The sequence below is a fragment of the Pezoporus flaviventris genome, unplaced genomic scaffold (assembly GCF_033815535.1).
Source record: "Pezoporus flaviventris isolate CSIRO_AGI_PZ_B2104156 unplaced genomic scaffold, CSIRO_AGI_Pfla_v1 ptg000015l, whole genome shotgun sequence".
Taxonomy (NCBI): domain Eukaryota; kingdom Metazoa; phylum Chordata; class Aves; order Psittaciformes; family Psittacidae; genus Pezoporus; species Pezoporus flaviventris.
In genome coordinates, this window is record NW_026892563.1 from 1183318 (window position 1) to 1722533 (window position 539216).

General features: G+C 43.4%; 3 protein-coding genes across 17 annotated transcripts; all 3 read left to right on the top strand.

The window, feature by feature from the left end:
* The first annotated feature begins 73769 nt into the window (after positions 1-73769).
* NHS (NHS actin remodeling regulator) lies at positions 73770-329186 on the top strand. Of its 6 annotated transcripts, none has more exons than XM_061453168.1 (9): positions 73770-74559; positions 302692-302844; positions 305185-305318; positions 313844-313906; positions 316143-316335; positions 319603-319734; positions 320981-323938; positions 324406-324532; positions 325032-329186. In XM_061453168.1, exons 1-9 carry the CDS (start codon positions 74166-74168, stop codon positions 325654-325656), a joined length of 4779 nt encoding a protein of 1592 aa, XP_061309152.1. In that variant the 5' UTR covers positions 73770-74165; the 3' UTR covers positions 325657-329186. The 6 variants fall into 6 exon arrangements, with proteins under 6 accessions (XP_061309152.1, XP_061309154.1, XP_061309156.1 ...); XM_061453172.1 differs by lacking the exon at positions 73770-74559 and adding an exon at positions 280392-280570; XM_061453171.1 differs by lacking the exon at positions 73770-74559 and adding an exon at positions 280606-280936.
* An 8571-nt stretch (positions 329187-337757) lies between these two features.
* On the top strand, positions 337758-369746 carry BEND2 (BEN domain containing 2). Of its 7 annotated transcripts, none has more exons than XM_061453165.1 (13): positions 337758-338249; positions 342151-342208; positions 345879-346025; positions 349275-349435; positions 350539-350610; positions 350776-350865; positions 354209-354313; positions 356801-357314; positions 358463-358663; positions 359618-359739; positions 360370-360577; positions 361736-361939; positions 368829-369746. In XM_061453165.1, the coding sequence occupies exons 3-13, from the start codon at positions 345968-345970 to the stop codon at positions 369062-369064; spliced, it is 1971 nt and encodes a 656-aa protein (XP_061309149.1). In that variant the 5' UTR covers positions 337758-338249; positions 342151-342208; positions 345879-345967; the 3' UTR covers positions 369065-369746. The 7 variants fall into 7 exon arrangements, with proteins under 7 accessions (XP_061309149.1, XP_061309148.1, XP_061309151.1 ...); XM_061453162.1 differs by lacking the exon at positions 337758-338249 and adding an exon at positions 338665-338850; XM_061453164.1 differs by lacking the exon at positions 342151-342208.
* Positions 369747-484763: 115017 nt separating this feature from the next.
* RAI2 (retinoic acid induced 2) lies at positions 484764-529077 on the top strand. 4 transcript variants are annotated; one of them, XM_061453183.1, is made up of 2 exons: positions 484764-484917; positions 526907-529077. In XM_061453183.1, exon 2 carries the CDS (start codon positions 527012-527014, stop codon positions 528674-528676), a length of 1665 nt encoding a protein of 554 aa, XP_061309167.1. In that variant the 5' UTR covers positions 484764-484917; positions 526907-527011; the 3' UTR covers positions 528677-529077. The 4 variants fall into 4 exon arrangements, with proteins under 4 accessions (XP_061309167.1, XP_061309170.1, XP_061309168.1 ...); XM_061453186.1 differs by lacking the exon at positions 484764-484917 and adding an exon at positions 485424-485448; XM_061453184.1 differs by lacking the exon at positions 484764-484917 and adding an exon at positions 485534-485686.
* The last annotated feature ends 10139 nt before the right edge of the window (positions 529078-539216 follow it).

Here is a 539216-nt window from a genome sequence, read left to right on the forward strand (position 1 = left end):
CCCTGACCAAGGACTTTCTGAGTCTCATGCTCTGCCAGGGAGGAGGGGAAGCCGGGAGGAAGCAGAGACGGGACACCTGACCCAAGCTAGCCAAAGAGGTATTCCATACCACAGCACATCATGCCCGGGAGGTTAACTGGGAGTTACCCGGAAGGATACAGGGTCTTCTGGGTCAGACTCGTTTTTTGGCAGGTGGTATTGTATTCTCTTCCCTTTTTATTTTCTCTTACCACTGTTGTCATTGGTGGTAGCAGTGGTGATTTGTGTTGTACATTGGTTGCTGGACTGTTCTTGTCTCAACCCGTGGGAGTTGCACTCTTTCGATTCTCTTCCCCATCCCCCCGGGAGCAGGGAAGGGGAGAGCCCCGGGGGGGGGTGCCTCGATGGCTTCCAGCCCGGCACCACTCACTGGGAGTGAGTGAACAAGCTGTCTGGCTAGGGTTTAAACCATGACAGGCAGCAATCCAGAGGCTGGGGCTAATGAAAAGATGAGCATGAAAGAGAAATACCCTGGCTGTGAGTTTTGCATGTGAAACAAAAGCTGTTGTCCTGGGCTGTGAACAGAGGCACATCTCTTTGCCATACGGGCGGCCTCTGCCCTGCTAAGTGCACAGGACAACCCAGCCACATGCAGGAACCCAAACTGCACCCTGACAGTCCTGAGTGCTCCTCCCATTTTGGAAGGTAATGTCAAGGGTAAGCAAATGAGGAGGCCTGCAAGGCAAGTGTCCCTCCTGCTTTAGCTCTCTTCCCCCAGACAAAAGTTTTAAAACTTTCAAAGGTCATGAAACTGTGTTCAGCAGCAAGGAAAAGGAGAAGTTGCATCTGAGCACATGCTTGTAATTTGCAGCCACCTTGTTAGAGTGGGTCCAAGCTTTGGGGCACTGTGGGGACCACAGGCAGACACAGGTATACACGCCTGCGTATACCTGCCTGCAGCGACAGCCATAGCACTGCTTCAGCTACCAAGCCAAGGAGCCTGTACCGTCCCCTAAGTCTACGCTCAATAGCCAAAAATCTTCTTCTGCAAATAACGTCATTATCTGTGATAGGCTCCATCCATGAAAAGAATTAAGGCTATTTGACCAAACAAGGGCAGAGCCAAATCCTCACTCAGCCCTGCAGGGAGATTTTTGGCAGGCCAGGGCTCTGAGCCACCCTTTGTGGAAGAGCCCTTTCCCTTGGCATTGCTGCAGAATAATCACGGCATGGTGTCACATCAGTGTAGCACCATGACTCATCACCACAGCGGCTCCGTGTCTGCTTAATCCATCCCAGCCTGTTTCTCACATCAAATTGTTTTGAAAGTTTGAGAAAGTTTGCTTTACTCTTGATTTCTCATTTCTGCACAGTTCATTCCGTTTGGGGCTGAAAGTCAAAGCACTGAAATGTTGCAATAACAGCTGTGCTTGCAAGCCTTCCATCCCAGCTGATAATTAAATGCAGAATACCTCAAGAAAAACTCATATCTAGAGAAGACAAGCCCAGATGTTAAAAAGAAATAAATACTGAAATAAGCATCTGAATCTGTAGGTGCTTGTGCAAACCAAAGCTGCTCTCCTCAGGTTAAAGATTTAGCTGAAGTCACAAAGGACCTTGCCTATTGTTTAAACCTGCTGGTGCCTAACTCTTGAAAGAACCTGTGGTTGTGCTGGCAGGGACACAAAGTGTCCGCGACCATGGCTGTCCCTCCCACCATCTATCATCTGAAAAGACTCATTCTCTCCAGGCATGGACAGAGCTTGTAAGTTTGCCCTGCTTCTATTGTTTCCCAGCCTGTGAGCTGGTACAGCGGCATGGGTCAGTGCTTGTGGCCCTAGAGCTAGAGGGGAAAATAATTTACTCAAGGCTGGCTGAGGGTAGGGCTCTAGCCTGAACCAGCTGGCCTTGGCCAAGGTAGGATTAACTGTGCCTGCATGTTATCGATAGGAAAAGACCCACTTGATTAGAGATCATGTCTATCACGGATTGATTGCTGTCTTGCAGTGTACAGGTTGCTGAGCAAAATGTGAGCTGAGGAGCTGACCTGAACAAATATCTATTTTTCCTCTCTTCAGCTAGGACTTCTGTTGAGTTTTAATTTGCTTACGTACTGCAGCACAGTAAGCAATACCTGTGGACCCCAAGTTTGGGTTAGCATAGTGCAGTCCTCCCGGCAGCTCCAGTGGGGGACAGTAGTTAGGGACAGTAGTCACTTTGTGTGGGTATGTCTTGTCTGAAAAGTGCCTGTGTCTCATCCCTGATTTCCATGATCCAGCAAGGGACAACTCCAGAGGATCTCTGAAAGCTGGAAATGGCGTGGAACCTCCTCTTGTGAAAGACCACCTAGTTTTCTCACGGGGTGACACTTCAGTATTATTTCAGGTGAAGAGCAGTGGCTTGGGGTTTGGCAAAGGCAGCCCTGGGGTCCAGGCAAGAGACAGGATGCTGGGGGCACCCAGGCCCCCAGGACAGCTCTCCAGACAGTACCCACCAGGCTGGAAGGCAGCCATCCCTGTCCAGGGTGGCTCCAGGCAGCTCTGCCAAGCAGATGTGCTCCAGCTTCTCACATGTAGGTGAAATGAAGACACTGAAGTATTTTCAACAAGAAGTCTTTCTCTTCCTTCAGTCTATAAAATCTTGATCTATTTGGACAATATTTCTACCTCCAAACTTAGAGGTAAGGGGTGGGAAGAGGACACTTTAATGGAAGGAATGTCAAGTGCTTGTTCGCAGGGGTGGAGAAAGCATTTTGAAAGGGGTGCTGCACATCAGCACTTTGGTGAAAGGTGCTGTGTTTACACGCACTTGAACTTCCAGAGAAGCACACTTCATAAATCAATGAAAAGCTTCCCTGGAAGCAGAAAGTTGTAGCAAACAAGGGAGGTGATGGGTAAAGACTCAGCTAGTTGATGGCTACCTTGTTCTTCACAGAATTAGCCATTTACAGCAACTCTAAAATGCTCAGCAGGAATTATAAGGAGACATATCTAGCTTTTGTGTTTGGGAAATGAATTTTGAAAAATGTGGGCTAAGTATAAACTGCCGCTGGGTCTTCTTCACAGGTCTACAGAAGTCTAGAAACCACAGTTTTGAGAGAGGCAATTAACTCCTTAACCTGAAGATGTGCATTGACACACAGCGTTATTAACGGTTCCCTTGCTAATCACTTCTGCGGTCTTAATCAGCTGACACACACATTCCTCCACTCCAGACAGCTTTCTCAGACAGCCAAAAGAAATGACCTTCCTCTAACTCAACCTCTACAACACTTCCTTAATACTTTCCATGTTGCACATGTTTTCTTAATATAAAAATCTGTGGTATATTGAACTTGTGGGGCAGCATAAAATTAATATGAAAACAAATAACACTGAATCTACCATGCTTATTTTATTACTCTGGTTTGTATTTTATTCATTAAAATTTTTTTTTTTTCTTTTTTCACTTCAGTGAGCTGTCTGACAAGTTCCCCACCTCTTACCCTGGAGCTCTGCTGGAACTTAGGGGACTTGCTGGAATATATAGTTTGATCTTATAACCGTCTCGAGACAGAGGGCCAAATCCCCACTTCAGTTCTAAACTCTAGATGACAGGAAACCAGCAAGAACTTCAGTGAGGCTGTTACCACCTCCACTAACTTCCCCTTCTCAGGGAGGCTCCAGGACTTCAGGGGCTTTCAGACCTAAAATAGTTCCCCCCATCCAATCCTTAGCTTCTGGGTGTGGCTCCCATAAGGAAAGGAGGTGCACAGGTTGCCACCACTGTCCAAGTTACCTCTCCAGGAAGAATGTTGCTCAATGATGCTTTTGCTGAAGCTGGTAAATAGTCATTGACCAATGCTGCAAGGTCTGGGTATTGCGACTGGAGGATGATTGGCATTTTTCAAGGTAAACATGGGGATTTAGTTGAGAAGCAGCTGCTGCCACAAATGCTAGCCTAGCTTTTAGCACCATTTGGTGTGTAATGTCAGCTCAAGATGAGAGGCTGTAACCTTCTAGGGGAAAAAAAGAAAAAAAGGCCAAGTGGGCACAACTGAGAAATGAACTGCACCCTGCTTAATCCTCCTTGATTCAGTGCTGACTGAAGGGCTATGAAAACTCCATTTTGTTTCCAAATTTAAACAAAAGATAATTTATGCTGTTTCTTCCAAAAAGGCAAACCATTACTATTTTAAAATAATAGAAAAATCCTCAAACTATAGTAGTTTCATCCATAGGTGAAACTACAGATCATTTCAAAATAAGATTTTTTTTTTTTAAATAGATAAATTTGGTCTTTCCCAAAAGTGGCCTGTCACCTTAGCTCTTTCTATTTTGCCCATTCAGTATGGGGCACTTTTTGAATCTGAGGGACTTCTTTGAAAATTAAAGGCTTTTGGTTTGTCTGCATGGATAGGTCCTTTCCAACCCTAACTATTCTATGATTCTATGACACATATGAACAGTGAAGTCAGAGTTTTATAATCTTCAGGACGCTCATGACTATTCCCTTTCCCTCAGCCAGTCGGCAAATCCCCATTTTGGCCCACTGCCCTCAGTCCCCTGTTGCTTTTGATTTAGATATCTCCAAAGTTCATTAGGGATTTTAAAAAGCTCTTTTCTGCAGTCATTCCTATTGAAAGGATACCCAAGTTTTGTTATTTAGCTCATTCTTGATGCTTTTCTCTGACATTTTCCATTTCTCTCAGCTTGCGTGAGAAAACGGCCCACAATCAACTCCCAGTTCACCTGATCATTTACTACTAATCCTGATAAACTGTCAGTAGTTACCTGTAGGGACTTGCAGCAGGGTTTCCTGACACAAGGTGTTCAATCATTTTATCATAGAATAATAGAACACATAGGGTTGGAAAGGACCTTAAGATCGTGTAGTTCCAGCCCTCCTGCCATGGGCAGGACATCACACACTAAACCATGTCCACCCAAGAATCCGTCCAACCTTGAACACTGCCAGGGATGGAGCATTCACAACGTCCTTGGGCAACCTGTTCCGGTGCCTCTGTACCCTTCAGAGTAGAATCACCCACTACTATGACCCGCCGACTTTCTCCTGGAGGCACCAATAGTGATCCTCTTCACTGGTGTATCAGCCGGTTGGTTGTTTGGTGTGGTGGGTGTTTCCCTGTTAGGCCCCTGCAGAGCTGCAAAGCAGCTCTAAGTGGTGAAGTCAGAGGAGATTCCTTAAATTCTTCTTTCCAAGAAGAAGACCTCACCATAAGCAGCCTAGTAGCAAATGCCACTTGGTGTATTGATAAAGGATGGTGAGGGAATCCTGTACACTCTACGTTTCTTCAAAGTTCATGCAGAGGAAACCAAAACGCCTTTCACCTCTGGGATTGCCACACACAAATGACTGTACGTGGTATAACAGCCTGTACTGATACAGTCTGAACACACAGATTTACAGGGACACCCAGCAGCAGTGCCCAGCGTGTGGCTTCCGCAGGCAGGGACATCCCCCTGGGCCACCTGGGCGCAGGCACTGCCTCAGGGCCAGCAGCCCAAAGGCCTTTCTCCAAGGGATGCTGGGAGAAGGGGCAGCAGCAGCAGGGCTGCAGTGGGCAGGGCTGTGGGGTACCGTCACCCCTGTGTCGTAGTGCCAGCACCCTTCAACACAGCGTCACAATGCTCTGGGGCAGTATAAGGCAGCATCCTCCTGTGTCTCACTGCCAGAGTGCCCGGCACTGCCACCAGGACAGAGCTGGCAGCCTGAAAGCACCCAAGAAGAATTCCCTGAGGGACCAGTGGAATTACTTGGAGGGGCTGAGGAGAGAAGACTGCCCGAAGCTGCTGGAGGTTCACTGCTGCAATTCAAGCTCCTGGAGGGGCCACGCTCAACGCTCATTAGATGGATTAGATGATGGATGGATGGATGGATGGATGGATGGATGGATGGATGGATGGATGGATGGATGGATGGAAATCCTGCTTCAGTGCTTCAGTCACCAGGGAGCTCACCATCCTCATCTCCTGGACACCAGGGAATTAGGGGGGGGACGACTGAGGGAGGGAACACTTGAAGCTGCGAAGCTGCACGAGGTTCTCTGCTGCAGTTCCAGCTCCTGGAGGGGCCATGCTCAACGCTCATCAGATGGATGGATGGAAATCCTGCTTCAGTCTTTGGGGAGATCGCCGTCCTCATTTTCTGGGGAGATAGTGTAGTGTAGCCATAAGAAATAGGATCCACAGATGGCCCAGTGCCCTCCCCCAGTGCTTTATAGCTCCCACCGCCAGGCACAAGAAGGGTTCTTGCCCCCAGGGTTAATCATGCCAGTGGCATTTTGCTACTCCTGGAAGCCCCTGAGATGGTTCCAGGTGGAGGCAGAAAAGGCAGTGCCCGTGTCCCCTTGTCCCCTTAGAGGCATACCCAGTCCTCGGACCAGGAGCAGGTCTTGCTCACATGCTCAGGGAGTAGCCGATCGCCAGCACTGGGGTCAAGAAGGAATTTTCCCCCGGGGCAGATTGGCACCGGTCCCTGGGGGTTTTTTGCCTTCCTCTGAGCACTGAGCATGACCACTTGTCAGGGCTCCTCGGTCCTTTCTGGCTGCGTTATTGCCTGGTGCTCGTGCACCATGAAGGTGGCCCCTCGTGTCCTGCAGCTGGGGGGGGGGGGGGGGGGTGGGCTTTCTTCTCCCAGGCTGGACTGGCAAGTGTCCCTGGGGTTTTTTGCCTTCCTCTGCAGCCGAGCACAGCCTCTTCATGGGGCTCCTTTGGCTTAGTGTGGCCCAAAGGCAGCTGCTCGTGCTCCACGCTGGTTGCCCTCATGCCCCACATCCGGGGAGAGGCAGCCGTCTGCCTCTGGTGGGCCTAGAGTGGCCCCAGGACTTGCTGCTTGTCCTCTGTAGCATTGAGCACCACCCCTTGTCAGGTCTTCCCCGGCCTATTCTGGCTGGGTTCTTGAGCTGCTCTCGCACCACCAGGGCACCGCTCTGAAATATTTACGAACTGTAAACGTAATCTAAGCTAAACTAGCCTGAAATTAACTGAACCAAACTAACCTAACTTTATAAACAAATAAAATACTCTTTCCACCTGTAGGCTTCCTGATTTCTGCCTCCACCAGGGCGGACCGAGCGCAGCCCTGCCCGCTGCGCACCCTCTCCTCACGATATCGGCGCAGGCAGGCACTCCCTCCCTCCCTCCCTCCCTACACCCCGAGCTCTGCCCTGCAGCCTCCCCTCTCACCGGCTCTGCCTGGTGCCGCCGCTGTCACCGCCGGGGCAGCCAGCGCAGAGCTCCCAGGCCGGGCCGGGCCCTGCCCCGCGGCCACCGCTCCCCATTCCCCCCGCTGCCCGCTCGAGCTGCCGGCTCCAACGGCCGCGCCACGCGCTGTTCCCGCCCTCCCTGGGGCGGGCTTTCCCCGCTCAGGGCGGGGCCATCTCTCCTGGCTCCGCCCCCTGCGAGTCCCCGCCCGCCTCAGCGGAGCTGCCGGCTCCTGGGCAAGGCCCGGCGAGGGCTCGAGGCTCCCTGAGTGGCTCTCGCCGCTCGGAGCTGAGGCTCCTGGACGCGGGGTTTCCCCTCGCTCTGGTGCCGAAGGCTCCTCTCTGGAGCTGCTCAGCTCGGGCAATGACCGTTAGTGGCCGACAATGACCGTCTTCCCTTATTACAGTTATAAATCCATAGGGAGATTTTACTTTTTGATTGGAACCTGTTTTAATTGAAAATCTAGGGAGCATTGAAGACTGTGAATGGCACATGCTCAAAAAAAAACAAAAACAAACCCCAAAAACCACCAACCCATAATGAAGGAGAGGAAAATAGAGGATAGACGAAGAAAAGACAGGAGAGGAGATAGGAAAGAGAAAAAGGAAAGGGAAGAGAAGAGAAAATAAAAGGAAAGGGAAGGGAAAATAAAGGGAAAGGAAAGCAAGAGGAAGGGAAAGGAAAAGGAAAAAGAAAGGACTTGGCACAGTTGATGGCATCCTTTCAGTTACCTCAGAATCGGGACTACAGGTTTGCAGTAATTGAAGACAGCACTGTTTCTGAATCCACAGACTTTGGCAGTGTTTGAAACATCAGCCTGCATCCTGTTCCCCATTTCATCTACCTCCCTGTTCTGCACAGACAGAAACAAAGTTCATGTCCACGTTCCCCAGCCTCCCACAGCTGCCCCACAGATCTGCACTGAAGGTTGTGCCCTGCAGTGGACAAATGAGCTTGAGTGTGTGAACACGTGTGTGAGCTGGAGGGCAGCTCCCGATCTCCTCTGCTTTCAAACCAGGACTGATCACACTGCCTATCACCATGCAAAAGAGCACTTCTGGGAGCAGCGTGGTGTCTTCCCAGCTGCAAGTGTGCTGGGCGTGCCACCAGCTTGGGGACCACTGACATTGGCAGCTGACAGCTGTTGTCCTCTGCAGCTCTCTACCTTCCTGTTGTTTTCTTTGTCTGACTAATGATCCAGATTAATACTAAAGTGTCCTGTTTGACAGCATCATTTCTCATGGTCCTCATTTCTTCCTCATCAAAGACTAACCTTCCTGATGTTAGTCACCTCCTGGAAACTCGTTGGGTGTTTTGGGAGCCTGGGAGGCAAGGTTGATTTGACCTCTTCTAATTCTCTTCTTCAATAGCTCACAGCTTCTCCTACAGTGGGAATCCTTCCCAAAGAGAGAAATGAATCATGAGATAGGATTATGGGATCAAGTAACAAAAATAACTATGCCGGCAGCCTCCATGCTCTTTAAAAAACACACTACAAATCTCTGTCATATCAGGGGTCACCCAGCTTCTCTCAAGCCACATTAATGCTCTAAAACCAAGAAGCTCTGCTCTCTCTGGAGGACATTTCCATGGGTAACCTACTTACCAGATCAACTACACCTTGACAGAAGTGTTGCTGTTGCAATAAAGCCAGAACGCAGACTACATGCACAATGGAGTGCATGCATGCCATGCAGGTGGGAACAGACAGCAGGAGGTATTTCAGCAGGAAGAGCAGAGTGCAAAGGTTTAGGTGGCAAAGGGGCTATAGGAAGAGAGCAAAAAGGCTATAGGTGTTGAACAGAAGAGAGATGGTGACCAAAGGGGTCTGCAGTAAAACTTCCTTGAGAGTCTGTGATCTCCTCTGACCAGCTCCATGTGTGGAGGTTAGGCCCTGATTTACACACTGAAAATATTGAGGATGCACCAAGAAACACTGTTTTGTCATTCAACCTGTCAGATTAGAGGGGTTTGCTGCATTGGCTTGACCTAGTATGGTAAAATACTGGCTTTTACTGGTAAAGTGAAAAACATTCAGAGGTTTTTGTGTGTCCTTGCTGGCCCCTGTTCTCAGTCTGGGTTACTTGTGTATGGCAGAGAGAGATGATAATGCCTCAGCCAGCCAAATTTATCTCAATATATAATCTGAGTCTTCTGTTGCTGTAATACCTAAATACCCAGCATTCCTGACAGTGAACCAAGTTCTATTCCCTCTGCTTCACCAGGTGGGAAAATGGGGCTCCCAGAGGCTGCACCCAGCCCGGAAGTCAGGTCAGACCTCAGTGGGGTGTGAACCCTGTCTGCATAACCCTCCTGGCACCATGGGAACCATGGCGAGGGGTTGCTTGGGCATCCTAGATGGGGCAGGTGCCCAAGGCAGCCCACCAAGGGAACACAGGGGGTTGCTGGCTCAGAGTATGGAGCCAGTTCACTGGCCTCACCATTCTGCTGCTCTGGCCAGTCTTCTCTGGGCAAAAGGCACTTGTGATTTTGAAGGAAGTGAGAGATACTTATCACCCAGAAATTATCTTGGCTACATAATTTCTTGCTGGAAGAGGTAATTCAGCAAGATCACCAGAACTGACATAATTGGGCCCAACTTCTTTAAATACACTGCCCTGTATAATAACAGAAGTTTTTTGCTGCCAGGTTGTTGAGTCACAATGTGAAAGAAAGAAACCCGAAAGAAACCCAAATGAAACAAATTACTGAGGAGTTTAACCTGGCTATTTGGATCCAGTTATAAGCAAGACTTCAGCAGTAAGAATAGTCAGAATTAAAATTCTGCCTGTATAAAATAAAATCTGGCACTTCCATGGAGTGTTCAAAGTTCAAGGAACAGCCTGGGTTTGGGCTTATCCATTGATATATTGTCAGCAATTGTTGTTATTTTTGCAACGCCCACAGCATTTGCAGTTGTGTAAAGCACGTGAGCTCATGTTGGTCTTAAAGGAAAGTGGCAGCTATAGCAGCCAAGTGCTGTTCACAGCGCCAGCTCAGATAAACCTCTCTTTCTTCCTTGGGGCCAGCCCCACTTCCCAGAAGTGCAAGCCCACACAGTTTGCATGGGAGCATGGAACTCAAACTGCTGTGCTGTAGCTGAAATACGCTTCCCCCCGCCAGTCCGCTGCTTCTCGGCTCCTTCACCCGAGGAGGAGGGTGGGTTTGAACTGTCTCAGCCAAACAACTCAGAGCTGTTTGTTGAGCAAAACCTGACAGATTTGTGAATATCCAGAGAGATGCTCAGATATGACCCTGAGTGAGATTTCCTCACTTTTATAGACTCAGAGACAGGGCAAAAACTGTCCAGCCCATCTCTTTGCCATCACGGGTTTGTTTTCACTGTATTTCCTCCAGCAAACATCATGTGAGTTGTCCTACTTTAGAGTCAAGGTGAAACTTTCCTGCCCCTATAAGGAAATGTCGCTTTTTTCACTGCAAAATGGCAGGCTTCCTCTGCAGTGGCAGCACAGCATCCAGCACTGGTGGCTCACATGCTGGTTCAACAAGTGGCACTGCCAAGGCTGACCTTTCCCAGTCATAGAATCAAAGAATCATAGAATAATCTGGGTTGGTAGGGACTTTCAAAGGTCACCTAGTCCAACCCTGCTGCAACGAGCCGGGGCACAGTCCTCAGAGGTGGCTGCAGCCTGGAGAGCCCTTGCTTCAAATGCAGAAGGCAGCTCTGAATCCCTCCCAACTATTTAAGGTAATAAAGGTTTAAATGCAATAAAGTTTTGTTTCTTGGACCAGGAGCACTTCTGGTGGTGAAAAGGAAGACAGACATCCTCCTCCCCATCCCTGGCTTGTATCCCCTACTATTTTCTACTCCCTTCCTTAGGGGTGTAGCAGCAGGGTAGCTCATAGGTCTTGAGGAGGTTTTTGTTCCATCTGGGAGCAGAAGTGGGTCCAGTGCAGCCACCAAAATACACATGGGGCCAGGTGGCCAGGACAAAGCAGCCTGGCTCCTGCACCCACCAGGCTTTACCCATGGATGTTTAGTTCTCAGCTAATTTAAGGTGGATGGTAGTAAAACAGATTTGGAAGCTAATTACAGTTTTTGTCCTAGCTGCAGTTCACAGCTGCGGAAATGTGGGTTTGAGTGGGTCTGGACCCACAAGACCCTTGGCCTGAGCTGCATGCCTATCTTTGAGTGGACATGTGTCAAAACCCACCTTGTAGCTGCTCCATGACACCTTCCCTGGCTCTGCAGGAGGTGCTGCGGGGACCTCCTGCAGTCGTCTCCAGGGGCACTGCTGTACGCTGACAATGCATTCATGCTTTACTGTAGGAGCACATACTCTTTATAAGTATTTGAAACCATAAAGACTATTATTTATTTATTATTATAATAGTTAGCAGCAAGGGCGCATAGCAGGGGATGAGAAGGGGGCTGAGCTGTGCCCTCCTCCTGCAGCACCCCAAATGATGAGTGGTTGTGTGCCCCAATGGAGACATCCCACAGCAGGGAGCAAACAGTAAGGGGAACTGAAGCTTGCTTTAATCAGAAGGCATTTGTAAGGCTCAGACTGACATATTAAGGCAAATAGCAACTGCTCCCGGACCAGATAAATAAGCTGTCTCTTTGAGTAAATACGTAACTGAAAAGCAGGCAGATTTTAAAATGATCTAAAAATAGTGGAGCAAAGATTAGCAGCACAAGGATCAGCTCAGAAGCGTCAGGACACTCCTGGGCTTATTGAAATCACGAGTTCTTAAGGGAGAATTGCAAAGATTTTGAAGATATACGGGCTCTACACATTTTTTGGGCTTGCCTGAACACCAGGAGAAGACCATGTTCCCAGCAGGGCACAGTGGCTACCTGGGAAGTCTTAGCACTTTTAATGTGTGTCATGAAGAATTTTATTATCTCAGAAAGGAATATAATCATTTTCTCAATAAAATATCTCCTTAGTCAGTAACTGCTGCCTAGCACTGAGCAGCAATTCAGCAGTCTTTAGCTGTCATTTCAGAAGACATATGGCAAGAACAAGATCAACCTCATACTGCCTTTCGTATCAGGAAAGTTTCCCATTAATAACAGGTTTGTCTATATAATGTGTGTCTGGGAATGAAATAATTTGAGCTATGTGGGGTTTTATGAGCCACTCTAGAGAGAGAAGTCAGTAGGAATCTCTGACCAGCTCCTCCTACCTTCCCCCCCCCCCTCAGACCCAGCTTAGGAATTTCACAGACTTCAGTTTGTTTTTCTACTGCCTTTCCATGATCCTGATGGTTTTGTTTTGCAAGCATCATTCATTAAATATTGATTACTTTATTAAAGCAACTTGGAGCACAAATACATATTTTCTTCCCCTTATTTTTGCCTGCTTTTTATGGTGTACCCATTAAAACTTGCACCCCTTGTTGTGGGAATATGATACTAGTCTAATACTAATGCTATTGCAGGAGCTCGATAGCAGGGCTGCCTCTGTTTTCTCCTGAGTAATGAGACTTCCAAGCTGACACCTCTCTTGCAGTTGTTGTTTGAGGCCTCACCACGGTGGCCTGAAGCATTGAGCTTGCCATGAGAGCTTCCAGCAGCTTTCACTCTGCAGCTGTAGAAGTGACTCAGCTGCCTAGACACTGTTGTCATCTGATCTCTCTCTGGTCAGTAAGGGCTTGGTTATGGATGAATTAGTATCTAGCTTCTGCTACAGAAGGGGAGAGCCCATTCTCCTCCATCTCTGCATTCCCTCTTTACCCACCTCTAGATGCCAGTCCATACCACACACTCACCACCTCCCTGACTGTCCTTGCACCAGCTCTGGCACTTGTCTGATTGCAAGGTAAGCTAATTCAGGCCACTAAACCAGAAAAGCCATGAGTTACAAATTCAATGCAAGGTGTCTTGTAAAACCATACCCTCTTGCTGAAAGCACAGCTGTGCATGAAGCTGTGTCTGGACACAGGTCACACCGTAACAAGAAGTATACAACCTTTCATTTCTTAAATATGGAATTATAAATTCTGGAGGGTATGGAAAAACATGTCAGCAGTGCATTTGAGACAATCTGCATTTGAACAGCTGCTATATTGTGTGATCTCTCAGAACCTGTGTCATTTCTCAGCAGGGCTCTTAAGAGCCTGCATTTGAGTGGACAAGGTTGGACAGCTACACCAAAATGACCTATCCCTTGCCAGCAACCAAGCTACTTCTCTGGGTGGTTTGTCCTGCAGCTTTGGGTAGGTCAGCCCTTTTAGGCCTCTTGTGTCCCTAAGTGTGAAGCTGCTATCTCCTGTACATCAGGATGCTCCACAGGCTATGCTCCGCAGCAGATGGGGCACAGTGCAAGTGGTGAATTTTTAAGAGGGAGATGTCGTAGAACTTTCTCTTTTATTGCTTGTTCCCATTGTCTCTTACACATATCCTTAATTCCTAGGAGAAAAATGTTCTGAGCTCTGGGAGTAATTAATAAGAGGGCACAGCTGATAAGCAGTTGCAGTAAGCCTGAGCAATGATCACAGGGCTAAGTTATAGAATTTGGGAAGTTATAGAACTACTTCTTTTTAAAGCGTTTTAGAGATGAAGCATGCTTTTTCATGATGTATTTTCATTATATGACCAGTCTTTCCATCTACAAAGGAGCAGTGACACCTGCCACGGCTTGCTATCTCTCTCTCTTTGTTATTAGCAAAGTGTGTGTGTGGGGGTGTGTCACTGTAGAAAGCCTGTGCTGGCAGTCAGTCCTGGGCATGCTGCTCTGGCAGCACTGCTGCCTTCCCTTGCCGTGCCAGGGGAGCCTCTCTGCACCTCTGTTTAAATGCAGGCAATAGTTACCCACAGCTTGTCTCCTCAGTGTCATGAGACTGGACTCATTAGAGTTGGCAAAGTATATAGCCACCTGCACAAAAGAGAGAGAGAACCTCTCAGTTTCATTGTTTGAAGACCCAGATCAAAGAGCTAGGGGCAGCCTTGATTTACCATCAGAGGTACACCTGCAAGAAATGTCCAAGTGGAAATCAAGCAGTAAAACTACTGACAGTAAAAACAACAATGAAGGCATGAAAAAAAAGTCTGCAGCTGGTCAGCTGGAACACAATGAAACAAGGAAAACCAAAAAACAGCTGCTGGTTTGTTCTGACACTTTTTACCCTCTTGTTGCAGAGGTCTTTAAAACAGAGAAAACACTCCGCAGGATATATAACTTGTGTGGGGATTTTTTTAGAGGAAACAAGGAAAGGGCAGAAAGATCTTTCCCCCTGTAATAACTGCTGCTTTTGGAGGAGGGAGGCTCTACATGAGAAGTTAATAATTGAACAATACATTCCTGGCAGTTAAGGCAGGGACGAAGCACAAATCTGTCTCTGCCTCTATTCCCTGCCACTCTGACAGCTATCAAAGGTTGTCAGGCCTAAAGCTGCCAATAAATTTCTCTGCTCCCCAGCAGCATACTGTAGTCTTCATGCCCCAGTGTCTCAGGTAAGTGCCTTCACATGGTATTATGTACAAGCTGACATGTTTTATATATCCCCTCTGGTTAGTACGCACTCACATTCCTGCAAGGTCAAGAAAGGGCATTCAGCCAGAGAGAAGTAAAAGGATGCAGAAAGGTAGATCATGGTTATTCAGGAAGGGAAAAGAAGGAGCACAAACCTTTCTGGAGAACAAGCCCTGGGTGCTGGGGGTCTGCAACCCTACCTCCAAATGTCAGGCATACCACCACCTGGGCTTGAGGCGCACAGAAGCCGTTGTTTCCCACCTCCAGCACCGTGCATCAGCATGACACAATGAGTTTCCTAATTTGTAGGCTACCTCAAGACAGACATGATGTGCCACTATATGGAAACCAGCCACCTAGAGAGACGGGATAAGTGATGTGGAGCTGCTGGTTACATAGGGCAGGAGCTGTAAATCAGAGCTGGGTGTTAGGGAAAGGGATTTTTCTGTTGGAGGAGCAGAGGGACACCCTCTGGCTTTGCTCCATCAAATAGTGAAGGCTACTTCAGCCTATCACAGTTCTTGTGAAGGAACTGAAGTGCTGTGGATGGGTGGGTTTAGGGAGTGCATTAAAGATCCTTGCAGAACAGCAAGAAGTAGAGGCAGACAGGTAAAGCAGATATAAAGGAGGGTGGTCAGGAAATGTAGGGAATCACTCAGCAAATCTAGGAAACTTGATTTGATTAAATATATAAGGAAAGATTTTAAGAAAGGGGGAAGAAGAGACCACCAATATAGCAAATGCAAGTCAAGCTCGTGGAAGAAATGAGTTTTTATTATTTTAGCAAACACTGGTGGAGATGGGATTTAAACAACCCCTAAATCCAAACTCCCCCCTTTAGAAAGCTGATCAAGCTCCAGATTTCCCTGCTAGCCTCAGCTCCTCTAAGGGCCAGCCCAAAGCCCTGGAGATGAACAGTGGGAACATGAGGAACATCAGGAGCAGATCCAGCTCTGTGTGGCTTTGGCTTGTTTCCCAGCAGACACAGTAAAAGAGGGGAGAAATCAGACCTGTGGAGGCTGGAAAGCATTGAGACACCAGTGGGGCTCCTCTCATGTAGTTGTAGCTGTCTGAAAGCAGGGTGTACAGCTCTGCCTGGCTGTCTCAGCTCTTTATTGCTTCTGGACCTGCAAATGACTCCAAAAGATGATTCATCCCAACAACTTGAGGTGCCTTTGAGCTATCAAATCAAAATCACATCCCTTCCCAGCTTGCTGTCAGGGGCCAGTCCCCTCATCACCCGGACTGCCCACACAGTGATTTATACTGGGACCCCTTCCAGCATGAAAAGGAATGCTGGCCACTTCTAGCAGGACAGTCTGCCCTAGCATCTGCAGGGACTGTCTCCCAGTCCCATTATGGCAGACCTCATACTCCCACACATCTCCGCACACCTCCCAGGCTCAGAGTATCTAGCCTTAGCATCCCATCATAAGAGCACTGCTGTAGCAGTTCCATGCCATGTCCCTCCATGGAGCACAAGGGGGATTTTGTCCTTCCACATGACTGTCTTTCCACTCACCATAGAGAGAGGGCACATGGCTTTCTCAAAGCAAACACCCTGCTTACTGATGGTGAACACTAAGTGTTACTACTCTTACCCAGAAGGATAATGAGTTGTCCATGGGCACCCATACTCACAATACTGCAACACCCTTTAATGGAATAGCATTTCTGTGATTCTTAAAATAACTCTGACCCTGAAACTAATAGCACTTAGAAGATGTCTGTCCTTGGTATTGCAATAAACCCAGTGTTTTATCTGCAGAAGCTCCTGCTGCAGAGAAACAAGTATGGGCTGGGAATCCAGACCTTCCTGGAAGACATGCATTTTTTAAAAAGCCAACCCAATAAACTCCTTCCAAAAGCAAAGACATCAAGGCTTAGGTAGTGATGAGGAAGCATAGTGAATGAACTGGAAGGGAAATGAAAAGAAGGCTGGTTGATCTGGCATTCCTGTAACTGAAAGGCTGCTGTTTTTTTCTGTGTGATGTTGAGATCTTACCAGAGACCAATAAATTTTAACTGTATTACCAGGAGGGGAAAAGGCTCTCTAAGGGTTCCCTATGCCATACGAGACTAAATAGGTCATGTCTCTGGGAGGGGAAGGGTGTCCCTTGCAGTGAGCAGTGCTGTTTGAACACTGAGCACCCAGGCCTTTTTATGTATGAAGCATGTCAGGGCTTGGGGAACAGCAGTATCTCTGGGAGGAATTCTTCGCACACAACTTAGCTGGCCTTTTGAACTCAGTGAGAAGTCAGAATAGCTGGATGAGAAAAAGGTTGCAGTATAAAAGAAGTCCTTAAAAATACCAGACACATACAACTGTCTCCCACTGCAGGCCCATCCCTGCTTGCTGCCTCCCCACACTTCTCCTAAACCAACCAAAACCAGAAAAAGACTAGATTTCAAGGAAAATAGCATAATTAAGTTTGTTACCATATGCAGCACATTATTCAGGAAGTTATAGTGCAATAAGCTACTGTAAAAAAACATGAGATACATATGCTACCAAAAACTACCTACATTTGTACCCTTATCCCATGTGAGATTTGGCAAGAGCAAGGTAACTTCCACCTCCTCAGCGGAAGGTAGACTTCCTTACTTTAACTGAGAGGTAAGTTCTCCCCAGGGACCATGATCATGCCACTGCTCTCCTTCTGCCATAGCTCTGCATCCCTGCCAAGAGCTGAAGATGCTGCTGGATCTGCTCCCGCCCTAGTAGACAGAGAAACCAATGCTAATAACAGGTTGCAGCCTTTTTTAAAAATCTCTGTTTTTAAGGAAGAATATTATTGAAACTGCAGGTTGTCTTCATTAAAACACAACTTTTTTTGCCTTAAAACACTGTGCATTTTTCTGTTAATCGATATTTTTCTCACCCTTCTCCAAATTTACTTCCCTCTCAGCTTATATCCCTTTCTAGATGCAGTGCCTTTCACTAAAGAGTGCTACTCTCCCCGGGTACCCTTTGCCCTTTTGCTCTAGCCCCTTGTAGCAGACCCCATGTAAACACACAAACAAGAGATTACTCTCCCTCTGTAAGACCAAGAATGACCTCCTTTGGTTATGAGGTCCTGACAGCACCTGAACCAATCTCTGCCATGCTCCAAACTTTTGTTCTTGGGGTATTTAGCCAGAGATGGAAGAGCCATGTTTCTCCTTACACTCTTATTATTCTCCTTCAAACGAATATGAATGAAAACAAATCAGATTATTCGTCAGATCTGATCATCTCTGCATGAGCAGGATACGGAACACCTCTGAATGAACAAATGCTGATAAAACCCACTATTTGAACACAAAACCAAATTTTCTTTTATAGTATCAGATCTTCTTTTATGTGCTTTCCACCAACATCGAAATAGCTGAATTTTCCTATCTTTTTCTTTTGCCAGAAAATAAATCTGTAAAATGAAAATCATGTGAGAACACATCTGATAGTGATCACCTGGGGAGTCTCACTGGCAAGGCTGGTGGGACAAGACTGAAACCTCTTTTATGGTCTTGGAATTGTTTGGCCTGAGAGAGAATAAATATGAATGATATGACCAATTACACAGATCACATTTCAGATAATAACCAAATCGTAAATAGTCCCATAGTTCCTATCTAATTCATGAATGAGAAAATAGTTGAACTGTGAAAGCAAAATTGTGGCTTTCCAGGTTCCCTTCCCAGTTCTGTCTGACAGCTGGAAGAGGAAAGCATTGGACTCAATTACAAATACATGGCACAGCCTGCAAGCGCTGAGCTTCTGAGCCTGGCTGGAAGTGCTGATAATCGATTTTCATGGAGCAGTGTTTTCAGAGTTCAACAGTTTGATCTGTAGTGCATTTTGAACTGACCTCTTTTTTAAATTAAAAATTCAGATAGCTTTTCTTAGTGAGGAATCCCTCACCTATGAACACAGAAAAATAAGATTATTAATGGCCACCAAATGAGGATCAGATGAAGGACTTTTGAAGCTCTACAGCCAGATATTCACAGCTCTATGATAGGGATCTAGCCAACAGAAGCATGTAGTTTACATCTACATTTTTGGCCCCTGATCAAATAGTGTTTTTTAAGTAACCGCCTCATTTCCCTATGGAGAAGTGCATGCCTTCAAGAGCCTTCAAGGAGATGATAAACTCTAGGAACAGAAGCACCTCGTTTTCCCTCCATTGGGTGAACAGGAAAATTCTGTGGCAATATTCACACGCTCTCTGAAACACCTATTCAGCAGTGGCTGCAGCCTCTGTGGGGGATGTCTCTCAGTCCAGGGAGCCTAAACTTGTTTTAGGAACCACCTCAGCAGAAGCCAAAGCTTCAGGAAGAAATCCTGTGTTTTTATCTGTGCAGCCTGAAGCCCTGCCTACCTGTTCACTGAAGTAATAGCGTGTTTAGGATATTGCATGAATGTGCAGACATGCAAAACTTTGGCAAATGCAGCCTTAGTTTTAAATATGTCAAAATTCAACTGTTGAAAAGAACATGCTAACTGATACCATAATGTTCAGATGCCTTAATGTCTTTTTTTTCTTCCACAGCCAAGAAGCTTAAAATACTCAAAAGCATTAATAGAAATAGAGTGGGTAAGCATTACTTTCTTTTAGGCATATAGTTATCTATTTAAATGCCTATTTATATATTTATAGGACGAGACACAGCAAAATACACACAGACACAGAGACACATGCATGCACACACATACTCATATTGCTGAAATTACATAGCAAGGCTGGAGATTAGACCAGAAATAGGACCCAGATCTCCTGATGTAAAAGCCTTTTGCTTTAACCATTTGAGAATAAGTCTCCCTAGCCTTCCAGGCTGTCAGATTAAAATGTAAGAGGAAAAGAATCACAGAAACTTCAAATCAAAGCATGAAATTGAAAATCTGTCAGATACGTAAAATGAAAATTCTCTCTAAAGGAAAATTCTGACACAATCACATATTCTTATGAAATTGGAGTGGGAAATAAGGACATTCTGGGAAAAAAAAACCAACAAAAACAAAAACAAACTAAACAAACACCCTCACTCAGCATCAGCCACTTCTGTAAGAGAGTCTGAAGGGGTTTGACAAGTACTGTGGCTAAGCCAAAACGCCCCAGGGCTAGATCTTCCACAAACCCCAGAAAACTTAAAGGGACATTGTCACATTTGGTAGAACAAACATTTGAGCTACTTTAAACTCAGGGTAGTACGGAAGGATTCATATTTTTCTTTATCAAAAAGAACAGCTGGAAGATATTTATGAAGAGCACGGTGACATAACTTGCATAATTATTTTATAACTAAGAATAACAGGCTTTGCAACATTTTTTCTGGGTTGTAAAACCTCACTTACATTGTAGGTTGAAAAATTACTTTCTAATTAAAACTTAGTCATTTTGTTTCCTTTGCTCATACCAAGAAAGCTATGGATAAAATCCAGTGGAAAAAGGTAAGTTAAAATGGGACACAGAGAGGGGGCAGGGGGAAAAATGTTTATTTTTAAGTGCAGCACGACATCATTCTGTTAAAAAAATCTGGCACAAACTGATTTTCTGAAGTGCTGAGAACCTACAGCTCCTTTGAATTCAACAGGAGATCTGAGCACTCATCAGACTCTCTGGGAAATCAGGCCACATTGCTTTAGCTTCCCAAGACCTGCAAGAATTTGTTCACATCTACTTTGGCATACATGGTTATGCCAGCTGGAGTTAATGGGACACTTCACTGATGTTCCATTGGTGTAGGTGAAGAGATTAGTAGCTAGATGCCATTAGTGGCTAGGTATCATGCATGTAATCCAACTAACTGAAGATGAATAAAGACTAAGCCCACACTCGCATAAGCCAGTCACACCAGGCTCCAGTTAATGGAGGAAACAGGCACTTCTTGGGCATGGGTCATCCCTCCCAAGCTCAGTATCACAGTATCACAGTATCACAGTATGCTAGAGATTGGAAGGGACCTCGAAAGATCATCTAGTCCAATCCCCCTGCCGGAGCAGGAACACCTAGATAATGTTACACAGGAATGCGTCCAGGCGGGTTTTGAATGTCTCCAGGGAAGGAGACTCCACAACCTCCCTGGGCAGCCTGTTCCAGTGTTCCGTCACCCTCACTGAGAAGAAGTTTCTTCTCAAGTTTAAGTGGAACCTCTTGTGTTCCAGTTTGTACCCATTACCCCTTGTCCTATCATTGTTTGCCACTGAGTAGAGCCTGGCTCCATCCTCGTGACACTCCCCCTTTATATATTTATAGACACTTATAAGGTCACCCCTCCGTCTCCTCTAAACTATAGAGACCCAGCTCCCTCAGTCTTTCCTCATAAGGGAGATGCTCCTCTCCCTTAATCATCTTCGTTGCCCTGTGCTGGACTCTCTCCAGCAGCTCCCTGTCCTTCTTGAACTGAGGGGCCCAGAACTGGACACAATACTCCAGATGTGGTCTCACCAGGGCAGAGTAGAAGGGAAGGAGGACCTCTCTCGACCTACTAACCACCCCCCTTCTAATACACCCCAGGATGCCATTGGCCTTCTTGGCCACAAGGGCACAGTGTTGGCTCATGGTCATCCTGTTGTCCACTAGGACCCCCAGGTCCCTCTCCCCTACACTGCTAACAGGTCGTTTCCCAACCTATACTAGAACCTGGGGTTGTTCCTGCCCAGATGCAGGACTCTACACTTTCCCTTGTTATATTTCATCAAGTTATTCCCTGCCCAACTCTCCAGCGTGTCCAGGTCTCGCTGGATGGCAGCACAGCCTTCTGGCGTGTCAGCCACTCCTCCCAGCTTAGTGTCATCAGCAAACTTGCTGATAGTACACTCAATTCCCTCATCTAAATCGTTGATGAATATATTAAATAATACCGGTCCCAGTACTGACCCTTGAGGCACTCCACTAGTTACAGGCCTCCAACTAGACTCAGCCCCATAGACTACAACTCTCTGGCTTCTCTCCTTCAGCCAGTTCGCAGTCCACCTCACTACCTGATCATCCAGTCCACACTTCCTCAATTTAGCTGTGAGGATGCTGTGGGAGACTGTGTCAAATGCTTTGCTGAAGTCAAGGTAGACCACATCCACCGCTCTGCCATCATCCATCCACCGTGTTATTTCCTCATAAAAGGCTAAGAGATTGGTCAAACATGATTTCCCCCTGGTGAAGCCATGTTGACTGCCCCTCATAACCCTCTTATCCTTGATATGCCTTAAGATGGCACCAAGGATAAGGTGTTTCATCACTTTCCCAGGGATGGAGGTGAGGCTGACCGGTCTATAGTTACCCGGGTCCTCCTTCTTGCCCTTTTTGAAGACTGGAGTGACATTTGCTTTCCTCCAGTCCTCAGGCACCTCTCCCGTTTCCCAAGACTTGGTAAAGATGATGGAGAGTGGTCTAGCAATGACTTCCGCCAGTTCCCTCAGCACCCGCGGGTGCATCCCATCTGGACCCATGGATTTATGGATGTCCAGATTGCTCAGCTGATCTCTAACCCATTCCTCATCGACTAAGGCAAACCGCTCGTTGATCTGACTTCATCTAAGGTCTCAGGGGTACAGGGCTCTTCAGGACTGCCCACAGCAGAGTAGACAGAGACAAAGAAGGCATTCAGTAACTCTGCCATCTCTGTATCTTCTGTCACCAGGGCACCCATCCCATTCATCAGTGGGCCTACATTGCCTCTGGTGTTAGTTTTATCTGCCATGTATTTGAAAAAGCTCTTTTTGCTGTCCTTGACCCTTCTCGCCAGGTTTAATTCTAAGGATGCCTTAGTCCTCCTAGCTGCCTTCCTACATCCTCTAGAAGCAGCCTTATATTCCTCCCAAGTGGCCGGCCCCTCCTTCCATGACCTGTAAACTCTCCTCTTCCACTTGAGAATACCCAGCAATTCCCTATTTAGCCACGCAGGTCTCTTGGCCCTCTTCCTTGACTTCCTACATGTCGGGATGCTCCGATCTTGAGCACGGAAAAAGCAATCCTTGAATGTCAACCAACTATCTTGGGCCCCTTTACATTCAAGCAGCATTGCCCATGGGATTTCCCCTAGCAATTGCTTGAAAAGGCCAAAGTTTGCCCTGCTAAAGTCCAGGGTTGCAATTCTACTTGGTATTCCACTAGTCCTACCACACAAGATCCTGAACTCCACCATCTCGTGGTCGCTGCAACCAAGGCAGCCCTCAACCCTTACTGCTTCAACCAGATCCTCCTTGTTAGTGAGGATGAGATCCAGCAGCGCTCCTCTCCTGGTTGGCTCATCCACCATTTGCAGGAGGAAGTTATCATCCATGATACAAACTAAAGTGCAGGAGCCTTCAGGAGCATGTGCTTGAAGCACAAACCACTGCAGGAGGTCACGGGGGATCCCATTGACTTACATGTATATCCTTCTGGGCTTTGATGTGTTTACTGATGAAACCCTAAAGGTCTGGATGGCAAGAGAGGGGGTGGTAGGGGGGACAAAACTTTTCACCAAGGCCAATGGTTAGCATCACACGAGGGTCATCCTGGTGAGACATTAGGTTTTCTGTAACATACGTAAGGAGGGGCAGCGCCTTACAAGGGATTCTTAAAAGCCAGCATGCTAAGCAAGGTTAGATAAGGATTTTAATGTGCAAACATTGCTAAATCATCTGGCAGAATGTAGCTGTTGAATTAGTAAATATGAAAAACAGCATTTGCTTTGGTTGGTACCTTGAAGATTTACCCATGTTTTCCTTGTGATCCTGGTGTCTCTGGGGCATTTTAAGATGTGAGCCCACTTGGACTGTGGGAACATTTAGGTAAGGAAGACCAAAACCAGACTGCATATTAAAGGAAGATGTATGGCAATACCAGGACAGCTTGTAGCTATTCTGCTTTGTATGTAATCAGCAAATATTAATTAGGCGAGGAAGAGAGGAAAATGTTAAGTAAGTGCTGCACCATTGAGATTTTTTTAAATGAAATTTACAGATAATTTTTGAAGCAGTGCCTGGATCCTCTTTCATCTGGCCAAATAAATTTCAAATTCTCTGCAGTGAGAAGAGCTATCCTCTCCTGCTTGGTCCATCTCAAGATAAGAATGAATTTGATTCCCACATCTGAGGACAGAGTTAAATGCAGATCTCCAGTATTTTGGGGATGGTTCCCCAAAAGTGACCCTTTGCTGTAATACATAAGCTGTGCTGTAAAACATGATCATTTTCAGCAGCACAAACTGTCTGAATTTGGACAGATTATATCCCACAAATTTACATGAGACATGCAGACTGAGCTATTCTGGAGATAGAGTAAGGAAACACAGGGTCTAGGAATTTTAGAAGGGTGAGAGACATTCAGCTCTGAAGAGAGGTATAAAGGTAACCCTAAACGGATGCAGATTTAAACTCACTGGTAATGAGGGCTTGTAGGTTTCTGTGGCATTCTATTTAAGGACTTTAGGACATACATTTTTTGTGGTAGTCAACAAGTCACTTTGTTGATTTTCACCCCAGACCCTGTAGGGTGAGACATTCCTTCTTAGGAAGCAATCAGTATAAAAAAGGTCTGAACCCATTCCTTATGTATTGTGATCCAGTGAGCTGCCTGGCTGGTCCACATGTTATTATTTTTAGTCACAAGAATTATAGGCCTCCATGGACATAAGCCCGAGTACAGCACCCATTTCAGTCTGTTCATTTACCACTGGGAAGGAATAAAACATGATAGTTCGCTGGGGTAAATATGCTGTGACTATGTCCTCAAACATGGGAAGACTCTTCTGATAGAGCAATGCTATTCCCAAAGTCTCCTGCCTCTTTCTCAGTTTACCTGTCTACACAGCTACGATCTGTGATTGACTTTAAAATTAGTGTGCTAACATCCACTTTCATTATTTTTCTTAGTTTTTCTCTTTGGATGCCTGGATTCCCTGTTCAGGGAATCATGCTCCTCCTTCTGCCTGCAGGAGCAGTTCCTTCTGTGTCGAGGGGAGCAGCTTTAATATTTCTACTTGATGAGAATGACTTCGTTTTGTACCAGATATGAATGGTGCCACTATCACCTATTTCTACCCCATAGCTGGAAAGCAACCTACAGATTTCCTCCTGTCCAAAGCAACTGATCATATTCTTTGCCCACTCAAGTCTCTTGGCTGAACTTACAGAAATAAAAAAACAAAACAAAAGGGGGTGGGGGAGGGAGAGAGCCAGCTGTAAGCAGTGTTGCTTGGTTTTCTTAAAAGTCTGGTGAAGTGATCTCATGCACAGATTTCAGCTTACAGGTTCTTAACAGGTTGCTTGCAGGGATGATTTCTTTGCTCTTAAGAGTGTATTTGAGGGGAGTGCTTAGTCAGTCCTGGCCCCCACAGTGGGTGGTCTTCCCCATCTGGTGACCTCTCCATTTATAAATAAACATGGTTTCTATCATAAATGAATTACCTTCCTCTTTGAGGATATGCTATGGGCCAATTTTTTCCCAAATTCAATTCCATCCGTAGAGACATGGGCATGGATCAAGACATAGCTCACAATTCACACAGCATATCAGAAATGCTCACCTGATTGTCTAATTTGATTCAGAGGATAAACTCTGAAAAATACAGAGCTATTTTTCATTAAAATATGTATTTCGTGACTTTTGTTATATTGGAATTAATACCTGCAAACCAACAAGTGGAGATAAACTGCGACATCATAGCTCAAATGGGAAAATAACCAGAAATCCATGGTTATGTCAAGTCATGCTGGAAAAATAGTGAAGGACAAGAAAAGTGGAGCTATGCCTAAAGCCACAAAGAATGCAAAGAAACCTGGATTCCCTAAAGCTTGAGTGTGTTAGGATATAGTTCAGTCATATGATGTCTTATTTCAACAATCCTACCTGTAGCTCTAGTTTGGGTTTGCTTCCAATAGAAAGGTGTGAAACAAGTAGCAAAGTAGATGCTTGAACTTAAGGCCTTGAATAAAGTTGACCGAGAGAGCAGCAAACAAATTGTGTTGAACTTTGAAAATGAGTTTATTTAATACTAATCTGAATCTATTCTCTTTCCCCCTTCCTCATTTATTGCTGGAACCATCTGCAGAAGAATAGGCTGTCCATTTCTTAGGTGGTCCTTTGCTTCGAGTGCACAGCTAGTGGTGCATGGTGCTGTGCCTCCTGCAGTGCTGTAAGCCCTGTGGGACTTAGCACATATTTTGACTCCCAGCTGATGAGGGAAGAGTAGTGGCACTGTATGTGGTGTCATCCACCTCTCCACAGCATGCAGAAGAGTCTTTATGACATTATAATTTTTTCTGGATAATTAAGATCATACCTCAGTCATAAGGCAAGAAGAGCAAGACTATCTTATAAAGCTGGTTTTTTTAGAAGTATTTTGGCTTCTGGAGCATTTAGGATTTTCCTGTGTGTGTAGGGATCCCTGCATGGGGAGTGTAAATCTGCTGGCAACAGCCCTGCTTTTGTTTTCTCTCAAAAGAGGGACTGAGAAGCTGTTTATGGCCCTTACGGGGTGTAATCATTGTAATTTGATCGTAATTTATTTCTTTGAAGAAATACACCAAAATCCACATGTTGGTCTTCACCTGGTGATGAGTGTTTCATCTTCAATCAGTGAAGTCTCTGATTGGGGTGAGTGGGAGCAGAGCTTGCATGATGTTTTTATGCAAAATTTCTGTTGTACTAGATTTACCAAAAATGACTATGTATGAATATTTCTTTAAAAATGTTTTTTGGCAACAGAAAACACACATCCAGAAGACATAAATCATTCTATGTCTTCCTCTTCTGAAACAAAATATATTACCTCTCAAAACGTTTGATCAGTTAAAGAGAGATGTGTACCTTAGCTCAACAGCAGGGTTTTGCCATCCAGAATCGTAATCTGGATGCTGCAGGTGAGAATTGGGATGATGAAAAGGGCTTCAAACCTCCACTGTGGTCAACCAACAGACTTCATTACTCCAAGAATATGGTTTGATTTTCTGTCTATCCCGAAAAAAGTCTTCAGACATGCAGACATGCAGCTGCAGAAGCTGTGTGGTTATTGGCCTCAGAGCAGATTAGCCCATTTGGTCCACAGTCTGCATTGTCTGCACATGCTTCATTTGCTTACAGGAACATCTGCAGTTCAGGCTTGAGGTTTACTGGAACCCTTGTTTGTCTGCTGTAGGAAAGCATACCTCACTTAAAGATGGGTGTTTTGCTACTCTCTGATGTAACACTGATCACAGGGTGACATCTCACGTCTTGAACTTAAGGCCTTGTATGCAAGTCACCACATGCCCAGTAGGGTGAAGATGGATATAATATTCCTGCTGTGGTGAGCGCCCCACATCTGGCACAGCCATTTGCAGTGTGACCCCACTGCAATCCACACCAGGGACCGCTGAACAGCTGCTGCACCACCATGTCGTACAGACACACGTGGAGGGATACTGTGGGCCAGAGAGTTTAGCTTCCAGGAATTTCATTTCTCAGTCCTATAAACAATAATTGCACTCACTGCAAACAAAGCAAAGGCTGTGTATGTTCCAAGATGCTAATGAATGTTAGCACCATAGAGAGTCAAACACTCCTTTCACTGGCTCAGGGAAAATAAATATGAAAACATTTTTTTAACTTTTAATCTTAAATTACCACAGATTGAGTCCAAAATAGTGCTATTTGTTTTTATGGGGGGAGAATTCTGCAAATGTCAGGCACCAAGGAGGTTTCTGCATAGATTATTTAGGGCTGAGCTGGATGAGAGGTGCCGACTTCCAGTCCCCCTTTAGAACTTCACAGGCACAACTTTTCTGTACACGGAGCATTTCTTCTAAGTCAAGGAGGCTGTTCGCAGTACAGAGCTTCAAACATGGATGTAAACCTCTGCATGATCAGGTCTGAGGTTATTATCTGTGCAAATATGGCTGGTGCATTATAACTAGCAATTGTTAAGAAAAAGGCTTAGAGATAAAATCACAGCTTTAACACCAAGGATTATGCAAGAAAATAGAGACAAAAAGAGAATTATTTTCCTTTTATTATATTTCTCAGTGCAAGTATTATGAAAGGACTCTACAAGCATTTTTTTCTTTTCATTTTCCCACAGTCATTTATAATAATCTCTTGGAAGAATCAAACTGAAACTTCAGTCCTGAAAAGAAAAAATTGCCCACTCATGCATTTGTTTTAGGTACAGTTGTCCACGTGAGCTCAGATGGTGTCATGAAATGGAGTTTATATCTAACTTTTGAGAAGCAAAAGATTATTTAGGGTAGCTGCATAAAAATTGCTAAAAGCAGGTCCCAAAACCAGGTAGTGAGATGCTAAGTGTGGTAGTTACAGCAAGTCCTCTACATCAGAGGAAAGCTTGTAAGATGAATTTAAAAATCACCCATGGAGAAAAAAAAATGCATACTCTTCCAATATGGGTCAGAAACACTAATTAGCTGAAATTGTTTCTCATGATCAGTAACTCAGCAGTTCTCCTTCAGCCTCTTTGTTAGAGAATCTGCATTAAAATAGCAACAAACAGCCTCCAAATCCTTCTAAACACCAGTCGGGCTTAAATTTATCTCCCATAGTAGCGCTTCCTTGTGACAGTGGCGATGACAGCATTGATTAGATAGGCCTGACACTTCACACCGTGTGTCACTCCTCATTATCTGAGGAGAGCCCCTGCAAGAGGTAGGTGCTGGGGAATGAAAGATTAGGTGTAGCTTGTGTAATCAGCCTAAATCCTTCACTACCTCCACGGAATGATAACACAATGTAAGCGGCTTTTCCTTCCCACAGATTCTTTCTCCACTTTCACTGTGCCTTCCAGTCTGCAGGTTTAATTACCCTAACCATGGCTGAGAAACCACATGGCAGAGAGCAGCATTTCCAGGATGAGGTTCGTTCTGGACCACAAGCTTGTATTCCAGGCGAGTTCTGTTCTCCCAGTAGTATGTGCAGTCCTAATTATGCAGCCCATAAACCAACATACAGAAGTTCCCCTCCCTCTCTTCTGTGCAGAAGCTTAAGCTTTTCTTCCTCAGTTTCAGCAGATCTGCTTTCTAATGCTCTTGAATGGCTCTCACACTCCTCACAAATAAGCAAGTGAATTTTGTAAGTGAATGAACATAATGAAAAAGCAAGGTGTGAGATTGGCAACATGGACTGGGTTTTGACACTTGCTGCATTTGTTTTAATATTTAATATGCCAGCCAACGTTTGACAGTGTGGCTGTTAGAAATCAAGTTCCAGTAATGAGACCTAGAAATCTTTGTGGAAAAAAGACAGCCATTTTCTGGTGCCAATTACCAATGAGAACTACTTGGGCTTTCTACATGCTTCCAGAGACAAATTGTTTCTCAGATTTTAAATGACAATACTGGCTTGCTGGGGGAGAGCCAGGTCACACTGGGTAAGACTCGGACACCTGGCTATGGGAAATGATTCATGCACACTGGCCAGAGAAAAGAAAATACATATGTAGCTTTGGGGAGAAATCAGCTGCCTTCTTAGGCTGTCCCAGGTAAAGGTAAAGGTTGTCTGCAATTAGCTCTTGTATTAAAGATATGCATGGGAAACCACAAAGGAGGCAACTGCCATCCACATAGGAGAAATTACAATCACAGGAGAGTGAACGGGCAAAATGGAAACATTCAGTACTTGCCAGCGGTCATAGATTCAGATTACAGCTGGTGAAATGGCAAGTGAGATGAAGGGAAACCTCTCAGTGTTTCACTGGAGGGCTGGGGTGTTAATGAGAAAGAACAGCAGAAAATACTCCAGTCTGTCTACCAAACAAAATAGCCTAAGGCCAGTGAGGGAGAAGTGCGGTGGTACTTGGGGGAGGAGAAAAGCAGTACAATGATGGTGGCTAGTAGCATTCGGAATCACTGGTCACAGTGGGCCCCCCTGCTCTGTCCTGCCAGTATAGTTCCAGGCCACTGACTGCAAGATACAGTGGTGGCTGGACGAAGCACGGGGGGATGCACTGAGGGGAAGGTTGTTGCACTTCTGGGCGGTGAACTCCAAACTCTTTCTGACTTTTTGTCACACCAAATGTATACCAACAAACCCCACACGCTTGCTGCTTGAATAGATGTGCCTAAAATGATCCTCACAGTGTGCTGATGTGACACTGCAGTGCCAGGTGGAAGTTTTACCACCTGGACGGAATGTGTGCCTGAGTATGATGGTCTTCCCTGTAGTTCAGGTGAGCCAGTGATCTCCTTCCAGAGACTGAAGCCCAGACAGGGGTTTCTGTTCTCTGCAGGTGCTCTGGGTAATTGTCTGAAAAATAAGAGGATGCTCCCATCTCACCAGGAAGCACAAGGGAGAGGCCCATGGAGAAGACCTGGATTCGACCTCAGGCTGAAGCTCCCTTAAGCTGCTTAAAAAAGCAGCCTTGCGTTTTGCAGCTCCCATCACTGCGCGCTGACTTGGGCCTGCATGGGAAAATAGTGTTTTTCACTATAAAGAGGTAAATAGTTATACTTGGTACAGAGTTAGGCCCACACAGTGGTTTGGGAGGAAGAAGAGTTTTCCATGTCACTCTGAGCCACCTCATGCCCAATTTACTGTGCTAAGAAGAACATCTCCCCCTTCTGAGCAAAAGGCCATGGCCTTGTACTAGCTGGGAGGCAGACATGATTTGGCAGCAGCTGATGCAAACATTTCCCAGACCCAACATTTAGTCATACAAAAATCCCAGTTGGTTGCCTTATACTTAAACTGCTGCCCTGTGCAGCTGAAAAGTTAATTTGGGAAAAATGGCTGGATGCCCAAGTAAGGAGAATATGGTTAAATGGTCTTAATCTTATTTGTAACAATTGATTTTGCTGGTGGATGCAGTAATACTGGACATAACCCTTATTTAGAACTCTAACATTTGATCTTTGTGGTTTTGGAGCATGTATTCTTGTGTACTCCACATGAAAATAGGGGGGAAATCCACTGCTGACTGCTGGGGAATGGGGCTTCAGCAAGAAGAATGCATCATGTGAAATGTATTTTTTTATATGTGGCAATTTCTGCTTTTTTTTCCTTATTCTTGCATTTAAATCCAGTCATTTCTACTCTGTGCATGTTTGCCTCTTTGTATGAAAATTTTAACCACGCTGAATATTTTTAGTGTTGTGTTAATTGCAACTGACACACAAAAAGAGTATTTTTTCTTTGGCATTTATTAAATGTCACTGATTTTCCAGTCGTGCAACCTGACCCATAAGCTGATCACCTCTGAGCTCCACTGACCCTTTGTGAGGTATACAGCCAGTTCTTACAACCTTCTCAAGATAGAAATCTGCCTCTTCTGCATGAGCAACCACTGTCATACCCAAAATATTCCAAGCTTTTGGAAACTATGCTTGGGTTAGGCTGGTGATAAGTGAGGAGCTACTTCTGCACTGAGGTGTACTTGTTACTGATCAAGCTGAAACCTGGCTCACAAAACGATTCACTGGGAAGCATTATTGCTTCGCTTTCCTGAAATATTGCATGCAAGCATGGAGGTTCTTTTGATAGCCCAATGTGTAGTCTTGTCAATAAAGAGTAACAGCTCACCAACACTGTTTAAAGGCAGAGTAGCAAGTGGGCATACAAATGCCTCAATGTACAAATCACCAAGTAAATCCCCTTTTCTACTGTCAAGGTGTGGAAAAGTCACATATTCATTACTGAGGTCTTATTTTACTGTCATATCATGACCCTAAAAGTGAATGTTTTTCAAGGGTAAGTAATAGAGATGTCCAAAAGCCAGAGTATGGGAAAGGTAATGATAATTTTTTCTATATAGGTAGCTAAATCTGCTCTCCAGGTATGAAAACACATTAGGTACATGCACATGTTTGGCCACTCACAACCTAAAGTCTTTCTCCTGCTCCAGTGATGCTATAGGCCCTCCACATGGTGCTTGTGAGTAGAAAATGCATCCAAGTCTTGAGCACAAATCAAACTGTATTCACATGAAAGTACATTTTAGAATAAGTTGTATGGATACACAAAACCTCTTTCCCACAGACAGATGTTTGGGATCTTGGACAATGAGCTGTGGCTCAGCATTCATTCTCATTACATGAGCATGGAAATCCCGAAGGAACTGGAATCTGGTGGCCCTCATGAGCCTCCTGGTGTGCGCAGTGGAGGCAGGGAGTCTGTGAGTTTCTAGTGGCCTCTTTCAAAGCTGTGGAAGAAAAAAATGTAATCTAGTGTGTACAGGAGAGCAGTGGAGAGTACATTTTACAGAATTTTGTTTAAAAGGCCCTCAAGGCTAATTGTGTGAAGGGGTTAGGAAAGTGTCACAGCCTTCAAGATAATGGTTACCACTTCTCAGAGAAGACAGCATGAATTGGCAGGATCCAGTATAGTGTTCTACTCATCAGCTGGGTAAAAACTGGCTTTAGCATTAGCACACGGCATGCTGTGTACCGGATGCCCATGCAATTGGCTCTGTATCGCTGTATGCGCATAAAACCTGAAAGCCAGCTGAAAGAACTGCAAGGCCTGACCATAGAGATGCACCTGATGTGCTTAGCAGAGACTGTACTGCCCCATATGTATTTGGCTGGCCCCAGAACCACTAGGATTTGGAGGTTTAAACAAAGTAAAGTTCAGTGCTCCAGCCAGATTGAGAACAGTCACATATCTGGTCTTTTCTTCATCCTGTCATTTATTTTAGAGCTGTTGTGTCCTTTATTTTAGTGTTGTGTCCTTTGGAGGACTCTGACACAAGAGCCGCCTCTAAATCTTCCTCACCATCTGAGAGGGAGGTGGGAAAGGAAGGAAGGGATGTACAATATGGCATGGGTGTGTGAGTGAAAAAGCAGCTGGAAATTGATGTCCTCAGGGTCAATTCAAAGGACTGGCTCACTGTGCTGAGTCAGCTTACAAAAGCGTTGATGAACTGAGGAGAATGTCATCACATGGAAGGATTGTGCCAACCTGACCCACATGTTGCAGTACTCTCTGTGTCTTACCCAGCTTCCCTTCCCAGATAGCTAAGGAGCTTTCATAGCCACCAGCTGTTTGGGTTTGGGGGGGTTCTAATTGTTGCTATGGCAATAGTTAAAATTTGCATCCCAAAACTTACCTTGTTCTAACCTGCTCATTGTCTAGACAGCCCATGCTGGAGGAGAGAAATTATCTATGATATAGAAAACACAGCCTGAATTCCTGCCTTTTTCTAATTTTTTCTTTTTTTTTTTTTTTTTAGAACCAGGCAAACAGAAAGTACTTGTCCTACTTTCTAGTCAGTAAGCTGAAATTCTGCATGTTTAATTATAAATCAAATCATTAACTACAAAGCTATTGTGGTATGGCCTTCCATGCTGTTGATGGTTTTAATTGAAAACTGCTACATGATGTGCTTCAGTAACAAAGAATGAGCCGTGAAGTAGAGGAAATGTCCTACTTTGACTCTATTCTTACAGTCAGGATGCAGGAAGTTTTCTGGTGTGTCATTCCTTTCCATGATGGAGGTGGACAAAAGAACTGAAGGCCAATCAAGGTACAAAGGCCAATCAAGGTACCAGTTAGGTATATGCCGCTGATACATTCAGTGTAGCTCTCACAGGGACAGCACAGGAGCATGCTGTAGACTGTTCTATTTGCCCCCTTTTCAGGTCCCACTCTCATAAGAGTCATGCTTCTCCTGATCCCCAAGAAGGAGCCTGCATGGCTTACACTGGACTTAAGGTTGAGGCAGACCATGGTGTCTGCAGTTAGGGCATTCATCACACCAGGTGGCACCCCTGTCTGGCAGTCATGGATGACAGTAAATACAGGGTGATGCCAAAGATCCCAAACTCCTCAGTGCCCATGGTGCCACTCATTGCATGAGGAGGCAGGTGCACCTCTCTCCTCTTCCTGGCCACAAGGATCCTAATTGCCCCCACTCTGCTGTAAAAAAAAAAAGTCAACGACCCTTGATGCCAGGGTTTGTAAAAGGAGTCCCAGTGGGAGCTGCAGTCTCTCCTTCCCTCAGGCCCTCCAGTGGTATGAGGCCTAGTGCTGGCACACTGAATCCTCTGGGAGATGATGGCACATGCTTCTGCCTGACCAGACCACTGTCTTATTCTCTCTCATGCATCTCAGTGAAGCGTCTCCTCAATAACATCCTTGTAGGTACTGGAAGGTCTCCCTGAAGCTCTTTCTTCTCCAGGCTAAACAAGCCCCACATCTCCCAGCATCTCCTCACAGGGCAAGATGCTCCAGCTGGCTAGTCCTCTGCTGAGCTCTTTCTGGGTCATCAATAACTTCCCTGAATCAGGGACCCCTAGCCACAGCACGTCAGGTGTGGTCTAACAAGGAAAGAATAAATGGAGATAATTACTTTTCTTGATCTACTGGACACTGCCTCCCAGTGCCAGGGACATCTCCATTGGCACCAACAGAGCCTTCACCTTGCCGAAGCATCCTTTTCAGGCACACAGTGGTGAGATCTCTTACCATGGAGGCATTTGCACTCCTGGGGCCATCAATGGAGAGACTGTGTTGGAGAAACTCTGTCTCCAGTTTTCGACCCTATTCTAAGGGATGTGTCACTGGAGAGACCTTAGCGGAGGGCCATGAAGGTAGGTAGTGAGGATAAGAGCACTTATTGTATGAATAAGGGCTGACGGAGCAGGATTTGTTTATCCTGGAAAATAAACCACAAAGAGAGGAATCTATTTGCTGTCTGCTGCTACCAAATGGGAGAGTGTGGATCCAGACTCCTCTTGGAGAACAGGGACAGAGATTTCAGCAAGAGAAATTTTGATCAGATACAAGGAAAAAATATCACAGAGAAGGTGGCTGAGCACTGGAACAGGCTGCCCAGAGGCATTGTGCTTTTTCTAGTTTGGACACACTCAAAACTGAACTGGACAGGGCTCTGAGCAACTTTTTCTAATTGGACTTGTTCTGAGCAGGGGACCTCCCAAGGCCCTTTCCAACCTGAATTCTTGGGGGATTTTGTAATCTGAAAAAATTTTCAGAGGAGGCAATATGGGTCTTCACTGAATTTTGTCTTCAGCAGTGAGAAAGAGACACAAATTTGTGTCCTTGTGCACAGCTGTATCAGGTAGCAGCCCTATCCATCTATTTCCACCCAGCACCCCATGAGGCTACACAGGATTACCTAGAGGAAGGTTTTGATAGGATGCTTGCACAGTATCTTGAGTGCATTGAAGTGAGGAAGATGAATGAGATTTTCCCTCAGCAGAGTAACCTGAACTAGGAGCAACTGTCATCTGCTCAGGAACCATAACCAACGGTGTGCTCAGTGTGGGCCAGTGAGTGCTGATGAGGAAGGGCCACCCACCCTCCAGTGCCCCAGGAGGATGAGGATGTTGGGACAAGGCCAGGAGGTACTAGTGCCAAAAGAAACATCTCAGAGGTAAAAGGCAGTGTTGGTGGCAGGTGCCTGTTGCAGGTAAGGACAGGTACAACTCCAACAGTAAGGTGAAGTGGGGAGGGGAGAAGAATTGTGTATTATGTGGCCAGAGATGTACAGGGACTTCCTAACAGGGAGAGAGTAACTGCAAATCTCTTAAAGTAATTATTGTTTTCCTCTCCTGTCCACAATTCTGCTTATCTCTGTGAATCTGTACCTGCGTGGAAGGCCTTCTCAGAAGCAGCTGTAAACTCATTTGCTTTCTTTTTCTTAGAAAAGAAATCTTGAAAGCTACCGCCAAGATGGACTGAAAACCACTCTCTCCTTTACTCATGACCAGAAAAATCTGGAGTCTTTCTTTGCTGAATGCAGAGACTGAGCGGGGCCAATAACCTGCAGTGACAAACAGTGTTAAAGCAAGTCTTTGGGCAGAATAAATGTAAAATCCTCCAAGTCTGCTATGACATCTTTCAGGCATATTTAGTCATTGAAGCCGAGTATCGCCAGCTGTGCTAAACTGTTAAGCTGTTGAGTTTCTGTTTGCAAGCCACTAACAAAAAATAAGCTAAAATAGTCTTGCTGTGCCTGCTCTTGCCTAGCATTGCTGAGGGAAGTGAAACTTAAAGCCCGGATCAATTCAAGTTTTTTGGAAAAACATGCGAGTCCTTTGTGCTGGTGATGTGTTCCAGTACCTTCCTGTTAAAGCTTCTTTTTTTCTTCAGCAGTGTTAAGGGATGTGACTCCTTAAACAGAGACAAGTGAGCTGCTAATTTATTGTATAAGGGAGTCTCTCTTGTCCTCACTCTGTTTACTGATGTGGCTGTGCACAACATCTCTGTGCTCAGGGAATTTTTTGTTCTTGCATTTCTTTAGGTAAAGAGATATATCCATTTTCCTTTCTCTTATTTGCAACAGCAGTTTCTAGGCAGTATTGACTCAAAATCCTCTATTTTTATGTGACTAACTTTAGCAGCATAAAGCTAAGTGGTTGAGATTACTGTAAGAACTTGGAGTCCAATCTCTAATTTTATTTTTGTTTTTGAAGCATATGCATGCATGAAGACAAAAACCCCACAGAGTATAAGGGGGACATCAAGAGGACTGACCCACTGACAAATCTGTGGTTTAAGGCTAATATGGAGAAGCATACATCTCCCTCAGCCATTATGTTATTTCAGCCTGAAGTATTTGTGGAGGAGAGCTGGTTTCCTCTCTTCCACCCTCCGTGGCTGGTGCCCCATCTGTGAATGCCTTGCACCAGTGCCTTTCCAGCTGCCAAAGGCACAGCGTAGGCGGAGATCCTCTGCCGGTAAAGACTGATTCATTGGGCTTTTTCCTTGATGTGCTACAAAGAAGCAGTGAAGGTTGTTGCTATGGTGGGGGGCTGTTTAGCAGGGTCACCTTGTGCTGGGGTTTCTAAGTGTGGCAGTTCAGGGGTTCTGGATGGCAGCCCAAGACTGCCAGGGCTGTGCTGAAGCATGGTGGCTCCTGGTGAGGAAGAGGAGGATGAGGGGGAGAAGAAGGAGGAGAGGATTCATGCCTGAGCTCCTCGTTCAGGCAGTGATGGCATCCTGCCTGCCAGGGTCCCAGCAGAGACACCTAGGTACAGGCAGTGCTCCTCCTGTCCCCTGTGGTCTAGTGAGGTGAGGGTCCTGCCATTGCTGGTGTGAGAGCTGTGTGTGGATAAGTCAGCTTCAGGAGAGCAGCAGGTTTTTCTTTTCCAGTTGCATTTCTCTACAGCCACAAGAGCAGATGATGTTGGCCACTGTGTTGTGTGAAGCACTATTGCTGTGATCTCTATAAATAGTTACCGGAACCTTTGTTTATTAATCTCTGATTAAAATCCTAAGTAATTTAGATGCAAATTAACTGCTTCGCTTATTATCCTGGAGAGTAGCCAAGCTGGCCCTCGGTGTGGCAGAGCTGGCTGTCGCCTCTAGTAGCTACACTGCTCTTGGGCTTGATACCCCAGCACACATTGCTAAAAAACTCCTCAGCCACGTGCTAAACCCACTGCAAGGTGCAGAGCAAACCCACGCAACAAGAGGTAGGATGGACCCAATGGCTCCCTGGTTGGAGGATGTGTGAAATGGCCTTTCAGCATTTAAAAGGGGCCTATAAGATGGGGAGAGTCCTTTTAGCAGGGCCTGTTGCGATAGGATGAGGGTTTTAAACTAAAAGATTCAGGATGGATGTGAGGAAGAAATGTCTTACAATGAGGGTGCTAAAATATTGGCACAGGTTGCCCAGGGAGGTGGTGGATGCGCCATCCCTGGAGATATTTAGGGCCAGGCTGGATGTGGTTCCGAGCAACCTAATCTAGTTGAAGATTTCCTTACTCACTGCAGAGGGGTTGAACCAGATGACCTTTGAAGGTCACTTCCAACTCAAACTATTCTATGATTCTATGATAAACCTCTCCTTGTTTTCTGGGACCACGCACCCTTTCCCTCTTGCCCCCAAAAAAGCCCCAGTGCACAGCCTCTGAAGCCTGTGCATTGTCAGCACATGTATCTGAGGTGTTGTGGAACAGGGCCTGAGTACTGGAGGATTTCTGAAGGATTCTTTTTTAATGATGACAGGGAAAGAAGTTGTGGGAAATCTCTTTTTCTTATGACCTTCTGGAAGGTAAGTTGACACTTCAGCAATATTCCCAGCCATCAGTGCAAGTGGGTAGCCCAGCTTTTTCACAGTTGTGTGCAATGATAGGTCAAAATAACCAGCTAAAACATCATGAGGGCAGAAGAAGCTATTTGCTAAATATTTTATTTTTTTAATATGTATTTGTTGGTAATGAAATTTAGGTAAAGTATTGATTAGATTAATTTTGTTTTGGTAGCTGAAGATACTAATACTTATGGGTATTTTTTTGAGTGAAAAACAGTTTTTGAATGACACATTATATATCTTTCCCTTCCAGAGCTGGTGACAGTTGGAGAGAGGTGATGCTAAAGACCGGGGCAAACCTGTGATGGTTTTTGCCATGCACTGCCTGAAGACTATTGTTCCTGCTCCACAACTGCAGTGACTCCATTTGTTAGTCTACTATTTGAAGCAATGACTTTTAAAAAAACATAATTAAATTCTCAGTTTAGTAAGAAACCCCCAAGCCCCAGCTCTTCTAAATGTAAAGTAATTGATATTTTTTTATGTATGCATAAAGGAAAAAAAAAAAAACAAACCATGGAAAGGCATTATTTTGTATTGTTCCTAAGAAGACTACACCATCCCTTCATATCTCAACAATAGTGTGATGATCACTGTCTTCCAGCCAAAAAGCACTTGAAAACTGTGGGGGCCATGTCCTGTGCAAGTGCTCTCCCACAGGGATGCAGCAGCAGAGCCAGAAAAAAGGCTGTGCTGTTTGGATGGTGGTGTGAACAGCAGATTTGAAAACCAAGTACAGTTTTACATTGCAGGTCACAGTCTCTAATGGACTAATTCCCAGTTAGAGTCCCATGGTATAGGCATAGGAAGGCACTGTGGTCCCAAGACCAGCAAGGCTCATAAAGGACACTTTTCCTACAGTTACCTGAGCTTTGAATCTTTTGGTGCTGGGATGGGGGGGTGGGCTGAGCCCCAGTCAAGGGACACAGGCCATTTGTGGTTTTGCTGAACAGAGGCTGCAAAGCCTTTTCTCCAGTGGGACATTGCCAGGATGTCTCCATCACCTGGCTGCCTGATTTTATGTATGACATGAGTAGTACTGGATTTACGAGATGTCCACCCCTCTGGTTTGGGTCCAACCTGTATGGCAGGCTGTGGGAAGCCAAGAAAGAAGCATGGCGTGGCAGCACATGGGTGAATGTGGCTTTTGCATGGTGATCAACCACTGCAAAAGCTCTTCCTCCTCATGTGGAAGTGTTGGTGCTCCTCCAACTTCAAGTGGACATGCAACTGGCTGAGGATACTTCAGAAGTTAGGCAAGCTTGCCGGGTTATGCCAGAGCCTAAGAAAGGAGGATTTATTAGCTTTTAAAAGCACAGCTCTCTAATAGAAGTCCATGGGAGTTCATAATGGAGCCTGGGGGTGATAATTTTTTCATCAGAAGAAAAGTTTAGCATGCTTTCTAGGACTAAGCAGAATTGGGCTTTGATGATATCTGCTTCAGGCCTGAAAAAATAACTTGCCTCTTTTTCCAAGGGCTGCCAGTAGCTCCAATAAAAGATGTTTTGCTCCCCACAAGTTTAAAGTCCTTGAAGCTAAGCTAGAGCAACAATCCTGTTAAAGGCTTGGTTGTTTTGCTACTTAAAATAATAAATTTTTTTTTTAAAGGAAAACTTTCCTGCATTTTTTAATGAAAACATAATGGTGGGAAGTAGCAGCCAGAAACGCAGACTTCCCTAAATCACGCTTTGAAATACCACGTTAGATCTTGTAGTAAATGGGCTTTGCTGTTCAGAAATTCTTTCATATACTGGAGCGCTTTCCATGAAAACCCCCTGCTGTGCTCTTAAAAGAAAATTTACAGAATTTCTGAGTGTTTGGACTTGCTCCAAATGGTGCCATTGAGATAAAAATGCCCTCCAAAATAAAACCACTACTATTTTACTTTATGCTGATAAATATGATCTAATTTGGCTACTGTTTTTTGCCTTGACTGCATGAAGTGGATTAGCTTGCTTAAAAGGGAAGTGAAAATAGATCAGTGGAAACAACTGAAGCAGGTACCCCTTAAGAAAATAAGTTTTTAATTCCCCAGGCACTTCCCTGGGAAGGAAACACAGTAACACTTTGTGAGGGCTGAGCTGCTGAATAGAAATATGGGAGTTTTCCCTTTTTTTTTCCCCCCATCCACATGGGCACTCAACTGGGAAGTTCCTGCTAAAAACTGTGCCACCAAACCCGAGAGCAGCTTGGGAAGGATGTTTTTAGAGCTGAGTTCCTTGATTTCCCACCCTTAGCCAAGGTCAGAGCTGTTCCTGGAAGCTACACGGCATCTTGGAAATAAACAAGTTATGCTGAATAAATCTTTCAAAAATGCTTTACGTGGAAATACATGAGGAAAGGATGCCTTCCCTTGTAAGATATTTGCCTGTGTATTAAAATACTTTCCACTATCTCACGGGAGCCTGGCAAGCACTCACAGCCCAGTGCATATAGTTTGTCAAAGCTTAATGAACTCTTGACTGGAAGTTCTCTGTGGCTTTGTGGAGATTAGGCTAGCAACCACATTTGTGCTTCAAGCTGAAATGAATCAGTCTCCACAGGCGACCTGACTTCCAGAGTGGTTTCCTGTCAAAATCTTTCTCCAAAAAAATTTATTACCGTCTTTTGCCTTCTTTCCACTCACCTCCCTCTCCCTTGTGCATAATGTATACCTTTGGCACATCTATCCAGGCCTTCCAGGCATTTCACAGGGTTCAGAAGCAGGAGTAGCAAAAATATTTCCTATAGGGACCTCTTTTCACCACTGGACAAGCATTATCCTGGTCACTTCTGGTCTGCACTGCTCTCCACCCCCAAAATAAAAATGAAAAAAAAAAAAAAATTATTTCCTGTAAAAGGAAAAAAATAATTGTCCTTTTTGTGAAAGAAGGGAGCTCAAGCACAAAACACATATCTTGTAGAAATTACTCATTTTCCTCAGAGGTAGAGAACTTCCCCTGAAAATTTTGGAAGAAAACTCAAGCAGTCTGTGTATGCAGAGATAAATCTTCTACCTGTTTCTAATCTACCTGACAGCATCCACAGTGCAGCTTCACATACTTACATGCAAGCCTTTGCTTTGATTGCTGGGTATCTGGCCCCTGTGTTGGGGTACTTTCTGAAAGTTTCCCACTGTTGTCTACATTTATGTTTCTCTGGTTGTCCTGTCTGTCACCAGAGCTATGCTGAGGCTAGACAGAAAGGCAGCATCAGGGAAAGCTCCCATGTGCATCATCTTCCTGACACTGGAGAGGTCTTACATGGCTTAGGATTTTTTTTGGTTTTTGGCTGTATGACTGGTTCTTACAGTTTGTTTCTCTGGGCAGAAACACATGGTAGGGAACAGTCTTGCAGATGGGGGGCTGAGGTGTTGAGTGTATGTCCTCCAGATGTTTTGTTTCCCTATGGAGATCATTGCTCTCACTCTCCGAGTCTGGTCTAGGGCAAATCCCGTGGTGTTAGCAGGAGGCATGTGAAGACACACATGCATCTGTGATGCCAGGATGGTTGAGTAGGTGTTTTTGTATCAGTGTGATGCCAGTGAGTTACTGCTTTCAACTGTCTCCACAGCAAGCTGCAAATGCAGATGGCAGCAGGAACAGCAGGGCAAGAACCAAAGTGTTTTCTGTGCCACAGCCTGTATCTTGACCATCCTTTCTCTGTGCTGAGCCATAAAGTCACAGTGTGTCTTTCCAAGGAGCAAAGTCTTCATGTGTCAAGTCATAATGCTCAAAGAGAAAAAAACAAGCACTGCAGAGCTAAATACTCCACTGTACTAAAAGAAACAAACAAGGTGTCAGAAGCATAATGACTACCTCTTACAGCATGTATTTCAGCCTGGTACTTGCCCTCATGTGTGCACCCATCCCAGTAACAGTGGAATAGCTTCTCCTCCATTTGCAGGAGAAGCTATGCATCACAGAAGAAAGCTGCAGAATGCTTGGGTAATCTTTTTCATCTGCTCATGCCTTCAATACCTGACATGCCTTTTCCAAAGCTGTGCAGCAACACCTACCACCACTGAAGCATCAGGATGCTGTGGCAGCCATAGTCTCTCCCTTCTGTATCACTTGAAAAGGATTTTTGTGGGTAAGCCTGAGGCATTTACTACGAACATTCTAGGGTTTCGCTTGCTGTGCTGTGGGTCTCCCCACTTCCCACCCTAGTCATTTCAAATTCCCTCTGATCTGTGTGGTCTGACCCAAATCTCCAAACCGCAGAACAAATTGTGGGAGAGCACAAGCTCCGGCTGCCCTGTGTGTCTCCAGAATCTCTTCTTTGTGCACTTTTGTGATTTGATTCAGTGTTGTGCTCAAGCTTCACTGGTTGTACTTCTCATCAGTGTATGTAACCACATTTCCTGCTTCCCATTTCACTGTACTCTCTCAGAGCAATCATCTCTTTTTATGAATGCTGGTTAAGTCTAGTCCCAAAATGGTCTGGAAAAGACTGCAGAGCAGAGGTGCCTTTGAATTTACAGAGATGAGTGACTCTGGGTGCCCAAAAGGAGCAAGCTTTCTAAAAGTCTGAAAGCTTTTTCCTTGGCTTCCAGAGGGCGGATGCCTACCATGTTCCCAAAAAGCTGCAGATTGCACCAAACTTTGAAGCACTCAGAATCACTTATGACTTCCTTAAACTCTAGCTTACACACATGCTGAAGGCCCCTAGCTATAATACATGCCACAGGATATGTTACACTCTGCATGCATAAATCTTCCAAAACACTTTTGAAAGGATTGTGAGAGATGGTCTTGCCCAGCACGTCTTGAAGTTTCTCACCCGTGCATCTGCTCAGTCCCATTTGGATTTTTTTGTGCCCCACAGGCAAAGGCAGCTCTGGCAGGGTTGTTGGTGTGGGTCAGAGCACCTCGATGGTTTACCAGAGATCTGAACCCTTCTCTGCCCAAGAGCAGGATTGACTTGTACGTAAGCTGTTCACAACAGATGTTTGCCTAAGCTCTTTCTCAAAAACAAGCAAAAAATGATGGAGATGTAACAGCTTCCGCAGCCAATCTGCCTACTGCTTAATCGTCCTTACTATTAGAAATGTTTTCTTGTTTATCATAAATCTCTTTTGTGACTATCACAGCCCAATATTTCCCATCCTATCACCAGAATCATTCCCCCATGTTTGCAGATAACATCCATGTATTTGGAGACTGTTATTTTCTCCCTTCTGTCTTGTCTTTTCTAGACTAAACAAGCCCATTTCCTTTAGTCTTACCTTATATGTCATGTTTTCTAGTTCTCTAATTGATTTTGCTGCTTTGAAGAGCTGGATTTGGGGCATAGGGTTTGTTTTTTTTTTTCCCCTAAAAAAAAAAATTATATGCTTAAAACTGAACAGATTATTCCAGCTGAGGCTATAGCAGACTAAATAGACAAAAGTTATGTCAAAAAGCTTACAAATGGTGCCCTTGGTGCTGTACCCCAGCACAATGCTTGCAGTTTCTACATTGTTGGTTTCTCACTCCACAGTTACCCCTGAATCCTCTTCTGCTTTCTGGTGCTCTGTCCTGGTGTTTTGTATCAGTCCCATCTTCATATATAAACACGTTGTTGTTTGACTGACAGTAGGACAAATGGAGAATATTGCATTAATGGCATTGCACCTCCTCTTTTTCTGGCTGCTGCAGCTAAGCAAGATCCTTCCAAGCCTGTCCCTAATCCTCAGCTCGAACTCAAAGGTTGTGTAATTTGGTAGGGGGTGACTCTGCTCTCCCAGCACGAGGCAAAGTGGTTGCGGTACGTCAACTTCTAAACCTCTTCTGCTGATCATCTGTTGTCTTGTTTCCATACGCTCCCCCATGCTGTTGCTTCTTGCCATGGGGGCTTGGCTCTCTGAAGCAAGAACGAGCCTTACGTTCTTTCTTTATCCAGTGCCTAGCACGATGGAGTCTTGATCCATGATTAAGGACCCTAAATATAATGACAATAAAAATAATACCATCAATATAACTGAGAAGCTCCTGTTCATGGCAAAAGGGGAAAGGAATGGGATTTATAGGTGCATTAAACTTTCCTTTTGTAGCTCTAAAAAATGCAATTGAAAGCAGCTTTTAAAATTGCACTGCTACTTCTTTAGGAAGATACTCATTTGCCAATGAGAATGGTACATTCCTCTCTGTAAAAATGTCACATTTTCACCTAAGGCAAATTCATGGAAATTTACAAAGATTTACAACAAGAAGCAAAGTTTTAATTTTCATAAATATGCCCCAGGTGAAAATGTGACATTTTTACAGACAAGAATGCTCCAGTTTTGCTGAGAGAGGCAAAAAGGCTTTTCTGTTAAAAAAAAAACCACAATGGCAACTTTCCACTTGTGAAAAATATCCATCCCTTTTACTGAAAAAAAAAAAGGAAGAAAAGGAAAATGGAGTTGAGCTGCTGCAGAGTTGTATTCTCTATTCCCTACCTTCTGATATGCATTTCTTACCAACTACTGTGCTCAAAGGCAGAGAGTGAAACTCAAACATGTGTTGAATTTACAGATTCACTTCAGAAAAATTACTTATTTTTCTGGCGAGAACTGGTAGCTTTGCCATTAAAATGTCAACTTTGCTTGCACTGATGTTGTTGAATGGTTATCATGAACCACAACTGTAAACCTCATTCATCCCAAACTTTCAGTAAAACTGATGCAAGATGCAACCATGAAACTATCAAATACTGTCATTTCCTAATTAAAGCAAAAACAAACAGAAACCCCTACTGCTTTCTGCTAGCTTTTTTTCCATTTCTGTCATTGATTAGCCACCCTGTCCCTGATACAGTACAGCTAGCTGAACCTTTATGTCCAAAGCTGCAAAAGGAGGAGGGCCTCATGGATCTGGATTGGATAGGGCTGACCAGGAAAATGGGGCGATAATGGTAATGTATTAAAGAAGAGGCTGCCCCTGGGATGCTTTTCAACAGTACTTCTCTGACAGTCTGGGGTGAGCTAGTCTCTGGCCATTAATTAAGGCATTAAGGCGTAAGGTGGACTTTCAGGGTTTTCACAGGGCTTAGCAAGTCCCTCCCACCTTTAAGAGGTAATGCTTGTAATCTTGTCCCACAGTAGAAAATTTGCATAGTCAGGGGAAGAGGAAAGATTTGCTCCCACAGCCCCTGGAATGGACCAAAAAGTCAGGAGCTACCAGTCCAAGTGTCTGCTGAGGAACTTTTCCTGAGCCCTAGACATGTCACCTCACTTTCCTGCTGAGGGGTCTCCAAAAAGCTTTTGTAACCCAGGGCTGCCCCAGCCTGCAAAGGTAGGGCTAGTTAAAGGACATTTGCTTCAGTTCTTTGCTGCCTTCCCACCTTCTTGCCCATGCTGTGCCTTCAAGGGATGGGTTCTTAGGTGTTAAAATCTAGTAAAAGTTTAAAGTATTTGTATAAAAAAGGAAAAAAAAGGGGTATGCATGTATGATAACCTTTGTGTTATCATCATCCTGGTCTTGTCCTGGCAGCTGCGGAGGAGAAGGGTTAGCCTACCAAACTTCCTCAAAGAAGGTGGGTGTGCCTTGCTGATGGAGAAAGAAACCAGCAGTGATGGTGAGCAAGCCCTCTTCTCCTTTGGGAGGGATGCAAAGGCTGCAGTCTGAGGTAGGAAACCACTGCAAAGGTGAGGCAAAAGAGGAGGACCCAATTTGCAGAGGTGCTACTACTATAGAAGAACAGGAGTGGAGAAACAAGGAGAAATCCCTGAAAGGGGAGTTATGGAAAAGAGTAAGAAATAGCAGTACTAGGTAGCTTGTTCAGTACAAGAGCAAACAGGTCAGTGTACTTACTAACAACCCTCTGCCACCCTGATCAAGGGTGGGAAACACTTCTATCTCAGCCGCACAGCCAGAGCTCACTGCTCGTGGAGGACCCTGGGCTATCCTGGGCACCGAGCAATTTGGGGACCACCAGATGCAAACCTCCTTAACAGGCTGCTGTGCAAGCATTGTGTAACACAGGGTCAGAGCAGGAAGAAAACCTGCAAGGGGACATTTCTGCAGGCTTTAGCTGGCACTTGACCTTTTTGTACTGTAGCTGGAGCATTAGAAACACAGAAGGGGGTTATTTGCTGAAGTGCAGCCGCTTTACTGTGAAGTTTCTGCTTGCTGTGTGTGCCTGTGTGTTTAGCAGCAGTCCCTATGTGTCTAAGCTCTTGTTATTGCCCACTCAGTTGTAAGGAAATGAGAAGCTGATGCTGATGCCAAAACCGGGTCACTGAACTATAAAAAGAAAAAAACATCCCAGCCAGCAATCTATATACCCTAGAAAAATGGCACCCTATGTTCCTAAACTGGCAAAGCCCTGACAGCTTCATTAAACTGATATTTAAATTGGCAAGTAAGTTCACTCTCACTCAGTGCAAACCCATAAAATGTAACAGTATAGAAATATTCTATATAGTGAAGTTGTCTCCTCACCCTATGAACTATAAATACAATAATTACCAGTACTCTAACTCCGTGGTATGTATCTGCTAAGTTTCATCACCATACCCTCCCAGGGAACAGGACTCCCATTAACCACTCCTTTCTGGTGAAACTCGTCTCTGGTACCACATGTGTGAGCACACACAGTTTCCAGTAGCCAGTGTCTTGCCACGGGGCAGGTACAACCATGGCTGTAAGGGTTGTGGCACAAGGTTTCAAAGCCAGTGGAGCTCCCTCTATGAAAATGCTCACTGCTGCTTTGCAGGTGTTGTTCACGGATCAAAGAATGGAAGTTGAGTGCACTGAAAGTCTCATGTTTCCATTTCATAGCTGTTGGTGATAGCTGGATGGCCATAAGAGGTGGGAGCCAGCAATTTCTCTCCTAGCTCAAATCACTGACCTCTGATACCCAAACGGAGACATGTGCTGTATTAGTGCCAACTCAGTGCTTTCTGTGAACATTTCCCACAGTCACTGCTGTGGCAGGGCAAGAAGAAAAGCTCAGTTCAGACCAGAGCAGTTAAAAAGTTAACTAGACTTGCCTCACTGGTCATTTGCTTTTAAGCACAGATCCCAGGAGGGATTTTTGTGCCAACCTCCAAATCAGACTAAGAGAAATCAATAGCATTTATGTGTCAAAAGAAGAACTAGAAGAATTAGATCCTTTTGAGGACTTAGATATGAGTTTCCAAGCCTGCGAATTATTGCATGTTCACTGTTGGCTAAATAGAGCCAGTAGGTCTGGAAATCCCTGAGAGTGAAACATTTACAGCCCATAGCTATGGTGTTCCCAAAAGAAAAAAGGGAGCAGCAAGGCAAGTTTTCAATATTTTCAGCACTGTGTTGCCTTGCTGAGCCTGGAGAAAGAGCTGATAAAGAACACAAGCTTTCTCTGCACTGTGATAACCCCTGCTCCTCCCCAGGGCTTGAGGAGGTGCATCAACAGCCTGTTACAGACCCTGACTTCCCTAGCGTAGATGGATGAGGCCATGGAGAAAAAAGTATTATTATTTTTCTTAAATAGCTTCAACTACCCACTACCAAATGCCCTAGGAGTCTTTACAATTGATCTTACAACACAAGAATAGTGACCACCCAGCAGTATTACAGATAAATCTGTTAAGCAGTGTGCATGCTCAGCCTGCCAACAGCAGTAAATAAATGCTACTAAGTGAACTTTGGCAGTAAATCAAAGCTAAAAAAAACCACCAAACAACAAACTCTAACCCAGACCCCCAAACCATCCACCCTTTTCTGCCTTGCTTCTGAAATATGTCATCAACCTGCCCCCAAAACTAGCTGAAACAGATGACTTCTGCAGCATGTCTCTGGAATGTTACCAGGTCAGTTATTTTGGAGCGAGGAGGGATTTGGTGAAAGTCGCCTGTCATCTGGCAGAAACTATGGGAGCAGTTTCCAGGAGCCACACCAGCCCAATGGGAGACCTTTCCCTGAGGTCCCTGTGGGGCTCCCCAACCCCATAGAGACCAGCTCAGGGCTTTTCCTGGGCCTCCCAGTAGCTTCCTTTTCCCTTTCTGTGTAGGAGAAAACCATTTGGCATTGGCCTTGGCTTCAGCTGAGCTGGGCTGGAAATCTGGGTGGGATTTGCTGTTATCACAGTGTTGTATTTGGCAAGGCAATATTCCCTGCAAGAATTGATGGCTTTCCCTATAGATTTGGCACCAGATACCTTCTCTCAACTGTCATCATCATATTCATCCTCTTAGGGTACACGGGCTTGGGTCCAGCACTAAATACATAAAGTAAAATATGAGGTATACTGAACATTTTGTATTATCACAATTATTTAAAAATAATTTATTTACCTGGAAACGCTCAGCTCATGCTCAGCATCTAGTTTTCAGTCAGCTCCTGCTTCATCTTTTTTTCTTTAACCCAGTTTTCCAGCTGAGTAGACAGAGGAACAAACCAAGACCAAATGACTTGCCAAAGGTCACACAGAGAATCACTGGCTCATGCAGGATTTATAGGGAGACTTGCCCTGGCTTCAGTCAGCAATTCATGTTGTCTCTGTTTGGGTTTGCTCTGACACTAGGGGTTCCTCATTCAGCCTTGCCAGTTCATAAGACTTTCTCACGAGTCTATTAATATTTGCTGTGTCTTAGAAAGACGACTAATTGTTCAATAATTTCAGACTTGACTTGTATGAATTAAGCTTCTAGTTGTGTTGACAGCAGAGTAAAAAATAGAACAAAAAGCAGAAACAGAAAATAGAACAAAAGAAGGCTGGTGTATCTTCTCCAGGCTCAGAAACTGGAATACAAGTTTCTATTCTTTTAAAACCTCATCATTTCCTAGCCAGACTCCTGAGCTTTGGAAACCAGCCTCATATTTTGTGACTGCTCGGATATCTCTTGCTGTTGAATTGCTGATAGTTCTGAATTTTTCTGTATCTTGTATTCCCAGTGTTGTGAACCTTCTGCCTGACTTAATTCAAATCATTAATTCAAGCATGTTGCTCTACTTTTTCAATTTTGCATTGAACTTTTCTTGATATATTTAAAAAACAGGCGAAAAAGTGTTTGGTTTTCAGGTTTATAATATTTTATTTCTATTCAAAGAGTTCTATATTTCTCCTTCCTTCACAGATTTTGGAAAAGCCTCAACCCCAGACAAAGCTGTCATGATAGTCAGGGATACTAAGACCTTGCTAATCTCGTCATCTATGACATACACAGCTGCTCAGAACTTCTGAAACTGAGTTAGCGAACACAGTACATAGGACTTGACCTATTAATTATCCAGCAAGCCAGGCACCTTTGACTATCAGTATGATGGGGATCCCCATGCATAGACATAAGTTTTTGACAGAGGTAAGTGGATAAATTGATTCTTACCAGCAACAGCTATTTTTGGTTTTAATTGGGACTGCACTGAGTTAGGCATAGATTTTGGCTCAATGTCTATGCAAAATATATCAGCAGGCCTGAAACTGCCCATTTGCCCTATGAATGTTGAATAATAACCTTCCACCCCCTCTTCCTACATCTAAGCAGACCTTAACATCCCTGCAGTGTTAACTGCCTAGTACAGCATGTAATTATATACAGAGAATTATCCCTACACTATGATTAGCCAAATGCATTCATATGCATGTGAATTACTCTTTGTGCTGACACAGTGAAAGGCTGGAGGCCTCTTTTTACTAGAGGGGATGGAGAGGAATGTGCTTGTGTGGTCCTCCAGGGTTATCCTGCTAATGGGAACTGTACTTCTTGCATCTTTTCTTCCTGAAGCAGGGAGAGTACCTGGAGTGCTGGGTATGTGCCCTCTGAGCACCATCAGCTCTCAAATGCGTGGAGCTACAGACGTTGCATGTTATGTCACTGTTAAGAAGATGGTGTTTTTTTTTTAAATACATTTTATTTTCTTTTTATGCCTACCAAACTCCCTGTGAGGGTCCTCAGGCCTTGTAATGGCATAAAACATTAATGATGCATAGGGGAGGGGCTGAGCTGACAACCAATTGTGCTCAGTGGGTGGCTCGTTAGCTGCAGCCCTGTGGATGTGGCGTGCTGGTCTCCATAATCTCCGCATGGCTTTCTGCAGAGCCTGAAAAGAGAAATATGAATGTGTGAAGTCCTGAAACACATCTGGCAGATCCTCAAGGCTTTGCTTGTGACACTAAGGAAGGACTCGCTTCCATTGCTCCACCCAGCTTCTGCTTACTGCTCCTCTTTGTAGCATCTTTTATCACTGACCCAAAGTGAGGAAAGCAAATCTATCCACTTCCTGCTATACAGCTCTTAAGGAGAAGTTGGCATGGAGAGCTGTTGCACTTCTTTGCTCAGGAGGTGACATGGGATGGTTCTGAGAGTCTACAGAACCCTGGAAAAACAAACTCCTTTCTTCCAAGGGTCCAAGGCTGTCCTCCAGGGCTGGTGGCTACTGCTTGTATGCCTGTCTCCTTGTTTACATGGACTCCATGGGGCTGCAAAGCTCCGGCTGAATTTCCTGCTAGCTAGAACATGCAAGGAAGGGGAGGAGACACAGGTCTGATCTGGGATCCTTCTTAAAGGGAGTTAAAGACCATACAGCTTTTTCAGAGTATGATGGTCCTCTCACTTGCATTTTAAGCCTTGAGGCTGGTCATTGGTGAGTGAAAAAGTAGTTACAAAATAAGCAAAATCCATACAACTCAGTGCCACCATGAGTGTTGAAGTCTGTGGTGGCATTGCAGGGCTGTGTACGGTAGAAAAGATGCTACTGGCTGTGCATCTGCTGAGCTTTATGTCTCCAGGTGGCTCTGTACAAACAAGCCTAAGGAACCAAACCTATCTTCAAGAAAGCGCCGAGTCTGCAATAGTCTTGAGCAAGTTGCACAACTAATTCATATTTCCCCCGTAAGAGTTTTTTTTCCCTTGCTCTCTTCATTTACACAGTAGTGAGGCTAGGGGTTCACAGTTAAAGGTTATTAAAATATTAAGTATCATTTTCTGCTGTATTTAACTCCTTAGAATGAATGTGCAGGAGATGGCACGCCATATGAAATATAAATACATGTATTGCACAGCAAGCAGCTTTTCTTAGAGATGGTGATCCCTGAATTATGTGCTTGGGGGTTATGTTTTGAGTTAATAGTGCTTTTTATTTTGAACTTTCTATTTTGTCCACCCTTGCTAACTAGCAGACTAATCACTGGCCAGCTATTACAGGTGGGAGTGGAAAAGAGCAGGTTTGTATGCTTCAGAGATACCAAGCCCGATCTGTGCAGCTTTGTTGGTTTGGAAAAAATTCAGATGCAAGCAAAGGTGCTGAGCACACAAACACTGATCTGTAGCTATCAATGAAGGCTATAGTGTTGCAGGCATATGAGAGAGCTTTGCAGCCAAACCAAATAAATGCTGCCAGAATGAAAGCTTTCCTTGTGTGCCAGCTCACTTACAGCACTCTTGTGCAGTTCTGCCCAAGGAGGCTTATCATAACACAAACCACAGAGAACGGGGCTTACTGGGATTACTGGCCACCCCCATCAGTGGTGCTGTCATGGGACCAGCTGTGCCAGTGCGTATAGCTGTGCAGAAAGAGGGGGTGACTCAAGCGGCTTGTGGGAGCTAGAGGCAGGGGTGGCCTGCATGCCTGGCAGCCCTGCCCACTGCAGCAATGCCTCCTTGCTCTGCCGTGGCACAACATGCCTGCCTCCCTGAACCGTGTTTTACTGCAGGTAACATGGGGAGACCATGGCAGGCCAGGGTCCCTTGCACCCAGGGTAGGGGCATTGACATTGCCTCACTTTGCAGCTCTCAGCCACCCTTCCTGGCCATTTCTCCCTCACCTTCTGGACACTGGTTCTGAGTGCAGCTCCTTAATCCTTTCTCCAAGGATAAATTATCCACAACTTAGTAGATGCAGTGTTAAAAGAACTGAGAAGTTACTGAGTGTTCTGGAAATACGGACAAATGAATTCCACATGAAAAGCAGCCCTTTAAATTAATATAATTTACATTATTTTTGTGAATAGTCTTATGTTAATTTATTTTCTTTTCAAAGGGGCATGGTTGTTTTCCTTTCAAACATATGTAATAAGAAAAGAAACATGATTTTGCAGTCAATTCAATGGTGTCCTTGTCTGGATTAGTTCTGTGCAAAGACTTCACAATGGCACTCAAAAATACTGGAAGAGTTAGTGTTTTGCTCTCATGGCAATTTTTGATGACTCAGTATTTCAACAAGAACAAGCTAATCCCCTTCATTTTGCACATTAAACACTGAAGGGAAATAGGTGTCTCCAGCATTCCTTAGATCCAATGTACAAAGAGCTTCTCCTATGATGACAGTGAAAGAACAAACACATTTCTGCTCATGCTTTCACCATGAGCTCCCGTGGACACAGTCTCACAGGCAAAAATACTCTGGAGAGCATCCACCTTCCTGTGGGCTCCCTCTCGCATGCGGAGCTCAGCCTTGTCCTCCCTCTGGTCTTTGGAGGCTAAGATAGAAAAGCACCACTGACATAGTCTTCCTTCTCCATAACTACCCATCCCCTGGATGCCAGAGAGGCTTTTGGGATAGCTCTGTTTTTCCACAAGTTTGATATGATTTGAATAGGATCATGTTTTTCAATATTTTTTTGTTTTGCAAATCCTGGGTAATGTAACCAGTGGAGATATAAACCCCTATGTGGCCAAGAGACATTTATTTAGACGTGGGCTGCTTTTTCTCAAGGCTTTTCCGGGATTGCAGAAGTCATGTAGAGATGAGAGCAGTGAAAATCTACTGGAGGTGTTTGTTGTTGTAGTAATGGTAAACAGCATGAGGTGGTGCTGTTCTGAGTTATTCTTCTCATTTACTTGGTTGGGGTCTAACAGCTAGCATGTGTTCAGACATGATGTGCTGTTACATTCTGGGTGTTTTCATGAAGGTTTTTGTTCCAGGAAAGACAGTAGGGCTTGTTGCAGGAGTTTTGATAGTTGCCTAAGTTTGCTTTCTTTGGTGGCCCATCAGAGACAGCTTTTAAGGTAAAGTGCCTCCCAGGGAACTATTGCAGACATGAGCCAAGATAAGGGGAGGAAGGAACTGCCTGCACACCCTCTGAACACCAGTCTTCCAGGGTGGGATATTTCCATGCATGCAGAGAAACTCCACATTACTTCCGAGGAGATCACATCAAATCTTCATTGCATAGCATAGGAGTGATTCTGGCATGATAAGTGACAAGTGTCACGGAAAAGGATAGTAATACTTGGAGGAAGACGAGCATCTCAACAAACAGAAGAACGTCAGCCTGAGTATTGTTACAGAGATTTTGCCTCCAGTCTGCTGCTGGTCTTCACTGCAGTGCTGAGCTCCTACACCTCCAGCTGATTCCTATCCAGGAACTTCAGTCTGCTGGAAAAGAGCAGCTCCCTAATGCCCAGGATAGCAGTTCAAAGCTGTTTGCCTGCCATCCAAATGTAAAACAGCCTCTAAGTTTCAGATATTGGGTTTTCTATTAGCCTCTGGGCATTTTATTCCACTCATTCAAGCAAACAGGTTGTGTCACTGACCTCAGTTAAACCGACAGTGAGGTCTGGCCTGAGTTTACATGTTAAGTGGAAGTGGTGGTATTCATTCATAAGATTTCAACTGCATCTTTCATTCCAGGAATAAGCATAGCCGCAACAGCTACAACATCTTATAAACCAGTATCCTTGCCAACAACATTTCCACCTTATTGCCTTAGGCAAATTGGGCAAATTCACGGACAGCAGTTATATACACAAATGCTAAAGGCAAGTGGCTGGGATGTATGCTCTGGCATCCTAAACACATGAGCTGCGGATGCTGGGGTAGGAAGGGAAAGTGGGCAGGCTTGTGTGCTCTCCCTGACTGGTACTTCCAGCTGTTGTCACTGTTGGAGGCAACGCTGGGATAGATGAATGGCTGGTCTTGCCCCACTGGTTTTTGTGTATGCTCTTATTTCTTTCCTGCTGGGATGTTCAAGGTGCAGCTGATAGACATGATGCTGCTCTGTACAGCGATACTCAAGACAGCGACAGACTCGTTGCTCCTGTACCTGTGGCAGTATGTGCTCTGCTACTTGCGTGATGCATCTTCTGGTACCAAGGCTGTCTTGCAGAGACAGCAAAGATGAAAGCAGCCATTCTACTCAGCCCTGCCCAGCACTTCAGTGGCTTTGCTGCAGCTCTGTCCAGACAGAGCGCCTACAGCCAAGGCTGCCTCTGGGCTATCAACTGTAGATCAGCACAGCCCAGAAAAGCAGTGCAGAAGTGAGGACTCCATCTGTGCGCGCTGAGTGGTGTGACAGTGGCTCCTGAAGGCCCATGGCTGTACAATAGGTAGTTGTTTTTTTTTTTCTGAGGCAAGTGTGTGAGCCATAAATGTGTCATGTGGACAAATGCCTAAAAGAGTTTTCCTGTACTTAAAACCAGGATAAAATCTCAGAATAGGGAAATTGCCAGTCCAGGAAAATACAAGGAGTTTTTCACTGATAGTCTTGTGTCTAACATCACCCTACCATGTCTAGCATCACCCTACCAGTGACGGTATTCTTCCTAAGACATTGTTTCTTGAAAATTTTTCTGTGCTATGACTCCATCTTCAGCAGCCCTTGACTTACCTCTCTAACTAATCTGCCCTCTGATTTCCGGCATTGCTTGCAAAACCAATGAAATATCTAATCATCCAAGGAAGACTCGGCTGCAGATAGTCAAGCCCATCCTGTTTAGCAGCAAGCTGACACTGAGAAATGCGAGCACTTCCATGGTCCTGCTCCCTGTGGGATCTGCTCCTCCCTGGAGACTTTGACCCTTGGCTGAAGAGCTGCTTCCTCTTGCTATTCAATTGTGCAAGCAGGCAAAAGAAGCTCTTGCCCACCTACCTAGAAGTTTCCCTATGTGAACCCAGATTAAAGAAAACCCTCACTTTCCAATCCTTTCTGACATAACCCAATACAGAGTGTGACCAAAGTTGGCAGGTTTCCCACTCCTGCAATTCACTGATCATTCAAGAATTAATTAGGCAATAAAGTAGAGGAGATTCAGCTCATTTGATCTAACAGTTTTGCCAGGGAATGGTGGCTATGGCTCCATCTGATATACATACCTTGTAACTCAAGTACAGATTCCATATAGTCTCCAAAAATACATTAAAACCAGCTGTGAAATACAGTGCTGCCATAAACTAAATTAAAGAGAAAACTCTTTTGAAACCTTAGCCTAGAAAAGCATTAAGAGATCATCAGGTCTGCTTTAAGTAAGACCATTTATGTGAACTGTCAGAAGTATAAGCTATATATAATCAGAAGCATAAGCTGTACATAATCAGAAGTCAAGAAGCTATGACAGTCAGAGGGATCTCTAAGCTGCCCATGTCTTGATGGGAACAAACCCAGAAATGCCAACTGTCCAACAGCAGAATGAGCTCTAAGATGGTTCGGAGAACAAATTTAAAAGTTCATTCAACTTGTTGGAGCAATTCCCTGTTCCCACTGTAGTAATTCCTTGCAAGTGCAATACTCCTGCAACAAAGGGTGTTCAGAGATTATCTTTTCCAGAATAAGGCAGTCTCTCAGTAGTGAAAATTGTTGCTGCACTGTTAATCACAGCAGCTAAAAGACTAGTTGTCTTTTCAACACTATCCAATTCGTACCACTGGAATAGCTTTGTGCCCACCAAGGCAGAGATTTCCTCTTATTTTATCAGTACAGAGTCAGGCCTACAAGTAGATATAGGCTGCCAATCTCTGAGAAACGTTCTCCCTGCACTGGAGATATCTACCACATTTGGAGAGCTGAGATATACAGACCAAGATGCCACTTTCTTTTGTTTTCCCCCAAGCAGCTTCTCACAGATGCAGGCATTTCTACCTCCTGCTGCATCCTAAACCCCTGCTGTTTTTCACATGTTTGCTTCCATTTGACGTATCTGCCAGGTAGCACATTCCAGAGGTGGGGTTTTTCATCCTACCTCTGGGAGGCAGGACTGGGGGGAGGACAGCCAGCAATCTTTCAATGCCTAAGCAAATAGTTTTGCAAATAATATATTTGTACTGTTATTTTGCAAATAATACTTCTGTAAATCAATACCCTTGAAAATTCCTCTGCAAAGTGACAAGAGCTGGGTAGACTGGAGACCAGTAAATAGAGATGCTGATCAATGTTACACATCCCACAAGTACAGCAATTTACCTTGATTATGCAGCTCTTAATTTCTTCCTTGGCAACAGTGGCATGGCATGATTTATTATATTTGGAAAGACTTCATGGTCTCAAGAATGAACTGTGCACCCATAGAAGAGACTCCAAGATGTTTGAAGATATTCAGTATAAAGGATGGATGACATTTTAGGGCTGAGATGAAACAACAACATACAGTTATTATATGGCTTATATTTCCATGTTGTTCAGCTTCTGTGTGAGACTACAGGGAAATGTTAACAAATTAATTGCATCCATTGCTAAAAGGGATCATAAGAACTGTTCTCAATTGTCTGCTTTATACAGATATTGTGTGTAGAAGTTTGTGTTGTTTACTACCAGCTATTGTCTGTATTACCATAGCACTTATAAGACTCAGAGATAGAGCTGACTTCAGTGCAGGGGTGCCATGAATGCACTAAAAAAGACAGTCACAGTCCTCAAAACCACTCTGAGATGTAAATCCTTGAACATTTCTTAAAGTAAAAATCAACATAACTCAGCTGTTCTCATGTCTTTCAAATTTTCAACTTTCTAGGTGAAACTACAACTCAAAAGCTTTTTGTTACTGTCCTTTCAAGTTTTATCTACATACCACTAGATTTAGTTAAGCCTAAAACTGAATATGTATCTTCTTATTTCAACTCGAATTGCATTATTGGCATGATAATGTTACCTTGATATCACTGAAACATGGTCTACATTGGCTATATTGGGATCTGTGTCCTTCTAACTACCCTACAACTAGATAAGCTTCAAGGGCAGGAATTTTTCCAGAGGATCTTGAATGCAGACAGCAGATATACAGATAATATCCCAGTGAGGTATAAAGCAAACCAAATATGCTATTTCGGACTATGAGGTAGCTTTGTCAAGTTGGAACACACAATGTAATCAGTATTAAAAAAAAAAAAAAAAGTAAATGAAGCAGATTTTGTAGTCAAGAGACAACCCTACTGTAAAGGTCCTACTCTTTCTTTAGCTACGCAGTGTGAGTATTCAGGTTTTGAGTACAGTACCTCTCTGTGGCTGCGCAGGTCACTGCTGCTAATGGAACTGGGTCAGTGTTTCATGTCTAGAGTGGTTTTCAATCTTGCAATCCAAAAACACATGGAAGTCTGTTGGCTGCCTTCAAGTGGAAGAGAAATATCAGTAGACTCCACCCAGCTCCCTGGTGGTTTTTAAATCCATTGGAAAATGTTCTGGGAGCCCTGTGTCTCCTCTTCTCCTAGGCAACATAAAGCCAAGCCTTCCTGATAGAAGTATGCCTATCAACGAGAAGAGCCAGAAGGAGGATATAAGGAACTACAGGCCTGTCAGTATGATCTCAGTGCTGTGGAAGGTTTTAAGAGCAGATCATTTTGAGTGCCATTACACAGCACACACAGGACAATCAGGTGATAAGGCCCAGTCACCATGAATTTATAAAAGGCAGGTCCTGATTAACTAACCTGATCTCCTTCTAGGAAAAGATAGCTCACTTAGTGGATGAGGGAAAGTCTGCAGATGTTGCCTACCTAGACTTTAGTAAAGCCTTTGACATTATTTCCCACAGCATTCTGGAGAAACTGGCTGCTCATGGCTTGGATGGGTGTAGGCTTCACTGAATAAAAAACTGACTGGATGATCAGGGCCAAAAAGAGGTGGTGAATGGAATTAGATCTAGTTGGCAGCCAGTCACAAGTAGTGTTCCCCAGGGCTCACTACTGTGGCCAGTTCTGTTTAGTATCATTATCCATGATCTGGACGAGAGGATAGAGTGCACTCTTCAGCAAGTTTTCAGACGACACTCAAGCTGGATGGGAGTGTCAGTCTGCTTGAGGGTAAGAAGGCTCTACAGAGGGATCAGGACAGGCTGGATTGATGGTCTGTGGCCAATGGTATGAGTTTCAACAAGGCTCAATGCCAGGTACTGCACTAGGGTCACAACAACCCCATGCAATGTTACAGGCTTGGGCAAGAGTGGCTGGAAAGCTGCTCAGGGGAAAAGGACTTGGGGATATTGGACAACAGCCAGCTGAATATGAACCAGTTTGTGCCCAAGTGGCAAAGAAGGCCAACAGCATCCTGGACTGCGGCCAGAACTAGTGTGGCCAGAGGAACTAGGGAAGTGATCACCCTCCTGTACTCAGCTCTGGTGAGACCTAACCTTGAAAACTGTACAGTTTTGGGCACCTCACTAAAATAAATATATTGCTGTGTTGGAGCGTGTCTAGAGAAGGGCAACAAAGCTGGTGAAAGATCTCTAGCACAAGTCTCATGAGGAGTGTCTGAAGGAACTGGGGTTCTTCAGCCTGGAAAAAAGGAGTCTCAGGGGAGACCTTGTCAATCTATACAACTACCTGATAGGAGATTGTAGCGAGGTGGGTGTCAGTCTCTTTTCCCAAGTAACAAGCAAGGAAGGCCTCAAGTTGCACCAGGGGTGCTTTAGATTGGATATTAGGAAAAATGTTTCTACTGAAAGAGTTGTCAAGCATCAGAACAGGATGACCAGGGAAGTGGGCACCATCTCTGGAGGTATTTAAAAGATGTGTGGATGTGACACTTAGGGACATGGCTTAGTTGTGCTTGGCAGTGCTGGGTTAATGGTTGAACTCGATCTTAAAGGTCATTTCCAACCAAAATGATTCTGTGATTCTACAACTCTGTAAGTATGAATTCAGCCTCTGACGATGGCTTGTGGCTTCATCAATGTCAGTACAAGAAGTCCTTATAATTAACCAGGCAGACTCCTAACCTCTCTGAGGACATGCCCATGTCTTCTCATTCCACTCTCACTGGTACAGCATTATCACCAGCCTCAGCAAACCACCTGACTTGAGTTTTCTGCATTTGCTGGCAAAGGTCCATGATTTCTTTTGCTCATTATTGTTTATAGCAGAAAATGGAACGAGGCAGCAACACAGCCCTATACAAGGGAAAAACTGAGAATCCAGAGTGATCTCATGACTCCAAACAGAATCAGATGATAAGCCTGGGAAGCTTACCCAGCTGTAATGGTGCCTTGTACCAATCAACAGCACAGGATTAGTAGGATTTAAATAAATCTTATTTCTGGCCATCCATGTCTGAATTTCAGTTTGGCATCTGGTCAACAAAGCAATCGCCTTTTGCGAGGTAGTGTGACAAATTTCTCTTTCCATAAATATTATGGGGGGAAAAAAAGGTGTTCTCAAAAAGTCTGTGAAGTGCTCTGTATTATCTGTGGAGATGATGCTAAAACTGGAGCAGAATGAAATGTTCAACTTTCATTTTGTAACAGAGTGCAACAGAAGCACATCATGAAGTCATATGTGTACATCTATTCAGGTGAGATAGAAAGAACACTTTGTTTTGTCTTTCTCATATACATCTGCTTACACCACACTCAAGTCCTCCAATGAAATATTTTGTATTATAAATAATGTTCCCTTTTGTACCAAGAGTATTTAACTGCAGGTCAACATTGGCTGACACACTTAAATTCTTAGTCAGATGCAATGGAGAAAAGAGGTTCAAGGTTATGAAAGGACACAGGTATGCACAGAAGTGAAAGAACTAGTATTTTGCAGTTGCAACAATGCTGAGGTTGCAAGCATTAAACAAAGCATGAGGCTTACAGCTACAGGAACATACTTAGGTTTTGGATGATCATTGCCAGCAGTTTTCTTCTTAAAGAAAGACTCAGTTACTAAGCATGAGAGTTTTAAGTCTGATTCTTCATTTCTCAGAGTTAATTTCTCAGAATGATGTCTCAATGTTTTCCAGAAATCCTGATCACTCTTGTATGTGTGGCTAATAGTCTTCTCCTCAGGTACCAGATGGAGGCATGCCCCATGTGCGGACATGTCCAACCGACATGGTACAGAAGGCAGAGCTCAGTCCCAGCTCAAGAACAAATGAACTGCATTTCTCCTGTTCTCCAGGTTTCTCCTCTCTGCACCATGGAGTTGCTGACTTTGACAAATACTAATGGCTAAAAAATACACAAAACTTTTGTAGTAGGTAGGAAATGTCATGTCTGCATTTCAGTTGTCTCTGACTCCACTGAACTTTGGTAGGACTATTTGAGGCACTATGTGCTCCCTTAAACCAACAGATTTTTTTAATCTACACCTAGTGAAATTTTAGTAGAGATGATTAACAGTAGTAGAGGCTGCTCCTTGAACCATAAAAAGATGAAGTTTGTAATCCCTTCAGGCAGGGATTAACATCTTTAGATTTGGAACTACTACTCAAATACCTCCTTTCTTCCCTCCCAGCGCTGGGTGGAGGGGAGAACTGCCAGCTCCCTATTTTACAGATTGAAAGTTTCTGAGCTGAATGTTAGCAATTAAAAATGGCAGAGCTCCAGTAGTGTCACTGCAATTTTTAGGAACAAAAGATCTGACCTGTGCCTTTAAGAGTAGATGTTATAGGGTTATAGAATCATAGGATCTAATAGTTAAGGTTGGAAAGACCTTCAGATCATCTCATTCCAACCCCGTGATATAGGCAGGGACACCTCCCACTAAACCAAGTTGCTCAAGGCCCCATCCAACCTGACATTGAACACGGTCAGGGATGGGGCAGCCACAACTTCCTTGGGCAGCCTGTTCCACTGTTCCTTATGTCTGTACATAAGGACTGCCTGCAATACCTGTCCTCTATGATCCGAGACCTGCTGCTGCTGTCCTCTGGTATCAAGGAGTGGTAATAGCTTTTTAACCTGAATACAACCAGGTATAAAAGTCATGCTGTTGAGAAACAACGTAACACATAACAGTGGTGCTGCTCTAAAGAGGTGTTTTCAGTTTTACATGAGTTTTCAGTGCAAAATGGAAGCATTAGAGCAAGTTCAGTAAGTAATCTAATACTAACAGTGAATAGTAGTAACTCTCTTTTAAGAGGTGAAATTCAGAGCTTATGTGACACTTGTAAGGATGCAGGCCTACATTAACATTACCAAAGCAGAGTCAGTGGGCCAGTCTGCTGGTATACAAAAGCAGCTTAGCTATATAGAAAGGCAAAAATACCAATTTTATTTATTGCTCAGCATTATTAAACAACACATCCACTAAGCTACCTGGGATGTAGCGCTTCCCCTCCAGTGTTTGTGGCTGGCTACTAGCTCCTAGTATCAAATGTTTAATGACACACAGTCATTTGGGATGAAGGTCCTGATGCCACTGAAGTCATCGGAGCCATGCCATATGACATTGATGCAGGGGTGTAGCCCCATGCACCCTTCAGTTCATGACAATCCAAACATGGGCACTGCCTTCTCACTTCACAACTGCATTAGGCTCTTGATGGGAAAACCTTAACCCCAGGAAGGCTGGGGAACAAGGAGACTGGTGGTGTTGAAATGCACAGCGTATTTACTAAACCCTTACCCTGTGACATTACACCCACTGTGGCTGGGTGTGGTGACCCCTCCAAAATGCACCTTGGAGGTCCTCTACTTTTCCATTTCTACTGCAAGTAGAGTCAAACTTGCCTTTGCAGCCATGAAACCTGATAGCCAGGACACAAAGGTTTCTAAACGCCATCCTGGCAGGAAGGAAGGAAGGCTGCTAGTTGACCTTCTTAATTCCTTATTCCATGACCACAGCATTCTGGCCAAACCTCATTTAAGGTCAAAAATGTCTTCCCGCCCTCCCATCTTTTGTCTCTCTTCTTTGTTATGCATATAGAGTGTTAATTACCTGATAATTTACTTCCTATAGTCCATGCATTTCACCTTTGCACGGATTCACTTTGACAGCTGATGTGAACTGCTCCAATCAAATTTCAATACATTAGCATGGGCTGTATGGTTTATGCCTGGAGTTTTTAGGATGTGTTTGAACTTCTGTAGAAAAAGAATTAGAGGCTATTCTTGAGCAGTGACCCCCACTGGAAAGTAAGCCTTAACCTTTGTTCTCATTGAAGGTATTAAATTAATTATGGAGAGCAAGATAAGTAACTCTCAAGAACAATCTGTGCTTTAGTAACTCGTTTCGTGTAACCTAAGACCTTATACTCGAACAGTGATGTTGCAGTGAATTTTTAATGTCCTCTGCACATGGATTTTTTTGAATTGCCACTTCAGTTTGATTTTACTTTACAATGCTCAGTGTTGTATGCTTGTCAAGGCAGACTCATAAGTCTGGATTTCTGCGCCTAGTTTTGAAGCGGAAACAATATTGTTGAGACATTTTGCCTGTGGTAAGATTTTAAGTATTGTGACAATGTTAAAATAGTAACAAATGTAGGTAAAGTTGTAGGAACAAGGTTGAAAAACATACTTCTTTCCTTGTGCTTCTCCTTTCTCTTGATTGATTATCAAAGATTTTTTTTTTTAATAAAAGATTAGATACCATTCCAAAAGTAGAATAATCTTAAATATTCTAGGTCCTTTATCACCCATTTGAACAGTGTCCTGACACATTCTCCAGTCAACAGCTTCACTGCAACTTCATTGCCCCTGCACAGAAGGAAGCCTAATATGGGTAGCATGGCCTGTATTGTAAAGAATGAGAGGGTTCTGCTCTTGGTTCTTACTCAGGTACTCAGAACATTTTTATTTGCCTGTACAGCTCCGTCTGCTGTCAAGACAGGTGCAAAAGAGTAGATATTCCTAAATATGCCAGAATATTTTAGTAAAGCACACATTATTTGGAAACCAAAATTGGTAACAGTCACTATAGCAGCCATGGAGAAATCAACATAAAACGCTTAGCCAGCCCTTCAAGTACAGTGGTCCCGGATGGTGGTGTTGTCATCATTCTTACAGGTATTGAACTGCTATTATGGCTCATGAACAGGAATCTACTCTTGTACAGTAGATGCCATAGTGCCGTCAAAAAAGCTTCCATGCAGCAATAATCATCCATGATGATCCAGTACCACCTCCTGTAAACTGGTTTTCTTACTCACTGTTCCTACCTGCCTATATTGGGTGAAGTCAGCAAGGTGGCTTTATAACCACTGTGGCCACTCTTGTTTTCTGATGTTTTCCCCCATATACTTCATGCTGCCTCAAAATCTTCCAGAGGTCATTGTTTCTCTGCCTTTCAAGGTGAGAAGAGACTCCAGGAATTTGACTGGAAACCCTGATATTGCTGATCTAATACAGAAGGTACTGAAATGTATTGAGAGCATATCCTGATTTTGGGGCCCAGATTCATTCCACCTGACTCTTGGTGCTGGTTTTAAACTGAGATGTCCAAGCTAGATAGACAGTGCCTCTATAAACCTGAGGTAGATACAGGCATGTTTAGAGCACAATTCTGGTCTTAGCAAGATGAACACCTCACTGACCCATAACATTCAGTAAAAAGCAAGTATGGAGGTTCTAGATACCTTTCTTATGTTTATAATCACAGTTAAGAAGCTCATATTAGGGTCAGAGTACCCTCCAAATTGTGCTTTTTCCGCAACCTCTCTCCCCGCTCCTTACCCCACCTACCTAAAGGGCCTCTGCCTACAGAGAAGAGTCTGTGTCGGCTGGCGGGGGAGTGGATCCTGCAGTACACCCAACATCTTTCTATTGTTACCTGCAAGGAAAAGAATCTGTGCAAAAGAAATGAGAGCTATAACAAGTTATACAGCTCTGCTTAAATGCCCTGCATTCAAGACATAGCTTTTTTATTTCCAGAAACATTTATTTCACTTACTAACTTCTGGGTTATTTTAATTTGAGCAATAAATACTCTGAACACCCAAGACATTTTAAATCTCTCTCTTAACAAAAAAACAAAAATAAATTAAATCTCCTGAGCCCTCTTGTTCTCTGAACAGTATTATATCGGATTAAACTCTTCAGCAGGCATTTTGACACATCTGCACAAATGTCAATAAAATTAGAATAATAAGGGCCACTTAGAGAAGCTTTTGAAAATCAACACAGTTGTGCAATGGCTTAATTGTGGTACTAAGTGGGCTTGTGCCCGAGTTTAATTTGGCTTTTGGGTGGTTTTGTTTGGTGTTTTTTTTGACACGTAGTTGTATAATGTTGGTCATGCTTGTTTAATAATGCTGCATTACTTGCGTTTGGTGTCATCAGCCATACTCCACCTCCTGTCCCAGCTCTTCCAGCTAGTTCAGAGGTCTCTAACAAAAATAAGTACTGGAAAATAACTTGTTATTCTAGATATTGAATCAAAACAGACAAGTCACCCTGGCCAAAATATGTTTCTTGTCTCTTCACCTCTCTGTTCATTGCAGACTGACATGAGATCTGAGACAAAGAAGTACTCGTTTTTGATCGAGTTTAACTCTTTGATGTGGTGTCTTGTGGCTCTTTTGCAGTGGATATACATGTGGCTTAACAACAATTGCAACCATGTCAATTTTGTGATATTAGGTATCCACATTGTATACCTATCTGATGCTGTATATGGGAAAAAGTACACTTCAGAGAACAAACTTGTGAGGAATAAAAGAAGCGTCTGTTACAAGATAATACAAGTGCCTGTATAAGTTATTGAAGGTCTCAAGAACACTTCAAAATATTTTCTTCAGGACAGGTCCAAAGTACTCAGTAAAGTGGTAAGTTTTACTGTGTCTCTGTAACATTTACATCTCCTGACGTACACACACATGGGTCTGTATCATTAATGATAGACTTAGTGAGTCCTCGTGGCCTCTTTTCTATGAGTTGTGAACTTCAGTTGTATATGGTTTGAATTTCATACACCTGAACACCTCTGCATTGAATTTATAAGCAACGTTGTTCAGAGTATGTCTAAAAATAACTAGCAACAGAACCGTCTGGATTGCTAGAAAACAGGAATAAGTTTCCTTGCAAATTTTGCTGCTACTCCATCATCTCTTATGGATTCAGGTTCTCCTTTTCAGGTTGCTAATTACTAAGGGTATCTTTAGCTCAGTTACTTAACTTTAAGCAATTGGTTGCCATGGAAATGGTAAGACATAGCTTTGGGCATCTTTTGGGCCAAATTTTAGGTGGAAGTCTCAGTGGGAAAATTGTCATTGTGAGACAGCCAGGTTTTAAATCAAAGCCGAAGGATCTCATCTTAACAAATGTCTTGAGGCAGATGTGGCTGTTCTAGTCTCTTTTGATAACTTGTAACTAACAGACGAGTTGGGATTAACTACGGATAAAGCAGACAGAAACACACACAAGGGACTTTCTATTAGTTCTACTGATGTTACTGACGAGGCATCGATCATCATCATCATAATTTATCCTCTTAAAATAAAAAAAAAAATCACCTTAACAGACTTGCTTTCTCAGTAAAAGAGATGCACAACTTCTTGTAGGTTAGAGTATTTGAAAAGGCTGTTACATTTCAGTACATGTATGAGGGATCAGAGAGGAGTTCACTCAGACAGACTTGAAGAGATGGAACCGTAAGTCTAGTTGGGAAGCTTTCTGTGCATTACCAAAACTCTTTTAATACTGTCTTGTTTCTGCACCTGGAGGAAATACTGTGTCATCTGCCAAAACCCAAATTTCAAGGATTAGCTAATAACACTTTCTTTGAAAAAGAGAGATAATTCTTAACCAGTATTGTGAGTCTTTGAAGTCTCAGGAATCTATTTTCCCTGGCTGCTTTTAATGAACCTTCGAATATTACTCTGCAATTTATTTTCTAATTCTCTTTTTTTTCTTTTTTTTAACTTTGTTGGGGGAAGGCTATATGTACTCACTTTTCTCCAAAGAATTTTAAAAATTCATTATTGCAAATAACTTTCAGAATGCCAGGACACCAAGTTATGCAGTATCCTTTGAGTGCATTTCTGGCAAATAAATCACAGCTTTGCTGGATTCTCCATCCCAGAAATTCATGAGATGTAGAAGAAAATTCCAATTAACTCATCTGAGTTAGGGTCTCCTTTTTCTTCATGTAGGCCAGCTATCAGTGGAATTTCTTCTGATTCTCCTTGATGTCTTGTTCTCTGCACTACTCTGTATGACTACATGCATGCTCATGCCATGGTTTCAACACTGTTTACAAAATTAGCACCAAAGCTAAGCTTTGGAATCTGTAACACATCAGGAATGGCAGCATGGAGCTCAGCTGTGACTTTTATGTTAGGCTTTTACAGTGGGCCTTACAGCTAAATTGCTGCTGATACTATACAAGCAAACTCAGTAATCTCCACACCATGCTTCAGTCCTTCCTGTAAGTGCATATTCTGGTTTGTCTAGCATGAGACTCCACTGACTTTTCCTTATTTTACATTGGTATAGGCAGCTGATTTGATTCCAGGGAATACATACCTGAGTCTTACCACCAGCCAGACATGACTTTCCCAAAGCAGGGCAGCAGCTCTTCACTCTGGCTCACAGCCCACTGCCAGGAATATGCTTGTAGGCACGTGCTGCGGTTGCGCTGACACAGCTGCACACCTTAGCTCTCCAAAGCATGGAGAGCTCCATCCCCAACCCAACCAGGCCACCTCTGAGACACATCCCAACTGAGGCTACAAGAGTGGAGGGGGAAGGAGGCACTGATGGGGGTCTCAGCCTCACCTATCAAGGCTACAATCCTGCATCAGGAATGCAGACCTGACTCCATGTTTGTGCTCTTGAATGCTAAACTTCTCTCTGCACGTTATTGCGCCTGGCAGCCCCAGCCTTTTCCCCTGTTTCTGTGTGACCACAACCACAGACTTTCTGTTGATGCCTCCAGAGAAGAGAGAACAGGCCCCAGCCTGTGCAACTTCTTCATTACTGCTGCTTAAAGCCATAATTAGATAATATGAGAGGGTTTTCCTCTTGCCAGCAGACAGACTTAATGTACAAAATCTGAAGTAATAATTCTAAGTATATTGGAGCTCAACTGTAAACAGGATAGAGCTGTTTTTTTTTTCTGTACACAAGGAAAAGAGCCTATTGGGCAGAACACAGAAAGAGTAGAAATAAAGGTGGGTAACTGTATAATAGTTCTGTTTATCCTTAAAATAAATGCAGACTTTAATGACATTCCATTACTTAACGTGTTTCTGTACCTCTCTAAAACCCCAAAGATACCTTTTCAGTTTCTCTGCCATATTTTTCTGGTTTAAGAGCAGATGACTAATTATGCTTCTATAAACTTTGTTTTCCTTTGAAACAGTAATCACTTACTTTGTCAGACTTTTCCTATTATGGTGCATTTTAAGAGCACTTAAAGTATTGTTAGTTAAACAAAACAGGAAGCCAGTTTGACTGGCCATGATGAGACCACAAGTGGTCTCCAACTGAATTTATGGCACATTCTTCTTAAAATCTGGGCCACTGGCTCTGCTAGCAGCACCAGTTCTGCCATGTGAAGGAACTATTCAGCCTGCTCAAGGGTAGGGGCCAGACTTCACTGCTTTATGGTAAGAATTAAAATACTAATGTTTAGATACCTTTCCCTTCTGTTGGTAGAGGTTTGGAAGCACTGCCAGGCCACTGAGCATAAAGCTACTCTTTTTGTCTCCATTGTGGACAAGGACATGGAAGAAGGAATTAGCCCACCTACTAAGTAATTATTTACCTTTTGTTATTTTGATTTCTTTCAAAATCAAAGAGTTACTCCTGGCAGACAAACTTTTATTCATAATGAAAATCATACAGCTGGAACGAGTACGTGCAGGGTAGCATGAGCTTTCGCATTTACTTTCTCCAATGGTCTTTGAACCTGATTTGCTCCTTTTTTTTTTTTTCCTTTCTGTTTTGAACCTCATGAGCATTTGCTTTCTGATAAATTAAACCTCTGCCACTCTGAGCTGGCATATGGCCTAAACAGCATAGGCCAGAGCTTGAAATACCACAATGCGGTCTCCCTCACAAGCCCAGAAAGGTGAAACCAGCCTGATTCGCTCTCGCTCTTTCTCTGCTGGAATCCACATCAGCAAGCCCAGTGGCAGGATCTTGCCTAAAACAGCTGCAGTATGGCTGGCATGAGGTGCTGCAAGGAAAACAGATGCGGACCTATCCTCCTCTCTCAGAAATGCAAAGCAAGCTTGCTCAGTGTGCTCAGCAATCCAAGCAGCACCCAATGCTGAGTGGCATAAGGCCGTGCAACAGCACAGGAAGGTACAGGCATGGTGAACACCCACCCAACCAAACTGAAGTTCTTTCCTCTGGAAGAAGCAGTGGGAAGCATGAAGGCACTGACCTGACCTGGCCTTTCCCAGGGTAGATCCTTCTTCAGCTCCTCACCATAAGAGTAAGGGGTGGAAGTAGACATTTTACTGGCCTCAACTTGGTGACATGAACTGCAAGCTGGGTTGACATCAGAATACAGAAACTTGAAATTACTTCCACATTTAGGCTGTATGATAAAGAGTTAGCACACTTTCACAGTGCAATCAGCATGTGCCAAATTATTTTGGAACGTGTAATATTAACATGTTGTTAATATTGAACAAATGATCACCTGTGGATGATGGGGTTTGAACCTTCTGTTCCCAATAAACTTTCCTTTCTCTACACTAGTTTTGCTTCCAGTGTCTTGATACAGGCAAAATGTCAGCTGAGGTCAGCTGAGTCCTGAGTCAAGACTACAGATTTGGCTTTGTGTGCACAAACCACCTGATGCCAGCAGGCAAAATTAAAGAGAACAGTGAAAATACCCACAATGAGCAGATTAAACCCCAACTGCTATCAAATTAAGAGCAATTAAGAAGTCAGAGCAACAAAGAGGGTGGATGGATCTCGCACTGGAAGTAAAACATGTTCTACATCCCTTCTGTTTCCCTTGAGTGGATTATATTTCTTTGTAAAGAACATGGTTTATTTTTGTCTGCCCCTTCTTTTATCATGGTTTCTTAAGATATAACCACCCTTGTCAACTTCTTGTCATCCTGAATGTTCCCACTTGGGACTGTAGAGGTCGAATTAACCACTCCTCTGCACAGGCTGGAGACAGGCTTCATTGTACTCCAGCAGAGGTCACTGTCAGTTTTGCCCCAGCAGAGGTCTCCTATATAAAATAGAGTTTGATTTCAGTCTGAGAGCTTTGTCTTCTGAAGAAGAAGCCCTCTGCCCTTTCCTAACACACAGCAGCACAGCCCACATGGCAGAGCCAGCTTCCCTGAAGTCCAGCTTGGAGCTGGTGTGGTTACTCTGCTGTGCTCTCTTCTGGTACAGAGTCTAGGAAAGGCACCTCAAATGTCCTCTGCATAACTCACTTCTTCCGAGATGACAAACCAAGAATCAGTGTTCTCTAAGATCAAGGGTGGATACTTACACAAATTAGAGCACTTGAAACTTTGAAATGCTTTTTTATGGAAGTCTGCAAGCAGCTTCCAACTTTATTTTGATTTGGTCTTGGATTTACTGCACATTCTTAACCACTAGTATTTTTAAAGTCTTAAAAGATAACAGTATTTAAACAGCTTTCCTGTTTTCTTCCTTGACATCTTCCAGTGCTGATGGTATGTATGAATGGGATGTATGAATGTGAAACTAATATCAATATGAGATGAAATTACAGCATTCGCTGTTCAGAGAGATGCTCCAATGAGGTTTTTTTTCTGACTGGCAATGCCAGGTAGTAGCGATGAAAACATTCAGTAGGTATGCACCAAACATAAACTTGCTAGAGAGATAAGGAAGTTTCCTTATTAAAACAGGCATTTCTTACTAATAAAATTCAATTAGCATGTCAGACTTGACTTCAGGCACATTTTAAAGGAAGTGTCAATTTCATAATCACTCTTCAGTTTGAGATGTCATCCCTACTCTGATTACAAATAAACTCTATAACAACTATAATGAAGAGAGTTTGGAGAAAGGGAGTTAGTTTGCAGGTTTTAATTCTGTTTTGCCTGCCCTGTATGGTTTGCAGCACCATGTGAAGTCCAGTCCTTTTGCTACAGGCACACATACCCCTGCAGGCCCTACGTTTTCCCCACTTAAACCAGTGACTAAAACAGTGGGGTCATAGTTTGAGAGGGAAAAGGTTTATGGTAATACAAATATTAGCAAGTACCAGAAAGAACAGTAATGAGCAGGATCAGTTTGAGCTGGTGACAGCACACGAGTGCCCAGGGAAATGCAGGTGGACAGGAAAGAGAGATTAATGTAGAGAAACACTCATTGCTCTGATGCCCGTACATGTCCTCAGAAGAAGGCGTGAGGAAGGTTAGGAAACAGCTTTACTGAGAACTGTAAAATTCTTCTCAAAGAAGAAGGAAAAAGTAGGGAAAAAGGATGCCAGGCCTGGGGGACAAGAGAAAATTCAGATTGCACAGCACTAGTGGTGATTGCAAACTGGCAGCAACAGTGCATTTGTAAGTACTGTGAGAGCTCACAAGGATGAGCAAAGCCTTCAAAGGCCAGATCCCATTCAAGGAGGAAATCATCTCCATGTCCTTAACAGAAGAGTGTTTTAGGAACATAGGACATATTGTCAAAAGCTGAATTACCAGCCTTTTGACTAAGCCACTCAAACCCGCTTCAGCAAAAGTATTTTCCAGCTAAAATCCTAATGTCCTGTGTTTTGGACATGATCTTAACATGTTCCTGCTGGAACAAGCCAGCAGGAGTGAAAGTCCTAAATGAGCAGGTCCAGACTCACAGTGAACTGCCCTGACTATGCTACTTTCCTGCCTTACAGGCTTTTTTACCTTTAATGTGACCTTGGTGTGATCAGCGAACATCACTGTCAGGTCTAAGTGCAGCATGGCAGCTAAACCCTGGCGGGAGTTTCCCAACAAAGATACTTTTTGCTAACCTGAATGGGTACAGGTTTGGTAAAGCTCTGACATCTTTGCAGAGAATAAATAAGCGGTATACTTAGTGGGGGGGCTAACACAGGTGATGACAGATGTCACATTACGGTCGAAAGGCCACAACTTCATTAATACAATGCCTAAAGGCACCCTCCTCGCAGCTGTGGAAAGCAGAGGAAATGACAGTAGCCTACAGCACTCATCAGCCTCTCCTCCCTTTCTGGCACTGCAGAACAAGACATACTGCAGCAGGCCAAAGCAGCCCTGCCAAAGCGGGTGAGACTGCCTAATCCCACCTCCCTGCTTTCTGCAGCTCGTTGCAGGGAACCAGATTTCTTCTCCTCTGCCAGTGGCCCTGTCCTCTGCCTTCATCATCACGAACATTCCCTGGTTGGTGTTGCTATAAAATCACACCTCAGCAAGGGTATCAGCAGCAAGAGCAATCCAGGGAATGAGTATAGCTCTGGTATGAGGGTGGGAAGCTGCACAGCAGCAACTGTGGGTTATGTCCAGGTGCCTGCCTACCACCAGCACCACCAGTGAGAAATGAAACAGAACCTTTCTTTTGCCCTTTTTGCCCAATCTTACAGTCCCACACTATATGTGTCTAAAGCAAACCATTGTGCAGCCTTTCACTGCCACAGGTGAAAGCCAATGTCATCCACAGAAACATCCCAACCTATATTTGTGGCAACCAACACAGGTAATACACGTGCAAGAAAGCAGTACAGGCCAACAGGAGACTTTTCCCACCATAAATAGATGCATAAGGGACCGTTTTACATACTTACCTCTGTTCACAACTAGTATTCTTTCTGACATGGCTCAATCTCCAAGGTCTGTAAGCGCTTCTTAAAATCTAGTGATATGGAAATTTGGTCCCAGACTGGCATGTTCACAAATTGATACCCCAGTGAATACTCCTGAGGTTTAACTTCAGCCCAAGGAAGCTAACCTCCCTGGGCTTCCCTGCAGTCAGTGCAGAAGCACAGGACCTTCTGAGGGGCACTTCAAAACTGAGGCCCAAGGTTAAGCACTAGAAATCCCACATGAAAGATTTTTTTTCTCTCCTTCGGTTACAGGGAGAGCTCCAGAGACCTGTCCCATGAGGCTGAAGTTAACTTTTAGGAATGCTACCCGCTTACTACATCTGCTATTGAACAGACACACCAAGAGCAATCTTGGGGCTATCTGAGAAGCTGCTGAATTTGGATTTGCACCACCAAGTACTACTGATAGAAAACATACAGTAGGTATGTGACTGGGGTGAGGTATTACCTGACTGCCTAGCACCTGCAATGGTAGGAGCTATATGCTGACCAAAGGAAACTGAGATATGGTCTCCAGCTGCCTGGTGGGAAGTGCCAGTGTTTCACACCCAAGCTACGTATGGAGTCTGTTCTGTTTACAAGGAAAACCAAAATAAAATGGCCACACCTACAGTCATGGAGGGAAGGACAGAAATGCGCCGAGACCTCCAAAATGAAAATATGCTCCCTATGGTGGAGATGAATAGATTTGGCAGGACCCATCTCCTTTAAATAAGTTGACTTGTGTAGCTTTGGGACTGTGTTCGTCTCATGCTGCTGCATACCGAAGTCACACAATTCTCATGGGACTAGTACAGTCACCCTAAGGTGAGCTATACCTTCCCAAATCTGGGACAAAGAGAGAGACCATAGAATCTACAGTAATGTGGAGTAGTAACAACAGACTGGGAAAAAGTAGAGGAAGAACAAGCACTGGCTTTTGGTAGCTTTGATGAGGATGAGTAAGGATACACTGCAGGAACTGAGGTGTTGTTTGCAAGGGAAGGAAGAGAACTGCATAGGTCCTGTCCCACCCAACCTGGTCAGACCTTGCATGCAACTGGGAGGCTGCAGTAAGGCACAATCTAAAATCCTGCCTCTTGCAGCTTTAACCTGCTATGACTGGTGCAGTCTGGGGGCTCGTCAGGTGCCCAAGAGAGAGGCAGGAGGAGTGCCTGAGCTGCTTTCCTCAGAGAGAGCTCCTGCCCCTGCCTGGCAAGTGCTGTAATGCTGTTTCCAACAGTTTTGACTCCGGTAGTCATTTTCTTGTGACCCCACACCAGTCTGAATGGCTGGGAGGATTAAAACTTAACCACTCCCTCTCCCTCTATGAACCTATAAGTGAAATATTAAAATACCTTTCAGTGGCTTATAAATAATGTGGCATGACTCCCATGGACAGGAAGAGCAGTACAGCCCATGCTCTATTACCAGGGTTAAAAGCCACCCTGCTGGGTGGCCTCCCAAGAAACTTGGGAGGATGGGGTACAAATGCCTCAGTAATAATTTTAGTACTGCTTGAGCACTCTTCAGATCTGCGACAGCTCTCATGTCCCTGCCCACTCCCATTGAGTTGCACCCAGACTTCAGCCCCCCCCAGCGTAGGCATGGGGTGGTGCTGCTGAGACTGGAACAGGCAGGGCAGGCTCTCTGCCCTCCTCCAGCTCCAGGCACATGGCCTGGGCTACCCAATTCAAGCTCACTTAGAAACTTGAGCTAAACAGTTGTGCTAACTCTGCACCGTGGTGTGCTCCCCTTCCCAGGGGCACAGTGGGAAGGCACATGAACTGTCCAGGCCAAAAGACAGCAGAAGGGCCAAAAAGGCTCATCAGCTCAGGTTTTGAGCAATGTGAATGCAACCATATCTGCTGTCTGGACCTAAGCTTGTCCCAGGAGCAGGTCACCATGGCCATAGAACCTGGAATGTGCATACAACAGCAATGCTTCCTCCAGTGCAGGTATTTGCAGCTCAGACTGTTTGACCAGAGGTAATTGAAAGTTGCCTGTATGTAGTCGTGTAATGACAGACTGCATCATGACACACATGCAAGAATGACAAGTTAAGGTCAAGTGGGCAAACTTCAGCTAACATTTCCAACCTGTGGAATGCCTGCATTGGCTGCCACCTGGCTCTCCAGTAGCTTGGTCTGTCGTATTCACTCTGTATATTTACCACCAATAATTTACAGCTGACGTTCAGATTTTATGCCTGGTCATGAGGCATGTTCACCTTTCAGGAGTGTATGTATCAAGCTCAGCTGCCTTTTCTCAGAAGCAGCCCTCCGTGGCTGACTGGAACCCATTTTTCCCTGGCACCGCACAAGATGCCCAAGTGCATCCACCTAACTTTAGAGGGTGCCGTATGCACCGCCGTGCCCAGAGAGGTGACACTAGCAGACAGGCACCCACCTCCCGCAGTTGTCGAACCTTGCTGACTTGGATTCCCTTTTGCATCTCTCAGCGTCTTCTTCACACCTGAGGGGTGCTCCCGCCGGACGCGACACAGGCTGGGCCGGGCCGTGCTCTGTTCTAAGAGGCAGCTCCTCCGCCTGCAGACTCCCCCCCGCAGTTCACTCACCGGGACCGCCATCCCCTCCTCTCCCCGGTGCGGTGGGGCCCTGCAGCGCCTCCTCGCGGCGGCTGCGGCTCGGCACCGCCCCGGCTCCGGTCTCGGCCCCCGCCCCGGTCGCGGCCCCCGCCCCGCCGCTCTCCCCGGGGAGAGGCTCGGCGGTTCGCTCCTCCTCGCGGCTGCGGGATTCCTCTCTCCGGGTTTTCGGGCCGCCCCTTCACACCCGCCGGCGGAGCAGGACGGCGTGAGAGAAACCGAGCGAGGTGGCGCGGATGCGCCCCGGTTCCCGGCGGCGGCGGCAGCAGCAGCGGCAACAGCAGCGGCAACAGCAGCAGCGGCAACAGCAGCAGCGGCGGATGCTCGGCGGCACGGCGGCGGCTCCGCAGCCCCGTGCAGGGAAGGAGCGAGGCAATGAGCTGCCCGCCGGCGGCCGCCTGTGAGTGACTGCAGCGGGGCAAGAAGCGGCGGCGGCGAAGAAGAGAAGGAGGGCAGCGATCCTTACTAGTACCCGTGAGAGTGCGGGAGAGTCCCGGCCGAGGGCTCGGCGATGCCCTTCGCCAAGCGGACCGTTGAGCCGCAGCGGCTGTGCCGGCGGCAGCCCGCTGCCTCCGTGCTGGAGGAGAGCTGGGGTGCAGAGCCGCCGCCGCGGGACCCGCTGCCGGAGGAGCCAGGGACGGCGGGCGAGGGCGCGGAGGCGGCCGGCGGCGGGGATCGGGAAGCGGCGGCGGTGCTGATGGTGCTGGACCTCTGCTCGGTCAGTAACGTGGCACTGTCACGGATACTCAGGCAACTCTCCGACGTAGCCCGGCACGCCTGCACCCTCTTCCAGGAGGTCGAGGCTGACATCCAGAGCACCCACCGTCGCGTCCGAGCGCTGCACGGCCGCATCGCTGGGCTCCAGGGGGCTGTGCGCGGACTCGACCCCAAGCAGGAGGCAGTGCGTAAGTACCGCGGGATGGGGCGTTTTTCGGGATGGGGCGCCCGGCCGCCTGGGTAAGCCTCTTCCCGATAACCTGCCATGCAAAGTTTGGGGTCTGAGCCGGTGCGAAGGGAACCCGGGAGGCAGCGTGAGAAGGAGCTGTGCTGTGACGGGTCGGGCCGGGTCGGTGGGCGCTACTGGGCGCCGCGGCGATGCCGGCGGGAGCGATGATGTCAGTGGTTTCTGTCTTACATAAGGAGCTGGCTGGCGGGGCTCTCGGGGAGCATCTTCTGCAGCTGAGGGTTTGGCCGGGGCGGGGGCCGACGTCTGTCCGCGAGGCCCCGCGGCTTGGAGGGGATGGGGATGACCCCCCCCCCCCCCCTCCCCGGGCATCTCTGGATTTTCTCGCCTTTGCTGTGCCGTGTCTTCCTCTTAGAAGTGTCTCTGACTTCCCGATCGAATTTTTAAGCACTTAAATAGAAATAATAAACCCGGCTCGTCGTTAGCCAAGTTTCGGGGACCATGAAGTAAGGAAGTTTGGTTAATGACTTATTTCTGCTTAAAGAGTGGCCCTGAAGAGCCGGGGTGGGGTGGGGGGAGGAAAAGATCAAGGCAATATGCGACTTCTGTTATGAGCAGTAAGTGCTTGAATGCTGCTGCTTCTCCACCCAAACTATAAAAGCGGTGACAGGCTCTGTAGTCCTAACAGCTGCTGATTTCTGCTGAATATGGTTCGTGTTCGCAGCAGTATCATGATTTTGTAGTCTCACTCATGCATATGCTTCCCAAGCACTTGTGGATATGTGGGTTTTGGCGTTTTTTGGTTTTGTTTTTTTGATAGATAGGGCTGTAGATTGGAAGTCTGGAATAGCAGAGACTGGTATCAGTCCTGTCCTCTTAATATCTGGTTTGGGAAAAGCAGTGCCTTCAAAGGGGAATTTGGCTTAGCTTTTGCGTTCTGCTGTTCTCCTTTAAATCCTGAGTATTTATGATGAATACAGTGAAGTGAATTTACACTGGAGTAAATGAGAACGTGCCCTCTTCTAGATGGTTTTTAATGAACGTGCCATTTAAAAAATGGTGCTCTGGATTTCCTGCCGTTTGGAGCGGTGCAGAATACAAGTAACTCTTCTAGTACCAGTGAAGCTGTACTGATTAACAGAATCAAGCCTTAAGTATTCAGTGGTATTTAAACTACATCCTCGGCAGCTGTAGAATGACTTCGCTGGTGATAAATTTATATACATCAGCTGTAGATCAGACTGAGGGAGGCTTTCCGTGGTTTCAGGACGTGTGTGTAATCAGAGTGGAGTGCTGGGCTGTGACTGGAGACTGAGGCTTGGCCGATGTAATGAGGGAACTGTCTGAGGAAATGAAACTCGTTGTATCACATTCTCATCTATAAGTCTTTTGAGCTGAGTTAACTGAGTTTAGACTAATGTAAGTGAGAGCAGAGCTTAGGCTTTCTAATCCGTATGCTTTTTTCTTTCTTGCTTGTGCAAGTGCAGCTTGTTTTCAAATCACAGTTCAAACCCTTAATATTGCAGCACAGTTATGTGCTTAATTAGAGAGTCTGGCTTCACCCCATGATGATAAGCGCAGAATCTGCTTCTTTGGTGTTTTTCTGTTTTCTTTTACATCGTTTTCAGGAGGGGAGAGACTTTTGGTCATGATCTTCCCCGTGCACGCCTGCTGTGCCTCTTTCTCCTTGTATATGGTACAATGTACAGCGCAATGCTGCTGGTAGATCTGCAGATGTCCCTCCGTCTGGCCAGCCGAGGGTTCATTTACAGTGCCGGGCTTTCCCACTACTCATCCTCCAGGAGACGCGCGCCTTGCCTTCAGCTATACAGCTGCGGGCAGGCACATCACCCAGCCCTCATTGCTTCCCTTCATGCAGTGCCGTGCTACATGTGCTTTAAAGGTGAAAGGCTCTGTACTGACGCAGGGTGCACACACGGGCAACTTCTTTTCATGCTGTGGCTGCTTTTATTCCCCATCCAATGCTGGACCAGCACAGCTGCATTTGCATAGTGCTACACCTGAACATCTCAAATGGGACCTGAGCTGAACAGCACCATTCTGCACATCTCCTCACATCTCCCAGAGCCATACACATCCACAGCAACACCTCCCTTTGGCCTCCAGGCTGTCCTGTGTTCCCAAGGGCCAGATAAAACTGCCTGGCAGGAAACTAGCCATCCGTGCTGTAGTGTATAATGATAGTGTGCTTTCTCTTTTATAGAATTATAGACTCATAGAACGGTTAGGGTTGGAAAGGACCTTAAGATCATGTAGTTCCAGCCCCCCTGCCATAGGCAGTGACACCTTCCACTACACGAGGTTGCTATTACTTTCAGCAAGACTATCCTAATGTTTGTTTTAAGCATGAGGTACCTACACAGTTCACTCCTGACAGCATTACACTTAAGTCTTTGCACCCAATTGTTTTTATGAAACCAAGAGAACAATTGCAGGTTGTCTCAGGTTTGGCCAGGACCTTACCAGCATCACATTAAGGCATCCTGCCTTCTACCTCCTGTGGTAAACATTGGAATGGTGAGGCAGCCTCTGGTCTTCTGGCTGTCCAGCCCAAATGACACATCTAAGAATAACTCAGAATTGGCTGGAGGTTTGGACTGTTACCACAAGGAACAAGTTGGTGACAGGCATGCAGCCACTGCACCCATGTCATGATTGTAATGGTCACATTGAACTTGTTGCATACCAGGAGTCTGGAGCTGCTGCTGCGCTGCTTGGCACACTGACCAAGACACATGTACTTGTATGTTAGCACCATGACAGTGTAGCCCAACTATACATTTTTGAGTACTCAGTTTAAAACTGCTAGGCTATCTTGACATTCTTGGTGTTCTAACACCAAGTGCAGCACAGTGATTTGAGAATAATGCTACCAGACATGCCCTAGATACTGAGCTGTGACATTGGAAGGCCTTTTTCTCTGTGCCTCGTGAGCCAGCCGCATTCCAAGATTCTCTTGTGGAGGCACAGGGTGGGTGAGAAAAAGGAAATAATGGGCTAATGCCATCTCGGGAGCTACTGGAGCCAGTGACTGGAGGGGCTTCTCTACCCCCATCCCTTGCCCAGGATGCCATTCCTTGGCAATTGCGGAGATGGTACCAAGAGGAAGGGAACAGGAAAGGAGCTCTCTTGAAAACAGCATATCGTACACTTTTGGATAATAATGTTTTATCTTGTACTGAAAAGAATGCATTGTTGTATCCAAATAAAACAACTATGTTGGGTTCAAGGATTATTAACAGAAAATGGAAATTAATTAAGCCCACCATTTTTCCAGTAATGCTTATCACTACTGCTGTCATTTCCATGAGGCCTTAACAGTCTCAGCTCTGCTTCTATTGAAATGGTGAATATTTGCAAGACTGTGTATGCTTTGCTTTAAGAAAAGTACTTGAACTCTTCTGCTGATCTACTGGTAAAGGTGTTTACTTATGTGCTGCTCTTTTGTTTTCCCACAGTTCAGAAAGTGTGATCAGAAAGTCTTGTTAGGCACAATAAAGGACTGATTCTGGGCAGTTGCAAACAGGTCATCTTCAAAAACTCAGGGTCCCTTGCCCCTGCCTTCCCAGATGCCGCTTGTCTTTTTAGCTTTCTTATAAGCTTCTGGCCAGCTAGCATCATGCAAATATGAATCCTTTCCCACTCTCTGACTGGAAGAGAAACAAGAGTGAGAAATGTTTTCCTGCTCATCTCCTGAACTAACTGCTTTGCCCTTCTGCTTCTTTAAGTACTTCACTGCTTTTCATCATGAGCAGCTCTAGGGTCTGCTTCTAAAGCAGAACCATGTGGGAATAACATGATTGTTGTCAGTCTGGCTGTTGCTTAGAGTTTCCTTATTACCAGCAAGAGAGCTGAGTAGTTTGGTACTGCCCAGTTTTATTATTAGATGCTTGATTTTCTGGGTAATACAGAAATGTAGAAGAAATGCTGGATTTGTGTGCAGACTTGGGACTCGGTGCCTCTGTAACTGTTTGAAAGGATGTCTCAGTCTAGGGGACTACAGATCTGGCAGTCTAAGTGAAATATGGTATTTTTCAGAAACTGATGATGTAAGACATCTTGCTTTCTGAATAACTGGTAATGACTGGGCAGCAGATATTGAAAGCTCTAGTTAATGAGATCCTCTTTGCACCCTGGCATCTCAGAGAATTCCACACATTCCAGGCTTTTTTTCTGAAAGCATCAATGTGTTACCAGCAGCCACTCTTTCTAAAAGCATCCTTTCCAGTGGCTGCCTGCTGTATCTTCATTGCTTCAATTTTCCATTCCTGATTTTCCTACGTGCTTGCAGTTAGTGATACAACCACTTAGATGTGTGGGGATCTCCTGTGTTACTTCGCTCTTCAGAGGCCCCTGGATCTCTGCAGTGAGCTCCTCTATAGGTTTTTCTTTCCTGAAGTGTCAGTGTTGAGCTAAAGAGACAGGTGTGAACTGATTCTTCATAATTTTAGGCTCTGCGTTAATTTATTCTACTTGATTGAATATTTGATTGAAGTTGGTTGCTGAGGACAGCCTAGGTAGCGTCACTCTTGGTTTTAGTCTCTTTCATTGTGCTTTTTCGGTAGGGTTTGTTTTGTTTTTTTATTTGATTTTTTTTGTTTGTTTGTTTTTTTAATACACTGATATAATGCTCTGCTCTTTGGGTTTTGAGCACTGCAGGGAAATGTTTAATCAATTGTAAAGGTTTTTATGTGCCTTCTGCCGCAATCCTGCCATTTTCACAAAACATACGTTGGACCCAGAGCTCATTAGATAATGCCTCTTCTCCTTGACTTAATGTGCTGAAGTCTCAATTGCTACTTAAATGGAATATAGAAACTTTACTGCTTCCATCTCAGGATATGGCTACATTCTGAGGCAATCCCAGGCTAACTGTAGGTGAGCATCCTTGCAGAGATCTTCAGATCTTCAGGCAGGTACATAAGACCTTAAGAGTGGGTGCCATCTTGAAAGGAAAAAAAGAAGCAAGTGGAAGTTGAGTAGTTACACTTTATTCCAGCTTCACAAAATCCTAAAGAATTTTCATTGTACTGATTTTCTGTTGTGCTAAGACACAACTGTGTAGACCTCCTTGAGTCAGATACATTTGCATAAAAATATCTTGGATACTGCTGGAGACAAATCAGAAGAGATTTTTAGCTTTGCTTATCTTTGTATTATAGTGTTTTATCATGTATTCAGCATATCTAAGTGTAAGGGTAATAGTTACACTTTTAGAGGTACACAGTAATGTAGCCTGGGGCACATGAGCCACAAGGATACGTTCAGAGCTCATTTTGTACACTGAAATCACATTAATTGGCAAATCCTTGTTGGGTGCAGAATAAAACCCCAAAGAAAAGCAGAATTGTATGCTAGATGTAGTCATCCATTGCCTTCAGCTTTGTGTCCTGCCCCTGCCCAAATGGAATTACACATCCTCTTCACTTGTCCTTCTGGAAAAGGAGAGAGGCTTTTCGCTTTACTTGCCAGGTGTATTTTTTTTGGTGGTGTGCTGGTTGCTGTGGACTCACTCGAGTTAGAGAACTCGAGTTAGAGAACTCGCCTCTCTGGTGCACTTGACTTTGATTTGCCCATGAATGCAAATAACCCAAGTTGTGGGTGTGGGAAAGCTGGAAAATTTCCTCTGTGCTTGACTTATAAACGCAGAGAGTTGATGGCAAATTAGCAGAGTCGAAAAGAGCAGGAGGACAAAGCGTGGCTTTCCAGCTTACCTTTACTGCCGTCAGAACAGCAAAGGAATGGAGGAAGAAAAACCTGCTCCCTTAAGGATCCTATCCCCACCTTACCTAACATTAGCTAGAGCACCATTAGCTAAAGTGCTGTCATTTAAAAGATTCCTTATCTTTGTTTACTGAATGGCAGTAGAAGACCTTTTACAGGAGAACACATCTATTCAGAGACCGGGCTTGAGTTGTTTTTTTTTTTTTTCTCATCCATTTAGTACCTGATAGAAGGTAATGGGATGGAATTTGTCAAGTGGCTTTGGCAGGGATGTAATGCTTTGGAAGTTGGGGTTGTCACCTTCAGTCATGTTGGCTTGTATAAAGCAGACTCTGGCTTCTTTGCAAATAAAAGCAGAAAGTAAACTCTTTTGTCCCACTGAGGTCAGTGAGACTCGGTGGAGAGGCTCTGAGAGCACAGTGCTCAGGTACACTCACTAGCCTTTATCTGGCATAGCCTGGTAACAGATGAAAATCAGACAGCAGTGGTTTTCCTCCAAAGCCATTCCCTGCTATGCATGGGAGTTAAATGTAAAACTTCAGGAGTTTTTCTGAATCTCATTAACTTGGACTTCCATCAGTGTAGCATAGAAGGCCTTTTCCTGTTCTATAGTTCCTTGCTTTTCATTCTACAAACAGGGTTTAAACTGATGTGACAGGTTTGAACTGTTTGAGGATTTCGTTGCTGGGTGGAGAGTCTGCCAGCCAAAAGGCCTGATACCCCAAAATATTCAAAGCTAGATTGCTAACTCACTGCAGCTATATAGCTGTGTAATATTGTAATTATTAGTGGAACTTCTCTCTGGCATGTACTAAAGAGCCAAGCAAGAGGCTCCCAGTATGTTTATTAGAAATCCTGGTGCACATGGCTTAATTCCTTTAAGGCCGTTGAGGTCTCCTTTACACAGAAATAAAACAACAGAGAAGATAGAATCAGGCCCATAAGAGACAGATCTACTGTAGGTCTTATGGTTTAGCAGAAATACTTCCCATAGCCCCTTTAAAACTCCATGCTTCTAAAGGCCTTTATAATTTAATGTATGTGTTCAAATGAAAAAAATCAGTGTTCCAGTGAAATCAATGGAGTTATTCCTATTTTTGGTTAGTTCCCCTTGCTGATAGAGGAGAGATCTGGAGATTAAGAAATAAGTAGACACAATTTACTCAGGGTATGGGGAGGTCATTCACCTGTTGATTCACAATGCATAAAAGATGGTAGTTTCCCTTTATGAAAGATGAAGGGCCTGGAGTGTTTCCAAAAAACTCTTTCATAGTTCTCAAATGTCCTTGGACTGAGGGAAGGACTTGCAGGAAGCAAATATAAATACCTAGTGTAACGGTGCCACTCAGCTGCTCTTCCGGACCAGTGGAATCGCGTTTTGTTGACATTTCTTATGTAGGTTTACCTGTTCCATGGCTTCAGTTTCAAGGATCAGATTATGGCTGGTCTGGCAGGGATATGCAAAGGTGGGGAGAAAAGAGAGGAAGCCAGCCCTTACTGCTTGTTGGCATGAGCTGGTCCCAACCACTCCTTCTCCATTCTGGCGAAGGCAGGCATGTTAAGCATGGCTGTTTAAAGGCAGCACCTGACTCTTCCTCTCTCTAAACTGGATAGCCAAAGAGACTTAGGAGTGAAGGGAAGTGCTGGCTGTTTAAAACAGCTCTGAAGGGGACATATTTCCTTCACACATGCCTAGACACGGTGGGCCCAAATCAAGCAGAGACCCTCAGGGAACTCCTAAAATCAATGTTATGATGCCCAAAGTGAGGAAAAGATACGACCAGCTGATGTGAATAATACACATGTATTTAAAAAATGTTGTTGCAGGGTTGTGTGGTCTTCTGCGTTAAAGAGCTGGATTTTCAAAAGCTGCTCTTTCCAATTATTTGGCATCTCCATGTAATCGAAGGCTGACATCAGACTCTCAGTTGGAACTACTTGACCTATTAGGCTATGAAGAGCAGAAACTTTCTGTGTTACTCAGTGTGTATGTGGGGGGAAGGATTTTTTCACTTCCTTTGATGTATTGGCATCAAGAGAGGGAGTCTTCATTTCTAATTGCTTCTTGTCTTTGAATTTATATACCAATATGTAAGTAACTGCAAAGGGAGATAGCAGAATTTATAAAAAGTTCAAAAAGGCAGGGCTTAGAGCATGATTAAAATAAAAGATAGCATACAGTGTGTGCTGGTTTTAGTTGAACTATCTCCCTAGCATACTTTCCATTTACATTCTCATTATATCTAACTGCTTCTAATGCACTGCTTAGCTTAACAACTGGCATGTTTTTAGGGTAGATTTTGTAGTAGATATACACCCACTGTGTTCTTAACTCAAGACTTTAAATTGCAGTATCTGTATTGGACAATCTTTTCTTATACTTTCTTGGCTGAAGGCTGGAAGAAAGCAATAGTGATGGGAACCTAATTAAGCCTGTGGTCTAATTACACCAGTAGCTGTGTGCTTGAAATGCTGCTAGATTCAATGAGTGCTGTGTGGCATTGGCATGTTAAGTCCCAGCAGAGGCATTTTATTTTATTTTATTTATTTTATTTTTTTATTTCCTATTTTTTTTTAATAGGATCACTGTAATTCTCTCAAAGCCATTGTAGTTTTCTTTTTTTTCAGCTGCTGAGGCACTATAGCTACTCAGACCGAGTCCCTGAGAAAGTTTGGAGGTGCTGTCTTGCTAGTGTGTGCATGTGATTAAGGAGAATGAGCATAGGGCGGTGTGTTTGTGCTATAAATATGCATGGCTTGTTCAGGCCTCTCCAGCTTTTCCCCCTGCCTTCTCAAAGTTTTTTTGTTAGCTTGACAATGTTTGAAAAGACCTTTAAGTTGGCCTGGACAGAGGGCAACTGAGGGGGGGGGGAAGTGCTAATCCTTCTCCTTGAAGACGTGTGTATTAGTGGCTGCAGAATGGGATCATTTTAGAAATGAAATATGCAGGGTGCATTGAAAAATTCCTGTGTCCACAGGCTCTGGATTGCTTTAAAGACAAAACTGGGCTCTCTGTTACCCACCAACCCCCTGCCAAAAAAAAAAAAAAAAAAAAAAAAAAAGAAAGGTATTACCAAGCATTCTTCTCTTCATATGGTCCGTGACTGCCCCTGATTGAAGAAATTGGATTTTATTGATGATGAAGCTCAGGATAGGCAGCACTAAGTCACTGTGATGTTCAGAGGCCAACTTATTTTTAAGATGGTATAAAGGTTTCTCTGCATTCAGTGTTTAGTGAGATATGATAAGGAGTGATTTAATTTTAAGTGAAATGAGAGATTTATTATGATTAAAGACTTAGCATGCAAATGAGAGTGGGTCCAAAGAGCAGGTGCTACCCAGCTCCATTTTTCCTCCCTGTAAGGTTTGTTTATTCACTTATAGGAAAAGGAGGGACAGTTGTTGGTATAGGCATGGTCTTTTCTTGGTGACACAGTTTTTGGTGAAGTGTTGTGTACAGGAGGATAGTCGGGAGATGTATATTAATTCATTTCTCAAAAAGAAAAGCATATATCATGGATTGGCCACTGACTTTCATGTGCCCAGCTCTTACCCTGGAAGCTACGTAGCTCTGCACAATCCAAGTTTCAAATGCAAGCATCTTTTTGTTTTTTTCCCTCCTTGTTTTTTTGAGTGATAAATTTCTCATACTTACCCAATCCCCCTTATGGCTACACAGCACAGTTTCTACTGCTTTGAGCTGTGCTAAACTCAGCTCCTCTGGCCTTCCTATACCCCAGCAGTTAAATATCACAGAGCCTGCTATCTCAGCGTTCTGAAGAGATCCCACTTACCCTACCATATCGACTCTGGCTGTAACAACTATTGCTGTGGAAACCTGAAGTCTTGGTCTCTGCAACAAATTGCCTAAAGTCTTTCACACAGTTAGCGCACCAAAGCTAAATCTTCCCCATAGGATGAATTACTCTGACAACACCATTTTAAGCTTGGTTTCTTTTTGAAACGAGTATTAAGAAGTAGTACATTTTGTGCTTCTGTAGCAGGGGAGGCGGTGGACATGCCTGTGCATCTCACACCATTCAGAAATTTTATATCTGTTATTCAGCTACGATTCCAACTACATTGCCACAGAGTAGAAATCATAAAAGAGGCTGCCAGTTCAAGGAGAGAACAAACTATTCCTGCTTCATTTGAAGGAAGGGCTTTTTCTTTATTAAACACAAGAAAATGATTCCTGGGGAAGGAGCCCATACAAATGTTCCAGCACAATAAAATAAAAGTGTTTCCCTCTAGAATTACTGATTAATTTTTTTTTTTTTTAGAAACTTATGCTTTGAGTGACTTTTGTTTTGGGCCATCCTATCCATTGCTCCTCTTTTCATGACAATTTCACAGGGGCTGGATGCAACTACGCTTTTACCTCTAGTTTAATGGCAAGCACTGCTCTCTGTTAGAATGAACAGTAATAATTTTTATGTCTGTGGTTTATTCTTCATTGGTTATCTTCTGTGTGATGCTGTCTTGTTCATTTAATAAACTAGTGATAACTTGATAAGATTTAATTAACCCCCTCCCGCAAACATAACCTGCTTTTAATAGATGTTATAAACGCATTCATTGTGCCTGACACATTAAAATCACTGGTTTAAGTTCCTTTACTTTCAAATTGCACTCTAGCTGAAGAATATTTTGTGTCAATCATCTTGTCGTTACTGTGCTAATAGCCTAAAATAAGTATCATTACTTCATGACTTCAGCAATACTTTTTGGCTTCCATTACAGCTGCCACAGGCTTGATTCAGCTTTGATACCCAGATAGAGATTGGAGAAGCTGTTTTGGACAAAATCCTCCTAATGGAGACTAGGAGGCTCACCTGAAGATTTACTGTTAATTCTCCATTGCTATTAGCCTGTATGAATCAGTGCCCAGAGCCTGCAAGCTCTCCTTTTCCAAGCCATAGTGACAAAGAAACACTAGTCTGGGTGCAGATGTCTGCAGTTTCATTCTTGCTCATTCCTGGACCAGCTGACATACCCAGAACAGGACTATGGTGCTGTGCCACTGCCTGGGGCACGGGACTACCCAGGCAGCAATATATTTGTTATAAGCTAGCCATGCAATCCATCCCTGCACAACAAGGCATCAGGGCTGTGGAAAGATGGATGTGTTGTACAGTGCAGTCACATGCACCATGCACTGCAGTGCACTGGACCAGATCTGTTTGAAGGAAGCTAGCTGGAGTGTTTGGGAAGTGAGTTAGGATGGCAGCCTTGACCACAGATTGACTGCAGATGAAGTTGACCACCCATGTCTGACAGAAGAGGAAAGAGGCTGAAAGCAAGAGCTGTTGGACCTGTTCTCAGAGTTCCCCTTGACACCTTGAATAAATTACAACCCAGGGTATTTACCTATTTGTATTGTAAACTCTTTTAGTGACCTTTGTGAATACATGCAAAATTTACAGGGTAATTCCGTATCAGATCCAACCATAAAATCATGTGCCTGCAGATAGGCTATGGAAATGAGCACCTCTATTTGAGGTGCCCTGGATCTATAAGTGAGTGAATGGGTTACGGCTACCTTTGGCAGCTATAATGTGGCTATTCATTTATGAAATTGTCCAGGTGGAACTTAACACAAATTATTAATGTAGATTAGAAGTATTTTTCATTTATCTACTTGTTCCTAAGAACTCAGCAGAAAGGTAATTCCTTAAAGGAAATGAGAGGGAGCTGCAAAATATCTCAGCTCAGGGTGATTTATTTTTTTTTTTTTTTATTTCCTTTCTGGAACTTTGTTTCCTGTTTGGCTATAGATTTGACCTGATAAGCAGCATCTTGGACTGTGAGACTAAAAGGTTGTGTGACAATAAAATATGTGTGCTCAATTTTGTGTAGACCTTCATAAACAATAGTTGAAATAGAATAGGCTTGGATAGCATCATCTTCCTAAAAACTTGTATGTCACTAGAACAACAATGTTTTGTGTATCTATACATATGTATAATCACATATCTAGGTAAAGGAAGAGGACCAGTGGAAAGATTGGGCAAGATAACACCTCCTAAACCTTGGTCACTGAGGTTAAAAAAGCTTAATAAAGGGGTGAAGAACTTTACGGCAGCATTAGCAGCAACCTGGTCAAACAAGAGAGCAACTGTTCAGTTATACAGCTCTCATTACAATGGCAAAACCTGAAGGTAATTGATTTCTCTTGAGCTTTCCTTGTTTTGACTTTCTGTCTTCATCCAAAAGCAACTTGTGGTTGATTTCTCTTCCTTCCTGTCCCCTCCCTCTCAAAGAGGAAGATCAATTTGGAATTGATCTTGTGATGGTAGTGATGAAAGCTCCTCTACTGGATGTAATGGGTGATCCTGTTTCTCCAGATACTAGGTACATCTTGCTTAGGGGCGTGGAAATTATGCTGTTTGGTTGTACTTGCAAGAGTAAAGCCTTTGCTTTTGAACAAATTGACCCTCCTATTGAAAGAGAGTTGAAAATAAAATAAAATTGTAGAAAACCTCAGCCTAGTTCATGAAATTAATTCTTCCAAGAAAATAGATGGGTGAGTGAAAGGTAAAGCGGTGCAAGTCTACCGTATAGTTTGCAGATTCACTGAAGAAATGTGTTTTATTTATTATTGCAAAGACATATGTCCCCTGCCTTTATTCCCTTTTGTGACAGTCAAACTTTGGGCTTGTTAAATATGTCTTTACAGAAGCTGGCACATACTGACCCTGTTTGCTGCAGTTTGCTCTTCTGTAGTTTCTTGATTCTAGTGGCATGAGCCAGATGGACAGAGCCCTAGAGCTAAGTGATGGATAGCACAATTAAGTGTTCTAGTATTGAAGGCTGGAGCTGATTGAGTCAAACTTTGGCCAATATTTCAATATTTCTTTGTCCAAGATACATTTGCTATGCCAAAGTAGTTCTTGATTTCCTTTCAGGTCATATTACTTGGGTAGGAGGATGTTAAATTGCATAACAATATTTTCTTCTACGTAATACAGAGCTCTCTCTACTACTTTGTGTCCTGACAGCCCTTGTCCTGGGTTCGTTGTAACACGGCAGCATTACAGGAATGTTTTGTAACCTTGTAGGGCTTGTAGAAGCCTACCTGTTTTTTTTTCTGTCTAATCTGTATAGCCTTTTTTCTGCTGTGTTTTAGAGTTGTGCTGGTCAGTTGGGAGTGCCATGTAAACCCCTGCTCTCTGCAAGCCCTATGCCAGCAGAGTCCTGGCCAAGCACATTGTGGATACTGGAATGTAGACACCGGAATGTGGCTCTGCAGCTCTCATGATTTTGGAGTCTGAGGAACCTGGTTTCACACTGACCAGGAAACCATGCTGGACGGCTGTCTGCCATCCTGCAGCCTTTTTCCTTCCTGCTTTCATGTGCCATTTATAGAGAGTGAATTGTGTCTCCTACCTCCACTTCTCCCCATCCTTGACAAGATGCTTAGCAGCCTTGGGGGTGCAGAGCAAATCTCAGAGAAGCTGAGGTTACTCCTCTGCTTCCTCTTTGCAACCTAGGTGCTTTCCAAGGGAACGTGTTCCCATGCGTAATGTTGGTGGGCAGCTTGTGCTGCCCTGCCTGCATGCTGTGCAGCCTCTGGCAGGATGGTGTCAATGTGTGGGAGAGGAGCCGGCAGTGGGAAGGGAGTGGATGTTACTGTGGATGATGTTGTGTATGCTTAGTGGGGAGATGATAAAAAAACAAAAGAGAGAGAGTATATGTTATCCTTGGAGCAGCCTTGAGAAGCTTCCTCAGGTAGGTATTCAGAGACCAGGGTCTCCTGTTTCACTGCTAGGGAAGTTTTCCATTGTGAAACAGCACTGAATTCCTCTGTGTGGCTGGTGGGCACAATGGCATGTGTTTGGTCAGGGTGCTACAGACTGAGTACCACTGAAACCTGCTCGCAGATAGCTGCGCTTGGCCAGGCTGAAGGGATGTAGCCTGTGAAACGTTTTCAATACCATGGCAGCCCTTGGAATAAATCTTACAGTATAGGTGTTAGCTTATAGGTGTTAGCATTGCCATCTAAGTGTCTAGAAATGGGTTTGTCTTCCATCCTGAGTGACCATTGTGTATCATGGGTTTGAAAGAAACTCCTGATGGGCTGTAGCTGTGGAACCTCACCCCCTTCAGAGGCAATCCTGCCTGGATGTGGTCCTGCAGGGTGGCTGGCCAGCCTCTCAATGGTTTGGAAAATGTTACAGGAATGACAGTATTTGTTCTGTTTATGTGCCATGTGTGCACTGTTTGTATGCAGCATTATGAGAAAACGTAGCAGGTAGCCTTTAGGTAAACTCAGCTGTTATTTGTAAATGGCTGGTAGATGTGTAGAAGAGACACAGACCCATGCAGGTGCTGAATCCCTCCTGAGCGGGCTGAGGGTGTTCATTTCTGCACATTGGAGCTGAGGAGGAGGAGGAGAGCCTAATGGCCAAAACAGTAGTGCTTAAGAGACCTGGATTAATCTGCTGACTTCTCATGGGGGCTTGGGCAAAAGTCGTTAGTGCAGTTCAGATCACTAAGTTTCAGCAAGCTAAACTTCAGGCTATCCATCCCATTGAAAGGTGAGCCCCTTTCTCATGGTCAGGCAGAAAAAGTTTCTCGACCATGTGACTGCAGGAGTCCCTTAACTTCTGTAGGTGTCATGGTGTGAAGTGGGTACTACCATGGGCTCTGTAGGCCACTGTTCCTCAGCTCTGTGACAGCCATCTTCTCAGAGGTGGTATTGTGCAAGCAGCGAGGATGAGCTGGGTTGTGTGGTGATGGATGCTGTACAGGTACCCCACATACACAAGCCTGCTTTGTAAATGACAAGCAATTTGCAATGCTGAGAACTGTCTGTATCAAGAGTGCTTCTGTCCTTCATGGACAAATGCTTCCAGGTTCTGTGTGGTTATTCCTGATGAAGGCAGTGTTCCCAGGTGAAATTCTCCAGTCCAAGCAGCATTTCTTGTTATAGGCAACTGCGGCTCTTGCCCTCTGAGGACTAACCTTAGGTTGAGCTACGTTTGCAGTTGCCAATCTTCCTTTTGAGGCCTGGCTCACAGAGGAGATTGAGCTTACTTACATTACAGACAATGTGTCCTGGTTAATTACAGTCATGTACAGGTTGTACCTTGGGATTTTGTTTAATTAAAAATGGTGCTGGGAAGTTTAATAAGTGTCTGATATGTTCTATTTGTCTGCCAAGTGCTAGTGCTGTGGTTCTCTTCAAGTGCTCTCCCAAATCCAGTCAGAAAGGGCCACTTGAGCTCCACATCTGCTGCAGTGAAATGGGAGGACAGATTATTCTCTCTCCAGCCAGGCTAGTGTTTAGCAGTTCACTTTCCATAGCTTGGGCTTTGGGAAAAGGTTTGTGTGGGTAGTAGTGTCAGAGGAAAACTTGCAGTACAGAATCTAAGGCTTTTCCTGTGTAGTGGAAAAATCATGGTCATGCATGTGAAATGTGGACTTAGAGGAGCTTTGTGTGGGTGGTCTTGTTTTGATTCTTTCTGCCCGTCCTTTTCCCTTCCCACTCATGTATGCTGAAGACTGGCATCTATTTAACTTGAGCTTTTCTAATAATCATAGATAACATACAACAAAAACAATAATGAAGCACCTGCATATACAATCTTTCTGAACCGTAGAAGCCACAAGATCTCCTAGACATGCTTTTTGTTAGTACTGGCTTGTGAGAGACCTAGTGCTCCATGATGCCCATCTGTTAGCAGCATGTTTAAATGTGATTAATGTGAAAGTTGCAAGAATTGAAATAGCTTTTGCTAGTCTACAACAGAATCTGTCACTGTTAATCTCTTGCAGTATTGGAAGCTTAATATAATAAATCTAATGTTATGGAAAGCTGTAGCTTTGCTTTTGTTACTACCACCTTAGTGCATTATTAAACTAATATTTCCTTTTCCTCTGGATTTCATGAGCATGGTAGGGATAGTGTAGATATAATTCACCTGCAGAATATTATTGATGTGATCATATAAGTGTAAAGTATGTCAAGAAAGAGATGCTCTAGCATAAAAGGGTTTGGGGAAACATTAAGTTTGATTGGAATTCCTGAGGGAATGTGGCCAGAGCAGGGTGTACTAGGAATCGACCCTTTCCCAAATGCTAGTAGAGGCTGGTGTGTGTGTCGTGAGCAGTGTCTTGGCATGGTAATTCTTTCCTGTGCCTGAGTAGACATTAGAAATAATTTTGGCTTACCCATTCATGACAGTAGACCTACATCGTGAGCAGCACCAATGGTATTTAATCAGAACTCCTGTGTCTTTAAAAAAGATTGCAGGCAGGATAAACAGTATTAAGGCACAAGTGGGGACTGCTTGCTGGAGCAGGCTGACAGTACGGCAGACAAACAGGGGAGGACCCAGAGAAGGAAAATTGCTTTCTTCATATAGCTGCTTGTGTTGGGAAGGATCAAAGAAACCATAATGAGTCAGTATCTTTCTTTAAAGAAAATTACAGAAGAATGATTCAATTAAATAGTAGTTTACTCAAGGTTTGCAGGTGGCTTGTGAGGTGTAATTAGATCCCCCTTACCTTTTAAACTGAGATCTATGGCTTTGTTCATTTTAGTGGAGGTGGAGAACCCCATTCTTGGATTTACAGTACAAGATTGGTAGAGCAGAGGGCTTGTTGTAAAACTCCTCAGTTTATGGCATGATTACAAGGTGCTTTTGTTTCCAGCAGGGATAGCAATAGTACTTTGGTCCAGGCATTTCAAAACTGCTTTTAATCTGTGCTTGTAAGATCATCGGGCACTGTAGGACAAATTGAGACCTGCCTTTCACTGAAACACCCCTTTTCTCTATCATGCTCAATGTCTTCACAGCAGCCAAGTAGCTTGTTCCCATACACCCATACACTCATTGCAAAGAACCAAAACCAGATCAGATAGGATAGCACTGTCGAAGGGGTAGTTACAGAATATGTAGTTACAGAAATCAGATTGGACTCTATGGGATTTTCTAGTTCTTTTGTGTACCCTTTATAATCCAGTCTTTGAAGCATTTAAGAGCTTGAGGTGCCATGATTAAAAGATTCAAACCCCATATTTTTTCATTTATCCTCTAAAAGAATAGGCACCAGTTCCACAGCTTGGAGGCATTAGGAAAACTTGCAGAGAAGAGAGACCCCACTTGCCTTTAGTAGGGTGCCATAAAGTGTCTTTCTCCTTTCGTGGTAACGTGCGCATTGTTGAGATGATGAAACTATTCAGTTTTGAGAGCTACTGTGGCACACCTGCACCTGTGGGTCTCAGTGTTGCTCTTGCCCTGTTGCTTGGTGGACTGGATAGTGATGCTCAGTATCCCTCCCTCTCTCCCTCCTCAACAGGAGCATAATGTACAAAAGGCTTCAAGTAGTGAGCTGAGTGAGTAGTGAGGGGCACGCAGCATGTTACCACGTTAGGACCTTACTTTGTTGTGCCCCCTCCTGTCAGCTTTTTGGCAGCCAGGGACAGTTAGCTCATACTGAGAAGTCCCAAGAGCTTCTATGATAGTTATTTCACAAAGCTGTGCATAATAGCATAAACATCTGTTTACAGGAGTCCTCATGGATCATCTCCATACTGTACTCATATTGCAGGGGTATCCCTGGAAAAGGGCATTTTTTCATGATTTGGGAGAATCTTGGAGATGAGGGAGTAAGGGAAAGGAGGATTCAGCTGCACTTTGAATGCCTTGCTGTTGACTTAAGTTTTCAGGTCACTTTTTAGCTGTTAAAATGTGGAGGAAAGGATTCAGTAAGCAACTCTGTGTGTGTTTGTCTTCAGTGAGTTCCTGCTCAGGCAAGGCAAGCATGATTCAGCTACTAGTTAATGCTGATGTACCAGAATTGGCAAACGATTTACGCTTCTGCTACTGGATCCGTAGCAGTTGCTGGATGTGCAGCGATGAATGGATGAACATTCACCAATACTGGTGCACAAACAAATAAGTTAATAAAAAGCAGCTGATTGTATCATTGTATGTTATAGGAACTCCAGAGCAGCCCTGAGATTATTTAGAAACAGATGTTCTTATCTGGAAACTCTGAGAAACAGAGAGGTGAGGATTTTGGGGGACACCCCCCCAACAAGATAGACACAAACAAAACTCTGTACCCTGTCCTTATATATGATTTCATGGTAAGGACTTTTATAAGAGTTTTTCTCTTGAAGGCTTAGCCTGGGTCTGAGTTTGACAGCAATCTCAGCTTTGGATTGTTTCTCACTAATAATTGGAGCTGTGCTGACCTTCCTTCTGCAGTGAAAGAACTAATTCACGGGGAAAAGTTTTTTTAAGGGGACACACTGGAAAGAAAGCACTCTGTGAAAACTGGAATTATACAAACCAGCTGTCTGGCCTCATATAAAATTATACCGGCCTTTTGTACCTCCATGTAAGTGGTATTTAACCCTTGCTATCATTGCCACATGCTGCTGAGACAGATGAACTCCCTCAGCTGATGGCTGAGCGGGGCCTGGGAACAAAGCGCGGACTGACGGGATTGTGAAAGGACGCGGGGCTGTCAGCAAGGCCAGCCGTTAGTTCATTATTCAGACCGACAAAGCTTCATGCCCTCATGAATCACTTCTGGGTTGGTTCTCTTTGTCTTTCTCTCTCTGAGGGAGCTCACTAAAAGTAGCTGGCATGTGGAGTAGTTGCGGCAAGCTATGTTGTTTCCAGTTATGTTTCTTTGTCCTCTGGAGGCAAAAGCAATCCCATTGCTAATGGCATGAGTTGTGCCAAGGGTGCCCCTTCTGCCCCCTGCACTCCTGGTGCTGATGTGGTGCAGGATTGACTCCTCTGCCCTTTTCCCTGTAGAGAACCTGTTTTTCTCTTCAGTTGTGGAAATGAGCCCAGATCACTGGCTCTGTGTTGGTCCAGACTCCTGCTAAATGGCTTCTACAGCTTGAGGAGGACTCCACGGCTATGGTCTGTGGATGGAGACCTACATTAGCTTCCCCATTTTGTCAGCTGTTAAGAAAACCTGAGGAGGAGGGTATGTACACACTCTCTCTTGTAGCCGTGAAAATGCCTGAGGGTGGCAGCCAGTTTGGAATGCTGCGTTCAGCCTTGCTGCTACTGAAGTGCCTCTGTGGAGGTGTTCCAGGGCCGTGGAAACAACTACATCGAAATGCTGGTGTTCCTCCTGTAACGGTTGTGGGAGCATCTCAGGTCTGGGATTCTGCAGGTTGACTAGCACAGGGAGAGGGCTCAGGGGGGATAAAGAATATTCTTTCTACCACGAGCCCCATGGCAATTCTCAAATACTCAGGAAAACAGTTTTGATCAGAAAAGTCATGGCTGGTACTGGATGATTCAAGCAAAGTGTAGGAAGTACTGTAGTAAAAAGTAGTAACAACTGCCCACACATGAAGCTTTATCCTAGAGAAAGAAGGCTTGGCTTTGACAGGTCCCTTGAAGCATCAGTTTCTTACATGTTGATTTTTCACTCTATATGTCACCATTGCACATACTGCTATTAATTGATTAGCATGTATATGTTGATTTTTTTTTTTTTTAATTTTATTTTTTTTAATTTAATTCTTCGTAAATTCTTGGCCTCAGTGATGAAACGTGACCAGCAGTTCTGAAAGTTACCTGTGCATTGCCTGGGAACTCACTGGAATTGGTTTCATTTCTTTGAATACTCAATTGTTCTTGCATTACAAAGCTAAATGTTTAAAGAATTCCAGAGTTCTTTCTCTGTGCTATTCGTTACTTTGCGTACCTCTTTCATGTGCCCTTATATCTATATTAAACACATCAAACCTCTTCAGTACCTTTCCGTCTGTAGATCTTTTCATGCCACTAATTATTTTTACAAGCTGTTTCTGAAACTCTTATTTCTCTGTATCATTCACCACTCAAAAGAGGCTGAAGATAGCAGTGTCTTCATGTGTATGTGTTCTGGGAGCTCCTTTCTCCTCCGTTTCTCTCTCTGCCCTCCCCTTTTCTCCGGACTCGGTGCTGCAGCCTTTCTTCACCGTGCTATCGAATCCTGATGGCTTCAGCCATTGTAAGTGAAGGCTACAGAATCCTTCATTTATATGTATTAATCTGATAAGTGACTAAAGCTACAGGCCTGAGCATCTTGGTTAGCTGCCACATTCATTTGCTAATCATTAAGACAGTTGAAAGACTTTTTTCTTCATGAAAAAACAAAGTACAGCCTTTAAAGAGCAGTATTTTGCAAGAAGAGAAAGCTGTGTTTGTTTTGAAAGGAAGATTTATTGGGGTGATATAATCCAACTCATGCTATCTCCTCACCTGTTTTTCCTCAGGGAGACATCAATCCTTATTAACATTTCTAAATCAAAAGATAAAAATGATAGACAAATTCCAAAATGGAATGAAAATACAAACAAGAACTGAAAGAGAAATCTCTTCCTTTTAATACCTGCTGAAATTGAATTCAAAGAGGAGCTAGTTCACTATAGATGCATGGGATCTGAGAGCAGTTTTGTGGCTTCAGTCCTTTGTAATAGGAGATTGGACAGAAAGAACAGTGGTGCACGAGTCCCATCTGGAGGGATTTATCATCTGAGTTCCTTATGCTGGACTTGCTTTTTATTTTTCCATCTACTATTTCAGTCACATGCCCCATGTGAAAGAGCTTTGAGTGTGTCCTGAGCCTTGGCTGTGTCCAGTTTCTCACCTTTTACCATTTCCTAGCTGCCACTAGGACAGCTGTCGCTTTCCTCATCCTTCAGGCTTTCCCTCCCTCTGGCTTTGGCAGTGCTGGTTCCATCACAGTTAGTACGTTGTTGATTCTGTGTCTGGAGACGCATGTTTGTGCTGCAGTCCACTAGTGTAGTTCTGGCAGAGCTTAACAGTTTAGGATGCCGTGCCCGCTTCTGACCTATGCGGTTAAACCACAACAACCCCTCACTGCTGGGGGGACCACTGAGTTCACAAGAGTAAGACCTATCACACAAGAAAAGACAGATACATAGTTGGTAAGTAACTTTCATTTTCTTACAAAAGTGGCCTGATGGAAAAGTTGCCCATTGTGCTTTGATGGGGATGAGACCTTGAAATTCATTCAAAATAAAATGAGGCTAGCTAAGTGCTTGGAGGATGAAGGTTTCAAGAAGAAGTTGTTATGCGGACTCCCAGCTAACTTTGGAGTGACATTTGCTGAAAAAGCAGCAGTTGGGCCTGTAGTACTGGAGTTTGCTCTTCTTTCAGGAGACCACTTTAGAAGAAGTCATGCACAGATGTTTAATAGCTCTTCTGTGGCTAGCTGAGATATCTCTCCCCTCTAAACATAGTCTGTGATACCTGTTGTGTGCATGCAGAAAAATAATTTCTCCACAAATTAGGAAGGAACTTGGTGAAGAAAACATTTCTTGGTCACCAAGAAACTACGTGGTCTACATGGTCACCAATAGACCATGCACTGGTGCCTCTTTCAGACAGAAAAGTGGCAAATCAGGCTAAAAAAAAAAAAAGGGTTGTTCTCAAAATTCTCTTTCCCTTTACTTTCTCCACTCTCACGAAATACAGCCTTGTGACCCCAGTAAGGCAAAGAGCTGTGGAGCTGTGGAAGCATGCAGCTTGTCAAACTGTGGTCTTCAACACATTTTGATTATGGCCAACTTAGCTGTAATTTCTAACATCCATATTTATGTCCATGCATGTTAAGTATCTATCCATCCATATGTTTAAATTATAATATCCTCTTCACACATTTCAATTTCTCTTTCACGATTCTTTGCAGCCAGTGTGTTTTATTGCATATGGAAAGAAAGGGCAGAACCCAGGCTTTTTCTTATTTGCAGATAAAGGGTACTACTGTGATCCAGTGATTGATTTTCTTGCTTGAATCACTAACCACGGATTAGTCCACAGCTCTCCAGTACTACGCTGGGTCAGGGTTGAAATTCTGGCCTGTGTTAGAGAGTCAGAGCAGGGAAGCACATTTTCTGGTTTGTTTTTCCTTTTTGATCTAATATAGTATATTGTGTATGGAAAGAAAGAGCAAACCCTAGGCTTGTGTTGGAACTGCCTTGTGCTGGAACTTGTGTTGGAACTAAACAGAATGAGCTTTGTAATTTCCAGTTTCTTTTGCAAATAGGCTTTGACTAATAAGGTATAGTTGCTGTTGACATTTGGTCACTGAAAACAGATTTTTAATTTTTTTTAAAATGTCTAAGAAGTAGAAAAGTCTGATTGTACTTATTTTAAATACAGAAGCTAAAAAATGAATGAGTATAAAGCACATAAAACACTGCTTAGAATGCCTGGAAGAGCCAACCTGTGTGAAACAATGACAGCACACCCTGAATTTGTGCTGTAACACAAATTGTGCTGTAACCCTGAATTTTGTGTAACAGAACTGTTCACAGAGTGGAACTGCCGTACATAAATAAAGCTGATGGGCATGTGTCATATCTTTCCTATAGAAGCAATTATTGCCAGCTGTTTTGAGAGTAGCTGACTCCAAAGCAGTCAAGGAGGTAATTTCTTCCTGTGCTGGCTCTTCTGAACACCTTTTTGTGTTCATGATCATACAGAAGATAATGTTTGTGAGCAAATTAAAACCACACATACTGGTACGGTTTAGGCTTGATGTACTTTCTTTGCCACGTCTTTCTGGCGAAAGCCTTAAGCCTAATTACTGGCTTCTCTGTTTGTGAAAGTGTATGAGAAATCAGCTGGTTTTAGCCATAGAAATTTCGTGTCAGAGATATTCACTAGTACCGAATTCTGGCCAACACCAGGTTCTTTTTTTTTCTCTGAAGAGCTGTAAGATATTCTTGTTCTTATGTGTGTACATTTGTCACAGTGTGGCGGTTGGGTGAGGATGCACTGTGGGTCTGGCTTTGCTGCTGTTGATTCTTTTGCCTGTGCAAAGCCACAGTGAAACTGGAGGAATTTCTGCTGACAGCTTGAGAGGACCTAAGGTGAGGAATGGGGCAAAGCACAACAATTTGGATTAGTCTGTTCTTCCCTTGGCTTTTTGCTCTGAAATGGCATGACCTGCAATACGTACAGACCAGTATGAACACACTCAGTGGATATATAAAATGTTCAAAGGCAAATAAGAGAAGGAGATTAGACACAGAAGTCTCAGAGAAGACAGGTGCCTTGTTTGAAACAGGAGTTGTATATTTTACAGAGGCAGCCTTGTCTGATCTTTTCTTTCAGTAAAGTCGTAACACAGTGTTGGTCTTTACATGGTGCTGCTTAAAGTTTAATTAGGTTCCCATGTTAGTCCCCAGGTCTGAAGGGAAAGGGCAGGGGTTTTAAAAATCCAAAGGAAGTGAATAGAAATTGGACTAGTCTGAGGAGGGAATAAAATCTGCCTTTACCCTCTTTGTCTCTTTGGAGTACAATGGCTGGTGGGAGGAAATTTACTTCTCATGATTGAGTGACCTGATTTTGTCTCCCACTTGGACAACATAGTCTCTTGTAAGAAAATGACTAGTCTTAAATTCATACATAATTGCTCAGCAGGGAGGTTGAGTTTAAAAATGCAGATTTCTGGGTATTAAGCAGCAGAAATCTGTTTTGAACCCTTGAACTTCCTTTGTTGTTTAAATGGCCACCTATAGAACCCGTCTGCAGAGAGCCACTGAGACACAGTAACTTCTTTTATATTGAAAAAGTATATTCCCTCACCCCTCCTCTTCTCCCCTCCCTTCTGACATGAATGTATACTGTTTCCTTATAACAAAGGACACTAATTTTGGAACTTGCTTTTGTATGTCTAGGCTATACAGCAACAGTAAATGAGGGTGTATCCTGCTAATTGGTGGTACTGAGCTTGGGAGCAGTGTTACCTTTATTTTCTTGGGAAACTGGGATGCTTGCTTCATTTTACTTCTTTTCTTACTCAGTTACTGAGCACAAGCCTCCTCCCAGCTGTATCAAAGGAGCTAATGTTTACATCTTTACACTCAGACATTCAAAATCCTAGGCTCTTGCTACAATTTCAGCAGTGGAAGTGAATAGCACATACACACCCTACTGTTGCTGTCCTCTATATTAATTGCATTAAGTGATATAAATGTAAATTTATACTGTGAATATGGTTTTATAGAGCCTGGGTTTGCATTTTATCATCTTTGCCAAAGTCTTAATGTAAAGGGCAATGTTTGACAAATGTGCTGTGAGGAACTCATGTGAATATCAGTGAGAAAGCTAGAACAGTGCAGGATACTTTATTACATATAAATGGCTTCAGTTTTACAATTTTACATTTTTCATATTAAAACCAAACCAAAACAACTGAGCTCAAGCAAATAACTTTCACTGTAAGTGTGTGGAAAAACAAAATTTTGTGGAATGAATGATTTGGAGAAAAAAAATGCTTTAGTGCTTGTAGACTTGGCTTAGCATTTACCTGTGCTGCACAATTACCTTTCTTTTACCCCACTTAAGCTATCACAAAATAAAGAAAAATACTCACACTGGGAGGATGAACTTTTCCACAGTTGTGTTCTTGTCCCCGTGTTGATACAGAACTGGATAAAGTGGGGTTCTAGTCCTGCTGAGGATTTCCTGAAGTGTGACCTGCCTTTTGGAACATTTTGACAGATGCTGCAGGGAGACTCTTGAGTCCTGACTTTGCATAGAGGCAAAGTGACATTAGTGATGTTAGTGTTGCAGCTATGCAGCTTGGGATTGCTTGCCTAGAGCCTGAATGGCCAGAATTCCTTTATGAGATCACATCCCATGGCAGAATAGCCACCAACTGGCAGTCAGTCACCAGCATTTGTGCATTTCTCATTTTGATGACACGAGACACATGTGAGGACCTTTCAGAAGGAGGTGTTTGCCAACTTGCCCAACAGGCTGCATGTGGCAGTAGTAGAGGAGTGAGAATAATGTCTGCAGATTTTCATAGCTGAGGAAGGTTGATGGGCAGTTTTGGAATATGATAACAAGCATGGGGACCTGAGCTGAGCTTCTATGGTGTTTGGAAAGTGCAGCAGCCTTTTAGCTCAGTATATATTTGATGTGGGTTGCCTACTTTTCTGGAAGCTGGCCCCTTTGGATGACATTTCCTAAAGACTACCATGGTTATGGTTTTATATGCAAAAGGGGTAACAGGTTAAAACTTAAACGGGGAAGTTTAGGTTGGATATAAGGAAGAAGTTCTTAACTGTGGGGGTGGTGAGGCACTGGAATGGGTTGCCCAGAGAAGTTGTGAGTGCTCCATCCCTGGTGGTGTTCGAGGCCAGGCTGGATGGAGTCTTGAATGACACGGTTTAGTGCGAAGTGTCCCTGCCCCTGGCAAGGGGGGTTGGAACTGAATGATCGTAAGGTTGTTTTCAACCCTAGCTATTCTGTTATTCTATATTTCAGTAGCACCCTGTGACCAGTCATAGGTACTGGAAGCGGCTGGGTCTAGTGGAAAGGGTTTGCAGTGATGTAGCTGAGGTTAAGCCACGTAAGAGGAGACTTCTAATGAGAGGCAGGTCTTCTAAATGGCAGACCTATGCCAAGGGCTGGGACAGCTCTTCCAACAAGTGATGTAGGCTCTTGGATGCATCTCCTTTTCTGTGACTTCACCCATGGCTTTTCCACTTGCTGGGAAAGAGGATGCTTGAGAATTCTGCTGTTGTTGGGCCGGCACAGCAAACCAGAATGGCCACTCCACAAGCTGTGGCACAGTCCCGAAAATCTCTTTGCCTGTAGTGTGACCTTCCTCTGGGTTTTTTCATATGTTTGTTTTCTTTGGAAGCAGAGAAACTGTTTTGTGCTCAAAACACTGAAGCATTAAGAGATTGTTTTGCAGTAAAAAAGAAGCATGTAATAGCTACTTGCCCTCATCTGCATTGAAATGACAGTTCAGTTGTTTATTGACCCTTTGTCACTGCATGATGTGGGGGAAAAAGTAGCTAGCCTAGGAATAGGTTGTGGCCTCAGGAAAATGAGAATGAGCAAAATTGGAAGCCAAGGGTACTCTGTAAGGCCTCATTATGTTTAAGTGAAAGCTGCACCTGGGAGAAATGCGGTGTGACATGCACACTGTGCTAAGTGTGCAAATGAAGCCAAAACATTCTGTCCTCATCTTATTTGTTACAATGTTGTTGTCCCTGAATGCAATTAAGAGCTATTTTATTAATATTTTTAGTTTTGTGCTAGTATAGGCTTCTCTGTTGGACAGATGCTGTTGGTAGCTGTTTGGAAAAGCATTGATGGAGGGGGACCTTTTAAAATGATAGATGGACTGTTGGCCTTGGCTCATGGCTTGCTGACAGTGAGGACGCTGTTGCCAGCTTCTGTAATTTTACTGACCATCTTAGGCTGCCAAAAACTAGAGTCCTCATCTGAGGATCAGCTCTCCCTGTTTAAAAAGAAGTTACTAGCTTGTCTGTTCATAAACGTTAGTATTTTGAGCTCCAGAGGTTCACAGCCCTGAAGATAATTGAAAATGCTGAACTACCATTTAAAAGACAACACTCACAGTCCTGGTACTTCTGTCTAATTGGTATGTATGCAGACAGTGTTTTAGGAGCCAAGGGCATTTAAGTACTGATCTTTGAACACTTGGACTTGGCAATAATGGACAGAGATTAGCATATGGTTTCCCTTTTAAGGTGAATTTACTTGGAACTGATCTCAGCACTTTAAAATAGATCCAAAACATAAATAAATGGTGGGTTGTCTGTCTAGAGGACTTCCTGATAGGCATATTGCTATGTTTTCTGTTAGTGCAGTGAAGGAGCAGTTTCCATCCTATTCAAAGTTTTTTTTTTTTGCTGCTGCATTCACTGTGTACTTCCATTGTTTTTTTTTTCTCTGTTTTTATAGACATCTTGGTAGAGTTTGCTGTTTAATCTGGAAGTGGCAGTGATACCTGGTAGTGATAGTACCATCTATTTTTGCAACAAAAGTGAAAAATTATAAAAGAATAACAGTTAAAATTAGTTGAGATATTTTTCTTTCAAAATTGACCTATGTGCATGACAGGGCTTAGACATTGTAATTTCTGAATTAAAGAATCTAGAAAAATGCTAAGGAGTCATCTTCCCCCCCTCCCCCCCCCCCCCCCCAACACTCTTCTTTAAAGCTTGTAAACTCTTAAGCTACTGAATAGAGTTACTTAAAACCACTTTTCATTTTATGATTTGGAGATTGAATATTTTATGACCAGTATTTTGTATCATGCATATCATCTGTCTGGAAGTAATGTTATAAAGGAAGTGAGAAATACTGTCTGGTTTTGGTAGGTATAAATTTACCTCTAGAAAACACAACTCTCAGTGTTTAGGTCTCTATCTGAATGTGTTTTAATACGGGAGTTGGAGCAGCACCATCAATACCATTGTCTGTGTACAGACAGTCGATGCCTTAAGGATTAGATCTGTAAATAGGTATGTTTGGGTATGTCCTTAAGTCTGTCTGTTTTTTCTGTAAACCATTTCTTTTGATCTAATGAATCTTAAAACTCGTGAGCTTGGCTTCAGGCTTTAGAACACAAAAGGCTTTTAGCATAGCAACTGATAGTAGAAGAACAATAACTGCTTTGGATTTAGTTACAAAGCATTGGAACTGCTTCTTAGCATTGACATTAACTTTATTCTGCTTTTGTGACTTTTTTTCTTTGTCTCTGGCAGAACTGCAGTTATTAAAACAGTCAGTTTTACCATCCCATCTCAAAACTAGGCTATGTCTTCCCTTGCTAAATGGTGATTTCTGTGATTTTAGTCATTCTGTTCCACCTCCTGGTTTAACTCAACTATGGCAGGCCTTGCCTCCAAGCATTGCTAGCCATGCCTTTCTATGCATGTCACACATCATGTTGGAAATTCCTTACTTGATGGGGTTTGCTTCTAATGGTAGGGTCTTCAGCGCTGTTGAGTCCAACTGAAGGCCATTAAAAGCTGTAGCAGGAAGCCTCTGATTTCAAAAGGCACTGGATCAGTATGGAAATGGAAGAAAGAAATGTAGGGAAGATAAGAGGAGGAAAAAGGGAAATGGTGCAGTGGTACTCCTAAGTGGTCAGCATGTCTGTTCTGCTTTTCATTTTTAAAAGGATGGATTTCTGGCTGGTCATACTACATAGGATGTGTAGGCTTCTCTGCCATTAAGTATGCTCTGCTGCTCTTTCCAGTGCCCACTTTTTTCACTTTCATTGTAACATACACTTGAAAAGCAGTAAATTAGTTTAAAAATCATTTATATGTCAGGGATTCCTGGGAATGTGTACATTGTTTCCTCAGCACTTAGATTTGTTTCAGGATTATCGCTTTCATTGGCAATTTAAAGTTTTAATAGCACCCATGTCATTAGGAGGGACCTTTAACTGCCAGTCAGGGGGACACTGGGGTTAACTGGGGTATGACTGTGTTTGTCTTCAGTTTGATATGCACAGCCCTGGCATCTGGGCCATGAGGGCATCCCCAACCATGCCTGTACTTGTCCAGTCCCCTGGGGCTCAGCCACCCTGTCCATGGTCCCAGACCTCATGTCAGCCCCTGCCCCAGTAATGCTACAGCAGGGCCAGTCTCCAGCTTTTTTTTTCCCTTCTCCTTTCCCAAACTGCTAACTGGGATTGTTTATATTTTACAATATTATTACTCCTGTTATGAGCTGCCTAAGGCAGCCACATCAAAGTACTGCAGAGCGCGTGTGGTACCAGCTCAAATAATAGCAACAAACCCTGGTCTCCCAAACCTTGGTTTGATTTCATTGTTCGAGTAGGAAATGAGTTGGTGTGATCCCTCCGTTTGTGAGAGTCTTTGACTACGAGATCATTGTTCTGGCACTCAAATCCCTATTTTAATTAGAAAAGGAGGAAATACTTTGAGCTGATGCTTAGATTTGAAGCTTCAAATTATATTTATCACGCTCTTAAGGAGTTTTCTGTTCTTTTAAGACCTCACAGCAAAATCCCCCTTTTGTGTTGGTTGTTTTTTTTGTGGGTTGTTTTGTTGTTGTTTGTTGTTGTGTTTTTTTGCTTATTTTTTTGGTGTGTGTTTTTTTTTTTTTTTTTTTAATGTGTGTGTGAGTTCATGGTATCTCTCACTGTTTCTGTGGTGGCTGAAGTGATGACACTGTTGTCTTGGCTCCCACCAGCCATCCCCCGTGATGCCTGGCCTCCCTGGCTTCCACAGGGGTTTTGCCATTGATTTTAGCAGTGACACTGTTTTGGCTGTTGCCAATATTGAAGGATTTAAGGAGTGGTCCCATAAGGGCCATTGTTACCATTGGGTGATGTGGGCTTCTGGTACCCAGCTTTGTATGGAGTGGGAATATAGTTGCCCTTTGAAGTAATTTTGCCTGTCCTGGGGCTCCTGCAGCCACTACAAGCCAAAGGAGGAAAGGCTTCAGTACATGCTGTCTCAGCTTATGCATCTGAGCTGAAGCCATTCGCTTAGTGCTCACAATGGCAGGAAGCATCATATTTAGGTACTGACAATATGTAAGCACACTGATTTCTGAAGTACAGGTTTTGAAGTGAAAAACTGATTTGAATCTGAATGAAGACTGTTTGTGTTTAAATCTGGTTGCCACCACTGACCAAAATGTGATTAACAGAGAGGCTGCTATTTCTGTCTTTCCCTTTCTTTATTATGTTTTTTTCCCAGTTTTCCCTTTTGAAAAGATGGTATGTGTTGTCCTATATCTTAGTGGCTGGCAGCAGCCTTTAAAACGTGCTTTAGTGAAAAGGATTAACTTTCACCACAGTCTTTAATACCTTCCTTCCAGAATCCCAGCCAGTTCAGGAATCTGACTCAGGAAAAGTAATCCCAAGACAGGAAAAATTTAGTGTGTTAAAATTGTTAATTTGATTGTTCATTTTTAGAAACTTGCATTTCCATGGAACAAATGAGATAATATTCTGCAAATGTGCCATTTTTACTACACTGCTAATGTGCAAGTCAATCACAACTGACTTGTAAACTCCTTATATTTAAGTCTCAAGTATCCAAATTTCAAAGCATGGCTCATCTGCAGTCACCATTAACAATGAACTGTGCTTGCGCAGACCTCTTTGAGTGGCTTCCTTGTCTTCTGCCAGCTGTGGCATCTTGCTTTAGAAGTTGTGAAGTCTAGATGTTCGATAAGAGTAAGCTTGAAAAAATGTCATTCTCATGTAGGTAAGAAAGCCCTCAAGCCTTCGCTACTTTGGATTTTTAGAACTATCTTTCTGGGCAAACCATTCACAACAATCAAGCAGCTGTGCATGAACATTTTCTAAAACTAATTTAAGACAATTTAACTTCTGGCTAGGAGCTTTCGCTGTGTTGGTAAGAACTGATGGTTTTCACTTCATGTCACACTATCCTTTAAAATAGAATGCTTGGCAAACTTCTCAGTATCGTAAAATTTTGCATAGCTTTATTCTTAATTATAACATGCATGTGAATAAGCAAAGGAGAGGAGTTTGTTTCAGGGCAGAGGAATGAATGAAAAGACACTAGGTAAGGTTCTCTTCCTTCAGATAAATCAGCACAGTTTGGAAGCAAAGATTTCACAAAGAATGGAAAGATACGTAGTAAGTGGGGAAAAACAATTGAACAGTTAGAGTGGAAATTTTATTACTGAAAACTCCAGAATTTTTGTGGAGTTCTTATAAAACCTGAGGCATGAAATACAGAAAACAACAAAATTTTAAAATGTTTAGATCACAGGGAGAAAAGTCAGAGGTAGGTATGTGAAAAAAAGGATTATGAAAACTAATTCATAATTTTTATGCTATTTTCTTGTAAGCTAATGCTAAAAAGGATATTTAAGGAAGAAATGTAAACTTAAAGCCATGTAAAATTTAGACTATTAAGCAGCTGACTGGAACCCTCATTTACTATAGTTTGTCACAAAAGAAACCAGAAGAATTGGGTACAGTACAGAGATATTGGGGACATAAACACATCAGCAAATGATTAAGTTCAAAATTATGTGAGTTGGGTCCTAAGCAAGTAGAGGGCTCCTCACCTCAACTTTTGGGTTACTAAAAAGATACATGAAATCTAAAGCAATTGGATTCACTAATAGAAGGTAGATCTACTGGGTGCTGATAAATACAGGAGCATCTACTCTGCTCTGGGAAATCCCAGAGGGGGGGCATTATTGGAAATGGGGTGCTCTGGAGAAAAGTCATGGCATGTTCTTGTACACTGCCTTGGTTAACTGCTGGTGCCGTTGTTCATTTTTTGGGAGGTGCGCCACATCAGATGCATGTGGAGTGAATGGAGCAAGCTTCTATGCTGTCTTATGCCATGTAATATGTCCTCTGTTCTAGAAACCTGGTTAAAGGATTGGAGACAGGATGCTGAGCAGACTGTTGGTTGGACCTTATATGGATCTTGTATTCTTTAGTTCGCTCAAGCAATTTAATGGGAGGGCAGAAGATGGTGAGGCTTGTGCAGTGTGTCACAGTCACTTTGACCTCTAGTTTAACATTTTGGTTTCCCATTTCTTTTGTAGTTAAGAAGATTTTGCAGAATATAATTTACTCAGGTATAATCTAGATGAGCTTTACAAGCCTTGCTTCTGAATTTGGCCCAGAACCTATAAATCTGTCTTCTAGGACATAACCAAACCACAAAAAATGAGCAAGTGGTGTTAATAAAGAATAAATCAGAGCATTGGCTTAGTTATAACAACTATTAAAATTGCTTGAATAAGGTAAATGCAGTGCTTAGACAGCTAAACCTTATGTCACTGAGTCAGTTTCACAGCTTTCAGCGACTTGTCCCTTAATCTTCAATAAAACATATGACAGTATTCATCAAAACTTGCATGGAACTAATTTTAATTTATCTGGGCTTATGCACTGCAGTTGACTGAAAAAGCTGGCAGTGCTTCCTGACATGGAAGTCTTATTGCAGACAGGAATGGGCAGTTCACATTAAAGCATTCTGTAGCCTACAGTGCTGTGTCTGTATGTCTGCATGCGCGTGGGGTAGCTACACCCACTGAGAGATCCAAGCCAAGTTTTCAGCTGAAGCATGCCCATGATTAAGGGAGGAAGTTGACATGGTGTTCAATATCTTTTCTCATGTCTCTTTTCTGACACTTCTTCACATTTGTTTCCCTCCAAAGCTAAATAATAAATGACTGTGTCCTTCCTGCTAAAATGTCTTTTCCATTCTTCTGTTTATCCTTTCTTTATGTCTTACTGAGCATTTCCAGAGTTCGCTTAACAGTGATGGCCTGGGAGTGTGATTAAATCATGATTTACTAAACCCTGCCAAACCTAAAGTAAAATATGTTTAACATTCTCCAGCTGTTCATCATACATAATCCTTGCCTTATTTTTATTTATTTATTTTTTTAAATATTGAGCTGGTGTCCTGTAAAAATGCTCCTAGGAAAGCTGTTCATTTGCTTCTATGCCAGCAAGATTTTCTTTACTTGCCAAGAAGCAGTGTGATATGCTTGACACCTTGGTCCTGACAGGTAATAAATGCCAGCTGATAAGTTCCCAAAACACAGAGCACTTCCAGAATGGAATGGTGAGCTCAGTCTTCCATAGCAATGCTCACAGTACATAGAAAATGAGACCTGTAATGTTTTTGTGATAGTGTACAGGCTTTCTGGCTTCAAGGGCAGAGGAAAGGAAAGGTGTTAATTAACTGCACTGCATATAGGTCATTTTATCGTTCCTTAAAAGTCAGGAGATGTTTTCATTGTGGGAAATCATTGGATTTCATTCCTGTTACTTTCAGTTATCCTTTTCTGTATTTTGGGCCTGTGCTATTAGAGTTTGAGTTGTGGGAGTTCCAGGTACATGCTAAATCCCAGGCCTCTGTTTTTCATATTGAATTATTTACTGCATTCCTTAGCTGTGTGTGTCTGCCTGGATGTTTCCCCGCACACTAAATGCCAGGTGACTGTTTCCTTGCTTCACTCCTTAAAGTAGCTCTGCCCATCATGAAGACTATGAGACAAGCAGGCAAATATCCACACCTGTATCATCATCCTGTCACATGGCTTTTGGGGGAGACTTACATTGACTCTGCCTATGAGGTGGTCTTGCAAGGTATTTCGGGGTTTAGTGCCAGATTGTTTGGGTACTAAGTGGATGCAAATCCTCACCATGTGATAGACTGTTAAATGGATTTTTCGCAAGGGAGGAAACTTCATGGAGTTTACTCCTGGTTCTCTTCCAGCGACTGTTGCTGTCAATAATCTTCAAAATCAAAGTTGCCTCGACTATGGTAGCACTGAGTGATAAGGCAGACAGGCATCAGAGGGGGCTATGCAGGAGGAAGGCGTATCCCCACTCTTTTCAAAGACGTGTGTGTTACTGAAAGGAGAAGTTCTGATTTTGTTTCTTAATGAGAATTTCACAGAGATATAAACCTTCTTTAAGCCAGCTACACCAAAGAACAATCTCTGAAGAGGCTCCGTCTAGTTATTTAGGATCTACTTTGAAGGAGTGAAGCTCATTTTAAAGTTGCATGTTTTAATTTGGGAAAGGGACCTATGTCATCCAAGTAAGATTGCCAATTAATCATAAGGTAATTGAAATCCTGTTCAAACAATAGAACATCTAGCACTGGAACCTATTTACATGTACTGAAGTGCAGTATCTATCCAAGTGCTATATATTGATTTCAGTTTCTTTAATTGCTCATAGCATGAATGATTAATTTGAGGGAAAATCTCTGTTGAGGTAAAATAAGATCCTGCTTCTTATCATTGTGCTGTTTTAACGGGAAATGAAATCTGGGATTTGAATGGCTTGACAGTCCACGAGACAGTCTTGCTTTTAACAGCTGAAGTATTTCAAACAGAGCAAAGAGAAAAGAATACAAACCTGAGCAGGGGATGTGAGCCTCTTGCCAGCTGGTTTTAGCGACACCAAGCACCTTATGAATGCAACAGCTTTCCTTAGTGAGTGAGTCAGTGGACTGATGGCATATTTGTTCAACACTGATCATCGGTGCCTTTTTATGTTCACTGTCATGCTTTTGGTGAGACGGAACGTTTCTCATTAGATCCATCTCTGCTTAAGGTGTCTCCTAACCAGGTGATGCAAAACCAGAGTGTGTCTACACAGCTTAGGAGCATGCTGGTGTCTTGGGGCTCTGTCAGGCTGACTTCATTCACTGGCGTAGTTGCTGTAGCACCGTTGGCTTCAGTAGGACAGGGCTGGAGAGTAAGTGGCCCCTCAGTTGGCTGCTCACCACAGCCATTGTGGCTCCTTTTGCTATTAGTGAATAAAAGAGACTTTTTTCCACAGTTACAGTACAGCTAGGCTTTAATGTTCCTGCTGATTACCACTGACCCAAAAAGTCTGCCTAGCATGCCTTTTATATGGAGTATATGTCAGTGAAGCTTAAAGTCTCTTCTCCTCCCCTAGGCTTCACTCCACAGTCATGTCTTTCAGGCAGCTGAAATGCCATACCTCATTCACTGGGCTTTGTAGGGAAATGCTTGATCTAATAATGTCAGAATATTTTAAGAGGTTTTTGATAACGGAAGGCTAGAAATGTGCTTTGAAAAGGTCTGCATCCCTGAAAAGTGTCTGCATATAATTTAAAACTCTCCCTCCATTCTCTCCCAAGTTTGTCCCTACCAAAGTATTTCCTGATTCTCAGTGTAGTCATAAAACCCTGCCATAGTGGTCCCTGTATATCTAGTGCTCGTTATGGTTTTAATTGGTTTTGGTTTTTTTTTTAAATGTAAGCTGCAGCATTTGGAACCCATGGTGACAAAGACTGTGTCAATGGAACAAGCAGTTCCACCATCACTCCTGCAAATAATTTCCATTAGCTCATGTAATACTGTAATATGGAGCATGCTTTGTGTATCTGTCACAGTTATGCTGTTGCTAAATAACAAGTTTGGGGAGTAGTCTCTGGAGGGGAATTTAAATGTGGCTTCTGATGTTTCTGTCCCTCTGCGCTGAGTATCTGAACTACTAACAGCAAAATGTGGCCTTTACTGTTATTAAGCAGATGCTTCCATGTGGTCCAATATTCAGCTAGATTTTCCCACTATATAAAATTCCTTATAGCTGTCTAATTCCTGAAATTAAACAGGGTAAGAAATCATACCCTCAAACCTATGCCACAGCTACACTGCAAAACAGGTCGTGTTCAAGATAAAGGTGGCCCTGAATTGCTCTTGGTGCTTTCCACTGTTTACATATGAAGTGTTTTGGTCTATGGAAGTCTGTGATGTTATAGAAAAGGTATAGTTCTGTCTAGTTCTGTTCAACTGCATGTGCTATAACATACATCAAAGTATTACTGCTGCAAATGAAAGTAGCCAGGTATTATATGAGTCTAATATGGCAGGTTAGGATGCTAGCAGTGGAAGGGAAGAAGAAAGCAATAAGGTGCTCCCTTAGGGCTAAGAAAGAGCTAGGTCCTTGTGCAGGCATATAAATGACACATGAACTTATATCTGGAACTGAGCTTCGGCAGAAATTTCCTGTGTGCGGGGAGCTGCTGCCCTTCAGGAGGGTAGGACATCTGGGGGCCTTTTGAAATGTGCTTAGTAAAAATTCATGTCCTTGGCTCTGCTGAGAAGGGCAATGATTACAGGGGTGAAAAGAGGAGACTAGCCACACTACACACATTGGTGTCTTGGGGAATAGAGCTACTCCTTTTTTTATTGTTTTTCTTCAGAGATGGTGTCAGGTTGTTATTATCCTCTTGTTACTCTCTAAATCAGCAGTTTGCCAGAGGAGTATACAGGCTTTCCTCAGAATTTATTTAAAGGGAAAAAAGCCAAACATTTTCTGTCAATAAGAACCTTAATTTAGAGACTGAACACTTAAAGAACCCAAGTTAAATAGTTAAATACCTGGATCGGTAAGATACAGGCTTAAACAAGGTCTTCTCAAACCTCTATGCATACACTTTTTCTGTATAGTGGTGTTGTTTTGTTTTGTTTTGTTTTGCTAGTTGCAGAACCTTTCTTGAGGGATAATGTGAACCAGTGAGAGGGAGGGAGAAAAATAGCGAAAGAGTATTTAATATGTCTCCAGCTTCTCATATGAAGTGGAGAAGAGCCAGCTTCACTAGGTGAACCTGAATCACTAGCAGTATGGGTGAATGCTGTTGCAGAGCTTGCAGCAATGTGGCAAGATGCCACCATCTCTGTTGAGAGGCAGGAGATACAGATTATGTTCTGTGTCTGGCTAGTAGCCTGCTCTGTGGTCACAGGCAGGCTCGTTCACCTCTTCGTAGCGCTACTATTCATGGGTATTTCAATTATGAAACTCCTAGGGGAGGCACAGTATTTTCTTAGATACTGGCTAATACCTACGTCAAAGGGGCTGTGACATTAGTGAGTCGCTGAGGCACTTAATGTAAATCAAAGTAAGTAGTGAAGGCCATTTAAGATGGTCATCAATCAAAGAAGCGCTTGTTTGAATCAATGATGTACCCATTAATCTTGACTAGACATATTCATATTTATAGTCAGAAACCAGAGCAGAAGAAGCCAAGGATTTTAACAAATAATTGATAGTGCAATACTTGCTGTAGTTGTGCTCTCAAAGGAAATTGAAGATGGAGGGAGAATGCATGCAGGATATTTGAAAGAGAATAGATGAACTTAAGATGTGTCATCCTGTCTTCACATTAATATAGGTACTTCAACACATTTGATGCTCTCTTCCTCAATGCTAGCTCTCTGCAATACTTTCTCCTCAAAGTAATAATCATTATATTATTATAAAGTAATTATTATATTTTTATAAAGTAATAATTAAGGTTAAAAAGGAATCTTATCTGCCAGTTTCTGAACAAGGTTATGTATGAGCTTTCTGGCTTGCTGTCTGTGCAGTTCTGTATGTTTATCTGTTGAAATAAAAAGAAACAGTGACCTGGGATGTTTATATGTCCTCCCCACCTCTCCTTTCCAATGTGCTCATGTGCTAAAATAGTATATTTTAGGCCTGATCCTAGTGGCAGTGGGGATCTATGTATGAGTACTCTGCCCTCTCTTCAGGAGCACTGCCAAATTGTATTTGACTGAGGTGCTCAGCAGCATACATGTTGCATCTTTTCATTGGTGGGGGGAGCATAATGAAGATTTACAGCAATCTCTGATTATGCAGAATCATCTTTCTGAAGTAAAGTCAGCTGTGATATTGTCTGTAGTTTGAAAACAGGGCAAGGAATGGGTTTATCAGTGCTGAAGGAGGCTTTGAACTTTTTGGCATAATAATTAATCAAAAGCATTTTTAAAGAACCTGATAAATATTTCTAAAGAGAATTAAGATGGAATCTGAATCATGTTCAGCTCTCGCTGGTCAGGGCTTGATAGCCATGGATGTGACGTGATGAGAGAGGGAAACAGAAATGTGTGGGAGGGGAGGCGGAATCCTCCCAGAGGGAATCGGAGCTTCCCAGATGACCTAGCCCTCATGAACCTGAATGCAGTTGAACTTGAAACTGTCTTGCAGCTTCTCTTCAAAAAAAAGAAACAAAACAAAAACAACAACAACAAAAAACAACAAAAAAACCAAGCAACAAACCAACCACAAAAGTTACATAAAATCATTTTGAATGATGGTTTCATTATTCAGCTCCAGTGGATAAACTTCCTCTGGGCTTAATTTGAAGTACAGATTTCTACTATATGGAAGTCAAGGCTTTGGCTAGAGTATCTCCCTCTAGCTGGCCTTAAGAATTAATTCTTTTTGCTGGCTCTCTGGTGTGCTCTTCTGAATTACTTCTTTCATTTCTTTCCTTAAGCTCCAGGTTTTGTTGTGGTTGTGTGCACACCAAACTCTTCTTCCTTACGTTTGAATGTGGAGCTGGTTTCTATAAACCGTTTGCTACCTGTGCAAGTGCCTGCTCCCCTTGGTGTTCACAAGTCCTTGGCGTCTCTCATTTTTTAATCTTGCAGAGCTGTCCAAGAGAAAGCAAACGGGCAGTGCATATGGTCAAGAGGGAGGGGAAGGACTAGAGCAGAAGGCTGACTGCAGAAAGCAGCTTGCTGTCTCCAGTGAATTTGCCAGCCCCTCTGTGATTCAGGTAGGAGAACGGGAGTCAGTGCAAGGTGCTCCAGGGTCTCACCTGTGAATAAGACATCTCTTTGATGATTTTATACCCTGTGATGGAAGAAGGTTGGTGGCAGTGGATGTTTATGCACCGCCCCTCTGTCTTCCATTAAAGGAAGAGGGATTCCTCTTCTGAGGAGTGTTTGGGGTACTTCAGTTAATGTGCTGCCTTTTAATGAGGGAATATTGGAAAACACTGCCTGCGAAGACACATCAGAATGCAGCATGTCCCATAGCTTGTGTGTATGTAACTGTGTCGTGCAGTATGCAGAAAATTCAAAGTGCCAGACCAGTATAACTTGAGAGTTATACTGGAAGAAATTTCTCTGCTTTGCACTGAGAAGGATGCATGAACTAATTAATAAATAACCAAATACATCTGAGGGAGGAGGAGGAGGGTGGAAGACCAGTCCACTGCTTCATAAACTTCAATGCCATGTTATCCAGTTTCGTTCCTATAGCAAACCTGATGTGCTATCACAGAGTTTTTATGTTTAATTCACTTTGATTTGCACTACAGAAATATCAAGTGTTTCTGCAGGCAAACCAAGGCATCTAAGGAGTGCTGCTGGGAATAAAACTCCAGAAAGGCCTTCAGAGAAATTAGAGAAGGGGCATTTTATTGGTTTTTATACCAGTCCTGCAGTTCTGCTCTGTGGCATTGTTTTCTGCCCTCTGTTTAAATGAGTATGTGGGGCAGATTGATTTTAATATTTTGTCCTCATTTCTGTGTGTGACCTGTGGAGGCTGTCTGTAGCAAGATTAGGAAAACAAGTGAATGTTTCATTTTGTGAGGGGCAGGGGAAAGGATTCAAGGGCCCTGCTACTGTTAGAGAGCATCACTGCTGGAAAATAGATGTATTGAAATCTGCTCATGAGTAAAAAAGGCTCTTGATCAGCCTTGTGAAGTTCCTTGTGTTCCATTCTTGTGAGGAATCTTGTGTTCCACTTACTTTCAGACACCCAGTTCATGTGCATTTCATAGGGAATCGTCAGGAAAAATTAACAACTGTTAACTCTTACATTAAAGACCTGTCAAATAGGTGGTCAAATATGAATGAATTGTGCCACAGAGACGCTGCAGGCTTTTGGCACTGCTTCAGGGAGGCTGCTGTTATGTCTGGTCCTTTCTGCATTGCTGCGACAGTGTGACAGGGTTTGACTGCTGCCAGATAGAAATGTCAGGGAGCTCTGTGCAATTAGATGTGCTACCTGTGCACAGTACACATGCTCATTTCTCTCCTGAGGGCATAGGATGTAAGAGCTAAAGCTACCTCAGTGTCACCACCTTCCTAAAGGATGTATGGTGGGGTTTCTGAGCACTCCATGTAGGATATGAAAGCATGAACAGGTATGCCATAAAGACCATATTGCAACAGACAGCCCAAGATATGAATTTCTACCGAGGACATGTCCAAGAGCTTTCAGACCACATATAGCTTTTGGACCACCACAACACTGGGGAATGGTTGCATGTTGCAAGCAGAGAGTGAGGGCCAGATCTCACATGCATTGTGGGATGCGATTATCTGAAAACCCTTGTGCCATGGAAATAGAATCAGAAAATCGTAGGGTGTAGGAAGTGAAATAAAGACCCAAGAATGGTCCACAGAATTACTATAATTCAGCCTAGTTTTTTTTCCAGGCTCTCTACACAGTTATCATGGTGGTGCCTGCAGACTGCGGAAGTACATGTGCGAATAGCTAAGTTGTAATTTGCAAGTGCAATTAGCTGGTTTTGTGAGTGCAATCACAGTAATTGCAGGAGCCTAACTTATGTGCTTCACTGTTTTTCATCTTTAGAGCAAAGACTAATTAAACATTAATAATAACATTAACAGCAAAATTAACATATATATATATTTGAGACCATGAATTATTTGCTTTACTGCAAGTAACATTAGAGTGAGGCAGACAAAATGCATGCTGAACAAAAAGAAGCTTGCTGCATTCTTTTGGGCTCCCAACACACAGCTGCTTCATCGCTGTGCTGGTGTCATAGCTGTAGCAGCAGACAGATTTAGGCATGACTGCGAGGATTAGGGCTCTTTGTAATGAAATCTAGAAAGCGTGTGCTATATGATGGCATATAACGTAGGAAGTCATTCTCAGATTCCCATTACATCTAAAGCTGCATAAATGCATGTAGCGCATTACAAACATTGGAGGAAATACAGCCCAATTCCAAGTAGTTTGCCAGCACCAGGACAACAATTTGGCCATGAAATAGTGCAAAGTCAATAGGCCAAATCTGGCAGGTGTAGGAAGGCTTCAAGGGGAAAATAGATTCTGTGGAGATTTAGGGCATTAGGTAAAAAGGAAATTGGAAGCTCTTCCAAGTGTTGTGGGTGGTATGGAAAAAAAGGTACAGAGCTGAGAGTGGGAGAACACTACAGCTGTAATAACTGAACTCAAATGTCTATTTTTGCTCACAAGCACAGGAAGTTGCTTTTTCATTTCTTACGTTGCCATATGATGGATGCACACAATATATTACGAGGATGTTGGCTGTTTCTAGATGGCTTTCTGCTCTTTGCTTACCTGCACTGCAGCTCTTTCAGTCTGTGGTTGCTTTAAACAGCACAAGGAGTGATGTGTTGGCTTGGAATGATGTCTTTTCTTCAGATGAGTGCAGGTGAAACTTGACTCACTAGTAGGGCTGATAGCTTGCTAGCTCTTTATCTAAGTTGGGCATAAACCAACTGCTTATTATAAGTTTCATTCCATGTTTGTAAGCCTGGAGATTTAGTTTTCATCTGACCAGTTGCCACCTTTGCAGCCTTTGGGTTCTCTGTCCTCTTTAATTAACCCTTTTGATTCATAGTCTATCATTTACTTAACATTGATCAGGACAAACTGTACCTGTCACTAAGGATTTCAAGAGGTACAAATGATCCATATTTTTTATAATAGCTAAAGAAAGAAAAAATAATAAAACCTGGAGCTTGAAGTGTAAAATGAAACTGCAGAGGAAAGAGAGGCATAGAAATAGAATTACTTAATACCATGGTTGAGGAAGCCGTCATGACTCAATCACAAGCTGAGATGGCTGCTTTATCAGGTGTGAACCCCCATTTATCCTTTCTGTGCAAGTATATGAAAAATGGCTCCTTGTTACTCGTAGGTGGGCTGATGTGCTACTGAGATCAAGCATTTCTGACATACCAAAACACAGGGGCTGTTGCCTGACTTTGGCTTTTATGAGTTGCTGGAAATATTTGTCCAGCTCATATAGCTGAACAGTTTAGGTCACCGTTGAGTGCAAAGAAAAGCAAGGTAGAGTATGGGGAGAGGGATAGTGCAATGAGGCAATATGGGGGAAAATATAGGTTATGTCCGTTCTTTTATTTGCATACCCTGGCTTCTGATAAAAAGCTCCTTGTGAGCATGTGTGTCTGGTAGACTTTAGATGAGCCAAACTAGAGAGCAAAGGGAGAGAGATGAAGCACTTTGCACTATCTGTAGAAGTAAGTAGGGAGGCAAGCCTTGTACCAGAGGCATTGCCTTGGAAAGCCTTTCAAAAACTAGGATTTTGTACTTGTCTTTTTGTAGTTAATTGGCAGATGGCTGCTAACTTGGAGACGCACACTATCAGAGGAAATGGGCCCCCCACTAATTGAACTAAAGGTGGATTTTTCTTCTCTTTGAACAAGTACGGAGGGGGGAAGGGAGATGAAAAGCAAGGACCCTGTGGCTGTGGGCAAAACTCAGCTGAGACCTCCACATTTTGGGCAGCTGGTTTCTACTGCAATTATAGGCATTTTGATGATAGGTTTACATTTCCTATGTAAGTAATCCTTATCTCTTCTTTAGTGGTTGCTCCAGCTGAGCCAGCAATCTGATATTTGTTGGTAGTTTATGTGAGGCCTAGGGCAAAATAAGAGCAAGGTGGAAGAGCAACCCTCCTACCTTCCCCCAATTTTGCAGACAGCAAATCTGCTGAAAAGGGTCAAGGAAGAGAGGAGGCTTGTCTTTGCTTTGCCTTATTGTGCAACTTGTAGCATTTTGCTGTTATACATGGGGATGACATGAAAAGCTGCTTGAAGGATTTCATAAAGAGAGAATCCAGAGGGATTATCAGTAAATTAGACCTAGGGATATGAGACCTTCCTTCCTTGGGACTATCTAAAAGTTGGAGCCATAAAAGGCACACCCTGTTCAGGCACCCCATTAGTGCATGCTTTGGCAACCTAAGAATACAATGATTTCTTTGAAACTGTTAAGGTTTATCTGATCAGTGTGGTGCCTTTGACACAATAGAGCTGTTGTTTCAATATTCCCTCAAGAGGCCACTTGTCCAAAATGTACTGTCCTCCAAAGTGCAGCAACTGCCTCAGAGGTATCAGACGTGCCAACTGCAGTAGGATGCAGAAGACTTTAATAACAATTAAAAAACACTAGAACAGTTTCTGCTCACCTAATTTGCTTAAATGTTCATTCTTTCCCCTGTGTGCCTAGCTATTCAAGAGCTTACCATAAAGATAACTGTATTCAAAACAATTCTTTTGTTGTAAGTGAAATGCATTATTGATGAACAGTGGGAAGTAATCCTAAATGATTGGGAGGTCCCTTGCTTATCATACCATATTTTTGTTACCTCTAAATACTCTCTTTCAAAATATTTGTTTCCAGACTAAGTTTTCTGTCATGGTTTAAACCCAACAGGCAACTAAGTACCATGAAGCCACTTGTGCAGGCATTCACCATTTCACAAGAGTGGTGGGGAATACAGCAGCTTTACCTTCTTGCTCTTGACCTTCTCTTCTTACTTATGTTTAACAATTATTTTTCTCCAAACATCCTCTCCCTTACTGGTTAACATAAACGTGTTTAGAAGAAAGGTGGCACTTCTGAGCACACGACTTGCCTGTACCAGTGTGTCATGATGGAGGGAATTCGTTGGGCCCTCCATTTCTTTCTTAGTGGAAGAGTGAGGAAAAACTGCAGTACACTCGCTATGATGTTTCAGAGCTGGGCTGAACTTATGAATAAGAGAAGTTTTCAGATTCATTTATTTATTAAGTTTTGAGGGGGAGAAGGGTAGTCCTCTAAAGGGAGACTTGGCCAGCTTTGAGGGGTTTTGCTGCATTGTGCCACCAATTCATGCTACTCTTGGCAAATGCTTCTGTGTACTAGGCCAAGTCATGATTGCAGATCACTGTCTGGGCTTGAATATTGCAGCATTTCCTGGCTGTCTCCTTGGAAGTGGCATGAGTTTGTGGCATATTTCCATTCTGAAATTTCATTTGCCGCTGCCTGGGTGATGTATTTTACTCTTTCGTGTCCATGCAAGCAAAATTTAGAGAAACTGTTTTAGTGAGAGGTTTCATCAATCCTCAGGTGTGAGGTGCAGGGAAGGTCAGCTACATATGCAAGTGTGCCATACTTTTTCTATTACAGTATAGCAGAGAGGTGGAAATGAAACTAAGGGGAAGGTTTCCCTTGTAGTATAACTGCTGTGAAGATGAAGAGTATCTGAGGGGAGAGCAAGTAGGATGTCCACAAGTGATTTGAAAAACAGACAAAAGATTAGGAAAAGAGAGAGTAGTCATTTTAAGCTTTTGCTTTTATTAAGAGGAATGCTCTGTAGGCCTTTCACTTTGCTACAGGAATGAGACCAGGGACTAAATATCGTTGCTCCAGTTTAAAGACAGAAATTAAAAATTAATTTTTTGTGAAGTTCTTCCACAAACTAACTTGTTTCAGAGATTATTTCATATACTATGGCAGAGTAGAACAGAGTTTCTAAAATGAAAGTATTTTTAGTATGGTAAACAATTCATAAAATCACAGAATCATAGAATCATTTAGGTTGGAAAAGACCTTTAAGGTTATCAAGTCTAACAGTTAAAATTCATGCAGTCAAGACAGCTTAGGCTGGAGGGGACCTCAAAGGATCATGCTATCTATCTTCTCACCCTTAGGTGGATCAACTGTACCAATGTCATTCTCAGAAGGTGTTTGTTTAACCTACGTTGAAAAGCCTCCAATATTGAAGATTTCGTGGTCAGCCTATTCCAGGGCTTTGCTTTTTTTTGTCATTAGACAACACCTCCAGCTATCCAAAAGGAATTCCCTTCTCAGTGATGTAAGCCTGTTCATCATGAACATGGGAAACTGACTTTTCTCCATGGCAGACTTTATAGTTTTGAAAACTGTTTTCTTATGTACCCTCTTTTCTTCAGATTAAACAATGCCAGTTCTTTCCCTTTGTACTCTCAAGTAACTTTTTTAAACAACTCATCTTTCTTATTTCTCTCCTTTGACTATTTGTAGAAAATACTTACTTTAGAGTGATCCCTTACCTGAGAATCTGTAGGGAATGGTGGTGAATAGAGCATTGGCTCTTGTTTCCTTTTAATTCAGAGAGTCCAGATACTGAAACTGGTACAGGTTGTTGTGAAATGTCAAGTTGGCAAGAAGTCCAAAGAAACAGACTCATCATATTTGACCTTATTAGTCTATTTGAAGTGAGTTGCAACATCCACATAGCCAAAATCTAGTCTTAAAACACTGACATTTATTTTAAATATCAAATAATAAACAAAAAGTAATGCATTTGTTTTATTTTAAAATCTTCTCTACTGTCGTGGTTTAAACCCAGTCAGGTAATTCGTTCGCTCACTTCCCCCCCTTTCTTGCCCTCCCCCTGCTCTCGGAGGGACGGAGAGGAGAATCGAAAAGAATGCAACTCCCACGGGTTGAGATAAGAACAGTTTAGTAACTAAGGTATAACACAAATCACTACTGCTACCACCAATGATAATAATGATAAAGGAAATAACAAGGGAACAGAATACAACACCTCACCACCCGCTGACCGATAACTCGCCCCCCAAGCCCGACCAAGCTCCGACCGATACCTCCTCCAACCCTGCAGTCTCCCAGCCCTTCCGGCTCACTCCCAGTTACATCCTGGGCATGACGTGCTGTGGTATGGAATAGCTCTTTGGTCAGTTTGGGTCAGGTGTCCTGTCTCTGCTTCCTCCCAGCTTCCCCTCCTCCCTGGCAGAGCATGAGGCTCACAAAGTCCTTGGCCAAACCAAAACATCTCTATCAGCTCTGTTCCCGAGCCGAAAGTCAAAACACTGCACTGCACCAGCTACCAAGGAGGAGAAACATGACTGCTACTGCTGAACCCAGGACATTATCCACCCCTTATTCCATACCATTCACGTCATGCTCAGATCCCGCATTTTCAATATACCATCACTCTTATCTTGGTGCACTCTTATCTTAGTGCATGGACCAGTCCCTATAAAGCTGCTGCGTCCATCTGGTCCATGTCAGGCTCCATCTCTTGTAACAGTCTTCCAGAGCAGGAGAGACTGTGTGCAGTGTTCACACTCGTGAATAACCTGGGCAATAGTGTCCATTGTTAAGCCCACCCCTCGATCATGAGTCCATCTCTGTGTTGCATCTCTGCTCTGGTGGCGTGAAGTGCCATGGGCCCACCAGGCTTAAAATAATTCACTGTCCCCTTAAGCAGTTTCTGCAGCTTGTTGCTGGGGACTCCATACAGCTGCCTTCCATCTCCGACGCTTCCAAAGCACTGGAGGGGCCCAGTGGACTAGATACTTGCCCATACTGTCCCACACACCCTGCCACTCATGACTCTCCAGCCTTGGGGAAAATCTCTTGGTCCCCCTATACTGTTGTCTAACCCCAGACAAGACCCAAACCTGACTCTGCTTAACTTTTGAGATCAGACAAAATGGTTGTGGGTAGAACACAGCCTGTGTGTGTGCCAACATGCTGATCCCCATCACAATCAGCAGGCAGGTCCCAAGGATACCCAAAGGCCATTCAGAGCCTTCCGAACTCTCAAACGATGCTGCTGTGCTTGTCACTGGGGCTGGTGTAGCTGCTGTGCTTGCCGGCTCTCCCACCACCGGCTTCTCTTTTCCTGAGTCCAGCTCTTCCTCCTCTGCCTTGCTGGGAAATGCTGCGTGGTCTCCTGCATCCTCCTGGGGCTCGGCGGGTGGCTGCCGGGGAATGCTCTCGGCCGTCGCGGGGCTCGGCTCGGCCGCGGGGCTCGGCTCCTCCGCGGGGCTCGGCTCTGCCGCGGGGCTCGGCTCCTCCGCCGCCTTATCCTGCTGCTCGGCAGCCGCTTCCTTCTGCTCCTCGACCGCCCCGGCCTCCTCCACCGGCAGCCGTCCCCTGGAGGCCTCCGGCCCCGCTCCCGCCGCCGCTTGGTCCCCGGGGCCGCTCTCCCGGGCCGCTTCAGCAGCCGCCGGCTCCCGGGGCCGCTCCCCCTCAGTTCCCCGCAGCCTCACGAAGATGGAGAGTAGGGTGAGGACCAGGACGGTGAAGAGCAGCCGGACGGCCAGGTACAAGTCCACGGCCACGTCCGTCCCGCCCTGCTGCTGGAGCCCACCCGTATTACAAGCCATTGCCATAAAGCACAGTGAGACAAGAACCTTAGCCCAGGCCCCACACTTGATAAACACTATCACAGCAAATACCGGCTCTACGTAAGTTACAACGGTCTGAAGCTGTGAGATCAACAAGAACAACTCTGATACCCAATAAATCAGCATTGTGATGAGTGACTATTAATCCAGTCAGATCTGTCGTTATCTCAACCCTTCGTGCCCCACGTTGGGCGCCAAAAAGAACTGTCGTGGTTTAAACCCAGTCAGGTAATTCGTTCGCTCACTTCCCCCCCTTTCTTGCCCTCCCCCTGCTCTCGGAGGGACGGAGAGGAGAATCGAAAAGAATGCAACTCCCACGGGTTGAGATAAGAACAGTTTAGTAACTAAGGTATAACACAAATCACTACTGCTACCACCAATGATAATAATGATAAAGGAAATAACAAGGGAACAGAATACAACACCTCACCACCCGCTGACCGATAACTCGCCCCCCAAGCCCGACCAAGCTCCGACCGATACCTCCTCCAACCCTGCAGTCTCCCAGCCCTTCCGGCTCACTCCCAGTTACATCCTGGGCATGACGTGCTGTGGTATGGAATAGCTCTTTGGTCAGTTTGGGTCAGGTGTCCTGTCTCTGCTTCCTCCCAGCTTCCCCTCCTCCCTGGCAGAGCATGAGGCTCACAAAGTCCTTGGCCAAACCAAAACATCTCTATCAGCTCTGTTCCCGAGCCGAAAGTCAAAACACTGCACTGCACCAGCTACCAAGGAGGAGAAACATGACTGCTACTGCTGAACCCAGGACATCTACTTTGAAACTTTTGCTCGTCTCTGAATGCTCCTCTACAATTATGAGGAATTTTTAATTCCTTTTTTCCTTTCTTCTCACTGAAATGATAATCTTAGCTTCCATTCAATCACCTGGCTCCAGGAACTTGGGTTCTAAGAAAAACACCATATGCAATTAATAAAGTTTCTGTATGTGGTTACTGGGTTTTCTTGGAAGGTGACCAGTTTGATTAGTAATGTGGTCTCTACCACTATAAAATTTAAATTTTTTTTTTTTTTTAATGTTACAGCTCTATCAAAATAGTTTTTAGAAAATCTGCAGTATTGTTGGGTGTTCTTTTCCTTGCCAGTAATTAAAAGGCAGTCTAGAGGTACTGCTCACTGGCAGTGTTTGGCCAGTTCACTTCAGCTTCCCTTTCTGTCTTTTGTGGAAAAGCTGAGAGTAACTATATGCTATAGCTTGAGTGAAGATGACATTCTCCACCTGTGTTTGGAGGGTTGTGTTACTCTCTGTACAAAGGAGTATTTTATGCAAATGCCTTGAATTGATATGTTGTTTTAAAGCTTATCTTCTGCTGAAAATCTGTGGATTCCACTGCTGGTTCTTCTGTCCTGCCAGTCCCTTTGGCTTCTGCTTTTACTGCTGACATTTCATGTTCTTGTTGTTGTTGCCTGCTCAGGCTGACCTGATCATGTTTGTGCTTTTGTTGTGCTTTTTTACTTCCTGCCCTCTCCCATTTCTCTTTTCTGCCCATGATATATTACAGTTTCCAGCATAGCAGGATAGGAATATTGAAGGATTAATCGGGAGAGTCTAAATTAAAAACTGTAAAATCTAAAAGCCAGACTAGATGGTTTAGGATGTATAACTTTACTTTCCAAGTAACTAGTGGTGGCTGTAAAGCCTCCAATGAAATGGATGGGTGGTCTTGTCTGGATAATCGGCAGAAAAAATTGTAATTTATACACATTCCCCACAGTCACATCTGGCAGCTCCTTTCTGGCAGCCATGGTGGGGATGCCAGGTTTGAAATGGTGCATTAGTATCTTCTCACGCCATTAAAATGTGTTCTTCTGAGCTGCTCTCATGCCTGCTGATAGGCAAGCGTCTCTGGCACTGCTCTTGACAGAGGGATTTGCTCCCATTTTATTATTAATATGTGCACATGCCATGTTGACAGAAACCCACTTCCCTTTGGTCCAAACAGCATGTGCTGACATGTGTCCCCAAATTGCTTATTGAAGTTTCCCTGCTCTCTCTACCCCTTCATTCTTACACTGGCCATGTTGATACTGAGGAGTCTGAAAGGGTGCCTGCTTGGCACACGGGCAAAGGGGAAAGGCAGGCTGCATTGAATACAGCCCTGGGGATGTGGTCCTGCTGCTTCAGAGGAGGGGTGGAGGCCATCAAAGTGAGGGCTTCTGCTGCCTGTGATCATCACTGCCTTTGCCTTGCGAGTTGTGTGACAGCTGCAGTTGCACATGGGAGAGCATTTTAAGAAGCCACTGAGTTACACAGGGACTGCAATACAGAGTGGGAGCTGGTAAAAAGGGCCAAGGCAGACAACATCTGGACAAGACTGCTTGCAGGGTGTGGATTTTTTGGGGTATTGTGTTTTTTACAAAGTGCTTTAATTATTTTGATTTTAAAGTTCCTACTTACCTAGTCTTAAAATGGCTTTGGTATGGAATCATAGAATAGTTTGGGTTGGAAGGGACCTTTAAAACCATATAGTCCAACCCTTCTGCAATAAGCAGGGACATCTTCAACTAGACATGGTTGCTCTGAGCCGTGCCCAACCTGGCCTTGAATGTTTCCAGAAGTGAGGCATCTACCATCTCTCTGGGCAACCTGTTCCAGAGCCTCATCTTCCTTATTGTAAAAAATTTCTTCCTTATATCTAATCTAAATTTATCCTCTTCTAGTTTAAAAACATTACCCTTTGTCCTGTCACAAGGGGGCCTGCTCAATGTTTACCCTTATCTTACAAGCCCTCTTTAAGTGCTGAAAGACTGCAATAAGGCCCTTCCAGAGCCTTCTTTTCTCCAGGCTGAACAGCTCCAGCTCTCTCAGCTTGTCTTCACAGAAGGAGTGCTCCAGCCCTCTGATCATTTTCATGGCCCTTCTCTGGACTTGCTCCAACAGGCCCATGTCAGTCTTGTGTTGAGCGCTCCAGAGCTGAACGTAGCACTCCAGGTAGGGTCTCACCAGAGCAGAGTATAGGAAGGGAGTAACCTCCCTTGATCTGCTGGCTGCGTTCCTTTTGAGTCAGCCCAGCATCTGGTTGGCTTCCTGGGTTGTGAGCGTACACTGCCAGCTCATGTTCAGTTTTTTATCCGCCAGTACCCCAGAGTTGTTCTCCACAGGCCTGCTCTTAATCCGTTCATCCCCCAGCCTTTGTTGATACTGAGGGCTGCCCAGACCCAGATGCCAGACCTTGCACTTGGCCTTGTTGAAATTCGTGAGGTTCATATGGAGGGAATGATGATGTTCTAGGGGTAGTGCAAAGGTGTTTCTGCTGCTACAGGTACTTACAGCACAAAGGAGAAATAAATTACTGTGTTGTGAAATACTTTATATCAGTGTAACTACCTCTGTGCTACCACTTTAATTTCACTTGTATAACATCACACCTCCAGCTGAAATAGTCAAATTATTATGTAAACTTTGGGTAGAACAAGCATTAGAGGAATTAAAGCCCAGAGGGACTGGTTTAGCTTGAACCACCAAGTTATTTAAACTACCCAGCTGATTTTTGCCTGAAGCAAGTGAGGGAGCTGTTTACCTTTCAGGATGGAGTAGGGAAGAGGAAGATGGGTGTCTGGTACCTACAGGAGGGTGACAAGTGGCTGAAAGCAATGGGAGAGGGCCTCTCCCATAAGCAGGTGTGTCCATGGGAAGATAACTGTTCAAGGACTGAACCGTAACAACAAGCATTTAAATGTGTACCAATCATTTATAGTCTGCTTTTCTCAAGGAAGCTATTACAGGATTTGGTGGTGGTCTATTGCACTCTTTTGAGCAGAGAAGAAATTCCCCTACATTATTTGTGGACCGCTGTACAAAAATGAAGACTTATCTTCTGAGCATTATGATATGTTACACTTGTGTAAATTGATAAATGAAACCGTACATGAGATTCTGCTAGCATTTAGGATCTTAAGAAAATGACCAGTGGGTTGCAAATGCAAGTCCTAAGCTCAGTAGATTGTATTTGGGATTTTGTAATGAGTAAGGTTATAATTGATGAGATGCAGCTGAGGACCATGCTTGAAATTTATATTTGCTTTTAGCTTACCCAAAATAAATATGAATAAATCTATCAGTTCTTCACCCTTTTGTACTCCTTTGGGCATAGTGTCTAATATTCCTGCTCTGTATTATTGCTGTGGTGCTGTTACAAGTTTAACATCAGTATCACTTCACCAGCCATTTCAGAAGCTTTAGTAACTATGTACAGAAACAGAGAGATTGTCCCTGTGGTGTTGCAGTTCACCAGATAATCGATTATCAATCTGCTCCTAGGCTGAACTATTGTGGAATAACCTTTGTTGGAGTAGATCCTACTTCTCATAAGAGCATTGGCAAACATCTAACTGGGATTTTTTGATCCGTAGTTATTGGCTTTGCTCCGTGAAGCTGACATGGTGCAGTGAGCTTGGTCTCAGCAGCTGGTTTGGCATGTCCAGCTACAGATCCTCTTTCCCCCTTGTATAAAGTTGTACCTGCTGCAGAGGAGGAGATGTGCCCCATCCCCCACCTTTCCTTTCATGTGAGCTGTGGGGATTCCTCAGGTTTGTCCTCTGCAATCCGTGAGCATGGAGGAAGCATTTGACTGTTAGGGCAGAAATCAGTGAATCGTCAATTCTCCTGCTTTTTATTTTTATTTTTATTTTTATTTTTAATTTCCTGGAGAGATGGGGCTGGATTTGGATTGTGCTGATGTCTGTGAACATCCTTTTTCTGGTTAAAGCTTTGTTATCCTGACTGGCAAGATGTCTGTCTTCTCAGGACAGCTTACCATATTGACATGGCCAATGAACTGCATATGAATAAAGAACAATAGCACTAAAGAGACAGATGAAAGTAACAAAGAAATTGTTCTTTGCTTTTTAGGTAGTACAGAGATGGGTGACCTGGGACCTCTTTTGCACAAAGAGGTGAAGACGTCTCTGAGATACTGCTGGCATTGCCATATTTGTCTTCTTATAAAAGCTGATTCTTCTAAATCTACACATTCCCCCTTCTTCTTGTTATGGGCTCCCAGAGTAAGGCATTACTGTTAAAGTTTGACTTAGATATGTGGGAATAAATATTTATTCCAGAAAGCAAATCAAAGAAGCCTACTCATGTCTACCCAACCTCCCTCAGCTGTGAAGCTGGTAGGCAGTATCCTGAAAGAAAAACAGTTCTTTGAATCTTAAAACCTGCTCTGTGTGACCTTTGAGAGGAAGTAGCAAAGAAACCCAAAGCTTTTTAAAAGCAGCAGTTTGTTACTTTTTCTTTTTTTTTTTTTAAACAAATCTCTTTTGGACCCTGACATGGTTTGGGAAAGTTAATGTTTGGTAGCCTGAGTAGCTGAGCACTAACTGCTTCACCTTCTAACTTGGATTGAGGAAGAGGAGGAGAGCACCTCCTGTGGTCTGCAAACTCTGCTGGGACTATACTGAAATACAGCCAAGTCTTTAGCCATACTGTTATTGATAGCTGTCTGCCTGCCACAACTCAGTTTTGCAGCCTGCAAAACAGCCTGAAAAGTCTGGCCAGGTACTGTAGCGCACAGCTTCACCTGAGCACCCTGATGCTGTGACCAGAGTTCTATGAAGACATGAGCCTGGCCAGCATAAATCTTTCTGAGGCACACGTGTAACTGCAATGTAGCTGCACCCTGAGGATGGCGCAGGGACAGCTTCACTCAAAGGCTGCAGGTGTTGAGCTCAGAATCCATCAGGACAGCTCCAGGGAAAAAAGCAGCAACGCCAGAAGCTGTGAAACAAGTTCTAACCTGTTTGAGCAAATGTGGCAGCCTATGTCTTGAGGTTGTTATAATATGTTCAGCTCTAAATTTGAAGCGGCCCCATTTCCTGTGGACTGCCATAGCCTTTGTGATTTTTACCCACTTTGTATGCCTGCAGAAATCATAGCCATATCTGTCATCTGCAAGCATAGTCAGAGGGTAGGTATGCAGGCATACAAATATGAAGATGGATGCACACACACCACATAATACCCAGTGTGCATGTTCTTTCTGGCCCTTCCTCTTTGACTTTCCTATGCACAGGAGATGCATTACTCTCGATCAGTCTGTGAAGGCACTGTTAGCTTTGCAGTTGATCCCTGCATGGGATCAAATGCAACTGGCTTCGCTGGTGCTTTTGTGTCCTTATGAATATGAGCTAGCCTGGGAGCTAATCTATACATTTTGCACAAAGATAATTCAGTTTAATGAAACACCGTATTAAAACTGCAGGTGGGATGCTGTTTAGGGGCTGTGTCTTGCCTGAGCCAAGGCAATTACAGTGCTTGGTGGGTCGAGCTCCCATTCAGATATACAGAAAATCAGATCAGCTGTGGGCAATGGGATTTCTTTGTAAAAACGTTACACTGCAGTAGCTCTAGTATGGAGAGTATTTTAGTCTGGGGGGTTATTTTCGTTTTTTCTTTTTTTTTTGTCTGCTAAGGCTAACGTCTCAGTTGCTATCATTCTGGTATGTGTTTCTGAATATCCTTTTAGTGCTCCCAGTTAGCCAGTGGCACTGAACCAGGACTGTAACAGTCTTGCTCCATCAGCTATTACTGTTTGCTGAGGAGTTAATGTAAATGAGGGCAATCAGGAGGAGAAAAACAAGGGGAATTTGACTGTTCAGTTACAGATCTGCCTGGCACTACATATTTTATTGTAAGTCCAAAACTAAGGGAGATTGATAATAGAAGATGAAAGGTCTGTGTGATCTCATGGCTGGTAATAATGAGTGAGGGACCACTTACTTCCTCCCCCCTTACTCCCAGTCTCAATCCCATTGAGAATGTTCTTCACTTCAGTACATTGTTTAAAGCCCACAGGTCTGGGCTTCTTTACAAGGCGCTTTTTTTTTTTTTTTGTGGTGCAATTTGGTTTGATTGAAACCACATTTTTATATGTGTCAAAACCAGTTCAGCAGTTAAAAAGAAATCATAGTATCGATTGGATCATATTTCCTAAGTAGATGTCACTGGCTAATTCTTTTGTTATACCATTTAGCTACACAGGATTAAATGAGTGGTTACTATGAAGCAGTTACATATGGGTCTTATTAATTCAAACATTCTGGCACTGCTTTTTGACTAATATCTTGTCAAATAGGTTAGGATTTCAAAATGTCTGAGACACCAAACTGCAGGGATCCTTCATTTCCAAAGCAAAAGCTAGTCCACTTAGGGATCCACAGGTTAGAGTAGTGTTGACATCTGAGGGAATTCTGTTTCTTAAAAAAATATGGTTTGCAGAACAAAGTACCCTTCTTTTACCCCTCATTAGGCTTCCTGCAGTGCAAGAAAATGAATATATATGATTTGCAAAAAGAGCTAAGGATGAAAAAGATGACTTTTTAATCTTCTGTTGTCTTCTGGCACACATTTTCATGAGTGAAATGCCCACCTCCTTCTCAAGCTTTCTTTCACTCCTGGATCAGGCTTCTTTTTTGTCATTCTAAATTAACATCATTTCACCTTTGATGGGTATTGGGTTGACCTGTGCTGTCATGGCTTATGATGAGACTTTGTTTTCATTGCTCTCCTCCCTCCCAACAAGCTTATGGGTGGTAGAAAAAGAGGAGGTGCTGGAAAACTTCTGGCGGGGGGGGCAGTGGGGCAGTGGGGCAGTGCAGTTTGAGGGACACTGGTCCTTTTCTCTTAGCCCTTAGTTTCTGCTGGGCCATTTTCACATGGGTCCTCCAGAGGCCTCTCTTTCTTGCAGTTATTTCTTGGTGGGAGAACAACATTTTGTTGGAGAGGCAAGAGCTTGGTCAGGGGGAGTAGCTACTCATGTGCGGCTGTCTCACCGCGGTACCCGGCACCTCTGCAAGGTCAGAGAGAAGCATAAGCTTTGCCTCTGGGGCAATGCTGCTGCCAAAGCCCCATTGGCTGCAAAAGGAAGGATCTTGCATTCTCTTGGTAGGGGACAGGAGGAGATGTACCAAGTGGATTAGGGGAATGAAATGGCACTGGCTCAGGGCAAAATGCAGCAATTGAAGGACTAAAGAGAAGGGCACAGTTCACTGCCCATTTTCTCAAAGGAATCTCAGCTGTAAAGAAGTTCGAAACCACTGACCTAAAATATGACTTGATTTTCTTGAGCCCTTCCACAGAAGCATCTGTAAAGCCCTGCTCTGTCTGCTGGTTGTCATGAATGTGTTCAATCTGTATAAACAAAATAAAAAAACTACCACAACTGCAACTGTTAGTCTCCCTCTAACTGCTTCATCTCCCAGACAGCACTAACATCTTCGGAGAGGAGTGCTGTCTTCTTTGGTGTCTGTAAAGAAAGTAGTATGTGGCAGGTATGGCCCTAGAAACTGCAGTGAGAGTATACTCTTTGTCCTCTGGCCTCTTCTCATTTATTCTGTGTCTTGTTCTTTTTTGAGACATTTGTGGGGCTGAGGTACAAGCATGCCTTGTGGAGCCAGGATAGAGTTCATTTTCTCCCCTTGGCTGGCTCTTTAAAGCAGAGTTCTCACTGGCAGAGCTGCATTCCTTTTGCATCCTGCCCAGCTCTTCTTCAGAAGGGAGTTTTTCTTTTCCCTCTCTTTATGGATTTTTGGTAAACATGCCGTGTTGCAACAGAGCAAGCCAGCGAAAGTAAAAACTTCCTCTATTCCAGTCTGTAAACATTTCCTGGAACAGTATGCTCAGCTTTGAAATCCTTTCCAAAGAGTATCTTAAGACCTCCCTCCATCTTCCTATGCGTCACTTGATTGGAGCAGCATTCCATTTTCTGCTGTTCAAGCCACTTCCAGGCAACCTTGTTAAAGCAATGAGGATTTTGTGTAAGGGAAACCGCTGCCAGGTTAGCCATTCCCTGGGGCATGCAGCTGCTTACTGGCTGCTGGAGCTTCTTGGGAGTCTTTGGGCTCCAGTCCCAGGTCGCAGACTTGGAACAGGAAATTTTTCTTGGACCCTGTGTGTTAGTCAGAAGGATAAAGTTCATGGGCACAATACAGTAGGCTGCACTTTTTTATTGCTTACTCCTAAAACAAATAAGCTAGCTATTTGCTCCTTCTGCCCTGCCGGTAATACATTACATATTAGACCTTGCTTCATTGAGTAGCAGCAGTGAAAACTGAAGAAGAATTGAAATAATACAAAGGAACTAAGCTGTCTTTTGAGCTATCTACTCTTACCTGCTGGGAAAACCAGAGCTTGCAGATCTTTGCACCACGTCTTATGTTATGGGGAACCACCAATGGCTGTGGCTGGGTTTGGAGTGGCATATGGACAGCCAGACCACATGCTTCATGGCCTTTGGAGATGTTATGCTGCTGCTCCTAGACAGCTGTACTTACTCTTTTCTTATGTGGGCTGGCAGAGAGGTTCAAGTACTCTAAGCTTGCCCCAAGTCCTGAGCTGCCACAGTACATGGAGACAGAGCTAACCTGGAGCTCTGCTGAGGCAGGAGAAAACCCACAGCCTGTGGCCCTGGTGCTCATTTAAGTTAGAGTGTGATTTACATTATTGCTTAGACCAGAAGCAACCTTCTGCTGTTTTTAGCAAATCCAAAAAAGCAAAATAAAAAAATCCTTCTGCTGACTCTTCAGCTGTAATCAAGGTTGACATCCACTGTAAAGGAAATCAGACTTGAGTTTCTTTCAAGATTTAAGGAAGTGTTGGGTGGAAAAAGAGTTAAAGTACATCTAAAGCCCTACTCTTACACTTTCAAGCACATCAGTTAACAGCAGCTCTGTTGCCCATGTCCATGTGCTTTTTCCCTGAAGTATCACTTTCCATATTTATTCTTACTTGCTTTGAGAGAAAGGATGCTTTTTTTTTTTTGTTTGTTTTTTGGGGGGGGGGGGGGTGTGTGCCTCTCCCTCTTCCATCTCCTCATGGTCACTTCAACCTGACTGCCTGACACAGAAAGGCTGGTGGTGGCAGGGATGTGCCTCCATGGGAGCTGAACATCTCTGGAATTTATTTCTCTGGTTTGGTGTGAGCCCAGATGTGCGGGTATGGCACAGAAGACACCCGTTTGAGAGAGCTGTGGTTGTGGCTGTGCTTCCCAGACCAATTAAGGAAAAGAAAGGATCTCTCCTTTTTATTTTTTTTTCCCCCATGGTAGTTGGCTGGAAGATTTTCTTTCTAATGATGATTTGAAGGCTCATGGGGTTTGGTTGTATGATTAATTATGCGTTAAGATGCCTAGAACCTCCAAGAAGCATATGATTATTATTTATTAAAGACAGAATACCAGTAAATATAATGAAGTGGAGCTTTAAATAAGCATGAAAGAAAAAATGGAGGACGTTTTCTGCTGAACACAAGCAGTTTTGCATTGGGCTGAGACTCTGGAAGCGTGAAACTTGAAAGGAAGCTTACCCACTGATCACCCAACGGACTCAAGTCATAGGAGATCAAGACACAATGAGATGGAAAGAGTGAGAAGAGGTCTTCCTGTGGCTAATGCAGACCAAGAGCCTGACTTTAGAAGTGCCAGATCTCCCTAGGCAAGTGCTAGTCTTTGTCAATACTGCCGCACTCCTTGTTTCTGCTGCAGTATAACCAAGGACCTCCGACACTCAACAGCCTTTACAGCACTGCAGTGCTCCCAGACACATTCCAGAGGTTGGCAGGTAGAAAAGCACAATCAAGTGAAAGGTGCTTTGTGTTATTCTGAGGAGTTTTACCATGAGCCTCATTCTTGAAGGTTAGAAATTAAACAAACCAGTAACTCATCTCCTATTGTCAATCTCTTTTTCTTTCCATAGATAATAACTGAAATCGCTCCTTTGTTTTCACAGAAATAACATAAGGGGTGTGACTGAATAGCAGCTCTGAGAAAGTAATAACACTTTGATCTGCTTGATGATCCATCTGATATGGACTTTGCCTTCTGCAAGTGTGGCTGCAGTCTGTTCCAAAATCTATAGAGTCTGAGAAGGTTTAGATGTAAAAACAAATACTTGAGTGCAGGAGAGGCAGCATTGTGGCTGTAAATGGCTTTGCTTGCCAAAAACTGGTAATAACATGTTGGTCAGGCATCTTTGCTTTCGTAAGTGGAACCACAGGCTTTTGATTACAAACCTTAAGAATAACAGTACCTCCTCTAATTTAAACTCCCTTTCTAACTTCCATAGTGTGATTTCTTGCTGGAGTGCTTGCCAGTGCAGGCTGCCTGTATTTGCCTCCCCTTTCATCCCTGGGCCCTCTTCTTTTTGCCCATTGCATCCTTTCATCAGCTCAGTTATTCCCAGCACCCAAGTTCTGCATGGGCTGACATTTAGCAAAGTCTGAGATTGATGCAAGAGGTTTGTGTGACTTTGTGGAAAGATGTAATTTGCTGAAAAGAGGAGTAACTATGCTAGGATTGCTGCTGTTTGGCACTGGCATTGGATAGCATTGAGCTCATATAGTGTGGTTTTGTTTTCTTTTGTTTAGCTTTGTAATCGGGGACGTACCAATACTTTGATGTTTTAGCAATTATGACCAGGTAAAGGAGCTGTGCCGTAAGTACAAAAGACCTCTATGCAGAAATGGCTTAAAAAGGATGGTATGTTGAAGTTGGCATTGGGTTTCAGACTCAGAAGATCATTGAGAAATGTGTGGAGTAGCCCAGACTTTGCAGATAGCCTACCCTAGGGCAGAGTGGACTCGGGGAACAGCCTTCATCATTTTATATTCAGAGATGTTGGTTGGGCATATTCTGATACAGCATTTTTTCCATCAGACAATGCCAACTTGAAATCGGACAAGTCTGTGAAACTGAGTTGGTTACGGCATTTTTGCAAACACCAGGCAGCTCTCTGAGAAAAACTTCTTTGTCGTGCGTGATCTGAAACCTGCCCTGTTCCCTGCCAGCTTCCTGTGAACCAGCCAGCAGGCACATGGAAACCATGATCAGGTTAAGTCTCAGGTATATGTCATTGGTAGCCTGGTCTTGCAGGCACCCAAGCTGTGGCTACGATGAGACCCACGTGGTAGGATGCTCTGAAACCAACCTAACTCCTCTGAAGCTCTGCATGTCCCATCTCCTTAAGTGCTTCTAATCCCTGTCTTCCAAGACTTAGGGACCTGTAGGAAGATTTTTCAATAAATGCTGACATGAAATACGAGTATTTAGTGCCATGCCAAGCACTGACTGTGCCAGCCCACCCTTGTGGCTGGGTGTGTCAATTTATTCACCTTGGACCTACAAGTCTCCATCAATATGTTTGCAGTGGATTCAGCAGATGGCTCTTAAAATAGATTAAAATCAATAGTCACTTCTTCACTTGTGGGCAATGTGGTACCAGTGTGTACCACACTTGCTCTCTTTCTTTACAGGTGCTGTGAAGAAATTTCAGTAGTATTTCCGCTTAGCAGTACCAGACTCTAGTCCTCAAATATCTTCAGTAGCAGCATGTAGAGGGATTAATTCTATCTACGCTAGCAATGATTACCACATGCCTCTTCACACGTACCCACCCCACAGAAAAAAGCTGGCAGGCAACTAAGACAGTGCCTCTTTCAGAAAACAGAGATTTCTGCCTTCCACTGGCTTGGCTTTTAGCTTTCCCAATTAATTTTCCCAGGTTCTCTCATATCAGAGGCTTTGCTTCTTCAAGGTGGCAATTTTTAAATGGACAAAATAGGAACAGCAGTAAAAATATCAGACTGCAAGGGCCTTTCTGCTTTCACAGTGCTCTTTGGAAATCTCTGATACCCTGAGGTTTAGGATGTAGAAGACACCTTATGCTGCTAGTTGAGACAGCATTTAGTTAGCTAGTTGTAACTGGAGTTTCTCAATGAATGGGAGTCCATCAGCTAGATTTGTGTCCAAGTTGTCCATCTGTGCTAACTTAAGTCAATCTCTGCTCCTCTGCCTTCATTTCTTTAATCATGCGTGTTTGTCAGCAGAGCCACAAGTGAATGCCTCTGCCTCAACTAAACCAAGGAGAAAGGAATAAAATCTCTTCTTGTTTCTCCTGAGGCTTCCTTTCCCCATGGGAGTCTCTAAATGGTACCAATCAATAGCTTCGAAATGCTGGCAGCAGCAGCTGGAAGAGATGGCATGCTGATGTGGGACTTGACACACCACCACCTTTTCTGCCATCAGAGCTAAAAATCTCATTTTTAACACTTTGAAAGAAATAATATGTTTAAATAGCCATTAATTTGTAGCTGACACCTTCTCTCAGTGCTTCTGACAGTCTGTGTATTTCCTTTGCTGAATGTCATGCTGCTTCTGTTTAGAAGCTAATAATACAATTTTCATAGTTATTACACAGGCTATTTGGCTCTGAGGTTTCCTAAGAGTCTAAGCAGTGCCAGAATTTCTTACTTGAAGCTTTGGCAGGCTTTAAAGTGAATGACATTTGTTGGGCGCTGTGCTGATTAGGGCTGGAATAGGGAAGTGGGCAAGATATCTGCAGAAGCTTCAAATAATATTGAAATATGAATGACTCAAGGTTTAGTTAGGATGAAGCCTTCTCACTATCCTGCAAATACTTGCAGGCCTAGGTAATAGTGCGCAGTGTGCCATTTGATACAGTTAGAATCCAAAATGATGTTGTTTCCTATTATGATAAGTTATCAGCCTTTTTCTACTGGTAACAGCTTTCCTTGCTAAAGGTATAGGAAGAAGGATTATTTGGAGAGTGATTGACAACCGTTACTTTTTGTGATGTCTCTCTGACTGATACAGGAGTTCTACTTAAATTAGAGACTGTGCTGAGTCTCAAGAGCAATAACAACCATTGCAGATGCAAGGGATAGAAAATATATTTCGGTAAAGTTTACATCCCTGTCTGATGTAGAATGGTGCCTGTCAAATTTGGGGAAACTTGAATGCCAGCCTTATTCATGTTCAAGCTTAGGGACTTAAGCCTTCCTCTTCCTTCAGCTGCTACTAGAAAAAAAATAATTGAGTAAGGTTGCAGAGGCATACAGTCAGAAGTTAGGAAATGCCCTTGTGTCTGCATTATAGCAAGCTTTAATTACCAGAATAGTAGCAATTATGGCATGGAAAATTTCAGGCTGTGCACTTGAAAGTTTGAACAGAAAACCTTAATAAGCAGCTGAATAGCTACACTGGGAAGGGTTGCTTTCTACTTCTAATGACATGCCATCCGATACCCATATGCCGTATCAGATCTTAACATATCTTTGGCTCCCTCTCCACACACTAATTAACATAAATGTTCCCATTCCCGCTTGCTTTGTAGCCTGTTAAGTTTGGGGGGCTGTTGTGCAGCTTGTCACTGTGGCAGTGTGTTCCCATGAGAAGGAAAGAATGATTTCTTAAATGATTATTTTTTTATGTCTGGGACTGTGTGATTTTAGCAAAGCGAGGTTGCTCCTGATGAAGCGGTAACAGGTTGCTGGCAGGTGACAGCTAATCTCACTACAGAATGCATATACAGGTTTAAGTCCTGTTCTTGCTGAAACTATGATTAAGACTGACCCAGTTTTCGTTCAAAGAAAGTAAAAAGAAAATCATCCTAATAGTCCAAACCTGACTGCAAATGCAAACTACATCTGAAAAGGATGAACCCAGGACAGATGTTTACAGTATAAAGAATGCTGCTGAGGATGTGCTGTAGGGTGCAAAAAAATCCACTTGTCCCTAAGGCTGCCTAAGGAGCTGTCTGCAGTAATTGTCCACTGCTTTTGCAGGTTTCAAAACTTGCAGTCCAAAAAGTTTCTAACCCTGCGGGACCTGCAGAGAATGAAGTGAACGTGAGCTGGTCCCGCGCTGCAGCAGAGCAGCTTCTGACGAGTGCCTTGGCAGTTTTCACTGCTGCTATTTCTGATTCTGTGGGTGGCAGGGAAACAAGCAGGAATTAGGTCAATTTAGCTCTTGCTGCTGCTTGGGAAAGCAACGAGCAGCTGCTGAGACAGCCACAGGAGTTATTCCCTCTACAACAGCAGACAAAAACTGAAGCTGGGGGATGGGTTAAGACAGTAAGCAGTGATGTGAGGAGAAGGGGGATCAGCTGCTGGAGTTGCCTAGACCAGGATCGGGCATTGCCTCAGGTGGATGGGGCATGCGTTGGCTGCATTCTCATGTGAATAGGCCTGGGGATGTAGTAACAGCATCGTCTTGCATCCTGGGAAGGGAAAGGGAGGAAGATATGCTTAGTTTCTGTCCTGTAACTGCCCTGAAAATATTTCCTCTTCCCTTACCCTCTTCTATTGGTACTTGTAGCAATGAGGGTTGGCTCTGTATTTGTGAAGAAACACAGATACTGTAGTTTGGTACAGGCTGGATCTTTGGTAACTGAGAAGATAGAGGAGCTGCATTCCTATCTAAAGCATATGCAATGTTACCAGAGGGACATGCTGTTTGCATGGCATTTAAAGGATGTTGTCATGCTTATGTGAAGGGTGGCTCTTCAGGAAGGTACAGGTAGTCTGAACAAATCACTGCTATGTGGAGGCAAACAGGCTGCAATTGTTTTCTGGTTAGAATGACTTACTATTTTCTTTTCTCCCCTTCATCCAACCAGATGAGCTTGTTGGTCAGGGTTCAGCAAGCCTGCAGAACCAGTTGAATCGGGACTAGAATGGCACTGCAATGGGTAGGAGCAAGCACTGGGCAAGGAGGAGAGAGATTATGGGCAGAACAGGTTGCCCATTGGGCTCCTGTGAAACCATGGCCCAAGAGGGAGAGATTGGCCATAACATGTAAGATTTATCTAAGTTGCCCCCTTTAGATCTAGCATCTGAAGAAAGATCTTGTCTGGAACCTTGCAAAAGAGTAAACTCTTACTTGATTTGTTGTCTCCCTGGTAGCTGGCAAGGCTACAGTCAAGCATTCACCATATGCACAGCCCCAAAGGTAGGCTCCAGTGGTTTTGCTAATAGCAGTTGCATAAAGAAAGGAAGAGAACTTGTTCTTCTCTTTTATAATCCACTGACTTTCAGGCATGGTAAATTGGTAAAACAAAACACTCACAGAAAGTCTGGGTTTTCAGGATGTGAAAATCTGCCATCAAGAATGGTAATGTTGTTTTAATTATGCTAGGGCTTGAGTAAGGGCTGCAGGCAGGTTTTCTTCTGCATGCTCCAGGGCTCAGTGGGTGCTGGCATTATGCTCTTTGTATGTCTTGTCTGGTCCCACCAGCTGCCAGGCCTCAATAAAGTTATGTCTGAGTCACTGGTTCCCAAAAGGATGACAAGTAGATTGTGTATAGCTGAATAGGACAATGCTGGTCCTCCACTGATCCTGCCAGCTTGGGTCTGGATTCGGGCCCTAACTGCATGATAAATCCAAATGAATGCTGTTGGCTGTTTAAATGAGCTGGTTGGTTCAGGGGAGGAGGGGAGAAAGAGGCATGCAGCTGAAAAGTGGGCTGGGATGCCAATAGGAAAGCTAGCTACTTGCCCTGTTTCGGCTTTCAACAAACAGAATGGGTCACTGCAAAGGCACAATGGGCCTTGTTTGCAGCTGGCTGTGCAGGAGCAGGGGATGCCTCTTGCGAAGGGCATGCCAGGCAAGCTAGTAGCTGTTGACAGGGGGGGTCTCTTTGTGCTTTGGTCCTATTGACGCTCCTTGTTTAGTGCCACTGTGAATTGCTGAGTTAGTTGTGCAAATATATAGAGGAAGTTTGCTTTTGAGGTTTTGGTTGGTTTTGCCCTTTCAGTTTGCTAAAGGGGAAAAATCTAGCATATATGTAGCCAATGGGGCAAATACAAGCATCTGTGAAGTGAGCCTGGCCCCAGGTCTGTTCCCCACTAAGGGAGCACCCTCCAGGCTGGAGGGCTGGTGGAGGAAGGCAGCCTTCATCTGTGGCTGCTCTCCAAAGCCTGCTGATAGCAAGCCCAGTAAGTCTCTGCTCAGGTATGGCAGCTCCTGGTGACTCTATATCCTGTTCATAGCAAGGGGATACCTGCAGTTTGGTTGCATATCTTAGCACCTCACATGGCTTTTGACTGTCCCCTTAGCAGATGGTGCACCTTACCCAAGGAGAGATCTGGGCTCCATTCTTTAGGTGAACCAGATACTGCCCAAGTTGCAGATTAATGAGTTTTCTGCCATCTTGGCTTGCTTTCTTCACAGGAGATATGCTCAGGGCTTCAGCACAGAAATATTCCTTTCTTGTGCTTAATACTGCCCTGTTTGTTTGCTGATACCATCTAAACGGTTTGTTTACTAAAGTAAAATAGGGGAGAGTCTCCTGACCTGATGCTGTATCTTTTTCTCACGGGCTAGGTTTGGTTGCACAGTCCAAACACAAGCGATGTCTCCAGCTGTTACATGTACTCCTTTCTTCCAGCTTGCTTTTATATTAGAATCTATTCAAACATAATGCAGTGATTTGTGGCAAATACTTGCAGAATGTTATTTGATAGTCAAGTTATTTAAAGCCTGGAATAACAGATGAATATATGATAGGATATTAAATTAAAAAAAGCAATGCCAGAATTTGCATAAAATATTTGTTACAAATACATTACAAGCTGATTCTTAGCTTGTAGCTCTGCTTTAAATTTGGCAAAGCAAAGGTATTTTGGTTTTGCAGACCGAAACTATAGAGTTCGGTCCTGGCTGATTATTTGTAATGGTTGGCCTAGGTTATGGGAGCTACTTCATTTGCTAAATGTGATAAAGGAGGTAAAAGATAAAGGTCACACTATCACTCGGATTAGTTGGGTGAATTAAAGGACATGTGGAAACACAGCTAATTAGGATAAGGGCTACACAAATGCTACCTTCTACTGATACCCCTCACCACTCTGATGCCTGGAAATCTACACAAAGCAAGGAGGAGAAGTAAAGATGTCACATCCAACAAGCCACAGGGCTGAGAGCCAAAGATCAAAGGGATACACAAGTAAGTGTTTTGGAGTATTTAACTTCCAGCTAATTTCAAAATTCTGCACTGCAAGGAACATCTTTGTGTCCCCTGAAAGCTCTTCCTCACAATTTTTACTGAAAGCAGTGTCTTTCTCTTGCTGTCTGCACTTATTAACTTCCATCAAGTGCAGCTGTATGTGCAGGAAAAGTAAAAGTACAGCTGCAGTAGGTGTCAAGGTTAATTTATATGCTGCAAAACTGGAACATCTTTTAAATAGTGACTGACGGGCTTACCAGCTTGAATGAACTGGTTTACTCCAGCAATTCCACCAGGCAGAGACAGCTCATCTGGACAGCACCAGGGTGTTTGCACTGCTAAAATGAATATGGGTGGTAGAGGTAAGAGGACAGGTAAGTAACTGGAGAAACGTGTGCCAGCCAGCTGGTACTAGTGGAGTGGGTGAAGCCTGTTTTAGACCCTTGTTCCTGACATTCTCAACCAATAAATCTGTACCTGCTCTATTACTTTGGTGTTTGCTGTGGTGGTAAGGAGCTGGATACTGACTGACAGAAGCACTTTTGGCACATCCTGTAAAAAATCCTTGGAAGCATGAAGAGAAACATGAATGATGTAGCATGTTCACATTTGTAATTTGTCTGTAGTGGTCTATCCAGAGAGGAACAGGGTGTATCAGTCTGGGGCTTAGACCAGCTTTTCCTGGGAGAGAAAGAATGCTGCTTACACACATCTGATGTGTGTGGTGTGTATAGGCATACACACTGTATGGAGTAGGAGATATTGCCATGTATCTGGCCATACAAGTGCCTAAGTGTGTTTATTTTAAGCAAAACAAAGCAAGTGTTGTTTCAGTGTTCTGGCTGCCATCAGGTCCTCCTCATTTACCATGAGATAATAGCAATGGTGAGATGTTAAAGAAATATGGAAGCGCTGGGGGAATGGATGAAGGCAGTCTGGAAAATCACAGTTTCTTCTCAGGTGTAAGGAATATCTAGGTAAGAAGAAATTACAAGGGACTCCTATACACAAAGAAATGTAAGTCGTAAAAGCAGATTGGGTGTAGATGAGTAGGGCTAGAAATGATCTTGCAGTAATATACTCTAGTTAGTAGTCTGTTAGCAACTGGAAACTCAGCACTTTGTGGTAAGAGGGTTATAGCAGGAAGAGCTTGATTAGGATCTGGTTTGAAACAGACCTTTGGCAGAATAAGCAGCATCAGAAGTAAATAATCTCAGAATCTTAAATTCATGGAAAACTATAGGTTGGAAGGGACCTCTGGAGGTCACCTGGGCAAGCCTCATAGGGGGTCACAACAGGGCTGATTTCAAAGTACTGAGCTTAATAATTAAAAATATTAATATGAGAAGCAGTGCTGGAAATGATTCCCAGGACATGCCATTTAAAGAGGCTGCAGCACAACCAAAATGCGGTGGCTATGGAACAATGCTATGATGTAAAGTAAATCAGTGCTCTGGCAGTCATATTTTTTCCTGCATAGGATATCTACATGAAATGCTTTTTCTGAGTTTATACTTCCCACAGAACTTAATCTTTCAAAATAATCCCACGCAAAGACTCTCAGAAGCACCGTTTTGCTCATGAAGTGGGAACACAAGCCCTGCAGGAGCTCCACTTCCCAAAAAGCTATCTAGGAGAGAGCCTGGCACTTCCTGACTGCTGAGCCAGACCTGTTCTGGGTACATGTTGGTGTGGCTCCACCAACTTCTGTGGAACTTCTGTGGCATAAAATGAGAATGAATCAGGAATGCAGTCTTTCTTCTGAACTATGAATGTCAGTGCTAGCCTAGAGAAATAGAGTTTTCAGGCTGATGTGGTTTGACACCAAATTCTACAGCAGAGACACTTGATAGCCCAATGACTGAGTTAGCTCCTGAGGGACAGGGATGAGTGATGGGCAGGCACTTTTATCATACATAGACGCATTCTCCATTCAGGCTCAGTAACATCCAAACCCTGTTGATCTTCATAAAGAGTTGCAGTTTGGCCCCTGTGCCACAGAAATCCCTCCCTTTGCTCTCTGCATTACTCATCTTCCTGAGGGCCTTTTGCTTTCAGATTTGCTACTGCTATTTCTGGAAAGCATCCTATTGTAGAGCCTGTGGAGAGTACGCACCTTCTGTCATGCAGTCAAAAAGGCTGGTCTCGGATTCTTGTTGTAAAGTCCACAAGCAAAGCAGGCTGAAAATAGAGAAGAATGATACCATTGTTAAATCCTTCTAGTTTGTTAAGGATTTATTTTTATTTTTTTTTAATAAACTAAAATGGGCATGGAACTCTCAGAGAAGTGATATTCTAATGTGGCAAATAACTTCACTCACCTCATTGAAAGATCTAGGGTCGTAGCCCTTCAGGCCCTTCACGATAGGGCTATTCATCTTCATCTTGGGCCCAAAGAGGAGTTTGGAGTCATCTACAGTGTTACCTGTTGTTACCTTGCGCACTGCTAACAAGTGCTGCTAGCTTTAAAGAAGGCAGTGGAGACCCTCTGGTCACCATTTCAGGCTCAACTTCAAAGAAGTGGTGTCAGGAGAGGGCATTTTCATGCCTCTTGTTTTATACTCTCCAAATCCAAGACTGCTGAGGCACATTTTGTCTCTTGGGAACATAAAAGCCTTTTTAATGTATTTATTTATTTATTTATATATATGTGTGTGTATATATATATATATTCTTGTTCGACCTCTCTTCTGGGTATGCCCGGTCTAACCTGTTTATGGCAGGATGTGACACACGATTCTGAAATGTCAAGCAAGACTGTCATCTTGTTTCGGGCAAGATTCTGCTTAGCTTTCAAGTAATAACTTTCAGCTTCTAATAGCTATGTTTTGTTATGTATGAACTGTAATAACATACTACTCAAATTAATGAAGTCCTACTTCCAGTACTCTAGGCTAACTATAATTAATTCTTAAGAGCTCTACTTCATATCTAACTATTTGGTAGGGTTATTGTACTTCAGATTATTGAAAAAAACAACCCATTACTAATAAAAAATAAGGCACCAAGTGTTACAGAGGGAAATTTCATTATGGATTCTGTAATGCTTGGTAAACATTTGTTGGAAAAGCTCATAATTCAAGCCTTTTTTTAACACAAGTAACAAACAAATTATAGTAATTTTCAAAAGCATCTAGAAGCAACAATTGTGAGACTGTCTGAAGCTAAACAACTCCTAATGAGATGCAGTGGTAGCAATAACAAGACAGAAAATCTATACAGATAATTAAGAAATTATCCATTTGGGAGAAGTTTAACCAGCTTTTACCTTCCTGTCTGGGGGAACCAGTATGTGTAACTTGTTCTTCCTTCTCACATCTTCCCCAACCCCAATTCTTTAACGATAACATAGGAATTGCTACAGTGTAAAGAGGCAGCTGGGAATAAAGCATGGGAGCATGAGTATTGGTTAACACACTGTCTAGCTGACTCTTCTATTGGCAGAGCTAAAATCCCACTACAAAATACTAGCCCCAGGGATAAACAAACTCAGAAAAAGACTGTAAGAACATTTTTTTTTTCAGAAAAAGAGTGTGATACATACAATGGACAAGAAAAGCAGAATAATAAGTGCCAGCAAACTCATGAGTCTTGTCCTGATTTGGTTTGCACTGTGCCTAGAATTGTTTTTACCCACTCTGTCCTTTCATTCTTTCCTGATAGTAAGAAACCCAGTGATTTTGTTACACAAGTTTCACACAGATAAAATGTAATTGCTAATATCGTGGCTACAGCTATCTGTGAAATAGAAGGATCTTTTAGAATATGGAATAAAGTAAGAAAGATTAGATACCTTCCAATGAATGCCGTTTTTGGTAGAGACATGTCGTGTTCCTTGGAAGATTAGTATAGACAATAGTATATTAGTATATGCAATGCGCACATATGAGGGAGCTTCTGTTATTATATAGGTAATGCTATTTCAATGGGGGCCCATCTTCTTTAGAACAAAAGTAATCCAAGATAATGGGCAGTTGAAGCACAGGAATTGTCTGGCTGCTTGTCCTGGGTTTAGCAGTAGCAGTCTGTTTTTCTCCTTCTTGGTAGCTGGTGCACCGCTGTGTTTTGACTTCCAGCCCGGGAACAACCATCCTCTGCTACCAGTTCCCAGGCTGGAAGTCAAAACACAGTGCCGCACCAGCTATCAAGACGGAGAAAAATTGACTGCTACTGCTAAACCCAGGACACTGCTGAGTCTAGAGCAGTTTGGGGACTGAAGAGAAAACAGGAAAGAAGGAATTTGTGACTCTGGAATTGAAAGGAAAAAGATGAGACAATGCTGTGGGAGTGCCTGCTACATGTCTACCATTCATCTCTGAAGCAGATCATTCCATATCTGCCCTTCAGAGGAAGAAGGATCTGGTTGACTTGAAATGTATCCTTTAAAGACCATTTTTTACTGATAAACTCTGCTGCTTCACATGAAAAGTAACATATAGAATCATAGAATAGTTAGGGTTGGAAAGGACCTTAAGATCATCTAGTTCCAACCCCCCTGCCATGGGCAGGGACATCTCACACCAAACCATGCCACCCAAGGCTTCATCCAACCTGGCCTTGAACACCACCAGGGATGGAGCTTTCACAACCTCCCTGGACAACCCATTCCTATGCCTCACCATCCTTCCAGTAAAGAATTTCTTCCTTAGATCCAGTCTAAACTTCCCCTGTTTAAGTTTTAACCCGTTACCCCTTGTCCTATCCCTACAGTCCCTAATGAAGATTCCCTCCCCAGCATCCCTATAGGTCCCCTTCAGATACTGGAAGGCTGCTATGAGGTCTCCATGCAGCCTTCTCTTCTCCAGGATGAACAGCCTCAACTTTCTCAGCCCGTCCTCATACAGGAGGTGCTTTGGTCCCCTGATCATCCTCATGGCCGTCCTCTGGACTTGTTTCAACAGTTCCATGTCCTTTTTATGTTGAGGACGCCAGAACTGCACACAATACTCCAAGTGAGGTCTCACAAGAGCAGAGTAGAGGGGCAGGATCACCTCCTTCGACATGCTGGTCACACTCCTTTTGATGCAGCCCAGGATACAGTTGGCTTTCTGGGCTGTGAACGCACACTGAAGCCGGCTCATGTTCATTTTCTTATTGACCAACACCCCCAAGTCCTCTGCAGGGCTGCTCTGAATCTCTTCCCTGCCCAGCCTGTAGCTGTGCCTGGGATTGCTCTGATGCAGGTGTAGGACCTTGCACTTAGCATGGTTAAACTTCATGAGGTTGGCATCAGCCCACCTCACATCAACCGAACCACACAGCTTGGTGTCATCGGCAAACTTGCTGAGGGCGCACTCAATCCCACTGTCCATGTCACTGACGAAGATGTTGAACAAGACTGGTCCCAGCACTGATCCCTGAGGGAAACCACTTGTTACTGGTCTCCAGCCGGACATTGAGCTGTTGACCACAACTCTTTGCGTGCGGCCATTCAGCCAGTTCTTTATCCACAGAGTGGTCCATCCACCAAATTGATGTCTCTCCAATTTAGAGACAAGGATGTTGTGTGGGACAGTGTTGAACGCTTTGCACAAGTCCAGGTAGATGACATCAGCTGCTCTACCCCTGCCCATCAGTTCTGTAGCCTCATCACAGAAGGCCACCAAATTGGTCAGGCAGGATTTCCCCTTAGTGAAGCCATGCTGGCTGTCACCAAGCACCTTGTTGTTTTTCATGTGCCTTAGCATGCCTTCCAGGAGAATCTGCTCCAAGATTTTGCCAGGCACAGAGGTGAGACTGACTGGTCTGTAATTCCCTGGGTCATCCATTTTCCCTTTCTTGAAAATGGGGGTTATATTTCCCTTTTTCCAGTCGTCGGGAACTTCACCTGACTGCCATGATTTTTCAAATATGATGGACAGTGGCTTAACAACTTCATTTGCCAGCTCCTTCAGGACCCGTGGATGGATTTCATCAGGTCCCATGGACTTGTGTACATTTAGGTTTTTAAGATGGTCTCAAACCAGATCCTCTCCTACAGTGGGCCCAAGGTCTTCGTTCTCACAGTGCCTGCATCTGCCTTCCAAGACTTGGGTGGTATGGTCAGACCATTTGCCAGTGAAGACCAAGGCGAAGAAGTCATTCAGAACCTCAGCCTTCTCCAAGTCCAGGGTAGCCAGTTCTCCCGATAGCTTCCTGAGGGGGTCTACATTGTCCCTAATCTTTTATTCACTACATACCTATAGAATCCTTGTTATCCTTAACATCCCTAGCCAAGTTTAATTCTAACTGGGCCTTAGCTTTCCTAACCTGGTCCCTATCTTCCCAGACAATGCCCCTGTATTCTTCCCAGGCCACCTGTCCTTGCTTCCATGTTTTATAAGCCTCTATTTTTCCTTCAAATTTTCCTCAGCAGCTCCTTATCCATCCAAGGAGGTCTCCTGGCCGTCCTGCTGCACTTCCTTCTAGTTGGGATGCAACACTCCTGAGCTTGTAGCAGGTGATCCTTGAATATTAACGAACAGTCTTGGGCCCCTCTGCCCTCTAGGGCTATATCCCATGGTACCTTCCTAAGCAGGTTCCTAAAGAGGCCAAAGTCTGCTCTCTTGAAGTCCAGGGCAGTGAGCTTGCTGCACGCTCTTCTCACTGTCCTGAGGATCTCAAATTCAACCATCTCATGATTGCTGCAACCAAGGCTGCCCTGGAGCGTCACATTTCCAACCAGCCCTTCCCTGTTGGTGAGCATGAGGTCAAGCATGGCACCTCTCCTTGTTGGCTCCTCTATTACTTGCAGGAGGAAGTTGTCTTCTGCACAATCAAGGAACCTCCTGGATTGTTTGTGCTGGGCCGTACTGTCGCTCCACCAGATGTCAGGGTGGTTGAAGTCACCCATGAGAACAAGGGCCTGTGAGCGTGACGGTGTTCCTATCTGTCTGTCGAGTGCTTTATCTACAGAGTTCTCTTGATCAGGCGGTCTGTAACAGATCCCCCCAGTAATGTCTCCCATCGCTGTTCTCCCTTTAACCCTGACCCACAAACTCTCTGTGGACTGCTCACCTGTCCCCAGACAGAGTTCCATGCTCTCCAGCCTATCCCTAACATAAAGGGCAACTCCCCCTCCCCGCCTGCTGGGTCTGTCTTTTCTAAAGAGCCTGTAACCTTCCATTCCAACACTGCAGTCACAGGAGCCATCCCACCATGTTTCTGTGATGCCTATTATATCATACCCCGTAGACGTGCACACATCTCTAATTCCTCTTGCTTGTTCCCCATGCTACAGGTGTTTGTATAGAGGCATCTGAGCTGAGCTCCAAATGAAGCCGGCTCATTGGCTGGAGCGGCTGGAATATCTCTACATTGCTCCAAACACGCATTTATTATAGGTGCTGGCAACTGACTGGGAGTTTTGGGATGAAATGATGCCCCCCTCCCCCAGCGCATCTAGTTTATTTTCTTTTGAGGGAGTGAATCTCATTATCATCCCTCTTTTTCATTTTGTCCTTCTCTTTTCCACTGTCTTCCTTAACCCAGCCCTCCCAAAATAAGGTATCAGGACCTGAATGCAGTCAGTTACATAAACTATTCTATCACTTGTGTTGGTGTTAGATTCCTTACTCTTGGAGAACAGCAGGGAGATCAGAGCTGTGCAGTGCAATACATATTGCTCGGATTGCACAATGATTTGAAATTGCCATTCTAATGCAAATAAAAATGTGTAAATTATGTCACCTGAATTAATGTAAAATTGAGCCAAGCAAATACGGGAGTGCCAATAGCACACTAGATGCCTTTTTCTAGGTTATTAAAGACTTGTTAATTTGTCTCCATTTTTACAAAGTAAAAGAATCAAAGTAGTGATACAAGTGCATTTTATCTAAAGTAATTATGCTAAGAAATACTTTTACACAGCCTAATTTTAGCAGATTGAAAGCTTTTCATTTATTAGTAAGAAGCCAAAAATAAAGAAGTTATATGGGAATGTGAAGCAATGAATGACTAGGGAACCTACCTGAGATTTCAGAGTTCAAGTCTTTCTCACGCTCTCAGACTCATGGCCAAGTTCCTTGCAAGCAGCTCCACGCGTAAGATGCATTAGATCACTTGGACTGGACATCTTTTGATAATATATTCTTCTGAACAGTAAAGTGCCTCACCTGTTAATGAACTATAAACAGTGAAGGAACTTTCAGAGCAATCTCTACAAAGTCTTTTTTAAACTATGCTAAAAAAGAATAGTGAAATACTGCTTATGCTGACTGTGCACAGCTTTGATTTTCAGGCCTTTTCCTGGGTGCCTTGCCATGTAGATATTTTCAGTTGGGTGAGAAAAGGGAGCAGCATGACTGTGTTATGCAGGTTGCATTATAGAAGTAACTAACTTTTTCTTCATAGTGTTGGAAAGCAGTGAACTTAGGCTTCTGGGAGGGTTATGCTTTTTGATTAATAAATAAACTGTTCAATTTAATGCACCTTTTCCCTAGACTTTGCTGTAAATTATATGTTTGCATTATAAGAATTAAGGAAAACTCAATCATGTTTATGTTGTATGTAAAGGCTAGACCCACACTGAAGTATGGATAGGGGTGGTTTTCAGACTTCCACAGAGCCAAACCTTGAGTTCTGCATTTGCCACTGCGTAGGTTTTTGGTTATTTTTTGTTTTGGGTTTGTTGGTTTTTTTTTTGAGCAGGTCCTCAAAATCCCTGCTGCTGCCTTGCTCATCTCCAATTACCCTACCCTTAGCTCAGTCTGATTCTCCAGTATAGGACTAAAAGAAGTTTTACAAACCACCCCAATGTCTTCAGGCCATGTCTGCATCATTCCTAACAACTTTTTGTCTATCTGCTTCCTACAAAAAACCTGGTGAGAGATCCCCCAGTCTACCCATGAAATTTATTCAAGTCCTTTCCTTTTCTTTCTGCTTTTTTCTTCTTGCATTTAACCTAGATGTCTTCTGCTACAACTTAATTATTCCTTAATTGATCCCATTACTTCTTGTCCTGCCTTTTCTGTTCATGGAGCACAGTCTCTTTCTCTTTGCTGTAATCTTCTACATACCTGTGGCTTAACATCGTAAAAGTTGCATGGAATATCCTAGTCCAATCCCACTATGGCATTTTGTGGAGACAGGGAAGAGGGAAACTAAGGGCTTAAGACTTTGGGAAGGAGTCTTCCAAAGATGTGGAAGTCATCTTTAACTACTGACAGGCTCTTGACCTCTCCTCTGAACACTAAAAAGAGAAATGGATTCTTATTTTGCTTATGCTGGGTTTAGGCAAAAAACTGTTCAGCGCAGTAATCCCTAATACGAATGAAAAGGTTTAAGATGGTGATTCCCCTTGTCCTCTATCATGCCAGAGAATGAGATCAGGATTGGGAAGTGGTTGCACACCCAGTATTAAGTAGTAACAGCAACAGCAATACCTCTGACTTCTGCACTGGTGGTAAAATAATTTACCCCACGTCTCGTGGTTTTAAGTAAGTCTGGAGTTCTGCTTTCCAAAGGTTTGTGTTGCATTGTGGCTTTCAAAGAGATCAAGTCCTGAAGTAGTGGGAATGCAGGATCTCAAAAATCTTTGTGTGGCTCACTGCTATGTAAACAAGATCCAGTATTAGACCAATCTAAAAATGGTGCATGTGCAGGGGCTGGGGAGGGGGTGGGAGAATAAGGGAAGGAAGGTGGGAGTCTAAGGCTTGCGAGAAAATAGGACAATTAAGCATGAACCTAGAGCTGACACCCTGCCCTGATTAATTTAACAATAATTAAAGACTTTCAGTGGAGATCAGCGTTCTGCTAGTTCCCAGCCAGGCCAAGAAGGATGAGCTGTGCAACGGTAACCAGCCCCTATTCATCATGGGCAACACACGCAGCAATTACCAGTGCTGTCTATAAACTGAAGCAGGCTTTTGCATTAATTGATTTGCTGGGACATTTTATCCCCTTTCTCTTTTGTTTCCTCCTTTTGTCTCTTATGTTTTCACTTGAAAGGCTGGTTCATTTGGCCACAATGAACAACAGTGCCTGGCCATGGGGGACATGTCCTTGGGATATAGGGTCCCTGGGATCTGCCTGGATTTGAGACACTGTGCTCTGCGACTCTCCCATCCCTCTGAGTCTGTGTTTCCCCGGGTGCTGCCTGTGACACAGTTTTTCTTCTGAAATCCATCATAGTAAGCAAAATGGGTTAGACATCCGCCCTTCCTACCTCACTTCCCCACATCTCCTCTTGCACTCCTCTGTTTTTAGCAGTGATGTCTTTTGCCTCTCATTCACACTGAATATGAGAGAGAAATCTCATTATTTCTGACTTAGATATTCACATGTGTCCCTCTACAACATGTCATGCCAGTTGCCAGCTTGTTACAACGTCAGAAGAAGAATTCAAAGTGCTGATTTATCTGCTATTGGAAATGTCTCTAGGGATGAAAGAAGATATGGGAAGTAGGGGGAAATGGAGAGAGCACAGGGGTGCAGCTTTCCAGGGCAAAAATCTAGCCTTATCTTAGTTGGCTTGCTTATTTGCTGCTGTTCTGCTGTCTGTACAGGCTTAATGATCAATGGGATGTGAAATAACCAAAGATGTAATGGACAGGAAGCTTTTATATCTATGAAGGAAAATTGTGGGAGAAAGATGCTACTAAATCTGGCTAGTAGCTGTTGAACAAAAAGAAAACAAAAAAAAATAACCAACCCAGAAAGAAGTTTGATACTTAATCCCAGTCTTTTGTTGGAGAACAGTAGTTTTATATTACAGCTGAAAGGCTTCCAAACACAGAGAATACCCATCCACTCCTTGCATGGTATATTGGAATCAGATGTTTCAGTTTGGTCCTCCGTGTATGTTTTTTGTTTCATGTGTCTGGCTTCCTGTAGCATTTGTTGCAGGAGTGGGTAGTCGATGACATCTCTAGCCACAAGCATGACCTGGCTAGCTGTACCCATGGAAGGCAGTGAAATTCTTTGGTGTCCTCAAACATTGATATTTATTTTGCGTAAACACGGAGCAGTACAAATGAGGGATTGCAATTCTAGAATGCAAAAGACAGAACAGTTGAGGCAAGAGGGCATCTCTGGAGAGTATCTAGTCCAACCCCTGCTCAGGGCACAGACAGTTGCAGCAGGTTTCTCAGGGGCATGTCCAGTTGGGTTTTGAGTATCTTGAATAATGGAGACTCCACAAGCTCTCCAGGCAACCTGTGCCAGTGTTTGAGCACTCTTTTTTAAAAAAGCCTTTTTTTTTGCTATATTTCATGTTGCGCCCAGGGCATGTACCTGCCTGCACGAGGCATGTGCTGTCCCTGCATGGGACAGTGGCACAGCATGGGTAGTATTTGTCTGCGGGTGCCACACAGATGTGTAGCCACTGTTCCAGCCTCATGTCTTGCAGGAAAGAGGGCACTAGGAGAAGGCAGTGGTGTCTCACATCTCCTCTGTGTGTGTGTGTGAAAGCAGAAGCTTTCAGTATACAAAGGGAAGGGTAGCACAGCCTGGCAATGCTGTGTGGCAGTTCAGCTATGGAAACGTTTCCTGGCTTTCTTCTAAAATGGGAAATAGTTGACATCAGTTTCATTTTTGGAGGGTAAAAAATGCTTTTCCCAGCCTTGTATGTATAGGTTATGTATAAGAATGTATGTCTTTTATAGGTAATATACAGATTGATTCATGCGGGTCCTAAACTGAATCTGAGCTGGTGACTAGTGAAACGGTTAAACTACTTACCTCAACGCTTAAAGGGATGTTATGAAAACAAACTGATATTTATTCAGTGCTTTGAAAGTTTAAAGTGTGCATTATTTATTTACCGTTATCATCAGAGAAGTGACTGATAGGTTCTGCTTATCCTGGTATTGACATGAACCTTTGAATAATATATATCAGAGAATGTCAGTTTGTCTGCAAATGGAAAAACCAAATGGAGGGGATCCTTTGAAATGTTAAAGAAAAAAAGACAACAAAGCTATGGAGCAACCTTAAAAACATCCTGCAGTGTTAAAATTTCTACTATATGTATGTGTTGTATTATCAACAGTCTTGCACTCTGGTTAGTGGGGTCCAAAGTATTCACATTTTAACACAGGGAGCATTTTTCATTCCGAAAGAAATTGCACTCTAAAAAAAACCATTTGTATTTTTAAATTAATAGGAGACTGGTAGTAACTCTCTGTGACATCTACTTAATAAGCTGTTGAAGTGATTTAGTGATCAATGAGTGCTGACATTTCAAAAAGGGAAAAGCAAACTTTAGTACTCCTTTTGGTGCTAGTCCCCAGCTCTTTGCTGTGTGGGAGATAGAAGAGCATCCTTGGGAAGCTGGGTTTGCCCAAGCTGGGCCACCTTTGCCACTGTTTGAAGCAGGCCTCTGGGAAGAAAGATGCAACAGATCTTCTCATTTCCTGCAGGAAAATTAAAATTATACATTGTCTGAAATGTTGATTGGGAAAAGCCTTTAATCTTAAGCATGAAAGCTACTCTAATGTGGCTATACATTTAGGTACCTTGTATATGATTGCCTTGTGTTCGTTCCCTTTTTTCATCCCAAGGACTGCTGTACTGAGATGCTACAGCATGAGGATGCCTAAAGTTGTGTGTAACTCGGGGAGGGAAGCATGCAGGAGCTGGCTTTCTCTTGCTCCAAGGAATGGACTTTTGTACATGTTCTGGAAGCCTCTATTATGTGCATGTGAAAGGTACACATCACAGGGACCCTCTATTAAACCCAGCCTGCATTGCTTCTCCTTGAACGGATTTAACAATTGGAAAGAAATTCCTCAGGTTGTAATTGCTGCTTCCTTTTCAAAATAGCTGACAATGCACAAATAAATGTAGTTTGCCATGTTAGCACAATGGGCTAGAAGGCACAAATTAATCATTGAGTGTAGATCCTTCCTGAGAAGATTTTCTCACCTGGGGTTCAGATGAGGTCCTGTGCTTGTGGCTAACCCCCATATTGCTCATGTGCTTTCGTCAGTCCTTGCTTAGCTCCACTGTGGAGGGACGTGCAGACCTATGGTGATGATGGTGGCACCAGCAAAAAATGTGACCTGGACTCCAGTGGTGCTGGGGCAGGATGGGCTGTGGTTGTTCCCCGGTGTACCTGCTCAGGTGTACCTGCTGCTGCTGAAGTGAGAGAGCTGCTGTGGCTCCCCGCTCTTGTTACCTGTGGAGATGTCATATAAAATAGATGGTATGAGACCTGTGAGGCCTTACTGAAGGAACTCTGAAAATTCAGAGGACTTAGCAGAGAACTGTTTTCTTGGAAACCTTACTAGAGGATGCGGAAGGGCTGGAAATGCCTGCTTGAGTGCTCTGTGACAGCTGACCCTACAGAAAGGAACATTTTCTGTTCCACAAGGTTACTGAGAGACATTTATCCTGGTGCCTGGGTGAGTCATGCCTGAAAGTCTGAACTGTGTGAAGACTACTCTTTGACCTCTCTCCAGACATCTGTTCTGTGAGTGTCTACATACAAACATGCAGGCCTGTGTATGTACCAGATGTGTGTGTGTTTGTGTATGGTATGCATGCAATGTATGGTATGTGTGTGGTATATGCCATATGTGTGTGGTATATGCCATATATGTATCATATGCCACATATATGTATGTTTTTAATCTCTCTATAGATGTATCTGCAGCTTTACGTTTTTATTTTTGCACATGCTATGATAAAAGTGTGTTTGAAAAATAGACATTTTCTACTGCTCTTTTGCCACCGAATTCAAACATGGATGCTTGACAGTGAGGAAGAAGGTTTTATTTTTAAAGAATATGTCCCTGAACCTAGTGAGAGAAAGTAAAACCCAAGGATGGTATTAGCATTTAATGGACTAGACCTTTAGTAGGAATAAATCAGTGTAACTTGACTAGTATCACTGAAGCTGCACCTATTTTCAGTGTCTGAGAACCTGAGCTCAGATTTTTGCTTGATTTGCCTCTTTTAATGTCCTTAAATAACTCTTTTATTAACAGCAGAAACTGTGCTAAGGATCAGATCTGTGTACAAAGCATTCTGCTCCCTGTGTTGGCACACACATGTGGGACTGTGCAGTGGTGAAGCCAGGATCGGCCATACAGCTCAGAGAACAGTTCTGCTAATTGACCCTGTCCTATCTTTTCTTTTAGGTTCATAGATCGAGAATGAGTAAGGACAGTTCTACTCTGGATGCACCTTTATAGATGATTGTAAGGATTAACAGTTCCCATCATAACTTATTTATCAATGTACCCTTTAAATGATAATAATTACCCTACCATAGATTGGTAGCTATCCCAGCTTTTCTGCTCTTCCTTTGTCCACCTCCTCTTCCTGACTTGTCCTGTTTTGGGGCCCACCAACTTTAAATAGAGCATTTGGGATCCAAACATAAGGCAAATGAAATAAAGGGTGTGGTGTAAATTGGTATTTGTAGGTCACTTTAGCTAGGCAAGCATTTCAGGAGGCCCATGAAAATGCTTCAAGCATGTAGAGCTACTCTCGGGAGATCAGGTGAGGCTTGAAACGCATTCTGCAGTTGGCTTCCCTTGTCAGGCTTGATTGTGGGAGGTTACGATGGGACTGGATGAGATTTGGCTGGGATTTCCAATCTGCAGAAAATGTTATTGGGCAGGTCACTGTGAGCCTTCCCCATTCTGCTGGCCTCCTGTTCAGATGGCTAGGATGATGTGCTGCAAACTGACAGCTCGGGGATGTGCAAGGAGATGCCCTCTGGAGTGCAGCTGCTCCACTGGGCATTTCAAAGGTGAAGTTGGAATCTGCTGAGGCGCCACTGGCTCTTTGAAATGTGGCAAAGAGGAATTAATGCTTCAATACCAGTGCTGTGGCTCTTGAAAGGCACCCTGGCTTACTTAACGCTCACAGTGCTAGCTGCTAGAGAAGATCCATTTCTTTGGCTCTTTCTTCCCTTCCTTCAAACTCTGTGAAGTAAAGGAGAGCCTTTGGTCTGCATCATAGAAATTGCTGCACATGTTGGCTTTTTAGGGGATGAAAAAGTCTTTTTTCCTGTCTGCTTGAATCTTTTCAATGCTGTCCACTGTCTTACGGTCCTTTCCCCATCTCCTACTAGGTAACCTTTGACTTTAGGATAGATACATTCTCTCCTTTGCTCTCACCTTTGGGTTAACCTGCTAGTCAGTACAAATGTTACGCTGTTGCCTTCTTGAATTTTGTTTTGTGTGCATGATTTCACAGAATCACAGACTGGTTTGGGTCGGAAGGGACCTTAACGATCATCTAGTTACAATGCCCCTGCTATGGGCAGGAGCACCAGGCGCTCAAAGCCCCATTCAACCTGACTTTGAACTCTTCCGGAGATGGGGCACGTTGTCTTCTTGATACTACAATTTCTGTAAAAAATAAGTAACGTTGATGCTTTCTTCTACTGGCATGCATTTATGGTGGCTTAAGAATCTGATTACTTACTGATTACACTGCTTACTTTCATGCTAAACAAATTAAGTTAGGTTGCTACCAAAACACAGGGTTCGACAGGGAGGTCAGTAAATGGTTTGTGTATAGCCTTAATACACAGTCTGTTCTTTTTATATTGATCTCTTGTAGGACCTTGGCATTCACTGCACTCTCCTTTATTTGTTTTACATTTTGAAAACATAATGGCTATGAAGTGAAGCAGAGTACCAATATCTGACAAGCAAGTAAGATGGATTTGTGATTTCTTCTCTATTTTTTCCCTCCAGCACAAGTAATTACTTGCTTTAAAACTTTATCACTTTAGAGGTAAAATTCTCACCAGGAGTTCAACCAGTGATGGAGTTTGAAGCAGCTTAGCTGTATAATGCGCAAATTATTCACTAGCCTGTTGCACTGCATAAAGCTGCTAAATACCTGTAGAGCACTGAGTGTCATAAATATCACCAGCTTTACTCAGAGAGAGGAAGAATGATGTTTAAAACCAAGTAAATTGTCCCCTTTCTGCCACCCCAGGAAACCTACAGAATAAATAAAAAACCTTGGGAACTGTACAAGCATCTGCTTTGTAAAGGACAATATGTATTGAGATATAGTACAAGATACTCATCGTATGTACTGTGTGCCCCTTCGGCTATCTGAACGGCTCTACAACCCCTGCTACACCAGACTGCAAAAATTCAGTGCTGGCCTGCGGGAAGTCTCACTCTTCTCCTCCATGTGGTAATTCCACTGTGTATCACCACTTCAGCCCCATGTCACCACTCCCTGACAGCAAAGTCAGCTCCTCCCGATTAAGCTTTGAGCTTTTACATGAGACCTGCTTTTTACAGTGATCCCAAGTGAAGTAGTTGGGAAGTTTCTGTTCTCCTGTTGGGGAGGGGTCTGCTGAAAACCAAAGAGTTCTCTAGTCTCCTCTGCCTCTTCTGGTTTGATCAGCATGGAAGTGGGGTTTTCTGTGAATGGGGTGGGAAAAAAAAGGAAAAGTCCATTGATTTACTAGATAGAGGCTCCTTTCTGGCATCTATTTTAAAATACCTTCTGCATGCAAAACAAAACATTCCCAAAACTCTGGGAATCACAAAACTACAAGTGTCTTCATTGAAAAAAAAACCAAAACAATTAAGGTTGCAGAATATGTGCGTAAAGTGGCCCAGAGCTGGTGTTATTCATGCAGTCTTAACTTCAGCCAGCACAGGTATGTGCCTTATGCTGTCTTCAGTCTTCATTCATATGATGAGATGTGACACTTTTTGATGCAGGATTAATGACTAAAGGCCTTTTATAGTGAATACTTGGAAGGAGTGTGTGAGAGTGGCATCAACCCACCCACCTCTATTTTAGGCAGATAGTGGAGCAGTCCTCTGAGGCTGCTTGCCTATTCATTGGAAAGAGGTGGGTGTTTCTAGGACAGGTCATCCCCATCTCCCCTGGGAGTTAAGGCATGTCTGTCAGGAAGGCTGCATCCTCCCCTCCAGTCTTCTCATTGTTTTTCTCAGTGTAAATAAAAGATGGCTTATGCTTTTTCTGTCCTCCTTTCTAACCCCGTATTCTGCTTCTTTTATACTATTGTGAAATAAAGCCTGTGAAGCGCACCGATGTCACAGTCCATTAAGGCAGCAACACCTGTTGGCCCTGAAAGCCTCATGCATCTCTCTCCTTGGCATGGCACAGATGGGCGGTGCATGACGGCTGGGTTTTGACCTGCTTCTCACGGCCCATGGCACAGGCAGCATGGCGTATCTCTCCATCGCTCCATCTCCAGCTGCCCCACTCCCATGCGGCTGGTGGCTGCCGCATGTTACAGCCATCAGGGCGGAAAGTAGGCGCAGGGCTGTAACTTCTCTGTGTGTTGAAGCGGCCAAGGGAGGAGACGACCTGCATGTTGCAAGCAAAGCTGGCTTTGCAAAAGTCATTATAAAGCAGTTTTACTATGTAGGGAAGCAAAGGGGTGGGAAAAATCTCAGCTCTCTGGCTTCTAGAGGTTTGAACTGAAAAGCTAAATCTCTGCGTGCCTCCACCTGAAATCCTAATGTCTTCCAAATGAGCCCAGGTTTCAAGCAAGTCAGAAAACCTGACCAAGGAAACAAAATGAGAATGTGGCTTTGTGTTAACCCTGGAGTGGCTGCCAGTGGCCCTACCAGAGAGTGATCTGGGGACCTGCCCAGGCCCCATGGTGCCAGCCTAGAGCTTATGGCACATCTGGGTTAAGAGCTGGGATGGGAGATGGCCATAATGAAGACAGGATGTGTTTTGGCAGGGAAGAGAGTACAGTCACAAGAAACACTTGCCCTCTCCACACTCTTCTTTCTGGAAGTGCAGTCCTGTTGCGGTCAGGGCATTAGGAGATGCAGACTGGTATCCTAGGTCTGGCCAAGCTGTGGATTTACTTTGTGATTTTGGGTCAAGCTGGTTCACCTCTCTGCATTTTCCCCCAGCGGGGTCTGTCATACTTATTTATACAATCCCAAGCCATAGCTCCTGCCCTAAAGGGCAGGGAGAGCTGCTCCCACAGTGTTTGTGTAGTGCCTGCCTCCATAAATGCGTATGTTGGCAGCTGGTGAAACTAATTGCCACCAGCAGACATCATGAGCAGGTCTAGCACAAGAGGAGGAAGGGGACACTGAGCTTTCCTTATTCTCCAGACATTTTCATTTTGTCTTCTTAAGCTTCTCTCTGGATGAATCCAATGACAGCTGAACCAGTGCATAAGCTGTATGAACTGTAACTTCCTTGGAACACTTAGGTCACTTTGGCTGGCAGATTTGGGCTCTGGATTAACCTCCTCAGTCACTCAGCAGCTTCTGGTCTCCTTTGGAGCAAGGAGAGCTGAAATAATGCAACAGAAGTGTACAAACAGCAGAGAAATCTAGAAGCAGCTTTGCCAAGAAAGCCTGAATTGTGTCTTACTGTTTCTTAACTAGGTCCTTGGTTTTAATGCAATTACTGTACTCTAACGTAGGTTCATTCAGCTTTTTTGCCTTCAGGACTAAATTGGTTTCTCGGGGACTACTGAAAATCCCTTCCCTAACCCATTACTGTGCAATGTGATATGATGTCTGTAAAGGGAAGCGCTGCAACTGAGCTTAAAGAGTATAGGCCCAGCTGTCCGAAAATACCTGTATGTCCAACTCCCACTAATCAGCTAAATACCTTTGTTTTCTGGGCTGAGGTGATGTAATTTGGAGAGAGGGAATAGGGCAAAGAAAACTTCTCCTTCCCCCCACCCTCCCCTGTATTCCCCCTAGGAATAAAAGCAGTTTCCATCAGGAAAATTGGAACAATTACTTGTGTTTATTAAATCATGCTGCCTTTCTTGGTAATGGCTTATCTTCTCTCCCATATTTTCCATCTTGTTGACCAGGCTCTCCAGCTTCCCTGCATCCCCCTGATGCACCATGGCCTGCATCATGATGTTGCTGCTTAGACCTGCATATGCTAGGCAAAGAGCATGGGTCATGGAAAGAGACTGAAGCACTTAAACAAATAATCATGGGCTGCTCTGGTGAAAGAGAAGGGAGGGAACTGGTTTAAAGCAAGAGTCAAGACCAAACAATGTCTTGTTGAAGGGAAGACAAAAGTTTACTTTGGACCATAACATCAAAACAATATCTGTCAGTCTTTCCAAATGGAAAACTTCATTTTTTAGCTCAGAACTGAACTGTTTCACCTTTTGGGTGCCAGAATATCTTTGGTGGATTTTTCTGAAAATTGAGAATTGTCAGCCAAAAGCAGACACTTCAGGATAAAACTGTTTCCCATTTAATAAAACAGCCTGAATTAGAGAGCCTTGTGGTCGTTTCTTGGCATCACAGCATTTGTACATCAGCACTGGAATGTGCATTCTGTGTATGAATGAAGAAATGTTCATTTTAAAATGTTCCTTAAACTATCTCTTGGGACATGTAGGAGAAGGGGATGTGCTGGCACTGTTCATTCTGTAAAATGCTAACTATGAAGATGAGTAGAGAATACTTATGTTTGGTTTACTGCTTTAGTGAAATTAAATGTACTTTTTTTGTTGTTCCCATTAAGAAATAAGGGGGATATTTTTCATGCGCTCTCTTCATGAGGAACATAGGTGCCGATTTGCTGTAACAAAACGTTTCCCTTGCAATTCCTCTATTGACATTAATTATTTATCCTGCTTGTGCCTTAGCTGCGATACAAGGTTTCTGCCTTGAAAACACTGACGGCTCCCTGTTCGCAAGGGGCTGTTTCCCACCCCCGGAGGCACAGTCTCAGCAGGGCACTAGCAGCTGGTGGCATCTTCAGCCCTCCAGTTCCTGCTCCTGTGCACCGTCATGGCTCAGATGGAGAGGGAGAACATTGTGTCACTAAGTGCAGTGTCTGCTCCCTGTCCCATGGCCAGACAGCTCAGAGAATAGCATGCTGGAGAGGGCAAGAGAGAATGGCTCCACCTTTCCTGCTTCTGCCCTCACTGCTTCCTGACTTGCAAGAGAACAGGGTGGCTTGGAGGCTCCAGCTTTCTTTTTCCCTCACTGTTTTCCCCAGTCCTGCTCAGAAGAGTGGGAAAGCACATCCCTTGGGACTCCGCTGGGTGGATTGGCAAGACCATAGCACAGTCAAGCCCCAAATAAGCAGCGAAGGAAGTGGGAAAGGACAGGAACTTGGATACTGTGTCACAGTGGGCTCAGTTAAGTATCTATCTTAGGAGATATTTGTTTGTTTGTTTTTTTTTTAATTACTGTTTTTTAAAAAACTTTGATAAGGCTTTTGCTGTCACTGCTGTCCGTGGCCATCAGCCTGCACATGCATCTAGGCAAGAATAGACTTTTTTCTGGGCTTCATTTTTATTTTCTTTAAAAGGAATCCATAGCTTTTTATAGACACTTACAGTAGGGAAGCAAAAAATTTGATGCAGGCAGTTCACTATAACTATAACTCTTCCCACCTTCTCAATGCTCTGCTGTATGCTGAGGTGATACTAATTCACCCAATCTTTATTTCCTTTATGATGAAGCTGTAGAGGCTGCTTTAGAGGGCAAAAAAATACTTGTGTAAGCTTCACTGTGCCAAACGATATGGAGACTGGTGGGAAATGGAAGCCTCCCATCTGCATGCTGCCTTTCAGCAGGCTCCTTTCTTGTTCCTATTTCTATCACAACCAGTTGGCTTCATGCGCTCCTGCCATGTGAAGTAGATGATGTGTTTCTGTTTTTCTCTGCTGGCTGCTAAGCCAGGATGGAACAATAAACTTTGTTCCTCCTGTTTTTCAAAATAGATTCATAGTTTGGAACTATATATATATATATGTATGTATGCATGCATGTGCATTTATACTTTTGCATATTTGGAAATAAGCACTTGCTATTGATGGAAATTGTGCTAAGGATGTTCTCTGATTATTGTAGATTCCAGCCTGGGCACCTGTCTCACAGCAATGTTTATCAAACTGTTTCTGGGTTTCAGGTCATCAGGAGTTTAAGAGTAGCCTGGGGTATAATTGATGGTGACCCACCTATATGGTTTTAGACTTAATCTTTGTTTCACAATGTTTCTGTCATTTATACATCCTTCTTTTTGCTCAGTAGCTTATACTGGAGATATGCTTCCTGTTTCTCTTCCAGAATGACTTCTAGAAAGGCAGAAGGAGCAGTTCAAAAGCTACACCTAGTTGTGCAAAGTACAACATAGTCATCATGATTATCAAGATAATTTATCAGTGGATAATTGAAAGAGGAAAACTGTAATTAATATCCCAGTCGTTGCAGTCAAAAGATGTATCCTAAATAAATCTTGGACATGAAGAAAATTTGTTGCAAACAAGGAACAAATGCAAAATGCACATTTTTGCTAGAAATTTCTGAGTCCAGAGGAACTTATTTGAGCAAAAAAGTATGTGACATAGCCCATCATTCAGTTTCCTTAATGGTTGTCTCTTGTCCTGTATAATGCCAGTTGTCTTCTGTAGGCAGCTGGAGTCATGGGTATTTAGTCTGATCATCTCAGTGGCAAACAATGATAGGACAAGGGGTAATGGGTACAAACTGGAACACAAGAGGTTCCACTTAAACTTGAGAAGAAACTTCTTCTCAGTGAGGGTGACGGAACACTGGAACAGGCTGCCCAGGGAGGTTGTGGAGTCTCCTTCCCTGGAGACATTCAAAACCCACCTGGACGCATTCCTGTGTAACATTATCTAGGTGTTCCTGCTCCGGCAGGGGGATTGGACTAGATGATCTTTCGAGGTCCCTTCCAATCTCTAGCATACTGTGATACTGTGATACTGTGATCTCAGTAATATTACCCAGATGTGAACTTTCTAATGAAAGAATGGATGGGTTTGGAAGGGACATGCCTACAGTTCTAAATAAAGATGGTCTTTGTCAAGGTTGCCAGAGCGAACTCTGGAGCATACCTGGAGGAGGCTGGCAGGGTTGACAGCATGCTCCGAGAGCCTCATTACTTCTTCCCATAAATAGTCAAAACTCCATTTACACCTGCAGGGAATGTGGTCAATCCTTACCCCAAATAGTGTTAACTGTTTTCACACCCTGCCTAATAATATTAACTTTCCAGAGGTCTCCGTTTCTTATCCCTGTCAGTGATGGTGTGATGACTAGAGCCAGTTAAAGGCTTTTTCAGGGATGCTGTTTGTGATTAAGAAGTAGAAGGAATCCTTTGCCCAAGATCTGCAAACTACAAAATCTCAATGGACTTTCACAATTGATGTGAATTATACAGGAGGTCTCCTGGAGAGAAATACTGCAGACACCCTGAGGAAAGCAAGCTGGGAGATACAGCTCTGGTTTGCAGGGGGAAGGAGAATACTGACTGGGCTTTCAACAAGTGGATGTTTGGATTCAGTGCTTGCTGAAGCATAGAAACACCCGGAGGAGCAACATGGCTAAACTGTGTCCAAAGGAGGTGTATTCACATTTTATAAAAGCACATTTTATAAAACATATACTTTATAAAGCACTTATTCTTTTACCTTGTGCTTTCCAAGAAATCCTTCCTCTGTATCCTCTGATATTGTCACTGTAGCCAGGACAGCATGCTCATGTTTGAAAGGCCAGTTTCTTCATCTACTTTATTCTTCCTCTTGTATGCAGTTGCTATACTCGTGTTGCTTTTTAACACTTTTCTGAACAGCTCTAATGTTTGCTTTTAAAAAAAAAACATATTAAAACAAAATGAATGCTAGGAAATAATGATCATTGAATGAGTAAGAAATCAGGGTGTCAGGTAATAGAAGAAGAAATATCAGAAGAGAAACCCCATTGCAATCTCAGGGTTACACGTTTCTGTAACTAATGGCAATTATAAAAATGAAGTGGTGAAAAATATTTCCACGGTGGTGAATTCCCTATTAGAATCATGGAAACACTTCCAAAACAGTCACCTGATTTCTGCTTTATCTGCTCTACAAGAAAGAACTTGAAGCTATACTTGTGGGTGTAAATTTCTAAACCAGGGAGCACTATTTTTTTTTCTCTTAACAGAATTGAAGCTGAATCTGAGGTGGCTATTCTATAATAAGGATGGAATTTAAATGAGGAGTTAAGATCCTTGTTTACCCACTTCTAATTAACCTGCCTTCCTTGACGTTGTTCTGGTCCAGACTGCATCACATAGCTGCTGGTGTTGCAGGGAAGTTACTCTGGACTAATGTCCAAGGTGGAGTTAGAATCATAGAATGGTTAGGGTTTTAAAGGACTGTAAGATCATCTAGTTCCAACTCCTGATATGGGCAGGGACACCTTCCACTAGACCACTAGACCACGTTGCTCCAGGCTCTGTCCAACCTGGCCCTGAATGCTTCCAGGGATGGGGCAGCTACAGCTACCTTGGTGAGTTGATCAGATCCTGGCCTCGGGATGGGAATGGTGATTGAGTATCTCTCTAGACTGCACATGCTCAACATTTTTTTTTCTTCTATATTTTAAGCCAAAATTCAATGAAAAAGACAGGGGAATAGGCAGCTGTTAGGGTCCCTGCAATGGACCCCCAGCAGCGGGGAGTCCTACACTCCCCCACCATTAGGACTTTTAAGCCATGTGTGTGGCAACCTGGGGTTGAGGTAACTCTGGGTTTGCAGGAAACCTGGTTCTTAAACTGTGTCACTATTTCAGGGCTCGAAAGGTTGAGGACCTGAGAAGTTCCCCCTCTAAACCTGAGCAGAGGGTTGTTTCTGGTCTCCCCTTTCTTCCTGCACCACAGCCGGTGTTTCACAGTGCTGTTCAACAAATACGGCGGCAGCAGCGGCAGGCATAGCATGTACTTGAGGAGGTCATTGAAGGTGGGATTCGGTGGCACTCCTGTCGCTCATTTCTGCCTTTGTTACAGCCTTGAGCAATTTGTAGACTTGAGGTATTTGAGAGAAAACTTCTTCTCTGTTTAAATAGTTTGGCCAAAAGAAGCTACAGGAGGGAAGGTTTACATGTGGAGATACTCTTAACTGTGGCTCCAGGGGAGAGGTGTGGCAGCAACATGGGAAATTCTGCTTTACAGTGTGTGACAGTACACATGATTGCAGGCACCCTCACTTGGCTGGGCATACCTGCTGTTTTACAGTGCATCTTAATCCCAGCATTCTGGTTTTCACAAAAATCCCTGAATTTCTCCCTTCTCTTGAAAAAAGTCCAGGTGTCTTTTAAGCTCATGTACAGCTTTTGTTTCAGCTGCCTCTCCTAGTAACTTATTCCACATGTTTTTTACCTTTAGCTAAAAGATTTCTGCCTGACAACTTCCCTGTTTACTCCCAGTTGTTTTATTTGAAATGTTTGCAGCCTATTTTGACATCCATTGCCTTCCTTTCCACTGCTCCTCCGCCGTAGCTTGGTAGGGGTTATCCTGATCACCCCCTTTCATGATTTTGAACGTCTTCCACTAGGTCACATCAAAGAATTCTTTTTTCCAATGAGAATAAACACAGCATGCTCTTATTTCACCCACCTAGTAATTTAGGGCCCAGTAAGAGCCAAGATCTGTTTTCACTTTTTGTTGCCCTGCTCTTCACCCTCTGAGGCAATAATATTCTCTCTGTGATACAGTGACTAATAGAGAGCATCTGTTAAGCCTCCATCTCCAGAACAAGCTGTTGATTTCTAGTTGTTACTGCTGTATCTCTACTAACACAAGTTTGTATACCATTTTATTTCCTTTTCTCTGATGTTCTGCCATATATTGGTGGCTTTAATTATGTTTTTTCCACTATAACCCTTAAAATCCTTTACCTCTACAAAGTGCCATGTCATTATGGTACTTAGCATACACAGCTTTGCCTGATTCCTTTCTCAGGGATTAATTTATTTTGTGCGTTTTGTGTTGAGCTACATTTGCTGAGTGAACCAAATTCTTCCTCATTGACTGTGCTCAGCCTACATTTATTTCCTAACAGAAAAGCTAGAACACGTGTGAAGATATTCTCATCAGTGTTTCTGTATTAACATACATGTACAAGTACAAACTCGGTACTGGGAACCAATGGTGACTCTAAAGGCCATTGTTCAACACTGCTGCAATGTTAGAGCCCTAAACAAATGCAGTGTACGTCATGAGGATGTTTTTGTCTCAAAGGTGCTGACATGGAAGCAGTGTTTGGGGCAAAGTGGGATGGTATAACTCTTTTAAATCTGACCCCCCAGTCAATACCCTTTTTCCAGGATAAAGCTCCCATCCAGTATCTGGGTTTATCTCTTGTTCCACAGCCATTGTTCCATCTTTTTACTTTACAATCCATAACTTTCGATTTGTCTCCATTAGTCATCTCTGATGCTGGACTTTGTTTGAAAAATCTAACCTCAGTGTGCTATACAACACCTGTCATGTTTTTCTTATCTGCTACGGCAGCATTATCTTCAAAGATATCCAGCAGGTTAGTTAAGCATGACCTCCTGTGTCTAAATGCATGCTGGCTGTTCTTAATCAAACTGACTTTCCAGGTGCTCTCATGTCACATCCCTTAAAAGTTTCCTGTGCCAGATGTTAATCCTACTGCTCTATAATTTCCTGGTTTGGCTCTTGACCTCTTCTGAGGTAGAGAAAGAAGCTAGAGTGCCATTTTTAGCTTTAAAAATTTCTGCCAGACTCAGGGTATGTTAGTGTAGTGTCTTGCCTTTTTATCACCATTCTTGTTCAGTCTCGTTAATGTGGTCTGACAGTTAATGGACACTTAGACCATATTCACCTTTCCAAGCCAGCCAGTATCTTAGAGGCATGACAAGTTTTTATAACTGAGAGGATACCTTGGTGCTTTGCCAGAAAAACAAAGGGCAAAACTGATGTACTCGAAATGTAACAATATTGTAGCTACTGTTATTTCCTAAAGGGGGAAAAGCTTGAGGAAATGGCTCAGACCTCCTTCACCAAGATGCAGTGCCTTGGGTTTTCTTCAAGGAGATGTGTTGGCGGGTGACTCATTTGAATTGTAGTAGTTTTGATGGTAGGAACAGTGTTGGTACCTTTTTTTTTTTTTTGGTGTTGGAGAAACAAGCTGCGGTGCAGAGACTGTATTTCTTCTTGATGAAGAAGGTAAATTGTCCTGTATGTGATGAGTCTTCCCTCTTCTGTATGCCAGGTTGGAGATTTTTTTTCTCCTGTTCCAGAAAGCCATGCCATTTCTTACATCTCTTACGTGCTAATGATCTGCAGTCCATGAAAGGTGGGGTTTGGGTGTTTTTTCACACTATTTGAGTTTTAGGCTGGTGGTCTGTGTGAAGGATCTGAACCAAAGATCAGCTGCATGAGTCTCTATTTGCCTTTTTCAGTGAGTCGAAGATTCACATTTCTCAGCTTATTGCTCTGGGTAAGACATTAGTGCCAAGAAAGATAAGTGTGAGTAGGTATGGAGGGGTCTTGTTCTTCCTTGTGGTTCTACAGAAACAGAATAGAAATGAAAGAATAAAGTGTCGGATCAATTATCTCATATTGTAACAGAAAAAATAGAAAATATGTATTATACAACATGTAAGTAAAGAGAAATGCCATTTTTCATTCCACTGATTCCCCAATTCATGGCTCTTTTTGAAATATTAGATTAAAGCAGCCCCATTTTATCTCCATTAGAAACAAAACCATACTAGAATGTACAAGTGCTAAATGCTCTATTTTAAAAAGGCCTTGATAATATTTAACTAAATCACTTTCCTGGTTTTTTAAATACCCAGATCGAAAGTGTCGCATGCCTTTACAGGTCAGAGTAGGTGGAATAACCTTTATGGAGTGTCTTCATTTGCTTTTTAATTAACCTCCATACCCTTAATGTTGTGATAATTAAGGGGTATTTTGAAGGTCTTAGATCAGCAGTGAGCATATTGACATCAAATACAGGAGATTTTCTCTGCATAAGGGGATTTGTTGAATGAAGGCCAAACAGCAGACTCTTTTCAGTCTATAGGTCAGTATGATAAATGGGATTTAATCTTTGTCTACACAGCAGAAAAAGCACACAGATAACTTTATGTATACAGGTGGTGGGAGTTTTGCTGTTGATTTCACTGCATGAACAGGGGCTGTTCATAGCATTTAAAAGAGTGGGTATGTAAGGGTTTGAGTCACTGATGCCAAACGATGAGCTTGGCCTTAAGTAAACCAAGTCTTACTCTCTTCCCCTCAGTTCCCATTCACTGCTGCTTCAATTAGAAAGCTGCTAATATTTCTAAAAGTTTGGGATGACTGTACCTCCAGGTCAGGCTCTTCAAAGCCCAAAGGGCAGCTGAAATACCTAGGAGGTGCCCAAATGACCCTTAACATTTTGGTCCTTAATCTCTGTGAAGTGACTGCAGAGTTTTATGGGTTTATCTTAGAAAGCCTTTTTTTTTTTTTTCCCTCCAGTTTTGCATTTTTTGCTTTCATATACTGATCTCCTTTAGAGATATGCCAAAAAGAAGAAAGAAAAGAGACAGAAGCATGAATACGCAACTGAGAAAACTCTTTCAACAAGTATTATTACCACAAACCTGCATACCAGTCTGCTTTGTTACTATAGCAGCAGCACTAGTGTGGTATGTTCTCAAGCTGTGAGACCATAAATCAAGTGCAAACCCTCCACTTGTGTCTGGTAGGATCTTGTCCTGTTCTTCAGTCTTCCCCTACTTGCACTTGCTGTGTAGTTCTGTTTTGGACAGTGGAACATCTGAAGCATAGTTTGTAGAAGAAATCACTTTCCTCTCCAGCTGCAAGCCAGAAAAGCCAAATTTTGTTTCCATCAGCTGTGAAGACATTCTCTGTTGCAAGCCAGCTTCATTCTGGTTGTTTAATAGGTATTAGTAAGTGTGGAGGCCTGTAAGCATCCAACTCATTCTTTATAGAAATTAACAGAATATAAAATTAATTTCAAAATTTGTTTGAAAACAATCCAGAAGAATTTGTATTGCCTCATCATTGTTAGGCAAATAACTGTATGAATGGGCTGCTTAGTTTTGTTAGAGGAACAAATGTGGACTGAAATGACTGGCAATACACAAATAATTAGTTTGGCCAGTGGCCTGATTTGGCTGGTTGGTCAGTTTGTCTGTCTTTGTTTCTTTCTCCAACAAAAATATATGAGCTTCCCAGTTCATCTTTCATTTTCAGTAAAGCAAGTCTAGCCAGTCAGTTTTCTTCTTTGAATGATCAAAAGATCCAGAACAGAAATGCAACCAAACCATGTGCAGCATTTGAGGGAAGGCTGTCAAATTATTTTTATTAAATTGATTAATTGCAGGAAATTCCAGTTTCTGACTGACATGCTATACTACAGATGCTCTTCAGAGACAGGGGTTGTTTTTTCGAGAAACCTACCATGTATTAGGTTCCTTTGGGCTTTTTTCTACTGTGTTGATACTTTCATCTGCATTCTTTTTGTTTTGCCTTTCTTTTTAAAGCAGGGGGAAATATAGGTTAGTAGAAATTTTTGTTAACATGACTCTTGTATTTCTTTGACTCATGGCTATTTTACTGTGATAAAATGCCAGTGGAGAGAATGTAGTCTGTGCAATATTTTGCTAACAGGAATGCCATCTATGTTGGCAAGACTTGCACATCTAACTTCCATTGGAAAAATAGAAGGCTAAGCATGACAAGAGATGACAAACCATAAACTTGGTGTGGGCAAGAACATGTCACTCAGAAAATATATAGAATGATCTGCGGAATAATGGACAAAAACCTATTTTCCCAGAATAAAGGAGAAACCCCTCCTTTCCCAGTTCCTCCCATCTTCATTTGCTTTGATCTTGGGTAGCTACTGAGAATTCAATAGATATAAATGTGTTTTTTTTCTGGCTGCCTACATTTTTTTAAAACTGCTGGTCAAAAGAGTTGCTGGTGGACAGTTTGGTTTTGCATACAGAGCGGTGTAGTCTTCATGATAAATACAAGGCCGCACTAAGTGAGTTGGTGACTTGACAGCATACTGCCCTTGCTCTCTCTTGCTCTCCTCATCCTCGTCCCCTCTGTTCTCAAAGCAGTGCAAATGAACTCTGTTTTAATGAGACTCCCTCATTGCATGTTCCCCTGCCCATATCTGTAGTGGGCCGCATTAATGCGAGATGAACTTGAAGCAGGTAGCAACTGGACAGTGAAAGCTTAGTCTTTAATGAATGTGAGATCATTCTTTCTGCAGAAATGCTTCACCTGGTTTCCATGCATCCAAACAGCTAAAATTTCAGTATGATCTCATACATTGTTTCCCCTGGGCAGCTTACAGATGGCTTATCTTCCCCTTTTTGTTGGATTTAATCCCCATACCTGTTTACTTCTACTGCATTGCACTGTTGTTTCACCTATGTGGGCTTAATGTACCACCTGGGGTTTATTTTCAAGCTGATCTCATTTGTGTCCTGGGGTTTACTATGGATTCAAATGAATACACTGAAATGCATCCTTTCTTCTATAAAAGCTAAAAATGCTTCTTTTTTTTTCTACAAATTAATTTGTTTATTTAAGCATATGATAAGTTTAGTCTCTTTAGCTATGTAGTTCTTGTCTTTTGTACTGAGCGTCATCTATTACATACAATTTTGTGAGGAGACTAAGAGTTTTACTATACTATACTAAATTGTAAGCTGTTAGTTTACTATACTAAACTGTAAACTGACAACTGTTGTTGACATTACTGCCTTTGAATACAGCTCAGGATTTGTGCAGTGGGATGTACATCTATGCATGTGAGATGCTTGTATCACATATGTTTGTGATTACCTTGGAGTACATTCCTAGGTTTCTGCACCATTGGAATAAATTGCATTTAGTTTGCAGTTCTGACCTTCTCACCTGCACTCTTTCACTATAATCTTACTCTGCAGGAATTGCTTTGAACACCTCAATTCAATAAGGCTGCTTTTATACAACACACTATTTTCTAATAAAAATAACCTGCTATAAAAATACTTCTCTTTTTTCCTCTCCACCATCTCTTGGAGCTTCCACTGAGTCACAGCAAGGAATGAATATTGTGCTGATCTAAAACTTAAGCACTACAGGCTTAGGACTGTATATATTAAGAACAGATTATCTCATGAATCATCTAGACTAGAACAGAAGATGTTTCACCAAGGTCCTTGAAAGCTTTCTTTTACAACTGTCAGGAATAATGACATGTTATCACATTTTAGAAATAAAATAATTATGTGGTTCAAGATGAAAGATGGAAATGATTTATCCTGCTAGGGTAAAGGAAGCTAAGGCAAAGGACAAGGCAAAGTGGGAGGCCAGAAGATGAGCCAGGTTGTCTCTCACCTTTCTCTTCCATTATTACCCTTCATTGCCACAAGGAGAACAGCAGGATTACTGTTCAGGGCCCAGCTCAAACCATCTCACTTCTGTGAGCATTCCCATTTGAAGCACCTATGGGTTTTATTTTCTAGAACTTTAGGTTTCTCCTCCTAATTATCTGTAGGGATCCAATCCAAGTGGTCCGAGTAAAATTTAACTGCATCTAGTAAAAGATAACTCATGCAATGGTTGTTTCAGAAAAACTCATATTCAACATATGCTGGAATGGCATGTGTAGATATTGTCACCCAGACATTAGCAGGAAAACAGTGCATTGTGTCATCTGTCTATATACATGCTCCACTTTGAACACGTGCCAGTTTTCTATATGTGAGCTAACTACTATGCTGAGCTTCATTAAAGTCGTGCAATATATGATATTTTAAAATGGGTATCACTGGCATGCACAGCAGATGTTTTGGAAACATGTTTTCAGGCAGAAATAGTAGCTGGCGGTGACTGTTTTGGTGCAATGAAATAGCAAGCACTAGATAGGAGGTCCATTTAGTTTGATGGTGCAGAAACTGAACTGTAAAATCACAGGTTAAATCACCTGTGTGTCAAGAGATAGTTTTCTAGTTTTCTTTTATGCATCCAAAAGGGTAAGACAGTTTGTTTCCAAACTGCAGAGGGAGAAGTTAGAGTGTGGCATTGCTCATTTTAGTGCTGGAGAACTGTAGGACGTGCCCTGAGGAGACCGAGCAAGGAAGGAGACAAAGCTAAGAAGGCACCATGTATTTGTTTACTGCCACCCTAGGTGAATTTTGATCCTCCTAACTTGTGGGCCACCTCTCCTGTAAGTTCTGAAATGTGATTTGGCTAACAGTAAGTGTAATTATCTTGGCTTCTTAATTAAGTCAGACTTAGTCAGTCTGCCTTTGACTTAAGAGTAACTGCATCAAAAATGCAGAAACTGGTTTGTACACAGGGCTGGTTCCAGGTGACTGATGTGGCTCTGCTGGTCCACATTTGTTCCAAAAACAGCACTGGGGGAACTTTGTACTGGCAGGCTTTCTGCGGGATCGAGTGTCGTTCATCCTCCCACAGCTGGCATGAGGCCAGCATAAACTCCATATCATGTGTTCTAGTTAATTCATCTTAAATGTGATTATGTGCCCTGGGCTGATCCAGATCAAATGTGTACTGAGAGCAAAGAGCCAGGATTAATGATTGTAGAGGCGTGACCTGAATTCAGCCATGGAAGAGAAAGCTGTGATATAGTCTGGTTGCTCCAACTGAGCTGTTCGGTACTTCCTTCCTCAGGGAGCAGGGCTGGGAGTGGGAAAGGACCAAATCACTCATGGGACAGGTTTTTCATGGTGGTGGTGTCATTTGATTCCTCTCTGAAGGTGCCTGTGTTTATTCTCCTCGTTTGAACTATGTAACTGCACATGTGGATTGAGACGGGAGTTAGAAGATCCCACTGTAAAATACCAGCTTCTCTTTGCTGTAGTCTGTCCAGATCTGATGGTAAAGTTGGACCTGACCATTGCTAGGTTAGACCCAAGGCTCTCTTGCGTTCTTAATTTAAGAGTCCTTGTTGAACAAAGCTGCTCAATTTTCTCTCTTTTTCCTTGACTTTGAGGTCAGGGCTGCTGGATGTGCTCCTGGATCATCTCTGCACTGGAATGCAGAGGTTTCTTCCTCGACCTCCTGCCCACCAACCTGTGGTGTTTGCTGTCCAAGAGACCCAGCAGTGCTGCTCTCCACTGCCTGGCCATGTGGTTCCTGTCTGTCACAGGCGCTAGAGATTGAGAAGTCTTTAGGCAGGAGACCTGGTAGGAGGGCAGGAGGAGGATGATTTGCAGGTCTGATCCCAGTAACCCACAGGACCTTCTGACTGTAAAGCCATTGCAAGGGGTGGAATTTAACAGCAAGCGTTCCATGGGGAAAAGGAAAAGCTCTGGTGTTTTTTGCTAGCATCACAAGAACTACAGCAATAGGGAGTGTACAGCAATGATCTCCCATCACCTTACAATCCAAACACAACTGCCCAAATGTCAACACTGTAAATTGAAGCTCAGATGGTGTTTGAAAAACGGCCAAGTTTGTCTGAGCTTGGTGTGGAAAGCTGGAAGTAGTTTTGCAGTGAGGCTTGAACAGAGGTACCTATTTTGGAAACATGGGGCTCTACATACATCCTGCTTCTCCGTTAGCTTGACTCTGAAGCCAAAAGCCCTTGATCACCTTCGGCTCTTCTTGCTCTTGTGTCTCAACCCACCTGCAGTAGAAGCTTTGGCCAGGCTCCCATCTTCCCTTCAGAACTTACCCATCTCCCCCAAACCTACCCCTATTCTTCCACAGAAGAGCGCCTTTAATCTCCCTCTCTATTGCCACATTGCCACCTGCTTGAATGGCTCCTTCTGTTTTAACCATTCATGCTCTAGCCGCCTTATCCCCTTACTGTTTTACTCCTGTGTGTATGCTTCTCTTCTACACTGGCCTCTGGCTAATTTGGTCCACCAATACTACTAATGTTGCCTGACGATTTTTAATTTTTTCTTACCAAACATACTTTAGATGTGAAATCCGCAGTTGTTCTGTAAGTAAGGTCTTTTCCTGGCCCTGAAGACACTCCTTAACCCTGTTTTCTACATAGAATTACGCAGCTGAGAGGCACTGGATGAGAGGAGTCAGCACTTCATAATAACATTTCAGATATACAAATTGGAAGTATTTGCTTACATCTTTCTTACCATACCTTTGCATATTACTTTGGCAGACTGTGGTGAAATGCTTAGATCACAAACTCCCCCAGGCAGAGAGCAGGTCCTCCTATTTGCTTTTTCCCTGGCACTGGTGCTATTATCACATGAGCTTCTCATGATGGTAATTGAACCCAAAAATGGGGGGATTTTTTTTCCACATATAAAGTTTGTGAGTTTTTGATGAAGCATTTTTCCCTAACACCTAAATATATTGCTTCTGAAACACTGCCAGGACGCTTTGTGTTTTATAGTTAATAGATGCTTCAGGCTTCCACTTTTCTCTTTAGCCTGGTCCAACTGATGGCTCCACCGTGGTGAAGTGACACAGCCCATCGCAGACAGGGATCTAATGTGAGGGGTGCAGGGCATGACTCCAATGTGAGAGCATGAGCAACACATGGAAATAGTTCCTCAGGTTCACTGCAACAGCACTTAACACCTATACTCTGTGGTATTTAGTGCAGTGATATTTTTTTCAATAAAAAACAGGAATTTATTCAAATGTATTCCTTAAGCAGAAACCCAGTTTTCTGCATAGTTGTTTTCCAAAAAATTTTGTTAGTTCTCATGATAACAATAACTGAACCATGAGCTGCAGCTGTATTTTAAGCCTCCAGAAACTTTGGAGCCATGTTAAAGGCTGTACATAGCTGTGCAGTGTTGAAAACTCTACCTCTCTTACTGTATACAGTGGGGATGCAGAGCTATCTTTGGAGAAAATAAAGAGGGTCAGAGTGTCTGTGTAATTAGCAAGAAAATCAAAGGAGGTTTGGAAATCCGGTCTGTTGTCACATTCCAAACCCCTTTTTAACGTGACCTGGGAAACACTATCTCACAATGTTGGAAGTTGCTGGCACAAAACGTGGTTCACTCATATCTCAGACACTGACAGATGAGAGATGGTTTCATTTTTGCAAAATTATATTAAAAAAGCACTGAAAATATCTGTCTGTGTAACTGCCAGTGGGCAAATTGAAAGTAGTGGATTGCACTTCAGAATTAATCATGTTAATTTATGGCTAGATGTGACTCTGATTACTTATGAAAATCAAAGCTGAGTGACTTTCTTTATAGTACATAGGAAAAGGGCAAGTGTGTATGTGTGTGTGTGCATTATTAAGAGGGCATTACCTCACCAACGACATTTCTTGGCTGCCTTTCATCCTTGCAACTCATGAAACAAGAATTAATGTAAAATCAGTTTTCAGTGCTTTTATTTTTTTATTTATTTTTCTTTTTATTCAGGACTTCCTGCCACAGCAGTTTTCTTCATTTTTTTTCATGGAGAAATCATGGGGATTTCTCAGCTCAAGATGTCTGACAGGATTACAGGAGGTTTCACATTCAGCATTTTGATTGTTTCCCATGTTCTGTTCTTTATTTTCCAAAATTATCACAAGGATAGCTTGAAACAATTTGACTTGTTTGTACATCTCATAGCTCAATGGGGCTGTAATCGAGGCATCACACATTACTGAGCTGATGCCATTATTATTTAAAAGCAAGTGGGTACCTATAAGGAATATTTATTCCCTGCCTTCTATCAAGAAAACAATTTTCTAAAGAGAGATGTGTTTTTGTCTTATTTAGGGTATTGATTACCTACTGCTTTGAAATAAAAAGAGGTTTATATGCTCTGCTGCTAGATAACCTGTGAAAGACTGTTAGAGTAAGATTGAGCCCCTAGGCTGGGAGCCAAGAAGAGAAGGATGTTTCACAGCTTGGCTCTACCTTTCTCACATGATTCATCAGGTGCTATTTAAAACTCTTTGTACCTCTGTTCAGTTCTTGATTTCACAAGAAAGTTATAATTGTTGTAATTGTCGTGATGCTGAGCTCTCTGGTTCATGGGGCCTGCAGGAATGCTTGTCATGATATGGAGACAACGTGCAGACAGCTATTCCACTCCGCTGTCAGCCCCAGAGATTAAGAAGTCATGCCCAAATCACCCGAGATTTGGTTTATATTATTATTATTATTATTAAAATCTTGAAACATCTTGAAATGTTTCAAGTCTTTTGTATTAATCTATAATGAAATTAGGTAGAAAAAAATCTCAGTTTTAAATCAAAACAAGGGCTCTTGCAGTCAGGTGACTTTCAGCAGAGCAGCAGATACCATAGCTAAAATGGTGAGGGTTGCTGTACACTAGCAGGTAGATGTGCAGATGTTGCTCTTCCCTGGAAAAGAAATGTGGAGCTGCAGGTGGAGTGGTGAAGGAACCTTCAGATTCCATAGCAGCAGTAGTAGTTTTCTGAAGCTCCTCTCAAAAGGAAAAAGGGCTTTTGACAAGTGGAGACACTGGGAGAACTTGCAGGGAGCAAAGAAAACAAAAAAAAAGAGAGAAAAAAAGAGCAGTTTGAAAAGAAGGCAGAGTGAATCTTCATGCTTTCAGACAGATGCAGAGTTAAGGGCTTGAGAGGATGCTGAAGAATTTAATATTTCCATCAGCGTGTCAGTAGGTATGTTTTGTACTGCTTATGTTGAGTGAATCTGAAGGAAGCACTGAGTAACATGTTCCTATTAGTACCATTTGCAGGGATGGAGGTAAAGGAGCACTGTCTCCCAAGCTGTTCTTGAAGTAGTAACACCATATTTTATGTTGGCGTGAGACACTGAGTGCAGGCTGTGCATTCTCCATATCCCCAAAAATACCTGCTCACTGCTGCTTACAGATTGCCTATACCGGAAAGACAGCTTCCCCAGACCTGGTGGCTTGTACAGTCCTGATCTGGTCCTACCTATTTTTGGTTGTGTTTTTTTTCTTATTGTACACATTGACTCAGTGGAAAATGGGAGCAGAGCTTGTAGTAACTGTGTAATTTACACATCACTCTTGAAGCAGAGGATGATGAATATAATGCGGCTGCAAAGGGGGCATAAGAAACACAGAGGGGTGGATTTTCTGCTGCTGCATGTTTTCATAGTCTTGCTGATCTCAGCTGTCTATTGACATCAAGCTGGGATGCTGGCATGAGCTTTTTGGGCGCCACAGCACAAGAGCAAGGACCCATTCAAGGGGCTCCCCGCAGCCTGGCTGGCAGCACACTCCTGCTTCTTGGGGAAAAAAGCTGAAAACTGCAAAAGCTGAAAGCTTACATCAGTGACCTAAGCTGGTCCAAATTTAATGTTTCTGCAGTGAGAAGCCCTGCCGAAATTGCTGGTGCCAACAAGTAAGGAGGGGGCTGTTGCCAGCAGAGCAACCTGCTGAGCATCCACCCTGCAGCAAGTGCTTGCAGACTTGAAGCTGCTGTGCACTAAAAAACCCAGTCTGGATTATAAAGCCTTCAGGAAGGCAGAGCCCCAGCAGGAGAGCATCCTCATTTGAGGCAGCATCTGCAGGGACCTTTCCTGTTTTCCTTTCTGAAAATTAGTTTTAGGAAATTCATGTAGTTGCGTTTTTTCTCTCTCAGTATTGTGGTGAAGCAGTGACAGGGCAAGAGGTGGTGTGGGGTGGTTGGTAACCCTGACCTTAGTGCTTGCCAGCAGTTCACTGCTGCTGATAATGCTTTGGACAACACAACTTCCATTTAGTGTCTGCTGCATGTTGCATTTTCACTAGGGAAATCACCTATGAGGGATTATTGGGTCTGCACAAACCCAGTTGGGGGTCTGGGAGTGACATGTATTTAAAATGAGATAAATGAGGATTGTCACTTGAGTTCAGCCTTTTCCAGAGTTGTTGGAGATTAACGATTTATTTCAAATTCCTGACATAGTTCTCAGTCTCAGGTTCTGGCTGCATCTGTTAATCCTCCTGGCTGTACAGAAATATGGAAGATGGGAATCCTAACGTTTCAAAAGGCAGAACATAAATTAAGATCTCCTCAAGACAGCTTTCCAAAGTTTTTTTTTAATTGAGATTTTAAAATTACTCCCATTCTTGCTTGGGTGATATGATTTAGTGTAAGGTGTCCCTGCCCATGGCACAGGGGTTGGAACTAGATAATCTTAAGGTCCTTTCCAACCCTAACTATTCTATAATTCTATGATTCTAAGTGCAAGTGCAAATGAAGGGCAGACAATGCTGCATAGTCTATGTGTTTTGAAATTTCCAGTCATTTGCTACGTGTATGCATGATTGTATTAATTGGATTATATTCTGAGTGTATAGATACTGCAGTATATTTATGGAAAATCAGTCTTACAAACACTAATCCTCAGAATACACCAATGGAGAAAAATATGGAACATTGCATGCAACTGATAAAACAGATTTAAATTGTTTGCCCCTAAAGTGGTAGTAGAGATGGACCTTGAACTGTTACTATTATTGTTCTCCAAAACCTCTTTCCAGTTGGGATTTATCTTTTTTCTCCATGCCTCTTATTATGATCTGAAACTCCCATTTGTTTTAACTTCCTTCCTTTTCCTGTCTTTGCACATCTCCTTTTGAAAGAGGTGTCATAATGTGTTGAGTGAATACTCAAATTTTGCATAATAATGCTTATATGTGATCTCACAAGTTCGGTAATCATAGAAATAATGGGCTTCTTCAAAATCTAGGGTAATTTTTGGCTATGCTCGTCAGATTTGGGGTTTGCTTTCCTACTCAGTGCACATATACACCAGATTTTTAAATATATCCTGCGACCTATAACTGGCTCCTGGCCTGCAGCGACATGTCGCTGCATTTGCACCCAGTGAAGCTGAAGATTCCACAATTTGTGTGACACCAACATTTCCTGATTCATAACAAGCAGTTCCTGCTTAGTTGGGAATGTTTTTTGGAGGGGATGAGATGGGGAAGGCTAGAAAAGAAACCACTCTGCAAACAGCTTAGGCATTGCAAGCGTGGCTTTTTTTTTTTCAGATATTTGCTAGTTTTATCATAGAATGGTTTGGTTTGGAAGGGACTTTAAAGCTCATCTAGTTCCAGTCCCCCTGCCACAGGCAGGGGCATATTCCATTAGACCAGGTTGCTCGAAACCCCATCCAATCTGGCCTTGAATACTGCCAGGGATGAGGCATCTAAAGCTGCTCTGGGCAACTTGTGCCAGTGTCCCATGACCCTCATAGTAAAGAATTTATTTTTAACGTCTATTTTAAATCTACTCTCTTTCATTTTAAAACTGTTCCCCCTTGTCCTATCACTACAGGCCCTTGTAAACTGTATGATTTTTATTTCCCCTTCTATGGTATAGGGGTGGTCCATATCTTACTGGATAAAGTCTTTGTTTTTCCTACATGGCAATGCAAAGAAGAGCTGCTGGAAGTGGGCTGCAGGGTGTCATTTACCCATCGGAGGAGCAGCATTGTGCATTTGTGGGAGGGCTGCACCCTCCTCCTGCAAAGCTCGCCTAGCAGAAATCATGAAACAGCCCAAAGATTTCTTTAGGCCAGCTCATATGTGGGGCAACAGGCACTAGGCTGGGATTCAGGAGCTCTCAGGAACTCTTTCTGCCACTGGCTTCACTTTTGCTGTGTTTAATTTCCTCTCTACAAGCGCTATAGCCTTCAAATAGGCATAAGCCTCACAGGAATAAGTCTCATAGGGATAATGGGGATGCTTAATTATTTTAGGCTTGAGTAGTAAATGAAACAGGTCAAACAACATGCAAAAGTAATTCCCCCCCCCCCCCAAATTTTACAGCTCTATCTTTTCCTAAAATTCTCCACTTAGCAACTGGGGAAGTTTGGAGGGGAAAGCACCTCCTGTGCAGTGGAAATATTTCATCTGCCGCAATTGCGGTAGCTCACATGAGTTCATCATTCCTGAAGCCTTGAACCATACTAGTCACAAAAAGAAACTGTCTGAGGATAAAAAAAACTTTTTTTTTCCTAATGTAATTTGAATTGTGTTTTTGCTTAAAGGGCGTTTGTCCTTTTTACATCCAGTGCATTCATTATATGTTTCCATAGAGCAATTCTGTCCTTTCAGTCAGAATGACCTTTATTTTATATTTAAATGAAACAGCAAAACAAGGAGAAAAAAAGAAGTAATGTGCATTATTCTTCAGAGCTCCTTCACTGGCTCGCTCTCTGCACATGAATGCAAAATGGCAGCTGCCACTGTAGCGCAGTCTAGAGTTCCCATTTAAAAAAGCAGTGCTTACAAAAGAAGCCCTAAAGAGCCATAAGCTACAAAAACCAACATCTGATAAATGGAAAAGGACAAAATCAGGTCATGGAGGCAGCACATATTTTTTGCCCTCGTATCGTGTCTTTCATCTGTGGATCTAGAGTCTAGGATCTAGGCATCATCCTGCTTCCTGAGTGAAGTGTGAAGGGGAAGACAAGACCTTGGATCCCAGGGAGATGGGGCAGCTGTGTATTTGTATACAGCACCATTTCTTAAGAAGGAAGGTAAAGAATTTCAGGCCTGGCTGAAGCTGCAAGTGGCATTTCTTCAGGCATAGGTAATTAACTGAACTGGAATTAATGCTCCTGTGTGCTTCAAAAAGCACTCTAGGATTTTAATCAAAGCTATTAGTCAGCATATTGGTAAAGCAATGCTGAATTCTGCAGCCCTCCTTATGCGGCAGTCTGGAGTTGATTGCGAATTCACCAAGAGCCTTCATTTTTCTTCAACTGCACCTCCAGAAGTATCATGCAGTAGAAACCTTTTGTCAGGTTCTGGGACTCTTGAGGAGCACCCCAGTGAATGGGGTCTCTACATGGAGGGCAATGTGGAGGGTTGCTTTTCATCTTCCTGCTGATTTATGTAGGGCAGAAGGTAAACTGTGTTTGCATTTCTGCAGAACCACTTTACAAAGAACCCTCATGGGTGAGTTCCTGGTTGCTCAAAAACAGAGTGGAAGGAGAGTGTCCTGACCAGCAGCAAAAGCAAATGGTTGCCCTCCCCACTGGCTTCACTCATTCATTTTAGAGGATTTATGGCCCATTCCTGCACGACATCTGACAGCTAGTGAAGTCCCAGCATCATACCCAGCAGTTATGATAGTAGGCATATTTTTCATTTCTAACTTAGTGTCAGTGGCTGGCACTTTCCAATTGTGGCTATTTTACTGATCAGTCCAAAGTGTTAAGGTATTGTCCAAAACTAAATTTTAACATAGTCGCATGTATGCATGTGTGCATGCAAATCATAGATTTATAGAATGGTTTGAGTGGGGAAAAGACCTTAAGATCATCTAATTCCAACCCCCCTGCCACAGGCAGGGCTGCCTCACTCTAGACCATGCCACCCAAAGCTCTGTCCAACCTGGCCTTGGACACTGCCGAGGATTGGATCATTTACCACTTCTTTGGGTAACCTGTTCCAGTGCCTCACCACCCTCACAGTAAAGAACTTTCTTATATCGAACCTGAACTCCCCCTGTTTAAACCCATCACCCTTTGTCCTATTGCTTCAGTCCCTGATGAAGAGTCATCTCATTATTGAGATGTGTGTACATGTGCATATGCAAGGTGAATTTTGCACCAGTTTTCTATCATGTATCTGAGTCATCAGTGCACACAGGCTCTTTGATATTTATCGATAGGCAGAACAGAACTCCACTTGGCTGAGGTTAGGAAAGTTCATACCTGCTGAAGAAGACTGCCCAATTCAAAATAGAAGCACAGATCAAGCTCTAGGTTTATGTTTTCAGGCTTATCAGATTTTTTGAGGAGCAAGCTATGGTAATGCAGTTCCCTTTGCACAGTATCTAAAAAGAAGCATAGTAAAGAAGAGCTTCATCTGTGTGACAGAGTAGGACAGCACCCGTGGGCTTTCTTGCCAGTCAAAGACTGGTATCGTCAACCCTGGGAAGCCAGGGGGCTGGCCTGAACTGAATATCACTAAAAGCTGTTGGAGCGAAGTCAGTTAATTCCTTTTCCCTCTGAAACTCCCATCAGTCTGTGCTCAGATTCTCCTCATTCCTGTTGCCACACCTGGCTTTTAAAAGCGAAACACCCTTGGTCTCCACTAAACTTAAAGTAAGAAAGACGAAAGGGAAGCTATAATTGCTTTTCTAAGAGCGTTTCTTCTTCCCCCCCCCCCCTATTCCTGCTCCTTGGTCACCTTTATTTTTTTCCCTCTTTCCCCAGGGTTTGATGTGTTTGCTCATCATTTTAACTGTCAACAGTGCACAGCAAGCATTATGGAGTGGGGACCTTAGGTGTGGTTTTGATCTCATTTTCACAGATGTAAAGGGAGTTACTTGAAGTTTCTGGTGGTGTAATTGATAGTAGAATCGAACTGTCCTCTGAGATACTAGGAACCCATCCACCTCTGCCATGGCATAAGTGTTTGTTACTTTCACAGAGACTGCAGAGAGAGCCTTGTACACTTGTGAGCTAACTGCCAACCTTTGTGTGTGTCTTTCTCACTCTCTATTCCCTTCTACTCTGTAGCATTTAATTTAGGATTAACTATCATTTACTTACAATATGTTGCAAACTAATTACCAGGAAGTTAATTTTTCTAATTCCTTTCCTTCCTTCCTGCACATAAGGGTCTTAAATACACTCTATCAGGGCAACTGAATGTTAGCTTCAGGGCATTTTCTGCTGGTGTGGAGCCAGCCCACTGTGATGCCAGTTTCCCTTGGCTCTCCTGGGTGCAGAAAGTGTGCCAAGGCGAGGGATAGTGCATTCCAGTGGCTGAAGAGTGCTTGGATCTGCCTTGACAATGCAGTCACTTCCAAGAAACCATAACAAGTTGGTTCTCATTAGCAGCCCCTAGTCTGGTCTGGTTTCTGCCAACTATGGGTTCAGCCCTGCATTTGGTGAAAGCAATGCGGTGGCTTAGAGCTGAGCTGGGCACAAGTAGAGAGGCTGTAGAGTTAAGGAAATGCTGCAATTTTTAATTATGGGTGGGTCTGCCTTATTTCTGCTGTAATTCTTCGGTAGCCATCATGGTTATACCACAAATGAATGCTGTTTTAAATCAGAGGTGCCTGGTTGGGAAGGTCAAAGGCTGATACAAGGACATAATATCTAGTGTCTGATTTGGGGGAGGCAATGCTACTTTCAGTGCTCTTCAAGGCTATTTGCAAATGGCAGAAAAAAAAAAAAAAATCATTAAAATTCCTGCTGCTTATTTGCGTTTGGAACTTCAATTTGAATGTGAAGAAACTGGACCAGCTCTAGATCTTGACCTGTACTTACAGTGCTTAATTCTCTGTGCCAGCTATGATGGATGCACACGCACTGGAGCTGGCATTAAATCATGGCTGTGTAGCTGCATCAGCATGGAGCTAACTGCTTGAATATTTACCCATCTTGTCAAGCAGGCTCTGCTGTATATGCTGAGCTCCATGCTTTCTTGACTCTACTGCTAGGAAGCATCCGAGCAGCTGAATGTAAAGTCTCTGTGTGTCTGTGGCCACACTAACTGTTTTTCCTGCTACGATAGCAGCTGTGTTTGCTGGTACGAACTCTAATACCATTGTTGTAAGCGGGTTTAAGCTGACCCCTGGAGGTACTGCTGCTGGGGGAGCTGATTTTGCCCTTCCCACTGCCCTGGCTGTGCATTCCTGCCTCTGTGCTGTAATTCATATTTGCTAGATTAGTTATGGCCTGGATTAGTTCTCCTGGTCTGGCTCACTGCAGAGCTGAGCAAATGCTTGTGCCAGCCCAAGCAGAGCAGAGGCAGGGATGGAGGAGGACAAAACAATGTCTTTGAGAAGTAGGGCCAGGGAAAAGAAGCTGAATTTGTGGCCTCTTGCTCTCTGTTTCCCTTGTTTGATGAAGAGATACTGCTATTTTGTCTCCTTGTTTGCTTTTAATTTCTTCCCTCAGGATGATTTTAGAAGTAAAGGATTGGTAGGTATTATACCTATAGGCCAAGTTATCTCTGCATGAGCTCGGCTGGTTTTAGTTGCTGCATTTTGCTTCCAGGGCTTCATATAATTCACTGTTGAACAGTTCCCCCAGTATGCCTGGCAAGTCTGGCTGAGAATATTTTCTGTAGACCCTTTATATACCCGCTGCCCATCAGTGCCATGAGCCCCTTTGTTGCCCCAGCTAAACCCCAGTGCTCAGTGTCCAGCCAGGGAGTGGTGCTGAGCTGCACAAGAGCTGAATAATGTCTTGGTAGTGATCTGTGAGTCTCTCAGCATCCCTGCTTTGTATTTATTTCTCATTAGTGCTATTGCCTTTAAATACATACACTGCCAGGTGCTCTCACCTGTGGAAGGCAGGAAGGCAGGCAGGCGGCTTGGCACGCAGTTCAGGTGATGGAGTGCTTTGTATGGGACTCCTGGGAGAGCTCCTTGCCTGTTTCCTTCACTGCAGCACAAACCAAGGATGGTTTTTATTTTTCTGAGCACATCAGGTCTTCTGGCACAGCATGATGTTCTGCATACTGTCAACTACTTTGGGCTGCTTGTCAAGAAGGGGTATGATGTAAACTGAAATGCTGCTCTAATTTTTGCATTATCATTCCTGTTGCAAATGTCTTTATTTAAGTAGGCCGTGCAATACTTCCAGAGGAAATGTTTTGAAGGGAAGGCATAGATGTTACTGCATCTCGGTGCCTTATTACATCTGGGATAGTTGAATGCAACATGCAATAAAAAAGCAGAATCAGTGGCTTGGGTCCAGTGAAAGACATAGCTTCAGCAAATTCAGCCTGGCTCCATATTTGGCCATGGCTGTTGTTCCTCTTGCTGCAGCCGTAGCCGTAAAAGGGGAGCTGGCTAGCTGGTTTCCAAGAAAAAGTGTGACCACCTTCCCCAGGGCATACAGACTGATCCCTGCAGGATCCTTACGAAAACAAGTTTAGAGTTTCTAAGTCACTGAATGAGTGGGTGCATGAGTCTGTGCAGCACTGCGAAGAGAGCTGCTGCTTTTCCACCTATTTATTTATTATTTTTTTTTTCATAATGGGGCTTTTGGCAGCATTAAGGAAAAGAGATTCGGTTCCACATGATCCTCAAAAAATAAATCATACTCAGGTCCTTTTTTTTTTTTTTCCATAGGAAAGTCCCTACCACTTACCAGGTTGCTGAGGTATTGTAGAAAGGATTGTCAAATAAATCCCCATATTTTCCCTCTGTTGCTAGTTCATGTACAAACTACTTTCATTTTGTGTCTCATGCTCTTTTGTATCTATCAGCCACTTTTGCAGAGCCCCATTCCTACTTAAGTCTTTGGTGTTGCAGATGGGAAAGCTGAGAATGCTTTGCTGTGTTGGCTTTGCAGTAAGGTTTTATTTATTTTACCTTTCAAAAGGTGACTCTGAAGTCACTGTTACTTAAATAATATGTCTGTAGCTGCTGCCTGTTGCTTTTTTATTGCCAAAGTATTTTTCTTGTAGTAAAAGGGCCTGTGCTTGCTGGCAACAAGTGGATGAAGTGCTCTGACATGTGAAGTACCTCCTGGAGGAAGGACTAGGCTGTTCATATTGTTAAGTATTAAAATGAACTTTATTAGAGGGGGTAGCCTGTGGAGGGAGAGGCCTGTTGTTGCAAAGTTTTATGCAAGTAACATCTCATATTTATACAAATAGGATTTAATAATGATGCTCATATTTGGCTAAATCACACCATGCTTGCTCAGGGTGTGTGTGATGTTCACCTGGAGGATAGCTGGTTGCTGTTGGTGGAGCTGTTGCATTTGTCTCCTTTGCCAAGACTGACTACTCAAAAGGTCTTTGAGGACTTGGACCTGGAGTTGATCTAACCTGACTTGTAAGGCTTTGCTGCAGAGCATGGGTGAAGAAGGAGGTCAGCATGGACTCCATCATTGGGCTCCATCCCACACCACCACCGTGACAGAGATTCAGGTCTCTGATGGACTCAAAAGGAGCGTGACCAGCAGGTCGAAGGAGGTGATCCTGCCCCTCTACTCTGCTCTTGTGAGACCTCACCTGGAGTATTGTGTGCAGTTCTGGCGTCCTCAACATAAAAAGGACATGGAACTGTTGGAACAAGTCCAGAGAAGGGCCACGAGGATGATCAGGGGACTGGAGCACCTCCTGTATGAAGACAGGCTGAGAAAGTTGGGGCTGTTCAGCCTGGAGAAGAGAAGGCTGCGTGGAGACCTCATAGCAGCCTTCCAGTGTCTGAAGGGGGGCTATAAGGACGCTGGGGAGGGACTCTTCATTAGGAACTGTAGTGATAGGACAAGGGGTAACGGGTTAAAACTTAAACAGGGGAAGTTTAGGTTGGATATAAGGAGGAAATTCTTTCCTGTTAGGGTGGTGAGGCACTGGAATGGGTTGCCCAGGGAGGTTGTGAATGCTCCATCCCTGGTGGTGTTCAAGGCCAGGTTGGACGAGGCCTTGGGTGATATGATTTAGCGTAAGGTGTCCCTGCCCATGGTAGGGGGGTTGGAACTAGATGATCTTAAGGTCCTTTCCAACCCTAACGATTCTATGATTCTATGGACTCCTATGAAATGCCTCCAATAGGCTGTTAAAATTGAATGGGTTAAATCTGTCCCTCATTTCCAAGTTTCAAAAAAATAATTGTGTGCAGCTGCTCTTCTAGAAATTTACTTGTATAGACAGAGGAAGAATTTTCTAAGGCTTGCAAGCTATTACTTATTCACAGCCACTTATATGAAAACATCATAAATTTTTAGTTCCCTAGCTCTGCATTTCTCCAAAATAGTAAAGTAATAGCCAGCTAGACTTTATGGAAGGGTTAGTTCTATCTGATAGTTTTTTACTGAGTCACATCCTACCTTCATAGATGAGGGTTTTTTTCTCTCAAAGGTACCTCTGCTTCAAGATAAAGTCCTCATATGAAGAATTTTTTCAGCTTTAGTAACAATTATTTTTATAGAAATAAAAAGATGAAATCCCACAAAGCAGACTTCTTTTCTTTTTTTCCCCTGTTGTTGTTTTTTTTTTTTAAATTTTCTCATTTTTTTTTGCTGTGAATCAAACAATAAGTCGAAGGAGACATTAAGGGGGATCTAAAAGGCTGGAATAAGATCCCACACCTTCTTACCCTCTTACATGTTTGTACCTTTGCAGATTTTCTATATCTCTTTCTCCATTCTGGAGGATTGTGCCTGATAGAGTTAAGGCTGTTTGCCTTTGGCTTTCTTTTCTCCTGTGTTGTAACCCAGTTAATGTAACAGTCCACTTAAGAACTTAATTTGATCCCTTATCTCTTCTCAGGTTGGTTGCCAACCTTTTAGAGAGTCCTGGAGGAATCCACCGAGCTCCACAATAGTCAGAACAGGTACAGAGCAGGATATCTGCTGCTCTTCAGGGTCATGCATCCTTGGGTCCACAGCGCTTAACACGTAGGCAGCTTGCAGGGGGGTCCTCCAACTTGCAAATGCTCAGCAAAAGGAAAAGCAAAAGGTGTTTCTTGTCAAGGGAGTGAGAGTAGACAACAGCTATTCTTCGAGTGCATGGTACAGACAAAGGCTGGTGGGCACTGTAAAACATCTGGGTATCAGTGGATTATGCTTCTCTGGCTGGGGAAGAGAGAAGAGAGTCAAAAGCAGAAGCAAGAGCATTCAAAGTCATAGCAAGAGAGGGGCAGGAAGAGCTACCCAGACGAGTTACTGGAGTATACCCCACAGACAGAGTACATTTTTTTCAGGCAGCGAAGCTGAAGAGCTGTGCTGCAAGTGCCTGTGTTCATCTCACACGCTCTGCTCATCCCCTCATCAGCAGTGATGTGCACATTTGAGACCTACATTAGTATGGAAAGCTGTGAGTCTGGCATCTCTGGCACATGCGTGTTTATGTGCCAGTGAAAAACTTTTACTCAAGTGTGTAGTAATTGGAATGATTTTTGCAATGTTCTTGGTAAACACAGGCTGGAGAAGGTCACAGAAAGGACAACATTTCAAGGTCTACTTAAGACTTTACTTTTATTTCTGTATGTAAGGAAAGATTTCTCTCCTCCCTCATGTCTGCTTCTCCAGCCCCTCTCTCCCTTCCCCAGGATCACCCTTTGCCAATGTCTAACACTCCTGGGGGACATAGATGTTAATGTAATGACTTGGTTTTGTTCGTCCTGGCAGCCAGTAAGGAATGCCATGCTTGGTGGCATGTATTTCAGAGGCATTTAATGATCTTCAGTGTTTTGCGTTTTCAACCAGAGCAGCTATGAAATGTGATGACAGCCTGTCTGAAGCAATGCCCATGCTGTTGAACCCAGGAGAATTTCCCAGCATCTGTGCCTGGGTGCGTGCCACAGACATGTCCAAACTCCACGTCAGGGCACAATCAGAGCATCCACCATCCTTTCCTGTTCCCTTCTGTGCCAAGGAGCCAGAGCACACAGGCTGTATGGGAGCCACAGATCACTCCAGCAGATTTCATGTATACCCCCTGAGACTTGCTGAGGCATGCCCTACCAGGCAACCTTGATAAAACCACTGTGGCACATAGAGAAGGTGGCAGAGAGTGGATTTGTAACACTACACCCAAGGGAATAGTGCTCAAGTATCAGCTTCACACTGGGGTGCAGAGATCAAGGTGGGAGGAGAAATAAGGGATGCTCCAATGAATGGTTGTTTATATCCTAAAGACAGTGCAGGATGTGGGAGCAGTGTGTGCCAGATCAAGTGAGTAAGTAGTCTGGCAGTCAGATGAAGAGCTGGGTGAGATGCCAGCACATGGGTTATAACTGATGAAGTTAGGAACCAAACGTTTGGAATGAGGTAGGGCAAAATCCCACAGTTAAAAATGCTGTGCAACAGAGCAGCATAAATCATAATTACTAGGAAAAGCCCTGCAGGTAAAGGATGTGGGCGCAGAAAAAATGCTGCAGCAGCTGAAAAACACCACGAGGAACAATGACTTTGAAACTGTGGTTTCCACAAAGACTCAGTAAGACATGCAGAATGAATGCTGGGCATGACCAGCCAGCTGAATCTCAGGTATGATTAGTGAGAAAGATGAGTGAGGATTTGGAGAGACACATATGTACTGTGCTAACCTTATCTGCTGAGAGCATCTCTTAAATTAAATAGGTGGTAAAGACTTGCGAAATTATTTTTGTCAGGGGAAAGGTTGAAGAACAAAAAAATAGATCAATCTGCCTGCAACTTTTTTTTTTTTTCTTGTGGGGTCTGAGCTCTTCTGTGGGTTTATGGTAGTGTCACATAAAGGGGTTTGAGTGCTAAAATATTTATTCCTTCTAAGAAAACAATACTGAGCACATAGGCTGTCATTAGCCAGGCAATCTCTCAAAAGTGTGTACACGGTATCTGTGCGTGTCCATGTTGTTATTTTCTGGTACAAACAGTTCCGCATGCTTAACCATGTACAATGTAGTATGATTACTTATTCAGAGACCACCACCAAGTGCTAACAGCTTTAAAAAACATAAATAAATAAATAAAAGAAGAGAAGAAGAGCACAAGGTCCTTGCTCTACAGATTTTCTGCACAGAAATGGGGAGGAGGGGAGGAAATGTGAAGGCCAGCTCTGATAATGTAGTCTATAAATTCAGTGTGGGAAGGCTGCATCCTCCCTTTTAATATACTCTGAATTTTTGTGGTTTTCAGCTTGTCAAAAGAAAAATGGGATAAATGTTTATCTTCCCAAAATAATCCCTGGTTAGGCTTATCTTGTCTATAGATTGAAAATCAAAATATAAATCATGAGCCTTTCTTATGCAAATACCCATTGTTAACATTTGTCAGACAGAGAGAAAACACTCAAAGTTCTCTCTCATCTTTATGGAGGATGAAAACAAATCACACAAGTAAGTAATGCTGAAAGTGCTAATATTCTTTGAAGCCTTCAAGCAGCATTAAAATCCCAAGAAACCCAAAGGCGAACTGTCTATAGAAAAAAAAAATTAAAAGAGGATTGACATACTAATGACCCAAAGTCACCATTTTGTAGGAAGTTTCATACACTGAAAGGGTCATAAAACATTGGAACAGACTGCTCAGAGAAGTGGTGAAGTCACCATCTCTGGAAGTATTTAAAAGACATGTAGATACAGCACTTAGGGACATGGTTTCATGGTGGACTTTTCAGTGCTGGGTTAATGGTTGGACTCTATGAACTTACAGGTCTTTTCCAACCCAAATGCATCTATGATTCTAAAAATATACCTGGCAAAAAAGATGCCAAACACACTGGCAGTTGGAATCGTGGGATTTCATCTTTCCGCTGTAAGGCATGATGCTCTCCAGGAGAAAAAATAGCAGTAAAGGGAAAGTTTACATTGGCTATATCAGGATGAAGTCAGAGAAAAGCTAAATTTGCTAATTGAGGAAGTATTTCAGACTATTCTCTATCCCTGGAGGGCTCTAAGTTTCTTTTTTGAAAGCTGTCACTTTGTAAATATGAGGTACTTGGAATTCTCGAGTTATTATTGTCACCAGCTTGGAGAGGCTTTGTGACTGGTGTACTTTTTTTTTTCTTTCTCCTAATTTGGAGAATACTACCTAGATCTCAATCACAGCCTCTCAAATATGTCTGAATAGCATCATCACAATTTCAATGACTACAGTGCGAGATGATAGTGTCTAGGTAAACCATACAAAACTGTATTTATGAACTTGATAGTCTTGACCCTTGCTAGTTTCGAATGTGTCTGATTTAATGAACCTCCTCTTTCTTTCTTTCCTCTTTAAGATACAGCCTGGTGACTGCTTTCTTTCACTTCAAAGTTTTTGATGTATTACATGGAAATTTGGACCCCTGGGCTCTTCAGAACCTCATTTATCTCATGCTTTTGCCATCAGTCATGAAGTACGCATAGCAGAAAAATATATAAAGAATCCCTCCAGCCACAGTGGGCAGTTTGAAATTAGAAGTGAGGCTGTGTCTGCATGAGAAATGGGAGTGTAGGTCTTCCAGAGGTCCCTTATCTAGCAGTATCAGGTCTGGTGGCCTTCAATGGCAAAGGCATCCTGGAGTTGCTCCTGGGTGATTGCACCAGTCATCATGGAAGATCTCATGGACCTGTTGTAAAAATAGATTTAGAGCACATTTCAGAGTCTGGAGGATTTGTTTGGAAGTAAGTGGCTTTAATAGATCTGATGGTTTGTTCAAGTGCTAGTTAAACTTCTCTAGCTGTGGGTGATCCTCAGGACTTGTCTTCTTTCTGAGACCTGTGAGTGATCCGTGTCTCCGGTGAGCCTTCAACTATGTTGCTGCTCTTAAGGATTTTCATTTCTCAGAGATCCTGGACATGGTGAGGGGTCTTATGTGTCAGAGATAAATGACTTGTCCTGAGTCATGAAGGGAGCTTTTGATGGGGGAGATACAGCCTAATGTCTCTCTCCATCAAAACTGTGTTGTACATGTAAATGTCTTTTATACATTTTTGTGTAAGGGCAGGTGCTATTACTGTCTCTGCAATGGACTAATGCTTATCAAATTTTGGCTGAAATTCTTGCTTCTCACTGTAGAATCCACTCTTTTCTTCAATTTTCAATTCCATATCAGCGGCCAGGTGAACATTACGTATTTGTACTTGACTGGCACAGTAGGTCCTGTACAAGTAGGTACCCTACATCACATCGCAGTGGAATTTAACAAAAATTCCCAGTCAAGAACAGAAAAAGCCTAAGTAGGTGGCTGTAATACAGAGTAAGTCTTTCCTGTGTCTTCTTTCAGTGCTTTTCTTCTCTCTGCTCAAGTGAAAACCAGATCCCTTTGGACAGTCAAAACTTTTAATCTCTCCTTTCTTTACTTTTTTTTTTTATCTTCTAATCATTAAAAGAACTGCAGTCTGCAAATGAGACCTTTTATCCATTCCATGCTTCCATATTGATGAGAAGACTGAAGGATTAGCATACTGAGGATGTGTGGCTGTGCTCTGATCTGTCTTTGCAGAGAACACAGGGATGCACAGAAGTGTTGCAGGTCAGTTATCAAATGTTGTGATTTGCAGGTACGCAGGGTGCAGTGCCTCCTGTCTCTGGTGTACGGGGGAGTAAAGATAGTGTGGAATCACTGCAGAAATATTCCTACATGGAAATCATCTGGTGTACTGGGAATTTAACCCTTAGGTGATAGTAAGGCTTTTCCTGCATTGCTGTTTGTTCATTTTCAAGCTGAGATAGCTCTGAAGGTCTCAGCAACTTTTGAGCTCTGCCAGTCTCTTGTTGGGTCCCAGCATGTGTTGGGAGGGGCGTTTAAGTGTTCATTGGGGTGAGGATGCTCTTTATTTCAGTGATGATTTGACACGAGGTCAGCAACACTGAACAAGTCCTAAAGAGCATGGCTGGGGGAAAAGTCCAAGTTCAGCTGCCTTTGCTGTGGGGCTGATGTCAGAAAGATTTACCCAGCTCTGGGGACTTTGTTTGGGGAGACTGACTGCTTTTCCAGAGACAATAGCTATGCTGGTGCTGTGGCCGGAGCAGTGGGAGACGGGCACACAGCCGTTGAATGGGCCCAGCCTCTGTGCAGATGGAGGGATCAGCCAGCAAAACAAAAGTAAAGCTGCTGCCAGCACTTTGCTGAAAGGAGGGGGCAGGACAATGCCCCTGGGCCAGCGCTTAGCAGCATCTTTGGTCCCCTGAGAGAAAGGACGCAGCCCTCATTCTGAACAGGGAGAATGAAAGCAGGCTCTCCTGCTGACTCTCGGCACCAAAAGGGTCAAAACCCAATAGGGGCTGGCATTGCCTTCATACCTGCACAGCCACTTCTGTAGATTTACTGATGAGCTGAGCAGGTTTTTGCTGGATAACAGGGTCCCAAAGAAATTGCTAGATTCTCCTTCACCATTTGCACTGAAGCAAATCCTGTGCCTCCATGGACAGGCTTTGGCTTGTGAGAAACTGGGGATTTTGTTCTAAGAGTAAAATAGTATTTGTGAATGACCAGGGTTGGTTGGAGAAGGCATCTTTGCTGTTTGAGTGAGTGTTTTTTTTGCTCCAAGTGAGTGGCCGTGGCCATGGCCACTGCAAGCCAAGCATGGTGTACATGTGGGGAGCAAATCTGAACCTCTTGCAGGCAAACCATAAAGGTCTGGGGCAGAGACCTGCAAGCAAGGTGCCAGGGCAAGATGGCTGCCTGGTTGAAGCAGCAAGTTACCAAACACAACTGAGGGGTGCCACATTCGCTGGCCAGCCCAGCCATTCATAAACATGCTTCTTCCTCATGGAACAAAATAATTCTGTTTGAAGACACCAAGATAGCTTTTCCTGCCCTGGTGATGGAGTAAGTCATACAGTCACTAGGGTTTTAACTCTACTAGTGGGTCAGCCATACCTAGCCAGGAGATGATTTTAAGTGAAATAGCAACACTGTAGGAAGTCTTCTGAGTTGCTTTGAAGACTTCCCAAGATTTCACTACTCTAAAACTTAGGGGGTTTCTAATTTCTGTCCAGGATTAATTTTGACCAGTTTATAATAACTTATTCTTGAACCAACATCTATAGCCTGCCTTTGTTTTTGGCTTTTATCTCCACAATGAATTTAAGAGATTAAATATAATCTCATCCATATAATCCCCCAGCCTTCATTTTGCAAGCTGAATTCTTCTAGCCTTCTCTTGTAAGGTTCACAAATCCCTAGTTCCTAGTAGTTCTCCTGTTTCAGAGCTTAGCTTAAGAAATCTTATCCCAAAAGGACTGTGAGATTTTATACTGCTACATCCCTATGGCTTTTATCACTTCTACTAGGATAACTGGGAAAATGTTTGTATTTGTAAATGTGTGTATAATATGTAGAGTGTATGCACATATGCATATTTCAGATGTGATATCTGGGAACTGTTATACGTATTACTTTTTTGTACAGGTAAATCCTTACTTATATTCTCTTGAATGATTTGGTTTCTTTTTTTACTCCTTCTTGTATCAAAGAACACAAATAACTTTGTAATTTCAGAAAGGCCCAAATCAAAATTACATATCATAATTCAGTATAGAAAAGGCACCAAGTACTGCCCTAGAAATCCCACTGATCTCTGGTTTTCATCTATTACAGAGAAATACTTGTTGCAGTAATTTTACCCTTTTCAGAGAAGCAAGTGAAAGAAAGTGTTTCCAGGAAAGTTGGTGTTTCAGAGATACGAATTTCAGAGGGATTAAAAAAGGTTACTCTTTTAAAGCAGCAGGTACTGACAAGCAGCAAACCAGGCTATTTTGCCACCTAGTCTTTTTAATTTTGATTGCAAAGAATATTGCTGGTTTGAATGATGGGCTGTTTGGGAGCAGGTTTTTTTTACAGCACTGTTGAAAAATGGAATGGATAGAAGAGAAATATGTTCATGACTACAGGGTAGCAGCCACTGAAAACATTCCTTCTTTCCAACTTCGTTCTGTGAGGTGAGTGCTTCCTGGCTAACCTGAGGTGCCTCGGAACTGCTGCCACACAGTCCAGCAGGGGAATCTTTTAGTTTTGGTTTCCGTGACCATTAGGGATACTTCTTCTTAATAGTGCCTCCATCTGGAAGCCGAATATCACCTCACTGAGCTCTAAAGACCATTTTCTTCCAAAGCTAGTCTCCAGGGACCCCTAATGTTACCTAGTGTGTAAAAATGCTGCATTTTCTATCTCTGTTTTTACAATGCAGTGGTTGAACCGGTAGCAAGTATGCTAAACCCAGCCTGTGGCACACTTTAGTTTCCCAGAGAGATACTTGAAATGCCTGTGCCAGGAGAACCAGATATTGCTGTCTGCCTGTGTTTAGGAAGTGAGCTGGTGATGGTCTCATAGAGAGGAGGCTGACAATCACTTCTGCGAGCAGAGACAGCTTACGTGTGATCTCAAAACCTGCATCTGGATGTCACAGTTAAACCATCTTGTCTTTGAAGAGGAAAAACAGGGTATTAGAGTTTTACAAAAGCAACAGTACCAGAAGGTGAGATCCTACATTGAGACTGCGCAAGTGTCAGTGGAAAAATATAAAATGTAGTTTGTCTGTTGCCCAAGGTCTGCTCGGTGATTTGCTGGCTCCCTGCAAGTTCAAATGGTAGTCATGTCAAGGAGAGGGGACTTGGCAAGAAGGATGCTTGGGCTATGTGCTGTTTCACCAGATATGTTTATGACAGCTTGGACAGACTCTTATCAGTGACTCTAGTCCAAGATGATCTGATAAATGGAATGACAGTTATTTTGAGATAGCTGATCTCAGCAGTAAAGGCAAGGGCTACTCTCTAAAGCTGCACATCATGGGAAGGTCCATCTGCCTCTACAAAACAAGTAAAGGCTTGTAATGTGCCCGTATAATTTCCCTGATGAACATACCAAAGAAGGATCTTTCTTTAGAGCTCTTCCTAGTTCCCTGTAATATGATCCCAAGAGCTCCCCAGTAGGCTTCCAAGCCTCTTGTTGCCAAGAGTTTAACAGCTATTAGGTTAGGAAGAAGGAGGGCATCTCATCTGATTGATACACTGTGCTCATTTCAACTGAGTACAGCTGGTCTCCAGAGTCAAAGGTGTTAATGTGACTTTGATGTGGTGTGGTGTTTAATGGTCAAGTGAGGTTTCAGAGTTTGAGCCGAGAAACCTCTGCCTGCTTGGGCATATTGCCAAAAACTTCCATTAAAGTCTCTTACTTATAAAGACTTCACATTATGACATAATATTCACTCTACAATACTACATTGTTAAAAGAGATGAAAAGGCAGGGGAGCAACTGGAGGTATCTGAATGGTGTTGTATGGGCAGATCTTACTTTGCTTCTGAAGTACATCCTGTTTTGCTTCAGCTACCAAGGTTTACAAGGAAAATCCAGTTTGGGAACTTAGAACTGGCGCTAAATATAGCATTAAAGACCATCTTTCTGGATGGTGAAGTCACCCTAAATAAACTGGAGTAGTTACTGCTGCTTTGTTGGAGAAGAGTGTGCTCTTGCTTGAAAGACAAAGAGGAGAAAAAAGGCAAATAGAAGTGATAAAAAATGCTACTTCCATTTCTGTTGCTGAGTGTCCTGGCAGCCTGAGCATGGGAAGAAGGCTGAGCACAGCCTTATCACTCACTCCAAGACTTGGCAAATTAAGACCAGTATTAAGCTGTTTATGACTGGTTTTAGCTGTCATTGTGAGCTCACTACAGAATTGCCAAAGAAATACTGCAGACAGCTGGCTGGGCTCCTTTAGACAAAGGGAGAACAGAGGGAATTAGGAAGAAGTGGAAGAGTCTCTCCCCTCATTCTTGCTCAGAGTTAGGAACAGTATTCATTGTGTGAATTTTGGTGGATTGATTTCTGGTCGTGGAGTCTTCTTGCTCATGAGACATGACTTCACAGAAATCCTGCAGTTAGTTGAGCTCCTCTGTGGACTTACTCCAGCCTTTATTTTTTACTTAGATTTGTATTTTCATAAATAATTGCATGTAGACTAAGCTCCATTGCTTTTTATTAAAGTCTCTATTAGGAGCAGGGAGGGAAGAGAACAGAGTTTATTTTGGTCTGGCATAGACACAGAGTGAAAACAGGCAGTGGGGAGCGTCCTCAGATGTGCAACCTCTTTGCTGCAGGTGCAAGCTCATTTACTAACATTTAATCATTGAAACAGGGGTCTGGCCTCAACTCAGCATCAAGCCTTAGGGAGAACACTTAGGGAAGGCTGTTTTGTGTCATCATAGCATGATCAGTAATCCATTCATTTGTTTGACGTAGTCATGGTGCTGGCAAGAGCTCCAGTCACAGGTACTGAGGCTGGATGAGCCCTGCCCTGTTAGTGGAAGATGTTTTCTCTTGGCAGGTTCATTTCCATTCACAGAAACTGTAGCCAGGAGATATGTTGCAACTTTTAATCCATTAAAAAGATGTTCTTATTAGGGAATCTTCCATTTTGTCCATATACGGTTGTATTGACAGACTTGCAGTTTACAGTTGGCAAACAAGACTTGCTTCCCTGATCGCAGGTTGAAATCGAGTGAATTTCACGAATGTGGATGAGAAGGGAGTTTGTTCCATTGAGTGTATTGTGGGAGGTGTCTGCCACATTGCAAAGGAAACCTTTTTATAACCATGAGAATAGCTTTTGCCTAAGTCCCCCTGCACTTGGTTTTCTCAAATCGCTATTAGTAGGAGACAGGCACCCAACATCTGTCGTACTTACAGCCATGAGAGTTTGACCTTGTGGGCATTTTAAATTCCTATTGGTTGAGAGCTGTTTTGAGGCACTTTTGGATTTCTTTCTCTTCAGAAACAGGCTTTTATATTGTAATGTGTGAAAGGAACAGAGATGAATATTCACACACGCGATTTAATTTGATGGAATCATAATTTGTCAAAGGAAGAATGGAAATAGACATAAACTTTAATTACACTCTTAAGAAAAATGAAAGAAAATAAAAATTCAAAATGCATGCCCGGTGGTGCACCACAGTTTCACACCTACGCCATCTCATGTATCTCTGCATGCACATTTTCAACTATAATGTGAATCTTACAGCTTGCATCTACAAAGTCAGTTTGAATTTTAGGTTTCGTTTACACAGGACTAAGCATAAAAATTACTGTCTGTCATCTCTCTCCCTCTGTGCACACACATCAATGATGAAATGGATTGCAGAAATTTATGAGGAAAAATCTTACGAAAATTGGAATGGGTTATGCAATAAAATTTTAACTGCAGAAATAGAAGTTTATTGGTGCTTCACTGCATCTTTCAACACAGAATTGAGGTTATGAAAGATGACTAAGCATTGTAATTGTAAAACTTCAAAACACAAGCAATTGGAGCTTGATATTGAGGCTTGAGAAAAAAGGCTATTTGCCTTTGTCATGGAATTGAATAGGCTAGTCAGGAAAACCTGATGGGATGTATAAATTTAGGAATCAGCAGAAAAAATTACTATATTCCCATGTTCAAAATGATACTGTTTAAATTAGCCTGCCTGCTGCTGTAATGACTATCAGACAAAGATTAAGGTTAAGGTTCATGGAGCCACAAAGCCTAAATTTCCAGGGACTCTGGGGTTAGAAAAGTCATGCTGGGGGGAGCACAGCACTGTATCAACATTGCTCCTTGCACACCTTTCTCATCTGAAAAAATGACAGTGCTGGAGCCCACAGCCTCAGTGTTACGCTGCCTTAAAGATTAGGGTTAGCATTAGGGTTAGGATTCAGAGAGCCACAAAGCCCACAATTCAAGGGATACTGGGGCTTCAAATATTATGCACAAGTTAGTATGAGACTGCAATAAGAGTAGTCATTGGACACCTTTCTCATTGTCCATCTGTGGTGCTGGGTACCTCAACCTCAGCTGCAAGATGCCATTCAGATAGGGTTAGGGTTCAGAGAGCAACAAAGCCTACAATTTCAGGGTTAATGGGCCTTTAAAAGATGTGTCAATATGAGTATGGTGCTGCACCAACTTTGGTCTTTGGACATATTGCTCCTTGCATCCAGTGCTGCTGTAGACATCAGCCTCAGCTTCAAGATGCCATTGAGATAGGGTTAGCATTAGTGTTAAGGTTAGGGTTAAGTTTAGGCTAGGGTTCAGAGGCCCACAAAGCCTACACTGGAGCTGCAAAAGGCATGCCTAGATGAGTACGGCACTGCAACGACTGTGGTCCTTACACACCTTTCTCATGAGGAACACCCACTGTTCTTGAGACGTGAGCTTCAGTATTATGGTGTCATAAAGTTTAGGGTTAGGTTTAGGCTTCAGAAAGCCACAAAGCCTACAGGTCCAGAGACACTGGGACTGTAAAAGGCATGCCAAGACAAGTATGGCACTGCTATAACATTGCTGCTCATGCACCTTTCCCATCTGGAACACCGACTGTACTGGAAAATACATCCTCACTATTACAGTGTCATTGAGTTTAGGGTTAAGGTTAGAGTTAGGGTTCATAAAGCCACAAAGCCTAAATGTCTAGATATATTCAGGCTGCAGAAGGCATGCCGAGTACGGCAAGGCACCAACAGTGGTCCTTGCACAACTACCTCAGCTCGAACACTGACTGTGACAGAGACCACAGCAGCAGTATTATGGTGTCATAGAGGTTAGGGTTAGCTTTTGGATTAGCTTTCAGAGAGCCACAAAGCTTCAGGTACACAGGCATGAAAATGTCATGCTGGGGGGAGCACAGCAACTGCATCAACATTGCTCCTTGCACACCTTTCTCATCTGGAAAACCAACTGTGCTAGAGCCCACAGCCTCAGTATCACAGTGCCATAAAGATTAGGGTTAGCATTAGGTTTAGGGTTCAGAGAGCCGCAAAGCCTACAGGTCCAGACGCACTGGGACTGTAAAAGGCATGCCAAGACACTGCTTTAACATTGCTCTTTACATGCCTTACTCATGAGGAACACCGACTCTACTGGAGATTTGAGCTTCAGTATTATGGTGTCATAAAGTTTAGGGTTAGGATTAGAATTCAGAGAGCCACAAAGCCTACATGTCCAGAGACACTGGGGCTGCTAAAGGCATGCCAGGACAAGTACAGCACTGCATCAGCATTGCTCCTTACACAGCTTTCCCTTCTGGAACTCTTGACTGGAGACCACAGTCTCAGAATTATGGTGTCATAGAGGTTAGGGTTATGGTTAGGGTTAGTGTTCAGAGAGTCACAAAGCCTACAGGTCCAGAGACACTGGGGCTTCAAAAATCATGCCAAGATGAGTACGGCACTGCACCAACATCAGTACTTAGACATGATTCTCATCTGGGACACCTATGGTGCTAGGAATATCAGCCTCTGCCTGAAGATGGCATTTAGATTAAGATACATGTCCAGGGATATTGCAGCTGGAAAAGGTACGCCAAGGTGAACACGGCACTGCACCAACATTGGACACCTTTCTCATCCTGGCCACTGACTGCTGGTGACCTCAGGGTCAGTTCCAGGATGCCATTCAGGTTATGGTTACTTTTAGGGTTCAGAGACCTGCAAAGTTGATATGTCTAGGGAAACTTGTGCTGCAAATCTCATGCCAGGTGGAGCGCAGCACTGCACTAACATGGTTATTTGCAGTTTTCACATCTGGACAGCCTGTGATCACCATGGCCTCAGCTTGAAGATGTATTTCAGATTAGGGCTAGGGTTAGAGTTCAGAAACATTAGGTCAGATGTCATTATAGGAGAAGTAAAATGGTAGCTCTGCATAGCTCTGAATACCTGGTCGTATTAAGCCACAAAGGATTAATCCATTTACTGGTTGACGTATAGGTCACAGACATATTTTCCAGTTATGGCATGTTTTAGCCATGAAGGTGTTTGATAGATGGGTCTTTGCTATTGATATGTTTCTATGACTCAATAGTATTTTGATTTGGGGATATTAGGTAGATGATCTGGGTACAATACATTGGGATGACTTGAAGGAAAAGAGATAGATGGTAATCAAATCTCTCACTGTAACTCCACGTCAATGAGTCCTATAGTTTGTAGTGCATGAAACTCAGTAGCTCTGTCCCCAGATTTCTCTTCTTCTGCTGGTTAGAAAAGAACTTGAGGAAATTCAGAGATGTTTTCTGCACCTCAAAGCTCACATGATGTTGCGAGGATTTGGGAATATGCACTGTGTATAGGTCTGTCACTACGGCTTATATTCAGGGCACACAGCTACTTCTCCCATGGGCATGAGAAGTGCAAGCCAACACCGATAAGGGGGAAAAATCCCCAAAGTTAGCATCAAATGTCCTTTTTCATTTCAGCTTCTTTCCAGGTTGCCATGCACCAAATTGTTCATTTGCCCCTGGAGCACTTAGTTCCAGCGTATATGATTACATACCACTTTTTTGGGCCCTGTTTAGAGACAATGGGTGGGTGTGTTTGTTCTGGTAGCTTTAGGGTAAGGAATAGTAAAAGATGTACCATCTCCTCTGTAGTTGAGAGGAAGGTGAGCGCTGATTCTGCACATTTAAATGTTTAATATAAGTTTTCAAGGCAGTCTCTTTCCCTTCACAGAGGATAGTGCTAGTTGCATGTTCAAGGACAATTCACCCATAAAACATAGGCCATCACCAGGGTGGGATCAGGGGGTCATTTCTCATCACACCATGCCATTTTTCAAATTGATACATCTTTTAGGAAAGGAGGGTAAATGGTTGTGAGCTTGGCATTTAAAACTCTGAAAAGTGTACTTTCACTGAGAAGATAATCTTCTGCCACTCAGCTAACAGCAGATGTGACACCCAGCCACTGAACTTGCTCCTGGACTGTTCTAGGCCACAACGGAACAGTTTCCTTCAAAACTGGAAGACCGTAATGTTTCCAGATCCTGTTGGAACCAGCATCTGAGTGAGCAGTGGAGAGGAAAGCACTATTTTCATACTTGGCTGGGGCAGTTTTAGTTAGGTTTCTCACTGCAGTTTCTTTACCTCTTTACCTTACTTGTTATTCCCATGTGCACATTTGGAAAGCATGCAGTGGACAAGATGTTTCTGATTCACTGCTTAGCCCCACAGGAATTTCCAGAGATTAGCACAAGCTATAGAACCAGAGGCACAGCCATTTTCTCCTCTTCTCTGCTGCTGCCTCTTAGCCAAGACTCTTTCAAATCCTGTCAATCGAGATGGTATTGTTTTCTTTGCTGGCTTTCCCTTGAAAGGAGGGATGCTCTTTCTCCAAGTTCCCAGAAACTTGGAAAAGAAACTTGAGAAAAATAGGCCTTCTCCCTAGATTTGCCCTCAAGCCTTAAACAGACCTATAAAACACAAAGTTGGGGTCTTTGAAGATGGGGGAGCCCCTTGAGCATAAGCTGTTACTGGCAGGGATGAGTGTGCTGTGAAGGGGTGCAGGAAGGAGTCCTGGAGGAAGTCCTAGGTGCAGAGGACACGGTGCTGGGAGTCACAGCTGCCCCCGGCACTGCTTTCAGTGCAAAGGCAAACAGTGGTCAGCTCAGCCCGCTGTACAGCTGTCCAGGAAACCTGCCCCCATATTGCTGTCTGCTGTCCTGCTCCTCCCAGCTGACTGCAGCTTGTGCCCTGAGGAACAGCCTAGCTTCCCCCTCATTTTGTGATCTTATCTGGGGAATGATGAATGTTTTCTTTCACTGGGTTGGGTTGGTTTGGTTTGGTTTGTTTTCTAGGATAGGACACTTCGTGAGAGGATCAAATTAAACAGCATTACTAACAGCATTTTTTGTTTCTTGCTTGTTTTATTCCATTCCATTTTCTCCTTCTCTTGATGGATAGATTTTAGACATGATACTCAGTGGCACTGAAAGCAATTTCTGAGTACTGGGAGAACCATTATACCACAGGAACCTTCCTGCAATTTAGAAAACTTTGGGGAAGCAGGGAGGAGAAGAGCAGCGGTTACTGTAACTGAAATAGGCTGCAGGAAACAGCCAGCAGTTCTGTGGAAGAAGCAGGACCGTGCATAGATAAGCTTCCATAATCATCAAGAAACTAAAGGGAAAAAATCTCAAGTCCATAAGTGGCATTCAGGAGGACTGCACTGTTGGCTGTTGACTCACACATATTTGGGTTAAATAAGGCTGGGACGAGGAAAAAATATGCCACAGGGACATGCTTTGATTCTTTTCAGCTATAAGCAGTTTGCAAGGTCTTGCAGATTTTTTCCTATGTAAGAGGAAAAATAAATCCTCAGGAGTGAGTTGATTAACAGATACTAGATCATGAAAATGTCTGACTCTTGTTTCATGTCTCCGTTTGTAGGGAGCTCATGTGCATCTGCACTTGTCTGCATATACTTGGTACAAATCATAATAAGTCTCTTAGCCCTGGTTCATCAAGGTGTAGATTATCAGCCATGAATGCAAAATTCATTCTAATGGAATCAGTCGATCTACTCATGTATTTAAAGTTAGGTATGTTCTTAAATACCTTGTTGAGTCATGGCTGTTGCTTTCATCTTTTAGCACAGAAAACATGTTGGGGAAAAAAAAAAAAAGATTAAAAGATTTTCCTCAGATTTTGGAGAGAAGATAGGAAAAGCTTCATTCCTGCCAAATAAAAAAAAAAAACTTACACCTTTAAAGGAAATCCATACCCATATGCAAAATACAAGATAAAGAAGTATGACTGGAAGTGTTTAAAAACCATGTAGACAAAGCATTCAGTGATATGGTTTAGTGGTGGTCTTGGCAGTCCTGGGGTAATGGTTGGTCTTGATAATCATAAAGGTCTTTTCTAACCTAGTTGATTCTATGATTCTATAGATTGGGGGCAGTAACAAGGCTGCTGGCATGGTCATATCTGTTAGAGAAATGCTGTGATAGGGAGATGGTTATCCAGGTGCAATCTCAGTAATAGAAGAGATCATTTTATAACTTCTAGGTCGATGCTACAAATACCTGATTTCATGTTGTGTCATAGATCAGTGAAAAAAAAAGTTAGGGAACAAAGCATTCCTGCATTTTCAACAGTAGTGAAAGGTCTTGTGTTTGATGTGGAAGAGGGTAAGAGACACAGTTAGGGGTCCAATTTGGTTTTATTTCTAGGCGTACATTGGCAACCTAAGCCTAAGGACTTTTGTATGGCTTTCCTTGTCCTGTGGTGCACAGGAGGTGAGACACAATAACCTAAGAATCTCTGCTGGGTTAGTGAAACCAGCTGAGCTGAGTTTGCATCAAGGGGAGTTCCAGACTGTGAGCTGAGTGCACCTTTAGCCCCATATGTCTGTGGGTATCATCTTATTTTGTGACTCATCTAAAGAACTTTCACACTTTATACTCTGTGTTCCATTAAACCATTAGAAACTTCTGTCCCTTCAATTTCTTTTGGTTTTCATACCAAAATTGTGGGGGTTTTCTACCTGGTTTCTCAAATTCTGTGATGCTGCTTGCCCAGCTCCTTAGCCCTGTGAGCTTCACATCAAACTACAGAATCCCTATAGAGCTTTTCTACAAATCCAGACCCTTTTCTACTAATGGTCTTGTTTCAGGGTATGGTGGCCTGAAACAAGTGGGGTGACTTGTGGGGTCAAGTGAGGTGACCTAGAGACAATATTATGTATTTCAACATTTAGCTGTCTGTGAAAGAAGCACTGACTTCTCACTTGTATAATGTCTGAGTTAAAGAAGGAGTGGTGGTTTGGATATTTTTCTTTAACTAAAGATCACTTCTTTTCACCCACATTGGCTCAGTATTGCCTTTCTTCCCCTCTTAACTAAGGTGAGTAACAAGGAGCTTAGCAGTCAGAGAGGGAATGTTGGGTGGTTCCTGTAAAGCCGAGCTTTGTATAGTGGGCTAATTTACAGTGCAGAGATTTACTGGGAAGAGTCTCAGGGTTACGGTAGTCTCTCTTTATGAAGTGGCTGCTTCTGTTCATGTTAACACGTCAGACACATCATCATGAATGATAAATGGTGCAGAGCCCCTTATGTAGAGTCCTGAAGTGCAAGCTGTTTCTCAGCCAGTGCTGCAGAGATGTCTGCAGCAGCTACTCTGCCATGACATGGCACAGCTGCTCCTCCAAGATTTCTCTTCTAACTGCTAATTCTTCAATCCTTCATCTCAGACAAAACCCACCCATGGAAGCCTTTAAAGCACTGTGTTTTCTTAATTTCTGGTCTGATGTTCTTTGTCTCCTTCGCTTTCCAAGCAAATAAGCCCCAAATCCCTGAATGTACTGATTTGATGATGTGTCTGGACAATGATGCCACTAGTGATGTCACTGATAGCATACAGATATATAAATGCACAAAGCACACTTTTCTGGCCAATTCAGAGATTTGCCCTGAGAAGTATACTGTGTAGATTGAAACAACTGAAGAATGGATCAGCATTTAAATTAAACAACCCAGTGATGGACTGATAAAGTTAATATGCATCTTGTTTAGCTTGCACTGGGCTTACTAAATTTCCTATCTGTTTTTTTTTCATCCATCCTGGATAGCGATGAAATTAGATAGCTGTTTGGGATACATGGTCATAAAAGAACTGAGTAGAGAAAGGACACAGTGCAACACACGAGGCTTCAGAGTTCATCTTAACGCTGGCCATCATCCTCAGTTTGTTGTCTCATTTCTTCCCCGGGCTTTTTGTCCATTTTTGGGTGCCACTTGGACTCAGAGGCTAGGTGACTTTAGCCACCTTCCCTCGTTGGTGTTCTCCTCCCATACTTGCCTCCTTGTGTACATGGAAGAGCATCTCTGCCCTGTTCGAAGTCTCCTTTCCTGTATCAGCTAGCAGACCTGGGTTAAGTCAGGCAACACAAGTGCCCCTGTGCTCTGCTGTAACCCACAGGTTCTCCTCCTGTACAACTGCTGCTGGTCCAATGGTTCTCTATCACGTATTAGTGCAGACAATTCTTCCAGTCTTCACATAGAAGATTTCTCTTACCCAACCTGAGTTATAGTATGTTATTTTCAGAATGTTTTTCCAACTTGAATTGTATTCCTGTCCTCTGGAGCATGGGCAGCCTCCTCTGGCATGGTGCTACCTAGTGCTTTTTTACTCCTGTTTTCCTCTCCCTTCTAAAGCAAAGATTCATGCTTACCCTTTTCCAGCCTCTGGACCTTCAGCCACCTACAAGTTCTCAGAGATGACTACTAACATGCCTGTTAATCACTGCATTTGTTACTTCTCTAAGTACTTTTGGATGAATTTGCTCAGACTCATGTGATTTAAGAGTATCTGTCCATATGAGTACTTTCTAACCCAGTCTTTCCATGGCCCAAGCTGAGGTCATTCCCCTTTATAGGTGCTAGTTGTTATAGAAACATTATTGCTGCTGACCTTTTTTTGGTAAACACTGATGCAAGGAAAACATTAAACACTTTGAACAGGCTCATTCCTCTTCAGACATGTGCTTGTCTCCAAAAGGGGAGCTTGTGAGGAAGCCTTTTGATTATATGCTGGGCTCATCTATGTGCCCTGGCCCAGCTGATGGGATGGGTGCTGTGGTATTCACTACATTCCCCTTTTCACGCAGGTAGTTTTCTCAGAGCAGGAGGGGAGTGCAGGTGGAGGACCGCTTACTTCCTACTCACTGTGGTACAATCTGCCCTACAGACTGTTTGTTCAGGTGGTGCTGTACTATCATTATCAGACCTCACACTATAAAAACCTCTGAGTTTCTGTGCTTTGGGTTAAAAGAGTGATGACATGACAGATTAACTTTTTCCCACTTCACCCCCCTGCATGCACCTATGCTCTTTTCCACAACCTCCATCTAATAACAATAATAATAACAGAAGACAATGCAAATCCACAGCCCATGCAGGAAACTGCTCATGAGTCGCAGACTCAGCGTTACGTTTTATGTTGTGCACGCCAAAAACAACATGAGTCTGCCTCTGGGCTGTGAAACAATCTCAGATTTATTAGAAATGGGTATTTTTCATGGCTCCTCCTTGTTCTTTGCCTACCATTTTGATGAACAGCCAGTCCACAAAAGCTTTCCTTCAAACTCCACTGTGAGGGAACAATGTGTAATAACTTCAGTTTTGCGCAGAAAGGCAAAAGCCTTGAAAACCACTGCTACTATTGACTGGTTTCTGGAGAAGGGTGTTCATGAGTGCACTCCTTAAAAACAGACAAGATCCTCTCTGCAGCAGTTGGTTGTTGGCTGACTAAAGTGTGTGTGTGTCTGTCTGTCCGTTACCACCTCCTCAGTTCCTGGGAATCTGAGTGGCAGCCCCAAAATAAGTGGCATGCAAAGAAACACAAAGTTCTGGTCCTGCATGCTTCTTCCTGATTTAAACATATGGTATTTTGATGGACTGGGTCTGGTCAATGTGACATCAAACATTCCATGGCTTTGTAGAAACTGGGGAGAATGCTGAGCATTGGAGCTGTCATGCAGAGCTGTGCCTTTGGCCTGCCTACCTGGGCTTTGGGCTGAGGGCATGACTGGCATGTGGGTCACTGTCTGCCCCCATCAAGGACACGCTGGGTTGCTGTGGCACAGGCTCCCCAGGACTGCTCCTGCATGGCTTTTTGTGTCCCTATTGTTGGGCACACCAGCTGCACCAGCCACGTCCTCTCCTCCTACATCTGTAACTCCACATAGTCAAGTTCAAGACATGCTGCTGGAGTTTCTCTCATTATTTTCAGCACTCACTGTAGTGTTCTAAACAGAGTGGATTTTCTTTGCCAATGGTGAACTGGAGGGCAGAATCTCATAGAAAGTGAATGGTGGGTATTAACAAGAAAACTTATTTATCATTTCATCCTTTGATGGTCATAGGTGTTTTGTGAATCTCATCATAGGAGTCAGAATTCTTGGCAGCAAATTGGCTGCATCAGTTTTGCCAATACCTGTCATTCAAGGACCAGAAATTTACCATGGTTATTATATAATTATATAATTATTATATAAAGTATATATATTATATACTTTTTACAAAACAATTTGATTACAATTGTAAGCTTTTCCCTGCAACCAAAAAAAGCTGTAAACCATTTTGTTTTCTTTCAAATATATCACTGGTGCTTTAAGAGAATAATTTGAGTATAAGTAGGCGCGTGTTCACACTTCTAACAGCCAAGGCCTAGAGTGTCGGGTGCACAGGTGACCATTTGTCACCATAAATAGAGCCAAACAATGTGTTTGATACAAAATGATATGTGACAGCTAATCAAATGAAATTTGTCGGTTACATGTGGGCAGAGTGCTGGTCCTGAACTTACACATTTTGCCACAACTATGTGCAACACTGCTAAGTGTTCTTGTTTGGAATTAACCTTATTTAACCTCCATTCCTTCTAATGTAATGGCTATCAAATATTTCTTCTAACTTTTTAGACACTTGGAGTTGCAGGGAATTGTTGGAAAATACATCCCTCAGTGTCTGAAAAAAAAAAAGAGAAGCTAAAAAAAAGATATCCTGATGTGTTATGAATTGTTCAGGCAAATCTTGTGAATAGCTTAGGGTCTGATTTTTGAAACAAAATGTCATTTTAAAAGTTATTAACAGATTCCCCGTCCACAGCATTGGGATGACTGGTGGTTCAGTTTCAGTGACTGAAGTCATTCTAACAGGAAGAGAGAGTAGACCCAACATGATTTATTAACATGGTGGTCATGCTTTATCTTGGAAGAAGAGTAGCTGGCAAATTGAAAAACAAAAACAAAACAAAAAAAAAGTGGGGTTTGCCCTTTGTCACTTATCTTTAAAATCACATTACTCTGAATAGGTCCATTCTTCCCCATCCTTCTTTTCATGCCATCATGAACACGGTGGCCACTCACCAGAGCCACTGTGAAGATGCCCTGTGACGTTCTGAAAATAGCGTGTGGACTTAGACTGCAAAACCCTTTGTGTGGGTCTCTGTCAGCTCCTGACATGGGGGAATGGAGGTGGGGGTACAGCTAAAAGAGGGGTGTGCTATACAGAGAAGTGGCTGTCTCATCAGCTGACAGCACCTCAAAGTCTGGGTCACCAGTGCAGTGCTCCCAGAGCAGCCAGTTTTTCTAAGCTCTTGTCATACACTGGTGGTGAGAGGAAAATGGGAGTGTCCCCTTCTGTGACAGGGAGCATGAGCTTCAAGTTAAAGTTTAGGAGGAGACAAAGGTTAGGTGTTTATACAGTTGGTTACAATTATATAAAATGTAGTGTTTAAAAAATACATGTCTGTGCATCAGTTTGAACATGGAGATGACCTGCCTTGTTCTGCCACTTTTACAACAGACAGACATTTTTGGGAGCCATAATCAGGACAGATTGATGTTTTTGCAGCCTACTGGTTTTGTTCCACAAACCCTTCTCAATGTAAGATAGCTATGACAGTGATTAGTGTCCACTCAGAAGTAATCGGTGCGGGAATGTGAAACTCAGCCTCTGAAAGGACAGGGGAAGGTTGCTGAACCTGGCAGAACTGGAGGTTGGACTTTGTTACCCATTCAGGCAAACGTCTGTGTGTGAACCCAAAATACAGCTTATGGATTTCTGTTACAATGATGATGCAAGCTGTAGACATCTGTAGATATGTGTGTGAGAGAAGAAAAGGTGGGTTTCCGTGAAACATGTATTAAAGTCCAGATATGAGAATTCTGAATGTGGATCTGAACCTTTTCGGGCTTGGCTCGCCCCACTTAAATCATTCTGCCCTTGGTCACTCCTTGTTATTACTAAAATGAAACACGCTGTGTTCAGAGTGTCTGAAATACACTGTCTGCTAATGCTGTACAGAGATCTGGCTTCCTGAGCAAAGGAGAGCCTGCCTTTTGGTAAGGTTAACATACTGTCCCCTTTTAGCAGTGGAGATGACTCAGTGAGTGGGTGAACAGATGGTTGTGGCTGTCTGGCTGGCTCTCTGAGGGAGCTCTGAGGCCACGTGGGCAAGCCAAGCTCATTGTCCCTATGAGCTTCTCTATATAGTTGCTCATTCACAAGATGAAGCAGCAGACTGGTAATGGAGCAGACAGGTGGAGGTTTGTGTGTTTAAACAGAGACACATTCTGGACAATCAAGAACAGCTGAGTGGCAGTTTATATATTAAGCCCCAATTTTACAACACTGCTTGCTCGCTGACCTAGAAGAAACAGGGCAGAGGGCCTTTTGTTTGTTTTTGTGTTGTTTTTGTGTTGCCCTGATCAAACAATTCCCCATCATCCCTGCTTCTGCCAAGGGAGCCTGTGTACATAAGGAGAGCGGATGCATAGGGAGCATCACTTTCAGAGGCATGGAGAGCCTTCCTTTCAATGGGACATGGCCATGTCAACTAGCTTTTAGAGCTAAGCCACCTCACTGGATACCCCTGTCATGTTCTTGTATGTGTGTCTCCCTAGACTGAGAGAGGGAGCATTGTTCCATTTGTTCTCCCTGGTGGATCTCTGCTTCAGAGTGTAGGTGTGTGTCTTAAGCCAAACCCTTGGCAGTACACAAGTGGTTGCTATGGCTCCTGCCATAGTAGACAGCATGAGTTTGGTTACAGCTAAGCATCATTCATCTGTATTTCTGTAAACTAAGTTGGCTGAATGAATGGAAGATCTGTGCTGCATTACTAGGTGGATGCCTGTTGAATACAAAAAAAAAGTTCGTCATTTCCACAAGCCATAACATCACCCTCTTGTGTGTATACTGAGTATCTTGTTTGACTGCATGTACTGATAAGCTTTAAGTTCGACACATCATATAAATAAAGAAAATCAAATCATCAAGAGAATGGTAAATTCCTAAACTTAATCTCTCAAAAGCCAAACAATAGCATTTAACCTAAAGTCTGTCTGTTTGGATTATGGTAAAATAAACTTCCTCACATGTTAGTCTCAAGTAATATAACCTATATTATAGGTTATATTATCTATCCGGCGCATCTATCAGTCAACAAAGATAATGTATTATTTAAAAAGCCAGTTCTGTCAGTAGGAATTGAACATGCTCAGCACTTTGCATGAGTATGTCTTCTCCTTTCACATGTGGAAGCCAGTTTTTTCCCCAAATGCCAAAAAAGCATCTAAGCATTTCTAAAGAGCAAAAGAAGGAAAGAAGAGTGGCCCTTGCTGGCACGCTAAAGCTTGTTTATCTTGAAAGGGAATCTCTAGGAGCTCCCAGATCCCCTCCATCGGCAGAGCAATTTCCTTCAGACCAAGTAGGTGTGCTTTGCCCCTCCAGTGGTTTGTGTGTTGTTTTGTATGGTTTATCATATAGGAATTTGTACATATGGATATACACAATGAAAGTGTTTTCTCCACTATAACTGTACCAGCAGCCCACTGTGATCTGTTTCTTCTCAACCTGACACTTTTCAGTATTCTGTTGTGTGTCGAAGGAGAGATAAAATGAGTAGGTTTCCTTGATGGCACACAAGATGGATGTTATCTTTGATTATGTTAAACACAGGGGGTTCTGTGTTTCCTCAGGGATTGTGAATAAACAGAGGGAAAGGCTGCTCACTCCTGAAGTTCATGTGAGCTTATGTCAGAGCTGTGGTCCCTGGACAGCTGGCATCTCTAGTCACATAACCTCATGCTTGGGCAGATGGAATGAGGAGAAAACGGGCCTGTGAAATAAGTCCTCTTCAATGGAAGGAAAAGGAAAACCTCACGCAGTCTGTATCCATTGACTGTATAGGGCAAGCTACATATTGAACATGGCTATTTAGTAGGCCAGGTCTAGTGAGGGCTGGTGGAGCTGGTCTAAGGGGAAGAGCGGTTTTAGTAGGAGGCTTGCCAGACTGGTCAAGGATGCTTCAAACTAGATGTGTTGGGGGAGAAGGGGCATCATTTCATCCCAACACACCCAGTCAGTTGCCAGCACCTATAATAAATGCGTGTTTGGAGCAATGTAGAGATATTCCAGCCGCTCCAGCCAATGAGCCGGCTTTATTGGAACTCAGCTCAGATGCCTCTATACAAACACCTGTAGCATGGGGAACAAACAAGAGGAATTAGAGATGTGTGCATGTGTGCGGGCGTATGATATAATAGGCATCACAGAAACATGGTGGGAAGGCTTCCATGACTGCAGTGTTGGAATGGAAGGTTACAGGCTCTTTAGGAAAGACAGACCTGGCAGACGGGGAGGGGGAGTTGCTGTTTATGTTAGGGACAGGCTGGAGAGCATGGAACTCTGTCTGGGAACAGGTGAGCAGTTAACAGAGAGTTTGTGGTCAGGGTTAAAGGGAGAACAGCAATGGGAGACATTACTATGGGGATCTGTTACAGACCGCCTGACCAAGGAGAACCTGTGGATGAAGCACTCTATAGACAGATAGGAACAGCCTCACGCTCACAGGCCCTTGTTCTCATGGGTGAGTTCAACCACCCTGACATCTGTTGGAGCAACGGTAACAGTCCGGCACAAGCAATCCAGGCGGCTCCTCGATTATGTGGAAGACAACTTCCTTCTGCAAGTAACAGAGGAGCCGACAAGGAGAGGTGCTGTGCTTGACCTCGTGCTCATCAACAGGGAAGGACTGGTTGGAAATGTGACGCTCCAGGGCAGCCTTGGTTGCAGCAATCATGAGATGGTCGAATTTGAGATTCTCAGGACAGTGAGAAGGTTGTGCAGCAAGCTCACTGCCCTGGACATCAAGAGAGCAGACTTTGGCCTCTTCAGGAGCCTGCTTAGGAAGGTTCCATGGGATATAGCCCTATACGGCAGGGGGACCCAAGATTGTTGGTTGATATTCAAGGATCAACTGCTACAAGCTCAGGAGTGTTGCATCCCAACTAGAAGGAAGTGCAGCAGGAGGGCCAAGAGACCTCCTTGGATGGATAAGGAGCTGCTGAGGAAAATTCGAAGGGCAAAAGAGGCTTACAAAAGGTGGAAGCAAAGACAGGTGGCCTGGGAAGAATACAGGGGCATTGTCTGGGAAGATAGGGACCAGGTTAGGAAAGCTAAAGCCCAGTTAGAATTAAACTTGGCTAGGGATGTTAAGGATAACAGGAAGGGATTCTATATGTATGTAGAGAATAAAAGACAGACTAGGGACAATGTAGACCCCCTCCGGAAGCTTTTAGGAGAACTGGCTACCCTGGACTCGGAGAAGGCTGATGTTCTGAATGACTTCTTTGCCTTGGTCAGTCTCACCTCTGTGCCTGGCAAAATCTTGGAGCAGATTCTCCTGGAAGGCATGCTAAGGCACATGAAAAACAACGAGGTGCTTGGTGACAGCCAGCATGGCTTCACTAAGGGGAAATCCTGCCTGACCAATTTGGTGGCCTTCTATGATGGGGCTACCGAACTGATGGACAGGGGTAGAGCAGCTGATGTCATCTACCTGGACTTGTGTAAAGCGTTCAACACTGTCCCACACGACATCCTTGTCTCTAAATTGGAGAGACATCAATTTGATGGATGGACCACTCGGTGGATAAAGAACTGGCTGGATGGCCTCAGGCAAAGAGCTGTAGTTAATGGCTCAATGTCCAGCTGGAGACCAGTAACGAGTGGTGTCCCTCAGGGATCAGTGTTGGGACTGGTCTTGTTCAACATCTTTGTCAGTGACATGGACAGTGGGATTGTGTGCTCCCCCAGGAAGTTTGCCGATGACACCAAGCTGTGTGGTTTGGTTGATACGCTGGAGGGAAGGAATGCCATCCAGAGGGACCTTGACACCCTTGTGAGGTGGGCTGGTGCCAACCTCATGAAGTTTAACCATAACAAGTGCAAGGTCCTTCACCTGCATCAGAGCAATCCCAGGCACAGCTACAGGTTGGGCAGAGAAGAGATTCAGAGCAGCCCTGAAGAGAAGGACTTGGGGGTGCTGGTCAATGAGAAAAGGAACATGAGCCGGCTTCAGTGTGCGCTTGCAGCCCAGAAAGCCAACCGTACCCTGGGCTGCATCAAAAGGAACGTGACCAGCAGGTCGAAGGAGGTGATCCTGCCCCTCTATTCTGCTCTTGTGAGACCTCACTTGGAGTATTGTGTGCAGTTCTGGTGTCTTCAACATTAAAAGGACATGGAGCTGTTGGAACAAGTCCAGAGGAGGGCCATGAGGATGATCAGGGGACTGGAGCACCTCCCATGTGAAGATAGGCTGAGGAAGTTGGGGCTGTTCATCCTGGAGAAGAGAAGGCTGCGTGGAGACCTCCTAGCAGCCTTCCAGTATCTGAAGGGGGCCTATGAGGATGCTGGGGAGGGACTCTTCATTAGGGACTGTAGTGACAGGAGAAGGGGTAATGGGTTCAAATTTAAACTACACTGCTTCGTAATCCCAGGTTTTCCATTAGCATAACTCTTCTGATGTTAGCAGTACTGCCATCCCTGTCTGCTGGTCCATTTGTCCTCTCCCAGTTGCAGAATGACACTCAAGAGTGTTGAATTCGAGTAAATTTTTGGGTGTGATCATGCTCTTCATCTGACTCACAGCCATAGAGGCAGTTGGCCATGAGCAAACTGTCCCTCCCCAGTGCTAGTCTGTCTGTGGGTCCAGAAACCTACGTGCATTGCCCTTGTTGTCAAAAGCCACTGTTTTTTCAAGCTCTGTAGACGTCAGCTGAGTTCTTGCAGCCATGGTGTTGATGCAGTGTCAGGAAACCATTTTGTAGGGAGTCTGGAACCAAGCTTGAGCTAAGCCCTTTATTTGTATTGGTTTTACAGCTGGTGATGGCCTTTAAGAACTCCAGGCCTCTCCAACCCTTTCCTGTCCTTCTTCGAGGACTGGATAAGGAACGGATTTTGACACTTCCTGGAAGTAGGTGGTAATCTGCATGGGATTTTGTAGATAATCGGTTTTGCGTGTTGCATTTTCTGTCTCATCTGCTTCACTTCCAGGATGCCAAGAGGCACTTCAAGGCCAAAAAGCAGACCACAAGAAAGCACCCCATTTTGATGAGCTGTGTCTCAAACTTAGTTGCAGATCTCGGTGAGCTTTCTCCCACTGAGGGAAGTCTGTTTAAAAGCAAACAAAACAACTTTTCAGATTGCTTATGAATTTTGATCATGTGGAAGGGGGCAATGTAATAACAGGGTAGAACAACTTGTCAGCTCTGCAGTTAACATCAATACATGCTATTTAGCTCCCTTTATAGACATACAAACACACTTCAAACAGCCATCTCGTTAGAAAAATCATGACTGCTATACATACAGCATAAAGATTTCAGACTCTTGAACAGCACTCACCATTATTTTTAGTTTATGAGAACAAAAGTCTTAATTAAGTTTCCAATGACAACAGCATAGTTAGCAACCAGATGTTTTCCCCTTAAATTAGAACACACAAAAAGATTGTTTGGGGGCCTATCTGAAACACAGGTACACTTAATGCAGTTGGCATTGAAACATCAGGCTCTCTACAGGTCAGGATGACATTAGGAAGCCTTTAAAGAGCTCTGCAAACACGTGATCTCAGCCATGTGCTGGCTGTAGCTGTTCCTCTGCGTTGCTTGGAAAAGCAGTCATCTGACAGAAACCTTATATCGTCTCCAAGAGCACCTCCAAAGCAGTACAATAATCCAGAGATAGGGCACAGGGCTGATGACTTTCACATCTTCAAGGCCAGGTTGGACAGAGGTGTGGGCGACATGGTCTACTAGGGTGAGGCATCCCTGCCCATGACAAGGGGACTGGAAATAGATGATCTTAAGGTCCTTTCTAACCCTATTTTATGATTCTATGGTGTTTCACCATTGGTATACGTTTGTTGGTCCCATAAAAGTTAGCATCACAGTGTCCTGGTCTGGGACAAGGGTTGCTACATGCTGTACTGTTCCTCAGGGCAAAATGCTCACCGTGAGCTTCTGTCCCTAGCATTTATGGACATGAGTAAATCCTTAAAAACTTCTACTGCTCACAGAGAGTGGTGCTGAAGTGATGGTGAGTACCTGTGCCTCCACATGAAGGAAATTTTCAACCAGCCTCTTCCAATAGAAGCATGTGGATATTTGTGGAGGAAGGAGGGTGTTTTAGTTCTTCCCAGAGTCTAGTAATGGATCCTCAAAACCTGGGAGAATGATCCTTATTTCACAGCCCATGACTGAGTTGCTGGAGAGCAGGAGCAAACTTCATCCTTCTTGCCTCCTCTCCATTCTCCATGGCTGCTTCTCTGTGCAAAGTGTATTTCTTGCCCAAAAGTGCTGTGTAGCAGCCCCAGTGACCAGCTGCACGCCCCTGCCCTGGGGGCTTCCACTTTTCTCCAAAGCCACCCTTTCTGCATTGCTGTTGCAACACAAGGCAAGGGAGGGGAGCTGAAACATGGCTGGTGGGGCCCTATCAGGGCCCTGTACTGCTGCAGTGTATGCAAGTGGTCCATGCTCTCCTCCCACTGATTTATTGCTCTTGATCACAGTCACTGTGCTGGAGGAGCCAATATCTTGATTTAGCAGAGCACGCAAAAAGAAAGCGACAGTACCCCCTGCCCCTCTCCCTGCATCTCACCAGCTTTTCATCTCCCAGAAGATCAGGGATAACTGTGTCATCTGGCTGTGTCATCCCTGCCCTGTGGGATATGGCCTGGGATGTCAGGTTGTTTGTACTGACTTCATCTTGGTGTTTATCTTTGGAAGCATTTATTTGCTTGTCTCCAAAAGCTCTTGCTTGACCCAAACTGCAAAGTAAGGCTGCAGACAGCAACTTCTGTGTCCTCTCCTTGTGGTGCAGCCTATTTTTTTTGCTCACACTTTACAGTACTTGCATTTTGAAGATTTATCTTCTCACCATTTCTGAAGCAGCAATTGTAGTTCTCATGGTCTTTTTACTCAAGCATTTTTCTAGTCCTGTCTCATTTTGCTATTTACCAAATTTCTTCTATTTTCACAGTATCTTCCTCATGCTGCACAATACATGCGCAAATTGCAAGTACAGTAAGAGCATCCCTTCCTGCTTCTTGCTGTGGTGGCTTTTAACACTCAGCCCCCTATTTCATGCTGCCATATCAAAATATTTACAACCCATCTTTTGCCATCATCAGATTGTATGTTTTTAAATTCTGTTTCAAAATTAAGGGCAGGGAAAATTATGATCATTTTCGCATTAGTCACTCCATCCAGTTTCTTTGGAGTGATGAGTGAATCAACTCTCATTCTGGCTTACTGTAGGGGTAAATATGTGTAATTTGAGCAATTTTTGGTTGCTCGATATAATTGTTTGCTGCTGTGCTGCAATGCAAAATGGAGGGATGTGTTGAGGAAATACTTGCAGCAGGCAAATGCTTCTTGTCTTTGGTCCTTGCCAGTTTCTGCTTTGCAATGCCAAGTTTGATGACAGCCTGCCTTAGGATGCAAATGGGCTTAGTAAAAGGACTTGGTAGACAGTTTCCAATGCACCGTCTCTCTATAATCATGTAAGGCTGCATGTTTTAGACAGGATTTACTTTGCACACCCCTGTGCTGTTTGCTGAGGTGTGGCTCAGCGAGAGGATGGCACACGTCAGCAGCAAATGCCATGTTTCACTACTGAAGAGGAAGGGGCCCCCTTCTGTTTGGCAGCCATGAGAGTGGCAGCAGTGTGGGTGCCAGCTGTCCTTGGTGCAGCTGGGGCTGGCATGTTGCAGATGTGGGATATCCAGGGAGTGTGGTGCGCATGGTGGCACTGCTGGGACAGGGCTTGCTGCCATCGGGATGCCTGACTCTGTTTAGAGCAAGCCTAGAAGTGTGAAAATTTTGAGCCTCGGCATGAGTTACAGCTTGTATGGCAACACAAGATAAGCTTGCTGGAGAAGATGGGCCAAAAATGAGAATACATTTCACTGGGTGTTTTTGTGCTGTCAGGGTGGTTCACTCCCTGCTTTGCCTGGGGCATGGCTCCGCTCTTCACCCACGCTGTAGGTGTGTTTGCATTCAGGGCTCCAGTCAGAAACAAGACAAATATTTCTCTTGGCAGGGAAATGGCTGGACCCCACATCAAGAGCAGTCATGAACCAATACATATTGTTTGGCCTTGGGGTGAGGGCTGACTCATGGCATGGAGAGTCGACTGGGACTGAACTTGCCACCAAGGCTTTTGTGCAAGGCTAGTGCACAGCAGCATCCCTGAAGATGTTAAAAATTTGGCAGGACTTTGTTGCAGCAGGTCTGCTGAAGCGACTGGTTTGTTATTCAGTCGCCAGCATGGAAGCTGTGGCTGCTGCTCTACTGGTACTTGCTTGTTTGCTTTCTGAGAGAAAGCCTCTTCCAGTGGCTGAGGATGCAATCAAGCAAAGCAGATGTGTCAGGCTGATTCTGTAGTTGCGTTTCAGGTAGACCAAGGGGCTGAAACCATGCCAAAGTAGCATCCCTGTCTTTCATGAGAGGCTGCAGAAGAGCTGGACTTTGAGGCATGGTTTTCATATCTGAAGGCTTTTCTAATGACTTCTTAACTATTTGACTTGACTTTGGTAGGGAGACAGCTAGTGGCTGAAAATAATTAAAACTGTTAGAAACGAACAGCTTTGAAGTGGCTGAAAGCCTATTAACATTTGGATGGGAAATTTCTTTCCAGTGGTATTTCTTAACCATTACAACCTGGTAAGGTAAGCTCTTCACGCCGAACTTAGTGGAGGAAAAGGAAGGTCTAGGTAATGGAGTGGAGTCTCAGGGCTGCTGCCACTCAGTTATTTGATAGCTGTAGGATACCTTGTCATTCATTCATGGCTTCACTTCATGAACGAAGATTTGGGAAGGGCTTTACCCACGTTTACTACAAGCGCGCTGATGACTAAAAAGGCCAATGTGAGATAAGCAAATCTGGCTGCAAAAAGCACAGCGAAAAGTCTCCTGGGGTGGTATAGGCAGGGCACGATTCTTTCTACGTTGTCTTTTCTCCTTGAGACTAGCTCTGCGCGAGTTCTCAAAGGAGTCAATGGCATTATGTATGGTGTGTCTCCAAGTCTCCCGATTGGAGGCCAAGGTGGACCACTATAACCCATGTATCCCACAGATTTTGTTTTCAAGACAGAGTATTTTGTGTTATGGAAATATTCTCCTTTTATCATATTTCTGATCTGACATAGCATGCACTGTGGTGGAGCTAAATGCTGCATCATTTTCCATGGCCAAATGAAGCTTGCTTGGAGAAACAATCTGCTGCAGAAATTACTCCAATTAGGACTTTCTGCAGCAAGTAAACAGTGATCCAATTCTGTAAGTCTGAAGGCAAGACTGTGGCAGATGATAGCCTGTAGTAGAGGTGACAGAAATTTTCCAGAAGAATGCTTTTTTCTTAGAATAAGGTGATTTTTTCAGACGTAAAATATCATACGGAAACATGCTCCTTGCAGGTGATTTTGTGCCAATCACCCTCTCTCCCGAAGGCCCTAATGTGACCTTGTCTGTCAGGCAGGTTTAAAAACTTTCCGGCCAGTCAGGTTTTCTCAGAAATCTCTTAGGCCTGCTGCCAGCTCACCTGCACAGTAACTTAGAATTCTGCCAGGAAGATGGCGACAAAGTGGGCCTTTTGGGGTCCTCAGCTCCAGAAAATCTCCACTGCATACTCTGACCAAGGAAGTGGACCTCATGGTTTCAAGACTCCCAAGCCAGCTGGTTCCTCTGGCTTCTTCATCGTCATTGTGGAGGGAGCCTCGCTGTCAGACCTAGCTCTTCAACCAGGTCTCTAAGGGCTCTGAGGCTTCCTGTTTCCCACTCAGTTCATGATCTGGGAGTCCTACATCCGTGGTCTCAGCATGTTTTTCACCATGGTACTGCCAGAGGGCTGTGACTCCCCAAGGTCCTTAGCACTCAAGCAATTAGCTTGGCTGTTGCTGGAAATCTGGAAGACATGTTGTGTATTAAGAATGAAGTATTTATGGATTTTAGTCCTTTGAAAATGTCTGTAATTTGTCTTTTTGTCCAAATTAAAATGTGAAAAAAAAGGCCTTTGGATGTCCAAAAGTGATCATGGAGCATGTAATTGGTTTCTCAGGCTTATCCAGCTTTTAGCTCTGCGTTCAGCCAAGTACGTGCAGAAGCATGGCTTTAAGCTCATGAGTAGTTGTGCTGAAACAAGTCAGTGTGTCCAATAACTTAAAACAAGCCTTGTGCTTAACACTGTTCTGAACTGGGCCTATGGGAGTAAAGTGTGTTTTCTACAGATCATAGAGTAGGTCATAGTTTCCTCGGGGGCATTTCAAACCAAAACCTGATGGCTAATGAAGGGCAAATTGTAGTACTCTAATTTACATGGGCACTCAGGTGCAGACCTCTGACACACATTCAAGGAGATCATGGCTGGAACTACTTTTAATCAATCATAACTCCTGCTGGCATGAATCTGTAACAGGAACAACTTAATTCAGTGCAAATGAGCTTTATGGCTACCATGTAATGAAAATAGACAACATATAGTTATTCTCCATATAGCTGTGTAGCCACTCATGTAGAAGTATTATCACACCTACACAATGCACTAGGTACTTCTGTACGATCATAATTTCATTCTACCAGAAAATGACAGTGTTCTGGTCTGTGCTGACAGTGTGTACCTCAGTACAATATACACATATTTCATGTAGTTCTACATCATAGCTATATATGAAAACCTCTTCTTATTCAAAAACAAAAGTATAAGTTGTTCTCATAAATAAAATTGTTCTTGTGGTTTCTCATCTTCTTTCACAACACTGTGTGCTCTCATTGTGAAAGGAACTTCTTGTACAGAGCTCTGGAAAGCTTCCATAGGTAAGGATGAGTGAGTGGTTCTGTTGTAATGGCCTTTGTATGTGTTTGTTATGCAATAGTTTTAACTAAGTTTGGAAAGATGGGGGGGGAGGGGAAGAAGGTGAGAGAGAGGTGGAAGGAAGGGAGGGAGGGAGGGAGGAAAGAAGGAAGGAAGGAAAGATGGGGAAGGAGAGAGGAAGGAAGGGAGGAAAAGAGGGAGGTAAAGTTAAAAAGCTGAAACTCAAGACTATAAAAATGTATCATAGTAGATGGGAAGCTCCCCTATTTACCCATTATTTCCAGGGAAGAAGGGACTGGCAGCAATCGAGTCCCGTGCTGTTAACTAGCTGACCTGCCAAGCAGAATGGGCGCGTGTAGACCTTCTGGCAGTATTTTTTGAAAGGTGGTTTCCAGTTTTACTCTGGATAATCTAGGTGACGTGCTAGTAATTTTTCTCTTGTCCTCTGTGTGTTAACACCCTCTTAGCTTTGATCACAGCGCTATGAGCAAAGATTACTGATAAACACTGGCAGAGCCATTCCTGAGTGGCTCAGACATTCTTAGCACAAAAGCAGAGCTGCTGCCTTCCTTTATGCAGGCAACACAATATTCTGCTCCAGGAGGCAAGGGAAACCTAGGGCTATCACAGCCCTGTTCTTGTCAGCTTTTTCTCATGGAGACACTCCTGCTGAAGTACGCAAGGTATTCGTACCAAGAAAGGCTCTTGGCATGTGCTGTGCAGGCTCATGATAATTACAGAGACATCACTCAGTTTGCAGAACATTATACAAGACCTCAGTCACGTGAGTCCACTTGATTTTAGGGAGTAAAGCCCCTTTCAGGGTTCGTGTGTTCCAAGTATCAGGAGGGGTCCATGTTTTTCTGTAATTAATTGCATGTTTACAGTTTTACTGAACAAAACCTGGCTTAACTTTGTGATATGAAATACACCTACTGAACAAAAGCATCCAATTAACATGGCCCAATTAGAACTTTAAAAGAAATAATCTTCAGTTAACAAACACCAGATGTACTTGTCAAGGTTATCTCACTGCTGTTATATAAATCATTTATAAGCTCTGCTCATTTGAGCACTTACTTGGTAGAGAATACTATTGCGAGATTGTCTTTCTAAATATTATGTCAAAAATAACCACTTCCCTGATCCTGAAACCATTGAAACATCAGATTAAAAAAGAGTGAGAGAGAGAGATTGGGAAGGCAAACATTCTTGGGTTTTTTTTTTAATATAAACCAATCACTTAAACTATTAAATATGTTGAATAAGAGACTTTATTGCTTTAAAAAAGTCAGAAATGTTTATTCTGTAGCACATAGTACTTTGTGGGGAAAACTAAGTTATTCTTCTGCTGAAGCAGCACACGTGTGACAAGTGTAGAACTGATCTGCCAGGAAAGAGGTGGAGGAATTTTCCAAGAAATGCAGACCATAGCCAAGAAGAATAAACCAAGGAACAAAAAAAGACAGATTTACTGTAGCCTTTTTGCACCCTGGACATTCCTGTTTAGGTGGCTGAAGAGATGCAATTTCCCCGTCCAGGACTTCCCAGTCCTTTCAGCTTCAAAAAGACTTGTTCATTAAGACCTGGGTTCGTCCCACCTCACGTGAGGTCCCCAATGAGCACTGCAGTTACCCTCAGAAAGACCTGAGGTGCTTTCTTAAAGTGCCTCATATCCAGCTGCAGAAGGGACTGACATGACTGTGCTTCTCACCTCAGCCCCTGAAGTAGATGTCTAACATTAGGTCAGATGAATTTAGACATAAAACCCGCGTTCACAAAACTGGGCCTTCTGTCAGTTGCTGTCTGTCTCTTCAGATGTGCAAAGGTGGCAGGAGATGTCAAGTGGCTATCATTTCAGAGACAATGTCTTCTCTGCAGCGGGCCAATGTATTTTGATGGGATCTGGTTTGTGGCACTGAGGCTGTCAACACTCCGTGCCCTAGTCACGCCCATCGCTTTGGCCAGATCTCCTCAGATCCCCCCACTGCTCTACTGGGTGAAGTTTGTGGGAACTTCACATAGGAAAAGCTTTTATTTTTTCACCCAGCTACAGTCCATTCAACAGCCCCAAAGAAGAAAGGAGGGGTATGTGTGGGTGTGTATTTTATGTCCATATTAGATTTGTTTGGAAGCATATTATACTGGTAGTTATTTTGCACTGTAGTAAATCTACAGATAGATATATCTATGTTTTGCTTTGTCATCTGTTTTCCCACTTTTGACAAATGGTACTGCTATTACACTGGGCAGTGCTGAGAGGATAGTGAATCAAGATTGATCACTCAAACAGGAAAGTAGCCTTTCAAACCACCATGCTTGGTATCTGGATTTGAATGCCTTCAGAACCACAAGAAGGGAGAGAGAATCCTCATGAAAAAGGGAGGGATTTGAAAAGACAAGGTTCTCTGGGGAGCTGGAAATGATGTGATAAAAATGAAGACTCAAGCCTGAATGAGGATGAAGAATGATTTCTGGAGTGCCATTGAGAAATTAAGGTCTTTGTGGTCAGAGATGAGGCAGTGTTGATTTTCCTTATCTTGAGCTGTGACAGCTAGGTTGCACAAACCCAGAGCAGACTTCTTCAAGTGAGGTCTCCTCATGCTCTTAATTTGGGGTCTGCACCATTTCTAACAGTTTCCTTTAATCTTAACCCTTAATCTTCTTCAAAGATGACATTCTCTCACCTCCTCAGGAAACTTGTGAGAACAAAAACCAGGGATTGTCTAGAGTGTGCTGGGTTTGCTTTTCCTGCCTGCTGCCGCTGCCCTGTTGCATGGGTCCTTTATGCTGTTTCATCCCACTCCCTGATGCCCCCACCTTGATTGGAGCCCATCCCCATGAGTGGGGAACAAGACAAAGTTTTGGCAAGAAACAGTCAGGGTACAGGTGCCATTTTCCTGATCTCCCTTTCTTTTGTCATTCTGCTCCCCAGAGTATTTAGAGCACTGTTTTACCCATATGGACATTTGTCCTTTGAGGAGAAGATGTCAAAGTTTTAAAAATTATTTTATGTTTTTGCATCATTACAGGGCCTCATGTGGCAGTGTCTTTTGGGACATATGTACCATAATCTCTTAACTATTTTCCCAAATTATTAAAAATGACATCTGTCAAGACGGGGAGAAAGGTGTTTTTGCCTTACTGGTTAGCAGTGATCCCCATAGGCTGGGGGACAAAGGGACTTAGCTCAGGTCATGGATACTCTTATGCAGCATCTCATTAGCAAGACAAGCCTTCCGCTGACCTGATGTGGTGAAAGACATTTTGCATCCTTCTAGGAGGCTAAAAATGCCTTGGATGACTCTTAATCTTGCTTTAAAAAATAACCACCATGCTTTGTGCTGAACCAAAGACAGCATATCAGACAAGACCCTGAATTTGGTGATTGGTTTCCCTTATTGGCAGAAAATGGAAATTTTTCTGATCTTGCAGGATGAGTTGAAAGCAAAACCTGGTAAAGAATCCCAGAGAGAAATTAGGGCCATGAAGTTGGTGAGAGGCTGCTGAATGGTGAGGGGATTTTGTTTGAGGAGCTTGCCTTGCCTGCACCCCAGCCCTTCCCCAATTTTCTTTTGTGGCGTGTTTTTCTTTTCCTACACCCTTGTATTTGTGATGTGTTTTTTCTGTTGTTTTTTTTTTTTTCCTAGTCTAAGCTTATGATAATTTAATTAGTAAATTGTATTAGTAATTAATTATAGCCTATTATTTTAAATGACTAAATGGACTCAGTTCAGAATGGAGGGTGGTGTTCTTTATTCTAAATGTTATTTTTCCAAAGGGCCATCAAAAATATATTTGCTCCTGATGTTCCCTCCCCTCTCATTTTTCAATATTCCAAATTGTTTTGCATAAACCAAATTTTTCATAAACAACAAATGGCAGGGGTAGAAAGCACTGCCGTACGGATTATGGCACAGACAGGAATACATTATTTTTCGCTGTACTCCTGCCAGTTCTAGTAGAAGTCATACATACGTAGGCAAGGGATTGGCAGAGGTGTATGCAGGAGCTCTGTTGAATCTGTGGGAGTATTTGTGTACATACTTGTGTGCAAAAGAGAGAGAGAATGTTGAAACTTGGGAACCGTATCATCTGACAGCTCTGTAGTGACATGCATAGTCCTGATTTAACAGTTTGCTTTAAAAGGCACCATGGGATCCTGTTTTGGGATCCTGTAGAACCTCCAACTGTGCACAGTACAGTTTTGTTTTCTCTTTCTTTTCTAAAAAGCTGTAACATATCAAAGTTAGTGTTATCTGAGCTGTTTGTTTTCAAATTAATTTCGAAGTGAATGTAGTTTTAATACAAATTACCAAATTGACAGCTCATAAACTTCTGGTTTACTGGTGTTACAGCAATCTACTACACTAGATTCATGCCGAAACACTGTAAGCTGAGCTGGAGAAGCCACATTTAAACTGCTGTCTAAAGTCACAGTTTAATTAAAGCATTTGTAACCCTCCATGTATCTCACATGGCACTTTTATAGACCAGCTTCCTTGCCATACACACACGTTTGCTGTGGTTGAGGTTAATATGAGCAGGGACTGCTTACACCTTGTTTAACAATTTCTTGCAGGCTTCCTACAGATGGAGGCGGACAACTACTCTTTGTCTTACTTGTAAAGATTTCCTTTACAACTGTGAGGAACAGGAACATACTTTTTTGCGAAATTCAGGTTATGCTCTCACCACATGAAAAAGCTGAGACCCTTGACATGCCCTTATGATTACAATGGCTAACTCTGTTCTTGGTTGCCACCCACTGCTTTCTGTTCCCCTCAGAGTCCTACCAGAACAGAGTTGCTCAAGCCTATGAATTATTAAGACCTATTGGAAAGTCTTATTTTCATTTTGGGAACCTGTTCAGTATAAAAAGAGAAAGTCCTTCTGCAGCTCATGATCTGTGAAAGCCAAGACAAAGCTGACTCCAGGACAGGTGGTCCTACCTCACTACCTTCTTATTGCTTCTGCTACACGCTTGCTACTTGAGGAGCAATTGAGACTCTTCTTTGACACAGAAATAAGAGTAAAGCTGTGTGATCAGTTTTTTGACAATCTCGTTGTGAGAGCTTAATTCCCTTTAAATGCCTGGGAAGATTTGGTGTCTCTGTACTGTCCCTCTCTTCTACTCATTCACCATTTCTTCTTCATATGCTGTAACACTGGTGAGAATGGATACTGCAAGAACATGTGCTTCAACAGTGCCCTGGGTTTATACCCAGAATGAGGGTTTTTACTAATGAGAAAGCAACAGAAAAATGGTGGGGAAGTCAGCCTTAGAGTTAAGGAATTAAGCCTTAGAAAATGTGAAGACTATCAATAAAAATTCATTCTGCTAAGCCATTCTGAATCCAAATCTTGATTTGGTTTTACTTTTCTAAGAGATAATGTTTCCATGGTTTAGTTACTTTCAGTTATTGCAAAGAGATCTGTACAGCCTTGAGCAATAATGCAATGTTAAGAAAGCAAGCAAAACTACTGAGACACCCAACTTCCAGAGGGATAATTAGAATGCAGTCCTCCTGGTTAGACACTGTATAAGAAGTTTTCAATATTATGCCAGTGGAATAAAGTCTTCTAGAGATATAAGAACTGTGACAGTGAGTCGTGCATGTGATCTGCTTCCTTGTTTCTGGCAACAGCTGATACTGGTGGGTTTTCAACATGCACAGATCATGAGATGAACATAGCACAGATAATTGCATGTAACAGCATTTCCCATTGGCAGCAACAGCAAAGTCAGCATTTAATCCATGTTTTTGTATTACTTTTTTCTGGTTTTGGTTTGTTTTTTTTTTTTAATAGCTGTAAATTGTAGTCGCTATTTTACTTTTTGTAGTGTCTATATTTTATTTTTTTTTTCCTAAAACAGAAAGCTCTCTGCTTGTAAAGCTAAGTATTAACTCCATAGGGCAATGGAGAGCCTCTAATAAAAAAAAAATACATACATTTTGTGGAGAAATAAAATTCACAGATGAAACCAAGTTAAGTAGCAGAATGCTGCGTAGTGACTCCAGCATCACTGGCTTATGTATCTATAGGTAGCCAATTCCCTTTATTCCCCATTAGAAGCATAATTGTTCTGGTCAGGAAACCAACTTTTCTCTAAAACCAGAAAGATAAAAATAAACCTTTTAGCTGTGTACATTGTAAGTGATTTAAAAGACCTTTTTTTAAACAACTTTTTATTCAGCTGTATTGCATGAATAATAGGAAAATTAGTTATAACTTCTTTTTTACTCGTTGCTTTTCTCACTTTTTAATATCTCAAAAGCATAGGCTTCTTTCCTGCTTATATTTTATTTTTCATTTGCTAAGATTAAGTGTTAGATTCTTTCTTTCTTTTCTTGGTAATGTAGTTTCTGAAGATCCATGCTGTTTCCATGTGCTCCTAAACTTGTAATTAATTTTTCAGACAAATAGATCCAATAGAACATAGAAGTGTTAGTCTTAAAAATGAAGGCCAAGTGTGCACAGCATCAGTGAGTGTCCGTAAAAAGAGTAACCAGGGCCCAAAGTGTGAGCAGGGAAATATGGGTCTGCCTTGACTTGGACACCTCTGACCAGGTCTCTTCTTCCCTTTCCACAAGTACGTTCTTGGTTGTTGCAACACAATACTTTCTTGGTGTAAGAGAAGCCTGAAACTGGAAGAGCTGAGGGTTAGGGTATGAGGCAAGCAGGGCCTAGTATGATCAGTGATGGCACAGGTAAGTCACATTAGGTTTCAGACTTACTGGGTCTTCATGAGGCTAACATTGTTGACCCATGAGAACACAAATATTATCAACTTACTCCGTTAAAGTTCTCAGTTTCCTAAATCATTTCAAGGGGTAGAAACAGCTTTATTCCTTGATTGGTTTTAAACTCATTCTGTGAGAATGTCTGGATTTTATGGGAAATTCTGTTTTCATGGCATGGTAGCACTGTGCTATGTATGACAAGATCTGAGACCCCAGCTTGTTGCCTGTCCACTGTGGGTAGAAGAGATTTGAAACTGGTTTTAGAAAGGAGGATTGCTTTATCAAAATGATGGGAGGCTTTCCTGAATTGCAGTGCATTTTCCCAGAGACATGCATGTATCTGATCTGGTTTTCCACCCCTCTGTCAGTCGACAGCAAGCACTGTGCTGCACGGCACTGTTAAACTTCTGGCAGTGGAGACAGAGATAGCTGCAGATTTCCCTTGAAGTCTGTCCGAAGTCCCCTTTGGCCAGGCGTGTGAGCTATGCACATGGGGATCCCCAGGTCCCTTGGAAACAGTAAGCCTCTTTCCTCTAAAAGGTATTAACTTTTTCTACAGCTTCACATTTCTGTATTGGCCTGCTTGGATTTCACACTGTTGCCTTTACTAGCTGTGCAGAGCCCTTCTAGTTTTGTGGTTAAGATTAATAACAGAACATAAAAATATCTGGCTTACATGCAGTCTGTGAGTAAACCAAGACCACATCTGTGGGTACCCCTCCCCTGCACCAGTGCACGCCCTCTTGGGCAGCTGCTCCATCTCTCAGTCTGGCCACAGCACCTTGGCACAGACAGATGCTGAAGCATATGCTTGACTCCAGGCCCTCAGACTTTACATGTACACCACAGCTCTTGACATCTTCTTGTTCTTGTATGAACTGGGGTGACATTGTATGACCTTACCCTCTCCTGCATGGGTGAGGTACAAATTGTGAACACTGTGTTCTTCCACAGAAACTTTACTGCTGCTTTTTTGCTGTTGCTCTTTCCTACTGTGTGACTCAATGGGACACTTTTGCTCTTTGTCAGTAGGAAAATGAACGCTGAACACAGAAGGCATGAGTTTAGCAAAGAACACATCTGACCAAGTCCTCAGAGTCCAGATGATGGGAAAGTGCATAGAAATATCTCATCTATAAACTTTTTTTCCTATTTGCTGTGATAATTATTTATCAGTTCATCTTCTGCTGAATAATATACAGGTTGCTTTTGGTTTAAAAAAAAAAAAAGCACTCTTGCTATTTTTCAGCATAAGCCAGATTTTTGAAAATTATAATTAGAGCATTAAATTCTGCCATTCTAGTCCTATATTAACTCTGCAGGAAAAACTGTATCTGAGCAACTCATCAGAAACTGTTAATCTCCATTCATTTCAAAGAGTAGCAAATCTGTGCATGTACCCTATCCTGAAGAGCTGCTGGTTTCTATAGTACTTTCTTTCCTGGGGCACTGTCAAACCTTAGGAGCACCAATTTTTTCCAGAAAGGAAAATAAAACAAAGTCAGATCTTTGCAACAAAAACATGGCAAATTGGGATCAAGTCATGTAAATCCTCTAACTACGTTTTGAACCTTATATTGGAGTGGTCTGTCTTCCACTCTGGCTTTTGTGAACCAGTCCTTTCTCCACAAGGCAATGTTTCAATTTAATGGGCAAACAACAAGTTAAAGAGGGAAGAGGGTTCCTTTATGCCTGTGAGATAAATGGGAGGCAATATGCTTCAAGGGAGGTCTTGCAGTGATTTACAATTGACAGCGATTGTTAAGAGGTCAACATTAGCTTTCTACTTCTCCAATAAATGTGTCAGGTTGGAATGCAAGTGTACAGTCCCAGTGTCAGCTTTATGGCCCAAGAAGCATATGCTATTGAAAACACAACTGCTTTCTCAGTCTACTTGTGTTGGTTGCCTAACTTTCTTTCTGATCTATTTCTTCCCTTGATGACCCCACTGAGGCTTGTTATTTTCTGTGCTGACTCAATTCTGATGTCCATACATTGGTTGCTCTCAGGCTCTCTTTTCAGAGAGAAGAATTTGTAAGAGGGCTGTATAAGAGCTTTCATGTCTGCAAGCAATGGTCAAGGATAGCCTCACTTTGGAGCCTTCTTCAAATGGTGTGTGTGCATGCATGTAGTTTTGTGTGTGAATACTATTGTATGCTTAATTTGAGTGAGAAATTACCACAGCCGTTTGTGAAAATGTTTGACTGTCAGGTAGCATAGATTATGCTGAGAGACAGACTCCTTGATTTTCTAGGAGGGAAAGGAGAAGGAGGCAAACCTCTTTAAAATCTATCAATCAGTAATTTCAGCAGTGTTCTCTTCTTCGTGGTCCAGTGGACTGTGATGCTATTTATTATCGTGTGATAGTTCTTTCAGGTATGGAATGTGAATTTGTTTGGTGTAGCCAGTGTCCTCCTACACCCTGGCTGGAGATGCTGAAGAGGCAATACGGTTGAGATGATGTCTCTGACCATGTTTGGTCTTTTTTTTTGGTACTGGATTCCCAGCTGATTAAAGCTGCTATGAGTAGAGATGGGGCTTGTTGAACTGGACCTGGTACAATACCAGAATGTGTGAAGGAGAATAAAGGGAACAAGAACAAGATGGATGTGTCAGAGCTGGATTTTTTTTTTTTTCTAGAAGTTTTCCTAAGTTTCTTAGAAGTGAGGTCAGAGCCTCAGAGAAGCATTATGAGGAGCCTGAGAACAAGAGCAGGAGAGGTCACCTAAGGCAAAACAAAGGCTTAATAAAGTTCAGTCAGCAAACAAAGGTGCTGTAAAAACATCACAGATGTGACTGATACAAGGCTGTTGACTGTTCCCAAGAACAATGTTACAATTAGTTGTCTGGGCTTATTCCTTCATACCAGTGACTCCTCCACTTGCCCACCGAAACTTTGTCCACGTGCAGTCTAATGTAAGGGTTTCCTCACGAGGCCTGTCTTCATGTAGAAACTGAAAATCTGAAAATGTGAATAATCCCCCAAAACAAAACTGTACCAAAGTACTCGACTGCACGCACAGCTTTCTACTTCAACAGCAGGTAAGGGGGAGGATGAAGCACACATACCAGATGGCAGGTGCACTGCTGGGTGCTCTGTTGGAGGGAGTTCAGATTCTGCTGATGGGGTAGTCCTGGAAGTGGTGGAGAAAAGGGGTAATGTGAAAGTTTAAAGGCTGCCAGTACTTTTGATGATGGATGTTTGTCCTTCCACGCCAGTCAAAGCTCTGTATTTGGCTGCCTTCAGGGTTTTGATACTTTGGGGAAGAGATGTTTTCTTGTGGGGAGGAGGAGCAGATGGATTTGACAGCTGCTTAAAGTGGAGCATGCATTAATTTTTAAAATGTTTCATAATTCATTATTTTTAGTCTATTTTTAAAAAATTATTGTGCCCACAGACGTACTGAAGTAGTTGTGCTGATCATAGATGGTGAATTACCAAAAGAAAACACCATATAGCCTCTCCTATTTGCTGAAACTCATTGATACCTCTGTCACTGGGATTGAGGCTGGGAGAAAGAAAAGCAAGGAAAAAAAAATAAGTAAAAAGACTGTTAGAAACTTCTCCATTTCTGATGGCGAAATTTCACAGGGTACAGAGAAGGGAAAGCAAGCTTTCTTTTCATATCATTCATCTGTTCACTACATTAAGTTGTTTAGGAGAGGTTGTTGGTGATGACAGCACAAACCCTTTCTGTGTCTCCCCCTGCCTTGTCACACCCAAAGCACCAAGTTCCAGCATGTTCTCTGTCAGCCCCTGAGGAGACTGGGTTTTCCTGCCAGAGCTAAAAAGGGGATTCCCTGCCATGTGTGCATTTGCACTCAGGAATGGCCATGCAGAGCAGAAGTGTGCCTATGTAGGCACAATTAATTCAGAAATGCTGTTCTGAACTGGGATTTTTAGGAAGCGCTAATCCCATCCTTGGAGCAGCTCAGGGGTGACTCGAGCAGGATACTGCTTGCAGCAGAGAAACTGCGGTTCCAGGAGATCTCTTGGAAGACGACTTATAATTGAGCAAAACCCAGAGAGGGAATCTGTCATTTCCCCATGAGGAAATTTCTAGGCTTCAGTGTAAGCCTGTTACACTGAAGTGCTGCAATGCCCTAAGGATGTGCAGTATCTAGGAGCTAATGTGGGGTTGTATGGATTAATAACAGTTCGGTTTTGTAATGTGGCAATGTGGAAAATATAAAAATCCTTAGTAGGGATTATTGTCTTGGTTGTGTAAATATGTAGTTAGTTATACTTAAAATGCATATTTTTGACCCCTTTGGAATCATTGCACTCCCTCATATAAATAAGTATTTAGGGCATTTTTAAAATGCAGCGTTTTGCCCTTTCCTTCTTCACCCCCTCCTTTTTCTTTTCTTTTCTTTTTTTTTCTCTTTTAGAATATGTAAGTGAATTTCATGCTTAAGAAAGTGAGGAAGGACTAGCACAGAATGGCTGAGAATATTTAGGGCAGGTCCTACACAGTCTTTCTTAAAGAGCCTGTCAGTTCACCTAATATAGCTGTCTCTGTATTCCAGTCCTTGTTTCTTGCTGAGCATGTTTGTTAAGACGGTCAAAACTACCAGACTGGAAATTACTAGGCTGGCATTTTGGGCACAATTGACATGTTTTCTGTACTTCATGAACTGGCACACAAAGCTTTCTTTATAGAAATATAATATTCTTCTAATAATAGATAGTAACCATAAATTTCATTCCTTACATCAACAGAGAACTTGGATTTCTTTATCTTGTCTTGCCTCCTATTAATCACTTTTCTTTAATATTATCTTGAATCAATTCGTTGCACTGATTAATTCTGTCAAATTGCAAAATTGGAAGGAGCCAATTTGACACCTGTGTGGAAATAATTTCATTTTTCTTAGCTGTCTAAAAGTATCTAAGATGTCCTCTAGAGACTGTGGAGAAAGACCAGTACCTCTGAAGAGCGAGCCAGCCCATCCTGAAATAGGTGGGATGAACTCTGATAGGGAGATTGTTCTTTCCTTCCTTTTCCTTTTCCTTTTCCTTTCCCTTTCCCTTTCCCTTTCCCTTTCCCTTTTCCTTCCCTTCCCCTTCCCTTCCTTTCCCCTTCCCTTCCTTTCCCCTTCCCCTTTCCCTTCCCTTTCCTTCCTTTCCTTCCCTTTCCTTCCTTTCCTTCCCTTTCCTTCCTTTCCTTCCCTTTCCTTCCTTTCCTTCCCTTTCCTTCCTTTCCTTCCCTTTCCTTCCTTTCCTTCCCTTTCCTTCCCTTTCCTTCCTTTCCTTCCCTTTCCTTCCTTTCCATTCCTTCCTTCCTTCCTACTTTGGAAGATGCAATTGCAGATGGTGAGTCAGATGGAGCTTGCCATTATCTCACCCCAGCATGCAGACAACACATTACCATAGCTTGGGGAATTATTCTGAGCCCCACTATTTACAAGACAGTGGCTGGTTTAGGTTAGGTCACACTTGATGCTGGCCCAACCCTGCAAGCAGGTCGCCATGTTTGCAGAGAAAAAAAAAGTCTCTGCCCTGCAATTCCTATGGGACCTATGCTGAAGCTGTGCAGGCAGCTCAGATAGTCTGCCCATGGATGGCTGAGTGCACTGTGGTTTGCTACACTGGCTGGTGACTTTATAACCTGCTTTGCCTTAGAGGGGCTTCTGATACAGAGCATCAGCTGTAAGCATCTGTAAAAGTCCCTCTTCTTAGTCACGCAACCAAACATCACAAAAATCTCCTGTAATTAATGATAACACAGCTTTGACAGTCATAATTGATAATGCAAAGAGTATTATCATAGAATCATAGAATCATAGAATAGTGAGGGTTGGAAAGGACCTTAAGATCATCAAGTTCCAACCCCCATACCATGGGGGGACACCTCACACTAAATCATATCACCCAAGGCCTTGTCCAACCTGGTCTTGAATACTTCCAGGGATGAAGCATTCACAACCTCCCTGGGCAACCCATTCCAGTGCCTCACCACCCTAACAGGAAAGAATTTCCTCCTTATTTCCAATCTAAACTTCCCCTGTTTAAGCTTTATTGACTCCATTAAGTTCAATAAGATGTTTCCAGCAACTTCCAGGATGTATAGAGAGCGGGAAAGCAATGCCAGATTTTTTTCCTGTTGCTTTTCTTGGGAGCTGTGCCTAGAAGTAATGATGAGTCTGTTAATTTATGTTTCTGACCTCTGTATGGCTCAAGTTTAAAGGTTTTCTAGGGAAAGGAATATCACAGTGACTAGAGTGATTTGAAATCAGGATTCTTCCTCTTACGCACTGTTCCCCAGCTAGCAGTTACCTGTAGATGTCTCATCTGGGGCATCTGCAAAATGGGCATACAGCAAACATCAGAGGACAGGGGGCGAGGCTTAATGGACATCTGTAAAACAATCTGAGGTGGAAGAAGAATTTAACACAGGTGGAATACCAGTTTTTATGATCTTGTTCTGCATATCATTAGACATCAACAAGATCTTCTCAAAGAACAGGGGACCTACATTTCACTGTGTGGCTGTTCACCAAGGCTGCTCCATACTTTTTCTAATCCCAAGACAATTGACTTTAAGTCCTCTGGTTAATTCTGCTGGATCCGAGAGGCATCATGATCATTCTAGCTCTGCACATGCTAATGTTGCTTTCATGGCTGAGACTGTGGGAAGTAACTGCAGCCACTCCTCAGAGAGCAGGGGAGCAATGACAAATGCAAGTTTTCTGCAGGAATCTGGGGAACATTGTGCTACCTCTGTAATGTCTAAGTGACCTCTCCCCGCCATGGCAAGGGGTTAGACTGGGTGAACTTTAAAGGTTGCTTCCAACCCAAACCATGCTATGATTATATGACACTCACTTGCCACCTGGCTCTTCTGGACAGGCTTTCTGCCATTTGAGTATCCCTGCTGTAAACAGCTCTTGTGCAGGAAATGTTAGCTGAATGTCAGATTAACTAAATTGATATGTCAGCTAGAATAGCATGTCAGATAAACACAGTGAATCCTCATTCTAGCTGTTATCGCACACAGTATTCACACTGATCTGGTTGGTAGGTGCTGATTGCCCATCTGTGTTACCTGCTGGAGAATTTTTTTTTTTTGGAGTAATGCCATTGTATTAGAAGTAAAATCCAAAGATGTGGCTAAGGGCTGCTAACAGGTGTCTGTAAAATCTAGGAATTGAGCCAGCTTTTATTAAACCGGAAGCCAACATAATTTGCACCAAACTGTTACAGGAATCTTGAGCGAGATTATTTAACTTTTGGATTTAAGCACTGGGTTTATGTTCAACTATTGCTCAATGATTTCAGCTGAATCTGAGGAAGTTCATCACACAGTATTCCTCATTTGGGTAAAAGATAGTAGTCCTGGGAGTGTACTAGAAAGAAGCAATTCCCATGAAAACCCCAAGGATATTGTATGCTTGCGGCTGAAAGGGAGAGTGCCAGAAGGCATTAAACAACTGCCAGTAATTTCAGGAGTTGATAGAGACTTCAACAAGGAGCAAACTTCAAAATATTTGATCTTATTTGAACAGATGCCAAATTGTAATGCTTACATGAGCTGATCCTCACCATTTTCCCTCATCATTGGCAGAAAATTACCTTTAAAAGCCAGTTTCACAGAACAGCTTGTTAGGAGAAATCTGGTTGGTTGTAGATTCAATTCCAAGCGGACTAAGTGTAGATGGAGTCCCTGAGGCTGCAGTGTCCTAACAGCTAGGTCTGTCCCAGCCACATGAGCGATACCAAATGCAGGAGGAAAGCGGGCTGTGAACTTGCTGCGTCTGCCCTTTAATGAGATGGGAAAAGCACATCACTGGAAGTCATCTGAAGGCCACTTCTCTCCAGCTCAAATCAGGGCAGCACAAGCACAGTGGAAAAAAAGTTTCTTCTGGAGTGGCTTCAGATAGTTGTCTCTCAGTAGGTCTTTGAACAATTGACAGACCAAATGTTATGTGTGCAGTGGGTATCTGACTGGGAATGACAAGTTTTCTCTTTCAAATTACAGCCACAAGCATAATGTCATGCTATAATAAGGCATGTAGACACGCTGGGTCAGATTTTGTGGCTTCCAAAATGCAGGAAGAAAGATGCAAACATGAAAGGCAATGTATTCTGATGGAATTTTTATTCCAGAAACAAAAGATGTGGTATTTTGCTGGTGTCCCAAAAGCGATTGCATAGACAAGAGATCCTTCAGGTTTAGGCAGTGTTATCTTAAACCCCATTTGAAATGTTTTTCTGATTGTTTCTTTTACTGTTTTCCCCCAGAAGATTAACTTGTGTTTGGGTCCTCAGAAGACACTTTTGTAAAGATGGTAATTGCAGAGCAGAGGAAAATGGGTCACATGGCGCGCTCAGCACTTCCCTAATTAATACTCAACAGCACATGCTCGTGTGGAACTGGCTGCAAATTTAGCTCTGGCTGACTGAATGCTAATGACAGCACCTACTGTAATAACCCAACACTAGCAAAGAAAGTGAAATGGCCTGTTAAAATCCCAAATGGGTGATGCAAGTTCTACATCATCCAGACCTTTTAATGTAATCGTGTAATGGCACAGACTGGCACTCAGCCTACCAGTATCCACTTAATTAGTAAATAAAACACTCTGAAGGCCTTGGCTATGTCATGATACACTTAAAAATCCAGCTGAAGGTTCTTGACTACGTGCAATAAACCCAACCAAAACTTTATGGTTGGAGGTAAAAAGTCATCACATGAAAGCACGTCGTAAGATGTGCTTTATTTCTGTATTTCTTTTATTTATAACACATAGTTTAGATACCACTTCTGCTGTTTCTCCATATATTTAAATAAATTTTATTCCCCCTGTATTACTTCTGAGCCATTGGAGAGTTCTGTCTTGTGATAACCAAATATCAGTGTGTGACTGGTAAGTCAGGCTTCCTCAGCAGTGCTTTGCTATCCTATGGGTTACACAGTTCACAAAAGGCAGCTTCTGTTGAAGGCTTTGTAAAGCTGCAGAGAGGCCATCTGAAACACTTTTTATGATGAATTCTGACAAAAAGAGTTGGCTAGAGGATATTGCCAGTACAGCACTTGTTACTGTATGTAGTCAAAATTATGGGTTTTCTATGGTGTTTAAGCCTGCATTTTCTTTTTGTCTTTAAAAGATTTATTTAACTTCAGTGAAAATCCTGTTGTGAATTTAGAGGATATTTTGGCTCAAACCTCGAATAAGTTACATTGTGTTCTTCTGAACCATAAACAAAACTGTTTTGTTTTCCCTTCCTCAAAAATGCTGACCCTGGGTAAATGGCTCACCATTCTTTTTCGTCTGTGATCTAATTAATCTGCATTTTCTCCTCAGTACCCTGCTGTGCATATACTTTTACAGCGACTTTTCCTGCCACACTTTTGGTAGCATTAGCAATGGGGAAGGTCAGTGCAACTGTCCCTCCTGGCTTCCCCCCAGGCAGCACAGTAGCTGAAGCATGAGCTGGCAGAGGCTTCTGCCCAGCTGTAGGCAGGGTGTCACCCCACTTGCCAGTGGCTGCAATACTTGATTTTCTGCTAGAGAGATCCCTGGGCTCCATGTCTCCATGGAAATGGCATTTCTATGACTTGGGCACTTAAGGGCAAATGTTTTCAGCTGTAGAAGAGCAAGCTTAGTGTTACTCCTAGGATTAGAAGCATCCTTTTGTGATAGTTATGGTAGGTTCCTCTGCAAGCCCTGATTACCCTCAGGCTTTTCCATCATGTCCTCTGATGCTGTGTGGGCTATGTATTTGAGACTTTATGGTACAGTTGGAAAGAATCGGTATCAGAGGATCACAGAATGGTTGAGGTTAGAATGGACCTCCAGAGGTCATCTTGTCCAGTCCTCCCTGCTCAAGCAGGACCACCTAGAGCCAGTTGCCAAGATTGTGTCCAGATGGCTTTATGAGTATCTCCAAGGATGAGGACTCCACAACATCTCTTTCCATTAAGTCATATTTAAGGGCTATGATTTGAGAGGCAGATTAATCAGGAATGGAGTGTGAAGGAAAGTGGAGGTAAGGGTCCATCCAGTCTTTCCAAATGGTGGCAACTTTGCACCCTGGACCTACGGATGGAGCACTGGGGTTGCTGCCCAGCAGTGGCTCAGCAGACCCTACCCAAGGAAGCCATACGGAAAGTTAGAGACTGGTTTCAGAGGCTGTGTCTACATTATCAAGTAGCACACTTCAAAAGGAGAGGACCAGACAGTTCTGTGGACTGATGTTCGCATCATATAAATGTGGTGATTTTATTGTGGCCTAACTCTAGCTTGGTACCAGGGAGCTGCATGTCCATTAGCGGTTGAAGAACCCCGAATGCACTCTTGGGGCACATCTTCCAATTAAATTGCAAGGTAAAAAAGAATCAGATTCATAATCTCCAACAGTGTGATGTGTCCCAAAGTCTGACAAGTGAAAATGATTGAGAGATTTGCTGTGTGAACTGAAACAATAATGTGGACATACCCAGAGAGGACAGCATCTCTTTTAGATGTGTTAGGGGACAAGAGCAGAGAGAGCAGCCAAAGACATTGCGTAAGTTTTCCCTTCTGCAGACAAACATCCTTTTGAGTTTGGGGGGGTTATATTTTAGTTTCTAAGAGGTTATGAGCATCCAAAAGTGCAGAGGTCAAAATGCTGGTTGCTGGGGAGCAATGTTCCTAGGAGTCTGACTGCTGTAAATTAAAACTATGTCACCATTGTAGAGCAAGGAATGCTCAAATAGGCTGTAAAAATAGACACAAGGCATTAGTAAAACAAAGATGAATTGAAGCCATGCTGTTTGTAGCATTGGTCCTTCAAACTCAGCATTGTGTTGTACAGGACTTGAAGAATCTCACTGTCAGATAACCGCCACATGCTGTGCAGTGTATGTAACTGAAGCGGAACAAAAATGAGACAGGCACACCCTCTGTGACCCTTTGTGACTTTCATTTCTTAAAAAAATATTTCTCCTCACTCTTGGTAATAACAAGTTTTGACGCTTGGATCTGCTTGTTATTGTAGGGTCTTATTTTTATTTAAGAACATGTGAATAGTTTAACGTGTATACTGTGTATATGTATCTTTTCTATAACATACATGCTATATATACTTAGGTAGGTAGATAGATAAATAGGGAAAGGATTGACTCTGATTCTGCAGTGGTTAATAGAAGCCAAATTGCCTAAGATTCTCTTTGGTGTCTGGACTTGACAAAGCACTTAGAAATGTCCTTTTGTTTCTTCTGTTATATCATGTGGAGTCAAGTAACAGTCTTCAGTTGCTCCTTGTTACTTGCCATAAGGAATTAGGGAAGGATCAGCCCAAACACAAAACTGAACCTGGATGTAAAGTCTTCTAAATGCTGAACCACTGCTTGTGTTCTTCTGGTAAGAAAACTTGGAGGTTTATCTTTGCCCAGTAAGAGAGACCCCTTAAATGAAAGACCCCTTAACTGCTGTTTTATCTGAAAGCTGATCTTTACTGCAGGGCTGAGAATGAGATAACTGCAGCATTTCTTCCTTTGAAACTGAACTTCTGCCCACAGACCAGGTAAAGCTCAGCTGCCTCCTAAGTCCTGCACTGCATTTGGGAACTTGCTTACAGGTTATCTAGTTCTTCACCTCCTCCCAATAGGGCAGATATACTGTTCCTAGTAATTGGCACTTTTGGCATAAATTATCCCTCACATGGAGAGCTAGAAACCACAAAAACAAGAACCGAGGGGAATTAAAGCAAGGCAGAAGAATGAACAATGAGGCTTGGACACAGATTTTTAGCTCTGAGGTTTGTATGGATTTAGTGTCTTTAATTTTTAATTTGGAAATTATTACACTAATGCATGAGCTAAAAGGGAGGGTAGAGGCAGACTGAGAAAGCAAGAAAAGTAGGAAGGATGGGGTAGTGAAGTAGGAGTATTACTGAGTGTAACTGGAGTCTGGGCTCCAGGAGTCCATGCAAGAGCTTTCCTTTTGCTGCCATGAGGGTGAGGATTTCAACCACAGTATTTAAAGAGGAACAACGTCAAAGGTTGACACATTTCAAGAGTCTGCTTTATTTTATTTTTTTTTTTCCCCCTCAATCTGTGTGACACTGTTAAAAGACACAGTGGGAATATGCTTACCTAGGATTTTCCACTGCAGTATTTTAACTCACATGAAAGGAGAAGTCTCTTGATTGTTGAATCCCACTGGACAGGAAATTAACTAAACTTTAGTTAATAAAATCCGCATTCAACATTCACATGGCAAGGTGTCATTTAAAAATACTCATTGGAGCTGTCTATCATTGCTGTGTTTAATCTTTCTGAATGTGCTGGCTCTCTTGGGATGCTGAACGGCCTTTTTCCTGGTGTTCTGAATTCCTTGCAATATATGAGCATATCTAACTCACTCAAGGGTGTATAATGTCCAGGCAGGCCTCTTCAGTGTACTGATTTGACTGTTGCCTGGGCAGCAGAACTGAAAGGGGAGCTCATTGAGTTGTTAGGAAATACTACTCTACATAGTGCTTGTATCATTAAAAAAAAAAATCTGTTTCTGCCTACATACAGATAACTGTGCAGCACTAACAGACACTGACAACTAGTTGTGGCTTTTTAGCCACATGTCATAGGAGGGCTGGATTTTGTTCTGTGGATACTGGGATGAGTTTCATCACTGCTTTTAATGAGCAAAAGGCAGATCAATGACAAACGGAAGCGCAACATTGGCTCTGAACAACTCAGGTTGTATTTGTGGTGATGCTGCTCTGGTCCAGTAGTGTATTGCCAGAGTTAATATTAGACACACCAGAATGGTTGAGGTGTTTTAGGAACAACAGCCTTCTCAGGGACTAGAGTCTAACTAAATTAGAACCTTAACTAAAACAGATTCACCACTGAATTATGGGGCTTACACCACTGTATCTCATGGTAGCATCAGTAGAGTGACATAAATGGAAATGGAACAGGATGCAGCCCTGTGCTGCTTTTACGTAGTTTTGCAGTTTGCTTGTCAATCTGATGGTACAGCAGCCTATACGTAGAGCAGTCTATTTTCTCCAGTAATTTAACAGAGCCACACTAATTATGATGGGATCTTCTTGGGTGTCTATTAGCATTAATTAAGGGATTGCAACTTTCAGATGAATAATCTTCTGTTTTCAGCAAACCCTGAGCAGAGTTATCAGGTACATGGAAGGTAAAAACCAAAGTAGAGAACAAGAAATGTGAATTTTTCAGCATGGAGACAACTGCTGACCCTGTTGTCTTCCTGACTGCTGTCATGCTAAGAGATTATAAAAGATGAATTATTTTAATTTCAGTTTTAGCATCAGATTTAAATCTTCCTTTTAAAAAGCACTCATTCCTGGAAACAGTCAATTAGCCTTGCTGAAAAGGTGCATTTCCAAACAGATGTTCCTGCCAATAACATTCATCAGATAAACCTGATTATTTCATCCCTGCTGGTAGCTGGCAGTGGAGAGAAGGATGCTGAAGGGTGAAGGAGATTTTGGCATAAGGAGGACATGAAGATATGCTGAGATGTTTGCTTTAGTATTTCTCCTGAGTCTGTCCCATTTCACCGTGCTTCCTCCCTTGCCCTACTAAGGTTACACCTAACAGTAAAGAGCTGCGCTCATTTATCATACCTACTCGGTGATTTCATAGGGCTGTGGCATCCTGCCAGTAACTAGAAGAATAATGTTGCTGCTTTCTACTGTATTGCCTGCAAGTATCTAGGTCATCACATCCATGCAACAAACCTTAGTAGAACTGTTTCTAGACATGGTGTAAAGCGTGATTAGTGTACTCATGGAGATCTCACTATGTGCTTGGTACATCTGTTTATCTTGCCCGGTGGAGTCAGAAGGCTCAAACTCTGCCTTGGGGAAATTCTCTGACAGCCTTTCCAGCTGGATGCATCACAGTTATCTTACCCTCAGCCTCAGGAAAATGAAAACTTCTCACTGGGCCTGTGGTGCTGTGGTTAAGAGCATGGCCTCTTTTCCTTTGTGGCATCCTATAAGAGAATCAATCACGTCTTGACTTTTGACCTTTACATTTGAATAGCAAGCTGTGTACTATGTGCAGGAAAAAAGTGAGTTGTTTTTTGTTTCAGTCAGGGTGTCCTATGCATGCTGCACCCTAGCTTACCCTATGCTGACCTTGCATAACCAGCATTTGAAGCATTATTTATACAGCTTCATTTTAGCAAGTCCTTAGCAATGCTACCCACGCCTACCAGCAGGGGTGTGATAGCACATTTGGGTTGTTTGTCAGACATGATTGAATTTGAGATCCAGCTTCAGCTTCTTCCACCCTTGATGGTTTAAACCCCTCTAAATTTGAATGGTTGGGAACCCATTGGGCAGCCATACTTTGCCATTTGTACCTGTTAAACAAATATCAGCAGTGCTTTTACTGAGCAGATCATAACCTGTAGAGCAAATGTTGCTGTTGCTGCATCACTCCTTTCATGCTGAGAAACACCCAAAATCCATTTCATTTTATGCGGAGCTTTTTTTTCAGTTTTACAATTTATTACTTTACCTTATCTCCCCTTCCTCACCCTATCCTTTCAGATCCTGTCAGTTAATTGGATTTGTTGCCCATTTTAAAGGCTATTCTGTTATTTGAATGTGTTCTACTTGCAGAAAATAGCTTAATCAAATAAGAAGCACTTGAGCGCCTGAAAGCTTGTCCATTTTTTCTAAATCTGGTCTATGGGACTAATTAACTGCTGTTTCAAGCTGCTCAGCAGCACAGGCAAAAATGATTTTTGCTGCTTCAAAAGCAAAGGCTTGTGGCAAAAACAGGGCCAAAGCTGTGTGATGAATTGAGATGGAGAGATCTGCAGATCTGCTACCCCAATGGAGCCTGAAGGGCTGAAAGCAGCAACTCCACCAGTGAGAGCAGAGTTGTTGCTTTCTCTTACCTGTTTGCCTACTGCTTTTCTGAAGCAGCAGCCACCCTGCCTTGCCAGGGATCTGGTGTGAGCAATGTCAATAGAAGGGCTGGAGCTGTTTCACTTTTGCAAGCCCTCTTGTTACCTTAAGAGACCATCCACTTCAGTCTGGACCTGGCCTCCATCTATGAAAAGAAATTACTTCTTCTTATGAGCCTTACCTCTGTTGTATCTCAGCTACAAGAGCAAACTTAATCAACACTGAAGAGACTAGCTGAGAGTAGTTGTCAGCCAGAATTGATCTAACAGAACAGTGAGAAAACCATAATCAGTACTTGAAGATCATTTGAGGCAAATTCTCTAGGTAGGTGGCATGCCAAAGAGTAGCCTTTAAAAAAACAGGTTGTTTTATCGATGCCACATAGCTTGAATATATTCTGAGGATGGAGGGTTAATATTCACGGCATAACATAGATCAGAAGGCAATATAATTCGTTATTCAGCTTCAGAAAGATTTTTGTCTCTAGTAAAAAGAAAAGAGAGGGTTAGCGGGGGTGTATTACATGTGTTGCATGGCATGCATTCAGTGCTGTAATGATGGTTAAAAGTTCTTTGGCCTTGGAAAACAGCCCAGGGGATACCATGTTCAACTTCTAGCTGAACTGCAGCTTCTATATGAATGGCATGGCTGTATCTTGACTACATTATTGATTTTCTCAGGATTATTCCAGTGATGCAAGTGGATAAACTTGACATTCATATTAGATGCTGAGCAGCAAGTAGTACTCAAGATACCAGCTGTCAAAGTAGTTTGTTTATCCTAACACTTTCTAATATGTGTGGAGCCATAGAAAAACTAAGGTAGCGAATACTAAACCCCTCAAATCCAGGGCCACAGACAGTGGACAAAAGGCTCAGACCTTTGGGATGGAATCTGGAATGGAATCTGGGGAATTAACCAGTGCTTTCCAGCACTGTCACAACCAACTGATTCAAGAGACACGACACTAAAAATACTTTCAACTTGTAAGAGTGGAAGGTTCATCCTAAATATAGGCTTCTACTTTGTTACCCTAGCATTTATATAGCACACTGAAGCAATTAATTTTTACCTACAGGGCTTCTAGAACCATTTGAAAGATGCTCTGTGCTTGGAAAACTCTGTTATTGCCCTGATGCAGGTTCTTGCTATGAATGTAGGTTTATGTCCTATGATGTGTCTTGTTTACAAACTTTGGCTAATATCAGGACAGCAATTTGCATACTGCTGTCTCTGTTCCCATTGCTGTAGTGTTGACACATTTTAGACTCATCTAACTCCCATAACTTTGGAGAAAGCCAAAAGGTGCCCTGGAGTAGCAAGTGAAATCTAAGTGAATATTCATTTCCATACACATTGTATGTTTGCAATGGTGTGGTAGGGTTAATGGCTTCCCAGGGTGCTTGAGAAACCCATCTAGAATGGTGCTTCCTGGTGGTGGTGTTTTTTTTTAAAGAGGCTGAATACAGCCTCTATTGTTTTAGAGCTTTTCTGCCCCCTTTTCTCTCTCTTCTTTAGGCAGTGTGAATAAAGTGAGAGACAAAAAAGCTCTATCTGCTGTAAACTGTGATCTAAAAATCGAGGGAGCTGATGTGAATGGCTGCTGGCAGTGTGTTATAAATGTCATTTCTGTGCTGGAGTTATTCCAGGAGTAAGTGTGGTGCTAGTGCAGTCCTGCTGTTAGTCAATACACGTGATTGTAATATGCTAGAATAAAGTACAGGGGCTTGTAAGTGGGTGACAGGAGATGAGAATCAGTAAGGTATTTCACTCTATGGCTGCTTGTCCCATTGCCTGTTCCTTGGTTGGCTTTTGGGTTGAACTACCCTGTGTTTTGGTCTTCAAAACCCTTCAGGAAGGCTGGCCTGAGTGCGCACACAGAACCCCAGCACTGGAACGCAGGCAGAGGTCTTCTGCTCACCTCCCAGGGCTCCACTTGCCAGAGGTGCTGTCAGGGTGCTCTCAGCTGTCACTATAAAGCTCAGCCTAGCTTTGAACCTTTATTTCCTTTCACTAGGAGTAGTTGTAGTGTGATATTAATCTGGATGCTCAGGCAGTAGAAGCTAGCATCTTCCCACTGCGTTTGCATGAGCTGCATCAGTAAAGGCCCAACACAGGCCCCAAAATTTATTCACAAGTTGGTAAAATGGGGCTCTGTCAAGTCAGAGATTGGATTTCCAAGTCCTTTGGCTGAGATTCACAACTCCCTTTGTTATGAATGCAAACTCACACTGTGCAACAGAGCAGATTTATTTCTTGCACGATGCCAGCGCATGGACAGTGGTGTTAGGTGGGATGTTCAGTACAAGTGAAACCACGAACATTGTGAAAGTTTAAGAAACACAGAAGATCATTTCTTCTTTTTTCAAACCCATTATCTACAGTAGTTGCATATGTATATTATGCTTTCATCATGTCTGTCAAAGCTGTTCATTGAGGAGAAAAGAGCATTTATGTTGAATGTGTTTCTCTTTTCTGTCTCAGGTTATATTTTAGTTAAGCCTAGACTGGATTCATTCAAATTATAAATAGATGAAAAAGGAGATGAGCAAAAGAATGAGATCTGCAACTGTATGAGCAAGAGAATAAGATCCATAACTGTGGGATGAAGCTGGCCCTGTACTCCCAGAAATTTCCCACTATATTTTTTTCCAGTTGCAAGTGCTGATTTCCTAAAAATTGAAGTCTCCCCCGAATTTGTTAGCTGCAATTTAATTTTATTGGATAGAATAAATTTGAAGTGTTCCAGTAAATTTTAAAAATTTAATTCTAATCTTCATCTTACTGAATGGTGTCATTTTCCTGTTGGAAATAACTTTCCTTTCAGCAGAAGCGTTTTTCTAAAGTAATGCGATATAAGATAATGCAACCTGAGCAAAGCACTTCTGCTGTTGCTGAAATGAGAAAGGATTTTGATCAAATCAAAAGTAATTCCTTTTTGTTTGATGGGAAATTTAGTGATGATTTGTGAGTTTGCCCAGATTTTAAGAATATAACAAATGGCCCCAAATTGGAATTTTTTTTAAGACTATTTGTTCCTTACAACAAATTTCAATTTCAAATCTCAAATACTATTCCTGAGCCTAGAAGCACAAGTGCCATCGGCAAACTCAAAATGGTTTGCAGGGAGAACAGCCAGGAAATTTATGCATTGGGCATCTTGCACAATTAACTGGGAACACAATATTTTGCTCAGTCACAGCAGGCAGAAGTTTGAAATCCCTGCTAGGAACAAGGGAAGGAGAACTGGATACCTACAGAAACATAACTCAGTTGCCATGAGCCATGCAAGTGCCAGGCTAGAGGAAGAAGACCCAGACACACATAGGCCGTATTCTCTCTGGGCTGGGCCAGGGGCCTCTGTCACACCGACCGAGCATTGCTCATTCGATTACCGCTGGAACCAAAGCTTGCCTTTTTATCCCACTCTCTGACCTGCTGTTCACTGGTGCTGGCAAATTTTTGGTTCTGTTTTTAACAAACAAATAAATAAATAAATAAAGTGGCCCAACTTTTTAAGGCTGTTCCCTCCCTGTCTGTGTGCAGAGGACTGCAGATCTGAGTGCGATATAATGAAGGCCTAGGGGAGATTATTAGCACTTCTGAAAAGAGCTCAGGGAATTCTGGTTTTTTGCTCTGACAACTGAAGGCAGAGGAGAGTTTTTCCTTTCATGTTTGTTTTCAGTACATAAAGTGATTGAAAGCAGTTTCCCAAAGAGGAGGAAGGGGAGGGAGCTCTGAAAATTTTTAGCATTTCTAATCTGCTTGCCTGAATTTTGCTGCTACTGCTACACTCTCCCATGGAGTTGGAGTGAGGAGAAAAAGATGGGGACACTCAGTTTGTGGGGTTAAGCTAGAAAAGCCCATGCGTTGCAAGAGAGACCACTGTGGAGATAGGAGAGGGCCTGCTTTGTCTGGACCCTGGCACCATCAGCACGCTGAGCCTCATGCCCACAGGCACCATGGGGAATAGTGGGGTTATTCTATGTAGTAACACCACTCTGGTGGTCACCCAGCTCCCTCTCACAGCATCTCTGGTGAGCAGTGAGTGGGCTGAGCACCATGGGGCTGGTCCCAGACAAGAAAGAAATAAAGCAAAGAGGAGGATGGGCTGACAGTTATTTTTCCAAGGGATGCTCTCACATAAACTGGGGAGACTGCCTGGATTTTGATCTGGTTTGCATCCTTAGAATAAAAGTGGTCAAATTTACCAACACAGATGGAGTGGGCATAGACTCGCTGTAGCCATGATGGCACATCAAAGCTAGACTCTCTGTAATGTGGGCCACTTCTATAATGCCTGCACATCAGATTAATTCCTTATTTGTTTAGTTACTTAAGTGGTAATACTAAAGTATTATACACCCTGGATGAAATAAACCTGAGCCATCCCTACAGAAAAGAAGGCAAGGAAGGTTTCTGTAGCACTGCTGCTTAGCTGGTAATGGGAAGGCAACAAAACCAGAAACAAAACCCTGTGGGCACGGTGGAGCATGCCTAGATGCCAGTCTGCATCTGTAGTACGTATCAGGAGAAAAAAACAGTATAATGCCTATTGTCCCTCAAAGTGTGCTAGCTGGATATTTTAGAGAAATTAGTATTTTTATGGCTGACCTTGTAAGGATAAGGTTGACCGGATCCTGTGCTTTGGCCGTGGCCGCCTGGGGCCTCTCTATGTTCCATAGGGGCACTGTAAATGTTCACTGGAGAGGGATCATAGATTGTGGTCCAGCTTCACCAAATCCCAATCCAAACAACTCTCCTAGCCCAGGTGATGAGTCAGTCCCTCAAGCACCTTTGGATCAAGTTAGGATTGAGTTCAAAGTCCCTCTAGGTTTTATTTGGGTCTGCATTGGGCTGCCTGCCCTGTCCAGCTGCAAACCAGGATTGTCTGTCTGACACCTTCCGCAATGCAAAATAACTGAGAGAGGGTTGCCAAGAGCCCTGTATCTCCCTCTTGATTTGGGCTCTGAATTGATCCACTTGTTCTGTGTGATGCCGATCATGATGGTTACAGTCCTAGACCTGCTATTGGCAATCTCTTCTGCAAGCGTGGAATACAGTTCCCCCTACTTGCTGCCTTCTGTTTTATTGGACTCTTGCTGAGACCCCCTTCACCTTCATGCAGTACCTACACTAGATACTAGTGCGTGTTATTTGCTCCACATGCTCAGTATCTGTCTTTATGTACAGTACATTGGAAATGTGTAATTGTAGCTCAGTTTGATAAAAGAGATGACCAAAAAGCTATGTGGAGCTGGATAGGATAGCCACACTTGCTCTCACTTTTTGTGTCATGTTACTTGTCGAATAATAATTCAGAAACCAGAGCTTAGCATGCTGAAATTCCTCACTGCTTTTAGTTAGTTCTTAAGGAAAAAGAAAAAACAGTGGTGTGTGTTGACATATATATGGCACAGAGAGGACTAACAGCAGCCAGTTAATAATCTTTGTCTCCCTCACTGCTGGCACAGGTTTCAAACAAATTCATGCAAAAAATGTCCCAGGCACGTGTGCTCACAGATGTCTATGCATGCAGGCATGGTTTAGCATGAAGAATCACATAAATTAGCAGGATTATAATTACTCTTTTTAATCCTTTTGCTTTGAACAAACAAGCTTTAATCAGCAGATGGGAAGCCCATTTAAAACCTGAAATGTAATCCAAGGTCAGAAGCTAAGGGTCACCACCCTTGACTGTGGGCTGAACAACCAGGTGTGACAAAAAGATGTAGTGGAAAGCAGCCTCTCCCCCTTTTCTCGGGCACCTGAATGACACTGCGGCCAAGCAAGGATGTGGGCTCAGCCTGTCGCAGCAGCCTGGTGCTTGCAGAGCCCTTTGGGGCTATGAGGGCAGCCACAGATGGGGGCACATCAATGCCTTGCTCCTCACAAGCAAGGCAAGCAGCAACAGAGAAGAGGGGTGAAAAAGAGCAGGAAGCTAATAAAAGCAGTTCCCCTCTCCAGGGATAACTGGGGAGGGGTTAGAGTTAATTAGTTTATGTGGGTAACAGAGGTTAATAGGGTTCTTGTTTTGGTTTTTCTCTTCCTTTGATGAAGCGTGTCAGTTGTTCAAAGTTTACAAGATGAAGAGTTAAAAAGCAAATTGAATATGTAACCCAGGTGTTGCCAAAAGTTGAGGCAGAAGTATTAAAAGTAATACCAGCATAAAATGTGCATTAAAAAAAAAAAAAAAAACAGAAACCCCAAACCAACCAAACCCTTGCATTATTTGTAACTTACTATTTAACTAGTAGACAAAATAAGTTGCAAAACCAATGTAGGCATTAAGAACAGTCCTCCTGCTGCCCTCATGGGTATCTTTACATCGAGGTGCTTCCAAAGTACTGCTGTACAGCTTGCTGCCATTTTGTTCCTCATCAATAATAATAATGAGGAGACTGAGAATTCAGAGGCTTGTTCCATGAATGGTACAACAGCATTTTCTGCCCAGGTAGAGTAACCCACCCCCCAATGTCTCTAGACTTCTTAATTTCCATATACCTTAGAGCTATGTGAAAAGGTTTCTGACTACCAGATCTTCAGGAGGAACTTCCCAGAAATGCTGGGCAAGTGCTTGCAGTCAAAGCTTTGGTCTTCCATGTGGTACCATGGGGATGCTAATACTGGCCAAAATTAAGCTGCATTCGTATAAAAGTTGGTAACAAAAGTCAACACATCCATAACAAACTATTCCACCATATGTCTTACTGAATCCTACCTGTGCCCCCAACTCCTAGTGACACTAAAATTTTAGTGAACATTTCTGAGATCTGTTTCTCCTTTTCACCATGCTATCTCTATTTATTTTCATATTCACTGACCACTGTTTTCCACTCCTTCAGTCATCACCTGTTTAAACTGAAACTATAGATGTGAAGATGACCAGCTTCCAAAACCTTCTATTCACAGACATACTCATAAGTTCTCCTATGCTCTTAGGAGCAGTGGTTCACATTTCATTCCTAATGTTAGCAGGTTAGCTTAGAATGGAAATGTCCAGACTGGAAAATATTTAATCAGAAGCGAGTTTCCACACTATGTGACTTGTCTTCATAGATGTATAACCAGCATCCTTCTAAGAGCTTGGGCCAGTTGCAAAAGCAGAAATTGCCCTTATGAAACGTGTGATTCAGTGCCCTGTATCAGCAGGATCACACTGTAGATGTTGGAGGGAAGCACACCCAGCTGGCCAAATAGCTTGTGTGATGAAGAAAATTACCAGTAAATGGCATGAAGGTGCTTTATCCTGTGTATCATCAAGTTTTGAGGTATTCAGGGATGCCCTGTTGGAGCCTGTAACATCAGGGGAGAATGGCAATATGCAGGAGACAAAGTTACCAAAGGAGATCCATGGGTATACAAAGGCACTGTGGGAAAGCTTGTTAGGAAGATAGTCCTTTTCTAAGCTACATGCACTGCTGGGTGCCTCTAGTTCCAAAATGTTTTTTAGACAAACCACTTGGCTGTTTTACAGGATTCATCAAGTGTGAGGCTAGCATAAAGTCCTACGGCTTTTGCTGCTGCCTGCAGACTAATTTTAAAATATCCCCCAAGAAAAAGCAAATAGAACAGCTCTGTATGCACTGTCACTGAAAAGTGAGATTTGTCGCATCAGTCCATGAGTAGCAAAGATGTTCGTGGCCAGCTCCAGATCTTTCCTGGGACATTTATTTAATACAGCTTTGATCTGGGGAAGGAGGAGGAGACAGGATTCCTCTTGCAGCCATTGATAACTTGAGAAGAAAGTCCAATCAGCTTGTCAAATACATCAGCCTCGTGTCCTGTGTTTCACAGTTCCCCTTGCTTGACAGGTTATTAGTAGAGCAATACAATTGCTTCTGCTGCAGCCAGTCGTCAACTGTCTTTTGTGCACGTTCCCGGAGAGGAGCAGACTGTCAAAACTAACCCAGAAGAACGTAGCCCTGAGTTCATGATGCCCACACCTGGAATAACCTTTGAAAATGCAAGAGGAGTGTATTTGCCATCAAAGGGCAGAGATAAAAAAGGTGGAGAGGTGATGGAGAACTTGTCGCTACCAACCATCTCTTCTTTTTTTTTGTGGTGCAAGTTCAAACAGCAAAGAAGCACCAACTCAGAAAAAAAGAAGGGATCAAATGTGCTAAGAAGGACTGCTTTCCAAAAACACGCTGAGATTTTTGGGAAAAAAAAAAAAATCTATTTAGTATATGTTTATGGAACTTGTCTTTGATGCTCTAAAAATAGCCTTGAAAGAGTTAGTCTCCAGCTCCCTCCAGGAAACCCTACACGTTCCTAGCATAGAAGAGCAGCTTAATCCTGATTTTCACAACAAAAAGAGCAATTATTTTTAGCACTTTCAAAAATAGACTTCAGTTGCCCAGTGCCAAGTTGTCAAAGCAAGGCATGGAAAACGCGTTACTTCACAGGAACGTGGCACAAGTTGCTGGATTCTGCATGCCCAGAATGTCTGATGATAATATGGCGGTTCAGATGTGTCAAGAGGTGTTAGGATAGAGATTTCAGGCAAGGCTTGGGGAGAAATCATAAGATGGGAAAAAAAGGCCCTGAGGAACATCGTGACAGTGATGAAGGGTGAGATCGAGGAATGGGACATACCAGGGAGCAGTGCTGAGTCTGTGCAAATGAGGGCAGAACGAAAGCATCCTGCCTTCTCCTGGCTGCGGCACCAGGATATCTTCAATAGGAAAAAGGTGACCTTTGGAAGGTTATAAGGAATATAATAGGGTCTGGTTATGTCATGACAGAAGCCCAGTTAAAATCTGGTCCTAGTACAAGCAACAGCCAATCTCTCGTGGACTTAGGTCACACACAATTCTGTCATCTGGACTCTGACAGCATTGTCTCCTGTGGTTTGTAGATGGGTCTAGGAGCACAAATTCCTTATAGGACCATTGTTGTTGCCCAATGAAACTCAAATTAGGGTTCAAACCAGAGGTTTCCTAGATTTCCCACCTACTTGCCAGGTCCTGAGCAGAGCTAAATCTTTTGTGAGGAAGGGAGGAGTAATAAAGCTCAGGTCAGAGTCTGGACTTAGTGCTGAATGACTGACAGGTACAACACTAGCTTACCTGGAAGGACCCACCAGAAGTTCATAGCCTAACAGAGCACAGCCTCAGCATTTGCTCTCTCCTCTGAGGGTTCATCTCTACCTTGTTTCAGATGTCTGGCACTTTGACTCCTTGTTGCAGGCTAGTCACCTGGGTTCCCTCTGTGGTTGGTGGAAAGGATAGGATTTCCAGAGGGTGACTATTGCCTTTGCAAGATGTCAAAAAAGCCTAATATGTGTTGCTGAGACCATGAGGGAAAACAAAGGAAAGCAAGAGTTTCCCAAGCTGGCTTTGCTGATACAGAAAATAGTCCATGTGACTGCAGCCCAACTCTTTCTTAGGATGATCTGTATCACACATTTGTAGCTAGCTTTTCCTAAATATAAGTATCTCCAACCATGCTTTAGACAGCTACCTTACTAATGTATACTTCCCATGCACCATTTTACTGATCTGCTCCAAAGGGTGCAGCTGGAAGATCTCAGTTTGGCTGATATGCCTCAAAAATGATGGCGTAGTGCTCATCTGTCAAACAAAACCGGGAGAGAGATGAGATGCTTATCTCTTACAGACAAAACACCTGGCTGTCTGGCTTTGTGAATGCTAATTTTTCAAGCTCAACCCCCCCCCCCCCCCCATTTCCCCCCCAAACTAACATAAAAATATATCACATTTCTATCAGCCTGTATTTCAGTCAAATAGAATGCAATTAAAATCCATAGAAGGGATGAAGAATTACCTAATTTTTCAATAGTTCTAAATATGTTTATTTAGTATTCACTTAAATGTTTACTTGGTATTTACCTGTGGGCTTTTTCCCTTTTTCTTTTTTTTTTTTTCTTTTTCTGTTTTGTTTTCAAGCATTTGTATTCACATCATTCAGACAAGGCTGGGTACATAAAATCCCCATTAATAACCTACGTTGTCAGAAGTATTTTGTAAAATATCAGAAGAGCTAAAATTGAGTAATGATGAAAATATTGAGGTATATTTGGTCTGCTGTTGCAAACATGCCTTGCACATGACTCGGTGAGTGTAATCTTTGTTGTTCTTGACTTGTTTTTCATACAATCCTTTGCTTCTACTCCCCCAAGAAGATGGATTTTGATATGAAGTCTCTGAAAAGTACAGTGCCTTATAAAAATAGAATTGGCTCACTGAAACACAACTGTCTTAATTAATGTGGGTAAACAGAAATTCCTTTCCAGAGGGAAGCAGATCATATGGCGAAGAAAACCTTCTGCTTTCAGAAATGGGACGTTTTCCTTTGCCACTTAACATGCTATCACTTAATGTTCTAATTTGAATTCATATGGAATTTGTAGGCTTTAGCAATGCTCAGTTTCATATTTACTGATACTTTCAGCTGTAATGCCTGTAAGTTCTCCACCATCAACTAGCAGTAGGACAGTTCAGTGTAGTGCATACAGTTAATGGAAAAAATAGGATCATGTGACAGTTGCTGTTTCTGTTTCTATCTTTGCTTTGCATTTAATGACCAAAGACCCAGAAATCTCTAATACAGGAAGCTGCAGTAGTCAATTAAACAGGAATGAGTAACACCATCTCCTTTGGCCTACAAAGTCACGGATGTTGATATTGCAGGTGGGCCCAGAGATCTGCAGTTGGAGCTGACTTGTGCCTCTGGTTTAAACCAGCATCACACTTAAGGATGAACACAAAAATTCCCATTGGACTTTCCAGAAGCAAAGGGTATTTTTTTTTCCCTGAAAATAAACTGGACCTCTGAATTCTTGCTGGATTTTCCTGCCTGCCCACCGCACAGCAGCAGGGCTCGGTCCTTGGTGGTGCTAGGTTCACATGCCTCTCTTGGCAGTGGAGTGGTTGATGCGCACTTGCTGTAACATGAAATGCAGCCATGCTGTTCAAACAAAGCTCTTTCTTTGGATCTTCCCAGAGTAACTCCTAAACACTTACTGCCAAAGTTTTGGAGGCTAGCTAAATATCAGACATTTGAAAGCTTAATTGCAAGCAGGAGGACAACAGGCAGGAGGAATGCATGGTGGTACACTGACAATTGTCATTGTTAAACCACTCTGGCTTTGAAAGGGAACATTAGGGTGTCATTTACTCGGTGCCCTGGCTTCCTATAAGGCACTTTTAATGAAAGACCTCTTTGTGCATGCGGTCACTAACTACAGAGAACAGTCAAAGACTTTATGGACAACCATAAAAAAGAGAGCCTGTAGGCCAGAACCGATCCTACAATTAGCTCCTGTCTGTGTGAGTGAAACCACCTGCTCTTGCCACGATGCCTTTCAAAACTGGAGACTTTTAAATCTGTCTGCTCCAATGATTGCTTTTTCCCTTGAATAACTTGCTGTGTGCCCACGTGTGCGCATATTATATACCAAGCTCAGTGGAAAACACTAGGAGGAAATTACAACGGGAGGCAAAGACAGGGCTTGCATGTTCATGTGAACACTCATCTGCTTGTGTAGGGTAGTGTTTTGGAGAGAGGCCATGCAGACTTTGCAGATGTGACTGACAATCCTACAGATCCATGGCCATATGACACGAGTTTTTAAACATCTATCTCTGCCCTGTCATTTTCTCTTCTGTACAAACAGTTTGGTTTGCAGCTTTGTTCTTCTTATTGACTCTTCTTGCTGTGGTAACAGCAGCCTGTTATAGGAGCAGAAGGTGTTGAAACTGCCACGGGTAGCTCATGGCACTGCATTGGAGCTGTGCCTCTCGGGTACACTGCATTGCACCTCATTTCAGAGCTGCCTTTCCCTCAGGATGCCAAGCAAAGAGCGTGATGATACTCTGCAGCTCATGGTGGCATAAGTAGATATGGTTGTGAAACAGGGGCTTATCAACCCTTGGTTCCACATGTATCTCAACACATATGAGAAAACAGCTAAACAAGCTTTTACAATGAGAAATTATACATTTATTAAATATAAGTAAAATACATGCACTGTGATGCACACACAGATGACTGAAGAGAACTGAGTGTAAATTTGCAAGTTTTGACTTTTTAGCTGTAGACATCTACTTTGATACAAATCTGTTTTCACACTAAATAAATCAGTACCACGTCACACTTTCCTCATATATCTGAATGTTTCAATTGTTTTGACAGCATTCAGTAGTTTTTCAGACCTCTAATATTGCTCAATAAATAGTGAGCTCCATGTTTGTAAAAAGTCAGGTTGGTAGGAAATTCAAACTTGCCAAGAAGATATCTCTTCCAAAAATCAGAATTAATTTTGAATGTGTTGTCAGGTTACTGAGTTATTTTGCCTTTGACTGCCAGGAGTATTTAATTTTCCAGCTTCAAGTGAAATTCATCTAACCAAATCAGGTCTGGGTCTTATAATCAGATAATACCATTCATGGAAAAGATCTACCTATGTGTAAAAGGCAAATCTGTGTCTAAATGCACAGCATATAGCTGGGCATAGTTAAATAGTACATCTGAGATCTCAGGTTCCCGTCCTTGCATTCACCACTGCGCAGGATGGACTGGCGTCAGCAGCAAAGTCATGTGTGCTTAAGTACACTGGGCAAGCTCAATTTCAAAGTTTAAATGTTTAAAGATAAAAAAATGGGTAACAGTAGGATAAAAAAACCCACACAGCTTGATTTCATAGGGGAGGATTTTTTGTTTGCCATAGAGGATGCCTGAGCTTGGCAAAAGCTCAACAGAATTAAAAGGAAAGACTTCCAAATTTGCATTACATTACAGCCCATCTGACTTTATGTTCACTTAAATGGATTTTTAAACATGTACCAGAACCCAAATGTCAGTGAGGTGGTTATTTTGCAATTAAAAAAATTAAGCCACTCCAACAAGGTGGTCTTTTGCCTCCAACAACAAATTGGTAGTGGAAATGAGGGAAGAAAGAAGGCATTTATTGCAGTAATTGCCTAATGTAGTTGTTTATTTAGTTCCTGCGGTGCAGCATGAATTAGTGGGCTGGTTGCTGACAGTTGTCAGTCAGGAGAGAGGAAGGAAGGACAGCTCTCACAGCTGGTGGCCTTTCACCTCTGGGAACAGGAGCTTGATCTGTCACAGAGCGCTTGACTGCACCTAAGCATACAGATTGGCATCTATGCTTTGACAGGTGATCTTTGGGCAGGAGATTTGAATTAGGCAACCAAGAAGATGTAGGTCAGAGCTGAGGCAGTGGCAGAATTTGCCAGAGGGATTTTGCATAGCTCAGAAATGTGCTAAGTCGGTGTGCATGGGTACTAAAATTAATAGTCCAGAAAACTCAGGGTGCTGGAAATATCCAGGTTATGCAGTAGGTGGGATTTTAAGCAGCCCCTTGGAGTCTCAGAATGTATATAATCAGTGTCACGAAATAGAAACAAATCTGTACACCTTTTAAAAACATATAGCAGTGTAAGATGCCACTGTAAGCCACATATTCTGTATTTTCATAGACTTCCAGTTTTTCTCCCTTTTCTACTTTATGTTCTTTTAAGTTGTACCCGTGTATTTTCCTGAGGGTAGGCTTTGGTCTCTCTTTGCTAGGAGTAAGGGAAAGTAGGGTGGGGAAATACTCTTGGTAGGTACTGCATTGCAAAGGCTCAGTTAAAAAGTCCTGAACATTTTCTTCGTGAGAGTCTCCTTGTCAAGCTCAGAGGATGCTTGAAGCCCCCTTTGCCCCTTGACTTCCCCAGCGGCTGCCTTGCTGACAGAACAAATGGGCATGCCTGAAAGAGAGCTGAAAGACAGCAAGCCTAGGTATTTTCATTTTAAAGGAGTAACCATGGTTTGTATTTTGCAACTTACTTCCCTCAGACAGCTGGCAGGCTGCTTCACCCTACTGCAGGCAGGCCTGCAAAACCTGTGACTTCAAGAAAAAGCACTCTGTACCTCCTGAACACAGGCAAACTTGCAAAGAGACCACAGCCATCCTGCCACTGCAGTGACTGCGCTGTCTTCTGTACAGAAAGGTTAGAGCACCTGTAAAGCCCACCTAGTGAAAAATGGCATATTTATTCAGAAATAGCAAGATGCTGTCAGCACTAATGGGGTCTCCATTTCTAAAAGCGGCTTTGTAGAGCTCTTTGCCTGGGCACCATAACCCAATCTACTGGCATTATAGAGACGTTAGTCCCTATGCTGAGCACCAGATATGCAGAGACTCTCAGGTTATGAGATATTCATCATATTTCCTCATTCTTTCTGCAGTGTTCTGTCTGACCGTGTCTGACTGTTTCAGCTACTTCTCCATCACAGCCCATTGATCTGTTGGATAGAAGTGGAAACATTTCCAGAAATGAGCATGTCATCTGCCACTGTTTGCTGAAAGGCATCCCTCTGCTCCAGGGGGAACTACAGCTTCCATCTGCTCCCTAATATGAAAAACATGTACGGGCCCCATACTACAGAGTCACTGTGCTACCAATCTGCGTAAACTCCTGGAGATCAGTGACTGTTGACATTTGATTTGAGGAAATCAGGCCACCACTCTGCAATTACTTCATTAAGCCCACAAATAATCAGATGAAGGGTGGTCTGAGATTTGAAAAGCTGGTCTGCTGGGACTTTGAAAGACATCCAGTTCTTCACATTCTCTTTTAGCTCTGTTTAGATTAAGTACAGCATGTATTTGAAGTTAAAAACTGCTGAATTTCAGTGGGGAAATGGTTTTAATGGGTATTCAAATAGTATGCATGTTATCCACATGCACAAACTGCCCCACATCTTTCATCTTATGCATACGATGCCTGTTGAAAACCTGAGTGTGCGTCTGTACAGATATAGGAAGGACGTTTAGCAAGCTGGACCTAGCTAGTTCATCTGTGTGGGGTCAGGCTTGCCTTGGTGGAGTGGAAATGTTCAGCTTTATGTTACTGTGCAGTGGATGGAGGACTCTGGTGCATTTTTGGGGGAGAGCTTGCTCCAGGACTGCAAGCTCCAAGAACCAACAGGACCCAGTTCAGTGATACAGTGAAGCGCTACAGAAAACAACCAGCATGGAGGGGTACAGGCTTTCCAATGACAGGACCTTTTTTTGGCACTGCAAGCCCTTTGGGTTTGCATCTCTGGGACAATACGCTCTTCACAGGAGGAGCTTCCCTACAAGACCTTGGGCTGGGTTTCCCCCCAGACACTTGGCATCCATGACCCCTTCATAAAGAAGCAACCTCTGGAGTGGGAGAGATCAAGACAAGAAATTTTGGCCAAGCATTGGCTTGGGGGCCGTGAGAAAGAGATTTGAAGGGAAAAGTGACAAGAGGCTCCTTCATGCCGTATGCTTCTTCCGTTCATTCGTCCCTGTCCCCGTCACTCACAAGTGCCCCTCTCTTTCTCTGCTGGATTATTCATGGCATAAAGTGGTTTTCTGCTGCCTGTGGCTTTAAAACAGGAGCTCTACAGCAAATAAAGGAATTAGTATAATGAGAAAAAGCCACTGTTTGGCCTAATAACTGTACAATAGTGATACTAAGAAGCGGATGAGGGCAGGCTACTTGTTTGGCTATAATCTTTTGGCATGTCATGTTTTAATTACAGACCATCTGGAATATTAATCATCTCTTACTGTCATTCTTCTTGATTATTTTTTCCAGAGAGAATGAAGTCTACCTTTCTTTGTAGCTGGTTTTGTTTGTTTTTTAACTGGCTACGTTGTTTTGAAATACACCGTGCCCTTTGTGAGAGATTGTGCTTAAGTCAAGCCCCAGTAACCAGAACTAAATGATTTGCTCTTAGTTTACTGCATAAAAAGAAATGTGGGAGGGTGGAGGGTTAAAATAAAATTCAAAACTCATTCCTTTTCTTTAGCTCCGCTTCACATTCTTTGCAGTTACTCATCTCATTGCTCTCAGACACAGCCAACCAGAAACAGATAATTTTTAGAAAATATGTCAATGAAGCTATTTCACTAGCAATCTGAGAAGGAAGAAAGATGATAATTTTTGGTTTTGTTAATTAAGCACTTGCTAAGAGCTCAGTACCATACCACAAGGGGGGATTGTGTAACTAGAGAGCAATTAGAAAGAGAAATGAAATCACTTGAAATAAGATGAGACATTGCAAGTGAAATCTTGCCTCTGAAGCCAAACTGAGTTTGATTGTGGGTTCTCTATTGCTGATGTTATATAGATATTAATTTTCCTGAACATTTAGCTGAAATTCATCAAACCGGATTACGCTCTTGAGAACACTGATACCAGAGTCTAGAACCAAACTATATATAGCTATATATTAAATGAGGTTTTGCTTTTACAGAACAAAAATCAGGACATCTCTGTGTGATCGTCTTCTCGTGCTGACATGGGCAAATCCCTTTAAATCTCCGTGCCTTAATTTCCCTGAAAGATCAGTGAATAATGCCAGCTATAGGGAAAAGCAGAGACATTACCATTTGTTTTCAGATCTTCAACTAATTTGTTTCTTTAGGCAAAAAATAATCCTTTTGTGTTTGCATTTTTCTTTATACAGTTAGTACTCACACAGATGGCAAAGTCTGCCACTTTGGACTGGCTCTGCACCTTGATTTGCTGGCTTATTGCATTCTCTTCCCTTCTCCTCTCCTCTCCTCTCCTCTCCTCTCCTCTCCTCTCCTCTCCTCTCCTCTCCTCTCCTCTTTTTTTTTTTAGATATTATTAGGAAGGTTACTTTCTCCAACACCTGTCAAGGAATTTGGAGGTAAAACTGTTTTGGGAAGAATTGGAAAAGCCAGTGAGAACCATGAGCAGTACTGAACAGGGAGGCAGGCAGGCCTTGCCAGGTTGGAAAAATGTGCAGAAAATAACAAAGTGAGATTTGACTTGTTAAAACACAAGTTTAAGCTCTAGGGAAAAGCATGAAACATGGTTTTGATGTTTTGAAGTGGAACACAGTTGTGCTAAAGGAGCATGTGGGAAGGTGAGCAGCGCTTCACTGACTGGCTTCAAAGGTTTTAAAACATAAGGCATTATGGAGAGGTTTCAGGTCCCAGGGAAGGAGACAGTAATTCCTGTCTCGATGAGACTGGATCTGTTACTGAAATTTTGGCGTTAGTTCTGATCTATTGGTTGCCAAAAAAATAGAGGTAATTTGGGGAGAGTTCAGTAAAGGGCAACAAAGATGGAGCTGGAAGGGGTCTAGACTGTCAGTTGTGCTTTGCAAGAATGAAACCTGGCTTGCTTGGCAGTACCACAGCCAAGGGGGAGATGCAATAGTCTGCGCCTGTAGAACATGTAAAGACTAAGGCAGGAGAATTACTCACGGTAGTTAGCAGCAACTCCTCAAAGGGAAAAACATCCTGATTTTTCCTGTGCTGTGCAATAACCTCCAAAAGGAATAGTGAAGATAAAATTGTTGGTGCAGTGTACATCAAACAAGGAAATCAGTGTATGTAGAGCCTCTTAGGCTAGTACTATCTCTGGTTTACTCTACCGAAAATACCAGAGCAGCTCCAGGCTCAATGGACAAAACACTGCATGGCCATATATAAGTGAGTCACAGTTTGACCTATTTTCCCTGCTATTTATGGCAAAACAGCTTGCCATACTTGCCATGGCCTGCATGCTATTTATGGCTATATTTTGGATAGTAGCAGCATCCGTGTATATATGACTGTGAGTCCATGTGAAATCTGGGAGGTGGATAGGAGCCAGCTGCCTTCACTCCAGCAGACAGGCAGAGCTGTGGTTGAAGCAGCAGTGATGAAACCTGCTGGCTCTTGCCCCCCATGTGTATGACCTACATTTGGTGAGTGTTTGGCTGCAGCAATAATGCTGCATGCCCTGGTAGTCTCCCTACAAGCTCTGTGCTTAGCAGGGAGGAGGTAATGGGGTGGGCTGCATGGGGGGCAGCAAAGTCCTCCACTCCTCCCCAGCCCACATCCTAGATGCCAGATGTCGGTTGAGGAAGGCACTCCCCATGGTCTCCTTTTGTATTTGCTTTGTGGCATGAACCGCTGCCAGGCACAGCAGCTCACCCTCCAGGTGAAACCAAACCAGAAGATGTGCCCCCGGAGGACACCGACTGCTATGTGCTAGCCGTCACTCAGTCTATGAGGTAGGCAAGGGCTGGGGCAGGTTCTGTGCACATGAGGTCCTCAGCAATGTTTCGCTCTGCAGACCAGCTCCCATTGCCCTGCGCCACTTGCTAACATAAAGCCCAAGAGGAAGCTCTCTAAGGGCCCACATGCCCTACACATGTGATAACCATTGCCTTATCTAGAGCAAGGCAGTCCAGATGCCTGTTCAGTGCCCAGCCTCTGGGCTGTGGCTGGAAGTCACACTGAAACAGGGTTTCTGCTGAAGCGGGTATGTATTTTGTAAGAATTAACCGCATTTCAGGAGCTCTGCAAAGCAGCTGGAGCAAGTAAGGGTGGAGGGGGTCACAGCTGACTTTGCATTTGAACTGGTGAGTTAGAAGAAAAGCTTCATAACATGTTAGGATTAGCAGAGGCATCCAGCCTTCCTTGCCTCCTTTTACTCCAGGCAAGCAGACCAGATAATGTAACAGCAGAACAGGAAGACTATAAATACTCAAGACCTTTTTCTGCTACTTGTTTGTGTATCTGTCAAGTTATCACAATGCAAACATGGACGGTGCTGATGGGCAAAGAGGTAACAGAGAGAAGACAGAAAACCAGACATACAAATTATTTCAGATAACATGGGAGCAACTTCTGCACTGGAAAGAACATTGTCTGGTGCCTTAGGCTTTCATTTCAGCATACTTGACGTATATAACTCGTAATAACATATGTGGGATAACAGCAGTGATTTCTGGGGCCAGGAATAAATTTGGGATTAAAACGAGATAAGTATCCTCAGCTGAGGCAGTCAAGAAGCCTGCCTGTCTCTTTACAGCACAGAGCCATCAATCCCCATACTGCGACCTCTGCAGCAACCCATCCCTAAATCCTTGGAAATGGGTGCTGTCTCCAGCAGGAGGGAAAAACCCTCCTCTATCCCTGTGAGCAGCAGACCCCATGACTGTTCTTTGTCTCTCTTGGGGCAGGGCTTGGGTTTAGTGGAGGTTTTTTGCTTTCTGGAAGTTGAGCTGGCAGCTTCATTTGGATTATGTTTATAGTACCCTAGCGTGCTATAGCTGATGAAATGTAAATGATGGAGTCAATTCTGAGGGCTGTAAAATAAGTGCGGTGTTAGAAGTGCAAAAGCAAGTGTGCTTTTGCTTGGTGAAATATTTGTTGCTTTTCCAAAGGGGTCATTATTTCAATTTTCATGTGCATTTTCATCACTTAATGGAACATATTATTTTGCACATTTGCACAGTTTTTGAGGTAAGTGCTGGAACATAATACTGAAATAGTGCTCCTGCTTAATCCTTCCTGTGAAGACCACTGCCAACTTTGTTCACTCAGACTGTGGAGCCAGGCAAGGCAAAGGTCAGACACCACCATAAAAATGGGGAAATCTGGGATTTACACAAAATGCAGGGCCTCACAGCTTCACAAAATGCTAGGTTCTTTCCCGGGCCTCGTGCTGCTCCATGTCTGGGTCTCTTGGAGCTTGGAGGTTCACTTTTGTTTGGACTGAGTGATCATCCAAGTCTAGTTTTCTTGACGAATTTGGGTGTGGGTTTCCTGCTTGCAGCTGGCTGATGCTTGAAGAGGGTGGGACATCCTCCCATACCACAAAGATCCCACCATGCTCAGAGTTTAGCAAGTGTTAAGAGAAAATAGTATTTTTTCAAGTCAAGCTGTCATCCAAAGGGAAATGTTTCTCCTCAAATCCAGTTCTAGCAGCTCAGCTTGGCCTTTAAGGTGTGGATCATATTTGAAGGATTTACCAGTGTATGCCAAACCTGGCATGGGTTAATTCCTTTTGCTACTGACTGGAAAGCCCAAGTCAATCTTTTCCTGAGACACATGCTATATTTAGTCAGGAAATGATAAATAATGCTATTTGAAGTGCATTCTGCTTCTTCCCCTTTCCTCCCCCAACCCTTCTTCCTCCAAAATAACTACAAGATATAAATAATTTGTACATTTAACCTGAATATTCTTTGCCTACTTAGGTGTGCTCGCTTTCTGTCCCTACACAAAAAGTCACTAAGTGAGTTGAAAGTTGTTATTTTATTGATGTACAGTATAAATAAGTCAGGCTACATGAGATGATTTGCGGTTAATGTGTGCATGCATGATTCTCTGTCCTCTGCTTTCTTATCAGGCATGCCTTCACCGCTTGAACTATTCACCCTAAGAAGTTAATTCACTGTTTGATATTTAAAGGGAAACATTTCTACCACTGGCAGAAAAAAAAAACATTGTGTGCCTGCAGTTTCTTGCTTTGGCTTTGTACTTGTTGAAATGTCCTCTTTTTTTTTTATTATTATTTTGGCCAAAATATATAGATAGCTGCTTTTCTAGTAAAGCAGGATTGTTTGTGTAATTAAACATTACATAAGGATGACATAAGAGACTTTTAATTAGTTTTTCATCCATGGAAATTTTTAAATAAAGCAAAATGTCTTTATTAGTAAGGATTTCTTGGTGAGTCTTCCTTTTAGTGTGCCTCCAAAGTGATGGTATTAATTTGGAAATCAGAAAAAAAAACTTATTCCTTTCAAAAAACATTTTTTGCTGAAGAAAGTTGTCAGAAAAGCCCCCATAGGTGCAAACATCTTTGTATGGATATACATCTAAGTATGGATAAAACCTTGGATTTATGAGCTATGAAATCTTTTAGGTCAGGTGTTTCTGATGGAAATCGCAGGAGAGAGATCATACGAGTTATTCAACAATGCTGGGCTGCAGGATGTTTGTATCGGAGCAGCATAAGGAGGTTGTAAATCAAAGGAGAGCTGGGCTCTGTGTCAGCAGCGCGTTAGCTGCTGAGGCCATATTCACTGGGAGCCCTCACACAAGGACCAGAGCTCATGCAGACAGCAGGAGCACTGTTTGGTAAGTGGTGCTTGGCATGCAGGGTCAAGGTTAGTCTCACAAGAGGGAAAAACCAGACAAATCACCAGTTTACAGTTTCATTTTTTCAGGGGGAAAAAAAAAAAAAAAAAGCCTTGCAAGTTTGTTTTATTTATTTACTGTGAGGAAAAGACCCTCCAAAAAGTTTGAAGTTTCTTCACGAAGGTGCTGCCTGGCTACTTTTTCTGGTTATTGAATCTCTCTGGTTGAATTCATCTTTTGAAGAGTGAAATGGATTTGGGAGAAAGAGGAGGAATGGTGCTAGTGGTGTGGGAACAGATACTTCCCTGCCTGGAGCCTAAATTGAGGTATTTGAGGGCTTTCTCAACAGGGATCTCTGCCAGGGAACAAGGAGAAAGAGACTACAGCTAATTTCTAAGGCTGTGATTCATCTTGTCCAATAGCAGCCCCCTAAAAGTGAGTTATCTGGTGTAGGGTGCTCCAGGCTTGCTCTGGTGTCAGGGCAGAGCAGTGGACGCTTGCAGGTGGGTAGTTGCTCCATCATGGTAGAGGTGTCCAAAGTAAGCCATGGGGGTTACCCTCCAAAGGTGCCTGTCCCTGTTGACTCAGAAGACTCTGGACAGCTGGCTTAGTTCAGGCACTTCACTTTCTGACAGCTGATGTTAGACGAGTTGAATTTCATCATCCAGGGGAAGTTTTCAACAGGGTTTAGTCCCATGGGGGTATATCTAACTTAGGAGTTTTTAGTAGTGCTGTAATGTCACCAAAACGCCATTGAAATCATGAGTAGCTGAATATCTTTCCTTCCTTTGAGAGGAATTTATCCATAGGTATGCATATAGATTTGTATTCTGTAAAGCATCTGTCAGGACCTTTCAGCATGCCTTTCCAGTCTATTTGAAAATCTGCCCCTGATACAGTTTTGCGAGCGTCAAATACTGCATGACAGGTCACCTTCTGCAGCAGCCTTTATCCAGTGCTATCCACTGCCTAGCACTGCTGTGTCTGAAAGGCCATCAAAGAAGAAGTATCAGTGCAGGTGTTTAACGTAGGTACCAGGGCTTATTGAAAACACCATGTTCATGAACTTCAGCATAGCTTTTCCATTAAAAAGAGAAGGGCATGTTCTAAGGTGGCTTGATTTGAAGAAAAAGACCAGTAGTCATTTTGTGAGACATAATAAGGTCTTTAATGACCACTATTAGTTGGGGCATTAGCATTTACAGCCCAGCAGTTCATCCCTCCACTGAAGAAAGACCAAATCCAGAATCATTAATTTAAATTCAATGTCCATGTCACCAGTAAGTTAAATTAGGTACCTGAGCACACAGCAGCAAGCACAGAAATATATTCCCCACCATAGCCAAGTCTGAGAAGGAGCTGAACACTCACAACTCATATTGTAGAAAAGGGAAGTCAAGAGGTTTAATAGCATGTAGCATATTCTTGATATTTAGGGCGATTTCCAAAGTCAGCAGGGCTATTGTGGACTGATGGCCATCAGTCACATCTGTCCATCTGTGTAGCAGAATCTGCTGCAGTGATCCTGTGTGTGAACACATGCACGTGTGAGTTTAGCATTTGTAAATTCCTAATTCAGTTAAAAAATTGCTTCTTTAGGGGCAGCTGTGGTCAGCAACACTTGACCACAATGCCCTCCACCTGCAAATAAAGAAAACCACCATTTTCACATGCTTCAAGTTCATTTCACTCTTTATTGGACTTTGTCTTGGATTTTCATGTGCTATTAAAGAAAAAAGAATATCTTCTGCTTCTGCGGTTTCCTCCCTTTATCCTCTTACTTCAGTAGCCAAAACAGCACCTTCGTACTGCAGACAGGTACTCATGGTTAGCAGGAGGGTTTCAGCTTTGCATTGCAGATTACACAGCTGCATAATCTCCCGTCTAAGCAGCATGGTGATATGCAGTCAGCTGGAGGAGAGCTGGGAGTTCAGTATTTCTTACCTGTTTTCCAAATCTCTTTCATGTCTCTGAAGAGACATGAAGAAGGGTGTTAAAATAAAAAGGAAGCAGTTTATTCTTACTACTTTTTTTCCCCTCATGCCAGTGAATATTATGTGAGCAGCAGCTAGCAAGTTTCTTCAGGAGTGCATTAATGGAGCAAGTATGTAGCAGTAGCTCTGAATAAATCATTTATGTGTGCACTGCAGACTGTGCTTCAGGGATTGGCATTAACAGTGGTGTACTTTCAGACAACAGAGGAAAAGGCTTTCACCCAACTTTTTACTAAAATCTCAGAGGAATAAAACAGGTCAGCAGTGAATATTAAATTAACTTTTGGCCATCCTCCAAAGTGATCTGGCCTAGTTAGGAAACATCAAGAAGGGAAGAAAGCTTTGCTTCTTTACATCCTGATTTCTCCAGGGAGGACAGAGAAGGAGATCTGTGCATGGTGTTACAAAGGCAACCTGATTTTATAAGTCAGCAGCTCTTCCATATGTACAGAGACAGTCCCATGCAAAGCTGCTTAACACCTGCATGTGCTTTTCTTGCAGTGCTGAAGAAATATTTAATCCACCTGCATTTTTTAGTGCTAACTTGTATAGTCTGATGAATATGACTAGATAAACAGGGTGATTATTCAGTTGTGCATCAGTACAGCCTTATCAGATGGAGCATGGTGTGATTTTGCTGCCCTTGCCTCCCTGGTGCATGTGACAGTGTTGGTCCCTCACTGAAGTGTATATATCCTTATCTCAACCACATAAAAGCCTAGCAAGGCTGACTCCAGTGGAAACTACTTAGCAGCCGCAGAGATACTGCATGGAAATACCACCTTCCATTTTCTGCATTTTTTATGGCTGCCCAGAACACATAATTTGGTTTAGGAAATTACACTGTTTAGTATAAGCCCTTCTGACACACATCTCCAGCTAGAAGTTGGAAACACCCCTGCAGGCCATATGGGAACTATATGGCTGTGCATCTTGCTGGGGGTACTGGTGTTCCCCCTGTTTGTTAGTGAGACCCTCGTTCTATGCAGCATGGAGAGTGCAGCCTGGCCAAGGAGCCCAGCTCAGCCATCCTGACTTCATGCTGTGGGGCACTCCAGCACTTCCATGTTAGTGCTCTCCAGGCGCTGAATCTTTCTAGTCTGGGAGATTTTTCTGATGGCAGAAGAAAAGCTTTTCACAACTGACCTTACTGGATCAAACATGTTATTTTCTCTGGGTTTTCAGGGAAATTACAGATTTTTAAAATTGTAATTTATGCTCAATAATGCCACAAGCTCAGAACTGGATGCACCCAAGGAGGACATTGAGGTGCCAAAGCACCCAGCTCTCCCTCTGAAGCCTGCCGTGGGCTTCCATTCTCAGCCCTCACCCATCACTGGGAACCTGCTGGGCACCAATGGGTATGGCAGACAAACCCAGCCATCTCCAAGGCTTTAGGGCTGTTTGCGACCTTGACCACCTTTAGGCAATGGGCTTCTTCCCCAAGCTTGAAGGGCTAGCTGCTGAGCCACCGAACCCGCAGTTATTTTCCACATCTGGTTTGATTCTCCGCAGATAAACAGCAGCCATGCCATTAACAACAAAAACTTAATTCACTGAGGTTTGTTCAAGCACTGAGAGCAAATATTTTTCCTGCGCAGCTTGGGGTCACTTTAAGGGAAAAACAGGGCTGGAGGTATATCCCCCCTTTAAGAATTATTATTACTTCCTAGAGAAAATATAATGTAAAGCACCTTTTTCTTCCATTTGTGAGCTTATTTTTGTGGAGAAATTGTTGTCTTGGGAAGGAAACATTGCTTTGTGCCTGACTTGGGATCAGAGAGAGGATTTGAATAAATATATGGATTAATTTACCATTTTTCTTTTAATGAAAACCCTCATTTGTAAGCCATACCTTGATAAAACCCCACAGAAATATTTGGTCTGTTATTCTGTTGTCTGCTCCATCTCAGTGCCAGGACTTACACACAAAGGGAAGGGATGGCGCATCAGGCGAGTACCGCAATTCTAAGTATTTTAGGAAATGTCTGCGGCTGCATAAGCTGCTGATTCCCCTCTCTGATGCTTGGGAGACTGAAGCCCTTATGTAGGTCACATTCTCCAAGGCTTCTGCCTCCCTTACAGCCAGACCTGCTGTTGACTTGGGCTGTCTTAATGCATCAAAGAGCCTCTGCTATGCTTCAGCTCCCTTTCTGAACTCGAGCTGTGCTGCTCAGCTCTTCTTGTAATCACTGAGGTGGGTAACCTGACCAGGGGAGCTCGAGCATTAATCACAGCCTTTCTGCTTCCCCAGGCGGAGGAGAAAATTTCTCATTTTACCATCACCGTTGTTACTTCTAAATCCTTGAAATCTCTCCCTAAATCTCCTTTCCCGCCTTTTCTCTTCTTTGGTTTCCATGTCTCATAACCCAGTTACTGTTATCAATGCAGTGAACCAGAAGAGGTATTTAGGACTTTTTTTTTTTTTAATTATTATTAGTAAAAGCTACTTGTAAGAGAACAAATGTGCACCCACAGAAAATGAAAATAGGGATGCTGCTGGAGCACATTTCTCTCTGCTGCACAGCAATATTGACATCAGAGCTACCACTAGGTGAGGGAACAGCCTATTAAACATCCAGTTGGTTTGGGGTAGGGATTGCTTCTTTGATGAAAATTACTATTCCTGCTTGCCATACTACACAGCATCACCTCTGTGTGTGGGGATCAGAAACTAAAAGGCTGGAAGTGCGCAGCTGACAAGTTCTCAGAAAACCTAAGGAAGTATTGCAGAGAGGTGCTGGTCATTTGTCCCTCTTTGCTGTATTTTCCATGCCTGTCATTACAGTGCTAAGCCTTGTGAGCGGTGCAGCGTGGAGTCAGCTTCTTCTGGTCTTGACCCAGCCAGGAGAGCTGCATGTGTCTGCTGTAATTGGGAATTGCCTGACGTGCAGTGAGTTGTAGCCACTGCACTTGGGCAGAAGGAAATGCTCCATGTACGATGGCAAGAAATGGCTGGTTTTAATCACATCTGTGGGTTTTATTCTCCTTTTTCTTTCCAGCAAATTTTACCAGTTGTAATTTGTTTTTTCTTTTGCTGGCCAGGTTATTTCTTGAACATTCCCTCCTCTCCCAACCATGGCAGGAATGTTTCCGGGTGTCTTTGCCATTAAGACAGAGCAGAAGCCAAATAACAAAACTGAGCTTCCCCGGGGCAGGAAAGCGTTAACCCCCTCACACGATGGCCAGCACGAGCTGGGGGATTACTGCTCCCCGCTCCTATTTGCCACCCAGCTGGGCCATGGGGAGATTAGGAAGACGGGGTCCTGGGGCTGGGCCATCTGTATGCCTGGAAAGGGAATGAGTGCTACGCAGAGGCTGGGTCTGCTGCCTTGCTGGCTGGGACTCTGTGGGTGCCGTGGAGGACAAAGCAGCCCACTGTGCAACGGGGAGTTTTGCTAAAGGCATAGCAGAGCATGCAGCTATGTCCCTGAGCTGCTGTGGGCTGAGGAGTGCAAGCAGAGCCCATTTTCTCTCAGGGTTTCCTCGTGGGTGCCGCTGGTGGAGGGAGGATGTTTTCCCCAAACTCCTGCTGAGCAGAGCTCACTTTCCCGCACAGAGTTGCACCTCATTTTAAGAATACCTCCTCCCTTCTTTTTTTCCATTTCCAGAGCCAAAGAATGCAGTAAAACTTTCAGTAACAGGTACTTCTTATCAAACCTGATTTACAGAGCGCTCAGGCTTTGCAGTGTTTGTCCTTGCTTTCTGTGAGTTGGCAAGCCTGCCTAAGTATTTCATTTTTACGACTTGAGTTTTTGTTTGCACATGGCCAAGAGACTTACATGAGTGGAGGATTCATGAAGAACCCAGAGCCGCCCTTCCAGCTAGTGGGCTGTGGGGTGAGAGCAGGGAGCTGGGTAATGCTGAGCTTTCTACTGGCTCTATGCCTCCTCCCCAGGACTCTTGGTTAATGGGTGGATGTTTGCCATTTGTCAAACAGTGCTAACCAACTACAGATAGTTTCATGGGACAGTGGAGAAAGATGGCACAGTTCTTGTAATAACCTTATCTAAAATTCAGCCATCCTTCAAAGCTAGCTGATAACACTTCTATTTATTTTTCTTCCTCTCCTAGCAAACATTGGTGGGAGCAGGCTGAGGGTCTCTGTTATTTTTTTAAATGACAGCCCTGATATCACCTAATTGGTTTGGTGATAAAATCTGCAGAAGAAGGTTGTAAACCCTTTCTGATTTGTTTGCTTCTGCTGCTGTGGAGAAATAGGTCTATTTGTCTGCTCCTTGCAGAAAAAAAAACCATGCAGACTGAGCAGGATTGTTTTTGATTTTAAATTAAACACAAAATTAAATAAATAAATGAATAAGACCCCAGGCAAAATGCGGATTCAGTCAAACATTTTTTGCATCAGATGCATGATCACTTTCATAAGGGAGATCCAGCTAAATGCTCGGAGGGAGGGTGATGTAGGAAAGAGGGCTGGAGAGGGAGTAGCAGGACAAGGCTTGATGTGTTTAGCTAGACAGTTAGCTCTTTCAGCACTTTCTTCTGTAACTTGAAGGGTCGGTAGGATAGGGTTTGGTTTTATTGTTAAACCTCATTAGTGTCAAATCTGTCAATGCCTAGTAAAGATTACACTAATGTGTAAGCCTTTGGGTCTCTGTGTGTGTGTGTGTGTGGGTGTGGGTGTGCGTGGAGGTGCGACTGTATTACTAGCAAATGCTAATGGATTAAAGGGGAGGTCTATAACATATCACTTTACACTGTGTTCAGGGTTGGTCATCTTAAAACACTGTCAGTGGGTGGATGGCACTCGACAAAAATCTCAGGCATCCAAGTGTTAATGACTTAATTACACACCCCTTTTTATAGTTCCCCTGGAAATAATGCATGTGCCTTCTACTGTATTCAACACAGCTCTTTTCTTTGGCCTGACGCTATTGCTATATAGTGACACCTCCCAGTGGCACTCTGCAACATTTCACTGGAGTCCATACAGAACTGCTGCTTGACAGGTTTATGAAATCAAATGCTATGTTTGTGCAAATGAAGCCTTATAAAATGTAACCTAGCTATGTTGATAACTTCTTTCCAGAAATCATCACATATTTGGGTCTCTATTAATTACTGATTGAGAGAAAGCAAGTACTTTCTAATTATGTATTCAGTATTTTGGTATTATGCTACAAGTTTCCCAAAGGTAGCAATCTTCTGTAGCTCAAGAAAGCAATGTCCGCTTCCAGATGTTGTTGCTGCATTAATGGGTTTGTGTTGCAAAAGTATCTCTCTGGTCTGTTGGTGTAATGGTGTGCAACACCTGCTAGAAATGTCCAGGGACTCCACAGACCTACAATATAAAACTTGACATGTTTTCACTCACAAATAAAAAAAAAACCAGGATTTTTGGGAGATTCAGATACAGTTTAATTATGGTAAATCACCAGGTTCCCCACCATTAGCAGAGCCACCTCCTCCCATCTCTGTGTTTAGTGGTCTTAATTCACCTCAGCTTAAAACCTTCCTTTTTTAATGGCTTTCACTGAGTACAGGTGCCACTACTTGTCGCATGGATATTTGCATAGTAGTGCACACACTGGAGCATCTCTGCAGGTATTACTTGCTATGTCATTGCAAGCCTGTTGTGGGTGCACCCTTAGTTAGAAACAGTCTGCAAAGAGAATTTTGTTTTGTATAATAGGGACTTTCTTGGTTCAACTGAACTCAATTCTACGTCTTTGTGTAGGTCAAAAATACATTCTCAGCTAAAATAAAGGTGAAATTGTAAAACAATTATATTAAAGGGATGCAGACCCTGTGACAGACAGACAGGGCTATTTTTCTTTAGCAGCTTATTTTGGGTCCAGCAGGAATGGGATAGGTTCTGTCTTCCTGGGGAAGTGGAACTGATGTATAGCAAATGCAGACACAATCTGATGATAGCTACTCTGGAGTAGCTGCCTTTGTGAACTGCCTTCCAGAACAAATAGGGATTTAAAAAATGATGAACATTGTGCTTCTTGTATAAATCAATTTTTGTTATGGAATAGAAAGTCCTCATGGGAAACTACACAAAATGGCCAGAGAGAAATACCATGTGCTTGTCAAATACCTCATATTAAAAAAGGCTTTTGAAATCAATTTGCTCCAAAGCAAGCAAGAACTGTGTTTCAGTTTAACATAAACAGTCTGCACCATTTAATAATGCATCTTTATGTTAATTGCTACAATTTGACCTGTAGACCATACCTTAATCATACCAAGAGATGCCATACTCCTCCAGTAGTTCTGCTAAAGTCATTCCCATGGCAGAAACAGTGGGGCCTGGAGCAGGATAAGACACGTAAGAGAGCTGTCAGAATTTGATCAATGAAATTAAGGAAAAAGAGATGGGCAGACTGTGAAACACAAGGCTGCAGGGTCCTCTGTCTCGCTCAAGCCAGCGAGTGCAAAGAAATTCAGACTTGCCGTCAGCTAAAGCTCCAGCACAGCCCTTTGACATTACCGTGTAATGCAGCAAATCTGTTTCTCGTCATGTGACGCTCCACCGAGACCTCTTGCTATGCTTAGCTGAGAGCTTTGAGCGTCCTTGCTTTTGTTGGCCTCTGTCGGAGTCCCTCAAAAACAGTTGATCTGAGATTTTACTCTGCCGTTGCCAACCATCCTGGTTGTTGTTGGACAGCAGAAAGCTAGTAGCAGCTGTTGTTAACGGTGTATTTTGTATTAATGCAGTCAGGGCAGCAGGGCAGCAGGGCAGCAGTTGTGCTGCTTGTGCAATCCCTGGCAGGGCACGGGCAGGGTGAAAGGAGGACTGCTTTGCTCTACTGGTGTCCAAGAAAAAGGGCAACCTGGAGGAAGATCTCCACTTCATAGCCATCCTTGTGCAGCAGGATGCCCAGATGCGTTCCTCTTACCCCTTGGGGCTTTGAGGTAGTTTCCCTACCCTGTACACAGTCACCTCTGGAGCTTTTTTAATGCTAGGTGCAGAATAGGAAGCCAGGTGCCTGTCCTGGTGCTCATGCCTGACATTTCAGCCAGTGAGTGCTAGGTACGCACTCAGTTTTGCCCCTGGCAGATCTGTGCTCACTATCATAAATGAGCAGTAAATGAGGAATGGAGCCATCCTCTCCCCTGTTGAAACCTTCATGTCTGGCCTTTGGATGCCTCTTTCAATCCCTCATTTGGGAGAGCTTCCACTCCACTAGGGTGGGGATGCACAGGTTGGCCTGAACCTGCGGGTGAAGCATGGGGCAGTAGCAACATCAGACCTGGGAGAAGGTGGATGTGGATGGACATCCCAAGTGCTTATGCCTATGTTCCTTATTCCTGCAAAGCTGTTAGAGAAGGACGTGGTACTCATGTCCACCTCATGGTAAGGCAGAAGCACAGGAACAGAGGAACGTGCAGGAGTCTCCCTGGCTTTGGGCTGAACTCTGAAACCCAGTCACAATTTCTTGACAGAACAAGTGAAGTGCCAATGTCAGACATAGATAAGATGAAGGAAACAAATGTTTTTGCAAACTGGGAGAAAGGAGGACTCCATAGAAATGCTTCATTCCCCTTCTTACATAATTACACCCACAAGTAGTCAGGAGGAAACTGATTTACGTTTTGAGTGCACAGTAAATCACTGTGAGAGCCAACGCCGTCTGTGCTACACTCACCAGGAATGGCCTCTGGTCACCAGCAATTGCAACTGCCAAAGTTTTCTGTCTCTGAAAGACTCAACAACAGTTTGGGCTTGGGTGTTGAATTTTGAAATGCAACTGTGCTGTAAAGCCTGCTTGGAGCATACAGTCAAACAGCTGGCCCGTGGCTGCAGGAGACGATAGCAGGTCCTCGCCTCGTCGATTAGCAAGAGCACTGCCACCCAACCTGCGGCGGCTGGGGGGCCAGTGGCACCCATGAGTGCATGCCTTGCTGGGCTTGAAAAAGAACTAAAGGAATGAAGGCTTGATGTTTTTGGAGGGGGTTGTATGCTCAACACTGTAAAGACACCCAGGGACATATATGCCAACTTTTCTTGAGTGTGTAAGGGAGCCTGGAGGCTCTCTCTGTCATGAGGAATTAACTGTACTGGACTATACGAACTGGCCCATGGATGTCTCCAGAGGCATCGTATAGGAGAGACTGAGAGACCAATGCAAACCTGCCAGCATGGTGACTCTGGTCCCAGTGTGATTCCCGAGCAAACCCTTGAGGGAGATGGAGTCCAGCTGCCTGCGATTCCTGGCTTTAGGCTGCAAGGTACAGGGTGTTCCCCCCTGCCCTGGCTATTGCCTGGTGCGAGCCGTACCCTGGGCCAGGGAACACAGAGCTTCACTGGAGGGTTCAGGAGAGACTGGTAATTGGGTGCATTAGCCTAGAAGCTGCAAGGCGTGGAAAGCATCATGAAATATGTCTAGCAGACATTCAGCAGTACAGGATGCAATACGGCTGTTTAAATCCTTCCTGCCTCCAGCTGCTGCCCCAGGGTCCTATTTGTGTTAACCAACCCCATACAGATATGTTGGATACCCTAGTGCATCTCAAATGGTACTGGACACTGTTGTTTAAGCAACTAAACCCCACCCTTAGTGGTTTCCTCAAGATCATATATAAAGCCTCTGTAAGAGCTGGGACCCAAGCCCAGACCTCTTCACGTGCTATCCAGCATTTCGATCACTGGAACATGCCCTCTTTCAAGAATGAACATATCCATATGGTGGGTTTGGTTGGATTTATTTTTGCTTTGCTCATTTTGAAATAATTTGACTAGCCAAGGGTCATTAAGGGAAGTTTTGCAGTGGATGACACCACCGTGTATGTCATGTACAGAGAAGGGGTTGAAATCCTTTCACCTAACCTTATTATACTTTCTGTATTTTTGTTTCAGCCTTCAGTGTTATTAAGTCTTTAGTGCTGGGTTTTGGAAGGAAATGCACATACTGTTTTAATATCCTTGTGCCAAGTCTCGCCCTGACTGTGAGGCAGCCTTGGGCTGTTTGTTCTGCTGTTTGAGAAAATGTGCATGTGAGCCTTCAGTATGGAAATCATATGAGACAGAATGAGAGGGAGACAAACCCCGGATTGAAAGAAAGTACACAGGGAGGTGGGGTTCAGGAAAGCAGCCTCACACGTGGCATAAGACCTGATGGAAGTCTCAGCGAGACAGCCTGAAAGTTCATCTGGTGTGCAGTGAGTGCAGCAGTAAGGTTTTCAAACTGGCTGTTTAGTGCAGCGCTTTCTAGGATCAAAAGGTTGCTGTGCTGCATATTTGGAGTGATACCTCAGTGGGGAGAGCCTGGTATCTCAGCTGTCAGTTTAAGGACTTAGCGGGTTGCTGAGAGAAGCAAGAAAATTGGGGGCCTGGGATGGAGAGAGGGGAATAAACTGAATTTGGAAGCATGAGATCAATAGTTTGTAATACATCTTTGGCTGAGGCTTGTATTGAATGAGAAACCTGCTGAAAACAATTATCTGAAAAAAATGAAGCTGCTCAGATTTCTGCTTTATAAGTCTCTCCATTGACTTAATCCCTCTCCCCATCCGTTCTATGAGTGCCATGTCCGGTCTAATGAGACCCCCTTCGTTCTTCTCGAAACTGCGCCTGTTGAAAAGGGCTTTTTCAGTCCCAGCAGCTCCCGAGGGATCCGGGGGCAGAGAAATAGAGTTCAGAGGAGCAGTGACTACTTGTGAGAGTTAATGAGGGGAAATGAACTCATTTGTGATACTTGTAAACTTGAAACCCAGTTACAGGAACGGGAAGAGGGCTGGGGCATCTAGCTGGTTATAACAAACACAGACGTACCAAGCTGGGGAGGGGCAAGATGCAGGCTCTGGAGAGCCTGGCCGTTTGTAAAGCCCTGTTTCTGGCTCTGCAGATGGGATTCCTTTGAATGAGAGTCCAAGTTATGATGAAAACAATGTACATGCCCTTTCCAAATATCCTATCCCAGGGCTCGGATACTGACAGCATGCTTTGTATCCCAGAGGTGCTTTGTACCCTCAGCTTGCAAAGCCCTGTGAGCCTTTAGCCTGGCTTCCTGCTGTGACTGCCTTTAGTGGGATGGCACTGATGGACATCAGTCTAATTCCGTATCTTTATGACAGGTACTAACAAACTGAGAAAGCTTCATAGGCCACCACTTGGTGACTTGCGCTTTACATAACTTTTTTGCCACATTGTATTTGAGCAGTTTCAAAAGCAAATATTAAGGAAAGACATGTATGACTAAAATGCACTGGTTTGTTCCTAGTCTTCCGCTGAACAGCATCCCCTTCCTATACCCCCTTCTCTTTGATCCCTAAAAAGCCAGCTACGGCTTTAAATAAACTGCAAGTGGGGGCATGGCTCTGCTTGATATCTGGCCTGCAGTGGAAGTAATGTGTCACTTCTGATTTTGTGTGGGTGCAGAACAAAGATGCCTGTGACCAATCCACTGTACAGTGCATTGGTTTTGTTTGAACAGGGAGCTGCTGAGAAGCATATTTCAAAGGGCCAGGGAAGCAGATCTTAAATGCTGTCAGAGAGAAATGATTTTACCTTTTTTAATTCCCATTCATGGTATCTTGCACTCCTACCTCATGGATGCTCTGCAATAACCTTGCAGAGTAGAGCAGACAGCATGCCAAAGACTGGCTCACCTCTGTGGGTCTCCATCCTGGGCAGGTATTGACCCATATTAGGTCAGCCAAAGTGGCTGCACATGGGCGTGTTTGCATGTAGAAGAAGGGTAGAAACAGAAAAGCAACTAGGCTGCCTGTAGCACTGCTCAGTTACAACTAGCAAAGCCTAACTGCATTTGTCTAACCAGCTTTGGTTGCTGTTTCCAATGCCAAATCAAAAGGCACTAGGTCTGTATGAGCTAATACTATCTATGTAGCTGTTGGCACAACATTTTTCAAGAGTGCAACAACCAGGAAAAGACTTTAATAAAATTAGTCCCAGATTTACTATGAATAGGAGTTTAGCCAGGTCTCATAGATGCTAGCAGGGAGAAAATATTTTCCTAGCGAATAGCAATGCAGTTGAGTAAGGAATTGAGATAAATTGTTGGGATGACTTCCAATTGTAGACTGTGGTGAATAAATGAGGTAGGTCATGCCTCCCCAGCAGCCTGGGTTTCGGTTTCACATCAGGCAGTTCCGTATCACTGTATCTGTCTCTTCTGCACCATTTGCTTCATATACTTTATGTACATTTTCCCCCCACGTCCACTCTCGTTTGTAAATATTTAATCATAAAATCCTTCTACCTTTCTGGTTCCTTGCATTTGGCTTGTGATTTATCCTGGCTACTGCCTCTGGGAGCTGGTCCTTGATGAAAAGGGACAAAGAAGACCATTAAGCTATCGTGCTTTGTACAAGGCATTATTTTTTCCATCTGTCAAAATTAAATGGCACTTGGGTTTTTCCCTTGGCCTGTCAATATTTCCACAAAATTCAGGACTGTCTAATGAAAGTCAAGGAAAATAGTTGCACAATGACATTCCCTCCCATGTTGTTATGGTGTCACATGGCTCTGTGTAAACCTTTGGGTTTTATTTTGCTTTTTAAAGACTGATCCACAAAGAGGATTACCACCGCTGCTTACTGCAGCCCCGCCACTGCTGTTGCACACATCTACCTGTCCCCAGCCTGCCCAAATAGCCTGCTGTCTTTCTGACAGAGCATATTAACACTCATTCAAATGTTTAATATATAGAAGGCACTTCAGGTATCCACAGCCTTGCCCAGGTTCATCCAGGCATCTTTATGGCTGGGACATCATCTCTGGCTGGACAGGATTTCACCACTGCACCATCTCCAGATGGAGGTGACAACTGTGGCCTCTTACGGAAAAAGCTTTGCCACAGACTGTCTCCATTTCCTATGAAAGAGTCTGTCTTAAGGCTGCTCATCTCTAAAAAAAGCAGCCATTTGTTTCCAGGACATGAAGGATCAAGGTTTTCTCTTTTTTTCTCCTTCCTCTGTGACTGTTAGGAGTAGCATGTGAAATCAGTTCAACATTTGATTATGTACATCCCTCTCTTTGTTTTCCCAGAGTGGCAGTGAGGACAGGAATGAAATACAACTGTTCTCCCCTTGTGCCATCACTAAGGCAGGTACAGACACCGAGATTTTAAGCTATTTTTTAGGTAAAAGCAACAGGAAGTCAGAGCTTGTCAGAAGAGACACCTTGTCTGTCAGTCAAAGACACATGCTCAGGTGCTTTCTTCCTCCCACTTTCAGTCTGGAAGGGAAATTGTGTAGCGGACATAGCTTTTAGAGACACACAGTAAACTGAGATAAAACTGAGAAATTGGGATCAGATGTATCCTTTCCAGGCTCTTTTCTCCCCCACCTTTGCACAGCTTTGTCCACCCTCACTCCTCTGGCCACCTCCTCATCCTCTGCAGAAGAGCCACAAGCTCCAGATGGATGGCTCAGCCCCGCTGCCGCAGGCTGTTGCTTTTCCAGTTGTAGCACAAATATAGCACTTTTGGCTCACAGGGCAAATGATGACCTGCTCCTTCATAGCTAACGGATGAAACAAATGGATATGGAAGAATAAATATAGAATTCCCATGATTGTCTTAAATTCTATGTATATTGAAAGGAATTGGGCTGGTTCTCGTGGGGCAGCAGATGGCAAGCTCAGTTGGGGATAATTCCCATTGGATTCCTGGTTTTGTGGTCACTGCTTATAAAGGTCACTAATCCCATATCTTGGCTTCTCCCTGGGGGTCATTAAATGCATTGTTTTGGATTTTGGAAATCAAACACAGTATGTAAGGATGGTATGAGCTAAGTGCTCTAAAAGGAAAATCACGTGTAATGTTTTAATATGTATTACATCTCAGACTCTTGACAAGACAGGAACATAGATGATGAATGTAATTTGTCAGTAAAATTCACTGGATATATCTTCAGGGTTTAACTCGGTATCAAAGCACGAAGACAGCACTGAAAGTATAGTACTGAAAATCAGACTCCTCTATCCTTTTCCATCAAGTAGTATTAATTATTAGATAAGTAATGATGACTTGTACCAATGCAGTCAGTACTCAGTGATAGCTCCCTAGAATGTTATTTGGATTCATGGGTAGAGCTTGCTGCAAAGCACATAGTAAATACTACAGGATTATTGCAGTTCTGCCTTGTTTTAACAGGTCAGAATAGGTTAGTTGTTGCTGGATGATTTACAGGTGTTTCAGATATAAGTTGTGCTAGAACAATGACATGGTTACTATTTTAAGCAGTGGGTTACTTGAATGTGACTTGTATTTCTATTCATGTTAAAAATCCTTACAGTCTTTCCAAGCAGTTATTAATATGTGTTATAACAACTGCGTTTGAAAAGCAAAGCCCTGGCAAGCAGAAATACAGAGTTGCCAGGCTAAAAGCAAAATATAGTAAGTCAAACATCAATATTTATGACACAGTCAGCAGTTCTGCTGAAATAAACAAGAAGAAAATCTTGTGAAAAAGCATGCAGAAGGCTGGAAACACTAGTGAGAGGCAATAAACATAATATAGTTACAATATGAAACTCACATAACTCAGAGCTTGGCTCTTCTAAGAAGAACCTGAGCACAATTAACTTTGGCTAAGCAAAGGCTTCAGACAAATGAAGCAAATGATACACTGTTGGGCAAAAGAAGGGTCGGTGAGAGGACTTTTTTCTGCAATCCTTATTTTGCAGCTGCTACCCAAATAGGATTGCAGATGAGGCATTATTGGATTACATAGAAATAGATGGAGCTGCATATCCAAGTCTTTTAATTAAGAAGTTATGAGTTAAAATTACATTATGTATCCAAAGTATTTATACAATTCCTATTTAAAAAACACTTCCATTCTGCTTCTGTTGATAAATAGACAAATAACTCAATACTTCTACAATATCTTTTATCATTATAAGACTTGTAAACCACATCATAATTCTCCCAAAGCAAGGGTTGTACACCCTGTCACCCTGGGGTGGCATGGAAATTCAGTGGGATAGTGGGAATAGTAAACAGGTAAAACCCTGTCACCCAGGGAAGGACTCAAGATCCAGTTCCAAGTTTTGATTTTCAGTTCAGTGGCAATCCAGGTTCCATTTCATAGCCTGATGTACCAGTTAAACTAGGAGAAACTTAATGTCCTACTGAGTGAAAGTTTTACTTCCTCTTAGTTGATAAGACTTCAAAACAAACTAGGATCAGTGTTGAAGAACGATGCCACAGTAGTGGGTTGCACAGTGGATGACACACTCTACTTGTAGGTGTGAAATACAGCATCAGATTCCTCCAAGGAGAGGAGAATCTGTGTCTCCTGTGCTCTAGGTTGTTATGGTCACTGCACTGTTGTAGACCTGGGGGAATACAGTTTTCTTCAATCTGTAAGAAAAATAAATTTTCCGAGTTGTTATTTTGCACCCTGGTATCACCTACCCTGTGTGGATCTGGCCCAGGTTGTCCAGGAGGGCCGTGGTGGCTGGGGAGCGGGAAAAGGCACAACCATGCAGACAGCAGGCCGTGTGATCCCATCACACTTGTTTCTGTAGGAAATGAGGCTACAAGCTGCTTGTATCACGTGCGTGTGCTGAGCAGCGCTCTGTAATCACAGTAGTAAGAAGAGCAGGAACCTATAATAGTCTTCACCAGCAAGTACCTTGATAATTTGTAGCTGCCACTACTTACGGCATATTTAAGACCTGGCCTTTTGTGAACAAGGCACCAGCAGATGTAGCTCTGGCGGCCTTTGCTTGGGACCTGTCCCCTGGATCCATCACGGTTGGGCAGCCTGGGGCAGAGCAGGAAGCCCCCAAGGAGGGTCTCTCCTCCTCAGCCACCAGGGTCTCCATTTCTCATTTTCCAGCTGCACCTTGCTCGGGTGTGTCTGTTCAGGAGGGCCCGACTGAGTAAGAAGGGTATTCCCAGTAAGGATATCCAGGGTCAGTAGAGTTGTCACCCTTGCCAAATGGTGGGATGCTTGAAGCTGCCCTCGCTGAGGGCAGCCAGCTCCTCTGAAACAGGAGCAGCAGTCTGGAGCTGCTCCCATTGTACCGCGGGTACCATGCAGTCAAGTGGAACAGTAAGAAAAATAGGCAATGGAAAATTTGCACTGAGATTTCCTCTGAGAGGCATACCTCACTGTTCTGCTGCCTCCTCTTGTGTCAGGTCAGCAGAACTGGTACGGAGTCTTATTTTTTCTTTCTTTCCTTGATAAGGTAAGATAGAGGGGAGGGAGGAATATTCATGCTGCTCCTGCTTAAAAGCTAACTTTTATATAGTCCAAGTCAGGTTTGAAATTGAAACCTCCCTGGGATAATGAAATAGGAGAGGCTCAGTTCCTATTTAGACTAACACTATTTGGTTGAGAGCAGTCTTTACTCAGGAGTAATTTGGGAAAGTGACAGGCAGACCTGACCTTGATTTACTTTGTAACATTTTGGGTTGAAATGGCAGAGTATTGAAATGTAGATTTTTTTAAAAAATCGTAAGGACATCATTAAAGAAGAGGACTCTCAGTTCTTCTCTTCAGTACACTCTGTAACGTTACAAAAATAGCAGAGGATGTAGATGCCTGACATTTATCTGCTGCCTTCTTCATATCTGTTACCAGACTTGATTGCATTTGAAGACTGGTCAAAGCAGAAAAGTAGACTGGGACTCAGCTCACATCTGAATGATTCTCAAAATGGGAAACACCCATTTATATGATATAATATGTTTGTTAAACTGTGCTTGTGGGAGGCATAGTGCTAGATTAAAGAAGATAGTGGAAATGCTGAATGAGGTGCATTTGCTAAAGCAAGTGGAGAATTCATACAATATGGAGCATATTCTACCCCATTTATTTTGGAGATACCCCAAGGTACACTGAAATGCATACACTGGGGCAGGGGTGCTACTTGATGCTCATTTATTTGAGCTCTGATCTTCAACTGAGTCACCCAAGTACTTGAAACAACTTGTTTGCCAAGTGAAACTGTTAGTTAATGTCAGTATAGTGGGGGGAAATGATTGGAGAGATGGGCAAGCTCCTCTTTCTGTCTGGAAGCATTTCTGCCTCTTTGATTGAGGGTTTTGGGAGCTGTGGATGTAGTTTCAGCCCTCATTTATTTAGGTTGGGTTCTTTCCACCCCCCAGTCCCGCACTTAGTTTGCCTGGTCTTTTTTACAGGAATGGGTTTGTTTGCTTTCCTACAATAACATCTCATGACTGGGAACCAGCATGGAACTTGTTGGGTTTGGGAACTGTTATAACCAGCTGGCAGTCTGCAAATGTTTCTGACTGCTGATTAAGACAATGCCATTGCTTAGGAGAACCAAAGTAAAATGAGAAGGCCATGTTCAAAGGTTTCATCAGAGGATACAATAACTATGCATTTGAGTTCCAAGGTGCTGATAGACGTATGAGGAGCAGATTTAGAAGAGAAAACAGAAACACTAAAATTGTCCTATTAACCAAGAAATAAAGACTTAAGGTGCATTTGTTGACTTCTCCTTTATTCTCTGAAACGCTCTCTTCCTTCTCTGAAAAACCACAGAACATCCTTCCCGCTCCCAAGGGCAAGGGGACTATTGCTAGCACAGAGCCAGCTGGCCAGTCAGTTCCAAGTGGAAAGTGCAATAGTCAAATTTTACCTGGCTGTCCTCAGTGAGAGTAGCACTGATTAGTTAATTTCTGCCACCTAAAATTTATAGGAACTTACAGAAGCTGGGTAGAACACTTGTTTGATTTAGAAGGGAAATATGGAGATTCATCTAGTGAATTGGTGTGCTTTCTGCTTTTTTCTCTTTTGGACTAGTATATGATATATAATTAGTGTTACTTCAGAGATGTTAGTGTTGCTGCTACATGCACGTAGGATCCCTTTGTTAATGTCTGTAGTATCCCTATCAGAGCGGTAAGAAAACTGAGGTTTGATTAATGAGTGGTGGCAGAGGATACTCTCTTCTGTATTTATCTGAAGGTTTACATTGGTGGAGCTCCAAAGATGGTCCCACATCCCTATTCACCACAGTCATGCCCCCTTAGTCTCAGGCTCTTACCTGCTTGTTCTAGGGGCCTGTGCCTGCTGCATGCCCAAAGATGGATGCAGCCTGACAAGGCTGTGGTTTGGAGATGAGAACCTGCAGGACCACCCACTTGTTGTAAGACAGGGAGACTCTTTAGTGGAAATCCTGTCCCTGGTTTACACCACCTGCTCTTTGCTGAGTGTCCCAGCTGTCAGGAGATGCCAGCTTTTTAACTCTGGCTCATTCAGGAGGGCTCTGGTGTTTGATATGTGTGTTACCAGCCCACATGCAAAACACAGCTCTCAAGGAAAGAAGGGGAGGAAGTTATGAATAAACCCTGAGGCAGGATTTTTACTGACTTCCTTCAATTTCCAACTTGCTCCCTGTTTCTAGCAGAGATTTTCTCTGGGACCTGCTGCACCTGCATGTTCCAAATTCAGAGGGCTGCTTGCTGGGGGTTTCAGTACAGGAAAGATACAGACCTGTTGGAGAGGGTCCAGAGGAGGACCACAGGAATGATCAGAGGGATGGAGTGTATGAGAAAGGCAAAGAGAGTTGGAGTTGTTCATCCTGGAGAAAAGAAGACTCTAGGGAGACCTTATTGCAGCCTTTCAGTCCTTAAAAGGGGCCTATGAGAAAGCTAGGGAGAGACTTTTTAGCAGGGCCTGTTGCAACAGGATGATGGGTAATGGCTTTAAACTAAAAGAGGGGAGATTTAGGCTGAATGTGAGGAAGAAATATTTTACAATGAGGATGGTAAAACACTGGAACAGGTTTCCAAGAGACGTGGTGGATGCATCATTCCTGGAGACAATCAAGCCCAGACTGGATGTGGTTCTGGGCAACTTGACCTAGTTGAAGATGTCCCTACTCATTGCAGTGGGTTTGGGTCACTTCCAACCCAACCTATGCTAGGATTCTGTAATTGCTGAAAGACTTTTACAGTGCTATCCCCCGTCCCCCCACCAAGACATTTCTACCATACAGAGAAATACCATTTGTTACATGACATGTGATACACCACTATACCTTACAGAGGAGTTTGTATGAGTTCTGTGAAGCTTTTAGAGCCCTGTGTCAAACACTCACCTCTAATCAGCACAGCAGTGAGTGTTATATTTTTGTGCAGGCTGTATAGACAGGTAGCACACAAACAATTCTGAGCATGTTTGCAAATGCAGCCTTATCCCATTGGTCCTGTTATGTGTGCAGTTTCTGGTATGTCTGTGGCATTGCTGGTAGTGGTAAGAGATCCAGAATGCACGTCTGTGTTTACCTCTGCATGTAGCTCTGTGTCTATATAATAGGTATAGGAAAGCATATGTTACACATATGCACGTACACACAGACTTCTGTCTCCTGCCAGTGCTGTGGCTGCCACTGCTGCTGGCTGCCACCATGAGCATGGGAGTGTGCAAGGGAGGCTGCGGAGCCCAGGAGCCACCATCTGTCCCTCACCCCACAGCAGTAGTGGAGCTCACCCCAGTCACCCTGGTGCCTGCTGGACACCTTGAGGATGGGCAGTGCTCAGCACAAGCCTCAGCACTACCCCAGGAGGCAAAACACAGGTAGCAAAAATAAGGCGGTGGGTGCCCTTGGCAGCAAACAAGCCCTATGCTGGGGCTGTCCCTGAGCTGCTGGCTCCCGCAGCTGTCAGTCAGGTGTGCCGGTGTTTTTGTCAGGCTCAGCGATGCTTAGGCTGAGGAGCTTTGGAGAGTGGAGGAGCACTGGGAGCCTGTGCGCTGGGTGCTTGCAGCCTGACTGCTTTGTAGCAGCCGGGAGAACTGGCCGAGGGATTTTGCTGCAACATCCTTCCCAGCGGTTAGGGGAGGGAAGCAAATGGAGCTGCAAAGTGAATCGTGGGTACCGGGGAGCGCTCCAGAGGTACCTGCTCCTTGTTGATGCTGTGGAGCTGGGATGCTGGGGTAGAAAAGAGACTGATCTCAGCCTAGCAGCTGGGCATCCTGGACTGCAGCAAGCACAGGGTTATTAAATCCAGATGACACTGTGGGAGCAGAGAATTTTGTAAGAAGTGAGATCCTCCAGATGACCTCGTCCCAGGTAGCTCTGCTTGGGATCTGTTTTTATTACAGAAGTAGAGTTGGTGTCTGATGATGTCACGCTTGGGGGGAGGGAAATAAAAAATAAAAAAAGATAGATTGCAGTCCTAACACAAGGAGGATGCAGCAAACCACATAGAGTGTCCTCTCCTGTGAGCCGAGGCAAAAGGCAGAGCCCCTAGGAGGGTCTGTCTCTCCCTCCTGCTTCAAAGAGGAAGACTGCTTGCCTTCTGTAAACGGAGCTGGCTGTGTAATGCATTATACATCGCGAGGTTAGACCTCTTCTGATTTCTTAAGGGAAAGGCTGTTTTATTTCTCAAGTGGTGCCGGCAGGGATGCTGTAAGAGTGCATAGACGCATCCTCTGTCCCACACTGACACTGACCCGCACAGTCAGCTGCAGACCGGGAACTTGGCGAGGAGTGAGGACCAAATCTGAAGCCAATGCAGGGGGAGATGAGCAGCCTCAGCTTTTTTAGCAAGTGAATGGGGAGAGGGAGGAGGGTAGTATGAGCAGTGATGTCATCTTTAACCAGTTCCTTGCAGAGCCGGGGAGTGAAGTTAGAGGAAAGAACTGCAGTCTCAGAATGGCTCTCAGCCTTCACTGGAGACTCTAAATGACTGAGGGTCTCCACAATGGTAATTCATTTTCTTTCCTATGCAGAACTGTTCTGTTATTTTGGGTCAAGCAGAGGGCGTTTTTTTTTTTTTTGTTTTTTTTTTACTTTTTTCCTCTCTTTTGATATGCTTTGAGGGTTTGACTTTAGCTTTTGCCTCCGGTTTGTTAAATACCTGACAGGTTATTGGAAGTTTTGCCTGGGCAGTTTGAGAATTTTTCTCTGGTGTGGGAATCCATGTCGTTACAGGAGAGAGTTTAGCATGCAGCTTTTCCGCTACTCGTCAGGAGGGGAGATGCAGAGGTTGCCAAGCACACAGCTTTCTGCATGGGAAATGTACTTTTAAAATCACAGGTGGAAAGAAAGGGACTCGGCTGGCATTTGTTGCTGTAATGGATGGCATTTAATGTTGCTTGTAAGATGCAGAAAGACTTCTGGTCAACTGTATAGATAGACATGAATCTTGCTTTGGTGACTATTTCTTTGCTTTTGATTGCCAGGTTTCTATTACGAGCATTTTAATTCTAGTGGAACTGAATGGAAAATATCAACCTAGGAGATTCTGGCTGTTTGAGACAGTATGCACATGTATTTTTCTTCATGGCATGCATTAACCACTTGCGTGCCGCTCCCTCCACTGCACTTGCCTTAATGGCTGTCTTTCACAGAGATCAGAGGGCTGCCTGGCTGCGACATGGGCAGTTAGCAGCACACAGGGTTATGCTGCTTGCAGCTCCTGGAATCAGCAGAAGCAGACAAGCCATTTTTAGATAAATAAGGTTGTCAAGGCAGGTCCATCAAGGGTAAAGTGGCTTAGCCAAAATGGCAAGTGGGGAAGAGCATCCCCAGTTTATATTTCCAACTATTCAGCTACTGGTATCACTGCCATCGTTTGGGTTCATGGTTATTGTGATGCTGCTTGGTGCAAAGGCAGAGGCTTGTAATGCTGAGAGTCTGGTTGCTGTGGAAGGCTCATAACATTCTTTCCTTTCTGGGCTCCTGTTTGCCAGTGGTGAGACTTGCTTGTCTTCTCACCCAGGAGAACATCCAAGATAGGTAGCTGAGGAAGCCAGACCTCAGTTTTGCTTACTAGGAACTTGGGACATGCATGTGATAACCACATAGTTTGTGATGCAGCCTATCATGGCAACTATAAGCTCAAAGACAGGAGATTTGGGCTTGATAATTAGAGAGGCAGAATAGAAATGGGAACATTGTGACACCTTCTGAATATGAAATGTTCCTTCAGGAGGTACCTGCTGCTGGTGAAGGCTTGAGGAATCAGTTGCTCCCCTTGAGAAAGCTCTCACTGAAGAGTATCCGGGAGGAATAAAACTCGTTTTACCAGTTGTCATGAAGATGCTGGCAGCCCTCACAGGGGCCATTTTGAACTCCTCCCCCTGCAACACACCATGGTGCAGAGGGAGAGTAAATCTGCTAACCTCTTTCTTCTGCCGGTCCTCCCAATATTAACGTTGTTGGAATATGCAACTTAGTGTTGGAATATGTAACTTAGAGCCAAAAGCCAAGCTTTAAAACTGGCATGTTTCTATCAGCGTGTTTTTCATCCAGATGTATGGTTGCCTTCACTGATAATGCTTATATGGGGGGCAGTGTGCCTGGCATGTGGAGGGAATGGATAACAGGCTGTACTGAGCTAGTCACCATGGCATATGGAAGTTTTCCATCTCTCTAGCACTAGGCTGAATCTGCTCCTGTGGATAGGCAAGTTTGTTTTCCTCTGATTTTAGCGTGGCACCCTTCACCAGTAGGAAATGAATGCATTTTAAAAGGGAGAGTGAAGAACTGTGCGTCTGGAGTAAGCATTGGTTCATCTTCCTCCTTTGGGGGCTTAGATATTTCCCCTGCCCCCTGCCTGGAGTATTCCAGGGCACTAGTTCTGGCTTCTTTGATTCAGCTCAAGTCATCTGAGGTGAGAAGTTGCAAATTCACAGCACTAGAGATGGAGTCTGCTACCCAAAGAAGAGGGGAGCTGCATGTGACTGCAGCCAGTGTGCCCGCTTCTGCAGCTTTACCCCTTAGGAACCAGCTGACTTTGCAGCAGGGAAGGTTAGGAAGACCTTTCCAAGTGCACAGGGACAGGCATGCTATGGAGCTTACGGGATGTCCTTCATTTAGGCTTTTTGAGAGGAAGTAAGAATAAACTCGAGGTCGACTAGAAATGCTCAGTCCACTTTAGAGCAGTGGAATTATGCTTGGCTTTGCATTTTGGCATTTTTAGGACAGGTTCAGTCACACATCAGTCAAAAATTACTATAGGAAGCATCTTGTGTGTCTGGGGATGGTTGCCTCATTTGCTGTTTATAGCATTTTAACTGTGTTTCAGGATTGGAAAAGTCATGGACCAGATAGTTCTCTCATGGTTCCCTCCTGCCCTCCATTCCTACTGCAGTATGACTTAGCCCCATTGAGGTCCTACCACCAAGGGAACAAGAATGGTTCATTGCCTGACCCATTCAGCTGTAAAACTTTCTACTGTTCCTGTCAGCAAAAACATTACTGATATGTAAGTGATGGACATGATTGTTAGGGAATGGGAACCAGTGCACAGAAGAGACTTCAAAGGTTGCAGTATCTCCCTGGACTCAGTGAGCTTTGGGTCTTATTAGCTGTCAAATGTGTTTGCTTACACCAGAAGCCAGTCAAAACAGCACTTGGTTTGGAGTGGTCTCTGGGAGAGGGCAGGGGCAGTGGATTATGAAGGAGACAGACTTCACTTGAGTGACGTAGTTGACCACTACCCATGAGGAAGCACATTTTTCATACTGTAACTCTGACACAGTATGACTTTCAATCCACAGTGTAACCCTTCTGTATGCTTATGTGGTAGAATCTACTTACTGTTCTGGTTGTTCTCACCTTGCATGGTCTTCTCAGGAGAGAACAACATAAGCTCCATGGGAGTGAATTTGCATTAACAGGTGTGTCAAAGAAGTATTTTATAATGCATGCAATGACGATCAAAGTTACAGAAGCAGATAACAAAGAAGACTGAGGCTGGGTATGCAAAGGTCCCACAGGGGGTGAGGAAATCAGTTTCTAGGGATGAGATCACATCTGTCCTAGGAAAGGATCCTCATCAGGGCTTGCAGAGCAAATGCAAATAACTCAGGGGGCGGGAAGAAGAACTTCCCAGACCCAAATTTAGCAATGAGCAAACGCTATGCATGTGACCAAGAAACACTAAGGTCAAGTGTCTAATTGCATTTATGCCATTGTCATCCAAGTAATTATCTTTCCCCCCAGGCATTTCAACAGGGTAAAACTGAAGTGGGTTTGGACTGCTATCAGAAACTAGGTAACCTCCACGGCTTGCCTGCTGGGCCATCTCCTCTCCTTTGGGCTCCGCTGGTACAGCAGACAGTGGTTATATTCCTCTGAGATACTTTTTTTAGGCTGCATGTTTAAGTTTGGAAGAATCTTCATAATCATGTCAATTCTTGCAAGGTAGAAGAGTACATCCCCAGCCAGCAGCATGTCTTCGGTAATAATGTTGAATTCAAGTGATGGAATTTCAAACTGTATCCTCACATGATAATATGAGGTTGATTCCACATCTGCTGCAGATCGGTGTGGGGTCAAGTATAATACATCACTATAACAGTGCACAGTAAAGACAGATGATTCTGGTCTGTTGTGATACATGCATCAATCCTAATATCTTCAGTCATTTTAAGGAATTAAAGATGCTGGCTCATGTAAGCACGTAACTGAAGGAACAGCTATTTTGTGCTCTTTGAAGTGTGCAGACACAAGGTGTTTAGGTGGTGGTAGCCTATGTACAGGACTCTACTATCGTTGCTGAAAAATGGCACCCCTTTCCTCCAGCCTCCTAACAGGCAACCTCTTAATGCCAGAAAGATCGTACTGGAATGAATGAACCATAAAAAGCTGTCATTAAGAGCACTTTTAAAAGCTGTCAGTGAGGTTTAAGATGAACACTAGGACAATTTGCTGAAATCTGAAGCCATTTTATGACCCTTGCATTTTGAGAACCCTCTCTGGATATAACTAAAATGCTGTGCTGTTTTCTGCCAGTGTTTGGTGAGGGAAAAAAAGCAGTGGGAGAAAAGGTGAGCTCTGCACAATCTCCTCTTGTTTCAGGAAGGACTGGTTTCTTCCAGGTTTTTACAGCCATGCTGCACATCATTCACCTCACAGTGATAATAGTGTATAATCTTCATAATAGTGATAATTGTCATATGCAGCTGCATATTTTAAATTCCTCCCTGGTTTTAGTGCAAATTTCATTTGTTTGCATTAGAAGACTGTTTTTTCATGTCCTGTCTATTTACCCCTATATAACCTCACTGCTATCTGTCAGAGCCCAACTTCTGATAAGAGGAAGGGTGACGCACCAATGTCAGAATATGCAGACTCACGTCTCACAGTTGTACCTCAGCTCTCAGGTACCTGATTTTTTTAATTTTTTTTTTTGGCACAGCACAGGCAATCAAAATTTATCATCCAAATTAAGACTGTAATTATATTTTGATAAAGATCTGGCAATTCAGTGACAATGAAATTTTAAGGGTTGCCGGGATACAGATGACTCTGGATTATGGGGAAGCGTTTGCATGTGGAATACTAATAAGCCAAGGTTTTTCAGCATCCTTATCTAGACTTTTCCAATAGTGTCTGATAACCCACACAATCAAGTGCTTTTTTTTTTTTGCTATTATTCTGGCAAAGTGATGATTAAAGATACAGGCTGCCTTTTATGAATGAAAAGGCGACATGCGCAACATCTACAGACACAGATATGTCCCCATTTGATGTACATGGAAGGTGGGGGAATAGAGTGCTGACCATGCCCATGTTATTAAGGCCACCAAAATAAAACTTGCCTGAGGTTTCCCATGGCCTCAGGGTTGCCAAGGAGATTTTGTGGAAAGAGTAAGCCTGTTCCATTGCCCAAGATGGGTGCTGCTGAAAGCCTTCTTTCACAGAACTGGGTCCCCACTGGGCAGTGGAAGCTAGAGGATGTCTCAGGGGTGAGCACAGGATAACCAAACACCACAGAGCTTGCTGTCCAGGCAAGAAGACCACAGAAACAGTGGCACCATCGAGCTGTGGGAGATGACAAATGGCTTGATTCAACCCACAGCTGCCAAAAGGAAGGTTGTGTGTGACTTATGTGTAGGTACTTTCTTGTGCCAGCCCAGGAGAGGAGTAAAGCTCAACCTCAGTGCTGCAATTCAATAAACGAAGAAGAGCTATAGAACTTTCTTTCTTATAAGTGTCTGGTCTGTATGTGACACTAATTAGTTATTATGGAAAGTTATTGCTATTCAATAATGTGGCCTGCTGACAAGGTATTATTTACTGCCAGTGCTGCGGTAGCATTTGGACCTCAGAGGTGTTCATCTGTGGCACTCCTGGCATGCTGCAGCCCAAGCCCTGTCCCAACCCAGCCAATATCCTATCTTCTAGGGTTTCTGCTGTGCAGCTGGCCAGCAGCAAGGCCACTGCGTAGTTTGTGTTATCACCTCGCTACAGCTCTGCTCCAGACTGACTGCTTCAGATATAGATACCGTAAGGGAGGCGAGTAAGGGAAGGATCTATTTTCCTTTTCACCTCATCTGCCCCAAACTCCCTCTCAGCACCCTCTTACCAAAGCCTTTTTTTTCCCCAGATGTCTAACTCCAACTGTTAAGCCAGCCTCTCAATAATTATTATACCTTGTTCAGCAGTGGTTTAGGGACTTAACTGTATCACGTGGTTGTCTTTTTACTATGTATCAGAACATAGAACACAAAATTTTTTTTTCAATTAACTATGAAACAGTGAACGTGTCGTAACAATCTAAAAAAAAGCTCTGGTGGCATGTCATCTGGATCAAAATGAATGGGTTTATTTCCCTGCTGAGCTGAATTCCTCCCAGGTTTTTTGGTGAGTAAATTTTATTCTCAAGATGTTCTTTCATGATCTGTAAAAAAGGGCATTGACTTAAAGCTGTGCTGTTTGAATAGCAAGACAAGCAGATGTGATTCAGGAGGCCCAGGTTAATGAGCATTTTGGGGAGGTAGAGTCCATTGGAGATGCTGCAGCTGCAATATCAGACGAATGACTGAACCCCTTCTGTTATATCTTGAAAAGCCTTTTAAACATGAGGTGTGTAGTGCTTAAGTGGTAGCCTCCTAACCTTCTCAAATTCAACCTGCACAAGCAGTAATGTGCTTTCTTTCTCCTTCTGTAAAGTGCATGAACATGTGATGCCAGTCTCAGACAACTGCAGGGTAGTTTGTGACCCCAGGAAAAGGGTTTCAGGTTTGCTCATTGGAAATTCATACTTCTTGGGCAGAGGTATTTACTCAGTCGGTCAAGTGGGGAAGGATCAAGAGGGGGAAAGTTGCAGTCAGTGAGGCTAAGAATAAAAACTGCGGTGACCCACACTTTTGTCTCTTTCATGTAATCTGAACCTAAAAGGCTGTTTCCCATAATATGTCTGAATGAAGATATGGAAGCTCTTTTTCTTCACTGATTATTTGTGCTTGTGCAAAGGTGTGGGACAAGGCTCTGAAAAGTGTGTGATCTTTAACCAGTATAACTGTGCCAGCCAAAGCCATTACCGTAATTTATCAGCATAACATGTCTTTTTGATGAATGTGGGAGTGTGAGGAGTAGGCTAACTGCTAAAATGCAGTTCTCTCAGCATGGCTGCAGCTACTTTGCTAGTATAATGTATTGTAGAAAGACAAAAGTCATTTTGTTGCCTTAAAACCCAAAGAACCTTAATCGTCTCAGAGCAGAAAATGACCCCAGCTGGAGCTAAATTAGCTTGTATGAACAATATACTGCCTTGTACACCTCAAGACCTCCCAACACCTTTATGTAGAGTTCCTGTATTCAGGTGAATTGTCAGGCTGGGATATGAGTTTGAGCTTAGATGCAAAACCAGAGGCATGAAACATGACCATTCTGTGTCATGCTGTTAGAAAGGATAGGAAAGGATAGGATATTTTAAATTGGAAGTGACCTACCTACCATGATCATCTAGTCTAAATGGAAGATTACTAACACAAAAATCAGAATAAAACTGGTCATCGTCAGCTATAATGGTAAAACTGGTGTTGCACTATGTAGGCATCTGGCTGGAAATGTTAGGTAGGTACTGCTGAGATTTGTACCTAATGGACAGGTAACCCCAAGTCTCCCTGATTTCATCACATGAAAGAGGGATTAATTAGCTGATGATCTGTGCCTCCACTGACACAGCTGGGGATGACAGCAGCTGAAAGGCAGGTCTGGAAAATTTAGAGCTGTGGTTCAATGGGCCTTTGCCTCACAGTAGGGTGTGGGCTGACTATGGGGTTGGCTCGAGGAAGAGACATTTTTTCCGTGCTGGGATGAATTAATCCTTGCAGAATAGATACTGATGGCACTGTTGCAGAGCTGTGATTTCTGTGGTAGGCAACAAATTCATTTGTGTTTGCCCACCCTCCCCCCCCCAAAAAAATTTCTTAATAAAAAAAATTACCTTAGGTGTTACTTGAATAAGCTCAGCTCTGGGCATATATCTGTCTCAGTGGCTCATGAATAGGGTGAGAAAGTGTTTTCTGCCTATGGCTCTGCTTCAAGGCTTATTTCTGTGAGTGGTGTGTGGTACTCTGGTTATCATTGATTTGTTGTAGCCGCAGTACTTCTGGAACAGCATCATCTTACACTCACTGAGTGACCATAGATAGAAGGGCATCAAAGGGGAAGGAAGATGAGTAACTTCTAGTTGTAGCTTTAGCAAATATTTCCCTTAGTCTTAAATATTCATGGTTGTGGCTGTAACTTCAGTCATGATAGAACTGTAATTTCTTAAAGGCTTGAAAATTATTCCACTTGTCCTGTAAAAGTATCTGCAAAATAAATTGTTTTCTGGGTCAAAACAAGAATCAACAAAGCTTAGGTATTTTTTCTGACAGGCTGAAGTTGTGTTGTAGCTTTTCCATCCTAGAAGTATGTGTAAATGTTTGCAGAAAATAGGGAGAGTTATACTAACTGTGGAGAGACTGCTCTGACCCTTGTAGAGTGAGGAAGCATTGCAATATTTGGAGTGTTTCTATTGTGCAAATATTGCAGACAAAAGGAATCAGGACTCTAATAGAAGGGAAAAAAGGTAACCAAAATGAATCTCTCTTGAATTAATCTTTGACATTTTCATAAGTAGGGGCTGCACTTTTTAGATACTTCATCTCTTGTGCTGTTGCATAGAATCTCTTTTTTTTCATTTGAGAAAATCAAATCATGTTAAGTATGACAATACCTGAACTTCCAATATAACTGTGTGACAGAAATATTGCCAAGCACACCAAACCCTCACTCACTATACGAAGACATACTGCATCCCACAGGAAATCAATACTTACTAATGTGAACAAGCATGAAGATGAAATTATCAAACTGGCAAGTCAGGGAAGCAATCTTGATTTATCAGAATTAAATGTGATTTAAATGCAGTAGTTAAAAAACCTCAAGTGCTAATGAATATGGCAGATGATCAGTGAATTTGTGCATCTTTCCACGGCACGTAGGTCTGAGCTCTGGTGGGAATAAACCAGGGCACCAGGCTGCTTCTTTTTTATTCACTGACCATGGCAGGTTAATTCTGAATAATGAACTATCTATTGCATATCCAGGCCAGCATTTCTGAGCTGCTTGTCAATGGTGGAGTTTGGTTGTGCTGCAAAAGCCTGTAGGTCCAAAACTGCAGCCCAGGCAATACAAACCACAGCTCATCTGCAAAGGTTCAGAACATGTTCTGGCAGGGAATAAGCAAGCCTACTTTTATCTGGAAGAATATAACCCTAAAGAAACCCACCAATGAAGTATTATTGAAGTGGCACAGGGTCTATTATTGTCTGTGCAAATGCTTAGTGTAGAGGATGACTTCTGCCCTTAAGACACAAAAGTAAAAGAATGTAAAAAAGGCTAAGAGGTCCACGGGAGGACAAGAGATGGCTGTGAAGGCCAGGAGGTGACTTGGCCCACACCAGAGGGATGATGTGCCAGCACATCCACCCACCAGGCGAGATTGTCTCCAAACAAAAGCAGCCTAGGCAACCATCATTGAAAAAGGCTGTCTCATTGCATACCAACTTCTATATTTTCTTCTTCTTTTCCCTTTTTTTTTTCCTTTTTTTTTTTTTTATTTACTATCTTAAGCTCAGCAGCAGAGGTAAGAGCTTGTTTTCGTATTCTCTATAACAGCCTTACAATACTTTAGACACTACATAGAAAAAAAGCAGATGGCTTTGAACTGATCTGTATTTGTATGTAAAATGTCTTCAACTTTGCAAACAATATCCATGCTATAAAGAAAGTTGGCTGGAGTGGCTCCCCCTCCCCCTGTGCTGGCAGATGCTACAGGAGATGATAAGATGTGAGGATTGATTGCCACCTTCCCCCAGACAGCATCCTGCCAGATCAGGGCTGCAAGTGTATCTGTGGGTGTCGTCTGCCTTTCACTGTTCAGCATGTATAGCATCTCAGCCTCTAGAGCAGTCTGGCACCTCTTCCAGCACTTCTTTTTTTAACGCCACTTGGAAAATCCACACAGAAAGAAAGATGCAGAGAGAAGGCTGCAGTGTAGTGGGAGGGAGGTGATTAGGGCCAGACCTGATGTCCCAGTGTAGCCAAAGGGTCCAGAGAAGTCAGGAAAAGCTACAGTTCAGAAAGGACAGAGCAAGGACAGCAAAATTTGACACTGGTCTGGCTTACTGTGTCACATTTCTGAGTGTGTTTACCCCCCTCATCATAAAGATTAGTGTATTTATTCAGTTTCCCAGGAAATGCGTCACCTTTTGAGTTAAAAGTTACATTATACCTTGCTAGCTTCCTCAGTTGTGACCCAAATTTGTTTTTTTTTACTTTGCCATTAAATGTATTCAGCAAGTAAACTCCCACTCATAGCTTTGCAGACTGTTTCCAAGTAGGCAATCCTGCTAACCTGTAAAGGCAGCACCTGTCCTCTTGGTGCCTGGGGCTGCTGAGGCATGGAGGCTCTGCACAGTCCGTCTTCTCATGGTCCTTCCACAGTGAACAGAAGGGGACAGGCTCTGCCAGAGGACTATTCAGAGCTCTCTGAGACTCATTTGTACTCAAAATCAGTGAGGAGTCTATCTGTTAGCTACAGAAATTCTCCAAGGAGACAAACCTCCCCTGGGGAAAGTTACTTTTGTGATTACTTGCTGTTGCCTGCTTCTTTATGTTTGGAAATGTTGTCAACTTTGCTCCTTGTGAGCAAATCCAAGAGTCCCAGGAGTGCTGTCTCCCCTGATTCACCATTCCACTCAATATGTGATACATTAAGGTCAAACACTGTTTGCTACTCAACAGCCTCATTTTTTACTTACACTTTCTGCATGGTCATTTTAATGACAATGTCCTTCTCCCCTCTTTCCTTTTTTCCTTTCCTTTTTTCTTTCCTGAAAGTGTTTCCTGGTTTAATTTCTTTTCCTGTGGATTTTTTCCCTTCAGCTTATTTCCTGCAGTTTATTTCATTTTCATCACTGCTTTCAATGCAGAGTTTGAAGGCTTCCTGCCCAGTGTTGCAGTCGGCACCGTTCCGTGGTGGTATTTCTGATAGTGACCAGTAGGTGTTGACACCTGACATTCTGGTTTTGACGGGCTGAAGTGAAAACGTACCCATTTCACCCCGCCTTCAAGTTTTCTTCTTCATGTGCAGTACTCAGTACATGGTCACAATAAATGCCTGCCCACACTTAAAAGGTAGTGATTTTATATGGATGCTAAGAAAGCAATTGTTTGCCACTCTATGCATTTGCTGTGCTAAAGCCAGTGTGTTGAAAACCACCTTGTACTCAGTCCAACATGCACACAAAGGCAGATGAGTTACAAACAAGAATTTGCTATTTGCTATTTTGTTCTGGATAACAAATCTTCACGGAGAGTGGTCCACACCCCTGCAACATCTGACAAACTCTGTAGCTCTTCAGCAGTTGTGGTTTTTCAGAAACCCCATCAGAATTCAATTAGGTTTTCTGCATAAGTATGTGACTTAATAATATAAATGTGAGTACAAACAATAGGATATGGTTTTGGCTCATAAAGCCATACTAGCCGTAACAATAAAGGATAGTCTATGTTATGATCTTTATTAACACCTTATGACACTTTACAAGAAGTAAATGTCTTCATGCTGCATTTTATGTGCTAGTTGTCACTGGGCATGATGCCTATATTCAAAGTGGGGGTTAGTGGGTTAGCATGACTTGTAGGGCCTCATGGTAACAGGTTTGCGTCTTCTGCAGGGACGTACAGGGGGATACAGGTAACAATGCTTACACCTCAGTTAAACTTGCAAGCTAGCATTTCCCATTTGAGGCTTGTGAACCATTTTAGGCAAGCAAGTATCTGAAATATAGTAGAAAAAAAACAGTGCAACTCTGCAGAAAAAAATGTTAGTGCCTAAGGTGAGCAAGCTGAGAATATGTTATTCAAATAATAATAACAGTGGGAAAATAACTTATCTTGACATAAGTTATTCATCCCACAGTCTAGGTATGCAATATCACTGACAAAGACATCCAGTTACCAAATGCTATTTGGATGGGTTCCTTTTAAAAAGTAATCCAGTATATTTCAGTGGCTTTGTATACATGTGCATAGAAAGTACTGTAAGTAATACAGTTCCATTCATATAGCATAACGCATCTTTGTTTTACAGATTAAGGGCTAATTTCAAGCCCCAAAAGCCTGGAGGGAGGAGGCTGGAGCCCTAGCGGGGAGTGGTGCTGGGATGTGTCCTTGGCAGTGCAGGGCAGGGTGGAGGGGACTTGCAAGGCCAACAAGAATCCATCCCTAAGCAGGTTTCTTCATTAAAATCAATTCCTTTGAGAAAGTATAGAAGGAGAGGGAGTGGAAATCTGTATTTTCAGGTGGCTCTCCCTCTCCTCACAAAACAAAAAGGACTGTGTTCAATGTTGTTTCAAGTGAAACTCGGCAGGTCAGCAAGCCATGTTACTTCTTCCTAGCTGGCTTCTCGGCGTGGCTCTCTAAACCCTTACAGCCCCATTTGCTCTAATGTTTTACATACAGCTCTTGTCAGAGGTGGTACTGGAGAGGGATACTGCTTGACAGTGTTGAAATAGGACTCTCCTCCTGGCCCAGAGCCCCTTCATGGGTTTGGTGTTTTGCAAGCCCAGTTCACAGCCTGTTATCTGAAACTGGGCTTCAAGTAAAACACTTGGGAGGCCAGGGGCAAAATGAATATCTGAGAGATCTGGTGATGGAGGAGTTGGGTATTAACTGAGTCTGGGGAAGAATTTTCCTGAAAAGACCCAGAGGAGCTGCACAGTGAAGTGGCTGTATCTTTAACTGCATTCCTGTGCCCAGACACCATAAGGGTGGTTCAGGAGTAACCTTGCGGAGTCATGCATGTGAGTTTTGTTGCCTGCCGCAAGAAATATGTTGGCTTACCATTAAGGGGAGGAAGCTTCCTGGGACATGCATGACCTCAAGACAATTACTGGCCTGAGACAGAGCCAGGTCTCTGAGTCCCTCTGCAGGAAAGGACTGGTGGAGCTGCAGGAGCAGGAAGAATATTTCCCCGGGGGTAGAAAATAGAGCTGCTGTTGGTCCCTCCAAGACGATTGACTTTCTGTCTTCTCCCAGATGTCTGTGAGTAATTCAAAAGAACACGTGTAGCAATAGTAGCATAGTACTTACTAAATATAATTGGAAGAAACTGTTGCTACTTTCCTCAACTTGAAGTCAAGCAGGATTCAGGGCATCTAGCCAAGCACGCTGAAAAAGACTGATGGGGAGGAAGAAGTGTGAAATACGAGACATCACCTCTAGTCTTAACACATGGCTTGTTGTTCCTAACTTTTGGAGGTTTGATTTCTCAGCCTACTTGCAGTGCCAGTGGAAGGGAAGAGGGGTCCATCTTGTTCATTTTCTGTGTAAACTCTTCAGTCTTGTTTTTCACTTGGGAGCAGCCTCCAACCTCAGATACTGGCTTCCCCATGCAGTTTGCTGAAGGCAAGAGGGTCAAACTAGAGCCAGAAAAACATCCCAAGTACTTTTATACTATGTACAAAATGTAACCTGTGTCTTTGATCTGGTTTTGCTTTTCACATTTCACAGTGGTTTTCCACTATAGCGTTATGTGTTACCTTTCCAAAACAATGGCTACTCGTTGGGAGACACATCAGGGATTAACAAGATGAAGCAATGGGGATATAGGGCATTTTTTCATACTGGTTATCAGCTTGAAAAAAGGACACGTCAGCAGTAAACAAAAAGCTGTCACCTACTGATGGCCTTCTGATACCCTGCAGAGAATAAGTTGATGCCCTCAACCTGCCATCCAGGAGACAGGTACATGTATCACAGCAATGCTGGCATAATTGATGATAAATGCCGCTTCTGAGAGCCAAACGGAGAAGGTAGGGAAATTGATGGAGACTAACTCTTGGAGCTTTGATGGAAGGTTGTGTTTTATGAAGATTTCAAGGAAAACAGAAATATATTTGCTGTACTTGGAATAAGTCATCTGAATCTTATCTTCTTATAAGGCAAACAGAGCGTATTCTGTGTCAAGTCATCTTTCAGCATGCTTTTTCAAGGCTCGCAGTCTTTTACAGGTGGTCTGTATGTTTGCAGTCATAGAGAGGTTGTTTGTGTTATGGATGCTGATGTGGAAATAGGTGCTCCAATGTGCGAGGAGGATCTCCAGCTATTACTGGAAAATGACCACTTTAGGTGTAAATGTTCTGATGGAAATATGCAGGGCAATTGAATGTTTGGAGTACAAGAGTACGCAAGATACAGTAAAACTGCTGCCAAAACACTGTTTGACCTATCACAATGATGTCTATAAGCTGGGGAATGTGAGGGTGTATTCTTCAGAACATTCTGAAGTTAAGCATTTACCAAGGGAGGTAGAATAGTAAATGAATTTTGTAGAACTTTGCTCTTGGGTGCTGGCATGTGAAATCAGGGTGACTGATCTGAGAACAACATCACAGTGACATTGATATCAGAGAACACTTCTCTGATAAAAGGGAGAGCGTTATGGTGACCTGCTGGAGCAACTTGGGCAAGCTTAGTAGTGGTTTGGGCTGAGTCAATGCAGAAGAAAAATAGAGGAGCAGTGAGAGAGAGAAAGAATTGCAAAAGATATCTAAAAATGGTCTTGCAAAGTTTTTTATAGAGACCACACACTACACTGCCAGAGATAAGAGACTTTATCTTGCTGCGCATCGAGAGTGGGAGTAATGCGAACGGTCAGCATGGGAAGAAATCTGTGTTGACAAGTGCTGAAAGTGCATCAAATTGAAAGAAGTGCTTTCAACTAATTAAGCATGCAGGATTGAAAGTCTGTCTTGCGACACTTGAGTTACATGCTGTCTAGTGTGTGTGTTCACAAAGAACACACCATTCTTACCATTAGGTCCAGTAACTTTAAACTAGTTTGGTTTGCCTTCACTATTTGACTGGCTTTTTGGTTAGCTTTTAGTTAGCTTTTTTTGTTTTTCTCATGGAGCATGAGTAGCAAACTGAAATGAGTATGAAATGAATACTCCTGCAGAATAGTCAACCTAATGGCAACCTCAAGCTTGCCAGGCAGGACTCGCTTGTTGTCTGCCTTTTTTATGCTTGCCCTGCAGGGCGCTCTTAAAGGCCATGTAAAGTAGGAATAAAACAGGAATAAAAGAAGAGGAAGAAATCGTTGGCTAGAGAAAACGTCACAGGAATGAAGGCTTGAACATATAAAATGCTTTGTATTTCTGAGAGGTTATTGTCTCTCCTGCAGTGACAGCTTTGAAATGCTCTGAAATATCAAGTCGCATTCTGGCCGCTGTAACTTATCTGACAGAGTTAGAAAAAGTAGTTAAAAATATGTTCAAACACCACCAGCAGTGACTGAAAGCAGCAAAGCCAAGAATGGGATTAGCATGTGGTACTCTTCACATAAGTGCATATTGCTTAACGACCTAATCTTCTTACGTGTATAAGAACCATACACTTCCCAGCCCTCTTGAATTATGTCTGGTTTTGTGCCAGTCAGCTGAATACCAGGTAATTGCAAAATTCAAGGATCTGCACATGGAAATGACATCCAAATCATATGGTTTCCAGTATTTTAATCTTTCCAGATAACTGAACACCAAATACAGACAGTTTATTGTCCACTTGACCATTTTTCTCCTGAATAGCTGTTATTTGTATGTGTGGCATAATGGGAGGCAGAAAATGTGACAGGGATACACTAAGAAACCATGGTTGAAATGTGTGAAGTTTCACTTTATTGGCAAGAAATAAAACAGCACAAAGAGCATAAAAGATCATGGTCTTTCTCAACAGTTTCTGCTGTCAGTGAAGCTTCTGCCTTTTTGCTTGAGTTTGAAAAATTTGCTAAATTGTCCATCCATGAGTGCAGAGCAAAATAATAATCGTGCTCATGTTGTTGCCCACACATAGCTAAAGACTTAACTTGTTTTGTCATGCCTCCTCTCCTGTTTGTCTGGAGGGCAGCTGCAGCCTGTGTAGATGCAGTCATGATGGCTTTGATTTGCACACGTGAATGCTGGTGGCAGGACAGATGTGGTGATCCAAGCTTCAGGTCCAGACTGGCTGCCCAAGCTATGTCTCACAGCCTGTGCCACTGGAGTTGGCTCCTTACATCCATCCTGGACTCCAGTTACACATCGCAGAAAATCCTCAGAAATCATTTGGGTTTCTTCTGTGATAATAGCAATAATAAATAGTGATGTTCAAAGCCAATACAAGCCGTGTTTTCCATCATGGGCTCCCAGAGAGAAGTGACCAAGGAGCAAATGATCCAAAATGGGGCATCAGTCATCCACAGCCCTGTGACAGTGGGTGCTGTGAGGTGTGAAAAGGAAATGTCTGCAATGAACAGCGCCCTCACGAGCGTCAGAGTACACCAGGAAAGCAGGAACAAAAGATGGGACCAAGAAGGGGAACAAATTTCTTGTCTTATGTGAGAAGCACGCTTAGAAAGCTCTGTTAAGGCCTAGGTAGGACCTGCCTCAGCTCTCACATCTCCTGGGGGAGCTGGACTGCACACAGCTACCCAGGGGAGAAGGCAGGGAAGCACAGGCAGGGTCCTCAGCAGCACCCACTGTGCCAAGAGACCAGAGCATCTGTCCTCTTCTCATCACTGGATGTCCCCCACAGAAAAAGGGCTTCAGAAGAGAAAGCCACCACTCTCAGGTGTTGCTCTGGTGCTGAAATGGACAGAAGTTATTTCTTCCCCTTGGTGGGGAAAGGGAATCTTAGCCCTGCCAGCGTGAACAGGGCTCTCGAGGGCATCGGGGTATGTCTGAATTTCTGGCTCCAGTCATCTGGTACTTTTAGTCTAGAGGTGTGAGGGAAATTGTGTGCATGTCCATGCTTGTAGGCGGTAGTCACTGTAGGTAGTTGGTGAAATTATGGTGAAGTTGCTGTTGCTCAGCTGAGTGATGGAAATGATGAAGAGCCAGGTGCCTTATTTGTAAGGAACACCAGCCCTGCCATCACACTCTCTTTGCATGGGCATTTTTCAATCCTTTAAGATTGGACAGGAAGGTAGATCATCCAAACAGCTATTTGTGGTTCCAGTTGGTGAGGTTTAGCCATTGGCAAATAGGTCAAAACTGGGGGGAAATGTCTGGGTGCGTACATGGTTGGGAGGAAGCAGGATTGTAGAAAACAGCAACTGTCCCACCTCCAGGCTCCTGTGTCCCTGCTGAGTAAGCCCTGGCACCCTCTGTGCCATCACTGTGAAGCAACAGCTGCAGAGGGAGCCGCTTGGAAAGTACTAAGCTTGCTGATGCATGTGGGACATGTACAGCAGAGAAGTGACTAGGTTTTTACCAGCCTTGTAGGCTTAAGCCCCCTGGGTGTTATAGTGGAGACACGAGTACTTGGGGGAAGCATACATAAGAGACATTCAGGGCTATAAATAAAATTCACATCAGACTCAGCACTTGCCTTAATGAAACATTAATGCACTAAAATGCATGATAAAGTTGGATGTGTTGACAGACTGCCTAGTCTTTGAGATAATCTGGTCTTTCTCAGAATTAATTCTCTTGTGATATTTTCCCATGAATTTAGCAGGCAGTAACTCACTGCTGACCTGAGCACGAGGTCTGGAAGTTTGATCAGGTTGAACTCTGCTGCTGGTATATGCCTATTTATGCAACTCTGGGTGAACATACAGCTTTCTTATAACATTGAATCACAAGAAAAATGTCTCCATTTTTACCTAAAATGCCTGGAAAAAAAAAATATAATTTGCTAAAGATGACAGGCTAGCCACCTTGACAGTGGAACAGAAGGGCTTCCCAAGCACGGGCTGATATGGTGCTGCTGGCCACGGCAGCCTACAAGAGCATCCCACACCTGTGCAGGGAGGAGTGGTGGAGGTTTGCTGGGTGTGCAGCCCCCAGCTCTTTGCAGCTCCTGCAAAGGGCCTGTGTCATTAGAGCCTCTCATAAGAGTAATTGGGCCCTGGAATAGGCTTATTTGCTAGTCTGATCCTTTTTAATTGTGTTTATTTGTCTTTTGGAATTCAGATACTTTAATGAGGATTCAACAGCTGCAGGTTTGGGTTTGCTTGAGCAGGAGCTCAGGGTGTGACAGCTCTGGGCTCTGTCCCTCAGCATGTAGGCACCTTCTTCTCTTGCCACTCAGATCCCCTCCAGGCTGCACACTTTTTCAGTTTATGCCAAATTGTATTTTCTCTTTGAACCGCGAAACATAGGAAATGATCTTCCCCCACCCACCCACCTACCCTACACATCCCATCCCTCCCCCTCTTCCCCACCCCGGCACCTGATAGCAATTACAATATAGAAAGAACTAATAAGAAGTTGTGAAACAGAAAGAGCTGGAGGGGAGGAGGCAAGTGTCTAGAGAAGCAGATGGAGTTGGAGGGGGGGAAACCCCTGGATCTATCAAATAAATAGAGCAGAAATCTTTCTTGCTTGGCCTTTGTGGTGTTATTATTAGAACAACCATGCCTGAGTGCACTAAAGCCGCACAACCTTCAAGCATCCAGCTCTGCTACGGCAGAATCCTTTTTCTGCTTTGCTGAAGGAGGGAGGGAGAGTGAATGAGAGGATGTGAAGCTGAGAAGGGTCTATAAATGATAAATATGATCAACTTCTATAAAACAGCTATTTGGAAACCTTCAAAAATCTTCTCATGAGAATAGCCATCAGTGTATGTCTGTTTGACATTGGTTGTCAGGAAACCAGCCAATGTTAATGGATCCACAGAATGTAATGGAGAATCCATTTAAATGGTCTTTTGTCATTTTGTCATCCCACAATACAAAAAAAAACCCACACACAATTACTTTAACTCAGGAATGAAATGAACATGATAGTTTATATGATTCAGTTGTATATTCTCAATTGATCAAAGCTCCCACTAAAAATACATTAGCAATCTATATCTAATTCCTGAAATGCAGCATTCCCTGTATCTGTACAGGCTTTTTTTTCTCATTCACTGTGGTGTCCAGCTGTTAATGATTTAAAGACTGTGGCTTTACAGTTTCTGTATTGCTTTATTTATTATGCGTATTATGATGATGCTCAGGGGCTACAGCCACGCACAGGCTCGACATTGTAAAAACAGCCTGCAGTGTAAAAGACTGAATAAAAGGAAGTGCTGGCTGAAAGAGATACTTTATCCCAATTTTACAGAACGGAGGCATAGGGAGTGTTAATATTTAACCCAGGCTCTTAGCAGAAACCTGTGGTGAATCTTTGACTGCACAGGTCTTCTAGATCTCAGCCCACTGGTCTTTGACTGCTGAATTACTGTACCACAGGGTTGGCTTTTATCTTTTAGTGGAAGCTTTTTAGTTGTAGCCTCTGGCTTCAGATCTCAGCAATGGTGCCCAGCTCCCCAGGGCCCATGACCAAACAGCGAGGACCAGGCAAGATGCTGTTGCAGGAGCATAGGCAATATGTAAAGGATATGGAAGGACAAGTGCAAAGGACAGTGTGCAAGGACTGAAATGGAAGCAAGTCCCTCTTTCAGTAGACAATCACATCTGGTAATCCCCTTCAGAAAGGGTGCAGGCTCTCTCGCTTAATGGTTAGCTTTTTTCCCCTTCTTCCCCTTTCCAGGAGGCTTTTCTACAGCTTTGCTGCTCCAAGGTTGGGATGCTGTTCTTCAAGCATCCAGCCTAATTGCATTCATGGTGAGTTTATACTTATTGGCTAGCATTGTCCTTTGCCCTACTCAGTGCTTCTCCCTCCCTCTGAGCTTCTCTCCCACTGGAGGCTGAGAACATTCATCCCCTCACAGAACTTTTTCCAGCTCTTTAAGTTTCTATTCTGGACCTCCTGGAAAATCTACTCCAGCTTTTAAGTATTTTAAAGGACTGATCAGTTCAGTGTTTATTCTGCAACATTTCTGCTTTCTTGGTGTCAGTGGGGCATATTGCCTGACACGGCAAATCAGAGCTCCTGCAGGGAAAGGCAAAAATGATACGGATGCACGCTGGCTGGAGCCATGGCACAGGGTACTGTAAGCTTCTTAGTGCCCTATCATTTGAAGATAAGCAATGCATTTGTGCTTTATTTTTCTTCTGGTACAGCACTATGCGCAGCTCTGCCAGGTTTGCTGGCTAAGGGAGTCTTGTTGGATGGCTAAGAGGTCATGCTATTTTATCTTCAAACATCAATGTGTCTACAACAGCAAGTGTGTAGCAGAGTTGTATTAGTTTGGTTTCATTTTTAAGTCTTACACAAAGTATATTAACCTAACTCCTACTCTTCTTATTTGTAAAACACTGCTGCCAAAGCCAGAAGAGCTTCCTACCAGTTAAATTTTGCAGGGAAATCTATTCTAGTCCAATGAAATGCCTGAACATTTCATGAGTAAGTAAAACTTTCCACTCACTCACTGAGCTCTGTCAAAGGCAACTACTGGAGCTTCAGTCTAGACAGTTTTTTTTTCTGGAAGTAGGAAGGAACTGCTTGTGCCTGCTTTTCTTTAGCCTCCAGGGTACAATTTGTGATCATGAATATCACATATCCTCAGTGACAGAAAGAATGGGTGCAGTATCTTTACTATCATAGATTTTTGTCCTAGACTTCCAAGGAGGCAGTGTGGCTCAGAACAGGATCGGGGCAAGTTGCTTTGTGTCTCAGTACCCAGTCTGTAAAATAGTCATAGTGCTAGCGAAGTATTCACCAAATGCAGTTGTGAGACTTGTGATGTGGCAACATAATGTTATTACAATGTCAGTAATTTAATCAGTAAATCCTCTTGATGAACAAACACCCTACAACTCCCCTGCACTTTCAGTGTTTTCTTCACCCTGGTGCCTTTCCTTGCAGTAACGCCATGACCAGTTGCATGGAGCAGCACTGCAAACATGCTGTAAGCTGAGTGAAACCTCACCTGCAAAAATCCACTGAGCAGCAAGGCAAGGCTGCCAACTGGACACAGAGCTCAGGGTCCCTTTGGTGGTGCCCTGAGACCCTGATCTTCCGCAGGTCTATCACCATATAATACCACTACTTCCATCATGACACCCACAAAGTTTTGTGAACAGGTGGTGTTTTTTTCAACAAAGAAACTGATAAAATCTGTCAGCATGCCGCACATGGCAGCATGGTTCCTAGGTATCTCCTCTTGTGTCTGCTTCCTCCTTCTTCTTCTCCTACTGTACTTTCGCAGTTCCTTTCTCTATACAAAGCGCTGGTATGCCTTCAGCCCGAGTGAATGTTGTTTTGCATTAAAGAAAAGTAAAGCATCCCCAGTAGAGGGCAGCTCTCTGCAGGTTGCGCTGACTCCTTGTTGAAAAATGGCAACTGCTCCTGCAGGTCGGAGAGTGTGAAAGCATGGAAAATATATGAGAGCCCCAAAATGTGATAGCTCCTTGGCTGGAGACAACGTACTGCTGTGGACATCCTGCTGCAAACCCCTTTCTTTGGCATGGCCTCCCACTGTGCTGCATTAGGTGGGCTGCTGAGCACAGACGGGACAAGCCTGCTCTGTGCATCTTGCTAGGGAAGAGAGCTGGTATGACCTTCCTCTCCTGCTTTGGTGCTTGGAAAGCTAACTACTGCGTATGCTGAGGTTGGACACATCTCTCCTGAGAAATTCTCTCAAACCTTTAGTGGACTTAGTTCATGTAACTTTCAGAGGCAGACTTCTGGGATTTCTCTGTAGAGGAGTTGAAGTGTTCCTGTCCTTTACAAGTCCCTGTCTATTAAGGCAACATCTTTTGATAAGTGACAGTTAAAGTCACCCAGCATGGTGGGCAGTTAATCTCAATCATTACGTGCTGGAAGAGAACGAGCTAGCAACCTGTGTCAGAAATCAGTCATGTGCAACATGATGTAGTGAAAGAGCATATTGGCAGGAGAATAGGTAAATGACCCATTCCTCCCTCTGCCCTTGCTCAAAATGTCACTGTGGGAAGGTTGCATAGCTTCTTTGAGCTTTCATTTTGCTATCTATAAAATTATTATCCCTTTAGTCCATATATTTAAGACGAATACAGTACCATTGCACCTCCTTGCCTCAACAGAGCCATTTGCAATTTGGCAAAAGCACATTGTCTAAATGCCGAGTTGTGTAATGTGGTGTGGAAACACAGAGGAGATAATGGTCAGTGTTATTTGGTGGGAGGAGAGGTGCTGTAACATCCCCAGTGCTTGCTCTAGGCAATGCTGTTCTAAGCAAGAGCCTTTGCCTTTTAGCTAGCTTGATATAAGAGAGGCTAGGAGCCTTACCTTGCACTCCATTTTTATCCTACAGCTGTCTCCAACCTGGATGCAGAGAGCAAACTGAGTGTCTATTACCAAGCACCTTGGCATCAGCAAAGAAACATCTTCCTCCCCTCCACCAGACCACCTTGCGTGGAAGAGCTGCACCACCACGCCAAGCAGCATCTGCGGGCCTTGCGCAGAGGTAGGTGCTTGCACACACTCTGGCTCCACGCTCGTGACACCTCTCCACAATCCCCTCCAGGCAGCAGCAGGGTGCTCAGGCACAGCCACTGGGCTATGCGCACTGTTTCTGCTGAGATTGAGGTACTCAGTCTAAGAAATAAAGCTGAAGATGTAACTCTATCAGTAAAAAGGCTTTTGCCCTCTTCAGCTTGTTTATGGTTACTAGAGGAGAGCTGAAAAGGACTTTCTGCTTTTCCGTTTTACATTCTTGGTTTATATGTTTCCTATGAAACTGTAATCACGTGAGCAAATCCATGCACTGACCCCAAAAGGATGGAGGTACTGAGTGTTTCAATAAGGCCATCTCCCTTCACTAAACAGATGTTAAACAATGCCTCAGCTCCAGGACAGGTAAGATTTAGCTTCCCAAGGGCTGAAACTGGAGCCCCATGGTTATTACAGAGTCTGCACAGAGACTAAGTTGTCTGCACTAGGGGAGACCTGCATCCTTCAAGGGTGGCAGCTGAAAGCCAGGTGATGCCCTGAACAACTTGGAAGGGTCAGGCAGATGTCCCCTCCCCAGTCCAGGGAGCACCTCCTGATGTGGCCTAACAGACTGAAGACCTGTAGCCTCAAAACCAAATCATGTCACACAGGAAGGAAGCAGAAACAAGCAAGGTCATAAGGAGGCTCCTGGATCCCTGCCATGAAGGGAATTTGCTAGGTGCAAATGTCTGGATGGTCCTACAGCAGTGCTCTATGGGGAAGGTAAAAGATGGGGAAAGGTTAGTTTTCACTGGGAACCTAACCAAGGGAAAATCCTTACCGGGAAGCAAGTTAAAGTAAGCAAACAAGCCTTTCTTTTGTGCCATAAGAAAGGAGAAAATCCATGCACGTCACCCTCAAAATGTTCAGCAGCAGCATCCTGTGTTGGAAGTGTTTTGCACCAACAGCTATCATTGCCTTGCTCATTTATTATTGTTACCAGGTTATAATAATAATCAATTACTTGGATCTGCAAAGCATCTGGTACCTGGATAAAATATTCCAATTAATTACCACATTTGTCCCTCTCCACAGATTTTAGCTCAGGAACACACTATGGGTGCAGCACATCTTCATAGCACTGCAGAGAGAGATACAGCTGAATTGCAATGACAGTAATGTTACAGTAGAGCAGAAGTTGGCTTTTCTGCTCTTTAGCGGCTCTGCTTCGCGGTTGTCCCAGGACCAGGCTGATCTCTGCCTGCCACCTTGTGGGCAGGAGCAATCCTGACAGCGGCGCGGGAAGGCAACTGTCAGAAAATGCCTCATCATTTTAAGGTTACAAATCTCAGTTTTGGCAGTTTCCCATCCTCCACGTTTAACGGCAGCTGTGCAAGTAGCTTGTCACGTCCTGATTTATCTTATTTTGCAAATAACTGCATATAATGGAGAGAAAATATAATATGAAATTTCTCCTAAAAGTTTTCATTGTGTCTCAGTTATTTTTTCTATCAGAATTTAATTCTCTTTATCTGTTTATACAGAATTAAAACTAAACATTAGATAAAGAAAGCAGCTGTGCTAACAGAAAACATGGTTGGCTGGATCATAGATATGTTCATCCGGGAAATCTGTCATCTCCTTCCAGAAGCACTCCTTGGAAACAGTAATTATCTAACTGTTGCTTAAAGTTAGAGATGGGAAGTCCATGATCATTCTCCTGTTCAATTGGAAGGTTTCAGATACCTGGGACTCATGCTGGAAAAGGGCTGCATGTTGTAAGCCCACAGAGAAGGAAGGCTTCTAGGGGCCAAGAGACATTTTGACTTTTCCAGGGTGATCTCCTTCATGTTGGGACACAGAGCTGCTGCTGTAACAACCTTCATAATCTCCAGCTAATTCTCAGGACCTGGCATTGCCCTGCAGCCAGGGAAGGAAACCCTACCCAGGGCTGTGTTTCCTTCTTTCCCCCCAGAGGAGTGTATTTTATATGGGTAGGGTGCAAGCATTACCACACCTTGATGTTTCAAGGCACCAGGAGCTGCAGGTTTCCATTGGGAACCAGGGCTTGGGTCCAAAGTGCCTAGAAGGTAGCTCCTTTGTGACTTGGGAAAAAGTGTATAAATCCCACATGGGGACAGTTCAGCTCCAGTGTACACACAGGGGTGTGTTATATGAACATTATTCTTAAGGGGGCTTGGATGTCCAATAAGTGCTTGCCCCCTTCAGCTGCAACAAGGATCATAGATACTGGTCAGTGTGGAAGAGCAGGACCTTCATCTTTGAAGTCCACATCCTGTTTGTGTCTTTGTTGTGCTGTTTATATGTTTTTAACAGTCAGAAAGACTCATGTCTCCTTTCTCACCCAAAACAGAACACCGAAGCCGAGGTGATAAGAGAGAGCAAAAAGTGCAAGGCCCCATTGCTGTGGTGGCTCCCCCCTTTCCTCCCTTCCCTGCAATCTGCAGTCAAAAGAGGCAAGCGATAAAGGACCGACACTTGCTACCAGTAAGTCATTCACTACAGCTATCACACACAAACACATTATTAGCATTATGGGACCTAAATATGCCAGAGGGTACAGCACAGCTGACTGTTGGCAGCATAACAAAGGTTACAGCATACAGCAGCCAGCACCAGGATGGACATTTCCATTGAGAAACCTTTTATATTTCTCCTCTGGCCAGCACATTCTCACACTTCTCCTCACAGTGATTCACATTCTCCTCGCCTGCTTCAGGTAGCACTTCCAGAACCCTCCTGTAATTTCAGAAACTGCTGCCTTAGCATTAGCATTGCCAGGAGCCAAGAACTCAAGGTCTTTGAGTGCTGCTTTGAGGCTCACGTGTGCAGATAGCCTCGGCAGCACTTCTTCAGCTACAAGGAACACCATGTGTATATGGGCAACAGTCCTGTTCCACACTATCCGTCTCCATAAATTTTTTTCAGATGCTTCATGTCACATATGTCCTTGCAGCCAGCCAAGTGGGAGCTCCAGCTGAAGAGCTGGTCCTTTATGTCCTGTATGTCTGTGCTGACTTGCCACTGCTGCACTATTTTGAAATCAAATTGTGGTGGACAATATGGTGTTTGTCATTGTTAAAGGAAATGCACCAGATCCACAAATCTAACTCTGACTGGGTCCATAATTCTCACTGGTTTCAGGAATTTGGTACCTCTATGGCTCTGAGCATTTGACCTATGAAAGTGCCATAGTAGCCATTGCATTCCTCAAATCAGTTTAAACTCCACAGGTCAGACCTGGATTTGACTTTTAAGTCAAGTCTTAATGTCAGCCTTCAAGTGTAGGGATAGATCTGTCCTGCATCTGCAGCTACATGTATATTGGCATCTACAGAGATGCTATCCCCATGAGCACACTATAAGTATGTAGCTATGAATCGCACTTACTTAGCTTAAAAATGCAAGTATATTTATCCTAATCTATTATATTAACCATTTGGAATCCTGTAGTGGTAAATGTGTCACAGTGGAAAGCACTTGTCCCGGGACCAAAATGTCATCTAGCCAGTCCATAAGAAGAGTTTTGTTTCTCATTTGAAAGCATGAAATGCATGGTAATGTTTTGATTAGTTTGACTATTTTGGCTTTTTGGCTGCTTATTTGCATAATTTCAAGGAAAGCATCACCATCACTGCAGTCTTTGAACTGATTAAATTTGCAGACCTTACGATTCAACTGAAGGAAGATATCGTGATGTTAAGGGATAGAAAAGAAAAGCACAGAAAAGAACTGGAAGACAGAAAGGAGAAACAGCCTTACCTGTTTTTCTCTTCCTAAGTCATCATCAAAGCTAAGTGCTGTTGTAGGGTCACTGAAGGGTAGAGGAGAGGTGACCTCATGTCTTGTGAATAAGGACTAGTTAGAGATGATAGTTTGGACAGCATATTGGACACAAAGTTCTCTTATCAGATGGCGAACAAGGCATGCCTTTTGAAATTGCATACTCAGTGGTGAAAGGCCTGAATCTTTGTTGTGTTTGGAAAACAACCAGCGTGTTTTACACGTTACTTCCATCTGTAGAGCACAAAATAATAATAAATAGTGAGCAACCCTCTGAGTCCTGCATTAGTTGGCAAAATTAAGTCATGCTGAATGCAGATGTCTTGGCTTTATCTGCAAGTCCACCTTTTTCTTTTCAAGAAGAAAAATGTTAAGCTTTGTGCCACCCATATTGGACCTTTTCTTGGAAGCTCACCAGGTTCAGTGTTCCCCTAAGGAAAAAGTAGCTGCTGGAGGCTGAAGTCCTATTTATTTCAAGGCATCTGGCAATATTCTGCTTTGGTAATTCCAAATACACTAAGGCCAGGGTACTTCAAAGTGCTTTGACCTGTTTCTGAGAGCACTCCTTGTTCAGGGGGCAACTCTAAAAATCAGAGAAAATAAGGTAAGATGAAGGTGCACATGAATGCTCTGTCTGGCAGAAGGTTAATAAGAGATTTTGACAGGACACTGCAACAATGAACAGCTAATTGATGTGGTGCAAGCCTTCATGACTTAATGATACCATTATGAGAGAAAGTTGAGAATGCTGTTACTGGCTAGCTTGCCCTTTTTGGTGTAAGCTTTTTGACATCTGCAAATGAATATCTACTTCAGGGACTGTTGGTAATGTTTGATATCTGATTCCAGTCCTGTTGCATTCATAAATGAGCTAAAGATGTTAAATCCCGCAAGAATTTTTATTCATGGCATAGTAGTCTATCATGTATCTCACTTTTCTGATGCATTGGGAATGTGCTGGTGAAAGCAGTACTAAACAACAGTAAAAGCCCCTTTCTGTGTTTCTTATGAATTAGAGAAGGGATTGTTTCTTTTAAATCGGGAAAGGGCTCAATGAGAACCTGGGAAGTTTTTAAAAGTTACAGGATCTGACTTTTCCAAACTGACTAAGTTAAATGCATACATTGAGGTACTGAAATAAATGGCTTGATTTTGAGAAATGTTCAGATTGCCACTGTGTGACCTGTGAGAACTATCACTACTGAAAGCTACTGAAAAACAGGTCACCTGTGCCTAAGGCCAGCCAAAGCTTCCGTATTTGTGCCTTTTGGCAGCTGTTTTTATTGCTACCGATTAGGTGACTATGAGCTTTTCCAAAGATCTTGTCTATTGTGCTAGAGAAAATCAACCACGAGAGATGAAGACTCATTTTATGCACTACTATCTTTACAAGGAAGAAGATGCCGAAGTCCCACAAATTCCAAGAAAGACGAAATGAATTCAAGCACAAAGTGCCTAATGCCAGTATAAATGGGTCTGGAGGAACATTTTAGACTGTTCCATCACAAGACCGTTTTTTCATGGAGAAGAAGTAGAGAACTAGAAATCATATAGGATCTTTTGTGTCCCAGCAAAGACAAGTTTGAAGTTAGCTGTTAGTAGGAACAGTTAGAAACTGCCCTGATTCGTCTGATGAAAGGTCCACTTAGCCCGGAGGCTAGAAGGGATCCTTCAGGAAGCAGTATAACAACAGGGCATGATTTATGCATTTTATCATCCCATGATTTATCCTTCCAGTTTCATACAGAAATTGGTTACAGAGCAGAGCTCCTGAGCCAGAGGTCAAACACAGAATAATAACCAACAAGGAACCTGTCTGCCTTGATTTTGAGACTTGCTTAATCTACTTTTTTTTGTTTGCTTTGTTTTTTTTTTTTTTTTCAAATTTACACCTTTGGACTCAACAGCATCCTGTAGCAATTTTAACAGTCTGTATGAAAATGTACCTTTTGCTTGTTTCAAACCTGGTGCCTCACTTCTAGTTCTTAGACTGTGAGAAGCAGTAAGCATTGCTTCCACATTCCATTTCTCCATACTCCTTCTGGTTTTGCAGACATGATTTTACTTTCCTATCCATCTCAGTCATTAATTTTTAAAGCTGAAGAACTCTGGCATACGTAGTCACTCTCTACACAAAAGAACCATACAACCAAACACATTCATGAGTATCTTTCATTCAGGCATTTTTGCCAATGGAAAAACAAAAAAAAACAAAACCAAAACACAACAAAATGAAACAAACCTCAGATAATCTGAGGAGAGTATGGGAAGTTATGGACTTGATAAAATGAGAGAAATATTCCTTACATGTGTTCCCATGACAACCATGCCTGTAGCATTGCTGAGGCCAGTTGCTGAGTGTGAAGATGCTGCATCATTCTAACTTCATTTCAGCCTTCTCTTTCATTTTGTAAATAGTTTTTTATTTCTCTGTTTTTTCCAAGTCCATCTGGCCAGGCTCCAAAATCTCAAGTGTTCAAGTTCAGAATGTCATGGGACTGCACTTTCTCAAACCTCTCATGGCACAGCTGTTATAATAAAACAAGGGAGTTGAAGCAAGGAACTCAGTGTTTGGAAATTCACACTCGCAATTGCACAAAGTTCAGTGTCAGTTTTTCTCACAATTATAATCTGAGTAGAAATCTAAGGGACAAGAAGGAGGAGGTTGTTTTCCAGACAGGCTTTGCCTGTCCCTGAGACCTCAGCTAGAGCAAATGTGAAGAGAAAATAATGCATTCGGTAATTTTATTTCACTCCATGCCAGTTAAAAAATATTCTCTGTGGTCTGGTTTAGGATGCTTTGTACAGCAAAAGGAAGCACAACTGAATGTACTGACTTTCACAGTTTTGTGCTGAAGACACACAAAGACTCAAATAAAATAACTGAGTTAAGGCACAAGTTGGGCTCTGCACTTTCTGTGTGCAAATCCTTCCTGTAGCTGTTTAAATAAAACCTTCCTGGCATTATCCATCAGAATGAATTAATATATATGTATGTATGTATTGCACTGTTTGTGCCATGAGCCTAATACCAAATACCCTGTATTGTGGGATGATTGTTTTGTACCTTTGTCTGATGGAATGCCATGTGTGGTATGACTTCTGTCAGACAACATGTCTTCATTTTGTCTTCACCTTGTCAAAACATTGGAGCAGTACATTAATCATTAAAGGATTGTCAGCGCTTTAACAGATCGCGTTTGTGATGCTCCAAAAGAGAAAACACCCACAAGCAGATATAACAAAAACTTGAGCAGAATTAAACATATGGAAACATAAACATTGGGAGCAGGCAGGTGAGCAGGATTGTGTTTTACAGCAGAAATAACATGGTCATAAATATTCCCATTATCTTCTTTTCAGCGTCAGCTGACTGGTAAGAAAAGCTGCTGTATAGGTACAAATGTTAATTCCTAATTAAATAGTCAAGTAGTCAACTGTGCTCTGAAAACACTGGAAAGCTCCTAGCTTTTTATTAGTATTTCTTCTCCTTTTACCAGACGTTTAACTTTTCCAACATGTAAATCAATACCATTTTCTGTAACTCATGTGAGTTAATGAAGCAGCAAGCTCTCACTTTTACAGGCAAAGAAAGGAAGACATGGAGGTTTCACCCAGGGCTGCAGAAGGAGTCAGTACTCAACTCATGAATGTGTGATTAAACACTAGTTCACACTTATTCTACATGTTACTTTTCGAGTACCTGTATGATTGCTTTCAAACAAGAAGTCAGGAGGTACTGTTAATACATACATATTATTTTTGCCACATAATGTGAAAGTATCCTGTAAGTATGTTCTGTTCCCTGCTGAAATTGGACCATATATGAAGCTTGCAGAAGCTGAAGCTAAATGCAGATGCTCTGCTTGGGTGAATATCACCCACTTTATTCATAACATCATCCTGGGAAGGAGATTTCCCCCACCTGGTGCTATAGAAGCCTGAAGTCAGAAATAACATTGATCTGTTATGCTTTTTGTTAGCTACAAATTTTAGGTGGCAGGAGTCAAAAACAATCCTTTGGACAACAGTGCTGTGCTGCTAGCCATCTCCTGTCCTCATCAAGGCTGTGTTGGCACTGGCTCTATGCTGCTGGGGGCTGGGACTCGGCCACCCATATTTCCTCTGAGGCAACAGCTTGCCTACATGGTCAAACACAGATGAGGGGTAAGGAGTCAACTCAGCCATGCCTAAATTTGACAGACATGTTGAGGATAAATGCTCTTGACAAGGCTTTAGCATTCTCAAGACTTTAATTACCTCGAGAAAAACTAGTTCTTTATTCTTGGGTTTATGTTTTTCCTTCTGCCATTGCACTGTGTTCAGTATGCCCTGTGCACCAACTGTGAAAGCCCAGGTATCTCCTATAATGCTGTCACTATAGGTAAGGCAGACTAGGTATATGCCTTTACTGAAGCTGATACTTCTTGCACTAGTCTTCCCTTAAATCTTGAATATCCCAAACAACAGTGGCAACTCAAGGCACTGGGTGATGGAAAACAGAAGAGGGGCTGAACTGACATTTTTGTCTTGTTACTGTACCTGCAAGTAACGCTAAGCTCTTCCTAAAATTAGTGGGAAGAGTGTTTAGAGGTGCTTTGTCTCACCCAGAGTTAAATGCTGAATGAAGGAGAGATGAATTGCTCTGCAACGATGCCGCTTTCTCTATAGGGGAAGCCTTGTTGACTAGGTCAGACTTGGACAGTTGTAGTGCACAGAAGCCTCTGCAAGTGAAGTTGATGAGGTAGCTCAGAAAACAAAGATGCTCACATTTGTCAGTGATTGCAGAATAAATCCCTATTTGAGCAATTACTCACCAGTTTGGTTTCAAAGCAAACTTAGCCCATTAAAGAAAAATGACTATTTAAAGTATTCTGGCTTTGTACTTAACAGATTGATTATCACCACTGTTGTTTGCCAAGCACACCCACACAAACGAAATTCACTTTGAAAACTGCCTAGCTGCCGATTTGCCTATCAGACCAGAACAGCTTTGGGTATATAATAATAATTTCTTGCTTAATTATGTGTTTACTCAGGACATTTAGAGATATTCTGGTCTTCTGAGTGAATGAGAAAATTTGGAGAATGTCAGCTCTCTCCTTTCCCCAGCGTGGAGATGTCGAAATGCTGAGTCTACTGCTGTACCCCAGCATTCCTTGGTTGCCCCACCAGGGGCATCACACAGGAATGGGCAGTAAGTCAACTTGAGACCCTTTGGTGAGGTAGCAATGGCTTTTTCAGGAGCAGCAGTGTGACAGCAGGAGCTGAAATTTTCCTGATCACCTCTGTTCTTGTCCTGTCTCTTCATGGTAGGAACCTACCTAGGAAGTTTGTCCTGCCATGCTCAAACAGGGACCTGAGACTTTGGCATATAAAATGGTGCCTGGGGGTACATGTAACTGGATGTGTGTTTCTTGGAGGCATCAGGTAGAGCAGCATGTGGGAGAGGTAGGAAAGCCCTGCACCAAGAGGACAGACAAATGGATAGCCAGAAATTGCTTGTGTTGACTGTAGCCCACACTATTCTCTCCTAGGCTAAAGTCAAGGTCCTACTGTTTTTCCTGGGGAGGTTTGGCCCTGAGTGGCTTCTGCATGTAGCCATGCTTGGAGCTTTGGGTGGAAAATCCCTCACATGCTCTTCTCCTTGTGCGCTGACTAGGACCATCATAGATAGGCCTTTGTGGGACATTCCAAAGATTTTCATCCCCTGAACTCTTGTCACCTCAGCAGCATTTGTCTCCCGCTGTTTGGACCCTCCCCAGAGATCCTCTAAGACCTTCCACGGGGAAGCTGAATTTCAGTTCAAATCCTGATCACATTAACTGCAGTCAATCTGCTCAAGGCAGGTGACAGGAGAATCAGCTGGAAGACCCAGACTGAAATCATCCTTGGGTATCCAAAGAGTAGGCTGAACTGGTTGCTGCATTTAGCATCTCCATAGCCTTTGTTTCATGAGCAGTGGTGTTTTTCCTGTGATAAGGACTTTTCCCAGCTTAGAAGAGCTGTTTGCACTGACCTGGGTAGAAACTAACCTGCTGGAAACATTAACTGGCAACAGCCCTCTTTCGATTTCCCCACTCATCTCTCCAGTTAGGCTTATGGGCAGCTCATCTGGAGGCTTCCCATGGTTTTAGTCCTGCACAAGGAACCAGGGCAAAGCAGGAGATGTCTAGGAGGAGCGTCGGAGAAGACAGAGAATTGGGCCTTTTGAGACTGACCACAGCTTTTTTTTTTTTTGACAGGAGGACCATAAAATGGAGTCTTTTTAACTGACATTTGTGGTTCATCTATCACAGTGGTGCTGATAATGACTGCGAGGAAAAATTTTCAAAGGCTTTTATTTGACAAGTTGGCTAACTAATGCAAGTGGATATAATAAACCCCAATGAGAAATATGTGCTAGAGCTTTCCAGTGTGATCAACAGACCTGTTTTCTTTATCCCCCCTTTTTTTTCTTATTTCCTATTTCAAAAGAAGTCATCGTTCACGCCATGGTTGTGAAAACAGGACGCTACAATAGTTTCTGCCAGAAGAGGATTTAGGAGGTTCAGGGATTCAGTGAACCCCAGGGTGTTGCAGGCGTCACTGTTTGTGCTTTCAAGCATTATAAAAAGTAACAAAAAGCCAATTTGCCATTGTCACCCTGACACAATGATTGCAATCTTAGAGATGTAATGATAACGTCAGAAAATCTTAACAATCCATGTATTTGATAAATCACCCTCAGGGCCAGCATTATTTATATCCATTGCTTCCATATGTTGTGCAAAAAAAATTCCCTTATATTATGAAATAGATCATTTATAATGTAATTGGATATGTACCCTGCACTGCTTCAGCTCCAGGAAGTACACAGTTTGAGTTAACAAATCAATACAAGACATTCTTGGGACAATTTAAGCATGTCCATAGAACAAGTTTAAACCAATTTCACTGCAATTTTCTTTAGTCTGAGTAGGCAAAATCAGCACAGACTTCACAGGGACCCCAACCACTCTATGGGCGCAGTTGCTTGAGATGCACTTTGCAGAGAAGTGATCTGTTCTGGGGAACAAACCCACCCGTAGGAATCAGGGAGGAAATCTCAGCTTGTTTTGCCTCTGATGCTAATTTATCCAGACAGAAATGATGTGCTTTTACCAGAAACATCTCGAGTATGTTTTTAATTTGATTTTTGTTGTTGTTGTTTGTTTGTTTGTTTGTTTTTTTACATTTCACATTTATAGTTTAACAGCACCCGCTCGCCCTCCCCAATTGAGTGTTGCCACATGACCCCCTGGAGTAGAAAGGTACTGGAAAAACAAGCAATCCTCAATTAACAGCCCTGTCTCACTATACTCCCTTCCAGATCCTAACCCTTCCTCTTAATTGCTTTTCACTTACTAACTTTGCTGCACTAAAAGAAGCCTTTTCTGTTTTTCTCATGTCAGTAAGACACAATAGTAACCTTTTCTTTCTTTCCCCCTTCTTTCATTCTTAACCTTGAATGGGTTTCAGGGGCTTATGGCCACAAGGGCCACCTCCTCCTATCGCCACTTTAGAAGGCCTGAATCGGGACAGACTCAATAGCATTAGTGATTGCATTTCCTTCTCTTATAATATTTCTGCCAAACTGCCCCCTTTTTTTAAAAAAAAAAATATTTATGTATGGTAAGAAATTATTTGGGCAATGCCAACATGACGGTGGGTATTTATTCTCTGGTCCTGTGGTGATGCCACTGCTTGGAGAGGAGGAGCTCTGGCAGCCAGGGTCACTTTGCCTGCTTTGTCCAGTACCTCATTGCCATCCAGGGGAGGGACTGGCAACAAATGCAGCCTCCGTGTGTGTGTGTGTGTGTGTCCATGCGTCTGTACGTGTGTGCAAGGGTTGGTTTTTTTGCATGCATGCAACGAACTTTTGGGGGGGGGGGGGGAAGTTACCTAGGAAACAAAGTCTTTTGTGCTTGAAGTTTATATGAGCTATTCACGTCTGCTGAGGTTCGGCACAAAAGCTGCAGGCAGAAAGAAGGCTGTGATGTTTGACTGAAATCCTACGTGGGAAAAGGGGGTTTTCTGTGGGCGGGAGGAGGAGGAAACATGCGTTGTCTCAGGTCTAGGGGTGCTGCAGGAGGTGACGCTGGCAAGGTAAGTAAGTGCCCTCCAACAGTTTAAATAGTAGCTGCCGAGTTAAGATCTTAAACGCTTTTGGGGCTGGGGCATAAATGCTGTTTGTCGAGCCTGAGATGATTAATTCGTCAGGATTTGTGAGGAGCCTGGGCGGAGGAATGACAGAAGTACAATGGCAGCCCGGGCGCGATCCTGCGGTGTTCAACACCCGCCTCCTCAACGCCCTGCCAAGGGGCTGGGGAGCAATATTTTATCTTCACCATGTTTGCTACCGAAACTAAAACTGGCAAATGAAGTGTAAACAGCAGGCGTGAGGGGGAAGGCTGGTAGTTAAGCAGCTGGGAATTCAGGACTGAAGAGAAAGCTGGCCTGAAAGGAATTGCACTTCATTTTTAAAATCTGAGAGGCAGATGGACATCCTGGGCTGCTCGAAGAGTTATCACAGCTTATAGAAGAATATATCAATGGAAAGAGGGAGGGAAATTAGGCAGAAAAAGGTAAGTGTTTCTCCCCTCCATCCCTTTGAATTTAAACAAAAACTTTTTTTGCAAACAAAGAGGCCCCCAAACCCAAGCTGGTAGCCAGCACCACATGAAAATGTGCTTAATTTATTTCTGATGATTAGTTTAGATGAAATGATAGTGGCTTTGAAGGACGTGGTGGTGTTGAGGGATTTGTTATTTCTTCTAAAAGAAAACAAACCATCTGTGTTTCTTCTATGCAGTTTACTTTTTTCTCTGTTTCTTTATCTTCCATATCTAGCACTTCTCATATCATGCTGTAAAAATGTGCATCGTTTCTAAATAACCCTCTGAATTTCTTCTGGTGGTGGCTACTCCTCTTTGGCCACTGTCCCCCTGCCATGGTACTGTTAATGCCTGCTGCTTCCCACGCACAGCTGCTGGGTGGCTTTAACTTTGGTCTGCTCATGGTCTGAGTTTGTAAATATGAAATGCAAATGATTTTCTGAAGTACAGAGGCGTCTCCGTTAAAACTTTGGGCCTTCTGATGCTTGTCCTCAAATGAACGGTTCTATGAAACCAGTCCTCACTAGTAATCAGCAGACTCGGGTGTTCAAAAGGTTGCAGATGCAAATGAGGGCCCATGTGTCTAATGCTGATGGTAATTGAGGGCATGTTTGCAAGGGCTACCCATGGATGCAGGACATGCCCCTTCTGACGGAGGAGATGTCCTGTAAATGTCCTGTAAATATGCCGAGTTCCAGTATGTTGAGGTATTTTAATCCTATTAGCAGGTTGTTACTTTTCCATTGGAGAATAGCTTGCGCTGTGTGACTTACCTAGAACAATTCTTCCTTACGTCCCTGTAATCGATTTCTGATGTCTGTATCTGCTTTCTTTCAAAATTAGCTTTGTGTGCCTGAGTGGGAACACTGATTTTGAATGTATTCATTTGCAGTCCCATCCACCAGAGGACGAAGATACAGATGTCATGTTAGGGCAGAGGCCGAAAAATCCAATACACAATATCCCTTCTACACTGGATAAACAAACCAATTGGAGTAAAGCACTACCTCTCCCAACTCCAGAGGAGAAAATGAAACAAGATGCCCAAGTGATTTCTTCTTGCATTATCCCCATCAATGTCACTGGTACAAATCTCTTCTATTTCTTCTTGTATTTTTTGCATGGTTCAAGGGAGGTCAAGTACTTATTTTGTTTTATTTGAATTCACACAATTGTGCAGTCTAGGGCAAAGACCCTAGCTTGAAGATTTAGTTTCTGGAAGTCAGTGGGCTAAATTCATCCCTCATGCGTGACCACTAGAGCCACTGAAGCTGCATCTAGGATTAATTTGGTCCACATTTTTGTAGTCATGTTATAGAGTATAACGTAACACTGGTTCCCTGTATAAACAGTGTACTTTTGTTGTGTACATAACCTACAGTCTGTATTTACAAAGACCTCAAATAACTTTTTCAATGTAGCTGACTGCAATCATGCAGAAAGCCACCGAAATTAATCATATGATTATCATGTGTAGCAGGAGAAGAAAAACTAGAGAATATAGGCTACTATTTGCAGTGCTTAAAACATGCGAGGCATGACTGTGTAGCATGCAAACCATCGCTCTGAGATCTCTTTACATGCAGCTATGCTGAAGGTATAGTAATGGCATTTTCTTTTATTTCTATAACATCTGGCTATATTTGACTAGATTTATTTGAAGGACAATTTGTTTATGGAATTAGAAACTATTTTACTTACTAAATGTGACAGATGGCTTATTTCCAGAATCAAAAATCAGGCTGTTTTTCTCTTTCTCTTTTTCTCTTTCTCTCCTTCCAGAGGGCTATGGTAAACATAAAGTTGATCTGAATTTTCCTCAATAATATTTTTCGCCAGGTGTTGATTAATGTAAGAGCATAAAGTGGGATGACTTTCATGGTTATAGACTTGAATATAAGCAATCAGAAAAAAAAAGAAGCAGTATTCAGTTAGCCTTCATTCCCCAGAGAAAATATCTGCATTTAATTCTATTTTCCCAGTATCTGGGGGCTTGGGGGACAGGTCACAGCCTCTCACACCCCATTTCTTGTGTCTACCAGTGGTGCCCAACCTTCCTGCAAGACAGGCTGCAGGGTTCACTATGGTGCTGGGGAGGGTATGCTCACAGTGCAGCTTCAGCCCTCAGCTGAGGGGCTCTGGGCTTTTGAGCTTGAAGCACGTCTATCCTACAGTGTCACAGTGACAAGTCCCCATCAACTCCACCATCAGCTCTGTAAATCCTCCTGGTGATGGCAACACGGTCCCTGTTCCCCTCCACTCCAGCAGCAGAGGGGACACTGCACTGTGCCACCAGCTCTGCCTAGCTGGGGAGGTAGCAGCCAGGAGCAGTGTCACTGCCACCAGGATGGTGCTTCTGGCTGGCTGGGATTCCACAGGAGGAAAGGTGACTGGCTGTCAGAGCTGGCATAGACCCTGCCAGGCTGGAGGTTGGGAGCCAGCTGGTTGAGGTTGCAGCTTGGGCACTGCCACTGTTTAATGCCCATGGAAAGTCATAGATAGTGTGGCATGTTTCCATGAGGTAGATGCTGTTAAATTGATGCCCTTTCTAGATTCAATATAGGACCCTTACTGGTGTAGGCTTTCTAATGTGGCTAACGTCACCTGATTCAGTTCAGAGGTGAGTTAGGTCTGGGACCAATGTTAACTTTTCCAGTAATAGCCATTTTTGCCTAGACTCCACCTGCCATACATTGGAACCAAATTCCCACTGATCAGTTTTACAGATCAAGAATGGTATGTAATCTTCTCGATGTTTATGTGTATCATTCTCATTAGCACTAATGGGAATAAGTTGTATGCGTCACGGGGAGAATATACCCTCTTCCACTTGCCTCTTGGAGATTACCCCCGTGCATCTGGCGCACAGAGCATGTTTGGCTAACTCACAGTTGCTGGAAAACCAGCAATGATGCTGATTGATTTTTCATTTCAAAGAGTTTGCTTTCAGTTCTCTGGTTTGTTTTTTTGTTGTTTGTTTTTTAAGCTTCTCCCAACCCTGAGAAATGTTCACTTTTTTGAAAATGACTGTTGTTGGACTTTACAGCACTTTTGTTCCATATTAAAGAAAGTTCTTCCTCTGCTTATTCCAGGGGCATTGGTGGTTACAGGACATCTGTCTGAAGCCTCTATTTCACTGTAGTAGATTTCAAGAAGAACTTTTACAAGAAAGTTACTTTTTAATGTTTTACATTGTTATGTAATGTAATATGTACGTGTATGTCTGTGTATAATTATGTTTTCTATAATTATACGCTATTAAAATAGAGCTTCTTATCAGGATTTTTTTTTTCCTTCCGTTTGGTTTAGTTTGTTTGTTTTTCTTAAGATTACAAACCACTGCACCAGCGATCCTTATGTTAAGTGTTTTATGGACCTGGCACATTTTTTCCAGTCTGTCCCATGTCAATTTTAGAGAGCGTGAGTGTACGGTTGTGCAAAAAGCCAACTGTGCAGATTGGTGCTCATTTTCTGGTGGGCCTCCTTTTAATTCTGTTTTGACAACACTGCGTAAAAAACAAAGTGAAAGACACTTCCTTGTGGTAATGCCATGGAAACATAAAGAAAATGAGGAATTCTGGCCTATTCTGTGTATCTGTGGTCATAAATAAATGTGCTGGTGAACTTGGGCTCCTAAATCCAAACTGAGGATCTTGATTGACTGTATGAGCTGATTCCCAGAGTGGACTCCCACACATCCCACTGTGTACTGAGCACTTGCAAAAATCAGGCCACTTCCTGATGTACGCAAATAAATAGCAGCTGCTTCTTTATGTCACCCTTCGGCCATGTGTCACTGTCATGAAGAATGCTCTCTAAACTTGCACAGGGACTCGGCCCCATTTTAGCTGTCTCCTTCCTTTTTAAAATGTTAGCCCCCTTGGCATATTGGTCTCCTAAGAAGTGCCCAGCTACTGCAATATGGCGTTAAAACCTTAAATTGTTTTCTTATGCTTAGTTGCTTAAAATAAGTCAGGCCATAGCTGAACAGATTAAGCTTTGCAGACAAGCTACTGTCATTGTCCCTATGACAGATGGATAAATAGCTGTAAGAAAGATGCCCGGTTACCAAGAGCTCTCAACTCTACTTTTCTTTCTGATTTTCTTTTCTTTTCCTTATTTTTTTTTTTTTATGCCTTCTGTTATTTTTGGCAGACCAGGCTGCTGAGGGGGAGCTGGAATTAGATGTAAAACTGTGATATACTGTGATATAATTTACATAAGAGCTACATAAGGGCTCCCTTATGTTTATTCACAGGCTTAATCCAAGCTCACATACCTCCACTGTGTTCCAGCCATGAAAATTTGTTTACTATTTCTAAAGGCTAATGAGACCTATTTATGGGTTGCAGGAGTTGGTTTTGACAGAGAGGCTAGTATACGCTGCTCTCTTGTTCATTCACAATCTGTACTACAGCGGAGACGAAAGTTGAGGAGGAGGAAAACCATCTCTGGCATCCCCAGAAGAGTGCAACAAGAAATAGGTGTAGTATAAATACAAATCTTCCGTAGATAGCTTTCTAACCAACTTAAATTACAGGGATATGATCTGGTAGCCATCCTTCCAAAGAAATGAAACCTTGAAATGCTTGTGGAGTTTGGGAATTATGTGGTTTGTTTTTTTATTTACTACAGTAAGCAAAGCTATATTACTCCATATGGCCTTGACAGACCAGGGGCCTTACTGAGTAATATAGATGTACATGTTCAGCTCTTATTGTGTAAATGTTAATCAGTTCTTTTATTTTTCCATGTTATTTCTGTTATGAACCCATAGTTATGTGCATAAAAAGTAACTAGATTAAGTGAAAGTTTTTTCTTGCTTGAGGAGATCTTAAGGTAAAGAACTGACAGATGTTGCTCAGAAAAGTGATGATGAGCTGTCACAACAGACAGATGAGCACTTGGATATTCGCATTAGAGACAGCTGCTGGGACCCTGCAGGAAACTTTGCTAAATGTTCCTTTTACGTATCACACTCATCCTCAATTCCTTCCTTTCATTCTTTATTACCTTGGATATTTGCTTGAAATAGAGTGTCTTACCTCCCCTCTTGTGCCAGATAAATTAGGAGCAGCCCTGTTGAGGGCAAATCCAGTTCAAAGTTGGTATTAACCCAAAACAAACCTAACGGGATCATTATTTCTTAATGTACATCTGCACCTGAAGATGGCTCTGGTATCTCGCTCCGTTGCTGTGAAACTTGATGGGAAGCAGAAGGAATGTGTTTATCATAGGGAATAAGCAACCAGAGAACCTATGAAAGAAAGATCCTGTTGCCTTGCAAATATTCTTGGTAATAAAGAAGCAGATAATGGAAATTCTGAACAGACAGGTAGTCAAAATAGAATTATTTTTAGAAGCTCATGGAGTGTTTTTCCGGCAGCCACTCCTGACAATTGTCTTTAACTAGTTGAGATAGAGTGACAAAAGCTGAAAACTTAATATTTATCTTAATATTTACCACAGCAAGATCAGCTCTTTGTGAGATCACATTGCAGAAATAGGAGAACAGAGATCACATTGCAGAACGAGGCTAATTTCCTCACCTCACTGGGATGAGGTCTGCTTTATATACTCTTCATAGCCAAGTTCAATTTGGTCCAGTGCTCAGCAAGATTAATAAAGAAAGAATACAGCAGATAATGCTTCTTGGGTTGCCCTGCGGGTCATCTCGCGCTGGGAAAAGTGGATCTGTCTCCCACTCATCCGGCTTTCCGTGTGTCCTAGATTCAGATGAGTCACCAGTGGCAAGAGAGCGCAATGTGATTGTGCACACAAACCCAGACTTTTCTGGCTCCAGCAACAGGAGGTCAGGGACCCGGGACTCAGAGTGCCAGACAGAAGAAATCCTGATAGCTGCTCCCTCTCGGCGACGGATCCGTGCTCAGAGGGGACAGAGTGTTGTCGCTTCCCTCTCCCACTCTGCTGGCAACATCTTGGTGCTGGCAGACAACGGGGATGCTGTCTTCGCTGCTGCTGTAAGCAACCGCATCCGCTCACGGAGCCTTCCTCGTGAGGGCGCGAGGGCCAGTGAGGGCCATCAGGATGCCACCACCAAGAGTGCGGGGTATGAAGCAGAGCTCTTCCTAGCTGGCCAAGAAAGGATCCTGAAAAAGGGGAAGGAGGTCTTGAGCAAGCAGGGTTCACAAGAGTGCCAGCCCCTTGGTTTAACCTGTCCTCAGCACCTGCACAGCCCTGAACACAGCATCGGCGAGAGGGGGAGATCACGGCTATCAAGGATGGCTGATTCGGGCAGCTGTGAGATTTCATCCAACTCGGACACTTTTGGGAGCCCCATTCACTCTATCTCCACAGCAGGAGTCCTGCTCAGCAGCCACATGGACCAGAAAGATGACCATCAGTCCTCCAGTGGCAACTGGAGTGGGAGCAGCTCCACATGTCCCTCCCAGACGTCTGAAACCATTCCTCCTGCTGCCTCTCCTCCACTGACAGGTTCTTCACACTGTGACTCTGAGCTGTCGCTCAACACTGCTCCTAATGCCAATGAGGACTCCAGCGTCTTCCTCACAGAGCAGTTTGGTGACCACATGGACAAGGTCAGGGGCCACAGGGCGAGCTCCTTCACCTCCACGGTGGCGGATTTACTGGATGACCCCAACAACAGCAACACAAGTGACAGTGAGTGGAACTACCTGCACCATCACCATGACGCCTCTTGTCGCCAGGACTTCAGTCCCGAGCGCCCGAAGGCAGACAGCCTGGGATGCCCCAGCTTCACCAGCATGGCCACCTATGACAGCTTCCTTGAAAAGAGCCCTTCTGACAAGGCAGACACTAGCTCACACTTTTCTGTGGATACTGAAGGATACTATACCTCCATGCACTTTGACTGTGGTCTCAAGGGTAATAAAAGTTATATTTGCAACTATGCAGCCCCAGGTTCTGAGAGTGGCCAGATTGCGAGTGTGACCTCCAGCCTAGCTGACTGCGCCTGGCAGGAGTGTGTGAGCCTCAGGAGGCAGGGACGGCAGAGCATCTCACTGAAGAAACCAAAGGCAAAGCCAGCCCCACCAAAACGCAGTTCGTCTTTGAGGAAATCAGAGGACAGCACTGACCTTCCTGACAAGAAAGAACCAAAGATCGGCGGCGGGCAGCATGTCTCTCATACTGCCAGGGAGATGAAGCTGCCCCTTGAGTTTTCAAACACACCTTCCCGAGTGGAAGGCCCCAACCTGCCAGCCAAGCAGGAGCTCCCCTGGGCAAACCAGGGCGACAGCGGGTTGAAGGACACTCCATTCGGCACAGCCGATATCCCCTCCTTTAAAGATGAAGGTGCTGAACAACCTCACTATGCAGACCTCTGGCTTCTAAACGACTTGAAATCCAGTGATCCTTATAGGTCCTTGTCCAATTCGAGCACTGCTACGGGTACTACAGTCATAGAGTGCATCAAGTCACCAGAGAGCTCTGAATCCCAGACATCCCAGTCCGGGTCGCGAGCTACCACCCCATCCCTCCCCTCTGTTGATAACGAGTTTAAACTGGCCTCCCCTGAGAAGCTGGCGGGGTTAGCCTCACCCTCCAGCGGGTACTCCAGCCAGTCGGAGACACCCACCTCCTCTTTTCCAACCGCTTTCTTCTCGGGACCCTTGTCTCCAGGGGGTAGCAAGAGGAAGCCAAAAGTACCTGAGAGGAAGTCGTCGCTGCAGCAGCCACTCTCGAAAGACAGCACTGCCTCGGTGAGCAAAGACCTCGAACTTCCAATTATACCTCCTACTCATCTCGACCTAAGTGCTCTTCACAATGTCTTGAGCAAGCCCTTTGCTCACAGGCACCAGTTGCATACCTTCAGCCACAGCAAGCAGAGCGCAGTCGGGGAAGCCCTGCATCCCAGCCCTCCCTCTGCCCTCGCCATCACGCCTTCCGTTCTCAAGTCTGTCCACCTCCGGGCAGTCAATAAGCCTGAAGGAGGCAAACAGAAAGGCAGTGCCCCAGACCTGCTCTGCATACAAGAGACCGGCTTGACGGCGACTGACATTTCTCCAGGCAAAATGAGGCCACTGTTAGCTAAGAAACCAGTATCACGCCAGTACTCCACAGAGGAGTCCATGATGTTGTACATTGACACTTCCCCAGCAGAAGTGGGCCCCGGAAAGCCACCTTTTGAGAAGAGCTCCTCTTTCAGCGGGCAGAATAGCTCTGAGCGAGAAGCTATATCTTCAGCAAGCATGAGCCTGTTTGAAATCAAACCCGGGAAGGACCAAACACACCCAGCCGCTGAGCGCTTGCCAGAAAGCACTCTGAATCAGATGTGTGCTGTCTCTGTGGATGGGTTTCAGAAGGGGTCAGCTGTCCCCACAGGTGATGATGATGCAAAGAAGCCTGGTCAGGGAGCAGAAACAGAGCATGACCTTCAGCAAGTGCAGGCTCAACAAGAGGTCTCTTCAGGCAGTGAGGGTAGGCTGGAATCTGGGTCTGTGGGTGAAAGCCTGGCTCAGGATGAGAGAACGGCCATCAGCGAACAGCTTAAGCACCAATCCGATATAAGCCAACATGTGCCTGGGAATATCAGCTGTGAAGGAGAGATGGCAGCAGTGAATTCACTCAGTGAAGTGTGTTGTAAGCAGGAAAATGATATTGTGTCAGGTATCCCAACCAAAAGTGCCTCTGAGGATGGCAGGGTGGATGAGATGGCAGCCGGTGTGGACAAGCCTTCACTGAAAGGTCAGTTGTGAACTCTTTCTGCTTTATACCAAATTAGTGGAGTTGAAGAGCAGACTGGAGTTGCAAATTGGCTTTCCTCTGTAGGTTTAAGCACAGCCTCCCCCTGATCTGTTAGCTGGCCAGCCAACCTGAAGATACTTTATGCCTTTTCAGTGTATTCAGAGTGTATTTCTCTGATATTTATTTCCTCCCTTGTGCTGCATTTCAGCTAAAAAGGGAAAAGGGAGGAGCACTAACCCTGGGTACAGAGAAGCTGTACAGTAAATGGGAGATCCCGGATTCAGTCCCTAGCTGTGCTCTCTCTATGGGCACAGCATGCAAACTACACAATGTTTAGATCAGAGGATAAAGTCTATATGGTGGCATTGACCACACAGTTGTGAGCCGAGCTGGTGCCTTGCGTTGGTGGTGCTGTTGCAAAGTGAGGAGGAATCTGATTCATCATGTGGCTTCTTCTCTTGTTTAAGAATCTTCTCCAAGTGACGAGTCCATCACATCTCCACTGAGCGAGGAGTCGCAGGCTGACACTGAGGATGTCTTTGTGTCTCCAAACAAACCCCGCACTACCGAGGATCTCTTTGCAGTCATTCACAGGTGACCTAACCTTGCAGTAATGGGAAATGGTAACATGCAGCCCTGCATGATTGCCCATTAATGATAGCTCCAGGATGGTTATTCCATGTTGAAGTCTTGTCCTGAAACTATCTTCTTTTAGTTTATTTAGTCTAGTTTTCTAAAAGGCAGCTTTTAAAAAAATGCTTTATTATGGTCTGGTATGCACTCCAAGTATCTTCATGTCACGTGTAGGATGCTTAACTGAGAACAACATCAGGCCATTCTAACAAAACATATGTGTCTCCAAAATAAAGATATTGGTTCCTGTCTTCTGCCTACCAGCTCTGTTCTGCTGAGTGAGTCATTGTAGTGAGAATGATGAGAAAGCATCATTCATAAGGCTGAAAGCTTAGAGTAATTTGTATTCAGCTAAAATTTGTGATCACAACTGAAATTACATATTTTTGATATTGAGTAGGTTATGCTGAGTACTATTATTACCTAAGACTCTGCATGCATTGTCATTTTGATTTTACAGATCAAAAAGGAAAGTTCTTGGCCGAAAGGATTCTGGAGACCTTTCTGTAAGAAACAGATTGAGAGCGTCATCTGGGACTAGCAGCCAGCCCCCCTCCAGCAGCACACTGCCTGCCAGCAATGTGCCACCAACCGGCAGCGTGAGCACTCCCATTAGCAGTCAGAGGTCCCCTGGGCTCATATACAGGAATGCCAAAAAGTCCAATACGTCCAATGAGGAGTTTAAACTACTGCTCCTTAAAAAGGGCAGCCGATCCGACTCCAGCTACAGGATGTCCGCCACAGAAATTCTGAAAAGTCCTATTTTGCCCAAGTCTCCTGGAGAGCTGACAGCGGATGTCCCCCAAAGCCTGGAGGAGTCTCCCTCTGCAGTGAGCCCCGATGCATCGTCCCCACTCTCCCCCTGCTCCCCCAGGGTCAATGCAGAAGGATTCTCCTCCAAGAGCTTTCCCATGTCGGCATCTTCACGAGTGGGGCGCTCACGGGCGCCTCCAGCAGCCAGCAGCAGCCGGTACAGTGTGCGCTGCAGGCTGTACAACACACCAATGCAGGCCATCTCCGAAGGAGAGACAGAGAACTCAGACGGGAGTCCCCATGATGACCGGTCTTCTCAGAGTTCAACATAGGCTGCACAACGCCAGGGCCAGGCTGCCGACCCCACTCGGGATCTGTAAGGGTATGAATATAAGAGGTCAGTGCTGTAGTAGTCAGAAACAAGACAAGAAAAAAAATCGCAGGGCAATATCGATGCTTAAATATGTTTGTGTTCGTAAGATGCTGGCGAAACAGAGGACTACAGCTGTAGCTATTTATTACATTACATTTTCTAAAAGGAGGAAGATACGCTATGTCTGTTCTGTTTTCTTTTGGCTTCATTTGGTTTATCCCACTCTCATTTCTATTGTCACTGTAGATTTCAAGGCTATACACTTTCCATAGAGTTAAAAGTGACTTTGGGTTTTTTTTTTGTTTTCACAGAAGGTGCCCATCAAGAAAAAAGCCCTCACTGTAGTGCTTCCCTAGGGAGGGGAAAAAAAAAAAAAAAAAAAAAAAAGAAAATGCTCTTGAGGATTGGTATTTTTCTACACTAAAATGAGCTGAAACAAAATTTAGAAGAAATTAACAAAACATATGTAAATACCATATTTTTGATAAAAAATTGTAAATAGAATTATCAAAAAGTGGATGTGGCTAATGATTTACTGCATAATAACTTTGTTTATAGAAGACAAAAGAAATCAAATGTAATAACTGTATTCTGTGAATACCATTTTCATATCAAACATAAAAAGTTCATGTGGCCACCAATAACCACTTTCAGTGCAACAAGCCTGAAGAATGACATTGAGCAGTGGAAAGGAGGAATTATCCACCTTAGTTAAAAAAATCGAAAGGCTGACTGTGATGGGATTACAGTAACCATTTGTCTTTCTAAGGCAGCTCCAAAGAAGCTAACTGGAAAGCAGAGTTGGGAGGGTTACCATGAGGATTGGTGGGGAAGGAGAGCATGCTTCTGACAGAACAAAGTCATGTCTGATGCAAAGCCCCAAAGGTCCCACCCCACAGCCTCCCCTGGGCCTTTATTCTCACAGGGATCACTTCAGAGAGGATAGATGTGAGAAGAAATGGTACTTAACTTTCATATTCCTATTAGGCGATTGGGATACATAACACAGTCATAATCTGGTAACTATAATCTTTAAACACGGTAGTTTCTGGTTCGTAAAGGAAACAAATTATAAGCATGCAAGAAGCGCTTTCGATTTATCAGTAAATATCTGCGATGAGTTTTCAGTGAAGCTTTCTCTTTGTGCTGATGAGATTCATGCTACCTAAGTATTTACAAAAATGACACTGTGAAAACGTAGCTGGGAAGTAGGTATGTGTATGCATTATTTATATTCATTGCTGAGCTGGGAACGGGAAAGCTCTGGTTCATTGTGCCAGCCAAATACAATTGGGATCTTGTCTGGATTTACCAGAAACATGGAACAGGGTGGGGGGCTGGGGTGGGGTGGGAAAGGAGACAAATCAAAGCAGCTGCTTTGATACAAAAGAAGGCAGGGAAATAAAAGCTGAATTACTTGAAGTTACTTGAATTTTCTCATCTTAAAACCACAAGAACATGTACTTTTAAGACTTAAACAGTAAGTTGCTTTATGCTTTTAATTTTTAAACAGAATAAAAGCAACAGGTCTGATTCTCCTTTGGGCCACCACAGTTTCTATCAGTGGAGCCCCATCCATGCTACTCGGAGAACAAAGCCCCTTTGTCCAAAATTGATGCAGTTGGTGTTGGGTACCGTAGGATAGGTTTGGAATAGAGGAAAGGTTAGTGCAGAGAAAAGTGTGAGGAGGAATGTGGTGTGCAGTAGGACAGGTTGAATAGGATAGCAGAAAGAGTGTACTTTGGTACTAAAAAAATCAACTAAAAGCTGGCTTTAAGCATAAGTAAATGATAGGGAAGCAGGATGTGTGAAATCGGTTTTTACCTTTTTTTTTTTTTGCTTTTAATCATGTAATGCATAAAGCTGAGTTTTTAAAAGTGGGCAGAGTGTGTTCTAAAGAGGAAAGTTCTACCTAAAACTGTTAGGATTTTAAAGAGTCTAAATAAGTCAGAATGGTTTAACAAATCCTGAATGTTATTCCCCATAAGGTTCACATCTGATTTTGCCCAATGCTTATCATAAGAACTATATCATTCAGGGTTTCCTACTGTCCTCCTGTGTAGCCTGGTTGTGTTCGGTGTGCAAGGTAGAGTTGTGTATGTGGTATGTGTATTGGGAAGAGGAGTGGTCCATCAGCTGAAGGGCTGCGAAATTAGGAAGTCTAAATAATCTAGAAGTCCAAAATAGTTTTCAAAAAGGTGATGGGAGCAAGGTTTTGGAAACAAAAAGCTAATCACATTAGTAGCTTAGTCAGGGAAATATGTCTGAACTTAAGTAAAGTGAATGAATGAGAATTTTTTAAGAGGGAATGTTTAGCATATAACAAACCAGTTTCTGGAGAACATAAGTGAAGGAAGCTTAGGTATTGGGTAAAAAATCCTTAGGTTGTCATCTTCAGTTATTTTTGTTTAAAATTTTACCAGGAGCACTTTTAGAACATGTTCAATACTCCTGAATTAAATAGTCACTCCAAACTGTAAAGAGAATACAGCTGGATTGGCTTTGATGATACCACTTTTACCTTCCAATCAATAATTTTATAGAGGCCATAAATAAATATATACTAATTTTTATTTTTTTTACCAGAATAGTGAGGCAATACTTCATGTACAGAATGGCCACAGAACAGTCCTACTAAAATATAGTTCTACTTTTTTTAATTTCCTAGTTTATGTTTAGCAGATTGAAACCCAAATAGAGATTCTAAACCCTAGAGTTCATAACAAATGTGAGTCAGAGGAAGACAAGTGGCGGGGACCCCTGTAGAGCTGCAGGAGTGCCTTTAACGCTCCGGAGACAAGCTGTAGAGCAAAGAGGACATCACTCACCTCTTGAGACAGGGCACAGTACATGTATCAGGTAACCGCTGGACCATCATTTCAACCTACTGTTCTGTTGTTTGCACTGATGTTATGGAAATAATTTCTGAAGTTAAACAGCTGTGTGTTCTGAAAAATAACATTTCCCCCCTCTTTTTTTTTTTTTTTTTTTTGGCAGCATAGAGGACTTGGAATAGTTGTAGCAAATAAAGCATATATTTGCTTTTGCCAAAGGTCAGTGATTGAGTGCATTTGCTGCAATGGTGGCAGATAGAGAAATATTGTAGGTTATGACTTAAAGAATTAAAAAAAAAAAAAAATTAAAAATTAAGAAGGTTACAGTGTAACTATTTTGGTACTAGCACCAGTTCATGCTGGCAGAAAAGACAATGGTTTATGGACTTGCATCCATTTTGTATTTTTGTAATATTTGTAAATACGAACTTTTTAAATTGTTGCAAAGATGGTTTTTTTTGTAAAATGTTTTCAAAGTTTACATTAAATCCAAGCCTTTGTATATTTTAGAGCTGTGCAACACTTTAAGTCTTGTATTTATTTTTAGTAAAAACAGTGACAGTTTCATTGTGAACCCCTCTCAAAAAATGTGTTGGAAAAGTTTGATTATCTAGAAAGTGTGTATAGAAACTGCAAATAAACGTGACTGCAATTACATCATTCCTTCTCTTTGCTTTCTTGTAATGAGATGTGAAGTCTAATCTACAGGCTACAAGTATGATATTTCCAAAGGTAAGCCTCAGCATGTTACACATTTCAAGCCATTTAATCATGGGTTCTCTAACTTATTTTTCATAAACTGAGTAAGGAGAAATCTGTATCTAAAGTGTCATTGACTTTAAGTGGAATTTTGCCATCAAATACAATTTTGCCAGAATAGAAAGACTGCTGAATTTGCCTAAGTCTTTCACAAGGTAAGAGAAAGGAAGCTGGGATGAAAAACAGTGGATAGACCATTACTTTATTTTCAGCAGGAAAACAAAACAAATCAGACCCAAGGCATAGAGAATCCAGTTACTGAACTTTATCAGATAAAGGAAGCCATAGGCAAAGTCATAAATTATGAACACAAACTTAGAAGTACAAAGATGATTTTAAAAGGGTTCGGTTATCAGGAGGTTGGGAAGTGAGGACATGGAAGCTAAGTGTTTAAATGATAACTTCCGTATGTGTCTTCAAAAATTTCATATCTGCAGGAAAAGGGAAGGGGAAGATGCGCATCATGGAACTTTGGTTTCATGACATTTTGTCAGTAGCTTTGCAGCACTGTAATTGGTTTTTTAAAAAAATGCGTTTGGAAAAAAAAAGCTGAAATGTGCACATCTGGTGCCTTACAGCATGTGGGAAAGATCAGCTTTGGGGAATGCTGCTGGGCTATCTGCAATCAGGCTTTGCAAGGATGTAAAGATTGCCCCGACGGGTGTAGTCTTCAAGTAGTCTCCAAGTGGGAAGCAGTGTGCATTAAATTTGTTCTAACCAGATGGTCAAGCAGTTAATGATTATGTAGATCATTTCCTGTTGTGCTGTGTGCCTTTCCCAATTCAGAAATACAGATAAGCAAGACCCGCAGGAAGAGCTTAACCCATAGAGGAAGGCACAAGCTGGTTTTCATCTGCCCGCTGTATGCCTGTGTTATTTTCATGCTTAGTGAAAGATAAAACATTAGACTACATAAAATATACCCAGTACTTCTATATATGTATATAAGGTGAAATCATTGTAACTATTTACAACGTATGTGAAGACAGTGACTTTTGTTAGTCTTTGTGAAATCCAGGCTTCAGCTTTGAGTATGTGTTCATGGCATAAAACTGCAAGGCCCATCCAGTGATTATATAAACTCAATACTATAAGTAGCATCACTATATACACAAGCTTTCCTCAGGTTGTACTATCCCGGTTCTCAGCAAAGCATCCCACCATGCTATGCAGATACATACGAGGAATGTATATAACTATACATTGGAAGAGTTACAGGTTTGGGGAAGTGGGGGGTAAAGGACAATAAAATATATGCGTGTTAAAACTTAGATGCCACATTGAAAATTTGACACCTTCTTCCCAGGGTGGTATTCAACCACTACCCAACAAATCTTCCCATAGTGTTCTGGGAGACTTGGCAGCTCAAGCTACATATGTAGCCTGGCAGGGTACTCCTTGAGCCAGCAAGCAGGAGGCATATCTTAATCTCCATATCTTGCTGAAGCTTTTATCTGGAACAGAGAGGCACTGATCCACAACAGAAGTCCCATTTCAGAGAGGGGACTAGCACAGGCACTTATTCCAAGGACTGAGTGTTAGTGCCTGATCTCAGGAGCACTGCTGGTCACATCTGATGCTCTGCATAACACAGATACAGTCTGGGAAGCAAGGGATCCTCTGATCACCAGATTGCAGCCAAGCATCATCTCCTTGCCTTTTACCATGGCAGGGCAGGAGGTACACTCCATAGACAGCTACCAGGCTGTCTCCACAGGGAGGGCAGCACTTGGGGCAGATTCCTAACTATCTCTGCAGGTCTCCAGCCATCAGGCTGTCCTAGCAAAGGGCAGCAACAGACAGGACTGATATTATAATATCACAGTTTTCACCTCAGCCTGTGAGAGGGCCAGTCTTCTTGGTGAGGGATGCTTCCATTATCACACCTGTAAGATGAGGGGTTTGGAAGAGCCAGTTGTGCAGACACAGGCTGACAGCCCCTCAGGTCCCTCCTCTCCCAGGGGTACACAGAGCATGTGGGGGCATTCAGGGAGTGTTAGTGGCAAGGGTGGGGACACCTGAGAAAGCAATAGCACCTCCCAGACTGGGCAGCCAAGGGGCCAGAGAAGGAAAGGGGTTCAGTGCCATTAGTTTGGATTTGGGAGCTCACCAGGCCCTGGGGCAAGCGGCTTTCCTGGGAAGAGGGCAGCTGATTTCTGGCTGCAATCCCAGTACTGATTTCTACTTACATTTCTATGGGCACTTCCTTGACAGACTTTATGTTCCATAAACCTATTTTTGGTTGCATTCATGATATTTCCCTCCTTTAATTCTCTATGTGGTGACAGAGGCATCTATTAACTCTTCTGATAGTTTCCCGGGATTAAAGTCAGGCTGACAGGTTTTTCATTACCCACCTTATCCCTTTTCTATTTTTAACTACTGCCACATTAGTGTTCTCCTTAAAGTTTTCCAGTTATTGGTTATAAAGATTCAACAGGATCTTTCTCCTAACTTCTTGGATGCAAGTTACCTGGTTCTGCTGACTAAAGATAGGTATCTTTAATTTCTTCAGTATGAATGGAAGAGGTTTCATTGGTATCATTGGTATTCCAATATTGAACATATCAATATGAACATATGTTCATATTGAACATACCAATGATACTGGAATGTATCATTGGTATTCCCCAAAGAGGAAACTGAAGAAATCTATTCAGAAGAAAAACATATACTCCAACATAGGCTCAGGGTCGGACAGTAGGTAAGCAGCTAGATACAGGCTTTCCCATTATTCAATTGCATTGTCATTTAACTCCCTCAGAGTTGGAAAATCAGAAAACAACTCTGAATATTAAAAGCAATTTATCCTATAACAGCTGTTGACATTCTTAGTTAAGTTTACTATTTTCTTAGAAGATGAATTAAAAAGCTATGCAAACCAGTGATGGCAGTGACAGCATCATGGAGAGGAGGGCTAAATTTTGTGCACTTTCACTCTGAATAGGTAGCTGTCAATTTTTTATTTATTTTTTTCCTTAAGAGAAGATTATTGAGCTCCAACACAAATACTTCTTACTATTGCATCGGCATCTCCATTTGGGGTGAGAAGAGGCAGGAACTGCTCCCTCAGTCTGGAGAGAATAACCAAGGCCAAGGAAATTCCATTTCTTAATCAGCTCATAGGCTAATTCACCCTAACAGTGAGGTACTAATTAGGCAGAAAAATAAGCCTTTTTGCTAATGGCACCTGAACAAATAAGAGAAACATTGCCCCCTAATAATGGTTTTGCAATAGTTTTGATTTAACTTTAGGCTGCATTCTTTATATATCACTCAAAATAAGCAATTACTCAATGAGTTTCCTGTGGAAATTCACACTATGGTTTTCACTGAGACTGAGAAAACTAAGTAACATGACTGAACCTATGGCTTGGCCAGCCTGTTAACAACTCACTTTGAATCTAGGTCTGGTGGCTTAGCTCTCGTACAAGCCTTTGAAGCTGAAAAAAATAAATCATTAGATAAAACCATTGTTATGAGTAAAGGACATTCAAAATCTGTAGGAACATGAGATTCAGCTCCTAAGCAGTCTAATTTATTTAAGTACTTATAAGGCTGGCACAGGACTACTATATTATTACTAGTAGTTAGTCTTCTCCACTTAATGTTCTCCTTTTAAAAAATACTTCCTTTTGCTATTCAGTAAAGGCTTACTTAGCAGCAACTGGGCACCCCTTACACAGTTTCTTTGTTATGGGTAATGAAAACAAATCATTTTATGACTATTTAAGAATGGTAGAGCCTCAAAAATGAATCCTCTGGACTGTACTTCACACTTTCACTGTTTTCTTAGGTTTGGTAGATAATTTAAGAGCTGTCTCAAAGAAAAGTGAATGAAATATAGACCATACCCTCAAGTACTGATGCCAAACCATATTACCCTGTTACTGTGATCTGTCTCCGTGCACTTCACTTTGCCAAGCCAGCTGAACCATCAAACAAATCCTGAGAATATAAATTTAGGCTAGAATTTCTGTTACTTTCCTCAACTTAATGCACAAGTCAAGGTTTGAGATCTGTGAAGACCAGTGTGTAACTGGAATTAGTCTACAACTGCATTTGTCATTTGAAATGTCCAGCAGTACAAAATACTAAGTTTCAAACCTGAAATGAACACATTACAGAAACAGATAAAGTAGGTAAACTTTTATTTTTATTTTATTGGATCAGGTAACTGTGAGTACCAGGAAAGATGGTTAACAAATAAATTTCAAGAAATTTCCTGCGAAAACTGATCAAAAAAAAAAAAATATTTGTAGATCAAGTTTTTTCACTCCTGAAACTATGATTCCGCATTCAAACACATTAACTATTAGCTGACTCCTCTCCCTGTAACAACTCCTGCCTACCTCCACTTTCTTCATTTTTCAAATCCACCCTGCCCTCTAGATGGCTAGTAAGCCACTGAAACAGTACTTGTAGAAATATAGAGGAATGCCAGCCACTTTACATATTCAAGACAAAACTTTCTACAACAGCATGCTGTAACTCAGAACAGAGGTGTTATGGCCTCTAGTGTATCAAATCATTCAATTAACATTTACGTCTTAAAGACTGTACTCCTCTTAGCCCTACTGAAATGTCTGTCTTCTTTCAGTTCCTCCAAACACCATGTCTCCACAGGACTATGTAAATCAGATTTCAACAAAGGAACCAAAGGAACCACAATTCTCCCCATCCCTCCAGGAGTGTGGGTGGGGGGTGGCTAGACTGCGTGGCTGACTTGCCGACAGAGTTTAAACCACGACACCTGTGAAGTTAGAAGTCCTTTCCCTTCCAAATCACTCCATGTGCATGAACTACTCCAAAAGCATGTCTTGAGTCCGTATAAAGGTTGACTCTTTCCTTGACTTAATTCCACAGCTTGAGTGAAGGCTAATAATTCAATTCAGCCTTCTGGGCAGAATTACTGCTAGATAATTATTTGCTTTCCAATAGTTCTGTTAGTTACCACTGAATATGCAGCTTTTCATTTTCCATCTGACATGTAACTGCTTCCATCAGTAAAAAGCTTGTCTCACATAACTGTTCATCTAGACAATCTGGCCTGCTGGAGTAAGCATAATCCTCCAGTTCCCAAGGCCAGATTAAAAGTAGATGTTTGAATGAGTGTCATCATGCTCCAGAAGCGCTGTTTGGTACTGAGCTAATTGACTTGAAGAAATCCAGTAATGTCCATTATTTTCAAGTATGAGGTACATACGCATTAAGGGGGTGGCCCACTGTCAGTTTTCAAGACTCTTCGATCAGAGTTAGGGTTGCAGCTACTGCTCTCAAACAAGCAGGCCACCCTTTGCTCACTTCCTCCACTTGCTGGGAGAAGAATCCTACTGAGAAGTATCACACTGGGAGGAGTGTCTCTTCCAGCTTCTTAACTTCTGTGTAAGCACTCCCACTGCTACTTGTTGCCTTTCATGCACATACAATTGAACAGTTTCTGAAATTTGGGAGTCCTGATGCAGGGACTCCATTCACTTTTTCTTAATTCCATCAAGAGCTTTTCAGCATCCTAGAGTCCATTCAATACTGTTTCTGGTCCTTTTGAAGCAGCATATAAAGGTTTGGCTATCAAGCCAAAATTTAGAATCCAGAGCCATTACTATTCAGCCATCCTAGAAACCCTTGCAATTCTTTCATAGCATTGGAGAATCGTTTGGATTGGAATGGACCGTAAGATCACCTAGTTCCAATCCCCTACCATGGACAGGGACACCTTCCACTAGACCAGGTTGCTCAAAGCCCCATCCAACCTGGCCTTGAACACTGCCAGGGATGAAGCATTCACAACTTCCTTGGGCAGCCTGTTCCAGTGCCTCACTACTTTCACAGTAAAGAATTTCTTCCATACATCCAACCTAAGTCTTCCCTGTTTAAGTTTGAACTCATTGCCCCTGGTCCTATCACTACAGCTCCTGATGAAGAGTCCCTCTCCAGCATCCTTTTAGGCCCCCTTCAGATACTGGAAGGCTGCTATGAGGTCACCACATAGCCTTCCCTTCTCCAGGCTGAACAACCTCAAATTTGAGGTGGGAACAATTCTGTGTATCACCTCTATCCTATCAGAACCCGGCTTTCTCTATCCTCTCATGATCTCAAAGCCCATATAATGGAATTCCCTTTTTCCAATTTGAAAATAAATAAATAAAATAAATAAATAAATAAAGAGTAGGCTTATAGCTCTCTCCAAACACTCTTCCTATCTGATCCGATCAATATATTACACACGTATTGCAACATTGAAAGTTTCATATTTACAATGCCTTTGTTCCAATTCTTTTGCCAAAATATTACCAAATATTGTGAGGCTAATCTTGAATCCCTGAGGGAAGATGGTCCAGCACAACTGCATCTTTCATCCAGTAGCCAGATTCTCCTATTCAAAGGCAAAGTTGACTCTGTTCATCCACTGGTATGCAAAAGATAGTATCTTTTAGATCCAGCACTGTAAAACATTCATTAGTCTCTGGTATTGAGGTGAAGAGAGTATAGGGACTTGGGACTACCTGGTGTGCATCAGCTGTCTGAGCATTAACTTCTCCTAAGTCATGTATGAACCTATATTCCAACTGGGAGGATTCGAATGTTAAATTCCAATTCACATTCTTGTAACAGTCAAAATTTCAAGAAAGAGTCTATTGTACTGGTTTGGGTTTTGTTTTTTTTTTTTCTTTTTTTATCTGATCCACATTTTTTCTCATTTTCTTCAGTGCATAAACATATTCACAGTCTCCTTGCATTTTCTGGAGGGATATGCAATTGGACACACCCCTCAGAAAAAGTTAATTGTGCATTCAACTTACAAAGTAGATCTTGTCCAAGCAGTAGTTATCTCATATTCCCAGTTGTAAATTCCACTGGTTGCAAAAACTCCCTGTGGAATTCTCTCGTTGTTGCACCAACATATACTTAACGGTCCCTTGTAACTAGTAACTACAGAATGAGTAACTCCAGTGTCTATCAAGAAATCTATTGTTTCATTCCAGAGCTCAATTGGAACCAGAGGATCGGCTCCAGTCCCCTTCAATCTAAACTGATTTCTGACATAACTCCTACTGCTTCTTCCAACTGCCTTTTCTGCCCACTTACAAGTTGTGGATATTCTCTCTTCCAACACCCTTCCCAGCTGCAATAGGCACATTGGTCAGCTTAGAGAGGTATTTCACCATGTCCTTGTCCTCTCAGTCCTCTACATCCTCACTCATTCCCCTAACTTGCCCCTGTCCACTAGTTAAAGCAGCTAACAACAGGGCTTAGAATTTGGCCCGGCTCTTTCTCTATTTTTCCTGTACCTCGTCTCTGCTATTTTATACTTTGTAGTCACATTAGCTGTGAAATCACTATTCCACCGATAAAAAGCAGATTAAATAACATTCTACTTCTTTCACTCTCAGGGTCCAGATCATTTCCCTTACAAACCACTTCACAAAGTCTTTCGTGGAAGGCTGAATGAGATTCTTTCTTTCCCTGTTTTATCTCATATAATTTTGCAACTACTATAATTTTGCACTACTGAATCACTGGTCATCCAGGTTTCAGAGCTGGTCGTACGAAGCTCACAATCAAAAGGTCAGAATTCACCCAGCCAAACCCCTCTACCTGAAGTGGTTAGTCAATCTGGGCAAAGGACTACAGATCTTCCACGTGGGCCGCCAAAATGCCCCACACGCAGGATCCTTACCTGCCGTAATTCCTATTGCTTCTTCTGATTCCCTCTTCTGTCCACATACAAGTTGCAGACATTCTCTCTCCCATGCCCTTCAACAGAATGCAAATTATAGGTATTTCTACTCTTTTATTCTAGCTTGTGCAAAATAGGTAGCAATGCCTAGCTCCCCAACTGTCATAGCTTTACACTCTTTATTCATGGCATCAAACAAAGACATCAGCCCTCATTGGTTACAAGTTACATAACTCATTACTTACTACATAGTTTCCTATTTGTTAAGCAACTTTTTATTTTAATCAGTCCACACGATCAATGCCTACTTCTCTTTGGTTTCTTGTGTCACTGGTCAGTGAGTTGGTGGTCACAATAGGAATCACCTTTCACCCAGTTAGTTCTTAGTTTTGCTGCCAGTCGGCTCATCCATCCTGCATAAGTACTTCCATCTTGAGTTTCTCCTTTAAACAAATGCTTTGCTGGCACTTGATAGAGAATTTAGCAGAACATACAAAAATGTGTATTACCTGAACTATTAATAAATAAATCGCTCTTAGAAATAAGCTACTAGCAATGCATTTTATTAAGCACCTGGTATCAACCCGACTCTGTACAGTTCTGTGAGGACAACCTTTTGAAGTCATTACTACTCCTCTGCAACTAAATTTCTCCCATCACAAGCAGCTTGCAAAGAACCCAAGGGGTACCTCATGGCGTGGTAAGATAAACACACTACTGTATGCTGAAACCTGGACCCATGGATGGCACACACGAGGCTCTGCATTTTTGAGAATCGCGGAGGGTACAATTTAGCTACACACGGACGTGCCTTACCACAGAGACTCGGAGAGCAGCCCACCAGCCCTCCATTCCCTTAAGGACGGAGAAGCCTGCATGAAACTGAGCTCCCTGCCCTTATCCAGGCCTGGGCAGGCACGGAACGTGGCAGCGCCACAGAAACAAGAGCAGCGCAGAGAAACCGGGGAACCGTCGGTAAGGCGAGAACCGGCCCCGACATCGCACCTCCGGCGCCGGGGAGGAGGCGGCAGCCCGGGAGGGCGGGCGGCACCGCCTCCGCCCCCTCAGACTCCCGTTTGCCAAGCGCGCCCCCGTGCCTAGCGCGCAGCCGCACTGGTTCAAAATCGTTTGTCGCTCACATCGGAGAAGCTGCTTCCGTTTCCAACACTGCATTCCAGCCACACCTGCCTGCGACGGAGACCCGGCTCGCTTCGCTGCCCTATCCGCTTTGAGGAGGACGCCGTGCTCTGCCGCCCCAGCAAGCTATGTCCGCCGACGGTAAGGCTGCCGGCAGAGCGGCCAGCGGCCCGCCGCGGGAAAGCAGACGAGACGCGGCACGCACAGAGCTCCCGCATCTTTCGCAGCAGCCGTAGCGCTCGCTGCCTAGCCGGTCGAGCCACGCCCACCACGCCCGCCGCTATTCGCCGGTTCCGGCGCGGTGCACCATCGCCATTGGCTATCGCTGCTGCCCGTCACCGCCGCGTCGGCGGTGGTTGTGGGGGCTCGGGACGCTGTGCGGGGTGGGAGTAGCGGTACCCGCGGCGGTTAACGGTTTCCGTGCGCGGCAGGGAGGGTCCTCGCGGGCGGGAGCCGTTGTAGTCGCCGCGCTGGGCGTGCCCCAACGGCTTCGGGTTTTCCCCTCCCTGGGAGCGCGTATTGCCGGGGAGCTTCTGCAGCGAAGCCAAGGGCTGAGGGGCGGCCGTGCGTGGCTGTGCCGCGGGGGAGCTGGAAGCGGGAGTCCCGCAGGGAAATTACTGCCCAGGCGAAGTAACGTGACCCTGACACAGTTTGATTATCGCACGTTTAGGGCCCGAGGGTGACAGCGGCAGTTGCGTGGTATGCGGTGGGGGAAGCATTCGCGTTCCTTAGTCTTCAGATGGTGAGTGTAGAGGTAAAACGTTGTGGAGACTCGGCTGTGTAGCAGCGGTGTCTCGGCCGTGGCAGGTCCCCGGGTGCTGCAGTTACTTTGCTACAAAACCTGAGTACCAGCAGAGATGAGCAGTGCTCCTAAAGTGCGATGCCTGACACAGTGGTCTTTCCCGTCAAAGATATAATGCATAGTGCAACTTCTGTATCTTAGAGTTTAACTTAGGCTCAAACCGCGTATTTTTGTCAGCTGCATGCTCTACCCTGCCCTTCCAAGAAGTAATGTTTATACAGCCTCGCATCAGTTTAAGCTGATTTAGCTTGTTGCTGGAACAGGACTCTACCCTCTCAAGAGGTTCCACTTCTCTCTTCCTCAGATGCCCAGTTTCTGTGTGTGATTTCATGGTTCAAGGAGCTTTTCTGGCTAAAAAAAAAAAATAAATATTTGTGTTGGGGTTGGGTTTTAGCCAGTTCACTGTGCAGCAATACAAGTGTCAGTGTGAAGTAAAAGGCTAGGATTAAGATGTTGTAGGGTAGGAGCATAGGAATGATGATACAGTCCAGACTAAGCAAATGTACAGAGTAATGCATTGGGTGTCTGTTCCTTCTCTTTTGTCCTAATTTCTTTTGGTCTCCTGATTGGCTTTGTCTGTAAGTAATCTTAAAAAAAATATTAAGACTGTTCTAAATTCCTCAGCATCAGAAAAGATGTGCCATTAATAGTATTCCTCAGTCAAAAGCTGCAATATGAATTCAAATCTTACTGAACAGAGACCTCTTTCTGATGCTTGTTTTACCTAGAGTTTTGATCTTATTAGCATTTTAGTAATCCAGATGAGACATAATGCCACAGGAAATGTGGTTTCATTACTCTGCTCCTCACCACAGTAATTGGTTTGCATTTGCTCAATATATGATCCCATTGTCTTAATCTGTTGCAGACTTCAGTCATGCAAATTCTGACTACAGCATTCTAAATTAACTATTGCTCCAGTGTTTACTGGCTGTTGATAAGCATGTTATCCCTGGCAGAATATTATGGTGTCTCTGACCTGTGACAACATATCTAGATTAATGACAAAATTATCAGAAACATGCTAAATTCAAGGATGCAACTTATGGTGGATGGTACCAATTTTTTCTGAGTACAGTACTTGAGCATCATTATGAAATCTAGTTTGTTTTACACGTAGCTTCCATGACTGTCTGTTGCACCTGGGAGTATTGAGATCACATTTGCAGAAATATGTGTCTAACTGAACTCTTAGAAAATGAAGAAAAAAAACACTGTATTTCTTTGGAAAGTTTGACTTAGTTTTTGTGATTTGGCTAGCAGCCCCCAGGAACTCTGCAATAGAGGTCGGGATAGGATTTAGTTCTGCTTAGTGGTTTCAGCTCTCACCTGCCTTTAACATTCCATACCTCATGGTTACCTACATTTCTGTTTCTGCAAAAAGTGAGAGCATTCATTAGGTAATGTCTGACTCAGTATGAGTCCTTCCTTGTCCCTCAGGTATGTGTTGTGTATTTAATTGGTAACCTACTTGGGGAAAGACAAGTCTGTCAGTTTCTCTACAGACCAGCTGTTGCATTAGATCCCATTGTATTTCTTTGCTCATAGGTTTGATTATCATGGTATGAAGAGATAATGCATACTATGATAATGCTTAAAACTCTTAGTTATGTCTGCGGTGAGACTGAGATAATATGGAAATGATTACTTGAAGCTGGGATGGGATGATACTGGCCCTGAAAGGCATCATGACACTGATATCTCTGTGCACTCTCTTGTGTTAGTTCTTTTTTTTTTTTGTGTATGCTAGCATAAGTGTCAGGCCATAATTAAAGCAGGATTTAGCTGTGGTCCAAGTTAATGCTAGCCGAGTTGCCTTTTGTAACTTAGTTTAAACCCAGGTCAGTTAGTTCCTTGATGTTTTGTTGTTTTGTTTTTAATGTTGTTGGGTAGGGTTGCTTTGCTTCAGTAGCTTTGGTATGTAATTTGTAGTTGCTACAGAGGGATTTTTTGGCATTTGTTTTTGTTTTCTTTTTAACTCAAAGACTTCATGTTTGGCACTTTAGTTTTGTGAGGGTTTTGGTTTCTGTTTGCTTGTTTCTACTATTTCTGGATGTTTAATATCAACATCTTTTCATCTCTAAATCATTTCAGTGGCCTGTCCATGCATCTTTGAGTTTTATGTATGTTTCAGTCTGGTTCTGTTTGTCTTTCATTCTTACGTTTTGCATTTTTCTTCTGTTTTTAGCTCTTTTCACCAATACCTATACTACTACACCATTTGGGGAAAGGTGATCGAGCAGCACTGAAAAGACAAGCGGTCATTTGCTTGCTGGAGTAGGTTGATCAAATGAAAGGGTTTCAAAAGAAAGAAAATTTTTAAGCCATAATTACTTTAAATATATTTCTCCATTGGTTATTGGAAATAAGTTCTTTATGATGCTTGGGTTTACTTTGGTGCATAAAAGCAGCTTACTATAGTAATGTAACTTCTGATGCAGGGTTAGACACACAGTTGGACGTTTCTGCATGTAAATCATTATGAAAGCTGAGCTCAAATTGCTCGAAAGCTCAGTAAGTGCTTTTAACTTCCTACAAATACCTGCTGCCAAATGCCTGATAATTTTGTGTAGAAAGAAGCAAAGAAGAAATCCTGGTGAAAGAATTCTGAATGGTGAACACAACGGCTTTTAAGTTAAAAAGAGCACCTCCAATCTTGGTTTTCTAATCTGATCTTTTCACAGTACTGCTCTGTCTCCAACTATCTTTCTGTGCAACGCATTTTTCTGCACGTGCGTTTATCCATTTAATGGATCTATAATACATCCTACTGTCTTACTGAAAATCATAAGTTGTAGTCTATACCATACAACCCAGTGCATGCATTGACTCTCAGAGAGCAATTAGTTTGGTGAAGTTTTTCTCATTTTAGAGGATTGTCAGTTCAGTTTTCAAACAGAAATTAAGCATTCTCTTACACTGATAAATGGTTCCAATGACTTGATAAACCAGCCTACTTAGTAGGTTTTACTTACTAAATGTGTAATTCACTTCATGGTAAAAGCCTTATTTGAAATATATAAACCTAAAATATTTCTTAATCACACTTCTTTAATTTATAATTTCCTGTCAAGGCTAACTGGAAACATCTAAATATCTATGTCATTATATTTTTTGTGTCAGTGGAGTTAATGCAATGAAATTACTAACTTAGCACAAGAAATGCAGTTACATCTTCATTCAAGTCGCATGTGAAAAATAATCTTGATGGCTTAATTTTTTTTATTTTTTTTTTTTCAGGACCACAAATTAATCACAGAATCTGGCAGTTTGTGCTTTCTACCTGAAAGACAGATAGGTATTTAATATTGTTTGGTGCTGTATACGGTATTGCTCCATATTGTTAACGCTTCTGAGAAGCAAGAGAAATACTCAGCATTGCTTACAGGACTATGTTGCAGTTTCTTAAAGATTATAAGTGAATAGCTGGAATTCTTTTATTCTTTTGTCATAAGTTTCTGAAAGTGTGTGAAGATTGCAGTTGAATGAACGAAGTTGTCCTCACATGTAAGAATTACTTCAGTTGTGACATGAAGGATTGCTTCACCTTGCCTGAATAAGTTATGTAAAGGACTATGATATGATAACTACTTCTGCCCCCACACACCTTTTTTAAACTACCCATTATTTGTTGTCAAGTCCTTCTAGACAAAATACTTTTGAGCAGGTTTTTTTTTGTTTTTTGTTTTTTTTTAAATGACTAACCAGTCTACAACAAAGACATTTTCATTTGTTGACTGACTTCAGAGGCAAGGCAGCTAGAATACATTAGGAAAAGGACGAAGTGCTTAGTGTAAAGCAGGTGGGTCTGTGTTTCTTGGAGCAGATTTCCTTACTGTTGAAGTCACCAGTCATGTTGATAAACCATGGGTCATGTATTCTAATCTCACAACTTCTTGACTGTCTGTGTAAAAGTGCCATTTTGAAGAAGGAATAATTTTCTTTCCCTGCATGAAAGCAGCCATGTTGAGCAATGGATGATGGAGGATAAAAGCTCTTGGGATGAGGAAGACTGTGGGCACCATCTTAGAGGAGACTAGTGCATGCTGCTGCATTGCCCCTACATCATTGTAGAAATGTGTTGCAAATAATTAGCTATGTTTCGGAAGTGAGGCATTTTCTGTATCTTCTGTTTCATGTGTTTATCCTTCTGCTGAGAGCTCCTGTAGCTACAGATTTTGGTGACTTTCTGCTTAGAGTCCACTGTACTACTGATACTCTGATACTGAAACTTATTTAAGGGAGAGCAGGGAAGGGTGTGGAAGACTGAGCTTTCTTTTCAGTATCAACTACCTGTAGAAACTGTCCTGATTTCTGATCATATTAGCCTTCCTCTAGTCCAGATGGAGCTGCTTTGTCTTTGCTACATGCTGGTTCCACAGAATTTTCCCTCTTTGTACCTGTTGCTCTGTCTGCTGTAGATTTGAGTGGTGTAGTTGCTGGTCAGCTAGGCTTGATTTGCCTGCCTTATTTCCTGTGGGCCAATGGGAGGCATGAGATTTGTGGTGAAGATCCTGAATATACAGGAAAATTCTGTGCATTGTAGGGTTGCACAGGTAATGTACGATTTCACGGAATACTTGAGGGTGGAAGGGACCACTTGAGGTCATCGAGTCTGACCTTCCTGCTCAAGTAGAGTCACCTAGAGCACATTTTTCAGGACTGTGGCTCTTGAATTCTTTCCAGGGAAGGAGACTCCACAACCTCTCTGGGCAGTGTATTCTAAAGCTCAGTCACTGTCACAGTAAAGAAGTTCTTCTTCATGTTCAGGTGTAACTTCCTGTGTTTTACTTTATCCCCATTGCCTCATGGCCCATTGGCTGGCATGACTGAGAAAGAGTCTGGCTCCATCCTTCTGACAGCCTCCCTTCAGATACTTATACACATTCATCCGATTCCCGCCTTAAGTCTTCTATAGGCTTCGGTGGCCCAGGTCCCTCAACCTTTCCTCATATGAGGGATGCTCTAGACCCTTAATTAGTCTGGTAGCCCTTTGCTGGACTTGCTCCAGGAGCTCCATGTCTCTCTTGTACTGGGGAGCCCAGGACTGGACACAGCATTCCAGGTGGGGTCTCACCAGGACTAAGTAGAGAGGGAGGATTACCTACCTCAGCCTGCTGGCAATGCTCTTCCTAATGTAGTCCAGGATACCATTGCCCTTCTTGGCCACAAGGGCACATTGCTGCTGACCCATGAACAGCCTGTCCACCAGGACCCCAGGTCCTTGTCTACAGAGCTACTTTCCAGCAGGTCAGCACCCATCCTGTCCTGGTGACTGGGGTTGTTCCTCCCCAGGTGCAGGACCCTCCACCTGTCTCTGTTGAATTTCAAAAGGTTCCCCTCTGCCCATCCCTCCAGCCTGTCTAGCTCCTCCTGAATAACAGCACAGCACTCCTCCCAGTTTTGTATTGTCAGCAAACTCGTGTCACTTTCTCTAGTTAGGGATAGAAAGATGATTGCAGGGCAGCAGCGGGCCAGCTGTAAGTAAGGCATTTGCCAGGCTATACAGTACCCTATTTGGGAAATTGGCAGAGAGGATTCTGTTCTTGCCTGCTTCATTACAGTTGCACTTTTCCTGACTGTTAACTCCCTCCCAGAGTAGGTAGAATACTAAATAAATGTCAACAAAAAAAAGTTTGTGCCTATGAGGCAGTTAAGTAATTCAACACGTACAAATAGTTCATGTTAGCTTGCATTGAACTTCAGTCAGTGAACATCACTGAAGTGCTAAAAGCTGCACCTAAATTAAGTTCATGAGTAGTCCTCTTGTTTACTTCTATACAGCTAATTAAAATGGGCCAAGAACCATTCTCTGGGCCTAAACAGTGTATGCCAGCTCGCAGTCCTAACAGCTAAACTCCTTTTTGCAGGGCAGCTATGCCCCAACTAGCTTTTTGGCTTCATTTACTAGTGTAAATGTATCTACTGACTGCATGACAATTGATTGATGTTTCTGAACAGACCCTCAGTTTGGTGAAGTCTTTCATAATCTGATGACAGCCAAATCCAAATCCTGGTGAATTGTTTCTTCTGGATTAGATGGGGGGGGGGGGGGCGGCCCAAAGGAAGACTTTTATGACCTATGGATTTCAGCTTCTTTCCCACCTCTTGGTCTTTTAAGAAATGGGCACAGAAGAACAGATCAGGATTTGACATGAATTGTTTGTGTAAGAGTAAAGAACCAGACCACTATTATAGTCATGCAGCCCTTATTCATTCCTGGAGCTTAGTCCATGCTGTGCCCTGAACAGGGTAGAGATCCTGTGGAAAATACAGCATGTGCTTGTATAGTTAGTGTGTGCTGGCTGAATTTACGTTTTATTTCCTAACTTCAGTGGTTCACAGTGTGGTTCCTTACATTAATTTGTTTAATCAAGAATAAATTCCACTTCCTGCCCTACCCTCCCAAAGCCAACAGATCTAGCGCTAATAGCTATAATACAGTTATTCTGAAACCAGGGCGGTTTTTTTCTTGATGTAGTATGTTTAATTGGAAAAAAATTGGTACTGAAGATTTGCCATTCAGTATTTCTGCGCAGCATCTTACTGGGAGCTGATCTTTGGTTTGATCTGAATACCAGTTCTGCAGTTAGGATTTGTAGAATTTAAGTCCATTAAACATTTCTTGTTTATGGAAGTAAAATTTCATATCCAAATGAATGTTTTGTCATATGCTTGAGTGTAAATAGTGGAGTTCTTCGAAGTTGTAAACGAGTACTGGTTTATAACTGTTCCTGCTGAAGCTGGATGCTGTAGGGAGAGTAACAGCAAGCTGTTTCTCTCTTCTAGTGTGTGTTGAAACCTCAGTGCCGTTTAAAAGTGGCTGCATTTAGATGCAAAAGTGAAACTGGGTTAAAATTAGCCAGTGGTACAATTCAGATAATGCTAGACCAGATAAAAGCGCTAGTCACCTGATAAGCAGAGGGGCGTCTAGCCTTACCTGTTTCTCTTTCTACATATGCTGATAGATTATGTACCTGTGAATGCTGAAGATGATGTGGAAGCAGTGATTATTGACAATGGAGAAAATGGACTGTCCACACAAAGCTGTGTGTCAATGGAACAAAACTCTGAAGTAAACAGTGGTGTTCACCATGTGGCTCAACTTGCCTATGGTAATTGTTCATTTTTACTGTAATGAATAGTTAATGGCTAGTTTTAATGCTGTATTGACAGTGCTGCTGTCTTGGATGCTTTCTGTATTACCCTTATTGTTAAAATGTGTTTTATTAGAAAGCTACCTTACAGAAACTGATTGGCAATGCATTTAAAAAGAGGGACCTTTTTAGTTATTACTTTAGAGGTCCTTATTAATAGTGAACCCATTGAAATATTACATTTTTACATTTTTTAAAATTTAATTATAAGTAAGTATACCTAGGAATGAATTAGCAAGCAAATTGGAAAATAAATGGCATGGAAGAACCTAACCCAGAAAATGAGGTTTTTAGGTAAACTGGCCAGTGCAATTCAGTGGAGCACTGCGGGTACTGATGTGCGGTGGTAGTAAGAAGGTTGTTTAAGGTGATAAATTACCAGCTGTAAGTAGCTTTTGCTGTTCGTCTTTAATTCACTGCATTTATTTTAACATGCAAGATGAAAGTCTCTCAAATCTTACCCAGTTCTCTGTTGGCCCAGACAAAAATTAATCATAGCTGTTAGGAGCATTTAGTAAGTCCAGTAGCAGTATTACCGAGTTTGCAAGGAAAATGACTGTAGCTAAGTGATGGCCCTTATTGGCCTTTTTGTTTGGCCAGTTGGTTTTATAGAGAATCTCATCAGTATTCCTCTTCAGCAGAGTCAAGTTACATTTCAGCTTCCTAGTGTTGGTAGGTGCTTCTGAGAACTTTTAATCTTTTTTGGTCTTCTACTTGAGAGTAGAGTATACTCTAATTTTTTGTACATTTGTGTCTGAAAACATATTTGGGGGAGGAGGATGGTTTGGATGGTTTACTTTGGGGTTTGAGTCTGTTTAAAAAAAATAATAATATTAAAAAAAATCCCACCTGAGAAACTGTCATAGACAGTTGCTCGTCTTGATTTCAGGGCAGGAACGATTATTTCTGTATCAACAGAAGAATCATGAGTGGGTATGATTGTTTTTTAAAAGGTAAAAGATGGTTTTGTCTTTTGACTTCAGGCTTACAGCTCCTGTTGTTGATCGTTAGCATTTGATATTGTCTAGTTAAAATTGAGTATAGTGAGATGTATGACTAAAACATGGCATAAGTTTATCTTGAATATAACTGTTTAACTTGACTCTTTGAACAGTATTTCTCTCATATTTTATTTAACCATCTTAGGCCAGTGACTTGTCAAGCAGTACCTTTTCTTCAGATCTGGTTCTGTCTGTCCAAACTGGTTTCTTTGACTTTTGTCTCATATCTTCTTGCCTACGGATACAGAGCTGTCAGAGCAGCCAGCTGCAGAACACTTCCATTGTGTTTTTACTTAGCCATTTATGCCCACAAACTCAGTATTACTTTTGCTGGCACTCTTCTTTTAGGTCATATTTGTGCCTAAATCTAAGTTTGGGAAGCTAATCAGAAATATGTTTAAAATATAATTAAACCAGGGAGCTGATGTTTCTCCAGGTAAAGTAGCATTCTGGTTTGTCTGCAGAAAGTATCTGAAGTTTGAGGGACTACACTGTGCCTGTGAGTTAATCCTCCTGCCCTGCACCCCTTCTACTTTCAACGTGTTCTCTTGCCTGTATTGCTGTTGGTCCCTCAGGGTGCTACTATCTCTCAGGTTCAGTTCTGGGGATGCTTAGTGCTAGGAGATGAGTGCTAGGTCTGTGTGGCGAAGACAGAGGGATGAGGTGATCTGGGAAACTCTTAAGCTGGGTGGGAGAGTAGGTAGGTTTTAATCTTCACCTAAGGGAATAAATATTAAGTTTAATATTAACTGCGTATGTATTTTTATTGCTGAGTATTGATTGTGATTTCAAAATGATGTTAACTGCACTAATCTAAAACTAACACAGTTCTTGCCTAGGTAGCATCTGTCAGCTCTGCCACAACATTTGTCTGGGCTCTTAATGAAATTTTTTTTTTTTCTTTTCTGATTAATCTGAATACATTACTATTTTTCTGTCCTGCCCGGCCCCTTCCTCTTAGAGTGCATAAAAGTAAAGTGATTGTCTTTGCTTTCCAGTATTTCTCTTAGCTTGTCCTTGTCCCATTGGATTTGATTTCTCTTCTGCTTTTGGGATATTAGTTCTACTTTCCAGTTGGGCCACAAAATAAGCTTCATTATTTTGCAGAAGCAGTAAGAAGTACCCTTGTAACTTCTTCTCATGCAGCCCCTTTTACTTGGAAAAAATTTATTGTAGGTATCCGCAAAACTCCCCCACCATACCTTTTCAGCTTAGGTTAAGCTGCAGAAAGCCCTTTCACAGCAGATAGTATGGTGGAAACTTGGTGTTGCCTTTTTATGCCAGCTATTTTTCCTTAGTTCTTTCAAAGTTTCCAAGGTCTTGTTTAGCTTCTTCAGCTTTCCTTGTCCATTAATATCTTCTGTTATATGTATCTTATTACCTATATAGTGTTTAGCCTGTCTATAGCTAATATACATAGAACTCAAGGGGAAGTAATTACTACTTTATTTTTTCTTTTTTTCTTCTTCCCTTCTTAAGTTTATATTTCTTTTAAAAAAGAGCTGCTATAGGCCCTTTCTGGAAAGTTTGAGGTAGAAGCCTGTGTATGACGGACAGGCAAAATTGGCAGTAGAGACACAACTTTTCCCTTAACAGTGAAGATCCTTTAATGTTCTTCAAAAGATAGATCTGGGCTTCAGGAGAATTAGGGCAGAGCTTTTTAACTGTGTGCCAGTCCCACACATAAGCGGTGGAAGTATTTTGTATACCACTTGTGGATATCTTGGGTTTGGTAGTCCTGACTACACTGAGTCAACAGAAACTACCTGTTGCAGAGTGTTTCAGTGACAAAGATGGGAGAGACCCCATAAGTGAAGGGAATGGACAGCTGAGGACGAAACAAATGGAAACTGTTTTACACTGTGGGTGTTTTGCCTGAATTTCAGTTAACTGGTCTTGTTGGGGTTCTGAGTTTTGTGACTTCGTGAAATTGGACATGGAAATGAGAACAGAGAATCAGCAGTGAAAAGCAAGGCAAATGAAAAGGAGGCTGGAGAGAGTTTGGAAGAAAGAATATTAAATTTATGATTTCAGCTCTAAATGAATTTAGTAAGTGTTTAATAATATGCTAGTAAACAAATTTCAAATAACTAAGCGGTTAGAAAGTAAGAAAAAAAATAAGGTGGCTGCATGCTTCTTTATAGTGAAATGTTTAACGCAATGCGAAGCCTTCTGATATGCTTTGCTTTCTCTCCATTTTTTTCAGGAAGCCAAGGCTTATCAGTGCTAGCTGAACGATTAACATCACATATGAGCCATTCTGCAAGTATGCAGAGAGGAAATGGTCACAGCCCTGAGAAAATGAATTTTGTGTTTTCACGTAATAAAAGAAAACGACTTGCCCCTACTCTAGTGGGACAGAATGTGGTATGTTTCCCAAAACAGTAGCCCTTTGTTTTGAGGCTGGTTACAATGTCATTGGGCATGTAATTTTTCCTTTACTTTTGTATGCTCATTTAGTGATATCCCAGTGAAGAAGTGGGGGTAGGATATCCATGTAGTGCATGGAAGCTTCCAGCAAGAGTAAAACCTTGTTTTGCTGGATACTGTGTGTGTGTAACAACAGCTAGTGTGCAACAGAGAGTAACTTGTACTGATTTCCCATGTAGATTCTGTTATTTTTCTCAGTAAAAATCTCTTTGTAGAATTTACGATAAGAGTTGAAACTTTATGTTGAATAAGGGTTTGCCTCCATCTGTCCAAAGACAGACTACATAGTTCTAACTTGAGATAGTGTGAAGCTTAGTTCACATCACTAAAATATTATTCTTAAATTCCAAAAGTCAGGCTGGCTCTTTAATTTTGCTTGTTGTGAAACAGAAAAACAACACCTCCGGATCGCCAACCTTCCCTTTTAAAAATAAGACCTGATTAAATATGACTTAGTTAAAAACCACACGAACAAACAGAAAACCCACAACAACAAGACTTGAAATCCATGATGTATGACGGATGGATGATTGATGGATGATGCATGATGCTCCCATCCAGTAAAAGAAAAATGTCAGAATTGTCCAGGTGGTGGCACTGTTGATTTCTGTCTCAAAGCAGCTTTTAGTCAGTAAAAAAATTACATTTTACACATTTTTACAGCTTCTGCATAGAAGTTATACCCATTGAAATAAATACACTTTTTGTTTTGCAATTGTTTTATTTAAATTAGTGTAACTATCTATAAGGAGTCTTATAATTACATGAGACTGGCTATAGAGAACATACATAGGTGAGAAAGTTCTGGCTTTAGAATAACCAAATAAAAATACATACTATTACATAAATTTACAAGAGGTTTATGTTGTGTTATGACCTAACCCCAGGTACATAAATGAGATGATTGTGTTAAATCTCACTTTCTTGGGCCCTTTTGTAACCAGGGAGGGCCTATAGCTGCAACTGAAAATGTCCTGGTTGGATTCCTAGAAGGTTCTCTCTGGTTCAAAACATTGAAAGTTCTTCATGTTATTTCCCAGTTGAGAACAAGGGAAGGAGAATATGAAGGTAGTGACAGTGTCATTTATGAGTATGAACCAGACTATAAATGTGTAAGTTAATTTTGACTGACTTTGAAAAGCTGCATTGGGGATGCATGTTTTGGGGTAGACTTAAATAATGTGTGAGGTTTGAAGGGTTTTAATGGCTTAATGTGGTATCCTAAGACTGCATATACTACTAGCTTACGCTCTTTTTTTATTATTTTAATGAAAAAGGGGAGCATTGTATCTGAAGCTTCCTACACTGAAGCTTCCTACACTGGAGATCAGCAGAAAATTCTAATGGAGGTCCTCAGTTATTGCCAGGTATTTCTTTTATTTTTTTTTTTTCTCCAAAATGGCATTTAAACCATTTTAGTTGAATTTCAGGAAGATTTGCATTCTATAGTCAATAACCTATGACTTCATCCTTTCTAGTTCTTCATTTGTTAGTTGCCTGCTCAGTATTTTCAATGAAAAAAAAAAAATCTACTTTGTATTTTCTTAAGTTTTCACATCATAGCTGGCAAGAATTCTGTTCAAATATTAAGCTTCAATACAAATTGTAAATTCTAGTGATTACTGGAATGACTTCATGGTAATGGGGAAGATCTGACTGTCATACACACCCAATTTTTGAAAGTACACGAGGCTTGCCAAAAGTATGCCGAAATCCTGGTAGTGGGGTTTTGGTGAGTTCTTTGCTTTTGACTTCTGAAGCAATAGTTGGCAAGATTGAAAATGAGTGCACCAAAAATTAAAAGCATCCCATATTTATTCAGGTGAGGAATTATGTTGCTATGGAGTCATAATATTCGTGAAAGATACTTAGACCAAGCTTTAGGGAGAATAATTTGTCAGTGGCTTGTAGCCAAGTATTAATGTCTTGCAAGATGAAGCAGACTGTGTGACTTACATTATTGCTGCTAGTCTGGGAACGTGTGCTGCAGCAAGTAGTGCTAATGAGAAGCTGTAGCCTCTTTTGATGCCTACTAGGCTGTTTCCATCTCCTTCACTCCACTGTTATGCCCTCTTCCCAGTAAGTCTGCCCTACAGCTACATGAAGCCTTTTAATAATGCCTGTACTGTCCATACCAATTTAAGGACTTTTAGTGCTTGGGATATTTATACATTTTGGAAACGTTGATAGCTTCTTTTGTCTGAGGATAATTCTTTTTAAAAAAAGATAGCTATTGTATTGAAACCTAACTGTTGGTTTTGATAGAACTTCAAATTATTTTCAATTTATCTACTACATGTTCATCTAGCAATTTTTTTCATATCCATATGTATTTTTAAAAATTTATTTAGTTATGCTGTAGATCAACAAAAGATATTGCTTTGCTTAGTTGAAGACACGTTTCCTCTTTGTAACTCATATGTTTATAATTTCCTTGTGTGTTTTTTGCAGAAATAGCTGATGACATGTATGTGATAGATATTTTCAAGTTGTCAGTGTCCTTTCAGTATTAGATAAATATTCTGTTATCTAATTCCTTTATATTCTTATGGCACAGAATGTATGTCTAAGTTGCCGTTTAAGCATTGTGTTTGAGTTGCTAAATCCTGGAAACATTGAAGAAGGAACTTTCTATATCACACAGTAATGTATAGTAATAACTGATGGACTTTGAATGCTTTGTCTTATCTGGTTTTTATGTCTGAAAATTTGGGCCTCCACAATAATACTTTTTAAGTGTGTCTGATTACTTTAGTAAGGCAACACGAATTCTTAACATCTGAAAGAAAGCTTCACCTTGGGGATTGACTGAAGATCAGATGCTTTCAATAAATTCTTTTTCAAGTTTTTTATTTTTGATTCTGTGATTATTAAAAATGTGTATGCAGTTGATTGCAATGCCATGTTTGTTCTGGAAGGCATTGCTGACTTGACTTCTTTAGACACCATTTACATCTCATTTTCACAGAATCACAAGATGGTTGAGGCTGGAAGGGACCTCTGCAGACTATCTTGTCCAAACCCCATACTCAAGCAGGACCACCTAGGGATGGTTACCCAGAACCATGTTCTGATGGCTTTTGAATATCTCCAAGAAGTGAGTTTCCACAACCTCCCTGGGCAGCCTGTGACAGGGCTCAGTCACCCTCACAGGGAAAAAGTATTTCCTGATGTTCAGAGGGAACCTGGAACCTCCTGTGTTTCAGTTGGTGCCCATTGCCTCTGGTCCTGCCACTGGGGACCGCTAGAAGAGAAGATCCTGACTCCATCCTCTTTGCACCCTCCCTTCAGGTGTTTATACATTGATGAGATCCCCCTGAGCTTTCTCTTTTGCAGTCTGAACAGTCCTGGTTCTCTCAGCCTCTCCTCACGGGAGACGTGTTCTAGCCCATCCTCTTTGTGGCCCTTCATTGGACTTTGTTCAGTATGTGCACATCTCTGTTGTATTGCAGAGCTCAGGCCTAGACCCAGCACTCCAACTGTAGCTTCACAAGTGCTAAGAGGGAGATGATCGCTTCCCTTGACCTGCTGACAATATTTTGTGTAATGCAGCCCAGGGTACCATTAGTCACCTTTGTGGCAAGGGCACTCGTATTCAACTTGGTAACCCCTAAGAGATCCCAGATCCTTTTCTGCCAAGCTGCTTTCCAGCTAGATGGCTCCCAGCATGTCCTGGTGTCTGGGGTTGTTCCTCCCTAGGTGTGGGGCTTTGCACTTCCACTTGTTGACCTTCATGATGTTTCTGTCAGCCCATTTTTCCTGCCTGTTGACATCTGTCTGGATGGCAGCATGACCCCCTGGTATATGAGCCGCTCTTGCAGGTCTGATGTCATCTGTAAACTTGCTGAGGGTATGCTCTGCCCATCGTACAGATCGTTAATGAAGATGTTAAACAGAATCAGACCCAGTATTGACTCCTGGTGTACTCAGCTAGTTACCGGCCTTCATCTAGACTTTATGCTGCTGATGACCACTTTCTGGGTGTGGCTGTCTGCTCAGTTTCCAATCCATCTCCTTGGCCTAAGGGCCAATCTTGCTCATAAAGAGGGAGGCAAAGATAGCACTGAATCCCTCACTGTTTTCTGTGTCCTCTGTCACCAGGTCCCCCCCTCATATCACATTGGGCCCACATTTTTCCTAGCCTTTCTTTTGTCACGTGTGAACTTATGGAAGCCCTTCTTGTTGTCTTTGACATTACTGGACACACACAATTCCAGTTAGGATTTTTACTTTACAAATAGTATTTTTATAAATATATTTCCCATTGGTAATATAGAAATCCATTTCAGTTTTCCGCCTGTAAGCCTTCTACCTGTGTACTTGGAAGCTTGTCGTGACTTAATAATATATTATAGCTGATTTGCCTTAGAACTTGTCAGTGTCTTTTCAATGTAAAATAAAATGTACCAAATAGGTACAAATAAAACATCTGCTGGAAGCAGGAAGAGCAACATTTAAGTGTCAGCCACATTAATGTCACAAGAATAAACTTCTCTGATAATTCTTTTTATTGTGTGATATTTACTACTGTTTTTTGGATTTTGTATCTAAATTGATCTTTAATATGCTTACAGAATGTATATATTACCTAAAGATCTTGCCTAATTTTTGAGAAAGAATTTTACTCTTAATTCAACTTTCTTGATTTATTCAGATTTAAATTGGGTTCTTGTGGAACAATACTGTCCTAACTCTTGTGTGTGTTGTCAGGCTATGTATGATGCAATTCAGAACTTGGATAAAAAATTTGACCTGCTTCATCGTGAGGTCTCAGAAATGCAGCATTCTCGTGTAAAGCCACTGTTGCTCAAACCTGTGAGTATTAAAAACCTAAGGCCTTTTTTTGTGCTTTCAGTCTCTCACTTCCTCTAATGCTTATTAAAAAAAAAAATCCTCTCACTAAGATTAAAAATAATAGCGAAGTTGTAGACTTAAAATCCATTTCAATTAAATTATTCTTGATTTCTTACTGTACGCCAGCTTCAGTCTCCTGTGTTGTTATTGACTAGTGGTCACTGAGTGGCACCCATCAAATTCAGGATGCCATAAAATTCTATTTGTATTGAAATGAACAGAAATGAATTGTGTAGGTTACATCTGAAACTTGAATAGATTGGTGGTGTTGCTGTATAAGATGTGGTCTACTTTCTTGTTGGTTTCTGCAATGAGAAGAGAGTTTATGCGTCACTCACACAGGCTGGTTCAATTGACTAACCAATTTTTAGATCTCAGCAGTGCGGTGTCATATTCATTATGGTATAGATTTTTCTTCTTTTAATAAGAAGAGAAGGCTGTGTGGAGACCTCCTAGCAGCCTTCCAGTATCTGAAGGGTGGCTATAGGGATGCTGGGGAGGGACTATTCATTAGGGACTGTAGGGGTAGGACAAGGGGTAACAGGTTCAAACTTAAACAGGGGAAGTTTAGGTTGGATATAAGGAAGAAGTTCTTTACTGTAAGGGTGGTGAGGCACAGGAATGCGTTACCCAGGGAGGTTGTGAATGCTCGATTCCTGGTGGTGTTCAAGGCCAGGTTGGACAGAACAAGGGGGATATGGTTGAGGGATACGGTTTAGTGTAAAGTGTCCCTGCCCGCGGCAGGGGAGTTGGAACTAGATGATCTTAAGGTCCTTTCCAACCCTAACTATTCTATTGATTCCAAAATGCCTTTTTTTTTCCCCAGTTTTTTTAAGAAAGTTTGCTATTAAGTGTACATTGTCCGTTTTGTTCCTATATGGTCAATCCACTTTTAACTAATAAGACAGAATATCAGTACTTATAACTATGCTCTTTTAAAGGAAAACATAACAGATGATTTTTGAAGAAGGCCATAAAATCCATAATGACCTTTCTTCATCAACAATATTGCAAAGCTTTTAATGTGGCAGAGGTGATTCTGCTGTCAGGAGATGCCAAGACAGCTGTATGGCCATTTGCTTTAGGGGTGGTTAAAAGTGATGGCACCCTTGTGCATGTTGTATAGGGTGCTACATTTTATTTGGGAATGCATTTTTGTCGACAGCTCTAAGCTTGTACTGTCCACACATCCAAAAATATGAGATTCAGGGAACAAACTGGGCTTGTCAGCTACACTTGGATCCTGTGACATCTGTGCTCTTACCCTCCCCTCTGATCATGTGGGATGGCAGCTGCTTTAATGTCCAGATTAAAAGTGTCCTGAACTGCAGGGTTTTTTTCCTGAGGAAGACTTTCCTTTTATCACTATAAGGTGAAAGGGGGAAGCCAGCAAATGGAGCCTGTCAACCATTTTTTTAGGTTCTTTAAAACCATCAGGAATGCTGTAGGTTGTTCCTTTTTTTTTTTTTTTTATTTTTTATTTTGTAAATAGTTGTACCATTTTTGTATGTGTGATGGCCTAAGGATATAAATAAGGAAAGGTTGGTAGTAAAGTTTGTTTTGTTTTGTTTTTCATTAGATCAACTCCAATAGTTGGAGAAGTGGACAAACTTTCTGGCATGTAAGCCTTTCTTTAGGTAATATTTTTAATGGCTACCAGGGTGGAATAAAATCGGATTTCTGTAAACAAAAAATCACAAACAAAACAAAGATACAAAAAGTAAAACAAAAGAAACAGCAAAATTAAAGCCATGCCTGCCAGCTACATTTGGTAGCTCCTGCTCCATGACTTGTATTTTGAACTAGAACACGTGCTTTAGTGTGCATATGTTTCTTAGTGAAAGTACCCCAAGCCTTGGAAAACATAGCCGCTTTGTCTGTCTTAGTCTCTTTTGAATCTTCCATTGTAGATGAGATCTGAAGTTTAATGATTTGAGCTAGTAAGTGAAGAATGAAGAGGAAGCCAGCCAGGAGAGAAAGTGAATTGTTTCCCTTCTTGTGCAAAGAGAAGCTAACGTGGCAGTGAGACATTCCTTGAGAATTCAGCAGACTGGGTCAATGGCTGGCTGACAGATTTTAAATGTTATTTGGCTGTTCTTTTTTTTCATCAAGTTCATTTTAAGAGCCTTTATGAAGCTGCCTTTCTCATTATATATTTCCCTGGCTTTTTAGAAAGTAATTGCACCAACATCTCAGGTGGAAGCAAATTGAGAAATGTTGAAGCTGACCAGATAAACTCTTAGTGTTGGTACTACAAGCAAGAATAAAAGAAAATAAAGGGAAAGCTAAAAACTAATAGTACTAGCTTCATAACAATTAATACTGCAATTAAGAGTCTGTTGCCAATAGCATAATTACTAAAATGTAGTCTTCCTAGTTTGCAAAAGAAAAAAATTACCAGATATGTCTAATACAACATTTTAATTGTTTTCTGAATCAAATTTGCAGAAACCAGTTGGATTTACATACAGAAGTTCCAGTCATCTGCCCCAGGGAAAAATAGGAGTACAAAAATCCATGGAAAGGGAACCAAGTCTTCATCTTTCTTCACCACGACAGGGAAGACAGAGCCCAGTCATAAGGGTTGCTTTACAAAACAGCCATGTTCATGTCAATTCCACAATAAAACATGTTCAACAGAGTCTTCAGCTTGAATCACAGCAGCCTGTTCACAGGCAGAGCCCACCACTTCCCACTATAGTTTCTGCGCATTCATTGCATTCATCATGCACAACAAACAAAAGGATGCCTGACCTTTCTGCACAATCAAATTTTGTAGCAAGTGTTGTGGAAAGTACTGTCCATGTTGCATCTTCACCAGTGGCATCATCATTCATGCCAGCACCATCTGAGGCCAGTCCGGGAAATAATGTGATGGTGGTGAACTACAGAAATGCACCTGGGAGTGTGAACATTAGTAATGAACTACCATCGTCTTCAGTCTCCATCAATCCTAGTTTTGGTGAGTTCCTTTGTAATAAATACTCAGAAACAAAGGCTAAAATACCTCTGCTTGTATAAAAAAAAAATATGCCTAACAAAATCTCTATCATTATTTAGCAAAGGAGCTGAACTGGCTGCCTTACAAGCATTTCTGTAATGGAATACTGTTTAAAATGCTTGAAGCAAAGGTCAGGGGAATGTTTAACAGCCATGGATTGCATAAAAATCTCTGCAGTGTACCTACAGTTGTATAGACTACCACAAACTACAGTACATCCTTTGGGTTCTTTTAAGACTAGGCCCTCTTTCTGTCTTGATATGCTTGATGTGACCTATTTTTAACTTGTGTGTATGGCACAAGTAATGCATGCATGCTATATGTATGTTTACAAAGACATAAGAGATTGCCATTAAAGGTGAGGCACATGCCTGTATACATGTTTTGCATTTAAGAAAGCAACTTGCCTGAGTTGTCTGAAGGAAATACTGTTTTCTTCTTGTGGAGGATTTTGTTTATGCAAAATCGTTTCTATCCTCACATCCTCCAATGTTTAGTCTCTTTCAAAATACTGAATTCCACAGAAAATGAAGAATTCTGTAGATTGTTGCATTATAATAAACAGGCACATATAAAATAGCACTATGTTTTTAAAACTAATGCATTTCTTTCTCAAGTATAAATATCAAATTATGTAGAAGGCTAAGCTATGAGGCTTTGTTTGCTTTTGGTCTAAACAATAGTTCAGCTGCATGAATAGTAGATGAAATACTTAGATATCTGTGAATTTGTAAACAGTGTGTGTTTTAGCCGTACTATGTATGGATTATGCCATTCTTCATAGGCCATTGTCTTGAAAACATGCAATTCTGTAAAATAGGCCAGTCTGAATATTTTGAACTCTTACATGTCTAATGCATTTTCTTAGGTGTCATTTCTGTTAGTTGGTGGTTAACATGAATAAGAAAGATATTTTTTGTACCATTCCAATTTAAAGTTGCTTTTGTAAGAGTAAAGATAAGTAATACATAGTGGAGTTATGTGTAGTAGAAAACGTTGACCAGAGTACCTCATAACTCAAGAGAGAGTTTGAAAAAATATTCTTTTTTAACAACTTGCATGGGGTTTTTAATTATTATTTTTTCTTAAATGTTCTTGTTTTACAAAAGAATTTGTTGGTGACCCAGTGAGAAATGTCAGAGTTCCTGGCACCTATCTGATGAAAGCTCGGCAAAAGACTAAACCAAAATATGCAGCACGCTACTTAGTTCGTGTCTTGTTCCCCAAGGAAACGTTGTTGTGCAGCATTATGGGAGTGAGTGCACGAGGGCGCAGAACACTGGATCCAAACAAAATTGCTGCAGTGAGAGGTATGCTGCTACCTTTTGAAATACACAGCTTTACTTATTCAATACTTAACTAAGTTTCTAATTTACAAGAGTCTTTCTCTGTATGTTTCTGCTAATCATTATCTAGCAACTGGTGAACTGATAAAGACAGTAGTGGGTGTCCAGCTCCGCTCCACTCTCTTTTGGTTTTGAAATTCGTGCTTCGTAGTTCTCAATACTCATTTTTCTCCAGTGTGGATAAACTAATTCTGATTTCTCCTACCTTTGTATATTTCATGTTCATCAGTCATGCTGACTCTAAGTTTTTCATTGCAACTTATTCTGTGTTTGTGTGGCATGGATTTTGTGGTGAGTTTTTGGTCATGGTATACTTTGGATTCGCATTAACTGGTGATTCTTAAATACTCTTTCTTTTAAGTTCTGTTCACTTCTCTTGTTTGAGAAATGGGAAAGATGGGAGGACAATTTTTTAATTTTTTTTTTCCCCAGTGTCAAGCCCTTTCTTTACAAAAATCCCCTGGCACATACGTGTGAAACCATACACCTCCTTCTTCCTGTTTAAAAGGTGGGAGGTTATTTAAGCCATGTGAAGTAATTGCACCATCAGCATTACCTTGTCTCTTGTTTTTTTTAATTTTTTTTTTAGTAGGGGGTGGGGTTGTTGGTGCTTTGGTTTTTTTAAGTTAGTATGGTAAATCACACCTTTCCTCTGATTCTACCAGAAAATGCTTAGTAATAGAAGCATTATTCACAACACTGCAAAAAAAGTATCGCTGCACATGTTAATTTCATAGTGCTGCTTAGCTTCAAAACACAAGTTTACTATCTCTCTGTAGCTAAAGCTGGCAATCTAAAGCTTCTAAATAAGGAATATTAAACATGAAGCATTTCTTTCTAAATTCCTCTTTCTATATGAGATTATTTTTAAACATCACTTTTTTTCACAAGGCTTAAAACGTTTTGTTTTGTATGCAGAATTTCTTGCAACTAATTTTCCAAACTATGATTTGAGTGAACATGGAAAAGACTGGAAAACCTGTATCACAAATGTCAATGCTATGATCCGCTGCTTACGCTCTGAAACGAAAATAAACCCAGTAAGTTATCTCAAGGTGATGCTATATTAAGTACTAAATTAGTGCTTCTTTCTCAAGTTATTGGAATTTCTCATCATAGGAGTGCTCTAATTGAAAATTCCTTGGGTTCTTGCTTTGCATTGCTCAGCATAGGCCTGCTGACTGCAGCACTAGTTCCATATGGTGAATACTTGAAGCATATCCCTTTCTCTTGCTCTGCATCTTCCTGTTCCTGTGTCCAGCATTCAGTTAAGAGCTGTGTACACATAGGATGCTAAAAGGAAAGCACTGTAAATGTTGCCTAGAAATAGTGTCAGATTTGATTGCAAGCTTAAACATGTAGTTACTAGCACCATTTTCACAGGATTTCCTTCAAATATATCCAGCTATGTATTTCAAGTTTATATTGTCTGAAACATCACTCCTAGAACACCTGTAACTCCCATTTACCTGTGCTTCTAAAAAGCTTTGTGCAAGTCTGTGAATATTTAGTATCTGTTTCCCCTGTGGTTTTCATGATTGAAATTCAGGAGTAACTGTATTGTAAATATCTGGAATCTAATTTATACTAAATGGGAAATGAACTGGAGCACTACTTAGAAAACTGGTAGGCTTCTCCCAGTGTATGTGCTAACCTCATGTAATTTTCAGGAGACTGCTGAAGGGAAGGAAAAAGTGACTGATACTCCAGATAAATCTCATTGTGTAGATTTAAATTGTAATGAGGATAGTGAAGGCAATTCTCAAAACTCTCAGAAAATGGCCACAACTGACATGTTGCAGGATTTGGGATTGGAAAGGTTTCCAGAAGTTTTCCACGCACCTTCGATCAAGAAACCGCAGTCTTTGGAACCTATGGGTAAACTAAGAAATGTTCATCTTCTGGATTTGTGTTACATTTTAAATGGTCAGTGAGAGGCAGAAGATGCTACTGTAGGTGAAATTGTGTAGTATAGGGATTTGATGAACTGTGGGACTTTTAAAGCAGTGACTTGGTGTACATATGGTAGGTCTTCATGAGAGCAAACTAATGGTTGGCCTCTACCAATGTCCCAGGGGGCATCCACTCTAAGACTGGAAAGTTCATCTGTAAGATATTCTGCTGAGTTTCACTGAATAATTAGTTTTCAAGAATTGTTTCATAGTTGCCCTAATTTTGGTTGGGTGTGGTGGGGTTTTGTTTTTGGGGGGATTTTTTGGTAGATATTCTACCTGAATGGAGTAAACTGGCTCAGATTATCTGTTGAATGGTATTGCAGTTTCAGAAGAAAAGCATGTTTCTGTAAAACTGACTGTTTAGGACAATAAAAATCTTAAAGCAGCCTTTATAACTTTTTTTTTTTAAATAAAAATGCACAAGATACAAATGCATGGGAAAAAAATTCCACATACAGCATGTGATGCTCTAGAGAGTTTACAGGAAAATAAACTGAGATTAGTTGACCTTTGAAATAATTTATTTGATTAGAATCACTTTGGGGCTCTATCAGACCTGCTCCTGGACCCAACATTTATTAGTCTGATCCCACAGACATGAGTTACTATCCACATTTTATGTATTTTTTTAAAAAATGTTTTTAGTAGAGTCAGGTTGAAGTAGTTAAAGAAATCGATCCTGTTTTTCAGTTTCTACTTCCAGGATCTAAACACCATTGAAACGGCAGAACTTTTATTTAATTATCTAAGTGGAATAGCATCTTCTTTTGAGACTAAAACAATTTAGAAAGTGATCATTAATAATGCAGGTTCTATTGCTAGCACTGCTGAAAATATATCAGAAGTGCTGTTATGCTGCTGAGAAACAGGGAGGGTTTTTTGGCTACTTGGATATTTGTCTGCAACATGTTGTATTTTACTATTAGCTGTAGTGTTACAGTTTTACCCAGGTCTTGCCAAGCAAGTACAGTAGCTTTGGGAAGAGCTTTCTGTGCCCTAGTTTTACTGTAATACAGCCACTTTGAAGTATGGTTAATATTGGAGAAGTAAAATCTCTCTACCCCCCCTCTATCATTTTTAGAACTTCTTGGGAGTCCATGGCGCAATGTTCAGTTGCCTTTCTCAGTCATTTATGTAGCTAAGGGGAAGTCTCGGCCAGAGTTGTCAGCTCGCTACCTAATTCGTCATATGTTCACTGAAGATGTGCTGGTAAAAAGCAATGTATATGGTAATCTTGAACGTGGCATGAGCCCGCTGGACTGCAACAGAATTAATGCTCTCAGAGGTGAGTAAGAAAATCTCTTTTCAAATGATAATGTGGAGAAAATAACAGGAATGATTAATTTTGTGTCCTGTGAACAAACCACAGTTTCAGAAGTAAGTCTGTGTAACTACTCTGCAGGTATTAATGTAAGCAGTGGAACAAGTTGAGAGAAAGTAGATGGAGTTATATTAAAGCAATTCAAGGAAGTCTGTGTATCACAAATCTGGTTTGTATGACGAAACTTTAGTCTCTCTGGCATCTGCTTGGGGGGGCAGCACAGTGAGAGATGGAAGCAGTCCTGGAGGATTCTGGAGGGTGCTGGGGATAATTTTGTGATACAGGGGCTAGGTAGGTCAATCAGGGGTCGTGCACAGCAGGTTATGGCACTTTTGACAAAAAGGGTTGGAGTGTGATAATCAGTGGCAGTATTGTCTGTAGAGACTATGAAATAATGGACCTCAAGATCCTGAGTAGAGTTTAAAAAGGTGGGAATATAGACCATGTAATTTAGGAGACTAGACTTCAGTTTATTCAGGAAAACGCATAGGTGCGAGCTTGTAAGAGACAGCTCTGAGGTGAAGAGAAACTTGGGAAAGTTTGCAGGCCTTTAAGGACAGCTTTCTGCAAGCACAAGAGAGTCTATCCTGACACTTAGAAGAACTGATAGAGTTATGGGGGGCAAGTTTAGCTAAGCAAGGGATCCACAACTGAGCTCCAGTGTAAAAAAAAAAAAAAAAATAAAAAATAGAATTAGGGGAAAAAAAAGGAAAAAAGGCAGTACAGAGAGCATAGAAGCAAGGATAGCTTATGAAGCGGAATTTAGCAACTGTTGTGGTTTAACCTGCCAGGTATCTAAAACACCACACAGCCTCTCGCTCACCTCAAGTGTGTCACTCTGCAGTGAGATAGGGGAGAGTACTGGTGTACAGAATTAAAATTTGTGAGTTGAGATAGAGAGTAGGACAGAAACAGAAGGGAAAATAATGATGATAAAAGAATTAGAATATACAAAACAAATGATGCATAGAGCAGATGTTCTTCCCCTGCTGACTGAAGCCCAGCCAGTTCCTGAGCAGTAGTCCCCAGCCAGCTTTTCCCCTAGTTTATATACTGTGGATAACATCATATAGTATAGAATATCTGTTTGGGATATCAGTGGGTTATCAACATTATTTTCATCCTAAATTCAAATCACAGCGCTATACCAGATAACAGGAAGAAAAAAGGACAGCAACTTTACCTGAGAGTGTTGGAATGGTGTCAGTAAAGCCAAAACTCAGCCAGAGTTAATACTTGCCAGGAATGTCAAGGGCAGCTTCTACCGCAACATTAATCATAAAAAATTGATCAAGGAGTACGTGGGCCAGGTGCTGAATGGGGCAGGGAACTTAGTGACAGCAGAGTCAGATTGCGCAGGGGCGTTCAGTGTCTCCTCTACCTTAGTCTTCACCATGACTTCACTGAGGGAAAATCCTGCCTGACCAATTTGGTGGCCTTCTATGATGGGGCTACCGAACTGATGGACAGGGGTAGAGCAGTTGATGTCATCTGCCTGGACTTGTGCAAAGTGTTCGGCACTGTCACGCATGACATCCTTGTCTCTAAATTGGAGAGACATCAATTTGATGGATGGACCACTCGGTGGATAAAGAACTGGCTGGATGGCCGCATGCAAAGAGTTGTGGTCAATGGCTCAATGTCCAGCTGGAGACCAGTAACGAGTGGTGTCCCTCAGGGATCGGTGTTGGGACTGGTCTTGTTCAACATCTTTGTCGCTGACATGGACAGTGGGATTGAGTGCGCCCTCAGCAAGTTTGCCGATGACACCAAGCTGTGTGGTTCAGTTGATACGCTGGAGGGAAGGAATGCCATCCAGAGGAACCTTGACACGCTTGTGAAGTGGGCTGATGCCAACCTCATGAGGTTTAATCACAGGAAGTGCAAGGTCCTACACGTGGGTTGGAGCAATCCCAGGCACAGCTACAGGTTGGGCAGAGAAGAGATTCAGAGCAGCCCTGTGGAGAAGGACTTGGGGGTGTTGGCTGATGAGGAACTTAATATGAGCCGGCTTCAGTGTGTGCTCGCAGCCCAGAAAGCCAACCATATCCTGGGCTGCATCAAAAGGAGCGTGACCAGCAGGTCCAAGGAGGTGATCCTGCCCCTCTACTCTGCTCTTGTGAGACCTCACTTGGAGTATTGTGTGCAGTTCTGGCGTCCTCAACATAAAAAGGACATGGAACTGTTGGAACAAGTCCAGAGGAGGCCACGAGGATGTTCAGGGGACTGGAGCACCTGCCATATGAAGACAGGCTGAGGAAGTAGGGGCTGTTCAGCCTGGAGAAGAGAAGGCTGTGTGGAGACCTCCTAGCAGCCTTCCAGTATCTGAAGGGGGCCTGTAGGGATGTTGGGGAGCGACTCTTCATTAGGGACTGTAGGGATAGGATGAAGAGTAATGGGTTCAAACTTAAACAGGGGAAGTTTAGATTGGATATAAGGCAGAAGTTCTTACTGTAAGGGTGGTGAGGCACTGGAATGGGTTGCCCAGGGAAGTTTTCAGTGCTTCATCCCTGGCAGTGTTCAAGGCCAGGTTGGATGAAGCCTTGGATGGCATGGTTTGGTGTGAGGTGTCCCTGCCCATGGCAGGGGGGTTGGAACTAGATGATCCTTTCCCACCCTAACTGTTCTATGATTCTATGAAGGTTTCTCAGGCCTGTGGGTAGTGGTAGTTGGGAATAGTCAGCACTTTTTTACCTGGTCTGTTTAACATCTTTATGCCTTGGAGAAAATGGAGAACACACACCAAGTTTCATTTGACATTATTAGCAGGTACACAGCCAGGAGATCAAGGGAAAGTTTGCCCTCTGTTTAGCATTTATGAGTTTGCATTTGGATTACTGTGTCAGATTTTTGGTCCTCTAGTTCAAGAAAGAGATACTGATAAAGCTGGAAGGCCACCAGAAGGGACATGAAACTAGAGCACCTGCCCAGTGAGGAATCCGGGTTTACTTGGTCTAGAAAAGAGAAGGTTCTAAGGGACCTAGTAGCAGCCTGCCACTGTCTCTCTTCTCAGCAGACTCCTAGAGTCAAGCTGTTAGCAGCATTGAATGTGGGAGGTGAGAAACCACAGACATAAGTGGAAATCAGAGGTTCAGACTGAATATGAGCAGATTCCTTTTCCCCATGAGGACAGACAGTCCAGCACTGGAGCACATTGCTCCATGAGGTTGTGCCACCTCTGTCCTTTTTCCACACTTCAGTGAACAAAGCCCTGAACAATCTGGTCTGACCTTACAGTTGTCTGTGCTTTGGGCAGAAGCTTGGAGTAGAGACCTCCTAAGGTCCTTTACAGACTGACTTTGACTGGAAAGGAAAGGATTAAAGTGCCTTGCTCTTGTGAGGGATCAGAGATGGGCTGTCCCTGTTCACCTCAGAGGCTCCATAGAGAGAAAAGGTCTCAGCAAATTGCTTAGTTGTTTAGAAGCTGCAGTTGGGATTACAAGCAGCATTTTGAATTAGACCAGTTTGAGCTCTTTGAATAACAATTTTTTACTGAAGTGTGTCTTTTAAAATAACATGTGGCAGCCTGTTCCACTGTATGAACATGGACAGTTTCACAGTTTCCTCAGCTTATGTGTATCCAGGATTTCTTCAGGAAATTGGAATTATTCACCCTATTTGCAAATGCTATTCCAGAAGCAGAGGGAGAGTATGTTATGGTTGGAGTAGTAGCAGACGTTTTGCCTTCTGCATTGTTCTGGCTTCAGCATTAAGACTTCTGGAACACTGATCCATGTTCCCTCCCACCTCAGAGGGAGTCTTCTGTTAGTCTCATTTGGTCCCTCCTGCAAGGCTGGATAAAGACAGCAGAAATGTGACAAGTAGAATTAGCATAACAGTTACGTAGCAAGTGAGGAGGAACGTGAAGTAGGTTATAGGTAGAAAAGGGTGTATGGGTTATCACACAGAAGAAAACTTGGTATTATCTGGCAGAGATTTAAGCATGGCTACCATAAACAGTGGTGATGGGGGGAAAGATTATCAGGTTTTTGGTGGCCATATGCTCTGTGACTGTAACTGTATCTCAGAGAGTTCAACATACTTGAAAAGGTTTGGTTATGCAATATTGGAGATCTTTCCACCTTTAATTTTATGTGTTCTTGTCATATTTTTATTGTAAAAGTTTTTTTTTCTGTGAGAAATCTAAAGAGAAAATACGTGCATTCTCTAAGTTTTGCTTGGGGGATGTTATTTACTGGGCTGGATCCCAGGTGATAGGTAGTGTAATAGTGGAGTGCTTTCAACATTTCCCAACAGCCCTGGCTTGATGTAGGGTTTTACTTCCTCCTGTTTCCTCATGGTATCACTATGGGATAGTGATCACTAAGTTAGTAAGGTTGCATATTTGACTAGTTATGCTTGTCTGGACAGCAGTCTTGGTCATAGGATTTAGTTTTAGGGAGCACTGTGAGGAGAAGGGGATTGAACTAGATGATCCTTATGGGTCCCTTCTGACTGGAGTTTTTCTGTGATTCATCACACTTTTTTTGCAACATGCATGTCCTAACAAATCTTGAAACTGCTTCTCCTCCATGTCTGGAACACAGGGAGGTTGAAAGGGTCATTAACATCTGGACAGTGCAGCCTAACAGCTCTGCAGGTGTGGCAAGATTGCCTCTGAGGGCACAGCAGTAGTGCTAAATAAAATGTGGCTGGGGCTCTCACTCTCTGGGTTGGTATGGGGGTATGGCTTGAGAGAGAGAGCATGCCAGAAACCATTCCCAATATGGGAAGGCAATACATAAGAGTGGGCTTTCCCAGACTGTGCATATTCCTTCACCACTAGCCTGGGAAGCTTTGCCACTTTAAGCATCTCCAGATATACACATACTTTGTTTCGTGACATCTTGAGCTTAAGAAGCATTCAAAAGATGCAAGTGTGTCTTAGGGCCACAGGAACACCATGTAGGCTCCAGACCAGAAGAGAGACAAAGTCCTCTGTGTCATGGCTGCAGCTGTGCCATGTCACTTGGCTGTGGGGTCAGAGGGCAGTCCCCGATCCTGTTTTCTTTAACATTATAACATGGCCTGAATGTAACCCTGCTGAGCAGGAAGGGGCCCCCCATAGCCCCTACCACAGTCCCTACAATTGGTCCATTTCTGTGCCAGAAAAGGCATAATTTAAAAACTTGTTTTGTGGGCCATGTACAATGGTTCTGTTGGCCTGTGTTGTGGTTTAAGCCCAGCCATAACTCCGAACCATGCAGCCGCTTTCTCACTCCCCACCCCTTCCTCCCCCCCACTCGTGGAGGGATGGGGGGAGAATCGAAAGTGTAACTCCCATGGGTTGAGATAAGAACAGTCCAGTAACTAAGGTATAACACAAACCACTGCTGCTACCACCAATAATAATAACGATAAGGGAAATAATAAAGGAAGAGAATACAACCGCTCACCACCTGCTGACTGATACCCAGCCCGACTGAGCAGTGGTCTAACCCTTCTGTGTAACTGCCCCCAGTTTATACAGTGAACATGATGTGCTGTGGTATGGAATATCTCTTAGGTTAGTTTGGGTCAGGTGTCCTGTCTCTGCTTCCTCCCAGCTTCCCCTCCTCCCTGGCAGAGCATGAGACTCACAAAGTCCTTGGTCAGAGTAAACATCATTGAGCAGCAACTAAAAACGTTGGTGTTACTAGTGCTGTTCCCAGGCCAAAAGTCAAAACCACAGCACTGCACCAGCTACTAAGAAGGAGAAAAATGACTGCTACTGCTGAACCCAGGACAGCCTGGTATAAGGAATTCCTGCTATCTGTCGTAGCTCTGAGGCCAAGCATTTTATTGAATTCACTGCTGGGAATGGAAGGGAAGAGAAGGCAGCTGCTGTTTCATCCAACAGCTTGTGTGTCCTTTGTCAGCATAGTTTATTACAGGAGCAGCCTGGGAATAAAAGAACCCAAGGTGCTCTCCCTTTCCCCTTTGCCCCCACTGGAGCAGCGTAAAATGCAAGAGCACAAGTCTTTCTGAAGGAAGAAAAAAAACAGAGAGACCCATGCTGCAAGTTAAAATATCATCTGTAAATAATGATACTATATTAGATTTTTACATGCTAGTGTATGAGAGAGCAATGGAAGAACAAAACTGGCATAATATCAACTAGCTATACCTTTCATTCTGTTAAGGTAAATCTAGATGTTAATCAGAGAAGTAGAAATAGTATTGCATTTGATTTGAAATTATAGCTGAGGTTTCCTTTTGGTGCTTATTTATATCTTTTAAGGGCTTGCTTGAAGAAAACGTATAATTTAGCTAAGCTCAGAAAGGTGATCGCTCCTCAATAACTAAAAAATAATAAATCTGTTTTAAAAGCTACGTGTTTTACTTGTTGGGGGGGGGAAGTGCTGTAGTCTTACCTTATTTATCCTGTTACTACCAAACTCTAGTATCTGTTTATTGATCTTGTTGCAGTATGGTAAGGAGCAAGCTCATGCATTTTTTCTGTCACTGTTCCTCTAAAGCTGTGTTATGTTGAATTACTGTTTCATTTTAGTGACTATAGTTGTTGGAGATCTCTGAAGGAGAGATTGGTCCTGCTGAATAACAATCGTTTTGAAATGGAGCCTGAGATTTCTTTGCCCTGGTTGATCACATTAGAAGCTGAAATTATTCACTTAAAGGGATCAAACCCACATACATGGTTACATGCTTCTTTGCAAATTTTGCTTTTATGTTTAGACCTTTTGTTAGAGGTAGGGAGTATTTGCTCTCTAGCTTTGCTTTTCAAGCCTTATAATATGCCTAGCTGTCCTGTTTTGGTAGCGTGCACTTGTTATGGCTTAATTACATCAATAAAAGAGTATATAACTTCCATCAATGATTCATAACTCACTATTATGTACTTGATTATTTTTAGACTTTCTTCAAGAGAATTATCCATCCTTTGATCTAAAGGAAACTGGATATGATTGGAAGGCATGTGTTGCTGCCATAAACAGCACAATCCGCAGTCTCAGACATGATCATAAAAAAGCCACAGTTGGAATCCGCCAGAAGGTCTTGACCATGCCACCACTGAGGGCAAAGAGTCCTCCACAGAGTCCTACTTCAGTGAAGCCATTTGAAAGTGACAATATCAATCTCATGGACTGAAGCTCTTTACTATGCGTCTCAAATCCTAGTTTAGTGGTTTTATAAACCCCACATAGAAGCCTGTTGCATCAAGTTGTCCTATTATACTGAGTTGTCAGCCACATGGAATAGTATTATTTCATGAGACCAAAGTTAGCAGAAGACTTGGGAACTGTAACTTCTTTTAAAGTAGCATGTGTGCTCCTCACAAATTACTTCTACTGTTCCCTGCAGCATTTGCAATGTGCTCTCTCCTAAAAGCATTTCTTCTCCTCATGATTCATTGACTCTGAAACATTAATCTAATTAGAAGAGATGCACTGTGCATCAAGTCAGCAGAAGCAGATAGAAATGTGGAATGATTGGTCCTCCTCAGAGGTATACTTAGTAAAATTATCTCATGTGTGAGGAATGAAATTTGCTTTGACAGTTGGATATTTTAAGACAAAGTATCTAATGCAGAAAGGAAAAAAAATAAATCCTGCATCCAGCTGACTTGTTATGTTGCTCACCTTTTTTGCCTCCTAGAGCAGTCTTTGTTGTAGAATAAGGAAAGAGGCAGGCAGAAATGTAATTAGAGTTGGTAATATTTTCTTTGCTCTGATTTAGCTCTACAAAAGCACAGAGGAAGTATCCAGAACAAACAGTTTGATAGTTGGTTCTGTTTTTTCTTGATGAAAATTAAAGAAAATACTTCTTCAGGGCCTTGGTCTGCTGTTCAGTGATATATGTCTCATCAACTTGTGTGGATGTCTACAAGATGCAAATTTGTTGCAACTTTCGTCTAGAGGATTTGGATCCTAATACCAATTTGTGAAATACTAATTTCCGTCGCCTTCAAGTTGGACCTTCAGTTACAACTGAGAACACATGCTGTACTGTTGGTATGTAGTCAGAGATGATCAGCATCAGTGGTATGCCTTCTCAAGCTCATAATCATAGTTTTTAATACTCAGGTCAACAAGGCTAAAAGTGTTTTGCTGTCTGGGCAGGCTGGTGTTCTAAAGACTTGTGACCCTGCCTTTGTTAACTTAAAATTTTGAAAGATGTGTAGTGGTTATTTGCAGAGTCACAGAATGGTTGAGGTTGGAAGGGATATCTGGAGGCCATCAGATCCATTTTTCCTGCTCAGGCAGGACCACCTGGAGCCAGTTGTGTAGCACAGTGTCCAGACCAGTTTTTAATATCTCCAAGGTTGAAAACTCCACAACCTTCTGGGGCAGCTGCTGCAAGGGCTCAATCATTGTCACAGTGAAAAAGAAGTGTTTCCTGATGTTCAGATGGAACCTCATGTGTTTTGGTTTGTATCTATTGCTTCTGGTCCTGCCACTGGGCACCACTGAGAAAAGCATGGATCTGTCCTATTGGCTATATGTCCTTTTTGCAACCTCCCCTCAGATATTTATATATATTGATGAGATCCCTCTTGAGCCATTTCTTCTCCAGACTGAGCAGTCCCGGCTCTCTCAGCCTTTCCTCACAGGAGAGATGCTCCAGTCTTCATCAGCTTTATAGCCCTTTGGACTTTCTCCAGTATGTCTGTGCAGTCCTGTACTGGGTAGCCCAGAGCTGCACCCAGCACTCCATGTGTGGCCTCACAAGTGCTGAGAAGAGAAGAAGGGTCACCTCCTTGAGCCCTGCTGGCAACATTGTCCTAATGCAGCTCAGGGTACCCTTAGCCACCTTTGCAGCAAGAGCATGTGGCTGGCTCATGTTCAACTTAATGTCCACTAGAACATCCCATGGTACACTCTGCCTCATCACTGAGGTTGTTAATGAAGATGTTAAACAGGATCAGATCCAGTATTGATCCCTGGGGTCCTTTGCTAGTACCTTAGATGGTACCTTACTGGCCTTCATCTGGACTTTGTGCTGCTGATTACCACTCTCTGGGCCCTGACTTTTTTACAGTTTCCAGTCCACCTCACTGTCTGCTCATCCAGCCTATACATCAACAGCTTGTGTGTGAGGATCTTATGGGAGACAGTGTTGACGGCTTTCCTCAAGTCCAAGAAGACAATAATCACACCTCTTTTCTCATTTGCCAGTCATTTTATCGTAGAAGCTTATCAAGTTGGTCAGCTGTGACTTCCCCTTGTTGAAGACATGCAGTGACTACTCCTGGTAGTATTCTTGTCCTTCACCTGCCTGAAAATAGTTTCCAGGATTAGCTGTTCCATCACTTTCCCAGGAATGGAGATATGGCTGACCAGCTTGTAGTTCCCCGAGTCCTCCTTGCCCTTCTTGAAGACAACAGTGACATCTGCTTTCACCCTGTCTTTGGACACTTGTCCCATTAAACCTTGATCAATCAAAGATTAATCAAGAGTGGCTTTGCAGTGGCATCAGCCAGCTCCCTCAGCATTCATGGGCTCATTCCATCAGGATTCTTGGACTTAATACATGTCCAGTTTGTTTATGGATTGCCTGACCAAGTCGCCTTGAACCCAGTGTATATTCATTGCTCTAGCCTTGCCCCCAGTCTCTGGATTCTTGAGGGCCAATCTCACTCATAAAAAGCGAGACAAAGGTGGCATTGAATTTTTCAACCTTTTCTGTGTACTTTGTCACCAGGTTCCCTGTGTCATTCAGCAGTGGGTACTTTTGTCACCTGTGTATTTACAGAAGCTCTTCTTGCTATCTTTGACATCCCTGGCCACTTTTAGTTCCAGTTGGGTTTAAGCTTTCCTAACTTCACGCCTGAATGCTCAGACAACGTCACTACATTCCTCCTGGATTACTTGTTTTTTCTTCCGCATTCTGTATGCTTGAGTTTGTCCAGAATCTCCTGGTTCAGCACAGGCCTCCTGGTATTTTTGCTGGACTTGTTGTTTATTTTGATGGCTCTCTCTGGAGCTTAGAGGAGGTGATCTGTAAATTTTGTCCAGGGCCCTAATCCCATAGGACTCTTCATAGCAGATCTTGGAGCAGACCAAAGTCCACTCTCCTGAAGTCCAGGATTGTGAGCCTGCTTTTTACTCTCCCCTCTCCCCTTAGGATCCTGAACTCCACCATCTCATGGTCATTGAGGTAAGGCTGCTTTTGACCTTCACGTTCTCAACTAGCCCCTTGTTGTAGGTGAGTATGAGGTCAGCAAAGCCCCTCTCCTTGTTCACTCCTCTGTCACTTAGAGGAAGAAGTTATTGTCAACAATAAATACGCCCTTCCTGGCCACACAACACTAGTATTTATTAGTGCACTGAATTGTGTATTAAAAGACCAAACATTGAAAATTACTTGGATGCTGAACTCATGAAAATAAATAAAAATAACTCTTATTCATTTTCACATCCCCCTCAGTTTCATTTGTAAGTTGAAATTGCACAGCAGTAACTGCCCAGAAGTTAATGGCTCTCTTTGTTGGGTGGGTTCTTTCTTGTTTGCGGTTTTTTGGCTGCGTGGATGTTTCTTGTTTACAAAAGAGGAAGTATTTGGTATATGTCTTTTTGTTACTTGTTTTCCAGCATGGGTCACATAGTCTTCTTACTGTCTACGTATTGGCTAAGGTAAGCTTGCTTTGCCACTTGCATTGCGTCCGAGTGTTGTCTCGGGTGTCCAGCTTTTTCACAGAAAGAAGCTTCTCAGGAGGCTGACGCAGGGATCCAATTTCAACTCTGCAAGCTGATGCAGTGGTGGCTTCCAAAATTACGCCTGTGTACATAGCAGAACAAGATTTAACTAAATCTGCCCTCTCCAAGGCAAAGGTTTCATGGCTTGTTCTTTTGTTAGCAATAGGATAAAATAGCAGAGTTACTTTTCTCACTTTAACTTCTATTCATAATGAACAGGCAGTGTTTATTATATACAGTACAGGATCAGCTTTTTCATTGCAAGTTAGGATATGCAATGGCCCTATCAGATATGAAATTAGTAACTTAAGCGTCACCTGCAACCTCCTTGCAGATGTCTTCTGAAGGATTTAAGAAATAGGCTGAATTTCTGATTTTTAATTATTTTTTACTAGAAATGTTGTACTGCAAAATTTGGTTGTTCTGGTTTACTACTAACAAATTCTGCTGTTACTGTTCTAAACAGTCATTCTTGTAAATGCCAAGAACTTTGTTGTGTGTAGATACTACTAGTTCCAGACCTCAGAAGAAGCCAAAAATGCTATATTTTTTCAGTAGTATACTTTTTCACTGTCCTTCACAGATTTTAATGGTAGAATAATCTATTTATTGAATGACCTGTCTGGCACTGAAATCTGTTAGTGTGGTGCATACCTATGGCTTCCATATTGAAAAGAGAATTGAATAAAAGAAATAGTTTTCTTGTTTCTGTTTCAAATGTATTATTTTTTTCTAACTTTTGTAAAATAAAATTAGAATATTTTGCTGTTAGGAATAAAGTATTTTACAAATAAAACTAGCATATAGCTCCTTGACTACCTGTGTGTGAAGTATTTCTTGCACCATGAATCTACAGTTGAGGTATGGTTTCATCTGAAAAGAGTCTTTTGATCTTTCAAGAACCAGGGCTTTGAGGAGACCTTCTGATTTCCAAATCTATACTGCCTTAACTGATTCAGTAACCAAACTCCTTTTAGACTTCACTTGTTAGTTGCAGCTTTGTGTGAGCTATCCGAAACAGAGATTTCCACAAAACAGCAGGAGTTAAATAAAATGCTCAAGACACTCCTTTAAACTGGTGCATTTTTAGTAGACGAGACCTGATTCAGGCACTGGAATCAATTTCTCTATTGGTCCTTGTTTGGGGGATACAACAGGGCTGGAAGGTAATCTCTCATGTGAAACACTGAGAAATCACCACCTGTCCTCCATCTTTGTAGTCCTAATAGCTGTCCCTAAAGTGTGTGACTGACGTTTCTGGACTTGAGTTGGTATTTCATAGTTCATCTGGTACTTGATGGCTCTCTGATCTAGTGCTGTTCATGTCTGGGGTCTGGTATGTGTTTCCTGGTAACGTGTAAAAGGTTTATCTTTCTTGATGCATCTTGATGTAGCCTTGTGAATGGAGGTGCATACAGTATTGTATATGAGATAATAATTGCATATATAACTGATATGCAAAAAAAAATTTATATATTGCACAAATATTAAGATACTTTTTAATTAATTTCTGTCTTAGGACTGACCCTAGACCTCATCAGAGAATTGGCAAAATTCTCTCCTGATCTCCAGCTCCCACTTGTGGATGTTGGATGGAATGCAAGACCCACTTGCAGTCCTGGGTCTTGATGTGTTAATGAGCAGAACTTTGGTCTTATGAATAGATCTTCCAAGAGCAACAACTGAATAATTCTGTTTCCAACATGGCACTTCCGTATTAGTTGGAAAAAATTTGCAGGGGAGTGCCTTTCCCTTCCCTCTATGATATGTAGAGGGTGGGGCCTTGGTTGGGGTTTTTAGATCCTTGAAGGAGTTATTGGGTGACTGATACATCTCTGTGTCACATCCTCTCCTGCTCTTGGGCAAATTAGATATGCTGCTGGAAACTCTTCCAGCACATTTCTTAGCGCTTGCTCCTACGTTGCTGGAGAATGTAAGTTGTTACGTGAGCAAGCGAAGAGACCAAACCTTCATTGGTCTCCCTGTGCCTGCCGGTCCCTTAAATGGTTTCTGTGGGTGTCATGGTTTTGGTCAGCATTGTTCTCAGACTAAAGTCAAAAACACTGTACAACACTGGCTACTAAGAAGGAGAAAAATAACTGTTACAGCTGAGCCCAGGACAGTGGGAGTTGAGAGGTAAGTCTCCCGGAAATAATTCCATTCTTCTTTACCTGCCTGTTGTAGTGTGGATGACTCTTGTGCATTTGTGAAATGGACCACTGCCTGTCTTGTCTAACAAACGAATATAGTTCATTGCACTTCATGGCAGGGAGCAGCTTAAGTGCTGCTCCCCAGTGAGGGAGAGGACCCATGGCACAGGCAGCACCATGACCTTTACTGAACAGGGTCCTCTGATCAGGCCTGAGGCGGTGACTAACAGGGGTCACCGACAGTCACAGAGCAGACAGCATTAACAAGTCAGGTCTGGAGTCAAAGATGTATGGCAGGCAGGCTGCTCAGGGTGGCTAAGGCCTCTTGGTGTCCCTTGGGGCTCAAGTTGAGAATTTTTGAGGTTTCACAGCATGTATGTAAATAACCCATCTCACAGGCACATTCAGCTTTAGGACTCATCTCTTAGAACAATATTGATACCATTCTTTTCTATTCAGGTGTTAATTCAGAGCACTTAATGGACATGCTCGTTTGATTTAGAATATGCTGCAGAAAGGTCCAAATATTTGTGCAGTTCTTAATTTCTAATTTTATCTATATAGCAATGTCATAATTTTTTAGTTGTTTTGTACAGTCACTTTATTGTTGTTCAGTATGTGGTATGGTGATATCGGCGCATGAAGTGAGATGGAAACTGCTGACTTCAAATGCAGTGTGAACTGTGAGCTTATCTAAGTATTACAAGTTCAGAGTAGATAGACTTAGTTATCTATCTATTATTTATTTATTTATTAATTTATTTTTCCCCTTTAAACGGTGAGGTGACATTGATCATGCTATTCCAAAAAATTCACTTCTGCGCTAGAAACAAGGCTGCATCTTACTCCTTGGTAGCTTGAAGGGCGACAGCACCACCTACCGAGGGACAAAAGTTTTTCTGGGAAGCCAGAAACCGGCCTGCCTGAAGGAAATTCATCAACCTGACAGAATGCTGCAGTTCTGAGAACTTGATTTTGTTTTCACTCTTAGCTCAGCTTTATCCTTTGAGGCTAAGCCTTTCCATTTAAAAATTATCGGAGTTTGGTTGTGTTTGTTCAGTGATGTGCTATTTTTGGTTTAGTTACTTTTAACATCATCTGTAAGCCTTTTAACACATGGGACAGCTGTTCACGTACAGTTCTGTATGAGTAATAAAATGCGGGGGCGATGGAGCACCAGGATCAGCATCCTCTTTTCTCACAGCCTTGAGCAGATTCTTTGGCATTGCATCTGCTAACATGAACTTTACAAGGGTGGCATTTGCTTCATAAACCCCGCCGAGGAAGGGAACTCCAGCGCCCCCGGCGGGCAAGCAAGCGCACGGGGTTTGGAAAATACCCAGAACTCGTGCAGGGAGCGCAGGTTGTCCAGAAGGACATCTTTCTGCTTGTAGAATCGGGTTTCAGAAGGCAGTATAACAATATTGCAGGCTAGAAGACATTAAAAAATACCGTCGGGTGTCTAGTTTGACATAGGAAGGGCTGCAGTTACATGACCGAGGGTAACAAAACAGCCCAAATTGAGGGGATTTTCAGAAGTGGGAGGTGACTGTATTCCAAAGTACTCAGACAGGTGAACTTATTGAAACAGCCTGGTGTTCTAGCTTCAGGAAGACTTTAGAATGATGTGGCAGTGAAACTGTGCCAAGTGCCAAAAAGACTTGAGAAAAGGAAGGGACCTAACCAGATGTGAAATCCTGCAACAGCTGCTGTTTGGCTGCAGAGGCTGCTGACCAAAGATGAAAAACTATACTGCTAATAGGATTCTGTGCATGTATTTTTTAATGAATGTCCTAAATTTCTTAGTTTAGTCCATGCTTCTAAGGAATTAAAGCTCAGGTGGCTGCAAACATGGCTTGTTTGATGTACACTCTTCTTATGCCAGTTAGTGCCTGTTCAGGTCACTTTTAAACTGCATATAGACAAAGCCTGAGTCTCTAGGAATCTAGGGTGTTATCTTATTCAGGTTGCTCTCAAAGGTAATGACTCTGAAGGCTGTTTGAGGGCTTGGTGATGGGACCCAGAACATCATCTAGAGGAGGCCCCTTGTAGCCAGCTGAGTTTCCTGTCTGCTTGCTGTGTGAAATGCCATTCCTAGACAGTACAATATTTACCTTGTTTATTTCTGTTACCCAGTCCTGTTTTGCCTCACTTTTTTGAGCCATGAAAGCTGATGAGAAAGGCAGGCCTGTGTCATTAAGCATCAGTTTGCTTCCCGAGGTCTGCATTGTCACTGAAGAATGCTTAGGGTCTGTAAGCAATGGGTTTAGTAAGCTGGATTTTGAGACCAGTTCCTGTCTCACATCCTACTTTGGTTCTTATTGCCCAGAGTGTAAATCTTCACTTAGATTTGGCAACAAATATGCTGAAAGGGATTGGCTTTGCTTTCTGATCCACAAGAAGACTCCTTTCCCTTACTAATTACACAGGCAGGACATTTTAGAAGTAAAGGGAAAGCTCTTTAAGTTGACACTGGAGGGTGTGTTGTACTGACTGTTGCATACTACTATATTTCAATGGCTACAGGAAAGTGAACACAGCAGTCAGGTGCTTGGGAAGTGAAAATGAAGTACGTAGGCATGTTTTTTTTCTCCTAATTGTCAGATAAAGGTGAAAACACTGAGAAATTAATAGTAAAGTATGACTAACATGAGTGGTTTTATTTAAATGTTTTCATAGATAATTTATTGAATGCAAAACAAGAAAAGTGAGAAAAATACAGAGGTGGCTTGGTTTGTTTTTTTAAAGAAACCTTAAAAAAAGCCTGAAAAAGCCAGACACCACAAAACAAGAAACTGCCAACAATGACCTGCCACTTCCTCTAGGAGGTCAAAGATAAAATTTAAGTGTCGCTATTTTCTGTTCCTCTTTTGCTACTGCTATGAAAGAAGAGTTAGTTTTCTGCTTTATGGTGGTGACCTTCTTGGAAATAAATTCAGTCCTTGAAAGCAGCAGCCTATTAAAATATATTTGTTTTCCACACGTTGCAGAACTCTTCTTTAAATTCCGGTAAGATAGTTTTCCATAAAACGTTCTTTCCATCTTTCCATGTATTTGGAGTGTAAGCGAAGATTATTTTTCTGCTGCGTGATCTCATGGAGGTGTTAGTTGAGCGCATTTTGTCCCCTGTACTTTTAAGGATGTAGTTCTATAGACCTGCACTTTCAGTGTTCACTGGAAGCAGAGATAAACACACGCAAGTATCTGTAAAAATCTTTACTTTCTTCCACATAGCCACTGAGGTGTTTTTACATGGAGATCTTTATTTTTTAATGTAATTTCTTTCTCCCTCTTATAACTGCAGTAACAGTAAAAGGTACCTTTCCTATGACAAAACAACAAAGATAACATATTCTTTATAAAAGGAAAAAATACCCACACCCCAAGCACTGAAACCTTCTGTATTTTTGCAGCTTTTCTCAATTTCATTTTAAATACGCTTGTCCTAAGAAAGCCATTTCTTAGATACTGTGGGCAAAACTCAGTCCTGCTTAGTCTGGAGGCAAATAATCTAGTCAAGCTTGAGCTTGGCTTAGAATTTATTACACCAATACTTGAGTCTGTGGCCCAGTTCTGAAGACAGCATCTAGGTGTGTAACTTCAATCCTATTTATTATTCCTTAAAGTAGGAAAGACGAACTATAGAAACATGGTTGAAGGATCAGGTTGTAGGTTAGCAAATAACAGCTTCATTCTACTACTACTAATAAAAAAAATACAATAATTCATCAGGCAATCACAAGGAACAAATGTAGGAAATAGGTGTTGCAGGCACTCAGCCAAGCTTTGCAAATTTAACTGTTCCTTCTGGGGATTACTGACGTCATCACAGCTGTGTAATTTGCCTATTCCAGTTCATGATTTGCCATGGGAGCTGGCACCACACACAAACAGGAGCTTATGCAAGTACCCTGAACCCTGTAACGGTTTAGCTGCCTGCCCAACTGTTCTTATGCTGACTTCGGTGAAGGCAGAAAGACAGACCAAGAGAAGTGACGATGCCCGAGGCTACCACAAATCTCTGCTGAGGGAACGTGAGCCAAAAGCCCCAGCTTCCCCTCTGTTACAGGCATCTAAGAATATGGTCACAATAGCAACCAGTTAGTCATCCTAACTGCTTTGTAAAGTGCAGAAACAGAATCTTCAGTACTTTGAATTATGGAGATGTTTCCCATGTCTGTCTTAATTTCTCCAAAGACAGTCCATTCAGGTAAATGCCAGGAAAATGACAGTGATCATTAACGACAGCCACTCACTGACAAGAGCAGAGGGATGTGAAACCATGACAAGTAAGCTTTCTGGGCTAAGGGGTCACTTTGTTTTTGTTTCTATCCGCGCTGTTTTGTGCAAAAGTGTTTCTGACCAGGGAGCCCATCAGCATTACAGAAATTAAGTAAATTCTGGCCTTATTTGAAGGCCTGACTCAGCCCCAGCTGAAACTGAAAGTAATCTCTCTGCAGATCTTCCTGGAGATAGGCAAGATTGTTTGAAGTACAGGTATATAAAATTGTTAATTTTGTATGGGTAGTGTGTGAATAAAATGTTTTAAGCTAGAGCTATTTTGAAATAGCTTTTGTAATGAATATCAGGTCTTCAACCAGGGGAACAAATGCAAATGCATCTCTTCTCCAGCTGCAGATGAGTTGAAATGTGGGGTCCCTAACCCTACATGCACACTTAGAACACTTTTTTTTCTTTCTGCTGACAGCCTTTTAGCAGCATCCCCTCAGGAGGCTTATATTATAAAGTGTAATCCATCTTCTGTTTGGTGGATTCTAGGATAGTTGAAGAAAAAGTGCTGAAAGAAGCAGACTGCTGCTGTACACCCTGTCCTGAATCAATTTCTGAGTCCTACGTGCCTGCTTACCAGTGAAGTCCTACTTATTTTAGTATTAAGTATCCTATCTGCTAGAATGTAGGAATTTCCTTTATTTATCTAGTGCCTCCCAATCTGCCTCCTACTTTTCTGTCTACACCCTATAGCCTTGAACCACCCTTCTTTGTCCACACTTTCTTGCCAGAACAAACCCATCCACCTCTAGTGGCTCCCCAATGGGACGCCCATCTGCTTTCCTCCTTTCCTGGCTCCACAGCATACCTGGCTACATAAAAGCACTTGGGTTTTTGAACACTGAACACTTTTTTGTCTTTATATGCTTTCTTCTAACTTGTAAAGGTCAGCTGGGAGAGCTGTTGTTTAAGCAAGCACAGCTCAGTAAGTGGTGACTCAGTAAGTGGTATTGTCTGGTATCTCCTGACTTGCATCAGAAATGGAAGAACAATAGCAGGGTCTGATTCCCCAGGGACTGTGGGTTCAGTTTTTGGTTTGTTTTTAATAAAACCAAGAACATTTGTTGGTGATCAAAATGTCATAGGATATTACACTGAGGTCATATATTTTAGCTGAGCTTTAGTAGGCCTTCTAACTGGAAGAATTGCAAAAAAAAAAGAATTGTTCTGTGCAGAAAGAGGAACATTTTTCATGTCTGCAAAAGGCGTTGCATTTTGTATGCGATCTCATGTTCTGAAGTGCATTGTGAGCATAGCTGAATATGTACTGTACAGGACTGTGTAGAAAGGTATAACCTCAGGTAAGAGTATTTTCTTCAAGAGGGAAAATTTTATGAAAGGGGAAATAAAATGCCTCCAAGCCTCTATCTTGAAAACAATGCAAATGTTATACTGTATTCTGGTTTTGTGTGTCTCAGCCATCCCTTTCACTAAAATGAGACATTGATCCAACCCTTTTATGCAGTTAAAAACAGTGTTTCAACCATCTGTAATAGGTATCCTTCTCATTTCAGCCTTCTTGTAGCCCATTACCAAAGTCTGTGTTCTGATGTGCTGAAGAAGGGAATTTATCTCCTTACAGGTTTTTTCTCTTTCCTGCCTAATTCATATGACATTTCCTGTGAGACTGTGAGTCGTCCTATCTGTGCACGCCATAAAACAAATATTGAACTTGTAGGTCATTTTAAAGAAAGCCTTTTGAAGAAAAGTGCTTTAATTAACATTTACTTTTATTTGCAAAGGAACCTTGAAGATCCTTTATATCAGAATATAGGTCACGGCTCCCAAAGAATACCAATGATGTACTGTAAACTATGCTATTGATATATCAGCATCAGACTCCCAGGCATATTAAATCTGCACGATTGTGAAGCACTCATTATTTCTATTAATTTCGATTGTGGTAATGTGTAGTGACTACAGCAGATGTCTGAGCCTGCTCTAAAAGGTGAGGGACACCCAGAAGAGCTAGTTCCCACCAGGCATCACTCACAACTCAGGCTGGTAAGAGGCAGGCACTGGACAGCATCACAGCCCTGGCTGTGGTTGGAGCAGAGGCACAGGCACTGTCCCTCATCCAGGGTCACTCTGAAGCCTGTGGCAAGGCTTGGCCTGGAAACCCAGGAGTCTTCAGCTAGTGTGCTGGAAGCAGGCTCTGCTGGGCCACTGCCCCTGGACACCTGCTTGTTCCTGCACACAGACTGTGAAGCGGAGGAGCCACAGAGCCCTGGATCCCTCTCCTGTTGCCCGCATGGAGCAGAGACACTGGGGGGATTTTTTTCAGTGTTTGCCTTGAAGGCCTGAAGCTGTGGAGGTTTCTTACCTCACGTGTTGGAGGTAGAAAGGGTAAAAGTAATGAAAACCTGCTAAAGACTGAAAATAATAGAATTCCTCATATTCTCCCCATCTTCTCTAACCCCCTGGAGCATATGAATTCATTGGCAAGATAAGCCAGATAAATTATCCACTTGGCCACACAATCTTGGTTTGTATCCAGGGGTCTTTACAGGTGTAAAATTAACCACAGGAGAGCTCTTCTATTGTTCACTCACTGCAGAGCAAACATATGGAGGACTACAAGTGAAAAAATAATTAAAACAACGTTTGAGTACATGCCCCTTCTCTTATTTTATATGTACCATACATGTAAATCCATCCTCTTTTTTGTTTCATTATCTTAATGCAGAAAAGTGAAACTTTTTTGTTCAAAATACAGTTTTCTCTGTGAAATAGTACCTTTTGGAGACAATTTGCCAGTGCTGATAGAACAGCAGGGTTCAGAAATATGCACAAAAAGAAAGGTTTTATTACTTGGCATGAGCAACAGAATACCTTGGAATGATCCTGTGAAAATACTATGGCAGACTTTTCTAACTTGCCTGCCAGTGCCTTTCAATAGCATACATCTTAAAAGAAATAAATCTGGATTTAACTGATAGTAAAAGGTCATAGTCCATCAGCTACACTAAGATGTTTTTAAACCTGTCCCAATACACACCCATCCAATAAACCAGGGAGGCTCCTTCTGAGGTTTTCTTCTATCTGGTACAGAAAACATATCTTAAATTTCACCCGGACACACGCTTACTCAGCAGACTGGAGTGGTTCCAAATTAAGCGGGGTTTTAATTCAAAAAAATAAAACCTACCTAATTATATCTTTTTCCTCAAGTGACAGGAACAGCTGCAAAGGTACAATTCTGATTTCTCTGATAAATAGCCTGCATTTTATTTACTTATTAAGGCCATTTAGCACCCCTGAGAGGTTTGAGAAGCCAGTTTGAGAGCTGTAGAGCATCCAATTTTTTTTTTTCCTTTATTTTGTCTCTTGTAAAGTGGTCAGAACAACTGTGGCACAGGCAGCTGTTGTTGGCTTCCCCACTGGGCCTGGCAGTCTCAAAAAGAGAGAGAGGGACTCACTCCAGTTTCTCCCTCCAGTGTAAAGGGTGGCAGATTCATTGAATCTTGGGTGGGACTAAAGGGAAAAGAAATCAAGCAGCAATAGGGACAGCAATGTGCTGGGGGGAGAGTGTGGTGGACAAGCAGACGAAGCAAAGCATTACTGAGGAAGGCAAGGATGCTCCTCCAACGAGGGAGAGGACTACATGGCAACTAGATATATACAATGAGGGGGCAGATCTATTCCCACCTCAGACACTTATCTGCTGTCTCAGTTTTCCCTCCAGACCTTTTTTCCCCTACCTGAATAAAAGCAAATCATGCTTTTGCTTCTGGCAGTACTGTGCACTTGATTGAGGATCTAGAATATCATGTGGCTGTTAACATAGATTAATATGTATATCTGTTGTTCTATTTGTGTGCATAGTGACTGAGGATTCTGCCCCAGAGTTTGCCATCATAAATTAGAGTGCAACTGCTCCAAACTATTGGTAATCCACTACTGGCAATTGCTTGGGGGGGGGGGGAGAAGGGGTGGGAGGAGTGGTGTTTCATGGCAATTACATCTGCAAATATGGTATGTGTTATGTTCTACTAATTCTTATTTTTTTCTAAAGCAGCAAACAAAAAGAAGCTTACAAAACAAACCACTGCCTGGTTACAAATATGACATCCATTAGATCAATTAGTAGCAGAAGAAGGACCATTTGGGTCCGTATTTGGGGTCATTATTGAATCTACTTCTTACACTTATTGTGGTCAGCTTAATCTAATGACCCTCCCCCAGTGTGTGTGTGCCTGCATAGTTGTGGGTGCACAGGCAATATGTATATCAATTATTTGCATGTAGGAATACAACTGGTTAGCATTATTTCTGTAGCATGCAGGCACACACCAACAGGCATGTGTAATATTTCAAGCAGAACAGTTATTTTTAAACACTGGATTTGGAGGTTGACCTCTCAAAACTATTCGTTTGGCCTGACTCCTTACCATGAATATCAGCAGGAGCAGATTTACAGCTCACCTGTAGTTGAATGCAGGTTTGCAGCAGCTTACAGCTCTCCTTGAACCTGGATTTAATATGTAATGCCAGTCATGCTGGGATGGTGCTGGGTTATGTGAGCTGGAGCCCAGGAAGGGGTCAGGCTGATAGAGCTGAATAGTGCTGGTTCCAGCGCACTACTCAGTCAAAGACCAGGTAGGTTAAAGAAAATACAAGTCCACAGCACCATATGGCTGTATTGCTGAGTATGTTACAGGCAGCACAGACCCGGAACTAAACTCTGTCCCCTGTCAGCTACATCAAGTCTGGTTGACTGGCTTTTGCTCAGGGATGAAATCCTGATTCTTTTCAGGCCCCTTGGCTTCCATGGGGACAGGACTTCCCCAATTTTTGTTATGGGCCCCTGTGCCTGTGCCCCCTTCCTTTGCTCAAGGGCAGCTTCTGGAGGGAATCACTGTGAATTGTTTCATTTTCTTCTTCCATTGTCTGCGGTGGGGGGAGATGGCAAAATATCTTAGAAATAGTAATGCTAGGGATGATCTCAGAGTGCAAGTGGAAAAAAAGCAGCAGCAGGCAGTCCTGTCCAGCCCAGAGCAGGAGCAGAGCATCAGGGTCTAAGGGCAGGCAAAAAGGCAAGTCTTGCACCATCCCTCCCTGGATTCAAGGGGCTGGTGCAGAATTCAAGGCTTCTTCACAATGAAGCAGCTAGGTAACACCTGCAGGGAGTTTACTTAAGTCCTTACTGGATTATTTTGGGAATCTGACTGGGTGACAGCCTGGCTGCTTATGTGGAAGTAAACACTTAAAGACAAAATGTTTAAATGTTTTGCCTAATGTGTGTGTGCTGGCAAGAGGAAGAAAACAAAGCAAATTGTGCGGTCAACAACAGCCCAGCTGGACTGGAACGTGGAGCTCACAGAAAGGAGAGACTCTGAAGCCTGAATGGAGCACAGCAGAGCAGCCTCTGCCCACACATCCCTGCCCGCCACTTGCACTGCTTCATCCCCCTACTCTCAGCTCAGGCATCCCTGCACCAGGCTCCTTTGGACAGCACTGCTGGGTGACATGTGGGCACAAAAACTTCAGGCATGTGCTCTTCATGAAATGCAGCTAGTGCTTTTATTGAATGGGGAAAATGGGGGTGATTGAGACACCCAATCCCATCCCCCAAACGTGAAATTACCCTTCTAGAGCCTGAGTAGTGCATTCTGATTGTACAAGAGCAGCCACCCTTAGCACTACCACACAACTGGGCAGTGCTAGGATGAATGACGGGGCCACAGGTGCCAGGTAACACTAGCCAAAATTGAAGCTTCTTGTGTTATAAGAACAGGACTAGTGAGCAAGGCTGGACAGACTTCAGCAGTCTGTTTCTGAAAAGACATCTTGTGTGTGAAGCACCCACTTTTAACATTGCCACAAGAGAAGAGGAGCAGTTCCTGCCCTCAAGGGAAGTGGGTTTGATGGCGGTGTGGTCACATAGGAAATGTCCTCTGGCATCTCTTGGGGCTGTGCAAATTCTGTGTCACTTGTAGGTCTACAGGAGAATGAGGACTACAAAGTAAAGCTGGGATGCCCCTGTGTTCATCACAGCATTACACACACAGATAAGCCAATTTGGTACTGCAAGGTATGGGGTGTGTGATGGTCCTGTCTGAAAGCACTGCCAGTCTCTCTAAATCAGGCAAAATGTTGTACAAGGGCAGAACAACCAATGGGAAGGTGCGTATTCCCTCTGTGAATTCCTCTCAAAGTGTGCTGGGGCAGGGGAAGCTGTCATTAACTTCATGTGTACTTTGAAGAGAAAAAAGCATTTGCAAACTCTAAGGCCTCCCAGACCTTCTGTGGTGAGAAATACTGCAGCTGTACAAGCCTGTGTTGCACTGGAGTGGGTCTCTGCACTTCATGCTAAGACAACACCTTACAGGTCCAGTGGCTGCTATCATCTGCCAGTCCTGCAGAAGGCAGCTACCTTCTCCTCTGGATTTAAATCCTTTGCCTTTGGGTCCCAAAGCCAAATGGCCGCAGATAGGGCTTTCTGCCTAAAAACCTTTATTGTGATAACCTACTGAGTCACAGCATCTGCTGATGGCAGGGGACATCCTGGGAAGCTCCTGGGGGCTCAGGGAAGCCAAGGGGCTTCTTGCCCATGGCCACATGGCAAGTCAGCAGGGGAGACATATGACCACAGCCACACAGGGAGAGACAAAGCACAGTCCTGGCACTTCAAGTATCAACACCACTATGCAGCACATCAGCCATGTCAGCAATCTTCCCTTTTTCATGCCATACTTATAAATGTTGCCATTCAGGGCTATGACAGAGGTGGGCTCACCTAGTTGAGCAGAAAGTCTGGCTGCTTCAAAATCCTGCCTTCAGCAGCTTTGCCCTCTGCTGCTCCCAGGAGCTGCGCTGCTTGTGCCTGACTAAGGCAGACAGGTTCTCCATTCACTGAAAACAGACTGAGAGCCAGGAGCTGCTGCATTCTCCCTCGCCATTCACACTTGCTAGATCACAGCAAACTCTTCCCATAGCCACATGATCGTGCTGGCCCAACCAGCCCTGCAGTGCCTTTCTGCTTGGTAATGAACATGCTACGTGTTCATGGAGGGATACCAATATTCTCTGACCTATTTCTGTATCACCCTCAGATCTGTGGGTAGAAAGGATTTTCTCTTTCTCTACTGCTGACCCTCAAATTGCTAGTTTTTCATAGCACTGCTGGTCCGCACTTATTTGGAACAGAAGAAGGAGGTTCCTCTTTCCCATTTGTTTTTTAGTTTCTAAGCCTTTTGCACTTCATTTTAGCCCAGGAGAAGACCAGTAAAGCATTCTCTCACCTGTTATGCCTTTCTTCAACAATGTAATTTGGATGTCATTGTTAAAATGAAAAGTGAAGCTGGGAAAGAATATGGGCAAGTTCAATACAATGTTGAGAATTTAGGAGCCTTACCATGCATTCCTCAAGCCAGAATGCCTGCTGTAACGCTTCCTGAAACATGGCTTTTGCTTCAGGTTGACCAGCAGACTTAAGGCCCTTCTTCCCTGTTGCAAGTGGCACTGTGTGGGAAAGTTGCAGACCAAAGAGCACAAGCACCGCAGCATGGAAAAGTTTTGTCTTTGCCCTTGCAGATAGGGACAGAGCAATTAATCAGAATATATTTCATCACCTTTCTTTCTCTGTTACCAAGCCCTATTAATGAAGCTGCTAAAGAACTACTGATACCTTTTCAGTGAGTTTCTGTGCTACCCGTTCAGTCTTCAGAGGTTTAAAATAGCTTTTTCTCATGGTAGCACAGGGAGGACTGACTACACATGCATTGATCTTGGGCAAAAGATGGTGACACCAGTAGTGGGGGTAGTATACATGACAGTAACAAGGACAGCAACGGGCATGTTGAAGCCACCTTTTTCATTCTGTACTGCCAGCAAACACAGTTTAGACAAGGACAGAAGTGTCTGGCTGACACAGCTTGCGCAGACATGGATAGAGATTCAAGACATCTGGTCCCTTCTAGGCATATCCATCAGACCTAATCCCAGGCCTTTGAACAAATGGAGAATTTTCTCTGGCTTGGGCTTTCAGGGGGCAAAATGCCAGAGTTTCTGTCTTCACTCCTGCTCAGTTCCTGTGAAAGCCTGTGCTGCTGAAAGCATAAGCATTACTTGTTTGGGTACCTCTGTGGGAGGTAAGCTCCTTGAGTAAAGTCTTATCCTGACAGTAAGCGCCATGCACTTGAAAATGTGGCCCGTCAGTGCTGCCTAAGTAAATCACCTGCAATGTGCTTGAATCGGATGCATAGTGTGCAGTCACCTTTCTAGATCAAAGGAGGGTTTCCCCTGTTCTTGAGATCTATGGTTATGAGCCTGCTTCAGCCACCCGTGCACTCTGCAATGGTCAGCAAATTCTGTTCAGATTTAATGTCAACAGCTCTTGGCATAACACTCCTATGGAGCAAAGCTAAGCAAGGGGAAGAAGAGGCAAAATCTGCTCAGTCATGATGACTTGTGTCCTGTCCTTTAGCAGTTCAGCAGAGCACAAAATACCTGTCTCTTCAATGAGGGAAGTGGGTAATGAAGCAGTTACAGGAGCAGGAAACAAAGCTGGAATGGGGACTTCAGATCAGATGTTAGTGCATTTTGCAAATAAATCAATGCACCAGTAAGTCATTCCCACAATCATGCTCCCACCCCCCTCAAACCTCCCTTTACTTAAAACTTGAAGTCACATCTCTCTCCAAAATTAGTGTGTTGTTACCTGGGCAAGAGTTTAGCTCCTGGTTTTACAATACAGCTTTCCTGTCTCAAATTTCTGTTTATCAGTTGCACAAGCCCAAATAACTGAGTTGCTATTGAGGCTGCAACTTTAATAAAATGCTCCTAAATACACACAAAACTCCTAAGTTTTGGAGGCTAGAAATAAACCCACTGACAGATGGTGGCTTTTCTGAGAAAATGAGAATGGAAAGTATCTATAATGATAACATCCTTCTGAGACCTGACTATGTGTGGGTAAGTACGCAGAAGACCTGTTGTGTCCCCTATGGGCCGGTACTTGGACTCTCTGTCAGTGATGCCAGCTTCCTCCTCTAAATCACTATAGTGAATGACTACAACATGCTAATTTAGTTGCTCTTGGTCTCTGTAAACTCAGTTTTTCCATCAAACTGGCAATGAGTTGTTATGCCTTGCCTTTTTCCTCCATCTTAAGACAAGACAATGAAGCTACAGAGCATACAATAGCGGTTTTGTCGTGTGCGGAGACATTGTTTCCTGAGGAACCATGGCTTTGTTTAGGAGTAGCTTTATTAAAGAAGAGAAGATTGTGGAGATTAGCCCCACCTCTTGCCATTTCTTGGGGCAGCACACTGAGGGTCCCACAATGGAGGAGTGGAGGTGGGATCTCTTTTCACCTGAGAGGTTCATAAGAACATTATTCTCACCCTGCCCCTGAAATACTGCATCAGACCAAAGGCTTACCTGATTCAAGACCTAATCCTCTTCAGTGACCAGAAGCGGGCACCTTGAAGAGTATGCAAAAAAAGCCTAGTGCTGTGTCACCCTTGTCCTGGCACACCTTTTCAGTCACCACCAGCCAGCTATTGCAAGACGCCCCAAACCAGAGTCTGTGTTTGCGATTCAGTTTAATAGACTACCGATAGACTCTCCCCCTGGGAGCATTTCTAATCCCTTTTTCAGTTGCTTTGAGCCATTTATGGCAATGAGTTGCACAGCTGTAATTATGCACAGTATGAAACCAGCTTCTCCTCTGTGTTGGTTTTCAAATCTGCTGCCTGTTTATTTCATGGGGTGCCTCTTAACTCTTGCTGTAAGAGAACAAAATTTGCTCCTTGCCTACCTTCCCCATGCCATCTGCAGTTATATAGCCGTCAGGTATAAATCACCTCCACCATCTCTTGTTACCACTGTAGGGGAACAGAAGAGTCTTTGTCTCTTTAGTCCTTCTTCATGTCTAATGCTTCTGATCACCCACCTTATCCTTTTCTCTACCTTGTCTAATTCCTCTATACCTCTCTGGGAAAAGACTGATCACGGCTGCACACAGTAGCCATAATGTGTGTGCCCTATAGATTTCTGCACCAGTATTGCTTACTTCTTTACTCCCAAACATGTACAGCACAGTAGCAATGATAATTATTCCACTCTGCCTTATAAATGTGCATTTCTCAGGCTACTGAAAGGTAATCTTCTGAGGTAAGTGGGTAGTCTGTCCTTCAGTGCCCATTCACTCACCAGTGTTCATGGAAGCTGGTCCTGGAAGAAGATGTTGCAAGTTTGTGGTGTTGGTACACTCCCTGAACACTTAATATGTTCTGATAAGCCACTGAGGAGGTGATCAGATTGATTCTGCATGCTACTACGCAGTCTGGCCTCAAAAGCATCATCAAAGATCAGTGGAACAGTTTGCTCTCCACCCATACAGCCCAGAAGATCTCTAGGATTTACTCAATGTTTTCTCAGGGAGGTGCTTGAAATTTCCTGAAGAAATTTAAAATCTTTCTGTTACTAAATTTAGCCTAGGTCCAGCTCAGTGAAACATTAAGCACTAAACATCTGCTGAACATGAAGAACTAAGAATGCTAAAAATGTGTAACCCCATTCCTATTTAAGGTCTTTATTCATTGTGGCAATTAAACATGTGCATTTGTGCTCTGCTGCACAAGGATCTAAGTACCTGCGTACAATTAAACACTGTGCTGAACCAAATCCCAAAGCCAACATTGCTGCACAAGATTTTAACCTGTATTTCTGTCTACTGTGCCCCTCAGTTAAATGCAGAGAATATTTATTAATCTAACAGATAGTTTTCATTGAAGAGGGATTTACGCTAAAGTATGTCACATGCTAGTTTAATGATTCCAGCTTGCCAAATTATTTTGTGATAGGAATAATTAATAAGTTCAATGTATACATACGTAATACTATACATATAATAATATCTTTTGATTAACCACTTCCAGATTATTCTAAGCAGCAATGTGTTTTCAGGTTTGGCTATACATACATCAGAAAATTCTGGGGCTATACGTACAGTATACTGGTCAGAGTTTCATGTTTTACATATATATATATTTATATATATGTGACTTATTATAAAGAATGCCCGATAAACAGGATAGAAGCAATTTCAAATCTCATCTAATCTGATCCATTGCACATTGGGCTGTAAGCTTGTATGACCATTAAGATCTACAACAGTGCAAAGGCTTCGAGACAACACAAACGCTGCTGCTAATGCTGATGCTCCCAGCTATCCCTGGTTTCTTTTGGGTTTGCATTGTGAGCTTATTTAGCTAAGAATGCTTCTTTCAGCAGTGGCATCTGCAGCATATTGAATATTGGAGCATCCTGCCATCCATTCTGCTTTCATCCAGTTGAATTGCTGGAGTGTATGAGATGTGAAGAAGTCGCAGGACTTGCCCAAGGCCACACAATGAGTCAGTGGCACAGCTTTTTTTAAAAAGAGAATTATTTTCCTGTCCCTTTGCTTAAGAACTTTATTGCAAGGCATCCTTTATACACATTAGACTATTTCTCTTTTCAGAAGGGATGGAGCTTCATGGGCACCACTTATGCTTCCACTCACATGCTCAATCACCTTTCCTGATGGAAAAATTCTTCCCTAGGAATTACTAGTGATTTTTTTTTCTCCTTGTTCTATGAAGTCAATGGACAGCATAAGCTAAATAAATTAATTTTCCATGGCACAAATAAAAATACTAAAATTGTTGTTGTCAGCATTGACTATTATACAGCCCCGTCTTCTCTCTTGCTTTGCAAACCTGGCATTACTCTCTTCAGAAGCTTTTCTCCTCCAAGATCCACCATGTGGTAGTTCTGTGGAATGATTGCATGACATTTTCTCATGCCTGGTAACTACCCAGCCACTTACTTCTAAAACTTATTATTATTGTTTAGATTTAGCATTAGTATTATTTATTTCTAAGTGCAAACCAGAATGTTGTTCTATTCATGGGTCTTGTGTCTTTGTCTTTTGAATTCAGATTTTTTTTTTCTGAGGCCAAAATTCCACAGAGGTGATAGACTTATGCCAATGGATGGCAGTGTTTGCATCCTTGGAAATACAGCAGCAGCAGTACAAAACACCATGTTGCTGTCATGCCAGTGTGCTCAGATTTAAATTGATAACCTGATAATGCCTCAAGAGACCTGAGGGTACCCACAAACACTGTAGATAGAAATGTGCTTTTTACCCAAAAGTTCACTGGGACACAGGGTTATTTTTTCATCTTTCCAGAGTAGATTTTGACAAAATTCATCAAACACCATCAGGAGTTGAATTCAGCTGCAGCATATGTATGTGAACTTGTGATCTGATCAGTCTTAGGTTGCTCCTTGGCAGGACCAGCCCTACTTACCATTGTCTTCGCTCAGCCATAAGTTCATCTTTGCTCTGTCCTTGATTGTGTCTTCACCGACTTACTCCCAGGGACAGCAAGAAACAGGTAAAATTTAAATTAGATTTTTTCCCTTCAAAGAATCCAGTAAAGAGAAATAAAGTTATTCTGAGCTGCTTGGTCACTGCTATTTTTGGGTTACAGTGAATGAACCCTCTCTTAGCAGTGTTGCTTACTACACAAGCTGGCAGAAATAGGCTCATACAATGAGCTTTTTTTTCACATGACATCCAATGTTTCTCGTGTCTCACTTGCTTCCATGGGAATATATGAATAAATGCAATAAAAAAAGAAAAATTACTCCATTTTTACTCTCACTCTGTTCACCAGATGTGCAAACTCATCTTGGCTTTGGTTGCCAGCCGGGCATCCTTTTTTGTTTATTGACTTACCCTCAGTAATGTGGGTTCCCTCAGGGCCAAATCCTGGGTTCACTTAGAGCCCTATACCCATGGTCCTCAGCGGGTGCTTGCACTCACACGGTGGGTGTAGAGCTGGGAATATGTCCCTGCCTGCGGGGTCTAGTCAGCATGTCCACAGGGATGCATAAAGTGGACTAGAGCCCTTCACCCTCCCAGGCTGCTGGGAGTACTTGGCACAGCTAGCAAAAATTAGCATAACTGAGATCATATACATTTTCATTAATCATTGTGAGCCTTAAATAAAAGCAGCCCTGTTGGCAGCTCTGATTAAGAGCTTTCCATTGATCATAAAAGCCTAACACTAAAATGAATTGTTTAATGTTGAAGGATTGAGATAACATCCAAATAATTTGATTTATCGCAAAACCAAGATATAAGAAGAAAAAAATATTTCAAAATAAGAATGCTACAGTCTCTGTGGCTGTCCCTGAGCTAATTTCAGGCAGAAAAGGAAAACATCACAGCCTCCATGGCCAAATTTGCACCACAGGACAGGGTGGTCACAGCCCCTCACTGCTTGATGGGTGCCTTGGCCAGCACTAATATGGAGGAAGGAGGCTTGAGATGCTTTAGCTTTGCACAATAAGCCCGTTCCTCTCTTTTGTGTGTGTGCTTTCACATGCCCTCACTATAATAGATACACATTTTAATACAAAGCAAGAAAATTAATACAAATACTATACATCATGAGTGGAATTCACCTCACCTGACCACTTCAGCCATCTGAAAGCTGGGCACTTGGGCTGGTTATTTATATTTAATAGCCCCTATTGTTACTGGAAAGAGAGAAAGCAGCTCTTTGGTGAATACCTATTGGAGGATATATGAGTCACCTTCTGGAGGCATTTGTTTCTGTTCACTGTCTAGGAAGGGTACCACGATTAGATCAGATACCTAGTTTTCAGATTAAGCTAGATACTGTTATTCCTCTGTGTATGTGCAGGGTGATAGAAAGTGTGAACAAATAACACCATTCCTCATCTTTAGATGCTGATGAACTCACAGAACTCATTCACAAGGATTAATCTCCCATTCTGGTGTGTGCTGAAGGTTCCCACAGAGCTCACCATCTCAAATGCACTTGTAAATCCCCTACCACACTCCTGATAATGAGTAGAAAAAAAGAGCTCCTCTTCTGATCACCATTCTGACTGCATTCAGCAACATGATTTTCTTTAAGGATGGTGGACTCCTTGGAAGGGTTTTGGCCATGCATCATCAACCCTGTAGTGTCAGAGAACAAAGGAATAGGGAGGCAGTGGATGAGTCATTTGGAAGAAATGAGACATAAGCCTAACTTCTCTATGCCTGCTTAGTTACTAAAATGTCTGCTTTGGCTCTATTAGCAGCTAAGCATCTGTCAAGCTGCTCTGCTGCGACCCAAGCTTACTCGGTGGCCAGCCAGCTGCAGGCTGGACATTAGAGCTCTACCAGGGCTTAAAGCAGACCTTGCCTGTGAACTGTGAGCTGTTCAGAAAGAGTGGGGAGAAGCCCCAGAACTTGCAGGCTCCTTCACTTGTCCATAAGAAGACCACACTTACCTTTGGGTGGGCAGAAGTTTGCAAAGGAAGTGTGGTGTCTAACTGCATGTGCCAAGTGTGGGGACATACACACTGAGGATGAGACACGTTCAGGTAGTGTGTGTCCATATCATCAGGGCTTAGAGTACAGAAGGCTCCAATAAGGGGCATGTGTGTGTAGCATATCCTCCTAACCTTCATTAGCCTAAAGTCCTTTCAGTGTGCCTTATTCATAAATATGTGTTCATGTTTGTTTGTGAGCATATTTTTTAAAAATGAGTGCATAAGCTACTTTAGTCTGCCACCCAAATCCTCCTCCATGTCTCCCAACTGGTTTATTCGGGGCTCATCTTGCTTTGGTTCCCACTTTAATGGCTGCACTTCTTTTGCCTTCTCCATATGCATGAAGGTGCATAGATGCCAAATAGAATCAAAGATCCCCACAATAATTTCCTCCTGGAGATCTGCCAACAAAAAATAGGGCAGACAACAGCTCTGTCCATACACTGTTGCGGTAGAATTAATCTGCTCCTTTGTTTTTTTTTTTGGGGGGGGGGGGAGCTGTAATGTAAATCAGCCTGGCTCTCACCCTCCTCCACAGGAAGAACGTTCCTGGGTTTCACTATTCCCTTGTTGGTGGTTGAGCTTCACTATTCCCTTGTTGGTTGTTGAGTCGGAGCTGAAGCTTTCTCTTTGAGTCATGATTTTCAAGTACTGACCCTTTAAACTTCCTAGCATCGGATCACTTTAATGTCTTTGTCCTCTTTATTGCCCAGTAGATATTGGCTCTTACAGCATCACAACGGTAATGGCTTTGCTTTTGGATATGGCTCTTTAAACATTTTAGCAGGGCTTAGTCACAGGCAAATAAGTTCTGGGGAAATTCCTGTTTAGTGTTAGTGCCCTTGATTTGGTGGCTGTGCCTCCTTGGGGCAGCTCACTGTGGATGAATTTGCATTTTTTGATAAATACGTGAACATTAAGGCATGAAGGAAACATTCTTTCTCCCCTGTTGTTGTTTCTTTGTTTCTTTTGAAGTTTATTCTGAATTCTAACGTGATTTGCCCATGTGAGTAGGAACATTCCAAGCACTATCTGCTTGCTGTGATCGCAATAAACAGCGGAAGCCACTAATGGAGTCCCGAGCACATTTTTGGAAGAGGAATATAGATGGCATATGGCACAGAAGAATAATTTCATACAAAAAAGCAAAAGCCAGTTATTAGTGAGACACTGCTTTGTAGTGTCTAATGGTGCTATGGATAATGAGGGTGGTTAAGGAGAACCTGTTCTGAGCGCTGGGAAATAGGCGATCTCTCCCCTCAGCAGAAACAATACCATTCCCAAAACGTCATCAGTCCTTTGATAGACTTTGGGGGAAGCTGTCACAGTGTTCAAAAGCAAGCTGCAGCACAGCTTTGGGACTCGTCTGTGCTGCTGCTGGTAGGAGAGCTTGCTGGCAGCTCTACTACAAAGCCAGGCCAACCTGAGCAGCAGTAGAGAAAGCCCTGCAGGTGGCATGGCCATGCAGACATTGACATTGTGCTGCCATCCCTGCATGTTCATGAGCAACTAATGCTTGGCTTTGTGAAAGCTTGTCAGAAGTAAGAGTCTGAATTATTTCCAGGTTGTTTCAGGAAAAGGTTGTTGGCTTATTTAAAAAGCAGTATCTATCTAAAGACTATGTTATAGCCATTGAAAGAAGATCAGCAATGATAGGAGTGTTCACAGTTTATACTTCTCCACAGGCAATTTTGCCAGTGTACCACAATTCTGGCTTGCAAAGAGGTCTCCAGTTCTCCACAGCCCCTGAAGGAAACCCTGCTTATTTTGACAAAAAAAAAAAAAAAGGAAAGGAAAGGAAAGGAAAGGAAAGGAAAGGAAAGGAAAGGAAAGGAAAGGAAAGGAAAGGGAAGGGAAGGGAAGGGAAGGGAAGGGAAGGGAAGGGAAGGGAAGGGAAGGGAAGGGAAGGGAAGGAAAGGAAAGGAAAGGAAAGGAAAGGAAAGGAAAGGAAAGGAAAGGAAAGGAAAGGAAAGGAAAGGAAAGGAAAGGAAAGGAAAGGAAAGGAAAGGAAAGGAAAGGAAAGGAAAGGAAAGGAGTGGCACTTGAGGATATGGGACCATGCATGAATGCATGATGGCCAGACTTCTCAAAAGTCACTACTGGTTTTGGGTGCCTCAGCTCCCAGCAACTGAAATGAGCCAGGCTGGCAGAGAGCTGCATGCCCAGAGTGCCCTGATGAGCCACAGGCACTCCACACACAGCCATGCTCCTCTCTGCATAGCTCAGTCCACCGACAGGCTGGGTCAAAGGGCCTCTGCCGCAGTGCTGGGTGGCTGTATCTTTCCTACCCCTGTGCTCACAAGACGACCTTGGTCTGGACCCTGTTCCCCCAAAACAGCCTCACTGCAGAGGGTCAGTGGGTCTGACTCACAGCCCAGTGGTTCCCCCCACAGCTGGCATCACAGTGGCCCCCAGCCTTCCCCTGCAGCACTGACACCCCTGTCAGAAATTAGGGGTCCTATTTTAAAAAATAGGGGTCATGTTCAAAAATAAAGCCAGCAGCGGGTTCCTATTGCAGCCATCCCCCCACATGCCCTTCATCTCACCAGGCAAGGGGGCCTGCAGTGCCGGCCTCCCCATGGCCCCCAGCCACCAACATCTCCCCACACTCTGCTAATGGCAGCACCTCCCCTGGATTTAACAAGGGCAAACAATAATAATAATAATAATGACAAATAATAATTCCATGTGGAATTATTATTAATAATGACAGCAGCAGCACTGGTGCCAGCATCCCCCGCTCCACACATGCAGGCCTCATGCCCACACCAGCCTGTGGGCCAAAGTGCTGCAGCAGCCGCCCTTGGTGGCCATAGGAGCTGCCCTGCTGCCCTCCCTGAAGGGTTTCCCCAAGGTTTCTCTCCCACACCCCTTCATAGCTATGGTTCTCTCACTCATGGAAATACAGCCACCTCTGGAGCAGCTGTCCTGCAGCTGCTGTCACCCAGAAACTTCTACAGAAAGCTGTTTGCAGTGGCACTTGCCCAGGGTTCAGAGCCATAGCAGGGTGCCCATGCACCCAGCCTGCGCTACCTTCCTTGCTTCAAGACACACTCAACTGGAAAGATGAAATGTTGCTGAACACTGTTCATGGGATGGGGGTTGCAGAGTATTTGGTTCCCCCTCTCTGGAACGTGTGGGCCAGCTGGTGAACATGAGCCAACACAGCTCCACAAAACTCACCCCCTGGCCACCCGCCATCCTCCCCTGATGAATGAGCTGCAACCCACTCAAAAGGTGAGAAGGCCCAGCCTTACCTGCATCTCACAAAACTCTGCAAAATGGTCAGTAAAAACCCCAAAATCTGTGAAATAGGTTTTATTTGTTTATTTTAATTCAGTTTTTAGGTTTTGTTCTTGCTTTCTGGCTCCCTGCGCCTGTGCAGCATGCCTGAGTGGGTCAGGGCTGCAGCAGGGTGGGAAGGAGGGCGGCCATCAGGTCTGAAGTGTTCAAGTGAACACTGTGCTTTTCCTAGAGTAACATCAGGCCACCTTTTGTGCTCAAATTGTAGTAAAAATAAACACAGCTAGAATGTGTGGGCAAGGTTTGGAAAAGGATTAAGGGGACGTTTCAACATTGGTCTCACTGAAGTGGAAATGATTTCTGATAGCCAGCTGGAAGCTGGCAGAGGCACTAGGCTGAAGTTGAGAGTTCATGCAGCTGGGGTTTCATAATACAAAATTGCTAGTCTTTCATTTATTACTTGAGTCAGATCCTAAAATCTTATTTATATGATTAGTCCCTCTGGGCCATATCCTTATTTCTTTTACACCAGACTGACTCAGAGGAGGGGATGTCTGTGATGCAAAGCCTCCTCATTAAAAGGTCCCTCTAGAATGGAAAAATAAAACCCAGCTATGGTAATGTCCTCTAGCCTGGAGCTAGGAGGCATGGGCCTATACAGAAAATAAGCTACACACCAGGCAGCTCTCTTCAGCAGATCTAGCACAGCCCTCCAGAGCCCTCCACTAGCTCCTTCTTCAGATGAGGGTTCAGTTCAAGTACCTGGTACTAATCATCCAGCTCATTAATTTTTTGGGTCAAATTTACTTCAAAACCTGCTCTCCCCTCCACAGTGAGCCACACAGCAGCCATTACTAGGGAAGCATTTGGCACAGAGATGGCTGGCTCATTTGTTTCAACCCACACCAGGTGCCCAGGATAGTGTGGGGTTCCTGCTAGTTTGCTGACTGATGCTCATTTGGAGTGAGCCAACCCCAAACTTTCTGGAACCTCTGGTCTGGAGGTGTCATATGTGCCCTTCCTGCATATCTAATCCCGTGCCTGTCTGTCTCCCCCACAGACAGTTTGGTGCTCCTTGCATCTGGTGGAACAGACTGCCATATTTTGAACTCCTGAGCTTGTATTTTTATCAGCAGCCGCCTGCAATAACAGTTGTGGAACGAAAAGGTGAGGAAGAAAAGACAGGAGGAGGAAAATGAAGGAAGCCGCCAAGGTCTGTGGCACACAACATGAACTCAAATGAAGACAGCCTGCTTTCTGGACCGTGTTCATGCTGTATGAATATCCTTAACAAAATGAGAGATGGGTAAAAGACTGTGGAGCAAGAGCCTGCAGAGTCAGGGCTGCAGGGACATGTACAGTGCACTTATTCAGGGATGTAAGAGGCTCCGGGATCTGGGGCAGAAATTCCCCAGCAGAAACGTTATGCTGGGGGGAATCCACCAATTGCTCCTGTTAGCACCTGCAAGCATACTTTTTAACAAAGCAGCATTCTCTCACCCTGTGGAAACGCACGGCATATCCCGCCAGGCTAATTAAATAGCAGCCCCTCCCTTACAAATAAGGGCACTGCAGTGGGTGTGGGTAAGCTCAGCCTGTTCGCACAAAGGGCAACCATTCCCCAGTCTATTCCAGCAGGGAAATAAAAACTTCCAGCAACAGGGATCTGCTCTGCTCCTGATGCCATAGTGCTCGACCTGCAAAGCAAGCCCTCCTCTGCCTCTCACCCAGCCGGAGCAGCCGCATGGTGTGCTGCCTGCGCCAAGCCTTCATCCAAGTTCATGGGAGCAGGCTGGCTTCTTGGCTCAGCTTCCTAGGCGAAGCCTAATGGTCAGCCAAGGTGCGTGTAACACCATGTGCCGTGGAGCAGTTATGTTTGTCAACCTGGAGGGCTTTGTGCAAGTCCTATAAAACACAGGCGAAGTATATGCAGCACAGCATGGCTCGTTGTGCAGAGCAGTGATGTCGTCTGCACCTGGACACCTCTGGGACCCCTTACCATTGCCAAGGGTGGGATAAAAAGTACTTTGTTTCTTGACTGCGCTTTTGAAAACTGAGAAGACTGCTCAGGGATTTCTGAAGCTTGAGTTGATTAGCAGTTAACGATGTGTGTCCTGAAGAAAAAGTAAGATTAAATATTATGCTCACATTGAGCAGGGCACTTTAAGCTTGAGATTTACAGCTATTTTGTTGGTATTTCATGAAGTGTTTAGGTCTGCTCAACTCTTGGTTACACAGCCGCTTGGTATTTTGAACACTCATTTTATGCAGATATAACTTAAACAACCAATCATGTATTAAAGAATGTAAGTGTATGTGTTATAGCTGCACATTAACTCTCAGGGAACGCTATTGGAAAACAGACATCCAGTGGGATGGGAGCAACTTCTTCAGCAACACACAGGTCCATGCTGTAGAGCTGCCAGCTCATCCCAGGGTCATCCCAGCACCAAATTCTTTGCAGCTCAGGCACTGCACCTTCCAGCCTGGAAAACACAGTGAAGAGGAGCTGGTCCCCTCAGCTTCTCAGCTCGAGTTGCCTTATACTCACTTTTGGAGCACTGCACAGTCCTGCCCCTTCCCACATGTTGTATTTCTGAGTTATGTTGCCCACCTGTGGCCTCCACCCTGCAGGGATGTCCCAACTCAGCTGCCTGGGTGTCATTCTTGCACCATTTCTATTCACAGCCCTTAGAACATGATGGAGCTTTCCTGTGGGAGGCTACCACACTCTTACTGCTTTCCTGTTTTGATGCTTTCCTTCCTGAAGGCTTGCTTCTGTCATCTCATCCATGCATAGACTGGTTTAACCTGGACAGGCTGGAGAGTTGGGTGGAGAGGAACTTGATGAAATTCAACAAGGGCAAGTGTAGAGCCTTGCATCTGGGGAAGAACAACCCCATGTACCAGTACAGGTTGGGGGCTGACCTGCTGGACAGTAGTGAAGGGGAAAGGGACCTGGGGGTCCTGGTGGATAGGAAGATGACCATGAGCCAGCAATGTGCCCTTGTAGCCAAGAAGGCCAATGGCATCCTAGGGTGCATTAGAAAGGGTGTGGTTAGTAGGTCAAGAGAGGTTCTCCTTCCCCTCTACTCTGCCTTGGTGAGGCCGCATCTGGAATACTGTGTCCTGTTCTGGCCCCCACAGTTCAAGAAGAACAGGGAATTGCTTGAAAGAGTCCAGCACAGAGCTACAGAGATGATTAAGGGAATGGAACATCTCTCTTCTGAGGAGAGGCTGAGGGAGCTGGGACTCTTTAGCTTGGCGAAGAGGAGACCGAGGGGTGACCTCATCAATGTTTACAAATATGTAAAGGGTGAGTGTCAGGATGATGGAGCTAGGTTTTTTTCAGTGATATCCAGTGATGATAGGACAAGGGGCAATGGGTGCAAACTGGAGCACAGGAAGTTCCATGTGAACATCAGGAAACATTTCTTTACTGTGAGAGTGACAGAGCACTGGAACAGGCTGCCCAGGGGGGTTGTGGAGTCTCCTACGTTGGAGATATTCAAGGCCCACCTGGACAAGTTCCTGTGTGATGTACTCTAGGTTTCCCTCCTCTTGCAGGAGGGTTGGACTAGATGATCTTTTGAGGTCCCTTCCAACCCTTAGGATTCTGTGATTCTGTGAAAAGAAAGGTGAAGAAGGAGGTGATGTTCTGTGATTTCTGAGGAGAGAAAAAATATCACACCTTATTTCTAGGGCTTTTTCTCCATAAGAAGATGAACATGTGCTTATAAAGATGTACAAGAGAATCAAAGACATGAAGGAACAAGTCTTGGGGGGGCAATTGGGTTGCTGAGGTGCTCTGATTCCTGTACACCATCCTTTCAGTCCCCTTGTTACCCAGGCTAAGTAGATTCAATGAAGCAAAAATATGCCCAGCCATTCATAACGTCATTTTGCTACAGAGACATACTACAAGATCAACACCTGACACATCATACTTAGTGAACGGTGACAATCCAGTGCATAAAATAAGGGCCGTAGGTTTTTTTCCCTCACTTGGAGAAATTTCTCTCACACAGTACCACTTGGGCACAAGAGTAATTATTTGCCAGCATAGGAAATGTAGCAAAGCAGACCAAGATGGACAAAAGCTTCAGGCCCTACATAGCTATTAAGAGTTTCTAATTAATTGAACACTCAACTGGTAAATGCACACAGCCACATTTGGATAAGTATCTTGTTAAAAGCAACCCTTCTGCCCTAGAGAAACCCTAGGGAAATAATTTATAATGCAAGCCTGTGGTGTACTTTATAATATATAAATGTGTATCTCAGGCTGACAAAAGGCTAAAGCTAGAACTGGCTGAAAGAAATGAAGCAACACATTTCTCAAACGTTTTGAAACTGGATGTACATTCATTAGTCTACATATGAATTGATAAAACTTGTACTTCCAGTTTGCTACACACACAGAGACAGAAAAAGCAGAGTAACTAACATTGCTCAGTAGATGCTCTGTGTTATTACTGTTGTTGCCAGTATGGAACTTATACAGATTTTGTTATCAGCATAGCTGTGAAAACCTTACAACTTTCTCTTCTCCTCTCTTATTTTCCAAAGCAAAGCTGAATTTCTATCTGGTAAGAGGTACTATAGCTCACATTATAAATTGGCTCTGCTCCCTGGCCTACTGAGCCCACTCTGTGTGGCCAGGGGGGATTAGCAGAAGTCAGCTTAAGTGATTTTTTTATATTTTTTTTTAGAGAAAACAGGATGCATTGTATGTATGTGAGACTTCCAAGGCAGCTTAGCAAAAGGACAGCAGCGCTGCCGACAGGGATAATAGCACTGCTAATAGGTATAGCACATCTTCCAAATGCATTCAAAATACTCACGGCTGAATCTCTTTTTTTTCTTTATTTTTTTCAAGTAACAAGCACCAATGGAAAGCTATAAAATAATACTTTATTTTCACTAACATCCTCTTGAAGGAAATGTGACTTAGTCTGGAGTTATCTGCTAATTTGGGGAAGAAATGTTGTTTTAATGCACTGTAAAACAACCATTTGAACTGCGTTTTAGCACTGGTTTTCTGTAAAAGTCTAAAGGTCACGTTCCTACTTACTGTGGGACTATATCTGGTGTATATCCAGATTCACAAATAGCTAAAGAATAAAAATTCTTTCTTTGGCAGCTGGAACAAAGCATCTTAAGCAAAATCACGTGTTTGAATCTACATCCAGACATGGGTCTTACTAGTACAGGTCTGGAGATTTCTTATACAGTCAGACATTCATTGCAAGCCCTGTATTTTAAACAGAGCACTGGGCTTAATTTGCACTGCTTTGTCCATACAGATTAAAATACAGATATTCACAAACATGACCCTTGGATCATTTTGACAATACAGTTAGAATCTAGAAGAATAAACTCATCTGGCTAATTTGGTTTGGCTTTCTAGGAGATACCTTCTTTAGGCAGACCTTTCTACCTCTAGAACTGGGGATGGGACACTTCTTCAAACAGCAAGCTCTTGTAGATGTCAGAGCTTGAAAAGCATTTTGAAAACAAAACAAAGTAGAATTGCTTCAAATGCTATCACAAACTCCCTTCCTTTTGCATTAAAATATGGTTCATGACTTACTACTGATTTCCTCTGAACATAATTATTGGCTGAGAGTTTTACCCAATATTTTGATGGGATATCAAAATTGTGGGTTCTTCTACCTGGTGACTCTTCGTGTTGCACAAATTTTATGGGTCATATGGTAAGATTTTTTTTTCTGCTTGGATGAATAAAACATTTTATGTAAGAAAAAAAACAAACACCACTAGTGAATGAGGTGCTTCTGGCACAAACACTTACAGGACTACTCATTCATTCTTAAAATTCATGCCACTTTCCCACACAAGGGTTGTCACATACTTGGCAGTGGTCCAAATAGCATAAAACATAATCTAGGAATAAAAGCAACTGCATGCAGGTCTTTTAGCAGCAAAACATCTACAGATCGGATTCTGAAAAAAATATATTTTCAGCCGTTCCTATTAACAGTGTTTGCTGTAAAACAAAACCTACTTACACAGATGGCTGTGTGTTAGTCCTTCTGGTTTGGTTTTTTTTTTGTTTTTTTTTTAACCCTTAATTCCTGCATTTTATCTTCTTTGTGGGTTTGAGTCAGACCATCAGTGTTATTTTCATAGAGCCATTTGTGTTCTAATTAAGCAATAAGGAGCAGAGCCCATCCTGGGGATTAAGAGTGACTTGGAGTGTTGATGCAAAGCTGAGAGCCATTAGCGACACCTGGCCATTAATTCCCCAAGAGATGCTAGTGTCAAACTCATCAGGGCTGTTTCTAACAATCCTTGCTGTTTTTTTTAATGGGGAAAAATATGGTTTTTGACTTTTGGAAAATACCAGAGGGCAGGCAAGATTACTACAGTTTACCATTGAGGAGTTGACAAGAATAAAGGGAATATGGATGACTACAGGAAAATATTTTCTTATTTGTCAGCCCCCACACACATTCCCACAGCAAGTAGATACGCAAAATACAAATCTGAGAGAAGAGGTGGGAGATATTTTCCAAGCTGATAATTTACAATAAACCAAATTTCATTAGACAAACACAGCTGACTTCCAAACTGCACAACTCTTGCTGTTTATCAGGTTTTAAACCACTCCCATTAGTGTTGCTTGATAACCATGTAGAATAACAATATCAAAAGCTTATCCAATTAACATATTTATGCTTTACTTGTCAGAGTATACCTTCTAAGCACTGTTGCATTCCTGCTGGAAATATATTCACCATTCCCATCCCTCCCCCCATCTCTCCTCCATGCTATTACAGCACCTTCATCTGAGACAGACTTGCATTGCTTCTGGGAGAATACTTTTACTAAATTCTTACAGGATATTAATGGACATTCATGTATAGTATTGCCATATGAATGTTTCAATGACCTAGATAAATGTGTATCATTTCCTTTGTGTGTAATGGGCATGAGTGTTTAATTATGACAAGTTGTGACTTTTGTAGTTTATCTCAGCCCCCCGGGGAGCCCTTGAAAATGAAATTTCCTATTCCCTGGTATGCAGCGAGTGCAATTTTACAATAATGCTATGCTAGGATATCATAATCCTTGTTATTTCCTTCTTTTTCTCCACTTAGTATATACAGAGGAGTACAAAAACTGAAACTGGAGTTCATGTGAGAAGGTGGGTTTGTACAGAAAGCAGGAGGTTACAAAGGAATAGAAAGATTTAACGGAAAATGGAATTGCAAGACACCAATCAGGATGATTTTATTTTTTTTACAAGTCACTTAAATTACTGACCACACATTAATTCTGAGGTTAACTCCATTGGTTAAACTAATCACTATTAATCAATGAAGCTGTTAATCAAATTGCTGAGAGCACAGGGCCAAGTAAATTGGACAGTCAGATAATCTCTTGGGCTGACCAAAGATGCAGAAAAGTTTGACCCCCGCCTCCACCAGAAAAATGAGCAATGAAATAACTAGCTTGCCTTCTATCTGCAAAAAGATGTCTATTTGCAACAACATTAAACCCTGCTGTGCCTTAAGTTTTAGGGTTATTTTTACCCATCTCCTGCCTTTCTGCCAAATGGTGCTTTTGTCCCACACTTGCACCCTCTCTCTCACGTATGCATATGTTAGTGAGGATGGAAAAGGCTCGCAATGGAGAGGTTTCAAGTGGGGGATTGATAGCTGGTGATTGTGAAGCCAAATCGCTCACTATACTTGCTTTGCACTACATGATTTCCTGCTGTTGTTTCTAGTTTGCAGTAGATAATAAAAACTGTTACAAAACCCTCTTAACAAGAAAACAAAACACAGATGGCATTTTGAATGCAAAGCATCTGGGGATGGCAATTGACTCTGGCCTCAAAAGCTATTTTGTTCCATCCCAGTTTTCTTGCTAAAGTGGGAAAGGGATGGCAGGAAACGCTGTGTAAGTTGTTGAAGTGAACTTTGCCAGCTACCAAAGAACTAACCCTATGCTGGAAAGTAACCAGATCTGGGGGGGATCATGGCTTTCAGGAAAGCCCAGGGCTATTGTGTAGTATCATTATTCTCTTTATCTCTTGAAGCCTTGGGTGGGAGATCCATCTCTAAGATGTTCATTCCTCAGACTGAAAGCCAGCTATTTGAGGACCTGCATGGATATTTCTAAAAGAAAGAAAATATGGTTATTATTTGTGTTATAAATTCTGCAAATAGAATAACAGTCAAGGATTAAAAAGCAGATGATGACTTACAGAAAAATTTTAAAAACATCCCATTGAGAAATATGTCTTGCATCATATTTTAAGTCTTTATTCTCCTTTGTTCTTTGGTAATACAGATAGCGAATCAAATCTGGAAATCAATTACACAGAGTATGTTTGGCATAACTTCACTGACCCCTTTTGTGTTCGTTAGCTTGTCTTTACAGCCCAGCAACTCAGAGATCAGCCAGGTTCAATTTCAATGCAAGGTCCCTGCAATGAATGCATTCATCTATTCCCAGGGGCCATCCTTGGAAAGTGCTACCTGCTGGGGGAATATTACCCATTTGTCTGTGAGAACATGAAAACAGATAATGACAGATAACAAAATGGCTATGCCCTCATCCTTGTTGGCAAGCAAAAAACAATGGAGCATATCTCAGGGAAGATTTACACCAAGATCCTTTGGTCTTACTCCCTGGTGTGAGGCTGATGCAGGCCACGTGGGCTGCTGCAATTTATGCTGACTGCTAAGGCCTCCTTTTCCAGCAGACATGAATTTCACCAAGCAAGAGAGGGCCTTCCATATTTGCTGTGTTGGGCGTCTTCAGGCCTCCAGGGTCTGGATGGAAATGATTAACTGACAATAGGTGTCAGCGTCTGCATTTAGCCACATATTTAGATGGCTTTTTCTGGCTCATTCCTCCATGGGAGCTGACAGCATTTCACTCAGGTGGTCCAGAGTCTGCTCAGCAAAAGCAATATGATGCAGAGTGGACTGAAATCTTGGGGACAAGCAAGAGGTTCAACATCACATATTTTACTGTCTCTACTGACAGAGGAAGAACTTCACTGACCCTTTTATGTGTTCATTAGACTGTCTTCGCAGCCCAGCACCACAGAGATCAGCCAGGTTCAGTTTCAGTGCAAAGGTGCCTGCAATGAAAGCATTCATTTATTCCCAGGGGCCAGCCATGGAGATATGATGCAGAAATAGGAAATATGGGGGATGTCAAGAGGCTTGACATCGCATAGTTCTTTCTTCCTATTGACACTGTTTCTCACCAAACATATCATGAATTCACCGCCATGTCTACAAGGAGCTTGCCATGCAACAAGGGACAACTTGATGAAAACCAGATTGAATGCAAGTCAAGCTGGCATGGATTTTGCTTAATTAGTTTGGGTATGAAAAATTTATGACAGGTGTATGGCAATGTGTTGGGCACAGCAGAAGAGTGAGTGAGTAGGTTTCATATTTTGTTGAGGACAGCTAATCTTGACTGGCTTTGTGTCTGGAACAGCATCTGCCTAGGGTTCAGTTATTCTGAAGAAGGGGGTATTAGTTTAATCACCTACCTTACTCACTGTGGTGTTACTACTTCCCAGTGACTCCAAAATATCAGAGTTCAGTGCAGGTGCTCTGACTCTGGGGCATGTTTTAGGTCCTGCTGTTTGAGCATCTTGTGTAGTTTTCGAGAAGCAGAAGGGATCTGCATGTGGAAGATACTCACCATTGCTCTGTTGCACTTGCCCAAAAGAGCCACTTACCAAAATTTTCAATGATAATGGCATTTACAACAGTCAGAATAGCTTCCCATTGACCAAGAGGCCAAGCAAGAGTATTGTCTGCCAGAAAGAGCCTCCAGGGACTTTCTGGAAGGTCATTACAGCAGAGGCTGAGCAGTGCAATGAAAGCCAGCAAGTGCAATGAAATGCAGCCAAGCTTTCTCTTAATCATGCTCTGTGTAATGCTGTTTCAGTGAAGTAGCTAAGCCTCGTGATTGAAAAAAATTTGCTTCTGTCAGTTTGCAGCAGGGCACACATCCACTGAGAGCTATTTGAACCCTGTCTGGGATGCCACAGAAACTGGTAGTCAAAAAGGAAATGTCCTCAAGACATTCAGTGAGGGCTGTGACACACATGTCCAGCACCTTCCTTGCTGAAACAGGGGTCTGTTGCAAGGTGATGCTTGTCCCTGTATAAGTTGTGTGAAGGCGCTGTGCTTTGCTGCTGACCAGTTTCTGGTGTTAAGATGTGGGAGCTGCTGTCTTAGAATCCTGCAGCAATGCTGCAATGAGTCATAGAAGTCTTTCTTCAGCAAGGCAAACCTAGGTAAGAAATGGTCATCAGAGAGTCCAGAGCTTGCCCATGCAGTCTTCAGGTGTGTACCTGCCCAGGACTTTTTTACTAGTGGCAGAGGCCCCTAGGCACTGGTACAATGCATAAAACAGCCTTCCCTGGGACATGCGGCAAGTGTGATGCTCTTGAGCATTTGGTATAAAGTTTCTCTGTGGGCTTGTGCTTACGCTGTGAGCATGCACAGGCTGTGAGGTGTATCTGGTGTCAGACTTGCTGCATACATGTAGAATACCCTCACAACATGGGGGTCCAAAGACCTAGCCCTCTTACACGCTACAGCACCAACGCAGCAGGTCTTCCTCAACTGAGGACAAGACAGAAAGTCTTTGTGGAGGTAAGCAATCTGTAATTAAAGCCTCAGGCACAGCTTTAAGCACAGATACAGATGATTGAAAACATGTCACCTCACTTATGTGACAGGACATGTCCTCCACCCATGTGGAGGACAAGGGTTTGAATCTGAGACTTCGATATGATGTTACCTCATCCTTACTGTTCAGATGCCTTTTCTTTACCTTCTCTGTCTGTCATTCTGGATCCTTCTCTCTGCCACTGCTGCCTCAGCTCTGAAAAACATTTCAAACACAACTTCATTGAAGCCATATGTGTGGTTTGCAGAGCTCCTGTCGGTCTGAATGAAAAGGTGGAGGTAGTTGGAGAATTCAGAGACATTACGAGGGAGCACGGACCCATGGCATTTATCCTTCATGAGGCCAGACAGTGGCTTAAAGCCTCACCCATCCCTCAGGAGACAGGTACTACTTTCTCCTTGTCCTCATCTGCTTCTCCAGGCTGCCAAGCACCTGGCCTGTTCCTGCGAATTACCCGACCTGGTGCCATTAAATGCGTGGCCAGCTCTGCTCTCATACTGATCTCTTAGGCCCAGATCATAACATTTTAGTACTTACATGAAAAATACAAAGCTTGGCATGATGACAAAGCACTACATTTAGTACTTTAGACTAGACATATATGTGTGTGTATATATATGTAAACAAAACCAGACCTAGTGTTTTGGTGTGTGTATTTTCATCAGTCTGCCCACAAAATCAGAGATGGCAGATGGTTGGTCTCTCAGCAGGACAGGAGTTAGGATTATTTGGGTACCTTGGCTGATCCTTAATGCATATTCAATTCAGTTTAATGCTAATTTTGATAGCTTCTTTAACCTGGGGTATCTTGTGTTCTTTGATGTGAATGCAGGGTTCATTCTTGGCTTTGTTTTGCATGTGTGTATGTGTTTGGTGAGGATAGCAGCATAAGCTAAGGAAGAAAATGATAGTGTGTGAACGTATATTACCCTCCCAGCAGGTCATGTTTGCCTTAGGCATTTAGAGAGTGAGATACCTGGAAATTTTGTATTGGAGGACTACAAAACCAGGAGGAATAACTAGAAGGGAGTGGATGGCCAGATGTGGGCCAGGAAGCAGACAGTTGAAGACTAGCACTAGGCAGTCCTGTCTGCTGCAGGTGGAGGCAAAGCACATTCAGGGACACTCTTCCTCCCCCAGCTTCAGAAAGCTGTGATTGCCTCTGTAAGGAGTTATCATCCAGCCACTCTGGATTTTTTGCTGGGGACTGCTTTTTACTTAATTGAGCAGAAAATTACATGGACATGGAGGGTTTATAACAATGCAGAGATATAAGGAGCATGTGCTGCTTAAAAAAAAAAAATACAGCAGTCCCATTCCTACTTCCAGTACTCAGGGTGTAAACTATTGGCATGCACTGCAGTGGCTGGAGCTAGACATGTCAGCATGACTTTGAAGGTCCGTTTGATTCCCTCATAAAGTATTTAAGCCAATTCTAGCTTGAAGCTAATTCCCTTTCCCTTAATTGCTATTCAAATAATAGGAAGCCAAAAAATAAGCAAAGAACAGCACAATAGATTCTGTTGTAGAGGTGCGCCGTATTTTCCCCCAGAGATGACTGGATTAGGGGTCTGATGTGCTCCACTGATTTGGGAATAACGCAAAGCTGTAGGACCTATTTGGTACTAAGATTGTACACTGCTTCAAAGGATCATGGGACAGTTGAGGTTCAACAACACCTTTGGAGCTTGTTTAGCCCAATCCTCTTGTTCAAATGGCTTTTTAGATATGAAGTGTGTATTTCTCACCTTGCAGAGCTTTAAGCGTTAGGAATACACTAGCTAAGAAGGAGAAAAGAAAGACAGACCCCTCCAATTTGCAAAATGCATTCATTTTTCTGTCTTTCTACCAAAAGGATTAGAAGCAGACAGAGCCCATTTCGTAATCTGAAAAACTTATTATGTCCTAAAGATTCCTCTGAGGGTGAAATTCTAACCATTCCCTAAAATACTGTAAACTGTACATATTCCTAGTGCATTGTATTCAGTGAATGAAAGAGCAGAGCAGTGCCACACTCACTGTCTCTACTGTCTTTTATACAGACACTGCCTCTTTTTTTTCAGTTCTTTCCTGGATAACAATGTCCTACATAAGTGTCTCCTTTAGGTGCTGATACAGCTATTCTCAAGTAGTAATCATGCATTGTAAATTGTCTGTCTGAGAAGTGATATTAGGGAAAGACCACCCTCGACATTGGTGGTGTGGCACTGCAAGGAGGCTGCATTAACATTCCTGGACAGCTCAGAGTGCTTGAATGCCTGACTGCTGTGATCTTCAACTAAACGTGCTGGCATTGCAGTAAGAGGGCTCTGGATTTTTTACATTACATCTACCTTATCTGTTTGAACGTGAAATAAACCTTTCATCACATCCTCTTGCACTCAGACTGTCATGATCCATTTTCCACTGTGTGCATCCAGATAGCTTTCACAGGTTAGATTTCTCCGACTTAATTTTTTTTCAATACAAAGATGTCACTGTTTACTTTAGACACTAGGAGTACTTAACCAGGATATTATTTTCTGCTGGAACTTTTACTTTCCTAATCATGGCTGAGTGACTTTCACAGACACGTCCTCAGCCACTGAATTGTGGCTCAGCAACTTGGCAGTTGCCTCCGTCCCTCTGTAATATGCAGCCTGTCGTGGATGCTCACAGAGACTTCATGGTCTGCTGGGAGGCCCACAGACCCCATCTGAAGCATCGTGGCAGGTGAGGGATGAGCTCTCCTGGCAGGCAGCTTGAGATCCTTGCTGCATATTCTCAGTATCACGGGGCTCACCGATTGCTGCCTGGTCATGTCTCCTCATCAACATCTGCAGGGTTTGGTGATGTGCTGCTGCTGGTGTGGGAAGCTTGGCAGCTCTGCCTCCCTGTAGGAAGGCCCACTAGCTGAAACCAAGCAGTGTGTCTGAGGACAGGGCGTTTGTTCTAGTTGTGTCCTCCTGTTCCATTAAGTAGTTACTGAAATGTATGATGCATTCAGTTTTTTTTTATTACACTCCATAATTGTATTAATGAAAGGTATTTACCCTTCATTATTTTCATTCTCCAGAGGATTACTTAAGGCAGGATATAATTAATCCAGATGCTCATATGAATCCAGGGAGGTTGTGTGCAACTACTGTCTTTACTAAAAGTAATTGCACACATTCACCACAGTCCAACCTCAGTGGCATTTTAAGAGGAGCATGTCTAATTCATGAAAGGGAAGGATTGGTTATTATCTGTATTATCTGTAGCACTCCAGCTTAATTAAGAGTGTTAAAGAAAGATAAAAGGTAGGAGAGAAATGCAGGAAGATGAAATGATTTGCCCAAGGTCACAGAATGGAGATTAGCACCTGGGTCTTTACCATCCAAGTCTAGTGCAGAGCCCATTAGATCAGATGGCTTCCCAAATCACTCTTCCTGAAGATCAAATGCTTTGAACACCCATATAAGCCTCTCAAGGAGAAAACCTAATATGTCTCAGTGTAGTCTGATAAAATTATAGCAATGTGCAAGACATCACTGGAATTCATTAAAAAGAATATTTATTGAGAATCAGTGTTAAAAAGGAAACTTTCATGTTTTAAAGAAGTGAAGGCAATGAAATCTTCCACCTTGCTTCAATTTGGAACTCATATTTATGTAAAACTAATCAATTAGATCATGCTCCTAATTTAGAGTACTGATGCTTTCAACTACATTTCTGAGCCAGGAATGGGCTTTCTAGGATTCACAGCTTCTGAAATAAAAATAATTGGTTTCCGAGGAATGTAAAGCACTAAGGAAGTAACACTTACCAACCTATTCATTCGGGAGCTGTTTAAGGAGCAGCTTTATATCTCTGGGCATCTGCAAGATAAAAAAGATACAGTTCATTAACAGATAACAACATTAACACTCAGGTTACAGCTGAAAGCAAAAAGCAAACTTCTTGGGTGTTTCAGTAAGGATGGCAGTATGAGCATCATCCCTTCTGAGCAGCTCTTGTTCAAACAAGTCCCTTGACTGTGTACTCAGCACAAGCCACCCCCTACTCCTCCAGAAGGCCCCTGCCCGCTGAAGCAGATGGTGTCTATTCTCCCTCACCCCTAACCCCATGAGGGATGCTGAGGGGCTGGTGGAGAGACCCAATAGCACCACAGATCTGGGTTTGTGGCCATCTCCTGTGTCCCCCCCGAAACTATATGGTGAAGGGAGCAGTTGACGGATGGAGCTCCGGTCCTGCTGGCAATCTCAACGTGGACAGTAACCTCTAAAAGCTACAAAAAAACAAGCTTCTATCCCCCAAATAAAAAAGACAACATCTAATATAGTGTTTGCATTAAAAATCAGTGCCATTCTCAAGCCTCTTCAAGGAGATCTGCATGGTAGTTTTCCAACATAGGAGTTTCTGTTAGAAAATATTGCTTTGTGTCGTGGTTTAAAACCAGGCAGAGGGAAATAAAAGATCTGGAGGTGAAATCTGTCAGTTCAAAGATGAAATTTCTGCCCAAAGAGTGGAGAAGCTCCAGAACAGTCAAAGCCTTGCTCAGCTCAAACGCTTGCTAGGCTGAGGTAATTTCTAGCTGGTGTAACGGAGTGAGCTACAGACCGTACCAAAACTAGCCTAAAGGGGCTAATCCAGAGTACCTGTAGAGACTGCAGGTGTATTTTGGCTTGAAATTGTCACATAGACCTATGTGAGCTGGATATTAAAGTTCCCCTTTTTCAGTCACTGGTGATCCAGGGCTTGGTACAGTTGTGTAACCATGGGCGTCTGAAGCCGTTCATGGTATCACAGGTTGTCTGAGACATCTACTTGAGAGTGCAGATGTGGCAACACATCTGTGTCCTGAACCACCAACTGGGGTCATGCTGTCCCTACAGCATTTCAGCTGATAATAAACATGAATGTTTAGATAAGAGTGGAGCCTTTTGCTGCCTTTTAGACAAGTCGATGAGGACGCTTGAAGTTAGATCATCTCAGTCTGAAATGTCGCCATGGGCACACCTTCCTCTCAAGCACAAGCCTGTTTGATGTGCCTACCTTGGCAAGCCCTGCCACCCAGCAAAGCCAGTAGTTTGGGTGCAGCTCTGTATTGACACAACTGTAAAACCTGTCCATTCTGGCAGCAAGGTAGATCCTGTTGGGCTGGGGCTCTGTGCCCTGCTTTTCACAGCACAGCATAGATGAGTCCTTTGCCTCAAGACTCTTGTTGGATCAAGTGAAGCAAGACCCTGAACTTTGGGATCCCCTATCCCTGACACTATACTCTCACATCTTTTTTTCTGCCAGCTCTCTGGAGAGAGAAGTCACCTCTAGCACTCAGGAAGTGCAATCCTAAACCGTGCTTGACACTTCTGCATTGAACAACTGTCCGATGGATCTAGTCCAAGGTGTTGTATGCCATCTCAGTAGATGGGCTGGTCTGTCTTGAGCCTCTGGAGTCAGTGGAAAGGATCCATTAAAATTTATCAGACTGTGAAATTCCATCAGGTTTTTAATTTGAATCATGAAAGAAAACACAAAAAATAGGATTAACATCGCCTAATTTTAGTAGGTGTCTAGTGTAAGTGACTGTCAAGGCACTTTATACCATATGGGAAGGTAAGTGCCTTCAGGGGTTGAATCATAATGTTTCTCTCTCCCTAACATTATTTTTTATGCTTAAATGGCTATTTGTTTCAGGGGAGGGGAAGAAGGGAAGTGATGGAAAGAAGGGAGGTGACGGAAAAAGTTTACTTGAAACAGACATCTCACATCTAATGTATTGGGTAGGCTATTTCCCGCTATAGCAGCAAGCCCACAGCTTTTCCACCTAATGCTTCACCTCAGCAGTGCAAGCAAAGGCTGCCCTTAAGCCTGCTAAAGCCAAACTGATCAACAACGTTGAACAGCCCACACTGCACAATGCTTATTTTTTATGATCAGGATTCAATTCTCACTTGAATTTAATAGGAGATGGATTTGAGCCCTCCAAGACTGTGGTACAAAACAGTACTTCAGAGCTTGCATCTGGTTCTGAGTACTTGGTGAATGTCTTCTTCCTAAGAAGAAAATCCAAGACAAAGAAAGGTTAATTTGAAATATAATGGATGAGCTGAACACTCCAGGGATTATGCTGACCTTTATAAGGTAACAAAGGAATTACACTTTTCCTTAGACACTTGTGTTAAAGACTCATTTTTCACTTGTGTGCTTCACAAAAGATGTAAATCCACTTCCTGATGTTCGTTGTAGCTCCCATATCAGATCCACATACACTTAAATTTTGATATTCTCATAAGATCCAAGGTTTTCTAACTCAGTAGAAACTGGTTTAGATAACCCAGCAGAGTCTCCTCAGGAACACTTTTTAACCCCCTCTCTTTGGGAAAAAACCACCTGAGCCAAAGCATTGTAAACTATTAGAAATGACAGTAGGTACACAATGCACAGATATTGATCTTACCTAGAACTTTGCTTTTTCCCAGATGCTTTTGATTCTTTGCCAAAGTGTCATTGTATCCCATGTTTCTGGATTAAGTTCTTTCATACTCTATTTCTAGCATTAATTTCTTCAAGGTGTTTGAAGTGGGATTTCACTCACTTTCAAGTAAGTATTTGTGTTTTGTGGAGTCCTGTGGTATTATAGAGAACCTCAGGTATTTAGATACTAACTAGTGGGCACACTTCAAAATAGCCAAGAGCTTCAATGTGGGAACATTTATTTTGGGTGTAAGAAAACAGCAATAAGATCCTCAATTGCTGATTGAGAACAATGACTTAATAAACCCAGCCCTTCATCATCATTCATCAGTGTCCTTAACGCCAACACACAGATAGTTTTTCTCTGTAGTGCTTCATGATGCGAGAATAAAGGAAAGGTAGGGAGTGAATGGCAAACCATCATACTTCTCTTAAAAAGGAAACACGTGAAATCCACCTGGTGTCTTTCTTTGGCAGGAAAACTGGCAAAGCAGCTGCACAATAGCTGTAGTCGGTGTGGATATTACAATTTTTTCTGTATTTTTACACGTAACACTCATAAGAATACTGGGGAGACATGAGCTAAATAATGACCTTGAAAAGGGGATCCATATCTGGCTAGCAAACTTACTTTGAAAGAGCAGATAGCACTGAACTGAGGTAATGCAAAATATCACACCTGCATGTGTTATCAAAATATCAAACCTGCAGTTTCTATATCAAGTGAAAACAAATCAGATTATTGGTAAGTGATCTGCACAAAGGCAGGAAGGAAAAAAAGAAGGAAGGAAGAGAGGGAGGGAGGAAGGAAGGAAGGAAGCAAGGAAGGGAGGTAGGGAACAAGCAAAAGGATAGAGGATGGGTGGGGGGAATTGTTTGTTTTCTGAGAGGAAATACTGAAGGGAAAACAGGGATCTCAAGAACGTCTTAAAATGTGCATAAACTTGCTACAAGTAAGACGTTGCTCGTTTCTTCATCATGACCGAAGGCAAGGCAAGAAATTATCAGCTTAAACTGCAACATGAGAGATTTAGGTTAAATGTAATGATTGCTAAGAATTAGCATGGGCTACTGAGGCTGACTGTGGAGTGTTTTAGGGCTACACAAGACACACATCTCTCAGTAATGGATATTCACTCTTGCCTGGAGAATGGATTAAAATTAGCTGACCTCCTGAGTTTTAAGCTAAGCCTACATTTGTATGGTTCTACAAAATCAAACCCAAACAGTTTGCAAAAGAGGTGTCATTTCAAACCTGTGTCTCTGAGGAATCCTGCTATTCCACTGTTACTATTGGTTGGTAATATTTTAGGCCAATTAATTGCATCTGCAATTATTTACTCAAGCAGACACACAAAGCAGCACATGACAGGGATCTTTTTTTCAGTGTGGTCTTTGTTTTAAGCCAATCAATTAATTTGGCATCTAATCTCTCTTCCCTTCTTCCCTGGGACTAAATATTTGAACATGTTAATAAAGAATTTTAAATAAAAGCTAGAACACACATTTCGTTATAAATCTCTTTGTTTTGCAGAAATGTACTTTGACATTTTGTCAGTTACTAAACAGCTTTTCCCAGGTACTTTATCTACTGCAGTATTAAAGGCAAGGTCTTGTTGGAATAAGAAGAATTTACACAGAAGTATGGAGACCCACTTCTGCATTTCAAAATAAAGCTCCTGCATCATAGCGGAACTCAGAATTTTATTTCAGAAAGAAACCCTGTTATTTTCTTGAAGAGCAAAACTTGTTACTTTTATAGCCCTGGGGCTGTACAGAGGACTTTTCTAGAAGGGCTTATATAAGTAAGTGTACTATTTTTAGCAATTTATTTTTATTTAGTCTTTGAAGGAGTGGGTTTCTCAGGTTCAAGAACTCTGCAGCTCAGATAATGAAAAGTAATTAAATCATAACCCATGACTTGATAACCATAATCTGATAATTTCTAGGAAATGCAAAAGTGCATTCAATATGTGCTCTCACATGGCTGTTCCTGGATTCTTGCAGATCCAGGTGCAGCATTCTTCCTAAAATAAATTAAAAAAAAAAAAAAAAAAAAAAAAACCAAACAAAAAAGAAAAGGTGCAATGAGATATTGCTGACATTAAATTGACTGGAAAATATGTAATGATAGAATGATTGAATACTTTCTACTGGAACTGAAATCACCACTTTCAAACCCAGCAATATTTTCTGTAATCACTTTTTCATTGTGTCTCATTGCTGCCTCTATTCTGTGGGCACCAAGTGTGTAGGTGTCAGACGACTGTGACCACCTACTTGATGCTCAAGCCGTCAAGCACAGGTTAGCATTTGAAATTCAGGTATCCCTTTCACTTTCCTGCTGGCAGGAAAGGCTTTTCATTTACAATCCTGTGAGGTCCTTCTGTTTCTAGGTTTAGCAGCACTGAGGAACAGAAGGCAGTTTGAGCTAAGGGCAGCAAACTGTAGGTGTGCACACCTTGTTTTCTGCATGGGCATGAGGTTTCTGCACTCTCATTGCAGAGTGGAAGGATCCAAGGTGGGAGGGATTTGGATAAACATGGCTGTCCTGATGCCTCCTGAGATGTCTGAGATCCTGCCCTGGCCTCCAGCTGCCACTCCAGAAAGGTACCCTTGGACATGTGTCATATGTCAGCCCCATCTGAACACTCTGACACCCCTGGGAGTCACAGGTGGCACAAAGTATCCAAGTTCAAATGCTAGTGTATAGTACAGATTGGAATTCAGCTCAGCCGTCAGTGTCTACTTTGGGATGAGGAAGGTTTCTCCCCACCTTCCATTGACTGGGTCTCCATTGATGAAAATAGAAATTTAGGCATGCAGCTCTGACCTTGAGACTTACCATCAAAGACATTATCCTGGATCTGTATCCCAGCTGTGCCTCCAAAATTTCCCTGTTCCTGTGTGAGCACTCAAAGATATTTGCTATCACTTCAGAGATCACCCCAGCAACTCCTGCTCCTCGAGCAGCACTCCTCAGAGCCTGTTGCTCTGCTGACTGGAGGACATCTAAGTGATCTGACTGTTCTTCGGCATTGTTTTTTTTCAATAAAGGCAGAAATTGCTTCCTTGATTGTCTTCCAAAGAAGCAGGAGCCTGGTTGCAACTGGTGCACAAATAACAAAAGGAAGCTTTTAGAAATTAAAATTAAAGCCAAGACAGTTACATATCTGCAGCTTTTTTAGTTTCTTTCAAATTAATTCTAGCTAAGTTTCCAGGATGTCTTTCCACACTCCTCCAGCCATTCGATTTTGCTTCCTAAAAAGCTCTGCGTTGTTTCTCTTCATTATTTAGCAGTTGCTGTTTTCCAGAACAGAATGGCTGTGCTTCAAGTTTTGGCAGGAATAGCCCCTTTTCCTATGCTTCATGCTGTTTGTGAAATACTTTGGGAAACTTTCCACTGAAAAGCATTGTAAAAATGCAAGCTTATTATGCTTGTGGCAGGGAATAACAGGTGAGGCTGTCAACTCATTCTGTGGGCAGGTGCCAAAATCCTGCTGGGAAATACTGATGTCTTTTGCTGATTCACTGTGGCAGATGGGACATGTTAGTCAGGCTCTGCGTACCACGGGTATGCAAGGGTCTGCCTCAGCATTGCTGGGGGGTCTTGGCCTGGAAGTGGGAAAGTGATCAAGTCTAAGATTTATACTACTGCAGTGCATAAAGCACAGGTTTAAAAGCCCAGCCCCCAGGAAAGTGGATAGGTTTTGTCCTTCCTCAGAGCCTTGGAGCTCAGTTTCGGAGCAAGCTGAGAGAGCCATCTGCTTGCTGACTGCTATAGAGCCGAGTGATGCTTGTCTCTCCTCCACCTCCTGTAATTGCAGCATGCTGAGCTTATCCCACCTCTCTGCAGGATTGCAAGGACCCGGGGCCAAAGTTTAAAAGATTTGCAGGTGCTGCAGTTTGCAAGACCTGTGTGCCTTGATGCCTGGCATCCTCAGCAAGGGAAGGTGGTGGTGGGCTGCTTGTCTTGACAAGATAAAGGATGCTGCATGGGAAGTCAGGCTGTCATGTCTGGGGTCTTGAATGTGGTAGAGCCTTACAGGCTAATGTGACCTCTGCAAGGCAAATGTGAGGAAAACAAGAGTTGCTTTGGCACATAGCGAGTAGCACATCTGAACCGAGGGCTGTTGGTAGTGCTCAGTGCCAGGCTTTGCCATTTCTGTGAAGGCAGGACCCATATAAAGTGCTGGCATAGCTGAGTTTTCTGATGGACCTCACTGCTCACCTTTCCATCCACTTTTGTCAGACCTGGTGGGATGTGGTCATCATGCTCTGGAGGTGTGAGCCACAGGCTAAAGCAGCAGTGAACTGTTGTACCCTGCTCTTTAGGCAGCCCAAGCTGGTAATTCCCAAGGACTAGATGAAAGTAAGGAGTGCTCTGTAAATGCATGCAGGGATGTCATATCCCTGATTCCTGGGTATGTAGAGAAAATGAGGTTTGATGCAGAAACTTGGCTTCCACAGTGTCCTTGGCCACATGTAGCACTGCAGACTCTGCTGAGGTATTATGTGGGGCTGAATGTCTGCTCCAGGGCTCCTGCTGCTAAATAACTCCTGTAATGGATGGAAACAGTGAACATTTTGGAGGGAGAGGCTGGTCAGTCTTGCCAGTGAAGCTGCAGCTTTCTGTAGGAGATGAGCACATGGGGTGAGAGGTCTGTGGGTACATGAGGTGCCCATACTGATGCTGAGTGCCACCACCTCCTGCACCCAGGGCTGACAAGCCTGCTGCCATGGTTGGTCCCCAGCCCTGCAGGGCACACCAGTACACATACATGTGCCTGGTGCAACTGACTCCAGAAATTGCCTGCATGCTTAGGGCAGCTGTTTCACCTTGTTCCCCCAAAGAAACTCCCTTCCTTTTCTTTTGCCATAGTCACTCATGCCAAACATGCTCATGCAACATGCCTCTGGGGCCCTGGCCAGCCCCACTCCTGGCAGATTGAGCCAGAGGGTGCTGGGACCTGTGCCTGGAGGCAGCTGAATTGGGGTGCCCAGAGAGCAGGGACAGCTGGGCTGGGGGACAGCAAGGACCAATTCAGTCCTCTGCCTGTTCCTGTCAAGCCAGTGTGGCCTTGGATACTTCTGCCTCTTTTTTTTTTTCTTACTTTCTGAAGATTCCCTGATCCTTCCTCGTCTCCCATGAACTGCCTTCCAACCTGACCATGGAAAGCATAGCCTTTACACAGCTGTCATGGGATGTGCTATGCTCCCTGGACATTGTGCAGGTCCCCTTGTTTGACTGGACCAGAAGGCTTTGGGTTGGGAAAACGCCCAGGAAAGTGAAGTGGCAGGCACCTCTGCTATGGATGCATAGTTCAGACCATACAGTGATGCTCAGCAAAAGCCTCTGGAGGGACCCTATGAAAATGCCTCCAGGAGGCACCTATGAGACTCAGGGGACAATTGAATAGCAGATGTGGAAATGACACCATTAACACAGAGTGCTGTGAAACACTGTCAGCACCTTTCCTAAGGCACAAGGAAGGGACCATGTTGTTGAACTGCTAGGGAAGCTGGTGATTTGCCCCATGTCATTACTTCTGGTGACCTCTCAGCTGGACTTTCAGTGGGGCTGGGCAGCATGGGTACACCCTGCTGCCACCCAGACGGTCTCAGGAGCACAGTGCTCTGCTCTTGGCTTTAGTGGCAGTTTGCCCTGACTTGCCAAGGGCAGTGAGTTATAAGGGCTGCTCCACTGAAGAGCAGTTAAGCCTTGAGGGGTTTGAGCTGCCCACAGCAGATCTAGAAGTGCTTCTTGGGGACTTGCTGCTTAACAGATTAGCAGATAGCAAGGAAAGCAGCAGGCAAAGGGAAGCAAGCAAGAATCAACAGCAGTTAGATGAGTGCTGTGACATTAGGAATTGCATCCTAACTTCTTAGTCAGCATTGTTGAAAGTACTTTAAAAGAAACGTAAAGTGTAGGGAAAAAAAACAAAAAACAAACAAAAAAAACCACACAAAAAAACAATGCAGAAAACAGTTTAAAGGATATCCCTTACTGCGGTATTTTTGGACTTAAGGCACTTTTTCCAAGGGAGGCTGTTACAGTATTAAAAATACCCTTTGATTTTAGTAGTAAGATTTTTTACGTCCATCTCTCAATTCATTCTGAAGAGAGAATCTGCACTACTAACACTAATGTAACCAGACAGAAATAAACCTAGCAAAGGTAATGAGCATTCATTGGCAAGTAAGAGAAAATCCTACCAAAATGGGTTTTCCTTACATTAGTTAGGTCTGCTGTTATTTAAAGGAAAAATTGTAATACAGAAACATCTAGTAATCGCCCCAAAGTGTCCTGTACATGTCTAAGCTGTGCCATTGCTGTTCAAGTTTCCTTCGCCTGGCAGTTCCCTCTCCCCTGACTCTCAATTCCATTTCTTCACATGGATAGAGGAACCAGTAACATCTCTACAGCCTTGACTATTCCACTTTTAGCAGCCATTTCCTCGTTTTTCTTCATGAGGAAGCACTTTTCTCACTCTGTACTTCCATTAAGAAAATGTACAAGCCTAATAGTTACTAAAAAGAAAGTGACTAAAGATATCCTGATGTTTTTATGGACTCATTAAAGGTCTTATTAATTTTTCTCTGTATTGGAAAAAAACTAATTTTTTACTTGTGACACAGTCAGGAGTGGTACCCAGGTTTTCAGAGGTGAAGCATTCACATGTTAACCTTTCCTTCTGCTTTGAGCAATCATTCTTGTGAACTTGCTGAACTACAAATCAAACCAGGGCTTTTAAAGGAGGCCTTTCTCCTCCTGATGTCTGTTTCACCCTCCCTTTGCTCTTTGAACTGTTTCTCTGTGCAGCTGAGCTGGACTAAGGTGACTTGTGGAAAAGCACCAAGCTAACAGCGCTTTAGTCTCTTTGTGCCTGGGCTCACCCATACCATGTTAAGGCTCTGCTGCCAAGGCCATAACTCCACTTGCTGAGGGTCTTTGGGGCCAGCTGTTGCTCCTTATTTGCTTGCTCCACTTTGCCTCCTGCTTGCTCTTGGTGGCAGGAGATAGAAAGTTGCTCTGGGCAGAATCTGGGTCCTGAGGTAGCCCCAAGGACCCCACATGCCAGCCTGCCACTTGGTGTGCGCTGGTGGGAGAGCTACAGGTGATCATGCTGTTGGCCCTGCTTCAGGAATGGGGTTGGGAGTACCCGCATGTTTCCTACCCAAGTATGATAACACGATAAGTAAATTTTTAATTGATTCAGTTACAAGAGCTAGTGGCTAAAGTAAAGCAATAAAACTACAAAAGCATAAAAGCAAGGATACAGCTAGTGATTTATGGCATGCTGTATCTGCTCACCACTTACCAGGGCTTCAGCGCGAGCAGGCAATACTTAGGGATGGTGGTGGTGTGAATGTTAAGTATGGTGTCTCACAAAGCACCCTACCCTCCTGACAGCCAGGCGTGAGTTATTCCAGAAATGCATGGCATGTCTGTCAGATCCCAATGCATCTCTTAACAATGATACTTCATAAATCCCTTGTTTAGAAATTCACTGCCAATGGAGGAAAAAAATGTCGGTCTACAATCTGTTGTCATGGAAATAGTTGGGAAGTTCAACGTGCAAAGGTGTGTAACTCGGATGGGAAAATACAGGTGGGCTTGTCTTGATTTTGCCTCTTGAATTCTACTCTGGAAATAAAGGTAGAGGTTACATTGAAGCCTGAGAGAGATGCATTTACTTTCTGAACAGATGCATTTCACTAGCCAAGAAAACTGCATCTAAAACTGCATCCACCTTAATCCCAGGCATCCAGATGAATGTGCTGTAGAGAAGAACTGCATTTTCTCTTGGGTGTCATCTGTCATCTGCTGATCATCGTTGTGTTTTCTGTTTGGGGTATAAAACATCTTTTATAAAGAAATCCCCCACAAGATGAAAAGTGAGACAAGGACAGGGAAAGATAAAATGAAGAATAAATGTTAGAGGAGGTAAACACAGAAAGTATATTCTACTTTTGCTGTTATGGAGGTTTTAATTTCCTGAAATAATTTTACATACCAGGCAGGGACACGAGTGGATGGCAATAGAATTATCAGACCTCTTATCAACCTTGATTTTGCTTGTCCTTACCTGAATGGATTATTTTTCCAATAGTTCAACAACTAAATTAGAAAAAAGATGAAAGAAATCACACTTTGGTTCAGGATAATGCATGACGTGCTGTTTCATTATTTCTCAATTCATGTGAATTTTAGAATAAAAGCATCCTCTCAAAATGATGTGTTGAAACAATTTATTCTGAAACTGTCAAAACAAAATATCAAGGAATTACCAAAAACTTCTCACTCCTCCATTTTCCTCCATTTATTCATTTAATCTAAGTCCAGTCAGTGCATAGCTCTCTCTGGAAACTGAATTTTTCATTTGTTCTACTTACTATTCATCAGAACAAATCCTGTCTACTTCTATTGTAGTTATTTAATACTCACTGAGCTGCCATTCTGTTGCTGCAGTGATAAATCTTTCATCCTCTTTTATTGCTGCTCCTTAGGGGCTGGAGAAATGCGAAAACATTTTTTTAAGGAGCACTATGAGGTGAACTTCTTGAGGGGTGTCAGGCTGTGGAGGCTGAGGCGATTTAGGTGACATTCACCTGGGAGCAACAGTCAGTCGCAGTGACCTTGGCACAGTGTCAGTATTGGCACTGACAGCATCAGCTGCCTGCCTCTCCTGTCACCCTGTAATGGTGAGGCTGGAGGGCAGGATTTAAGGCACAGGGGAGGGTTTTGCATCATGAATACATGGAAGCCATGTCTCAGGCACTCTTTTGGCTCAGGCATTGTCCCTCAGCCCACTGGTGGCAGCAGGGAGCCAGGAGGAATAGCCCAAGGGAACTTGAGTCACAGCCGTGGGAGCAGAGGTGCAGGTGATCCAGCTTTCAGTGGCTGTCAGGAGCATTGAACCATGGGGAAACCTGAGGCAGTCAGAGGGTCTGTGATGAACAGCTTAGAGGGTTTTTCACTGTCAGAGTGAGAGTTTGCGGGACTGTTTCAATGATTGTATCTAAAAACCATAGCAATTTCTGATCATGATTCCTGCCAGAAGATGTTGGGGTTCAACCCCCCCCACCCCCCCACCCCAGGGAAATAACTGTATTTGTACCATTTTCTTTTGGAAAGGTTTCAGGGGGCCTGTATGATCCAACAGCAGGGCTGTGAAAGACTCTGAATCCTATTTTTGGATAAGGGACTGAGGATGTGTGTGTGCCTGGTGCTGGGTTGGGGAACTTATAACCAGCTGTTGATGAAACGAAGGGACATTTTTTCTTTTTAGGAAATAATGTCTGTGCTGGAGCACTGACATTTCCTGTAAAGAAGAAATCTGTTTTGGTAAGCATTACAGCTGGTCACTTAAAGATCTGTATCCCTGGGAAAAGCAGCTGGAGACCTAAACCACAGCTTCAGGAGGCTTTGTCTATTGGTTACTCTCTTCAGTGGTGGGCTTTGGGCACAATTCTGTGGGGAGGAAAATTACATTTGGGCTCTTCCTTGCAAGGGAGAATGGGGGAGGAATTCCCACTGATTTCCAGTCGAACCTCAACCCTGGACTTCTGGAAGGACGAGCTCTTGGTTAGCTGCACCAGCCAGGCTGTGTTTCACCCTCACCGTGGGGATGCACACGTGGTGGGTACTACCAGCCCCAAACACAGCATTGAAGCCAAGTGTTAGCTTAACTAGATCAGACCACCTGGGAAGGGGACAGCGAGACCCACATGCCTTCCACTCCCCTGATCAACCATCCCCCCAGGGAGGTTTGGCACTGACACAGACCCAGGAGCACAGCTTCCCCTTAGTTTCTGTTAGGACTGAGGCTTTTCTTTGCAGTTAGTACTTTTGCAGGAGGCTTAAGTATTCGATATAGTTTTTGCCAACACTTGTCACACCCTTTTTTCCCTCCCTTCCCCAGTCATTGCCACACCATCACCAACTAACAGCCTAACTGATTGTGCTCCCTCCTGCCATGATTTATGTCTAGCAGCAAACAAGGAAAGCGACCTGCTCTTGCAAAGCTGTCCTTGAAGTCCCGGTCTACAATAGTTTCCTTTTTTTTTTTTTTTTTTTTTGGGGGGGGGGGGTCAGAAAAGCATAAATTGCAGTATATCTTCAAAGTGTTTGGGGGGTTGTTTGCCACATGACTCATATTGACTTTAATGGGAGTCACATGCAACTCTTGGAAAGTTTTAAAGTGCCACCACTTTGCGCAAGAGCCAGGAATGAAAAGCTACTTTTGTTTACCTGCTCCGCAGCACTGGCATTGTCCAAGCCCCGGCCCTCCAGCAGGAATCTGCAGGGACAGGGTGGGAAAAGCCCAGCCAGGGAGCTGGTGCTGCTGCCAGGCACCCCCTGCCTCCTGCCTCCCCACCCTCCCCACCTGCTAGCGTGGCAGGCAGGTGGAATCAGTGCTGCATCAATGCCTATGCAGCCCTGCCAGGACCCCCGCTGAAAACAAGGCCAGGCTGAAAATAGCTCTGGCTCCAAGGTGCTTACATTCCCTCTCCTGTTACTAGTGCCTGCCAGTTACCTTCCCTCTGTTTTGCAGGGTTACATGTGTTGGCAGTGGTGCCTGTCTCTCCCCTGATAGTTCCTATTAAAGCTTCTCATATGGAGCCTTGAAAGTCATTGCCTTTATCTTGGCATTTTAAAATATAGCTACCATAGGGAAAGAACAGAGCAAATGTAAAGAAAATTTCCCCACAAAAAGAAGAGCTCAGCCAGCAAGACACAGGAGACAATTTTCTGTTTTGAGCAAGAAAAGAGCAAAATCTCCCGCCCTTCACCACCGTCTGCCCCCAGAACAGGTCATGTATTACCCTGCTGTCAGGTCAAATGTCTGAGAGTGATTTAGAGGGATAAAAACCATGTTAAAGCAAACTAAGAGCAGATTGTTCCAAGTGCGCACATAGCTAATCCTTGCCTAGGACTAGGCAGCCTGGGCACTGCCTGTATGAGAATCTCTCCCAGTTTCTTTGAAGTATGGGCAAGTACATTAAAGTGAGAGGAAAGCACCGACTCCTTCAGGTGGTGATTTGTGTTTATTGGCTGCGATTTTTATGAGTTAGGGAAAGAGGTAGAAACACCAGCGTATGGTAATTGAAATGTAAGGGGTTGTTGTAAGAGACCGTTTCATGATCAAGAGAAGGTGACAAAGCCCTTTCAGAGGGCTTTGTTTTTCAGGCTTCGCTAATGTTGCTGCATAAAGGGTCCTGGTGCTAATGCTACCTTTAATAGTGTAAGTGCGAAGCTGTGAATCATCCGCCCGATGATTATAAATAGCAATACATCCTCAGCCACTCAGAGCAGGGACCTTGCAGCATTTTAAAACACTTGCTTTAAAAAGCCTTTCAGGGCTGCGGGTGGGATCTGTACGGGGCCACTGCTGCTACAGCTCCCCTGGATTGCTTCGTTACCTTGCTGTGTTGCCTCATCCCAATTAGGGGGGGAAACGGAGGCCCCAGATAACAGCTGGCCAATAGCTGTTTCTTCTGTCTGCCGTTATCAAGCCATGTTCACTACTGAGTTATGCATGCCTTGAGCCAGGAAAGAAAAAACACATGGGATGTAAATCTGGTAGTCAGGGACTCCAGTGAGGTTCCTCAGTGGTTTTGGCAAGCCATTTATACAAGCAGGAGCTGCCAGAGTGGGTCCCAGCAATACACCCTCACCATGAAGGTGACAGGAGTACTGAGGTGGCTTTCCATACATATGGCTATTTTTCTGCCTGGAAATGTTGTGAGGATAGGATTGGGGATTTTGGATATTTTTTTCCAGCAACCCAGCTGTCATTATGTCTCTGCTGGACATGCAGAAATGCTGGACAAAAGACCACTGCCTGCAAATAAATCATCTCCACAGTGCATGTGCAGTGAGCTCAGTGTGGCTGGGGTATTTATCACACAGGCACTCTCCTACCCTACAGATGGCCTGTACAGATGCAGTAAATCAGCCCCATCCTGACATGCCCGAAGAAGCACATCTGGGCAGCGCATGCTGGGAAAGCCAGCCCAGAAGCGCTGCCTCCCCAGGGGCCGCACACACACAGCCCCCCACATGCTGCTGGCCTCACCAGCCCAGAGTTGAGAGTCTTCAAGCAGGGAAGCTGAGAGGAGACTGGAAATCTCTGTCTTATTTTCCAGCTTCAGCCGCTTCTCTTAACAAAGTGGGAAAGTGAGAAAGGTGCTGTCAAAGGTTGAGAGCATCCTTTTTCTCAGCCTGGCCCTCACTCTGCATCCCTCTGTGAGTGCTGAAGGACCACCTGTCCTCTGCCCTTGTTTCTCCTTCCTCACTCCCCTAAAGTTCTAAGAGAATGTCTTAAAAACAGTGTTTTATTTCCATTCTTTCCTGAAAAGGGGATTCCCAACCCCTACTCTTTGTGGAAGGAGGGCTGGCACAAAGGCTGCCCCATCTGCAGGTGTACATCTCAGACTGAAGCCTGGGGGTTTTGCACTGCACCCACCCTTTCATGCATTTGTGCACTATGGCAAATGCCAGGACAAGAGCGGTGCACTGGTGGGTGAATGCTGGAAGTGAGATGGGTGCGTTGTTTCCCAGGGAGCCCCTCTATACAGGGATCCAAGGCAGTGGACAAAGCAGCAGTGCTTTGCTAGGGAGGGCAGGGCAGCTGTCAGCTTTCACCTCCACATAACGGCATAGATTACCTTTTGAATTCTTTTATCGTTCACTGTGATCCAGCGAGCCCTTCACTGCATCAGAAACCCAGGCAGGATATAAGTCCTATGATTAAACCTTCCGAGGGTACAACCCAATATATGCTCAATACGGAGCATACAGCATTTGTTTATATCCTTGGGTTCTTTTTTTATTTCTCTTCCACATTCTTTGCTGGAAAAGTCTGCCTGACCTTGACAGCTGTCTGAAAAATTTGGGTACGTGGTTTCTTGGCATACCATGCAGACTTTGTCTATAGCAGGCTGTTTTGTAGGCAACAAAGTTTTTTAAAACAAGGGAATGCTGAGACACTGTGTTTTGAAAAACTGACTGTTTGTGGTCACTGTCAGTCCCTTTGCCATGCTAAAACATTCCTTTGCAAGGTGATTATTTTTAAGACTAAAATATGCAAAATATTTATATAGTCAAAACAAAATCATCAGTGCTCTCCAAGGAAAATGGTTTGAATGTTTTAAAAATTTTTATAGGCTATTTACAATATTAGCTGGTTTATTAGTTTTTAAAATTAAAGTGTTAGATCAGAACTGTGCTTGAATAGAAAATGTCAGCAAAAGTCATCACTGTGTGCATATGAGAGAGTATGGGCATAGCTCTGTGCGTACGTTATCTCCTCAGATGTATAGAAAATTTAGAATATGAGAGTTTATTAAAGGAACCTCTGCTCAGCCAAGGGAAAAACAGGCATACTGTATTACTCATTTTGTTGAAGATTTGGAAGAAATAAATGTATTAAGAGAGTGAAATTCAGTAACAGTCGCATCAGCAAATAGATTATTATTAATGGAGGACCTGCTTCCTGGCCAACCTACTAAGGTCTTCTCCTTTTCAGAAGCACCTAACCAATGAGTTAAGAAGGTTATATTCTGGATTAATGAATATTTATGTCATCAATGAAAAATTACTTTATTAGAAAAGGCTGAGCTCATCCTGGAGAACTCCAGGGCTCCATGGCTGTGACATGGTCCTAGGAGCTGGGCTGAATCCTCTTAGGTAGAAGGTGGATATGAGGCTGAGTTTCTAGTATATGTTTGCTACTCCATGAGCTGGACTGGCACAAAGAAGTTTTGCAGGCAGTTTTGTGAACCCAGCCTTCATTCTCTTGGCATTTACAACATGAACAAAAATCAGCATGTTATATTTTATGTTGTTTGACTGAAATCGAAAACTACCTTTTCTCGATTTTGCTTTGGTGAGGGAAAACAAAAATTATTTTAGGTTGATCTGACCCTATGTTTAGATTCAGGCGGTTACTCGGATAGCGCTACCCTAAGTCCAAAGCAGTTTTCCTTTAAAGATGCTGACTGGTTTCTTCTCCCACTGAATGTCTGTTTTGCTGTCCAGGTACAAACTGGGAATCTATCACATCCAAACCTACATTTTGATGACCAGTTATTTCATCTACATTGAATAAAATGGAGATAAAAAAGTCATTACTCTTCTGTTGTATCCTCCAAGGAGGTATTTACATGTGAGAGAAGAAGTTCATTGGCTTAGCTAGGATGTTTATTACTGTCTCTTGAATAATAAAGCCATCAGTCAGGGCAGAAAGGGGTGAGGGAGAAGGGAGAGCCAAATCACTGCAAGAGAATTTATGTGTAGATAGCTGTATGTAGGTTTGCTTTTATTTTTAAACGTTGATTGGAGTATGAGGTCCAATAAGATATACAGCCCCATAGCCATACACATGTGCTGTTATAATACACCCTTTCATTCAAAAAGGCTGGCAATGGTTAGGGTGGCAGATTTATTGTGTGTACTGCAGGTTAAGGATCATAGGTCATTTTGCAAATATCCTTTTCAGGTGTCTGTAAATTCTTGTAAAAACACATACAAAGTGCAAGAACACTCAGAAGAGTTAGTTTTTTATTACCTTCCTGACTCATAGCCCAAATGAAAACAAGATAAACATGTCCTTACTGGGAACACTGGGAACAAGCTAACCTCTCAAAGTGGGAGTCCTCTGCTAGCCTATACGGCTGTAACACCTGAAGTTATCACTGCATGTAAGCGTCTATTTCATTTCACAAAATGCCATAGCAGACCATAAACTTCCTCACTGTTGAGGAAAGTCTGCTCAGAATATGTACCTTCACGACAGGGTAGCTAAACCAGCCTGACCACCTTTTGAAAGGCCATCCTGATCCTTCTTCCCCCATATACAGTGCTTAATGGTAGGCTTCATGGTATCCAGCCTGAGTTCTAAGTATCACAGTATCACTTATGCAGATTATCAGACAGTAGCTCAAGCGGGGTCACACATGCAGGGCTGGCCATTAACACTGTCCCAGTGACAGCTGCCATCCAGCTCCCATGCAGGGGGTCCCTCAACTCACCAGGGTGGCCTGGCCAGTGGGCACCACTGCCAGCCCTCCAGCTCCTGTGGGGTCCACGATCAGAGGGCTTCCCTGGTGCTGTACAAAGCTGCTCTACTGCCTTGCAGCCCTTTCAGTGATGGGTGCTCATCACTTTACCTGCCACTCTCTGATTTCACCAATTCAGAACCAAAGATGCTATAATAATATAATACCCTCTTTTCTGAGAAGGCAAAGACTCAGAGCCATGCTAACAAATTTTATAGGCTCCCCAAAGGTTCCTGGAAAAGGACTAAATCACACAAGCCCGTCAGCTCACCATCCAACCAAAATGCCCCCCATGAGGGCCTCTCTCTCCATACCCAATGGACCTGACTTAATGCAGGTGTGCTAGAAGAGGCAGCACCACACAGGCAGTGCAAGAGGGTGAGACATACAGAGGTGGGACATACGCTGGCAAGATGCTGTATGGAGATATCCAGAGGGTTCACAGTGGTGCATCTGTACTTGCCCACCCATGTCTCCAAAACCAACCACCAGCTTTGGTGGGATTCCCACACCCCTGCTGCAGCTGAGATTCACATTGCAATTCCCAATGTGGTTCTCACTGCAATTCCAATTGCAATTTCCACTGCAATGCCCATTGCCTTTGCAATTGCCAGTGCAATTTCCACTGCGATTCCCACAGCAATTCCCACTTCAATTCCCACTGTGATTCTCATCGCAATTCATTTGGCAACTCCTAGTCCAATTCCAAGTGCAATTCACTTTGTGATACCTAGTGCAATTCCTGTTGCAATTCCCTTTAAAATTGCCAGTGCAATTTCCACTTTGATTCCCATTGTGATTCCCTTTGCAATTCCCAGTGCAATTCCTACTGTGATTCCCTTTGCAATTCCTACTGTAAGCCCCAGCAGGACCTCAGGGTTGGCCCTTCTGGCTCATCACCAAGCAAGAGGTTTACTTCAGCCTCAGCAGGGCCCATGGCAGCAGCGAGTCCTGAGAGATGAAAGGCACCCAATGACTTTTTTCTGTTTTTTTTAATGCAAGATTTGGCAGTAGAACTAGCCAGGAGCATTAGTGGCATAACATGAATAATAGTTTCTGACAGAAGGAGGTCACACAGCCCATTTCAGCCTGTCCACCTACGTGGGGGAAAGAAGCATGACGAGGCAGGAACACTAAGTTCTTGTCTGAGTTTTCTGACTGTTCACTGTGCTACTGTAGATGCCTTGGCAGCCTTTCGAGCTTCATTGCATGTTAATTAGTGTCAATAGCAAGTTCTTTTTTATTAACCAAAAAAAGGAGAATTTTGCTGACAAGGTGCTCCAGCTTCCTTCCAATGTATGTTTTGGCTGTAATTGTGGAAAGTCTCCTTTTTCTGTGAAAACAATGTCATCTTAACAGTTTAGTTTACCTCAGCGGTATGGCTCTACATTCACCAGAAGAAATGGCTTTGGTCAATGAATTGCATTAACCATCAGTTTGATGAAATAATTCCCACACCAAAAAAAAATTAGTTTTTTTGAGCACTTTAGCACCAGGCGACACGTTCTGAAAATAGATGGGGGTTTGTTTCTTTGCCACTCCTTGTAATTGGCCTATTTGGCATATTTTTTTCCTGGATGTTCATGTCTTAACTACAGCTCATCATACTCCATGAAGAAACCTTGCCTGATCTAAGAAGGCAAGGCTGGCTCTGTGCTTGGTGCTGCAGCAGAGCATTTCTACACCCTTCATGCTGTGCTGCACCTGGGGAAGAGATGCCTTTTTATAAAGGTCTGTGTTTGGCTCTCATCACTGCATTTACTCTTTGTGTCCATTTGTGCCCCATGCCCCCTTTTGGAGCTGGTTTTGCTTTTGCTTCAGTGTTATTTGGCAGTGTTAAATGACTTTACACCCTCCTGTTACATTATATTGGCTCCCCACACTAATGGGATTTTATCACAGTCAGTAACAACACATAATAACCTATCTTTCATACGTGATTTTCTTAAATGCTTCCTTTCTAAGGTGAAGAGCTTTAGACATGACTGAGGACTCATTATTCAGAGCATATATCAAGAGAGATGGAGATTTGCAGGGGGGGGGGGGGGATTTTTTTCTAATTTTCACATAGTATTTTTTAAAGAAGTTTTTTATAAATAATAGTTTAAAGTAAGTGTTTTTCATAATACTTCACTTTTCATGATATTTCATCTACTTTTAAAATGTTAAAATATAATAGAAAAGCCCTCCTTCACCTCTCAGGTCATGTTTGGGATGACTGTGTACAGAAAAGACTGTACACATCTTTTATTATCCTTCAGCCCTTTCCCTGAGCACCCTGAGCTTGGGCAACTGAGAGCAGGGGTCTGGGTGAGAGGTAGGAAAGAGCAATTTCATAACACGCACTTGAGACCGCCTTCCCTGTTGCCTTAAACCACCGTCTTTTTGCAGAGCTTTTTTGGTAGTATTGGGTATTAGTATTAATGACACCACAATATTCAGATGAGTGGAAGAACATAGTAGCTGAGAGATCCACTTCAATCCTCATCACATAATACTTTATATTTCAGACTATCCCTAAGTGTACGAGTAACACTAGTATTAAAGTTATTGCACTCCAATCAAAATGAATATTTTTAAAGGAAAATCCATGCTAAAGCCAAGTTTTGAGATGTCAGATTTTGTAGCTGTTCCCACTTCTACCACAGTTGGAGAAACACATTACAACGAAGTTTTTGAAATGTCCTGTGGAGAGGTAGGTTCTTGGAGTCTCGCTGTGATTCAAAATCTCCGGGCTCTTTTAGAAATCACCCTTTATTTGCTGCCCCACCATTTTCTCTCTAGCAAAAATGAATTTCATTCATTTCTTTGCAACTGCTCCTTATTTAATTTGGCAAAGAGGAAAGTGCGAGTCGATTCCCCTCATTCAAAAGTGATGCAGCAGTTTCTCAGTGCTCATGTTGAGCCGTGTCCTTGAATTCACTTTGTCTGATCAGCCATTTTTCAGCCCAACTGTACTTCTGGCACAGCCAAGTCAGGCTGGGAATGAGCAAAGCCAACAGAAGATCATGTCTCTATCAAGCAAAATGCCTGGTTCCCTAGCTACAAACAAGGATGTGCCAGAAAACCCAGCTTATGTGAGAATTTTGTGCTAAGCACTCAGGTCACTGTGACCTTCACAAAGATTACTTCATGCATTTTGATTTCAGTAGATGTCAACAACTGTGTTGAGATAGCCTGGTTTGTGCTGCAGCCAGAAAAAGAGTAGGGGAAATAAGACACTTTGCATAGGCTGGGATTTTAAATGGAAAAGTCCTGCTCTCTTTTTGTTTGCTCAGTCTAATGCAAACCCGCTTTTGCTTTTACCTTATCATGACATTCAAATTCAAAAGTGAAGCACAGGAGCTCGGGAGGGCAACCCTGGCTGAGAGACGTCCATTTGCAACCTTTCAAAACTGCCCTTTCACTGCTACCTCTTTGATTTTTCTAACATGAACTAACCCCACTAAGGCTCGTGAAGCAGCCTGATCAGACCACCACTTTGCCACCGTGCTGGGCACCCCAGTATCCCCTCCCTACTACCTGTCTTGGCCACGGGAACAGGCATATGGCACCCCTGGGCTGATCTGCATCCTCCACGGGGGCAAGTGGGCATGAAAATAGAATTTAGAAGAAGAAGAGCAAGATCTCATCAAAAGGAGTGGTTGGCAAAAGGCTCAGCCTCCCCCATAAGTCTGGGCCATTGATCACATAAATGAGCTGAACTGCAAATACATGCCTCTACCTGGTGTGCAGGTGCAATAATCCAAATGGGTACGAGTGCACCATTATGGTTATGGCAAGCAAGCAAGCAACATTTCTAACAAATGCAATAGCAATAAACTAACATTAATTAAGAACATTAACTCTTTCCAGGATGCTTGACTTTCCCTTTCTGTCCTGCTTTCCAGAATTGCCTGTCCTCAGTGGATAAACACTACTATAAACCAGCAAAACAGCATAACAGTACGGAAAAATAATCAAAATGTTTTAATGTGAAATGTTGTACATACTATGAAAAGAATTTATAGGAATAACACTCTGAATGCTTCGAACAGTGAGAAAAGTAAAGGTTTCTCTTGTGCTTGCCCTGCTGCATATTGATAAAGAAGAGGTTTTTTTGGCATGAACATTTGTGGAAACTGAACTTCAAAAATGTGCCTGAGGAGTACTGAAAAATGGATCTTACATTAGCAGGAATGATAATTCCTGCTGAAATATCAGTGTGGCGATCTTTGCCTAACGATGACCAGCTTGCAGCTTTCAAATATTGAGTACCCGCAGAACAGTGTTTCGAATCAATTGAGCCTCTGAATTTAAGATTTGCAATGTCATTCAGATAATCAAGTATATCTGAAGGACCTGCAGCCCACTTTTCACTATCCACAGGTAGCAATAGGAGACTCAATCCAGCAGACAAATTATTCATTGCCAGCCACTTCTCAACTCCGAAGGGTCTGTTTCATCTGGAAGTGGCTCTCTGATTGCACCCCCTCCCAAAATGCACCTGGATTTACCCTCCATAGAATAATTTTCTTGAGCAGTAAACACACCATCATTCTACTGTACCTCTTGACTGACTTTTGGTACTAGAATTTAAATTAGGGGTATTATGAGCGGACACTCTCAAAGCAAACTTGTATCCTCAGGTTCTAAAACAAAGACCAATAGCCTAAATTAGGATAATATAATGTGCAGCAGAGATATGAATCTGTACATCGATGCTGTAATGTGGCATTTCTCAGCTCTGTGTTGCTACTGCAAATTCAACTTGCAGTTAAAGAAAACTGGCTGCTCTATGAAATAGCTCCCTCTTATCAGCCCAATTTTTCGTGGTTATTGAGCTCAGTCCAAGCTTTAGTAAGATGGAATTTGACTCCTTTAGAGGCAAGATTGTCTGGACAGTCAGTTCTGGGGGAGTTCAAAGACTGTTTCTGTCCAGGGCTGGAAGAAAAACATAAAGAATTTGGGAATCAGGACTTTGGTCTACATAATCTATTTTTGTAATATTATTGAGACAAAATATAGATAATGTTTTTCTCTCCTTCCAGTCTCCTTGTCATCCTTAAATGAGCAAAATAAAGCTGCTGCTTTGCAAACCCACAAGCAGAGTTATCACCTGCAAGTACAGCACCAGGCACAGTGACTCTGGGGTCAGGATGGAGGTTAGGGCAGGCTTAGAGCATGTGCTTTGTCCTGAGGACATCCCAATACATTTATCTTCAGTTTTTCTTTTTTGTCTCTTACCGCAGCATCTGTTGGCTGTATTTTGGACACAAAGACTCTCTGTAACTCTGCTGGGTTAACATTACCCCCTATGGTACAGGCAGCTCAAATGATGTTTTAGTAGTAGATTTGGCAGTGTTAGTTTTATGGTTGGACTTGGTGATCTTAATGGTCTTTCACAACCCAAATGAGTCTATGGTCCTATTTTCTGCACGTGCACCGGGCCCACTCAGAGAGAAGGAAGGAAAAAAACCTCTTTTATATCCTTTTTCTATTCCTCTTACCCCAGCTCTATAGTAGTTGGTGCACAAGACAAGATGTATACTTGAAAAGATTGTACTCCTATCCAAATATCACCTATTTTCCCTTCCTTCTAAGATAAAATTCTGTTCTTTTTCCTAAAATGAATAAGCGACACTTTCTCTTCATGTGACCTTCCTGGTTCCTTACACCTTTCTGCCAGTCTCCCCATTCCTCTATCCCATGGGTTCTTTCATCTCTTTGGCTGGGCTTCCTAATGAACTTTTCACTCAAGACGTGCTGGGGCAAAAGTTGAGACTGATCCACTGTGTAATAATGTCCTGGGTTCAGCAGTAGCAGTCATTTTTATTGCTACGTATTACTATTATTACTGTGTAATAACACATTGTAATAATGTGATGAGTGAAGCCCGCTCTGCCTCATGTTGCAGAGCATGGTCCAGAGCATATGGCCCTCTGCTCTCTTTTGTTTGGTCTTAACTCAAAAAGCTTTTTTTTTTCTTTTTTTTTTTCTTTCACAATTTCTTAAGCTTTTGGCCAGGCTTTGTCATTGCAACATCTGCCAGCGTCATCCACAAAACTGGCTCCTGGACTGTCCCCATGCCCAAAACAAAAAGAGCAAAGAGAGGAGCCGTGCAGCGTGGGGCTAGTAGCTCAAAGGTGAAAATGTCCATGCTGTTCTGTGCGCTGTATGGTGTTACAGAAAAGTAAACTCTCTCCTGCCTGGCCACAAGGTTGCTACCGAGCCTGTGCTTTTCCTGTCTTACCTCTTCCTGAAATGTCCCATTTTGACAACAGCTGGCCTGTCGCCGGGCACTAGCCAAGGAAAGCAGAGGAAACATAGGAGCTTTCCCTCGAGATCTCTCTGCAGCCGTCAATGGCTGCTGTGTTTGTAGGGTCAGTCACACCTGGAGGTGTTGGAGGAAAAACACCCCACCTGAGGGGTCACTGTGCCCTCTTAATACCGCCAGCATTCTCCTGAGCTGGAGAGGGAGATTTCATGTCTCTGTGTTCTCCTGCTCTGTGTTTTATGATCCTTAGCTCCTGACTGCATTCATTTTCTACCCATGGCCTGATCATCTGAAGCACTGCTGATCTGCTCATAGGCTAATTGCAAAGCTTCTTCAGGCACACAGATCAAGAAATAACATTCCAACCAGCTGACACAGCCAGAGCAGAGGCAGGGGTGGGAGACTTGGGCCTGTGCCAGGGGGCGAGAACATCCTATGGGAGGCTGGGAGAAGGGCATACGGTCAGACTGTTGCATGTGCTGCTATTCTCCCTTTACATGTCCATCTGTCAGGAATGTACCTGTGGTGGGAAGATGGTGGTTTTTCAGAGCTTCAAACCCTCCTCCTAGGCCGTTAAGATCTGCAGGGCTTTCTTTGGCCCCCTTGGGCTTTAAGAACTAGCTGGAAGAAAGCTTCTTGTCCATAGTTCCTCTGGATGCTCAGCAGCTCCTGCTACAGGAGCCAAAGCTGTGACTCTCTCTGCTAGGATGTTCCCTTAGGTCATGATCCAGAGCCCTGTGTAACCTCTTAGAAGAGATGGCCTAGGACAAGATACCTCAGCCCCATCACCATCCCCTCCCGGACAGTTGTGGAGGTCATCCTATGCCTTACCCAGGTAACATTTCCCTCCTGATATCAGCTCTACTTGTTTCAAATTTGCTTCCAGAGTGGGATATTCTGTCAGTTCCCCTCCTAGGAGGAGTACCTGGAGGCACTGGTCCACCTCCTCCCACCCATCTCCGTCTTCACTTGCCTGAAGTCCAGGTACCAAACAGGAGGAATGCATGAGTTATACTCAAAAATGCATCACAGAAATTGCAGTTTAAAACTTCAGGAACAGTGAAATGAATGAAAACACTCATACAGACAAAAAAGCATGGGCTGGTCCTTGTCACCTGCATTACCCCAAATGTTCCCATTTGCAATCATACCCTCACTCTCTTCACCCATTCAACCACAGCAGTCTTATTTCTGTGACACTAGCACTGTATTGCTTTACATTTAGGACATTGAGGTCACAGAAAGTGCTTTGTACCATGAAGAAGTTATCTCCACTTGAATGAAAGCTTTCTGCAACTGCATATTGCGTTCAGTGTTTGCAGCCACTGATCCATTATTTCTAAAGGGGAAAAATCCCATCCTTGATTTTTTGGCTGGCTGAAGATTTAACCTTCCCCCATCAAAAGAAATATGACGGTACGAAAGATTTCCAACAATTTTCTTTTTTCTTTTTTTTTTTTGGTTATTACTACTATCCTTGTTGTTGTTATCTACCTGCTTTAGCTGTGACATGCAAAGCTTGTGCAGGTAACACCACTCGGCATGACCGAGTTATTTTTCACGGTAATGCTGCAAGAGGGGAAGTGTTGAGTCCCTCTATCCTATTTCATTAAAAGGCAAAGCATTTTATGACTTCTCTGCTCCAGCTGCAATGATACAGTGTCAGGTGCTGTAGCTTATTCCTCTCTTTCCTTTGCCGGCAGAAGCAAACCAGCTCAGATCTGCAGAAGGCACAGGTAAGACATTAATCAAAAACACAGGGGGACCCAAAAGTAGTTCCTGGAGCAGGAAGCTGTTCAAAGAGCGTACAAGATCATTATTTTATCTATGTACTCAGTAAATCCACCTACAGATGATAACTTCAGAAAAAGGGAAAGAGCATTATGAAATCAAACCCTAATGTTAATAGTGTTTCTCCATAAAAACATATGCTTGCTTGGGTTCAGTTGTTATCCCCTTGTCCACCAAGGCTAGGTTCTAAGTGAACAAAAAGTATTCCATTTATATCTTGATGCATACGTATGGGTAAATGTGTGCATTTAAATGTGCTATGTACACAAAGCACTGTACACAAAGCAGTGATCTTTTACAAACATGTACTTCCTAAGACTACTAAATGAATCGGTGTGAAATGAAGTATTTTCTTTAAATGATCATTAAAGGTGTTCCTAAAATGTCACCACTTATTTTATTTTCCCAGTTTGCCCCACAGTTCACTTTAGACTGAAACTAATTTAAATTACTTTGTAGCTCCCAGCAATAAAAGGAATTTAGTAATTTGCAGTTCATTTGTCCTTGCTATTCTTGGAAATGGTATTTGAGGTTGTACAATCCTTTACACTAGGAAATGTGCAGAGTGCGAGTAGCAGTCATGTCATGCCTGGCAGATTTTGCCAAGGAAACTATTGGGTTTTGCAGCTTTGAAATTCTGGGGATAATTGACATGTGCTCCATTCCCACAGAATAGCTGCGATCCTCATCACTGCCTGGCTGTGGATGAGTTTAGCGAACATTGTATTTCCCGAGTGGTGGTTAAGCTAACTTAATTAGGGAAGTGCCTTTATCCCAAGCCAGACAAAGGTTGCCATTGATGGAGGACTGTTGAGAAAACAGCTCTGAGGTGAAGGGCCTCTGAACTAGAGTGCAGAGGTGTCTCCTCCCTGGCCTCGAGCTTCTAGGGAGGATGAAATCTTGGGTGGAAAAAAGGGGAAAAAAAAATAAAGGTAAAAGAATGACTTTTCTAACCTTCCCAAATATGACCCAAGCCTAAGCAGCATCTCTTCACATGGGGGTGGCCTGAGAGGTCAGTTTAGGGGGAGCCCATTGTAGCCCAGGTGTTCCCAGCCTGCAGCCTGGCAGGAGGGAGGTAACAAGCTAGGCAAGCACAGCCAGCATCCCGAGACAAACTGGAGATGTGTCTGCCATTCCTATTGCACCAGGGAGTCTGAGGTTGCTGTGGGCCCTTCCCAAGCGTACACCATAGCGTGGCCCCAGAAGGGTGTCTGCAGATAAGCACTCCCACCAGAGCAGGTTTAGGTGGCCTCTGGGGCAGAAGCCATGTTGTCTGAGGCACCATTAGATCTGCTCCACTTGGGACCCACACCACTGCCACGGGAGCCCCATGCCCCTAAATCAGTATTATTATTAGGCCTTGCAAGAGTAACGAGAGGGAAGAGTGCTTAGATTTCACTTGGAAATCCAGCTTTAGTGCTAATAAGAGGGAGGTGATAAACCAGTGTCGTACAAATGAGACCTTAACGCTAATGGCTGCAAACAAGCCACTGATGATGTACATAAAACAGCTCTAGAGAGAAAGCACTGCTCTGTATATATTAGATGCTTCTGTGTGTGCCACAGGGTTCTTCCCCTTGTCTCTCTCAATTATTCAGTGTAAAAACATGGGAGGAAAATGTGTGTGTGTAAGGCACCACTATGATACTGGGTTGATTTTTAAAGTGAAAGTCTTCTATCCAGCCAGGAAAGAGCTTTGTACTCCCAAGATTCCCCAGTTTTATGAAGAAATAAAAGCCTAATTTTCACAGTGTCCATAAAACAAACAAACATGTTTTTCTCCTTTTCCCTTAAACATGTTTTGGAATGTTGCTCTCAAGCTTTAACTCTTAGCAAAGGACTGAGCATTCTGGTCCCCCTTGCCTGTGCCAAGCACAGGATCAGGGGGTTAAGGACACTGCCTGACAGTGCAGGGCACTTCGTCTGCTGTGTCTACACTGTTGGTCAGACAGACAAACACTGAAGAGCTCTGCCCGCTTTCTCATTATGCAGAAAAAAACAGTTCTTCCATAGGAATTTTAGTTTACGCTTTCAGTTAAACTCCTAATCTGACTGACAGCTCTCCATGTCCTACAGCAGTGATAACCTGCACATCAGGGTGTCTGAGGATGAGGCTTACTCTCGTAGATTGAATGTTTCCCTATTGTGATAACCACACATGAGAAAGGCTGGGAGTGGGAGGGAGCGAAGGGGGGAGGCAAGAAGAGAGAAAAAAAATCTGTGGAATGAAGTTAACCACTGGCTTGAAGATGTTTTTCTGTAGCAAGATAAGGTCTATGGTAACAGTGCTTTGCAATTTTGGCTTTTAGCTGAATTTTGAAGCAAGTAAAGCTGCTATTCTTCCTAAACTTTTCCCAGTTTCCCTCTTGAGAGTGCCCCCAGAACTTGAAGTCTCCATGCCGCTCATTGGCAGTGGTTCTGAAGTGTCCAGCATGTCCCTCAGGTTACTGGAAACCATCAGCTCATACACTGCCAATGTGTAATGGTAATTGGGGACCAAGACTTCAAGCAAACAAGAAATGGCATTAAAACAACTGTTATGGATTGTTTTAATTTAATTTTCCCCCAAACAGCCCAGCAGCAACATATGGCTTTCAGTGAAATCCTGCTATTACAGTTTGGCAGCTGGGCTGACCGAGACACAAGAAGGTTGGGCACCTTGCAAAGAACACAGTATGTCAGCATCTCAGACTGGGGGAGAAAAACCAAAATTTGGGCTCAGTTTCTTTCCTCTATTGCTTTTGGCTCCCAGGGCTTAGTCCCTGTCCTGGGTTCAGCAGTAGCAGTCATGTTTCTCCTCCTTGGTAGCTGGTGCAGTGCTGTGTTTTGACTTTCAGCTCGGGAACAGAGCTGATAGCGATGTTTTGGTTTGGCCAAGGACTTTGTGAGCCTCATGCTCTGCCAGGGAGGAGGGGAAGCCAGGAGGAAGCAGAGACAGGACACCTGACCCAAACTGACCAAAGAGGTATTCCATACCACAGCACGTCATGCCCAGGATGTAACTGGGAGTTAGTTGGAAGGGCTGGGGAGACTGCAGGTTTGGAGGAGGTATCGGTCGGAGCTTGGTCGGGCTTGGGGGGCGAGTTATCGGTCAGCTGGTGCTGAGGTGTTGTATTCTCTTCCCTTGTTATTTCCTTTATCATTATTATCATTGGTGGTAGCAGTAGTGATTTGTGTTATACCTTAATTACTAAACTGTTCTTATCTCAACCCGTGGGAGTTGCATTCTTTTCGATTCTCCTCTCTGTCCCTCCGGGAGCAGGGGAAGGGCAAGAAAGGGGGGGAAGTGAGCGAACGAATTGCCTGACTGGGTTTAAACCACGACAGTTCTTTTTTGGCGCCCAACGTGGGGCTATTGAAGGGTGAGCGGGTCCTGCTGATCACCCCCTGACGCTCCAGTCTACGGATCAACTGATGGATGGGAATCAGGGAGTCTCGGTTGGTGCGATATTGCCGCCGGTGCACTGTTGTGGTCACAATTGGCACTTGTTGTTCTTCAACTTTCAGCAACCCCACAGCAGAGGGATCTTCTGAGAGACCAGGCAAGGTGGACAGCTGCTCAATTACCTCAGTCTCCAAAGCAGCAATAACAAAAGCCCACCGGTACCCTTTTGGGTCTTTGAAGTACCCTCTCTTGAGGTAGTCTATGCCGAGGATGCATGGAGCCTCTGGACCAGTCACAATAGGGTGCTTTTGCCATTCCCTCCCAGTCAGGCTGATTTCAGCCTCCAGCACAGTCAACTCTTGGGATCCTCCTGTTACTCCAGAAATATAGATGGGTTCCACCCCTTGACAGCTTGATGGCATCAGGGTACACTGTGCACCGGTATCTACTAGAGCCTTATAATTCTGTGGGACTGATGTGCCAGGCCATCTGATACGGAACCCAGCTACAAAAACTGCAAATGAAATCTTGACATGGATAGAAGACAACTTCCGACACCAAAGCTAATGCATTTAATCAGCACTACCATTTCCATAATAAGCAACAAATGTACCAGCTCATGACAAGCTCACAATAACTGTTTTGTGTGATGTTTTCTAGTTGCATGTGGTGTATGACTTGAAAGAGCTGTTTCTGGTCCGGCTTCCTGGAGGTTGTCAGCTACTGCACCCCCCAAAATTTGCATCAGACCTGAAGATCCTGGTGAGGCCACAGAGCTCAGACCTGAGGAACTAAACCTGTGTCACTGGTGGAGCACACCCAGTGCCCACTCACCTCAAGTCCCCCAGGGGTGTGGGGCTGCTCAGGCACTACATACTCCCAAGTGATGCTCTGAGATGAGCCAGCCTCAGGCAGTGGAGTACAGCTGAGGGCTTGGGCTTAATTCAGCCTACTCCTCTAGCATTTGTTTTGTTCTTTCCACGTCCTCAAAAAACCCTCCTCCCCAGCTCATTGTGTTCTCCCTGCCTGTGTTTACAGGTCTGGGCACAGCTGCAGTTACCTAAGTAAAGTTGATGCTCAGTCAGAAACCTGGGAGGGAAAACCATTTTGGTGATGTACTCTGAAAGTCAAGGGGATTGTATCCCAACTGAGAGGAAACATTTCTTTTTATTATCTGACTCTAATGCTTTCACACAAATGGAGCCGGTTAAACAAGTACCATGTGGGGTCACTGCTTAGATTACATGCTCAGTTTATCCTAGTAATGTGCCTTGGCAGATAAATATCCAATCACCTTTAGCTGGGCGGTTTCTAGTTGCATGGCAAAGTACCTTACCAAGTATGTTTTACATGATCTTGATACATCCTTCACCAGTAAATTTACTTTGTATTAACATTCCTCTTAGCTGCCCTGAGCACATCCAGTTTGTCAGTTCCCCCTGGAATAAACACTGTGCACCTGTTGAACAAGGAGTGCCTAAAAATCAGCGGCTAATGGAGATTTGAAGGCGATGCTACACAGAGGGTGTAGGATGAGCCTAGGGGCTCGTGGTGCTGAGCCACCCAAGTTGCCTTTCTCCCTCTGTCTGGAAAGATCGCTCAAAAGATCATTTTCCCTCTTATGTGGATGGGGAGAGATGCAAGTACTTTGACCTCTTAAGACAGGTGCTGGCTGGTGCTTCTTCTTTCTTTATGGTGACTTGCGTGACACCTCACCCTCTGAGCTCTGAGCTCTGCTGAGGTCAGGCCAACAAGCACACGTGCTCTCATGCATCCCTGCATTGTGTCTTAAAAAAATAAACACTGAACAGTATACCTTGTTCTTTGACACTGAAGTGGGAGCTGTGGCTAGAATTAACTGCATTAATTCAGAGACAGTGTAATGAAGGTGCCAAGGAGAGGAGGGTAAGATGGGATTCAGTTTCCGACTCAGATGTCCAGAAGTTGCTCCCGGTGTGTATGTCTACAGGTGAGACTGGAGTTTAAATTCCCATGCCAGTCAGTGTACATCTGGAAAATACCACTATGGACCCCAGTGGCGTGTTCGGCTGATAAAATGTGGGTACTTCTGCACAAGCCTCTGGGGTCAGTAATGGTCCGTGGCTTCTGCAGGCACTGAAAGTGGCCGGACATGCAGCGGGACTTCACCCCAAGTCCCCACAGGCACCAGTCTCCCACAGTCCTGCGGCATAGCTGCAAGCTCAGCAGAGCCCAGCAAGCACCCCAGTGGTGCTAGTGGGGCAAATGTTGCCTCAGCCACCACACTTTGATTTTGAGGAATGAGATTTCATAAGACTATCAAGCTTCTGCTCAGAGAGTGCCGCTTGACCTCTATAAGGAGTATTCCTGTATTGGCATGTTAAATGCTGCACAAAAAAATATTCATGAAGTGCCTTTCCTAGCAAACGCTTTCTTTACTCAGAAGTCTGCCTTGTAACTCAGAGCTTGAGTATTGCAAAGCTGAGGTTTTCACTGTGACGTCCACATGGCCGATTGCTACAGGATTTTTGGTGGGAATTTTTCATAAAAAGCTACCACAGAAAAAGCAAATCTATTTACTGTTTGGTTAATTACTGCACTTACCTCACCTTGGGCAGTAAGGACCGGTAAGAGCTGCTTGCTTTTCCTGCTCAAATTAACTTTCAGATTTTAATTAGCAAGTGCTTTAGCTCAGACAGCGCAAGGCTATGAGGTCTGACTTGCAAGACATTTGTGGTCTCAATTGTTGGTGCTGTTATTTTAAAGCTTACTTTACTATCACCTCAGATGAACGCTTGGGCTCTTTTTTTAGGCTGAGAAAAGCTGGGGGAAATTGTTCTGCTTTCAAATCTGGAGGCTGTCAGCTAGGCCTCTGGTCACATCCTCTTCCGCTCTCTGTCTTGTGGTTTCCCCCTGCACAGTGCTGAAATACAGCATTTTGTTACCTATTAAAGTGTCACTCTCAGCTATATTGTGAAGCTATTAAATACTGCTGGATCATCCTTTGTGAACAAGAGGATGTTGACAGAACCTCAGCCCCATCCTTCAGCTATTATCTGATATTCAGTGTCCTTCAATTAGTATGCACAATAAATCTAGTCCAAGACCTCCCACTGCTTCATGTCATTTCTGTATTAACCTCACTGCTTCCCAACGTGTTCCTATTATTAAGCCATTTAAAGACTTTCCTTCTTTCACTTAACAGAGCTATGTCTCATTTTCCTTCTTTCATCTATTTGCATACATTTCCAAAGCTTCACTTGACATTACTTCAGTTGTTGTTGCTTATTTTTTTAATCACAGATTATTTCCAATATACTTTCTTTACTCTATCCTCCTACACGTGTTGTCCTCATCTCCATGAGATTATGATGACTGGGTTGAGAACAGATTGATTGCAATTTCATGTGTTCAAAAAGCCAACCATTTAAGTCTGCCTTGGTAATTCCTGGGCTAAAACTGAGTTTTGAGACACTTTTGCTTAATGAAAAATGTAAAATTTTTAAGGCATTGCATTATGTGATACCCTCTGTAGTTCTTACTCCATGGGGTCTGGTAGGTGTGTGCTCCCTTTGCTGTACAACCTTGAGCGCAGATGATTCTTAGCTGGGTGGGGAAGTTGGAGCATAGGATTTCAGGTTAAGGAAGGCTGGAAATTACTTGTTTAGCTATACCTGTAACTGTTTAGAAAAATACTGATGGAAATGCCAAAGGATAATTGTTGGGGTTTTACAGATAGGTTGGGGTTTATCTTTTTATCTTGGGTATTTTGCATCCCTGCACTGTTTCAAGTGAATGAGGTTTAAGTGAGGGAGTTGGCCTTGTTCAGCCTGGAGAAGAGTCGGCTTTTGGAGGATCCAATAGCTCCCCAGTACCACCAGTAAGGTCATCAGGATGGAGCGGGGCTCCCTGTGGTGGTGCATAGTAGGAGGGCAAGAGCTGAAACAGGAGGATCAAGCTGGGTTTAAGGAGAAGCCTTTCACACAGGACAGCCAGGAAGTGGAGCAGGTTGCCCTGCAAGGTTGTGGTGGCTCCATCCTTGGAGGTTTTGAAGACCAAGTTTTGAGCAGCTTGGTGTGACCCCACAGCTGGTCTGGCTTTGGGTTGGAAACCTCCCTGCCAGCCTGAATAATTATTGCATGGCCCTGTGAGGAATGAAACACTTGGTTTGACTGGGATCCAAACACCAGGCAAGCCACTTGCTGCAGTTTCAAGAAAGTAAGTGCAGCCAGCATCCAGGTGCTGCTCATTTCTCATAATCAAATTGGGGATGGTAAAATAGTGGTGTGTTACCATGTGCCAAATGATGCCTGGAGGCACACTAGCACCCCTGCTTGGCTGGGGTGAGGAGTTGCCAATGGTGCAGGGGGTGGCTGAGGCCCACTGGTTTCTTTGTTGTCAAGAACTTCCTCAAGGAGGCTTGTGAGGGGAAAAACAGGAGATAATGCTCCCTTACCCCCTAAAGGAGCAGAGTGGAACCCCATAATGGTAGCTTGTGGGTGAGAGGGAGCGTCCTCTTGTCCCTTCCTTTCTCAGCCAGCTTTCTACCAAGCCATGAACCCTTTCAATATATTATATATTTTAAAAGCTGTGAATAACCACAAAAAGGGGAAAAAAAGTTGTAAAATAAACTCTGTGGCAAATTCCCCACACACACATTCTGAGCACATTAATGCAAAAAAGTTCAAAAATATTAAACCAAGGGAAACTCCAAGGGAAGTTGTATGAAGGATAAATTATGTATCTGCTTCCTTTTTAAATCATTTCTGGCAGAGAAATGAGGAAAGAAGAATATTTAGAAAATTCTGCACCTATTTCTTTGCAGGGTAGGCTGAGTACTATACCACTGCTGTATATTCAGCATGTCAAACCCCTACATTTTGCTGTCTGGAGCTCAAGAAATGCCTTTTGTTTCCCTTATCAGTAAAAAACCTGATTTTAGTACTGAATAAGCTATACCTAGGATAGGGAGCACAATGCAACACTAGAAGAAAGCCTTTTATGTGTATTTCTGCTTCCTAATCTAAGCTCTCACATCAGAGGTGATTTTGAACTCCTGTATCACAAGTACAAAGGTGGAGAGCAGTGGGCCCAGCTTTCTTTGTGCTCCCAGTTTTCAAGCAAGTTGCTAGTTTGTTTTAGATTCGAGACATCTAGTGAAAGAGTCTCCCAAGGCTTGAACAGGGAGCGAGCATCTTTCCTCCACCCCAGTGATAATGCCCGGGGCCCCAAAGGCACACACAGGCACAGGACAGGGAGGTGCTTCTGCCACTGCTCCCCTTGCTGCCCTGATCAAAGCACCTCAATATGGGCTCTGATTTTCACGGACTCGGTTGGAAACAGCCACAGCAATACCAAAATGTGATGTTTCTCATCCACCCTTCACTGCATAAGCCTCCACGCCCACAGCCTGGAAGGCCCAAAGGCACAGCCCGAAAACTGTCATGAGAGCATCAGCTTTGTTAGACCAGCCAGCCCTCTGATCCACAAAAAGGGAGAACAAATCAGCCTTGGTTTTCTGGTCGCTTTTCTGGCCGGGGAATTGGGAAAGTGAAGCTGAAGCTCTTATATCCACGGCTGTATTGCCAAATGGAGCACAAGTGACCTCGGCTTGTGCGACCCAAGGAGATGCTTGGCATTAAGCAGCTGCTTGTGGAAATCCTCTGCTTCTCCAGGCAGGCGTTTCCCTGGCTCCTTCCTCTCTGCCTGCCTGCAGCACCAACCACAGTGCTCTCTGCTGCTATTAAAGGGCAATTCAGCCCAGCACAAGTGGAACACATCTGATATGACAGAGGAGAAAAAAGGAGGAAATGGGCAATTGTAAGGGATTTAAGCAACCCTCCACTTGGAAGTCTTTCCACTTCCAAGTGGCAGTGGCCACCCCTGCCTTACAGGGCAGCTTGTGCTGCAGCCATATCCCTGAGGACCAGATCTCACTCCTCTGGAGAAGGCTGCCTTTTCATGACTGGCCTTTCCAGGCATTTCTGGGCTCCACACAGAAGAGAGGAAGAGCAACCGCCTTCCCTCCCCTGGCAGCTCATATTCCATTTTTATTCTACATGATTAAAATAAAATAGCATTTCCACCAGCTGTGGTAATCTGCTTGAGAAACAGATGTTTCTTAAAGGAAATGGAAGCAGCTTAGACATCTATGATGGGCTGATTCCTAATTCCCTGACCGAGAGCTGAAATTATCTTCATGTAACTTTGAAGAGGACATGGTATTTGTCTCTCTGTGCTGGCAGCACTCTGCAATAAGCCCCTGAGCAGGGCTGAATCTTTAAAGAATTTATATCCCCTGAGGGACGATGCCTCTGGTTTATCTACTTTTTTAAAAAACATAATTTCATAGAATTAATTGATTACGGAAATTCTTTTAAGTATTGAAGATGCTCGGTTTGGTGACCAGCAGCAGCTTACTGCAAATATTACAAGTCCACTTTCACGATCAGTTTTTCTCCATTTTGCATCTGGCTTCTAAGAACATCTGACCAATGTTGGGATGTAACTGCAAATAAAAGTGACGTGTTTCAATCTCACTACAATAAAAATACATGTCAAGCTAACACTTTAAGAAATAAAAAATATCCTGTATGTGCATCGAAGCAATTGCTATCTCCATCTCTGGAATTTATATGTTATGAATTGATTGTCCTTTTGCAGAATTTGTGTTCGTTGCCTCCATCAAACACTGCCAAACTTGTTCTCAGCATCACTTTCTGGCAGCATAAATCCTTGCCTGTGTGGGCTGAATCCAGTTTGATCTATCTCCATCACACACATGAAGTGGAATGATCTCTAGTCATGAAGCTGAACTTAAAGAAAAGAGCATTTGTTGTTTTGAAACCAACTTAAACACAGATGTACATAATAGGAGTAAAAAAGGTTACTGTGAAAGAGGACACACAACAGATACAGCTGGATAATATCTCCTCTTCCCAGCTGCATTTATCCCAGTACTGTCTGCATCATCCTAGTGAAGGTGATAGAGTTGCCCTTCTTCCTTATGTCTCACTGGCAGCGTCTGGCTTTCAGCAGCTTGGGGTGAGCACTACTGTTATTCATCCCTTTAAAGTAATTAGGATAGCCCTCTTTCCCCAGGTAGCTCCGGATGGGTGGCTGGCTGTGCTGTGGACCAAGTCACTGCTACTGGATGTTATATCTGAAAATGTCTGAGGTGTGAACCGAGTGATTAGGGTTAGGGTTAGGGTTAATATCACTCAGCGATGGCTGACAATTTTAGAATTTGAAACGGAAAACAATCCACCTTTACCACCACTTTCTTTTGTTTTGCTGGTGGGACAGCTGCTTTTTGACTGGCTAGCTGCTCCAGGCTTACCCAATGGTACAGGGAGTTGGGACCCCTCTCTCTCTTCCCAGTATGCTCACCACATCCTCCTGGGATTGCAGTGCCACACTGCTCACAGCACCCAGCCCGTGTGCACTCAGCCTCCACCATGAGAAGCCATCAAGTCACATAGGCAGTGCCTGTGCTCAGAGGCCGCCAGGCAGAGAGGAAACACAGGCAGGGGGGAATGCAGGCAGGAGGCCAGGCAGCACTGCAGGCTGAGAGGAACTGCTCTGAGTCACCCTGCCAGCACTCAGTAATAACAGTGCCTTGGGCTTGCTTGTGAGGACAAGGGACCACGTCCCCAGGGCTCCTTCAGCAACCCCCAGTGTCTGTCCCCAGCCTCCAGAGAGGTGGGGAAAGTAATTTTATTTCTCATTGATTTACACTGGGTTGGGGTTTTTCCCTTTTTTGCTCTCTGAGGGCCCACCCTGTACATGCAGCTTCCAGCTGGACATAGCAATGAGCTGCAGGAAGCTCTCCGGACCGGGGGGGACTGCAGCTCAGCATCGCCTCAGAAAACAGCTTGCTGCAAACCTATCAAGACTCTTTCCTCTACCCTGTGACTTGGTGTCCCAAAGACAAAACAGTCCCAAGGTCTCCGTACTTATCTCTAGTGCCTTGGCCCAGTGTACTCAAAACATCACCATGTCTGTATGGGAATATCAAGCTGTGGTGCTGGTCCCCTAAGCTCCCCAGACAGAGGAGCCACTGCAGCATGGCACAGATACCAGGGGTCAGCCTCCTGGTTCTGCGTCCCCTTTGCCACGCTGGCCATGCAGCTGGGAGGCACTTTTGTCACCCATCATCTCAAGTCACCCACAAAGCACCAAGATAAGGACAGCTGTCACACACAATGCACTCTGCAGAGCTGAGTGACCTGTCTCTTTCGAACTCGTCTGAGCAAGACAGAGACTTTCCTCAGTCCGTTTGTTTCTGAGACTGCAGTACCAAATCCCACAGGGGACTAAGGAACCTTTTTTTCTTCATGCATACAGTATATTTCTCTGGCCTGGACTTTTCTCATTTAAACACAGCCCAGTGTGTATGTTAAAAGAAGAAAAAAGCCCAATGCAAAATAGTCTCCTGCACACATAGCTGTTCCCCAGAGAACAGATGAGAGAAAGAGCAAACCACATGTGACAGATGTTAGTCACATTGTTGAATGCACCTCTGGCAGGAGCCATGGTGAAAGGGCAGTTGGGGAAGCCCTGCAATATTGCTACCTTAATAGTTTCAGATTCTGGGCAAAGATGCTATTCCATATTGTTGGTATATACACAACTTGCAATTGTTGTTTCTTCTGGTGTTTGTGTAAAAGGAAATTGATTTTACAGATTATTGAGCTACTATTTATTTGTAGAAAACCTATTTTTAAACAGCAATTAGTTATTTTATTGAGTAATCTGACCTTTTGTATTTTAGTTGTTTACATTGTGCGCCATGCAGGGCTAGCAATTTCTTAACTTGCGTGATATTCTGTGCAAGGGGGTATTTTGGTTTCTGCTGCTGTGTCAGGCTAATGCCACTGTTGCTATGGTAATGGTGATGTTTGAGTCTGCTTTGTCACCTTTGTCCTGCTATTTTTTTTTAAGCGCAGATTCATGCTGCAGAGGCCAGAAAAGCAGGCAGAGGGTTGGCTATCAGAGCTCAGCCCCATCTCTTGTTTACTTATCTATAACAGATTATAAAGCAGTGTGGCAATTTCATAGATTAATAAAATTTGAAGCCAGCAGAGCTCATAAGATCTGCTAAAGCCAACCTCCTATATAAATGTCACCAAGCTGTCCTGGTACTGCAGACTGGACATCCTGGTTGGGAATTACTGCAAGGCATTCTTAATTAGAAGATACCCATAACTATCCATCTGTCTTGTGCATTTTCATGCAAAGTTTTAGGAATTCTCCATTTTTTTGAATGAGAAAAAGTCTACCAAATTTTTATCAGCTCCACCATGACCTCCAGTATTTTTTTAATGGTCACTGCATTTCCTGCCATGCTCCGTCGTCCCCAGGTATCACCCTCAGGACTATGTTTTGCCTTCCTGTTTGCCTGCAGTAAAACACATTTTGCTTGTCTAGTGCAGCTAGCCATATGATTCAGCTAACCTTTCAGCTTTATTTACCCTCCCACCTTTCCTCAGGTACTTTATCAGCAGTGATTTCATATTTATTTTCACAACACCAATGAAGATGCTGGGAAGCGACTGCATGTGCATCTCTAAGAAGCTCCAGCAGCAACTTCTGCACCTGAGGATATATCTGTTCTCTTTCTCCACCTTGTCACTCCACACTGGCATTTTCCCAGTATGGCAAAGCACATCAGACACAAAGGCAGGCACAAGTTCCTCAGCCAGCTCTGTTAGGATTGCTTAGTTCAAGCTATTTTGAATTGTGAATCTCTTGTGGAGTTACTGCATGCTGTCCTGGACTGCTGAGAGATGGACAACACATACTCCATCATTCCCAACTTGAACTTGGACTTGCCATGTGTGTGAAGCAAATCAGGCCTGACTTCTTGGGTGATTTCTAGAGAAAACCAAAGAGAAACCGTGAAGGTCACCTGGACTGCTCAGTGCCTGGCACGCACACCTCCCTCCAGCTGGAGCTGGGGCAGCACAAGTGGTGAGGGAAAGCAAATGACAGCTTGGCCTTTAATGAAAGAATTCAGCTCATCCACTCCAGGCCTTCCAAAACCTGTGTGAGCCTGTGCTCTGAAGAATGATAATCCAGTCCTATTTTGTAGAAAGGATGGGCCTCAGTTTCCCTTGCAAGCAGGAGGAAGGGGGCTTTTGGATGTGGGTTTCGAGCTGGGCAGTCATGCTAGCCTGCAGCCACACAGCTCTGGGGCAGCTGTGGGCTGCAATTAGCTTCCAGTGGCGAGATCATGAATAGCTCTGCAGGAGCAATCAGCATCACCCATACTCTCCCTGAGCTGGGGTTAGAAGCCATGAAGCTCTAATTCACTTTAAGCTTTGTTCTGTGCCAGAAATCGACAATGTTTTCTTCTGAGCCATGTTGGCTTCCCAAACACAGGACATTCCCATAGGCACCATTTCTTGCTCTAACTCTCCTTGTGCTATGGAGCTAATACAAGGTGCCCTTGGGGCTGCAGCCCACAGATGGGTATGTGCCTGCCTTTAATTGCCCCTGCAATTCCTTGCCTCTGCAAATATAATGGGGGATGATGATTTTTTGGCAGAGGGTCAGGATCCAGGGCATCATACCTGTACTATGTATCAGCAGTACTGAGCTGATTATGAAAGAGCATTTATCATTCCTGAGCGGTTCATTTGAGGCAAATTGAACAACATGGCAATTACCCTCAAGGTGCCCAGGGACCATCCACTGTCTCTCATGTGCACAGGATATGATGAAACTGTTTTGGAAAGGGGAAAAAAAAAGAGTATTTACATCCTTCACTATCTCCATGCCTTCTTGCTATCTCCAGGCAGCGCAGCTATGGAGGTCTTTGATGTCTGCTACACACGTAACAGCAATACTGGCAGTGCTTGCTTTTATAGCACCAATACAATATTAACTGCAGCAGTTTAAGATAGCCTTTAAAGAGATCTTGTGCAACTGGTTAAGTCTACAGATATGGTTACTATTGAAGTCTGATATTTTGTCCTAATGGGATCAAGGCCATGGTCTACAATCCTCCCTGCCTCTTCCTAAAATGTAGTTGGCAGTTTTTAAGCAGTATTTGTTCCTCAAGGACCCATAAAATCACCTTTTCAGAAGTGTAAAGACACAAATCATCATGAAGTTCTGGTTTCCAGTAATTTCTGTAATTTTTAAAGCTTTCCTGAGAATTAGAAGAAAATTAGGGTTTCAACAGAAGTGGCCCTTGTTTTTTCAAGAATGTAGAAACCAGACAAGGCTGGGGAAAAAAATATCACTGTAAACCATTACTTATATCACTGCACAAATGCCAAATATATCAATATGTTTTGTCTTCTCTGTCATTTCTGGATAAATGCCAAGATCATGAATATCAGAGCTATTAACACTGCTACACTGCTACTAACACTAACTTTGTTAGACGTAGGCCTGCGTGCATCTGAAATTGAAGATCACCTTTAGGGGAAAAGAGAAAAAAAATCTCTTAAAATCCACCAGAAAGGTTTTTCCCTACTTCAGTTGCATCTGCGCAACAGGAGAATTAGTAGGGAACTTGATTTCTCTATATGTCTTGCTGAGTGTACAGTGCACTGTCAGTGAGTAGAGCTTTGTAGCCCTCCTGGTGCATGGGTACTGTCAGTGTGGGAGAAGAGAAAACGGCAGGAATGGCCACACTGGGGTACATTTTCATCACTCCTTTTGCAGCTGGTCAGCCACCTTCAGCACCAGGTCTCCCACCCTGTCAAAGGTCTCCCAGCCTGCCTTTCCTCAGTGGGGTTGCTGCTGCCAAAGAGCCAGCAATGCTGCCTGCAAACCACACAGCTGCCAGCCGGAATCCTTTTCTTCAGGCTGCCTTTGTGCTTGTTTTTCATATCCAGGAAGGAGTAAATCACATTTATTATTTATTTCAGCTATTCCTCCCTTACAAATTAAAAAAAATAAATACAAAAGATGACCAATGTCATTTTACCCTATTGGCTTCCTTAAAGTTGAAGTTATCCCTGCCACAGCTTTCCTGGACCACAATGATTGGCAGCATGTGGAACAGCTACGTGACAGGTAACCAAGATCTTTCTCCCACAGGTTAGATGTGGTGTTGTCTGCTTCCCTCTGTTTTTTGTTTGTGGTATTTTTTTTTCTTTTTCTTTTTCTTTTTTTTTTTTTTGTGGGGGGGAGAGTGAGCACTGTTTTATTCCTTTCTCCTCCTCCTCCAAAGATGAGCTGAAACTTGACCTCCTGATTGTTCATCCCAGACACTCTAAGGAAAGCTCTGAGTGGTAAATGAGGTTCCAAATGCAGGAAGAGATTACTGTAGTTTTCTTTTCCTTTTTAAAACCTTGAATAGATGAAAATAGATGGTAATCAACAAACCTGTGGCTAGAGGAAAAATCCCTTTAACTCACATTTTACTTCAATTACGTTCAGGACAAAGAAACACATTGCACCATGTGCCTGAATAGATGTTTTATTATTCAAAACAAGCTTCAAAGAGCATTACGTCCCCTATAGAAAATATGCAATCAGTGTTTAATTCAATGGTAGGATGCAAATTTAAATTCCCATAAGGGGAAGACTGTTAATGCCATTTAAATTGGTTGTAAATTACAGATAATATGCTTGAGCCTCGAATACAGATTAGGAGAGTGTAGCTTTATGAATCCAGCCCTACTTTGAACTTACTGAGTATTTATTTATGGACAGTAAGACAATGCAGGCTACACCTATATTTTCTTATCATCTGACACAGTACATATGCAGAAAATCCCCCAGTTTATTTTTTAAATACAGAAGCCGTTATTTTTAGTTTTATAGGGATTGGTTGTGTGGAGATGCTCTTTGGTTGCAACCGTATCTGTTCTCTCTGTCTGCTACAGTGTTATGTGATTATACACCTTTCAAATCACAGAAATTAGAACAGAGGAATCATTATTTGCCTATTTTACTAGCAGCAGAGGGAAAATTCCCTTGCAGGGCTTGGAGGCTGATGGCATATTTGCTGGGTTTGGCACTTCAGTTGTTTTACTATGGAGAGTCCAGTGTGTCCCTCCCCATGGCCACATCTGATGAATGAAGAGCCCAGGATCTCAGGAATAGTTTTAGGGTATTTTTTTGTTTCCAGAGTAAAAAAAAATCTGTGGCTTCATCCTTTGTGCTCCAAAATAATCACTACAAAAAATCAATGCATTTTAAGACCAATGTGCTCAAAATAAGCTGCGTGTCTCACGTGTCACCACGTCTGTTTGCTGTTACTTTCTGTAGCATATTTCTTGCCCATTCTTCTACTGCATTTGTATAAGACAATAACTTGTTGAACCAAGAATTTTTATTTTGTAAAAAGCAACTAACTAGTCATTCGAGAAGCAGCTCTGCAAACCACTGATGGTATGAATGAGCCCTTCTGGTATGGATCCCATTAAGGCCACTCTAACAATGTTCTGCTGAGTTGTGTCATGAGAAATTTTAAGGCACATTTCTTTAGGGCCAGAGCACATGTTGTACATTCGCAGGTGTAACGGTATTACACCAGCATGTAATTACATCAGCAAACAGAGTACAAATATTTTGTGTAGCAAAAGCACCAAAAGCACCCACTCTGTAGTTCATTTCTTTTAAGGCAGTACAGCTTACCTACCCAGAGTCATAAATATGGCCACTGCTCTCGAACACTATTTTACAGAGCGGGTTTTACTTTGAATGTATATTTGTGAGTGGGAAGGAGGGTGGAAGGGCAGAATACACCACTTTCAATCATTTCTGAACCTTCTGGCTTCATGAGAAATGCCCATTTCAAAGTTACCTGGAGTTTACACAGCCACTTGCATACTCAACCTGATTGCAGAGAGAAAACCATTCACCCACCCTACTATCCTCATACTTTCTCAAGGCCCATCCAATTCTCTAATACAAATGAAGCACCAGCTCTCCTTGTGCTTTTCTGTTATCCTAAGGGACTCACTGCCATCAGAAAGCTCTTCTTAAATAGGACATAAAGGCTCTTATGCAGTCTTAGCTTAGACTTCTTGTTTGCACACTACCAGCTCATGCTGCTGCAGCCTGCATTGGGAAAGCCACAGGGACCTTTCCAACTCCTCCTGATGCCTGCTGAGATATGGACATCAGAGGTAGATGCAGTGTTATGACAGTGATCTCACAGAAAGATAATTTCATTGTATGCAGGGATCATACCATTTCTCTATTTCTACTTCATATGCCCTTGAAACCTGCTTGTTCCTCTGGCTAAATCATTATAGTGGAAGAAACATATTTGGTAATTTATCTCAAATTAATTCCAGGCCTGTTTTAGGGTCACTGATTTCCAAAATACAATCCCCCCATCCTGCACTCCTGATCTGCTCCATTTATTTCTAATACGTAACTGCACCTATGCCTACATGAAAATGCATGTGGTTTATATCAGCTGTTGTCACCAGAGAAGCAGGTCTCTCTGTCCAGGTTATAAAACCTATATTAAATAGCATTAGATCAAGAACAGGCATCCATTGGACTCCACTAAAACCATTCTGTATGGCACTACTCTTCCCTACTTCTTAATTTTCTTTTCAGTCTCTCAGTTCAGTAGTTTATCATTCTTTGAATGGGAGCTGCATTGGTTTGTTTAGTGCTGTTTTTTTTTTTTCCCAAAACACAAAGATGTAGGTACTTCATGGAAATACAGTCTTTTGTAACCTACAACTTGTGATTTTATTAAAAACATGTGATTGAGTATATTGGACAAAACCTGTTTTCCATAAAGTGATGTTGATTGGCATTACTTATGCTCTCATCTTTCCAGTTTTTACAGCTTGTGTCCCCTCTCAGCCTTTCCCTTGACTATTCCTGGGATCAGCTCCAGGATAACCAGTTCAGTGCCTCCTGCATCATTCCATCAGCTTTCTAAAATATTGGTCCAAATGTTGCTTTTAGCTCCCTCCTGGTTGTCTTCTCAATTGTTTCTTATTCCCTTCTCCCATTCCCATCTTTGGTGGATTTTCTCAAAGCTTAAATATTTAGTTCAGAGGACTTCTCTGCTGGTTCTTATGTTACTCTTGGGTGCAAGTTACTTAGGCTTATAGATTTTAACCAGTTACAGATTATTAATAACTACAGGCTGGGATTTCAGACCAGTATGTGCTATCTAAAGGGAAGGCAAGATCCCTCTGATGAGGTTCAGACATGGACCTAGGTTTCATTCTAGACTCTCACAATACATTTTTGGTACGAATGAACACAAAACTTTTCCACCCAGTGACCCAGCTCAGCCTTTGCTTCATGGTTTTCCTGGCGGTTTGCAGCAGTTCAGTGTCGGCATGCACACATTACCGAATCACCTTGACATTTGTCACTTTTCAATGCTGCCATCTCAAACCTGACTGTACTCTGATTGAAGTAATTTGATTTTGAAGTGGGCATCATCAGCATTACAAGCAGGCTCTGGATTTTAAGGTGCAAGTTCTGAACCGACTTGCTATTGCTAGGTGCCAAATATCTTTGATCCCCTTGTAGTATGAATAAGTTAAACTCTTTCATTAAAGAGAAGTGGTTATGTGTATATTCTTTTCCATCTCCACACCATGGTCAAAAGTGAAGTCCTTTACCCAAATAATTCCTGCAACAGATACAGGGGGGTTTTCTAAGTAATGGCATCTCCTTGGTTGGGCTAAACCCAACCCAAATTACTCTATGATTCTATGATTCTACGATGAATGTCACTACAAGGAAGAAGACAGCAGTCTCACCCAATGTATGTTTGATCTTAGCACACAATGGGCTTGATCATGCATGGTGAGTCTCATTGATTTTCATTGCAGGAGATTCCCCACACTTTACAGCCTCAAGGCCCCACAGTCACCTTCCCCAAAATTTTAAAATTTAATTAACCATAATTACTTAACTGTCTTATTTCATTGAAGCCACACAGAAGCAAGGCTGATAGACAGGCATACCACCACCGTGTCATGATAGGATTATTCCCAGACATGACAGAAATGAGTCCCCCCATTCTATCACTCACCCTGTACCCTAAACCCTCTCACCTCCTTTAATCATGCTCTTCTCAGCATGATTAAAGGAATTTCCTTCTTGGCCTTGTCAGCTGCAGTGACCGATTTGCAACCTCCAATTTACCAATGATTAACATGTCTTCAGAGTGAAACTGGGGGTATGCCTCCAACATCCTGAGTGCTGCCACCCTGGTCCTCCTCAGGTCATGCAGAAGGTATACCCAGCTCATCCACGTCTCCTCGCCCACTTACATACATCCATCGCTGTGAAGCAGAGCAGAGCATCCTGTGGTAAGGGCAGTTGCTAAAGTATGTCTCAAGGGTGCAATAGACAGGAGTGGTGTGGGTCAGAGAGGAGTTAAAGAAGAGCTTAAAGTCTCCCTGGATGCACTGTCTGGTAGCCTGTTTCCCCGTGCACAGGGCTGCCAAGTGTTTATGACTTTGAACAGAAAGACAGGTTTGCTCTTTGAGTTTCTGTATGAAATAGTGTGATAACATATCAAGCAGCTAATGTCAAGAGACTTTGGGCTATATTCATAAATGCTTCAGTGAATCAGTAAAGACACAATAAATTATTGCTTCAGAATTTTCTCCATTCACCTGCTCCAGGCAAATGGGAAAAGAACAATCAATATTTCTTTTTGAAATGCCAGAAATCCTAAACACACGAAATTTCCTGACAGTCCCTACATTTGCACTGGGATTTCATGAGGTTGCATCAGTTGACCTTCCCTTTTTTGGAGTTCAAGCAAGATGGAAAAAAAGGAATTGTAATAAATATAGCCACAGACGGATTTAAGCACAATGATGCAAACCAAAGGACATTCAGTAATCTGGAAAATGGGCCATATTCTAAATACAGTTCATTCTGAATTTTCAGTGAAGGAATTGATAATGTTTCCCATTGAAATGGAAATGAAATTGAGCTCAGAGAGATAAAGTTTTGCTCTGTAAAAGCCTCTGATTCTGAGCCAGCACCTTAACAAAGCTTTACAGATGAGAGAACATGAAGATTTTGTTTGTTTTCTATTAAGAGCAGAGATTTAAAGAAGAAGGAGGAAAGAAGGTGATAGTACTGCCACAGTGACCAACTGTGAGCTGGCCATCATTCCTTGGTGCTGCAGAAGATGCAGCTCAGAGCAGGCTGTGTGGCCATCATCATACAAAAGCATTGACATTTGTCTTCAATGTCCTTTAGGTTTTGAAGCTTCTTCCTTCTGTGTTTGATTTGCCTTTTTCTCCAGGCGTGCCTGTTTCTCTCTCAGCTACTTCCCATGCATGAGAAAATCCTTCATGTTTCACAAAGCACCCATCTTGCTCTTTTTTTTACGTTTTTTATGAAAACTTATCTCAGATCTTTTCTGAGATCTTTTCTACAGATCTTTTCTACAGATCTGAGAACTTTTCTACAGATCTGTCCCATCGGGGGCTGGTTAGGCAAATACAAGCTCTAACTTCTGGTTTTCTGCAAATCCTCTTCTTTTTATTGCTCCCCCACTTTCCCAGCCCAGCTCTGAGCTGATTTTGCCAACCCTTTTCACCCTGCTAACGTGCAGATCTTGTAGCAAGGGACCTCTATTTTTTGTAACCCACCTACAAGATGCCCAGCACAGAGCCTTAGCTATGCAGTTCTCTGGCTGGAGGCACTGAGAGGGAACTGGGTGGGAATCTGCACAAGCTCTTTGCAAACTTCAGTTGCTCTTACACTGCTCACAAATACCTCTTTGTGCTTTGTTCATTCTTTGCACAACTTGGGGTGCTTCATGGAAGAGACAAAATTTGAGCACTGAAGCAATCCCAAGTGTTCTGTTGTTGCTCTGAGGTAGGCACAACTCCAGCTGCCTACCCCTATTTCATTGAAAATCTATGGGTTGAAACACACTTAGATCTCTCTGAGAGAAATACTGAGTGCCTGTGAATAAATTCTAGTTTATAAAACTGGATTGTCAATATGAGGAACAGGGAAGCCATTTTTCCACCATGTCTCAGCCCAGTCCCTATATATGAAGCACACCACATCTGTGAGGTGAGACCTCAGTGATAAATTGCAGAGCAATGTGCTAAATGAATTCTTATTGCACCCCCACCAGCTTCCTCTGCCCTCTGACTTTTATCTCATCTCTTAGGATTTACTCTAACATTCCTCTAAACAGCCACAGAAACAGAAAACTAACTCAGAAAGACCACCACCACCAAAAAAATCCAACCCAGCCAGCTGCTGGAGGGCTTTTGTTCCTTCTTCCACTCAAGAATTTCCACAGAATGGAACCTGGGCAGGGGAGGAGAGGAGCAAGGTGTAGTCCTGGACCAATTAGCAGTTTCTTTGTACGTAACACCACTATCCTGCAGCCATACAGAGAAATGCAAGCGGGCAGTGCAATCCTGCTGTTTGGACTTGGCAGCCTTTCACCACAAGCATGGCACAAGAGGGGAAAGTGGCGAATCAGACCGTGCAATGTTCAAATTTAGTATTTCAGTGAGAGAAACGAAAGGGCCATGGCACTGGGAAAGAGAGCTTTTCCGTTTCCTAGTGACATTCTGTTTAGATTTGGAAGGGGTCCCAGAAAGGACTTTCATTATGAGAGACCTTTGTTTTTGAAAACACAATTTTGGCTCATTTCAGAGGGGTTTTATAGTTTTCTGTGAGCATGGATAACTGGATCCCTGACAAGTCCTTTTGTATCCTTTATCAGGAAAAGGATACAGAAGCTGTCACACTATTTTTAAGTTTTCAAACCCACATAGTTCATTTTTCCCTAATATGTTTGATCTATACAGCATCATCATTATCTGGTGTACACACATTTTATTTACACTAATGTAGCACGACCCATGTAATTTACTTGGATGAAGCCAAATTGATTCAATTTTGTACTTTAGATTCTCTTGCTAAGAGCTGATTGTCTTTTACCTCCTGCATTAGAGACCACTGCTCTCAGGATCAGAAAGTCTCAGAGGCTATGATGTACCATTTAGCAATGACCACGAAGAATTAGTAGCAGTGAATTTTTTACATGTGAAGCACTATTACTCCCAAGAGCCATCAGTGAGCTATAACGTGAATCATGTTGCATGAACCTGTTGCAGCTCACATCATCCTTTATGAGTGACCATGCACATAAGCCGTTGTCAAATTTTTCTATCCTCGCTGCACATAAACATAGTCCAAAAGGGAGTTTGATGATCACAGCCAGAAGATGGACCATAATTGAATGGAGAGGTCAATGAGCCGCTCAGAGGACGAGGAGCTGCAGAAGAGCCCTGGGAGGTCTGTGGCAGTGTGACAATGGCCGTGACCTGAAGTCATGGAGGTTTGACTGGTATCAGGATGGGTATTTGAAGTTTTCCTCCCTCGTACAGACCAAAGAGGACTGGAGCCATGTGATTTCCCTAGTGCCGGAGACTTCTGTGTCCTTGGAGAAGGGGTGAGATTTACTTCAAACATCTTTAATAAAAGAAAATTATGATAAGCCATTCTCCAGGCAAGAGTTGTAAATACCACTGTGTATATTGGCTTTTAAAATAGATATGTTAGCCAGAATATCTCAGACTGTGTAATTTAGGGTCTTTTATCATTTCATCTTTCAGTTATGGTACTGAAAGAGCTGATGTCTGGAAGATACATTTCACATGGGGAAGCAAATCCCTCACTTAAAATATATTTAATATTTGAGTGGTGTAATAGGCCAGTTTTATTGGTTTTCCAAAAATGGACTTAAAAACTCAGTACCTCCTGCAAAAGTATTGGGTTTTTGAAAACCACCTAAGCTTTCACAAGTTTCAGATCTTTCCCTTCTTTAACATCATAAGGAGCAAAATTATTGTAGTCTGAGAATCCCAGTATATTTTTCATGACACATCAGTGTGCAGTAATGGGTTAAACAGCAGGTTATTAAACATAGACTACAGCAATGCCTATTTCCTGGTAGAATGGAGGATGCAGGCTTTACAACTTTCTGAGGTTAAATTATAACAATCACTTTGACTGGTCTTCAAGCTCTTGTACTGAAGCAGATGTTCATACTTTACCTCCATGTGTGATATAGCTATTGAATAAAATTAAATAGCAGAGCAGATGTAGTCGGTGAGCAATGAACGCGACTCGGTGACCTTATGGAAGCAGGAAGGAAATCGGACTTCACAACTGTTTGTGGTCTGTTTGCTGCTTGTGGCAGGTTAAGATCTACAGGTGAAAAAGATTGGGAGGTTATATTGAAAACAGAGTAGCCTGAATGAAAGAAACATGTAGTCCCTGCCATGCAATCTGTAGGTAACATGTAATTACCAAAATGGAAACCTGATTTTCACATGGTGTGTAGGCAACAGACCATCACAAGAAACAAGGAGTACAGCAGCTCTGCACTTGTATTTCACCAAAAGAAATCACAGAACTAAGCCAACCTTAGCAAAAAAGTGCTGTGCAAATTAACCCTCTCTTAGAGACAAGAAAAATCATCTCAGGGACTGACCATCTCAGCCATGTCTGCGTGTCTTGGAGGACAACCAGCCATGCACAGGTGCAGTGAGTGAAGATAAGGCAAACCAGGATGACCCAGGAGGTATCCTGGATATCCTTCGTTTGGGAAGACTCACAAAAGAGATGGCTGAGGTACCAAAAAAATACTTTGCCTTACAAAATGCACTTCATGATGTGTGAATGCATATATCATCCAGGAAGAAATTTGTTCCTCCAATATGCCACTCAAATCACAGTGAAGTGGCAGGAGTGCAGTGTTTGCTTGGCTGCAGAGCATGAAGGGGGCTCAGTTTTCCATGCCTCCCAACAAGGAGGGCCAGACCCCATTTCCTTCCAACCATCATGTTTGGTTAGGCGCCAGTGCTGCAGGGAGTACTTGCCTTTGCTATGAGAAGCCAGCCTCCTTGCTATCTGTAGGATTGTATATGCCCTGACTGGTCCTGTTCTGTCATCTACCCTTGCTCTTGACCCCTCCTGGCCAGCCCTGCATGCCCTAGCAGACGGATCTGTTCATCAGCTTACTGATGTCAGGTACCTGAACCACAGGGAGAGGTGGGAAAATCCACATGAAGATGACCCTTGACCATACAGTGCAAATGGCCTAGAGTGCTTCAGTCCCTAGTCCCAGTATCTCACCTAGAGATGCCTTGAAGAGTGTGTGTGTGCATGTGGGAGAGCTCCCCACTGAGTGAAAAGAACAGATTTTTGTGCTGTGTGCCCCTGAGACATATGGATTTCATAGGAGAAATCATGCAGAAGTTAGCCCAGAGATAAAAAATACTTTCCCCATAGGTAGGTGTAGCAGAACTATACAGCATCACCTCAACGATGTCTCACCTACACATGGGACACCACATTGCTATTTCCCCAGCTCTGCTGAAAATATCTTTCCTACCTCCTCTTTGAATAGCATTGGCTCTTTGTTCCAGTGACATCCTGTGCCTGATGAACCTCCCTCTTCTTTCCTATGAGTAATTTCTAACATGAGAGACTCCAGCTTATGTCAGCAGTGCTTGTCCAGTCTCTGAAAGAAGCACCTGGCATTCAGTTCTATTGAATTTATTTTGCTTTCTGTTACTCTGGCTTTCAAGATCACTCAGTTTTCCTGCATAGTCGAGCTCTGCACCCAGACCAGGGTGCTCATTCCTGCCAATGGGAATATATTTTTGGGAGACTGCTATGAATGTTCAATTAACAGTGTGCATCAGGAAACTACACCAGTTCCCAATATGTCTCCCCAGTCCCACAGTATCACTTGTAGCCCACACAACAATAACCTCAGATTGAACTTCTGGAGCACAGGTTTACCCAAAAAGCAGCTTTCTGCCCCAAAAGGGCAGCAACATCAATATGGAGACAGTGAGCAGGCAGCTGAGGCAGCCAATGAAGACCTCATCCTACATCCAGTTGAGGTGAAACAGATGTAGGCTTCAGGAGGGTTTGTTTTTACACCATATATTCCCCCCCACCCCCCCGACCTCCATGTGTACCCACATGTGCTGTGCACAGAGTTTGGGATCCTTCCCTACAGTGCCATGTCAGGGTCTACATGTGGAAATGCTAGTGTTTTGGTCAGTCATCCTCAACACAGGTGTAAGAATCCTGAATTAAGGCTAATTGTGGCAAAGTAATTATTTATAAGCTGTGATGGCAGGCAGTCCCAATTAGCTTTAAATAGGATGCAAGCAGCAGAGAGAGAAACCTTCTGCAGGGGAAATCAAAGCTAGAATGGGCCAAGGAGAGCCCAGACACAAGTAAAATAAATAGGAATCTTTTCAAGCAGAGGATTAGATTGTGTTATTGCTTCTCAGTTTCCAATAAACCCAAGTCCAGGAAAGAAGACAGGCAGAAGGTTGGGCTTTCTCTGTTCTGCAACAGATGAGGAGTGGTCTCACAGTAGCTCCTGCCAAATAAAAAATCCCATATATTACTTTTATCAGAGTAATATCCCAAAAAGTGGCTCTAGTGTTGTTGCCAGTAACACTGCCAGTCCTGGTAACCACATCCACAACTTTTCATCTTCAGCATGTTTTATGTGTTCAAGAGAAACCTATCAGACAGCTTTTCCTTTGGCCAGCCAAAGGAAATCCTGCTTGATTCATCCCTGGTTTATTCCAGGCACAGCCATTTGGCAAGCCTCTTGTGCTTTTGGGTTTCCTCCCAGTCAATAGATCTGAGCTGCCGGGCAGCTGCATTTTCAAGAGCTAAATGTAAAGATGTTCAAGAGTTTTTCAGATTCATTAATGTTTTACAGACTTATCTCAAAAAAGGTATTTAAAAAAAAGCCTTCCTTAAACAGTACAACTGACTTTCTGATTTTAATATACATTTGTCCTATGGGTTTTTCACCCATTATGATAGATTAAGTGACTATTCTAATGTACAATAGCAGATTTTGCCCTGTGGTTTCGTGGCTGGCTGTGGTTGACTGATACCCAGCCCTCTGAATCCCTGCTGAGTATCTAAGCTCTGTGAGCTGCAGTGAATGCATTTAATCTACATAAAAAGAACACAAATTGCATGTTAGCCTTTTTGAGCCCAGTAATCAGTTTTACAGTTTACTTGGTATGCTTCCCCGCAGTCCTCGTGGCTCCAAGGAGGTTCCAAGGATTCTTCCTTTTTCTTTCCCCTACCCGTCTCACATAGAAGAAAAGTGTTTGCATTTTGATTGTGCTCATTCCCTGACCCCTGTAATTTAACCATTGTTCATATTTAGTGCCTACTGGAGTCCTGCAGGGCAGCTGATAACAATAATTTGTAATAAAGCATGCGCAGGCTCCGTTTTTTTATCCTTATTTTCCCTAATAATGTGAAATTAAATTTGTTAATTAAAACAGATGAAATCAAATAGGATTCTGGGGCTGCAAAAAAACACATGGATTATCCTGGCCTCACATTTAGGATGATTATAATATTTGGCATGTATAAAGCACTTCAAAGTGGCATTGCGGTTAATCCTTACCCTACCGCCCCTCTGAAGTGTGTTGTTATTCCTCGGTTTACAGATGAGGATGCCTAAGCAAAAAGGTTAACTCCAGAATTACCCAAAGCCTGGGCAAGCACAAGTGCCTTGCTGCACCTCCTCCTCCCCAGAAATGTGATTCTGGATAACTGGGAGATTACCAGGGAAGCCCATAGGTCCCCTGAGCTTTTGAGGGATAGAGGATTTGGAGGCAACATTCCAAAACTGGATTTGGGGGTTACAGGTTCATAGAATCATAGAATCATAGAATGGTTTGGGTTGGAAAGGACCTTAAGATTATTAAATTCCAGCACCCCTGCCATGGGCAAGGACTCCTCACACTAGACTATGTTCAGTCAGCATGCTCTGAGCCAGAGGCCCTGCGTGCATCCTGCTGGTCCTGTCACAGAGGCATCGTGTGCAGACCATGAGGTGCAAATCGAGTTGCTCACCTGCCAGTTGTGGCATGCAGATGAGAAGCTCATCCCAAAATTATTATAATCCCAAACACATACATGCTCTCTGGGATTTTGAAAAAAAACAAAACTAGACTAACAACAGGGGGAAAAATACTACAAAATACACTTTAGACCAAACAGTTCTCTGGCAAAATGCAGTTTTAGCTAAATATGCTGTGGGATAATGTTGATATCAGTTTTAAGAAAGTATTTTAACCTTCTTTCCCAACTCAGTTTCAGCTCAGGTCATTTTGATGTTTTTTGTGCTGCCGTTTTCATACATAAATATCCTTCGGTACACAAATGAAAACAGAAAGGAAATTAAACACACCAAAACATGATGTCTTGGCAGCTCTTCAATTTATTTTGGAGGAGAGATGGATTTTCTGGGACACTGCAGGACACAGCACTCCTTGCTAGGTCTCAATGCTGCTCCCTCCCCCTGCAAAATCCCGAATGGCAAAATCTTGGTTCCTGAGGAGCTTGGTGAGATATAACGTGTAAGATTGCAGGAGCATGCACAAGCTGGGACTGAGGTTGGTGGTGGCTAGTTTTCTCATTATGACTCATGGGCTATAAAAGTCCTCTGTTACTTTGCGCTTTGTTTGTGGAAGTGAAGCCACAGCCTTTGGCTTCTGCAGCATCAGGCTGAGGTGGGATCATCATACCCCGTGCTGGGGTGAGTAACTGATTCTGCCTCAAAGGCTCAGTTTTACCCTGTTGTGGGAGAATAAAGTAACCCAGAAAGGGTGGCCCTCTGGAGAGTCTGTGAGAAGGTTGGGAACAGGCAGCCAGCACTGCCCCACTACTGGGAAGGAGGCACAGGGCCATCTCAAATAGAGATGCAAGTTGATGGCAGGTGACAGGACTCCCCCAGAGGGATCAGCTTGGGTATTCCCCATGCACTATAGGACACCCAATGGGGCAGAAAGACACGGGGTATTCTTGCTGAAGGGGAGGGTCATAAATCAGTGCATGACATGATCTAATGAGGAACATGATGAGGGGTGAGAAGCTGAGGGTGGCTGATAGCAGACAAAGCTGATGTCTGAGAATGTCTTGTATGGTTGGGAAAGTGGCTTGTAGCCTCTGTCAGACATAACAGACAAGGTTAAAAGGATCACCTCCATATTCTCCCCCAAAAATGTGTACCTTCCATAGACAGTAAATTCTGGCAGCTTGAAAGGGTGAACTTTGCAGAAAACAATAAGGACATTGGAAACAGATTACATCTCTTTTTTCCTTAGAGGAAATTTCAGGACATCTGAAGGACAACTATAAATTTTTCCTATTTGATGTTTTAATTGCATTTTGAGATTGTTAGGCTGTATCTATGTTTTGGTTAGTTGTCACTTGTAACTCAGTATATTATAAATAATGGAAGAAGGAACATTAAAACATGAGCTCCAACAATTTTCACCAAGAGTCAAACAAAGAAACAGACTATAGGTGTTGACAAGAATTGTTTGGTGGAGCATGATGTTGCATATTGCAGAGCCTGTGAACATCAGCTTTACGTAAACTTCTTCCATATGAGACGTTCATCAGGACAGAGAACAGAAGGATCTGAAAACAATCAACATTTCTCCTTTCAAGCCCCTAATGTTCAACATGAGGAGTTGGTGATACTCATGTGCCGTGGGAATGAAGAAGGATCTAGGGTAGCCATGGGCTGATCAGAGGTGGGAGCATCTTCTGAGGTGTCTTAGGCAGGCACTGAGCTGAGAGCCTAGGGCTGCCCAGGCTGAGACAGCTGAAAGAAGGGGCTTGCTTGGGGTATGGGTGAAATTAACTTCTGAACTAGGGTGAACCAGACCTGAATGAGCCTGGGACAGCTGTTTCAGCAGTAAAAATGAATAAAAGAATGAATAGAATGTTTCTGGGAGATTTAAAGGAATAAACACAAAGGGGCAAGCAAGAAGCAAGTGAGAGAGAGCTGTGATGTACACACACAGATAAATAGACAGATTACTATAGTTCCTGCAGATTAAATTGGTGATAAACGAAAGTATTCACAAAGTTAATGTAATAGCTTTATGCAAAAGATGAGTACATCTTCAAATATACTGATATGAACATATTTCATATGTCTATGAGTATATATGAAAATATAGAAGCATGGTTTGCATATCTTTTGAACCAGAATTTAGAAGGAAGAAGTCATTGCCACAAAAGCGAACAACTGTATTTGACAGTTTCTTAGCAAGATTTCAATTTTGCATTTTCAAATGACATTTTCATTTTCATAAATGTAAAATGCATTGGGAAAAGAAAAGGATGGGGGGCTGGTTGCCCTGTTTACTTTTGTATAAACATCTAGTGGTGGAATAGGATTTGATTGCAAAATATATGCTGTTCCCAAGGGAACTGCTCCTTGAAAGGACTCACTAGCCGTGATTAGACTGATCAGACGATCATTTGCTCTCAGCTTAAGCTAGTATAAAGCCAGAGAAAGTCAATTGGCTTGAAGGACCTGTGTTATAGTCACCTGGCAAGCTTCTCTTCCTTGGGGAAAAAGGATCAAAACAAAGTTGTTATGACCAGAGTATTGCTCTTAGCTCAGAGCAGGACCCTGGCTGAATTCAAGGGCTGGATCTGCAAATGTGGTTGATATCACCTTGTGGTGTGCTCCCAACATGCCATTTAAGCCAGCAGTGGTTTCATCCATTCACATTAGGGACAAAACTCGCCTTAAGCTGTGAGATTCAGTACATTCATCATGGCAATGACATTTTTTTTTTTTTGGATGCTAAACTTACCAAGGCAGTGCTGCCCTACTAAGGGTTAAGGGCCTATGCCCAGATTCCCTGTGTTTGCCATCGGTCTGATGCATCCATCATCTCTACCCTTATCAGGGAAGCCCACCAGGCCGTTCAAGGCCCTGGTGCTCCACATACCCAGCACAGGTACACTTCAGAGGCTAGTGGGAACTCTCCCTCAATCTCCCCAGCCCACCTCACCAGGGCTGGATCCCCCTCTGCTTACAGCCCTTTAAGGTGGGTCAGATCTCTATTACGCACAACTTGGGAATGCACCATTGAGAACAATATTACAATTTATCTATACATTTTTCATGCGCTCTTTTTTTTTTTTTTTGAGATGCTCTGGGAGGGTATTTGTGGAGGGATTTTTGTGGTGGTTTGGTGTTTTTTTCTTCCCCCTTACAGAACAAATCTGAAAGATTAATGCGAAGTCAAGCAATCTTTTACTTAAACAAAGTCGCTTGTACATATACTTTCACTCTCCAGCTCTTGGGCAGCAAATATGTATACACTGAATTCTGCAACAATAATTTAACTCCACTGTGCCCACTGCCTGCCAGAAATGCCAGTGTTACACTTACTCTTTCAAGTAACATGGTATACTTGGGACTTTAAGAAAAGCTAGAACAATCCCCAAACTGGAGTGTTTAATCCCACACGTAACTACACAAAGCCAGGCGGGAGTGCCTTTGGAGAGTTGCAAGTGTCTGTGCTCTGCAGGATGAGGCTCAGGATCAGAAAGAGAAGAGAAAATTTCTTGGTTGCATGCCCAGCTTCTCTCTTCCCCTCTCGGGGCTGTCACCACATAACCCCAACCCATGGTGTTTCTCATCTTGCATGGCCACAGAGATGTGCCTTGGCCTCCAGTCTCGGCAACTGTGCTACATACCAGGTACTTTCCCCCTAAAAAAAGTCAAAACCAAGTTTTCCTTTCCTTGACCTTTGGCCAGCACTCACTGTCCTACTATAAATAACTCCCCACCTTTGTTTAAACTGTTAAACTGAAGGTATTTATTGCTTGTCGTCATACTCCCCAGGATTTTCCTCTCTCTGCTAAATATACTGGTGATCCGTAGTCACTCTCCATAAGTCTTACCCTCCTGTCTGTCTGTCCTTCCATCTGTCCCTCCTGACTTGAACCCACAGACAAGCAATGAATTTCCAGGCAACCTACAGGGAAGATGAGCTTGTCTCCGGATGGATAGAGAAGGAAGGACACAGCACCGAGCAGAAGACAGGCTTGCTGTTCACAGCTTTCAGAGCCCACCAAATCATCACCATTTTCGCTTGAGGAGTAGCAACTGATCCCATATAACCCTGCTTCCAAACAAGGCAATTATACCCAAGCTGCAGGACAGTCAAATTTCATTATCCCTTCTGCAAAACATATGGAGTAAACAAAATGTTGGAGGATACTCCAGTGACAGCTAATGACATTACCAAAATCACTATAAATATCATCTTTAATCTAATCAAAAACAGTATATCAAAGGCATTAAAGCTGCAGATGCTTACTGTGCCAGGGGGGAACCAAATGAAGCTTTACAGATGTGTCATACTGTGAAGTTATATTTGCATAATAGAAAATGAATGCTGCTTGTATCTTGGATTTCTGGTGCTTTTTAAACCTGAGGGATCTGGGCTCTACATTTAGTGAAGATCTTTTCAGGTGGCCCAAGCTTTGGGCAGACAAAAAAATACAAATCACCTGAAGGCCTGACAAAAAAATTCCCAGTGAATGGTCACTTCATCCCTTGCTAATTACTACCTGGGCTGCTCTGTCATGTATTTAATTACCATCATTTCTCTTGAAAGCACATTTTGCTGAACTGATGCTGACTGCGGGGTGAGAACCAACAAAGTAATATCAATCAGTTAATTAACTGGTTAACACATTTCCTTCCTTCTTAATTTCTGCTTTTGATTTTCATTTAGTTGCTTTTAGAATATGAATTTTCAGGAGGTTTTTCTGTGGGCAACCGAAAGTAGTGATGGGTGAGAGGGGCCCTACCGACATGATCTTTGCAATATTATTTTGCTGTTGTAGGGAGAAGATGCTTTTGTGCCCTCATGGGGTCTCTAGCACTGCAGCAGACACTTCAGGGAAATAAAATAGCAGGTGTACGTTTATTAGATACAGGCGCAATCCTGCTCACTGCTGGAGAAATGAACAGAGACAGCACACCTTCCACCACTGGGCTCAGGTTTCCCCTCTGGTGCGCACAAGAGCAGGAGATGCTCCTGGACTTCATCCCAGCACTGCTTCCTGAGCCAGAATATTTTCAAAATGGCAGAGGTACAACAACTTTGGGCTTCTGCAGGAGTGAACCAAGGCGCACCGACTGATTCACTGCTTCCCTCACAGTGTGCTCTCCTGTGTCAAACAAGAGCACCACATTTCTGGGACCATTGAAATCTCATTAAAACAGAGAGAAGCTAGTAACATTTTAATTTGACCTTATTCCAGCAGGAGGTACACAGCTAAGAAAAGAAGAATCTGGTGGAGCTTTTTGTTTTGTTTTAGGTTGTTGCAGGCTCCTTTATTTGGTCATCTGTCTCAGCGATGCCTTCCCCCTTAAACCTCAACCACATCCTTACCTGAGCTGTTCTATTCTTCCAGAAGCCCTTACTCCAGCCACCCTGGCTTTGGTCACGCTCCAACTTCCCTCTTTGGTAGGATGAGAATAGCGCTTGTTTCTAGTAAAGTAATCCTCTTCTGTGTTACATCTGGGTGATGCTGGTGTGAAGGATCACCCAAGTGTTTCCCAGACACCTCCCACAGTTGGGCTGTGTGGAAAGAGGTGCAGGTCCAGCAGCAAGGTATTTTGTCTTCCCTCATTCAGATCTTTAGAAGGAGATTCTGGAATTGCCTTAAATGAACTATAGTGGGAATATGAATTATCAGAACAGAAAATGGTGATACAGTCCTGGTAAATCAGTGTGAGAATTGTGGAGGCCCATGGGCACTCCTGTGCTCATAAACCCCAGTAGAAGCATTGCACTGAGGAGGACAGCAGAACTCTGCCTTCACAGGGTGACTGAGAATGGATTTCACTAGACTGCACATTAGATTTTACCTGGCACGCGGCCTACATGTGGTCTCTACTGGAAAAAATGGATTTTGCCCTAAAAGATTATGTGTCTGGATTTATTTAGGCTGCAATTTGCATGAAGATATTCATTTTAAAATTAACATTAGTCCCCCAAAAGCACCAGGAAAAGAAAGAGGTTAACTGGAAAAGGGATTTCTCTTCAGACTTAATTTAAGGTGGAAAATAATATTTGTGCTGCTGCATGCCAAATATATTAGAGGGATTTGAGATTATAATATAGAGTAGGTTAATGGCAGTTTCATAATCTAATCTGCTGTTGAATTCTGATTTTAGCAACCATCTTTCTTCTTCAGGCTTAGAAGGTCTTTGTGTTTCTGTAAACTCCTGCAGATTGAGATACTTCAGAATTGAAAGCTCAGTGGTTTAAATTCTCCATGCTGCTAAGTGCTAAGCCTTAACAGCAGTAACTGCAGTGCAGAGTCTGTCATACACCACGACTTCTCCAGCTCCCTAAGCCAGTATCTGAGTGCACCCCAGGGAGTTGCATCCTGGCCCCACGGTCTGCTGGCCACTGCATGCCAGACGTTCCTGCCTCTTTTGCAACAGCGCTCACCAGTAGTGCCTGCATTCTGTGCCTGGAAAACTCCCTGGAGGCTGAACACACCAGCAATTTTGCTACGTTTGACATAGCTAATTTTCTCCCCCTTCAGTGGGCAAGAATGTCAAAAGGCAAGCCCTAGAAATGCAGGCCATATTGCATGGCGCTCCTGGACATCCCCTTTCCTTGGGAACATGGGCTGCAGGCAGCCAAATTCCTCTCATTGCCCATTTTCTCAGAGAAGACAGCAGCAGAGAAGGATATCTGCTGGTGTGGACCTCATGGAGACCCTTGGTACATGAATCTGACCCAGCAGCAAGGCCCACAGGCTGGTTCTCCTGTGTGATACAAAGGGATGCTGAGTGTGTTGTGCTCCGTTAGGGGCACATCTGAGATGCAGAAGCACTGCATCTTGTTGGGTTTTTCCAGCTGCATGAGAGGACATGAGCTGTGTCTCTTAAATGATGCTTTTAACTCAGCTCAACTGAAAATGTTGACAGACACAACATGATTTAGTACTTCGATACTTATGTGGAAAGACTGGGGAAGCAGGTGGGGGGTGTCCGAATGTTTAGAAGAGGAGTATTTAAGGAAAATGCAGAAGCAGCAGCAGTCGGCAACTGGTATGCCTAACCTACAAATGTCAGCTTTACAGAGTGAGTCAGTCTAAAAATAACCTCCAATTGTCTCCCAGCTACTCCAACAGCACAGTGAAAGCGCAAGTGGTGGAGAAAAATCAGCAGAGGAAGAAGAAGGATTTCTCTGTCTGGCTTTTTTTAAAAGAGCCTATGCTTTTAGAGATTTCTGATTAAAAAATGAAGCAAATAACAGGTTCTCAGAAATCCAGATACAAGTTAACCTTGTTTAATTATATTCACTCTAGTTATTTTGACTCTATTTATTTTACCTCTGGAAGTCAGCATACACTGAATTCAGGATATTCCCTGGAACGCTGTAAATGTAAAACACGGGTGTCCTTGCAGAATTGCATGAGAACATACCCACTCTTGCAGACTCCCTTTCAAGACTCAATATTTTAAATGAGAGTATTGAATATCTCTCCCTATAATTTGCATGCTTTCGTTTTTATCAGCCTTCCTATTCATTTACGCCCTATGAACTATTCCTTTCTCTTTTCAGTGATCAGTGAAACACAGTCTGTCTATGGCAGCATTGAATTACTCTATGATAATATTTCAGAATAATTTTTAATGATTCAGAAGTCAGTAGATGCTTTCTTTCCCCCTCATCCCTCTTGTCTGAAGCCATTGATCTACAACCAGCGCATACTGGCTTCAGTTGCAATAAGAACCAGAATAATACCAGAACTGTTCCATCCCTATATACCACCATCTGGTATAGCAAAACAACTAAAAAATCTAAAAGGAAAGACCTGAGACATGTGACATTGTAGACAAACAAGTACAAATGCTTTTGAAAGACATAAAAAGTAAATACTTCTCCAATGATGTATAGGAGTGCTGCTTATTTACAGATGTTCCTGAAATGGAACATGCTGCTGGACATTAGAGGAGCTATTTTTTCTATTAATCCTCCATAATTCTCTGATTCAAGGTCTCCCTCCCAGCTGGGCATGAAGCTGCCATGCGGTTTCTCCACTCTGGAATGGTAGATTTTCCAGAAGCTGAGGTTTTAAATAGTTAAGCCTGGAAAGTAGCATTTTGGGACTTAAAACATTCTTCATCTACTCTGTTATATTCCCCTTTTCTGCTCTGTGAGTGGAAAAAACACACAGTGGGATTCCAGACATGGACTACCAATGTCTTGTGGGCCCAAATGGTATATGCATGCCATAGCAATAGAACACTGAAAAGGGTGAAACTTGCTACTGGTGCTGCTGCTGCTCAAGAAAGATCAGCTGCGAGGATGTGGAGGAGCATGCGAGGATGAAGGAGAGGTACCCGAAGGGAGGATGCTGCACTGAAAAGAAGCTGTGCCCAGGGTAGAATGATGGCAGGGGCTGGTGTCCCTCTAGCAGCAGTTCCTCACTTGGTGTGCAGTCACCAATGCTGCTCCATGATGGGTTTGAACCAGTGGCAAGACAGGTCCTTCTCCTTCTAACACTGCATGGGCAGGTCAGGCAAGGATGACATGGATAATGTGACACATGTAACACTATTATCTATGTCCTCATGAGGACATGAGGAAATGCTGCTTCCTCATGAGGAAGCAACATTTAGCATCTTCATACATTTACCCTTATCTGGGCTGCACCAGGCTTTAGTGCCCCATGGTAGCATGCTGAATGCATCAGAACCTGGTAATACAAGTATGATGCAGAACTGGTGGCAGTAAATCACACATATGGGCACACTGGAAGAAGTGGCACAAAGCACTATTAAGCTGTTAATCAATTATTTTAATTTTCCCCAGATTCACTGGAATAAGCCCCAGAGATGGACTCACACCATGGAAATACAGCTGGACTTAGGCAGACCACCAGATTTGATCCGCATTCATTCAACATTTCAACATTGAGGGAGCTCCATATGTGGCTCAAACATGCCAGATGGCCTAAAACACACACTGTCCTAAATACTCCAACACCTCTCCCACCCTGCAAAGCCACCGAACACCAGGCACATAGTAAACACAAAACCGAATCCCATCGAATATGAGCTAGTAGTAGCAAACTCAAGTACTCAGTTCAAGAGATCAGCTCTCCAGTTTGTGTGACAAATTGATTTGTTTTATCCACTGATGCCCACTTCCCTAGTTCATTTAAGTAACACCTCTTTGGGAGGGCTGATGACAGGAGGCTTTGGTGACCGAGAGCCAGAGCTGTTTGTATTTACATCATTGGTCTGGATCCAACAGAGACTGATACTGAAAGAAAATACTAGCCATCTGCCCAATGCTCGACAGGCTTGCTAGCAATAAACCCAAGAACAGATTAGATATGGAGGTTGTCTGAATAGCCCTTGCTAGGGTTGGCTTTCCAGCTTGGAGAGCCCTGACCTGTTGTTCCCCTTGCCATCTTTACTACCTGCTGCCAGACCAGCAGGCAATTCTGGTAGTCTCCACTGACCACTCAGCTTTTATAAACACTGACTCGTTACAAATATTGAAGGAAAAATATCAAAGAGGGGGAAAAATGCCTCTGTATAAGCCATTGCTCTGTTTGGTGATGCATCACACTGTTCATGAATTAGCAGATGTCACACAATGTCCAGTATTCATGGCAGCGCTTACAAAGGCACAGTGGGAAGGTAGACCTTGCCCACTACTACTTTATTGCAACGTTCCACCTTGCCAAAACAGAGTCTCATGTTTGGATATTTCCTACTTGCAACTGCATTTTACCACATACTAAAATGAATCAGCTCTAAAAATTAGTATTTTATAGCCTTAAACCTGAGGTGTAGGTAGTTGCCATACTCCAACAGTCAGCACCACCATCAAATGCACAGGAAGTGGAAGGTGGCAGCCTATGGCTTTCCTTCTGCTTTGCAGCTGCAGCAAGAGCAGGGGGACTGCATTATCATGTGGGTCCCTCCTCTGCCTAACAGAGTGCCTTTGAAACTGCTGTTAGTAATGAGAGTCTAGTGGGGCCACATCTCACTAGTTAAAATCTCTCTTCTTGGTTTGGCTAAGTAGATAAAATATCTTAAACATGATGCAGAGGGTGGGTATATATGAGAATAGATAGTGCTCCTCACCCTCTGGAAGCTGTTGGGTTTGTAGCATAATCTAGCATCAGGGATGGGTAAGAAGAAGATGACGTTCCCATGCCCAGATGGACAACATGGCCCATCTCCCCTGGTTTGACGAAAGACCATGCTGCTCACCTGAGAAGCAAGAAGGGCAGTATGCCATTCTATGGCCAGGGGGTTTGGTCCCTGTTGTCCTCTGCTCTCCAGGAGCGTTGTGAGGGCATGTGTGCTGGGTCCGCAGGCTCAGCCCTTTGCAACCTGCCAAGCAAGTGGGCAGGAGGAGCTGCAAAACTGCTTGCTCCCAGAAGCAGCTGGATACCCCCTGACAGTGCAGTGGCAGCACTATGCTCACAAGCAAAGGGTTCCAGCTGTGAGCGGTTGTTGGGTGGCAACTTATTTGTCTCTGCTCAACGAGGCATTTCAATAAATAATATACCTTGCTTCTCACAGTGTTCCTGTGACAACCAGCATGTTTGCATTACCTTGCTTTTACTGCGTATCTCAGCCAGAAAGGTCCCTACCACAAACAGTGGACTTGCATCATACTGGCTACACTTGATCATGTAAGGCAGTAATAAATGCACAGAGAGGTACCATGCCTCAGGACAATTTGGGCACTGTGCAAAGGTCACTCTCTTCAGACCCAGAAGAAGTAACATTAAAAATGCATATCATTAAAATCATAACAAATTTATTTATCTCCTCCCTTACTGGGATCATTTTTGCATACACCACACATTTGATATATTGCATGCTATGGAGGTCAGAGTGTGTTTTCATCATAAAATACCAACTCGTGGAATCACAATGACAAGGGGTGCCACGCTCTGAATATTACTCATGCACTGGCTGCTCTTGTAGGAGCTGTCATGAAATCCCAACAGCTAGAGAAGGCCAATGCTCCCTGAGCTTTGTAGGAAGACATTACGGCAGCTGTTTTCGGAAGAGCAGGTAATACTGCAAACACAATGGGAAAATAATACGCTGAACTTTTCTGAACAGCAAAAAGAAAGTTGCAGCAAGAAGCACATATAAGAAAGTGCATTTGCATCTCTGACTCAGTTCTGAACCATTTCTTGAATGCTATCATTGCTTATATATCTGTATGTGTATATATCTTTCTGTCTCAGAAGACAGCAAACAAGCCAATATTTTTTAGGAATTGGATACACTGCTCATCTAACATGTTTAATAGGTGTTTTCTCTCTCACTTGCCATTAGACTTCAAACACTACATTTTAGCTTCATCAGCCTGAACAGCACATTCACCATAAAAGCTGTTATCATAGCACCTCTATGTTCCTATTTGCTATAATAAGATTAGCTGAAGGCAGACAAGCTAAAGCAAGTTCAGATAAGACAGAATTATTTCAGGTAGCCTCAGAATTCCTTGTTTTCCTCATGTGTATTCATTTCTTTTGTTCATGGAATTATTTACTTGTCTTTTAATGTACTTTGGAACACATGGATTTGTGTACCACATAAGAGAAAAAAGATTTGTGACTATAATCATGACAGCTTGATGTCAGTGCCAGAGGCTGAAGGAGATCTAGCTTGCTCGCTTAACTGAAGATGAAATAAATCTGACTAGGTATTTCTCCATGTGTTGAGCTCCCTTCTTCTACACAGAGACTGCGGAGGACTGAGGAGTCATATGCTCTCCTCAAGCATGCAGAAAATGTTTATTTGCTGCTTTATAAGGCTTGAACCAAAGCCTACTGGACTCTTTCCAGTCTATTGAATTATTTTTTTGTTTTTTATTTAAAGCTGGGAGAATGTTTCTGGCAAATAACGAATTTGTCAAAAAATGTAGTTTTGAAGAAGCAGCTTACAGAATTGAGTCCAACTTGGTAAACAGATTTAGCTGGGAAAGAAATAGAAAACATTTGTAAGAACATAACAGACTTTCCATGTTTTTCTTTGGAAATGATAGATTTGTTCCACGTGTGACATTATTTAAAAGCTACAAAAAGAAGTCTAGGCTGGCTATCCATGTAGAAAAGTCTCTTTTGTTTTTCCAGACTGGCCACTGAACAGATATGTCCTATGCAAGTTTCTTATTCCTTTTTGTCACATCTTCTCTGTTTGTATCACTTTTGCTTGCTTTTTGCTGCCTGTCTCCATAATTTCCAATCTTCCTCCTCAGCAGGAATTCAGCTGAACAGATTCTAAGTTACTAATCTCCAAATTTATTGCAAGCAAATGACGCTGCCATTGCCTGGCAGCAACTTCTTACATTATAGCTGATGCAAAACATAGCAAACATTGGTAGCTTGCTGTGCTTTCCCATAGTGATCTCAAAACACACTGTAGACTAGAGGTAAAATCTGTAATCTGTGTGAGATTTGCTAATGGGCCAAGGTATTACTTCCTTTTCACTATGTATAGGGAACAGTGAAGAGCCAAAATGGACTCCTCTGTCACAAATAACAGCCTTCAATGTGTAACCCTCAAACCTTCAATGCTGCTCCTGCCTCACCGTACAAGATAGTATCCCATTCCTCTGTCCGTCAGGATTCTCTCTTATAAAAGCCAGTCAAGCCAGTGAGGGCTGCATTTTTCATTGCTGCATTGGCCTGTTGCTGATCCTGGCAGATGTGTGAAGAATATTCCAGCCTGAATCTAGGATCAGACCCCAGGCTCTTGCTTCTCCTGGACATTCCCTTTCTGAGGTCCCCAGCCCAGCACCCAGATGAGTCCTGCAGGTTGCTGAAGGGACCAGGAGGAGGTCAGCTTTTGCCAGGGGAAGGCTGACGTGCAGACTCTCATCCCTCTTCCAATCCAGCTGTCACACTCCTGGTGAGATCACTTGGTGATGCCAGCTTGCTACTGCGGTGCTGCGTGGAAGATGGGAGCACCAGAGCAGCTCCCCATGGGGAGGTTTGGCTTGTGCTGCAAATCAGGAGCAATCTCTGGAGCTGGCTGCCCTGCTGGTTTTGATTGTCTGCAGCTGCTTGTTTGCTCTCAGTTAGGTTGCTTCTGGAAAGCCTGTCCGTTTGACCTGTCTGCCTCCTTCCTGACACTGAGCTTCTTCTCAGCTGCCTCATTTCCTCCCTGCGAGTGTAACGGAGGCAGACTAAAATCTCTCTGCCCGTTGGGCTTCCAAGTGACTTTCCATCTACTTAATCTGTCATTAAAACTTAATGCAAGGACTTCCTTTCAGAAAAAAAGGAAAAGTATCAAGGAACAGAGCATTCCTTTCCTTTTAAGATGTTGCCTGATTTTTAGCAAGTACGCCCAGATATTTGCTTGACAGCTATAATCAGGAACTCAATCAAATGCCCACACTACATACAGCAGTGTGTCTGGGACGTTGCTCTCCCTTTCTTTCCTATTTTTTCTTCTGCACAGCAGGAGTGAACAGCATAATACTGGATACTGGAAATAAACTCTTGAGCAGTGGAAGGGCCATCATTAGTACTGACAAAAGCAGCTTTTGAGGCTGAGCCAAGATCAAATAAATGAGAACTGGTAGGAGAAGCTGTTGTGTTTCTGAACAGCTTATGAATGTGAGGTTGTAGTTATAATGTTGCTTTAATGAATTAACTTTTGTGATACTCTGTATAGATGGGTCCAAGCTGAGGATTTCTGTCTGATCTAAGCAGAGATACCTTTGTCCTGAATTATTAATTGTTTCTCCTTGGGTGGAGCAAGAGGCTTCCTCTAATTCACTTCCAAGCTCTTTAATCATCACTGTCCTTTCCCTCCCCTCTTTCAGAGTTCTCCTGTTGAAAGCACCTGGCAGGCCAACATCACCTCAGAAGGACAAGGATGCACTTATTTTCCTGCAAAGACACAAGAGGAAAGAGCTGAGCTGTTCTTTTCAAAACCAGGTTTGTCATGGTATATTCTAGTCTATGATTCTATATCTGCCTCCACAGCCAAAATGTGCACTGACCACAAGGACCCTACTTGCACCTTCATCCATGGAAGAATTTAATTAATCTTTCCATATTGGCAGGCAAACGACATTTCCTGAAGAGAAAAATAAATGTTAATTTCCAGAGGTAATTAACAGTCACTGAATGAGACTAAGGGGCTTTCATCAAAAATTACCAATCAGCTCAAATTTGAATTCTCTCCTCCTCATTTCTTCATCTCATTCAGCCAGTCCTGCTGAATTAGTGCCTAATAGAGTCTCAGACATATTCATATCCTGTCAAATTCCCATCCTCCCAAGGAACTGTCCCTTTCAAATGGTAATACAGAGGGCGTATGATGTGCACTCGTTGCTATTTTGGTTTTAACAGCTGGCTGCATTGCGCCAAGGGTAGCTATGAAAACTTAAATAAAGGATGTGTGCATGCATGTATGTGTGTACACGTGTGTGTGTGTGTAAACGCCTACTCTTTTGGAAATGATACCCTTTATCTTAAATAATAATGTTCTTTTTATAACTCTTTGCAAGCTAATTATCTTTTTAGACCACCACGGCTGCCAAAGGAAAGAGTTCTACAGCTTTACAGCAACCAAGAACATGGTTTCACCCCAGGACTCAGCTCTGCAGCTCCTTTCTCAGACAAGCTCCCACTCAGTGATGACTAGGGCCATCAGCAATACTGGGGAGCTGGTGGCCCTCCTCAAGACATACGGATTTAAGGAAAGCTCTCTTCAGGCTATCCACACCTTGACCAAGTGCAGGACAGCTCCAGCGGGGTGCTCGTTATTAAGTGGCTTCAGATGTTCTCAGAGCAGGTAACACACACACATCAGGGTGCCTGGGTGAAGGGGTGGGTGGTCTCAGGGCTGGTCTCCACAGAGCAGTATGAGGACAGAAAGTAGGAGTCCTCCCAGGTCACTGAAATGTAAAAGGTTCCCTCCTCCTGCTTTGTTACATATTTTGGGCCTGAGACAAAGACCTGTAGTGTTCGTAGGGACATTTCCACTGAGTCCACCTGGATCTGTCCCTGTATGAGGGAAATCTTGGGTTGCCCCATGGTGACAGCCAACAGGGAGAATTTCTAGTGAAACTTTTCTTTGTGCTGTACCAGGGCACTTCTGGAGACAGCACTAGATGGGCACAGAGCATGACCTCCATTAACAGTATACACTACATGAAAGCTAATAATTCTGGCTAAAGCATATTCAAAATAGGATGCTGGAAGCAAAACTAATGCATTATTCACTGCTTGTTGGGAATACAAGAACATAGAGACAGACATCTGAGCCTTGGGCCTTTTCTGAGATGTACTGCACAGGGTCTCAGTGGTTTTATGGCAGTACAGTGACTCTCACTGCCATAGATTTTTTTATTACTAATAGTATTTAAATCCTTCCCTGTAATCAAATAAAAACAAAAATGTGTCTGTATTCATCTACTTTTTCTAGTCATACATAGTGATGAGAGGTGTTTCAAATGTTGTATTCATTTCCTTGGTGTAAAATACACCTTTCTTCCACTTTTACATTAAATCAGACAAACAGTGGATGCTGGAGAGGGACTCTTCATGATAGGAGAAGGAGTGATGGGTTTAAACTTAAACAGGGGAAGTTCAGGTTAGATATAAAGAAGAAGTTCTTTACTGTGAGGGTGGTGAGGCACCGGAACAGGTTGCCCAAAGAAGGTCGTTTCCAACCCAAACCATTCTATGATTTGGTGAATGTCACAGAGTGAAATACTGAAAAAAAATGCCAATTTCTCAGTAGTCAGCTGAAAACAATCTGAACAGAGCACCAACATGATCAACTCCAACAAAACCGGCAGGCCCTGCTAACGTAATGATTCTCAAAAATAAAGACTGCAAAAGAAGAAGAAAAATATGTTATTTTATACACTCACGATACAGAAATCAAAATCTTTGCAAAGCATTTCAACAGCCATTGTGAGAGCAGCTTCATAGAAAAATCAGTTTAGTATTTTGCATGTAGACACAGCCTGTAATATAGACACCTGCCTCTGAACTAACCATTTACTGGTCTTTTTGTGGTCAACAGGGAAGCATAGACATTTGGGGGAATAATTTATCTCTTCCTAAAGTAGATGTCTAAGGTAGGTCAAATGAATGGCATCCTAGAAGTGCCTATTTCTCTCTGCTGACCATAAAGATTGAAGAGTGACTAGCTGGGGTGTAAATTAATACACTGTAGCCATGCAGGCCTGTGGGTTGGTGAGGAGGTGGGGGATGCTAAAGTACACCCCTATACCCTCATCCAGACCTGCCATTCAGTATTATGTCAGACAGACAAACTTCTTTTGCAGGTGCTGCTACAAAGAATCTCAGTTTTGGATCCCAGCAGCTCCAGCAAGGAAGCCTGATTTACAGCACAAGTGAAGCCTTCTTGGAGCCAGAAGCAGCTTGACTGGATCCTAGTTACTGTCTTACAAGGTATGTCTTGTCAAAATGGTTTTGAAGCCAACTTCTGATCCAAGCTGATCTTTAGTTCAAGTACAAATTGGCTTCAGTAGCATGTTTGTTTGGGTTTTTCTATGGGAAATTCTCTTTACTGTCTCCTGTGGGCTTGACACGGGACCCACTTTCTGCTGGAAAACAGATTGAAGTGCAAAAAGCAACATAGTTCAACGCATTACTCTTATCCAAAATTCTCACTCGTCATGAGCTTCCCTATGGCTTACCCTTTTAAAAAGCCACATAGTAACATAACCTGGCTTACCTGAGATATCTTTGGTCTTTTCAATAACTGCTTGTAGGATAACCGAATTATAATATGATTTCTAATAAACACTCATGCATTTAACTGAAAGGAGAAACAATTGTGAGAATGGGGTTACCTGAAGTCACTGGGCTTGATTTCAATATGCTTGAGTTTGTATTTTTCATGTTTGATCACAGAAACGTTGCCTAAAAAGCCAGCACTTGAAGTTCAGACAACCTCAGAAAAAGGCAATTTTTTTTTAATGTAAAAGAAAGAAAAAAACATGCTCATATTGTTAGCATATGTTCTTATTATAAAGTCATTTAAAAATACAGGTAGATCAGGTTAACAATCACTGCATCAAAAATCAGTAGGTACTATTGTCACATTACAAGCAACAAAGCTGAGCTTGGTGATTTATGATAATATCACTAAAACCTCTTGATATATTTAGCAAGTGGTAATGGTAAAGGTTATAATTCCTCTGGGGGACAATAGTGATGAAATAAACCACGAGGGTCAAGTGGATTATGACCTCGTGAAAACTCAAATAATGGAGATGGAGCTTTATAAACTTCCTCATAATAGATAATGCCTTAAACAATTTTAAAGCTGCTTAGTGCTCAATTCAGACTTGCCACGGGCTTCCTACTGCCTATATATTATTACAGGAAAACCTGAAGATGACTTCTGTCGCTAAGACTCCTGCACCTGCTCAGAGCCCCCAGTGCAATGAGCACTCTTGCTGTGCTCCAGAAGTTCACAACAGATACTGTGCGTGAACCCATCTGTCAGTTCTCCCCACCCAGCATTCGTAGTGTGGGTGCTTCTATAGAATTTGTGATTCCAGTTTGAAGCTGGGTTGCTGTTAGTAATCACACCTGGCAGCATTAATTTTCCTACTGCATAATATGGTCATGTGATCAAAGTGTTTCCACAAGATCAATAGGTCAAAATGAATGATACTGCTGGCTGTTTTACATGCTTCACAAAGGGAAAGAGTAACAGCCCACCAGTATGCTTATTAGCACAGGCAACACATAAAGTTCATGCAGATCCTCTCTATATAGTTACCTTATCCACCCAACTTTAGTACAAAGCTTATATGGGAATTCAGAAGTACCATGTGCTTCAATTTGTGCTGAGATTCAGGTGGATACAAACTATTGAACTGGTAAATTCCGGAGAAGCCACATGGATAAAGCAGCCATGCTGAGTCATACCTGTACAGCTTTAGAAACTAATGCACAGAAAAAAATCCCTCTGTCAGGAACACAGAGAAGTGTTTGAGGCCATGCTATCTCAATTTGAAAGACATGGAGGAAGAGAGAAGACAGAAACACATAATGCTTACCCATTTGTCTAACAGCACTGACAACAGCAGGCCTGGAAAAGCATCGGCCTGAGATGTGAATGGGTGATCAGCTGCCATTGACAAAGGGATTTTTGATTGATTTTAAATTAAGGTCACTGTTCTCGGGCCACAGCTAGATTTGATTATTTCTGTCATGTTTCAGAAGGCTGAGAGAAACTTGTTTGCAGCCAGTGACTCTCTCTTTTTGATGACTCAATGCATAATGATGGTTTATCCGGTGGGCTTTGACACTTCCAACTTCCATGATGGACCGTGTACTGGTACAGTGTTGCCACTCTCCCACTGAAACAAGCAGACATCTCCAAGAACTGAATTTTGTATTACAGGTTTACACTGTTCAGAGTTTATGACATCAGCACCAACATCATCCTCTCCATTCCTTCCCAAGAGTGCAAAACAACAGGCTCATGATTTCACACCTGTACACACTGCATTCCACACAAAATGTCATGCAGTCCACACACGCTTTAATGAATAGATTTGACAACATGTGTTCCAATTCTTGATTGAAAGGTGGTAATGTAATCCAAGCACTTGTGACAGATAACAGTCCTGAATCATTAAACCCTCAATTCTTCCAAACCAGAACGTTTTTGATTGACAGTTTCCTCCTCACATCTTGACTACTGTCCCAAGCAGCCCACTTGGTTGACAGCATTCCTAGCTCTCTCTCTGCTTGCTCATAAGACTCCGTCACCTTATCATCCTGATACCTTCCAGAAAGCCATTCATCCCTTTCAGTACCCAATTTTACGCAATACAGGCATTAGGAAAGCTGCAGGCAGCACAAAATTAACCCAGATGTGACATTAAATCTGAGAGGAGTAATCACTGCTGGCAGGTAAATGGTGGCTAAAAATGAAGGGGGGAACAGAGCAAGCCCAGCCGTGAACCATTTGTGTTGGAGGGACCTTTCTGAGCCAGCTGTGATTTGGCTGCCCTCTGTGGATTTCTCTTCTGTAAGTTCATCCATTTCCCCCTCAAAATAACACAAGTACCCACTGTCAGATGGCAACAGGCTGCACAGTTGTGTTTGCACAAAGAATCACCTCCATATGGTCAGGTGAAGTGGCTGCCTGCTACCTTCATTTAATGGCCAACAGTTCCTGCTCACTCCCTACATGGTACTCAAGAGCAAAGGAACCTCTGCCACATCCTCCCTCAGGTGCCCCTTCCAGCCTGACGTACGTAACTGGAAACATTTCAAACCATAGACCGTCACTGCTAGCCTCCTCCAAACTTTGTCCAGCTCTACCATGCCCTTTTCGAGGTAGTAAGACCAGAGCTCCAGCAGTATTTGGGATGCAGGTGCACCACGGATTTACAGACCAGTATAAAACTCGTCTTCCTCTCCACTGCTCTCCAAACAAATCCTGACATTAGACTAAATCTCTTGGCCATACTGAGCACAGAACTGACATTTTCCAAGCTGGGCTTGTCCCTGGGCTCTCAACCTGGGAAAAGTGTTGGCCAAAACTTTTCCATAATGATGGGCAAGAAAGAAATGACCAACTGCAACTGCACCGTTGTGCTGTTTGGGAAAAAAAAGAAATAAACAAATCCCCAAACTTGGCATAACAGCAGTGGATGTTAAATCCCAAGATGCTACAAAATTCACTCTCAGGCAGCTTGACCTAAATTCTTATGGGCAGCAAGGAAGCCACATATTTGGAGCATTTCAAAGAAAACTAGACAAATGCCCATAAATTATCCTATGGGGGACATTCCTACTCTCTTTTGGAAGATGGATTAGGCAGATGACCTACTAAGTCTTTTTTTTTTCCCCTTCTTTCACTAATTTCTACCATGTCATAAGTGCGTGTGCTTTACCCTTTCTAAAATTGTAATCTGTTTGATCCAGCACTAGTCGAAGGTTTTGAAAAGCCCATTAAACCTCAAGAGGAAATCTCAAGCGGTTCGCTAATATCAACAGAAATCCAGATGGAATTACAATCATCTTTTATGTGCATTCGAGGGCATGTTATGTAACACTAGCCAGGGATTTAGTTTAATGCGCTGCACCTTCCAATAAGCTGCGGGCAGCACTAATAGAGATTTGAAACCTGTGGAAAACTCTTTTGCCCTCGACAAAACCATTTAAAAGCATGGAGTCTGTGGTCAAAGGGGCTTGGGAACTTCTGCCAGATGGGAAAATGGAGACAAGGGCGATAGAAGGTGGAAAAGAAAGGGGGAAATTTCAAATGAAGGGAAATGGGGAGGGGGAGTAAAGAAAAGCTAGGAAATTATAAATGTGATCAATCTGAGACAGAGGCAGAGGAGACAAGGTCCAAACTTCAAGCAGGCAGGGAGGAAAGAATCACTGAGATGGATTAACAAGGATGAAGGTGCCTGCGGCAGCAGCATCCTCCCGGGCTTCAGAGTTGTTCCCGCAAAGCCTGGTGCAGCTACGCGGGACCCTCTGCGGTCCCTACCCCATGCGTGCACGTACGCGTGTGCGCATCCCGACTCCCGGCAGGCGCGGGAGGAAGGATCGGAGGGGGGGAGAAGCGCAGCGGGGGGGCGGAGCGAAGGGCGGTAGGCGTGACCTGGGGCGGTAAAGCTCCGCCCCCCTGCCCTCGCCCCGCCCGGCCCCGCCCGGCGCGGGGGGGAGCGGGACGCGGTACCGGGCAGGGCAGGGCTGTGCGTCCCCGGCGGCGGCGGTCGGGCTTGACAGAGGCGGGCGGCGGCTGCGGCCCCATGGAGCCCAGCTAGGGGCTGCTGCACCTTCCACCCGAGGTAGGTGCCACTGGGCGGCTGCGCGCCGACAGCCGCGGGCGGGCGGGCGGCGCGGTGACAGGTTGGCCGGAGCAGCGGTGTTTTGCGGGAATCTTTCCCCCTCCCCCTCTTTGCCACCCGCGGCCGGGCTCTGCGGTACCGTGGGCAGGGCGGCGGCGGTTCCGCCGTCCCCGCTTCGGCCCGTGACTATTGTTTCTGGTGGCGCCGAGCGGGCGCAGCGAGAGCCCGGCGGCGGCTTTGTGCGGGTTGTCCCGGCGGTGGGGCTGCGGCGGGGGGGCGCGGACCGTGGGGGACGGGGCGAGACCGTGGGCAGAGTCACCCCCATCCCCTTCCTCCTCCTCCTCTTCTTCCCTGCGCAACTTATCCGGAACCACGCCGGTGGGTGCGCGGGGAGGAGCGGCTGGTGCTGCGGCCGGGCATCGCCCCCCACGGCTCGTGGGTTCTGCCCCACGGGAGACAAAAACGCGGCCGGTCACCGCTGCTTTAAGCACCCGGGTCCGCGCTCTGGAAGGAGGAGATTAAAAACGCAGGGTGGGTTTCAAGATGGGCGATAATGGGGGGATTTGGGATCCTTCTCGTAGCCTGTCTGAAACGAGGATGAGGGTGAGGATGAAGGTTTACCCTTCCGAAGTTGAGAAGGAATTCCGCCCGCTGTCTCCCGTTTTCTCGGCGAGGGCTGCCTGGAGGATGAGCTGTCACCTGCGTCTTCCGTAATGGCTTTTCCTGAAGGAGGCTGTCGTGGGGCGCCGGCATCGCCTCGCCGGGCTCGGTGCGTGCGTGGCGGCGGGTGCTTCGGTGCGGTGCGAGCTCCGCAAGTTCTGCATCCCTCCGGGAGGTGCTGCAGGGCAGCTACTCCCATTCCCTTCTCTTCTTTCCCCTGTTTAAAATTGGTTTTAGTGGCCGTTGTTGACGTTAGTTTTCTCACGTGCCGTTCTCCATCAGAAATCTCTTTAAAGAAATAATGTTTTAAGTGCAAGATTAAAAAAAATACATGCCTGTACACAGTCTAATGTAGATGTACTGTTAAAGAGAAAAGAGTATCTGGTTGCCCATTAATTCTTCAGGTATTTTCCATTTAAACTCGATGAGGAAGTATTCTTTTTTTTGTCTGGGTAACCTTTCCTGCCATTTATCACTAGCAAATTGACTTAACCTTTAAAGTAAAGCTTTCCTCATGAATACGCTACTGATTGGAGTTTTGGGCAGAAAATCAGCACACTTCCATTTTTTTTTTTTTATAGGTAAATTTGGAAGAGCCTTTCCTTCCTTTTCACTTCGACAAGTGGCCCTGGTAATTGGATGTAACTCCAGTAACTAGTGCAGGGGGCTGCCGACAGCCCACACGTTTGCCTGTGCAGCTCTGCCAGAGCAGTCTGTTTCATTAATGCCCCCTCGCTATTTTGTCCTTCGCGTCTCTAATGAATTCTGTAGCATTTCTCTGATAAGCTCCAGTGGGACTATGAGGGAAACACTGAAATGTCTTTCACCTTCAGAAATGATTGAAGCCAAATTTGAAGAGGGGATAACCACTTGATTTAACTGGGAGCAATGCTGAGTTTCTGTATATGCATAAAATTCTGGAGGCGCTCGAGTAGCCAGAGCTATCCCTGTCAGACCAGGAATCACCCCAGTGATGGGTTTTGCAGGGACCTGATTGCTTCCTACCACAACTGGAAGCGATAAGCTTTTGCAAGGCGTGTGGATCGCATTGCAAGTGCAGGCTGGAGGATGGAGCTAGTCATGTAACGGGCATGACATGCGTGAAGAGCAGGTCGCGCTGAACACGCTACAACTTCAGGAAGCTGGCGTTTGCTGTGCAGAGCCTGCAGCGGTGTGAATTACAGAGGAAAAAAGCATTTGCATGTAAGAAAGGCAGCTGGCTCATCTCCTGCCTGAAGAACTCATTTTTATTTTTTTGTTGTTTTAGAAAATCTGGCTCCCGTTTCTGCCTTTGCCACAGATTGCCAGTGTAGCTTTGGGCAAATCATTTCATGTTTCCCTGCCTCTCCTCTCATCATCATTGCCTGTGACCCACCAAGGGCTTACCTGTACCAGGCTGTCTGTTCAGACCCTAACTCAAAAGCTTTGCCTTCCTCAGCTGCCTTGTGCACAGCAGTCTGAAGTGATAGGTGGGACCTAACTGCTCTGTGGGGGTACGGTTTGACATTCAAATGCTGCTGCTGAAGCCAATTCTACCGATGTAGCAGCCTCACAGTGATTCATCAATCTCTAATCCTATCCCTCTTCTAATCCAGTCATTCTCTGCTGCTAATCAAATCGCCCAGCACCGCTCGAGCGACGCTCAGCTGCGTGCTCGCCCTCGTGTCAGCTAGCCTATGTCAAGGCAGGGAAGCAGTGACAGTGAAGATGGGCTGAGTATCACCAGCTTTTCAGGACAGAGACTGTCTGTCACTCGAAGTCTGTAAAATCTGTGGCACAAGAGGCCCAGTGTGATTTCCAAATACAAATCATGGCTAGAGGGTAAATTGCAACAACATCACAGAAAAATGGCCAGAAAATGGCACCTCGGGCGTTCCTGTGCAGCCAGCTGTGTGCACGTTGGGATGGAACGGAGGTGGAAGGGTGCAGCTCCCTTGGCGTAACAACAGCATTCTTATTTTAGCATGGACGACAGCCAAAGATAAGGAGTGGTTGTCATCCGGCTGGTTGGAGGATTTAAAAAAAAAGAAAAAGCTGCGGGGAAATAGAAAGGGAAATAAAAAACCCCAGCAGATAACCTTGCAAGTGATAGGCTAGCCACATAAAGCTGGCAGTACAAGATTTCTCCCATAAAATCCAGAATGATCCTAATTAAGCCCAGACCCTGCTCGATGACACATGGCTTATTTATTTCAGATGTTTCTAGGTCCTAAAGATGGGGCCAAATGTGAAGAGTTTGATGTGGCAGATAGTTTAACCCCAATTACTTCTACATAAATCACGTGATTGTTACAGGAGCCGAGTACCTCTGGTGGGTGCCCCAGAACACCTGATAAATATATATATATATATATATATATATATATAAAATAAAAATTTGCCCTGAATAATCTCTAGTGCTGCAGGTGAGGATCTGGGGAGAGGGGTGGCCATCCCCTCTGTGGGCAGGAGGATGAGGATGCAGGAGCTGTTGCACCACAGTGTGCCCACTGGTCTGTATGCACAGGCAGCTGAAATGGTGGCTTTGTAGAGCAGGCAGCCAAAGAACGGGAAGCAAAATGGGGGCTGACAAATACTTCTGTTACGAAATTGGGATGGATGAATGTTTTATGGGGGCACTTGCCTTTTTTGTATTACTATTTTATTTTATTTTTGAGTGGAAGGAGCCAGTTGGCAATGTGTGGTGCTAGCCACGAGTGGCTTTGTTTTGAGATCCAGCTGCGCTGGGTCACCCTTCCAGAAATGGCATCTACACAATAACAATACAGTAAAACACTTTTAGCATTTCTTGGGTTTTATAGGAAGTCTTCAGGAAGAAAAAGTTTTCCTTATTTTTTTGCTTAAAGCTCTAAGCTTGAATTCTCCCAGCAGACTCTACGTTTCAAAAAGGAGGTGGTAGTACAAGAGGTCGCAGCCTGCCAGGCATCACTGTTAACCTATCTTGGTTCTCCTCAGAAATTTCCATTCCTGGGCTTGCAATATTGCCTATCCCTCTCAGGGCACCAAGCAACTCTGTAAACAGGCCACTCTCTGGAGGAGCTGCTCTGCTGGGTGATTTAGTGGTGCTTGTTAGTTGTGGCTTTCCCTTTTCTTTTTTTTCCTTAAACAGGTCTGTCCATGCCTTCCTTTAACATACAGAGCAGCACTGCAGTGTGGGTGGGGTGAGTTATAGGGTCATGTCTGTGGGATTTTGCCAGTCCTGTGGGTGGCCTGATGTTCTGGGCGACCCTATGGCAGGTGCCACTCGACAATCAAGTGCTGCCTTGACCGGACCTCTCTCAGCTGGACCTGTTTCCAGTACCCTTTAGTTTTTGCTAGTTGATAGAATCATGGAATGGTTTGGGTTGGAAGGGACCTTTGAAGATCATCCAGTTCCAACCCCCCTGTAAGGGGCAGGGAGACCTTCCAGTAGACCAGGTTGCTCAAAACCCCGTCCAACCTGGCCTTGAGCACTTCCAGGGACAGGGCATCCACAGTCTCTCTGGGCAGCCTGTTCCAGTGTCTTATCACCCTCACAGTAAAGAACTTCTTCCTAATGTGCAATCTAAATCTACCCTTTTTTGGTTTAAAATCATTCCCACTTGTTCGGTTGCTACCTGCCCTTGTAAAAAGTCTCTCTCCAGATTTTTTGTAGTACCCTTTAGGTACTAGAAGGCCGCTGAGGACATGTGCCCCTCTGAACATCCCAGGCTGCAGCTTCAAATTCAATGGTCAGGCTAATGTTGAAGACCAATCACTCCTGCATGTGCTTCACTCTGTAGAATTAAAATTATTTCTCTGCTTGTCTTGTGGCATGGAAGCAAAGAGGTGGGAGAAGTGCAGTGGCCACCATGAGGGCCAAGGGGGCAATGGCTCTCACGAGCCTTGGCAGACAGCATGCTCCTCACAGCAAAGCCAGGTTATTTGGAGGAGTGCAGGTCTTCTTCAGCAAGAAATAAGTCATTAATGGCCAGAGAATAATCACTTTACTCTGAAAAGCCTCTCCAGCTGCATTGCACCAACTGTTCTTTTTCAGCTTCTGAATCCTTAATGACAGTAGCAGCTAATTTCTCTTTCTGTGTTTTTCTAGCTGCAATGTCCTATTTACTCTGAGTTTATTGGGAAAATAATAGAAGTCATTACAAAGCTACTTGTCACCTTTCAGAGAAGAAAACTTCTCCCTGGTTGAATGGCTAAGTTAGTTAGTTGGTGACTGACTCAGACAATGGTGACTTTTTGAACCCATCAGTTATTCATCTATGCTTAGTGAATAAGCCAATTAGCTAGAGGAGTGTTATTTAACTTACAGTCCGTGAATATCCAAAGTCAGTGAATAAACCAGTCACAAGCAATATAACAACAGCATATGTGTATTCTGTTGCATGTAAGCAAAACCCCTATAATACAGGGTTAGAAGTGGCAGAATCAGAAATGTGTATTTACTGTGTTTAATTTCCTTTAATCTGATTGCCTTTGAAAGCTTATATGGCAATACTGCACAAAACGGTCCTTGTTTAAAAAAAAATAATCAGGTGGTCCTTATATGTTTATATACTAATTAGGTTAAAGAAAACATATTGAGGGGCATTGAAATAGATGATGCAGAAGGGCAACAAGAATGGAAGACATGGAAAACTAAGTAAATGTGAGGTATTTTTGTGTCTGTATTTTTGTGTATGATACACATCTTTCTGATTGTTGGTGATGGATCGCTTGCTGTAGAGCTGGATCCCCACAAGGCCACTGCAAAGCAAACAGGAAGGGCAACACATTGTTTTTTAATCAGGATTTTCCCAAACAAGCAGTCAGGCATCACTGTCTCAATAATAGATGCCTTCATCTCTGGCCTTGGTGATGGGCTGGAGATCAGGAGGCAGCTCTTGGCCAGGGTTCTGCCCCACAGAAAGGCAGGGGAAGAGGGCTGCTTGTGTGTGGCTAAGCCTTGCTCTCCAGGCTGTGGGATGCTGTGTGGATGCCAGAAGGAAACAGGAACATATTTCCAGATCTATGTTATTGTACTGTCCCCACAAAAAAAAACAACTTCCTCTATTGGTATTTCCCAGGGAAGAAAATGAGACGGATGATTCTAGTTTGGAAGAATCTTGCCTGTGTTACTGTCTTTGGGATTCTTGGAGACAGTTGTTGCAGGTCCCAAGCCCCTTGGACCCACTATGTAAGACTGTTGACCTTGGGGAAGAGTTTTCCACAAGCTCCATGGAAGAGCAGTTGAATCACAGAAGCATAGAGTGGTTGGGGTTGGAGGGGACCTTAAAGATCACATAGTTCAAACACCCCTGCCAGATCAGTGGAAGATCAGTGGAAGCATGAATCTGCAGCCCTGGAGGGTCTCCAGGTGTGACAGCGAAGGGTCTCTTTGGCACAGGATGCTCTCTACCAGAGACAGCATGTGGTGTGTAGATAGAAGTAAATATATATATACATGCAGGCAGATACACACATGTGTACTTGCAGAAGTGTATCCTAAAAGAAGGAATACATGGAAAAGCCTTGCTCTTGTAGCCATGATATGCTGTTAAATCGTTTCTGATCTCTAGGGAGTGGATGGAGTTTACCTTTTGCCATTTCACTATGGGAGGACCTATGTGCGGTTAGGGTGGATTCACAAGGTTTCCGTGATGGAAGAAACTGGGCTCTGCATTACGGTTCTTCTGCACTTTATGGGCAGGATACGTGAAAAGGTGTCGTTCCCTCACAGGATTGTGGTGCCAGGCTCGGTATCTCACTTTTGCCCCCACGCTTAGTTGTACCTAAGCGGGTGTTCAGCTTGTGGAAGACTGCTTGGCTATGCTCCAGTTGTGCTGGAACCAAGGCAATGTTGGTAGGTGTAAGAAAGCAATTGGAAGGAGTTATACTTCTCACTCACTGAGGGGATGCATTTGCCTTTGGTTTGGGTTTGCCATTTAGGCGTTTAAGGGATTTTTTGGGATGCTTGGGTAGCAGCTGTTTTTAGCCATGAAACCAGCACTTGTCTGTCAGGATACATTTTGGCTGTCACCATAGCTTTCTGTCTTCTAAAGGGTGTTATTGAATTGATGGGGGTAGCCCTGGATGCCATCAGATGCTACACAAAAGAAAGCGAAAGCAGCGTATGTCTGCGTGTCATGGATCCCTGTTTTCATAGCATGTAACCTCAGAGCTGTGCAGGGACCATCCTGGAGGGACTTAGCACAGCCTCCCACCTGAAACAGTTAAGTCAACAGGCAAGGCGGATGCCTTTGATCGCGATCAGGCTCCAGACATCTTAGATTTGCTTTGGTTACCAGAGAGGCTGGTCAGCACTCTTGCTTCCTATTTGCTTTCTGGTGGAACTGAAGAGCTCTTTGCTTTGAAGCATGAAAGCCCAAATATGTTGGGACCTGATGCTTCTGAAGCCGGTTTTCTTGAGAAAAGGTGCTGCTGCATTTCCAAGGAGCTGAGGTTCTCAAGTTAGCAGCCTTTTATTTTTAAAAAGGAAGGAAGTGTTTTTATTAGAGTTTCCTGTTTTGAACCCTTTGGTTAAAGGGCATGAGGCGGTCAGAGGTGGGAGAGTTATCATTTAGGTCAGGGTTGTCTCTTTGTATTTTCATATTTGTATACGTAGTGCACATACATGAATTATTTTCATATTTATGTTATAGATTCTGATCTGTGCAAGATTTTTTCCAGTTCTATTTAAGGCTGCTACTTTAAGGAAGTCTAAATAAGGTTTCTTGTCAGGAAGGGTTTAGATGTAGCCAGTTCTGCCTGGGGCAGAAGGATGGGTTAAGTGACTTATCAAGGTCCTTTTCAGGACCTTTTCTGTTGTTCCAGGCAGTTACCCAACAAAACAAATTCATAGCAGGTTGTGCTAGCCATGCTGATAGGGCTTTGCTGTGGCACTTAACGTGGGTATTTGTTTGAAAAGGAAATAATAGCTAATTGTAGCATAGTTACTGCTGCTGCATTGGACAAATGTTTCTTAAAATGAAAGAGCAAAACAACTGATGTTACATTTTTAGGCTAACATCGTGATATGGCTGTGATTAATTTTTGCAGGAGCTTTGTGTTTTTTATATCTGCTTAAGTGTATTAACATTTTAAAAGGTCAAAGGTAAGCTTTAAAATGGATGCCAAATTAAGATGGATGGGAGGAAAATGACATTTACTTCTTGTTACTGCACATTGTTTGAATTTGACCAAAGGCAAAAACAAAACAAAGAACAACCCTCCCCCCTCATACACACACATGCACGGTTGTGTGCATGCACGGACAGACACATTCCCACCGCCTGCCTTCCCTGCACACCTGGTCCAGGAAAACCTTATTCATCTAGGCAAATCATCATCCTAACAAAATCAGTAGTCCGATGTCTTAATTTCCAGACAGCTGAAGTATCCCTTTGCAAAGTATCTCATTTAACTGGTGTGAGTGGACTGCGTAAATAAAAGTAGCTAAAATATTTATATTAGGAAAATACAGCTAATGAGAACCATAACCACGTTATCATTTCCTACCCTTGCTGGGCTTGAGATGATGATTTCATCAGGGAAGGGTCTGTACCCTCATTCCTACTCATACAGTTCCTGGCACATTGAGTCGCTGTGAAAACAGAAAATAAGATATGGTGGGAATGATGCCTTTGCTTCCAGTGGGAATGGTGGCCAGTCCCAGTCGAAAGCAAGGCTTCAGTGGAGCTGCCCTGTGAACACACCAGTGTATGACAGCTGTGGCTTTGGAAAAAGCAGCATAGCTTGAGGTAAGGACTGAATCTATGTCCATCAATTCCACTCTTGCCCTGAAATGATGATGGGGAGCTAGGCTGGCGATGCGCCCCATGCCTCAGGAGTCGTAGCCACCCTCTCCATCAAGGGACCCTGCTTGTTTTTGTGGGTGTTGTTTCACAAGACAGATTCGCTCTCATCCCTTCCTGACACTTACTAATCCAAGGTTAAAAAAGGAAAATAAAGAAGCAAAAACCCCAAAAATTTCTTCAAATCCTTCTTCCTGTGTGTGGCTGGTGGTTCATTGGTGAGGATTCAGGGTGCCACCTCACCTCAACCCCATGCTGTACCACAAATAACATCTTGGCCTCACGTGGACCACAGGGGCTGTGCCATCCTGGGAAGAACCACACGCAGCCTTGGGCCATTCTGACTTTAGATCATTGTTGGTTTTTTTTTGCTAGATAATTGTAAATTGTTACAGCTGTGGAAGACTCAAGGCAGGTGCTTCATTCAGACCAGGTGCTCAGTGTAGGGGTATGCGGTTTCCCAGGTCTGTGAGTAGTTTCAGCCTCCTCCTTGAGATGTGTGTCCACCTCCCTCCCACCTGAAACCCAAATGGAGTGTTCCTTGAAGCACTGAAAAAGGAAGATGTTTCAGTGCCAAGAGATGAACCCTTTCTCACGGAGAAAGAGGCAGCCCTGCCTCTGAGAGAAGTGTGCATCTTGTGGTGCCCAAAGTATGTGTCACATTTCGCCTGAGGCTTTCCCAATCCATTTCTTCTGCAGCCTAATCACTGTGGATTTAGTCTTTTTATTCTTGTTGGGTTTTTAATTTTTTCACTAACTTGCTTGAGATCAGAATAGCCTCTTCTGAAAACCAGGAGCCAGATACCAACCTCATTAGGGTGTCATGGATATAAGTGAAGTGTTTGCCAAGCATCAGTAATGTTACTTAGACATTTAAGCTGTGGCTGGGCCACTGCTAATGGAGAGAAGGCAGTGCTGCTGTTCCTGTAGTCATACCTACCCAGCATCTTTTGGCAGGCAGTGTGCCAGTCCCCACCACAGTGGGGAGTGGGAAGATGCCCCTTGGCCTCCCTGAGCTGGGGGCTGCCCAGAGCACAGCACCAGGCAGTGAGGAACCAGAGGGCTGGTGGTGGCTTCCTCAAGGGAGAAAGCTGCAGTGCTCAACCCTGCCCCTGCTGAAGGCCTGAGATGTGTCTGAGGTTAGGGTAAAGGGTGAACAGATCCTTTCCTCCTTCACCCAACAAGCAGTGAGCTGTTCTAAGCATCCCTCTCCGAGTGCTGAAAATGTTGGCCTGACAAAAAAAAAAAGGAAAAATGTCAAATGCTCAAATGCTTTGTTCCAGTGAGAAAATGTATTTTTCATTTCAAACTGAATGGATTCTTTCAAGGCTTCACTGACCTCTGAGTGGAACAAACAAAACAGTTTTATGTTTTCATGTTACAAAAAAAAAGAAAATACAGTTCTTAAATTGCTCAACCCAAACATTTCTTTTTGATTTTTTTATTCTCCCCAGCCTGGCCACCGTAGCAAACAATTCATTATTTGCATAGCTCTAATTGCAGTGATTAAACAAACGCAGAAAACGAGGACCCTTCACAGAGCCTCATCACAGCCCCACAGCCAACTTGGTCTGTATTTTGTCAGCAGAGAGGGAGATAGGAGCGGCTTTGTGCTAGACAGAAAATAAATTATTGACTTTCTTCTTTTTTTTTTTTTCCTCCCAAACTGATGCACCGTCAGTTTAGAGCAAGAATAATTTTACCCATTCTCTTGCTAGCCGGCTGAGGGATATCACCATATTGTGAACCTGGTACAGTTTGAAAAGCATTTGGATTTTGAACGTCTTGTTCATGTGTTACTCTTAAGTGGCAGCCTTGGTTGCTGTTATTAGAATAACGTGTAGGGTTGATATTCTGTTAGTGATACCCATATTAACGTAAAGCAGGGGGAAACAAGCATCTACATGTTCATTGTTTTCGTTGTGAAGATGGCAGGTACCTGAAGACAGGGTTGAGGGAAATTTTATCTGGCTGCAGTTCCATGAAATAGGAACAAACAATTTTTTGGTCATTTTTTAATGGCATTTATTTATAGCAGGTAGCACACAGGCGGCTGCTATTTCTCAGCGTGCTGGAAGAATGTTCTCCAGATGGTGCTTACTGTTTATGCTTTTATTCACTTCGCTTGAACACTGCAGCACTCTACACAAAACATGGAAAATTGGAAAATAAAAACAATTATGTTTTTACAAAGTGCCATGTGATTTGCTGAAATGTCTTAGCTGACTGATGAGCGATGCTTGGGGGCAGCATGGGGGATCATGCCTGTCACACAAACCCTGCACTTCAGCCCCCAAATCGGTAACAGGCATTGCCACAGCTCAAGAGGGATTCATCCTTCTCTCCCCAAAAGCTGATCTTGAGCAGGGCTGCTCATCTTACCCTCATGCGTCTGCCTGTTCTGCCTCCCTTTTCCCTCACAGGGATTGGAGTGAATGTAGGGAAAGGGTTATAATGGCAGTTTTTTTGTTGGGTTTTCTGTGGCTGTGCAGCCTCAAAGCGAGAGAGACAAGAGACAATGCATTTCATAAACTTCACCTGTGCCATCCTAATTTTTAAGCTCCTAATCTCAGTGGTAAATAAGGTATTAAGTCCTTTGGCTCATCCAGCTGGAGGCGATAACAAAAGTCAAGAATGGTATCCAAAAGAACTGGTGTCGTCCTTGAGTTTTGTTGGTTAGAGTGGTGAAGATGTATGTCCTAATGGTGGGCATGCTCTTGCAGGCTTTTGTTATGTAGCTTCTGCAGGAGTACTCAGACAAAACATTTTCAAGCTGGAAGCTTTAAATAGAAGACTTTGAAATCTAAAGATCTTTTTTCAGTGAAAGCCCTTGGGAAAGTAACTTAATTCTTTCAATTGCATTAAAAAACAAAAGCAAAAACCAGGCAAAAACAACAACAACAAAAAAGAACCCCAAAACCAAACCCCAAAAGAGGCAATCATAAAAATGGATGCCAACAAGCAGGAAAAAGTTGTGGTTTGTTTTATTTTTGATGTATTTTTTAATATATATTTCTGACTTCTATTAAAAAAATTGAACAAGAAAACAACAGACCCACAGCACTTTTTTTTTCCCCTATAATCTCAATTTTTCAAATATCAAAAACCGCATCAGGTTTAAGCTTTCCAACAGGAGACAGTCGTTATTTCTGTGTAAACAGGAGCCTCCCGATTTCTTAAATCTAGTTTAAAGCCAGCGATACTTTTAGTGAAATTAAATTTCAACAAATTAATGTATAAACAGTCATTCAGCTGTTTTGGGGGATTTCTTTGGTAAATGGGCAGTGCTGCACAGCGCTTCGATTTCTCCCCCTTGCCTGTTACCCAAGAGACAGCCCTTTCCCAAGCAGAGTTCTTGCTACATCAGCTCCATGCTGTTTATCTTTCGTTGCTCCCTTGGCAGTTATTATTTCTTAATGTGTTAATTGTAGTTCCTGGACCCTCGCATGTGAGCGTGTGTAATGTTCATGTTAATGATGCCGACACATTCTCTAGTTCCTGGAATCGCAGAGAGAAAACCTTATGTATGATCTGGGCACAGGGCATCCAGTAAGAGAAACCAATTACAAGAATTCAAATAGCATAAAAAGAATAAAGTGTGAAGAGTAGGCACTGGGTTGGAGAGGATGGTTTTTTTCTCTTATTTGGTTATGATTCCTTCTATGGCTCTGGCTTGGTGTGATATATATATTTTTTTAATTAAAACTTGAATTATGTCACTTGCTTTCCACCTCTTAACAGTATTTCACAGTAAATTTCATTCCTAATAGCAAGTAGTCAGCGTAAAGGAATGGCTTTGCTGAGTGATGGGACTGTTAATTATTAAAAAGAAACCTATGGATTTAAAACAAATTAGACCTCATTAAGCCTAGGTCTGTTTCCACACAGACCAGCTGACATGAAAAAGCCCATCTACAAGCATGATCAGAGATCACCAGTCCCTGATCTCAATTCAAAACCTACGGCTTTCCTGCATCTTTCCTATTTCCCTTCCATCTCTCCTGTTACCCTCAACCACTCCCCATGATGGCACCCAAGCCCGTATGCAGGTGGGAGTCCCACCTTGCTCTTGGAGATGGCTGCTGGCCATCAGTGGCTGGAGCCCACCTCCCGGGTGGCTGGATGGGTGAGCCAGCCCCTGGACCGTCTCGGTGCTAAGTGCAGCCAAACTGTTTGGCTGGGTTTAGCACAGGTTTAGTGAAAGGGAAAACACAGGAAAACTCATTTTCTCTTCCTTGATTTTGAGGAGCAGGAGATCTTTGACTTCTACCATGGGGCTCCTGCCATGGCTAGGCTGACAAATCCTGTAGGATAGATGTACTAATTCTCATTTACAGAAGCAGAGGTTTTTTTTCTGTTTGGGTTTATTTTATTACCTGAACTTGGCTGTAACTTTCAGATTGTTTGTACTTGAAGGCTTTCTGTGGAACTTTACAGAAAATCCAAAGGGATGAAGTGAGTGGTGGAGCCCTGTACACTCAAACCTGTATAACTGTGGCATGTTTTAAGCTGCTTTTCTGAATTTTTTTTGAGGCAATGTGTGAGTGCATCCACAGGAGAATCCTAATAAGGAAAGTGAAAGGTGGCCTGTACTGAGCATTTTAATTGTGCATTCATAGGCATGCCATGTATGGGCTTTGCTGCCTGGCTGAGACCTCCCCCAGATCTTCTCTGGCATTACAGACAGTGACACACTCGTACTGGGAGAAGAAACACCCATTTCTGCTGGCTAGAAATCAGCAATAACATTTTGACATCTGTGCAACAGTTTAAAATGAATTATTCAGCACATAGATCGTACTATTTCAGCAGCCAGCACATCTCTGCCCATTTACTACTGTCAGTCCATGGTGGAGATACCATTGATGCCAGTGAGAGCTGAGCACATGGACTGGGGGTAGGTTTTGGCCCATAGCCTGGAACAGCATTTGACAGCACCTCTGCAGTGTATGATAGGAATAATCTGCTTTGCCACCAGCAAAAGACTGAAAGACAATGCCAATCTGTTTCTTCTCTTCGAGCACTTTAAATTAATGCAGAAAAAAGACCTTAAGAATTAAAGAAGTCATTAATTGTTTGACTGTTTAAGTTCTGCTTTAAAGAGTGAAACTTGCATGTAATTTTGATTAAATCAATGTATTGCATATGACTCTCCAGAAGCCCTGAACATCTATTGCCTGCGGGGAGCAGACCCAGAATACAAACTGGCAGCAGGTCCAGGCCAGTCTCCAGCTTCTGCCAAGTTAGAAGGTTAAACTGAAGCAATCACTAATTCCTATCAACAAAGAAAATGCATGAAATTCACGATGGAAGCAGCATCTGATTTGCAAAAACAAGCCAAACTGTTTTTAGAATGTGCTTTGGGGAACTGCAGATGGGGAGCAGGGAGGAGACACAGATCAGCCAAACAGCAGCGAAAATGGGTTTGCTCATGGCAAGTGTCCAGGAGAGGAGATGGATGTTTTAACTTGTATTTAGCTTCCTAATTCAGCAAGGTCATCGGAATTAAAACAGCGTATGTGAAGTGAGAGCCTAACATCTGTTATTTCACAGGACGCCAGTTCCCTGTAGCTGCATTTAAAATATAAAATGCAGAACTCTGTGATGTGGGTTATTGTCCTTTCCTCACCTTCCTCTGTGGACCGTGTTATAGCTGTCCACTGGTGCTTATCTAGCAGGCAAAAATTTGGGAGCACTCAAATAACACTGCAACGTGCAGCCATGTCATCTGCCCATCATTGTCCATGTTTTTCAGATAGCTAACTAAAATTCCAGCCTGCCCCAATTTCTACCTGCTTTTCTATTTATGTGTAACAAATAATACCCTACAGTGGAGGTAGCCCAGTGCTGTACTTAGAAAGGCAAGACATATTATTCGGCTAACTATAAAACAAATGCTAGTATACAGTTAAGGTTTTGTGCAGGAAAGCCTATCTATTGAGAAAAGACACTTGAGCATATAATGAAATTTAAGCAAATCAGTATGTCCTGCTGAAGTCAGAATTTAACCATATAGTGAAGTCTTACATGCAGTAAGGGCATATGCTCTGATTGTAACGCTATAGCTGTAAGATTTTTGAAGCCCTATGTGTGTGCATAGCTTTATTTTCAGAGTCCCCAAGAGCTTTGCAATGATCAGAAAGATGTGAAATCGTGATAAATACCATGCAGCTCTGGATGTTCAGATGCAGTGCTTCAGCAGGAGGTGGGACTTGTCTTCCTCAGCCGGTCCTTGCCAAGAGCAGTTCTGCAGCTGATGCTGCTGCAGCTGGGTGCGACCTGGAGTCTGTATCCACAGTCAGCAACACCCAGGTGTGGGTACGTGTATGTGGTAGTTTTGTAGGGACTAAAGTCTGTTCAAGCTTTTTGTCGGGCTGGTGACATCTGCTGTAGGTTCAGACATCACCAAAGTGTATGAACCTTCTTGCCATCTTTGGTGCGCTTACTGTCACTGTGCTCCCCTGGGGCAGAGGGGTATCATCCTCTTGGATAGGAAGGAAAAGAGGCACAGAGAGATGTTAAACCCAATATTATTTTTGTGTCCACAAATACAGAGACATCTCGGGGGGGGGGGGGGGGGGGAAGCAGGGGCTGGGGAGGAGTGGTGTGATGTGTGTCCAGACCTCTTGCCTGTGTAGTTTGGACCCTGCCTGCATTACAAATCTGGCTCAGAGCAGCTCTCTCCAGCCCACATGGGAAGCTCCTGAGCAGGGCTGTGAGTGTGCATCTCCCTGATCCCCAAGCAAAGGAATATATCTTACTAGTGTGGGTGTGGGGTGATGAAGGGAGGGTTGTGCAGAAGCCCCCAAAACTAGGGAGGAGGGTAAATAGCTGGAGTAATTTATGTATGAGGGGGAAGAAGGCTACCTGGTTTTATTGCCACTTGATTGGAAGGATGTGTGTAGCCTGTGAGCATCCATTAATTAGTAATGCAGTTGCTCCGTGCTGGTATCAATAAAACCTTGATAGTACGTGATACCAGCCCGTGATTGCTTCCTTTTTTCCACATCCCCTTGTGAGGTTGCTGTATATCAGTGCAGCTGTGCACTGTATGCAGTGTATATGTGTTGTGGCTGCTTACGTAAGACAGGGACAGTGAAATCATTTAGCGGCTAGTTACCTCCCGTGTGATTTTTTCCAAGCATCTATAAAAGGATCTTTGATCTGCAGCACTTTCTCACACGCACAAAATAACCAAGGTTGGGTTTTTTTTTCCTTTTGCTGAGACATACTAATTCTTAAAATGGCTTCTGAGCAGGCATTCCTAGGTGTGCGTAGTGACTGCAGCCTGATGAGTTAGCAGTGGCAACAACGACAAAAAAGGCTCTCCTTCATTTCCTTTATACGCACATCGTGCAGCTTTTCAAACAGTGCATCAAACACTGCCGGCTGGAAATTTCCAGGCCCACTTCCTGCCTGGTGCATGCTCATAAAGCAAGATTGTCTGTACGGTCTGTAGCTGCAGTACTGCAGAAAGTCAGTAAGAGCTGACCACCTCACCTCTATCAAAAGCAGTTGAGACGCCCTGCGTTATCTGCCTTATTAAAACCACACTTGACTCCTGCAGAGAAACCAAGCTGAGAATCTTGAAGAGGAGGGGTAAAAAAAGGAGGCTGAAATTGCAGTGAGTATTCTACAGCTAGGTCTTGCAGTAAAGTTAAAGGGTGCTTATTGTAAAATAAACCAAAAACGGCAGCTTCATTAAAACAAGGAAAATATCTGCATTTAGCGCAATGAACTTCTGACTCCCCCACCTACAGTAAGGCCCAGAGAGAAGATGATTAGTTATTGCAGCAATGAGCAGATTTAAATAGCTCCCTAATGGATTTGTAGTTTGAATTTAAATACGTATATGCATTTCTATGTGCATGTGTGTCTGTACTTAATCTTTGTGAGAAAAAGCATGATGTAGAAATAGATGCAAGAGGTAGAATTTATACTTCAAAATGTATTTTAGTATGTGTTTGAAATGTGTATTTTAGTATGAGGTTTTTTATTTCCCTTTTATAAGAGTAATCGATTGAGTGTTTGCCAAGCTTTCAGTAGTATCCATAGGGAATCCCCACCCCCACCTTTCCTGTGCCCGCCAGCTTTTTCTCACCTTAAAATGAAAAAAAGAAAGAACTTTAACAGAAAGATCATTGCTTTAGCTTAATATTCTAAGATTTCAGAGATCGAATTTTCTGATAGTAATGAAATGAACCCTGAGTTGTGCCATGAATTTGATTGCAGTTAATTTGATTTTTGAGGTGCTCGACAAAGCTAGCCCATTAGCTTTGACCTCACATACTTTGGGTTTGTACAAAGTGGTATTTTTATATATGTATGGGTGTAGATAATATGAAAATCTCTCTCTGCTAATTCTGATGTTTGTAACAATTACTGTAAATGAGTACTTGCTAACTATAGCACTGTTGGAAGTGGTATCCAGTGAGTTGCTGACCAGTAATCCCACTATGCGTATTGCGTTGGTGACAGAGGGTTGGTTCCTCTTGACAAGGAAAAATGCAGCTGAACATCTCAGCCAGGAGACACACGCACGCTCTGTCCTGCAGCTTTTCCAGTTCTCATTGATCTTAATGAGACTAGTGATATGAATAGCAGTGACTCTTGTCAGAAAGGATTTTTTTGGCTTAAACTCACTTGATTTGCCACTGCAGACTTGAGAGTGAAAGTGCTCCTCTTGGCAGCATTTGCCAAGAGCCAACAACTGTGGGGTGGGGCATCCCGCAGGGTGGTCCCGGCATCTGGCCTTTTCTCTTTACATGGTTTATTCTTGGGCAGATGGTGGAAAATTGCCTTTGATATGTAACTGCATATAAATAATGCCATCTTCAGATAAGAAAGTATTTGGCAATGTCAGGAAAATAATGGCACAAGGCTACAGATAGCTGGGAATAGTGTTAAGAAGTTGGTTGTGTAGGGGAAAAACAGGAGGGGAATTCTGCAGCTTGGAGGAGATTGGTCACTATGGAAAGAAAAATATGCAGGATGAGGCTTCCAGAAGAGGGGAGAAACAAGAGCAGGGAGGGAGAAGATGAGCAGTGGGGGCACACAAATTGGGAGTGATACTGAAAGTTTTCCAGGCGATGGGCAAAGGTTGAGCTGCAAAGGAGATAATTGCCATGAGCTGCTCGTGGGAGGTCCTGCAAGCGGGGGAGTGCAAGATCTCAGCAGAAGTCAGAGGATATATGACTTGGTGATGTGTGGGAGGGAAAGTGCCCATAGATGGGAAGAGGGTTGGACAGATGGCTGGAGACAAGACGTTTTGTTTGGATCTGTGCCACTGCAGTACACGCCAGGCACTTGTGGACCCAGGAGCCAGGCTTCTTCCTTCCAGCTCTGTCGTCCCCCAGAAACCTGCCCTGGGGTCATCTCCCTGGTGCAGAAGGGGCCTTGCTTGGTTGCTTCTGCTTGTGTCCTCTGGAGGGCTCCTGGAGGTCATAGCCAGATGTCTAAGGGAGCAAGGGCACGGCACACACTGGTCCCCCCTGTCTGCCTGAAGCAGTTACACATCTAGCCTGGGGTAAGGTTGGGCATTTGCACCAGGACTGATCCAAGAGGTCCCCAGTTTGGGCAGGGTGAGGAGCCAGGTACCAGGGTGTACCACAGCAGGGAGCTGCTGTCCTGCAGGATGCTCGCATGGTCATGCTTCTGCAGCATCTTCTTGGGTCCTGCAAGCCACAGTCTAGGCGTCTCCCTTGCTTGTCACAAGGCAAGGAGAGGTTTTGTTATCACTACCATACTATTTCATAGGATTTGGATTGGGATTTTTAGTTCTTCTCTTTCCTTCATGCCACTTTTGGTGGCCCAGTCGGAAGGAAAGGCTCCCAGTTATTTTGGCAGCAATTAGGCAAAACCATTCAGCAGCAGCAGGAGGAGGAAAAATGTTCAAGAGAAAATACTCACTACCTCACCAAAGAGCCCCATAGTGCCAAATTTAGCACTGCACATCAAGGGAGGGGACAGAAACCTTGTCTCTCTTTCCAGGGGGGTGCTGAAACATGGTGCCCTGGAAATACTCAGGCAACAGAGACCATTAAAGCACACTCCTGGCATGGGATTGCCCAGTGATGTGATGCCCCACAGCAGACAGTGCTTGCTTGCTCTTTTGTGGTATTCTGTATCCATAGTTTCCTTGCTGCCAGCCTGTACCCAGCACAGCGGAGACATGGGTCTTGCTCTCCCCAGAGTGATGTGCCTCTCCCATGGCTGAGGCTTGAGCAGCGTGAATCCTCCCCAAAGAGCTGAGCTTCCATATTGCCACTAAGTTAGACTAATTTAGGGGGACCATGTCTGATGTTTCTCAGCCAGTGCTAGCTAGAAAGGAAACAATTTTACACATCAGCAATTTTATATGATTAATAATATTATCCTGCCTTAATTGAAAAATGGGTTGGTGCCCCTAAAAAAAATTAAGCTGCAGGAATTAGTATCTAACCTCATTATGATGAATGTGTAACATTTACACGCTGCATATTACTGTCAGTGCTTTTAGAAATGATAGTGCCATGTATTGTAATGAAAAACTGTCCCATGTTGTTTGTAGTTGCGTGGCACCATTCTGTCTGGCTGACTTGGCTTTAAGAGCCTAAACGCTTGGGAAGAGGCAGTGTGAGGATGCCGAAATCCTTTTAAAGGGAATTTATGAACAAACAGGAGGATGATGTGTAGGCTCTGAGCTCGGCTATCAGTTGTTATTGCTTAGAGATACTCACAGGGAGCTGATGCCAGATGGAGCATTAGCAATCGCCGGCCTTGGTGCCTTCGTGGGAAGTCAGTCATAAAGTCGTCGAGGACTCCTGTTTGTGGGATTTTTAAACACCAGTGAATCATTTTACGTAATAAGGCAGTTGTCGTTGGGGTGAGTTTGTGCAAAGGTCTTTGTGAACCACTTTCTTTACCCAAACAAAGCTTGAGAAGGAGAGAGAGACCATGCCGAAGGACAGGCAGATTTGTTATGCCTGGCAGAGAGCCGGCAGCTTGGCTTTGCCGAGGTTTGCCAGACAGTGTGCAGAAACGGGGGCTCCCCTACCTCGACTCATCTGCCTGCCATGGTGGGCAGTCCCAGAGACAAGTCGTGACTTCCCAGCATCATGCTCCTTCTACATGTCTGGCCCTGGGACTTTGTCTTCAGCGAAGGAGCTCAAGGCAACTTGGATTAAAGAAGGTGACAACGTCTGGGTCCCTGATATGGAGAGCTGGGGACAAAACAAAGCCAATAAAATCCCTTTCATCCATACTGCTGTCCTGGCATTGTCCATCTCCTGCAGGCTCCTCGGAGGGCTGTGGGCTTCAGCAGCAGGCTCAAAGTGAAACTATGTACATATGAGAGTTGGGAATGTGACACCTTATGAATGCCTTATTCCCCCAACCTTAAGCTCTCATCAGCTGAAGTGTTACCCAAATGTTTGAACATCATGAGACAAATCTCCCTGGAAATGTGCAGTGAAAAGTAGATGCCTGTGGTGGGATCATTTGTGCTTTCCAGTGTCCCTGGCCGGCAGGGTTTGAGGAGCCTCCTCCTCTTCTTCCTGGAAAAGTGGGAGGGTCCTGATGGGGAAAGAAATGCTCTGGCAGTGCTATCTTCCTCAGAGGGCAGCGTGCTTGGGGTTGGGAGGGAGGAGAAGGGTCTGGGGAAGGAGTCAGGAGCATCCCCACATAAGGGGAACATGCTGGCTCTGCAGGGGCCCATGGAGCACAGTGGAAGCAGCAGGGAGGAGGCTGGACTTCCCGGCACCTTCTTGTCTGCCGTCCCCAGGATCCTCCCTGATCCAGTGGCCAGTGCGCTGGGGGTGGTGGCAAGGGCTGCCAGTGTTTTCCTTCTGCCGTGCCGCATCCCTAATCTGGTCCTTGCCTGTGTAGGCTGCCCCTGGTGCATCCTCACACCCATTCTCTGGCGTCTCTAGATCTGTAGCCAAGGTCTTTTTAGCTACCTCTTCCTTTGTATTTCAGCCAGGGTCCCTGTTAAAGCAGACAATGAGGAAGTCTGCATTAAAATGCTTCCTTCCATCCCTTCGTCCTCTCTCCCCCTGCTCCCAGCCCCATCCTCCTCGTCCCTGGAGGAAATGCTCGTCTCTGCCAAGATCCTGCCTTGCAAAAGTAAACACTATGAAATTACAATAAAATGTTTTGATTTGCTGGGCCTGACATTCAGGAGCTGCACAACAGAGGTTTATAAAAAGGATCTTCTATAGATAGCCAGTGTGAGAAAAAAATAATCTCTCGTTTTGGGTGTGTTTCGGCTCCAAGTGCTGGGGCAGCGTAGATGGAGAACAGTGGTTTTCTTCGCCAAATGTGAAGGTTCTTAAGAGGTTTATACTGCAGCATCTGTCAGCAGCTTTCTGCCTGGTATCTGCGGGTGACTGACCTATTGCACAGTAATGTCAATATTTGGGACTCTGTCTCTGTGTGTGTGTATATGTGCTGTTGTTGCTTGATGCTTTTAGACCGGGTAGTGTACTGAAAGCCCTGAGACGGAAACAGATGAGCTGAAACTTGTTTCCTCTGGGGCTTTTCCAAATAATTCAGGGGAAGGCAAATTTAAGTGGAGGTGCAATCCCTGGGAGATGAGCTTCCTTGGGTGCTTGCCAGTTTAGCAGGCTGGGTAATCTGCACTGTCATCAAGATTTGTGGATTAGCTGTAGTGAAGCTAGTTGGCTTTGACATTTCATTAGGGAAGTTTTCTGTAGTTTTTCAACCCCGGTCTTGATGCTGTGAAATAGGGATGATGTAGCTTTGTTATCCTTATGCCTTCTAACACTTGTGCAAGTTGATGCTGGGACTGCAAACATCTCATATCCGTTGAGGAATTTTTAAATCATTGCTTGTTTATGGAAGACTAAGTGGGTCAAAGGCTAATTTTTGAAAGGAACTGCTTTCCCCAGTGCTAACCAATAATTTTTCATCTGGATAACGTAAGTTACCAAACTGTTATCTCCTGAAGAAGGGATAAAAGCAAGCACTATTTATCCTATAATCTGCAAATATTTTGAAAAGTGAACCGGAATATCAGTAAAATAACTTATCATCAAGGTCTTTTAAGAGCTCTAAAGGACACTTACTTAGAAATCAAAATGTTAAATTTAGAGGCAAGAACTGTGCAGATGAGGAGAGAGAACGTACGGGTGACAGTGTTGTAAATTGTCTTGGGGGGTTCAAGGGACCGGGGAAGGACACTGTGTTCTGAAGTCACTCCTTCCCGGAGACATCTCTGCAGATAAGAGCCAGTTGTTTTTCCTGGTGACAATGATCGAGGGGGACAAGGCAGAGGATCACCCTGTGGGCTCCTGTGGCGGCATGCAGAAATGGCGATGAGGCCTGTTTTATTTATCACGGCGAGACGTGCCCTCAGTCTTCCGCCTGCCGCTGAGGATGGGTACATGTCCTTGGAGCTTCTGTTGCTATCTCCATAACCCTCTGCCAACCCTTTTCAGATGTCACCCCAGAACCAGCTGGCCCAAGGGCTTCCCTGCCATCCTCCTGCCCTGCAGATGATGTAGGTAGTGGCACATGGTCTCTTGTACCTGCAGTCTGCCTTAACATGCTGCTTTGTACTTCTGTTGCAAAACTGTGAGTGAAAAGCAAGGTTTATGTAAAAAGTGATTTATCGTGCTCTACTCCAACTGAAAAATATAAATAGAGTTAACATAAGTGTTGGACTGCATGTTTTAGGGCTTCAGTGATTTATCCATCAATTATGCCATTGTAAACTGAAGGTGAGGTTATGCCTTTATAGTTCTGGAATAACAAATGATTGAGCTGAAGCTCTGCTGGGTACTTCTGCTTGAATTTATTTTAGTGAGAGAAAAAGCTGCAGTTAGCAGGAATGTCCTATGTGAAGGGCTGGGCACCTTGCAACTGCATAGGTCTTGGTTTTGGGACAAAGAAGTTCCTGTAGCATGTAATCCTGCAATCCAAAAGATGGAGAAATATTAAGAATTTAAACGAGTGTGTTTGAGCACACACATAGGCAGACACACACTTGCTCTTCCTGTAGAAGGTAAATATCAATTTTGATTATCTGAATATTGATGTAGCAATTTAGAAATAGTTTTTCCAAGAGAAGGTGTCTGCAGTGTTCTATTTACCAGCATAATGAAATCAGACAACCTTTCAATCCATAAATCACAGTCCAGTATTTGCCATTACAATTTCTATGGTTGTACTGAGCAAGCAAAACTATCCAAAGAATTTTATTAAATCTAAGTAATAAAATTGAAAATCTCTATTGACTCTTCTTTGCCTCTATCAGGTTCTTTTAGCCTGAGAACATATTTTGTTTATTTTTCAGACTCCACTTGATTTACTTCAGTTACTTTATTTCTCAGATTGGAAGCCATCTGTTAAGTTATGGTAACCTTTTGTTGTAAAGCTCAGGACGTTCTCCTTGGTGTTTACTGTCTGCAGTGTAGCACACATTTTTTAATCATCTTTGCTACTGTGCTGATTTGAGACTTTGAAGCACAAAGTGGGGTTAGACAGGCCACAGGTATTTGCGGCTTCAAGGCAATGATAAGAAATTTCTCAGTGGCTTAGTAAATGGCAACATGCATTTAAAGTTGGGTTTCAGTCATCTCAAGATATGTTATTGCTAAGGAATGGCTTCATTATGATATTCTTTCTTTCTAGAAGACAAAGTGCTAGGGAATTCGTATGTGGGAGTGACGGCAGGCAGCAGGTAGAATATTATTTTTCAAGAGCTTTAAACACTGTCTTCAATATACTTTTGCCCCTCACACACTCAGCTCCTTCAAGTTTAGCTGATTGTACAGGAGGTACCCTGGGACTCCCCTGCTGGCCAGTCACTTTGTTTGGGTGTTCAGTCCAGATGAGACCTTCACACACAGACCCTGGGGAGACCATGGAAGTATGGATCTGCCCAAGGACATCTGTTTTTATGATGTGGCTTTCTGTGGTGTTATCAAGACACCCCAGTTCTTCTCCGGATTTCAGAGTTATGGAAATAGATCACTTCCTCAGCTGTGGTCAGAGGAATTTTTCATCCATCTTTGACAAGTATTTTAGAAAGACAGCAGACATCCCTCAGCAAGTCTTGTTTTTGCAAGCTAAGGGCACTGCACAGGAGCTCTGTATTTGTCAGTTTCCTGTACCTTCCCTAACAAACTCAAGGCTCTACCCCGTCTACTTCAGGCAGTCTCTGCAGCTTCATTCATCTTATCCCTTGTGTCAGGAGCTCTAGGTTTTTCTCCTTCATTCTCCTCTTCATCTTCCCTACAGCAGTTGTACATTTTTCACCTCATTTTTGTTGCTTTTTTTTTTTAAAATGCCCGGAACTCTCTGCATCTTGTGCCCTGCACCACCTCCACTGTTTGTAGCAGCACCATGTGTGTCCTCTGAACTGAGTCCCACAATGTCTCTGTCAGTACCAGGTCTCCACATGATAACACTTCCTTCCATAGCAGCTACTCTTGGGAATAAATCATGAAGTGTATCAATGTAGTAGCCTCTCTTGGGAGGATGTGCAAAGGATGAGATGAATGGTGGTGTTCTGCTAGAAGGCGTTTGGTGACTGCTATCAAGTGGTCCTTTGATCTGGAGATAGCACAGAGGATTTTGCAGTTCTGCATTACAGATGTCAGGAGCTTGGCATCCCATCCTCCTTCCTTCTCTTTTTGCCCCCTGCTTTTTGGGGGACATGCTCCTGGTTTCCTCAGGGTTGGTATCCAACCTGCTGACAAAGGTATATGCATTACTGGCGTTGATCCAGTACAACTCTCTGAAGCTGTTGCATAAAAATCCCACCAAGTTGAGTGTGGGGCTTTACAACCTGTTGTACTTAGTATTAGGGCTTAATGCATTTTTCTGTGAAGACCAGCAGCAGATTTCCAAGGCACCTGTGGAGAAAGCAGTCATGCCTATGGGCACAGCCCCCAGGCTGACATTTAATTACTTCTTATAGCAGTATTTTTAATGAAAGGAGTTCCAGTAATCTCAGATCAGTTGATGAATAATGTGGCACCCTGATCTTGTAAATACGCTGAACAACACTTGTGTTCAGACACGTGTGCTCACTCATCAGCATGGAGATCATCTCTGGCTTAAAAATATCTCATTTTTTCTCTATTTATCCTCAAAATTTGCTCTCTGTTGGAAAGCGTGGCTGTCACATGTTTAAAACAGACTTTCTTCACTGTGCGTATGGAGGTAAAGGAAGTGATAAATCTCTAAAAACAGTATGATAAAATAAATCCTCTCTAACTACGGGGCCAGATACTGAGCCTTTTACTCCTTCAAGGTCTTGATCTGTAGCTGGCCCCACTGACTGTGAGATGACTTCTGCTGCAGCAGGGCTGGAAGTGCCCGAAGCTGCCCTCTTGCAGTCACATAGGAATTTCAAGGACTGAAGCTGTAGATTGTCATATCCAGTGTGCTGTCTGTCAGCAAGGAATAGATTAAAGCAGCTGAAAGAAAAACCCCACCAAAAAGCAACCCCCCCTCTCCCCCCAAGAAAAACTTGGAAAAAATCTGCCATGTTTGAAAAGATAAGTAAAAACTTTGGGATTTTGCTAATTTATTACTTTCCCCTTCTTGCCCCCAACAATCTGAAGAAAGTCCATCATCCTTCCTCCCTGTTTCTGACAGGAAATATTTTATAGTTTGCTATTTTCCTGTTAGCATTCAATCAATAACAGGATCAAACTACCGACTACAAGTTCATCCCTTTCCTTACTGCGTTGCTGCTGTTTGGATATGGGGAATAATTAACTGCTGATCATAGTGATGTGGCTGCTGTAACCTAATGTTTCTGTCACACCAGTATCCTATTGATGGATGGACAGTGGTTGAGCTTTCTGCTGTAGAGACCATGGGTCACGTCAGGGTGGGCGCCGAGCATCTCATCCTGTACCACTGTGGCGTCGGGCCTCTGCTGGCTGTGGTTCAGCAGCGACAATGACAGCTATTTCCCTGCCTGCCTTCCTCCAGAAGAAAGGGAAAAGAGGAGGAAGGCTTTTTTTGTTCCTGGGGGATGAACTGCTCCAGCAGCGGCCACAGGATGAGGAGCGGACGCTTTCTGTTTGCAGTCCTTCCCACTCCTCCACAGGCAGGCTTCAGCTAGAATAAACCAGTATTTCATGAACCTTTGAAGGGCACTTGTCTTCTGAGTCACTTCCCTTTCACCCAACGGGCTGCAGGAAGCTGAGGGATGTTCTCATATCACACGGGCGTGTTCAGACTTTCATCTTGCAGTGGCCATTCAGCCTCCCATGGCCTTTTACATGTAAGTGGCAGCTTCACCTTTGCCAATAAACATCTTCCTTTCTTCTGGAATTTTCCAAGACAGTGGAAACCTAGGACCATTGGGAACACACGGAGACTACATTAGGCGCTTCTCCTGGCCTCTGAGTGTCCCCACCTTGCTTTCTTCTGACTGCAGATCATTTGTATCTTAGTGGAAGGATCTGGGAGCAGTGCCATTAAAAAGTTGCTTTCTCCCCTGTCTTCTGTGTCAGCTGCATCTGGAGCAAGATGTCTCGCACACCAGCAGTGCTGCATGTGCATCCCATGGACTGCCATGATCAGGGATCACGTTCTTCCATTGTTCATGATTTTACATCATGCCGTTAGAGAAAATCCTGATGTAGTAATGCTCTTGGTTCTCTTTTCTGTACCTAAAATTGCCGATTACACAAAATAGTTTGTGATTAGCCACCCCCATCCCCCAAGCCCCTTTTGAGTTAAATTGCCCAGAGGTCTGTTTTCTTCTTGAACAGTCCAAAGACTTTAATTTGATAATGTCAAGATTTTTACCCTCCAAATAGCATAATTCTTTTGGCTTTAATTAAAGATTTTTTTTTTCCTTTGCACTAGACTGTTGCTAAACTGGCTTCACTAAATCTTCTTATGCTGTAAGTAGCCGTGACCCAGATAAACATGTTTAAAAATGCAACTACTGAAACTACAGTATGTTGCCTTTCTAAGACAAAGCAAGAGAAAGACTAAAACAATTCTGTATCTTTACAAGGGTAGCAGGTAGAATCCTATCATTAAAAGCAGATTCATAGACCAATTTATTTTTTTTTAGATTACATGTAGAAATCTGCCTGAAAAAAAGTGCTACTTAGTTCAGAGTCTGAAGCTTTAAAGTTACAAGGAGGCCTATGAAAAAAATTACTTTTTCCTTTTATGTCCTTTTGCAGCATAACAGGGCCTTTTGAAGAAGATGGAATAACTGTGTATTTAAGAGCCCATTGTAATGCAGCTACACAGAGTGAGGAGCATACAGGCAAGCAGGAGAAGGTTGAGTTTCTGCTCTTCTTGGTGCCTAAGTTGGCAGCTTCATTAGCTTTTTAATGTAAAGGCTGGGCTCTAGTTCCAGCCAAACCCATTTGATGTCCACAGCCCACCTAAGCCAATGCCTGGGAGAGACACCCATTCTTTTCCACTTGCTGTATCAAGGAACAGATGTTGCCGTAGGGCCTTATTTAAGTATATTTAGGTAAACTATTTCTAGGAGCCCAAAAATTGTGGTTAAGGGGATGCTGCCTGCTGTTCCAGATGCACATGTTTTGTGTGTACAAGCGCTGCCTGGAATGCTCTGGTAAAGACTATTCTGCCATGGGAGCATGCCTACTCCAGCCACCTTATTAAGCTCTTATTACACACAACTACTCCTGTTCTGAGAGCTAAGGCTTTGGCCAAACCTTCTCTTCTTGGTAATTATTGCTCAAGTCACAGCCAGTGTGCAAAAAATGGACAGAGCTCAGTGTTCAGCCTGGCCCTGAGCAGCCACGATATACACTGTTGGGAACAATTGGATAATAAATAACCTTTAATTAGTGCTGAAGATGTGAAGGGTCCTAATCCCTCAGTCCCTGTTTAGACAGCTAAACCCAAACAGCCGGCCTCCGATACCTCATTGCCAGCATCCCACAATACTGTGTTTGGTGCTGCTGGGGTTGCTATGTTGGTGTCGCTTTGGTGCCCTCATCATGGAGAGGGGAATGGTTTCCTGGAGCTGCTCCTCTTCCTTCTTCCTGCCCCTTGGTCTCTGCCAGCCTGGCAAAACCTTCATCCCAGAGCAAGGGCCAAATCATCTTTAAATCACTTTAAAGACAGGGCAGGGTTTACCAGGCATTCATGGTACTGGGTGACTTCAGGGTATTTGAAGATTCACCCCCCTTCCGCTCCCTTTAATTCATTTTTGGTAGCAGCATGCTGTCCTGCTTACTCTGGTTAGCATTAAGCTATAAAATTGCTAATGTCAGACAAAAAGTCAATGGAGGCTATTGATTTTTCATGCTTTTGCAGCATGCTGCAGGAGCCTTTCTACTGGACATGGAGAACACCCAGCGTGGCAAGATAGGTGTTTCCTAGGACCTCTTCACCATGTTCATGAAAATGTAGCAGGTCCCAGGACCTGTTCACCATGAAGCCATGGGCACCAGCACTGACTTTGCTAGAGGAGTCTGGCCAAATGCCCTTGCCCAAACAGAGCCAAGTGCTGCCCCCAGCAGCTGGCAGCTGGCTGCCATGCCTTGAGATTACTGGAGTTAACCTGCATGAAGTGTTTTCTGGGAAGTGCACCATGTGGAGATGGCCCCTTTAATTGTATGAGTCAGCCAAGGAAACTGGTCATTTCAGGCCAGCCCATCCTCCCTATTGCAAAAACTGTGGATGCTGAGTTTTGGGCAGCTCTGGTGCCCTCTCAAGGTGGAGCACATCTGGGCAGAGAGCTCAGCTGCTGGTGTCAGTCAGTCACACCTGCAGTGGTGGCCAGCCTTCCCTTCCCTGTGCAGCTGTGGCCAGCAGGTGTCTGCTTGGTTTCTCAAACTATGGATCACGACACCTTTTTGGGGAACATTCAGTTGGGGTGGCAGAGGGTTTGTACTTGCCAGGGGACAGCTGTCTTCTCTTGTTTAGTTCAGGTATTTACCCAGTTTGGCCAGTGGTTTGGTATGTGTGACTGACTACCAACATGGTAAAACCAGAGGTTTTCCTTGGTTGCTGCCTTAGCTCTCTGGGCTTCTTTTGCAGCCCCTGTTATGGTGCAGCTTGTTCCTGCTGTGCCTCTTGTACCCCAGACTGCTCTGATTTCCCTCGGTGACTGGCCAGCAGTGTGCCCTCGGAGCCCAGTGATGTAGCACACACTGCTTTGGCACCTTGCATACTGCCCATCCCTGCGCATGAGGTGCCTGTGCAGGACAGCCCAGCTGGAGCCATGGAGTTTCTTGGGGCAGTGTGGGGCAGACCCACATTTACATGCAGGAGGAGCTGAAAGGTGCAGCAGCCACAGCTTAGCTCCCTGAGCAGGGGGGGCAAGTGCAGGCTTGAGCCCTGATGCTGACTGCCCTGCTGGAGGGATGGTGGAGAGCTTCTGCAGGAGGCAGGGGCTGGGGGCATCTGCCCTCCTCCTTTGCCAACAGCAAGCTTTTAAATGAGCATGGTTGTTTTCTCTAACACCCGCCAAGAAAATACTGACTATTTTGCATTTTTTTGGGTGCTCTTGCTGTTCCTAGCTGCAAGAAAGGGTGTCATTTTTGTAGCTGAGCTTGTCTACCAACATATGGATTTGCCTGAGGCAAGACGTGCATGTGCTGTTTCTCATGACTTATACAGGCTATAGGCAGTTCTTATTCCCTGAAATTATTATGTAGTTAAAATTACTTCCTCCTTTTTTTGCTAATCTCCCAAGCTCCACTCGTGCTTCCCTCTGGTTACTGTCAGCTACTCACTGCTGCAGAGCTGCAGTAGTTCAAGCTGTAGGTCTCCATCCCTGCTTCTCTGGCCAAACGCAGTGCATCTGTCAGCCACCCTGGGATAAGGAGCCTTGAGCAGGCATGAGAGGTACCCCAAGGCTGTCCCCATTTTGCAGAGCTCTTGTGGTGGTGGACCCATTCTGTGGGAATGGTCATTGCTGTTGATGACCTTGCATCCTGTACCCAGGATGAGGGAGAAGGGCCACACGTGCATAGCCTATGGCACTGGGGCAGGCATGGGGTGGGTGGTGAAATCCTGTACCTAAGGGAAGAGAGGACTCAAAATGGTTAAGCCTGGGAGCAGCGATGCTGATGCTGTGGCAGATCCCCACCCCCAGTACTGTATGAACAAATGCTTAGCTCCAGCTGCATGAAAGGCGTATCAGGAAAATGTATCATTGCCTGAAACAGAATATACATACAATAGAAGAGACAGAAGTGCCCTCAGACTTCCTGTCTTGGAGCTGCCTCCCAAAAGGGCTTCACTGGGGCTGACCTCCCCCTCAGCCTGCTTTTACACTGCTCCTGTATTTGCATTAGTGCAGGAGATGAGGGGAAACAGCCTCAGGTCCTACTCTCCTGTTATTGCAAGGATAAGCTAGGACATGGTACAGCCATGGAGGTTTTTATTTGTGGGTTATTTGTTTGGCTTTCTCAGAGGAAGAGCCTGTGAGAAGTATGTTCTTCCCTAATAGAGCATCACCTTACATTTTCATGGCAGACAGTCAGCTCTGCCTGCTCAGGTGGCCTGAAGAATCAGAGACTGACAGCAAAAAAATTTACTTCAGAGCTGTATTGGTCTGCTGGCTGGGTGTTTTTTTATTTGTCTTTTCTTCTTTATTTTTTATATCCTTTTCTTTGTTGTTGGTAAAGGAACAAAGCTGTGCCCTCACAGTCTACAGTCTGTGCACCAATATTTGGTTCTTTGGAGAACCAGCTGCGTGAGGAATTAACACCAGTCTTCAGCCCTGTGTGCCCTTTCATGCTGGCTTGCAGGACTTCCTACATCCAGAGCTTCATGGCTGTAGGGCAACGACACCTCACTGGGAGAACTAAGCCGTAGTCATGCTGAGGAGTGTGTTGCTAAACTGCTTCCTAAGGCTGAGATGAACAGCCAAATACAAAATCTCCTGGTCAGATTTATTAGAGTGGCCTGATGACGTTCCCCAGAGGACTTACAATCTATGGTGATGGATGACACCGATCCATTAATGTTGTAGTCTCATCTGGGAAAGATGTAATTGTCGTTCTGCATCCTGCAGTTTCCCTAAGTTTTTCTGAACACGTAATAGCACACATCGCAGCGGAAATTGCTGGTGAAAAATGCTGCAGTAAATATGTCAGGGGCTCTATATCCTATGGCAGTACACTCCTCTTCTGCAACCACGCAGCCATCATTAAGATAGGGGAGGTGATAATAACAAAATTTGGTACACTGCATTCATCATGATGTATGTGCTCTCAAAAGGTTTGATGGAGAAGCCTGGGCAGGACCGACCTTGTTTCCTCTTGCAATACACGTCTGCAAATTATGTTCGTGTTGGCTGGTTCATAATATCAGGGAAAATATTTACTTTTACCTGCAGCAGCAGCGCTATTTTTACAGCACTGGGTGCCCTGCCTGCATTTCCTGAAATACAGCCCTTTTTTTTTCTGAGTGGTCAGAGTCTGGATCCCTGATGACAAAGAGCATTATTACTTTTTTGTGTAGTCTGGACACACTTTGGAATGGTCTCCCCTCCATGCAGTGCAAGCAGTGTGTCGATCAGAGCTGGGATACTCAGCTGGAGAAGACTCCTTTGAACTGGCCAGAAGGTCTCTCTTCTTAGTAAAATTAGTCATTAGTAAAATTCGGTCATTAACATTCACACTTAGGCAGACTGTAAGTGTTCCAGCAGCAGGGAAACAAGAAGAAGTGGGAGGGAAAGGCCCACTGGAGGGATGCAACTTCAAGTAGTGGCCAGCAGCTAGACTGAGAGAGAAGGCAGCCCCATGCCACCTCAGTGAGTGTGGTGTCTATTGTGCCCACTCATCTTCAGGAGTGATGGATAATCTGGACTGCAGTGGTAACTGGAATTGAAGCTGAGGTCTGTGTTTTGTGCTAATTATGTGCCAAAACAACCACTCCCCAGCAGATCTCACAGTCAAATGGATGAGGCAAGAGGCACTAGAGAAGAAATACTTGCATGTATGCATGTGCACATGGGGTGTTTGTAGGTGTTAGAGGTAACCTGGACCAGTTAACTGAACAGCAGTAACCTCAGTGAACCTGAGATGCAACAAGACAGATTTTCAGTATTTTCTGTTATATACGTATTCATGGTCAGAGGCATCTCTATTTCTCAGTTCAGCATAGGGGCTTCTAGGAGAGTAAAATTGGTCTTTGTGGGTGAAAACGTTGAAAAGTCATGAGGCCTTCTCATTGCATCCACCAGCACTGTTGTGCTGCTTCTCATGCTGGTCTTATCTTGAATTCAGTTAAGAAAGTTGACATCTTTCATACATCATGGCATGACGAAGAGAAAAGGTTATTTCTCTGCCCCTCAAAGTCAAACCAGGAAACACTTGGTACAGATACTGTGATGAAAGCAAGTGTGTAAAAAGATGTGAAATTCAAAGAAAAAAGCTGCATTTTTCCTCACACCACAGAGGTCTTAATCTTTCTGGGTCTTTTAAACAAAATCCCTGCAGCTGCTTACAGATTTTGCAAGGGTGAAAGCAAGGGGCTGGTTTTGCTTGAAAGGTTTTTCCATCCACACATTTTTAGCAGGGGTGGTATAAGAGTAGGGCAAGCTTGAAATCTGACATGGGCCTACTTTCTGCTGAGGATTACTGCTCTCATGTAGCCGATGAAATGTTGATTTTGGTTTATCAAAGTGATCAGGCAGGGGAGAGTAGGAGAGTCAGTCTAGTAAATCTGAACCAATGAACATACTACTTGATCTTGAGGTGGCAAGCTGAAGGAGCATTTGGTTACTCATGCCAGTGGGGAAGGATGAAGTATTAAATAACCACATTTTGCACTGGGAGAGGGAAGACTCTTCTACCCTTTTCCTCCTCAAGCAGTACCCAAGTACACAAGATGCTCCTGTGCCTTCGTATCTGCCTGTGCTCCCAAGTGAGACTGTCCCACAAGAGAAGAGAAACTGATGAGTCTGTTTTCGGTCCCCATCTCTTCAGCCCATCCCTAAATCTTGCCATCAGGGACAATATCTATGCCACTGAGAGCCACCAGAGCTATAGGTAGAAGAAAGGATTTGCCCTTTTGGCCTTTTATGGGAAGCATGCATATGGTTAATCACCTGCATGTCTTTACCTGTGGTCTTAGAGGCATTTGTTCCTCACCATAAAAGCATAGAACAGATCTGGTTGAAAGGGACCTTTAAAGGTCACCTAGTCCAACCCCCAGAAAGGATCCACCAGCTGGAAGGTTCAGTTTTTTTCACTTAATTTTGCTTTTCTTCTCATTATTATATTTATTTAAGCCAGACTGTATTAGGACAAAGAGAGGTTATGTGAAAATGTGGCTGTTGGTTGATTTGAGTTACAGAGGTGTCAGATTTGCTGTTCTAACCCCCACAGCTTTAAAATACAGTAAAACTGGTTTCTTTCTCTCTGTCTCAAGAAGGTTTAGAAAGCAAGACAAACTTATGGGGAGTCCCCTCAGCAGTGCAGAGGTTAGCCTTCTTCTGGCCTTGTCTGCACCAAGATAAAGTGGTCTTTAATGGGAGCTGGCATGCCATAAGAAGGGGATTGGAAAGGTTTTGCAGTATATCTGAGGGGCTGGGGCTCTCAGGGGTGTGTGGTTCTGGTGGCACCTCACTTTCTTGATGGATTTTGAGCTGGTGAAGCTGGTTTACCCCTTGAGGGGTACTCTGTCATGCTTTGCTTGCATGGCTAGTTGGGAAGGAGCCAAAATGGTCAAAACAATGTTGGTATAATGAGGCAAAATCAGATGTTTCGCATGCCAAAGTGTCATAGCAGTTTAAAAATCAATTTTTAACTTTACCTCACTAACCTGCTGACACTTGGTAACTGGCCTGTGTGAGGTTCCTGTCCCTCATAACCAGCAGTGAAACAGATTCAGATAAACAAGAAGGGATGGTCATTGGATGACGGTCTTTGCCACACTGATACTAATTCCCATCTGGATGTTGGAAAAGATCAAATGAGGGTAGTAAAAATATCTGAGCTTGGGATCAGTGGAGAGGGTCAGGACAAAATAGCGAGCAGAGTGTCTGAGCAGAGAACAAACCTCTGCTGGAGAACTAATGAGACTTTGAAGTTGGTTCACTGATCTCAAACTTGGAAATCCTTTGTAGGAACTGAGATGCTTTAAGGACTGTTTAATAAAGCACTTGACTGGGAAAGGAGCAAATATTTTTCTCAGGCTTACACTGAGTGCTTTTTGTTTTGGGTTTGGGGGGAAGCAGGGCTTGCAATTACTTTTAATTGGTATCCTTTTCCTCTTGTTATCATTGGTGTATCAATTGCTGGGAAAACAAAATGCATGGGTTTTAAAATTTATTGTAAAGTAGTGGCTCTTGTTTGTTTTGTTTAGCTCTGTTCTCAAAACAGCTCATTTTTCTTTGCTTTGCTGGTGAATATAATGTTTTGATTGAAAATGATACTAAATAATCAGTTAAATGGGATATTTAATGACAGGAAAAATTGTTTAAAATAATTTTTTCCCATAGGAAAATCATGCACTTTACTTTCAAGCCAAAGAAGTCTTTTAATGCTAGCATGAGTCTGCATTCCTCCTACGGTCTCACTCCAAAAGTAAACAACATGGGTGCACCACATGTGTGAAAACTGTGGAGGTCAAGGTATAGAAAAACTCAGGAGCTCCAATGCAAAATAGATCCCCAGAGGAAGTCCAGTTTTTCCATAACAGCATTTTAATTTAGACTTTCTTATACTCTCAACCTACTGCCAGTTTGTCTTCTCTGTGGGGAGCTGGCCTACAGTATAAGTGGCAAGCAGTGGGTATTTGCCTATATGGACTTTGAGGAAGGTCTTTGGCACTGTCTCCAATAAGATCCTCACAGACAAGCTGTTGATACATGGGCTGGATGAGCAGACAGTGAGGTGCAGAGGCAACTGTCTGAATGGCTGGGCCCAGAGGACAATGATGACTGAACAAAGTCTGGCTGTAGGCCAGCGACTACTGGCGTACCTCTGTCGTCAGCACTGGGTCCAGTCCCATTCAACACCTTCATTAATGATCTGGATGATGGGGCAGAGCGTACTCGCAGCAAGTTTCCATATTACATAAAACTGGCAAGAGTGGCTGATACATCCAGGGGTCATGCTGCCATCCAGAAGGACCTCAGCAGGCTTGAGGCTTGAGAAATGTGCTGATGAGAGCCTCGTGAAGTTCAAAAAGGGGAAGTGCAAAACCCTGCACCTGGGGAGAAACAACTCCAGGCACCAGGATGTGATGGAGGACATCCCTGTTTAAACACAAATGAGGAGTGTGAAAGCTGAACCAAGTTAGAAGAGCCTGCTAGGTCACAGGGACATCATCAAACTAGGTGGCACGTGACTCATCAGTAATATGGCTGGCAAGTTTATATTTGTCCTTCACACGTCAGGTTTAATACATCAGATTTCTGTGTACTGTCACTGCCTCAGAATGTGAGTTCAGCTTACTGCAGGCTGAGCAAGCTGCTGCTGTTCAGGCATTTCTGTGCTATGCCAAGGGGAAAAAATAAACCACCATTCAAAAGGTATTATTTTCAGAAACCTGCTGTGAGGTTTCGCCAAGCATGACAATTTGGAGACCCCAGGAACTGGGATGTGCTGTGGATATAAGAAACTTGAGCATTTGGGAATAGCAAAATCAATCTCGAGTAAGTTCAAGGTAGCCCTTCTTTTAGAATGCCTGCTCTCTGTAATACTATATATTGCATGAGACATGGTCCTTTTGAAAGTTGAAGACTGTCAGTTAAGTGTTATATCGAATTAGTGGAGTAATTCGTGAATGGAGCAGAGGAAGGGAAAAGGCATGTGCTGTCTCTCTTATGCTTGGGGTATGTCACAGTTTCCTCTGCAAATGTAGGGTTTGGTTGGGGTATTTTAGGCTTTCAGATTGGGTATAAAAATTCCCTATAGGTTGAAATTTGTCAGGCAAATGCTCTATTCCTTCCACAGCATTTATCATCTGTCTTGCATATATTGCCCTTGGGAGTAAAGACACTGGTTTTGGGCCTGTGATAGGATTTCATTTTTCAATTGGTCTGATTTGTTTTTAAATGAGGAGAAAGTGAGTTCTCTCCTCTTCAAAACGGATTGCTAAGTACAGGCTGTTGACAAAAGCAGTATAGCTAGCAGATACATGATTCTAAAACAGCTCTTTGCAGCCAATTAGCCTGTGCAATAGGCAGACCACTGTGGTATTTCTCAGCTGAACTATTTAAAAGACCGAAGTATGATCAGCCAGTCCAGCTGCTGCATTTGAGAATGATCGTGTGTGCCGAAGCAGTGCTGTGTGCTGAAGCAGTGCATACATATTGTCAATGTCCCATCTATAACGTGCCATTTGGCACTGCCATAATGATTTCCTTTCCCTTGTGTTCCCCCAGGGCTTAACAGCCTGGATGGGAGCCTTGACACAAAACAGGTTCGCCTCCAGAAAGGATCCATAATGCAGCAGTGGAAAATAAAAGAGTACCTGTTGCATGAGCTGCGTCAGAGCCTTGTTATTCCTCTGGCATCTTCTGAAGTTAATGAGATGCTCTTACTTTAACTGCTTCTCAGCAGCATCCACCTCATCCTCCATGCTATAGCTCATGTAGAGTGATAAATAATGTGGGGCAGCATATAGGTGCATGGTGAGCAGAGAATGTTGTGCAGAGGGATGGGGAGCAAAGGCTACAGGTGTAGCTTTCATGCCAGTGGAGATACCCCAGTGTGGTCCTCCCTCCTCTTTCTGGCTGGTGCCAAAGGAAATTCTGCCTGTCTTTGCAATGTCTTTCTCACCTTGCCTTTGTTCACTTTGAATTGTGCCTCTAAATCTTAAAGGGGAGTTGCTGGGTATTTGAGTCAAGGGAACAAGGTGGGAGAGGGTAGGGTTAAACCAGGATGTTTCCTTAGTGCCCCTTGGAGATGTCTTGGGATCAGCTGTAACAGTTGTTTTTCTCCTTCCTATTAGCTGGTGCAGTGCTGTGTTTTGGCTTCAGTCTGAGAACAACGCTGATAACACGCTGATGTTTTTAGTTGTTGAAAAGTAATGTTTACCCTGATCAAGGACTTTTTAGTCTCACGCTCTGCCAGTGAGGAGGGGCACAGGAAGCCAGGAGGGAGCAGAGACAGGACACCTGACCCAAACTAACCAAAGGGGTATTCCGTACCACAGCACGTCATGCCCAGTATATAAATTGGGGGGAGTCACCCAGAAGGCTCAGATCACTACTTGGGTCAGGCTGGGTATCAGATGGTGGGTGGTGAGCAAGTGTACTGTGCATCACTTGTGTTTATTGGTTTCTTTTCCTTTTCCCCTTTCAGTTTTATATTCTTTCCCCTTGTTATTTCCCTTATCATTATTATTATTGGTGGTAGCAGCAGTGTTTTTGTGTTATACCTCGGTCACTGGACTGTTCTTATCTCAACCCCTGGGGTTTACATTCTTCCAGTTCTCCTCCCCCATACACCTGGGCGGGGAGGGGAAGAGGGGGCAGTGAGCAAGTGACTGCTTGCACTGTTTCTGAGTTACCAGTTGGGCTTAAACCATGACAAGAAGACAGAGAAGTGCATCCCCAGTGGTTCCCTTTGGTGATGACTAAGGGGGGGACAGATCGGACTGCATTTGGTGTCTGACTGAGCTGCCAGGAGGGTGAAGGGCAGGTTGTATTAACAAATGCCCTCCATGTCTCTTCTGCTCTGCCTGCCCCGTTACCTTGGAGGGGGTCACCATCAGTCCTCCTGCAAGCAGAGGAGGGGACAAGTCCCACCAGCCCTTCTGGTGCCTCTTCACCTGGCCAAGGTGTGTGTGGGGTATCAAATTTAGCACCATGAATGGTGAAACACAGGAAGGAATGCTAGTTCACCATTATCTGTGAGTTGTTCGACTCCTCTGCCCTTTGGTGCTTGAGGATTACAGTGCTAAAAGGGCCTGTGGCATGGCTCGGATTGTCAGTCCCAGGTGCCTGAACACATGAATCAGTGGGAAATGTGAGAGGCAAACTGCTGAGATCATCTGTGATTTGAAGTATGCGGAGCCTATCTGTATGTTATTTATGTAGTGATAGCTCCATGTATTTGGTTTATGAAAGCTCACTTTATTCAAATACTTTTTTTTTTTCCTATTCTAGCAACAAAACACCAATAACAATACGGTAAAGCCTTTATTTGTGTATGGCTTGAGCTATACAACCCAGAATTTGTAGAATGGAAGATGATTTATAGTTGGTTGGTCTGTGTTAAGATGTTGCCTACGTGTATATTTACAGCAGAAGGATGCAGAACGAATGGTGCAGGCCCTGGCATGGCACTGTGGTCGGGTGCATGCCGCTCCAGGTGCTCAGCAGGTCTGCTGCCTTCTCATCAGGGATGCTCTCACTATGGCACTTGTTAGTGGGCTTCTGCTTCAAACATGTTGCTTTTGGCAGGAGTATTAGTGACAGCAAGCAGTGAGTTTTGGCAAAACATTGAAGTCCAAATCTGTGCATAATTTTGTCCCCAGGCTGTTCTGTTAAGTCAAGATTCACATTTTGTTTCGTGTTTGATACCACGTTTATACTGAAGAGAAACCCTATTTTTCCAGGAGATGAGATACTGAGCAGGACATCCCACAAAGAGACCCTTCCCATAGTGTGCACAGTGTAATTTGAACTCTGTGTAGATAGCATGGTACGGATGAGCAAGCAAAGCACAGGGATGGCTGCGTACGATGTAGTGCTGCAGTCCCACAGGAAGGCATGCAACAGCCCTGAGAAAAGCCTGTTGCACAGCCATCAGCAGGAGATAAAAAAAAATTAGGCAGAGTTATCACCATGCCTTTCATGGTGTTTCTGTATAGCTAACATACCATTTCCTGTAGAGTTACACACATCATTGGTTAGTGCTATGAACTTAACTTTTATCAGCACCCCGGTGGGAAAGCTTGGGTTATTTACAATAGGGCTCCTTTAAGTGTTGCAAGCTTCTTCTCAATTAAAACAAACAGCAAATAAAATATTAAGTAGATAAGTAGCGAAAAGGAAAATAATTGATCTTCTGGCACTGAGGTGTGGTAGACACAGGAAACTTGAAGGAATTTCACTGAATTATATTACCTTCATCTGTGTATATTAGGTAAATGAAAGTTGTTTTTAAAAACAAAAACCCAGCACATACTTCCACTTGATTTTTACTAAAGGAGAAATACAGTATAGCTATCACTGTAAACACCAACATGGAAAAATTACTTTGGTTTAAGTCATCTCCATGTTGGCTTAAGGTTTTGTACCATATACACAGTGTGTGTAGTATAAAAAAGCAGCCTAGGAACTACAAAACACCTCTTTGGACAACTTTCAAACTGTCTCTTTACCCCAGATCTCCAAACATTTCCTCTTTTGAAGCATAGGGACTTGGATCCTTTTCGCTCTGTCTGCTTACTGACCATAATAGGTGCTTAGTGTAGTATATGTTCAGCAACCCTGGGATTCCCTTCAGGGTGAAACAAAATTGCTTTACAGGGAGCAGGAGGCAGTTGTGCTGGGACCCTGCTGTACTTGGCAGCCTGCAAGCTGTGGGCAGAATCGTGAACTATTTTAGGTGTATATTTATATATATATATCATATATATACATATATGTATCATAGCATCGAGTGGTTTGGGTTGGAAGGGACCTTAAAGCTCATCCAGTTCCAACCACCCTGCCATGGGCAGGGACACCTTCCACTTGACCAGGCTGCTCCCATCCAACTTGGCCTTGAACAGTGCCAGGGATGGGGCATCAATGCCCCATGTGTTATTTTTTTTCTGTAGCTGTCACATGCTCAAGAAGCAGGTACACTGGGAGTACAGAAAGGTACATTTCCACATAGGAAAGGTGAGAAGGGATAAACCCCACACCCAACCCCTAAACCTGGGTTGAGGACTGCACCTCACTTTTCTCATCATCTCCTCCTCCTCGCACAGTGGGGCCCTCCCAGAGGCAGTATAGGATTGTGACCTCAACAATATAAATTTGTAGATCCCAGAAAAATACGGGATCAAGTGTGGAAAACAATATTTGACTATGGTTTAAAAAAAAAAAACAAACAGCAAAACCAAGCCCACAGGCATTTCTTCAAGGTGTCTCATGGTGATAGATGAGTTGCTCTCCTCATCTAAATACTTCCTCTGCCTGCAGCCCTGTCGCCTTTTAAAGCAGCAATTGTGGGGATTTTATTATGTTTGATACTTTCATCGTCAGCGGTGATCTGTCTCTCTCTCCCTGCATCCGTACCGCATGCTAATCCCTCAAGTCTCTTATTTTTCATAATTTTAGTCTTAATTTTTCTGTTTCTCAACATGAAATGGGTTTGCCAGAGGAACAGGAGGTCATTTCCTGTCCCTGCCAGATCAGTAATTCTCTATGAAAACACGGCGATCTCACACTTCTCAAGCAAATAGAAACATGGGGAAGAGCCAGTGTCATGTGCAAAACACTCGGCTGTGCTGCAGCAGCTGGAGCAGCAAAGATGCTGGGGTGTGCTGCAGAGACCACGGGGGTTTAAAATGGTCATTTTACAAAGAGGGAGGGAGAGATTATATAAGAGCAGGGGAAAATGGCTTTCTAATTCCTTAATTGAAGCAATGTCCTTTTTTTGCAGCTTGAATGTGCTGAGCGGTCTCCTCATTGCCTTTATTTTTAGAAACAATTGCTTCTCTTTTTTTTTTTTTTTTATTTTTTTTTCCAAAACAAGACTGGCCTGATTTTTTATACCAGTACTTGTCACTGTCTGGAGAACAGTTTGATTTTTGTTCCTGTTTTTCAGTGCTTGGTCACCTCTGCCTGCTGGTAATCTGTCTCAGCCAAGGGTAGAAAAGGAAACAAATAAATAAAACCCCAACTTCGTATTTGTGACTGTTTTCTGCAGAATGTTTCATGAGATTAAAAAAATCCAGAATTATTCTCCTTAAGCCAGCAGCATGAGGAGAAAAGAAGTGACTCATCTGTTTACTTTTAAAAATCCTTTTTAAGAACTCGAATGTGCCTGATAAATTATTAGCTTTTTACCCAACCAGCCTCCCCCCCCATTAACTCCTGGCATTTCTGGAGTCTTGCGCTCGCCATAGCATCTTGCTGCCAAATCCAAGGATTTACAAGTCTCAGGAGAGACTTGGGAAATTTCCCGCTTCCCTGCCTTGGCCATTTTTTAGCCTTTGTTTGTGGGTTTTGAGGGTGGGTTTTTTTTCCCATTTCCCTGTCCCCTTTGCAGGTTTGTCATTTACAAATGTCTGTGCAAGCAAATAATTTCTGTAAGTGCCACAGCCAGCTGAGCTCTTTGCATGATTTCAGGCCCAGACACATCCCTAGGCTGGGACCCCTCACCCACCCCTATCACCTCCTGTGATCCCAACACCAGCATGACTATGGGACGTGGGGAAGCGCCTCACTCTCACCAGCTGAGCCAGGCAGGCAATGGGAATGGCACAGGTTGTGCTCATAGGGAGCAGGATTCAGCCGCGTGCAGGTGGAAAATGTAAATTTGGGGTGCGCCTCTGCTTTCCCATGGTAACGGAGTTGAAACTGGACAAGTTTCCATGGTGATTATTACTACAGCAGGATGCGCCACACACTTTGGGAGAGGCATGGGCAGTGCCAAGACACAGTGGCCAGTCCCTAGCCAAAGTCTGCTGGTGGTAGCTCACAGGCTGGAAATTATATATCCTTCTAAAGGAATGGATGCACAGTGCCATTAATTTGCTTGTTTGTTTCCAGGGGAAGGAGGTGTTAATCTTTTTAGGAAATAGGCTGCACATTTCACTGCAACCACGAACAGAAAACATCTCTGCCCTTTTTTAATTGCCATTTGTGTGGTTGATATAAAGGGTTGGGCTGTCAAACTAAATTTGAGATTACTTTGATTTTTTGTTATTCTTCGGGTCTTTAATGAATCAGGTGCCTGGTTCACATTTCTGTCTCTAGCTAGCTCAGTGGCAGTGTGAGTACTAGGGTTTGGTTTGGTTTTTCTTTGCCATTGCCTGGCCGTGCTCCTTTCTCACCCTGATCATGGCAGTTTTGGAGGTCCTGTAAGCACCATGTGACGCTCACCTGCTTGCCTTGAGTAAATCCCACCAGGATGAAAAAGGAATGAGTGTTCTAGGGGAATCGAGTACAGTTCACCCATGGTGGAATGTTTTTTAGCTGTGATATTAGAAATGTGTGTTTTGGTGGCTTTTGTTGAGTTATAACAGCGCTCTGTCACGCTGCTGTGCCGTGCACTGTCATTATGTGGAGTTTTGTTAAAAAGTGTAAAACAGGCAGCCCAAGTCATAGAATCGCGGAATAACAGAATGGTTAGTGTTGGAAAGGACCTTCAGATCATCCAGTTCCAATCCCCCTGCCTTGTTTCACACTGCATACCGGGGGGTGGGTTTGGCTGTAGGCAGTCCTTAAGCCTTTTAAATTATCTATGTTTACAGCTAAATATAAGTTCCTCAAAACTCTTCGTACAACACTCACGAGCGTATGTATATCCAGCATCTCTGTGTATATAGTATGCTGCATTATGGAGCCGTTAGCCTGAAGCGTGGAAATGTTTGATGGCTTGTCTTTGGCGATGGGGTCTTTAAAGGCAATTGCAAATATTATTTTAGGGAGGAGATTTATGTGGTGCCTAAAATATGTTTCTGGCTTGCAGGCCAAATTATGTTGGTGCCGATGTTCCTGGCAGCCCGGAGGCGCCACGGATCTCACTGATGGCGATGTAGAGTCAGTGCCGGCAGAGCCCAAGAAGCCCTGCAACATGGAGGAGCTTTACAAGGATGCCCCAAACCTGCCCATGGACGTCACCAACTCGCCCTCGGCAATGGCCAACAACAAGCTGGAGAACGGGGTGGCCCAGCTGATCACAGCAGAGGCCTGGAACATCAATTCGGCCGACCTGATGAAGAAGGCCCTGTCGCCGCTGGTGACAGTCCCTGCACCCTCCATCCTGACACCACCGGCCGAGTCGCAGAGCGGGGTGGCTCTGAAGGTGGCGGCCACCGTGCTGCAGCCTATCTGCCTGGGGGACAGCCCTGTTGTCCTGCCCATCCACCTGCAGGTAGCCGGCAGCACCGCCCCACAGATGCCGGCCACCAACACCACCACCCCCTACGTCATGACGACGCAGGGCCCTGTTCCGCTGCCTGTCCTCCTGGAGCAGCACGTCTTCCAGCACCTGAACTCTCCCCTGGTGCTGCCCCCGGGGGCCACCTGCCCCGCCAGCCCCCTGCACACCAGCCTCTTCCCTGGTGCTGCTCCCCCCGTCGGGCAGCCCCAGCTCCTGGACCCCAAGCCCTCCAGCCAAGCACAGGAGACTGTCCTGCCCCCCGTCTTTCAGACACCGGGGTTCGCTGCCGTCCTTCAGGACCTGTTTCCTTCACAGGGTGCCCTGGGCTCTGCCCCCTGCCAGCCCCCCCCGGACTACACCACCGTCCCGCCCCAGGCCTTCAGCTCACCCCTCTCCCCACTGGTGCCCCCTGCTACGCTGTTGGTGCCCTACCCTGTCATCGTGCCCCTGCCTGTCCCTGTCCCCATCCCCATCCCTGTCCCCATCCCTGTGCCCCACGGTGCTGAGGCCAAGGCAGCCCCTGACCCGCCCAAGCCGCAGCTCTTCACTGCTCACTCCTGCAAAGGCACCCAGACCCCGCTGGAGAAGGAGGAGACAAAGCCCTTCGACCTCCCGCATCCACGGGATTTTCCCCAGCTGAGCCGCCATACTGTCATCAAGATGGGCAGCGACAATGAGGCGCTGGACCTCTCCATGAAAGGGCCACCCATGCCCCGGGCCAGCGAGGTGGCCCCACCACCACCACCTGAGGACGGGGCCCTGGACCTGTCTCTTGCCTCCTGTCGCAAGCCAGCGGGTCCCCCTGGGGAGGTGGCCAGTACCATCCCCACCGCCGCTGCTGAGGCCGGCACTCACCCTGTGCTGGACAAGCTCCCCGGCCCAGCTGCCCCCTTCACCCCCTGCAAGCCGCAGGAGGCATCGGGCAAGGTGGAGGGCAGGGGGGCAGGCGGCGGGCAGGCTGAGCTGCTACGGCAGCCGCAGAAGTGGCTGGTGGAGCAGGCGGGCAGGGCGGGCTGCGAGCCCAAGGCCAGCAACAACATCGAGATCGTCAGCACCTCGCAGACAGCCAAAGTCATCGTCTCCGTCAAGGACGCCGTGCCCACCATCTTCTGCGGCAAGATCAAGGGCCTGTCCGGGGTCTCCACCAAAAACTTTTCCTTCAAAAGGGACCTGCCCCAGGACTCGGTGCTGCAGTGCTACGACGTGAAGAGCCCACCCGAGCCCCGGGACAGCGCCGAGGCCCTCAGGAAACCCGTCAAAAACAGGAGTGTAAAGCTAAAGAAAATGAACTCGCCGGAGATACATATTCTTCCAATCAAGAAGCAACGGCTCGCTGCCTTTTTTCCAAGAAAGTAAATTATGGGGTTTTAGAATTTTAATATTATTATGAGAAGAAGGAGAAAAAAAGTAATAAAAAAGATGCACTTGGGTTTAAACTCATTTAAAACTTTAAACTATCTTTGTAAGTTATTTTTGGGGGATGGGGGAGAGGATCAGATGTAGAGTCCCTATAAGCTGGGTTGGTTGATTCTTCTTTTCTTTTTTCCTTTTTTTGTTATTGAATTTTGACTTTTCACGGGAAACGGAATAAAAAGCAACCTATTTTTCAAGCAGATTGCACATTTTGCAGCTTTAATGGAGTAATGGATGAGTCCGAGGGGTAAGAGCTATTTTCACTGCCATGAAGTGCTTTGATGATGTAATTCTTCAGAACGGTTCAGAATGGAGATTTCAAAATAAATGTTTGTACGTGCTAATCGGTGGCGGCATGGGTTTTGTCATTTCTGAACTGCTTGCAGTGCACAGAGGAGCTTTGGCTAAAGGTCTGTAGACTGGAAAGCACCGCAGCTGACTTGTGATGAACCTAAAGCGTTAAAGAGTAGAACTAACAGGCTGAGAAAAACTATATTGTCTCGCAGCACTGTTGGAACAGCGCACGTCACCACAGCCACTAGTGATGTGCCCAGATGAGCTTTGGGAGAAGCAAGAGCGAGCGAGCAGTACAGCCCAGTGCACACCTAACGCCAGCTTCATTGCAAGAGACCACAGGAAACTGTCTTAGGATATTGAGAAATACTATCAGTCATTTAAAAGAGAATAGCCTGAAAGTCAGGGGAATTCGGCTGCCTGGGGGATGGGAGGGGGAGGAAAAATCACCTAATTTTTCCCAGCCTGACTACAGATAAATGGAAAAGTTGTTTGTTGTTACTCTTTGCTGGCTGAAATCAATGCACGTGGAAGAGCAGAACTGTGTAACGTTATCACAGGGCAGTGTACAAGCCATCCACGTCAATGGAGAAATGTGAATGTACGATTAAAATAAAAGTTCTGGTAGGTTACAGATTTGCACTTGTGTGTGGAAATGAGCTGGAGATGCATTTTGGTCTGTCGGCTTTTATGTTCACACAGCTCACTTGTAAAAACCCACCCTGACTGAAGAATGAACATGAGAGCAGGAGAACAATTTTCAATGGGTGCTGCCTTTTTTGTGGCTATAACCCTTATGTAGGAAACCTTTTGTGTTACTATTTCAAATGACATGTTCCCAGCACCGCACCACTTCTCTCTAAATAAAAATAAGCCATTGTAAACCCGTCAGCTAGATGCCATTGCATACTGTGCCTGCCTTTAACTGGCTGCAGCCAAGCTACTTCCAAGAGTTCTCTTGGACAGTTTCGGGAAGGTTTTTGCAGTTGTTCATGCAATGAGAAACTGCCCAAAGAAGCAGCTTCAGGGCTATAAGTCTAATGGCACCCTTAGCCCCTGGTGTCATGCTGAAATCTGTTGAAACATTTGATGCCAGCAGATGCCAGTTCACTATTCAGAAAAATGCATCTGCATTATGAGGTTCAGAAAGGCATTCCGCTTCTCTTTTCCTGGGCCAAAGGATCGCTGCCCTCTTGCTTAATATGAAAATGGAGAACTTTCACATAAGGGTAGCATCAAAATCTGTCAAATTCTTGCTTTTTAAGTATTTTTAAAGCCTTTTATTTTTTTTCCCAAAGCTGTCAGAACTGACAATGTTCAGAAGAGCGTGAAGTGCTGATGGATTCATGAATGTTTAGTCATCTGAGTGTATTTTTCATTAATTTTTTTTTCTTAATTGAAAGTACTCTGCTGTTGCTACTTTGTTTTGCTCCCTCTAAGAAACCGTGCTGATGAAATGTGTCATCTTCTGGTTACTGCAGTGCAGAGGCTCAGGATTTCAACATCCCTGGGGATAGCCATCCCAGTTGTCACTGCCCCACTCTATTTCAGCTGGGTCTGTTCCAGTGTCAAAAAAAACCTTCTGCAAATGCAGTTTCTCCCCAGGGCTACACCAGATTATTTCAAAAGGAGGTCACAGCGTTAGCTGCTGTCGTTTTTATTTCACAGCTGACAGAAGCAAGCCCAAAAACAGTTTCTGGGATTCTTTTTTTATTTTTATTTTTCAAGTATGTGCTTCTTGTGGTGAGACACTGGCACAGGTCACCCAGAGAAGCGGTGGCTGCCCCATCCCTGGCAGTGTTCAAGGCCAGGTTGGACAGGGCTTTGAGCAACCTGGTCTAGTGGAAGGTGTCCCTGCCCATGGAAGGGGGGGTGGAACTGGATGAGCTTTAAGGTCCCTTCCAACCAAACCGTTCCATGATTCAGTGATCTGCTGCATTGACCACCCTGATCCCTCCGGCCTTATGCAAGGGTCACCCCCCACAGCATCCTTGGCCATCAGAGGACATTGCACTGGTGCCCAGCCGACGCATACCCCTCCTGCCCAAGCCACAGGGCACACGGGACAGGCAGAGCAGTGCCTGACAGTGACACCGCTGTAGGTGCTAAGGCTTTTCCTCCTCCCCTTTGCAGGTCTTTCCTGAGAGCTATTAGTGCTCCCAGGTTAACTTCAGTGCCCAGGCTATTTCCCAGGCTGCTTTGCACACAGTGGTCTCATTTAACTGGATTTAGACCACAAGCCCCAGAAACCCTGACAACAAATTAGGCTAAATCAGCTTTATGCCATTATAAACCCATAAAAGCACTGTCAAAACAGTGCCTACGGGCAACTAATTCAGTTTAAAGCCAACTGGTACCAGTTGTAAAGGCAGAGCAGACCAGCAGCCATGCAACTGCATCTTCTCCAGACCATTACAAGAGCAACTGCAACCTCCCTTCTCTGAGACAGCAGAAACAAACAGCAAGCTCCAACTATCCTAGCCACCCATTTATGGGGCTGTCTCCATAAGGGCCAAGCTCCCTGGCACTGCTGACCACTACCAACATCCCCATTGACACAAGGTGACACAGGTTGGAGCCACCCTGCTAGAAATGGATGGGCAGAACAGACTGGGCTCACCCCACCCCATAGCCTGGCTTTTCCATTGCTGAAACTTCAATGGCAGGGGAGATATTCTGACCAGCATCTTTCTGGGAAGGCTTAGGGCAGCTCCCACTGCCTCCCCTGCTACCCCAGCCTTCAAGGCTGTGCCATGGGGAGAGAAGCCACGCACCAGCACCTCTCCTGATGCTTAACTCTGTTGGGCAGATGACACTAAATAGGGGCCATTTGCCTCCCACCATCCCTCGTGTGTGAAGCACAAGTCCTACATCCCATCAGCATGGGGGAGAAGCAGCCACAGAACAAGATACTTAATTATACCAAGAATGAGCACTTCCACCTCCTCCTCCTTGCTTCTAGCAGCAATTACATATTTTGTATATTGGGCCATTAATTTTCTACAAGGCTATACTGTAACAGCTTCTGAAACTTCTGCAAGAAGAGGACACGGAGCCGCACTCATATGATATATGGAGCTTCCATTTCTTGTGGCTGTTAATGGAGACATTAATACCTCTTGCGAAGTTGAAGGGAAAGTCATTAAGCTGTAATGGTAGGAGAAAGATGTTTTACAATGATGGGTATATGCAAGGTAGAGAGGAGCAGTGCAGACCCTCAAGGGCACGCCTTGTTGGCTCCAAGCTTTCTTGAGTTGGACTTTGGGTGTGAGCATTTATTAGAGGCTGGCTGAGAGGGGAGAGGGTTGAAGGTGTGGGTTACCTTCCCCTCTGCTCTCTTCAACCTGTCAGGCAGAGGCTTCACAGGAAGACAGACACCGAATCTGAAGAGGGAAGCAGGGCTGTACATCTTTTCAGTGGGACAGCATGCTGGGACATCTAATCTAGGGCAAGCTTTGCTTAGAAAGATGATCCCTGATGTCCCTTCCAATCTGGTATTCTATCGTTCTGTGACTTCAGGCAAAAGCCATGGTACATGGCAGCCTTAAGGGTGGGAGAGCGCAGGTGCACCAGCCTGGAGCTTTCCTTTGCAGTCACCTTCCCCTGCAGTGCTCACAGCACAGCCCCGGGCTCAGGGGTGCACAGCTAAGGCTTCAGCACTGGGAGTTAGCTGTGAGCAACAGAAATTAATCCAAAAGAAGAATGAGCATCTTCTCAGCCAGAGAACTGACCTGGTTTTAGGCTGAGAGAACAGACAAGCAGTCAGGTAAGCAGCAGACAATTATGAGTGCAAGGAAAAGGTGGAGAATGGGGAGATGAAAGTAGGAAGTGGAAGCTAACAGCCACCTCCAGGCCTGTTGGCACTGCACCTTTAATAAAGTTAGCAACCAGCCAGCCAAAGAATGAAAGGGAGAAGCAAAACTGTGGCCCTTGGCCATAAGTAGATGACAGAAAAGGAAGGTGTCAGCTTCAAAAATAAGGCTCCAGGGCAACTTGGTTTAGTGAGAGTGGAAGGAAAGGAGAGCACTGAGCACTGCTTTCTTGGCCTGAAGACAGCTGAGAAGCAAGGGCCAGGGGAGGTGGTACATCAAATCACACACATGCAGAGCACACAAAGCAGTGTGACCTTCCTCCTCATGCCCAGACACAGCAGGGGACAGGGAAAGGCAGCAGGAAACACAGCGTGGCAGGAAGGGAAGGGGAAGGAGAACAGCAAAGACATCCATTTCTGCATATCACAGGCCTCAAATGACCTGTGACTGTGTAACTGAGGCTCTCCTACCACCCCTGCTCCTATCAGCTATGAAATTGATACACCAATATATCTTCCCATTACTGCTAACTTTTTTTTTACCACTTCCACCCATTTTCCACTCAGCCCCCCAGAGCACTGGGATGGCCACACCACCTTGCAAATCCCTGCAGAGGTTTGACCCACAAGGGCTCAAGGAGCAGCTTCACACACTTCTTGCGTGTGAAAGATTTCAGGGGAAACTGGCTGGCACACCAAGCACTTAAGGGAGAGATTCAGAGGAGTCTGTGCCCCTTCACTTGCACAAAGGTACCTCAGGACAGTGCTCTGACAACAATAAGAGGCTCATTACCAGTCCTCATGAAGAATCTTGGACAATGAAAACAGCATAAAACAACATTGCATAATATCCTGGTGCCAGATGGTTTAGTTTCTTTTTGTGCTCAAGTTTATAAAAACATGCTGAAGGGCTCTGTCAAAGCCCTCGTTTTCCTCTGGCTGGAATTGGTTCCTGCCTTCCCAAACACAGCCAGCCTGCCACTGTGACATTAATGATGTTAATTTGTGCAATCTGCTTTTTTCACTCACCTATTACTTTTTTCCCCAATGCTTCCCCTTCCTCTTACTTAAAAGTTGCCTTTCTCTTAGATCGTACAACTTTTAATGCTGAAGCTCGCAATTCAGAGTACACTGGGGCAGCCCTACACACACACATGAGCAAATCCCCTAATTTTAGTGCGGAAAACATATTTTCCACAGTTGTTAAAATCCTGGTATCACAGCCTTGCTAGGAAAATCCATTCTGTTGTTGAACCATCTGAAACATTTCTTCATGTATGGGGAGAAAAATTACTAATCACTAAAATATTTAGCACTTCTTTGTGCCCATATACCCCAACCTCTCCTAGAATAATATCCTGGTACTGAAATTATTAGGATACTTTCAAAATGAGAGGGGGAAATTAAAAAAGCAAATGGCAGGGTACAATCTAATCAGAGATCTGGAAGGGAGCATTATTTTACAGGTAAAACATTAGTTTTCACTGTTAAGAAGTGCATGTTTCCAGGAAAGCACTGGTAATGGACACATTGCATCCCCACATCAGACTGTGCCCAGCCCCCCTTGCTCCTGGGATTACTAATGTTCCTTAACCCACAGCTGTCTCAAAATGGTTGCATTTTCTGCATTGTTTCAGTATCGTCCTTCCCACCACATCCTTGTCAATGGAGTTTCCATCTTTTTTTGCTTAAGAACCAAAGACAGGCAACATTTTGTCTTGGTCTGGCATCTCACAGACAAAGGACGTGTCATTGTGACAAAAAGCAAGGGAGGTCCTTCCTCCCAGAGCTTACGTACTGTAAGAAAACCCCTAAAAGTCCCATCAGTAAGCATGGGAAAGCTATTAATTTTTGAGGCTTCTGATACACAAGTGATTTCCTGTTTGAGAAAAAGGAAAGCCTTCCTCCTTTCACAGTTATAAAGGTACCAAGTAGATTCCTCATTCTTTAAACAAATGCTTCAAAGTAAGTACCTTGAAATCTTGGTCCATAGAGCATGGATCAGCATAAAAAAGCACGTGCGTGTCCTTCAGAGACCCTTTAAAACAAGAGAGATGCAGCAGCGCTCCAACTGTGCAACAACCAAGAGAGCAGAAATATTCTCTATGGACAGACTTTTTTCTGGATATCAGGACTTTTGAGTGAGAACCCTTGTGTGGTGGACCACAGGACCTGCCAGCATTTCTTGGTCGGTACACCAACTAGGTCCTTCAATGTTGGACTCACGTAAGGGCATTGTTCCATCTTACTTGAAATGAACTGCACTTTAGGTGGCAAATTAGCTTACATGTTGCAGCTAAGTGAGATGGGTATCAAGGGTCCCATTATAGATACTGGAAATACAGTCAGTAAAACCAATAGAGTCAAGAGAGCTATTCATTGCCTTGTAAAACAGATGTTGGTTATGTGATCAGATCACTCATACCCTCAACTCAGTCAGCTAGATCTCTATGGACTACAATGAGAGAGTGTAAACAACTATGATATAAAGACATGAAATTAAACCCAATCCTGTATTCCTAGGTTTTGGCTCTTCAATTGTCTTGGCTTTAAAAGAAATCACGTCAAGAAGGAGTTGGTAGCAGCAGCTCATTCAATTGGGAAGAAACACTTTAGAGACAGAGGATGAGCCAAAAATTGGGTAGGAAATTACAAGGATTCAGTCCATGTTTTCAGATTAAATCATGCCAAGATAAAATACTTCACATTCCTGACATGGTTCAAAATGTTAATTTCTAAATTTCCTCTTTAAAATCTCAGCTCAATGCAAACAGTCAAAGACACTAGTCATGACTCAACAGTCAGTGCATCCAAATCTGAAACAGTTTAAGTTAGTATATCCACCTGGTTTTCTCCTTTATGATTTTCCATTACTTCATTCTTCATATATTTTCCTTCCCATGTTTATTGCATGCAAACCCTATCAGTCATCCCAGGCTTCCATTTCTGTTTTCTTTCAAAACATTTAAACTTTCCCCAACTTGTTCATTTCCTGTAGCCAACCACCACCCAAGCAAAGACAGTTTACAATTAATACACTATAATGAATGCAAAGATGTATGAAAGTAATATGTTCCCTTTGGCTGAGTTGGTCTCTTGAAAATAAACAACTGAGAGAATTCAGTTAAAAAAAACACAGAAAACTAACAAACCCCTCCCAAAACAACCAAAAACATACACCTCACCATTGCCCACTGAGCCTAACAAGCAATATGCCCCAAGTACATTCCAATGACCTATCTAGTATCTCACCCTGAAAGTACTAGCATAAATCAAGGGTAGACTAAAACTGAGCACTTACTTACTAATTTTTCCACCCCCACTATTTTGTTCATGAAAGCTCAGGGACTTAAAGAGGGAGACTGACAGACAGAAAAGCATTTGATAGAACACACCTTGAGTAACATGGCCTAAGTGAGAGGCATCTGCTTGCAAGAGAGTACCATCAATATTCCCAGGCAAGGAATGAGAACAGCAGCAATAGTTGGTATGTATCTCACAGATAAACAAGCTGCAGAGCCCCTTCCTTACTTTTCAAAACATGCAGAAGAAGCACATGCAAAGATCTTTCCCTCAAAAGGGTCTCCAATAAAGGGAAGACTTGTTTGGCAGCACTGGTTTGGAGAGATGGAAGTTGAGAGAAGAGTTCAGATCTGTTTGAAAACCCCACTCTTAGGGATCTGGACAGCATTAACACAATTGCCTGGGGAAACTGAGTGCCTCCATAAACTGAAAAAAGCTAACTACAAGAAAAGGGAGAAATCTAGTAAAATTATGGGTTTTTCATTTGAGCACCAGACTTTCTAAAGGTGTGCCACCATTTATTAAGATTTTTCCCAGTGCCTTGCCAATTGCCGTGGCTTCCACCTGGGAGGGTAGATGAGCCTTTGTCCTTCCAGTTCTCGACCTCGGTGCTGAGACTGCCAGTGCAAGGAAATGGCAATTATCATGGTGGTTTTGTGGTGTATTCATTTTCTTCCAGCTGTCAGAACTAGAAAGGAACCATTGGAAGAGAGGAGTTCTGCCAGCTTCAAGCTGTACATCTGTTCCCATTTGTCTGTTCACACAACATGGGATGCCATCTCCCTTTTCTCTTGTGCTGGCATCTGTTTGCTTGTACTGTTTGTTCTGGAATAGCTTCTATTTCGGAGGCTGCAAAGTGAATCTCTGTGGATGAAAATGTCTTTGGGTATTTTAAAAAGAAAAGAAGTAGAGCTGTTCAGCCTCTGCTATCAGCACTAAACACTTCCCCCGAAGATAATGAAAGCTGAAATAAAACTAGCAGTGGTCCATAAAGCTACAAGGAGAAGCAGCTCCTTCACTCCTCAGCTTGTACAGCAGGACTGGGAGATTCTGGAGCTGGGGAGGCTAATTCTGATTCAAATGGGACAAATTACAGCTAATCAAAATGATCTGGTAGGACAAGGATGGATGATTTATGCAAGCAGAGGATTTAAAAGCCTATTGGACCACTGTAATGATAGATTTTAAGCACACATAGGACTCCCATTATCTACACAGCCACAGAAATGAGAATTTATTTAGGATGAACTGTCAGATGAGAAAGCAGCAAAATATTTTGGTATTTAAAAAAAACACCAACAAACTATGTCTGAGGTTCTTACTATAAAAAAAAAAAAATTAACATACAAAATGTCTCAGTTGCAGACTCAAAACACAGTGAGTTTACAACAGACGGTTTGGATTTTAAGAAGATAAAAGTCTCAGAATGGCTCTGCATGACCTTTGAAACAACAGGAATACAGACAGTTGGGGAACACGATCCCAGGATTACGGGGTAGTTCGTAAGCTTTACAGAGCGAAAGATTATAATCAGGGCTTGAGAAAAAAAGCAGCAATCATTTCACCACTGAAAAGGACACAAAACCAGCTTCTGCTTCCCTGCGTCACTCTCAGGCAGTTCCAAATGAGCACTTTTTACTCACTGTAATAGTTTTACATGTAATAAAAAAAGCAGAGGAGGAATATATGACCTTTGAAATTGATCTCGAGGGGTTCTCATTTTTTTCTTTCTCTTTAAACCAAGCCAGCCTAACTCTACGTAGCTTCAACTTGAGCAGCAGAAAGGTGGTCAGAACTTTTAGAACAGGTTCGCAGATCTAACACTGGAATTAAATGTTCATTTTGAGCAAATGAAACTCACCATCCAATTAAAGAAACAACAGTGTTATCCACTTTTACAACGTGTTTTATTCCATGATACTGCATTAAAATAGGTTACACTTTTTAGGTGAAAAAGGAAGACTGGGGAAAATGTGAGCCCACTGCTGAATGAGACAGGGTACCTCGTTACACACAACATGGAAACGGCTGAAGTACTGAATGGTTGCTTTGCCTCAACCTTTTACAGCAAGACCAGCCCTCAGGAATTCCAGGTCCCAGAAACCATGGGGAAAGGCTGGAGCAAGAACAATAGACCCTTGGTGGAAAAGGAACAGGTCAGGGAATACTTAAGCAAACTGGACATAGGTAAGTCTAATGGGCCTGATGGGATGCTCCCATGAGTGCTGAGGGCCACTGTCCTGCAGATGAAAGAGTGGCCTGCACATGACATTGTGAGGCCACTCTCTGTAATTTTTGATCAATAAAGGTGAATGGGAGAAGTGCCTGAAGCAAGGAAAATGACCCAGGGAACTATGGGCCAGTCAGGCACACCTCAGTGTGGAGGAACTAATGCTGGAAACCATTTTCAGACACATGAACCAGATGACTGTCATCAGGAGTAGTCAGCATGGCTTCACCCGGAGGAAGTCATGCTTCACCAACTTAATAAGCTTCCATGATGAAATGACTGGCCTAGTAGATGAGGAGAGAGCAGTAGATATTGTCTACTTGGACTTCGTGAAGGTCTTCAACACTGTCTCCCATCCTGTGATCCTCACAGACAAGCTGTTGAGGCATGGGTTGGAAGTGCATAGAAAATTGGCTGAATAGCTGGGCCCAGAGGACTATTATGAGTGACACAAAGTCTAGTTGGAAGCCAGTAACTAGTGGTGTACCCGAGGGATCAGTACTGGGTCTGATCCCATTTAAAATCTTCATTAATGATCTGTATGATGGGCAGAGCATATCCTCATACTCCATCCTTTGAGCCAACATTTATAACATGATTTTTCTGTCTTCACCATCATTCCTGAAAAAGTTCCACTATATATACAGCCATGACAGACTTGTTAAAAGTGCAGTCATGTCAACCGCAACATGCAATCACCCCGCCATGCAGCATTCTTCAGTTTCAGTATTGCATAGGTCTTCTACAACAAGAATTGTGAGAGCTGCTAGGCAGCAGTATTTTAATTTCAAATAGAAGAGGTCTTACAATGTACTGAGAAGTTACGGCACTATCTTGCAAGATGA

Excerpts from the sequence above, each read along its gene's own strand:
- NHS (XM_061453168.1), top strand. The coding sequence starts at position 74,166 with ATGCCCTTCGCCAAGCGGACCGTTGAGCCGCAGCGGCTGTGCCGGCGG. Across the intron at positions 302,845-305,184 it reads TCTGCGGGCCTTGCGCAGAG|AACACCGAAGCCGAGGTGAT; the intron begins GTAGGTGCTTGC and ends CACCCAAAACAG. Across the intron at positions 319,735-320,980 it reads AAGAGTGCAACAAGAAATAG|ATTCAGATGAGTCACCAGTG; the intron begins GTGTAGTATAAA and ends CGTGTGTCCTAG.
- RAI2 (XM_061453183.1), top strand. The coding sequence starts at position 527,012 with ATGGAGGAGCTTTACAAGGATGCCCCAAACCTGCCCATGGACGTCACC.
- BEND2 (XM_061453161.1), top strand. The coding sequence starts at position 344,993 with ATGGATTTCAGCTTCTTTCCCACCTCTTGGTCTTTTAAGAAATGGGCA. Across the intron at positions 359,740-360,369 it reads CTGAAACGAAAATAAACCCA|GAGACTGCTGAAGGGAAGGA; the intron begins GTAAGTTATCTC and ends TGTAATTTTCAG. Across the intron at positions 361,940-368,828 it reads CAGAATTAATGCTCTCAGAG|ACTTTCTTCAAGAGAATTAT; the intron begins GTGAGTAAGAAA and ends GATTATTTTTAG.